The following is a 576,716-nucleotide window of genomic DNA, read 5'->3' as shown; positions in this document are numbered from 1 at the left end:
GGAGGTCAGACAGTGTCTATGGTCAGAGTAACACACACAAAATGCTGGAGGAACTCAGCAGGACAGACAGTGCCTATGGTCAGAGTAACACACACAAAATGCTGGAGGAACTCAGCAGGTCAGACAGTGTCTATGGTCAGAGTAACACACACAAAATGCTGGAGGAGCTCAGCAGGTCAGACAGTGTCTATGGACAGAGTAACACACACCAAATGCTGGAGGAACTCAGCAGATCAGACAGTGTCTATGGTCAGAGTAACACACACAAAATGCTGGAAGAACTCAGCAGGTCAGACAGTGTCCATGGATAGAGTAACACACACAAAAAGCGGGAAGAACTCAGCAGGTCAGACAGTGTCTATGGTCAGAGTAACACAAACAAAATGCTGGAGGAACTCAGCAGGTCAGACAGTGTTTAATGGCAGAGTAACACACACAGAATGCTGGAGGAACTCAGCAGTTCAGACAGTGTCTGTGGACAGAGAAACACACACAGAATGCTGGAGGAACTCAGCAGATCAGACAGTGTTTATGGTCAGAATAACACACACAAAATGCTGGAGGAACTCTGCAGGTCAGACAGTGTCTATGGTCAGAGTAACACACACAAAATACTGGAGGAACTCAGCAGGTCAGACAGTGTCTATGGTCAGAGTAACACACACAGAATGCTGGAGGAGCTCAGCCGGTCAGACAGTGTCTATGGTCAGAGTAACACACACAAAATGCTGGAGGAACTCAGGAGGTCAGACAGTGTCTATGGTCAGAGTAACACACACAAAATGCTGGAGGAACTCAACAGGACAGACAGTGCCTATGGTCAGAGTAACACACACAAAATGCTGGAGGAACTCAGCAGGTCAGACAGTGTCTATGGTCAGAGTAACACACACAAAATGCTGGAGGAGCTGAGCAGGTCAGACAGTGTCTACGGACAGAGTAACACACACACTAAATGCTGGAGGAACTCAGCAGGTCAGACAGTGTCTATGGTCAGAGTAACACACACAAAATGCTTGAAGAACTCAGCAGGTCAGACAGTGTCCATGGATAGAGTAACACACACAAAATGCGGGAAGAAATCAGCAGGTTAGACAGTGTCTATGGACAGAGTAACACACACAAAATGCTGGAGGAACTCAGCAGGTCAGACAGTGTCTATGGTCAGAGTAACACACACAAAATGCTGGAGGAGCTCAGCAGGTCAGACAGTGTCTATGGTCAGAGTAACACACACAAAATGCTGGAGGAACTCACAGGTCAGACAGTGTCTATGGTCAGAGTAACACACACAGAATGCTGGAGGAGCTCAGCAGGTCAGACAGTGTCTATGGACAGAGTAACACACACAAAATGCTGGAGGAACTCAGGAGGTCAGACAGTGTCTATGGACAGAGTAACACACACAAAATGCTGGAGGAACTCAGCAGATCAGACAGTGTCTATGGTCAGAGTAACACACACAAAATGCTGGAGGAACTCTGCAGGTCAGACAGTGTCTATGATCAGAGTAACACACACAAAATACTGGAGGAACTCAGCAGGTCAGACAGTGTCTATGGTCAGAGTAACACACACAAAATGCTGGAGGAACTCAACAGGACAGACAGTGCCTATGGTCAGAGTAACACACACAAAATGCTGGAGGAACTCAGCAGGTCAGACAGTGTCTATGGTCAGAGTAACACACACAAAATGCTGGAGGAGCTCAGCAGGTCAGACAGTGTCTATGGACAGAGTAACACACACACTAAATGCTGGAGGAACTCAGCAGGTCGACAGTGTCTATGGTCAGAGTAACACACACAAAATGCTGGAAGAACTCAGCAGGTCAGACAGTGTCCATGGATAGAGTAACACACACAAAATGCGGGAAGAACTCAGCAGGTCAGACAGTGTCTATGGACAGAGTAACACACACAAAATGCTGGAGGAACTCAGCAGGTCAGACAGTGTCTATGGTCAGAGTAACACACACAAAATGCTGGAGGAGCTCAGCAGGTCAGACAGTGTCTATGGTCAGAGTAACACACCTAAAATGCTGGAGGAACTCACAGGTCAGACAGTGTCTATGGTCAGAGTAACACACAGAGAATGCTGGAGGAGCTCAGCAGGTCAGACAGTGTCTATGGTCAGAGTAACACACACAAAATGCTGGAGGAACTCAGGAGGTCAGACAGTGTCTATGGTCAGAGTAACACACACAAAATGCTGGAGGAACTCAACAGGACAGACAGTGCCTATGGTCAGAGTAACACACACAAAATGCTGGAGGAACTCAGCAGGTCAGACAGTGTCTATGGTCAGAGTAACACACACAAAATGCTGGAGGAGCTCAGCAGGTCAGACAGTGTCTATGGACAGAGTAACACAGATAAAATGCTGGAGGAACTCAGCAGGTCAGACAGTGTCTATGGTCAGAGTAACACACACAAAATGCTGGAAGAACTCAGCAGGTCAGACAGTGTCCATGGATAGAGTAACACACACAAAAAGCGGGAAGAACTCAGCAGGTCAGACAGTGTCTATGGTCAGAGTAACACAGACAAAATGCTGGAGGAACTCAGCAGGTCAGACAGTGTCTAATGGCAGAGTAACACACACAGAATGCTGGAGGAACTCAGCAGGTCAGACAGTGTCTATGGTCAGAGTAACACACACAAAATGCTGGAGGAGCTGAGCAGGTCAGACAGTGTCTATGGACAGAGTAACACACACACTAAATGATGGAGGAACTCAGCAGGTCAGACAGTGTCTATGGTCAGAGTAACACACACAAAATGCTGGAAGAACTCAGCAGGTCAGACAGTGTCCATGGATAGAGTAACACACACAAAATGCGGGAAGAAATCAGCAGGTTAGACAGTGTCTATGGACAGAGTAACACACACAAAATGCTGGAGGAACTCAGCAGGTCAGACAGAGTCTATGGTCAGAGTAACACACACAAAATGCTGGAGGAGCTCAGCAGGTCAGACAGTGTCTAATGGCAGAGTAACACACACAGAATGCTGGAGGAACTCAGCAGGTCAGACAGTGTCTATGCACAGAGTAACACACACAAAATGCTGGAGGAACTCAGCAGGTCAGACAGAGTCTATGGTCAGAGTAACACACACAAAATGCTGGAAGAACTCAGCAGGTCAGGCAGTGTCCATGGATAGAGTAACACACACAAAATGCGGGAAGAACTCAGCAGGTCAGACAGTGTCTATGGACAGAGTAACACACACAAAATGCTGGAGGAACTCAGCAGGTCAGACAGTGTCTATGGTCAGAGTAACACACACAAAATGCTGGAGGAGCTCAGCAGGTCAGACAGTGTCTATGGTCAGAGTAACACACACAAAATGCTGGAGGAACTCACAGGTCAGACAGTGTCTATGGTCAGAGTAACACTCACAGAATGCTGGAGGAGCTCAGCAGGTCAGACAGTGTCTATGGACAGAGTAACACACACAAAATGCTGGAGGAACTCAGGAGGTCAGAGAGTGTCTATGGACAGAGTAACACACACAAAATGCTGGATGAACTCAGCAGATCAGACAGTGTCTATGGTCAGAGTAACACACACAAAATACTGGAGGAACTCAGCAGGTCAGACAGTGTCTATGGTCAGAGTAACACACACAGAATGCTGGAGGAGCTCAGCAGGTCAGACAGTGCCTATCGTCAGAGTAACACACACAAAATGCTGGAGGAACTCAGGAGGTCAGACAGTGTCTATGGTCAGAGTAACACACACAAAATGCTGGAGGAACTCAACAGGACAGACAGTGCCTATGGTCAGAGTAACACACACAAAATGCTGGAGGAACTCAGCAGGTCAGACAGTGTCTATGGTCAGAGTAACACACACAAAATGCTGGAGGAGCTCAGCAGGTCAGACAGTGTCTATGGACAGAGTAACACACACACTAAATGCTGGAGGAACTCAGCAGGTCAGACAGTGTCTATGGTCAGAGTAACACACACAAAATGCTGGAAGAACTCAGCAGGTCAGACAGTGTCCATGGATAGAGTAACACACACAAAATGCGGGAAGAACTCAGCAGGTCAGACAGTGTCTATGGACAGAGTAACACACACAAAATGCTGGAGGAACTCAGCAGGTCAGACAGTGTCTTTGGTCAGAGTAACACACACAAAATGCTGGAGGAGCTCAGCAGGTCAGACAGTGTCTATGGTCAGAGTAACACACACAAAATGCTGGAGGAACTCACAGGTCAGACAGTGTCTATGGTCAGAGTAACACACACAGAATGCTGGAGGAGCTCAGCTGGTCAGACAGTGTCTATGTACAGAGTAACACACACAAAATGCTGGAGGAACTCAGGAGGTCAGACAGTGTCTATGGACAGAGTAACACACACAAAATACTGGAGGAACTCAGCAGGTCAGACAGTGTCTATGGTCAGAGTAACACACACAGAATGCTGGAGGAGCTCAGCCGGTCAGACAGTGTCTATGGTCAGAGTAACACACACAAAATGCTGGAGGAACTCAGGAGGTCAGACAGTGTCTATGGTCAGAGTAACACACACAAAATGCTGGAGGAACTCAGCAGGACAGACAGTGCCTATGGTCAGAGTAACACACACAAAATGCTGGAGGAACTCAGCAGGTCAGACAGTGTCTATGGTCAGAGTAACACACACAAAATGCTGGAGGAGCTCAGCAGGTCAGACAGTGTCTATGGACAGAGTAACACACACAAAATGCTGGAGGAACTCAGCAGGTCAGACAGTGTCTATGGTCAGAGTAACACACACAAAATGCTGGAAGAACTCAGCAGGTCAGACAGTGTCCATGGATAGAGTAACACACACAAAAAGCGGGAAGAACTCAGCAGTTCAGACAGTGTCTATGGTCAGAGTAACACAGACAAAATGCTGGAGGAACTCAGCAGGTCAGACAGTGTCTAATGGCAGAGTAACACACACAGAATGCTGGAGGAACTCAGCAGGTCAGACAGTGTCTATGCACAGAGTAACACACACAAAATGCTGCAGGAACTCAGCAGTTCAGACAGTGTCTGTGGACAGAGAAACACACACAGAATGCTGGAGGAACTCAGCAGGTCTGACAGTGTCTATGGACAGAGTAACACACACAAAATGCTGGAGGAACTCACAGGTCAGACAGTGACTATGGTCAGAATAACACACACAAAATGCTGGAGGAACTCAGCAGATCAGACAGTGTTTATGGTCAGAATAACACACACAAAACGCTGGAGGAACTCTGCAGGTCAGACAGTGTCTATGGTCAGAGTAACACACACTAAATACTGGAGGAACTCAGCAGGTCAGACAGTGTCTATGGTCAGAGTAACACACACAGAATGCTGGAGGAGCTCAGCCGGTCAGACAGTGTCTATGGTCAGAGTAACACACACAAAATGCTGGAGGAACTCAGGAGGTCAGACAGTGTCTATGGTCAGAGTAACACACACAAAATGCTGGAGGAACTCAACAGGACAGACAGTGCCTATGGTCAGAGTAACACACACAAAATGCTGGAGGAACTCAGCAGGTCAGACAGTGTCTATGGTCAGAGTAACACACACAAAATGCTGGAGGAGCTGAGCAGGTCAGACAGTGTCTATGGACAGAGTAACACACACACTAAATGCTGGAGGAACTCAGCAGGTCAGACAGTGTCTATGGTCAGAGTAACACACACAAAATGCTGGAAGAACTCAGCAGGTCAGACAGTGTCCATGGATAGAGTAACACACACAAAATGCGGGAAGAAATCAGCAGGTTAGACAGTGTCTATGGACAGAGTAACACACACAAAATGCTGGAGGAACTCAGCAGGTCAGACAGTGTCTATGGTCAGAGTAACACACACAAAATGCTGGAGGAGCTCAGCAGGTCAGACAGTGTCTATGGTCAGAGTAACACACACAGAATGCTGGAGGAACTCACAGGTCAGACAGTGTCTATGGTCAGAGTAACACACACAGAATGCTGGAGGAGCTCAGCAGGTCAGACAGTGTCTATGGTCAGAGTAACACACACAAAATGCTGGAGGAACTGAACAGGACAGACAGTGCCTATGGTCAGAGTAACACACACAAAATGCTGGAGGAACTCAGCAGGTCAGACAGTGTCTATGGTCAGAGTAACACACACAAAATGCTGGAGGAGCTGAGCAGGTCAGACAGTGTCTATGGACAGAGTAACACACACACTAAATGCTGGAGGAACTCAGCAGGTCAGACAGTGTCTATGGTCAGAGTAACACACACAAAATGCTGGAGGAGCTCAGCAGGTCAGACAGTGTCTATGGTCAGAGTAACACACACAGAATGCTGGAGGAACTCACAGGTCAGACAGTGTCTATGGTCAGAGTAACACACACAGAATGCTGGAGGAGCTCAGCAGGTCAGACAGTGTCTATGGTCAGAGTAACACACACAAAATGCTGGAGGAACTGAACAGGACAGACAGTGCCTATGGTCAGAGTAACACACACAAAATGCTGGAGGAACTCAGCAGGTCAGACAGTGTCTATGGTCAGAGTAACACACACAAAATGCTGGAGGAGCTGAGCAGGTCAGACAGTGTCTATGGACAGAGTAACACACACACTAAATGCTGGAGGAACTCAGCAGGTCAGACAGTGTCTACGGTCAGAGTAACACACACAAAATGCTGGAAGAACTCAGCAGGTCAGACAGTGTCCATGGATAGAGTAACACACACAAAATGCGGGAAGAACTCAGCAGGTCAGACAGTGTCTATGGACAGAGTAACACACACAAAATGCTGCAGGAACTCAGCAGGTCAGACAGTGTCTATGGTCAGAGTAACACACACAAAATGCTGGAGGAGCTCAGCAGGTCAGACAGTGTCTATTGTCAGAGTAACACACACAAAATGCTGGAGGAACTCACAGGTCAGACAGTGTCTATGGTCAGAGCAACACACACAGAATGCTGGAGGAGCTCAGCAGGTCAGACAGTGTCTATGGACAGAGTAACACACACAAAATGCTGGAGGAACTCAGGAGGTCAGACAGTGTCTATGGACAGAGTAACACACACAAAATGCTGGAGGGACTCAGCAGATCAGACAGTGTCTATGGTCAGAGTAACACACACAAAATACTGGAGGAACTCAGCAGGTCAGACAGTGTCTATGGTCAGAGTAACACACACAGAATGCTGGAGGAGCTCAGCAGGTCAGACAGTGTCTATGGTCAGAGTAACACACACAAAATGCTGGAGGAACTCAGGAGGTCAGACAGTGTCTATGGTCAGAGCAACACACACAGAATGCTGGTGGAGCTCAGCAGGTCAGACAGTGTCTATGGACAGAGTAACACACACAAAATGCTGGAGGAACTCAGGAGGTCAGACAGTGTCTATGGACAGAGTAACACACACAAAATGCTGGAGGTACTCAGCAGATCAGACAGTGTCTATGGTCAGAGTAACACACACAGAATGCTGGAGGAGCTCAGCAGGTCAGACAGTGTCTATGGTCAGAGTAACACACACAAAATGCTGGAGGAACTCAGGAGGTCAGACAGTGTCTATGGTCAGAGTAACACACACAAAATGCTGGAGGAACTCAACAGGACAGACAGTGCCTATGGTCAGAGTAACACACACAAAATGCTGGAGGAACTCAGCAGGTCAGACAGTGTCTATGGTCAGAGTAACACACACAAAATGCTGGAGGAGCTCAGCAGGTCAGACAGTGTCTATGGACAGAGTAACACACACACTAAATGCTGGAGGAACTCAGCAGGTCAGACAGTGTCTATGGTCAGAGTAACACACACAAAATGCTGGATGAACTCAGCAGGTCAGACAGTGTCCATGGATAGAGTAACACACACAAAATGCGGGAAGAACTCAGCAGGTCAGACAGTGTCTATGGACAGAGTAACACACACAAAATGCTGGAGGAACTCAGCAGGTCAGACAGTGTCTATGGTCAGAGTAACACACACAAAATGCTGGAGCAGCTCAGCAGGTCAGACAGTGTCTATGGACAGAGTAACACACACAAAATGCTGGAGGAACTCAGCAGGTCAGACAGAGTCTATGGTCAGAGTAACACACACAAAATGCTGGAAGAACTCAGCAGGTCAGACAGTGTCCATGGATAGAGTAACACACACAAAAAGCGGGAAGAACTCAGCAGGTCTGACAGTGTCTATGGTCAGAGTAACACAGACAAAATGCTGGAGGAACTCAGCAGGTCAGACAGTGTCTAATGGCAGAGTAACACACACAGAATGCTGGAGGAACTCAGCAGGTCAGACAGTGTCTATGCACAGAGTAACACACACAAAATGCTGGAGGTACTCAGCAGGTCAGACAGTGTCTATGGTCAGAGTAACACACACAAAATGCTGGAGGAACTCAGCAGGTCAGACAGTGTCTATGGTCAGAGTAACACACACAAAATGCTGGAGGAACTCAGGAGGTCAGACAGTGTCTATGGTCAGAGTAACAGACACAAAATGCTGGAGGAACTCAGGAGGTCAGACAGTGTCTATGGTCAGAGTAACAGACACAAAATGCTGGAGGAACTCTACAGGACAGACAGTGCCTATGGTCAGAGTAACACACACAAAATGCTGGAGGAACTCAGCAGGTCAGACAGTGTCTATGGTCAGAGTAACACACACAAAATGCTGGAGGAGCTCAGCAGGTCAGACAGTGTCTATGGACAGAGTAACACACACACTAAATGCTGGAGGAACTCAGCAGGTCAGACAGTGTCTATGGTCAGAGTAACACACACAAAATGCTGGAAGAACTCAGCAGGTCAGACAGTGTCCATGGATAGAGTAACACACACAAAATGCGGGAAGAACTCAGCAGGTCAGACAGTGTCTATGGACAGAGTAACACACACAGAATGCTGGAGGAACTCAGCAGGTCAGACAGTGTCTATGGTCAGAGTAACACACACAAAATGCTGGAGCAGCTCAGCAGGTCAGACAGTGTCTATGGACAGAGTAACACACACAAAATGCTGGAGGAACTCAGCAGGTCAGACAGAGTCTATGGTCAGAGTAACACACACAAAATGCTGGAAGAACTCAGCAGGTCAGACAGTGTCCATGGATAGAGTAACACACACAAAATGCGGGAAGAACTCAGCAGGTCTGACAGTGTCTATGGTCAGAGTAACACAGACAAAATGCTGGAGGAGCTGAGCAGGTCAGACAGTGTCTATGGACAGAGTAACACACACACTAAATGCTGGAGGAACTCAGCAGGTCAGACAGTGTCTATGGTCAGAGTAACACACACAAAATGCTGGAAGAACTCAGCAGGTCAGACAGTGTCCATGGATAGAGTAACACACACAAAATGCGGGAAGAAATCAGCAGGTTAGACAGTGTCTATGGACAGAGTAACACACACAAAATGCTGGAGGAACTCAGCAGGTCAGACAGTGTCTATGGTCAGAGTAACACACACAAAATGCTGGAGGAGCTCAGCAGGTCAGACAGTGTCTATGGTCAGAGTAACACACACAGAATGCTGGAGGAACTCACAGGTCAGACAGTGTCTATGGTCAGAGTAACACACACAGAATGCTGGAGGAGCTCAGCAGGTCAGACAGTGTCTATGGTCAGAGTAACACACACAAAATGCTGGAGGAACTGAACAGGACAGACAGTGCCTATGGTCAGAGTAACACACACAAAATGCTGGAGGAACTCAGCAGGTCAGACAGTGTCTATGGTCAGAGTAACACACACAAAATGCTGGAGGAGCTGAGCAGGTCAGACAGTGTCTATGGACAGAGTAACACACACACTAAATGCTGGAGGAACTCAGCAGGTCAGACAGTGTCTATGGTCAGAGTAACACACACAAAATGCTGGAGGAGCTCAGCAGGTCAGACAGTGTCTATGGTCAGAGTAACACACACAGAATGCTGGAGGAACTCACAGGTCAGACAGTGTCTATGGTCAGAGTAACACACACAGAATGCTGGAGGAGCTCAGCAGGTCAGACAGTGTCTATGGTCAGAGTAACACACACAAAATGCTGGAGGAACTGAACAGGACAGACAGTGCCTATGGTCAGAGTAACACACACAAAATGCTGGAGGAACTCAGCAGGTCAGACAGTGTCTATGGTCAGAGTAACACACACAAAATGCTGGAGGAGCTGAGCAGGTCAGACAGTGTCTATGGACAGAGTAACACACACACTAAATGCTGGAGGAACTCAGCAGGTCAGACAGTGTCTATGGTCAGAGTAACACACACAAAATGCTGGAAGAACTCAGCAGGTCAGACAGTGTCCATGGATAGAGTAACACACACAAAATGCGGGAAGAACTCAGCAGGTCAGACAGTGTCTATGGACAGAGTAACACACACAAAATGCTGCAGGAACTCAGCAGGTCAGACAGTGTCTATGGTCAGAGTAACACACACAAAATGCTGGAGGAGCTCAGCAGGTCAGACAGTGTCTATTGTCAGAGTAACACACACAAAATGCTGGAGGAACTCACAGGTCAGACAGTGTCTATGGTCAGAGCAACACACACAGAATGCTGGAGGAGCTCAGCAGGTCAGACAGTGTCTATGGACAGAGTAACACACACAAAATGCTGGAGGAACTCAGGAGGTCAGACAGTGTCTATGGACAGAGTAACACACACAAAATGCTGGAGGGACTCAGCAGATCAGACAGTGTCTATGGTCAGAGTAACACACACAAAATACTGGAGGAACTCAGCAGGTCAGACAGTGTCTATGGTCAGAGTAACACACACAGAATGCTGGAGGAGCTCAGCAGGTCAGACAGTGTCTATGGTCAGAGTAACACACACAAAATGCTGGAGGAACTCAGGAGGTCAGACAGTGTCTATGGTCAGAGCAACACACACAGAATGCTGGTGGAGCTCAGCAGGTCAGACAGTGTCTATGGACAGAGTAACACACACAAAATGCTGGAGGAACTCAGGAGGTCAGACAGTGTCTATGGACAGAGTAACACACACAAAATGCTGGAGGAACTCAGCAGGTCAGACAGTGTCTATGGTCAGAGTAACACACACAAAATGCTGGAGGAACTCAGGAGGTCAGACAGTGTCTATGGTCAGAGTAACAGACACAAAATGCTGGAGGAACTCAACAGGACAGACAGTGCCTATGGTTAGAGTAACACACACAAAATGCTGGAGGAACTCAGCAGGTCAGACAGTGTCTATGGTCAGAGTAACACACACAAAATGCTGGAGGAGCTGAGCAGGTCAGACAGTGTCTATGGACAGAGTAACACACACACTAAATGCTGGAGGAACTCAGCAGGTCAGACAGTGTCTATGGTCAGAGTAACACACACAAAATGCTGGAAGAACTCAGCAGGTCAGACAGTGTCCATGGATAGAGTAACACACACAAAATGCGGGAAGAACTCAGCAGGTCAGACAGTGTCTATGGACAGAGTAACACACACAAAATGCTGCAGGAACTCAGCAGGTCAGACAGTGTCTATGGTCAGAGTAACACACACAAAATGCTGGAGGAGCTCAGCAGGTCAGACAGTGTCTATTGTCAGAGTAACACACACAAAATGCTGGAGGAACTCACAGGTCAGACAGTGTCTATGGTCAGAGCAACACACACAGAATGCTGGAGGAGCTCAGCAGGTCAGACAGTGTCTATGGACAGAGTAACACACACAAAATGCTGGAGGAACTCAGGAGGTCAGACAGTGTCTATGGACAGAGTAACACACACAAAATGCTGGAGGGACTCAGCAGATCAGACAGTGTCTATGGTCAGAGTAACACACACAAAATACTGGAGGAACTCAGCAGGTCAGACAGTGTCTATGGTCAGAGTAACACACACAGAATGCTGGAGGAGCTCAGCAGGTCAGACAGTGTCTATGGTCAGAGTAACACACACAAAATGCTGGAGGAACTCAGGAGGTCAGACAGTGTCTATGGTCAGAGCAACACACACAGAATGCTGGTGGAGCTCAGCAGGTCAGACAGTGTCTATGGACAGAGTAACACACACAAAATGCTGGAGGAACTCAGGAGGTCAGACAGTGTCTATGGACAGAGTAACACACACAAAATGCTGGAGGAACTCAGGAGGTCAGACAGTGTCTATGGTCAGAGTAACAGACACAAAATGCTGGAGGAACTCAACAGGACAGACAGTGCCTGTGGTCAGAGTAACACACACAAAATGCTGGAGGAACTCAGCAGGTCAGACAGTGTCTATGGTCAGAGTAACACACACAAAATGCTGGAGGAGCTCAGCAGGTCAGACAGTGTCTATGGACAGAGTAACACACACACTAAATGCTGGAGGAACTCAGCAGGTCAGACAGTGTCTATGGTCAGAGTAACACACACAAAATGCTGGAAGAACTCAGCAGGTCAGACAGTGTCCATGGATAGAGTAACACACACAAAATGCGGGAAGAACTCAGCAGGTCAGACAGTGTCTATGGACAGAGTAACACACACAAAATGCTGGAGGAACTCAGCAGGTCAGACAGTGTCTATGGTCAGAGTAACACACACAAAATGCTGGAGGAACTCAGCAGGTTAGACAGTGTCTATGGACAGAGTAACACACACAAAATGCTGGAGGAACTCAGCAGGTCAGACAGTGTCTATGGTCAGAGTGACACACACAGAATGCAGGAGGAACTCAGCAGGTCAGACAGTGTCTATGGACGGAGAAACACACACAAAATGCTGGAGGAACTCAGCAGGTCAGACAGTGTCTAGGGTCAGAGTAACACACAGAAATTGCTGGAGGAACTCAGCAGGTCAGACAGTGTCTATGCACAGAGTAACACACACAAAATGTTGGAGGAACTCAGCAGGTCAGACAGTGTCTATGGTTAGAGTAACACACACAAAATGCTTGAGGAACTCAGCAGGCCAGACAGTGTCTATGGACAGAGTAACACACACAAAATGCTGGAGGAACTCACAGGTCAGAGAGTGTCTATGGACAGAGTAACACACACAAAATGCTGGAGGAACTCAGCAGTTCAGACAGTGTCTATGGACAGAGTAACACACACAAAATGCTGGAGGAGCTCAGCAGGTCAGACAGTGTCTATGAACAGAGTAACACACACAAAATGTTGGAGGAACTCAGCAGGTCAGTCAGTCTATGGTAAGAGTAACACACAAAATGCTGGAGGAACTCAGCAGGTCAGACAGTGTCTATGGTGAGAGTAACACACACAGAATGCTGGAGGAACTGAGCAGGTCAGACAGTGTCCATGGATAGAGTAACACACACAAAATGCGGGAAGAACTCAGCAGGTCTGACAGTGTCTATGGTCAGAGTAACACAGACAAGATGCTGGAGGAACTCAGCAGGTCAGACAGTGTCTAATGGCAGAGTAACACACACAGAATGCTGGAGGAACTCAGCAGGTCAGACAGTGTCTATGCACAGAGTAACACACACAAAATGCTGGAGGAACTCAGCAGTTCAGACAGTGTCTGTGGACAGAGTAACACACACAGAATGCTGGAGGAACTCAGCAGGTCAGACAGTGTCTATGGACAGAGTAACACACACAAAATGCTGGAGGAACTCACAGGTCAGACAGTGACTATGGTCAGAGTAACACACAAAAAATGCTGGAGGAGTTCAGCAGGTCAGACAGTGTCTATGGTCAGAGTAACACACACAAAATGCTGGAGGAACTCAGCAGGTCAGACAGTGTTTATAGTCAGAGTAACACACACAAAATGCTGGAGGAACTCAGCAGGTTAGACAGTGTCTATGGACAGAGTAACACACACAAAATGCTGGAGGAACTCAGCAGGTCAGACAGTGTCTATGGTCAGAGTGACACACACAGAATGCAGGAGGAACTCAGCAGGTCAGACAGTGTCTATGGACGGAGAAACACACACAAAATGCTGGAGGAACTCAGCAGGTCAGACAGTGTCTAGGGTCAGAGTAACACACAGAAATTGCTGGAGGAACTCAGCAGGTCAGACAGTGTCTATGCACAGAGTAACACACACAAAATGTTGGAGGAACTCAGCAGGTCAGACAGTGTCTATGGTTAGAGTAACACACACAAAATGCTTGAGGAAATCAGCAGGCCAGACAGTGTCTATGGACAGAGTAACACACACAAAATGCTGGAGGAACTCACAGGTCAGAGAGTGTCTATGGACAGAGTAACACACACAAAATGCTGGAGGAACTCAGCAGTTCAGACAGTGTCTATGGACAGAGTAACACACACAAAATGCTGGAGGAGCTCAGCAGGTCAGACAGTGTCTATGGACAGAGTAACACACACAAAATGTTGGAGGAACTCAGCAGGTCAGTCAGTGTCTATGGTGAGAGTAACACACACAGAATGCTGGAGGAACTGAGCAGGTCAGACAGTGTCTATGGACAGAGTAACACAGACAAAATGCTGGAGGAACTCAGCAGGTCAGACACTGTCTATGGTCAGAGTATTACACAGAAAATGCTGGAGGAACTCAGCAGGTCAGACAGTGTCTATGGACAGAGTAACACAGACAAAATGCTGGAGGAACTCAGCAGGTCAGACAGTGTCTATGGTCAGAGTATCACACAGAAAATGCTGGAGGAACTCAGCAGGTCAGACAGTGTCTATGGTCAGAGTAACACACACAAAATGCTGGAGGAACTCAGCAGGTCAGACAGTGTCTATGGGCAGAGTAACACAGACAAAATGCTGGAGGAACTCAGCAGGTCAGACAGTGTCTATGGTCAGAGTAACACACAAAATGCTGGAGGAACTCAGCAGTTCAGACAGTGTCTATGGTCAGAGTAACACACACAAAATGCTGGAGGAACTCACAGGTCAGACAGTGTCTATGTTCAGAGTAACACAGACAGAATGCTGGAAGAACTCAGCAGGTCAGACAGTGTCTATGGACAGAGTAACACAGACAGAATGCTGGAGGAACTCACCAGGTCAGACAGTGTCTATGGACAGAGTAACACACAGAATGCTGGAGGAACTCAGCAGGTCAGACAGTGTATGGTCAGAGTAACACACACAAAATGCTGGAGGAACTCAGCAGGTCAGACAGTGTCTATGGTCTGAGTAACACACATAAAATGCTGGAGGAACTCAGCAGGTCAGACAGCGTCTATGGACAGAGTGACACACACAAAATGCTGGAGGAACTCAGCAGGTCAGACAGTGTCTATGGACAGAGTAACAGAGACAAAATGCTGGAGGAGTTCAGCAGGTCAGACAGTGTCTATGGTCAGAGTAACACACATAAAATGCTGGAGGAACTCAGCAGGTAAGACAGTGTATGGTCAGAGTGACACACACAAAATGCTGGAGGAACTCAGCAGGTCAGACAGTGTCTATGGACAGAGTGACACACACAAAATGCTGGAGGAACTCAGCAGGCCAGACAGTGTCGATGGTCAGAGTAACACACATAAAATGCTGGAGGAACTCAGCAGGTAAGACAGTGTATGGTCAGAGTAACACACACAAAATGCTGGAGGAACTCAGCAGGTCAGACAGTGTCTATGGTCTGAGTAACACACATAAAATGCTGGAGGAACGCAGCAGGTCAGACAGTGTCTATGGACAGAGTAACACACACAAAATGCTGGTGGAACTCAGCAGGTCAGACAGTGTCTATGCACAGAGTAACACACACAAAATGCTGGTAGAAATCAGCAGGTCAGACAGTGTCCATGGATAGAGTAACACACACAAAATGCGGGAAGAACTCAGCAGGTCAGACAGTGTCTATGGTCAGAGTAACACAGACAAAATGCTGGAGGAACTCAGCAGGTCAGACAGTGTCTAATGGCAGAGTAACACACACAGAATGCTGGAGGAACTCAGCAGGTCAGACAGTGTCTATGCCCAGAGTAACACACACAAAATGCTGGAGGAACTCAGCAGATCAGACAGTGTCTGTGGTCAGAGTAACACACACAGAATGCTGGAGGAACTCAGCAGGTCAGACTGTGTCTATGGACAGAGTAACACACACAAAATGCTGGAGGAACTCACAGGTCACACAGTGACTATGGTCAGAGTAACACACACAAAATGCTGGAGGAGTTCAGCAGGTCAGACAGTGTCTATGGTCAGAGTAACACACACAAAATGCTGGAGGAACTCAGCAGGTCAGACAGTGTCTATAGTCAGAGTAACACACACAAAATGCTGGAGGAACTCAGCAGTTCAGACAGTGTCTATGGACAGAGTAACACACACAAAATGCTGGAGGAGCTCAGCAGGTCAGACAGTGTCTATGGACAGAGTAACACACACAAAATGTTGGAGGAACTCAGCAGGTCAGTCAGTCTATGGTCAGAGTAACGCACAAAATGCTGGAGGAACTCAGCAGGTCAGACAGTGTCTATGGTGAGAGTAACACACACAGAATGCTGGAGGAACTGAGCAGGTCAGACAGTGTCTATGGACAGAGTAACACAGACAAAATGCTGGAGGAACTCAGCAGGTCAGACAGTGTCTATGGTCAGAGTATTACACAGAAAATGCTGGAGGAACTCAGCAGGTCAGACAGTGTCTATGTACAGAGTAACACAGACAAAATGCTGGAGGAACTCAGCAGGTCAGACAGTGTCTATGGTCAGAGTATCACACAGAAAATGCTGGAGGAACTCAGCAGGTCAGACAGTGTCTATGGTCAGAGTAACACACACAAAATGCTGGAGGAACTCAGCAGGTCAGACAGTGTCTATGGGCAGAGTAACACAGACAAAATGCTGGAGGAACTCAGCAGGTCAGACAGTGTCTATGGTCAGAGTAACACACAAAATGCTGGAGGAACTCAGCAGTTCAGACAGTGTCTATGGTCAGAGTAACACACACAAAATGCTGGAGGAACTCACAGGTCAGACAGTGTCTATGTTCAGAGTAACACAGACAGAATGCTGGAAGAACTCAGCAGGTCAGACAGTGTCTATGGACAGAGTAACACAGACAGAATGCTGGAGGAACTCACCAGGTCAGACAGTGTCTATGGACAGAGTAACACACAGAATGCTGGAGGAACTCAGCAGGTCAGACAGTGTATGGTCAGAGTAACACACACAAAATGCTGGAGGAACTCAGCAGGTCAGACAGTGTCTATGGTCTGAGTAACACACATAAAATGCTGGAGGAACTCAGCAGGTCAGACAGCGTCTATGGACAGAGTGACACACACAAAATGCTGGAGGAACTCAGCAGGTCAGACAGTGTCTATGGACAGAGTAACAGAGACAAAATGCTGGAGGAACTCAGCAGGTCAGACAGTGTCTATGGTCTGAGTAACACACATAAAATGCTGGAGGAACTCAGCAGGTCAGACAGCGTCTATGGACAGAGCGACACACACAAAATGCTGGAGGAACTCAGCAGGTCAGACAGTGTCTATGGACAGAGTGACACACACAAAATGCTGGAGGAACTCAGCAGGCCAGACAGTGTCGATGGTCAGAGTAACACACATAAAATGCTGGAGGAACTCAGCAGGTCAGACAGTGTATGGTCAGAGTAACACACACAAAATGCTGGAGGAACGCAGCAGGTCAGACAGTGTCTATGGACAGAGTAACACACACAAAATGCTGTAGGAACTCAGCAGGTCAGACAGTCTATGGTCAGAGTAACACACACAAAATGCTGGTGGAACTCAGCAGGTCAGACAGTGTCTATGCACAGAGTAACACACACAAAAGGCTGGTAGAAATCAGCAGGTCAGACAGTGTCCATGGATAGAGTAACACACACAAAATGCGGGAAGAACTCAGCAGGTCAGACAGTGTCTATGGTCAGAGTAACACAGACAAAATGCTGGAGGAACTCAGCAGGTCAGACAGTGTCTAATGGCAGAGTAACACACACAGAATGCTGGAGGAACTCAGCAGGTCAGACAGTGTCTATGCACAGAGTAACACACACAAAATGCTGGAGGAACTCAGCAGATCAGACAGTGTCTGTGGTCAGAGTAACACACACAGAATGCTGGAGGAACTCAGCAGGTCAGACTGCGTCTATGGACAGAGTAACACACACAAAATGCTGGAGGAACTCACAGGTCACACAGTGACTATGGTCAGAGTAACACACACAAAATGCTGGAGGAGTTCAGCAGGTCAGACAGTGTCTATGGTCAGAGTAACACACACAAAATGCTGGAGGAACTCAGCAGGTCAGACAGTGTCTATAGTCAGAGTAACACACACAAAACGCTGGAGGAACTCAGCAGGTCAGACAGTGTCTATGGACAGAGTAACACACACAAAATGCTGGAGGAACTCAGCAGGTCAGACAGTGTCTATGGTCAGAGTGACACACAGAGAATGCAGGAGGAACTCAGCAGGTCAGACAATGTCTATGGACGGAGAAACACACACAAAATGCTGGAGGAACTCAGCAGGTCAGACAGTGTCTAGGGTCAGAGTAACACACACAAATTGCTGGAGGAACTCAGCAGGTCAGACAGTGTCTATGCACAGAGTAACACACACAAAATGCTGGAGGAACTCAGCAGGTCAGACAGTGTCTATGGTTAGAGTAACACACACAAAATGCTTGAGGAACTCAGCAGGCCAGACAGTGTCTATGCACAGAGTAACACACACAAAATGCTGTAGGAACTCACAGGTCAGACAGTGTCTATGGACAGAGTAACACACACAAAATGCTGGAGGAGCTCAGCAGGTCAGACAGTGTCTATGGACAGAGTAACACACACAAAATGGTGGAGGAACTCAGCAGGTCAGTCAGTCTATGGTCAGAGTAACACACACAAAATGCTGGAGGAACTCAGCAGGTCAGACAGTGTCTATGGTGAGAGTAACACACACAGAATGCTGGAGGAACTCAGCAGGTCAGACAGTGTCTATGGACAGAGTAACACAGACAAAATGCTGGAGGAACTCAGCAGGTCAGATAGTGTCTATGGTCAGAGTTACACACACAAAATGCTGGAGAAGCTCAGCAGGTCAGACAGTGTCTATGGTCAGAGAAACACACACAAAATGCTGGAGGAACTCACAGGTCAGACAGTGTCTATGTTCAGAGTAACACAGACAGAATGCTGGAAGAACACAGCAGGTCAGACAGTGTCTATGGACAGAGTAACACACACAAAATGGTGGAGGAACTCAGCAGGTCAGTCAGTCTATGGTCAGAGTAACACACACAAAATGCTGGAGGAACTCAGCAGGTCAGACAGTGTCTATGGTGAGAGTAACACACACAGAATGCTGGAGGAACGCAGCAGGTCAGACAGTGTCTATGGACAGAGTAACACACACAAAATGCTGGAGGAACTCAGCAGGTCAGACAGTGTCTACGGTCAGAGTATCACACAGAAAATGCTGGAGGAACTCAGCAGGTCAGACAGTGTCTATGGTCAGAGTAACACACACAAAATGCTGGAGTAACTCAGCAGGTCAGACAGTGTCTATGGGCAGAGTAGCACAGACAAAATGCCGGAGGAACTCAGCAGGTCAGACAGTGTCTATGGTCAGAGTAACACACAAAATGCTGGAGGAACTCAGCAGTTCAGACAGTGTCTATGGTCAGAGTAACACACACAAAATGCTGGAGGAACTCACAGGTCAGACAGTGTCTATGTTCAGAGTAACACAGACAGAATGCTGGAGGAACTCAGCAGGTCAGACAGTGTCTATGGACAGAGTAACACACACAAAATGCTGGAGGAACTCAGCAGGTCAGACAGTGTCTATGGTCAGAGTAACACACACAAAATGCTGGAGGAACTCAGCAGGTCAGATAGTCTATGTTCAGAGTAACACACAGAAAATGCTGGAGGAACTCAGCAGGTCAGACAGCGTCTATGGTCTGAGTAACACACATAAAATGCTGGAGGAACTCAGCAGGTCAGACAGTGTCTATGGTCAGAGTAACACACACAAAATGCTGGAGGAACTCACAGGTCAGACAGTGTCTATGTTCAGAGTAACACAGACAGAATGCTGGAAGAACTCAGCAGGTCAGACAGTGTCTATGGACAGAGTAACACAGACAGAATGCTGGAGGAACTCACCAGGTCAGACAGTGTCTATGGACAGAGTAACACACAGAATGCTGGAGGAACTCAGCAGGTCAGACAGTGTATGGTCAGAGTAACACACACAAAATGCTGGAGGAACTCAGCAGGTCAGACAGTGTCTATGGTCTGAGTAACACACATAAAATGCTGGAGGAACTCAGCAGGTCAGACAGCGTCTATGGACAGAGTGACACACACAAAATGCTGGAGGAACTCAGCAGGTCAGACAGTGTCTATGGACAGAGTAACAGAGACAAAATGCTGGAGGAACTCAGCAGGTCAGACAGTGTCTATGGTCTGAGTAACACACATAAAATGCTGGAGGAACTCAGCAGGTCAGACAGCGTCTATGGACAGAGTGACACACACAAAATGCTGGAGGAACTCAGCAGGTCAGACAGTGTCTATGGACAGAGTGACACACACAAAATGCTGGAGGAACTCAGCAGGCCAGACAGTGTCGATGGTCAGAGTAACACACATAAAATGCTGGAGGAACTCAGCAGGTCAGACAGTGTATGGTCAGAGTAACACACACAAAATGCTGGAGGAACTCAGCAGGTCAGACAGTGTCTATGGTCTGAGTAACACACATAAAATGCTGGAGGAACGCAGCAGGTCAGACAGTGTCTATGGACAGAGTAACACACACAAAATGCTGTAGGAACTCAGCAGGTCAGACAGTCTATGGTCAGAGTAACACACACAAAATGCTGGTGGAACTCAGCAGGTCAGACAGTGTCTATGCACAGAGTAACACACACAAAATGCTGGTAGAAATCAGCAGGTCAGACAGTGTCCATGGATAGAGTAACACACACAAAATGCGGGAAGAACTCAGCAGGTCAGACAGTGTCTATGGTCAGAGTAACACAGACAAAATGCTGGAGGAACTCAGCAGGTCAGACAGTGTCTAATGGCAGAGTAACACACACAGAATGCTGGAGGAACTCAGCAGGTCAGACAGTGTCTATGCACAGAGTAACACACACAAAATGCTGGAGGAACTCAGCAGATCAGACAGTGTCTGTGGTCAGAGTAACACACACAGAATGCTGGAGGAACTCAGCAGGTCAGACTGTGTCTATGGACAGAGTAACACACACAAAATGCTGGAGGAACTCACAGGTCACACAGTGACTATGGTCAGAGTAACACACACAAAATGCTGGAGGAGTTCAGCAGGTCAGACAGTGTCTATGGTCAGAGTAACACACACAAAATGCTGGAGGAACTCAGCAGGTCAGACAGTGTCTATAGTCAGAGTAACACACACAAAATGCTGGAGGAACTCAGCAGTTCAGACAGTGTCTATGGACAGAGTAACACACACAAAATGCTGGAGGAGCTCAGCAGGTCAGACAGTGTCTATGGACAGAGTAACACACACAAAATGTTGGAGGAACTCAGCAGGTCAGTCAGTGTATGGTCAGAGTAACACATAAAATGCTGGAGGAACTCAGCAGGTCAGACAGTGTCTATGGTGAGAGTAACACACACAGAATGCTGGAGGAACTGAGCAGGTCAGACAGTGTCTATGGACAGAGTAACACAGACAAAATGCTGGAGGAACTCAGCAGGTCAGACAGTGTCTATGGTCAGAGTATTACACAGCAAATGCTGGAGGAACTCAGCAGGTCAGACAGTGTCTATGTACAGAGTAACACAGACAAAATGCTGGAGGAACTCAGCAGGTCAGACAGTGTCTATGGTCAGAGTATCACACAGAAAATGCTGGAGGAACTCAGCAGGTCAGACAGTGTCTATAGTCAGAGTAACACACACAAAATGCTGGAGGAACTCAGCAGGTCAGACAGTGTCTATGGACAGAGTAACACACACAAAATGCTGGAGGAACTCAGCAGGTCAGACAGTGTCTATGGACAGAGTAACACACACAAAATGCTGTAGGAACTCAGCAGGTCAGACAGTCTATGGTCAGAGTAACACACACAAAATGCTGGTGGAACTCAGCAGGTCAGACAGTGTCTATGCACAGAGTAACACACACAAAATGCTGGTAGAAATCAGCAGGTCAGACAGTGTCCATGGATAGAGTAACACACACAAAATGCGGGAAGAACTCAGCAGGTCAGACAGTGTCTATGGTGAGAGTAACACACACAGAATGCTGGAGGAACTGAGCAGGTCAGACAGTGTCTATGGACAGAGTAACATGAACAAAATGCTGGAGGAACTCAGCAGGTCAGACAGTGTCTATGGTCAGAGTATTACACAGCAAATGCTGGAGGAACTCAGCAGGTCAGACAGTGTCTATGGTCAGAGTAACACACACAAAATGCTGGAGGAACTCAGCAGGTCAGACAGTGTCTATGGGCAGAGTAACACAGACAAAATGCTGGAGGAACTCAGCAGGTCAGACAGTGTCTATGGTCAGAGTAACACACACAAAATGCTGGAGGAACTCACAGGTCAGACAGTGTCTATGTTCAGAGTAACACAGACAGAATGCTGGAAGAACTCAGCAGGTCAGACAGTGTCTATGGCCAGAGTAACACAGACAGAATGCTGGAGGAACTCACCAGGTCAGACAGTGTCTATGGACAGAGTAACACACAGAATGCTGGAGGAACTCAGCAGGTCAGACAGTGTATGGTCAGAGTAACACACACAAAATGCTGGAGGAACTCAGCAGGTCAGACAGTGTCTATGGTCTGAGTAACACACATAAAATGCTGGAGGAACTCAGCAGGTCAGACAGCGTCTATGGACAGAGTGACACACACAAAATGCTGGAGGAACTCAGCAGGTCAGACAGTGTCTATGGACAGAGTAACAGAGACAAAATGCTGGAGGAACTCAGCAGGTCAGACAGTGTCTATGGTCTGAGTAACACACATAAAATGCTGGAGGAACTCAGCAGGTCAGACAGCGTCTATGGACAGAGCGACACACACAAAATGCTGGAGGAACTCAGCAGGTCAGACAGTGTCTATGGACAGAGTGACACACACAAAATGCTGGAGGAACTCAGCAGGCCAGACAGTGTCGATGGTCAGAGTAACACACATAAAATGCTGGAGGAACTCAGCAGGTCAGACAGTGTATGGTCAGAGTAACACACACAAAATGCTGGAGGAACGCAGCAGGTCAGACAGTGTCTATGGACAGAGTAACACACACAAAATGCTGTAGGAACTCAGCAGGTCAGACAGTCTATGGTCAGAGTAACACACACAAAATGCTGGTGGAACTCAGCAGGTCAGACAGTGTCTATGCACAGAGTAACACACACAAAATGCTGGTAGAAATCAGCAGGTCAGACAGTGTCCATGGATAGAGTAACACACACAAAATGCGGGAAGAACTCAGCAGGTCAGACAGTGTCTATGGTCAGAGTAACACAGCCAAAATGCTGGAGGAGTTCAGCAGGTCAGACAGTGTCTATGGTCAGAGTAACACACACAAAATGCTGGAGGAACTCAGCAGGTCAGACAGTGTCTATAGTCAGAGTAACACACACAAAATGCTGGAGGAACTCAGCAGGTCAGACAGTGTCTATGGACAGAGTAACACACACAAAATGCTGGAGGAACTCAGCAGGTCAGACAGTGTCTATGGTCCGAGTGACACACAGAGAATGCAGGAGGAACTCAGCAGGTCAGACAATGTCTATGGACGGAGAAACACACACAAAATGCTGGAGGAACTCAGCAGGTCAGACAGTGTCTAGGGTCAGAGTAACACACACAAATTGCTGGAGGAACTCAGCAGGTCAGACAGTGTCTATGCACAGAGTAACACACACAAAATGCTGGAGGAACTCAGCAGGTCAGACAGTGTCTATGGTTAGAGTAACACACACAAAATGCTTGAGGAACTCAGCAGGCCAGACAGTGTCTATGCACAGAGTAACACACACAAAATGCTGTAGGAACTCACAGGTCAGACAGTGTCTATGGACAGAGTAACACACACAAAATGCTGGAGGAGCTCAGCAGGTCAGACAGTGTCTATGGACAGAGTAACACACACAAAATGGTGGAGGAACTCAGCAGGTCAGTCAGTCTATGGTCAGAGTAACACACACAAAATGCTGGAGGAGCTCAGCAGGTCAGACAGTGTCTATGGTGAGAGTAACACACACAGAATGCTGGAGGAACTCAGCAGGTCAGACAGTGTCTATGGACAGAGTAACACAGACAAAATGCTGGAGGAACTCAGCAGGTCAGATAGTGTCTATGGTCAGAGTTACACACACAAAATGCTGGAGAAGCTCAGCAGGTCAGACAGTGTCTATGGTCAGAGAAACACACACAAAATGCTGGAGAAACTCACAGGTCAGACAGTGTCTATGTTCAGAGTAACACAGACAGAATGCTGGAAGAACACAGCAGGTCAGACAGTGTCTATGGACAGAGTAACACACACAAAATGGTGGAGGAACTCAGCAGGTCAGTCAGTCTATGGTCAGAGTAACACACACAAAATGCTGGAGGAAATCAGCAGGTCAGACAGTGTCTATGGTGAGAGTAACACACACAGAATGCTGGAGGAACGCAGCAGGTCAGACAGTGTCTATGGACAGAGTAACACACACAAAATGCTGGAGGAACTCAGCAGGTCAGACAGTGTCTACGGTCAGAGTATCACACAGAAAATGCTGGAGGAACTCAGCAGGTCAGACAGTGTCTATGGTCAGAGTAACACACACAAAATGCTGGAGTAACTCAGCAGGTCAGACAGTGTCTATGGGCAGAGTAGCACAGACAAAATGCCGGAGGAACTCAGCAGGTCAGACAGTGTCTATGGTCAGAGTAACACACAAAATGCTGGAGGAACTCAGCAGTTCAGACAGTGTCTATGGTCAGAGTAACACACACAAAATGCTGGAGGAGCTCACAGGTCAGACAGTGTCTATGTTCAGAGTAACACAGACAGAATGCTGGAGGAACTCAGCAGGTCAGACAGTGTCTATGGACAGAGTAACACACACAAAATGCTGGAGGAACTCAGCAGGTCAGACAGTGTCTATGGTCAGAGTAACACACACAAAATGCTGGAGGAACTCAGCAGGTCAGATAGTCTATGGTCAGAGTAACACACACAAAATGCTGGAGGAACTCAGCAGGTCAGACAGCGTCTATGGTCTGAGTAACAAACATAAAATGCTGGAGGAACTCAGCAGGTCAGACAGTGTCTATGGTCAGAGTAACACACACAAAATGCTGGAGTAACTCAGCAGGTCAGACAGTGTCTACGGTCAGAGTATCACACAGAAAATGCTGGAGGAACTCAGCAGGTCAGACAGTGTCTATGGTCAGAGTAACACACACAAAATGCTGGAGTAACTCAGCAGGTCAGACAGTGTCTATGGGCAGAGTAGCACAGACAAAATGCCGGAGGAACTCAGCAGGTCAGACAGTGTCTATGGTCAGAGTAACACACAAAATGCTGGAGGAACTCAGCAGTTCAGACAGTGTCTATGGTCAGAGTAACACACACAAAATGCTGGAGGAACTCACAGGTCAGACAGTGTCTATGTTCAGAGTAACACAGACAGAATGCTGGAGGAACTCAGCAGGTCAGACAGTGTCTATGGACAGAGTAACACACACAAAATGCTGGAGGAACTCAGCTGGTCAGACAGTGTCTATGGTCAGAGTAACACACACAAAATGCTGGAGGAACTCACAGGTCAGACAGTGTCTATGGTCAGAGCAACACACACAGAATGCTGGAGGAGCTCAGCAGGTCAGACAGTGTCTATGGACAGAGTGACACACACAAAATGCTGGAGGAACTCAGCAGGTCAGACAGTGTCTATGGACAGAGTAACACAGACAAAATGCTGGAGGAACTCAGCAGGTCAGACAGTGTCTATGGTCAGAGTATCACACAGAAAATGCTGGAGGAACTCAGCAGGTCAGACAGTGTCTATGGTCAGAGTAACACACACAAAATGCTGGAGGAACTCAGCAGGTCAGACAGTGTCTATGGGCAGAGTAACACAGACAAAATGCTGGAGGAACTCAGCAGGTCAGACAGTGTCTATGGTCAGAGTAACACACAAAATGCTGGAGGAACTCAGCAGTTCAGACAGTGTCTATGGTCAGAGTAACACACACAAAATGCTGGAGGAACTCACAGGTCAGACAGTGTCTATGTTCAGAGTAACACAGACAGAATGCTGGAAGAACTCAGCAGGTCAGACAGTGTCTATGGACAGAGTAACACAGACAGAATGCTGGAGGAACTCACCAGGTCAGACAGTGTCTATGGACAGAGTAACACACAGAATGCTGGAGGAACTCAGCAGGTCAGACAGTGTATGGTCAGAGTAACACACACAAAATGCTGGAGGAACTCAGCAGGTCAGACAGTGTCTATGGTCTGAGTAACACACATAAAATACTGGAGGAACTCAGCAGGTCAGACAGCGTCTATGGACAGAGTGACACACACAAAATGCTGGAGGAACTCAGCAGGTCAGACAGTGTCTATGGACAGAGTAACAGAGACAAAATGCTGGAGGAACTCAGCAGGTCAGACAGTGTCTATGGTCTGAGTAACACACATAAAATGCTGGAGGAACTCAGCAGGTCAGACAGCGTCTATGGACAGAGTGACACACACAAAATGCTGGAGGAACTCAGCAGGTCAGACAGTGTCTATGGACAGAGTGACACACACAAAATGCTGGAGGAACTCAGCAGGCCAGACTGTGTCGATGGTCAGAGTAACACACATAAAATACTGGAGGAACTCAGCAGGTCAGACAGTGTATGGTCAGAGTAACACACACAAAATGCTGGAGGAACTCAGCAGGTCAGACAGTGTCTATGGTCTGAGTAACACACATAAAATGCTGGAGGAACGCAGCAGGTCAGACAGTGTCTATGGACAGAGTAACACACACAAAATGCTGTAGGAACTCAGCAGGTCAGACAGTCTATGGTCAGAGTAACACACACAAAATTCTGGTGGAACTCAGCAGGTCAGACAGTGTCTATGCACAGAGTAACACACACAAAATGCTGGTAGAAATCAGCAGGTCAGACAGTGTCCATGGATAGAGTAACACACACAAAATGCGGGAAGAACTCAGCAGGTCAGACAGTGTCTATGGTCAGAGTAACACAGACAAAATGCTGGAGGAACTCTGCAGGTCAGACAGTGTCTAATGGCAGAGTAACACACACAGAATGCTGGAGGAACTCAGCAGGTCAGACAGTGTCTATGCACAGAGTAACACACACAAAATGCTGGAGGAACTCAGCAGATCAGACAGTGTCTGTGGTCAGAGTAACACACACAGAATGCTGGAGGAACTCAGCAGGTCAGACTGTGTCTATGGACAGAGTAACACACACAAAATGCTGGAGGAACTCACAGGTCACACAGTGACTATGGTCAGAGTAACACACACAAAATGCTGGAGGAGTTCAGCAGGTCAGACAGTGTCTATGGTCAGAGTAACACACACAAAATGCTGGAGGAACTCAGGAGGTCAGACAGTGTCTATAGTCAGAGTAACACACACAAAATGCTGGAGGAACTCAGCAGGTCAGACAGTGTCTATGGACAGAGTAACACACACAAAATGCTGGAGGAACTCAGCAGGTCAGACAGTGTCTATGGTCAGAGTGACACACAGAGAATGCAGGAGGAACTCAGCAGGTCAGACAATGTCTATGGACGGAGAAACACACACAAAATGCTGGAGGAACTCAGCAGGTCAGACAGTGTCTAGGGTCAGAGTAACACACACAAATTGCTGGAGGAACTCAGCAGGTCAGACAGTGTCTATGCACAGAGTAACACACACAAAATGCTGGAGGAACTCAGCAGGTCAGACAGTGTCTATGGTTAGAGTAACACACACAAAATGCTTGAGGAACTCAGCAGGCCAGACAGTGTCTATGCACAGAGTAACACACACAAAATGCTGTAGGAACTCACAGGTCAGACAGTGTCTATGGACAGAGTAACACACACAAAATGCTGGAGGAGCTCAGCAGGTCAGACAGTGTCTATGGACAGAGTAACACACACAAAATGGTGGAGGAACTCAGCAGGTCAGTCAGTCTATGGTCAGAGTAACACACACAAAATGCTGGAGGAACTCAGCAGGTCAGACAGTGTCTATGGTGAGAGTAACACACACAGAATGCTAGAGGAACTCAGCAGGTCAGACAGTGTCTATGGACAGAGTAACACAGACAAAATGCTGGAGGAACTCAGCAGGTCAGATAGTGTCTATGGTCAGAGTTACACACACAAAATGCTGGAGAAGCTCAGCAGGTCAGACAGTGTCTATGGTCAGAGAAACACACACAAAATGCTGGAGGAACTCACAGGTCAGACAGTGTCTATGTTCAGAGTAACACAGACAGAATGCTGGAAGAACACAGCAGGTCAGACAGTGTCTATGGACAGAGTAACACACACAAAATGGTGGAGGAACTCAGCAGGTCAGTCAGTCTATGGTCAGAGTAACACACACAAAATGCTGGAGGAACTCAGCAGGTCAGACAGTGTCTATGGTCAGAGTAACACACACAAAATGCTGGAGTAACTCAGCAGGTCAGACAGTGTCTATGGGCAGAGTAGCACAGACAAAATGCCGGAGGAACTCAGCAGGTCAGACAGTGTCTATGGTCAGAGTAACACACAAAATGCTGGAGGAACTCAGCAGTTCAGACAGTGTCTATGGTCAGAGTAACACACACAAAATGCTGGAGGAACTCACAGGTCAGACAGTGTCTATGTTCAGAGTAACACAGACAGAATGCTGGAGGAACTCAGCAGGTCAGACAGTGTCTATGGACAGAGTAACACACACAAAATGCTGGAGGAACTCAGCAGGTCAGACAGTGTCTATGGTCAGAGTAACACACACAAAATGCTGGAGGAACTCAGCAGGTCAGATAGTCTATGGTCAGAGTAACACACACAAAATGCTGGAGGAACTCAGCAGGTCAGACAGCGTCTATGGTCTGAGTAACACACATAAAATGCTGGAGGAACTCAGCAGGTCAGACAGTGTCTATGGTCAGAGTAACACACACAAAATGCTGGAGTAACTCAGCAGGTCAGACAGTGTCTACGGTCAGAGTATCACACAGAAAATGCTGGAGGAACTCAGCAGGTCAGACAGTGTCTATGGTCAGAGTAACACACACAAAATGCTGGAGTAACACAGCAGGTCAGACAGTGTCTATGGGCAGAGTAGCACAGACAAAATGCAGGGAGGAACTCAGCAGGTCAGACAGTGTCTATGGTCAGAGTAATACACAAAATGCTGGAGGAACTCAGCAGTTCAGACAGTGTCTATGGTCAGAGTAACACACACAAAATGCTGGAGGAACTCACAGGTCAGACAGTGTCTATGTTCAGAGTAATACAGACAGAATGCTGGAGGAACTCAGCAGGTCAGACAGTGTCTATGGACAGAGTAACACACACAAAATGCTGGAGGAACTCAGCAGGTCAGACAGTGTCTATGGTCAGAGTAACACACACAAAATGCTGGAGGAACTCAGCAGGTCAGATAGTCTATGGTCAGAGTAACACACACAAAATGCTGGAGGAACTCACAGGTCAGACAGTGTCTATGGTCAGAGCAACACACACAGAATGCTGGAGGAGCTCAGCAGGTCAGACAGTGTCTATGGACAGAGTGACACACACAAAATGCTGGAGGAACTCAGCAGGTCAGACAGTGTCTATGGACAGAGTAACACAGACAAAATGCTGGAGGAACTCAGCAGGTCAGACAGTGTCTATGGTCAGAGTATCACACAGAAAATGCTGGAGGAACTCAGCAGGTCAGACAGTGTCTATGGTCAGAGTAACACACACAAAATGCTGGAGGAACTCAGCAGGTCAGGCAGTGTCTATGGGCAGAGTAACACAGACAAAATGCTGGAGGAACTCAGCAGGTCAGACAGTGTCTATGGTCAGAGTAACACACAAAATGCTGGAGGAACTCAGCAGTTCAGACAGTGTCTATGGTCAGAGTAACACACACAAAATGCTGGAGGAACTCACAGGTCAGACAGTGTCTATGTTCAGAGTAACACAGACAGAATGCTGGAAGAACTCAGCAGGTCAGACAGTGTCTATGGACAGAGTAACAGAGACAAAATGCTGGAGGAACTCAGCAGGTCAGACAGTGTCTATGGTCTGAGTAACACACATAAAATGCTGGAGGAACTCAGCAGGTCAGACAGCGTCTATGGACAGAGTGACACACACAAAATGCTGGAGGAACTCAGCAGGTCAGACAGTGTCTATGGACAGAGTGACACACACAAAATGCTGGAGGAACTCAGCAGGCCAGACAGTGTCGATGGTCAGAGTAACACAAATAAAATGCTGGAGGAACTCAGCAGGTCAGACAGTGTATGGTCAGAGTAACACACACAAAATGCTGGAGGAACTCAGCAGGTCAGACAGTGTCTATGGTCTGAGTAACACACATAAAATGCTGGAGGAACGCAGCAGGTCAGACAGTGTCTATGGACAGAGTAACACACACAAAATGCTGTAGGAACTCAGCAGGTCAGACAGTCTATGGTCAGAGTAACACACACAAAATGCTGGTGGAACTCAGCAGGTCAGACAGTGTCTATGCACAGAGTAACACACACAAAATGCTGGTAGAAATCAGCAGGTCAGACAGTGTCCATGGATAGAGTAACACACACAAAATGCGGGAAGAACTCAGCAGGTCAGACAGTGTCTATGGTCAGAGTAACACAGAAAAAATGCTGGAGGAACTCAGCAGGTCAGACAGTGTCTAATGGCAGAGTAACACACACAGAATGCTGGAGGAACTCAGCAGGTCAGACAGTGTCTATGCACAGAGTAACACACACAAAATGCTGGAGGAACTCAGCAGATCAGACAGTGTCTGTGGTCAGAGTAACACACACAGAATGCTGGAGGAACTCAGCAGGTCAGACTGTGTCTATGGACAGAGTAACACACACAAAATGCTGGAGGAACTCACAGGTCACACAGTGACTATGGTCAGAGTAACACACACAAAATGCTGGAGGAGTTCAGCAGGTCAGACAGTGTCTATGGTCAGAGTAACACACACAAAATGCTGGAGGAACTCAGCAGGTCAGACAGTGTCTATAGTCAGAGTAACACACACAAAATGCTGGAGGAACTCAGGAGGTCAGACAGTGTCTATGGACAGAGTAACACACACAAAATGCTGGAGGAACTCAGCAGGTCAGACAGTGTCTATGGTCAGAGTGACACACAGAGAATGCAGGAGGAACTCAGCAGGTCAGACAATGTCTATGGACGGAGAAACACACACAAAATGCTGGAGGAACTCAGCAGGTCAGACAGTGTCTAGGGTCAGAGTAACACACACAAATTGCTGGAGGAACTCAGCAGGTCAGACAGTGTCTATGCACAGAGTAACACACACAAAATGCTGGAGGAACTCAGCAGGTCAGACAGTGTCTATGGTTAGAGTAACACACACAAAATGCTTGAGGAACTCAGCAGGTTAGACAGTGTCTATGCACAGAGTAACACACACAAAATGCTGTAGGAACTCAAAGGTCAGACAGTGTCTATGGACAGAGTAACACACACAAAATGCTGGAGGAGCTCAGCAGGTCAGACAGTGTCTATGGATAGAGTAACACACACAAAATGGTGGAGGAACTCAGCAGGTCAGTCAGTCTATGGTCAGAGTAACACACACAAAATGCTGGAGGAACTCAGCAGGTCAGACAGTGTCTATGGTGAGAGTAACACACACAGAATGCTGGAGGAACTCAGCAGGTCAGACAGTGTCTATGGACAGAGTAACACAGACAAAATGCTGGAGGAACTCAGCAGGTCAGATAGTGTCTATGGTCAGAGTTACACACACAAAATGCTGGAGAAGCTCAGCAGGTCAGACAGTGTCTATGGTCAGAGAAACACACACAAAATGCTGGAGGAAATCACAGGTCAGACAGTGTCTATGTTCAGAGTAACACAGACAGAATGCTGGAAGAACTCAGCAGGTCAGACAGTGTCTATGTTCAGAGTAACACAGACAGAATGCTGGAAGAACTCAGCAGGTCAGACAGTGTCTATGGACAGAGTAACACAGACAGAATGCTGGAGGAACTCACCAGGTCAGACAGTGTCTATGGACAGAGTAACACACACAAAATGGTGGAGGAACTCAGCAGGTCAGTCAGTCTATGGTCAGAGTAACACACACAAAATGCTGGAGGAACTCAGCAGGTCAGACAGTGTCTATGGTGAGAGTAACACACACAGAATGCTGGAGGAACGCAGCAGGTCAGACAGTGTCTATGGACAGAGTAACACACACAAAATGCTGGAGGAACTCAGCAGGTCAGACAGTGTCTATGGTCAGAGTGACACACAGAGAATGCAGGAGGAACTCAGCAGGTCAGACAATGTCTATGGACGGAGAAACACACACAAAATGCTGGAGGAACTCAGCAGGTCAGACAGTGTCTAGGGTCAGAGTAACACACACAAATTGCTGGAGGAACTCAGCAGGTCAGACAGTGTCTATGCACAGAGTAACACACACAAAATGCTGGAGGAACTCAGCAGGTCAGACAGTGTCTATGGTTAGAGTAACACACACAAAATGCTTGAGGAACTCAGCAGGCCAGACAGTGTCTATGCACAGAGTAACACACACAAAATGCTGTAGGAACTCACAGGTCAGACAGTGTCTATGGACAGAGTAACACACACAAAATGCTGGAGGAGCTCAGCAGGTCAGACAGTGTCTATGGACAGAGTAACACACACAAAATGGTGGAGGAACTCAGCAGGTCAGTCAGTCTATGGTCAGAGTAACACACACAAAATGCTGGAGGAACTCAGCAGGTCAGACAGTGTCTATGGTGAGAGTAACACACACAGAATGCTGGAGGAACTCAGCAGGTCAGACAGTGTCTATGGACAGAGTAACACAGACAAAATGCTGGAGGAACTCAGCAGGTCAGATAGTGTCTATGGTCAGAGTTACACACACAAAATGCTGGAGAAGCTCAGCAGGTCAGACAGTGTCTATGGTCAGAGAAACACACACAAAATGCTGGAGGAACTCACAGGTCAGACAGTGTCTATGTTCAGAGTAACACAGACAGAATGCTGGAAGAACACAGCAGGTCAGACAGTGTCTATGGACAGAGTAACACACACAAAATGGTGGAGGAACTCAGCAGGTCAGTCAGTCTATGGTCAGAGTAACACACACAAAATGCTGGAGGAACTCAGCAGGTCAGACAGTGTCTATGGTCAGAGTAACACACACAAAATGCTGGAGTAACTCAGCAGGTCAGACAGTGTCTATGGGCAGAGTAGCACAGACAAAATGCCGGAGGAACTCAGCAGGTCAGACAGTGTCTATGGTCAGAGTAACACACAAAATGCTGGAGGAACTCAGCAGTTCAGACAGTGTCTATGGTCAGAGTAACACACACAAAATGCTGGAGGAACTCACAGGTCAGACAGTGTCTATGTTCAGAGTAACACAGACAGAATGCTGGAGGAACTCAGCAGGTCAGACAGTGTCTATGGACAGAGTAACACACACAAAATGCTGGAGGAACTCAGCAGGTCAGACAGTGTCTATGGTCAGAGTAACACACACAAAATGCTGGAGGAACTCAGCAGGTCAGATAGTCTATGGTCAGAGTAACACACACAAAATGCTGGAGGAACTCAGCAGGTCAGACAGCGTCTATGGTCTGAGTAACACACATAAAATGCTGGAGGAACTCAGCAGGTCAGACAGTGTCTATGGTCAGAGTAACACACACAAAATGCTGGAGTAACTCAGCAGGTCAGACAGTGTCTACGGTCAGAGTATCACACAGAAAATGCTGGAGGAACTCAGCAGGTCAGACAGTGTCTATGGTCAGAGTAACACACACAAAATGCTGGAGTAACACAGCAGGTCAGACAGTGTCTATGGGCAGAGTAGCACAGACAAAATGCCGGAGGAACTCAGCAGGTCAGACAGTGTCTATGGTCAGAGTAATACACAAAATGCTGGAGGAACTCAGCAGTTCAGACAGTGTCTATGGTCAGAGTAACACACACAAAATGCTGGAGGAACTCACAGGTCAGACAGTGTCTATGTTCAGAGTAATACAGACAGAATGCTGGAGGAACTCAGCAGGTCAGACAGTGTCTATGGACAGAGTAACACACACAAAATGCTGGAGGAACTCAGCAGGTCAGACAGTGTCTATGGTCAGAGTAACACACACAAAATGCTGGAGGAACTCAGCAGGTCAGATAGTCTATGGTCAGAGTAACACACACAAAATGCTGGAGGAACTCACAGGTCAGACAGTGTCTATGGTCAGAGCAACACACACAGAATGCTGGAGGAGCTCAGCAGGTCAGACAGTGTCTATGCACAGAGTGACACACACAAAATGCTGGAGGAACTCAGCAGGTCAGACAGTGTCTATGGACAGAGTAACACAGACAAAATGCTGGAGGAACTCAGCAGGTCAGACAGTGTCTATGGTCAGAGTATCACACAGAAAATGCTGGAGGAACTCAGCAGGTCAGACAGTGTCTATGGTCAGAGTAACACACACAAAATGCTGGAGGAACTCAGCAGGTCAGGCAGTGTCTATGGGCAGAGTAACACAGACAAAATGCTGGAGGAACTCAGCAGGTCAGACAGTGTCTATGGTCAGAGTAACACACAAAATGCTGGAGGAACTCAGCAGTTCAGACAGTGTCTATGGTCAGAGTAACACACACAAAATGCTGGAGGAACTCACAGGTCAGACAGTGTCTATGTTCAGAGTAACACAGACAGAATGCTGGAAGAACTCAGCAGGTCAGACAGTGTCTATGGACAGAGTAACACAGACAGAATGCTGGAGGAACTCACCAGGTCAGACAGTGTCTATGGACAGAGTAACACACAGAATGCTGGAGGAACTCAGCAGGTCAGACAGTGTATGGTCAGAGTAACACACACAAAATGCTGGAGGAACTCAGCAGGTCAGACAGTGTCTATGGTCTGAGTAACACACATAAAATGCTGGAGGAACTCAGCAGGTCAGACAGCGTCTATGGACAGAGTGACACACACAAAATGCTGGAGGAACTCAGTAGGTCAGACAGTGTCTATGGACAGAGTAACAGAGACAAAATGCTGGAGGAACTCAGCAGGTCAGACAGTGTCTATGGTCTGAGTAACACACATAAAATGCTGGAGGAACTCAGCAGGTCAGACAGCGTCTATGGACAGAGTGACACACACAAAATGCTGGAGGAACTCAGCAGGTCAGACAGTGTCTATGGACAGAGTGACACACACAAAATGCTGGAGGAACTCAGCAGGCCAGACAGTGTCGATGGTCAGAGTAACACACATAAAATGCTGGAGGAACTCAGCAGGTCAGACAGTGTATGGTCAGAGTAACACACACAAAATGCTGGAGGAACTCAGCAGGTCAGACAGTGTCTATGGTCTGAGTAACACATATAAAATGCTGGAGGAACGCAGCAGGTCAGACAGTGTCTATGGACAGAGTAACACACACAAAATGCTGTAGGAACTCAGCAGGTCAGACAGTCTATGGTCAGAGTAACACACACAAAATGCTGGTGGAACTCAGCAGGTCAGACAGTGTCTGTGGTCAGAGTAACACACACAGAATGCTGGAGGAACTCACAGGTCAGACAGTGTCTATGTTCAGAGTAACACAGACAGAATGCTGGAAGAACTCAGCAGGTCAGACAGTGTCTATGGACAGAGTAACACAGACAGAATGCTGGAGGAACTCACCAGGTCAGACAGTGTCTATGGACAGAGTAACACACAGAATGCTGGAGGAACTCAGCAGGTCAGACAGTGTATGGTCAGAGTAACACACACAAAATGCTGGACGAACTCAGCAGGTCAGACAGTGTCTATGGTCTGAGTAACACACATAAAATGCTGGAGGAACTCAGCAGGTCAGACAGCGTCTATGGACAGAGTGACACACACAAAATGCTGGAGGAACTCAGCAGGTCAGACAGTGTCTATGGACAGAGTAACAGAGTCAAAATGCTGGAGGAACTCAGCAGGTCAGACAGTGTCTATGGTCTGAGTAACACACATAAAATGCTGGAGGAACTCAGCAGGTCAGACAGCGTCTATGGACAGAGTGACACACACAAAATGCTGGAGGAACTCAGCAGGTCAGACAGTGTCTATGGACAGAGTGACACACACAAAATGCTGGAGGAACTCAGCAGGCCAGACAGTGTCGATGGTCAGAGTAACACAAATAAAATGCTGGAGGAACTCAGCAGGTCAGACAGTGTATGGTCAGAGTAACACACACAAAATGCTGGAGGAACTCAGCAGGTCAGACAGTGTCTATGGTCTGAGTAACACACATAAAATGCTGGAGGAACGCAGCAGGTCAGACAGTGTCTATGGACAGAGTAACACACACAAAATGCTGTAGGAACTCAGCAGGTCAGACAGTGTCTATGGTCTGAGTAACACATATAAAATGCTGGAGGAACGCAGCAGGTCAGACAGTGTCTATGGACAGAGTAACACACACAAAATGCTGTAGGAACTCAGCAGGTCAGACAGTCTATGGTCAGAGTAACACACACAAAATGCTGGTGGAACTCAGCAGGTCAGACAGTGTCTGTGGTCAGAGTAACACACACAGAATGCTGGAGGAACTCACAGGTCAGACAGTGTCTATGTTCAGAGTAACACAGACAGAATGCTGGAAGAACTCAGCAGGTCAGACAGTGTCTATGGACAGAGTAACACAGACAGAATGCTGGAGGAACTCACCAGGTCAGACAGTGTCTATGGACAGAGTAACACACAGAATGCTGGAGGAACTCAGCAGGTCAGACAGTGTATGGTCAGAGTAACACACACAAAATGCTGGAGGAACTCAGCAGGTCAGACAGTGTCTATGGTCTGAGTAACACACATAAAATGCTGGAGGAACTCAGCAGGTCAGACAGCGTCTATGGACAGAGTGACACACACAAAATGCTGGAGGAACTCAGCAGGTCAGACAGTGTCTATGGACAGAGTAACAGAGACAAAATGCTGGAGGAACTCAGCAGGTCAGACAGTGTCTATGGTCTGAGTAACACACATAAAATGCTGGAGGAACTCAGCAGGTCAGACAGCGTCTATGGACAGAGTGACACACACAAAATGCTGGAGGAACTCAGCAGGTCAGACAGTGTCTATGGACAGAGTGACACACACAAAATGCTGGAGGAACTCAGCAGGCCAGACAGTGTCGATGGTCAGAGTAACACAAATAAAATGCTGGAGGAACTCAGCAGGTCAGACAGTGTATGGTCAGAGTAACACACACAAAATGCTGGAGGAACTCAGCAGGTCAGACAGTGTCTATGGTCTGAGTAACACACATAAAATGCTGGAGGAACGCAGCAGGTCAGACAGTGTCTATGGACAGAGTAACACACACAAAATGCTGTAGGAACTCAGCAGGTCAGACAGTCTATGGTCAGAGTAACACACACAAAATGCTGGTGGAACTCAGCAGGTCAGACAGTGTCTATGCACAGAGTAACACACACAAAATGCTGGTAGAAATCAGCAGGTCAGACAGTGTCCATGGATAGAGTAACACACACAAAATGCGGGAAGAACTCAGCAGGTCAGACAGTGTCTATGGTCAGAGTAACACAGAAAAAATGCTGGAGGAACTCAGCAGGTCAGACAGTGTCTAATGGCAGAGTAACACACACAGAATGCTGGAGGAACTCAGCAGGTCAGACAGTGTCTATGCACAGAGTAACACACACAAAATGCTGGAGGAACTCAGCAGATCAGACAGTGTCTGTGGTCAGAGTAACACACACAGAATGCTGGAGGAACAGCAGGTCAGACTGTGTCTATGGACAGAGTAACACACACAAAATGCTGGAGGAACTCACAGGTCACACAGTGACTATGGTCAGAGTAACACACACAAAATGCTGGAGGAGTTCAGCAGGTCAGACAGTGTCTATGGTCAGAGTAACACACACAAAATGCTGGAGGAACTCAGCAGGTCAGACAGTGTCTATAGTCAGAGTAACACACACAAAATGCTGGAGGAACTCAGGAGGTCAGACAGTGTCTATGGACAGAGTAACACACACAAAATGCTGGAGGAACTCAGCAGGTCAGACAGTGTCTATGGTCAGAGTGACACACAGAGAATGCAGGAGGAACTCAGCAGGTCAGACAATGTCTATGGACGGAGAAACACACACAAAATGCTGGAGGAACTCAGCAGGTCAGACAGTGTCTAGGGTCAGAGTAACACACACAAATTGCTGGAGGAACTCAGCAGGTCAGACAGTGTCTATGCACAGAGTAACACACACAAAATGCTGGAGGTACTCAGCAGGTCAGACAGTGTCTATGGTTAGAGTAACACACACAAAATGCTTGAGGAACTCAGCAGGTTAGACAGTGTCTATGCACAGAGTAACACACACAAAATGCTGTAGGAACTCAAAGGTCAGACAGTGTCTATGGACAGAGTAACACACACAAAATGCTGGAGGAGCTCAGCAGGTCAGACAGTGTCTATGGATAGAGTAACACACACAAAATGGTGGAGGAACTCAGCAGGTCAGTCAGTCTATGGTCAGAGTAACACACACAAAATGCTGGAGGAACTCAGCAGGTCAGACAGTGTCTATGGTGAGAGTAACACACACAGAATGCTGGAGGAACTCAGCAGGTCAGACAGTGTCTATGGACAGAGTAACACAGACAAAATGCTGGAGGAACTCAGCAGGTCAGATAGTGTCTATGGTCAGAGTTACACACACAAAATGCTGGAGAAGCTCAGCAGGTCAGACAGTGTCTATGGTCAGAGAAACACACACAAAATGCTGGAGGAACTCACAGGTCAGACAGTGTCTATGTTCAGAGTAACACAGACAGAATGCTGGAAGAACACAGCAGGTCAGACAGTGTCTATGGACAGAGTAACACACACAAAATGGTGGAGGAACTCAGCAGGTCAGTCAGTCTATGGTCAGAGTAACACACACAAAATGCTGGAGGAACTCAGCAGGTCAGACAGTGTCTATGGTGAGAGTAACACACACAGAATGCTGGAGGAACGCAGCAGGTCAGACAGTGTCTATGGACAGAGTAACACACACAAAATGCTGGAGGAACTCAGCAGGTCAGACAGTGTCTATAGTCAGAGTAACACACACAAAATGCTGGAGGAACTCAGCAGGTCAGACAGTGTCTATGGACAGAGTAACACACACAAAATGCTGGAGGAACTCAGCAGGTCAGACAGTGTCTATGGTCAGAGTGACACACAGAGAATGCAGGAGGAACTCAGCAGGTCAGACAATGTCTATGGACGGAGAAACACACACAAAATGCTGGAGGAACTCAGCAGGTCAGACAGTGTCTAGGGTCAGAGTAACACACACAAATTGCTGGAGGAACTCAGCAGGTCAGACAGTGTCTATGCACAGAGTAACACACACAAAATGCTGGAGGAACTCAGCAGGTTAGACAGTGTCTATGGTTAGAGTAACACACACAAAATGCTTGAGGAACTCAGCAGGCCAGACAGTGTCTATGCACAGAGTAACACACACAAAATGCTGTAGGAACTCACAGGTCAGACAGTGTCTATGGACAGAGTAACACACACAAAATGCTGGAGGAGCTCAGCAGGTCAGACAGTGTCTATGGACAGAGTAACACACACAAAATGCCGGAGGAACTCAGCAGGTCAGACAGTGTCTATGGTGAGAGTAACACACACAGAATGCTGGAGGAACTCAGCAGGTCAGACAGTGTCTATGGACAGAGTAACACAGACAAAATGCTGGAGGAACTCAGCAGGTCAGATAGTGTCTATGGTCCGAGTTACACACACAAAATGCTGGAGAAGCTCAGCAGGTCAGACAGTGTCTATGGTCAGAGAAACACACACAAAATGCTGGAGGAACTCACAGGTCAGACAGTGTCTATGTTCAGAGTAACACAGACAGAATGCTGGAAGAACACAGCAGGTCAGACAGTGTCTATGGACAGAGTAACACACACAAAATGGTGGAGGAACTCAGCAGGTCAGTCAGTCTATGGTCAGAGTAACACACACAAAATGCTGGAGGAACTCAGCAGGTCAGACAGTGTCTATGGTGAGAGTAACACACACAGAATGCTGGAGGAACGCAGCAGGTCAGACAGTGTCTATGGACAGAGTAACACACACAAGATGCTGGAGGAACTCAGCAGGTCAGACAGTGTCTACGGTCAGAGTATCACACAGAAAATGCTGGAGGAACTCAGCAGGTCAGACAGTGTCTATGGTCAGAGTAACACACACAAAATGCTGGAGTAACTCAGCAGGTCAGACAGTGTCTATGGGCAGAGTAGCACAGACAAAATGCCGGAGGAACTCAGCAGGTCAGACAGTGTCTATGGTCAGAGTAACACACAAAATGCTGGAGGAACTCAGCAGTTCAGACAGTGTCTATGGTCAGAGTAACACACACAAAATGCTGGAGGAACTCACAGGTCAGACAGTGTCTATGTTCAGAGTAACACAGACAGAATGCTGGAGGAACTCAGCAGGTCAGACAGTGTCTATGGACAGAGTAACACACACAAAATGCTGGAGGAACTCAGCAGGTCAGACAGTGTCTATGGTCAGAGTAACACACACAAAATGCTGGAGGAACTCAGCAGGTCAGATAGTCTATGGTCAGAGTAACACACACAAAATGCTGGAGGAACCCAGCAGGTCAGACAGCGTCTATGGTCTGAGTAACACACATAAAATGCTGGAGGAACTCAGCAGGTCAGACAGTGTCTATGGTCAGAGTAACACACACAAAATGCTGGAGTAACTCAGCAGGTCAGACAGTGTCTACGGTCAGAGTATCACACAGAAAATGCTGGAGGAACTCAGCAGGTCAGACAGTGTCTATGGTCAGAGTAACACACACAAAATGCTGGAGTAACTCAGCAGGTCAGACAGTGTCTATGGGCAGAGTAGCACAGACAAAATGCCGGAGGAACTCAGCAGGTCAGACAGTGTCTATGGTCAGAGTAACACACAAAATGCTGGAGGAACTCAGCAGTTCAGACAGTGTCTATGGTCAGAGTAACACACACAAAATGCTGGAGGAACTCACAGGTCAGACAGTGTCTATGTTCAGAGTAACACAGACAGAATGCTGGAGGAACTCAGCAGGTCAGACAGTGTCTATGGACAGAGTAACACACACAAAATGCTGGAGGAACTCAGCAGGTCAGACAGTGTCTATGGTCAGAGTAACACACACAAAATGCTGGAGGAACTCAGCAGGTGAGATAGTCTATGGTCAGAGTAACACACACAAAATGCTGGAGGAACTCACAGGTCACACAGTGACTATGGTCAGAGTAACACACACAAAATGCTGGAGGAGTTCAGCAGGTCAGACAGTGTCTATGGTCAGAGTAACACACACAAAATGCTGGAGGAACTCAGCAGGTCAGACAGTGTCTATAGTCAGAGTAACACACACAAAATGCTGGAGGAACTCAGGAGGTCAGACAGTGTCTATGGACAGAGTAACACACACAAAATGCTGGAGGAACTCAGCAGGTCAGACAGTGTCTATGGTCAGAGTGACACACAGAGAATGCAGGAGGAACTCAGCAGGTCAGACAATGTCTATGGACGGAGAAACACACACAAAATGCTGGAGGAACTCAGCAGGTCAGACAGTGTCTAGGGTCAGAGTAACACACACAAATTGCTGGAGGAACTCAGCAGGTCAGACAGTGTCTATGCACAGAGTAACACACACAAAATGCTGGAGGAACTCAGCAGGTCAGACAGTGTCTATGGTTAGAGTAACACACACAAAATGCTTGAGGAACTCAGCAGGCCAGACAGTGTCTATGCACAGAGTAACACACACAAAATGCTGTAGGAACTCAAAGGTCAGACAGTGTCTATGGACAGAGTAACACACACAAAATGCTGGAGGAGCTCAGCAGGTCAGACAGTGTCTATGGATAGAGTAACACACACAAAATGGTGGAGGAACTCAGCAGGTCAGTCAGTCTATGGTCAGAGTAACACACACAAAATGCTGGAGGAACTCAGCAGGTCAGACAGTGTCTATGGTGAGAGTAACACACACAGAATGCTGGAGGAACTCAGCAGGTCAGACAGTGTCTATGGACAGAGTAACACAGACAAAATGCTGGAGGAACTCAGCAGGTCAGATAGTGTCTATGGTCAGAGTTACACACACAAAATGCTGGAGAAGCTCAGCAGGTCAGACAGTGTCTATGGTCAGAGAAACACACACAAAATGCTGGAGGAACTCACAGGTCAGACAGTGTCTATGTTCAGAGTAACACAGACAGAATGCTGGAAGAACACAGCAGGTCAGACAGTGTCTATGGACAGAGTAACACACACAAAATGGTGGAGGAACTCAGCAGGTCAGTCAGTCTATGGTCAGAGTAACACACACAAAATGCTGGAGGAACTCAGCAGGTCAGACAGTGTCTATGGTGAGAGTAACACACACAGAATGCTGGAGGAACGCAGCAGGTCAGACAGTGTCTATGGACAGAGTAACACACACAAAATGCTGGAGGAACTCAGCAGGTCAGACAGTGTCTATAGTCAGAGTAACACACACAAAATGCTGGAGGAACTCAGCAGGTCAGACAGTGTCTATGGACAGAGTAACACACACAAAATGCTGGAGGAACTCACAGGTCAGACAGTGTCTATGTTCAGAGTAACACAGACAGAATGCTGGAGGAACTCAGCAGGTCAGACAGTGTCTATGGACAGAGTAACACACACAAAATGCTGGAGGAACTCAGCAGGTCAGACAGTGTCTATGGTCAGAGTAACACACACAAAATGCTGGAGGAACTCAGCAGGTGAGATAGTCTATGGTCAGAGTAACACACACAAAATGCTGGAGGAACTCAGCAGGTCAGACAGCGTCTATGGTCTGAGTAACACACATAAAATGCTGGAGGAACTCAGCAGGTCAGACAGCGTCTATGGACAGAGTGACACACAGAAAATGCTGGAGGAACTCAGCAGGTCAGACAGTGTCTATGGACAGAGTAACACACACAAAATGCTGGAGGAACTCAGCAGATCAGACAGTGTCTGTGGTCAGAGTAACACACACAGAATGCTGGAGGAACTCAGCAGGTCAGACTGTGTCTATGGACAGAGTAACACACACAAAATGCTGGAGGAACTCACAGGTCACACAGTGACTATGGTCAGAGTAACACACACAAAATGCTGGAGGAGTTCAGCAGGTCAGACAGTGTCTATGGTCAGAGTAACACACACAAAATGCTGGAGGAACTCAGCAGGTCAGACAGTGTCTATAGTCAGAGTAACACACACAAAATGCTGGAGGAACTCAGGAGGTCAGACAGTGTCTATGGACAGAGTAACACACACAAAATGCTGGAGGAACTCAGCAGGTCAGACAGTGTCTATGGTCAGAGTGACACACAGAGAATGCAGGAGGAACTCAGCAGGTCAGACAATGTCTATGGACGGAGAAACACACACAAAATGCTGGAGGAACTCAGCAGGTCAGACAGTGTCTAGGGTCAGAGTAACACACACAAATTGCTGGAGGAACTCAGCAGGTCAGACAGTGTCTATGCACAGAGTAACACACACAAAATGGTGGAGGAACTCAGCAGGTCAGTCAGTCTATGGTCAGAGTAACACACACAAAATGCTGGAGGAACTCAGCAGGTCAGACAGTGTCTATGGTGAGAGTAACACACACAGAATGCTGGAGGAACTCAGCAGGTCAGACAGTGTCTATGGACAGAGTAACACAGACAAAATGCTGGAGGAACTCAGCAGGTCAGATAGTGTCTATGGTCAGAGTTACACACACAAAATGCTGGAGAAGCTCAGCAGGTCAGACAGTGTCTATGGTCAGAGAAACACACACAAAATGCTGGAGGAACTCACAGGTCAGACAGTGTCTATGTTCAGAGTAACACAGACAGAATGCTGGAAGAACACAGCAGGTCAGACAGTGTCTATGGACAGAGTAACACACACAAAATGGTGGAGGAACTCAGCAGGTCAGTCAGTCTATGGTCAGAGTAACACACACAAAATGCTGGAGGAACTCAGCAGGTCAGACAGTGTCTATGGTGAGAGTAACACACACAGAATGCTGGAGGAACGCAGCAGGTCAGACAGTGTCTATGGACAGAGTAACACACACAAAATGCTGGAGGAACTCAGCAGGTCAGACAGTGTCTATGGTCAGAGTGACACACAGAGAATGCAGGAGGAACTCAGCAGGTCAGACAATGTCTATGGACGGAGAAACACACACAAAATGCTGGAGGAACTCAGCAGGTCAGACTGTGTCTAGGGTCAGAGTAACACACACAAATTGCTGGAGGAACTCAGCAGGTCAGACAGTGTCTATGCACAGAGTAACACACACAAAATGCTGGAGGAACTCAGCAGGTCAGACAGTGTCTATGGTTAGAGTAACACACACAAAATGCTTGAGGAACTCAGCAGGCCAGACAGTGTCTATGCACAGAGTAACACACACAAAATGCTGTAGGAACTCACAGGTCAGACAGTGTCTATGGACAGAGTAACACACACAAAATGCTGGAGGAGCTCAGCAGGTCAGACAGTGTCTATGGACAGAGTAACACACACAAAATGCCGGAGGAACTCAGCAGGTCAGACAGTGTCTATGGTGAGAGTAACACACACAGAATGCTGGAGGAACTCAGCAGGTGAGATAGTCTATGGTCAGAGTAACACACACAAAATGCTGGAGGAACTCAGCAGGTCAGACAGCGTCTATGGTCTGAGTAACACACATAAAATGCTGGAGGAACTCAGCAGGTCAGACAGCGTCTATGGACAGAGTGACACACAGAAAATGCTGGAGGAACTCAGCAGGTCAGACAGTGTCTATGGACAGAGTAACACACACAAAATGCTGGAGGAACTCAGCAGATCAGACAGTGTCTGTGGTCAGAGTAACACACACAGAATGCTGGAGGAACTCAGCAGGTCAGACTGTGTCTATGGACAGAGTAACACACACAAAATGCTGGAGGAACTCACAGGTCACACAGTGACTATGGTCAGAGTAACACACACAAAATGCTGGAGGAGTTCAGCAGGTCAGACAGTGTCTATGGTCAGAGTAACACACACAAAATGCTGGAGGAACTCAGCAGGTCAGACAGTGTCTATAGTCAGAGTAACACACACAAAATGCTGGAGGAACTCAGGAGGTCAGACAGTGTCTATGGACAGAGTAACACACACAAAATGCTGGAGGAACTCAGCAGGTCAGACAGTGTCTATGGTCAGAGTGACACACAGAGAATGCAGGAGGAACTCAGCAGGTCAGACAATGTCTATGGACGGAGAAACACACACAAAATGCTGGAGGAACTCAGCAGGTCAGACAGTGTCTAGGGTCAGAGTAACACACACAAAATGCTGGAGGAACTCAGGAGGTCAGACAGTGTCTATGGTCAGAGTAACACACACAAAATGCTGGAGGAACTCAACAGGACAGACAGTGCCTATGGTCAGAGTAACACACACAAAATGCTGGAGGAACTCAGCAGGTCAGACAGTGTCTATGGTCAGAGTAACACACACAAAATGCTGGAGGAGCTCAGCAGGTCAGACAGTGTCTATGGACAGAGTAACACACATAAAATGCTGGAGGAACTCAGCAGGTCAGACAGTGTCTATGGACAGAGTAACACACACAAAATGCTGGAGGAACTCAGCAGGTCAGACAGTCTATGGTCAGAGTAACACACAGAAAATGCTGGAGGAACTCAGCAGGTCAGACAGTGTCTATGCACAGAGTAACACACACAAAATGCTGGAGGAACTCAGCAGTTCAGACAGTGTGTGTGGTCAGAGTAACACACACAGAATGCAGGAGGAGCTCAGCAGGTCAGACAGTGTCTATGGACAGAGTAACACACACAAAATGCTGGAGGAACTGACAGGTCAGACAGTGTCTATGGTCAGAGTAACACACAAAAAATGCTGGAGGAGATCAGCAGGTCAGACAGTGTCTATGGTCAGAGTAACACACACAAAATGCTGGAGGAACTCAGGAGGTCAGACAGTGTCTACGGTCAAAGTAACACACACAAAATGCTGGAGTAACTCAGCAGGTCAGACAGTGTCTATGGGCAGAGTAGCACAGACAAAATGCCGGAGGAACTCAGCAGGTCAGACAGTGTCTATGGTCAAAGTAACACACACAAAATGCTGGAGTAACTCAGCAGGTCAGACAGTGTCTATGGTCAAAGTAACACACACAAAATGCTGGAGTAACTCAGCAGGTCAGACAGTGTCTATGGGCAGAGTAGCACAGACAAAATGCCGGAGGAACTCAGCAGGTCAGACAGTGTCTATGGTCAGAGTAACACACAAAATGCTGGAGGAACTCAGCAGTTCAGACAGTGTCTATGGTCAGAGTAACACACACAAAATGCTGGAGGAACTCACAGGTCAGACAGTGTCTATGTTCAGAGTAACACAGACAGAATGCTGGAGGAACTCAGCAGGTCAGACAGTGTCTATGGACAGAGTAACACACACAAAATGCTGGAGGAACTCAGCAGGTCAGACAGTGTCTATGGTCAGAGTAACACACACAAAATGCTGGAGAAACTCAGCAGGTGAGATAGTCTATGGTCAGAGTAACACACACAAAATGCTGGAGGAACTCAGCAGGTCAGACAGCGTCTATGGTCTGAGTAACACACATAAAATGCTGGAGGAACTCAGCAGGTCAGACAGCGTCTATGGACAGAGTGACACACAGAAAATGCTGGATGAACTCAGCAGGTCAGACAGTGTCTAGGGTCAGAGTAACACACACAAAATGCTGGAGGAACTCAGGAGGTCAGACAGTGTCTATGGTCAGAGTAACACACACAAAATGCTGGAGGAACTCAACAGGACAGACAGTGCCTATGGTCAGAGTAACACACACAAAATGCTGGAGGAACTCAGCAGGTCAGACAGTGTCTATGGTCAGAGTAACACACACAAAATGCTGGAGGAGCTCAGCAGGTCAGACAGTGTCTATGGACAGAGTAACACACATAAAATGCTGGAGGAACTCAGCAGGTCAGACAGTGTCTATGGACAGAGTAACACACACAAAATGCTGGAGGAACTCAGCAGGTCAGACAGTCTATGGTCAGAGTAACACACAGAAAATGCTGGAGGAACTCAGCAGGTCAGACAGTGTCTATGCACAGAGTAACACACACAAAATGCTGGAGGAACTCAGCAGTTCAGACAGTGTGTGTGGTCAGAGTAACACACACAGAATGCAGGAGGAGCTCAGCAGGTCAGACAGTGTCTATGGACAGAGTAACACACACAAAATGCTGGAGGAACTGACAGGTCAGACAGTGTCTATGGTCAGAGTAACACACAAAAAATGCTGGAGGAGATCAGCAGGTCAGACAGTGTCTATGGTCAGAGTAACACACACAAAATGCTGGAGGAACTCAGGAGGTCAGACAGTGTCTACGGTCAAAGTAACACACACAAAATGCTGGAGTAACTCAGCAGGTCAGACAGTGTCTATGGGCAGAGTAGCACAGACAAAATGCCGGAGGAACTCAGCAGGTCAGACAGTGTCTATGGTCAAAGTAACACACACAAAATGCTGGAGTAACTCAGCAGGTCAGACAGTGTCTATGGTCAAAGTAACACACACAAAATGCTGGAGTAACTCAGCAGGTCAGACAGTGTCTATGGGCAGAGTAGCACAGACAAAATGCCGGAGGAACTCAGCAGGTCAGACAGTGTCTATGGTCAGAGTAACACACAAAATGCTGGAGGAACTCAGCAGTTCAGACAGTGTCTATGGTCAGAGTAACACACACAAAATGCTGGAGGAACTCACAGGTCAGACAGTGTCTATGTTCAGAGTAACACAGACAGAATGCTGGAGGAACTCAGCAGGTCAGACAGTGTCTATGGACAGAGTAACACACACAAAATGCTGGAGGAACTCAGCAGGTCAGACAGTGTCTATGGTCAGAGTAACACACACAAAATGCTGGAGAAACTCAGCAGGTGAGATAGTCTATGGTCAGAGTAACACACACAAAATGCTGGAGGAACTCAGCAGGTCAGACAGCGTCTATGGTCTGAGTAACACACATAAAATGCTGGAGGAACTCAGCAGGTCAGACAGCGTCTATGGACAGAGTGACACACAGAAAATGCTGGATGAACTCAGCAGGTCAGACAGTGTCTATGGACAGAGTAACACACACAAAATGCTGGAGGAACTCAGCAGGTCAGGCAGTGTCTACGTTCAGAGTAAAACACACAAAATGCTGGAGGAACTCAGCAGGTCAGACAGTGTCTATGGTCAGAGTAACACACATAAAATGCTGGAGGAACTCAGCAGGTCAGACAGTGTCTATGGATAGAGTAACACACACAAAATGCTGGAGGAACTCAGCAGGTCAGACAGTCTATGGTCAGAGTAACACACACAAAATGCTGGAGGAACTCAGCAGGTCAGACAGTCCATCGTCAGAGTAACACACACAAAATGCTGGAGGAACTCAGCAGGTCAGACAGTGTTTATGCACAGAGTAACACACACAAAATGCTGGAGGAACTGAGCAGGTCAGACAGTGTCTATGGTCAGAGTAACACACACAAAATGCTGGAGGAACTCAGCAGGTCAGATAGTCTATGGTCAGAGTAACACACACAAAATGCTGGAGGAACTCAGCAGGTCAGACAGCGTCTATGGTCTGAGTAACACACATAAAATGCTGGAGAAACTCAGCAGGTCAGACAGCGTCTATGGACAGAGTGACACACAGAAAATGCTGGAGGAACTCAGCAGGTCAGACAGTGTCTATGGACAGAGTAACACAGACAAAATGCTGGAGGAACTCAGCAGGCCAGACAGTGTCTATGGTCAGAGTAACACACACAAAATGCTGGAGGAACTCAGCAGGCCAGACAGTGTCTATGGTCAGAGTAACACACACAAAATGCTGGAGGAACTCAGGAGGTCAGACAGTGTCTATGGACAGAGTAACACACACAAAATGCTGGAGGAACTCAGCAGGACAGACAGTGCCTATGGTCAGAGTAACACACAGAAAATGCTGGAGGAACTCAGCAGGTCAGACAGTGTCTATGGACGGAGCAAAACACACAAAATGCTGGAGGAACTCAGCAGGTCAGACAGTGTTTATGGTCAGAGTAACACACACAAATTGCTGGAGGAACTCAGCAGGACAGACAGTGTCTATGCACAGAGTAACACACACAAAATGCTGGAGGAACTCAGCAGGTCAGACAGTGTCTATGCACAGAGTAACACACACAAAATGCTGGAGGAACTCAGCAGGTCAGACAGTGTCTATGATTAGAGTAACACACACAAAATGCTTCAGGAACTCAGCAGGCCAGACAGTGTCTATGGACAGAGTAACACACACAAAATACTGGAGGAACTCACACGTCAGACAGTGTCAATGGTCAGAGTAACACTCACAGAATGTTGGAGGATCTCAGCAGGTCAGTCAGTCTATGGACAGAGTAATACACACAAAATGCTGGAGGAGCTCAGCAGGTCAGACAGTGTCTATGGTCAGAGTAACACACACAAAATGCTGGAGGAACTCAGCAGGTCAGTCAGTCTATGGACAGAGTAACACACACAAAATGCTGGAGGAACTCAGCAGGTCAGACAGTGTCTATGGTCAGAGTAACACACACAAAATGCTGGAGGAACTCAGCAGGCCAGACAGTGTCTATGCACAGAGTAACACACACAAAATGTTGGAGGAACTCAGCAGTTCAGACAGTGTCTATGGACAGAGTAACACACACAAAATGCTGGAGGAGCTCAGCAGGTCAGACAGTGTCTATGGACAGAGTAACACACACAAAATGCTGGAGGAACTCAGCAGGTCAGACAGTCTATGGTCAGAGTAACACACACAAAATGCTGGAGGAGCTCAGCAGGTCAGACAGTGTCTATGGTCAGAGTAACACACACAAAATGCTGGAGGAACACACAGGTCAGACAGTGTCTATGGTCAGAGTAACACACACAGAATGCTGGAGGATCTCAGCAGGCCAGACAGTGTCTATGGTCAGAGTAACACACAGAAAATGCTGGAGGAACTCAGCAGGTCAGACAGTGTATATGGTCAGAGTAACACATACAAAATACTGGAGGAGCTCAGCAGGTCAGACAGTGTCTATGGTCAGAATAACACACACAAAATGCTGGAGGAACTCAGCAGGTCAGGCAGTGTCTATGGACAGAGTAACACACACAAAATGCTGGAGGAACTCAGCAGGTCAGGCAGTGTCTACGCTCAGAGTAACACACACAAAATGCTGGAGGAACTCGGCAGGTCAGACAGTCTCTACGGTCAGAGTAACACATACAAAATACTGGAGGAGCTGGGCAGGTCAGACAGTGTCTATGGACAGAGTAACACACAGAAAATGCTGGAGGAACTCAGCAGGTCAGACAGTGTCTATGGTCAGAGTAACACACAAAATGCTGGAGGAGCTCAGCAGGTCAGACAGTGTCTATGGTCAGAGTAACACACACAAAATGCTGGAGGAACTCAGCAGGCCAGACAGTGTCTATGGACAGAGTAACACACACAAAATGCTGGAGGAACTCAGCAGGTCAGGCAGTGTCTACGCTCAGAGTAACACACACAAAATGCTGGAGGAACTCGGCAGGTCAGACAGTGTCTACGGTCAGAGTAACACACACAAAATACTGGAGGAACTCAGCAGGTCAGACAGTGTCTACGGTCAGAGTAACACACACAAAATACTGGAGGAGCTCGGCAGGTCAGACAGTGTCTATGGACAGAGTAACACACAGAAAATGATGGAGGAACTCAGCAGGTCAGGCAGTGTCTACGCTCAGAGTAACACACACAAAATGCTGGAGGAACTCAGCAGGTCAGACAGTGTCTATGGTCAGAGTAACACACAAAATGCAGGAGGAACTCAGCAGGTCAGACAGTGTCTATGGTCAGAGTAACACACAGAAAATGCTGGAGGAACTCAGCAGGCCAGACAGTGTCTATGGACAGAGTAACACACACAAAATGCTGGAGGAACTCAGCAGGTCAGGCAGTGTCTACGCTCAGAGTAACACACACAGAATGCTGGAAGAACTCAGCAGGTCAGACAGTGTCTATGGACAGAGTAACACAGACAGAATGCTGGAGGAACTCACCAGGTCAGACAGTGTCTATGGACAGAGTAACACACAGAATGCTGGAGGAACTCAGCAGGTCAGACAGTGTATGGTCAGAGTAACACACACAAAATGCTGGAGGAACTCAGCAGGTCAGACAGTGTCTATGGTCTGAGTAACACACATAAAATGCTGGAGGAACTCAGCAGGTCAGACAGCGTCTATGGACAGAGTGACACACACAAAATGCTGGAGGAACTCAGCAGGTCAGACAGTGTCGATGGACAGAGTAACAGAGACAAAATGCTGGAGGAACTCAGCAGGCCAGACAGTGTCGATGGTCAGAGTAACACACACAGAATGCTGGAGGAACTCAGCAGGTCATACAGTGTCTATGGTCAGAGTAACACACATAAAATACTGGAGGAACGCAGCAGGTCAGACAGTGTCTATGGACAGAGTAACACACACAAAATGCTGGAGGAACTCAGCAGGTCAGACAGTGTCTATGGTTAGAGTAACACACACAAAATGCTTCAGGAACTCAGCAGGCCAGACAGTGTCTATGGACAGAGTAACACACACAAAATACTGGAGGAACTCACACGTCAGACAGTGTCAATGGTCAGAGTAACACTCACAGAATGTTGGAGGATCTCAGCAGGTCAGTCAGTCTATGGACAGAGTAACACACACAAAATGCTGGAGGAGCTCAGCAGGTCAGACAGTGTCTATGGTCAGAGTAACACACACAAAATGCTGGAGGAACTCAGCAGGTCAGTCAGTCTATGGACAGAGTAACACACACAAAATGCTGGAGGAACTCAGCAGGTCAGACAGTGTCTATGGTCAGAGTAACACACACAAAATGCTGGAGGAACTCAGCAGGTCAGACAGTGTCTATGGACAGAGTAACACACACAAAATGTTGGAGGAACTCAGCAGTTCAGACAGTGTCTATGGACAGAGTAACACACACAAAATGCTGGAGGAGCTCAGCAGGTCAGACAGTGTCTATGGACAGAGTAACACACAGAAAATGCTGGAGGAACTCAGCAGGTCAGACAGTCTATGGTCAGAGTAACAGACACAAAATGCTGGAGGAGCTCAGCAGGTCAGACAGTGTCTATGGTCAGAGTAACACACACAAAATGCTGGAGGAACTCACAGGTCAGACAGTGTCTATGGTCAGAGTAACACACACAGAATGCTGGAGGAACTCAGCAGGTCAGACAGTGTCTATGGACAGAGTAACACACACAAAATGCTAGAGGACATCAGCAGTTCAGACAGTGTCTATGGTCAGAGCAACACACACAAAATACTGGAGGAGCTCAGCAGGTCAGACAGTGTCTATGGTCAGAATAACACACACAAAATGCTGGAGGAACTCAGCAGATCAGACAGTGTCTATGGTCAGAGTAACACACACAAAATACTGGAGGAAATCTGCAGGTCAGACAGTGTCTATGGTCAGAGTAACACACAAAATGCTGGAGGAACTCAGCAGGCCAGACAGTGTCTATGGTCAGAGTAACACACAGAAAATGCTGGAGGAACTCAGCAGGTCAGACAGTGTCTATGGTCAGAGTAACACACACAAAATACTGGAGGAGCTCAGCAGGTCAGACAGAGTCTATGGTCAGAATAACACACACAAAATGCTGGAGGAACTCAGCAGGTCAGGCAGTGTCTATGGACAGAGTAACACACACAAAATGCTGGAGGAACTCAGCAGGTCAGGGAGTGTCTACGCTCAGAGTAACACACACAAAATGCTGGAGGAACACGGCAGGTCAGACAGTGTCTACGGTCAGAGTAACACACACAAAATACTGGAGGAGCTCGGCAGGTCAGACAGTGTCTATGGACAGAGTAACACACAGAAAATGCTGGAGGAACTCAGCAGGTCAGACAGTGTATGGTCAGAGTAACACACACAAAATGCTGGTGGAACTCAGCAGGTCAGACAGTGTCTATGGTCTGAGTAACACACATAAAATGCTGGAGGAACTCAGCAGGTCAGACAGCGTCTATGGACAGAGTGACACACACAAAATACTGGAGGAACTCACAGGTCAGACAGTGTCTATGTTCAGAGTAACACAGACAGAATGCTGGAGGAACTCAGCAGGTCAGACAGTGTCTATGGACAGAGTAACACACACAAAATGCTGGAGGAACTCAGCAGGTCAGACAGTGTCTATGGTCAGAGTAACACACACAAAATGCTGGAGGAACTCAGCAGGTCAGATAGTCTATGGTCAGAGTAACACACACAAAATGCTGGAGGAACCCAGCAGGTCAGACAGCGTCTATGGTCTGAGTAACACACATAAAATGCTGGAGGAACTCAGCAGGTCAGACAGTGTCTATGGTCAGAGTAACACACACAAAATGCTGGAGTAACTCAGCAGGTCAGACAGTGTCTACGGTCAGAGTATCACACAGAAAATGCTGGAGGAACTCAGCAGGTCAGACAGTGTCTATGGTCAGAGTAACACACACAAAATGCTGGAGTAACTCAGCAGGTCAGACAGTGTCTATGGGCAGAGTAGCACAGACAAAATGCCGGAGGAACTCAGCAGGTCAGACAGTGTCTATGGTCAGAGTAACACACAAAATGCTGGAGGAACTCAGCAGTTCAGACAGTGTTTATGCACAGAGTAACACACACAAAATGCTGGAGGAACTGAGCAGGTCAGACAGTGTCTATGGTCAGAGTAACACACACAAAATGCTGGAGGAACTCAGCAGGTCAGATAGTCTATGGTCAGAGTAACACACACAAAATGCTGGAGGAACTCAGCAGGTCAGACAGCGTCTATGGTCTGAGTAACACACATAAAATGCTGGAGGAACTCAGCAGGTCAGACAGCGTCTATGGACAGAGTGACACACAGAAAATGCTGGAGGAACTCAGCAGGTCAGACAGTGTCTATGGACAGAGTAACACAGACAAAATGCTGGAGGAACTCAGCAGGCCAGACAGTGTCTATGGTCAGAGTAACACACACAAAATGCTGGAGGAACTCAGCAGGCCAGACAGTGTCTATGGTCAGAGTAACACACACAAAATGCTGGAGGAACTCAGGAGGTCAGACAGTGTCTATGGTCAGAGTAACACACACAAAATGCTGGAGGAACTCAACAGGACAGACAGTGCCTATGGTCAGAGTAACACACACAAAATGCTGGAGGAACTCAGCAGGTCAGACAGTGTCTATGGTCAGAGTAACACACACAAAATGCTGGAGGAGCTCAGCAGGTCAGACAGTGTCTATGGACAGAGTAACACACATAAAATGCTGGAGGAACTCAGCAGGTCAGACAGTGTCTATGGACAGAGTAACACACACAAAATGCTGGAGGAACTCAGCAGGTCAGACAGTCTATGGTCAGAGTAACACACAGAAAATGCTGGAGGAACTCAGCAGGTCAGACAGTGTCTATGCACAGAGTAACACACACAAAATGCTGGAGGAACTCAGCAGTTCAGACAGTGTGTGTGGTCAGAGTAACACACACAGAATGCAGGAGGAGCTCAGCAGGTCAGACAATGTCTATGGACGGAGAAACACACACAAAATGCTGGAGGAACTCAGCAGGTCAGACAGTGTCTAGGGTCAGAGTAACACACACAAAATGCTGGAGGAACTCAGGAGGTCAGACAGTGTCTATGGTCAGAGTAACACACACAAAATGCTGGAGGAACTCAACAGGACAGACAGTGCCTATGGTCAGAGTAACACACACAAAATGCTGGAGGAACTCAGCAGGTCAGACAGTGTCTATGGTCAGAGTAACACACACAAAATGCTGGAGGAGCTCAGCAGGTCAGACAGTGTCTATGGACAGAGTAACACACATAAAATGCTGGAGGAACTCAGCAGGTCAGACAGTGTCTATGGACAGAGTAACACACACAAAATGCTGGAGGAACTCAGCAGGTCAGACAGTCTATGGTCAGAGTAACACACAGAAAATGCTGGAGGAACTCAGCAGGTCAGACAGTGTCTATGCACAGAGTAACACACACAAAATGCTGGAGGAACTCAGCAGTTCAGACAGTGTGTGTGGTCAGAGTAACACACACAGAATGCAGGAGGAGCTCAGCAGGTCAGACAGTGTCTATGGACAGAGTAACACACACAAAATGCTGGAGGAACTGACAGGTCAGACAGTGTCTATGGTCAGAGTAACACACAAAAAATGCTGGAGGAGATCAGCAGGTCAGACAGTGTCTATGGTCAGAGTAACACACACAAAATGCTGGAGGAACTCAGCAGGTCAGACAGTGTCTATGGTCAGAGTAACACACACAAAATGCTGGAGGAACTCAGCAGGTCAGACAGTGTCTATGGACAGAGTAACACACACAAAATGCTGGAGGAACTCAGCAGGTCAGACAGTGTCTATGGTCAGAGTGACACACACAGAATGCAGGAGGAACTCAGCAGGTCAGACAGTGTCTATGGACGGAGCAAAACACACAAAATGCTGGAGGAACTCAGCAGGTCAGACAGTGTTTATGGTCAGAGTAACACACACAAATTGCTGGAGGAACTCAGCAGGACAGACAGTGTCTATGCACAGAGTAACACACACAAAATGCTGGAGGAACTCAGCAGGTCAGACAGTGTCTATGCACAGAGTAACACACACAAAATGCTGGAGGAACTCAGCAGGTCAGACAGTGTCTATGATTAGAGTAACACACACAAAATGCTTCAGGAACTCAGCAGGCCAGACAGTGTCTATGGACAGAGTAACACACACAAAATACTGGAGGAACTCACACGTCAGACAGTGTCAATGGTCAGAGTAACACTCACAGAATGTTGGAGGATCTCAGCAGGTCAGTCAGTCTATGGACAGAGTAATACACACAAAATGCTGGAGGAGCTCAGCAGGTCAGACAGTGTCTATGGTCAGAGTAACACACACAAAGTGCTGGAGGAACTCAGCAGGTCAGTCAGTCTATGGACAGAGTAACACACACAAAATGCTGGAGGAACTCAGCAGGTCAGACAGTGTCTATGGTCAGAGTAACACACACAAAATGCTGGAGGAACTCAGCAGGTCAGACAGTGTCTATGCACAGAGTAACACACACAAAATGTTGGAGGAACTCAGCAGTTCAGACAGTGTCTATGGACAGAGTAACACACACAAAATGCTGGAGGAGCTCAGCAGGTCAGACAGTGTCTATGGACAGAGTAACACACACAAAATGCTGGAGGAACTCAGCAGGTCAGACAGTCTATGGTCAGAGTAACACACACAAAATGCTGGAGGAGCTCAGCAGGTCAGACAGTGTCTATGGTCAGAGTAACACACACAAAATGCTGGAGGAACACACAGGTCAGACAGTGTCTATGGTCAGAGTAACACACACAGAATGCTGGAGGATCTCAGCAGGCCAGACAGTGTCTATGGTCAGAGTAACACACAGAAAATGCTGGAGGAACTCAGCAGGTCAGACAGTGTCTATGGTCAGAGTAACACATACAAAATACTGGAGGAGCTCAGCAGGTCAGACAGTGTCTATGGTCAGAATAACACACACAAAATGCTGGAGGAACTCAGCAGGTCAGGCAGTGTCTATGGACAGAGTAACACACACAAAATGCTGGAGGAACTCAGCAGGTCAGGCAGTGTCTACGCTCAGAGTAACACACACAAAATGCTGGAGGAACTCGGCAGGTCAGACAGTCTCTACGGTCAGAGTAACACATACAAAATACTGGAGGAGCTCGGCAGGTCAGACAGTGTCTATGGACAGAGTAACACACAGAAAATGCTGGAGGAACTCAGCAGGTCAGACAGTGTCTATGGTCAGAGTAACACACAAAATGCTGGAGGAGCTCAGCAGGTCAGACAGTGTCTACGCTCAGAGTAACACACACAAAATGCTGGAGGAACTCAGCAGGTCAGACAGTGTCTATGGTCAGAGTAACACACAAAATGCAGGAGGAACTCAGCAGGTCAGGCAGTGTCTACGCTCAGAGTAACACACACAGAATGCTGGAAGAACTCAGCAGGTCAGACAGTGTCTATGGACAGAGTAACACAGACAGAATGCTGGAGGAACTCACCAGGTCAGACAGTGTCTATGGACAGAGTAACACACAGAATGCTGGAGGAACTCAGCAGGTCAGACAGTGTATGGTCAGAGTAACACACACAAAATGCTGGAGGAACTCAGCAGGTCAGACAGTGTCTATGGTCTGAGTAACACACATAAAATGCTGGAGGAACTCAGCAGGTCAGACAGCGTCTATGGACAGAGTGACACACACAAAATGCTGGAGGAACTCAGCAGGTCAGACAGTGTCGATGGACAGAGTAACAGAGACAAAATGCTGGAGGAACTCAGCAGGCCAGACAGTGTCGATGGTCAGAGTAACACACACAGAATGCTGGAGGAACTCAGCAGGTCATACAGTGTCTATGGTCAGAGTAACACACATAAAATACTGGAGGAACGCAGCAGGTCAGACAGTGTCTATGGACAGAGTAACACACACAAAATGCTGGAGGAACTCAGCAGGTCAGACAGTGTCTATGGTTAGAGTAACACACACAAAATGCTTCAGGAACTCAGCAGGCCAGACAGTGTCTATGGACAGAGTAACACACACAAAATACTGGAGGAACTCACACGTCAGACAGTGTCAATGGTCAGAGTAACACTCACAGAATGTTGGAGGATCTCAGCAGGTCAGTCAGTCTATGGACAGAGTAACACACACAAAATGCTGGAGGAGCTCAGCAGGTCAGACAGTGTCTATGGTCAGAGTAACACACACAAAATGCTGGAGGAACTCAGCAGGTCAGTCAGTCTATGGACAGAGTAACACACACAAAATGCTGGAGGAACTCAGCAGGTCAGACAGTGTCTATGGTCAGAGTAACACACACAAAATGCTGGAGGAACTCAGCAGGTCAGACAGTGTCTATGGACAGAGTAACACACACAAAATGTTGGAGGAACTCAGCAGTTCAGACAGTGTCTATGGACAGAGTAACACACACAAAATGCTGGAGGAGCTCAGCAGGTCAGACAGTGTCTATGGACAGAGTAACACACACAAAATGCTGGAGGAACTCAGCAGGTCAGACAGTCTATGGTCAGAGTAACACACACAAAATGCTGGAGGAGCTCAGCAGGTCAGACAGTGTCTATGGTCAGAGTAACACACACAAAATGCTGGAGGAACTCACAGGTCCGACAGTGTCTATGGTCAGAGTAACACACACAGAATGCTGGAGGAACTCAGCAGGTCAGACAGTGTCTATGGACAGAGTAACACACACAAAATGCTAGAGGACATCAGCAGTTCAGACAGTGTCTATGGTCAGAGTAACACACACAAAATACTGGAGGAGCTCAGCAGGTCAGACAGTGTCTATGGTCAGAATAACACACACAAAATGCTGGAGGAACTCAGCAGATCAGACAGTGTCTATGGTCAGAGTAACACACACAAAATACTGGAGGAAATCTGCAGGTCAGACAGTGTCTATGGTCAGAGTAACACACAAAATGCTGGAGGAACTCAGCAGGCCAGACAGTGTCTATGGTCAGAGTAACACACAGAAAATGCTGGAGGAACTCAGCAGGTCAGACAGTGTCTATGGTCAGAGTAACACACACAAAATACTGGAGGAGCTCAGCAGGTCAGACAGAGTCTATGGTCAGAATAACACACACAAAATGCTGGAGGAACTCAGCAGGTCAGGCAGTGTCTATGGACAGAGTAACACACACAAAATGCTGGAGGAACTCAGCAGGTCAGGCAGTGTCTACGCTCAGAGTAACACACACAAAATGCTGGAGGAACACGGCAGGTCAGACAGTGTCTACGGTCAGAGTAACACACACAAAATACTGGAGGAGCTCGGCAGGTCAGACAGTGTCTATGGACAGAGTAACACACAGAAAATGCTGGAGGAACTCAGCAGGTCAGACAGTGTATGGTCAGAGTAACACACACAAAATGCTGGTGGAACTCAGCAGGTCAGACAGTGTCTATGGTCTGAGTAACACACATAAAATGCTGGAGGAACTCAGCAGGTCAGACAGCGTCTATGGACAGAGTGACACACACAAAATGCTGGAGGAACTCAGCAGGTCAGTCAGTGTCTATGGACAGAGTAACAGAGACAAAATGCTGGAGGAACTCAGCAGGCCAGACAGTGTCGATGGTCAGAGTAACACACACAGAATGCTGGAGGAACTCAGCAGGTCATACAGTGTCTATGGTCAGAGTAACACACATAAAATGCTGGAGGAACGCAGCAGGTCAGACAGTGTCTATGGACAGAGTAACACACACAAAATGCTGGAGGAACTCAGCAGGTCAGACAGTGTCAATGGTCAGAGTAACACTCACAGAATGTTGGAGGATCTCAGCAGGTCAGTCAGTCTATGGACAGAGTAACACACACAAAATGCTGGAGGAGCTCAGCAGGTCAGACAGTGTCTATGGTCAGAGTAACACACACAAAATGCTGGAGGAACTCAACAGGACAGACAGTGCCTATGGTCAGAGTAACACACACAAAATGCTGGAGGAAATCAGCAGGTCAGACAGTGTCTATGGTCAGAGTAACACACACAAAATGCTGGAGGAGCTCAGCAGGTCAGACAGTGTCTATGGACAGAGTAACACACATAAAATGCTGGAGGAACTCAGCAGGTCAGACAGTGTCTATGGACAGAGTAACACACACAAAATGCTGGAGGAACTCAGCAGGTCAGACAGTCTATGGTCAGAGTAACACACAGAAAATGCTGGAGGAACTCAGCAGGTCAGACAGTGTCTATGCACAGAGTAACACACACAAAATGCTGGAGGAACTCAGCAGTTCAGACAGTGTGTGTGGTCAGAGTAACACACACAGAATGCAGGAGGAGCTCAGCAGGTCAGACAGTGTCTATGGACAGAGTAACACACACAAAATGCTGGAGGAACTGACAGGTCAGACAGTGTCTATGGTCAGAGTAACACACAAAAAATGCTGGAGGAGATCAGCAGGTCAGACAGTGTCTATGGTCAGAGTAACACACACAAAATGCTGGAGGAACTCAGCAGGTCAGACAGTGTCTATGGTCAGAGTAACACACACAAAATGCTGGAGGAACTCAGCAGGTCAGACAGTGTCTATGGTCTGAGTAACACACATAAAATGCTGGAGGAACTCAGCAGGTCAGACAGCGTCTATGGTCTGAGTAACACACATAAAATGCTGGAGGAACTCAGCAGGTCAGACAGCGTCTATGGACAGAGTGACACACAGAAAATGCTGGAGGAACTCAGCAGGTCAGACAGTGTCTATGGACAGAGTAACACACACAAAATGCTGGAGGAACTCAGCAGGTCAGGCAGTGTCTACGTTCAGAGTAAAACACACAAAATGCTGGAGGAACTCAGCAGGTCAGACAGTGTCTATGGTCAGAGTAACACACATAAAATGCTGGAGGAACTCAGCAGGTCAGACAGTGTCTATGGATAGAGTAACACACACAAAATGCTGGAGGAACTCAGCAGGTCAGACAGTCTATGGTCAGAGTAACACACACAAAATGCTGGAGGAACTCAGCAGGTCAGACAGTCCATCGTCAGAGTAACACACACAAAATGCTGGAGGAACTCAGCAGGTCAGACAGTGTTTATGCACAGAGTAACACACACAAAATGCTGGAGGAACTGAGCAGGTCAGACAGTGTCTATGGTCAGAGTAACACACACAAAATGCTGGAGGAACTCAGCAGGTCAGATAGTCTATGGTCAGAGTAACACACACAAAATGCTGGAGGAACTCAGCAGGTCAGACAGCGTCTATGGTCTGAGTAACACACATAAAATGCTGGAGGAACTCAGCAGGTCAGACAGCGTCTATGGACAGAGTGACACACAGAAAATGCTGGAGGAACTCAGCAGGTCAGACAGTGTCTATGGACAGAGTAACACAGACAAAATGCTGGAGGAACTCAGCAGGCCAGACAGTGTCTATGGTCAGAGTAACACACACAAAATGCTGGAGGAACTCAGCAGGCCAGACAGTGTCTATGGTCAGAGTAACACACACAAAATGCTGGAGGAACTCAGGAGGTCAGACAGTGTCTATGGACAGAGTAACACACACAAAATGCTGGAGGAACTCAGCAGGACAGACAGTGCCTATGGTCAGAGTAACACACAGAAAATGCTGGAGGAACTCAGCAGGTCAGACAGTGTCTATGGACGGAGCAAAACACACAAAATGCTGGAGGAACTCAGCAGGTCAGACAGTGTTTATGGTCAGAGTAACACACACAAATTGCTGGAGGAACTCAGCAGGACAGACAGTGTCTATGCACAGAGTAACACACACAAAATGCTGGAGGAACTCAGCAGGTCAGACAGTGTCTATGCACAGAGTAACACACACAAAATGCTGGAGGAACTCAGCAGGTCAGACAGTGTCTATGATTAGAGTAACACACACAAAATGCTTCAGGAACTCAGCAGGCCAGACAGTGTCTATGGACAGAGTAACACACACAAAATACTGGAGGAACTCACACGTCAGACAGTGTCAATGGTCAGAGTAACACTCACAGAATGTTGGAGGATCTCAGCAGGTCAGTCAGTCTATGGACAGAGTAATACACACAAAATGCTGGAGGAGCTCAGCAGGTCAGACAGTGTCTATGGTCAGAGTAACACACACAAAATGCTGGAGGAACTCAGCAGGTCAGTCAGTCTATGGACAGAGTAACACACACAAAATGCTGGAGGAACTCAGCAGGTCAGACAGTGTCTATGGTCAGAGTAACACACACAAAATGCTGGAGGAACTCAGCAGGTCAGACAGTGTCTATGGTCAGAGTAACACACACAAAATGCTGGAGGAACTCAGCAGGTCAGACAGTGTCTATGGTCTGAGTAACACACATAAAATGCTGGAGGAACTCAGCAGGTCAGACAGCGTCTATGGTCTGAGTAACACACATAAAATGCTGGAGGAACTCAGCAGGTCAGACAGCGTCTATGGACAGAGTGACACACAGAAAATGCTGGAGGAACTCAGCAGGTCAGACAGTGTCTATGGACAGAGTAACACACACAAAATGCTGGAGGAACTCAGCAGGTCAGGCAGTGTCTACGTTCAGAGTAAAACACACAAAATGCTGGAGGAACTCAGCAGGTCAGACAGTGTCTATGGTCAGAGTAACACACATAAAATGCTGGAGGAACTCAGCAGGTCAGACAGTGTCTATGGATAGAGTAACACACACAAAATGCTGGAGGAACTCAGCAGGTCAGACAGTCTATGGTCAGAGTAACACACACAAAATGCTGGAGGAACTCAGCAGGTCAGACAGTCCATCGTCAGAGTAACACACACAAAATGCTGGAGGAACTCAGCAGGTCAGACAGTGTTTATGCACAGAGTAACACACACAAAATGCTGGAGGAACTGAGCAGGTCAGACAGTGTCTATGGTCAGAGTAACACACACAAAATGCTGGAGGAACTCAGCAGGTCAGATAGTCTATGGTCAGAGTAACACACACAAAATGCTGGAGGAACTCAGCAGGTCAGACAGCGTCTATGGTCTGAGTAACACACATAAAATGCTGGAGGAACTCAGCAGGTCAGACAGCGTCTATGGACAGAGTGACACACAGAAAATGCTGGAGGAACTCAGCAGGTCAGACAGTGTCTATGGACAGAGTAACACAGACAAAATGCTGGAGGAACTCAGCAGGCCAGACAGTGTCTATGGTCAGAGTAACACACACAAAATGCTGGAGGAACTCAGCAGGCCAGACAGTGTCTATGGTCAGAGTAACACACACAAAATGCTGGAGGAACTCAGGAGGTCAGACAGTGTCTATGGACAGAGTAACACACACAAAATGCTGGAGGAACTCAGCAGGACAGACAGTGCCTATGGTCAGAGTAACACACAGAAAATGCTGGAGGAACTCAGCAGGTCAGACAGTGTCTATGGACGGAGCAAAACACACAAAATGCTGGAGGAACTCAGCAGGTCAGACAGTGTTTATGGTCAGAGTAACACACACAAATTGCTGGAGGAACTCAGCAGGACAGACAGTGTCTATGCACAGAGTAACACACACAAAATGCTGGAGGAACTCAGCAGGTCAGACAGTGTCTATGCACAGAGTAACACACACAAAATGCTGGAGGAACTCAGCAGGTCAGACAGTGTCTATGATTAGAGTAACACACACAAAATGCTTCAGGAACTCAGCAGGCCAGACAGTGTCTATGGACAGAGTAACACACACAAAATACTGGAGGAACTCACACGTCAGACAGTGTCAATGGTCAGAGTAACACTCACAGAATGTTGGAGGATCTCAGCAGGTCAGTCAGTCTATGGACAGAGTAATACACACAAAATGCTGGAGGAGCTCAGCAGGTCAGACAGTGTCTATGGTCAGAGTAACACACACAAAATGCTGGAGGAACTCAGCAGGTCAGTCAGTCTATGGACAGAGTAACACACACAAAATGCTGGAGGAACTCAGCAGGTCAGACAGTGTCTATGGTCAGAGTAACACACACAAAATGCTGGAGGAACTCAGCAGGCCAGACAGTGTCTATGCACAGAGTAACACACACAAAATGTTGGAGGAACTCAGCAGTTCAGACAGTGTCTATGGACAGAGTAACACACACAAAATGCTGGAGGAGCTCAGCAGGTCAGACAGTGTCTATGGACAGAGTAACACACACAAAATGCTGGAGGAACTCAGCAGGTCAGACAGTCTATGGTCAGAGTAACACACACAAAATGCTGGAGGAGCTCAGCAGGTCAGACAGTGTCTATGGTCAGAGTAACACACACAAAATGCTGGAGGAACACACAGGTCAGACAGTGTCTATGGTCAGAGTAACACACACAGAATGCTGGAGGATCTCAGCAGGCCAGACAGTGTCTATGGTCAGAGTAACACACAGAAAATGCTGGAGGAACTCAGCAGGTCAGACAGTGTATATGGTCAGAGTAACACATACAAAATACTGGAGGAGCTCAGCAGGTCAGACAGTGTCTATGGTCAGAATAACACACACAAAATGCTGGAGGAACTCAGCAGGTCAGGCAGTGTCTATGGACAGAGTAACACACACAAAATGCTGGAGGAACTCAGCAGGTCAGGCAGTGTCTACGCTCAGAGTAACACACACAAAATGCTGGAGGAACTCGGCAGGTCAGACAGTCTCTACGGTCAGAGTAACACATACAAAATACTGGAGGAGCTCGGCAGGTCAGACAGTGTCTATGGACAGAGTAACACACAGAAAATGCTGGAGGAACTCAGCAGGTCAGACAGTGTCTATGGTCAGAGTAACACACAAAATGCTGGAGGAGCTCAGCAGGTCAGACAGTGTCTATGGTCAGAGTAACACACACAAAATGCTGGAGGAACTCAGCAGGCCAGACAGTGTCTATGGACAGAGTAACACACACAAAATGCTGGAGGAACTCAGCAGGTCAGGCAGTGTCTACGCTCAGAGTAACACACACAAAATGCTGGAGGAACTCGGCAGGTCAGACAGTGTCTACGGTCAGAGTAACACACACAAAATACTGGAGGAACTCAGCAGGTCAGACAGTGTCTACGGTCAGAGTAACACACACAAAATACTGGAGGAGCTCGGCAGGTCAGACAGTGTCTATGGACAGAGTAACACACAGAAAATGATGGAGGAACTCAGCAGGTCAGGCAGTGTCTACGCTCAGAGTAACACACACAAAATGCTGGAGGAACTCAGCAGGTCAGACAGTGTCTATGGTCAGAGTAACACACAAAATGCAGGAGGAACTCAGCAGGTCAGACAGTGTCTATGGTCAGAGTAACACACAGAAAATGCTGGAGGAACTCAGCAGGCCAGACAGTGTCTATGGACAGAGTAACACACACAAAATGCTGGAGGAACTCAGCAGGTCAGGCAGTGTCTACGCTCAGAGTAACACACACAGAATGCTGGAAGAACTCAGCAGGTCAGACAGTGTCTATGGACAGAGTAACACAGACAGAATGCTGGAGGAACTCACCAGGTCAGACAGTGTCTATGGACAGAGTAACACACAGAATGCTGGAGGAACTCAGCAGGTCAGACAGTGTATGGTCAGAGTAACACACACAAAATGCTGGAGGAACTCAGCAGGTCAGACAGTGTCTATGGTCTGAGTAACACACATAAAATGCTGGAGGAACTCAGCAGGTCAGACAGCGTCTATGGACAGAGTGACACACACAAAATGCTGGAGGAACTCAGCAGGTCAGACAGTGTCGATGGACAGAGTAACAGAGACAAAATGCTGGAGGAACTCAGCAGGCCAGACAGTGTCGATGGTCAGAGTAACACACACAGAATGCTGGAGGAACTCAGCAGGTCATACAGTGTCTATGGTCAGAGTAACACACATAAAATACTGGAGGAACGCAGCAGGTCAGACAGTGTCTATGGACAGAGTAACACACACAAAATGCTGGAGGAACTCAGCAGGTCAGACAGTGTCTATGGTTAGAGTAACACACACAAAATGCTTCAGGAACTCAGCAGGCCAGACAGTGTCTATGGACAGAGTAACACACACAAAATACTGGAGGAACTCACACGTCAGACAGTGTCAATGGTCAGAGTAACACTCACAGAATGTTGGAGGATCTCAGCAGGTCAGTCAGTCTATGGACAGAGTAACACACACAAAATGCTGGAGGAGCTCAGCAGGTCAGACAGTGTCTATGGTCAGAGTAACACACACAAAATGCTGGAGGAACTCAGCAGGTCAGTCAGTCTATGGACAGAGTAACACACACAAAATGCTGGAGGAACTCAGCAGGTCAGAATGTGTCTATGGTCAGAGTAACACACACAAAATGCTGGAGGAACTCAGCAGGTCAGACAGTGTCTATGGACAGAGTAACACACACAAAATGTTGGAGGAACTCAGCAGTTCAGACAGTGTCTATGGACAGAGTAACACACACAAAATGCTGGAGGAGCTCAGCAGGTCAGACAGTGTCTATGGACAGAGTAACACACAGAAAATGCTGGAGGAACTCAGCAGGTCAGACAGTCTATGGTCAGAGTAACACACACAAAATGCTGGAGGAGCTCAGCAGGTCAGACAGTGTCTATGGTCAGAGTAACACACACAAAATGCTGGAGGAACTCACAGGTCAGACAGTGTCTATGGTCAGAGTAACACACACAGAATGCTGGAGGAACTCAGCAGGTCAGACAGTGTCTATGGACAGAGTAACACACACAAAATGCTAGAGGACATCAGCAGTTCAGACAGTGTCTATGGTCAGAGCAACACACACAAAATACTGGAGGAGCTCAGCAGGTCAGACAGTGTCTATGGTCAGAATAACACACACAAAATGCTGGAGGAACTCAGCAGATCAGACAGTGTCTATGGTCAGAGTAACACACACAAAATACTGGAGGAAATCTGCAGGTCAGACAGTGTCTATGGTCAGAGTAACACACAAAATGCTGGAGGAACTCAGCAGGCCAGACAGTGTCTATGGTCAGAGTAACACACAGAAAATGCTGGAGGAACTCAGCAGGTCAGACAGTGTCTATGGTCAGAGTAACACACACAAAATACTGGAGGAGCTCAGCAGGTCAGACAGAGTCTATGGTCAGAATAACACACACAAAATGCTGGAGGAACTCAGCAGGTCAGGCAGTGTCTATGGACAGAGTAACACACACAAAATGCTGGAGGAACTCAGCAGGTCAGGCAGTGTCTACGCTCAGAGTAACACACACAAAATGCTGGAGGAACACGGCAGGTCAGACAGTGTCTACGGTCAGAGTAACACACACAAAATACTGGAGGAGCTCGGCAGGTCAGACAGTGTCTATGGACAGAGTAACACACAGAAAATGCTGGAGGAACTCAGCAGGTCAGACAGTGTATGGTCAGAGTAACACACACAAAATGCTGGTGGAACTCAGCAGGTCAGACAGTGTCTATGGTCTGAGTAACACACATAAAATGCTGGAGGAACTCAGCAGGTCAGACAGCGTCTATGGACAGAGTGACACACACAAAATGCTGGAGGAACTCACAGGTCAGACAGTGTCTATGTTCAGAGTAACACAGACAGAATGCTGGAGGAACTCAGCAGGTCAGACAGTGTCTATGGACAGAGTAACACACACAAAATGCTGGAGGAACTCAGCAGGTCAGACAGTGTCTATGGTCAGAGTAACACACACAAAATGCTGGAGGAACTCAGCAGGTCAGATAGTCTATGGTCAGAGTAACACACACAAAATGCTGGAGGAACCCAGCAGGTCAGACAGCGTCTATGGTCTGAGTAACACACATAAAATGCTGGAGGAACTCAGCAGGTCAGACAGTGTCTATGGTCAGAGTAACACACACAAAATGCTGGAGTAACTCAGCAGGTCAGACAGTGTCTACGGTCAGAGTATCACACAGAAAATGCTGGAGGAACTCAGCAGGTCAGACAGTGTCTATGGTCAGAGTAACACACACAAAATGCTGGAGTAACTCAGCAGGTCAGACAGTGTCTATGGGCAGAGTAGCACAGACAAAATGCCGGAGGAACTCAGCAGGTCAGACAGTGTCTATGGTCAGAGTAACACACAAAATGCTGGAGGAACTCAGCAGTTCAGACAGTGTTTATGCACAGAGTAACACACACAAAATGCTGGAGGAACTGAGCAGGTCAGACAGTGTCTATGGTCAGAGTAACACACACAAAATGCTGGAGGAACTCAGCAGGTCAGATAGTCTATGGTCAGAGTAACACACACAAAATGCTGGAGGAACTCAGCAGGTCAGACAGCGTCTATGGTCTGAGTAACACACATAAAATGCTGGAGGAACTCAGCAGGTCAGACAGCGTCTATGGACAGAGTGACACACAGAAAATGCTGGAGGAACTCAGCAGGTCAGACAGTGTCTATGGACAGAGTAACACAGACAAAATGCTGGAGGAACTCAGCAGGCCAGACAGTGTCTATGGTCAGAGTAACACACACAAAATGCTGGAGGAACTCAGCAGGCCAGACAGTGTCTATGGTCAGAGTAACACACACAAAATGCTGGAGGAACTCAGGAGGTCAGACAGTGTCTATGGTCAGAGTAACACACACAAAATGCTGGAGGAACTCAACAGGACAGACAGTGCCTATGGTCAGAGTAACACACACAAAATGCTGGAGGAACTCAGCAGGTCAGACAGTGTCTATGGTCAGAGTAACACACACAAAATGCTGGAGGAGCTCAGCAGGTCAGACAGTGTCTATGGACAGAGTAACACACATAAAATGCTGGAGGAACTCAGCAGGTCAGACAGTGTCTATGGACAGAGTAACACACACAAAATGCTGGAGGAACTCAGCAGGTCAGACAGTCTATGGTCAGAGTAACACACAGAAAATGCTGGAGGAACTCAGCAGGTCAGACAGTGTCTATGCACAGAGTAACACACACAAAATGCTGGAGGAACTCAGCAGTTCAGACAGTGTGTGTGGTCAGAGTAACACACACAGAATGCAGGAGGAGCTCAGCAGGTCAGACAGTGTCTATGGACAGAGTAACACACACAAAATGCTGGAGGAACTGACAGGTCAGACAGTGTCTATGGTCAGAGTAACACACAAAAAATGCTGGAGGAGATCAGCAGGTCAGACAGTGTCTATGGTCAGAGTAACACACACAAAATGCTGGAGGAACTCAGCAGGTCAGACAGTGTCTATGGTCAGAGTAACACACACAAAATGCTGGAGGAACTCAGCAGGTCAGACAGTGTCTATGGACAGAGTAACACACACAAAATGCTGGAGGAACTCAGCAGGTCAGACAGTGTCTATGGTCAGAGTGACACACACAGAATGCAGGAGGAACTCAGCAGGTCAGACAGTGTCTATGGACGGAGCAAAACACACAAAATGCTGGAGGAACTCAGCAGGTCAGACAGTGTTTATGGTCAGAGTAACACACACAAATTGCTGGAGGAACTCAGCAGGACAGACAGTGTCTATGCACAGAGTAACACACACAAAATGCTGGAGGAACTCAGCAGGTCAGACAGTGTCTATGCACAGAGTAACACACACAAAATGCTGGAGGAACTCAGCAGGTCAGACAGTGTCTATGATTAGAGTAACACACACAAAATGCTTCAGGAACTCAGCAGGCCAGACAGTGTCTATGGACAGAGTAACACACACAAAATACTGGAGGAACTCACACGTCAGACAGTGTCAATGGTCAGAGTAACACTCACAGAATGTTGGAGGATCTCAGCAGGTCAGTCAGTCTATGGACAGAGTAATACACACAAAATGCTGGAGGAGCTCAGCAGGTCAGACAGTGTCTATGGTCAGAGTAACACACACAAAGTGCTGGAGGAACTCAGCAGGTCAGTCAGTCTATGGACAGAGTAACACACACAAAATGCTGGAGGAACTCAGCAGGTCAGACAGTGTCTATGGTCAGAGTAACACACACAAAATGCTGGAGGAACTCAGCAGGTCAGACAGTGTCTATGCACAGAGTAACACACACAAAATGTTGGAGGAACTCAGCAGTTCAGACAGTGTCTATGGACAGAGTAACACACACAAAATGCTGGAGGAGCTCAGCAGGTCAGACAGTGTCTATGGACAGAGTAACACACACAAAATGCTGGAGGAACTCAGCAGGTCAGACAGTCTATGGTCAGAGTAACACACACAAAATGCTGGAGGAGCTCAGCAGGTCAGACAGTGTCTATGGTCAGAGTAACACACACAAAATGCTGGAGGAACACACAGGTCAGACAGTGTCTATGGTCAGAGTAACACACACAGAATGCTGGAGGATCTCAGCAGGCCAGACAGTGTCTATGGTCAGAGTAACACACAGAAAATGCTGGAGGAACTCAGCAGGTCAGACAGTGTCTATGGTCAGAGTAACACATACAAAATACTGGAGGAGCTCAGCAGGTCAGACAGTGTCTATGGTCAGAATAACACACACAAAATGCTGGAGGAACTCAGCAGGTCAGGCAGTGTCTATGGACAGAGTAACACACACAAAATGCTGGAGGAACTCAGCAGGTCAGGCAGTGTCTACGCTCAGAGTAACACACACAAAATGCTGGAGGAACTCGGCAGGTCAGACAGTCTCTACGGTCAGAGTAACACATACAAAATACTGGAGGAGCTCGGCAGGTCAGACAGTGTCTATGGACAGAGTAACACACAGAAAATGCTGGAGGAACTCAGCAGGTCAGACAGTGTCTATGGTCAGAGTAACACACAAAATGCTGGAGGAGCTCAGCAGGTCAGACAGTGTCTACGCTCAGAGTAACACACACAAAATGCTGGAGGAACTCAGCAGGTCAGACAGTGTCTATGGTCAGAGTAACACACAAAATGCAGGAGGAACTCAGCAGGTCAGGCAGTGTCTACGCTCAGAGTAACACACACAGAATGCTGGAAGAACTCAGCAGGTCAGACAGTGTCTATGGACAGAGTAACACAGACAGAATGCTGGAGGAACTCACCAGGTCAGACAGTGTCTATGGACAGAGTAACACACAGAATGCTGGAGGAACTCAGCAGGTCAGACAGTGTATGGTCAGAGTAACACACACAAAATGCTGGAGGAACTCAGCAGGTCAGACAGTGTCTATGGTCTGAGTAACACACATAAAATGCTGGAGGAACTCAGCAGGTCAGACAGCGTCTATGGACAGAGTGACACACACAAAATGCTGGAGGAACTCAGCAGGTCAGACAGTGTCGATGGACAGAGTAACAGAGACAAAATGCTGGAGGAACTCAGCAGGCCAGACAGTGTCGATGGTCAGAGTAACACACACAGAATGCTGGAGGAACTCAGCAGGTCATACAGTGTCTATGGTCAGAGTAACACACATAAAATACTGGAGGAACGCAGCAGGTCAGACAGTGTCTATGGACAGAGTAACACACACAAAATGCTGGAGGAACTCAGCAGGTCAGACAGTGTCTATGGTTAGAGTAACACACACAAAATGCTTCAGGAACTCAGCAGGCCAGACAGTGTCTATGGACAGAGTAACACACACAAAATACTGGAGGAACTCACACGTCAGACAGTGTCAATGGTCAGAGTAACACTCACAGAATGTTGGAGGATCTCAGCAGGTCAGTCAGTCTATGGACAGAGTAACACACACAAAATGCTGGAGGAGCTCAGCAGGTCAGACAGTGTCTATGGTCAGAGTAACACACACAAAATGCTGGAGGAACTCAGCAGGTCAGTCAGTCTATGGACAGAGTAACACACACAAAATGCTGGAGGAACTCAGCAGGTCAGACAGTGTCTATGGTCAGAGTAACACACACAAAATGCTGGAGGAACTCAGCAGGTCAGACAGTGTCTATGGACAGAGTAACACACACAAAATGTTGGAGGAACTCAGCAGTTCAGACAGTGTCTATGGACAGAGTAACACACACAAAATGCTGGAGGAGCTCAGCAGGTCAGACAGTGTCTATGGACAGAGTAACACACACAAAATGCTGGAGGAACTCAGCAGGTCAGACAGTCTATGGTCAGAGTAACACACACAAAATGCTGGAGGAGCTCAGCAGGTCAGACAGTGTCTATGGTCAGAGTAACACACACAAAATGCTGGAGGAACTCACAGGTCCGACAGTGTCTATGGTCAGAGTAACACACACAGAATGCTGGAGGAACTCAGCAGGTCAGACAGTGTCTATGGACAGAGTAACACACACAAAATGCTAGAGGACATCAGCAGTTCAGACAGTGTCTATGGTCAGAGTAACACACACAAAATACTGGAGGAGCTCAGCAGGTCAGACAGTGTCTATGGTCAGAATAACACACACAAAATGCTGGAGGAACTCAGCAGATCAGACAGTGTCTATGGTCAGAGTAACACACACAAAATACTGGAGGAAATCTGCAGGTCAGACAGTGTCTATGGTCAGAGTAACACACAAAATGCTGGAGGAACTCAGCAGGCCAGACAGTGTCTATGGTCAGAGTAACACACAGAAAATGCTGGAGGAACTCAGCAGGTCAGACAGTGTCTATGGTCAGAGTAACACACACAAAATACTGGAGGAGCTCAGCAGGTCAGACAGAGTCTATGGTCAGAATAACACACACAAAATGCTGGAGGAACTCAGCAGGTCAGGCAGTGTCTATGGACAGAGTAACACACACAAAATGCTGGAGGAACTCAGCAGGTCAGGCAGTGTCTACGCTCAGAGTAACACACACAAAATGCTGGAGGAACACGGCAGGTCAGACAGTGTCTACGGTCAGAGTAACACACACAAAATACTGGAGGAGCTCGGCAGGTCAGACAGTGTCTATGGACAGAGTAACACACAGAAAATGCTGGAGGAACTCAGCAGGTCAGACAGTGTATGGTCAGAGTAACACACACAAAATGCTGGTGGAACTCAGCAGGTCAGACAGTGTCTATGGTCTGAGTAACACACATAAAATGCTGGAGGAACTCAGCAGGTCAGACAGCGTCTATGGACAGAGTGACACACACAAAATGCTGGAGGAACTCAGCAGGTCAGTCAGTGTCTATGGACAGAGTAACAGAGACAAAATGCTGGAGGAACTCAGCAGGCCAGACAGTGTCGATGGTCAGAGTAACACACACAGAATGCTGGAGGAACTCAGCAGGTCATACAGTGTCTATGGTCAGAGTAACACACATAAAATGCTGGAGGAACGCAGCAGGTCAGACAGTGTCTATGGACAGAGTAACACACACAAAATGCTGGAGGAACTCAGCAGGTCAGACAGTGTCTATGGTTAGAGTAACACACACAAAATGCTTCAGGAACTCAGCAGGCCAGACAGTGTCTATGGACAGAGTAACACACACAAAATACTGGAGGAACTCACACGTCAGACAGTGTCAATGGTCAGAGTAACACTCACAGAATGTTGGAGGATCTCAGCAGGTCAGTCAGTCTATGGACAGAGTAACACACACAAAATGCTGGAGGAGCTCAGCAGGTCAGACAGTGTCTATGGTCAGAGTAACACACACAAAATGCTGGAGGAACTCAGCAGGTCAGTCAGTCTATGGACAGAGTAACACACACAAAATGCTGGAGGAACTCACAGGTCAGACAGTGACTATGGTCAGAGTAACACACAAAAAATGCTGGAGGAGTTCAGCAGGTCGGACAGTGTCTATGGTCAGAGTAACACACACAAAATGCTTCAGGAACTCAGCAGGTCAGACAGTGTCTATGCACAGAGTAACACACACAAAATGCTGGAGGAAGTCAGCAGTTCAGACAGTGTGTGTGGTCAGAGTAACACACACAGAATGCAGGAGTAGCTCAGCAGGTCAGACAGAGTCTATGGACAGAGTAACACACACAAAATGCTGGAGGAACTCACAGGTCAGACAGTGACTATGGTCAGAGTAACACACAAAAAATGCTGGAGGAGATCAGCAGGTCAGACAGTGTCTATGGTCAGAGTAACACACACAAAATGCTGGAGGAACTCAGCAGGTCAGACAGTGTCTATGGTCAGAGTAACACACACAAAATGCTGGAGGAACTCAGCAGGTCAGACAGTGTCTATGGACAGAGTAACACACACAAAATGCTGGAGGAACTCAGCAGGTCAGACAGTGTTTATGGTCAGAGTGACACACACAGAATGCAGGAGGAACTCAGCAGGTCAGACAGTGTCTATGGACGGAGCAAAAACCACAAAATGCTGGAGGAACTCAGCAGGTCAGACAGTGTTTATGGTCAGAGTAACACACACAAAATGCTGGAGGAACTCTGCAGGTCAGACAGTGTCTATGCACAGAGTAACACACACAAAATGCTGGAGGAACTCAGCAGGTCAGACAGTGTCTATGGTTAGAGTAACACACACAAAGTGCTTCAGGAACTCAGCAGGCCAGACAGTGTCTATGGACAGAGTAACACACACAAAATACTGGAGGAACTCAGCAGGTCAGACAGTGTCTATGGACAGAGTAACACACACAAAATGTTGGAGGATCTCAGCAGTTCAGACAGTGTCTATGGACAGAGTAACACACACAAAATGCTGGAGGAGCTCAGCAGGTCAGACAGTGTCTATGGACAGAGTAACACACACAAAATGCTGGAGGAACTCAGCAGGTCAGACAGTCTATGGTCAGAGTAACACACACAAAATGCTGGAGGAGCTCAGCAGGTCAGACAGTGTCTATGGTCAGAGTAACACACACAAAATGCTGGAGGAACTCACAGGTCAGACAGTGTCTATGGTCAGAGCAACACACACAGAATGCTGGAGGAACTCAGCAGGTCAGACATTGTCTATGGACAGAGTAACACACACAAAATGCTGGAGGAACTCAGCAGGTCAGACAGTGTCTATGGTCAGAGTAACACACACAGAATGCGGGAGGAACTCAGCAGGTCAGACAGTGTCTATGGACAGAGCGACACATACAAAATGCTGGAGGAGCTCAGCAGGTCAGACAGTGTCTATGGTCAGAGTAACACACACAAACTGCTGGAGGAACTCTGCAGGTCAGACAGTGTCTATGGTCAGAGTAACACACACAAAATACTGGAGGAACTCAGCAGGTCAGACAGAGTCTATGGTCAGAGTAACAGACACAAAATACTGGAGGAGCTCGGAAGGTCAGACAGTGTCTATGGACAGAGTAAAACACAGAAAATGATGGAGGAACTCAGCAGGTCAGGCAGTGTCTACGCTCAGAGTAACACACACAAAATGCTGGAGGAACTCAGCAGGTCAGACAGTGTCTATGGTCAGAGTAACACACAAAATGCTGGAGGAGCTCAGCAGGTCAGACAGTGTCTATGGTCAGAATAACACACACAAAATGCTGGAGGAACTCAGCAGGTCAGACAGTGTCTATGGTCAGAGTAACACACACAAAATGCTGGAGGAACTCTGCAGGTCAGACAGTGTCTATGGTCAGAGTAACACACAAAATGCTGGAGGAACTCAGCAGGCCAGACAGTGTCTATGGTCAGAGTAACACACAGAAAATGCTGGAGGAACTCAGCAGGTCAGACAGTGTCTATGGTCAGAGTAACACACACAAAATACTGGAGGAGCTCAGCAGGTCAGACAGTGTCTATGGTCAGAGTAACACACACAAAATGCTAGAGGATCTCTGCAGGTCAGACAGTGTCTATGGTCAGAGTAACACAAAAAATGCTGGAGGAACTCAGCAGGCCAGACAGTGTCTATGGTCAGAGTAACACACAGAAAATGCTGGAAGAACTCAACAGGTCAGACAGTGTGTATGGTCAGAGTAACACACAAAATGCTGGAGGAGCTCAGCAGGTCAGACAGTGTCTATGGTCAGAGTAACACACACAAAATGCTGGAGGAACTCAGCAGGCCAGACAGTGTCTATGGACAGAGTAACACACACAAAATGCTGGAGGAACTCAGCAGGTCAGGCAGTGTCTACGCTCAGAGTAACACACACAAAATGCTGGAGGAACTCGGCAGGTCAGACAGAGTCTATGGTCAGAGTAACACACACAAAATACTGGAGGAGCTCGGCAGGTCAGACAGTGTCTATGGACAGAGTAACACACTGAAAATGCTGGAGGAACTCAGCAGGTCAGACAGTGTCTATGGTCAGAGTAACACACAAAATGCTGGAGGAGCTCAGCAGGTCAGACAGTGTCTATGGACAGAGTAACACACAGAAAATGATGGAGGAACTCAGCAGGTCAGGCAGAGTCTACGCTCAGAGTAACACACACAAAATGCTGGAGGAACTCAGCAGGTCAGACAGTGTCTATGGTCAGAGTAACACACAAAATGCAGGAGGAACTCAGCAGGTCAGACAGTGTCTATGGTCAGAGTAACACACAGAAAATGCTGGAGGAACTCAGCAGGCCAGACAGTGTCAATGGACAGAGTAACACACACAAAATGCTGGTGGAACTCAGCAGGTCAGGCAGTGTCTACGCTCAGAGTAACACACACAAAATGCTGGAGGAACTCGGCAGGTCAGACAGTGTCTACGGTCAGAGTAACACACACAAAATACTGGAGGAGCTCGGCAGGTCAGACAGTGTCTATGGACAGAGTAACACACAGAAAATGATGGAGGAACTCAGCAGGTCAGGCAGTGTCTACGCTCAGAGTAACACACACAAAATGCTGGAGGAACTCAGCAGGTCAGACAGTGTCTATGGACAGAGTAACACACACAAAATGCAGGAGGAACTCAGCAGGTAAGAGAGCGTCTATGGTCAGAGTAACACAGACATAATGCTGAAGGAACTCAGCAGATCAGACAGCGTCTATGGACAGAGTAACACTCACAAAATGCTGGAGGAACTCAGCAGGTCAGGCACTGACTATGGACAGAGTAACACACACAAAATGCTGGAGGAACTCAGCAGGTCAGACAGTGTCTATGGACAGAGTAACACACACAAAATGCAGGAGAATCTCAGCAGGTCAGAGAGCGTCTATGGTCAGAGTATCACAGACATAATGCTGAAGGAACTCAGCAGGTCAGACAGTGTCTATGGACAGAGTAACACACACAAAATACTGGAGGAGCTCGGCAGGTCAGACAGTGTCTATGCACAGAGTAACACACACAAAATGCTGGAGGAGCTCAGCAGGTCAGACAGTGTCTATGGACAGAGTAACACACACAATATGCTGGAGGAACTCAGCAGGTCAGACAGTCTATGGTCAGAGTAACACACACAAAATGCTGGAGGAACTCAGCAGGTCAGACAGTGTCTATGGTCAGAGTAACACACACAGAATGCGGGAGGAACTCAGCAGGTCAGACAGTGTCTATGGACAGAGCGACACATACAAAATGCTGGAGGAGCTCAGCAGGTCAGACAGTGTCTATGGTCAGAGTAACACACACAAAATGCTGGAGGAGCTCAGCAGGTCAGACAGTGTCTATGGTCAGAGTAAAACACACAAAATGCTGGAGGAACTCAGCAGGTCAGACAGTGTCTATGGTCAGAGTAACACACAAAATGCTGGAGGAACTCAGCAGGCCAGACAGTGTCTATGGTCAGAGTAACACACAGAAAATGCTGGAGGATCTCAGCAGGTCAGACAGTGTCTTATGGTCAGAGTAACACACAAAATGCTGGAGGAGCTCAGCAGGTCAGACAGTGTCTATGGTCAGAGTAACACACACAAAATGCTGGAGGAACTCAGCAGGCCAGACAGTGTCTATGGACAGAGTAACACACACAAAATGCTGGAGGAACTCAGCAGGCCAGACAGTGTCTATGGACAGAGTAACACACACAAAATGCTGGAGGAACTCAGCAGGTCAGGCAGTGTCTACGCTCAGAGTAACACACACAAAATGCTGGAGGAACTCAGCAGGTCAGACAGTGTCTATGGTCAGAGTAACACACACAAAATGCTGGAGGAACTCAGCAGGCCAGACAGTGTCTATGGACAGAGTAACACACACAAAATGCTGGAGGAACTCAGCAGGTCAGGCAGTGTCTACGCTCATAGTAACACACACAAAATGCTGGAGGAACTCGGCAGGTCAGACAGTGTATACGGTCAGAGTAACACACACAAAATACTGGAGGAGCTCGGCAGGTCAGACAGTGTCTATGGACAGAGTAACACACAGAAAATGATGGAGGAACTCAGCAGGTCAGGCAGTGTCTACGCTCAGAGTAACACACACAAAATGCTGGAGGAACTCAGCAGGCGAGACAGTGTCTATGGACAGAGTAACACACACAAAATGCTGGAGGAACTCAGCAGGCCAGACAGTGTCTATGGACAGAGTAACACACACAAAATGCTGGAGGAACTCAGCAGGTCAGGCAGTGTCTACGCTCAGAGTAACACACACAAAATACTGGAGGAACTCAGCAGGTCAGACAGTGTCTATGGTCAGAGTAACACACACAAAATGCTGGAGGAACTCAGCAGGCCAGACAGTGTCTATGGACAGAGTAACACACACAAAATGCTGGAGGAACTCAGCAGGTCAGGCAGTGTCTACGCTCAGAGTAACACAGAAAATGCTGGAGGAACTCGGCAGGTCAGGCAGTGTCTACGCTCAGAGTAACACACACAAAATGCTGGAGGAACTCAGCAGGTCAGACAGTGTCTATGGACAGAGTAACACACACAAAATGCAGGAGGAACTCAGCAGGTAAGAGAGCGTCTATGGTCAGAGTAACACAGACATAATGCTGAAGGAACTCAGCAGGTCAGACAGCGTCTATGGACAGAGTAACACTCACAAAATGCTGGAGGAACTCAGCAGGTCAGACAGTGTCTATGGACAGAGTAACACACACAAAATGCATGAGGATCTCAGCAGGTCAGAGAGCGTCTATGGTCAGAGTATCACAGACATAATGCTGAAGGAACTCAGCAGGACAGACAGTGTCTACGGTCAGAGTAACACACACAAAATACTGGAGGAGCTCGGCAGGTCAGACAGTGTCTATGGACAGAGTAACACACACAAAATGCTGGAGGAGCTCAGCAGGTCAGACAGTGTCTATGGACAGAGTAACACACACAAAATGCTGGAGGAACTCAGCAGGTCAGACAGTGTCTATGGTCAGAGTAACACACACAGAATGCGGGAGGACCTCAGCAGGTCAGACAGTGTCTATGGACAGAGCGACACATACAGAATGCTGGAGGAGCTCAGCAGGTCAGACAGTGTCTATGGTCAGAGTAACACACACAAAATGCTGGAGGAGCTCAGCAGGTCAGACAGTGTCTATGGTCAGAGTAACACACACAAAATGCTGGAGGAACTCACAGGTCAGACAGTGTCTATGGACAGAGTAACACACAGAAAATGCAGGAGGAACTCAGCAGGTCAGGCAGTTTCTACGCTCAGAGTAACACACACAAAATGGTGGAGGAACTCAGCAGGTCAGACAGTGTCTATGGACAGAGTAACACACACAAAATGCAGGAGGAACTCAGCAGGTCAGACAGTGTCTATGGACAGAGTAACACACACAAAATGCTGGAGGACATCAGCAGGTCAGACAGTGTCTAAGGTCAGAGTAACACACACAAAATGCTGGAGGAACTCAGCAGGACAGACAGTGTCTATGGACAGAGTAACACACACAAAATGCTGGAGGAACTCAGCAGGTCAGCAGTGTCTACGCTCAGAGTAACACACACAAAATGCTGGAGGAACTCGGCAGGTCAGACAGTGTCTACGGTCAGAGTAACACACACAAAATGCTGGAGGAGCTCAGCAGGTCAGACAGTGTCTATGGTCAGAGTAACACACACAAAATGCTGGAGGAACTCAGCAGGTCAGACAGTCTATGGTCAGAGTAACACACACAAAATGCTGGAGGGACTCAGCAGGTCAGACAGTGTCTATGGTCAGAGTAACACACACAAAATGCTGGAGGAGTTCAGCAGGTCAGACAGTGTCTATGGTCACAGTAACACTCGCAAAATGCTGGAGGAACTCACAGGTCAGACAGTGTCTATGGACAGAGTAACACACACAAAATGCTGGAGGAACTCAGCAGGTCAGACAGTGTCTATGGACAGAGTAACACACACAAAATGCTGGAGGAACTCAGCAGGTCAGCAGTGTCTACGCTCAGAGTAACACACACAAAATGCTGGAGGAACTCGGCAGGTCAGACAGTGTCTACGGTCAGAGTAACACACACAAAATGCTGGAGGAGCTCAGCAGGTCAGACAGTGTCTATGGTCAGAGTAACACACACAAAATGCTGGAGGAACTCAGCAGGTCAGACAGTCTATGGTCAGAGTAACACACACAAAATGCTGGAGGGACTCAGCAGGTCAGACAGTGTCTATGGTCAGAGTAACACACACAAAATGCTGGAGGAACTCAGCAGTTCAGACAGTGTCTATGGTCAGAGTAACACACACAAAATGCTGGAGGAACTCACAGGTCAGACAGTGTCTATGGTCAGAGTAACACACACAGAATGCTGGAGGAACTCAGCAGTTCAGACAGTGTCTATGGTCAGAGTAACACACACAAAATGCTGGAGGAACTCACAGGTCAGACAGTGTCTATGGTCAGAATATCACACACAAAATGCTGGAGGAACTCAGCAGATCAGACAGTGTCTATGTTCAGAGTAACACACACAAACTGCTGGAGGAACTCTGCAGGTCAGACAATGTCTATGGTCAGAGTAACACACACAAAATACTGGAGGAACTCAGCAGGTCAAACAGAGTCTATGGTCAGAGTAACACACACAAAATACTGGAGGAGCTCGGCAGGTCAGACAGTGTCTATGGACAGAGTAAAACACAGAAAATGATGGAGGAACTCAGCAGGTCAGGCAGTGTCTACGCTCAGAGTAACACACACAAAATGCTGGAGGAGCTCAGCAGGTCAGACAGTGTCTATGGTCAGAGTAACACACACAAAATGCTGGAGGAACTCAGCAGGTCAGACAGTCTATGGTCAGAGTAACACACACAAAATGCTGGAGGGACTCAGCAGGTCAGACAGTGTCTATGGTCAGAGTAACACACACAAAATGCTGGAGGAGTTCAGCAGGTCAGACAGTGTCTATGGTCACAGTAACACACGCAAAATGCTGGAGGAACTCACAGGTCAGACAGTGTCTATGGACAGAGTAACACACACAAAATGCTGGAGGAACTCAGCAGGTCAGACAGTGTCTATGGACAGAGTAACACACACAAAATGCTGGAGGAACTCAGCAGGTCAGCAGTGTCTACGCTCAGAGTAACACACACAAAATGCTGGAGGAACTCGGCAGGTCAGACAGTGTCTACGGTCAGAGTAACACACACAAAATGCTGGAGGAGCTCAGCAGGTCAGACAGTGTCTATGGTCAGAGTAACACACACAAAATGCTGGAGGAACTCAGCAGGTCAGACAGTCTATGGTCAGAGTAACACACACAAAATGCTGGAGGGACTCAGCAGGTCAGACAGTGTCTATGGTCAGAGTAACACACACAAAATGCTGGAGGAACTCAGCAGTTCAGACAGTGTCTATGGTCAGAGTAACACACACAAAATGCTGGAGGAACTCACAGGTCAGACAGTGTCTATGGTCAGAGTAACACACACAGAATGCTGGAGGAACTCAGCAGTTCAGACAGTGTCTATGGTCAGAGTAACACACACAAAATGCTGGAGGAACTCACAGGTCAGACAGTGTCTATGGTCAGAATATCACACACAAAATGCTGGAGGAACTCAGCAGATCAGACAGTGTCTATGTTCAGAGTAACACACACAAACTGCTGGAGGAACTCTGCAGGTCAGACAATGTCTATGGTCAGAGTAACACACACAAAATACTGGAGGAACTCAGCAGGTCAAACAGAGTCTATGGTCAGAGTAACACACACAAAATACTGGAGGAGCTCGGCAGGTCAGACAGTGTCTATGGACAGAGTAAAACACAGAAAATGATGGAGGAACTCAGCAGGTCAGGCAGTGTCTACGCTCAGAGTAACACACACAAAATGCTGGAGGAACTCTGCAGGTCAGACAGTGTCTATGGTCAGAATAACACACAAAATGCTGGAGGAACTCAGCAGGCCAGACAGTGTCTATGGTCAGAGTAACACACAGAAAATGCTGGAGGAACTCAGCAGGTCAGACAGTGTCTATGGTCAGAGTAACACACACAAAATACTGGAGGAGCTCAGCAGGTCAGACAGTGTCTATGGTCAGAATAACACACACAAAATGCTGGAGGAACTCAGCAGATCAGACAGTGTCTATGGTCAGAGTAACACACACAAAATGCTGGAGGATCTCTGCAGGTCAGACAGTGTCTATGGTCAGAGTAACACAAAAAATGCTGGAGGAACTCAGCAGGCCAGACAGTGTCTATGGTCAGAGTAACACACAGAAAATGCTGGAAGAACTCAACAGGTCAGACAGTGTCTATGGTCAGAGTAACACACAAAATGCTGGAGGAGCTCAGCAGGTCAGACAGTGTCTATGGTCAGAGTAACACACACAAAATGCTGGAGGAACTCAGCAGGCCAGACAGTGTCTATGGACAGAGTAACACACACAAAATGCTGGAGGAACTCAGCAGGTCAGGCAGTGTCTACGCTCAGAGTAACACACACAAAATGCTGGAGGAACTCGGCAGGTCAGACAGTGTCTATGGTCAGAGTAACACACACAAAATACTGGAGGAGCTCGGCAGGTCAGACAGTGTCTATGGACAGAGTAACACACAGAAAATGCTGGAGGAACTCAGCAGGTCAGACAGTGTCTATGGTCAGAGTAACACACAAAATGCTGGAGGAACTCAGCAGGTCAGACAGTGTCTATGGTCAGAGTAACACACAAAATGCAGGAGGAACTCAGCAGGTCAGACAGTGACTATGGTCAGAGTAACACACAGAAAATGCTGGAGGAACTCAGCAGGCCAGACAGTGTCAATGGACAGAGTAACACACACAAAATGCTGGTGGAACTCAGCAGGTCAGGCAGTGTCTACGCTCAGAGTAACACACACAAAATACTGGAGGAACTCGGCAGGTCAGACAGTGTCTACGGTCAGAGTAACACACACAAAATACTGGAAGAGCTCGGCAGGTCAGACAGTGTCTATGGACAGAGTAACACACAGAAAATGATGGAGGAACTCAGCAGGTCAGGCAGTGTCTACGCTCAGAGTAACACACACAAAATGCTGGAGGAACTCAGCAGGTCAGACAGTGTCTATGGACAGAGTAACACACACAAAATGCAGGAGGAACTCAGCAGCTAAGAGAGCGTCTATGGTCAGAGTAACACAGACATAATGCTGAAGGAACTCAGCAGATCAGACAGCGTCTATGGACAGAGTAACACTCACAAAATGCTGGAGGAACTCAGCAGGTCAGGCACTGACTATGGACAGAGTAACACACACAAAATGCTGGAGGAACTCAGCAGGTCAGACAGTGTCTATGGACAGAGTAACACACACAAAATGCAGGAGAATCTCAGCAGGTCAGAGAGCGTCTATGGTCAGAGTATCACAGACATAATGCTGAAGGAACTCAGCAGGTCAGACAGTGTCTATGGACAGAGTAACACACACAAAATACTGGAGGAGCTCGGCAGGTCAGACAGTGTCTATGGACAGAGTAACACACACAAAATGCTGGAGGAGCTCAGCAGGTCAGACAGTGTCTATGGACAGAGTAACACACACAATATGCTGGAGGAACTCAGCAGGTCAGACAGTCTATGGTCAGAGTAACACACACAAAATGCTGGAGGAACTCAGCAGGTCAGACAGTGTCTATGGTCAGAGTAACATACACAGAATGCGGGAGGAACTCAGCAGGTCAGACAGTGTCTATGGTCAGAGTAACACACACAAAATGCTGGAGGAGCTCAGCAGGTCAGACAGTGTCTATGGTCAGAGTAAAACACACAAAATGCTGGAGGAACTCAGCAGGTCAGACAGTGTCTATGGTCAGAGTAACACACAAAATGCTGGAGGAACTCAGCAGGCCAGACAGTGTCTATGGTCAGAGTAACACACAGAAAATGCTGGAGGAACTCAGCAGGTCAGACAGTGTCTTATGGTCAGAGTAACACACAAAATGCTGGAGGAGCTCAGCAGGTCAGACAGTGTCTATGGTCAGAGTAACACACACAAAATGCTGGAGGAACTCAGCAGGCCAGACAGTGTCTATGGACAGAGTAACACACACAAAATGCTGGAGGAACTCAGCAGGCCAGACAGTGTCTATGGACAGAGTAACACACACAAAATGCTGGAGGAACTCAGCAGGTCAGGCAGTGTCTACGCTCAGAGTAACACACACAAAATGCTGGAGGAACTCAGCAGGTCAGACAGTGTCTATGGTCAGAGTAACACACACAAAATGCTGGAGGAACTCAGCAGGCCAGACAGTGTCTATGGACAGAGTAACACACACAAAATGCTGGAGGAACTCAGCAGGTCAGGCAGTGTCTACGCTCATAGTAACACACACAAAATGCTGGAGGAACTTGGCAGGTCAGACAGTGTCTACGGTCAGAGTAACACACACAAAATACTGGAGGAGCTCGGCAGGTCAGACAGTGTCTATGGACAGAGTAACACACAGAAAATGATGGAGGAACTCAGCAGGTCAGGCAGTGTCTACGCTCAGAGTAACACACACAAAATGCTGGAGGAACTCAGCAGGACAGACAGTGTCTATGGACAGAGTAAAACACACAAAATGCTGGAGGAACTCAGCAGGTCAGACAGTGTCTATGGTCAGAGTAACACACAAAATGCTGGAGGAACTCAGCAGGCCAGACAGTGTCTATGGTCAGAGTAACACACAGAAAATGCTGGAGGAACTCAGCAGGTCAGACAGTGTCTTATGGTCAGAGTAACACACAAAATGCTGGAGGAGCTCAGCAGGTCAGACAGTGTCTATGGTCAGAGTAACACACACAAAATGCTGGAGGAACTCAGCAGGCCAGACAGTGTCTATGGACAGAGTAACACACACAAAATGCTGGAGGAAATCAGCAGGCCAGACAGTGTCTATGGACAGAGTAACACACACAAAATGCTGGAGGAACTCAGCAGGTCAGGCAGTGTCTACGCTCAGAGTAACACACACAAAATGCTGGAGGAACTCAGCAGGTCAGACAGTGTCTATGGTCAGAGTAACACACACAAAATGCTGGAGGAACTCAGCAGGCCAGACAGTGTCTATGGACAGAGTAACACACACAAAATGCTGGAGGAACTCAGCAGGTCAGGCAGTGTCTACGCTCATAGTAACACACACAAAATGCTGGAGGAACTCGGCAGGTCAGACAGTGTCTACGGTCAGAGTAACACACACAAAATACTGGAGGAGCTCGGCAGGTCAGACAGTGTCTATGGACAGAGTAACACACAGAAAATGATGGAGGAACTCAGCAGGTCAGGCAGTGTCTACGCTCAGAGTAACACACACAAAATGCTGGAGGAACTCAGCAGGCCAGACAGTGTCTATGGACAGAGTAACACACACAAAATGCTGGAGGAACTCAGCAGGCCAGACAGTGTCTATGGACAGAGTAACACACACAAAATGCTGGAGGAACTCAGCAGGTCAGGCAGTGTCTACGCTCAGAGTAACACACACAAAATACTGGAGGAACTCAGCAGGTCAGACAGTGTCTATGGTCAGAGTAACACACACAAAATGCTGGAGGAACTCAGCAGGCCAGACAGTGTCTATGGACAGAGTAACACACACAAAATGCTGGAGGAACTCAGCAGGTCAGGCAGTGTCTACGCTCAGAGTAACACACACAAAATGCTGGAGGAACTCGGCAGGTCAGGCAGTGTCTACGCTCAGAGTAACACACACAAAATGCTGGAGGAACTCAGCAGGTCAGACAGTGTCTATGGACAGAGTAACACACACAAAATGCAGGAGGAACTCAGCAGGTAAGAGAGCGTCTATGGTCAGAGTAACACAGACATAATGCTGAAGGAACTCAGCAGGTCAGACAGCGTCTATGGACAGAGTAACACTCACAAAATGCTGGAGGAACTCAGCAGGTCAGGCACTGTCTATGGACAGAGTAACACACACAAAATGCTGAAGGAACTCAGCAGGTCAGACAGTGTCTATGGACAGAGTAAAACACACAAAATGCATGAGGATCTCAGCAGGTCAGAGAGCGTCTATGGTCAGAGTATCACAGACATAATGCTGAAGGAACTCAGCAGGACAGACAGTGTCTACGGTCAGAGTAACACACACAAAATACTGGAGGAGCTCGGCAGGTCAGACAGTGTCTATGGACAGAGTAACACACACAAAATGCTGGAGGAGCTCAGCAGGTCAGACAGTGTCTATGGACAGAGTAACACACACAAAATGCTGGAGGAACTCAGCAGGTCAGACAGTGTCTATGGTCAGAGTAACACACACAGAATGCGGGAGGAACTCAGCAGGTCAGACAGTGTCTATGGACAGAGCGACACATACAGAATGCTGGAGGAGCTCAGCAGGTCAGACAGTGTCTATGGTCAGAGTAACACACACAAAATGCTGGAGGAGCTCAGCAGGTCAGACAGTGTCTATGGTCAGAGTAACACACACAAAATGCTGGAGGAACTCACAGGTCAGACAGTGTCTATGGACAGAGTAACACACAGAAAATGCAGGAGGAACTCAGCAGGTCAGGCAGTTTCTACGCTCAGAGTAACACACACAAAATGGTGGAGGAACTCAGCAGGTCAGACAGTGTCTATGGACAGAGTAACACACACAAAATGCTGGAGGAACTCAGCAGGACAGACAGTGTCTATGGACAGAGTAACACACACAAAATGCTGGAGGAACTCAGCAGGTCAGCAGTGTCTACGCTTAGAGTAACACACACAAAATGCTGGAGGAACTCGGCAGGTCAGACAGTGTCTACGGTCAGAGTAACACACACAAAATGCTGGAGGAGCTCAGCAGGTCAGACAGTGTCTATGGTCAGAGTAACACACACAAAATGCTGGAGGAACTCAGCAGGTCAGACAGTCTATGGTCAGAGTAACACACACAAAATGCTGGAGGGACTCAGCAGGTCAGACAGTGTCTATGGTCAGAGTAACACACACAAAATGCTGGAGGAGTTCAGCAGGTCAGACAGTGTCTATGGTCACAGTAACACACGCAAAATGCTGGAGGAACTCACAGGTCAGACAGTGTCTATGGACAGAGTAACACACACAAAATGCTGGAGGAACTCAGCAGGTCAGCAGTGTCTACGCTCAGAGTAACACACACAAAATGCTGGAGGAACTCGGCAGGTCAGACAGTGTCTACGGTCAGAGTAACACACACAAAAGTCTGGAGGAGCTCAGCAGGTCAGACAGTGTCTATGGTCAGAGTAACACACACAAAATACTGGAGGAACTCAGCAGGTCAGACAGTCTATGGTCAGAGTAACACACACAAAATGCTGGAGGGACTCAGCAGGTCAGACAGTGTCTATGGTCAGAGTAACACACACAAAATGCTGGAGGAACTCAGCAGTTCAGACAGTGTCTATGGTCAGAGTAACACACACAAAATGCTGGAGGAACTCACAGGTCAGACAGTGTCTATGGTCAGAGTAACACACACAGAATGTTGGAGGAACTCAGCAGTTCAGACAGTGTCTATGGTCAGAGTAACACACACAAAATGCTGGAGGAACTCACAGGTCAGACAGTGTCTATGGTCAGAATAACACACACAAAATGCTGGAGGAACTCAGCAGATCAGACAGTGTCTATGTTCAGAGTAACACACACAAACTGCTGGAGGAACTCTGCAGGTCAGCCAATGTCTATGGTCAGAGTAACACACACAAAATACTGGAGGAACTCAGCAGGTCAGACAGAGTCTATGGTCAGAGTAACACACACAAAATACTGGAGGAGCTCGGCAGGTCAGACAGTGTCTATGGACAGAGTAAAACACAGAAAATGATGGAGGAACTCAGCAGGTCAGGCAGTGTCTACGCTCAGAGTAACACACACAAAATGCTGGAGGAACTCTGCAGGTCAGACAGTGTCTATGGTCAGAGTAACACACACAAAATACTGGAGGAACTCAGCAGGTCAGACAGAGTCTATGGTCAGAGTAACACACACAAAATACTGGAGGAGCTCGGAAGGTCAGACAGTGTCTATGGACAGAGTAAAACACAGAAAATGATGGAGGAACTCAGCACGTCAGGCAGTGTCTACGCTCAGAGTAACACACACAAAATGCTGGAGGAACTCAGCAGTTCAGACAGTGTCTATGGTCAGAGTAACACACAAAATGCTGGAGGAACTCAGCAGGCCAGACAGTGTCTATGGTCAGAGTAACACACAAAATGCTGGAGGAGCTCAGCAGGTCAGACAGTGTCTATGGTCAGAGTAACACACACAAAATGCTGGAGGAACTCAGCAGGCCAGACAGTGTCTATGGACAGAGTAACACACACAAAATGCTGGAGGACCTCAGCAGGTCAGGCAGTGTCTACGCTCAGAGTAACACACACCAAATGCTGGAGGAACTCGGCAGGTCAGACAGTGTCTACGGTCAGAGTAACACACACAAAATACTGGAGGAGCTCAGCAGGTCAGACAGTGTCTATGGTCAGAGTAACACACACAAAATGCTGGAGGAACTCAGCAGGTCAGACAGTCTATGGTCAGAGTAACACACACAAAATGCTGGAGGGACTCAGCAGGTCAGACAGTGTCTATGGTCAGTGTAACACACACAAAATGCTGGAGGAGTTCAGCAGGTCAGACAGTGTCTATGGTCACAGTAACACTCGCAAAATGCTGGAGGAACTCACAGGTCAGACAGTGTCTATGGACAGAGTAACACAAACAAAATGCTGGAGGAACTCAGCAGGTCAGACAGTGTCTATGGACAGAGTAACACACACAAAATGCTGGAGGAACTCAGCAGGCCAGACAGTGTCTATGGACAGAGTAACACACACAAAATGCTGGAGGACCTCAGCAGGTCAGGCAGTGTCTACGCTCAGAGTAACACACACCAAATGCTGGAGGAACTCGGCAGGTCAGACAGTGTCTACGGTCAGAGTAACACACACAAAATACTGGAGGAGCTCGGCAGGTCAGACAGTGTCTATGGACAGAGTAACACACAGAAAATGATGGAGGAACTCAGCAGGTCAGCAGTGTCTACGCTCAGAGTAACACACACAAAATGCTGGAGGAACTCGGCAGGTCAGACAGTGTCTACGGTCAGAGTAACACACACAAAATGCTGGAGGAGCTCAGCAGGTCAGACAGTGTCTATGGTCAGAGTAACACACACAAAATGCTGGAGGAACTCAGCAGGTCAGACAGTCTATGGTCAGAGTAACACACACAAAATGCTGGAGGGACTCAGCAGGTCAGACAGTGTCTATGGTCAGTGTAACACACACAAAATGCTGGAGGAGTTCAGCAGGTCAGACAGTGTCTATGGTCACAGTAACACTCGCAAAATGCTGGAGGAACTCACAGGTCAGACAGTGTCTATGGACAGAGTAACACAAACAAAATGCTGGAGGAACTCAGCAGGTCAGACAGTGTCTATGGACAGAGTAACACACACAAAATGCTGGAGGAACTCAGCAGGTCAGACAGAGTCTATGGTCAGAGTAACACACACAAAATGCTGGAGGAACTCGGCAGGGCAGACAGTGTCTACGGTCAGAGTAACACACACAAAATGCTGGAGGAGCTCAGCAGGTCAGACAGTGTCTATGGTCAGAGTAACACACACAAAATACTGGAGGAACTCAGCAGGTCAGACAGAGTCTATGGTCAGAGTAACACACACAAAATACTGGAGGAGCTCGGAAGGTCAGACAGTGTCTATGGACAGAGTAAAACACAGAAAATGATGGAGGAACTCAGCAGGTCAGGCAGTGTCTACGCTCAGAGTAACACACACAAAATGCTGGAGGAACTCAGCAGGTCAGACAGTGTCTATGGTCAGAGTAACACACAAAATGCTGGAGGAACTCAGCAGGCCAGACAGTGTCTATGGTCAGAGTAACACACAAAATGCTGGAGGAGCTCAGCAGGTCAGACAGTGTCTATGGTCAGAGTGACACACACAAAATGCTGGAGGAACTCAGCAGGCCAGACAGTGTCTATGGACAGAGTAACACACACAAAATGCTGGAGGAACTCAGCAGGTCAGGCAGTGTCTACGCTCAGAGTAACACACACAAAATGCTGGAGGAACTCGGCAGGTCAGACAGTGTCTACGGTCAGAGTAACACACACAAAATACTGGAGGAGCTCGGCAGGTCAGACAGTCTCTATGGACAGAGTAACACACAGAAAATGATGGAGGAACTCAGCAGGTCAGCAGTGTCTACGCTCAGAGTAACACACACAAAATGCTGGAGGAACTCGGCAGGTCAGACAGTGTCTACGGTCAGAGTAACACACACAAAATGCTGGAGGAGCTCAGCAGGTCAGACAGTGTCTATGGTCAGAGTAACACACACAAAATGCTGGAGGAACTCAGCAGGTCAGACAGTCTATGGTCAGAGTAACACACACAAAATGCTGGAGGGACTCAGCAGGTCAGACAGTGTCTATGGTCAGAGTAACACACACAAAATGCTGGAGGAGTTCAGCAGGTCAGACAGTGTCTATGGTCACAGTAACACACGCAAAATGCTGGAGGAACTCACAGGTCAGACAGTGTCTATGGACAGAGTAACACACACAAAATGCTGGAGGAACTCAGCAGGTCAGACAGTGTCTATGGACAGAGTAACACACACAAAATGCTGGAGGAACTCAGCAGGTCAGCAGTGTCTACGCTCAGAGTAACACACACAAAATGCTGGAGGAACTCGGCAGGGCAGACAGTGTCTACGGTCAGAGTAACACACACAAAATGCTGGAGGAGCTCAGCAGGTCAGACAGTGTCTATGGTCAGAGTAACACACACAAAATGGTGGAGGAACTCAGCAGGTCAGACAGTCTATGGTCAGAGTAACACACACAAAATGCTGGAGGGACTCAGCAGGTCAGACAGTGTCTATGGTCAGAGTAACACACACAAAATGCTGGAGGAACTCAGCAGTTCAGACAGTGTCTATGGTCAGAGTAACACACACAAAATGCTGGAGGAACTCACAGGTCAGACAGTGTCTATGGTCAGAGTAACACACACAGAATGCTGGAGGAACTCAGCAGTTCAGACAGTGTCTATGGTCAGAGTAACACACACAAAATGCTGGAGGAACTCACAGGTCAGACAGTGTCTATGGTCAGAATAACACACACAAAATGCTGGAGGAACTCAGCAGATCAGACAGTGTCTATGTTCAGAGTAACACACACAAACTGCTGGAGGAACTCTGCAGGTCAGACAATGTCTATGGTCAGAGTAACACACACAAAATACTGGAGGAACTCAGCAGGTCAGACAGAGTCTATGGTCAGAGTAACACACACAAAATACTGGAGGAGCTCGGCAGGTCAGACAGTGTCTATGGACAGAGTAAAACACAGAAAATGATGGAGGAACTCAGCAGGTCAGGCAGTGTCTACGCTCAGAGTAACAGACACAAAATGCTGGAGGAACTCAGCAGGTCAGACAGTGTCTATGGACAGAGTAACACACACAAAATGCCGGAGGAACTCAGCAGGTCAGACAGTGTCTATGGACAGAGTAACACACACAAAATGCTGGAGGAACTCAGCAGGTCAGACAGTGTCTATGGTCAGAGTAACACACACAGAATGCGTGAGGAACTCAGCAGGTCAGACAGTGTCTATGGACAGAGCGACACATACAAAATGCTGGAGGAGCTCAGCAGGTCAGACAGTGTCTATGGTCAGAGTAACACACACAAACTGCTGGAGGAACTCTGCAGGTCAGACAGTGTCTATGGTCAGAGTAACACACACAAAATACTGGAGGAACTCAGCAGGTCAGACAGAGTCTATGGTCAGAGTAGCACACACAAAATACTGGAGGAGCTCGGAAGGTCAGACAGTGTCTATGGACAGAGTAAAACACAGAAAATGATGGAGGAACTCAGCAGGTCAGGCAGTGTCTACGCTCAGAGTAACACACACAAAATGCTGGAGGAACTCAGCAGGTCAGACAGTGTCTATGGTCAGAGTAACACACAAAATGCTGGAGGAACTCAGCAGGCCAGACAGTGTCTATGGTCAGAGTAACACACACAAAATGCTGGAGGAGCTCAGCAGGTCAGACAGTGTCTATGGTCAGAGTAACACACACAAAATGCTGGAGGAACTCAGCAGGCCAGACAGTGTCTATGGACAGAGTAACACACACAAAATGCTGGAGGAACTCAGCAGGTCAGACAGCGTCTATGGACAGAGTAACACTCACAAAATGCTGGAGGAACTCAGCAGTTCAGACAGTGTCTATGGACAGAGTAACACACACAAAATGCAGGAGGAGCTCGGCAGGTCAGACAGTGTCTATGGTCAGAGTAACACACACAAAATACTGGAGGAACTCAGCAGGTCAGACAGAGTCTATGGTCAGAGTAACACACACAAAATACTGGAGGAGCTCGGCAGGTCAGACAGTGTCTATGGACAGAGTAAAATACAGAAAATGATGGAGGAACTCAGCAGGTCAGGCAGTGTCTACGCTCAGAGTAACACACACAAAATGCTGTAGGAACTCAGCAGGTCAGACAGTGTCTATGGACAGAGTAACACACACAAAATGCCGGAGGAACTCAGCAGGTCAGACAGTGTCTATGGACAGAGTAACACACACAAAATGCTGGAGGAACTCAGCAGGTCAGACAGTGTCTATGGTCAGAGTAACACACACAGAATGCGGGAGGAACTCAGCAGGTCAGACAGTGTCTATGGACAGAGCGACACATACAAAATGCTGGAGGAGCTCAGCAGGTCAGACAGTGTCTATGGTCAGAGTAACACACACTAACTGCTGGAGGAACTCTGCAGGTCAGACAGTGTCTATGGTCAGAGTAACACACACAAAATACTGGAGGAACTCAGCAGGTCAGACAGAGTCTATGGTCAGAGTAACACACACAAAATACTGGAGGAGCTCGGAAGGTCAGACAGTGTCTATGGACAGAGTAAAACACAGAAAATGATGGAGGAACTCAGCAGGTCAGGCAGTGTCTACGCTCAGAGTAACACACACAAAATGCTGGAGGAACTCAGCAGGTCAGACAGTGTCTATGGTCAGAGTAACACACAAAATGCTGGAGGAACTCAGCAGGCCAGACAGTGTCTATGGTCAGAGTAACACACAAAATGCTGGAGGAGCTCAGCAGGTCAGACAGTGTCTATGGTCAGAGTAACACACACAAAATGCTGGAGGAACTCAGCAGGCCAGACAGTGTCTATGGACAGAGTAACACACACAAAATGCTGGAGGAACTCAGCAGGTCAGGCAGTGTCTACGCTTAGAGTAACACACACAAAATGCTGGAGGAACTCGGCAGGTCAGACAGTGGCTACGGTCAGAGTAACACACACAAAATACTGGAGGAGCTCGGCAGGTCAGACAGTGTCTATGGACAGAGTAACACACAGAAAATGATGGAGGAACTCAGCAGGTCAGGCAGTGTCTACGCTCAGAGTAACACACACAAAATGCTGGAGGACTCAGCAGGTCAGACAGTGTCTATGGACAGAGTTACACACACAAAATGCAGGAGGAACTCAGCAGGTAAGAGAGCGTCTATGGTCAGAGTAACACAGACATAATGCTGAAGGAACTCAGCAGGTCAGACAGCGTCTATGGACAGAGTAACACTCACAAAATGCTGGAAGAACTCAGCAGGTCAGGCACTGTCTATGGACAGAGTAACACACACAAAATGCTGGAGGAACTCAGCTGGTCAGACAGTGTCTATGGACAGAGTAACACACACAAAATGCAGGAGGATCTCAGCAGGTCAGAGAGCGTCTATGGTCAGAGTATCACAGACATAATGCTGAAGGAACTCAGCAGGTCAGACAGTGTCTACGGTCAGAGTAACACACACAAAATACTGGAGGAGCTCGGCAGGTCAGACAGTGTCTATGGACAGAGTAACACACACAAAATGCTGGAGGAGCTCAACAGGTCAGACAGTGTCTATGGACAGAGTAACACACACAAAATACTGGAGGAGCTCGGAAGGTCAGACAGTCTATGGACAGAGTAAAACACACAAAATGATGGAGGAACTCAGCAGGTCAGGCAGTGTCTACGCTCAGAGTAACACACACAAAATGCTGGAGGAACTCAGCAGGTCAGACAGTGTCTATGGTCAGAGTAACACACAAAATGCTGGAGGAACTCAGCAGGCCAGACAGTGTCTATGGTCAGAGTAACACACACAAAATGCTGGAGGAGCTCAGCAGGTCAGACAGTGTCTATGGTCAGAGTAACACACACAAAATGCTGGAGGAACTCAGCAGGCCAGACAGTGTCTATGGACAGAGTAACACACACAAAATGCAGGAGGAGCTCGGCAGGTCAGACAGTGTCTATGGTCAGAGTAACACACACAAAATACTGGAGGAACTCAGCAGGTCAGACAGAGTCTATGGTCAGAGTAACACACACAAAATACTGGAGGAGCTCGGCAGGTCAGACAGTGTCTATGGACAGAGTAAAATACAGAAAATGATGGAGGAACTCAGCAGGTCAGGCAGTGTCTACGCTCAGAGTAACACACACAAAATACTGGAGGAACTCAGCAGGTCAGACAGTGTCTATGGACAGAGTAACACACACAAAATGCCGGAGGAACTCAGCAGGTCAGACAGTGTCTATGGACAGAGTAACACACACAAAATGCTGGAGGAACTCAGCAGGTCAGACAGTGTCTATGGTCAGAGTAACACACACAGAATGCGGGAGTAACTCAGCAGGTCAGACAGTGTCTATGGACAGAGCGACACATACAAAATGCTGGAGGAGCTCAGCAGGTCAGACAGTGTCTATGGTCAGAGTAACACACACTAACTGCTGGAGGAACTCTGCAGGTCAGACAGTGTCTATGGTCAGAGTAACACACACAAAATACTGGAGGAACTCAGCAGGTCAGACAGAGTCTATGGTCAGAGTAACACACACAAAATACTGGAGGAGCTCGGAAGGTCAGACAGTGTCTATGGACAGAGTAAAACACAGAAAATGATGGAGGAACTCAGCAGGTCAGGCAGTGTCTACGCTCAGAGTAACACACACAAAATGCTGGAGGAACTCAGCAGGTCAGACAGTGTCTATGGTCAGAGTAACACACAAAATGCTGGAGGAACTCAGCAGGCCAGACAGTGTCTATGGTCAGAGTAACACACAAAATGCTGGAGGAGCTCAGCAGGTCAGACAGTGTCTATGGTCAGAGTAACACACACAAAATGCTGGAGGAACTCAGCAGGCCAGACAGTGTCTATGGACAGAGTAACACACACAAAATGCTGGAGGAACTCAGCAGGTCAGGCAGTGTCTACGCTTAGAGTAACACACACAAAATGCTGGAGGAACTCGGCAGGTCAGACAGTGGCTACGGTCAGAGTAACACACACAAAATACTGGAGGAGCTCGGCAGGTCAGACAGTGTCTATGCACAGAGTAACACACAGAAAATGATGGAGGAACTCAGCAGGTCAGGCAGTGTCTACGCTCAGAGTAACACACACAAAATGCTGGAGGACTCAGCAGGTCAGACAGTGTCTATGGACAGAGTTACACACACAAAATGCAGGAGGAACTCAGCAGGTAAGAGAGCGTCTATGGTCAGAGTAACACAGACATAATGCTGAAGGAACTCAGCAGGTCAGACAGCGTCTATGGACAGAGTAACACTCACAAAATGCTGGAGGAACTCAGCAGGTCAGGCACTGTCTATGGACAGAGTAACACACACAAAATGCTGGAGGAACTCAGCTGGTCAGACAGTGTCTATGGACAGAGTAACACACACAAAATGCAGGAGGATCTCAGCAGGTCAGAGAGCGTCTATGGTCAGAGTATCACAGACATAATGCTGAAGGAACTCAGCAGGTCAGACAGTGTCTACGGTCAGAGTAACACACACAAAATACTGGAGGAGCTCGGCAGGTCAGACAGTGTCTATGGACAGAGTAACACACACAAAATGCTGGAGGAGCTCAACAGGTCAGACAGTGTCTATGGACAGAGTAACACACACAAAATGCTGGAGGAACTGAGCAGGTCAGACAGTCTATGGTCAGAGTAATACACACAAAATGCTGGAGGAAAGCAGGTCAGACAGTGTCTATGGTCAGAGTAACACACACTGAATGCGGGAGGAACTCAGCAGGTCAGACAGTGTCTGTGGACAGAGCGACACATACAAAATGCCTAAGGAGCTCAGCAGGTCAGACAGTGTCTGTGGTCAGAGTAACACACACAAAATGCTGGAGGAGCTCAGCAGGTCAGACAGTGTCTATGGTCAGAGTAACACACACAAAATGCTGGAGGAACTCACAGGTCAGACAGTGTCTATGGACAGAGTAACACACAGAAAATGCAGGAGGAACTCAGCAGGTCAGGCAGTGTCTACGCTCAGAGTAACACACACAAAATGGTGGAGGAACTCAGCAGGTCAGACAGTGTCTATGGACAGAGTAACACACACAAAATGCTGGAGGAACTCAGCAGGTCAGACAGTGTCTATGGACAGAGTAACACACACAAAATGCTGGAGGAACTCAGCAGGTCAGACAGTGTCTAAGGTCAGAGTAACACACACAAAATGCTGGAGGAACTCAGCAGGACAGACAGTGTCTATGGACAGAGTAACACACACAAAATGCTGGAGGAACTCAGCAGGTCAGCAGTGTCTACGCTCAGAGTAACACACACAAAATGCTGGAGGAACTCGGCAGGTCAGACAGTGTCTACGGTCAGAGTAACACACACAAAATGCTGGAGGAGCTCAGCAGGTCAGACAGTGTCTATGGTCAGAGTAACACACACAAAATGCTGGAGGAACTCAGCAGGTCAGACAGTCTATGGTCAGAGTAACACACACAAAATGCTGGAGGAACTCACAGGTCAGACAGTTTCTATGGACAGAGTAACACACACAAAATGCTGGAGGAACTCAGCAGGTCAGACAGTGTCTATGAACAGAGTAACACACACAAAATGCTGGAGGAACTCAGCAGGTCAGCAGTGTCTACGCTCAGAGTAACACACACAAAATGCTGGAGGAACTCGGCAGGTCAGACAGTGTCTACGGTCAGAGTAACACACACAAAATGCTGGAGGAGCTCAGCAGGTCAGACAGTGTCTATGGTCAGAGTAACACACACAAAATGCTGGAGGAACTCAGCAGGTCAGACAGTCTATGGTCAGAGTAACACACACAAAATGCTGGAGGGACTCAGCAGGTCAGACAGTGTCTATGGTCAGAGTAACACACACAAAATGCTGGAGGAGTTCAGCAGGTCAGACAGTGTCTATGGTCACAGTAACACACAGAAAATGCTGGAGGAACTCAGCAGGTCAGACAGTGTCTATGGTCAGAGTAACACACACAGAATGCGGGAGGAACTCAGCAGGTCAGACAGTGTCTATGGACAGAGCGACACATACAAAATGCTGGAGGAGCTCAGCAGGTCAGACAGTGTCTATGGTCAGAGTAACACACACAAACTGCTGGAGGAACTCTGCAGGTCAGACAGTGTCTATGGTCAGAGTAACACACACAAAATACTGGAGGAACTCAGCAGGTCAGACAGTGTCTATGGTCAGAGTAACACACACAGAATGCGGGAGGAACTCAGCAGGTCAGACAGTGTCTATGGACAGAGCGACACATACAAAATGCTGGAGGAGCTCAGCAGGTCAGACAGTGTCTATGGTCAGAGTAACACACACTAACTGCTGGAGGAACTCTGCAGGTCAGACAGTGTCTATGGTCAGAGTAACACACACAAAATACTGGAGGAACTCAGCAGGTCAGACAGAGTCTATGGTCAGAGTAACACACACAAAATACTGGAGGAGCTCGGAAGGTCAGACAGTGTCTATGGACAGAGTAAAACACAGAAAATGATGGAGGAACTCAGCAGGTCAGGCAGTGTCTACGCTCAGAGTAACACACACAAAATGCTGGAGGAACTCAGCAGGTCAGACAGTGTCTATGGTCAGAGTAACACACAAAATGCTGGAGGAACTCAGCAGGCCAGACAGTGTCTATGGTCAGAGTAACACACAAAATGCTGGAGGAGCTCAGCAGGTCAGACAGTGTCTATGGTCAGAGTAACACACACAAAATGCTGGAGGAACTCAGCAGGCCAGACAGTGTCTATGGACAGAGTAACACACACAAAATGCTGGAGGAACTCAGCAGGTCAGGCAGTGTCTACGCTTAGAGTAACACACACAAAATGCTGGAGGAACTCGGCAGGTCAGACAGTGGCTACGGTCAGAGTAACACACACAAAATACTGGAGGAGCTCGGCAGGTCAGACAGTGTCTATGGACAGAGTAACACACAGAAAATGATGGAGGAACTCAGCAGGTCAGGCAGTGTCTACGCTCAGAGTAACACACACAAAATGCTGGAGGACTCAGCAGGTCAGACAGTGTCTATGGACAGAGTTACACACACAAAATGCAGGAGGAACTCAGCAGGTAAGAGAGCGTCTATGGTCAGAGTAACACAGACATAATGCTGAAGGAACTCAGCAGGTCAGACAGCGTCTATGGACAGAGTAACACTCACAAAATGCTGGAAGAACTCAGCAGGTCAGGCACTGTCTATGGACAGAGTAACACACACAAAATGCTGGAGGAACTCAGCTGGTCAGACAGTGTCTATGGACAGAGTAACACACACAAAATGCAGGAGGATCTCAGCAGGTCAGAGAGCGTCTATGGTCAGAGTATCACAGACATAATGCTGAAGGAACTCAGCAGGTCAGACAGTGTCTACGGTCAGAGTAACACACACAAAATACTGGAGGAGCTCGGCAGGTCAGACAGTGTCTATGGACAGAGTAACACACACAAAATGCTGGAGGAGCTCAACAGGTCAGACAGTGTCTATGGACAGAGTAACACACACAAAATACTGGAGGAGCTCGGAAGGTCAGACAGTCTATGGACAGAGTAAAACACACAAAATGATGGAGGAACTCAGCAGGTCAGGCAGTGTCTACGCTCAGAGTAACACACACAAAATGCTGGAGGAACTCAGCAGGTCAGACAGTGTCTATGGTCAGAGTAACACACAAAATGCTGGAGGAACTCAGCAGGCCAGACAGTGTCTATGGTCAGAGTAACACACACAAAATGCTGGAGGAGCTCAGCAGGTCAGACAGTGTCTATGGTCAGAGTAACACACACAAAATGCTGGAGGAACTCAGCAGGCCAGACAGTGTCTATGGACAGAGTAACACACACAAAATGCAGGAGGAGCTCGGCAGGTCAGACAGTGTCTATGGTCAGAGTAACACACACAAAATACTGGAGGAACTCAGCAGGTCAGACAGAGTCTATGGTCAGAGTAACACACACAAAATACTGGAGGAGCTCGGCAGGTCAGACAGTGTCTATGGACAGAGTAAAATACAGAAAATGATGGAGGAACTCAGCAGGTCAGGCAGTGTCTACGCTCAGAGTAACACACACAAAATACTGGAGGAACTCAGCAGGTCAGACAGTGTCTATGGACAGAGTAACACACACAAAATGCCGGAGGAACTCAGCAGGTCAGACAGTGTCTATGGACAGAGTAACACACACAAAATGCTGGAGGAACTCAGCAGGTCAGACAGTGTCTATGGTCAGAGTAACACACACAGAATGCGGGAGTAACTCAGCAGGTCAGACAGTGTCTATGGACAGAGCGACACATACAAAATGCTGGAGGAGCTCAGCAGGTCAGACAGTGTCTATGGTCAGAGTAACACACACTAACTGCTGGAGGAACTCTGCAGGTCAGACAGTGTCTATGGTCAGAGTAACACACACAAAATACTGGAGGAACTCAGCAGGTCAGACAGAGTCTATGGTCAGAGTAACACACACAAAATACTGGAGGAGCTCGGAAGGTCAGACAGTGTCTATGGACAGAGTAAAACACAGAAAATGATGGAGGAACTCAGCAGGTCAGGCAGTGTCTACGCTCAGAGTAACACACACAAAATGCTGGAGGAACTCAGCAGGTCAGACAGTGTCTATGGTCAGAGTAACACACAAAATGCTGGAGGAACTCAGCAGGCCAGACAGTGTCTATGGTCAGAGTAACACACAAAATGCTGGAGGAGCTCAGCAGGTCAGACAGTGTCTATGGTCAGAGTAACACACACAAAATGCTGGAGGAACTCAGCAGGCCAGACAGTGTCTATGGACAGAGTAACACACACAAAATGCTGGAGGAACTCAGCAGGTCAGGCAGTGTCTACGCTTAGAGTAACACACACAAAATGCTGGAGGAACTCGGCAGGTCAGACAGTGGCTACGGTCAGAGTAACACACACAAAATACTGGAGGAGCTCGGCAGGTCAGACAGTGTCTATGCACAGAGTAACACACAGAAAATGATGGAGGAACTCAGCAGGTCAGGCAGTGTCTACGCTCAGAGTAACACACACAAAATGCTGGAGGACTCAGCAGGTCAGACAGTGTCTATGGACAGAGTTACACACACAAAATGCAGGAGGAACTCAGCAGGTAAGAGAGCGTCTATGGTCAGAGTAACACAGACATAATGCTGAAGGAACTCAGCAGGTCAGACAGCGTCTATGGACAGAGTAACACTCACAAAATGCTGGAGGAACTCAGCAGGTCAGGCACTGTCTATGGACAGAGTAACACACACAAAATGCTGGAGGAACTCAGCTGGTCAGACAGTGTCTATGGACAGAGTAACACACACAAAATGCAGGAGGATCTCAGCAGGTCAGAGAGCGTCTATGGTCAGAGTATCACAGACATAATGCTGAAGGAACTCAGCAGGTCAGACAGTGTCTACGGTCAGAGTAACACACACAAAATACTGGAGGAGCTCGGCAGGTCAGACAGTGTCTATGGACAGAGTAACACACACAAAATGCTGGAGGAGCTCAACAGGTCAGACAGTGTCTATGGACAGAGTAACACACACAAAATGCTGGAGGAACTGAGCAGGTCAGACAGTCTATGGTCAGAGTAATACACACAAAATGCTGGAGGAAAGCAGGTCAGACAGTGTCTATGGTCAGAGTAACACACACTGAATGCGGGAGGAACTCAGCAGGTCAGACAGTGTCTGTGGACAGAGCGACACATACAAAATGCCTAAGGAGCTCAGCAGGTCAGACAGTGTCTGTGGTCAGAGTAACACACACAAAATGCTGGAGGAGCTCAGCAGGTCAGACAGTGTCTATGGTCAGAGTAACACACACAAAATGCTGGAGGAACTCACAGGTCAGACAGTGTCTATGGACAGAGTAACACACAGAAAATGCAGGAGGAACTCAGCAGGTCAGGCAGTGTCTACGCTCAGAGTAACACACACAAAATGGTGGAGGAACTCAGCAGGTCAGACAGTGTCTATGGACAGAGTAACACACACAAAATGCTGGAGGAACTCAGCAGGTCAGACAGTGTCTATGGACAGAGTAACACACACAAAATGCTGGAGGAACTCAGCAGGTCAGACAGTGTCTAAGGTCAGAGTAACACACACAAAATGCTGGAGGAACTCAGCAGGACAGACAGTGTCTATGGACAGAGTAACACACACAAAATGCTGGAGGAACTCAGCAGGTCAGCAGTGTCTACGCTCAGAGTAACACACACAAAATGCTGGAGGAACTCGGCAGGTCAGACAGTGTCTACGGTCAGAGTAACACACACAAAATGCTGGAGGAGCTCAGCAGGTCAGACAGTGTCTATGGTCAGAGTAACACACACAAAATGCTGGAGGAACTCAGCAGGTCAGACAGTCTATGGTCAGAGTAACACACACAAAATGCTGGAGGAACTCACAGGTCAGACAGTTTCTATGGACAGAGTAACACACACAAAATGCTGGAGGAACTCAGCAGGTCAGACAGTGTCTATGAACAGAGTAACACACACAAAATGCTGGAGGAACTCAGCAGGTCAGCAGTGTCTACGCTCAGAGTAACACACACAAAATGCTGGAGGAACTCGGCAGGTCAGACAGTGTCTACGGTCAGAGTAACACACACAAAATGCTGGAGGAGCTCAGCAGGTCAGACAGTGTCTATGGTCAGAGTAACACACACAAAATGCTGGAGGAACTCAGCAGGTCAGACAGTCTATGGTCAGAGTAACACACACAAAATGCTGGAGGGACTCAGCAGGTCAGACAGTGTCTATGGTCAGAGTAACACACACAAAATGCTGGAGGAGTTCAGCAGGTCAGACAGTGTCTATGGTCACAGTAACACACAGAAAATGCTGGAGGAACTCAGCAGGTCAGACAGTGTCTATGGTCAGAGTAACACACACAGAATGCGGGAGGAACTCAGCAGGTCAGACAGTGTCTATGGACAGAGCGACACATACAAAATGCTGGAGGAGCTCAGCAGGTCAGACAGTGTCTATGGTCAGAGTAACACACACAAACTGCTGGAGGAACTCTGCAGGTCAGACAGTGTCTATGGTCAGAGTAACACACACAAAATACTGGAGGAACTCAGCAGGTCAGACAGAGTCTATGGTCAGAGTAACACACATAAAATGCTGGAGGAACTCAGCAGGTCAGACAGTGTCTATGGACAGAGTAACACACACAAAATGCTGGAGGAACTCAGCTGGTCAGACAGCGTCTATGGTCTGAGTAACACACATAAAATGCTGGAGGAACTCAGCAGGTCAGTCAGCGTCTATGGACAGAGTGACACACACAAAATGCTGGAGGAACTCAGCAGGCCAGACAGTGTCTATGGTCAGAGTAACACACACAAAATGCTGGAGGAACTCAGCAGGTCAGACAGTCTATGGTCAGAGTAACACACACAAAATGCTGGAGAAACTCAGCAGGTCAGACAGTGTCTATGCACAGTGTAACACACACAAAATGCTGGAGGAACTCACAGGTCAGACAGTGACTATGGTCAGAGTAACACACAAAAAATGCTGGAGGAGTTCAGCAGGTCAGACAGTGTCTATGGTCAGAGTAACACACACAAAATGCTGGAGGAACTCAGCAGGTCAGACAGTGTCTATGGTGAGAATAACACACACAGAATGCTGGAGGAACTCAGCAGGTCAGACAGTGTCTATGGGCAGAGTAACACAGACAAAATGCTGCAGGAACTCAGCAGGTCAGACAGTGTCTATGGTCAGAGTATCACACAGAAAATGCTGGAGGAACTCAGCAGGTCAGACAGTGTCTATGGTCAGAGTAACACACACAAAATGCTGGAGGAACTCACAGGTCAGACAGTGTCTATGTTCAGAGTAACACAGACAGAATGCTGGAGGAACTCAGCAGGTCAGACAGTGTCTATGGACAGAGTAACACAGACAAAATGCTGGAGGAACTCAGCAGGTCAGACAGTGTCCATGGTCAGAGTAACACACACAAAATGCTGGAGGAACTCAGCAGGTCAGACAGTCTATGGTCAGAGTAACACACACAAAATGCTGGAGGAACTCAGCAGGTCAGACAGTGTCTATGGTTAGAGTAACACACACAAAATGCTTGAGGAACTCAGCAGGCCAGACAGTGTCTATGGACAGAGTAACACACACAAAATACTGGAGGAACTCACAGGTCAGACAGTGTCAATGGTCAGAGTAACACACATAAAATGCTGGAGGAACTCAGCAGGTCAGACAGCGTCTGTGGACAGAGTAACACACACAAAATGCTGGAGGAACTCAGCAGGTCAGACAGTCTATGGTCAGAGTAACACACACAAAATGCTGGAGAAACTCAGCAGGTCAGACAGTGTCAATGCACAGAGTAACACACACAAAATGCTGGAGGAACTCAGCAGTTCAGACAGTGTCTGTGGTCAGAGTAACACACACAGAATGCAGGAGGAACTCAGCAGGTCAGACAGTGTCTATGGACAGTGTAACACACACAAAATGCTGGAGGAGTTCAGCAGGTCAGACAGTGTCTATGGTCAGAGTAACACACACAAAATGCTGGAGGAACTCAGCAGGTCAGACAGTGTCTATGGTCAGAGTAACACACACAAAATGCTGGAGGAACTCAGCAGGTCAGACAGTCTATGGTCAGAGTAACACACACAAAATGCTGGAGGAACTCAGCAGGTCAGACAGTGTCTATGGTTAGAGTAACACACACAAAATGCTTGAGGAACTCAGCAGGCCAGACAGTGTCTATGGACAGAGTAACACACACAAAATACTGGAGGAACTCACAGGTCAGACAGTGTCAATGGTCAGAGTAACACACATAAAATGCTGGAGGAACTCAGCAGGTCAGACCGTGTCTATGCACAGAGTAACACACACAAAATGCTGGAGGAACTCAGCAGGTCAGACAGTCTATGGTCAGAGTAACACACACAAAATGCTGGAGGTACTCAGCAGGTCAGACAGTGTCTATGCACAGAGTAACACACACAAAATGCTGGAGGAACTCAGCAGTTCAGACTGTGTCTGTGGTCAGAGTAACACACACAGAATGCAGGAGGAACTCAGCAGGTCAGACAGTGTCTATGGACAGTGTAACACACACAAAATGCTGGAGGAACTCACAGGTCAGACAGTGACTATGGTCAGAGTAACACACAAAAAATGCTGGAGGAGTTCAGCAGGTCAGACAGTGTCTATGGTCAGAGTAACACACACAAAATGCTGGAGGAACTCAGCAGGACAGACAGTGCCTATGGTCAGAGTAACACACACAGAATGCTGGAGGAAATCGGCAGGTCAGACAGTGTCTATGGGCAGAGTAACACAGACAAAATGCTGGAGGAACTCAGCAGGTCAGACAGTGTCTATGGTCAGAGTATCACACACAAAATGCTGGAGGAACTCAGCAGGTTAGACAGTGTCTATGGTCAGAGTAACACAGACAAAATGCTGGAGGAACTCACAGGTCAGACAGTGTCTATGTTCAGAGTAACACAGACAGAATGCTGGAGGAACTCAGCAGGTCAGACAGTGTCTATGGACAGAGTAACACACACAAAATGCTGGAGGAACTCAGCAGGTCAGACAGTGTCTATGGTCAGAGGAACACACACAAAATGCTGGAGGAACTCAGCAGGTCAGACAGTCTATGGTCAGAGTAACACACACAAAATGCTGGAGGAACTCAGCAGGTCAGACAGCGTCTATGGTCTGAGTAACACACATAAAATGCTGGAGGAACTCAGCAGGTCAGACAGCGTCTATGGACAGAGTGACACACACAAAATGCTGGAGGAACTCAGCAGGTCAGACAGTGTCTATGGACAGAGTAACACAGACAAAATGCTGGAGGAACTCAGCAGGCCAGACAGTGTCTATGGTCAGAGTAACACACACAAAATGCTGGAGGAACTCAGCAGGTCAGGCAGTGTCTACGTTCAGAGTAACACACACAAAATGCTGGAGGAACTCAGCAGGTCAGACAGTGTCTATGGTCAGAGTAACACACATAAAATGCTGGAGGAACTCAGCAGGTCAGACAGTGTCTATGGACAGAGTAACACACACAAAATGCTGGAGGAACTCAGCAGGTCAGACAGTCTATGGTCAGAGTAACACATACAAAATGCTGGAGGAACTCAGCAGGTCAGACAGTCTATCGTCGAGTAACACACACAAAATGCTGGAAGAACTCAGCAGGTCAGACAGCGTCTATGGTCAGAGTATCACACACAAAATGCTGGAGGAACTCAGCAGGTCAGACAGTGTCTATGGTCAGAGTAACACACACAAAATGCTGGAGGAACTCACAGGTCAGACAGTGTCTATGTTCAGAGTAACACAGACAGAATGCTGGAGGAACTCAGCAGGTCAGACAGTGTCTATGGACAGAGTAACACACACAAAATGCTGGAGGAACTCAGCAGGTCAGATAGTGTCTATGGTCAGAGTAACACACACAAAATGCTGGAGGAACTCAGCAGGTCAGACAGTCTATGGTCAGAGTAACACACACAAAATGCTGGAGGAACTCAGCAGGTCAGACAGCGTCTATGGTCTGAGTAACACACATAAATTGCTGGAGGAACTCAGCAGGTCAGACAGTGTCTATGGACAGAGTAACACACAGAAAATGCTGGAGGAGCTCAGCAGGTCAGACAGTGTCTATGGATAGAGTAACACACACAAAATGCTGGAGGAACTCAGCAGGTCAGACAGTCTATGGTCAGAGTAACACACACAAAATGCTGGAGGAACTCAGCAGGTCAGACACTGTCTATGGTGAGAGTAACACACACAGAATGCTGGAGGAACTCAGCAGGTCAGACAGTGTCTATGGACAGAGCGACACACACAAAATGCTGGAGGAGCTCAGCAGGTCAGACAGTGTCTATGGTCAGAGTAACACAGACAAAATGCTGGAGGAACCCAGCAGGTCAGACAGTGTCTATGGACAGAGTAACACAGACAAAATGCTGGAGGAAATCAGCAGGTCAGACAGTGTCTATGGTCTGAGTAACACACATAAAATGCTGGAGGAACTCAGCAGGTCAGACAGTTTCTATGTTCAGTGTAACACACACAGAATGCTGGAGGAACTCAGCAGGTCAGACAGTGTCTATGGACAGAGTAACACACACAAAATGCTGGAGGAACTCAGCAGTTCAGACAGTGTCTATGGACAGAGTCACACACACAAAATGCTGGAGGAGCTCAGCAGTTCAGACAGTGTCTATGGTCAGAGTAACACACACAAAATGCTGGAGGAACTCAGCAGGTCAGACAGTCTATGGTCAGAGTAACACACACAAAATGCTGGAGGAACTCAGCAGGTCAGACAGCATCTATGGTCTGAGTAACACACATAAAATGCTGGAGGAACTCAGCAGGTCAGACAGCGTCTATGGACAGAGTAACACACACAAAATGCTGGAGGAACTCAGCAGGTCAGACAGTGTCTATGGACAGAGTAACACAGACAAAATGCTGGAGGAACTCAGCAGGCCAGACAGTGTCTATGGTCAGAGTAACACACACAAAATGCTGGAGGAACTCAGCAGGTCAGGCAGTGTCTACGTTCAGAGTAACACACACAGAATGCTGGAGGAACTCAGCAGGTCAGACAGTGTCTATGCTCAGAGTAACACACACAAAATGCTGGAGGAACTTAGCAGGTCAGACAGTGTCTATGGTCAGAGTAACACACACAAAATGCTGGAGGAACTCAGCAGGTCAGGCAGTGTCTACGTTCAGAGTAACACACACAGAATGCTGGAGGAACTCAGCAGGTCAGGCAGTGTCTACGTTGAGAGTAACACACACAAAATGCTGGAGGAACTCAGCAGGTCAGACAGTGTCTATGGTCAGAGTAACACACACAAAATGCTGGAGGAACTGCGCAGGTCAGACAGCGTCTATGGTGTGAGTAACACACACAAAATGTTGGAGGAACTCAGCAGGGTAGGCAGTGTCTATGGACAGAGTAACACACACAAATTGCTGGAGGAACTCAGCAGGTCAGGCAGTGTCTACGTTCAGAGTAACACACACAAAATGCTGGAGGAACTCAGCAGGTCAGACAGTGTCTATGGTCAGAGTAACACACACAAAATGCTGGAGGAACTCACAGGTCAGACAGTGTCTATGGACAGAGTAACACACAGAAAATGCTGGAGGAACTCAGCAGGTCAGTCAGCGTCTATGGTCTGAGTAACACACACAAAATGCTGGAGGAACTCAGCAGGTCAGACAGTGTCTATGGTCAGAGTAACACAGACAAAATGCTGGAGCAACTCAGCAGGTCAGACAGTGTCTATGGTTAGAGTAACACACACAGAATGCTGGAGGAACTCAGCAGGTCAGACAGTGTCTATGGACAGAGTAACACAGACAACATGCTGGAGGAACTCAGCAGGTCAGACAGTGTCTATGGTCAGAGTAACACACACAGAATGCTGGAGGTACTCAGTATATCAGACAGTGTCTATGGTCAGAGTAACACACACAAAATGCTGGAGGAACTCAGCAGGCCAGGCAGCATCTATGGAAAAAAGTACAGTCAACGTTCTGGGCCTAAGTGTCAGTCCTGCCAAAGGGTTTCGGCCCGAAACATTGACTGTACACTTTTTTATAGATGCCGCCTCGCCTGCTGAGCTCCTCCAGCATTTTGTGTGTGTTGCCGGATTTTCAGCATCTGCAGATTTGAGGTGGAAGAAAACACTTAAGAAAGAAAACAGGAAGGCAGAAAGAAGACATGATGTTGCTCTAGCAGCCAAGATGAAGGAGAATACTAAGGAATCCTACAGATATGTTAAGAGTGAAAGGATTGCAAGGGACAAAAGTGGTCCTCTGGAAAACCAGGATGGGAATCCATATATGGAGCCAAAACAGATGGAAGAGATCTTAAATATATACTGTTCATCTGTATTTACTCAGGAGAGGGATATAGAGTCTATAGAACTGAGGCAAAGCAGCATCCATTTCTTGGACCCTGTACAGATTACAGAGGAGGTGTTTGCAAATCAGGGTGGATAAATCTCCAGGGTCTGACAAGGAGGCCCCTTAGACCCAATGGGAGGCAAGTACAGAAATTGCCAAGGCCTAGCAGTAGTCAAAGGGGCCGCTGGTTTAAGTCACTGCTGTTGGAGGGGCCATTGCTTTGAGTCGCTGCCCCTGGAGTCCCAATGCTCTCAGAGGTGTTTTTGAAATTCTGAGATTTGTGGATTGGACTGTGTAGTTCAACTGTAGTTCATATTGGCCTCTTTCAGTTCGATGTTTCTTTTTGTGTGCTCGCCCATTCTTTCTTGTACCAATTGGCAGGCTGGGATTTTTGTGTGAGGGAGCGATCGTGGGTGTTTGGGGTTTGCGAGTTTTTGCTTCTTTTTTCATGCGGGGGTGGGATTGATGTCTTCCTTTCAACTACGTATGGTTTTCTATATTCTACGGCTATCTGGAGAAGACAAATTTCGGAGTTGCATTCTGCATAAATAATTTTATAATAAAATGACCCTTTGCGATGTTTAAAACATCTTTAGTGAAAGAAATGGTACCAGAAGATTGGAGGTTAGCCAATGTTGTTCCCCTTTTTAAAATAGGTTCTAACAGAAACCGAGAAATTATAAGCCAGTCTGACATGTGTTGTGAGAAAGTTATTGGAAGGTGTATACAGTATAAGTATTTGGATAGACATTGATGATTAAGGACAGTCAGCATGGCTTTGTGTGCGGAAGATCATTTCTAACCAATCTTACAGAATTTTTTGAGGAAGTTACCAGGAAAGTGGGTGAAGGCAAGGCAGTGAATGTTATCTACTTCAACATTAATAAGACATTTGACAAGGTGCCACATGGGAAGTTCTTCAAGGAAGCTCAGTCACTTGGCACTCAGGATGAGGTAGTAAATTGGATTTGTGGGAGAAGCCAGAGTGGTAGCAGACAGTTGCCTTTCTGATTGGAGGCCTGTAACTGGTGGTGTGCTGCAGAGATCAGTTGGGTCCCTTGTTTGTCACCTATATCAATGAACTGGATGATAATGTGGTTAACTGGATCAGCAAAATTGTGGATGACTCCAAGATTGGGGGTGTAGTGGACTGTGAGGAAGGCTACTATGCCTTACAGAGGGATAGGCGTCAGTTGGAAAAGTGGGCTGAAAATGGCAGATGAAATTTGATTCAGGCATTGGTAAGGTCTAATTTGGAGTATTGTGTGCAGTTTTGGTCACCTACCTACAGGAAAGATGCAAATAAGGTTGAAACAGTGCAGAGAAAATTTACAAGTATGTTGCCAGGTCTGGAGGACCTGAGTTATAAGAACATAAGAAATAGGAGCAGGAGTAGGCCATCTGGCCTGTCAAGCCTGCTCCTTCATTCAATATGATCATGGCTGATCTGGCCATGGACTCAACTCCACCTACCTACCTTTTCTCCATAACCCTTAATTCCCCTACTATGCAAAAATCTATCCAACTTTGTCTTAAATGTTTACTGAGGTAACCGCCACTGCCCCATTGGGCAGAGAATTCCAGATTCACCACTCTCTGGGAAAAGCAGTTCCTCCTCATCTCCATCCTAAATCTACTCCCCTGAATCTTGAGACTATGTCTCCTAGTTCTAGTCTCACCTACCAGTGGAAACAACTTTCCTGCCTCTATCTTATCTGTCCCTTTCATAATTTTATATGTTTCTATAGGATCTCCTCTCATTTTTCTGAATTCTAGAGATTACAGTCCCAGGTGACTCAATCTCTCCTCATAATCTAACCCCCTCATCTCTGGAATCACCACCTCCAAGGCCAGTATAACCTTCTTTAAGTAAGGAGACCAGAACTGCATGCAGTACACCAGTACTCTGTTGTCAGGAGGGGCCGGTTGCGGTAGGACTCAAGTGCAGACCAATGAATGTTCTTTTACCAGGATTTTATTAGCCGCCACAGGGGCAATAGTCTTTCGACACCAGGAGGCAGGCATGAAGCCGGAATGGCAGGCGGAGGTCTTACCCGGGAAAGGCTGCCCGGCGAGGGCAGACGATTACGGGAGCTTCAGGCAGGAATCAGGTTCCAAACAGGCAGAATCCGGAAACACAGAATTCAACAATTTCCGTTGGCAGTAGTCACTATAGCAGGCTGGAACGACTCAGTTCAGGACTGGGACGAACAGTCAGACAGTGTGAGTCGAGGCAGGGTTTAAATGGACCGGGTAATGAGCGAGAACAGAAACAGGTTGGGTGCTATTGAGGAGATAAATGGGTAATTGGCGAGAGTCCAATTAGGGAAGGGGCTGGTTCAAAGCCCACATGGCCAGGTGAAAGGTGGTAGAATTTAAGGGCTGTCGTGGTCCAGAGCCTCTTTGACCCAGTGTTCAGGCCGGATCCTTACCACTACCTGTATAGTTGCAGCATAACCTCCCTGCTCTTAAATTCAATCCCTCTAGCAATGAAGGCCAACAACCCATTTGCCTTCTTGATAGCCTGCTGCATCTGCAAACCAACCTTTTGTGATTCATGCACAGGCACTCCCAAGTCCCTCTGCACAGCAGCATACTGCAATTTTTTAAACCATTTTACTTATTACTTTACTTTATTGTTACCAAACAATTGATACTAGAGCATACAATCATCACAGTGTTATTTGATTCTGCACTTTGCACTCCCTGAAGTACAAATCGAAGTAAATATAATAAAAATTTAAATAATAATCTGCTCTTTCACTTTTCGTTCCAAAGTGGATGACATTGTACTCCATCTGCCAGGCCCTTGCCCACCCACTTAGCTACGTAATCTACTGTATATCTCTTTGCAGACTCCCCATATCTGCTGCACAATTTCCTTTCCTACTCACGTATCATCAGCAAACTTAGATACACTACACTTGGTCCCCTCTTCCAGATTGTTAATGTATATCGTGAACAGTTGCAGGACTAGAACCGACCCCTGCAGCGCACCATTCACCGCTGATTGCCAACCAGAGTAACACTATGTATCCCAACTCTCTGCTTTCTATTAGTTAGCTAATCCTCTATCCATGATAATGCATCACCCCAACTCTATGCATTCTTATCTTATGGATAAGTCTTTTATGAGGCACCTTATGTAATGTATTATGTGAGTATTCATAGGTCAGAGTGCGTATGACATCAGAACGCGGGTTTTGTAAAATGGAAGACTGGTGAATAAATGTGTGTGTTTAATATACTGCGGTGTCCGAGTCACATTAACGCTACATGGTGTCAGAAGAAAGTGGAAAAGAAAGGAAGGGAAGACAGGTAAAAAGATGTCACAGTTACAGCCACTGTCGAGTTTAAGCCTACAAGGTAATATTGCTGAGAATTGGAAGGTGTGGCTCCAGCAGTTTGAGCTGTTTTGCACCGCTAGTGGCGTAGATGACAAGACGGAGAAAGTGCAATGTGTTATGTTTCTTCGTGAGGCTGGAGCAGAGGCAATAAAGGTTTGCAACACGTTTGTCTTCCAAGAGGGTGAGCAAGATAAAATTGAAGTGTTGAAGTAAAAGTTTCAAGATTACTGCGAACCGAGAAAAAACCTACTGTACATTCGAGACATTTTTTTACGAGGGCTCAAGGACCGACAGAGACTATAGACGCCTACGTAACAGATTTGAAGAACAAGGCAAAAAACCGTGAGTTCGGACAACTGCATGATTCTTGAATACGCTACAGGATTGTATGGGGCATTCGAGATGATCATCTGAGAGGCAGGCTGTTGAGAGAGGCGGAGCTTACATTGGAAAAAGCGATTGATATGTGCGAGATCACGTCGAGTCAGGTTAAAATGCGTAACGAAGAGACTGAAGTATACAAAATAAAAGCTGTGAAAACTGACAAGAGTGGGACAAAGCCAGCTCCACAGGATAGTCAAAAGGAAGTTAACTGCAACAGATGTGGTTATAAACATGGATACAGAAAATGTCCAGCCTTTGGTAAGACATGCAAATTATGCAGAAAAAAAAATCACTTTGCAAAGATGTGCAAATTGCAGGAGCAAGCAAGGAAAATGCATGCTGTGGAACAGAGTGAGTGCAACAGTGACATGTTCATTGGAACAATTGAAGTGGAACAGGAGGTATTCATCAAGAATATTGATAATGTAGAAATGGATGTTGAAGATGAATGGATTCAAGATCTGATAATAAACGGGAGGAATGTGACATTTAAGCTCGACACTGGGGCGAAGTGCAATGTAATGTCAGCAGAAACATTCAACTCACTGGACATCAGAGGAAAACTTGGAAAATCTACCTGCGAGCTTGTTGGATATTTTGGCCACAAGACAGCATCATTGGGAAAGGAAACACTCACCTGTGTGTATAAGGGACAGAAACACAAGATAGAGTGAAAGATTGTGCAACAGCATGTTTCGGCAATTCTAGGCAGAGCAACATGCACAAAGCTAGGCCTGGTGAAGCAAATTTATGGTGTTGAGAAAGAAGACTTTCTCAAAGACTTTGCTGACTTGTTTTCTGGATTAGTATGTTTACCAGGGAAACACCATATCCAGATTGATCCAACTGTTGCACCAGTCGTGCATGCTCCGAGGAAGGTTCCAGTACCTCTCAGAGATCGAGTAGTGGAAGAGCTACACAGAATGGAACAGATGGGAGTCATAACGAGAGAAATAGGACCGACCAACTGGGTGAATAGTATGATGACAGTGGTCACAGAGAAAAAGATGAGGATTTGCATGGATCCACAAGATCTCAACCGAGCCATCAAAAGAGAGCACTATCCGCTGCTCACGGTTGAAGAGGTTGTCTCCCGCATGCCTAATGCAAAATACTTTTCAGTATTAGACGCAAATCAAGGTTTCTGGCAGATCAAGCTGGATGAGGAAAGTTCCAAATTAAGCTCTTTCAACATGCCCATAGGGAGATATCGTTTCCTGCGTCTACCCTTTGGGATTTCTTCTGCATCAGAGGTATTCCAGAGGTCAGTGGCACAAAGGATTGAAGGCTTGGACGGAGTGGTCAGTATCATTGATGATTTGCTGATATGGGGTGACACCATTGAGGAGCATGATCAGAGATTGAGGAAGCTTCTGGAGAGAGCACGTGAGTACAACCTAAAACTGAACAAAAGTAAATGTAGGATCAGAACTACAGAGATAAAATACATAGGTCATGTACTCAGCGCTGATGGGCTAAAACCAGATAATGAAAAGGTCAGGGCTGTGGTACAGCTACCACCACCTGAAGACAAGCAAGGACTTTTGAGGTTCATGGGCATGATGCAGTATCTTGCCAAGTTCATTCCCAACTTATCGGAGGTCAGTGCTCCACTTCGAAAGCTACTAGAGAGCAACACTGAATGGCATTGGGAAGATGAACAAAAGAAAAGTTTTGACACATCGAAGCAGTCGGTTACCAATGCACCAGCACTCAAGTTCTATGATGTCAATAAACCGGTGACGATGTCTGTGGATGCCAGTTCGGAAGGAATAGGAGCTGTTATACTGCAGGATGGGAGGCCTGTGGCGTATGGATCACGAGTACTTACAGACTGTCAACGCCGATATGCTCAAATCGAGGAATTACTTGCCATAGTTTATGGGTGTGAGAAGTTCCAACAGTATGTATATGGCAAAGAAATCCAGTTCGAGAGTGATCACAAACCACTTGAGAGCATCTTCAGAAAGCCACTTCATCAAGTTCCTATGAGGCTGCAAAGGGGCTTCTCAGGCTACAGAGGTACACTCTCAGTTACCTATAAGCCAGGAAAGGAACTGCACATCGCTGATGCTTTGAGCCGTGCTTACCTCAAAGAACAAAAGGAAGAGTTGCTAGGAAGAGAGCTGGAGGTCAACTGGGTTACACCTCAGCTACCCATCTCTGAGGAGAAGTTGAACATGTTCAGGAAAGCGACTGCAGAAGATCCTGAAATGCAAATGCTAAGAGACATTACAATGAATGAATGGCCAACAGAAAGAAAAGATGTTCCAAAAGAAATACAGAAATACTGGACCTTCAAAGAAGAAATTAGCTATGCATCAGAACTAATGTTCAAAGTGGCAAAACTCATAGTACCAAATCAAATGAGACAGGAAATGCTCAACAGAATTCATGAGTCACACCTGGGGATAGTGAAATGTAAAGAAAGAGCAAGGGACATTCTCTATTGGCCAGGTATGTCAACTCAGATAGAGGACATTGTGTCAGTGTGCTGTCTGTAATGAAAATAAAAACAGCAATCCAAGAGAGCCTCTGCTTCCCCATTCACTGCCAGGAAGACCATGGGAGAAGATTGGCACAGATCTCTTTCGCTACAATGGTGCAGAATATCTGCTTTGTGTGGACTACTATTCAAAATATCCGGAAATCACCAAGTTAAGTGACACATCCAGTCAAGGTATCATTACCGCAATGAAGTCAACATTTGCAAGACATGGTATTCCAGATATTGTCGTCAGTGACAATGGTCCACAATATGCCAGTGGTGAGTTTAGAGAGTTTTCATAAAGCTGGGAATTTCAACATGTTACTTCCAGTCCTGGGCACGCTCAGTCTAATGGACAAGCAGAGAGAACTGTACAAGCTGTGAAGAACATGCTCAAGAAGACACACAGCAGCAACGGTGACCCGTACATTGCTCTGCTTGAATACCGCAACACACCGGTTGAGGGTGTGGGGTTCTCTCCTGCACAGCTGTTGATGGGACGTCGTCTGAAGTCCAAGCTCCCAACATCCACAACTCTACTGACTTCTGAAAGTAATGCTCAAGTACATGACAAGCTAAAGTACAAGTAAATAAAGCAAAAGAGCTACTATAACAGACATACAAGATAGTTACCAGATCTGCATATAGGTGAATATGTCAGAATACAGAGAGGAGACACTTGGCAGCCGGCTGTGGTTGTGAACAGACATCAGCAACCAAGATCCTTCATAGTTCACACGCCGGATGGAAGAGCCTACAGGAGGAACAGGAAGCATCTGCTGAAGACAGGCGAGAAGGAGTATCCACAGACAGATACACAGGACATTTCCACAGATACAGACATGGAAACAAACAACACCAAGAGTGAGGGGCGTGACGAAACCTCACGACGCAATGACGGTGAAAGTTCGGCGCAGACAGACCGAGGTGGAAATGCAGACACAGAGGTTACTCGAGAGACTGACTCTGAAGGACAAGCACAGTCACAGTTCTATTGCACAAGGTCTGGGAGACAAGTCAAACTTCCAGCTAGATACAGAGAGTAGATCTACCTACAGTCTTGCACAGTTTGAGACAAAATCACACATGTTATAAGTTGCAAGGTGTGAAATAAAAGGTTTATTAGTCTATGTTAGTAAAAGAAAATATACTGCTGTTAGTATTGTAAGATTCAATGTAGAATACAGTATAAGAAGTTAAGATTTTTATTAGTTTATGTCATGGCTGTTGTAATGTTAGAAAGTCATACCTAGAGGCATTGTTTTGGTAATTCACAGTATTGTAAAAAAAAACTTGAGAAGGGGGATGTAATGTATTATGTGAGTATTCGTAGGTCAGAGCGCATATGACGTCAGAACGCGGGTTTTGTAAAATGGAAGACTGGTGAATAAAAGTGTGTGTTTAATATACTGCGGTGTCCGAGTCACATTAACACTACACCTTATCGAATGCCTCCTGGAAATCCAAGTACATAGCATTCACCTGTTCCCCTCTATCTACTGCGCTCATTATAGCTGCAAAGAACTCCAGTAAGTTTGTCAAACAGGACCTGCCTTTGCTGAATCCTTTTCTTTCCAATACCTTGCTATTTCTTAATAGCTTCAAACATTTTCCCAACTACAGATGTTAAACTAATTGGCCTATAGTTACCTGCCTTTTGCTGACACCCTTTTTTTGAACAGTAGGGTCATATTCACCTTCTTCCAATCCGTCAGGACCTGCCTAGAGTCCAGAAAATATTGGTAGATCATCACCAAAGCCTCTACTATAACTTCTGTCATTTCTTTCAATACCCTGGGATGCATTCCATCAGGACCAGGGGACTTATCTATCTTCAGGCCTACAAGTCTGCTCAGCACTACCCCTTTAGTGATAGCTATTGTATCGAGGTCCTCACCTCCCATTGCACCCTTAACATCTCTCTTTTGTATGTTAGATGTGTAGTCAACCATGAAGCCCAACAGAAAATAGTCATTCGAAGCCTCAGCCATTTCCTTATTACTCAATGTCAATTCCCCCCTTCTCGTACTCCAAGGGATCTACATTCACTTTAGCCACCCTTTTCCGCTTTATATAATTATAAAAACTTTTACGATCTGTTTTTGTATTTTGTGCTAGTTTATTTTCAAAATCTATCTTCCCTTTCTTTATTGCTTGCTTAGTCGTACTTTGTTGCTTTTCAGTTTTCCCGATCTTCCACTTTCCCACTACTCTTGGCAACTTTGTACACATAAGCTTTTAGTCTGATGCCTTCCTTTATATCCTTAGTTATCCATGACTGTCTTCCCCTACCCTTACTATCCTTGCTTTCAACTGGAATATACTTTTGTTGGGCACTGTGAAAAATCTCTTGGAAAATCTTCCACTGTTCCACCATATAGTTTGTGTTCCCAGTCTACACTAGCCAAATCCTTCCTCATCCCATTGTAGTCTCCATTGTTTTGGCATAATACATTGGTTTCAAATTGAACTATTGTACCCTCCATTTGTATGAGAAATGCAATCATACTGTGATAACTCTTTCCAAGAGGATCCTTAACTACAAGATCACTAATTTTACCTGTCTCATTGTGCAGGACCAGATCTAAGATGGCACATTCTCTTGTAGGTTCAGTAACATGCTGTTCAAGAAAGCCATCATGAATGCATTCTATGAAGTCTTCCTCCAGGCTACCTCAACCAATTTGATTCACCCAATTTATGTGCAAGCTAAAATCCCCATAATAACTGCTGTTCCATTCTTACATGCCTCAGATATCTCTCTATTGCCTGTGCCACTGGAATATTACTATATGGTGGCTGATAAACAACACTCACGAGTGTTTTAACCCCTTTATTATTCCTAATCCCTACCCAGATGGATTCAACATTATGCTCCTTAGTCTTATATCATCTCTCACTATTGCCCTGATTTCATCTTCAATTAAGAGTGCTATCCCACCTCCCTTTCCTTCCTGCCTATCCTTCTGTATTACCTGATACCCCTGGATATTTAATTCCCAATCCTCTCCACCACGTCTCTATAATGGCCACTAAATCATACCTCTTTGTACTGATTTGAGCCACAATTTCACTGACCTTGTTTTGAATACTACAGGTATTCAAATAAAGTGCCTTTAAACTTATTGTGCTTTTTAAATCGTGCAATCTCTTACTCTTTTGCACTTAACTTTTCTTCACTCCACTCTTTTTTTCTTGTTTTTTCTGTATCTTTATCCACACTTATTTTTTTTTGCTTTATCCGTACTTGAACCGGTCCTCCTACTATTTAGTTTAAAGACCTATCCATGGCCCTAGTTATGCGATTCGCTAGGATCCAGGTCCCATGACTGTTCAGGGAGAGCCTGTCTCATTGGTACAGCTCCCTACTTCTCCAATACTGATGCCAATTACCCACGAATTCAAACACACTTCTCCCACACCAATCCATGAGCCATGCATTTAGCTCTCTAATCTTCTTAACCCTATGCCAATTTGCACATGGCTCAGGTAGTAATCCAGAGATTATCACCTTTCTGGTTCTGCTTTTAAATTTAGTCCCTAGCTGCTCAGTTTCCCTCAGCAGTACCTCTTTCCTCATTCTGTCTCTGTTTTTGGTACTCACATGGACCACAACAACTGGATCTTTCCCCTCCCACTGCAATTTCCCCTGAATGTATTGATGCTTTACTGCACGCTTGAGTGCTCAGTTAAGGGCGCTGATGCTTTTTTGCTGGTGGTGGGCGGGTTGTTGCCTTGCTGCTGCTTGTGTGTGACAGCTTGTGTGGGAGCTGGGTGGGGACTTTGGTTCTAACAGTTAACTGTCATTCATTCTTTGGGGCACTCTGTTTTCGTGGATTTGTGAAGAAAAAGAATTTCAGGATGAATATTGTACACATTTCTCTGACATGCGGCGCAATGCAGCTTGCAGCGGCCACTCTGGAGCTGATTATGTGTTATTTATGAAGTGGGGTGCTGTGCACAATCATAATCGATTGAAAACGGACGTGGGAGCATGGAGGAACATCTGGAAATCTCCAGGAAGACCTTCTTTGTTGCTGCTGCTGCTGTGAGATCCGGGTCTCCGCTGGGAAGAACAGGCCCCCAGTCCTCGGGGTCGTGTTGCTGATGGCCGTTGGTGGGGCCGTCTTAATACACCTGGCAGAGGATAGTGCTCGGAGAAGCTGTGACGGAGGGGATGGTCGGAGGCTCAATGGACTCAGAGTCCGCTGCGGTCAGGTCGCTTTCATTGTGTGCTGCGTCTGTGAGGCTGAGTCGGGCAGTGTCGTGGAAGTCCATAGCGGGGGTATTCCCTTCTGCTGCCGGTGTGGGATGGCGAATCTGTCGGTACCCTGGGGACTTATAACCATATAACAATCACAGCACGGAAACAGGCCATCTCGGCCCTCCTAGTCCATGCCGAACTCTTAATCTCACCTAGTCCCACCTACCCGCACTCAGCCCATAACCCTCCACTCCTTTCCTGTCCATATACCTATCCAATTTTACCTTAAATGACACCTGAACTGGCCTCTACTACTTCTACAGGAAGCTCATTCCACACAGCTATCACTCTCTGAGTAAAGAAATACACCCACGCGTTTCCCTTAAACTTCTGCCCCCTAACTCTCAAATCATGTCCTCTCGTTTGAATCTCCCCTACTCTCAATAGAAACAGCCTATTCGCGTCAACTCTATCTATCCCTCTCAAAATTTTAAATACCTCGATCAAATCCCCTCTCAACCTTCTACGCTCCAATGAATAGAGACCTAACTTGTTCAACCTTTCTCTGTAACTTAAGTGCTGAAACCCAGGTAACAGCCTAGTAAATTGTCTCTGCGCTCTCTCTAATTTATTGATATCTTTCCGATAATTCGGTGACCAGAACTGTACACAATATTCCAAATTTGGCCTTACCAATGCCTTGTACAATTTTAACATTACATCCCAACTTCTGTACTCAATGCTCTGATTTATAAAGGCCAGCGTTCCAAAAGCTTTCTTCACCATCCTATCTACATGAGACTCCACCTTCAGGGAACTATGCACTGTTATTCCTAGATCTCTCTGTTCCTCTGCATTCCTCAATGCCCTACCATTTACCCTGTATGTTCTATTTGGATTATTCCTGCCAAAATGTAGAACCTCACACTTCTCAGCATTAAACTCCATCTGCCAACGTTCAGCCCATTCTTCCAACCGGCATAAATCTCCATGCAAGCTTTGAAAACCCACCTCATTATCCACAACACCTCCTACCTTAGTATCATCTGCATACTTACTAATCCAATTTACCACCCCATCATCCAGATCATTTATGTATATTACAAACAACATTGGGCCCAAAACAGATCCCTGAGGCACCCCGCTAGTCACCGGCCTCCATCCCGATAAGCAATTATCCACCACTACTCTCTGGCATCTCCCATCTGGCCACTGTTGAATCCATTTTATTACTCCAGCATTAATACCTAACGACTGAACCTTCTTAACTAACTTTCCGTGTGGAACTTTGTCAAAGGCTTTGCTGAAGTCCATATAGACTACATCCTCTACCTTACCCTCGTCAACATTCCTCATAACTTCTTCAAAAAATTCAATAAGGTTTGTCAAACATGACCTTCCACGCACAAATCCATACTGGCTACTCCTAATCAGATCCTGTCTATCCAGATAATTATTAATACTATCTCTAAGAATACTTTCCATTAATTTACTCACCACTGATGTCAAACTGACAGGTCTATAATTGCTAGGCTTACTTCTAGAACCCTTTTTAAACAATGGAACCACATGAGCAATACGCCAATCCTCTGGCACAATCCCTGTTTCTAATGACATCTGAAAGATCTCCGTCAGAGTTCTTGCTATCTCTACACAAACTTCCCTCAAGGTCCTGGGGACTATCCTGTCAGGACCCAGAGATTTATTCACTTTTAAATTTCTTAAAAGCGCCAGTACTTCCACCGCTTTAATTGTCATAGGTTCCATAACTTCCTTACTTGTTCCCCACACCTTACACAATTCAATATCCTTCTCCTTAGTGAATACCGAAGAGAAGAAATCATTCAAAATCTCTCCCATCTCCCTCGGCTCCACACATAGCTGACCACCCTGATTCTCTAAGGGACCAATTTTATCCCTCACTATCCTCTTGCTTTTAATATAACTGTAGAAACCTTTCGGATTTACTTTCACCTTATTTGCCAAACCAATCTCGTATCTTCTTTTAGCTTTTCTAATCTCTTTCTTAAGATTCCTTTTACATTCTTTATACTCCTCGAGCAATTCTTTTACTCCATGCTGCCTATATCTATTGTAGACATCCCTCTTTTTCCGAACCAGGTTTCTAATATCCCTTGAAAACCATGGTGCTTTTAAACCTTTAACCTTTCCTTTCAACCTAACAGGAACATAAAGATTCTGTACCCTCATAATTTCACCCTTAAATGACCTCCATTTCTCTATTACATTCTTCCCATAAAACAACTTGACCCAATCCACTCTCTCTAAATCCCTTTGCATCTCTTCAAAATTAGCCTTTCTCCAATCAAAAATCTCAACTGTAGGTCCAGTCCTGTCCTTCTCCATAATTATATTGAAGCTAATGCTATTGTGATCACTGGACCCGAAGTGCCCCCAACACATACATTGGTCAGCTGACCTATCGGATTCCCTAACAGGAGATCCAACACTGCCCCATCTCTAGTCGGTACTTCTATGTATTGTTGCAAAAAACTATCCTGCACACATTTCACAAACTCTAAACCATCCAGCCCTTTTACAGAATGAGCTTCCCAATCTACGTGTGGAAAATTAAAACCTCCCACAATCACCACCTTGTGTTTACTACAAATATCTGCTATCTCCTTACACATTTGCTCTTCCAACTCACGCTCCCCATTAGGTGGCCTATAAAACACTCCTATCAGTTTTACTACACCTTTCCCATTCCTCAATTCCACCCAAATAGCCTCCCTAGAGGAGCTCTCTAATCTATCCTTCCAAAGCACCGCCATAAGATTTTCTCGGACAAGCAATGCAACACCTCCTCCTCTCGCCCCTCCTACTCTATCACACCTGAAGCAACTAAATCCAGGAATATTTAGTTGCCAATCACACCCTTCCTGCAACCATGTTTCGCTAATAGCTACAACATCATAATTCCAGATATCAATCCACGCTTTAAGCTCATCCACCTTTCTTACAATGCTCCTAGCATTAAAATAGATACATTTAAGATACTCTCCACCTCCTCCTCTCTTTTCATCCCTAACAATGCATTCAAATTTATTATCCTTTTCTTTCTTCTCCCCTACATCTTCGGGGTGAGCGCATCCCTTCTCCATCACCTGCCTTTCCTCCCTCACACACAGTCCACTTACTTGCTCTACTGGTGAACTAACCTCCTCTCCCATCGTTTCCTCAAATTGATTCCCGCCCCCCCCCCATCTTACTAGTTTAAAGTCTGCCCTGTAGACCTAGCAAACCTCCCCGCTAGGATATTGGTCCCCCCAGGATTCAGGTTTAACCCGTCCTTCTTGAACAGGTCACGCCTGCCCCAGAAGAGGTCCCAATGATCCAGAAACTTGAATCCCTGCCCCCTGCTCCAATCCCTCAGCCACGCATTCATCCTCCACCTAATTCCATTCCTACTCTCACTGTCGCGTGGCACAGGCAGTAATCCCGAGATTACTACCTTTGCGGTCCTTCTTCTTATCTGCCTTCCTAACTCCCTATACTCTCGTTTCAGGACCTCTTCCCCTTTCCTACCTATGTCATTGGTACCGACATGTACCACGACCTCTGGCTCCTCACCCTCCCACTTCAGGATATCTTGGACGCGATCAGAAATGTCCCGAACCCTGGCACCAGGGAGGCAAATTACCATCCGGGACTCCCGATCACCTCCACAGAACCGCCTGTCTGAACCCCTGACTATCGAGTCCCCTATTATTATGGTCCTCTTTCTTCTAACCCTACCCTTCTGAGCTATAGGGCCGTCCTCTGTGCCGGAGGCCCGGCCACTGTCAGTTCCTCCAGGTAGGCTGTCCCCCCCCAACAGTACTCAAACATTGTCAAGGGGTACAGCCACTGGCGTACTCTCTAGTACCTGCCTCTTTTCCTTCCTGACCGTGACCCACCTATCTGCCTCCCGTGGCCCCGGAGTGACCACCTGCCTGTAACTTCTCTCTATCATCTCTTCACTCTCCCTGACCAGGCGAAGGTCATCGAGCTGCAGCTCCAGTTCCCTAACTCGGTCCCTCAGGAGCTGCAGTTTGGTGCACCTGGCGCAGATGTGGACGTCCGGGAGGCTCGGAGACTCCAGGACCTCCCACATCCGACACCGAACAACAAGCTGCCCTCACACTCATACCTCCTGAATAACTGAAAATAACAAGCAGAACTAAAAGATAAGCCTACTGTGCCCCCTGAGCCCAAGCCCTACACTCTGCTCCCGGCTCACTCCGCTGGCCGCTGCTTAAGGCGGCGCTCTTTTTATCTCTTCCCTCCTTCCCGGGCCTCCTCACGCGCCTGCGCAGTCCCGCCTCTCAGAACTCCGATCTGAGACACAATTGGAAAATGGCCGCCGCCGCCGCGCCGCTCTTCTTCTCAAAGCCTCGCTGTCTTCTTCCAAAAGAGACTTGTGGAAACTGTGTGGTGATTTCTTTTGAACTTATAGTCCTTTAACATCTTTGGACTATTTTTACTGTGTCCATGGTCTGTTTTTTTTTATCAATTATGCTATTGTTCGCACTGTTGTAACTATGTGGTTTTGTGCAGGTCTTGTAGCTTTAGTTTTTGGTCTTGTTTGGCTGGTGGATTTGTAGCTTTTTTTGGGGGAACGCGCTAAGACGGTAGCGCAATATTAATACGCAGCAGCCTCTCCGGACTCTGGATTGGGGATTGTATGTTATGTGGATTTCCTGGTGTAGTCTGTTTTGTCATATGCTTTTGTGATAACATTCTGGAGGAACGTTGTCTCATTTTTTAACTGCATTGTATTTGTGGTTTCTAAATGACAATAAACTGAATCTGAATCTAATTTTGTCCTGTCCCCTAAAACCCTCACTAATTTCTATAGGAGCACCGTAGAAAGCATTCTTCTAGGGTGCATCACAACCTGGTATGGAAGTTGTCCTGTCCAAGGCCGGAAGAAGCTGTTGAAGATTGTGAACATAGCCCAGTACCATCACACAAACCAATCTTCCATACTTGGATTCACTTTACACCGCACGCTTTTGGAGCAGAGGTGCCAGGATAATCCAAGGACACGACCCACCCAGTCAACACACTTTTTGTCCCTCTTCCCACCGGGAGAAGGTTCAGGAGCTTGAAGATTCGCACAGCCAGATTTGGGAACAGCTTCTTTCCAACTGTGATAAGATTGCTGAACGGATCCTGACCCGGATCTGGGCCGTACCTTCCAAATATCCGGACCTGACTTGCACTACCTTACTTCCCCTTTTCTATTTTCTAATTATGATTTATAATTTAAATTTTTAATATACTTATTTTGATTTGTACTTCAGAGAGCGTGAAGTGCAGAATCAAATATTGCTGTGATGATTGTACGCTCTAGTATCAATTGTTTGGTGACAATAAAAATAAAGTGAAGGACATTAAATATACCTATTGAAATTACCACAACATTTCTCCGTTCCCCCATCTTGAATGGCTCCCTGAACTATGGTGCCACAGTTAGGTCGCTCATCCTTCCTACAGCCCCCACTGTCATCCACAAAGGGAGCAAAAATCTCAGACTTGTTGGACAAGCTCAAGGGCTGAGGCTACTCCAGTACTGTCTCTTGGATCCCACTCCCCACCTCACTTGCAGTCACACCCTCTTGTCCCTGACCACAGACCGAATTTGAGGCAGCTAATCTAATGCGTGTGACTACCTCCTGGAACGGAGAATCCCAGTAACTCTCCTCCTCCCTGATGTGCCACAGTGTTTGAAGCTCAGATTCCAGGTCATCACTTTGAGCCCGAGTTTTTCGAGCAGCCAACACTTGCACCAAAAGTGGTCACCAGGAACTACAATGGTGTCTGCCAGCTCCCATATCATGCAGCTACAGTACATCACCTGATCCTGTATCACCCCTTTATTTAATTAGCTGTAATTTAGAGACTTTTCATTGAACCACTACAAAAGCCTTACTTGCAAACTACCTGTGCCTTCTCGTCAAGGCCTCAAGTTCCCACTCCTAAACTGGTCCCCTCACACAATGGTTGCTCTGCTTTAACCCTGCTTTAGTTTTATTTGCTCCTGATAATGAATCGTGGATCGATTGGTCCACTTCTAATGCAAGAAGTCCCATGAAATGCTCCTTTTTAAAATTCTTGAATAGAATTGAATGGGTTAGGACTGTATTTTTTAGAATATAGTAGAATGGAGATTTGATAAAGGTATACAAAACTATGAAGGGTATAGATAGGGGTAAATGCAAGCAGGCCTCTTCCACTGAGGTTGAGTGGGACTACAACCAGAGGTCATGGGTTAAGGGTGAAAGGTGAGAGGTTTAAGGGGAACATGAGGGAAAATCTCTTCACTCAGAGGGTCGTCTGAGTGTGGAATGAGCTTTCAGCACAAGTGGTGCATGGGAGCTTGATTTGAACATTTAAGAGAAGTTTGGATAGGTACATGGATAGTAGGGATATGGAGGGCTATGGTCCCAGTACAGGTCAATGGGTGTAGTCAGCTTAAATGGTTTAGGCATATACTAGTTAGGTCGAAGGCCTGTTTCTGTGTTATATTCTATAACTCTATGACCGCTAAAACACCTACATGCTACTGATTTCAGGCTACTGGCCTATAGTTTCATGGCTTATTTCTAGAGCCTTTCTTAAATAATGCAACAACATTAGCTATCCTCTGGCACTTCACACATGACTCAGGATGTTTTAAATATTTCTGCTTGGGCTCCTACTATTTCTGCACTAGCCTCTCACAGTGGCTGAGTGAACACCTAGTCAGGCCCTGGGGATTTATCCACCCTAATTTGCCTCAAGATAACAAACACCTCTGTAATTGGTGTTACAGTCCATGACCCCATTACAGCTTTTCCTTACTTTTATGTACTCTGTGTCCATCTCCCAAGTAATTACAGTTGCAAAAAAAACCATTTAATATCTCCCTAATCACTTTCAGCTCCATACATAGATGACCACTCTGATCTTCCAGAGGACCAATTTTGTTCCTTGTAATCCTTTTGTTCTTAATATATCTGCAGAAGGCCCTGGGATTTTCTGTCATCTTGTCTGCTAAAGCAACCTCAGGACTTTTTTTTAGCCCTCCTGACTTCATTCTTAAGTGTTCTCTTGCCAAACTCACCAAATTCCTCATTTGCTCTTTCCTACCTATACCTGCTATGTACCTTAATCTTTTTCTTAAGCAGAGTTTCAATATCTGTTGAAAGCAAAATTCCCTAAATCTGTTATCCTTTCCTTTTAGTCTGACAGGAACATACAACCTCTGTATTCTCAACTTTTCATTTTTGAAGGCCCCCATTTACCAAGTCCACCTCTTCCAGAAAACAAGCTGTTCCAATCCACACTTGCAGGATCCCGTCTATATGGGAGTTCCAGTCAATATATGGAAAGTCCAGAATCAGAATAAGGGCTATTATCGCCAGCATGTATCATGAAATTTGTTAACTTAGCAGCAACAGTATAACGCAATACATGACAATATAGTAAGTATATTTATGTACAAATGTTTGTATATTGAATAGATTAAAAATAATGCAAAAACAGAAATAATACATATTTTTAAAAAGTGGGGTAGTGTTCATGGGTTCAATATCCATTTAGGAATTGTATGGCAGAGGGAAAAAAGCTGTTTCTCAATCTCAGAGTGTGTTCCATCAGGCTTCTGTACCTCTTTCCTGATGGTAACAATGAGAAGAGGGCATGTCCTGGCCGATGAGGGTCCTTAATAAAGGATGTTGCCTTTCTGAGGCACCGGTCCTTGAAGATATCTTGGACACTCCGGAGGTTAGTACCCAAAATGGAGCTGACTAATTTTACAACTTTCTGTAGCTTCTTTCGATCCTGTGCAGTACCAACAGTACTACCCCTGCCTCCCATACCAGGCAGTAATGCAGCCGCTCAGAATGATCTCCACAGGACCTCTACAGAAGTTTGAGGATTTTAGGTTCAAACTCTGAATGAAATATAGCTGCTGTCTTGCCTTTTTTTTTAATAGCTGTATCAATATATTGGGACCAGGTTAGATTCCTGGAGATCCTGACACCCAGGAATTAAAAATTGTTCACTTTCTCCACATCTGATCCCTCTATGAGGATTGGTTCATGTGCCCTTGTCTTACCCTTCCTGAAGTCCACAATCAGTTCTTTTATCTTACTGACATCGAGTGTAAGGTTGTTGCTGTGATGCCATTCAACTAGTTGGCATATTTTGCTCCTGTATGCCCTCTCAACTGCATCTGAGATACTACCAACTACAACGGTTGTATCACTTAGCCACGTAGTCATGGGTATAGAGGGACTAGAGCAGTGGGCTAAGCACGTACCCGAGTTGCATCAATGTTGATTGTTAGCAAGGAGGAGATAATATCACCAATCTGCACAGATCGTGGTCTTCCGGTTAGGAAGTCGAGGATCCAGTTGCAGAAGGAGGTACAGAGGCCCAGGTGCTATAGCTTATCGATCAGGTGGGAATGATGGTGTTAAAACGCTGAGCCATGGTCAGTGAAAAGCATCCTGACGTAGGTGTTTGTATTGTCCAGGTGATCTGATGCCATGTGAAGAGCTGTTGAGACTGCATCTGCCGAAGAACTAATGTGGCGATAGACAAATTGCAGTGGTTCCAGGTCCTTGCTGAAGCAGGAGTTCGTTCCAGCCATGACCAACCTCTCAAAGCATTTCATCACTGTAGATGTGAGTGCTACTGGGCATTGGTATAAATGTTACCTTTTTGAAGCAATGGACAATAGGTGCAGAAGTAGACCATTCGGCCCCTCGAGTCTGCACCGCCATTCTGAGATCATGGCTGATCATTCACTATCAATACCCAGTCCCTGCCTTGTCCCCATATTCCCTTGATTCCCCTATCCATCAGGACGAAGGGTCTCAGCCCGAAATGTCGGCAGCGCTTCTCCCTATAGATGCTACCTGGCCTGCTGTGTTCCACTAGCATTTTGTGTGTGTGTTGTCTCCAGAAGTTATACCTGGTTTTCTTGTACAGACCTAAGTCGCTGGACTTTAATGCCACAGATCTAGCCCTCAGCAGATGACAGACCTCCTGCTTTTCTACAGCTTTTTGTTTGGAACCATACAGCAAGTTTTTGTAGGCACACAATCATCTACACAAGTTTTAATGTAGTCAGTAACAACTGCACCATACTGTTCCAGATCTGCAGATGTTTCTCTGAATACAGTCCAGTCCACTGATTCAAAGCAGTCCTGTGAGTACTCCTGTGCTTCCTTTGTCCGTATTTCCTTGGTCCTCGCTACCGGTACAGCAGTCTTCAGTCTCTGCCTAGACTAAGGAAGTAGGTACAGCCAGGTGATCAGAAGTGAGGGTGTGGAATAGCATGGTTGGCATTATTGATGGTGGTGTAATAGTGGTCCAGTGATTTGTTAATGGTAATTATTTCATGAATTTTTCAAGCTGGCCTGGTTAAAATCCCCAAAAACTATGGTGAAGGCATCAGGGTACGGTGTATCGTACTTGTTGATCCCATTACTCAGATCATCCAGAGTCTGTTTGACATTAGCCTGAGGTGGAACGTACACCACTACCAAAATGTTTGCAGAAATCTCACACAACAGGTAAAATAAACAGTACTTAATTGTGAGATGTTCTAAGTCTGGTGAGTGGAATTAGAACAACACTGATAGATTTGTGCACCAAGAAGAGTTGATCACAAGGCATACACCTCCACCCCTACTTTTGAAAGACTTGACAGTCTTTTCCTGACTATCTGTGAACCTATCAATCTGAATCGCTGTGTCAGGTACAGAAGGGGTTAACTAGGATTCCATGAAAAAAAGGACGCAAGCCGTCCTAATGTCCCTCTGATACTGCACACTAGGTCTGAAATCTTTGATTTTATTTACTGGAGACCATACATTTGCCATCAAGCTAGTCGATACTGGGAGTTGAAAACCCCATTTTCTCAAATGCACCTATATCCCTGACCAGCAGCTACATTTCCCATGAGGAGTCCAATGAGTAGTACAGCCACAATCAGCATTGTTTCCATTGGTTTTAGGCAGTGATAGATTATTCAATCGCATTAAGACTTCTTAATTAACCGTACAGACCTTGGAAACAGTTGTGATTCTCAACTGCATCAGGCTGAAACAGGAATATTTAATCATTTCTATTGAGCTGTGCTGCATAAGATCGCCATCTTCAAGGCGTCCCGGAAGAGGTACCTATCACAACAGTAGTCTTATAGTTACCACAGTCTGCAAATCTCTCTACAGATTTTCTCCTCTAAATCCCACAGAATATTGGGTGGTCTTTAACATAATTACATTAACATAGAACAATACAGCACAGTATAGGCCCTTTGGCCCACGATGTTGATCCGACCCTTAAATCCTGCCTCACATATAACCCCCACCTTAAATTCCTCCATATACCTGTCTAGTAGCCTTTTAAATTTCACTAGTGTATCTGCCTCCACCACTGACTCAGGCAGTGCATTCCACACACCAACCACTCTCTGAGTAAAAAAAACCTTTCTCTAATATCCCCCTTGAACTTTCCACCTCTTACCTTAAAGCCATATCCTCTTGTACTGAGCAGTGGTGCTCTGGGGAAGAGGCGCTGGCTGTCCACTCTAACTATTCCTCTTAATATTTTGTATACCTCTATCATGTCTCCTCTCATCCTCCTCCTCTCCAGAGTAAAGCCCTAGCTCCCTTAATCTCTGATCATAATGCATACTCTCTAAACCAGGCAGCATCCTGGTAAATCTCCTCCATACCCTTTCCAATGCTTCCACATCCTTATTATAGTGAGGCGACCAGAACTGGACACAGTACTCCAAGTGTGGCCTAACCAGAGTTTTATAGAGCTGCATCCTTACCCCGTGACTCTTAAACTCTATCCCTCGACTTATGAAAACTAACACTCCATAAGCTTTCTTAAATACCCTAACTACCTGTGAGGCAACTTTCAGGGATCTGTGGACATGTACCCCCAGATCCCTCTGCTCCTCCACACTATCAAGTATCCTGCCATTTACTTTGTACTCTGCCTTGGACTTTGTCCTTCCAAAGTGTACCACCTCACACTTCTCCGGGTTGAACTCCACCTACCACTTCTCAGCCCACTTCTGCATTCTATCAATGTCTCTCTGCAATCTTCAACACTATCCACAACACCACCAACCTTTGTGTTGTCTGCAAACTTGCCAACCCACCCTTCTACCGCCACATCCAGGTCGTTAATAAAAATCATGAAAAGTAGAGGTCCCAGAACCGATCCTTGTGGGACACCACTGGTCCCAACCCTCCAATCTGAATGTACTCCGTCCACCACAACCCTGTGGCTTGATTCCCACAACTCTCAGCACCTCTGTACAAATGAGCTATGTCACTATCTGTAAAGTGCATGTTCAGAAGTGACTATTTTTAAACTGTCACTGGACTGATAATTTTTGATCTATCAGTGACTGCAAAGATTGGCAATGAACAAAGTGAATTATGGAGTGTCTCTGATTGCCTTACTGAAAGTACTTGTTTAGTGTAGCAGGTGGGAATGAGATGCTGTTTCAGAGCTACAAATTATACTGGTTTGTATAAATGAGGCAGGGTGCTTTCTTGTGTTTTACTGCTATGTGCAAGTTGGTACATAATAATGAATACTGAGGAAAAATAGCTGTATTGGCAACAGCGATTTGGACCAAACCTTGCACCAGGTTATAAAAGCAATGAAGCGTGGGTCCACTGTCAGTCAGAGGTAATTCTGCCACCACATGGCAATTTAAAGATAGTGCCAGATCCAGAATACATAGCACAGCCCTCAGCTCTAGGTTGGCAATGCTATAACAGAACAGAATGAGTCCAAGAATTGCCAGTGCTACAGCTCAGACCTGTACAACTGTTTCTTCAGAGTGGCAGCACTGGCCATGTTTCCTGATCACATTCCATTTATTGACAAGAGAGAGGGACACTGTGCTCCATTGCACTCTCTGAAAAATTTATTTTTTTAAAATATTACCAACAGTTTGCAAATGATTCACATAAAGAAAACAGATATCACCACTTGGAAACAATATAAATAAGAACAGTGTAACCAGGCAAACAAAAATAGACAGAGATAGACTGATACTGCGTCCTTAAAGAGATAAGTAATTCTATAGGCCAGTAAATTTAACAAAGTTACCTGTAGAGAATCCTTCTCCTTTAAGATTCCTTAAATTACAATAACAAAGTACTTTCTAAAGTGCTATCACGCATCTGTTAACATCAGGCACAGATTTAGGTAACTCACTGGATTTACGTATCACCACACACCACAGCACAGTTAAAGGTCCTGTGCAACGTAGGAACTGATTCCCAAATAGAAACATATTAAAATCTTATAAATCTTCTGCTATTTAGTGTGAGAGTATGATGTCAATGCCGGTGAATTGTGCACATTTCATTCCAGACATTCAGTGTCTGCATTTAAGCCTCCTAGGATAGGAACACATAGGCCAAGCAGAGTGAAGCTCCTTCTACACTGTCTCGTCATATACTCCCAGGTCAACGGTAGATACAGTGAAGCTCCCTCTGCATTATCTGTTCACACAACTCTAGGACACAGGTTAGACAAGAGTGAAGCTCCCTCTACACTGTACCAATCACGTACGCTTAGGGGAGGAACGTTCTGAAGCTGCTGCCTATGATTGTAATTTAGGTATGCCATGCAAGTAACCCAATTATAGAACAATTTTTCACTCATTAGCTGAAGATCTTGAGTTCCAGTTAGTAGCATAGCTAGTGATAAAACTAGGGTCATTCCTACGTGAATAATTCAGTGGCTGCTGGGTGGTATATTCACCCATCTAACTGGGTGGAACAGTTCCTGCCACAGTACAAAAAAAACATCTGCAGATAATTGCAACTTTTAAGAAACAGTAGTATAGGACCACCCTAAAAGAATACAAGCTTGTGGTACATCCAGTGCCGGAAGTAATTCTTCCTGTAAATACATTTCAAAATAGTGTTTCTGTGAACATTGCATTTAGTGTTTGGTGGATTTACAGGGTACAGCAACTAAATGAAGAGGCAATGTAGTTATTTGGATCTCATTTACAGAGGATCATGTTAAAAAGTTTAAAATAATTACTAAAATAATTGGTAGTCCACACAACATTGTGAGCTGAATAGCTTGGCCAGTGCCGTATTGTTTTATGTTTTTTGCTGATCAAAAATAAGAGGTTCAAAGGATGGAAAGATAGTTAATAAAACCATTCCACAGGAAGTAAGAATGCAGAAATGCAGGGCAGGACAGCAAAGAAACAATGGGCTGAATGGTCTCTTTCTGCATGGACGGCTAAAACAACGTGCTTGTGTCAAGATGCTGAAAGTAATGCCCTCTGCAAAGTGAGCAGCAGCAGGACAAGCCATCCAACTCTTGGTCACTAAGGCTGGAAGGATGAAGGAATAGGAAGGGGGAAGAGGAAGAGGGCTTGGTGCAGGTTAGCCAAAGGTGAGTGGGGCACATCTTCTGAGCCCTCTTTGAGCCTACATCATAGGTGGAAGCAATCCATAATGGGCTGAGTTATGGGCGTGAGCTTCAACATGCACAGTATTTCTTTCAGTATAGTTACGCTTAAGTAATGCGAAGCAAAATATTTACTGAGCTTCAGGAGTAAAGTCTCCGGACTCAACATACTCTAGTGGTATTGGAGGCATTTCAGAGTCACACAAAGCTGTAAGGCAAGGTGGGCTGAAGCAGGCTTCTGATTCACACAATACCACGTCTGCAAGACAGGGGCTTAGAGGTGAGTTACAGTATATTAACATGGGGAAGAACAGGCTCAGACTGCAGATAAACGCTTACTTACACAACAGCTTGGCTTACCGGTGCTACCCAAATCTCTCACTCAAACACAGCCCAGGTCTGGGAAACATAATGCCCACTGCTACCCCAGCAATCTGGTGGCCAGCCAGTGAATACCAGCACTATGGTGCGACTGGCAAATGGACCAGCCTCCTGTTTTATCTTTCCTTAAACAGGCATGTCGGACAACTGTGGTGAATGCAGCTACCAGCAACATATACCTTAAGTCTCCAGTGACCATAGAATCACTCCCTGTGGCAGCATTCTCAAGCACAGTCTTGTGGGATGCAGTATGGAGAGATAAGCACCTGGTTGCATAGAACTTGGGGTGGGGGGGGGGGGGTAGAGGCTGGGTTCTTGTAGATGGTCATACAGTTGCTATGTGACAGTCCATAGTGACTGGAAGTCTGACTGAATCAAAGGACCATAGAGCAATTGTCTCTGTAGTGACCAGACAGATTGTGTAGAGAGAACTGAGACAAGCAAGAAGCAATAACAGGAGGCTGAGCAGGGGCTGCTATGTGCTGTCAGTGTGGGATAGGGTCAGTTGTCCTGAGCTAATGACTGGGAGCAATGTATTTAGACTAGCAAGTAGAGCTCTGCAGAGGTGAGATGCCACACACAGCAGCAAGTCCCAAGGGAAGGTCAGGTCAGTGAAGAGGAAGGCAGAAAGCAACCATTAGAATAAGAATTAAAATGGAAAATAAAATTTGGCCAGAGTATTTCCTGAAATCCATTTTGGTTTCTTAAACCCGCTGAATTTCAAAGAGCTTCACATCTGTGTCGTACCAGATGGGCGGGTCCACATTCCTGTGGAACAAACAGAAAGGTCAGTGTTCACATGGTAAAGGTACAGAAGACAGCAATAACTAATACCTGCATATTTAACAAAGTAACAACCTCTATGAACTTCATGGAAACATCAAAGAAATGGAGATGTAAACATAGTCCAGTACTCAAGGCAATAGGTTGGGGATGTGGGTGATGTAAGCGACATTCCAGTCTAGATCCAGGTCTCAACATAATCCTCTGTAGCAGATTGCTCACCTTAGGTAAATGACGCCCCACATATATGTCCGGAACCACATTGCCGTGCCTGAGTTGGCCTGGTATTTGCGAATGAGGATGGGATGTGGCACTGGGAGTAATCCAACCAGTGTACCGTGCTGCAGGAACTTCAGGATCTCTGATTCATCTGTCAGACCTCTGCATGCAATAAAAATGGGCTGCAGTTTAGAAACCATCCATTTCATATGCTGGCATTTTCCCTCCATTGCTTGATACCAAGAGGGAGCCTTTCTGGGATGATATTGCTCAGTAACTGAGGGAAATGACTGAGCAAAGGATTGACTCAGTGGAAACATGACCTGCATCGACTATATGTGGAGGTAAAGGGGTCAGAACTGAAGGCGAGGTTCAGGTATCAGAAGTGTTGGTGGGTTGCTGAGAAACAGAGGTGAAGGGAGAGGAGGGCATAAGTCAGACAGAGGCTTGTGGAGGAATACTCAATAGAGAGGGCCTGGGCCAGTAGTTTGCATGTATTTATGACAACATGGGGCAGGGGTGTCTGAGAAATCAACAGCAGGAGTGGGGAGGATCAATGAGGAAAAGCAGGGTGATTTTCCATGTGCAATGGACAGCTGATGCCCTGACGACCCATAAACCGACCACAATGCCAGAACCAACACAGAGAATGTCAGAAACACACAGCAGGTCAGACAGCACTTTCAAGTGGAGCTGGAAACTCTGAGCCAGAGTTGCTAGGGACAGATACCTCCACACTTGATCAACACTGCCCATGCAATATTGCCCCATACACAGTTCCACCAGCATTAATGTTTTGTCAGATACCTTTTGACAAACTGGTGAAGGGCCTTAAAAACATATCATTAACTCATGTTTGTCTCTTCACACATGCTGCCTGGCCTTCTGACTGTTATTAACTGTGCTCTGTGTCTGAGGCCCATTGGTTAAGACTGGTTAATGTTTGAGGCCCACACCATATCCGGGCCTTGCATACAGTGATACTACCCAGGGAAGTGCTGAAGAGGTGTAGAGACTGGGTCCTCAGCAAGAAACTACTTTGACCCATGCTCCTCTGCTGTGATCGGACACCGACTTTCCCAGTCCAGCTGGACAATGTACCATGGGGCAGCATAGTACAAATCTGTTGCCCTTTAGAACGCTTGCAGGTTTTCATGGGGCTATCAGGAAGACATACAATAAGTACAGAGAGTCAGACCAGACAAAACACTAGAAAGATACAAGGCAGCATTTAGAACAAAACAGTTCAATTAGTAGCATAACCAGAAATAAATCAGCATCAGAATTAGGCTTATTATCACTGACATACAGTATGTCAGGAAACTTGTTGCATTGTGGTGATGGTATATTGAAATATATAAAAAATTACAATAAGTTGTTTTGTCAATCATTGGAATCTTGCTGGGGAAGGTATGACCTGTACAAAAAGAATGGGTTGAACCTAAACTTGAAAGGGACCTTGCAGGCTGTTTTGCTAGGGCTGTTGGGAAGAGTTTAAGCTAGTTTGGCAAAAGAATAGGAACTGGAATGCTAGAACAGAGGTTGAAGCACATATATACAAGTAGATGCAGCATGTTGTGAGACTGGGAAGAAGGATGGGAAGTTGATAGGGCATTATTGTGCTCAGTGGGATGGGTTGAAGTTTAAGGTTCTTTCTTGTGGGCATACTCAATATATCCATAGAATAATAACCATAATAAAGACTGCACCACCTTGCATTCAACCAGTATTCAAAAGATAATAAACTGCAAAATCAAAAAGAGGGAAACAATAATAAATAAATAAGCAATAATCAAAATAGTTAACAAATACAGTACTCACAGTGCATGGAGTATAAGAAACAAGGTGGATGACTTTGTTTGAATATTATAGATTGTTGGGTATGATGATGTGGCCATCAGTGAATCATGGCTGAAAGATGGTTATAATTAGCTGAATGTCCAAGGTTACACATTGTATCGGAGGGATAGGAAGGTGGTCAGAGGGGTTGGCATAGCTCTGCTGGTAAAGAATGGCATTCAATCAGTAGAAAGATGTGACATAGGATTGGAAGATGTTGAATCGTGGATGCATTGGTAATCATTTTCCAATGTTCTACAGATTCAGGATCAGTTCCTATGGATTGAAGGGTAGCTAATGTTATCCCACTTTTTAATGAAAGGAGGGTGAGAGAAAACAGGGAATTATAGACCAGTTAGCCTGACATCAGTGGTGGGGAAGATGCTGGAGTCTATTATAAAAGATGAAATGGCAGCGCATTTAGATAGCAGTTAACAGAATCGTTCCGAGTCAGCATGGTTTTATGAAATCATGCTTGACTAATCTTCTGGGATTTTTTTGAGGATGTAACTAGGAAAATGGACAAGGGAGAGCCAGTGGATGTAGTGTACCTAGACTTTCAGAAAGCCTTTGATAAGGTCCCACATAGGAGATTAGTGGGCAAAATTAGAGTACATGGTATTGGGGTATGGTACTGACATGGATAGAAAATTGGTTGGTAGACAGGAAGCAAAGAGTAGGGATTAATGGGTCCCTTTCAGAATGGCAGGCAGTGACCAGTGGGGTATCGCAAGGCTCGGTGCTGGGACCGCAGCTATTTACAATATATATTAATGATTTAGATAAAGGGATTAAAAGTAACATTAGCAAATTTGCAGATGACACAAAGCTGGGTGGCAGTGTGAAATGTGAGGAGGATGTTATGAGAATGCAGGGTGACTTGGACAGGTTGGGTGAGTGGGCAGATGCAGTTTAATGTGGATAAATGTGAGGTTATCCACTTTGGTGGCAAGAACAGGAAGGCAGATTACTATCTGAATGGTGTCAAGTTATGAAAAGGGGAAGTACAATGAGATCTAGGTGTCCTTGTTCATCAGTCTCTGAAAGTAAGCATGCAGGTACAGTAGGCAGTGAAGAAAGCTAATGGCATGCTGGCCTTCATAACAAGGGGAGTTGAGTATAGGAGCAAAACGGTCCTTCTGCAGTTGTACAGGGCCCTGGTGAGACCACACCTGGAGTATTTGAGGAAGGACTTTCTTGCTATTGAGGGAGTGCAGTGTAGGTTCACGAGGTTAATTCCCAGAATGGTGGGACTGTCATGTTGAAAGATTGGAGTGACTGGGTTTATATACACTGGAACTTAGAAGGATGAGAGGGGATCTGATTGAAACATATAAGATTATTAAGGAATTGGATGTGCTAGAGGCAGGAAACATGTTCCCGATGTTGAGGGAGCCCACAACCAGAGGCCACAGTTTAAGAATAAGGAGTAGGCCATTTAGAATGGAGTTGAGGAAAATCTTTTTCACCCAGAGTTGTGGATCTGTGGAATGCTCTGCCTCAGAAGGATGCTTTCTGGAAGGATCTCCAGAAAGATCTCTGGATGCTTTCAAGAGAGAGTTAGATAAAGCTATCTTAAAGATAGCAGAGTCAAGGGATATGGGGAGAAGGCAGGAACGGGGTACTGATTGTGGATGATCAGTCATGATCACAGTGAATGGCGGTGCTGGCTTGAAGGACTGAATGGCCTACTCCTGCACCTATTGTCTATTGAATCCTTGTGGGCTGAGTTAAGAAACTGCAAGGGTAATAGGACCTTAATGCCAGTTAGATATATACCTCCCAACAGTAACTGGGATATGGACCATAAATTACAATGGGAAATAGAAAAGACATGTCAAAAAGGCAATGTTATGTTAGTCATGGGAGATATTAACATGCAGGTCGATTGGGAAAATGAGGTTGGTAATGGTCTCCAGACAGTGAGTTTGTTGAATGCCTACTGTTACGAATGATGAACAACTCTGATGGGCAGAAGGGTACAGAATCGCCAATGCCCCCCCCCCCCTTTTGGACAATCGCAAATCGCTACTATTCCAATGCTGTTATCAAGGGAGATGAGAGAGAGACAACTCAGAGATACACAAAGTGGAATGTCTCCTAACAAAAGTGGAACGGAACCACTGATTACTGCTATTGTCTCTTGGAGAAGGATTGTTTGTTGAGTACTGTTCTATTCATTGAAACCCCTCAGGGGGCAACCAGAGTGGTCTGGTTTGATGGGCTGCGTCATCCCAACCTGATTGACACCTGAGATCCCGTGAGTAGGGATAAAAGTAGGGTCTGGGGCAACACCCCTCAGACGCACCAGGAGAGATGCTACGAGAACGGTGGGGGCTTGTGTATGTGTCCACCCTTGCCTGGGGGACAAGTCCACCATGGAATGGTCTAGCTAAAGGACAGAAGGGTCATACGTGGATGACCACAACAACAACGCATTGACGGATCAAGATCGTAAAGGAAAGTTGGCAAGTCAATAGCTCTTACTGTTCTCTCTCTCTCTCTCTCTCCCCCCTTCTCCCCCCCCCCCCAACAATTGAAACACCGGGACCAACAACTACCACAGCCTACATGAACTGAACTGAACTTTATATTTCCATCTGACAATTCATTAACCCCTAGACAAGGACAGAGCTTATTTCTTATTGATTATTATTATACCCACACTTTTAGGTTTAGTATTGATGAAGTATATTATTTGTATAGTTGTACTGATATTATTTTTGTGTATTTTTACTATTTTTGTGTATAATAAATACTGTTGAAAATAGTATCACCAGACTCCAACAGACACTCCTATCTTTGCTGGTAAGACACCCAGTTACGGGGTTTGTAGCACTACGCAATGGCTTTTTAGAGCAGTTTGTCATTGAGCCTATCAGGGGATCAGCTATACTGGATTAGATGTAACAAACCAGAGGCGATTAGGGAGCTTAAAGTAAAAGAACCCATAGGAGATAGTGATCATAATATGATTGTTCAGCCTGAAATTTGATAGGGAGAAAGTCTAATGTAGCAGTATTTCAGTGGAGTAAAGAAAATTACAGTGGTATGAGGGAGGAGCTGGCCAAAGTAAATTGGAAGGAGATGCTGACAGGGATGACACCAGAGCAGCAATGCATGAGTTTCTGGGAGAAATGAGGAAAATGCAGGATAGTCACCTAGGGTTCTGAAAGAAGTAGCAGGAGAGATTGTGGAGGCATTAGTAATTTATTGGACTCTGGCATGGTGCTAGAGGATTGGAAAATTCCAAATATCACTCCACTCTTTAAGAAAGGAGGATGGCAGCAGGAAGGAAATTATAGGCCAGTTACCCTGACCTCAGTTGTTGAGAAGATGTTGGAGTGAATTGTTAAGGATGAGGTTATGGAGTACTTGGTGACACAGGACAAGGTCAAAATCAGCATGGTTTCTTTAAGGGAAAATCTCCCCTGATAAACTTGTTTGAATTCTTTAAGGAAATTATTTCTTCAACTGTTTGATTGGGGCACGATGCACAAGTACGTGGAGGTCAGCCAGTGAGAACAGCGAGATAAGTTTAAAAGAGGACACCTTATAGAGCGGGCATAGGAGGAGTAGGCAACAGAGTAGGAAGGCTTTGGCTCAACGGGGTTTTGGCAATAACGGGTTGAGGTGAGGTAGGTTGCCTGAGAAGAATACGGACAGGAAGTATGTGCGTGAGGCTGGTTTCCTGTGCTTGGTGTCAGATGTGGGAAGTCCGGGAGACTCCCAGCCTCCTGGATGGCCACAGCTGTGCCAGGTGCGTTGAGCTGCAGCTCCTTATGGACCATGTTAGGGAGCTGGAGATGCAGCTCGATGACTTTTGTCTAGTCAGGGAGACTGAGGAGGTGATAGATACATAATCCATGGCAGACTCATCAGCTCTCTGAACTACTGATATTATCATTCCCCGGTTAATCTCACCTCTCCCCAGTCGCTGCCAGCAACGCCATAAAGAAAAGACTTTTTTTTAGCAAAATAGAATATGGATTGGAAGCATTACTTCGTATTGTGTACATTTTGCATCATACAAATGAATATAACTTTTCAGCCTTAGGTGGCACTATGATGCAAATGTATGTATAGAGATCAGGACCACAGAATACATAGAACCTTAGAACACTACAGCATAGTACAGGCCCTTCAGCCCATGTTGTGCTGACCCATATAATCCTTAAAAAAAAAAGTACTAAACCCACACTACCCCATAACCCTCCATTTTGCTTTCATCCATGTGCCTGTCCAAGAGGCTCTTAAATACCCCTAATGTTTTAGCCTCCACCGCCATCCCTAGCAAGTCATTCCAGGCACTCACAACCCTCTGTGTAAAAAACTTACCCCTGATGTCTCCCCTAAACTTCCCTCCCTTAATTCTGTACATATGCCCTCTGGTGTTTGCTATTGGTGCCCTGGGAAACAGGTACTGACTATCCACCCTATCTATGCCTCTCATAATCTTGTAGACCTCTATCAAGTCCCCTCTCATTCTTCTACACTCCAAAGAGAAAAGTCCCAGCTCTGCTAACCTGGCTTCATATGACTTGTTCTCCAATCCAGGCAACATACTGGTAAATCTCCTCTGCACCCTCTCCATAGCTTCCACATCCTTCCTATAATGAGGTGACCAGAATTGAACACAATATTCTAAATGCGGTCTCACCAGAGATTTGTAGAGTTGCAACATGACCTCTCTACTCTTGAACTCAATCCCCCTGTTAATGTAGCCTAGCACCCCTTAGGCCTTCTTAACTACCCTATCAACCTGTGCAGTGACCTTGAGGGATGTATGGATTTGAACCCCAAGGTCCCTTTGTTCATCCACACTTTTGAGTAACTGACCATTAATCCTGTACTCAGTCTTCTGGTTTGTCCTTCCAAAATGCATCACCTCACACTTGTCCGGATTGAACTCCATCTGCCATTTTTCTGCCCAACTCTGCAGCCTGTCTATATCCTCTTGTAACCTTTGACCACCTACAGCTCCATCCACAACTCCTCCAATCTTCGTGTCATCCGCAAACTTAACTCTCCCATCCTTCCGCCTCTATGTCCAGGTCATTTATAAAAATCACAAATAGCAGGGGTCCCAGGACAGATCCCTGTGACACTCCACTAGTCACCGACCTCCAGGCAGAATACTTTCCTTCCACAACTACCCTCTGCTTTCTTCCTTTAAGCCAATTTTTTATCCAAACAGCCAAGGTTCCACTTATCCCATGCCTCATGACCTTCTGGATGAGTCTCTCATGAGGGACCTTGTCAAATGCTTTGCTAAAGTCCATGTAGACCACATCCACTGCCCTACCCTCATCAATTTCTTTTGTTACCTCTTCAAAAAACTCAATCAGGCTCGTGAGGCACGATCTTCCCTTCACAAAGCCATCTTGACTATCCATGAGCAGACTGTCCTTCTCCAAATGTTCATAGATCCTGTCCTTAAGAATCCTTTCCAGTAGTTTGCATACCACTGACGTGAGACTCACCGGTCGATAGTTCCCAGGTTTCTCCCTATTACCTTTTTTAAACAAGGGAACTACATTTGCCATTCTCCAGTCCTCCGGCACTTCCCCTGCAGCCAAAGAGGATTCAAAGATCATAGCTAATGCTTCTGCAATCTCTTCTCTCAATTCCCACAACAACCTGGGGTGTATCATATCCGGCCCTGGGGATTTATCCATCTTAATGTTTTTAAGAAAATCCAGCACTTCTTCTTCCCTAATCTCCACATTGTCCAGCACACAGGCCTGCTCTACTTTGACCTCATCCTGATCAAGATCCTTTTCACTTGTGAATACTGAAGCAAAGTTTCATTTAGGACCTCCCCAACCTCCTCCACTTCCAGGCACATGTTGCCCTCTTTATCCTTTAGCCGTCCCACCTTCGATCTCGTCATCCTCCTATTCTTCACATACACATAGAACACCTTGGGGTTCTCCTTAATCCTACATGCCAAGGCCTTCTCATGCCCCCTTCAAGCTCTCTTAAGTCCTTTCTTTAGCTCCTTCCTGGCTACCCTATATTTCTCATAAGCCCCTTCTATTTCCTGCTTCTTATATCTAACATATGCTTCCTTTTTCCTATTGACGAGTTGCCCCACATGTTTCGTCAGCCACGGTTCCCTTTTCCTACCATTTTTTCCTTGCCTCAGTGGGACAAACCTATCCTGAACCCAGCTCAAGTGGTCCCTAAACTTCTCCCACATTACTTCTGTGCTTTCCCCTTTGAACATCTGTTTCCAATTTACTCTCGCTAGTTCCTGCCTCATCTCTTCAAAGTTAGCCCTTCCCCAGTTAAGCACTTTACCATTTTGTCTGATTTTATCCTTTCCCATAGCTATGCTGAAGCTAAGGGAGTTGTGGTCACTCTCACCAAAATGCTCCCCCCCACCAAGAGGTCTGTCACCTGACCAGGTTCATTACCCAGAACTAGATCCAGTATAGCCTCTTCTCTCGTCGGCCGGTCCACATACTGTGTCAGGAATCCTTCTTGAACATACTTGACAAATTCAGCCCCATCTAGCCCCCTTGCACTCAGGAGGTGCCAGTCAATATGAGGGAAGTTGAAATCACCCATAACTATTACTCTGTATTTCCTGATCCATTCTAAAATCTGCCTGCTTATCTGCTCCTCGGTGTCCCGAGAGCTACTTGGGGGCCTATAGACTACTCCCAGCACAGTGATTGAGCCCTTCCTATTCCTGACTTCCACCCAGACTGACTCTGTGGACACTCCTTCTGCAGTGTCCTCCCTTTCTATAGCCGTGATACTATCCCTGACCAGCAATGCCAGTGCCCCCCTTTTCTACCTCCCATCCTATTCCTTTTAAAACATAAAACAGAAAATAAAGTTGTTTACAACAACTTAGCACATAACATTTTTCAGGAAAGTGGCAATGTATGCCTTTTGCTTTCGGAACACTGATATGGCTGCAGTGCAATTTGTTATAAAACTAAATGTAGTTTCTGTAGTTTTGGCTGCACATACATGTAACTGGTTCTAAACCAAACTACACCATAGGATACTTAAAATAAACATTGCCATTTTCCTGAAAAATGCTATGTTGTAAGTTATTGTAAACAACTTTATATTATGTATTCTATGGTCCTGATCACTAGACATGCATTTACATTGCAGTGCCACTTAAGGCTGAAAAGTTATATTCACTTGTATAACTCAAAATACACACAATACAAATTATGCTTCCAAACAAAAAAGCATGGAATTCTATTTTTCTCAAAACTACCAAGTAGTAACTTGTAAACCTTTTTTAAAGTATCCTATTATGTAGAGTAGTTTAGAACCAGTTATATGTATGCGCGCCCAAAACTGTAGCGACTACAAGAAGTGATAACTCTTTTCATTGCTGGTGTTCCTGATGGTTGCCTATGTACCATCCTGCACCCCTTGGGCCATACTGTCCCACATATTCCTTTGGCAGTTCATTTTTACCAACACATGGATATCTTTAGGGTGTTTCTGGTGAACTTCAATCATTTTCTCGAGCTTACACCAGAATGACAAAATGCTCTGCTTCACCCTAGGGGTAAAGGGCTTATGGACGGTCCTAATCAAAGTCAAGGGTTGGCTTGGGTTGTCGGGATTATTGACCTGACATTCCCTGACCTCAATCGGTGCCATCCCCAATAGATATATCTGGGTATAATATCTCCCTCAAATATATCCACAGTAATACCTACAATATACAAAATACAAATGATGGATAATAAACAGTACATACTTAAAACCACAGAGTACGTACTCCACAACCTGCCACTTATGAGTGACTGAACTTATTGTGCCTATCACAGTTATTAAAGCGAGGAGGTTTAAAGAGAGGAGGTGATAGAGGGGAGCTATAGGCAGGTAGTCACACCGGGGCATGGGGAGACAGATAAGCGCATAACAGTCAGGAGAGAGAAGGGCAGGAGACAGAGGCCTGAGAGCACCCCTGTGGCTATACCCTTGACAATATGTACTTCTGCTTGAGTATTGTTGAGTGGGATGGCCTACTTGCGGGAAGCAACAGCGGCTGCGCCTCTGGTACAGTCTGGCCCTGTGGCTCAGAAGGGTAGGAAAAGGAAGAGGATGGCAGCAGTGATAAGGGACTCTATAGTTGGGGGGTCAGACAGGTGATTCTGTGGACACAGGAAAGAAGCACAGATGGTAGTTTGCCTCCCAGGTGCCAGGGTCTGGAATGTTTCTGATTGTGTCCAAGATATCCTGAAGTGGGAAGGAGAACTGCTAGAGGTTGTGGTACATATTGGTTCCAACGACATAGGCAGGAAAAGGGAGGAGGTCCTGAAAGCAGACTACAGGAAGTTAGGAAGGAAGTTGAGAAGCAGGACCACAAAGGTAGTCATCTCGGGATTACTGCCTGTGCCACGTGACAGTGAGTATAGGAATAGAGTGAGCAGTGAGGTGGAGGATAAATGTTTGGCTGAGGGATTGGAGCAGGGGTCAGGGGTTCAGATTTCTGGATCATTGGGACCTCTTTTGGGGCAGGAGTGACCTGTACAAAAAGGACGGGTTGCACTTGAATCCCAGTGGGACCAATATCCTGGCAAGGAGGTTTGCTAAGGCTGTTGGAGAGAGTTTAAACTTAGATTACTGGGGGGTGGGAACTAAACTGAAGCGACGGAGGAAGAGGCAGTTGGCTCACAAATAGTGAAAGCTTGGAGACAATGTGAGAGGGAGGACGGGCAGATGATAGAGAAGGGATGCACTCAGACTGATGGTTTGAGATGTGTCTATTTTAATCCAAGGAGTATTATCAACAAAGTGGATAAACTTAGAGCATGGATCAGTACTTGCAGCTATGATGTTGTGGCCATTACAGAGACTTGGATGGTTCAGGGGCAGGAATGTTACTTGGAGTGCCAGGCTTTAGATGTTTCAGAAAGGACAGGGAGTGAGCCAAAAGGGGTGGAGGCATAGAGGAATTGTCTATAGAGTCTCTGTGGGTGCAAGTTCGGAACAGGAATGGGTCAATAACTCTACTGGGTGTTTTTTAATAGATCAGTATCCTCAGTTTGGACTGCAGTTTCTTCTGGCCAACATCTCCCCACTCTTGATCCAAAGGTATTTATTTTCAGATCATTATCCTCCTCTCATTCAGTTGACTGCCCATAGGACTGTCATGGAACCCAGCAGGTGTGAAACACTTACATTCTATAAAAAATACTAATATCTACTAACTAAATTCACCCACTTTATGCTGACATTGAGTTGTTACAGCACCACTCAGCCAGATTTTCAATCTCCCTCCTATTTGTTGATTTGTGATTTGGCTTATGACAGTGGTGTTGTCAGCACTGGCATACAGCATTGGAGCTGTGCTTAGCCACACAGTAATAAGTGTAAAGCAAGTAGAGCATGGGGCTAAGCATACAGCCTTGTAGTGCACTTGTGCTGAGGAGATGTTGTTGTCAATCTGAATTGACTAGGGTCTGCTAGTAAGGAAATCGAGGATCCAATTGCACAAGAAGGTATTGAAGCCAGTGTCCTGGAACATTGATTGGTTCTGAGCGGATAATGGCACTGAATACTGAGCTACAGTTGATAAAGAGCATCCTTATGTATGCACCTTTGCTGTGCAGATGTCCAGGGTTGAGTGAAGAGCCAATGAGATGGCATGGCAAATTAGAGCGGATCCAAATCACTTCTCAGTCAGGAGTCAATATGTTTCATCATCAACCTCTCAGAACACTTCATCACTATGGATGTAAGTGCTGTTGGACGACCGTCATCGAGGCAGGTTTCCCATTCTTCTTAGGGACCAGTAGAATTGAAGCAGATGGGTACCTCAGGCTGCCAAAGTGAGAGAGCAAAGATCTCAGTGAACACTCCAGCCGGTTGATCAGCACAGGTCCTTAGTACTTGGCCTATTCTCCATCTGGGCCCAATACCGTTTGTGGGTTTACCCTCATGAAGGCTGCTCACACATCGGCCTAAGAGACTGAAATCACCGGATCATCAGTGCCTGTGTGAGTTCGAGAAGTTTGTGAATTTTAATGTAAGTCACATCAGGAACAAGGATTCCTTACAGTATGGACCCATACAGAGAACTACAACGCTGGGTAGGTTGGCTGGTGCTGCATGGGGCAGGGGTTGGAATGGGATTAAACTAGAGTTGTGAAGAATGGGAAGCAAGGTGCCAGAACAGATAGTGGAGAGGTTGTGGAGATAGATGTCAAAGTCAGTAATCAAAAGATTGAGCATGTTGCAAGTAACGTTTTGAGCTGTATATTTCAATGCAAAAAAATTCATAGAAAATGCAGATGAGCGTGGATCAACACATGAAATTATGATACTGTAGCCATTATTGAGACCCGGTTGCAGGCGAGCCAGGACTGGCAGATTGATATTCCTAGGTTCCATTGTTTTAGACATGTCAGAGTGGGAGAGATGGCATCACTAGTCAGGGAAAATGTCACTGGAGGACACATCTAGTGAGGCTATATGGGTATTACTGAGGAATAAGAAAGACAAGACAACGTTAATGGAGCTATATTATAGACCGCCTAATAGTCCATGGGATTTAGAGGAAAAAATTTGTAGAGAGATCGCAGACCGTTGCAAGAAACATAAGGTTGTTACAGTGGGTGATTTTAACTTTCCATATATTGACTGGAACTCCTATACTGTGAAAGGACTTGAGTTTGTCAAATGTGTTCAGGAAAATTTCCTTAATCAGTACATTTTAGTCCCAACGAGAGCGTGTGATACTTGATCTCCCATTAGGGAATGAGACAGGCAGGTGAGAAATTTGAGTAGGGGAACACTTTGCATCATATGATCATAATGCCATTAGTTTCAAAATAAATATGTAAAAAAGATAGGTCTCGTCTGCGGGTCGAGATTCTAAATTGGAAAAAGGCCAATATTGATCGTATCAGGAAGGATCTGGCAAATGTGGATTGGGAGAGGCTGTTTTAGAAACATAGAAAGCCTTTACAGCACAATACAGGCCCTTTGGCCCACAAAGCTGTACCAAACATGTCCTTACTATAGAAACTTACCTCTGACATCTTCTCTGTACCTACTTCCAAGCACTTTAAAACTGTGCCCTCTTGTGCTAGCCACTTCAGCCCTGGGAAAAAGCCTCTGACTATCCACACGATCAATACCTCTCATCATCTTACACACCTCTATCAGGTCACCTCTCATCCTCTGTCGGTCCAAGGAGAAAAGGCTGAGTTCACTCAACCTATTCTCATAAGGCATGCACCTTTTCTGGCAAAGGTGTTCTTGGTAGGAGGGAGACCTTCAAAAATGAAATTCTGAGAGTACAAAAGTTGTCTGTGCCTGTCAGAATAAAAAAAGTAAAGAAAACAGGTTTAGGGAACCTTGATTTTCAAGACATATTGAGGCCCTGATTAAGAAGAGAAAAAAAAGAGGTGCATAGCAGGTAGGAACAAATGAGGAGCTATGGAGTACAAAAATTGCAAGAGCACACTTAAGAAATAAATCAGGAGGGCTAAAAGAAGGCATGATGTTACCCTAGCAAACAAGGTGAAGGAGAAACCTAAGGGGTTTCAAAGGTTTCAAAGATACATTCAATGTCAGTGAAATGTCTACAACATACATCCTGAAATACTTTTTCATTGCAACCATCCATGAAAGCAGAGGAGTGCCCCAAAGAATGAATGGCAATTAAATGTTAGAACCCCACAGCCCCTACCCTCAGTTCCCCCCTCCTACGTGTAAGCAGCAGCAAGCAATGATCCCCCCTCCCCCACCAGCAAAAAAAAAGCATCGGCGTTCCCCCCCGCCCCCCCCAAACACTCAAGCGATTTTACAGGTATGTAAAGAGCAAAAGGATTCCAAGTGACAAAATTGGTCCTCTGCAAGATTAAACTGTTAATATATGTGCAGAGCCAGAAGAGATTGTGGAGATTATTTAAATCATCCTAAGTGAAAGGTAGTTACTGGAGGATTGGTGGATAGCTAGTAGTTCTGCTGTTTAAGAAAGGCTCTGAAAATAAACCAGGAAATTTTAGGCCAGTAAGCCTAACATTAGTAATGGGAAAGTTATTGGAAGATAATCTAAGGGACCTGATATACAGATATTTGAATAGCCAGGGAGTGATTAAGGATAGTCTGCATGGCTTTGTATGTGATAGGTCATTTCTAATCTATGTCATTTGAGGAAGTTACCAGGAAAGTTGAAGACAAGGCAGTGGATGTAGTCTATATGGACTTTAACAAGACATTTGACAAGATTCTACATGGGAGGTTGATCAAGAGGATTTAGTCGCTTGTCATTTGAGATGAGGTAGTAAATTTGAGGATGAAACCAAAATTGGGGGTGTTGCGGACAGCAAGGAAGACTATTAGAGTTTGCAGTGTGATTTGTCCAGCTGGAAAAATGGCAGGTGCAAGAGCAATGTGTTGCACATCGGTAGGACCAACCACGGTAGGTCTTACACAGTAGAGCACTGAAGAGTGCTACAGAACAAAGGGTCCTGGGAATACAGGTCCATAATTCATTGAAAGTGGCATCATAAGTAGATAAGGTCATAAAGAAAGCTTTTGGCACATTTGCCTTCATAAATCAAAATTCTCAGTACAGGAGATGGGATATTATGTTGAAGTTGTATAAGACATTGGGGAGGCCTAATTTGGAGTATTGTGTCCAGTTTTGGCCACTGACCTGAAAGATGCAAATATGGCTGAAAGGGTACAGAAAATTTACGAAGATTTTGTTGGGAGTGGAATACCTGAGTTATAAGGAAAGATTAAATAGGTTAGGACTTTCATCCTTGCAACATAGAAGATTGAGGGGAAATTTGATAGAGGTATACAAAACTAAAATAGATAGGGTAAATGCAAGCAGGCTTTTTCCACCAAGGTTGAGTGGGACAACAAGTTAGAGGTCAGGTGTTAAGGGTGAAAGGCGAAAAGTTTAAGGGGAACACAAGGTGAAACTGGTGAGGTCTCACCTTGAGTATTGTGAACAGTTTTGGGCTCCTCATCTTAGAAAAGATGTGCTGGCATTGGAGAGGGTCCACAGGAGGTTCACAAGGATGATTCCAGGAATATAAGGGTTATCATATCAGAAAAGTTTGATGACTCTGGGTCGATACTCACTGGAATTCAGAAAGATGGGGGGGGGGGGGGGAGAGTCTCATTGAAACCTTTCGAATGTTGAAAGGCCTAGATAGGGTAGATGTGGAAAGGATGTTTTCCATAGTGGGAGAGTTTAAGACAAGAGGGCTCAGCCTCAGGATAGAGGGGCACCTTTTCAAAACAGAGATGTGGAGAAATTTCTTTATCCAAAGGGTGGTGAAATTGTGGAATTTGTTGCCAGGTGCAGCTGTGGAGGCCAGATTGTTGTGTGTATTTAAGGCAGAGATTGATAGGTTCTTGATTGGACATGACATCAAAGGTTACGGGGAGAAGAACAGGAACTGGGGTTGAGGAGGAGAAAAAAAGGATCAGCCATGATTGACGGCAGAGTAGACTCGATGGGCCAGATGGCCTAATTCTGCTCCTATATCTTATGGTCTACATTTCTTCACTTAAGAAATCATGAAAGTGTGCAATGAGCTGCGAGTGCAAGTGGTGGATACAAATGATTTCCAGGGGTTCTGGTGATGTCATTGTCCAGAATGGCAGCTTAAGTCAATAGCTCCTCTGCAAAAATGCATATTTTGTCCCGTTAATATATCAAATATAAGATCTTTCGAAAATGTCTGAACTGATAAAGGGGGAGAAAGAATGGAGACAAAAAAAGCATCACTGCGGAGCCTGTGGATGAGAGGAGAACAGCAAGCGGCTCTCCTACTCGAACGTGAGGCTGACGATGGGCCTCATTCAGGCGAAGCGGCAAATATGATCAAAATTCTGGAAGAGATACGGGAATTCCAGAAATATATAAAACTGCAACTAAATTATACCAAGTCAGAGCTCGCCAACGTCAATCACAAAATAGTGGTGGCAGAGACACCAATTGAGAAGGTGGAAAATCGCGTGCAAAACATGAAACAGATACTAAGTAAGACGATAAAAATATTAAATCAACAAATAAATTGATTGACCTAGAGGGAAGATCAAGATGGAAAAAAATCAGGATATACAATGTTCCCGAAGGAGCAAAGGGTTTGTCTATGATGGAGCTTGTACAAAAATTGCTGCGGGACATGCTGGAGCTTCCTTTGACTACGGAGGTTGAGAGTAAGAGGGCACATCGTGCACTTGCCCCGAGGCCTACCAGAGACAGAGAAGATAAGCCATGCTCAATAGTAATTAGATTCCTTCAATTCAATACCAAGGCGGAAATTCTACGAAGGGCCTGGGGTAAGAAGAGGGTATTTTTGGACAGTAAATATATTCCGATCAAGATTACCCCCCAGCGGTCCTGCAGAAATGTAAAGGACACTCTGAAGTAAAGCAAATATTAAAGCAAGGAAACATCAGATTTCAAACTAAGTACCCTGCTAAACTGCAGGTCCTTTATGATGATAGATCCAACTGTATCAGACAGTGGAAGAGGCGACCACAGACATGAAGGCCAGAGGGTTGCCCATCAGCATGATCAAACCGAGGGAAAGCCTGGCTGAGCAGTTATCCCACTCTGCTTCAGAAATAGTGCCAGAATCGAGAAAGCAGGGGACAGGAGGAGGGCGAGAGAAATATATCAGGAAGAGACTGTGAGTTTTCCAAAGACAGCCCTCATCCCCTCTAGAAGAGCCATAAGGTTTGGCTAACTTTAAAAGTGTTGAGAAGCTAAACAGAAGCAAAAATAGACGGTGATATACCTATCTCGAAAAAATACTTATTATAATGTGAATTTTATATTACTCAATTATTCTTTTATTCATTCATTCATTCATTCATTCATTCCTTTCTCCCCACATAAATGAGAATATATATATGGGATGAATTCACAGGGAAATCTTTTCTGTGTAATGGATATAGATTTGTTTACTTACTTTTATGGGTACTGCAATGGGGGCCATCAACTCACAGGTAGGAGGGGCTATCCCCCACAGCTAGACGTTTCTTCTAGCTCAACCCAGGGTCATCTACTAGAGACCTCAGCCTTGGAATCACACCTTTGATGCCTTTTTTTTAAATTATTATTCGCGTTTCTTGGTTCTTAATTGTTCAGGGAGTAGATCGATTAAGCTTTATTCTGCCATTCAATGATATATTGACAGATGGCTAAGGACAAAGTAAAATTCATTTCTTTTAATTTCAATGGGCTGTTAAATCCAACCAGATGTTGTAGAATTCTATCCAAAATGAAAGAAGAACAAGCCCATGTAGTACAAAAAAGCCGGATGAACTCAGCAGGTTGGGCAGCATCCGTTGAAAGAAGCAGTCAACTTTCGGGTCGAAACACTTCGTCAGGACTAAAGAAGGGGGGAGGGTGGAAAACCACTCAGAGGAAAGATCAAGGGGTGGGGGAGGGGAAGCAGGGAGGGGATAGGCAGGAGAGGTGAAGAAGGAACCTAAAGGGAAAGCACTATGGGTAGTAGAAGGCAGAGTCATGAGAGGTGATAGGCAGCTAGAAGAGGAGACAGAGTGAAGGTGGGATGGGGGAAGGGAGAGGGAGGGAATTACTGGAAGTTGGAAAATTTGATGTTCATACCAAGGGGCTGAACACTACCCGGACGGTAGATGAGATGTTGTTCCTCCAACCGAAGTTTGGCCTCATCATGGCAGTAGAGGAGGCCATGTATGGACATATCCGAATGGGAATGTGGAGAGTTGAAGTGAGTGGCAACCGGGAGATCTTGTGTGACAGAGTGTGGGTGCTCGACAAAGGGTCTCCCAATCTGCGTCGGGTCTCGCCGATGTAGAGGAGGCCGCACCGGGAGCACCAGATGCAATAGATTACCCCAACAGACTCACAAGTGAAGTCTATGTAGTATATTTACGGGAAACTCACTTAAAAGATAATGAGCATGGAAAACTAAAGAGAATGGGCTTCACTAACTTGTTTTTCTCCTCGTATAAATCAGGACATAGGAGAAGAGTTGCTATTCTTATCTCAAACAAGCTAAATTTTGAAAAAGTATTTGAAATGGGAGATAAGGAGGGCAGATATATTCTGGTAAGGGGGAATATAGACAGAAATTCAGCTACTCTATTGAATATATACGCACCCCCAGGAAGTGATATTGGTTTCTTTCAGAAAATTACTGATAATATGGTAACAGAAATAGAAGTTCTCCTGATATGTGGGGGAAGACTTAAATTTATAATTACAACCAAACTTAGACTCTTCCAATAGAAAAATCTATGAAACAAAATCCTTATATAAGAAAGTTAATACACTTTTTGAGGATGTTGGTCTAATTGATATATGGAGGGACCTTTTCCCCAACAGAAAGGATTCTACGCCGAATAAACTGGATGCTAGATTTAAGGACTGGACAGCTAAAGGAATAACAGTTCTTTACAATATAATGAAAGAAGGAACACTGTTCAGTTTTGAAATGCTTAAAGAGAAACACATATTAGAAAAATAAGACTTTTATCTGTATTTACAGATGCGACAATATGTTAATAGGATGGTTAAAAATGTAACCAAGGCAAGTACATGTTTGATAGAGCTATTTAGAAAAGCATATCATTCAGATAACGGTAGTAGAATCATTTCAAGTGTGTATAAGGGTTTGTCAAATCAACAATGGGAGAAGGAAGGAGGGATAATTCTATCTGAGGAAGAATGGACAATAATATGGAATTATCAATGGAAGTGTACCAGTTCACAGAAATGGAGGGAGTCGGATGGAAAAACTTGATAAGATATTTTATTACACCATCTCAGAAATCCCATTATGATAGTAACCTTCCTGTTTGCTGGAGAAATTGTGGAAATCAAAATGCAAACCATCATCATATTTTTTGGGAATGCCCCGTTATCAAAGACTATTGGAGTGGGATACACAGTGCCCTATCTGTAAATGTGAAATACTCTTAGAAAGTAAAACCATATATTTTAGGTACATAACTCAAGAATGGTTGAAAAGAGTTAAATATTTAATGAATATACTGTTGGTGGCTGGTAAAAAGACTCTTACTAGGAAATGGTTATCACAGGAGAGCCCAGCCTTAAATGCATGGATGGAAGTTACAATGGACATTTACAAAATGGAGAAGGTAACAGCATCTGTTAATCATAAATTGGAACAATTTGATTCTGTTATGAATGTGCAGCAACTCTGAGGGGCCGAAGGGTACAAAGTTACCCCCTCCTTTTTGATAATCGCAAGATCGCTATTAATTCAGGTCTAGGACCCAGGAAATAAGAGAGAATCCACAAGGTTTGGAATGTGTCCTGGCCTCAGCGAAACAAAACCATTGATAACAGCTATTGTCTCTTGGAGACGGAATTGTGTATTGAGTACTGTACTATTCATTGAAGCCCTCAGGGGACGACCACAGTGGGCTGGTTGAGGGATTGCATCATCCCAACCTGATTGACATCTGAGACCCCGTGAGTAAGGATAAAAGAGGGTCTGGGGAATAACCCCTTTAGATGCACCAGGAGAAACGCTGGAAATCCAATGACAGCGTTTTATAGCGAAAGCCGGTGGGGCCCGTGTGCGTCCTCCCTTGCCTGGGTTGGCAGGCTCACCACGGAAGAAGGGCTTAGCTAAAGGAGAGGCCACAAGTGAACGGCCACACTAACGAGACTCTGACGAATTGAAATTATAAAAGGAATTGGCAAGTTTCTCAAAATCTCTCTCTCTCTCCAACCACTGCAAGCCCCAGCGGTCCCCAAAGGCTGCAGCCTGCATGAATTGAGTGACTTTTATATTTCCATCGGCTAATACATTATCCCCTAGACAACGATAGAGCCTATTTCTTATTGATTATTATTATACCCGCACTTTTAGATTTAGTATTGATGACGTATATTATCTGTATGTTTGCATTGATATTATTTTTGTGTATTTTTACTAATAAATACTGTTAAAAATTGTATCATCAGGCTTCAACGGACCTCTCTATCTTTGCTGGTAAGTGACCCAGTTATGGGGTTCGTAACAATTCATACCGGGAAAAATGGTTTAACTACATAACACCTCATAGGCCTGATTTTATTCTCACAAATCAATATGTTGTAAAAAAAAAAGATCACTCCCTACTTGTACATAGTTTTCTCCTTTTGCTTGTTCTTTCTTTCCTCTCTTTTCTATAAGTGTATACCTCAGATAAATATTATGTGGAGATTTGTGGCATATATGACTATATGATATATAGGTACAATATCTGAAGTACCTCTTATGGAAATATTTGTGTGATGATGAACTTCAATAAAAAAATTACAAAAAAAAACAAACTTGTTTCCACATTTAGGAGGTTTGGATTAGTACACAGATGGTAGGGGTACAGAGGGCAATGGTCGAATGCATGTCGATGGGAATAGGTCGTTTTAATGGTTCAACACAGACTAGATGGTTGAAGGGCCTGTTTCTGTGCTGTACTTTTCTATGACTCTATAACTGTTTTACGGGAGACTTGACTGTAACAAGGGCAGGGATGGCTGCTGAATATACTGGGATTTCGATGTTTCAAATGGGTAGTTTGTACAGAAAGAGGAGAGTGGAGAGAACAAATGGAATTTCTGTTATAGGATGGAGGGAATTGTGTTGGTGTGTCTGAGACAGCAGCAAATACTCATAAATCACATCTCATTTGCCCAGAGGTGGTGTAAATAGAGGTAGGTAAATGAGGACAGAAAAGAAACAATAGGTCTGGAATAGTGAGATGCAGAGTATTGCAACTGCTAAAAATTCTCAGAACAGGCAGCTTCTACAGACAGAAAAATACTGAGATGACCTTTCACCAGACCTGGTCAGTTTGATCCCAGAAGAAAAGGCTAGTTATCAGAGGTTATTGAATTCATTACTAGGTCCCAAAGGTCACAATGTGCTTGCATGGAGAATAAGATGCTGCCCCTCAAGTTCACTTGAGTGTTGCTGGAACAGAATAGGAGACCAAGATGGGGTAAGGAAAAAAGATTGATGCTGACAGGTAACTGGAAGTCCAGGATCACTTTTACAGATGGAATGCTGGTGTTCTGCTGAGCAGATGTGCAACCTGTGTCAGGATCCTCCTTAGAAGTAGATGACATTTTCAGTATCGAACACTGTCAAACGGAAGCAGCACAGGTAAACTACTGCATCACCTACAAAGCAGTGTTTGGACCCTGAATGGTAGCTGAGAATGTACAAAGCAGTCTCACAGTGCCAGTGAATGAGAGGTAATGAAAATTACAAAGCACAATTCTTTGAATGTGGAGTCTGGTGGGATGGAGAGCAAGGCCACAGGAATCCTATCCTTACTCTGGCTTGGTGGAGGAGGCTAGAACAGAAGTACAGGAAATGAAGCAGATGTCTTAGAAAAAGGGAGGAAAAGGGGCTTTGTGACAGGATGTGGGGGGGGGGGTGTGGAAAGAGTTGCACTATTGCACTACAGGGACAGTATCACAACTGCACTTCAGAGTGGACATAACAGACAGCTCATGCACTGAGTCTATATGGGTAGAAATATGAAAGGTGCAATCTGATGGGATTAGACTCCAGACTCCCCAATAGTGACCAGGACATTGAGGAACAGATATGTGGGAAGATTAAGGAGTGGTGAAAAAACAACAGGTTGACATGAAGCAGAACTTGTTAGGTACATTCAAGAGGGTTTCCTAAACTAGTATGTGGATAATCCAACAAAAAGAATGATCATACTGGAGCATGATGGAAATAAGCCTGGTGCAGGTGACTGATCTTTCATTTGGAGAACATTTAGGAAACAGTGAACACAACTCAGGTTTTAAAATGGTGATAAACAAGGATAAATATGGATCTTGAAGGACGTAATAAATTGGGGCAAAAGGCAGATTATGAGAATATTAGGTAGGACTAGCTAAAGTTAATTGAGAACAGCTGTTTTTGAACAAATTGTCATCTGACATGTGGTACTTAAAGACAAAGTAGAGGATAGATGTGTTCCAATAAGAAGAATAAGGATGTCAAGGTAAGGGAAATTGGATGTTGAAAGAAATGGTTCATTTCATAAAGAGGTAAATGGAAGTAAATGCAAAGTTTTAGGAAGCTGAAACCAAATAGGGTCCTTGAGGGTTGTAAAGAAGCTAGTAAAGAACACAAGAGGGGAATTAGGAGAGCCATGAGGGGCTATGAAAAGTACTTGGTAAGTAGGATTAAAGAGAATACCAAGGCAAAAGCAGTGTGCCCTGGAATCTCTAGTTCCCACCCATCAACAGACAACACTCCACTCTTTCACATTTTCCCCACCCCATCATAGACCATATAACCATATAACAATGACATATAAATGACAAAATCGAACCTGTCTCTACCACTCTACTGGAAGCTTGTTCCACATAGCTACCACTCTCTGAGTAAAGAAGCTCCCCCTCGTGTTACTCCTAAACTTTTGCTCCTTAACTCTCAACTCATGTCTTCTTGTTTGAATCTCCCCTACTCTCAATGGAAAAAGCCTATCCACATCAACTCTTATCTATCTCCCTCATAATTTTAAATACCTCTATCAAGTCCCCCTCAACCTTCTACATTCCAAAGAATAAAGACCCAACTTGTTCAACCTTTCTCTGTACATATTCCACCCCGCCTCCCCGCCGTTTAACCACCAATCAGATATCCCCACCCATTTCCCTACCCTTCTCCTCCCTGGTAATTATAATACATCTGTTTTGTCAATTTTCGAGCTGATGGAAGTTCATGAACCTGAAACTTTAACTCTTTCCCTCTCCCATGGGCAGTAATTGACGATTGAATATTTCCAACATTTTCTGTGTTGATTACAAACTTCCAGCATCTGTACTCTTTTTGCTTTGAGATTAGCTGTAACATAAGAGTACAGGATGAATCGCCAAACCAGGGAAGCTATACAAACAATCTTCTAAAAGAACTCAATGAGTTGAGCAGCATCTGTAGAGGGAGAGGAACTGCTGACATTTTCGTGTGCATCAGAAGTCAACTCAAAACCTTGGCAATTCCTCTTCCCCCCACAGATGCCGCTCAACACACTCTTCAACTAACTGGTGGTTGCTCCAGACTCATTCACTTTGTATCTCTCAGGGAGGGTATACCTGAGACAGAGGGAATTCACTGAAGGCTCACCACATCATCTCCTGGGGTTGGCTGATCAAGGATGTCATATGAGGAAAGATTTTATAGTCTGGTCTCTCCTCTCTGTAAGGAGATGTGATTTTATTGAAATACACACAATTAGTTCAGGCTTGGCACTGTAGTTTTACAGAAGGTATTTTCCCTGGATGGGAGATCTGGAAAGAAGAATCACAAGATAAAGGATTGACCACTGAAGACTGAAATAAGAATTGTATTCATCTAGAGAGAGATGCTCAGGAAAAGAGAAATAGTTTTCTTTTATGGACAATAAGGAAATCAAATTATACGGGCTTGTATTGACATACAAGATCAGCCACAATCTTCCAGAACACTGGAGCAAAGATGACCATCCAAATAGCCCAGACCTGCTTCTATTTCTTCTTGAACTGCAGCAGCTTTGCACAAGACTTCTGCCTGAGCCACCTGCACGTGAAATTACTAACCTAATTTTGGCAATACAAAGTACCCTGCAGGTTACCAACATCGTGAAAATGAAGTACTTTGACAAATGTGAATATCAATCACACAAGGTAATGAGAAGAACACTGCAGAGAAATGGAACAAGAACCTTGTGTGTGAGACACAGGGAATACTGATGCTGGGACCCAGAGCAACAATCTACTGAAAGAACTCAGCAAGTCAGGCAGCAACTGTGAGAGTAAAGAATTGTTGATGTTTCAGGTTGGAATCCTGGCATCAGGACTGAAACTGGAAATGCATAATGGTCAGTATAAAGAGACGATGGGGAGTGGAGAGATAGGAGTCTGAGGAAATTGGTGGACTGAGAAGGTGTATGAAGACAGAAGAGCAGGTGTGCAGTGGGAGATAGTGGCAGGAGAATGATAGATAGAGGCAAACAAAAATAGATGAAGATGGGAGGCAGCTGCTGGAAGAAGATGCACAGGAACACTAAGTACTACCAGTTCTGGACTGAGAATGGGAAGATTAGAGGAGAGGTCTACGACAGTTGGAATCAGACCTGGATAGGGTAGTTGAGGGGATCCTGAGTGACTAACTGTTGGATGGAACTGGGGAGAGAATGAAGATGAGTTACTAGGATCTGGGTTGCAATAAAGGACAAAACAAGTAGGACTGATGGAAGCAGCTATGCTTGTTATGTGGAACAGTCCATGCTCCCCAATTTCAGTGATGACTGCATTAATGCTGCTTTAGCACCCATGCTAAGCTCATCAATTTCATCAACTTTGCCTCCAACTTCCACCCTGCTCTTAAACTCATTTCGTCCATTTCTGACACTTCTCTCCCTTTTCTCTGGAGACAAACTGTTTACTGCTATCTTTTATAAACCTATTGACTTCCACGACTATCTTGACCATACCCACCCTGTTTCCAGTAAAAATACCATCCCCTTTTCTCAATTCCTTCAAGTCCACACCTGTTCCCAGGATTTCCAGAAAATTAAAGATATCCTCCTCCTTCAGAGGAGGAGGTTTCCCTTCCTCCACCACACAGATGCTGTCCTCACCTGCATGTCCTCCATTTCCCAGACATCTACCCTCACCCCATCTTCCACCACCTTAACAGGGATAAAACTACTCATCCTAAAAAAAACACACCATGAGCCTCATCCAACACATCATGTTCCGCAACAAACATCATCTTTAACAAACCCATCTTTACTTCCCTCCCACTCTTCATCTTCTTCAGGGATCATTCACTCCGTAATTCCCTTGTCCATTACAGTGCCTATAAAAAGTATTCACCCGCTTTGGAAGTTTTATTGTTTACAGCACTGAATCACTGTGGATTTAATTTGGCTTTTTGTTTGACAGTGATCAACTCTATCTTGTCAAAGTGAAAACAGATCTCTACAAAGTGATCTAAATTAACTACAAATATACAACACAAAATAATTGATTGCATAAGTATTAAGCCCCTTTAAATCAGTATTTAGTAGATGCACTTTTGACAACAATTATGGATAATTATGGTCTTGAGTCTGTGTGGATAAGTCTCCATTAGCTTTGCACAACTGGACACTGCAATTTTTCACCATTCTTCTTCAGAAAACTGCTTACATTCTGTCTGATTGCATGAGGATCATAAGTGAACAGCCCTTTTCAAATTCAGCCACAAAGTTTCAATTGGATTGACGCCTGGACTCAGCCACTCTAAGACATTTACTTTGTTGTTTTTAAGCCATTACCGTGTCACTTTAGCTTGATGCTTGGGGTCATTATCTTGCTGGAAAACAAATCTTCTCCCAAGTCTTAGTTCTCTTGCAGATACATCAGGTTTCCTCCAGAGTTTCCCTGCATCTTGCTGCATTTATTTTACCCTCTACCTTAACAAGCCTTCCAGGGCCTGCTGCAGTGAAGCATCCCCACAGCATGATGCAGCCACCACCGTGCTTCACGGTAGGGATGGTGTGCGGTGTGCTGGCCTTCTCTTTGCCACTCTCCCTTAAAGCTGTCACTAGTGAAGCACCTGGGCAACAGCTGCCATATGCGCAGTCTCTCCCATCTCAACCACTGAAGCTTGTAACTCTTCCAGAGTTGACATAAGTCTCCTGGTAGCCTCCCTCACTACTGCCCTTCTTGCACGGTCACTCGGGTTTTGAGGACGGCCTGCTCTAGGCAGATTTACAACTGTGCCGTATCTTTCCATTTCTTGATTGACTAAACTGTACTCCAATGGATATTTAGTGACTTGGAAATTTTCTTGTATCTTTCTCCTGACTTGTGCTATTCATTAACATTTTAACGGAGTTGCTTGGAGAGTTATTTTGTCTTCGTGGTGACACACAAAATGCTGAAGGAACTCAGCATCCCAGGCAACATCCATGGAAAAGATTACAGTCAATGTTTCAGGCTGAGATACTTCAGCAGGACTGGGGAGAAAAAAGATGGGGAAGAGGGGAGGGAGAAACACAAGGTTATAGGTGAAACCAGGAGGAGGAGGGGTGAAGTAAAGAGCTGGGAAAGGGATACAGGGCTGGAGAAGGGGGAATCTAACAAGAGAGAACAAAAAACCATGGAAGAAAGAAAAGGGGGGAGGAGCACCAGAGGGAGGCGATGGGTGGGCAAGGAGATAAGGTGAGAGAGGGGAAAGGGGAGAAGTTTGAGAAGTTTGAGAAATCGATGTTCATGCCATCAGGTTGGAGGCTACCCAGAGGGAACATAAAGAGTTGCTCCTCCAACTTGAGTGTGGTCTACTACAGGAGGCCATAGATGGACATGCCAGAATAGGAATGGGAAGTGAAGTTAAAATGGGTGGCCACTATGAGATCTTGCTTTTTCTGGCATAGGTGTTTGATGAAGTGGCTCCCAATCTATGTTGGGTCTCACCGATATACAAGAGGCCACATAGGGAGCACCAGGTATAACAGGTGAAGCATCGCCTCACCTGGAAGGACTGTTTGAAGCCTCGAATGGTAGTGAGGGAGAAAGTGTAGGAGCAGGTGTAGCACTTATTCTGCTTGGATGGATAAGTGCCAGGAAGGAGCTCAATGGAAAGGGATGAATGGACAAGGGAGTCACATAGGGACTGATCCCCATGGAAAGCAGAAAGTGGGGTGAAGAGAAAGATGTACTCGATAGTGAGATCTTGTTGGAGATGGCGAAAGTTACAGAGAATTATGTGCTGGAAGGGTGGTAGGTGAGGACAAGGACCCTATCCCTGGTGGGTTGGTGGGAGGATGGGGTGAGGGCAGATGTGCATGAAATACACGAGATGTAGTTGAGGGCATCATTGATGGTGGAGGAAAGGTAGCCCCTTCCTTTAAAGGAGGAGGACACCTTCTTCGTTCTGGAATGAAAATCCTCATCCTGAGAGCAGATGCGGCAGAGATGAAGAAATTGAGAGAAGGGGACGGCATTTTTACAAGTAACAGGGCAGGAATAGTCCAGGATGCTGTGAGAGTCAATGAGTTTGTAATAGACATTAGTGGATAGCTGTCTCCAATGAAAGAGACAGAGATTGTGAAAGGAGAGGGAGGTGTCAGAAAATTTGAGGACAGTGCAGAAATTGGAGGCAAAGTTGATGAAGTCCATAAGCTCAACATGGCTACAGGAAGCCCCACTAATGCGGTTGTCAATGTAGCGTAGAAAAATTGGGGGAGTGACACCAGTGTAGTCTTGGAACATGATTGTTTCACGTAGCCGACAAAAAGTCAGGCATAGCTGGAACCCATGCGGGTGCCCATGGCTACACCTTTCATTTGAAGGAAGTGGGAGGAGCCAAAGGAGAAATTATTAAGAGTGAGGACAAGTTCCATTAGACGGAGGGGTGTGGTGGTGGTGGAGGGGAACTGGTTGGGTCTAGTGTCCAGAAGGAAGTGGAGAATTTTGAGGCCTTCCTGGTGGGGAGATGGAAGTGTACATGGACTGGACATCCATAATGAAAATAAGGTGATGGGGGCCAGGGAACTACAAATCATTGAAAAAATCCAGAGCGTATGAAGTGTCATGGATGTTAGTAGGAAGGGAATGAACCATGGGGGATAAAACAGAGTCAAGGTATACAGATATGGGTTCAGTGGAGCAGGAATAAGCTGAAACAAGCACGTTTGTGGATCTTGGATAGGAGGTAAAAATGGGAGTTTCGGGTCGCGGAAACTATGAGGTTAGTGATGGTGTGGGAGACAATTGCCTGGTTTCCTTAATGGTGTCTGAGAGCTGTCACTGGGCCTCGACGAGGTAGAGGTCAATCCGCCAGACTACTACAACACCCCCACTTATCTCGGGATTTGATGGTGAGGCTATGATTAGTGTGGAGAGAGTGGAGAGCCGAGCGCTTGGAAGGAGCGACATTGGAATTGTTGTTGCCCTGTTGACAGTTAGCAATAAAGGCATCCAGAGCATGGAGGAGGAGTGTTGAAGACAGGAAAAGGGGTCATTGGTGAGGGTGGAGAATCCTTGCCAAAGTAGTAGGATTGGAGGCAGAGGCGGCAGAAGAAGACCTTGGCACCTTGGCGGGAGCAGAACTCACTGAGGTGTGGGTGCAGGGGAATAAAGGTGAGGCCCCTACTGAGGACAGAACACCGTGCCTCAGAGAAGGGAAAGTCAGAGGGAATAGTGAAGACCCAGCATGGATGACAGGGCAAGGGAGGTTTGGGGTGTTCAGGGATGGTGGGGTGAGAGGAAGATGGAGTCTCCGAGGACCCAAGAGCTAGTGGTGGGACCTGAAAGAGAGAGGATTGCAGAATGGTGGTGGGGGAAGGGGAGATGGAAGTTCCAGCAGCTACACATGAAGACCCGGCCTGGAAGCAAGGCTGGAGGTTGCACAGTCGGCACTTGTAATGTGTCCGAGGTTGCTGGAACCTACACTGACACTGGAGGAGTCTGGGTTTTGATTCTGCTCTGGATCTTTAGTGCTGTTGAGGTCTGCAGGAGGGATTGCAGTCTGGAGACGTCCGGACCTGCCAACGTTGGAGACAGCAGATTCTGTGGTCTGTAGACAGACTATCTTCTGATCATTGCAGGGCATGAGGAAGTTAAACAACCGGCTATTAAAAGCTGGCAGAGGATAAAGTAGCGGACAGGTCCATTATAGGCGGCAGAGAGAATTCCAGAGATGTGGAAATGACTGGGATTGGGACACCAGGTACCTCCTTATGGCAGAAAGCGTTGAATGCAGTGGGAAAAGCAGTCAACTTAATGTAAGTTGGCACTTATCCTTGTAAGCGGAACAAGTGCTACACCTGTCCTTGCACTTCCTCCCTCACCACCATTCAGGGCCCCAGACAGTCCTTCCAGGTGAGGCGACACTTCACCTGTCAGTCGGCTGGTGTGGTATACTGCGTCCGGCGCTCCCGGTGTGGCCTTTTATATATTGGTGAGACCTGACGCGGACTGGGAGACCATTTCGCTGAACACCTAGGCTTGGTCCACCAGAGAAAGCATGATCTCCCAGTGGCCACACATTTTAATTCCACGTCCCATTCCCATTCTTATATGTCTCTCCATGGCCTCCTCTATTGTCAAAATTAATCCAAACCCAGGTTGGAGGAACAACACCTTATATACCGGCTGGGTAGCCTCCAACCTGATGGCATGAACATTGCCTTCTCTAACTTCCGTTAATGCCCCTCCTCCCCTTCTTACCCCATCCCTGACATATTTAGTTGTTTGGTTTTTTTCTCTCTCTCTCTGCCCATCACCCTGCCTGTTCTCCATCTCCCTCTGGTGCTCCCCTCCCCCTTTCTTTCTCCCGAGGCCTCCCGTCCCATGATCCTTTCCCTTCTCCAGCTCTGTATCACTTTTGCCAATCACCTTTCCAGCTCTTAGCTTCATCCCACCCCCTTCGGTCTTCTCCTGTCATTTTGCATTTCCCCCTCCCCCCACTACTTTCAAATCTCTTACTATCTTTCCTTTCAGTTAGTCCTGACGAAGGGTCTCGGCCCGAAACATCGACAGTGCGACTCCTTATAGATGCTGCCTGGCCTGCTGTGTTCCACCAGCATTTTGTGTGTGTTGTTTGAATTTCTGGCATCTGCAGATTTCCTCGTGTTTGAACTTAATGTAAGTACCTGGGGCCCTCCAAGGGTTCAAACTGAAAGACTTGAAAACGGATCTGGAAGCCACATGGTATAAGTTGGTGGCGAAGACATATTCCCAGGAAGGATATGTGGTTCTGGTAGCGGGTCTGCGTTAGCACGTGGTCAAAGGAACATAGAAAAGCTACAGCACAATACAGGCCCTTCGGCACACAAGGTTGTGCTGAACATGCCCCTACCCTAGAAATTACTAGGCTTCCCTATAGCCCTCTATTTTTCCAAGTTTCATGTACCTGTCCAAAAGTCTCTTAAAAGACCCGCCTCCACCACCATTGCTGGCAGCCAATTCCAGGCACTCACCACTCTGAGTAAAAAGAACCTGCCCCTGACATCTTCTCTGTACATACTCCCCAGCACCTTGAACCTGTCCTCTTGTGGCAACCATTTAATCCCTGGGGAAAAGCCTCTGACTATCCACACGATAAATGCCTCTCATCATCTTACACACCTCTATCAGGTCACCTTTCATCTTCCATTGCTCCAAGGAGAAAAGGCGAAGTTCACTCAACCTATTCTCATAAGACATGCTCCCCAATCCAGCCAACATCCTTGTAAATCTCCTCTGCACCCTTTCTATAGCTTCCACATCCTTCCTGTAGTGAGGTGACCAGAACTGAGCACAGTACTCCAAGTGAGGTCTGACCAGGGTCCTATGTAGCTGCAACATTATCTCTCTGCTCCTAAATTCCATGATTGATGAAGGCCAATACATCGTACGCCTTCTTAGCCACTGGGTCAACCTGCGCAGCTACTTTGAGCTATGGACTCGGACCCCAAGATCCCTCTGATCCTCCACACTGCCAAGAGTCTTCCCATAATACTATATTCTGCCATCATATTTGACCAACCAAAATGAACCACTTCACACTTATCTGGGTTGTGCTCCATCTGCCACTTCTCAGTGCATTTTTGCATCCTATCAATGTCCCGCTCTAAACTCTGACAGCCCTCCACACTGTTCACAACAATTCCAACCTTAGTGTCATCAGCAAACTTACTAACCTATCCCTCTGCTTCCTCATCCAGGTCATTTCTAAAAATCATGAAGAGTAAGGGTCCCAGATCAGATCCCCGAGGCACACCACTGGTCACCGACTTCCATGCAGAATATGACCCGTCTACAACCACTCTTTGCCTTCTGTGGGCAAGCCGGTTCTGGTTCCACAAAGCAATGTCCCCTTGGATCCCATGCCTCCTTACTTTATCAATAAGCCTTGCATGGGGTACCTTACCAAATGCCTTGTTAAAATCCATATACACTGTATCTACTGCTCTACCTTCATCTATGTGTTTAGTTACATCCTCAAAATAGTCAATCAGGCTAGTAAGGTACGACCTGCCTTTGACAAAGCCATGCTGACTATTCCTAATCATATTATACCTCTCCAAATGTTCATAAATCCTGCCTCTCAGGACCTTCTCCATCAACTTACCAACCACTGAAGTAAGACTCACTGGTCTATAATTTCCTGGGCTATCTCTACTCCCTTTCTTGATTAAAGGAACAACATCTGAACCCAGCAATCCTCCAGAACCTCTGCCGTCCCCATTGTTGATGCAAAGATCATCACCAGAGGCTCAGCAATCTCCTTCCTCACCTCTCACAGTATCCTGGGGTACATCTCAACCAGTCCCAGTGACTTATCCAACTTTGCAAAAGCTCCAGCACATCCTCTTCCTTAATATCTCCATGCTCAAGCTTTTCAGCCCGCTGCAAGACATCACTACAATGATCAAGATCATTTTCCACAGTGTATACTGAAGTAAAGTATTCATTAAGTACCTATGCTATCTCCTCCAGTTCCATACACACTTTCCCACTGTTACATTTGATAGGTCCTATTCTTTCAAGTCTTATCCTCCTGCTCTTCACATACTTGCAGAATGCCTTGGGGTTTTCTTTAATCCTGCCTGCCAAGGCCTTCTCATGGCCCCTCTGGCTCTCCTAATTTCCTTCTTAAGCTCCTTCCTGGTAGCCTTATAATCTTCTAGATCTCTAACATTACCTAGCTCTCGGAACCTTTTATAAGCTTTTCTTTTCTTCTTGACAAGATTTATTACAGCCTTTGTACATCACAGTTCCTGCACCCTACCATAACTTCCCTGTCTCATTGGAATGTATCTATGCAGAACTTCACACAAATATTCCCTGAACATTTGCCACACTTCTTCCATACTTTTCCTTGAGAACACCTGTTTCCAATTTAAGCTTCCAGATTCCTGCCTGATAGCCTCATAATTCCCCTTACTCCAATTAAATGCTTTTCTAACTTATCTGTTTCTATCTCTCTCCAATGCTATGATAAAGGAGATAAAATTATGATTGCTATCTCCAAAATGCTCTCCCACTGAGAGATATGACACCAGTCCAGGTTCTTTTCCCAATACCAAATCAAGTACAGTCTCTCCTCTTGTAGGCTTACCTACATACTGTGTCAAGAAACTTTCCTGAACACACTTAACGAACTCCACCCCATCTAAACCCCTTGCTCTCGGGAGATGCCAATTGTTACTATTGGGTGGCTTATAAAAAACACACAGTAAAGTTATTGACCCCTTCCTGTTCCTAAACTCCACCTACAGAGACTCCATAGACAATCCATCCATGATGTCCACCTTTTCTGCAGCCCTGACACTATCTCTGATCAACAGTGCCATGCCCTCACCTGAGTCGGAGGGCCACAAAGATCACAGAGGGGGATCAGTGAGAGAAAGCAGATTTAAATTTCTTCAGGGTAAGCATCTCTGGAACAGACTTTGCAATGTAATAATCCAATCACAAAAAAGAGAAAATGTTAATGTTAATGTAATGTTAAAATTGTACAAGGCATTGGTAAGGCCAAATTTGGAATATTGTGTACGGTTCTGGTCACCAAATTATAGGAAAGATATCAAGAAATTAGAGAGAGTGCAGAGACGATTTACTAGGATGTTACCTGGGTTTCAGCACTTAAGTTACAGAGAAAGGTTGAACAAGTTAGGTCTCTATTCATTGGAGCGTAGAAGGTTGAGGGGGGATTTGATTGAGGTATTTAAAATTTTGAGAGGGATAGATAGAGTTGACGTGAATAGGCTGTTTCCATTGAGAGTATGGGAGATTCAAACGAGAGGACATGATTTGAGAGTTAGGGGGCAAAAGTTTAAGGGAAACACGAGGGGGTATTTCTTTACTCAGAGAGTGATAGCTGTGTGGAATGAGCTTCCTGTAGAAGTAGTAGAGGCCAGTTCAGTTGTGTCATTTAAGGTAAAATTGGATAGGTATATGGACAGGAAAGGAGTGGAGGGTTATGGGCTGAGTGCGGGTAGGTGGGACCAGGTGAGATTAAGAGTTCGGCATGGACTAGGAGGGCCGAGATGGAACTCAGCATCTTGTGTGTATTGTTTGGATTTCTAGTGTCTGCAGATTTTCTCTTGTTTGTCTTCATGATGTAGTTTTAGTCAGGATACTGACTCACCAGCAGCTGGATCTTCTAGATACAGGTATATTTTTACTACAATCAACTGAAACACCTTGACCGCACACAGGTCTCCATTTAACTAATTATATGACTTCTAAAACCTACTGGCAGCATCAGTGATGATTTGGTGTGTCATATGAAAAGAGGGTGAATACTTATGCAATCAATTATTTTGCATTGTATAATTGTAATTAATTTAAATCACTTTGTAGAGATCTGTTTTCACTTTGACGTCTTTTTGTATTCATCAGTGTTAAAAAAGCCAAATTAAGTCCACTGTGATTTAATGTTGTAAAACAATAAAACATGAGAGGGATGAATACTTTTATAGACACTGTACATCCCTCCTCACTAATCTCCACTTATCCCTGTAAGCAGAAGTACAGGTACTACATCTGTTCATTCATCTCCTGCCTCACTTACATTCAAGGTGCCAAACAGTCCTCACAGGTGAGCCAACATTTTGCCTGCGAATATTTTGGGGTTGTCTATGGTATTCAGTGCTCCCGATGTGGCCTCCGGCATGTGACCACTTTGTTGAGCACTTACGTTCCAACCACAAAAAGCAGGATTTTCATTTTAATTCCAATCTCCATTCCTATTTTGACTTATCAATCTCTACAGCCATGATAGATAGATGGATGGATACTTTATTGATCTCAAGGGAAATTACAGTGTCACAGTTGCATTATAAGTACACAAAAACAAATATTAGAAGAGAAGTAGAAAGAATAAAAATTAAGTTACCACAAACAGTCTAACAGGAGGGGAGGTGGGGGTCATCACTTCCCCAGCTATAGGTTGACTCATTATAGAACCTAATAGCCCAGACTAAGAATGACCTCATACAGCGCTCTTTGGGAAGTGCAGATATCTTAGTCTGTTACTAAAAGTGCTCCTCTGTTCAGCCAAGGTGGCGTGCACAAGGTGAGAAACATTGTCCAGAATTGCCAGGATTTTCTATAGGGTTCTTTATTCTACCACAGCCTCCAGTGTGTTCATTTTAACTTCCATAATAGAGCCTGTCTTTCTAATCAGTTTACTGAGCCTGCTGGCATCACCCGTATTGATTTCTTTGCCTCAGCACACCACCACATAGAAGATTGTACTGGCGACAACAGTCTTGTAGAACATGTGAATGAGAGGCCTGCATACTCCAAAGGACCTCAGGAAATAGAGGCGACTCTGGCTCTCGTACACAGCCTCTGTGTTGGTGCTCCACTCAAGTCTGTCATCTACGTGCACCTCCAGGTACTTGTAGGTCCTCATCACATCCACGTCTTCACCACTAATAGTAAAGGGACCAAGTCTTCCTTAAGTCCATTATCATCTCCTCTGTCCTACTAATGTTGAGCTGCAGATGATTCAACTTGCACCATTTGACAAAGTTCTCCACCAGGGCCCCGTATTCATTCTCCCGTCCTCCCTTTGTACACCCAACTATTGCTGATTCATCAGAGAATTTCTGCAGATGACATGACTCAGTGTTGTATTTAAAGTCAAGCTATACAGGGTAAATACAGTCCTCTGTTGGGCCCCAGTGCTGCTTTATAGCCATGTCTGACTCACAGCTCTGAAGCCCCACATACTGTGGTCTGCCATTTAGGTAATCCATTATCCAGGATACAATGGAAGGGCCATTCCGCATTGAATAGAGCTTTTCCCCAGCAATGAGGGCTGTATGGTATTGAAGGCACTTGAGAAATCAAAAAACACAATCCTCACAGTGCTGCCCTGCTTATCCAGATGGGAGTAGGCTCTGTCCAGCAGGTAGATGACAGCATCATTGACTACAACGTGCTCCTGGTAGGCAAACTGCAGGGGTTTGAGGGCTGATCTGACCAGGGGTCGGTGGTGAGTCAAGTCCAGCTTCTCTAGGGACTTCATGATGAATCCATTCTCAGGTTGACAGAGCAAAACCTTATGTTGTTTGGTTAGTCTCCAAACAGGGTACTAATATCGACTTCCTTAACTCTGATAATTTTTCCCTCTTCTTCAATTCCCCACTTCGGCTCCCCTCTTACTTCTCTTCTCCTCACCTGCTCCTGGGTCCCCTCCTCTTTCCATTTCTCCCATGGTCAACTCTCCTGTTATCAAATTCCTTCTTCACCAGCCCTTTACCTTTTCTAATTAACACTTCCCAATTTCATCTTACTTCACCCTCCTTCAGCTACTTGGCTTCACCTATTACCTATAGCTTGTACTCCTTCTGCTCTTCCCTTCTTATTCTGCCTTTCCAGCCCTGATCAAGGTCTCAATATTGACTGTTTATTCATTTTCATAGACGCCACCTTACCTGCTGAGGTCCTCCAGCGTTCTGAGTGTGTTCTGGATTTCCAGCAAATGCAGAATCCATTGTGTTTAAGACTAGAAGAGGATCAGGAGTAAGAGAGGTATGAAGGAGAAAAGGGGGAAAGAAAACCCACCAGTGGGGAAAGATAAATAATATCAGAAAACTGAATGTTCAGGCCATTGGACTGCAGAGTGTTGAGGATGAAAGTGAGATACTGTTCCTCTCTTGACCCTTGATGTGGACAACACTGAGAATCTGTATGTCATTGTAGGACAAGCAAACCTGGGCCCAGCAGTATCTCAGCTCCTTCTCTCCCTCTCCTGTAATGAACTCCCACTTCCCGGGAGTTAGCTCTCCAACATTTTATCAATGATTGTTGGGGCAGTGACCAAGGTAAGGTAACATGAGCAACACCAGCACTGACAGAAATAACTGATATAACCACTCTAACAAGAACAGACACCTTGCTATTTACTCCCTTCCAGCAGCAAATTTGTGAAAACAACTAAGAAATGCTGGCCTACTCGCTAGAGATGGTCAATGCAAGTGCTTACTTGTCAATGCAGATCTTCTCCACCTGTGGAACCAGAACCTGCAGCAGTCGCATGATGGTTTGTAGAGGGAGTTTAGATTTCCATGATGTTACCTGCAGTTTAAATGTCACACACAGCAAGGGCAGGGTTAGTACCACGCAAAGCCAGTGATGTACAAACAATTCAAAACACAGCAAAACATAAGTAACTATTGGGTAGTCCAATACAATAAACTAATAGGTTTAAACCAATCAGTCAATGTTACAGCCAAATCTAGTGCATTTGTTAGTACTAACATATGGTACTGATAGGGTAGACAGCAACTCACTTTAACCTCTGCTCAGACCCATTGCTGGTGGAAGAAGCCTGCAGCCTAAATAACCCTAAACATGGTTCACTGGCAAGGACACTCCCTCCATTCCAACCTATCGCATCCTCACTCCAAAGCCAGAAAGTGTAAATCAGAGGATTTAAATGATGGTCACTGGGAATCCCCAAGGTCAGAGTCATACAGCACTCAGGCTGTTCAACCTACTACATTCAAGGGCAGATGAGGAGAAGGGGTAAGAAGGGAACCAGAATAGGGAATGGAAAAAGAGAAGGGGGGTGAGGGGAAGAAATTTTCAGTAAGTTAGAGAAATCATTGTTCATACCATCAAGTTGAAGGCTACCCAGATTGAATACAAATGATGAGTGGCCTCTTCATGCAAGAAGAGGAGGACATGGACTAAATTGCTGGAATGAGAATTCGAAGTAGAATTAAAATAGGTGGCCATTAGGAAAATCCGTCTTGGTTCTCATCACTGTGACCACACACGTACAGTGCCTTTTAAAAGTATTTGGCTCTCAACCCTTTGTTAACATAAATGAGTATTACAACCAGAGATTTTGATCAATTTAACTGAGAATTTTTATTTGTGAATCACAAGCTCCTATTTTTTTCTCAAAGCTGAGTCCAAAAAAACCCGGGAAAATTGTAAAGCAATTGTAAAACTAAAACTTCAAAAGCTGATTTGTCAGCTGTTCAAAAGTATTCACCCCCCCTCCACACCTTTGCTCAATACTTAGCTGAATCACCACTCACAGCTATTACAATAATCTTTTTAGATCAACACGTACAACAAGCTGGAGGAACTCAGCAGGTAGGGCAGCATCCGTGGAAACGAGCAGTCAACGTTTCGGATCGAAACCCTTCGTCAGGACCGAATAGGGATGGGGCAGGGGCCCTATAAAGAAGGTGGGGGGAGGGTGGGAAGGAGAAAGCTGGTAGGTGCCAGGTAAAAAACCAATAAGAGGAAAGATCAAGGGGTGAGGGAGGGAAGCAGGGAGGGAATAGGCAGGAAGGGTGAAGAAGGAATGTAAGGGAAAGCACTATGGGTAGTAGGAGGAGGCGGAATCATGAGAGAGGTGATAGGCAGCTGGAGGAGGAGGCAGAGTAAAACTGGGATGGGGGAAGGGAGAGGGAGAGAATTACTGGAAGTTGGAGAATTCAGTGTTCATGCCAAGGGGCTGGAGACTACCCAGACCGTATATGAGGTGTTGCTCCTCCAAACTGAGTTTGGACTCATCATGGCAGTAGAGGTCATGTATGAACATATCCGAATGGGAATGTGAAGCAGAATTGAAGTGGGTAGCAACCGGGAGATCCTGTCTGTAGTGGCGGACAGAGCGGAGGTGCTCGACGAAGCGGTCCCCAATCTGCGTCGGGTTTCGCCGCACCGGGAGCACTGAATGCAATAGATTACCCCAACAGACTCACAAGTGAAGTGTTGCCTTACCTGGAAGGACTGTTTGGGGCCCTGAATGGTGGCAAGAGAGGAGGTATAGGGACAGGTGTAGCACTTACGCTTGCAGGGATAAGTGCCAGGTGGGAGATTGGTTGGGAGGGGTGGGTGGACCAGGGAGCCACGGAGGGAATGATCCCTGCAGAAAACAGAGAGAGGTAGAGAGGGAAAGATCTGCTTAGTGGTGGGGTCCTGTTGAAGGTGGCAGAAGTAGTGGAAGATAATATGCTGGATCCGGAGGTTGGTGGGGTGGTAGGTGAGGTCAAGAGGAACTCGGTCCCTGTTGTGGTGATGGGAGGATGGGCATCATTGATGACGGCAGAAGGGAAACCATGATCCTTAAAGAAAGAGGACATTTGAGATGTCCTGGAACGGAAAGCCTCATCCTGGGAGCAGAGATGGCGGAGATGGAAGAACTGGGAATAGGGAATAGCATTTTCACATTTGGCAGGGTGGGAAGAAGTATGGCTGAGGTAGTTATGAGAATCAGTGGGTTTATAGAAGATGTCTGTGGACAGTCTATCTCCAGAGATGGAGATCGAGAGATCGAGAACAGGGAGCGAAGTGTCTGAGATAGACCAAGTAAATTTGAGGGCTGTGTGGAAGTTAGATGCAAAGTTGATGAAATTGACGAGCTCAGCCTGGGTGCAGGAAGCAGCACCAATGTTGTCGTCAATGTAGCGAAGGAAAAATTGAGGAGCAGTACCAGTATAGATTTGGAGCATAGACTGTTCCACATAACCAACGAAGAGGCAGGCATAGCTGGGGCAAGTGCCCATAGCTTTACCCTTGGTCTGAAGGAAGTGGGAAGAGCCAAAAGAGAAGTTATTAAGTGTGAGTACCAGTTCCGCCAACCAGAGGAATGTGGTGGTGTCGGAGAACTGGAGAGGTCTATTGTCAAGAAAGTAGTGGAGGGCTTTGCGGCCTTCTGGATGGGGAATGGAAGTGTAAAAGGTTTGGACATCCACAGTGAAAATGAAGTAGTCGGGACCGGGGAACTGGAAGTTATTGAAGAGGTGGAGGGCATGGGATGTATCCCGGGTGTAGGTAGTGAGGAACTGAACTATGGGTGACAAAATGGAGTCCAGGTAGGCAGATACAAGTTCGGTGGGCAGGAGCAGGCCGAAACTATGGGCCTACCAGGACAGTCAGGCTTGTGGATCTTGGGGAGGAGGTAAAACCAAGCAGTGTGAGGTGTGGGAATTATGAGTATTTTGGCTGAGGATAGAAGGCCTCCGGAGTTGATAAGGGCAGTGATGGTACAGGAGACAATGGTTTGATGTTTTTTGGTGGGGTCCTGTTCCAGGGGTAAGTAAGAGGAGGTGTCAGAGAGCTGCCGTTTGGCCTCAGTGAGGTAGAGGTCCGTCTGCCAGACTACTACAGCACCACCTTTGTCTGCGGGTTTGATGGTGAGGTTAGGATTAGTGCGGAGGGAATGGAGGGCAGTGTGTTCAGAGGGAGTGAGGTTGGAACCGGAGAAAGAAGTGGTGAAGTTGAGACAGTTGATGTCTCGGCGACAGTTGGAGATGAAAAGATCGAGTGCAGGTAGAAGGCCCAGTGGGGGTGTCCAGGAGGAGGAGAAGTGTTGAAGATGGGAGAAGGGGAGAATGGAGTCCAGGTAGGCAGTCTTTTTAGTTAAGTCTCTATTAGCTTTCCATAATGTGAAGGAGGAAGGTTTGCCCATTTCTACTTGCAAAATTACTCAAGCTGTGCCAGGTTATTTGGGGAGCGGCGGTGGAGAGCAATCTTAAAGTCTTGCCTGAGATGTTCGATCAGTTCAAGATCAGGGCTTTGACTGGGCCACTCAAATATGTGAATTTACTTCATTTGAAGCCACTCCATAATTGTGCTAGCTGTGTGTTTTGGGTCATTGATCCTGCTGAAAGATGGACTTCCTCCCCAGTTAAAGATTTCTGGCAGAGGCTAGGAGGTTTTTATCCAGGATCTCTCTGTATTTAGCAGCACTCATCTTCCCATCAATCCTAAGCAGATTTCCGATCCCAGCTGCTGTAAAGCATCCCCAGAGCATGATGCTACCTACACCACCATGATGCAACCTTTACAGTAGGGTTGGTGTTACCTAGCAAATATGCACTATTAGATTTCACAGTATTAGTAAATCCACATCATTGAGTGGCCCAGTCAAAGCCCACTTAAGGATGAGGTAAAAAGTTCCACTTTAGTTTCCTCTGACCATCAGACCTTCTTCCACATCTTTACAGTATCTTCTAAGTGATGCTTTGCTAAGTCTTTATTGGCAAGGTTATGCTTTTTCTCAAGATCAGGTTTCTTACTTGCTACTTTTCCATTAACATCTTTTTTGTGCAAGGCATTAGAGATTATGGAGCCATGAACTTCATCTCTAGTTGCAGCCACTGACTTCAGCAGCTCAGTCAGAGTGACCGTTAGTGTCACAGTAGCCTTTTTAACAACTGCCAACCTTCTCTGGTGGCTACGTTTAGAGGAGTGGCCTGACCTAGGCAGGATTGTGTGGTTTCATATTTTTTGAAAAACTTTTTCATGTTGGACTATACTGAGCTCTGAGGTATGTTCAGTATTTTTGAGATGGTCTTGCACCCTTCCCCAGATTTGTGTTTCTCTATGATCAGTTCCCTGACTTGTCTTGAATGTACTTTTGTCTTCATTTTGGTTTGGTCTGTTGAAAATCTACTATACTGTTGGACCTTACAGAGAATGGGGGCATTTATTCAGGTTATCCTTCAATTTTCTATATCAAAAAAGTTGCATGAATTGGTAAGGTAATATGAAGTATTGCATATGAGGAAAGTTAGTGAAATTACAGTGCTATAAAAAGTATTCACCCCCTTGGAGGTTTTCATGTTTTACTGTTTTACAACATTGAATCACCATAGATTTAACTTGGCTTTTTTGACACTGATCAATAGAAAAAGACTCCATGTCAAAGTGAAAACAGACCTCTAAAAAGTGATCTAAATTAATTAAAAATACAAAACAAAATAATTCATTGCATAAGTATTCACCCCCTTCAAATCAGTATTTATTAGATGTATCTTTAGCAGCAATTGCAGCCTTGAGTCTGTGTGGATAGGTCTATCAGTTTTGCAGAAGTGGACATTGCAATTTTCCCCCCATTCTTCTTTACAAAAATGCTCAAGTTTTGTCAGATTGCATGGGGATCATGAGTGAACAGCCCTTTTCAAGTCCAATCACAAATTCTCAATTGGATTGAGATCTAAACTCTGACTTAGCCACTCCAGGACATTAACTTTGTTGTTTTTAAGAAATTCCTACGTAGCTTTGGCTTTATGCAAAGGGTCAGGATTTCCCTGAATTTTGCTGCATTCATTTTCCCCTCTACCTTCACAAGCCTTCTAGAGCCTGCTGCAGTGAAGCATCCCCACAGCACGATGCAGCCTCCACCGTGCTTCACAGTAGGGATGGTGTGTTTTTAATAATGTGCGGTGGTTGGCTTATGCCAAACATAACGTTTAGTCTGATGGCCAAAAGGCTCAATTTTGGTTTCATCAGACCATAGAACCTTCTTCCAGCTGACTTCAGAGACTTCTGGCAAACTCTAGTGGAAATTTCATGTGTGTCTTTTTTCAACAGTGGTCTTCTCTTTGACACTCTCCCATAAATCTGCAACTGGTGAAGCACCTAGCCAACAATTGTTGTATGCAGAGTCTCTCCCATTTTAACCACTGAAGCTTGTAACTCTTCCAGAGTTGTCATCAGTCTCTTTCTGGCTTCCCTCACTAGTCTTCCTCTTGCACGGCCTGCTCTAGGCAGATTTACAGCTGTGTCATATTTTTTTCATTTCTTGATGATAGCCTTAACTGCACTCCAAAGGATATTCAAGGTCTTGGACATTTTCTTATATCCATCTCCTGACTTGTGCTTTCCAATAACATTTTTGTAGAGTTACTTGGAGTACTACTTTGTCTTTATGGTTCAGTTTTTGCCAGGATACTGACTCAACAGCAGTTGGACCTTCTAGATTCAGGTGTATTTTTACTACAATCAATTGAAGCACCTTGACTGCACTTTAGGTCTCCAAAAACAGATCTTTATTTAACTAATTATGTGACTTCTAACACCAATTGGCTGCACCACTGATAATTTGGTGTGTCATATTAAAAAGGGGGTGAATACTTATGCAATCAATTACTTTGTGTTTTATATTTATAATTAACAGATCACTTTGCAGAGATCTGTTTTCACTTTGAACAAGAGTCTTTTTTTTTGTTGATCAGAAAAGGCCAAATTAAATTCACTGTGATTTAATGTTGTAAAGCAATAAAACATGAAAACTTCAAGGGGGATGAATACTTTTTATAGGCACTATATTACAGCTGACTAAAATGCTTGAGTGCAGAGTCATTAAGAAAGAGGATGTGCTAGAGCTTTGGAAAAGGATTAAGTCAGTTAAGTCACCAGCACTGTACGAGATATACCCCAGGCTACTGTAGGAAGGGACAGAGGAGATTGCAGAGCCTCTGGTGATGGTTTTTGCATCATCAATAGGGACGGGTGAAGTACTAGAGAATTTGAGGGTCGTAAATGTTGTTCCCTTATTCAAGAAAGGGAGTAGAGATAACTCAGGAAATTATAGAGCAGGTGAGACTGACTTCAGTGGTGGGCAAGTTGTTGGAGAAGATCCTGAAAGGCAAGATTTATAAGCATTTGGAGAGACATAAGCTGATTAGCGATAGTCAGCATAGCTTTATTAAGGGGGGAGGGGGAGACCACCCCAAGGGTAAACAACCCAGCTCTTGGCATGTTTCAGTATATCTCCTTCAGCACTGGATCAGATCTGTGCCCTGAATACTTGGCTGTCAGTGATGCTTCAACAGGCTGTTTAAATCGAGCCCACTAGTTCTTGTGGAAAATCAAATTCAAATTTAACTACATTGTCAAATGACTGTACATATATACAACCAAATGAAACTAAGTTCCTCCAGTTTTGTGCACCCACAAAACAGATATCATTCACAACACATGTAACAAAATATTACCACAATTAAGTTAATATAGTTCAAAGTGCACATAGTGCACAGCACAGGTAAAGAGTAAAAACTACAGTAAACAGCTTGGTCCCCATTAGCGATGAGACCTGGTGGTGGCAGGATATTCACAGCCTAAAGGTAGAAGCTGTTACCCAGTTTGACAATCTTAGTCCTGATGTCCTGCACCTCCTTCCTGACAGTAGTGGGTCCAAGAGATTGTGAGATGCGTGATAGGGATCATCAACAATATTGGCCCCTTGTAAACAAGGGAGAAAAGAGTGATTCCCTCAGTGGTTTTTACTCTGAATGACTTGAATTTTTTGTGCATATTGACTCTGTGGTTAAGAAGCTGTATGGTGCATTGGCCTTCAGCAATTGTGGAATTGAATTTAGGAGCCGAGAGGTAATGTTGCAGCTATATAGCTGGTCAGACCCCACTTGGAGTACGGTGCCTAGTCCTGGTCGCCTCACTGCAGGAAAGGGTGCAGAGGAGATTAACAAGGATGTTGCCTGGATTGGGGAGCTTGCCTTATGAGAATAGGTTGAGTGAACTTGTCCTTTTCTCCTTGGAGCGACGGAGGATGAGAGGTGACCTGATAGAGGTGTACAAGATGATAAGAGGCTTCAGAGATGCTTTTTCACAGGGCTGAAATGGTTGCCACAAGAGGACACAGGTTTAAGGTGCTGGGGAGTGGGTACAGAGGAGACGTCAGGGGAAAGCTTTTTTACTCGGAGTGGTGAGTGTGTAGAATGGGCTTCTGGCAACGGTGGTGGAGGTGGATACGATAGGGTCTTTTAAGAGACTTTTCGATAGGTACATGGAGCTTAGAAAAATAGAGGGCTATGGGTAAGCCTAGTAATTTCTAAGGTAGGGGCATGTTTGGCACAACTTTGTGGGCCGAAGGACCTGAATTGTGCTGTAGGTTTTCTATGCTCTATATTTATTTAAAACCTGTCAGTGTTCATTAACTAAGAAAGCAGTCATGTTCCCCAAAAATAACTCAAAAAGATTATTGTACATATTCAGATTGTATTTCAACTATTTGTAAATGAAATGAATCTGATTTTCCAGTTATTTAAGCCACAACCTTACATCTGCTCCTTCATTTACCACCCTCACCGCACATTGCAGTTTAAAGAGACCAGGTAGGCTGGGATTTTCTTTCCCTCAGAGCAGAGGACCTGATTGAGATATATAAAACTACAAGGGATATAGATACAGTAGATAGGAAGGAAATTTGCCCCTCAGAAGAGTTACCTATAAAATACATGGCCGGGGGTTAAAGTGAGGAACCAGAGGTTTCGAGGGGTCTCTGGAAAACTACAGGCAGGAGAACCTCGTGTCATTAGTAGGAGAGAATCTAAGTCAGGAATTATCAACATTTGGAAATGTGGTTCTGGTCAGTGACAGCAAGCATGGCTTTGTACAGAGGAAATCATTTCATTAGTTTGCGATGTTGGGGAAGACATTGATGAAGGTAAGGAAGAGGTCTTTGTCAATGTGGACAACGTTGTTTATGTGTTTCTTTTGTGTTTCTGTATTTTACTGCTATCTTTTATGTGCTTGCTATCTTATATATTCTTTATGTGCCTTGTGCTGTGTATGACTATTGGTACTCTGTTTTGCACCTTGGCCACAAAGTAATACTGTTTTGTTCGGCTGTATTCAAGGGTATTCATGTATGGCTGAATTATGATTGAACTTGAACTTTTAATAAGGCATTGATAAATTCCACATGGTAGACTGGTCCAGATGGTAAAGAGACTTGGGATCCCACTTGGTGAAAGGAGACAGAGGAGAGGGGTGGATTGGAAGTGTTGTACTACAGGGATCAGTGCTAGGACCCTCACTTATGGTAATCAAAGCATCTGCAGTCACTTCTTTTAAGTTCCAGGCCCTGGTGGTGAGGCATTCAGCAAGCACAAGGATTAACTCCTCACAAAACATCAGATTATAACACACTTGGAACACTGTGTTCAGTTCTGGTCAGTAGGAAGGATGTAGAAGCTTTGAAGTAGGTGCAGAGGATATTTACCAGAATACTATCAGGATCAGGGAGCATATCTTATGAAGAATGGTTGAATGAGCTCGAACTTTTTCCTTGGAGCAAAGGAGGTTTCGAGGTGATTGATAAAAGTGTGCAAAATGATAAGAGGCATAAATAGATTGGATAGCAAGCACCTTTTTCCCAGGGCAAAAGTGGCCAATATCACAGGACATCCATTTGAAGTGAGTAAAGGGAAGTTTAGGGAATATATTAGAGGAAAGCTTTCAGAATTCTGAGAGTAATGGGTGCCTGGAATGCATTGGTGGGAGTGGTGATGCATGCTGATCCATTAGGGTCACATAACAGTTCATATTAGCACCAATAACACATGGTCTGTAGGTGTCAGAAAGCACAGGTAGAGGATAGGGCAAAAAGGGGGACAAAATCGAAAGGGGTTACAGATAAAGGATTGAAGGTGTTATATTTAAAATGTATGCACTAAGCAGAATAAAGCAGATGATCTTGAACCACTGTTAGAGATTGGCAGATATGATGTTGCAAGTATCACTAAGTCACAGCTGAAAGAAGATTATAATTGAGAGCTGAACATTCAAGGATACACATTATATCATAAGGGTAGGCAGGTAGGTAGAGGGACTGGAGTGACTCTTTTGTAAAAAAAAATGAAATCAAATCCTTGGAAAGAGATAACATAGGAACAGAAGATGTAGAATCATTATGGTTAGAGTTAATAAGCTGCAAGGGTAAAAAGACCCCATGGAGAGTTTTATACAGGCCTCTGAACAGTAGTCAGGTTGTGGGCTACAAATTACAATGGGAGATAGAAAAGGCATGTCAAAAGGGCAATATAACAACAGTCATGTGGATTTCAATATGCAAGTAGATTGGGAAAATCAGGTTGGTGCTGGATCACAAGAGAGAAAATTTGTAGAAAGCCAACGAGATTTTTTAAAAGAACAGCTTCTGGTTGAGCCCACGAGGAAATCAGCTATTCTGGATTGGGTGTTTGATTAGGCATCTTAAGGTAAAGGAATCCTCAGGAGACTGTGATCATAATACGACATAATTCACCCTACAATTTGAGAGGCAGAAGCTAAAGTCAGATGTACCAGTATTGCAATGGAGTAAAGACAATTACAGAGGAATGAAAGAGGAGCTGACCAAATTTGATTGGAAAGGGACACTAGCAGGGATATCGGCAAACAGAGTTTCTGGGAGCAATTCAAAAGGAGGAGGAGAGATACATTCCAAAGAAGTAGTATTCTAAAGGTAGGATGACTCAAACGTGGCTGACAAGGGAAGTTAAAGCCACCAAAAAAGTAAAAGAGAGGGCATAAAACAGAGCAAATATTAGAGGGAGTTAAAAAATCAGGAAAATTTTAAAACAAAGAAAAAGGCAACCGTAAAACAATAAGGAGGGAAAAGATGAAATATGAAGCTAAGCCAACCAACAATATCAAAGTGGACATTGAAACTTTTTTCAGAAATATAAGGAGTAAAAAGAGGCAAGAGTACATATTGCACCACTGGAAAATGACGCTGTTAGGTGGTAATGGGGGACAAGGAAATGGTGAATGAACTGAATCTGTATTTTGCATAACTGTGGAAGATACTAGCAGTACGCTGGATGTTCAAGAGGGTCACGGGACAGATGTGAATGTAGTTACTATTACTAGGGAGAAAGTGCTTGGGAAACTAAAAGGTCTAAACAAGTCACCTGCACCAGATGGACTAAATTCCAGGATTCTGAAAGAGGTAGCTGTGGAGGCATTAATAATGATCATTCAAGAATCACTAGATTCGAGAATGGTTCCTGAGGAACGGGAAATTACAAATGTCACTCCAATCTTCAAGAAGGGAGGATGGCTGAACGAAGGAAAATATCAGTCAGCCTGTCCTCAGTGGTTGGGAAGAGGTTGGATTCAATTGGATCTGGTTTGTATTGATGAATTGGATGTGAATGTCTGAGGTTTGGTTAGTAGGCTGTAGATGACATGAAAGATGGCATTACTGACAGTGAGGAAAGATGTTTAGTGCTACAACAGAAAAGTTAGATAGAACATTGGCTTATGAAATATTGCCCTGACAGGTGTGAAATGATGTACTTTGGGAAACTGGATAGAGGTAGGACATACACAGTAAATGGTATGTCTAAGGAATGCTGATGAACATTGAGACCTAAAGATCTAAGAACACTATATACAGTGGCAGAACAAGTAGACAGGTTGGTGAAGACAGCATATCGTACACTTGCCTTCATAGAAATATAAGAGTTGGAACATTATGTACAAAGGGCTATTTAGATTCCATTTATACTACTGAGTGTACTCTTAGTTGCCACACTACAAGGAGAGAGTGTCAAGGTGGTTCATCAGGATTGGATATCTTGATCCAATCATCAAGATAGAGATTGGAGAGGTTTGGCGTGTTTTCACTTGAGCAAAGGAGGTTGAGGTTGATAAGTATAAGAGACACATATAGGGTCAAGGGTCAAATTCCTTTTTCCGTGATAATGGTATCAAAAATAAGAGGCCACGAGTTTAAAGAGAATCCGATGGGAGGAACACACAGAATATGCTGAAGGATGTCAGCAAGTCAAGCATCAGGAGTCATATAGTCAAAGAGGACTACAGCATAGAAACAGGCTCTTTGGCCCATCTAATCCATGCTGAACAATTATCCCGCCTGGTGCTATTGATGTGCACCTGGACATACTTATCCAAACTTCTGTTAAATGTTGAAATTCCCACACCCATCACTTCCACTGGTAGTTCGTTCCACACTTCACCACCCTGAGTGAAGAAATCCCCCCACGATTCCCTTAAACAATTCACCTTTCACCCTTAACCTATGACCTCTGGTCTCACACACAATGGAAAAAGCCTGTTCGTAATTACACCTTATAATTTTATATACCTCTACAAAATCTCCTCTCATTTTTCTACACGTTAGAATAAAGCGCTGGCAGCTTATTCCACACTTTCATGACCCTCATATTCCCCTTAAAACTTCCCACCTTTCACCTTTAACCCATGACCTCTGGTTGTACACCCCCCCCCCCACTTACCTAACCTCAGTAGTAAAAGCCTGATTACATTTATCCTATCTATACCCGTCATAATTTTGTATAATTCGATCAAATCTCCTCTCAGTCTTCTAAGTTCTAAGGAACACAGTCCTAATCTATTCAATTTTTCTTTATAACTGTGGTCCTCCAGACCCAGCAACATCCTTGTAAATTTTCTCTGTACTCTTTTATTAACCTTATTTACATCATTCCTGTGGATGAGCACCAAACAGCAAATAGTACCCCAAATTAGGCCTCAACAACATATTATACAACTTCAACGAAACATCCCATTGCCTATACTCAATACTTTGATTTATAAAGACCTCTATACCAAAAGTACTCTTTATGATCTTAACTATTTGTGATGCCATTTAAAGGAATTATGGATCTGCATTCCCCGATCCCTATGTTCTACAACACTCCTCAGTGCCCTGCTATTCACTCGATAAGATCTACCCTGGCTTTTCCTCCCAAAATGCAACCACACTTGTCTGAATTAAATTCCATCTACCATTTTTCCTGCTGGTCCAGATTTCACTGCAAGATTTGATTGCCTTCTTTGTTGTCCACTACACCCCCAATCTTGGTGTCATCCTCAAATTTGCTGATCCAGTTTACCACATTATCATGCAGAATGTTGATATAGATGACAAACAATAATGCACCCAGCATAGATCCCTGCAGCACACCACTAGTTACAGGCTTCTAGTCACAGAAGCAACCATCTGCTGCCACTCTCCGTTTACTACCTTATCCTGAATGCCAACTGACTGAACCTTCTTGACCAACTTGGGCAGGACCTGTCAAAGGATATGCTAAAGACCATGTAGACTATGTTCACTAACTTTCTTCCATCAACTTTTCTAGTAAACCTTGTGGAAAAATCCTAAATATTGATTAGAAATGACTTACCACGTACAATGCCATGGAAAGAAAGGGAGCAGAAACCAGAATAAGGAGGATGGGTGAGGCGATGGAATACTGGTCAAGTGCCTGCCTGAAGTTGGCCAGGGGTTGAATGTACACCACTATCAGGATGATGGCAGAAAACTGCCTCAGTGGATAAAATAGACCACACTTGATCACCAGATGTTCCAGGTTGGGTGAGTAGGACTGAGACAAAACAGCCATGTCTGTGCACCACGATGAGTTAATTATGATACACACTCTATCCCCACCTCACTCTCCATTTAACAAACTCAACTGTCCTATCCATGAGATGGATAGTGAAGCCCTCAGGCTGCAGCGTTGTGTCTGAAGCGGTAATAATGAGCCACGTTTCAGCAAAAAAAGTACATAGTAGTTCCTGATGTCTCTCTGGTATTTCTATCTCGCTCTGAGGCCTTTTTCCAGAGATTGTATATTTGTAATATAGTACAAAGTGGGGGTCTAAAGCTCCTGTGTTCCAATAGCACTTGCAGCCCAGCATGCTTTCCGTGTTTCTTTTTCTTTGTCCTGGTTAACTTCCCAAATTACAACATTTATCTATATTAATTTCCTTCTTCATTCCTTGTCCACTCTACTGAGAGGTAATGTTGCAGCTATTTAGGACCCTGGTCAGACCACACTTGGATTGGGGAGCTCAGTTGAGTGAACTCGGCCTTTTCTCCTTGGACTGATGGAGGATGAGAGGTGACCTGATAGAGGTATACAAGATAATGACAGGCATTGATCATGTGGATAGTCAGAGGCTTTTTCCCAGGGCTGAAATGGCTAGCACGAGAGGGCATAGATTTAAGGTGCTTGGAAGTAGGTAGAGGAGATGTCGGGGTAAGTTTTTTTTTAAATGCAGAGATTGGTGAGTGCATGAAATGGGCTGCCAGCGGTGGTGTGCGAGGCGGAAACAATACGATCTTTTAAGAGACTCCTGCATAGGTACATGGAGCTGAGAAAAATAGAGGGCTATGGGTAAGCCTAGGTAGTTCTAAGGTAAGGACATGTTCAGCACACCTTTGTGGGCCGAAGGGCCTGTATTGTGCTGCAGGTTTTCTATGTTTCTATGTAAGTCCTATGGTAATCACAAGCAACCTTCTTCACCGTCCATTAAACCGCCAATTTTGGTGTCATTCTCAAACTTACGAATTATGCCAACTACACTCTCTTCTGTACCAGTAATTCATATGACAAATCACACTGATCCCTGCAGCACAAATCTGGTCACAGACCTCCAATCTGAAAAATTACCTTCCACTAGCATTTCAGACTCCTTCCACCAGCCAATTTTAGATCCACACTGCCTCAACAGCCCCTGCCAAACCCAATTAACCCTAACCTAATCACAGGACAGCCTATAATGATCAATTAACCTACCCAGTATGTCTTTTGACTATGGGGGGACTCGAGAAAACCCACGCATCCCATGGGGAGGACTCCTTGCAGAACAACACCAGAACTGGACTCTAAGTTCCCCAACAACTCGAGCTCTAATAATGTGCTCTAACTACCATGCTACCATGACACCCTCTATCCTGGATTGTACTGAACTACTTCAACTGTGGGAGCTGGGCTCTTCCAGGCAAGTGAAGAGTATTCTCTAACATTCATGATTTGTCTCTTCTGGATGGTGAAAAAGTTTTGGGACATCAGGAAGTGGGTCACTCCCTGCTGGGGGGAAGGTGGGGGTGGTGGCTTCTAATCTGCTCCTATAGCCATACGCTGGCCCAGGTCCTGGGATTTTAGATAGCAGAGTCTAACATTGGGTAGGTGACTAAACTCTCGCTTGCTGAAGATGACTATTGCCTGGCACCTTTGTGGCATGTTTTTATTTGCCTTTTACCATTCCATGTCTGGGTGTCATCCAGGTGTCAGCCTGCTTTATTCTCTGAGGAGTTGTGAATGGAAAATTTCTACTTCTGACCTTATGATGGGAGGAAGGAGAATGGCCAGCTATGCTATTAATGTGAATGTTCAAAAGGTATTTCGTAACATCAGTTACAAGAAATAATTAGCAGAGATTATAGTGTTCCCCTGCAGAAGAAAAACTGGGTCAGGACAGGAAAATGATTTTCAGGTTGAAGATCTGTTGAACTGTGAAGCAGGCTCAAACCATCCTCCTGCTCTCAGTTGCTTTATTCTTAAAATTCATGGAACTTGAGGGGAGAAATGACCTAAGTTGGCTGATAAACAAAAATAAGTCCCATGCTAAGTAGAGCACAAAGAAGCATTATATTTCATGGAAAGGCAAAACTAGCCAACAGATGTTAGTGTGAAGCTTCCAATAAAGGACAGAATAATGGCTTAATGGCTGTGAAACAGATCATTTACATTTATTGCTCAATATCATGGACGTGTACAAAAAATTAAAATGATTGATGAGACACTGAATGGATGATTACGAAGGGGTATATTATGCTGCAACTTATCATATCATGCTTAGCTTCCTCAACAGTCCTGGGCTCTGCACTCGTACATACTGTAACTTATAAATAATGTAACTTGTTTGCAGAAACATGAGGAGTGATTGTAGAGAGTTAACAGGAAGATAAAGCAAGCAATTAGGAAGAAATTTTTTTATTGCAAGGTACCAAAAAGTAATAAAGTTAAATAAAATAATTTTGTGAGCTCTGCTGCACAAATGGAAAATTAGAGTAAGGATTAAACTGGTTTTGAAGTTTATCTTATTTAAGTTGGAAGAATAGGAGGTAATGTCATTAAGCATGAAAGTTTCTCTGGGACAGATTGGTCTGGGTCTGGGGATTGATAGGGGTGCGTCAGGGATTGACAAAGTAGTTTTTTTCTAGTCTCAGGAATGGGTAACAACTGCAGATTTTCATAACTCTCCCATGAGGGCGAAAGTAATAACTGAGCATTTCAGGAATGACATCTGTATATGGATACAATGGAGACTGGAAGTAAAGTGATCACAATAACCATATAACGATTACAGCACGGAAACAGGCAATCTCGGCCCTTCTAGTCCAAGCCGAACATTTACTCTCACCTAGTCCCACTGACCCACACTCAGCCCATAACTCTCCATTCCTTTCCTGTCCATATACCTATCCAATTTTACTTTAAATGACAATACCAAATATGCCTCTACCACTTCTACTGGAAGCTCATTCCACACAGCTACACTCTCTGAGTAAAGAAATTCCCCCTCGTATTACCCTTAAACTTTTGCCCCCTAACTCTCAAATCATGTCCTCTTGTTTGAATCTCCCCTACTCTCAGTGGAAAAAGCCTATCCACGTCAACTCTATCTAGCCCACTCATAATTTTAAATACCTCTATCATGTCTCCCCTCAACCTTCTATGCTCCAAAGAATAAAGACCGAACTTGTTCAACCTTTCCCTGTAACTTAGGTGCTGAAACTCAGGTAACATTCTAGTAAATCTTCTCTGCACTCTCTCTATTTTGTTGACATCTTTCCTATAATTCGGTGACCAGAACTGTAGACAATACTCCAAGTTCGGCCTTACCAATACCTTGTACAATTTTAACATTACATCCCAACTCCGATACTCAATGCTCTGATTTTATAAAGGCCAACATACCAAAAGCTTTCTTCACCACCCTATCCACATGAGATTCCACCTTCAGGAATATGCACCATTATTCCTAGATCACTCTGTTCTACTGCATTCTTCAATGTCCTACCATTTATCATGTATGTCCTATTTGGATTATTCCTATCAAAATGTAGCACCTCACACTTATCAGCATTAAACTCCATCTGCCATCGTTCAGCCCACTGTTCTAAATGGCCTAAATCTCCCTCCAAGCTTTGAAAACCTACTTCATTATCCACAATGCCACCTACCTTAGTATGATCTGCATACTTACTAATCCAATTTACCACCCCATCATCCAGATCATTAATGTATATGACAAACAACATTGGACCCAGTACAGATCCCTGAGGCACACCACTAGTCACTGGCCTCCAACCTGACAAACAGTTATCCACCACTACTCTCTGGCATCTCCCATCCAACCACTGTTGAATCCACTTTACTACTTCAATATTAATACCTAACCATTGAACCTTCCTAACTAACCTTCCATGCGGAACCTGTCAAAGGCCTTACTGAAGTCCATATAGACTACATCCACTGCTTTACCTTCGTCAACTTTCCTCGTAACCTCTTCAAAAAATTCAATAAGATTTGTCAAACATGACCTTACACGCACAAATCCATGTTGACTATTCCTAATCCGACCCTGTCTATCCAGATAATTATATATACCATCTCTAAGAATACTTTCCATTAATTTACCCACCACTTACGTCAAACTGACAGGCCTATAATGGGTAGGTTGACTCTTAGAAACCTTTTTAAACAATAGAACCACATGAGCAATATGCCAATCCTCCGGCACCATCCCCGCTTGTAATGACATTTGAAGTATTTCTGTCAGAGCCCCTGCTTTTTCTACACTAACTTCCCTCAAGGTCCTTGGGAATATCCTGTCAGGGCCCAGAGATTTATCCACTTTTATATTCCTTAAAAGCACCAGTACTTCCTCCTCTTTAATCGCCATAGTTTCCATAACTTCCCTACTTTTTTCCCTTACCATACACAATTCAATATCCTTCTCCTTAGTGAATACAGAAGAAAAGAAATTGTTCAAAATCTCCCCCATCTCTTTTGGCTCCACACGTAGTTGTCCACTCTGATTCTCTAAGGGACCAATTTTATCCCTCACTATCCTTTTGCTATTAATATAACTGTAGAAACCCTTTGGATTTATTTTCACCTTACTTGTCAAAGCAACTTTGTATCTTAGCTTTTCTAATTTCTTTAAGATTCTTTTTACATTCTTTACATTCCTTGAGCACCTCATTTACTCCATGCTGCCAATATTTATTGTAGATTTTTCGCTCTCTTTCCAAACCAAGTTTCTAATATCCCTTGAAAACCATGGTTCTCTCAAAATTTTAACCTTTCCTTTCAACCTAACAAGAACATAAAGATTCTGTACCCTCAAAATTTCACCTTTAAATGACCTCCTTCCCATAAAACAAATTGTCCCAATCCACTCCTACTAAATCCTTTCGCACCTCCTCAAAGTTAGCCTTTCTCCAATCAAAAATCTCAACCCTGGGTCCAGTCCTATCCTTCTCCATAATTATATTGAAACTAATGGCATTGTGATCAGTGGACCCGAAGTGCTCCCCAACACATACCTCTGTCACCTGACCTATTTCATTCCCTAACAGAAGATCCAACACTGCCCCTTCTCGAGTTGGTACCTCTATGTATTGCTGCAAAAAACTATACCGCACACATTTTACAAACTCCAAACCATCCATCCCTTTTACAGAATGGGCTTCCCAGTCTATGTGTGGAAAATTAAAATCTCCCACTATCACAACCTTGTGCTTACTACAAATATCTGCTATCTCCTTGCAAATTTGCTCCTCCAATTCTTGCTCCCCATTAGGTGGTCTATAATGCACCCCTACAAGTGTTACTATACCTTTCCCATTCCTCAATTCCACCCAAATAGCCTCCCTAGATGGGCCCTCTAACCGCTGTAATATTTTCTCTGACAAGCAACGCAACACCTCCCCCTCTTGTCCCTCCGATTCTATCACACCTGAAGCAATGAACTCCAAGAATATTTAGTTGTCAATCACACCCCTCCTGCAACCATGTTTCACTAATAGCTACAACATCATATTTCCAGGTATCAATCCATGCTCTAAGCTCATCCACCTTTCTTACAATGCTCCTAGCATTAAAATAAATTCATTTAAGAAATTCTCCACCTCTTACTCTCTGTTTATCTCTAACAGCACAAAGAACTTTACTGGCTTCTTTTTCTTCCTTCTCCCATACATCTGTTCCTACACTCTGCTTCCCCTCCTCCCTCATATCTAGTTTAAATCCACTGGAGCCTCTCTAGCAAACCTACCTGCAAGAATATTTGTCCCCCTCCAGTTCAGATGTAAACCGTCCCACCGAACAGGTCCCACCTTCCCTGGAAAACTGCCCAATTATCTATAAATCTGAAGCCCTCCCTCCTGCACCACATCTTCAGCCACGTGTTGATCTGCACTATCTTACTATTTCTAAACCCACCAGCACGTGGCACTGGTAGCAATCCTGAGATTGCTATCCTGGAGGTCCTGTCCTTTAACTTGGCACCTAGCTCCCTAAACTCACCTTTCAGGACCTCCCCTCTCTTCTACCCACGCCATTGGTCCCTACATGGACCACGACATCTGGCTGCTCACCCTCCCTCTTGAGAATACTGAGAACTCGATCCGAGAGTCAGCCATGTACGTGTACAATGTACAGAGTCAGCCATGACCTCAGAATCTGGTGTAAGAGACCAGGGTAGAGCAGCTTGTACCAATTCCTAGCTTCCTAGAAATTTGGTTTCTACGTGAAAGGGGTGCGCTTCATATAGCTTTAGAAGAAATGGGATTGGAGAGGACAGAGTTCAGATGGGGGCTGTATCCCTAACTTCCACTCATAATAAGCACTGAGAAGGTACAGAACAATAACCTCCCTGAGACCTTTGACTCCAGCAATCAGGAGGGACTATAGAGCAATGGCTGCCTGCAGAACCACCTGCAAACTATAGTCTGAGCCAAAGGGTCTACAAGAAATCTAATCATTGCACACTAACATGATGCAAGGCCATGTCATTGTCCTAGTACTTACTGTTGGAAATACACCTCACCTCCAACAAGCTTCCCAATGCAGTGGAGCTACTGGAAAATTATTGATCTTATTGGATCCACTCCGGGAACAAGACGGTCACAACGGTGGTAAACCTGCAGGTGAACCACTATTTTCATATGCTTTGAGACTGAACTCAAAGTCACCAACACATTCATAGAAGTATAGAAGAGAACGCATACACAAAGAGAAAATCACCACCTCAAATCTGGCACTGAACTCACAATCTACCAGGTAGCAGTGATCATTGTGCTCCTGCAAGCTTCTCCTATTTTAACTACCAATGGAAGGCATTTTAGCACACACAAGGACAGTACCATCAGTATCTCTGCATATCTTCCAAACATGCAGGTAGGATTTCCCAGACCAATGTCCCACACTGTGACCTTGGGTGTCTTCCATTCTGCTCGAAAAGATCTTTCACATCTTTCACATGCTCCACATCAAACTCCGAAAATAGGTTCAAGACCATACTGAAAGCATCCTTGAAAATTCTCATGGACTCCCGAACCATGGTCGCAGCAGTGAAGAGGAAACATTTAGTATGCCATTAACAACCTTGCCCATGCATCAAGTTCACACAGGTACTCTGCAGTCCCTACTTAGATAACTACTGCCCTGTTTAAGTCAGAGTCTGCAGGTCCCTCACCGAGCTCATCCGCTGCATCAGAGTTCACAGAACCAGAGAAGAGACAAACCACAAGAAAATACTTAAAAAAGAGGGCAGGACAGGAGTTCCCAGTGATACCCTGATGAGATAAAAGCAGGTGGGCTTGCAAGGATGAAACAGAATGTGGAGAGACTTAAAGGGACTTCAAGTTAAGTGATTAGGTGAAAACATGGCAGACAATTTGTAGAGAACGATGAAGTAGTTCACTTTGATTCATGAAACAGCAGAATGGTTTTTAAATGGAGACAGGCAGGGAAAGTTGATATTTAAGGCATCAAGGGACTAGCAGCACAGAAATCAGTCCTGTGGTCCATGCCAAACTCTTTGGGTCCATCAACATTGATCCCATTTGTTTGTACTAGGTCTCTATGCCTTGCCTATTTAATTGTTTAAATAACTCTAAAATGTAGTGACTACATCTGATTCCACCACCTCATGTGGCAGTGTGTTTCAGATATTAACAACTCTCAAAAAAAAATTATCCTTCAAATCTCCTTTAAAACTCCTTCCTCTCACTTTAAACCCAAGCTCCCCTATTTTTGATATGCCTATCACTGGAAAAAGATAATGTTGATCAGTCCTTATACTTTCAAATGCACATAGGTCCTATACTTTAGGTTGCTCTCCTATAATTTCCTTGCCAGTAATGCATGGTTCAACGTTTTAGTTACCTGGCTTGTCCCCACAGCTCTCTAAATCAAGGAACAATATTAGAATTAAAGAATTATACAGAATGGAACCAGGCCTTTTAGCACTAATTGTCCATGCCAACCAAGTTTTCTGCATTAACTATAATCTCACCCATGGCTAACAATGATGTAAAATCTCTTCAGAGCCTTAGCTACTTTAAATATTCTCCTGACATAAATCTCATCCAGCCCTCAGCCCTGTGAATCTATCAGTCTTTATTCATCCCATGACATCTGACAAATTTGTTCTTAAAATCGATCTGCTCCTGATTATTCACGTTCCCTTCCCTAAACTCACTGTGTTCCACATGTTTCCCTTTAGTGAATGCATCGAGGATTTTGCCCACATCTTCAAATGGTTCTGTTTATTACCAGAGAATGTATACAGTATACAACTTAGTCTTCACAGGCATCCACAAAAAGCAGAACCACAAAAGAATGAACAATAGAAAAACATTGGAACTCTAAAGCCCCCTCTCCCCCCACCCACAAGCAGTAGCAAAGCAACCTCCCCCTCCCCCACCTGTTTCAGCAAAAATGTGTCAGCGCCCACTACCACCAAGCAAAAGCAAAGCACCCAAAGAGAGACCATCATCTTGCAGCCTGTTTACCCGACTGTTTGACATGCCACAGGCTCTCTCTCTCTCAGAAATGTCACCTATTTCATTTCACAGAGACTAACAGTTGCTGTTACATTATCAAAGTCTGCTGCATTGCTTTTTATTCCGAGATTCTAACTCGAGATTCAGAGGCAATCTCTCCCCACTATCGGGAGAAAGAGTGAGTGTGATTGCTTGACTATAAAGACTTCTGTCCATACATCCACTGCAACAAAATCATGATGTCCCTTCTCCCACAACACAAGTTAGTAGCTTGATTGGTGACAGAAACATAGAAAACCTACAGCACAATGCAGGCCCTTTGGCCCACAATGCTATGCCGAACATGTACTTACTTTAGAAATTACCTAGGTCACATGGTTGTATTTGGGCAGTGCAGTTTGTTGGACTGAAAGAGCCTGTTACCATGCTGCATCTCTAAATCTAAATTTCTTTCCCCACTTCCAACATTGTTACTTTGCTTCCCATCTCTGTCTCCTACTCACCTAATAAATTTAGACCCTCTTGAGCAGCAAGAGCAAGCCTCCTTGCAAAGATATTGGTCACCCACCAACGTTGATGTAACCTGTGTTTCCTTGTACAATATGTTCTGTACTTTCCTTGAGACAGCCCCGACCTTGGCACCAAGAAGGCAACACACCATTCTGAAATCTCATTCTTAGCCACAGAAGCACCTGTCTGTTCCCTCATTTAGCAAATTCCCTGTCATTACTGCTCACATATATTTTTCCAAGAAATGTCCCTGATCTCCCACACCCTGCTGGGGAAGCATATCACTGCCTGAGCTTCCATATCCTTAATCATTAATAGGTCGATCTTGTCTACCTGCACTGCACTATCTTTTTAGTTGTTATATTTTATTCTGCATTGTTTTTACTTCACCTTGTAGTACCTAAATGAACTGTGCAATGAATTGATCTATATGAAGCATACTTAAGGTCTATGAAGCAAGCACCAGGCAGGGCTCTAAAGGGTTACAAAGCAGCCATGAAGGTGCTGAAGAATAGACTTAGGAGAGCTAGAACGGCATGAGAAGCACTTGGCGAGAAGGGTTAAGGAAAACCCTAAGGCATTCTACGCATACGTGAAGAACAGGAGGAAGAGTTGAGTGAGGGCAAGACCAATTAGGGATTGCAAAAGAAACTCATAGCTGGAGTTGGAAGAAATTAGAGAAACTCTGGATGCACAAGACGATGGATTGAATGGAACACCGAGCGGCATCACTTTAATGTGATAGGAATGTCTTTACACAGAGAGTGGTGGGGGATCGTACAAGCAGGTATATCAGAGACATTTAATAAATTCTTAGCCACATGGATGATAGAAAAATGGAGAGTTATGTAGGAGGGAAGGATTAAATTAATCTTATAGCAGTTTAAAAGGTAGGCACAACAAGGATTGAACAGCTTGTATTGTGCTGTAATGTTCTATGTTCTACGAACAGTATGCAAGACAAGCTTTTCATTCCACAGATCCAGCGACAAGACTAAACAAATTCAAAATATTACTAGAGAATTTCAGTGCAGGATAGGGCTGTCTTCTCACTATTACACTGAGGTCAGTAAAGCTTCAACTGGACCACAGTGTATAGTTTTATCCTCTTTATTAAGAAAGGAGAATCAGAAGCCAGTAGATACTGGATATCTGAGAAAAATAAGTATTCATCATAGAGGGAGTGCAATGATGATGATTCACTCCCTTCCTGGACGACACTGGGACAGTCAGATTGGGCCTGTATTCTCTAAACTTAATTGAGAAGGAGAGGAAAACTCACTGAAACCTACAAAAGTATTATAGGCTTGACAGGCCAGATGCAGAGATGTTTCTCCTAGCTGGGTGTCTACAATCAGGGATCACAGTCCCATAAAGATGTGGGTTTCTTGGAATTCTTAAATTCTCTGTCCCAGGGGAGTCATGAAAGTTCAGTCAGAGAAAGATGGAAAGATTTCTGGACACGAAGGGAATTGAGTGATATAGTGATAGTTCAGGAAAATGAAGCAGAGATTGAAGATCAGTCATGATCTTCATGAACAGTAGTGCAGGCTAGCACAACAGATGACACCTTCACTCCTCATCCTAATCCTTTCCCTAATTATGTTAGTTTGTAATGTCATAAAAATGTTTCAATCAATCGTGTCCAACAATTCAACATTAATGTGTTAGAACTACCAATTGGCACCATGTGTTCACCCAATCAGAGCTTGATGAACAGTGCTTGTTCACTCAGTCTGCAAGTAGTCTGGGAAGCATGTTTTCAGGTGTGCACAGCTGGGACACAGGGTAATGGGGAGGAACCAGGTGGGAGCATAACAGGCAGGTAAGAAATGCCAATGATAAATTTAAACACTAAGGGAACCAGGAAAGGAAGAGGGGAAGGTGATTTGGTGGTGGGGGAAAAGAGAGACAGAGTCAGAAGTTAGGGGAAGGGGCTCAGAGTAGGAAGGATGGACTGAGGGGAGGAGGCAAGGAAATGACTTTGGATATATGTGTGTTTGCCTGTGTTTGCTGAGAATACTTGTTTCCACATACATGCACACACCAAGTTCGTGTACAGACTCTGGTTGGCAATTATCTGACCCACGATCCAACCCTGCTAAGCCCATTTAGTAGCTGGTGTCCGAACACTATTAATAAATAAATCTATACATAATGCTGGTGTGCTGCCTAAGAATAATAATAAAAATCTGGCATATACATCTACCTACCCAGTCTGGGCTCGGTGACCAGTGACGGCTCGTAGAGAGACCTGAAGACTTCCTTCTCCTCTCTGAGGTCGGTGGAATTGTATCCTGTAAAAGAGTAAAAAAAGGCGGCTATCAAATGTTGAAGAAAATAAGGACAGACCAAAAGCGCACAGCATCAGAAAGGTTATGGCAGGTGTGGATTGAGATAGGTTGTTTTCCAGCAAAGGGATATTTTGTCAGTTGGAGGCCCTCAAAAGTGAAATATTGAGAATACAGTCTTCATATGTTTCTGTGAGAATAAATGGCAAGGCTAACACATTTTGAAAACCTTGATTTTCAAGGGATATTCAGATCCTAGTTAAGGAGGAGAAAGAAATGCATAGTAGGTGTTGTGTATGTTACCGGTTACACAACAGAACTATAAATAAAAACACTAGAGACTGGAGCTAAGTTAACAGAGGTTTTTACTTACAGAACCTGAACTGGAGACACACACACACACACACACACACACACATATATATATATTCACATCAATACGCGCCTAATAGCGCATGCTCATTAACGTCTTACTACGACATAAAATAGAACCATATTATACAGTAGGCTATATGGTACACTCCTCCACTTTTATTTTAAAAGTGTATCAACTGTTTTTTTTTCTGGGGCACTATGCTAAACAAATACTGTATGTGTACCCTTAATATACAAACACCCACCAACTGTTTAATCAGTAACTTAATACGAAATTATAACAAAGTAATATAATTATAACTGAAGTCTCTAGGGAGGTGTCTTCTCTGCCTCTCTGGGTAACGTCTGCCCTAAAACGTTTGATTTGGGGAATTAGTCTTCAAAGGTACATCAAGTGGGTTCTCAGCACTGATGACAGGCTTCTCTGTGGACGAGGTTGATGTGGTCACATCAGGAGTGTTTGCTTCTATGTCCAGGGAGTCAGGACAAGGTGTTGTGTTTTCCACCTGAGCATCCAGGATTTGATCCATGTGACTTCTCCATACATTCTCTCCCACCTGTACTCTATACATCAGTGGCCCGTCTATGGCAGAAAATATACCCGCTGCCACTTTTCAGTCCAGTAATCCCGTGCAAGAACTGACTGTCCCACATTGAACCTCCGTGTTGACTTAGCATTCAAATGTTTGAACTGTCTGTTCTCTACATCATGCCATACATTTGGTTTGAGAAGATCCATATGAGACCTCAGGTTCCTGTTTAGAAACATCATCGCTGGTGTCTGGTTAGTGGTTGCATGTACTGCATTACGATAGGCAAGGAAGAAGTTGTCTATCTTGTGTTGTTAAAAAAAACACAGAAACATAGAAAACCTACAGCACAATACAGGCCCTTCGGCCCACAAAGTTGTGTCAAACATGTACCAACCTTAGAAATTACTAGGCTTACTCATAGCCCTCTATTTTACTAAGCTCCATGTACCTATTGAAAAGTCTTTTAAAAGACCCTGCCTCCACCACCGTTGTCAGCAGCCCATTCCACACACACACCACTCTCTGAGTGAAAACCTTACCCCTGACATCTCCTCTGTACCTACTCCCAAGCATCTTCAAACTCTTGTGGCAACCATTTCAGCCCTGGGAAAAAGCCTCTGACTATCCACATGATCAATGCCTCTCATCATCTTATACACCTCTATCAGGTTACCTCTCATTCTCCGTCACTCCAAGGAGAAAAAGGCTGAGTTCACTCAACCTACTCTCATAAGGTATGCACCCCAATCCAGGCAACATCCTTGTAAATCTCCTCCGCACCTCTCCGCTGAGAGGATGGTGCAGGAGGGAGGGCTTCAGGTTTTTAGGTAATTGGGCTTTGTTCCAGGGAAGGTGGGATCTGTTCCGACGGGACGGTTTACACCTGAACTGGAGCGGTACTAACATTCTTGCAGGAAAATTTGCTAGTGCTGCTTGGGGGCGGGGGGAGGGGTTTAAACTAAATTTGCAGGGGGCAGGGATCCAGAATGTGAGAGGATAGCGAGATGAAGAATAAAGGACAGGTGGGGACTACACGGTTCCGGAATATTAAGTGTGTTGTAGAGAAAGGTGAGGCAGAACAAGTGATAAAGAGGACACATGTACAGAGGAATGGTCTGAAGGAACATGGAGTTAAATGTGCAGAAAGAATAAGTAAATTTAGGAAGGACAACAAAATTTAAGGGGCGTATAGCCCAATGGGAGTTTGGGGAGCTGGATTAAGCACAATAGGCAGCGATTTAAACAGAGAGTGGAGAAATGGGCTAAAAATTCTATATCTGAATGCACGAAGTGTCAGAAATAAGGCAGATGGGCTTGAAGCTCAGGTGCGAATGGGTAACTATGATGTTGTTGGGATAACGGCTGCAGGGAGATCAGACCTGGGAAATGAATGTACAAGGGTATACATGCTATCGTAGGGACAGAAATGTGGGCAGAGGGGGTGGGGTGGCCCTGTTGGTGAGGAATGAGATTCAGTCCTTTGCAAGGGGGGACATAGGATCAGGAGTAGAGTCTGTGTGGATAGAACTGAGGAACAGTAAGGGCAAAAAGACCCTAATGGGTGTAGTCTACAGGCCCCCAAACAGCAGCATGAATATTGGGTGCAAGTTGAATAGGGAGTTAACATTGGCATGTGGCAAAGGTAATGTCGCAGTAGTTATGGGGGATTTCAACATGCAGGTGAACTGGGAGAATCAGGTTGGTGCTGGACCCAGGAAAGGGAGTTTGTAGAGTGCCTATGGGATGCATTCTTGGAACAGCTTGTACGAGAGCCGACCAGGGACAAGGCTATTCTGGATTTAGTGTTGTGTAATGAACAGGATTTGATAAGTGATCTTGAAGTAAAGGAGCCATTAGGAGGTAGTGACCATAATATGATGTTTTTATCTGCAACTTGAGAAGGATAAGGGCAGATCGGAGGTGTCAGTGTTGCAGTTGAACAAAGGAGACTATACAGCCATGAGGGAGGAGCTGGCCAAAGTTAAATGGACAGATATCCCAGCAGAAAAGACAGTGGAACAGCAATGGCAGGTATTCTTGGGAATAATGAACAAGGTGCAAAATCAGTTCATCCCTCAGAGAAGGAAGGATTCAAAGGGGGGAAAGGGGCCACAGTGGTTGACAAAGGAAGTCAGAGATTGCATAGCATTAAAAAAAAGTATGATAGAGCTAAGGTGAGTGGGAAGACAGATGATTGGGAACAACAGAACTTAACTAAAAAGGCAATACGGGGAGAAAAAATGAAGTACGAATGCAAGCTAGCCAGGAATATAAATGAGGATAGCAAAAGCTTTTTTAGGTATGTGAAGAGAAAGAAGATAGTTAAGAACAATGTTGGGCCCTTGAAGAATGAATTGGGTGAAATTGTTATGGGAAACAGAGAAATGGCAGAAGAATTTAGTAAGTACTTTAGATCTGTTTTCACTAGGGAAGACGCAAGCAATCTCCCAGATGTATGGATGGGCCAAGGACATAGGGTAACAGCGGAAATGAAACAGATTGACATCAGGAAGGAAACGGTGATGAGAAGACTGATGGGACTGAAGGCTAACAAATCCCCAGGTCCAGATGGTCTGCATCCTAGGGTACGAAAGGAAGTGGCTCTGGAAATTGCGGATGCATTGGTAATCATTTTCCAATGTTCCTTAGATTCAGGATCAGTTTCTGAGGATTGGAGAATGGCTAATGTTATCCCACTTTTTAAGAAAGGAGGGAGGGAGAAAACAGAGAACTATCGTCCTGTCAGCCTAACATCAGTAGTGGGGAAGATGCTAGAGCCAATTATTAAAGATGAAATAGTGGCATATCTAGATAGCAGTGATAGGATTGGGCCGAGCCAGCATGGATTTACCAAGGGCAAATCATACTTGACTAATCTATTGGAGTTTTTCGAGGATGTAACCAGGAAGTTAGACAAGGGAGATCCAGTGGATGTAGTGTACCTCGATTTTCAGAAGGCATTTGATAAGGTCCCACATAGGAGATTGGTGAGTAAAATCAGAGCTCATGGCATTGGGGGGAAGACATTGACATGGATAGAAAACTGGTTGGCCGATAGAAAGCAAAGGGTAGCGGTGAATGGGTGTTTCTCGGAATGGCAGGTGGCGACTAGTGGGGTGCCACAGGGCTCGGTATTGAGACCACAGCTGTTTACGATCCACATCAACGATTTAGATGAAGACATTGAGAATAACATCAGCAAATTTGCTGATGGTACTAAGCTGGGTGGCAGTGTGACATGTGATGAGGGTGTTAGAATTCAGGGTGACTTGGATAGGCTGGGTGAGTGGGCAGATACCTGGCAGATGACGTTTAATGTGAATAAGTGTGAGTGTGGGAGTAAGAACAGGAAGGCAGATTATTATCTGAATGGTGTAAAGTTAGGTAAGGGAGAAATACAAAGAGATCTAGGAGTCCTTGTTCATCAGTCACTGAAGGTGAATGAGCAAGTGCAGCAGGCAGTGAAGAAGGCTAATGGAATGTTGACTTTTATTACAAAGGGAATTGAGTACAAGAGCACGGAAATCCTCTTGCATTTGTACAGAGCCCTGGTGAGACCACACCTGGAGTATTGTGTTAACAAAGTTAATTCCTGGAATGTCCAGACTGTCTTACGCAGAGAGGTTAGAGAGACTGGGCTTGTACATGCTGGAATTAAGGAGATTGAGAGGGGATCTGATTGAAACAGATAAGATTATTAAGGGATTGGACAAGATAGAGGCAGGAAATATGTTCCAGATGCTGGGAGAGTCCAGTACCAGAGGGCATGGTTTAAGAATAAGGGGTAGGTCATTTAGGATGGAGTTAAGGAGAAACTTCTTCTCCCAGAGAGTTGTGGGGGTGTGGAATGCACTGCCTCAGAAGGCAGTGGAGGCCAATTTGCTGGATGCTTTCAAGGAGGAGCTAGATAGGTATCTTATGGATAGTGGAATTAAGGGATATGGGGACAAGGCAGGAACCGGGTATTGATAGTAGATGATCAGCCATGATCTCAGAATGGCGGTGCAGGCTCGAAGGGCCGAATGGTCTACTTCTGCACCTATTGTCTATTGCACCCTTTCTATGGTTTCCACATCCTTCCTTTAGTGAGGAGACCAGAACTGAGCACAGTACTCCAAGTGGGGTCTGACCAGGGTCCTATATAGCTGCAATATTACCTCTCTGCTCCTAAATTCAATTCCATGATTGATGAAGGCCAATACACTGTACACCTTTTTAACCACAGTCAACCTGCACAGCTGCTTTAAGGACCCCAAGATCCCTCTGATTCTCCACACTGCCAGGAGTCTTACCATTAATACTATATTCTGCCATCGTATTTGGCCTACTAAAATGAACCACTTTACATTTATCTGGGTTGAACTCCATCTCCACTAGAGATCACTGTTAACGCTGAGCCTGTGTCCAATTCCACTTTCAGTCTCATGCCTGCCACTTGTGGAGTGATCCATATTACTCTTCGATCATCTTCCTCTTCCACGCTGTGAAGTGGAAGATAATTCACTTTTGTCTGAGTCATTTTCATCAGAATTGCTTTCTTTCATTTTGTGCACATTGTTGTATTTTCCTTTCTGGGTTTTCTTGTTTCTCTGTACTTTGCCCTTTTCCTGCTGTTTAGCTTTGCATACTCTGCCAGTGTGACCCTGATTTCTACAGTTTCAGCATTCTTCATTTTTAAACCAACAACCATCAGGGTCGTGTGACCTGTCCCCACAACGGTAACATTTCTTTCCTTCACTTCTGTGCAGTGACATTTTATTCGTAGCATATTCCAGAGATTTTTGCTGTATTTCTGAATCACCTCGTGCAGCTATTTCTAATGATATATCGCCTTCTTGAATGTAAGGTCTTTTTCACACGGGAACTTCTTCTGGGTGGTTTCACAGTACATGCCACACACTAATCTATCCCTCAATGTATCTGACAGGCCCGTTCCAAATTGACAATGTTCTGATATTTTGCGCAATTCAGCACAATATTCATAAATGCTTTCATTTTTGTTCCGATCTTTCAGTAATGACCAGTGATTTGGGTTTAAATGCCGTTGTAAGGTGTCTACTATTTGCTTGAACGTTTTGTCAGCTGGCTTTTCAAGAGTTAACAAGCTCCACAGTAGGCCGTATGTTTTCATGCCCATAACACTGAGTAGTAAGTGGGCTTTCTTTTCATCACTAATCTCTTCTCTTCGGATGTCCATCCGAATCCAATGACAATATCCACTTCTTTACCGGTGAAATCTTTGATGACTATACAGTCCTATCCTGGACCCACAAGTTCCATTGCAGGTGGGACATGTATATGTGGTAGTGCTGGTATCCATGGCTGCGTATCTTCTGACTCTCTTCTGGTTGTACTTTCCTTTTTTTGTAATTTATTTTTTTTATTGAAGTTCATCATCAAACAAACATTTCCATAAGATGTATTTCAGACATTGTACATATATATCATATAATCATATATATCACAAATCTCCACAAAGTATTTATCTGAGGTATACATTTATAGAAAAGACTGGAAAGAAAAAAAACAAGCAAAAGGAAAGAACTACGTACAAGTAGGGAGTGATTTTTTTTTCCAACAGATTCATTGATTTGTGAGAATAAAATCAGGCCTATGAGGCATTATGTAGTTAAACCATTTCCCCCAGTATAAATAAAATTGTTCCAGTTTATGATTAACAGATGCTGTTATCTTCTCCATTTTGTAAATGTCCATTGTAATTTCCATCTATGTATTTAAAGTTGGGCTTGTGACGACCCACTTTCTGATCAGGCGAACCAGCTCACAAACAGTCAGCGCGCGGGGAGAGACTTTGGTAATGCACCTCTGATGTCATTTCCGCCCAGAGAGGGCGGGAACTAGGGATTAAAAGCCAGCACCGCGAAGTTTGAATAAACTGGTCTCGAAATGACTTACTGACTGTGTGTCATTGTTTCTAGCTCTGTATGTAGTACATCGCTACAGGCTCTCCTGTGATAACCATTTCCTAGTAAGAGTCTTTTTACCAGCCACCAACAGTAAATATTTATCTCTTTTCAACCATCCATGAGGTATATATCCAAAATATATGGTCTTACTCTCTAAGGGTATTTCAGATTTAAAGATATCTTGTAGGGCACTGTGTATCCCCCTCCAATAGTCTTCAATAACAGGGCAGTCACAAAAAATATGATAATGATTTGCATTTTGATTTCCACAATTCCTCCAGCAAACAGGGAGGTTACTATCATAATAGGATTTCTGAGAGGGTGTAATAAAATATCTTATCAAGTTTTTCCATCCAAACTCCCTCCATTTCTGTGAATTGGTACACTTTCATTGATACCTCCATATTGTTGTCCATTCTCCCTCAGATATAATTATCCCCCCTTCCTTCTCCCATTTTAACCATATAACAATCACAGCACGGAAACAGGCCATCTTGGCCCTCCTAGTCCGTGCCGAACTCTTAATCTCACCTAGTCCCACCTACCCGCACTCAGCCCATAACCCTCCACTCCTTTCCTGTCCATATACCTATCCAATTTTACCTTAAATGACACAACTGAACTGGCCTCTACTACTTCTACAGGAAGCTCATTCCACACAGCTATCACTCTCTGAGTAAAGAAATACCCCCTCGTGTTTCCCTTAAACTTCTGCCCCCTAACTCTCAAATCATGTCCTCTCGTTTGAATTTTGTTTTAATGTATGAAGTTGAATGTGTTTTAAGATTTGACAACCCCTTATACATGCTTGAAATGATTCTACTACCATTATCTGAATTATATCCTTTTCTAAAGAACTCTATCAAGCATGTATTTGCCTTGGTTACATTTATAAGCGTCTTATTAACATATTGTCGCATCTGCAAATACCAATAAAAGTCTTGTTTTTCTAATAAGTGTTTCTCTTTAATCATTTCAAAACTGAACAGTGTTCCTTCTTTCATTATGTTGCAAAGAACTGTTATTCCTTTAGCTGTCCATTCCTTAAATCTAGCATCCAATTTATTTGGTGTAAAATCCGAGTCATATGCACACCATTTAAGAATTGCAATATTTCCCTCTAGATTATATTCTTTTATAGTAGTTTTCCATATTTTAAGAGTCAGTTTCACCCATGGGTTATCAATAGTATTTATGTACCTTTGCAGGTTGTTATCAGCCAAAATTGCTTGTATAGGGATGGGAAGTACCCACTCCTCAATGTTTTTCCATTGAGCGTCATGTGATGGGTTGTACCAACATATCACAGCTCTCAACTGTGCTGCAAAATAATAATCTCTAAGAGAAGGTAGGCCCCATCCCCCCCTTTTCCTTTGCTAATTGCAAAGTTTTGAGATGAACTCTAGGCCTTTTACCCTGCCAAATATACCTTGATAATGTCTTGTTACATTCATTGAATTTGTGTTGATTAATCTCTATTGGTAGGGTCTGAAAGAGATATAACAGTCTGGGCAGTATATTCATTTTAATAGACTCAATCCTTGAACTGAGACTGAAAAAAGGAATCAGGTTCCATCTTGCCACGTCTTTTGGCATAATGATGCCCAAATATTTGAAAGACTCTGTGTGCCATGCCCAGGGGTATTGACTTTCAATTTCTCTTGGTGGGCTATAGTAATATGAAAGTAATTGGGTTTTATCTATGTTGATCTTGTATCCTGATAATTGACCACATTGTTCAAAGGATTGCATCAATTTAGGTAAAGAGTATGTTGGTTACCCTAGATAGATCAAAATGTCATCCGCATAACAAGCCAATTTATGCTCTGTCCCTTTAATAGTAATTCCCCTGATATCATTTTGTCTGATGTATTGAGCTAATGGTTCCAGATATAACGCAGAGTAGCGGTGACCATGGACAACCCTGTCTCGTGCCCCTTTCTAGGATTAGACTATTTGAAAAAATATCCATTGATTTTAATCCTAGCTGTAGGATTGTCATGTAGTGTCTGTATAGTTTTAATAATTGTCTTAGAAACCAAATCTATGTAAAACTCTGTAAAGAAAATTCCAATTAACCTAATCAAATTTTTTTTCAGCGTCCACGCTTATCACTATTGCTTTGATTTTTTTTTGCATATGATCCATAATGTGAAGTGTCCTTCGTATATTGTCTTGAGTTTGGCGTTGTCGTATAAAACCTGTCTGATCGTTATGTATCAGTATGTGTAGAAACTCCTCTATTCGTTTGGCCATGATGGAGGTAAATAATCTATCATCTACATTAAGAACGGATATTGGTCTAAATGACCCGCATTCCATTTGATCCTCGTCTTCTTTTGGTATAACTGAGATTATCGCTTCCTTCCAACTGGGTGGCATTTGTGCCTTTTTTTAAAGCCCAGTTCAGTGTAGGGAGTAAAACAGGAATTAACTAATTTTTAAATTCTTTGTACCACTCTGCCATATACCCATCTGAACCTGGTGACTTGCTTAATTTAAGCCTACTAACTGCAGCTTTTAATTCAACTTCAGTTATGTCAGCAGTCATAGTTCTGTTTTGTTGTTCGCTTAAAGTGGGTAACTCTAGAGATTTCAGGAAGGTGTCAATTTGGGTTATGCTTCCCCATGGAACTTTGGAATATAGAGTTTTGTAAAGCACTTCAAAAGCTTCTTGAATTTCACTTAGCTTATTTTTTTTATCATTTTCTTTCTTGGGTCCCTAATTCTATGTATTTTCTGCCATCTTTTCTCCCCCCCCAGTTTCCAAGCCAGTATTTTCATAGATTTTGATCCACTTTCATGATTTCTCTGTTTCAGAAACATTAAGGTTTTCCTGATTTCTTGCGTAGCCTATTTATATCATTCCTAATTCTTTTAATTTCCCCTAATGTATCCTGTGCCAAATTCAATTTGTGTTTTTTTCTCTAGTTCCTTCAGCCTATTTTGTAATTCCTCTGATGTTTTATTCCTTATATGAAGATATCGCTATAATTTTCCCTCTTAAGACCGCCTTCAGAGTATCCCATAAAATGGGAGGTGGAACCTCTCCATTATCATTAAATTCTAAGTAGAGACCAATTTCTTTTTTAATTTGTTCCTTAAAGTGTGGATCATTGAGTAGACTTGAATTTAGTTTCCAAATAGTATTCTTTGGTTGTAGGTCAAAATCAACAGATAAATATATAGGCGCATTGTCACTTACATCTATTGTCCCAATTCCACAGGTGTTTATTTTGTCTTTGTCTTTTCCAAATGTTATAAAATAGTCTGTTTTTGTATATACAGAATGGGGAGCAGAATAATGAGTGTAATCCCTTCTGTCGGGTTAAAGGTCCCTCCATATATCAATTAAACCAACATCCTCAAAAAGTGTATTAACTTTTTTATGTAAAGATTTTGTTTCATAGGTTTTTCTATTGGAAGAGCCTAAGTTTGGTTGTAATTGTAAATTTAAGTCTCCCCCACATATCAGGAGACCTTCTGTTTCTGTTACCATAATATCAGTAATTTTCTGAAAGAAACCAATATCACTTCCCGGGGGGTGCATATATATTTAATAGAGTAACTGAATTTCCATCTATATTCCCCCTTACCAGAATATATCTGCCCTCTTTATCTCCCATTTTGAATACTTTTTCAAAATTTAGCTTACTTGAGATAAGAATAGCAACTCCTCTCCTACGTCCTGATTTATATGAGAAAAACAGATTAGTGAAACCCATTCTCTTTAGTTTTTCATGCTCATTATCACTTAAATGAATTTCCTGTAAATATACTACATGGGCTTGTTCTTTTTTCATTTTGGGTAAAATCCTCTTACATTTGATTGGATTTAATAGCCCATTGACATTAAAAGAAATGAATTTTACCTTGTCCTTAGCCATCTGTATTTATCTGTCAATGTATCATTGAAATTAGAAAAAAACTTAATTGATCTACTTCCTGAACAAGTAAGAACCAAGAAACGTAAATAATAACAAAAATGGTAACAAACGTGTGATTCCAAGCCTGAGGTCTCTAGTAGATGACCCTGCATTGAGCTAGAGGAAATATCTAGCTGTGGGGGATAACCCCTCCTACTTGTGAGTTGAGGGCCCCCATTGCAGTATTCATAAAAGTCAGTGAACAAATCTACTACACAGAAAAGATTTCCTTGTGTACTCCTTTTTTAAATATATATATATATATATATATATATATATACACACAAGCACGCACACACAGACACACACATACATATTACATACATACACACACATATATATATTCTCATTTTGGTGGGGAAAAAGGAGTAAGTGAGTGAATAAAGAATAACAACTAAGTAATATAAAATCCACATTATAATAATTATTTCTCGAGATAGGTATATCACCATGTACTTTTGCTTCCGTTTAGCTTCTCAACATTTTTAAAGTTAGCCAAACCTTATGGCTCTTCTGAAGGGAGCGAGGACTGTCTTTGGGAAACTCCCGGTCTCTTCCTGATATATTTCTCTCGGCCTCCTCCCATCTCCTGCCTTCTTGATTCTCACACGATTTCCCAAGCGGAGCGGGATAATTCCTCAGCCAGGCTTTCCCTCCTTTTGGTCACGCTGATGGGCAACCCTCTGGCCTTAATGTCTGTAGTCACCTCTTCCACTGTCTGGTACAACCGCGTCCCGTCGTCATAAAACACTCGAAGTTTAGCAGGGTACGGAGTTTGAAATCTAACCTTTTTTTTGCTTTAGTACTCACTTTACTACAGAGTATTCTTTGCGTTTCTGCAGGACCACGGGGGGGAGGGTAATCTTGGTTGAAATATATTATCGTCTAAAAACACTCTCTTCTTACCCTAGGCCCTTTGTAGAATCTCTGCCTTGGTGCTGTACCGAAGAAATTTAATTATTATTGAGCGTGGCTTATCTTGGGTAGACTTTAGGACTAACGAGTGGTGGGCTCTTTCGACTTCCAGCTGCATAGCTGAGAGAAGATCCAGCGCATCCCGCAGTAACTTTCCGACAACTCCATCATAGATGATCCCTCCGCTCCTTCGGGGACGTTGTAGATTCTGATATTTTTCTGCCGTGATCTTCCCTCCAGGTCAAGCAGTTTGCCTTCTTGGTGATTTGATATTTTTATCATCTTACTCAGTATTTGTTCCACGTTTTGAACATGATCTTCCATCTTCTCAATTCGAGTCTCTGCCACCACTATTTTTTGATTGACGCTAGCGAGCTCTGACTTAATATCACGGAGCTGCTGCTTTATTGCTTTCTGAAACTCCCTTATCGCTTTCAAAATTTTGATCATATTTGCTGCTTTGCCTGAACGAGGCCCAGCGTCTGCCTCGCTAGCACGCAGTCGGGTAGGAGAGCCGCTCACTGCATTCCTCTTGGCTGCAGGATCCGCAGTGTCGCTTTTTTTATTTCCATTCCTTTTCCCCATTCTTGACCCTCTTTTCAGTTCAAATATTTTTCCAAAAATACTAAATGTGATGGGTTAACGGGGCTTAATACGCATTTTTCCGGAGGAGCTAGTGACTTAAGCTGCCATTCTCGACGATGACGTCACTGGAAACCCTGGCTGTACTTTCCATCTCCAGAATACAAACACAACCCTACACAGCTGTCACCAAGTGTTACGGTCAGCAGCAACATCCTCCAGGTCCTCAGGTCTGATCTTGCACTTCATTAAAACATTCTTCATCTGATACTTATCGCACTTCTTCGGCCCTCCAGCTGAGTGTCGACCATGATGTAGCTGGCCGTATAACACTCTGCGGGGTAGCCGACACGGGGGCATCCTTATCACATGCCCCAGTCACTGCAACTGACATTGGGTGATCATGGCCTCAATACTTCTGCAGTTGGTCTTTACAAGTATTTCAGTGTGAGGCACCCACTCACGCCACGTACTTTCCAGGATGCGCTGAAGGCAGCTCATCTGGAAGTGCTCCAAGGACTTGATGTGACAGCTGTAGGTTACCCAAGCTTCACAGCCATAAAGGAGGGTGGCGACACAGACCTCTTGGTATACAGTGATCTTTGTGGAGGGACAAAGGCTCCTGTTCTGAAAGACTCTACGCTGAAGTCTCCCAAAGGCAGCCGGTTTAATGTGGCTCTGGATGTCGTTGTCAATGCCACTATCCTCAGAGAGAATGCTCCCCAGATATTTGAAAGATGGCACTACTGAGCTTTTCATCACCAACAGTGAAGGCAGGTAGGGTGGGTGGGACACTAGCACTCCATTGGCAAACCACTTCTGTCTTGGTGGTATTGACAGTCAGCCCCATCCTGCTGTATGCTCTCACCACCACAGTAAGGACAGTCAGAAGATCCCTTGGTGTATGGGCCACAAGAGCACAGTCGTCTGCATTCTGCAGGTCCAGGACCTGTTCTCTATGGAGTTTGGTGGTTGCGTGGAGCCTCCTGATTTTAAAGAGGTTGACATCCACTGCCACACCACTGCTATCCTCAGTCTCCTTGTGGAGAAGCTTGGTAACACACAGGATGAAGATGTTAAAGAGCACTGGTGCTAGCACACACCCCTGCCTCACCCTGTGCATACAAGGAAGGGCTCAGGCTCTTGACCTCCTATGGTCACCCGAGCAGTCATCCCATCATGGTACAGTAGGTATCGGCAGCTTCTTCTGTTTCTTCTCGGAAGTCTGTTGGAAAAACGATGATGTCAGTGATGCCTCTGATGAGAACTAAGTCTGGACTGGCAGGTCATTGAAAGGTTGGGTCATCTCTCCATGCAGTCCTGGCATTTTTGATAGAGGTCCTTCAGCCTCTGCACTTCAAACATGCTGATGCCTTTGCAGACTACCAAGCAGCAGGGATTATGATCTTTGGCCAAGGCCTCTCATCCTGTCACAAGGATATTACATGCCTTCAGGGACACTAGTTTTTATAGTGCTTTGTGGGGCCACCCAGCTTTCTGGTGCCATGTGCCAGCTCATAAAAGAATACCATCTTTAGAAGGCGGTTGTCTTCCATCCGGACTACATGTCCAACGCAATGAAGTTTAGCCTTCATGGTCAGTGTCTCTGTGCCAGATCTCTCGGCCCTTTGTAGCACTTCTGTGTTGGGGATTCTGTCTTGCCATGAGATACCATTGATCTTGCAAAGGCACTGCAGGTGGAACTGGTCAGGCATCTTGATGTGCCTGTGGTATGGGGTCCATGTTTCACAGCCATACAGCAGAGAGGTCAAGACTGCTTTGTTAAACTGCCATCTTGGTCTTCAACAAGATGCCACATACTCCCCACATACGTGTCCATAGCCTGCCAAAGGATGCCTTAGCTTTTGCAAGTCTGTTTGAGACTTCTCAATCTCTGCAGGAAGGAAGTGTGGCAGCTTAAATTGAGAACATCAGTTTGATCCGTGCTCTAAGGTCCAGGTCCTGCTGCATCTATTCATCCTATACACACCAAGCCACAACCATCCTGCACCTTTGAGACTTTAGTTCACACTACAAAAATGCTGTGTGGGGATGGAGCTTATGAGACAATGGCGCCTAATGGCGACTCCTTTGCTTGCATCTTCAGAACCAGCTCTCTTTCTATCTTTAATATCTTTGTTTTTCCCTTTCAGGGTCCTTTTGAAGACCCTAACCTGGAGTTACAAGCTGAATTTGGTTCTTTGTGGGAATGGGACCTGCTCTCAGGGTCTCAAGACTGACTGTTATTCAATATACCAAGGATATTGCCTAGAAGATTAGCTCACCTTTGGAGTTTCAGGATTTCGTGGCTCTGGAGGTGGGTGGATTCCAGGTTGTTGCCTCTGCAGCAAATTAGTGTGTTGTGGGAGACAGCAGATCTCTGGCTGTGTGCCCCAAGTTCTTTGGGCACAGAGCTTGGAAAAAATGACGCAACGGACTTTTAAAATCATAAATGAGAAAGTTGTTTGATATGTTTTCCCCTCTCGCTGTGAAATGGAGACATCTCTTTATCCCTTATTAGGGAGACAGAGAGAGAGCCTGTGGTCGAATTACTGGGTGAACGAGTAGTCTTTGCAAGTATGTGTCTTTATTGATGCTTTGCTCCATGCTTGGTGGGGGGAGGGGCGCCAATGCTTTTATTTGCTGGTGGGGAGGGGGTCATTGTTTTGCTGCTGCTTACGTGTGCGAGGGGGGAGCTGGGGGGCTTTGGGATTCTAGTGTTTAATTGTCATTCATTCTTTGAGGCACTCTGCTTTTGTGGATGGTTGCGAAGAAAAAGAATTTCAGGATGTATATTGTACACATTTCTCTGACATTAAACGTACCTTTGAAAAATAAAATATTTAAACTTCAACGTGGAACTAGACAAGGTTGTCCTTTGAGTCCTGTGCTTTTTGATGTGGTCTTAGAACCTTTAGCTATTGCTAATTCTAATGATATGACTGTATTTTAAGGAGGGGTATTACCCACAAAGTTTTGCATTATGCTGATGACCTTTTGCTCTACATTTCTAATGTGGAGTCTTCCTTACTTTCCATACTTTCTTTACTCTTCTGCTTTAGTCAGTTTTCAGGATTTAACTTTCATAAGAGTGAACTTTTTCCTTTGAATAATTTGGTATTAGTTAATACTAACCTTTCTCTTAAAATTGAAAGAAATCAATTTACTTACTTGGGTGAACAATTACTAGGAATTATAAATTCCTTTTTAAAGAAAATTTTTTTACATTTCTGAATTATGTTAAGAAGGCACTATCAAATTGGTCACCGCTCTCTTTATCATTGTTTGGCCAAATTAATTCTATTAAAATGAATATTTTGCCTAAATTTTTATATTTAATTCAGCCGTACCTGTTTTTATTCCTAAATCCTTATTTGATTCTCTGGATTCTATTAAAATTTCTTATATATGAAAAATAAAATTTCTCAATTAAATAAAGTTCATCTTCAAAAGGCTAAAAAGAATGGAGGTTTAGCTTTACCCAATTTTAGGTTTTATTACTGGGCAGTCAATATACGGAATCTTACGTTTTGGCTATATTATATTAACCAAGAGGACTGTCCGGTCTGGGTTTCTGTTAATAAATTTTCTATCATTTCTCTTCTCGGATCTTCAATTCTTTTATCTTTAAGTAATTTAACTGGTAATTTTGTAGTTAAATACACTTTGAGGATTTGGGTACAATTTAGAAAATATTTTGGTTTACTGGGTTTTTCCCTTTCAAGTCCCATTTTTTCTAATTTTTTAAAACTCTATGATTGATGTAGTTTTTAAAGATTGGAATAGATTAGGTATTAAATGTTTGTTGGAGATGTTCTCTCTTCTTTTGAACAACTGTCAGCTAAGTAGAGCCTACCCAAAACCCACTTTTTTTTTTTATATTTACAAATTAGAGACTTTTTGCATTCGCAAGTACATAAATCTCCTAAAAGTCCAGTTAAGAATTTACTTGATACAATTTTTAATTTGAAACCCTTCCATAATGGATCTATCTAATATTTATGGTATGTTGTTGGGAATGAAAAATATTCCTTTAGACAAAATTAAAAATCCCTGGGAACAAGGTTTACAGATCCCAATTTCTGAGGATACTTGGAATGAGATTTTTAAATTGGTTAATACCTATTCATTATGTGCCCGTCAATCCCTTCTACAATTTAAAGTGGTTCGTAGGGCTCACATGACTAAAGATAAGCTGTCTCATTTTTATTCTGATATATCTCCCCATTGTGATAGATGTAATAATGGAGAAACTTCACTAATTCATATGTTTTCGAGTAGTCTGAGTCATGAAAAATATTGGAAGGAAGTATTCCAAACTTTTTTGGTGCTTTTTAAAGTAAATTTTAAACCTAATCCTTTGACTGCCTTATTTGGTCTTTTTGGAGGAAATTATATTATTTTGGAGACTCATGATTTGCACATTTTGGCTTTTATTTCTCTTATAGCCAGGAGGGCATTGTTGCTTAAGTGGAAGGATGCCATTCCGCCTACTCATTGGTTACATTGTGGCGACCCATTTCCTAGCGTATCCGAACCGACTGACAATTAGATAGCCTACGGGGGTTTGCGAGCACAGAGCTTTGGAGCCTCTGCGCCATGGGGGGCCGGTTGACAGAGGCTTAAAAGTGAGGCTGAAGTTTTCGAATAAAGTTTTTTCCTTCGACTGCAGTTACTGACTCCATGTCGTAATTTTAGTGCTGCGTGTAGCACACCGCTACAATTGGTGACCCCGACGGTCCAAACGATTTTTGGACCAGAAATGACCGACGCCGCCTCTGTTCATGCGGTTTCGTTGAAACTGCCAGGTTTCTGGACACAGCGCCCGGACCTATGGTTCCAGCAAGCCGAAGCCCAATTCCACGTTCGCCAGATCACCTCAGAAGACACCCGCTACTACTACGTGGTGAGCTCCCTCGACCAGGACACAGCGGCCCAGGTCGCGGAGTTCGTACAGTCGCCCCCGGCAGATGGCAAGTACACGGAATTCAAAGCCCTGCTCCTCAGGACTTTCGGACTCTCACGGCGCAAGCGGGCTGCCCGTTTACTGCACCTGGATGGCTTGGGCGACAGACCTCCATCGGCTTTAATGAATGAGATGTTGTCTCTCGCCGACGAACACACACCCTGCCTCATGTTTGAGCAGGCATTCCTGGAGCAGCTGCCCGAGGACATCCGCCTGCTGCTGTCCGACGCGGATTTCAGTGACCCCCGGAAGGTGGCAGCCCGGGCGGACTTGCTGTGGAACGCCAAAAAGGTGAGTGGGGCGTCCATCGCACGGATCTCCCAGCCCCGCTCCCGGCAGCAAACCAGTCCAGGCCCGGCCGCAGAGCCCGCCAACCCCCGGCCCAATGAACACTGGTGCTTCTACCACCAGCGGTGGGGTGCAGAAGCCCGCCGTTGTCGCCCGCCCTGCAAGTTCCCGGGAAACGCCAGGGCCAGCCGCCGCTGATGGCTACGGCGGCTGGCCATCGGGATAGCCTCCTGTATGTGTGGGATAGAAGGTCGGGACGCCGGTTTTTGGTCGATACTGGGGCTGAGATCAGCGTTTTACCTCCGACGAGTTACGACACCCGCAGCAGGGCACCGGGTCCCCTCCTGAGGGCCGTGAATGGCAACACCGTAAGGACCTATGGCACCCGCCAGGTGCAGCTACAGTTCGGCTCCAGCCAGTTCACGTGGGACTTCACACTGGCCGCCGTAGCCCAACCGCTTCTGGGTGCGGATTTTTTGCGGGCTCACAGCCTGCTGGTCGACCTGCCCAGGAAGAGACTGGTACACGCCGAGACCTTTCAGACGTTCTCCCTGGGTGCAGCCCAGTTGCCGGCCCCTCACCTCGGCTCCATCACGCTGTCCGACAACGACTTCACCAGGGTCCTGGCGGAGTTCCCATCGGTTCTGGCACCTCAGTTCACAGCAGCCATGCCCAGGCACGGCGTACAGCACCACATCCCGACCCAGGGACCACCCCTCCATGCCCGTGCTCGGCGGCTTCCCCCGGACAAGCTCCGACTGGCGAAGGAGGAGTTCCAGAGGATGGAGGAATTGGGGATCATCCGGCGGTCCGACAGCCCATGGGCTTCCCCCCTGCACATGGTGCCCAAAGCGACGGGGGGCTGGAGACCGTGCGGCAACTACCGCAGGCTGAACGAGGCTACCACACCGGACCGCTACCCTGTGCCGCACATTCAGGACTTTGCGGCAAACCTGCACGGCGCACGGATCTTCTCCAAGGTAGATCTCGTCCGGGGATACCATCAAATCCCGATGCATCCTGACGACGTCCCCAAAACGGCTCTCATCACCCCATTCGGCCTTTTCGAGTTCCTCCGCATGCCGTTCGGCCTGAAGAATGCCGCACAGACGTTCCAGCGGTTAATGGACGCGGTGGGACGGGACCTGGACTTCGCGTTCATCTATTTGGATGACATCCTCATAGCCAGCGGCAGTCGTCAGGAGCATCTGTCCCACCTCCGTCAACTCTGCGCCCGACTGAGTGAGTACGGTCTTACAATCAACCCTGCCAAATGCCAGTTCGGACTCGATACCATTGACTTCCTGGGCCACAGAATTACTAAAGACGGGGCAACCCCTCTGCCCGCTAAGGTAGATGCGGTCCGCCACTTCCCCCGACCCACCACGATCAAAGTCCTTCAGGAATTCGTAGGTATGGTCAATTTCTACCGCTGCTTCCTCCCTTCAGCTGCCCGGATCATGCGCCCCCTGTTCGCCCTGATGTCGGGTCCGAGCAAGGACATTACCTGGGACGAGGAGTCCGCCGCCGCTTTCGTTCAAACGAAGGAAGCTTTGGCGGACGCCGCAATGCTAGTACATCCCAGAATGGACACCCCTACCGCCCTCACAGTGGACGCATCCAACACGGCAGTCGGTGGGGTGCTGGAGCAGCTCATCGCAGGTCGCTGGCAACCCCTGGCGTTTTTCAGCAAACAACTGCGACCACCCGAGCTTAAGTACAGTGCTTTCGACCGGGAACTGTTGGCGCTCTACCTGGCAATCCGGCATTTCAGGTACTTCCTAGAAGGTCGGCCCTTCACCGCGTTCACGGACCACAAACCGCTTACCTTTGCGTTTACGAAAGCGTCCGACCCCTGGTCGTCCCGCCAGCAACGCCACCTGTCCTACATCTCTGAATACACGACGGATGTCCGGCACGTCTCGGGTAAGGACAATGTCGTGGCAGATGCGCTCTCTCGCCCTACCGTTCATGCCCTTTCCCAAGGGGTAGACTTTGAGGCGCTGGCAGAGGCACAGCAGGCGGATGAGGAGATTCCGAGTTACAGGACCGCAGTCTCCGGTCTGCAGCTCCAGGACCTCCCCGTGGGCCAGGGTGAGAGGACCCTACTCTGTGACGTCGCCACCGGCCAGCCCCGTCCAGTCGTCCCGACAGCATGGCGGCGCCGCGTTTTCGACTCCATTCATAACTTGGCGCATCCCTCCATCCGGACAACTGTCCGGATGGTTTCCAGCAGGTTCGTTTGGCACGGACTCCGCAAACAGGTCAGTGAATGGGCCAGAACGTGCATGCACTGCCAGACGGCCAAGGTGCAGCAGCACACCAAAGCCCCATCGCAGCAGTTCCATCCCGCCCACCGGCGTTTCGACCACATTCATGTGGATATCGTGGGCCCCCTGCCAGTGTCGCGCGGAGCGCGGCACCTCCTGACTATCGTGGACCGGTTCACAAGATGGCCAGAGGCGGTCCCGCTCACCGACACCACCTCCGAATCTTGCGCCCGAGCCCTGATCGCCACCTGGATATCTCGCTTTGGTGTACCAGCCCACATTACCTCCGACAGAGGCGCCCAGTTCACCTCCAGCCTGGTCAGCTATGGCCAGCCTTTTGGGGACTCAGCTGCACCACACAACTGCCTACCACCCACAGTCGAACGGGCTAGTGGAGCGTTTCCACCGTCACCTGAAGTCGGCCCTCATGGCCCGCCTGCGAGGAGCCAACTGGGCGGACGAGCTTCCCTGGGTCTTACTCGGCATCCGCACAGCGCCCAAGGACGACCTGAACGCCTCGTCGGCCGAGTTGGTATACGGCGCGCCCCTGGTTGTCCCCGGGGAGTTCCTACCAGCCCCAAGGGGGCAAGAGGAAGAACCCGCAGCAGTCCTGGGCAGACTTCGCGAGAAGCTCGGTAACCTGGCCCCCATACCCACTTCACAGCATGGGCGGCACCCGACCTGCGTACCCAAAGACCTACAGAACTGTAAGTTTGTGTTTGTACGAAGGGGCGGGCATCGGCCACCGCTGCAGCGGCCATACGAGGGGCCGTTTATGGTGCTCCGGAACAACGGGTCCACGTTCGTGCAGGACGTTGGGGGGAAGGAGGAGGTTTTCACGGTGGACCGCCTCAAACCGGCCCATGTGGACCTGGTGCAACCGGCCGAGTTTCCGGCGCCTCGGCGCAGAGGCCGACCTCCCAAGCAGGTTCTGGCCCAGACTGTGGACATTGGGGGGTGTATCGCCGGTTCTGGGGGGGGGGGTTATGTGGCGGCTCTTTTCCTAGCGTATGCGAACCGACTCACAATTAGATAGCCTACGGGGGTTTGCGAGCACAGAGCTTTGGAGCCTCTTCGCCATGGGGGGCCGGTTGACAGAGGCTTAAAAGTGAGGCTGAAGTTTTCGAATAAAGTTTTTTCCTTCGACTGCAGTTACCGACTCCGTGTCGTAATTTTAGCGCTGCGTGTAGCACACCGCTACAACATGATGTTATGTCTTGCTTAAATTTAGAGAAGATTCACTGTTCAATTTCTGAACCTAGACAAGATATTTTAACATTGTGGGGACCTCTTTTGAATTATTTTCAAAATCTTTGATTTACTATTAAGCACAGATGTTGGCTAATAATATGTTTTACTGTATGATAAGGATTTTTTCCTTTTCTGTTTTCTTAAACCGAACAGCTGTTTTTTTTCTGGTAGTGGGTTTAGATTTTTTTGTATAATAAAATTATCACTTTTCAAAATTACATTTAAATTTAATTTATATGGATATGGGGTAGTGAGACTATATTTGTGATTCTAATATATTGTAATTAATATACATTATATATCCTACTTTACTCTGTATTATTTTACGTAAGAGATCAATAAAAATATTGAAAAAGAAAGAAAGAAACTTTTGAAAAATGCCAAGTCATACAGGCAGTTGAAAAGCTCAACTCCAAAAGTGAAGTTACAGACTAGTGATTGCAGTGATCATTTCCCATTAGAAGTGTTAGTAGTTAGTAGAAGAGTTGGTAGTTTTGTTTGTTGCCAGTAAGTTGTTGCTATGTCCCATCAGCATCTGCTTAAACTGGGTGAGACGCCACAGGATTGAAGGGTTGCTAATGCTGTTTTGTTGCTCAAGAAAGGCTCTAGGAAAAAGCTGGTGTCAGTAGTGGGTAAATTATTAGAAGGCATTCTAAGGGACAAGATATATATGCAATTTGATAATAAGGCCTGGTTAGGGATAGTCAATATGACTTTGTGTGTGGTAGGTGTAACTAATTTATTTTAGAGTTTTCCTGGTACTCTTATAGGTTACTAGGAAAGTTAATGAAGCAAAGGCATGTTGTCTACACGGACTTTAATAAGGCCTTTAACAAAGTTCCACAAAGTGAGGCTGGTTCAGAAGGTTTAGTTGCTTGGCATTCAAAATGAAGTGGTGAATTGCATTCAACATTAGCTTTGTGGCAAAAACCAGAGAGTGGTAGTAGATGGTTGCCTTTCTGACTGCAGGCCTGTGACTGATGGTGTGCCCCAAAGGTCAGTGATGAACCTGTTATTACTTGTCATCTATATTAGTGATTTATATGATAGTGTGGTTATCAGGATCAACAAATTTCTAGATGACACCAAGATTGGTGGCATAGTGGACAATGAGGAAGACTATCAAAGCCTGGAACGGGATCTGGCCTCGTTGGAAAAATAGGCTGAAAAAAGTGCAGATGGAATTTAATGCAGACAAGTCTGAGGTGCTGCACTTTGGGAGGACAAACCAGGGAAGGGCTTGAACAGTGAGTAGTTAGGCACTGAGGAGTGCGGTAGAATAGAGGGAACTGTAAATACAAATATGTAATTCCTTGAGAGTAGTGTCACAGATAGATAGGGTCGTGAAGAGAGCTTTTGGCACACTGACCTTGAGTACAAGGGTTAGGATGTTATGTTGAAGTTGTATAGGTTGGTGAAGCCTAACTTGAAGCATTATGTATAGTTCGGGTCACTTACCTGCAAGAAAGATTTAAATAATATTGAAAGAGTACAGAGAAACTTTTTAAGGATTTTGCAAGAACCTGAGGACCTAAATTATAGAGGAAGTTGAATAGAATACAAGAATGAGAGGAGATTTGATAGAGCCATACAAAATAATGAGGGGTATAGACGGGGTGCATACAAGCAGGCTTTTTCCACTGAGGTTGGATGAGACTAGAAATAGAGGTGAAGGGTGAAAAGTGAAATATTTAAGGGGAACCCAAGCAGGACTTTCTTCGCTCAAAGGGTGGTGTGAGTGTCAAACAGAAGTGATAGATGCATGATTTAAGATAAGCTTGGTTAAGTATATGGATGGGGTCTATGGACCAGATGTCGGTAGATGGGACTAGGCAGAATAACATTTCAACATAGACTAGATGGGCCAAAGGGCCTGCTTCTGTACTGAGGTGCTCCATGACTCTATGATTCCATTAACAATTATTAAATCAGAGTTTCTGATTTCCATTGAATTGAAGTATGAACACAGAACAGCGCGGTACAGGTATCAGCCAACAATATGTAAATAATAACTTCCTTTGTGCCACAATTATATCTGCCACCACCATCACCCCAGGTAGCACATTTTAGATAGGCATCATTCACTGTTTAAAAACCTGCCTTGTAAATTTTCTGTAAACTTTCTCCTTTTCATTATAAATGTAGGTCCTCTAGTATCTGACATTTCTATACAGCAAAAGAAAATTCCGACTATCTCTCCCTCTCATAATTTCAAAAAAGTTATACACTAACAAACCCAAACCCATTAGTACAAAGTGACAAACCTGTCCCCATCATTACTGTATCCGTATTATAGTGACAAAAATGACTCTACCAGCAATGTAAAGTCACCCTACTAGTACAGTACCCCAGTGTAATGCAAGACAGTCTAACACCAATTTGCACTATGCAGCAACAACCTGCATTGGGTGGTTCTGCCAACCTAGTGAGCATTGTTAATAGTGATGTCACTTGTACTGAAGTGCAACCAACATTGACTAGTCCCTAGAAACAGTGACACTATGGGAATGCCAAGGAACTGCAAAATGGGCATAACACTGACTCCACAGAGACCTCTGGTGGCTTAGGAGATAATGACAGTGATTAGGCGATTGGTTGACAGCAATGTCACAACTTGCCCCAATAAAAACCAAGAGAGTGGAAGCACACAAGAATGACAATGGAAATTATGTAAAAAGGCCTGAGGTTTACATCAACCATTCAAACCAGAAAAAATTGACAAATTGTATCATATGTCTAAAGAGATTCCATATCCGAAAAAAAGGAAGCTTCAAAACTATGGCTGAACTTCAACAAATTGAGAACATATGCAAATTACATCCCTATGATGGCATTTAAATTTTAGCTATAATGCTGTCTTCGCATAAATCAGTTGACATGTCAAGTTGAAGATGGTATAGCAGAGGACAAACAGAATTTACCAGATGGTTAGTAGGTAACTAAGAAACGGTTGGAAAGACAATCCCCAACACAGATTGACTGGAAGAAAGTGAATGATTGCAAACAAAAGACTTCAGAAGATGTTTTTGAATATGAAGACTGCTGTTAGATCAGCTACATTGGAGTTTAAGCAATAACGGAAGATGGTACAGAAGCTGGCCCCTTCATGGATGGCTTGAAAGCAGATGTTCCCAAAACAGTGAAGCTAATAACAAAAGTAAATTGGAGTGAAACTTCCATTTCCTACAGTGTCCTGCAGTAAACAGCCAAACAAGTGCAGGATACCTTAGTCCAAATAAGACCAGTACGGACGAACAGTAGTGCAGATATTATCTAAATGGGAAGAAAATTCAAACATCAGAGGTGCAAAGGGACTTGGGAGTCATTGTGCAAGACTCTTAGACAGATAACTTATTGGTTGAGTCTGTGATAAAGAAGGCAAATGCAGTGTTGGCATTTATTTCAAGAGGAATAGAATATAAAAGGAGATTATGCTGAGCCTTTATAATGCACTAGTCAGGCTGCAGCTTTGGGCCCCATATCTCAGAAACTATGTGGTGTCATTGGAGAGTCCAGAGGAGGTTCAAGAGGATGGTTCCCAGAATGAAGGGATTTGGCAGCTTTGGGCCTGTACTTACTGAAATTTAGAAGAATGCGCGGAATCTCATCGAAACCTACTGAATGTTTACCTTTTCCAGTCCTGCTGAAGGGTTTTTGACTGTACTCTTTTCCCAAATGCTGCCTGGCCTGCTGAGTTTCTTCAGTATTTTGTGTGTATAGCTTGGATTTCCAGCATCTACAGATTTTCTCTTGTCTGTGAATGTTCAAAGGACAAGATAAGGTAGATGTGGAGAGGATGTTCCCTATGGTGGGGATATCCAGATCTAGAGGGCACAGCCTCAAAATTAAGGGGTGACCTTTTAGAACAGAGGTAAGGATGATTTTTTTTAATCAGAGAGTAGTAAATCTGGAATGCTCTGCCACAGACTGCGGTGGAGGCCAAATCCGTGGGTATCTTTAAAGCGGAAGTTGATAGTTTCCTGATTGGTCAGGACTTGAAAGGATATGGCAAAAAGGCAGGTATATAGGGGTTGAGTGGGATCCAGGATCAGTCATGATGGAATGGCAGAGGAAACTTGATGGGCTGAATGACCAAGTCTACTCCTATGTCCTCATGGTCTAATGATCAGAAAAGTTATCGAGATTCCACATAACGTTCTATTTTGTCCTTTAATTTACTGACCCTGTTGGGTTGGCTGGCATTCATCTCCCTTCAGAAGTCACATTGTCAGTTCCCAATGTGATTTCAAAAAGATAAGATTGCTGTATTGCTGTGGTCTGGAGGTGATAGTGGGTTTGGTTTGAACATACTGCTGGTTATCAGCGCAAGGAAAGGTTAAATTATGAGGATGCTCAGAGTCACATCCAGACTCAAAAGGGTAAATCTTAAAGTCCTACAGGACAAAAAGAGGCCTTTCGACCCAATTGATTCATATCGACTAATATGCCCCATCCATCCAATCTAGAGATTGATGCGGCAGCCCAGAAGCGTAGTGGTTAGCACAATGTTTTACAGTATCAGCAATCCTGGTTCAATTCCCGCCATGTTCGGTAAGGAGTTTATACATTCTCCCTGTGATCGCATGGGTTTCCTCCCACAATCTAAAGATGTACTGGTTGGTAGGTTAATTGTTCTTTGTAAATTGTCTCATGATCAGGCTAGAATTAAATTGGGATGTTGCTCTTGGCACAACTTGAAGGGCTGGGATAGATTAGATTTCATATATTAGATAAAATAGACAGATAGATAGAAAGAAATTTGCCTTCATTGGCTCATAAGCCTCCAAACATTTTCTGTCCATGTACCTGTCCAACTATCTTTTAAAAGTGGTTATTTTACCTGTCGCTGGTAGCTCATTCCATATATTCATAACCCTCTGTGTAAAAAAAAGAGTTGTCCCCTCAAGTTCCTATTGAATCTTTCCCCTCTCACATTAAACTGGTGTTTTCCAGTTCTTGATTCCCTAACCCTGAGAAGAAAAGACTGAGTGCATACACCCTATCCCCTCATGATTCTTTGAAAACTGGTAAATGTTGGAAATAGTCAGCATACTGGGCAGACAGAGCACAAAGTACTTTGGACAATCCACACAGGGGTGCATAAAAAGAGCTATTTTTTAAATCAGGACAGTCATTGAGATTTTTAAAAGTAGAGTGTCATGGTAGTTTCTCTGAGTTGTGGAGTGACCAATCAGCAAGAGGCAGCGTGTAAAAATAGCTACCTTTCAGTCAGCTCCACATTCAAGATTTAAAAAGCAGAGCTTTGAACCAGTTTTGTCCAAGTTGAACACTCAACATCAGGAGTGCATCAAAAGAGCCACTTTTTAAATCAGGATGACAACCACATTTTTAAAGGCAGAGCTTCGCAGCAGTTTCTGTGAGTTGAAGAGCAACAAATCAACAAGGATTCATTATAAAGGGCCAATAAAAATAACTCAAGTGCAAATGAAGCAGCCATTCTTTTGTAGTGTGTCAGTTTTTAGAGAGGCTTTGGCTCATCAGGCTTGTGTGACATAAATTGTCTCATAAGTTATTCTCTCTGTGGTCTTATTTGTTTATTCTTCATCGATTAGGACATAGCTTAAGGAGAATGGCTCCGGGGCAATGTTATGTACTCTGTGTGGGATGTGGGAAGTCTGGGATAAAGACATCTGGACCAGGTGCACCGAGATGCAGCTCCTGAGAGAACCTATTAAGGAACTGGAGCTGCATCTTGGTGACCTTCCAGTTATACAGGAGAATGAGATGGTAATAGACAGGAGCCACAGGCAGGGTATCACCCCTAGATTGCAGGAGACGAGTAACCGGTTGACTGTCAGGAGAAATTCACAGCCTTTGCAGAGTAAAGAGCCTTTACACCTGCAGCCGTTCCCCTCAATAATAAGTATACAACTTTAGATACTATTGAGCGGGACAATCTATGTGGATGGAGCCACAGTGACCTGGTCTTTGGCACTGAATCTGGTGCTGTGGGTCAGGGATGTCTCTGATCACGTCCATAGCATTCGCAAGGGTGAGGGTAAGCAGCCTGAAGTCTTGGTACATATTGGCACCAATGACATAGGTAGACAGGTGAGGAGGTCCTGAAGAGAGATTTTAAGTGGCAAGCTGAGAAAATTAAAGAAGCATTTGAGAGGAGTTGGCCAAAATTGATTGGAAAAGAACACCAATGATGGCAGAGCAGCAATGGCTGGAATTTCTGGAAGCAATTCAGAAGGTACAGGATTATATACATCCCAAAGAGGAAAAGTATTTTAAGGGCGGAATGACACAACCAATGCTCCATGGCTAACAAGGTATGTCAAAGCCAACATAAAAGCCAAAGAGAGGGCATATAATAGAGCAGAAGTTAACATAGAAACATAGAAAACCTACAGCACAATACAGGCCCTTCAGCCCACAAAGCTGTGCCGAACATGCCCTTACCTCAGAAAATACCTGGGGTTATCCATAGCCCTCTATCTTTCTAAGCTCCATGTACCTATCCAGAAGTCTCTTAAAAGAGTCTATCATGTCTGCCTCCACCGCCATTGCCAGCAGCCCATTCCATGCACTCACCACTCTCTGCGTAAAAAACTTAACCCTGACATCTTATCTGTACCTACTTCCAAGAACCTTAAAACTGTGCCCTCTTGTGCAAGCCATTTCAGCCCTGGGAAAAGTTAGTGGGAAGTTAGAGAATTGGGAAGATTTTAAAAAACACCAGAAGGCAACTAAAAATGTAATTAAGATAAAGGTGAAATACAAAAGTAGCTAGCCAATAATATTAAAGAGGATACCAAAACTTTCTTCAGATACATAAACTGTATAAATGAAGCAATAACGAGGAAACCTGCAGATGCTGGAAGTTCAAGCAACACACACAAAATGCTGGTGGAACGCAGCAGGCCAGGCAGCATCTATAGGGAGAAGTACAGTCGACGTTTTGGGCCGAGACCCTTTGTCAGGACTAACTGAAATAGGAGATAGTAAGAGATTTGTAACTTTCAAATCTCTTCTTTCAGTTAGTCCTGACGAATGGTCTCGGCCCGAAACGTCAACTGTACTTCTTCCTATAGGTGCTGCCTGGCCTGCTGCGTTCCACCAGCATTTTGTGTGTAAGAGAAGCAAGAGTGGATTTTGGACCACTGGAAAACAATGCGGGAAAGGTAGTAATGGTAGACAAAGAAATGGCAGACAATCTTGAGTATTTTGCATCAGTCTTCACTGCAGTACACACTAGCAGTATGGTGGAAATTCCAAGTGTCAGGGGTCATGAAGTATGTGAAGTTACCATTACTAGAGAGAAATTTCTTGGGAAACTGAAAGGTCTGAAGGTAGGTAAATCATTTGGGTCAAATGGTGTGGACCACAGGGTTCTGAAAAAGGTGGCTGGAGAGATTGTGAAGGTAAACCAAAGTTTTTTCAGTTAAAATAATGAGTAAAAGAGAGGTGGGAGAATATTGGATTGCTGGGAAATGACTTGGGAAAGGTAGCAATAGGGGACAAGAAAATGGCGAATGAACTGAATAAGTATTTTACATCAATCTTCACTATGGAAGACACTAGCAATATGCCAGAAATTTGAGAGTGTCAAGGGGCAAGCGAGTGTAGTTGTTAATACTAAGGTGGAGGCAGTCAGGAAACTGGATCAGATAGACTACACCCCACGGTTCTGAAAGAGGTGGCTGAAGAGATTGTGGAGGTATTACTGATGATTTTTCAAGAATCACTAGATTCTGGAATAGTTCCGGAAGACTGGAAAATTGCAAATGTCACTCCACTCTTCAAGGAGGGAGAAGTTCAGAAGCAAGAAAATTATAGGTCAGTTAGTCCGACCTTAGTGGTTGGGAAGACTTTGGAGTCGATTGTTAAGGATGTGGTTTCAGGGTACTCAGAGGCACATGATAAAATACGCCTTGGTCAGCATGGTTTCCTCAAGGGAAAATCTTGCTTGACAATTATGCTGGAATTCTATGAAGAAATAACAAGCAGGATAGACAAAGGAGAATCAATTGATGTTGTGTACTTGGATTTTCAGAAGGCCTTTGACAAAGTGCCACCTATGACACTGCTTAACAAGGTACAAGCACATGGTTTTACAGGGAAGATTCTAGCATAGATAAAACAATGGCTAATTGGCCGGAGGGAAAGAGTGGGAATAAATGAAGTCTTTTCTGGTTGGGTGCTGATGACTAGTGGTGTTCTGCACAGGTGTGTATCAAGACCAATTTTTTTTATGCTGTATGTCAATGATTTGGATGAGGGAATCGATAGCTTTGTTGCAAAGTTTGCAGACCATACAAAGATAGGTGGAGAGGTAGGTAGTTTTGAGGCTACAGAAGGACTCAGATTAGGAGAATAGGCAAAGAAGTGGCAGATGGAATACAATGTCAGGAAGCGTATGGTCATGTAATTTGGTAGAAGAAATGAAAGGACTGTTTTCTAAATGGAAAGAAAGTACAAAAAACTGAGACATAAAGAGATTTGGGAGTCCTTATGCAGGATTCCCTGAAGGTTAATCTGCAGGTTGAGTCTGCGGTGAGGAAGGCAAATACAATGTTAGCATTCATTTCAAGAGGACTAGAAAATAAAAGCAAGGATGTAATGTTGAAACTTTATAAAGCACTGGTAAGGCCTCATTTGGAGAACTGTGAGCAGTTTTGTGCCCCTATAGTGGGACAGTGTAAGACCAGAGGACACAGCCTCAAAATACAGTGGTGTCCTTTTAGAACGCAGATAGAGGAATTTCTTTAGTCAGAGGAATCTGAGGCATTCTTTGCCATGGCCAGCTATGGAGACCAAATCCTTATGTATATTTAAGGCAGAAGCTGATACATTCTTGATTGGTCAGGGCATGAAGGGATAAGGGGAGAAGGCAGGTGACTGGAGCTAAGAGGAAATTCGATCAGCCATGATGAAATGGCAGTGCGGACTCGATGGGCCAAATGGCCTAATCCTATATCTTATGGTCTTATGGTGTTACAGTACTTGGTTCCTTGATGGCAAAAGCTGTGAACAGAATAGGAAGACAGAAATGTGGCTCAAAGCACAGGTCAGAGACAGAGATTGGGCCCAGATATCATAGTCACAGGAAATGGCTATCGGAGTTTGAAGCTAGCTGCTGAAGGAGAGAATGAAGTAATCTAGTTGCCTGCAGACAGAAGCAGAAGCAATAGGCCTTTTGAGCCAGATGAGAGTACCAGAATAGTGGAGAGGACTGAACAGTCACAAGATGATGGCATTCTCAGAAATAGGAAGAGAAAAGTCCAAGGGAGATGGGCCTGAGAGAGAAGATCTGAAAAGGACTAGTTTAGAAAATGTTGATGTCAAAAAACTAAAACACAGGAAAAGTACAGCATATACACAACACACTTCAGCCTGTGCCAACCACAACGCCAAATAAAACTAATCCCATCTCTTTGTACATGATCCAATTCTCTTCATTCACAACCTGTTTATGTGCCTGTCTAAATGTTTCTTAAATGCGACTATTGTTTGTATCTGCTTCCAGTACCACCACTCATGGCAGCCCAACCTAACACTCTGTGCAAAAAAAAAACATACTCCTTATATCTCCATTTAAACTTTCTCCCTCTCACCTTAAATGCATGTCTTCTAGTAGTCTAGTATTTGACATTTCTAGCCAGGGAAAGACACTGACTCTCCATCTACACCTCTCAAATATCAGGTGTACTTCAGCATCTAACACTCCAGAAAATGCAACCCAAGTCTGTCCAACCTTTCATTATAGTTTGTACCCTCTAATCCAGGCAACATCCTGGTAAATCATCCTAGGGTAGCACAGTACCGTAATGGTTAGTGTGATGCTTTGCAGTGCCAGAAACCCGGGTTCAATTCCCGCCACTCTCTATAAGGAGTTTGAACATTCTCCCCCATGACTGCATGGGTTTCCTCCCATAGTCCAGTTTGTAGGTTAACTGTACATTGTAAATTGTCCCTCACTTAGGCTAGGGTTAAATCAGGTGCTGCTGGGCACTGCAATTCAAAGGATCAGAACAGCCTATTCGGTGCTTATCTCAATAAATAAATAAAACCCTTCTGCCCCTCTCTAAATCTTTTATATCTTTTCTATAATAGTGCAACCAGAGTTTTATAAAACTACAACATAACTTCTTGAATTCAGTGCTGAAACTAATAAAGGCAACTTGTCATACACACTCTTGACTACCATTTCAACCTGCACAACCACTTTCAGGAAGCTATAGGCTTGGATCATAAATCTTTCTGTTCATCAACACTGTTCAGGGTCCTTTCATTAACGATACATCTTCCCTTTATATTTGACCTTCCAAACCTCACACTTGCCTGGATTAACTCCATCTGCTATTTCTCTGCCCATTTCTATAACTGAACCTGTGCCTTCTGACAACATTCTTCACTATACATAATGCCAACTTTTGTGTTGTACGTACACTTAATAACCAATTCATCACATTGTTGTGCAAGTCATTTGCATATATTACATAAAGCAGAGTTCTAAGCACTGACCCCCTATAAAACCCCTCTGCTCACAGCCTCCAGTCCAAATAACAGCCTTCCACCACTACCCTCTATCTTCTATCATTAAACTAATTTGCTCTAGTTGTTGGAAAGTCCTCCTTTATGCTTTCCACAGCTACTGTATTTTCTTCAGGTAGTCCCATTTTCAACCTGAGGCAGAGTGGCAAAAGACAGCCAATTCCATCTACACACAGCACTACAGGTAACATAAACTTAAGAGATATTGCAGATGTTGGACATCTTGAGCAACACACACAAAATACTGGAGGAACTCAGCAAGGTGATATTCATCTATGGAGGAGAATAAACAGGTGAGATTTCGGGCTAAGACCCTTCATCAGTCAGTCTGAAACGTCGACTATTCATTCCCCTCCATAAATTATATCTGACTTATTGAATTTTTCCAGCATTTGTGTGTGTTATTGCAAATATAGCACTGTAGACACAGCATTGTCACATGCTGGAAATTGCTACGTCAGAACTACATCAACTTTATGGCAGAGAAACATGTACACAGCTGCTCAGAAGTGGTATGATCATGCTTACCCAGACTGCATGGCAGGCAAATGCATCTCCCTGGTGGCAAAAAAGAAAACACATGAATACAAACCTATAACAGCAGGAAATGTGAAATAAAATCAGAATATTTTGCAAAGACTCAGCAGCATCAGTGGAGAAAGACTTGACACCTGACATATTCAGCACTGGATATGGAATTAAATAGCTTTGAAGCTATATTGGAAATGGGGAGAGGAGAAAAGATTGAAAACGAAGGTGAGTATGAAAAAGAAAGACAGGGAAGTGATAAAAGGGAGAATGGCGCAAAACAGAAGTAGTTGTGTTGTCACCAATTCTGCTCCCCTTTATTCTGCTCCTGTCTTTTTCCCTTGTACTACCTCAAAGCACTGTTGTAATAAAATAATCTGTATGGATGGGATGCAAAACAAAGTTTTCCTCTGTACCTTAGTATGTGACAGTAATAAATCAATTTAATTTACCAATCTGCTTTACATTATCACCTGTTCATTATTTAATCCCCTATTTTCCTTTGTCAGACTTCACTTTTGTTCTCTCCATCCTTCCCACCTTCTTTGCAACTCAAAATTCGCTTCATCTCGCAGATGCAAAGTTGTTCTGAAACAATAACTCCTTCACTGTACACATTCTGCCTGATCTCTTCTTGTAACTGAATGATCTCAAAGCTGGATTTCTCCATAATATGCAATTCAAACATAAAGCACAGAATTTACCGTTCTTCCCTCCCTCAGCCTGAACTAAATGGGCCACTGAGATTTTGAAGCTCCTTCTTACTTTCTACCTCAACTTCATATTTTTTGTTAATCCAAGCTATGGATTCCACAGCAATTTATAATGTGGATATATTTCTGTCAATGTAGAAGAAATGAGAGCCCTTCCAGTAAGATGGCAGTGTGCAAGAACACAGCGGCCTTTGGGGAGTCAATCGAAGGTGCTTTTATCACTGTAAAATTAGTTTTTTGTGATCCAAAGACAATTCTACTCGGAGAACATTGGATACTATATGAAAGGAAAAGATGAAATAGAATGGCAAACTAGCTGATAATATAAAGCAGGATACTTAAAAGTTTTTTCCAGTTATATAAAGAGTAAAAGGGAGGTGAGAGTTAACATTAGACCACTGAAAAATGATGCTGGTGAGGTAGTAATGAGAAACAAAGAAATGCAGATGAAATTAGTCAGTACTTTGCATCAGTCTTCACTATGGAAGACACTAGCTGTGTGCCAGAGGTCCATGAGTGTCAGTGAGCAGGAGTGAGTGACATTGCTATTATAAAGGAAAAAGTGCTAGGCAAACTCAAAGGTCTTAAGGTGGATAAGTAACTTGGACCATATGGACTACATCCTAGATCCTGAGAGAGGTTGCTGAAGAGATAATGGATGCATTGGTCATGATCTTTCACTAATCACTTGATTCTGGCATGGTCCCAAAGGACTGGAAGATGGCAAATGTCACTTCCCTCTTTAAGAAGGGAAGAAAGCAAAAAGAAATTATAGACTTGTTGAAGGGTCCTGGCCCAAAACATTGACTATACTAGAACAGAAATCTACATCACATTACAGGCCCTTCAGCCCACAATGTGATGCCGACCAAATAACCTACTCAAGAGGCTGCCTAGAATTTCCCTAGCGCATAGTCCTCTATTTTTCTACTCTTGTCCACAGATGCCGCCCAGCCTGCTGAGTTCCTCCAGCATTTAGTGTGTGTTGCTTGGATTTCCAGTATCTTCAGATTTTCTCGTTTGAAATTATAGGCCAGTTAGCCTAACCTCAATGGTAGGGTAAGTGTTGGAAACTATTAATAAGGAGGAGGTTTCAAGGTACTTGAAGACTAATGATAAAATAAGTCACAGTCTGCATGGCTTCTGTAAAGGGAAATATTGCCTCACAAATCTGTTAGAATTCTTCAAGGAAGCAACAATTAGAGTGGACAAAGGAGAGGCAGTGTATGTCAGTCACTTGGATCTTCAAAAAGCATTTGATAATGTGCCACACATGAGGCTGCTTAACAAGATAAAATCCTATGCCATTATAGGAAAGATACAGGCATGGCTGACAGCCAGGAGGCAGCAAGTGGAAATAAAGGGGAACTTTTCTGGTTGGCTGCCAGTGACTAGTGGTGTTACTCAGGATCAGTATTGGGACCGAAACTTTTCACATTGTTTATCAATGATTTAGGTAATGGAATTGTTGGCTCTGTGGCAAAGTTTGTGGATGATACGAAGGTAGGTGGAGGGGTAGGTAGTGGTGAGGAAGTAATGTGATTACAGCAGGACTTAGACAAATTGGAAGAATGGGCAAAAAGAGACTGATGGAATAGTGTTGGGAAACGTATGATATTGCATTTTTGTAAAAAGAACAATCATGCAGACTGTTATCAAATGGGGAGAAAATTCAAACATCAGTGGCGCATAGGGACTTAAGAGTCCTCATCCCAGTAGGATAACTTACAGGTCGAGTTTGTGATAAAGAAGGCAAATGCAATGTTGGTATTTATTTCAAGGGGAATTGAATACAAAAGCAAGGAGATAATACTGGGGCTCTATAAGGCACCAGTCAGGCTGCACTTCGAGTATTGTCAACAGTTCTCAGAAAGGATGTGTAGTCATTCAAGAGAGTCCAGAGGAGGTTCATGAGGATGATTCTGGGAATGAAGGGGTTAACATATGAGGAGCATTTAGCAGCTTTGGGCCTGTACTCACTGGAATTTAGAAGAACGTGGGGGGATCTCATTGAAACCTACTGAATGTTGAAAGGACAAGATAAGGTGGATGTGGAGAGGATGTTTCCTTTGGTGGGGGTATCCTGAATAGATGGCATAGCTTCAGAACTGAGGGGTGACCTGTTAGAATAGAGGCAAGAGGAATTTTTTAGCCAGAGAGTAGTGAATCTGTGGAATGTTCTGCCACCGACTGCTGTAGAGGCCAAGTCTGTGGGTATACTTAAAGAGGAAATAGTTTCCCAATTGGTCAGGATTCAAAGGATATGTTGAGAAGCCAGGTGTATGGGGTTGAGTGGAATCCGGGATAGGCCATGATGGAATGGCAGAACAGACTCGATGGTCTGAATGGCCTAATTCTGCTCCTATGTCTTACGGTCTACTGCAGGGTTACTCCAGCAGTGAGCTGCTCATTGATCGTAGTAGCTGGACTGATGTGCTCAGTGGAGCCAGCCAAGGTGTCAAAGGGTTCAGCCAAGGTTTCAAGGCACTGGTCAGGATATTGGAGGCGCTGGTTTGGGTTCAAAGGAGCAGACCTGGCTGTGGTCCAACATGGACGGCAGCCATGTTGCTACTTGGAAGCACTGGAGTTAGTGCAGTAAAAACGTGGAAGATTGTCTCGAACATTTCACGTGATCGCAGAGCTCTGTTGGACCATGATAATCTAAGTTGTCATAGGTCTGTTACCCTTTTCTGATGTAGCAACAGTCAACATGAGAGCTGCAAAGCCTCAGTTGTAGCGAAAACTAGGCCTCAAGCCTTGGGCTTGCCTGCTAATTCAGACCAGGTGAGAGTCACAGAAGTGCTACAGCATGGTTGAGCTCGGCTAGGGCCTGGCCCCTCCTGTCAGATCTTCCCTTCTGTCTTCGAGCAGTGGGAATGACAGGCTGGATTGCATACAACTATATACTGCCACTCAGAGTCTTGGACTATATGGTTTTTTTGAGTGAATATGCTTCTTTGCTCAATATTTAGAATTATGTTACCTGCTATTTTTGAGTTTTTGCTTACTATTTTGAATATTTTGCATCTTATCCTGACAGTAATGCTGTTTTATTTGGTTATATTTACGTATGGTTTGAATGATAATTAAACTTGATCTGGCTTGACAGGAGGTCCCTGATAATCTTGCTTACAGTATCTAACTAAACAGGTAAGCAACAGTCTTTCCCACATTATCTCCATTTCTAACAATGGTGCATTAGTTGGAAAACACTTCAGGACCTCTTGAAGTCAGGGGAACTGAATGTAATTAGACCTTTTTCTTCATTTAAGGTCTATAGAACTGACCCAGAAAGAGATACGGAGTGAGAGGTTAGAATAACATAGTAACAATACCTGAACATCACAAACCCCACTTGATGATTCAGTGTCACTGGTCACTGTAAGACTGCAGTCTTCAGTCTGAACCTGATCTACACGGCTCATTGTCCCATCCTCTGAGATCTGTGATTTCTCCGTAAGTTTATCAATACCTGAACACAGAGCAAGGAGAGTGAGTTCAGTGTTAACAGAGCAGAGCTCAATGATAACTGGTGACCACAGACAAGTTCAGTGGTAACTAATGACAACAGACAAGCTCAGCAATAACTAGTGACCAGAGCAGGGCTTAGTGCCTAGTGGTAATGGATGGCAGTGTAAGAGCCAGTAGTGTGGGGGAATGACAGGGTAAGATCCTTGTCTGGTGTGGGGCTTTTCTATAGTGGGGCTGCGTTTACAGGCAGTACCTGGGGTTGCCACGAGGCTGGTCTTCAAAGTGCCTGGTTCTGCAGGAGCCGCTGGCCGTGATCCTTCCATGGATACTCCCTCCTGTGAGTTAGTCCGTGAAATGGGCTCAGCTGATTTCTTCTTCTTCTGTATGGCTTTCTGGATGGCAGCAGGATCAGTTGGGAGATTGGCAAGCTGGTGGAAGACATTGCGCTTCCGAATGATGGCGTAGACCAGGTTTGAATTTCCTAGAACAAGAAGAAATGGTTAAGTCTGCAGAAAGATTCATCCAAAAATCAGCAGCAAGCACCATCCCAATAAACAGGTCACAGCTATGGGGATTACCCCCACTAGTCCCTCATTATTCATTGAGATATATACAACATAGAACAGCTTCCACAACTCATCACAAACTAAACAACACGTACAAACATGCTAGATGAACTCAGTGGGTCGGGCAGCATTAGTTGAAATGAGCAGTCCTAACGAAGGGTCTCGGCCCGAAACATTTCAATGGATACTGCCCGACCTGCTGAGTTCATCCAGCTTGTTTGTACGTGTTGATTTGACCACAGCATCTGCAGTGTATTTCGTGTTTACTCAACACAACTAACTTCAGTCTTAGCTCATTTGTCAAATATTAATAACTCAGCAAACATCTGATACTACATGGACCAAATAAAGCTCCCTCTGTAAGTCCCATCATATGTTCCCAGGTCGGCAGTTAGACCCTGACAATTTTTAATCAATGCACATAGAAAACATCCTGTCCGGATGCACCATGGTTTCGTACAGCAACCGCTGTGCATATGACTACAAGAAACTGCACAGACTTGAAGATTTAGCTCAGCGCAAAGCAGGAACCAATCAACCTCGTAAATGAAATTACTTTTGAGGTGGTCACAGTGCAGAGTTTCCCTGTGGCCATTCTCCTCAGCAACAAATATACCCCTTTGGATACTTTTCTTCATAAAATACTGCTGGGAAGATGACCTATCAGTGCACAACAGCATCAACTAGGCCAGTGGCACTGTGGCCAGCTCTGAGGCTCAACAGGGAAGGGTAAAGTCAGATAGAGCAATAGTGATAGGAGAGTTGATAGGTAGGGAAATAGTCATGAGATTCTGTGGCTGTGAAAGAGATGCCAGGAAGGTGTGTTGCCTCCCTGGTGCTAAGGATGTCTCAGAGTGCCTGCAGAATATTCTCAAAAGGGAGGGTGAGCAGCCAGAGGTCATGCTGCACCAATAACATAAGTAGAAAGGGGGAAGAAGTCCTGTGCAGCGAGTAAAGGGTGTTTACAAAAAGGTTGAATAGCAGGGCCTCCAAGGTAGTAATCTCGTAATCTCTGGATTATTCCCAGTGCCACGTGCTAGTCAGAGTAGGAATAGGATGATAGCACAGATGAATGAGTGGCCAACAAACTGGTACAGAGGGCAGGGTTTCAGGTTGTTGTATATCTGGAACCTCTTCTGTGGTAGGGGTGACCTGTACAAGAGGGGCATGTTGCAACTAAACTGGAGGGGAACCAATATCCTGGAGGTTCAATAGTGCTACTTAGGAGGTTTTAAACTCGTTTTACAAAGGGATGAGAATCACAGCACCATGTCAGAAAGTGGAGTGATGGAGAGGAGCATAGATGTCGGGGTCAGTAAACACAGGCAGGGCAAGGTAACAGGTATGATGGAACAGACAGTTTGAATTGTATGTATTTTAATGCTAGGAGTATGATGGGTAAAGGTGATGAACTTAGAGCATAGATCAGTACATAGATTTAGGATATCATGGCCATTAACATCTGCCGGACGATGCTGAGGATGTTCTACAAGTCTGTGGTGGCCAGTGCTATCATGTTTGCTGTTGTGTGCTGGGACAGCAGGCTGAGGGTAGCAGACACCAACAGAATTAACAAACTCATTCGTGAGGCCAGTGATGTTGTGGGAGTGGAACTGGATTCTCTGATGGTGGTGTCTGAAAAGAGGATGCTGTCCGAGTTGCATGCCTGTCATTCCTGCCTGTGGCCATCAAACTTTACAACTCCTCCCTCGGAGTGTCAGACATCCTGAGCCAATAGGCTGGTCCTGGACTAATTTACTTTTGGCATAATTTACTTATTATTATTTAATTATTTATGGTTTTATATTGCTATATTTCTACACTATTCTTGGTTGGTGCAACTGTAACGAAACCCAATTTCCCTCGGGATCAATAAAGTATGTCTGTCTGTCATGGAGACTTGGTTGAGAGAGGGATGGGAATGGGTGTTTAATACTTCAAGGTTCCGACACTTCAGAAATAATAGAGAGGGAATTAAAGGAGGTAGAGGAGTTGCACTACTAATCAGGGTCAATATCACAGATGCACTTAGTGGAGATATAATGGAGGGCTCACCCACAGCAATCATTCTGATGGGATTATACTATAGACCCCCCCCCACCCCCGAAAGCCTGCGTGACAATGAGGAACAGCTATGCAAGCAGATTAAGGATTTTTGTCATGGGGAACTTCAACTTGCCGAATATAAATCACACCTTCTGAGTGCAAGGGATTTAGAAGGGGCAAGATTTGTTAGGTGCATCCAGGAAGGTTTCTTAAATCAACATGTAAATAGTCTCACAAGAGCAGGACCTGTATTAGACCTGGTGTTAGATAATGAGCCTGGACAGGTAACCAACCTTTCAGTGGGTGAACAGTGACCACAACTCCTTAAATTTTAAGATCGCTATAGATAAGGATAAATATGGATTTTGTGAGAAAGTATTATAAAAATAAATGACTTGGATGAAAATGTAGATGGGTGGGTTAGTAAGATTGCAGATGATACAAAGCTTGGTGGTGTTGTGGATAGTGTAGAAGACTGACAAAAAAAATACAACAGCATATAGATCAGTTGCAGATATCAGCAGAGAAATGACAGATTGAGTTTAATCTGGCTGTCAACACTGATAAAGGAAAGATGCTTTACAGTGCTGATGAGCAGAGGGATCTTTGAGTTAAATTCATACATCCTGGAAGTGGCCACACAGGTTGATCGGGTGGTTAAGAAGGCGTATGACATACTTGTCTTTATTAGTTGATGTACTGAATTCAAAAGTCAGGAAGTTATGCTGCAGCATACTAAAACTCTATATAGGCCAATTCTGGAACATTGCACACAATTCTGGTCACCCCATTATAGCAAGGATATTGAGGCTTTGGAGAGGGCACATAGAAGTTTGCAAGGATGCTGCCTGGATTAGAGGGCATATAATGAAAGGTTGGACAAACTTCAGTTATTTTCTTGAGAGTGCTGGAAGCTGAGGGGAGATTTGATAGAGGTTTATAAGATCTTGAGAGGCATAGATAAGATTAGACAAGCGATATCTTTTTCCAAGGATTGAAATATATATCATTTAAGGTGAGGGTGTAATTTCAAAGGCAATGTGAGGGGCTGTTTTTTTCACAGAAGGTGGCCTTGAATGTGCTTTCTGGGTGGCAGTAAGAAGAAATGTTAGAGACTTTTAAGAGACGTTTAGTTAGACATGTGAATATGACGAAAATAGAAGGATATGGACATTGTGTAGGCAGGAGTGATTAGTTCAGTTAGCCATCTGATTACTAATTTGATTGGTTTGGCACAACATTATGGGCCTAAGAGCCTGTTCCTGTGCTCTGCTGTTCTAACCACTATAGACTCTGTTTATGCTTCCCGCTGTGTCAGTAAAGTACCCAGCATAATCAAAGACCCCACCCATCCCAGACATTCTCTCTGTCTTCAGGCAGAGCATACAAATGTCTGGAAGCACGTACCAACGGGTTCAAGAACAGCTTCTACCCCACTGTTAACAGACTCATTTACAATAAGTTTGACTCTTGAACTCACAATCTACCTCATTATGGTCTTGCACTTAATCATTTTCCTGGCAGATGGTGGAGGTAGAGACTCTAACATTAAGAACCATCTAGGCCAGCACTGGAATCACAAAATTATAGGAAGCTACAGATCAATTGCTGATATTTGAGATCTGTATATATGATTAATTGATCATGGTGCTGAAGGACTTCTTTCTGTGCTTTATCACTTCAAGACTCTATGACACTCCAGTACCAGACAGGGGCAGCATGGGTTAGACAAGGAGTAAAGTTCCTTTTGCACGGTCTCAGCATATATTCCATCTGCAGCGTAATTATCAACTAAAATCGCAATGCTGCTCAACTCCAACTCCGTACATTTCCATAAGATCAAAAGACACATGGTCCAACTGCAACCTTCACAGTGATTGGTTGCCTGAACTAGACTATTTATGCAGTCAATATATTCAGTGATGTCTTTAGTAGATACCTCCTGTAACTAATAAAATGGCCACCGGAGTGGAACTCAGTGTGGTCTTCTGCTGCCACAGACCATCGACTTCAAGATTCAATGTGTTGTGCGTTCAGAGATGCTTTCCTGTACACAACCATTGTAACACACAGCTATTTGAGTTACTGTCACCTTCCTGTCAACTTGAACCACTGTCCTCTGACCTTTCTCATTAACAAGTCATCTTTGCCTGCAAAACTGCTACTCATTGGATGTTTTTTTTTAGTTTTTTTTGCACCATTCTCTGTAAACCCTAGTTTGTCGTGCGTGAAAATCCCAGAAAATCTGCCACACCAGACAGGATCTCCTGGTTGCCACCCACCAACTCTGCTTCACATTCCCATTCGGATATGTCCATACATTGGCATTTGGCATTCATTGCAAAAGGATTTGCGTACAGGAGCAGGGAGGTTCTACTGCAGTTGTACATGGCCTTGGTGAGACTGCACCTAGAGTATTGTGTGCAGTTTTGGTCCCCTAATCTGAGGAAAGATATTCTTGCCATAGAGGGAGTATAAAGAAGGTTCACCAGATTGATTCCTGGGATGGCAGGACTTTCATATGAAGAAAGACTTGATCGACTATGCTTATACTCACTGGAATTTAGAAGATTGAGGGGGGATCTTATTGAAACGTATAAAATTCTAAAGGGATTGGACAGGCTAGGTGCAGGAAGATTGTTTCCGATGTTGGGGAAGTCCAGAACGAGGGGTCACAGTTTAAGGATAAAGGGGAAGCCTTTTAGGACCGAGATGAGGAAAAATTTCTTCACACAGAGAGTGGTGAATCTGTGGAATTCTCTGCCACAGGAAACAGTTGAGGCCGGTTCATTGGCTATATTTAAAAGGAAGTTAGATATGGCCCTTGTGGCTAAAGGGATCAGGGGGTATGGAGAGAAAGCAGGTACAGGGTTCTGAGTTGGATGATCAGCCATGATCATACTGAATGGCGGTGAAGGCTCGAAGGGCTGAATGGCCTACTCCTGCACCTATTTTCTATGTTTCTATACACGGTTTCCTCTACTGCCATGATGAGGCCAAACTCAGGTTGGAGGAGCAACACCTCATATACCATCTGGGTAGTCTCCAGCCCCTTGCCGTGAACATTGAATTCTCCAACTTCCGGTAATACCCCCCCCCCCTTTCCCTTCCCCCATCCCAGTTTCACTCTGCCTCCTCTTCCAGCTGCCTATCTCCTCCTTCATGATTCTGCCTTCTTCGACTACCCATAGTGCTTTCCCCTTACATTCCTTCTTCACCTTTCCTGGTATCCCCTTCCTGCTTCCCCTCCCCCACCCCTTGATCTTTCCTTTTATTGGTTTTTCACCTGGCACCTATCAGCCTTCTCCTTCCCACCCTTCCCCTGCCTTCTTTATAGGGCACCTGCCCTCTCCCTCTTCAGTCCTGACAAAGGGTCTTGGCCTGAAACGTTGACTGCTCGTTTCCACAGATGCTGCCTGACCTGCTGAGTTCCTCCAGCATGTTGTACATGTTGCTTTGACCACAGCATCTGCAGTGTACTTTGTGTTTGTGCCCAGAAAATCAGTGGTTTCTGAGACACTCAAATAACCCTGTCCAGTCAAAGTCACTTAGATTGCATTTGTTCCTCATTCAGTGGCCGTAGTGTACATATTATATGCAGTCAGAAAAATGAGTGAATACTCTGCTGATATTCTTGATATTTACGGAGGATACAAAAGTTGGTAACAAAATGAACAATTGATCTCCTGTTAACCCTTTTTCTGCAACACTGAAATTAAATTCAAATAGAAATGAGCTATATTCCACTTGATATTTTTATTATAGAAATTTTTTTTACTAAAAAGGGGTCATTTTAGCAATGTGGTTTTCAAAAAACAAACTAAATATCCTAAAAAACTGCCTCTATTCATGCCCCTGCTTATCTTTTCCCTTTTGTCCAGTACATTTGCCCTCAATAATATTGAATCTGCTTCCACCACTCTCTTAGGCAACGCTTTCATATCAAAATAACTTGTTGCCTAAATAAATAAATAAATACATCCCCATATTAAAACATAGAAAACCTGCAACACAATGCAGGCCCTTTGGCCCACAATGCTGTGCCGAACATGTACTTACTTTAGAAATTACCTTGAGTTACCTATAGCCCTCCAATTTTCTATTTAACCAATCATAAATTTCCTGTGTGTCACTCAGTAACAATCATGAGTAGAATATTTGGATAAGTTTTGCCTCGTTAGCTAGTGATGTCAAAGCTGGTTATTCCATCATCACTATACCATGGCTAGCTCAGACTTACGGCAAACCTGCACCTTGGTAATGGTATATTACCATACATCTATCAGAGGCTAACACTGTTATTTATGGCATTTTTAATTTCTTGTGACTCTCTTGTGATTTTTTCTCATATTGGTACCCTCTGGTTATTGTTGCTTGTGGCACTAGAAATACCTACTTCCTATATCAGTGTATTTAATGCCTTTAATGTAACACACTGGTATACACTGTATACACTGGTATACACTTAGTCCATGCCAATTAATTTACAATGTAGTATCTTCTGACATTCAAAGCAACTTACAGAATAATAATAACGCGAGACCACGCTTACCATCAAATTGGTACTGAATGATGTTATTGAAGACTTCCAGAAGGAAGAAGACCAGGTGGTGGTTCTGAGATGCTGAGAACAAAAACCAAGTTGTAGAGAAGGCTTCCAGTAGGTGCAGCAATTTATTTGCAGCAACCATGGACAAACTCTTCAAATACGGAGAGACTATAACAAAAAATAGATACACACTAAACACGTAATCCATTTCAAATCTATTATTTTTCATCTCAGGCGAATCATACAATTCTTTACTTGCATATAATCTCAGGGTGTGGGACCTATAATACAGACATTGGTAGCCCATCCTTAGTTCCCCTGATCTGTGATTGGGAAGTAAAAAATCTAATCTGAAACAAAAACATAAAATGTGTTAACTCTTCGGCTCAATGAGATGGAAGGTAATGGAACTGAAAAGCTATCTCTTTCTCCCTCCATCCCTCCTCACGCCTCCCACAGATGCTGCCTGACTTGCTGAGTGTCTTCATCATGCTACTTTCTCTCCAAAACCCTGGGTTGGAATTTCATGTAATTGTACACTCACCTCAGATGGGAGTTAACTGTCTGCAACACTGAGGTAGAACCAATCACACACAAATGAGAGCAGTTAGGGTATAGAGTGTTGATGGCCCTTACTCAGGCAAACTTGTTCCTCATTGGAACTGAATCCCAGTGGAACAGGATCTACAATCTGATCCTTCAGCCCTCTGTGAGGCTGCATGGCTCACAACCTTCCTAATCCATCAGCTAGTTGGCTTGGAAGGCCCTATATGGATGGTCAGCCAGGCAAGGGGCGGGCCTCAAGGATTACTGATGCAGACCTGTGTCCTAAACTGATCATTACAAGGAATGTAAGGAAGTAAGGAATGGTATGTGTCAGAAATGAACAGGAATAAGGGGAAAATTTCAAGTGACACAAGTTTCACAAGCAAGTTTGCCTAGGAACAAAACCAGGGAAGGTTATTCCATAGCCTCACTCATGCAACCAGGTTTCATGTTGTGACCCTTCAAAAATCATGCATGCTTGTGAGCATGTAGACCTACACACACAGCTCAGCTACTATAACAGCCATTCCTATCAACAATGTTCTGTAGGACACAGTGGCAGCAAACAGAGTGCCAGCTCAGCAGACAGTAAATGCATCCATTAAGAAGTAAACAGTTTCAACAACGGAGGAGTTGTGACAGGTATTGAATATGCTGCAAAATCTTTTAACAGTAATGGTATGATATCTAAGTAAACAGATTAATATGGCTTGCTGATGATTAAAGAATGGGAAAACTCCTACTCTTCTTCAGAAGTCCTGGGAGATGTTTTATATTTCTGAAATCACAGGTGGCAGCTAATTGTAGTGTCTTCTCAGAAAGGAGACACCTGCAGTACTATAATCCTGCAAACCTAGATCATAAATTCAGCACTGCATTAGGGCTTGAACCCATGTCATTGGTTCAGAGGCAAGGGTTCACCTTGGTTATGGATGGTTAATCCATCAAATCATTAGTAAAAGCACAATTTATTGTTATTAAAAAACATATTTCACAGAACAGTGAGTAATTCCTGAAGCATACCGTTAACAACAATAGTGAGTAGACAATCAAACAAAGGCTGCAAACGCTGATGCCCACTTGTGATAATCTTGTGAAACACCTGCCATAAACAACAATGATACTAGATTCAGAGCAGGTAATTCATATAAAGCTATGATCTTCCCTCCCCACTAGAAGTCCCTATAATATACGCAGTCTGCTTGATTTGCACTCCAGCACAATCCATATGAAATACCTCTCCATTTTGTACACACATGCAATTTCAGCCCCACATCATAGCTCCCTCCCACCATTCTACTGTCTCCCTTTGCTCCTCTTCTAGCATTCACTTTCATTCTCCTGCATTCACTCTTCACACCTTCAACACAACTGCCACGTCAACTGTTTCACCTGCAACTAGAGAAGGACAGGAGGCAGTGCTGGAGGAATAATTAATTTGAAAGATTAAAATTGAAATGACTATCTGCTGTAGAATCTGTGGGTCAAGCAGCATTAGGACTACTGCAGGTTTCAACCCAAAAAAATTCCTTTCCTCCCACAGATGCTGTTCAACCTGCTGAGTTCCTACAGTAGATTATTACTCCAGATATCAGTACTTGCAGTTAATTGTCATCTTTAAGCTGAAATAGTCAAATTCTGTTCAAAAGATCATTAATGCTTTATGTAAATAGCTTTGTGTTGTACCATGTACAATCCCAGAATCTCCCAAGCTATTTTAGACAATGGAATATCTTTGAAGTGCATCTACTGCAGTGATGCAAGAAATGCATATCATTTCATGCAGATTCCCTGATAAACCAATGAGTTAATTAATCAAAAAAATCCATTACTGATGACTATTAAATTAACTTTGGCCCAGATATCAGAATTCTTGGTCTTCTCCAAAATAGTGACATGACTTTGTACATCTGTGTGGCTCAGTATCTCATTTGAAATAAGCATTTTGGTCAGAACCTACTGGAATTTCCCCAGTGTAAGAATTGACTCAGTGACAGTGGATTGTCTCAAATGCCATTGATATTACAAAGGAAAAGGTAGTAGGCACACTCAAAGGTTTTAAGGTGAAGTCACCTGAACCAGATGGACTACATCCCAGAGTCCTGAGAGAGGTTGCTGAAGATATAACGTATACATTTGTCATGATCTTTCAAGAATCACTTGATTCTGGCATGGTCCTAGAGGACTGGAAAATTGTAAGTGTCATTCAACTCTTTAAGAAGGGAGGAAGGCAAAAGAAAAGAAATTATAGACCAGTTAGCCTAACCTCAGTAGTTGGGAAAGTGTTGGAGTCTATTATTAAGGATGAAGTTTTGGAATATTTGAAGACAAATGATAAAATAAGTCAAAATTAAGCATGGATTTTGTAAAGTGAAATCTTGCCAGACTAATTTGTGAGAGTTCTATGAGGAAGTAACAATAAGGGAGGAAAGGGAGAAGCAGTAGATGTCATTTACTTGGGTTTTCAGAAGGAATTTGATAACGTGCCATACATGTTGCTGCTTAACAAGATAAAATCCTTTAGCGTTACAAGTAAGATATTGGCATGGACAGAGGAATGGCTGACAGGCAGGAGGCATCAAGGGGTCAGTATTGGGACCACTATTTTTCACATTGTCAATAATTTGGATAATGGAATTGATCGCTTTGTGGCAAAGTTTGTGGATGATACAAATATAGGTGGAGGGGTGCTGAGGAAGCAATGCGATTGCAGCAGGACTTAGACAAATTGGAAGAATGGGCAAAAAAGAAGCTAGATGGAATGAAGTGTTAGGAAATGTACGATAATGCGCTTTGACACAAGAAACAATAGTGTGGACTATTCTCTAAATGAGGAGAAGGTTCAAACATCAGAGGTGCAGAGGGACTTAGGAGTCCTTGTGCAAGACTCCTAGAAGGTTAATTTACAGGTTGAGTCTGTGGTAAAGGCAGCAAATAAAGTGTTAGCATTTATTTCAAGGGAAATAGAATATAAAAGCAAGGAGATAATGCTTTATAAAACACCAGTCAGGCCACACTAGGAGTATTGTCAACAGTTTTGGGCCCCAAGTCTCAGAATGGATGTGTTGTCATTGGAGAGAGTCCAGAGGAGGTTCATGAGGATGATTCCAGGAATGAAGGAATTAATATGAGGAGAGTTTGGCAGCTTTGAGCCTGTACTCACTGGCAGATGGAGTTCAACCTGGAGAAGTGTGAGGTGGTACACTTTGGAAGGACAAATTCCAAGGCAGAGTACAAAGTAAATAGCAGGATATTTGGAAGTGTGGAGGAGCAGAGGGATCTGGGGGTACATGTCCACAGATCCCTGAAAGTTGCCTCACAGGTAGATAGGGTACTTAAGAAAGCTTATGGGGTGTTAGCTTTCATAAGTCAAGGGATAGAGTTTAAAAGTCGTGAGGTAATGATGCAGCTCTATAAAACTCTGGTTAGGCCACACTTGGAGTACTGTGTCCAGTTCAGTACTCCAAGTGTGGCCTAACCAGAGTTTTATAGAGCTGCATCATTACCTCGCTATAGGAAGGATGTGGAAGCATTGGAAAGGGTACAGAGGAGATTTACCAGGATGCTGCCTGGTTTAGAGAGTATGCATTATGATGAGAGATTAAGGGAGCTAGGGCTTTATTCTTTGGAGAGAAGGAAGATGAGAGGAGACATGATAGAGGTATACAAGATAATAATAAGAATAGAGTGGACAGCTAGCGCCTCTTCTCCAGGGCACCACTACTCAATACAAGAGGACATGGCTTTAAGGTAAGAGGTGGAAAGTTCAAGAGGGATATTAGAGGAAGGTTTTTTACTCAGAGAGTAGTTGGTGCGTGGAATGCACTGCCTGAGTCAGTGGTGGAAGCAGATACACTAGTGAAATTTAAGAGACTACTAGACAGGTATATGGAGGAATTTAAGGTGGGGATTACATGTGAGGCAGGGTTTAAGGGTCGGATCAACATTGTGTCCTGAAGGGCCTGTACTGTGCTGTACTATTCTATGTTCTATGAACTTAGAAGAATGTGGGGGGGATCTCACTGAAACCCACCAAATGCTGAAAGGACTAGATAGGGTGGATGTGGAGAGGATGTTTCCTATGGTGGGGCTACCCAGAACTAGAGGGCACAGCCTCAAATTTGAGGGGTGACCTTTTAGAACAGAGGTAAGGAGAAATTTATTTTAGCCAGAGAGTAGTGAATCTGTGAAGTGTTCTGCCACAGACTGCAATGGAGACCAAGTCCATGGATATATTTGAGGTGGAAGTTGATCACAGGGCATCAAAGGATATAGCAAGGAAGCAGGTTAAGTGGGATCCGGGATCAGCCATGATGGAATGGTGGAGCAGACTTGATGGGCTGAATGGCCTAATTCAATTCCTATATCTTATGGTCTTATGAACAACATAGAAAGTAAATGTTCTTAGGACTCTGCTTTGAAGAGAGTCCTTGGTGTCCTGGAAAAAAATTATTTTCCAGTCAGCAGAATGGAAACAGATCCCCGGCTAACTATTTACCTGACTACAAAAGCAGCTACAGTTTAAAAGTACCTAATTAATTACAAAATGCTTTTATAAAAGTGTTTAATTGCCTATCTGCCTTTCTTTTACTATGGTTTGATTTAATTATTTAGCGACACAGCTGGAGTAGTCTCTTCTGGCCCTGCAAGCCATGCCACCCCAGTAACCCGACAACTCCAATTAAACCTAACCTAATCAAGGAACAAATAACAATAAACAATTAACCTACCCAGTACGTCTTTGGACTGTGGGAGGAAACTTGCGCACTCCATGGGGAGGGCATACAGACACTCCTTACAGAATGGCTGCTATGCTGCCACGGCACCCAAAACTCTTAATCAATTTCCCAATTCACCATTTGGGATGTGAGCTTTCATTCTCCGACTACAAGTAACACCAGGGATCACTGATACATACAACAATAAGAAGGTCAGCATGTGTTCCAGTGAAGACCGGGATGTCCATGGGCACACGAACTGAGTAAGGTTTGTTCAGTCGGACACCGAAATTACGCTCTCCACTGAGAAGCAGGAGGATGAAGACCCCAATGTGCATCAAACCCACACGTGCTAAAAGAGGAAAGGAAAATTATTCTGAGACATTCCCCCCTTCCTTCCTGCCAGTTAGGCTGACACCCCTAAACATCAAAGTATGAGTGGTTGAAGGGTAATCGTCTGCATAATCATGCTTCATGTCTGAGCACAACTAGTACGGCTTCCAAGCACCCCAGGATCAGTCAAGCCTCATTCACTCAAACTCAAAAATGGGTGTCCATCTCTCCCAGGGCCCCAGGGCTATGGCAATCTGCCCAACATTATTTGACTTTAGATACCAAACCACTTGGAACTGGGATATCATTGTCACATATACCAACGAACAGTGAAAAGCTTGTCTTGCATACTGTTCATACGGATCAAATTATTACACCGCATTGAAAAGAGTAGAACAACTATAATAGTAGTGAATAGATCTGGTACCATCTTGCATAATCCTTTTTGTTTCCATCTATTGCTCAATTTGCTTCACTAATCTATTAATTGTGGCTTAGAAATAAAAATGACATTATTTTTGAAACATGAGCTATCTTGCACTCATGCACTGGGAAAATCTGGCCAGCCCAATGAAGAATTCAATGATGGTTTACATAAAATAATTATTCAGTCAATAGAGTCCCAATCCATTACATAAACTGAGCATAGCGTAGCAGTTTGCATAACTCAGCTTCAATTTTGACACTGTCTACATTCTCTCCATGACCGGATAGGCTGGGTGCTCTGGTTTCTTCCCACATTCTAAAACATAGATTAATAGGTTACTTGTTAACATGGGAATACTGGGCAGTGCAGGCCCATTGGGCCGGAAGGGCTTATAACTGCGCTGTACTCTAAATAGAGATAAAGCTACAGTTTAGTGCTTTGATGAACAGTAACGGTTGTCTAAGGTTCCTGCACAGTCTAGTCAGAATGGTGAAGAAGGTACATGAAACACTTGTGTGTCAACATTAGATAAGTTGAAATCACCTTCTATTGCAAGCCCATCACTCTTACAGCTTTCTGTGATCTCCCTACAGACTTGCCCATCTAATTCTCACTGACTATTGGGGGCCGAGAGGAAATCCCTCTTGTTTACTGATATTGCCTTAATGGAAGTTGTATAAGCAAAGTAGGTGTGAAGCTTACACTGGTCAGCTCTAGCGTCATTCAGGTAATATAGGATGGGGACCAGGATATCCAGTACATCACTGCTCTTCAGCACAAAGAAAAGGAATTTCTGGAAAAGAAGAAAACCAGATAAGTCAAGTCATATCGTTTCCAACAGCTGCATTTCACTGTTATCCACTAGAGCCAATACATTGCTGGCTCTGCAAACTTCTTACCCAAACCAGCAAAATCATTTAACATAGAGCACACTTGAAGTACACAAAACAGGAATGCAAAACTCTGCAATAGAACAGACCTGCAGATCTCTCTCTGCCATCACAATCACTCTTCCACTTGCTCTGAGTGTCACAGTGACCCACTTCTCTCCCCATGTGCAGTGATCCTCGCTGGGTATCAATCTCAGTGACCCTCCTATCTTCCCTTCCAGACATAGCAGTGGCTCCTGCTGAGTACAATAGTGCTAATCAATCTGTTATAATTTATTCTTACCTAGAGTCACGGAAATGTACATCACAGAAACAGGGCCTTTGGCCCATCTAGTCCATGCCGAAGCATTTAAACTGCCTACTCCCATCAACCTACACCAGAGCCATAGCCTCCCATCCAGGTACCCATCAAACTTCGTTTAAACATTGAAATCAAGCTCACATGCATCACTTGCACTGGCAGCTCGTTCCACACTCACAACCCTCTGAGAAAAATGGTTTCCTCTCATATTCCCCTCAAACTTTTCATCAAATCGCTCCTCAATCTTCTATGTTCCAAGGAATAAAGTCCAACCTATTTGATCTTTCCTCATAATTCAGGTCCTCCAGTCCCAGCAACATCCTTATAAATTTTCTCTGTATTCTTTCAAACGTATTTACATCTTTCCTGTAGGTAGAGGACCAAAACTGCACACGATACTCCAAATTCGGCTTCACCAATGCCTTATACAACTTCAACATAACATCCCAACTCCTGTATTCAATACTCCAAATTTACGAAGGCCAATGTGCCAAAAGCTTTCTTTATGACCCTATCAACCATTTTCAATGAATTTATGGACCTGGGTTCCCAGATCCCTTTGTCCTACCACACTCCTCAGTGCCCTACTGTTCACTGTGTAAGATCTCCCCGGCTGGTCCTACCGAAGTGCAACACTTCACACTTGCCTGCATTAAATTCCATCTGCTATTTATCAGCCCATTTTTTTCAGCTGGTTCACACTGAGCTGCAGGCTCTGATAGTCTTCCTCGCTGAACACTACACTCCGAATCTTGGTGTCATCTGCAAATTTGCTAATTTAGTTAAATACACTATCATCCAGATCGTTGATATAGATGTCAAACAACAATGGACCAAACACTGATCCCTTTGGCATTCCACTAGTCACAGGCTTCCAGTTAGAGAAGCAACCATCTACTACCAATCTCTGGATTCTCCCACAAAATCAATGTCTCATCCAATTTACTACTTCATCTTGAATGTTGAGCAACTGAACCTTACTTTGTTGAAGTCACAGAGTTTCCAGAAGAGAACCAGGAGCTCTTGGTGGAACTGAATTTTTTTGGTCGAGTTGGGTAGGTATGTCTGCAGCAGTGGATTATTAAGCAGGCGAGCAAGGCCCTTCAGAATGAACTGAAAATCCTGTGTAGTAAAAATCAGAAATAGTTACTTATTTTTTGCTGTCAGTGAAGCATCAGAAAGCTTCAGTACTGTTAGTACTAATACCCTCAGTACTATCAACAAGGTTCAAACCCTGGGTGTCTGTACCTCCCTCTGCAACTGGATTCTTGACTTTCTGATTGGAAACCGCAGATAAAGCAGATTGGAAATAGCAACTTCTGCTCATTGAGAATCAATACTGGTGCACCTTAAGAATCTGTGTTTGCCTGCTGCTCTACTGTCTCTACATCCATGACTATGTGGCTAGACACAGCTCAAATGTCATCAATAAATTTGCTATTGTGGGCAGAATCTCAGATGGTGGCCTGGAGGCGTACAGGTGAGAGAGATCAGCTGGTTGAGTGGTGTCACAACAACAACCTTGCACTCAAGAGCAGTAAGCCCATGAAATTGAGGAAGGGGAAGATGAAGGAACACACAATATTCCTCATCTGGGGATCAGTGGAAAAGGTGAAGTTTCAAGCTCCTGGGTGTCAACATCTCTGAGGATCTCTCCTGCACCTAACGTATTGATGTAGTTACTTATAAAGAAAGCATGTCAGTGGTTACATTTCATTAGGAGTTTGAGATTTGATATGTTACCAAAGACTCTAGCAAATTTCTACTGATGTATGATGAAGAGCTTTCTAACCGGATGTATCACCGTCTGGTATGGAGGGCCACGGTACAGGATTAGAAAAGCTGCAGAGGATTGCAAACTCAGCCAGCTCCATCATGGGCACTAGCCTCCCCAACATTGAGAACATCTTCAAAAGGTGATTCCTCAAAAAGGCAGCATCCATTATTAAGGATCCCCATCATCCAGTCGTTTCTTATTGTAATTTTTATGTTTCTTGTTTACAGTGACATGCAAAAGTTTGGGCACCCCTGGCCAAAATTTCTGTTACTGTGAATAGCTCAGCGAGTAAAAGATGACCTGATTTCCAAAAGGCATAAAGTTAAAGATGACACATTTCTTTAATATTTTAAGCAAGATTACTTTTTTATTTCCATTTTTTACAGTTTCAAAATAACAAAAAAGGAAAAGGGCCCGAAGCAAAAGTTTGGGCACCCTGCATGGTCAGTACTTAGTAACACCCCCTTTGGCAAGTATCACAGCTTGTAAACACTTTCTGTAGCCAACAAAGAGTCTTTCAATTCTTGTTCGGGGGATTTTCGCCCATTCTTCCTTGCAAAAGGCTTCTAGCTCTGAGAGATTCTTGGGCCATCTTGCATGCACTGCTCTTTTGAGGTCTATCTACAGATTTTTGATGATGTTTAGGTTGGGGGATTGTGAGGGCCATAGCAAAACCTTCAGCTTGCGCCTCTTGAGGTAGTCCATTGTGGATTTTGAGGTGTGATTAGGATCATTATCCTGTTGTACAAGCCATCCTCTTTTCATCTTCAGCTTTTTTACAGACGGTGTGATGTTTGCTTTCAGAATTCGCTGGTATTTCATTGAATTCATTCTTCCCTCTACCAGTGAAATGTTCCCCATGCCACTAGCTGCAACACGAGCCCAAAGCATGATCGATCCACCCCCATGCTAAACAGTTGGAGAGGTGTTCTTTTCATGAAATTCTGCACCCTTTTTTCTCCAAACATACCTTTGCTCATTGCGGCCAAAAAACTCTATTTTAACTTCATCAGTCCATAGGACTTGTTTCCAAAATGCATCAGGCTTGTTTAGATGTTCCTTTGCAAACTCCTGATGCTGAATTTTGTGGTGAGGATGCAGGAAAGGTCTTCTTCTGATTACTCTTCCATGAAGGTTATATTTGTGCAGGTGTCGCTGCACAATAGAACAGTGCACCACCACTCCAGAGTCTGCTAAATCTTCCTGAAGGTCTTTTGCAGTCAAACGGGGGTCTTGATTTGCCTTTCTAGCAATCCTACGAGCAGCTCTCTCGGAAAGTTTTCTTGGTCTTCCAGACCTCAACTTAACCTCCACCGTTCCTGCTAACTGCCATTTCTTAATTACATTATGAACTGAGGAAATGGCTACCTGAAAACGCTTTGCTATCTTCTTATAGCCTTCTCCTGCTTTGCGGGCATCATTTATTTTAATTTTCAGAGTACTAGGCAGCTGCTTAGAGGGGCCCATGGCTGCTGATTGTTGGGACAAGGTTTGAGGAGTCAGGGTATTCATAAAGCTTTGAAATTTACATCACCTGGCCTTTCCTAACTATGTTTTCAACATACAATTGTTCAAAACAAAAATAATACACTAATCTTGTTTAAGCTGTTGAAAAGAATGTTTCATCTTTAAGTTTATGACTTTTGGAGATCAGTTAATCTTCTACTCACAGGCAGGTTCGATTTTGTCATTTAAAAAAAAATTGGATAGGTATATGGACAGGAAAGGAATGGAGGGTTATGGGCTGAGTGCAGGTAAGTGGGACTAGGTGAGAGTAAGCGTTCGGCACGGACTAGAAGGGCCAAGATGGCCTGTTTCCATGTTGTAATTGTTATACGGTTATATAGATAGAGGAGCCACCTGTTGGTGGAAGGAGAATGGGCTATGGAAGGCAGGATGGAGTAAGTGCAAGAGAAATAAGAATAATTGGTTTGGCAATTATAGTACCACCTACCCACCCTGCCAACAACACCTTTCATATCTGTGGGGAGCGAGTTTATTCATGGTTAAAGAATGACTGGTATGGTTGTTGTTACCCTGGGTTTGTAATACCCCTGATTAGGAAGTACCCCTCTTTAAGAAACCACCCACATTGGAAAAAGGGGGAAAGCAGGAACAAAAAGAGGGCAACCTCTGAAATGGAGTGATTTTGGATGATAGTACAGTCTGCCCTCCTTATCCGCGAATTCCGCATGCGCAAATGCAACCAACTGCAAATCGCGAAAACCCAGAAGTGCTCTTCCAGCACTCGCTGTACGAGCATGTACAGACTTTTTTTTCTTGTCATTATTCCCTAAACAATGCAGTATAACAACTATTTTACATAGCATTTACGTTGTATTAGGTATTATAAGTAATCTAGAGATGATTTAAAGTATACGGGAGGATGTGCGTGGGTTATCATGGATTGGAATCGAAAAAGATCGGAAGTTCTCTTACTCAGTAAGTCGGAACAGGTACATCTGGTATTATTTAGTGTCAGTTAGTCAAATGCTTGGCTTAGTATATAGTATGTTTTACCTTTCTATGCATATAAAACACTTAAGAACGTATGTTTCAGCACCGGGCTCGGGAACTTCTTCTCCAGTTCAATCCAGTGACAAACCGCTATCGAGTGCGCTCTCCACTGTGCCAGGTTGATGTGGAGGATCAAAAACCCAAAACCCCAAAACCAAATAATTAAACCACTGCGTTGCTTAGTAATAATTGTAGCTTTCATCAGGGCAGGGCCTTTCTCACTTTATCCATTAAAATTGTTCCGATCGTTGACCAACTGCAGCCTAATAGTTTTCCAATGACTGACGGCATTTCACCTCTTTCCAATCGCTTTATTATTTCCACTTTATTTTCAATCACGACCGTGATTATTTTCATGAACAGAAACACTGTGGATTCAGATCTCTACTGCTGGGTCCTAATGTCCACCGCACTGAGGCAGGTTAAATAAGGTCTGGGGTTCTGCTGGGTCCTAAGATCCACCGCATTGAGACGGGTTGAATAAGGGACTTAAGCATCCGCGAATTTTGGTATCTGCGAGGGGTCCCAGAACCAATCCCTCGCAGATAAGGAGGGCCAATTGTAGTTTCCTCTTACGGGGCTGCAAAAGTGGCTAGGGAATTGATCAATTCTTCCCTCGAGAAACTGACGAATGCAAAAACAGAGAGGCTAGATGGAACCCGACAGGCTCTAGAAGCTGTCACAGTGGACACCATAGCCCTGAGAGAGGTGGCTCTTCAGAACAGAATGGCCCTTGATTTCCTGCTGGCTGAGAAAGGGGGGGACTTGCACTATCATTGGGCAGGAACGTTGCACGTACATACCAGACGAATCAGAAAATATCACTAATCTTGCAGACCACATAAAGAAATCAGTGACTAAAATAAAACAGGTGGGCAGGCAGTTCCACAACTATAAACCATCTGTGGGAGAATGGTACATTATGGGTAATACTTGTAATCGTGGGATTCAGTCTCATTGGTCACATGGACTGCAGTGGAGGTAGAAGGAAAACTCAACTGGATACACACCACTCAGTGCAAACAGCACTACAAAAAAAGAAAGGAACAACAGACTTGAGTCAATAGCCACGAGATTCCTTTGTGCCCTACTACCCTCCAGAGGACAGGACCCGATGACTCTTGCCCCCATGTATGTACGAAGACCAGCTGGAAGGCCTAGAACCTCTAGGGAAGGGGAGGAGAAAGAGGATAATAGTGATAGCTATGATGAGGAGGAATGTCTGGAAATGCACCTTTTTCCGAGGGTTATGAGGTCCCCTTCCCAGAGCTAGACTCAATGACAGAATATGAATGTGAGTAGGGTAACCAATACAAGTGTTGATCTAGATCAACAAGGACGGATTTGTGGAGGAAAAGGGCTGATAAACTACGAGACTAGGGTCAAGCAGACTGCAAAGCAAAAAGAATTGTGTGTAAATAGAAGAATGTTAAGTGCTAAATCTTGCAAGATAAGGTAAGAGTCTAATCCGAGGCTACCCTAGAAATAAGAACTTATGTGCTGAGTTTGCAAGATTGTTTAACATGTAGCTGCTCTTTTCTCTCAAGTTTTTTTTAAGTGAATGGTAACATATTGTTAGAGTGGTAATATTTCTATACGATGCTTGGATATATTATAATAAGTCTGCTGTTTCTATGCTGAACTCTATAAAAGGATGCTATTCTAACAGGAGAGTAGAGTCGGGTGCTGGTGGAGACCAGTCCTCTCTCTCCTTGGTACCAAGTAAAATAAAGGTCCCAAAACAAGACTCAGGAGTCGAGCATTTTTTCATATGACTAAGGTCAAATTTCCACAACACTCATTCTTTTGTGGCATAGTTCAATTAGTGGGCAACCATTGCAGTTTGAGGGCACCACCTTTGTGCAGTTTCATCGATCAGGAGAAGTTCCACAGCACAGACAAAAGGAAACAGCAGGAAATAATTAAAGCTTTAAATATTAAGGGACAGATAATGTATTTGGTGTTCAGTAATTTTTTTTTAAATACAAAAAGCTGACGTCAATGCTACACCACAGATAAATAAAGTCACAAGAAACAAGCTGGTTATCAGGGGCCAACCATTCAACGGAGACATAATCGATAGTGCAAAGGGCAGCAAGGGACAATTCAGATGATGTAACCCTAATTAGAAAGTCAAAGAGGAAGGAGGACACTGAGTTATCAATGAACATGAAATGGTGACATACTCATTAAGAAACTCAAGCTGAAGACTGGGATATTCCACAGCTGTAGAATTTAAAGTCAGTTAATTAGCACCAGTGCAGACAGAGTAACTGGACTGCAATAAAGATCCATCTGATTCATTGATCCCAGAGGAAGGGGAATCTATTGCCCTTACCTAGCCCAGTCTGTACGTGACCCCAGGCCCTATCGAGTGAGTCTCTTTTAAACATCGTCTGATATGAATATAAGTAAACTAAAGAATAGGTGCTCATCTTTCTAAAGATGATTTCATTCACTCTATAAATTCACAAAATGAAAGCAATGGACAGGATGTAAATAAATATCAAGGCAGAATAGGAATGGGGTGCTGGGGATAAAATTGCAGAAATATTAAGTGATTACATTACAACTAAACACATTCAGTGCGATGCAACTACCTCACAGCTCCAGCCAGCTGGAATTAGTTCTGACCATGAGTTCTGTGTGTATGGACCTTATATGTTCTCCCTGTGACCTTGCGGGTTTCCCCTGATGCTCCAGTTTCTTCTCGCATCCCAAAGATTTGACAGTTGATAAATTAATTGGCTGTTGTAAATTGTTCCTGGTGTACCTGGGTCCCAGAATCTGGGAATAATTGAAGGGAATATTTATTTATTTACTTACTGCGATACAGTGCGTAATTGGGGAGAGTAGGGTTAGTGTACTTTGAAGTTTGATGGTTAGCATGGACTTGCAGGACTGAAGAGCTTTCTATTCTGTACGGTTCTATGGCAACAACTATAAAGAAAATTTAACATAAGGAAAAGAATTAAAACACTACAAGACGAAAAGAAGACAGGAATCAAAACTATAACGATAAACTATTTATAGAGGGGAATTCTTGCATGACTGCCCTCAGTAAATAATCAAGATATAGAAAAATGATTGTAAGTAAATATAGCGGGCCCATGGGCATCCGCCTCCGTGTTAGAGACCCAGGCTCAAACCTGACATCAGGTGTTGTCTGTGACTGGTGGAAGAAAGGTGGTTGTAACCTATCCCTAGTATGTAGGCTGGTGATAATATCTGGGAGGAGCTGCTGAGAATGAGGTGAGAACAGAAAATGGGATTAATGTAAATAGATGTCAGATAGTTGGCACAGACTCAATGAGCCTGGGTTTGTGTGCCAGCTCTCAATTAGATTAATTTACCAATATATCCAAAATTCCAGATAAGATGTTGCATGATATATTGATATTCCTAATGACAAGGGAGGAGGTCATTTGTCCCATCATGTCTGACAACTCTCAGAACAATGCCATTACATCCACCTTATTTCAGTACTCTACAAACCCATCTTACTCTCATGTCAACAACGCCACTCTGATAGCAGGTTTATAGATGGAGTTATGGGACAAACAACAGAAGGGACAGTTCAAAGACTCAAATCCTAAAGATAAAGGAAGAGTACATTAAATATTTCAGTGTCATAATCTGAACCACACTATGCTGATGACACTGTTTTGAGGGTATTGTCAACACTGAAGGAGCACAGTCACAGTACTGAAAGAAGCCCTTTGGCTCACCATGTCCATGTTGACCACCAAGTGCCCTCTGTACCAATCTCATTGTTACATTTTGGTCCACAGTCTGTTATGCCAAGGAGATTAAAGATTTCATCCAGATTCCGTGGAAATGTTGGGAAATTCTGCCTCCATCACTCTCTAAGGCAGTGTATTCCAGATTATAACCATTCTCTGGGTAAAAAAGTTCTTCACCCGGATTATTCTCCATGACCTTACCCAAATCTCATGCCACTTGCTTCAGACATCTCCATTGCTATCTACTCTATGAATGCCTCTTATAATTCTGTACATCTCCATCAGTTGCCTCTGCTCCAAGAAAAACAAGCCCAGCCTCTCCTGACTTCCCTCATAACTGAAACGTTCCATCCCTGGCTATACCCTAGGGAATCTCCTCTGCACTTTTTCTACAGCAATGACATCTTTTTCATCTGTGTGTGATTAGAAACACACACAGTAGTGTCTTTTCTAGTGTTTTGGAAAGCTGCCCTTATATTGAATGGTTAGCTAATAAAGGCATATCTATATACACTTTATTATCAATCTACAAGTGCTTCTATCTTCAGAGATCCTTAGACTTATAGTCTCTATATTCCTTAATACTCCTAGGGTTCTACCATTGATTAAATTGGTCCTACCCTAATTATGTGAATCACATCCCACTTATCAAGATGACATTCCATCTGTTACTGTCCTGCCTATCTTACCAAGTAATCAATATCATCCTATAACCTACATCCATGCTTCTCATTATCAATAATGCCACCAATTTTTTGTGTCCTTAATCAATCCACAAACCCTTTGATGTTGAGTTGCCACACCTGCCTTTCAATGTCAATGTCAACAATGTCATTGTAATTGCGAAAAGATACTTCCACATATTCCAAGTTCTTCTGCCTTATCAGTCAGACTTGTTGCAATAAATGCAATTTAGCCATTCTTCCTATGTGCCTTATCATGCCTATGCCTGCTCTGCCAACTGGACTGGCTTGGTTTGCATCTATTTTTGACTGCCGACTTTGCTAATTGCTTTCTGTCCCCTTTCTCCTACCAAATTATTTAAAACCCACTTCAAAAGCATCAGCAAATCTGCCACAGGATGTTGGAGCTGTTCTATTTGTCCAGCTTGTACAGGATCCACCTTTCCCAGAAACCTTCCCAGTGACGTCAAAATGTAAGGTTTCTATCACCACCACAGTGAATTCCCTCTATTCTTATAGCTAGCAACACCTGACACTAAAGGTAATCCAGAGATTACAACCTTCAAGATCCTGCTAATTAACTTACGACCCAATTCCCTACAATCACTCTTCCTTTCACTAATGCCTTTATAATAACCAGTGTAGACCATGTCCTGCCCATTGTCTGGTAAGTGTGACACTATTATAGCTCCGGGTGTTACAGAGATAGAAGTTCAATTCCATCACTGTTCTGTTCAATCCACTCTGTGGAATGGATGGGTTTTCCTGGGTGCTCCAGTTTCCTCCCACAGTGTAAAGATGTACCAGGTGGGTTAATTAGTCATTCTAAATTGTCCCATGATTAGTTTAGGGTTCACTGGGGTTGGTGGGGATCCTAAACCGGTGTGGCTCAAAGAGCCGGGAGGGTCTACTCCAAGCTGTATCGCAAAATAAAAAAAACATTACAGGATAGTGCAGGTCACGTTTTAACTTACTCTCAGATCATTCAGCCCTTCCCTCCTACATAATCCATTTTTCTATCAGCCATGTGCCTATGTAAGAGTTTCTTAAGTGTTCCTAATGTTCCACCACCCACCAAGTGCTGGCAGGGTGCTCCATGCATCCACCACTCTCTGTGTAAAGAATGTACCTCTAATATCCCCCTTATAGTTTATTCCAGTTGCTTTAAAATCATTCACCGTTGTATTAGTCATGGGGTGCATACCACGTGCTCTGGGTGACTTATCTACCTTCAGATATTTCAGATTCCCAAAAGCTTTCTCCCCAGTAATAGCATCTTCCCATACTTCTGCCTCACTTTCATTCTTAAACTTCCAGCATACTGCTCATGTTTTCCACAGTGAAAACAGATATAAGATGCTTATTCAGTTCATCCACCATTTCCTTGTCCCTCATTACTACCCATCCAGCACCATTTTACAGCAGTCCAACTCTCGCCTCTCTTTTACACTTCATATATCTGAAGAAGCTTTTAGTATTCTATTTAATATTACTGGATATTCCATCTTTTTCACCTTGATGCCGTTTTAGTTGCCTTCTGTTAGTTTTTAAAAACTTCCCAGTCCTCTAACTTCCCGCCAATTTTTGCTCTATTATATGCCCTCTTTCAAGTTTTTCAGTTTTTATGTTGGCTTTGACTTCTCTAGAATATTTCTTCTTTCGGATGTACATCCTGCACCTTCCGAAATGATCCCAGAAATTCCAGCCATTGCTGCTTTGCCATCATTCTTGCTAGTATTCAGTTCTAATCACTGCAGTGTGTAGTGAGACTATGAGTAAGGACAGGCAGATGATAGGGGTGAAATGAAGTGTAACATGGGGGCAAAATCAAAAAGATGACGAATACAGGTGTTACATTTGAATGTACGCAGTAAAAGGAACAAGGTAGATAATCTTGCAGTGAAGTAAGAGATTGGCAGCTATGATATTTTGGACATTAATGAATCATGAATGAAAGATCATAGTTGAGAACTTAACATTCGAGTATACTTCTTGTATGGGAAGGACAGGGAGGTGGGCAGAGGGGATGATTAAAAAAAATAAAATCACATCCTTAGAAAGTGGTGACATAAGATGAGAAGATGTAGAACTCTTGTGGGTAAATTTAAAATACTGCAAGGGTAAAAAGAGCCACCTGGGGGAAACAACAGCAGCCTTGCCTCTGGCACCGAGTCTGGCCCTTTGGCTCAGAAGCGTAGGGAACTGAAGAGGGTGGCAGCAGTAATAGGGGACTCAATAGTTAGGGGGACAGATAGGCAATTCTGTGGACATGAAAAAGAAACATGGATGGTAGTTTGCCTCCCAGGTGCCAGGGTCCGGGATGTTTCTGAACGCATCCACGATATCCTGCAAAGGTAGGGAAAGCAGCTAGAAGTCGTGGTACCAACAACACAGGTAGAGAAAGGGAGGAGGTCCTGAAAACAGAATGCAGGGAGTTAGGAAGGAAGCTGAGAAGCACAATCTCAAGGGTAGTAATCTTGGGATTGCTGCCTGTGCCACATGACAGGAAAAAAATAGAACGAGGTGGCAGCTAAATGTACAGCTGAAGAATTGGAGCAGGGGCAGGAATTCAGATTTCTGGATAATTGGGATCTCTTCTGAGGCAGGTGTGACCTGAACAACAGGGATGGGTTACACTTGAATCTGAGGGTGACCAATATTCTTGCGGGCACGTTTACTAGAGCTGTTGGGAGTGGTTTAAGTTTACATGGCAGGGGAATGGAAGCAACATGGTAGAGCTAAGGATGAGCTGGGAGGTTTATGCAGATAATGCTTGCAAAATGAAAGTAAGGAAGGACAAGCCAATAACTGAGTACAAATGCAGAATGAGCAGAGAATTAATTAAATTGCACCATAGAGGCAAAATTCAAAAGGGTGAAGAATGCAGAACTGAAGGCGCTGTATTTAAATGTGTGCAGCATTCAGAACAAGATGGACGAACTCGTGGTGCAATTAGAGATTGGTCGGTATTACGTGGTGGGCATCTCTGCGTCATGCCAAAAGGCAGCCGTAGTTAGGAGCTTAACATCAAAGGATATACTTTGTATCGAAAGGAAAGACAGGAAGGGATAGGCGGTGGTGTGGATCTGTTAGTAAGAGACGGAATTACATCTTTAGAAAGAGATGACATAGGGTCATAGAACATTGAGTATTTGTGGGTAGAGTTAGAAAACTGCAAGGCTTAAAAAACCATTATATGAATCATAATATAGGCCTCAAAATAGTAGCCGAGATATGGGGTTTAGATTGCAAAGGGAGCTTGAAAAGGCATATAATAAGGGTAATGTCATAATTGTAATGGGGGACTTCTACATGCAAGGGAATGCAAGGTTGGTGTCGGATCACAAGAGAGGGAATTTGTTGATTCCCAACAAAATGACTTTTTAGAGCAGCTTGTGTTTGAGCCTACCAGAGAAAAAACAATCTTAGACTGGGTAAACATGAGGAAATCTGCAGATGCTGGAATTTCAAGCAACACACACAAAATGCTGGTGGAACACAGCAGGCCAGGCAGCATCTATAGGGAGAAGAGCTGTTGATTTTTCGGGCCAAAACCTTTCATCTTAGACTGGGTGTTGTGTTATAACCCAGATCTTATTAGGGAGCTTAACGTAAAGGAACCCTTAGGAGATGGTGATCCTAATATGATTTAATTCACACTGCAATTTGAGAGGAAGAAGCATAAGTTCTGTGTATCAATATAGCAATTGAATAAAAGGGAATTACAGAGGCATTAGAGAGGAGCTTCCCAAATGGATTAGAGGAAGATACTGGCAGGGAAGATGGCATAGCAGAGGTGGATGAGGTTTCTGGGAATAGCTCACAAGACACAGGATAGATATGCCTTGGCGAGTAGGGTAAAGGAAAAGCCCAAGGCTTTCTTCAATTATGTGAAGAACAAAAGGTTGACAGAAATAAAGATAGAACCAAATAGAGATAAAGGTAGGAAGATGTGCCTGGAGGCTGCGAAAGTGAGCAAGGTCCTCAATGAATACTTCTCTTCAATATTCACCAATGAGAGGGAACTTGATGACAGTGAGGACAATATGAGTGAGGTTGATGTTCTGGAGCATGTTGATATTAAGGGAGAAGAGGTGTTGGAGTTGTTACAATACATTAGGACAGATAAGTCCCCGGGGCCAGACGTAATATTCCCCAGGCTGCTCCACAACGTGAGGGAAGAGATTGCTGAGCTTCTGGCTAGGATCATTATGTCCTCGTTGTCCACGCGAATGGTACCAGAGGATTGGAGGAAGTGAATGTTGTCCCCTTGTTCAAAAAGGTCGTAGGGATAGTCCGGGTAATTATAGACCAGTGAGCCTTACGTCTGTGGTGGGAAAGCTGTTGGAAAAGATTCTTAGAGATAGGATCTATGGGCATTTAGAGAATCATGGTCTGATCAGAGACAGTCAGCATGGCTTTGTGAAGGGCAGATCGTGTTTAACAAGCCTGATAAGAGTTCTTTGAGGAGGTGACCAGGCATATAGATGAGGGTAGTGCAGTGGATGTGATCTACATGGATTTTAGTAAGGCATTTGACAAGGTACCACACAGTAGGCTTATTCAGAAAGTCAGAAGGCATGGGATCTAGGGAAGTTTGGCCAGGTGGATTCAGAATTGGCTTGCCTGCAGAAAGCAGACAGTCATGGTGGACGGAGTATATTCAGATTGGAGGGTTGTGACTAGTGATGTCCCGCAAGGATCGGTTCTGGGACCTCTACTTTTCTTGATTTTTATTAACGACCTGGATGTGGGGGTAGAAGGGTGGATTGGCAAGTTTGCAGACAACACAAAGGTTGGTGGTGTTGTGGATAGTGTAGAGGATTGTTGAAGATTGCAGAGAGACATTGATAGGATGCAGAAGTGGGCTGAGAAGTAGCAGATGAAGTTCAACCCGGAGAAGTGTGAAGTTGTACACTTTGGAAGGACAAACTCCAAGGCAGAGTACAAAGTAAGTGGCAGGATACTTAGTAGTGTGGAGGAGCAGAGGGATCTGGGGGTACATGTCCACGGATCCCTGAAAGTTGCCTCACAGGTAGATAGGGTAGTTAAAAAAGCTTATGGAATGTTAGCTTTCATAAGTCGAGGGATAGAGTTTAAGAGACGCAATGTAATGATGAAGCTCTATAAAACTCTGTTTAGGCCACACTAGGAGTACTGTGTCCAGTTCTGGTTGCTTCACTATAGGAAGGATGTGGAAGTATTGGAAAGGGTACAGAGCAGATCTACCAGGATGCTGCCTGGTTTAGAGAGTATGCATTATGATCAGAGATTAAGGGAGCTAGGGCTTTACTCTTTGGAGAGAAGGAGGATGAGAGGAGACATGATAGAGGGGTACAAGATATGAAGAGGAATAGATAGAGTGGACAGCCAGCGCCTCTTCCTCAGGGCACCACTGCTCAATACAAGAGCAGTTTTGTTTTCCAGCGGTCTGATATCGACTCTTTCCTCTCATTTACACTTTCTGTATCTGAAGAAACTTTTGGTATCCTCTTTAAGGCCCTATAGCTTAAGTTGGTATTCCACATTTACCTTCTTAATTACTTTTTTAGTTGCCGTCTGTTGGTTTTTAAAAGCTTTCCAATTCCCTAGCTTTCTGCTAATTTTTGCTCTATGATATGCCCTCTCTTTGTTTTTATGTTGGCTTTGACTTCTCTTGTTAGCCATGGTTGTGTCACCTTGCCTTTAGAATACTTCTTCCTCTTTGGGATGTATATATCACGTGCCTTCCAAACTGCTTCCAAAAATTCCAGCCATTGTTACTCTGTCCCTGACCGTGTTCTTTTCTAAACAATTCTGGCCAATTCCCATTCCACTTCCTTTACTCCACTGTAATGCTGATACATCTGACTATTGCCTCTCCTTCTCAAAAGTCAGGGTGAATTCAATCATATTATGATCACTTTCCCCAACGGTTCTTTTACCTTAAACTCTAATCAATTCCAGTTCATTGCACAGCACCCAATCCAGAACAGCTGATCCCCTAGTGGGTTCAACCACAAGCTGCTCTTAAAAATGCCATGCTGCAGGCATTCTAAAAATTCCACTTCTTGGAATCCCACACCAACCTGATCATACCTGCATATTGAAGTCCTCCATGATTATTATAACATTGAACACGTTTTCTGCCTCCTGTTGTAACTTGTAGACCACATCCTTTCTAATGTTTGGGGGGTTTGCATATAACTCCCATCAGGGTCTTTTCACGCTTGCAGTTCCTTAGCTCTATCACAATGACTCAACAGCTTCTGACCCTTTGTCACCTCTTTCTAATGATTTAATTTCATTTATTTATCAACAGAACCACGCCAACCCTTCTGCCTTCCTGCCTATCCTTTCGACACAATGGGCATTAAGCTCACTACTTCTTTCAACCATGATTCAGTGGTGCCTACAACATCATAATTGCCAATCTGTAACTGTGCTATATGTACGTTGATCTTATTCCGTACGCTGTGTGCATTCAAATACAATACCTTTAGTCCTGTATTCACTTTTTTTCAAACTTGTCTGCCTTTTACTTTGCTTTTAAGTTGGAGGATTGGTAAGCTTCAAAAGGGCAAATTAAAAAAAAGATGAACTATGAAGGTAAGCTAGCCAATAATACCAAAAAATGTACCAATTTTTTTTCAGATATATAAAGAGTAAAAGAGAGGCAAAAGCAGATATTGGATTGCTGGAAATTGTCTTGGGGAAAGTAGCAATGGGGGACAAGGAAATAGCTGACAAACTGAATAAGTACTTTGCATCAGTCTTCACTGAGGATGACACTAGTAATATGCCAGAAATTTGAGATTGTCAAGGGGCAAGTGAGTATAGTTGCTATTACTAAGATGGAGGCAGTCGGGAAACTGGATCAGATTGTTACCAATGAGGAGCAACTCTGATGGGCAGAAGGATGCAAAGTCGCCCCCCCCCCCCCTTTTTGAGAATCGCAAAATCGCTATTATTTCGGGTCTGATACCAAGGAAATGAGAGAGATAAACAGCTCATGTCAGTTAATGAGAGAGAGACAACGCAGAGATACACAAAAATGGAATGTCTCCTCCTAACAAAAGCGGAACGGATCCACTGATTACTGCTATTGTCTCTTGGAGAAGGACTGTGTATTGAGTACTGTTCTATTCACTGAAACCCCTCAGGGGGCAACCAGAGGGGGCGGGTTTGATGGGTTGCATCATCCCAACCTGATAGACACCTGAGACTCCGTGAGTGGGGATATAAGTAAGGTCTGGGGAACACCCCTCAGACGCACCAGGAGAAACGCTATGAGACTGGTGGGGGCTTGTGTGTGTGTCCACCCTTGCCTGGGTGACGAGTCCACCACAGAACGGTCCAGCTAAAAGACAGAGGGGTCATACGTGAATGGCCACAACAACAACACATTGACGGATCAAGATCGTAAAAGGAAAGTCGGCAATTCAATAGCTGTTACTGCTCTTTCTCTCTCTCTCTCTCTCTCCAACAATTTCAACACCGTGACCAACAACTACTGCAGCCTGTATGAACTGAACTGAACTTTATATTTCCATCGGACAATTCATTATCCCCTAGACAACGATAGAGCTTATTTCTTATTGATGATTATTATACCCGCACTTTTAGGTTTAGTATTGCTGATGTATATTTATCTGTATATTTGCATTGATATTATTTTTGTGTATTTTTACTAATAAATACATCAGACTCCAACGGATACTCCTATCTTTGCTGGTAAGATACCCAGTTACGGGATTCGTAACAACTTGGGGGCTCGTCCGGGATTTGATACCAAATTGGAAGGCCAATGAATCGGGCTTTTAAGTCCAGACTTGGATCTGGTTGCGCGGGTAACCAGATGGGAAACCAGCAAAGATGGATGTAAACGAATTTACACAAAACCCGACTTTGAAGGCGCTAGAGGAGGCCACAAAGATGGACTTGGTAAATATTGCGAAATGACTAAATCTCTCAGAGGTGAGGTCGTCAATGAAAAAGTGGGAGATGCGGAGGGCCATAACTCAGTATTATATTGAGAAGAATGTGTTTTCGGCTGAGGTATTGGAACAGATCCCTGAAAAGGTACCAGCTATTGGGACGGCTCAGTTAGAGTTGGAAAAATTAAGGTTGGAACAGAAGAAAAGGGAGTATGAGCTCCAGCTAAAGGAGTTAGAGGCAAAGAGGGAGCATGAAATTAGGTTAAAACAGCTGGAAGCAGCTGAAAAGGAGGAAAGAGCTGAAAAGCAGAGGACGCATGAAATTAGGTTAAAACAGCTGGAAGCAGCTGAAAAGGAGAAGAAAAGAGCTGAAAGGGAGAAGGAGAAACAGAGGGAGCATGAGCTGGACATGGAGAAGTTAAAGCAAGAGAGAAGGGTCCAAGGGGCAGACCGAGAGGAGAGGTTTAATGTTAGTAGGGAGTTTAGGTTAGTACCTCTGTTCGAGGAGACGGATGTTGATAGTTATTTCTTGCATTTTGAAAAGGTGGCAGTGAATCACAAGTGGCCCAGAGATCAGTGTGTGGCGTTGTTAGAAAGTGTGTTAAAAGGGAAGGCACAACAGGAATATGTGGCGTTGTCTGTGGAGGAGGAGGAGTATGAGAATTATGAGGAAGTAAAACAGGTCATTCTTCGGGCCTACGAATTGGTACCTGAGGCATATAGACAAAAGTTCAGAGATTTAAAGGAAGTGTGGAATCAGACGTATGCAGAGTTTGCCTATGAGAAGGGTGTGCTCTTGGATTGTTGGTGTGCAGCAGAAAGGGTGGAAGAGGATTTTCGGCGTTTCAGAGAGTTAATTCTGATTAAGGAATTTAAAGGTTGTGTTTTGGATGATATCCGGATGTACTTGAATGAGAAGCCGAATAAGTCCATATCAGAATTTGCCAGGTTTGCAGATGAATATGCCCTAACCCACAAGACAAAGTTTTCCTTGAATAAGAGTTACCAGAAAGACCTTAAGAACGGTAGAGAGAGCCCGCCGGCTGAGGCAGAAATTCAGCCGGGAGCTAGTGGTAAGAGTAAGGAGGAAGAAAGGCAAGCTGGCAGGAGGGTTCCTGGCTTGACCTGTTTTAATTGTGGAAAGGTTGGTCATATTGCATCTAGGTGCTTTGCTCCAAGGAAGGAGACAGGAAAAAGGAACGCAGCAGTCCCTACAGAGTGTATTGTGTCGATTAGCAAATCGACGAGAAAGCCCCAGGTAGATAAAATACGAGAGGGGCATGAGAAATTTATTTCAGAAGGGACCATGTCTGTGAAAGAAGGAGAAACACCAGTTCCAGTGCGGATCTGGAGAGATACTGGAGCTGAGCAGTCATTGATTCTCAGTAAGGTATTAGATTTTGGTCCTGAGACGGGAGAGGTAGTTTTGAGAGGCATAGGAAAAGGGATAGAAGCTGTGCCTTTTCATAGGATCATTATAAATTGTGATCTGGTATCTGGACCAGTTGAAATAGGGGTACGGTCAGAAATACCGAGAGACGGCGTGGACGTCCTTCTTGGTAATGATTTAGCAAGGGGTGAGGAGTGTTCAGCCATGAAGCTGACGAGCAAGCCTGTAAGTGTTGAGGACCCACCCCTAGATTCCAAGATCTATCCCACATGCGCGATCACTCGCAGCATGTCGAGAAAGGCAGCTGAGAAAGAGACCAGTTTAAATCAGTCCAGTATCGATTTGGCTGAGACGTTTTTACCGACCCTGTACCAAGAGGGGTTAGAGGATGGTAAAACGGAGAATAGGGAGGTGAAAGAGAGTAAAGGAGAGGAGGTAGACCTACCCTTAGCCAAGAGGGAATTTATAGGGGCACGGAGTAAAAATGAGAAACAGATAAGGCTGTTAGAAGGTCCAGGGTTGGACATGGATGATCTGTCTGGCTTGACAGAACTGTTTGAAGAAGTTGAAGAATTTAAATGTGTTCCCAATAATGAAATAAGGGCAGTCCCGGATGAAAAGGATGCCATTACCTTGAAGGAGTCTGCTGGGTCAGCAGATAAGGTTGTTTTAACCCGCAGAGTTGAGTTTACTCCGCTTGGGAGTTGCCCAGAGAGTAACTGGGAGGATCAGGGGAATTTAGAATTTGAAAAGGGGACAGGTATTGAAAGCCTGGAAGAGGCAGATGTCCCGTTTGAGTGTGTTCAAGATGTGGATGTTCATGGTACTGAACCTAGTAATGAAACTCAGGAAAAGTCTGAGGTATCTGATTTAGTTCAAAAGGAATGCAGTCCTTTTGGGTCAGATGGACTTGGTTCAGTGAAGAAAGGGTTAACCTTGGGACTAGTGGGAAGTGAGAATTCCCAGTTGTTTGTGTTAGAAGGTGTGTTAAAAGTTAGTGAGGAGATGGAAGCTGGTCATGTGAATATTATTATTGAAGGAGAAGGGAAAAGTGTAGTTCCTAAATTGAATGAAGAAACTTTAAGGTCTGGATTGGTGTCAGAAGCAGTAACCAAGCTGAAGGAACAATGGCTTGTTAACAAGGTGCCTGTGAATCAATTACAGTTTGATTTGAAATGTAAAGGTACCCCACTCACTAATGTTATTCAAAGATGTGCTGTGAAGAGGCAGAATTTGAACTGTTGTTTGGACAAAGAGGGATCACTTGCAGATGTTGAACTAAAAACTAATAGAATGACGGGTCCTAAAGATAAAACTAACGACTTGCTTAAAAATAAAGAATTGTGTGGAGGTTCAGAAAATGGGCTAAGTTTGGAAAACATTGTTGATAAAATAACTCCTGTGAAAGGAGTATGCGAAAGCCTATTCCACACTGATGAGCAAGCTAACCACGTGAGAGTTCAGTGGAAAAGAGGCGAAGGTTGACAAAATGCCACTTTAAATAACAGGATCTGGTTTTAAGGGATTTCGACAAAGCATGTAAATAATAAAGACAACACCATGGAAGATTGACTGTTGAGTTTAAAAGTAAAATAAAGATTAGTATTTGCATAAACTTTTGTAATGTACTGCAGAATAATCACACACGTATTGGTTCACATTTTGTAAAATATACTTAAGATCACAACCCTGTAGTTTTGTTTTGCTGAAGAAAAGGAATAAAAATTGGTGGTTATTAAATTGGAGTCTGATGCTACAGGAATTTAGGTACAAGATATTAAGATATTAAAGGAAGTGACAATGTAATCGTTAACTGTTTAGATGCTAAATTGAATGCATAACTGTATTACTCTGTAGTGAAAACTCTTTTGTATTGTGTTAGATTCTGAAATTCTGTAAGACTCTGTATTAGTTAATTTTCCCCTTTTGGGTGAAAATTCTTAGAAGGATGGGGGTGTTACGAATGAGGAGCAACTCTGATGGGCAGAAGGGTGCAAAGTCGCCCCCCCCCCCCTTTGAGAATCGCAAAATCGCTATTATTTCGGGTTTGATACCAAGGAAATGAGAGAGATAAACAGCTCATGTCAGTTAATGAGAGAGAGACAATGCAGAGATGCACAAAAGTGGAATGTCTGCTCCTAACAAAAGCGGAACGGAACCACTGATTACTGCTATTGTCTCTTGGAGAAGGACTGTGTATTGAGTACTGTTCTATTCACTGAAACCCCTCAGGGGGCAACCAGAGTGGTCTGGTTTGATGGGTTGCATCATCCCAACCTGATAGACACCTGAGACCCCGTGAGTGGGGATATAAGTAAGGTCTGGGGAACACCCCTCAGACGCACCAGGAGAAACGCTACGAGAATGCTGGGGGCTTGTGTGTGTGTCCACCCTTGCCTGGGTGACGAGTCCGCCACGGAAGAATGGTCTAGCTAAAGGACGGAAGGGTCATACGTGAATGGCCACAACAACAACACATTGACGGATCAAGATCGTATAAGGAAAGTCGGCAAGTCAATAGCTGTTACTGCTTTCTCTCCCTCCCCCCAACAATAGCAACACCGTGACCAACAACTACCGCAGCCTGCATGAACGGAACTGAACTTTATATTTCCATCGGACAATTCATTATCCTCTAGACAACGATAGAGCTTATTTCTTATTGATTATTATTATACCCGCACTTTTAGGTTTTGTTTTGCTGATGTATATTATCTGTATATTTGCATTGATATTCTTTTTGTGTATTTTTACTAATAAATACATCAGACTCCAACGGATACTCCTATCTTTGCTGGTAAGATACCTAGTTACGGGGTTCGTAACAAGATAGACTACACCCCATGGTTCTGAAAGAGGTGGCTGAAGAAATTATGGAGGTACTAATGATGATCTTTCAAGAATCACTTGATTCTGGAGTGGCTCTGGAGGACTGGAAAATTGCAAATGTCACTCCAGTCTTTAAGAAGGGAGGGAAGCAGAAGAAAGAAAATTATAGGCCAATTAGCTTGACTTCAACCACTGGGAAGATGCTGGGATCTATCACTCAGGAAGTGGTTTTAGGGTAATTGGAGGCGCCTAATGAAGTATGCCAACGTCAGCAAAGTTTCCTTAAAGAAAAATCTTGCCTGACAAATGTGTTGGAATTCTTTGAGAAATTAACGTCCAGGACAGATAAAGGAACTTCAGTGGATTTTATTTACTTGGATTTTCAGAAGGCATTTGACAAGGTGCCACACATGAGGCTGCTCAAAAAAAAGTTTCCATGGTATTACATAAAGATACGAGCATGGATATGAGATTGCCTGTCAGGAGGCAAAGATTCAGAATAAAGAGGGCTTATTCTGGTTGACTGCCACTAGTATTCTTCAGGGGTTAATATTGGGAATGCTTCTTTTCATATCATATGTCAATGACATGGATGACAGAATTGATGTCTTTATGGTCAAGTTTGTAGATGATACAAAGATAGGTGGAAGGGCAGATAGTGTTGAGGAAGGAGGGAATCTGCAGAAAGACTTGGACAGATTGGGAGAATGGGCAATGATGTGGCAGATGGAATATAGTGTAGGGAAGTATACGGTCATGCACTTTGATAGAAAGAATAAAAAGCGTACACTATTTTCAACACATGGAGAAAATTCAGAAAGCTGAGTTGCAAAGGGGCTTGACAGTCCTTATGCAAAATTCTCTAAAGGTTAACTTGCAGGCTGAGTTGATGGTAAGAAAGGCAAATGCAATATTAGCATTCATTTTGAGAACTAGAATGTAAGAACAAGGCTGAGGCTTTATAAGACATGGTAAGACCACACCTGAAGTATTCTGAGCAGTTTTAGGCCCCTTAGCTAAGCTAGGATGTGCTGACATTGAAAAGGGTCCAGAGGAGGTTCATGGGAATGATTCTGAGAATAAAAGCGCTAACATGAGAACTGCTTCATGGCTCTGGACCTGTACTCACTGGAGTTTAGAAGAATGAAGGAGGGATTTCATTGAATCCTATTAAATACTGAAAGGCCTAGACAGAGCGGATATGGAGGGGATGAGTCTTGGACCAGATGGCACAGCCTAAGAATAGAGGGATAGCCATTTAGAACAGAGATAAGAAGGAATTTCTGTAGCCAGAGGGTGGTGAATCTGTGGAATTCATTGCCACAGAGGGCTATAGAGGCCAAGTAAAGAATATATTTAAAGTGGAGGTTGATTGGCTCTTGGTTAGTCAGGGAAGCAAAGCAAATAGGAACAAGGATGGAAAATGGGATTGACAGAGATAATCAATCAGCCCTGTTGGAAATGGCAGAGCAGACTCGGTGGGCCAAGTGGCCTAATTCTGTTTCTATGTCTTCCCAGTTCCTGCCTAACAGCATCATAATGCCTCCTCCCTCAATGACATATTTTCCCATACCATCTGCTCCCATCTTTCTCCAAATCCATAATAAAAGGTCAGGCAGTTGTGGTCACTGTTTCTGAAATGCTCCCCCACTGAGAGATGCGGTAGCTGACCTTGTTTATTGCCTTGCACCATATCAAACATGGCCTCTCTTCTTGTCGGTCTGTCTACATAATGACTCAGAAATCCTTCCTGGACACACCTAACAAATTTTACCCCATCTAAAACTTTTGCTCTAAAATAGTACCAATCAATATTAGGAAAGTTGAAGTAGCCTATGACAACAACACTTTATTCTTGCACCTTTCCAGAATTTGCTTTCTGATCTGTTTCACAGTGTACCAGGAGTATCAAATAATACACTCAATAGAGTGATTGGTCCCTTCCTGTTTCTGATAACCACTCACACTGACTCAGTAGACAATCCCTCCATGACATCTTCCCTTTCAGCAGCTGTGACACTATCCTGTGTTATCAATGTAATTTCCCCACCTCTTAACTTGCTTTCTTGTTTCTTCTGAAGCATCTAGACCCCTAGACATCCAGCAACAATTCTTACCCTTGTGACCAAGTCTCTGAAATGCTCTGCATTGTTGGTGACACACATGACCTGGCACCTTTCTCTTCTGCCACTATCTAGTCCCCAATGCTACTGCCTCTGGACTTGCTCCTTCCCATCTTATGCATCTGAGCCACCCTCAGTACTATGACCTTGACTCCAGCTGGACTCCCCAAAGATATGTCCACTTCCACCATTTGCCAACATAGGGAAATTATTTTGAGACACAATGCTATCTACCCACCTCTCATTCTCAGCAGTGGTTACCCATTGCTTCTTTGACTGCCTTTCCTTTAGCTAAGAGGAGATCACCTGTGGTATCCATGTAACACTCAGCTTCACCAAAGTTCTACAGTTCAATGCTCAAATTCAAAAACACAGCACTCAAACAGACCAATCCTGAAGGCTTCTCCTACTGATGTGGTTACCCAGACCACAAGGAGTGCCTCAGAATTCCTACATGGTGCAGTTCATTCAACACACAGCACTGAACACACCTATTCTCTTTCAATTTAGGAAAAGCCTGTTAAAGTACACCCTATCTGTTCCTAAATTTTAATGGAAGTATAAAAACGAAGCTTTCTTTCAATATGCTTGCTTACCTCTTCATCTCTTTATGAGCTGTATGGTTCATCAAAAAATAAAACAATCTTTAAGAAATTAATTGTATAACTGTTTCAGTCTGATGAAACCACTTTAACATTCCCAGTTCCACATATGTATCCAGTCCAGTCAGAGGACATCTTGTTATATTTCCCTGTATTGTTAATCTGCCAGTCAATTGGCTGGACACTCCTGATTTTACCTACTAGATGCCCTCCACCTCACCTCTCAACTCACAGCCATAACAGGTAACTGCACTTATTGGGAACCTTTAACCACCAAGGTGTTTCTCAAAAGCATTGTCAAAGAAAACATTCTGGCAATCATCTGAAACATTAAATTTTTTCTAGTGTTCATTAGTTTCCCCCTCTCCCTTTTCCAGTCAACAGTTGCAACTGTATTCCAGTCTTCTTCACGAAGTGACTACAAAGAAAGCATTCTTACCTCTTCTCTGTGAATTCTGGAAAGGTAGTTGACAAACAGATTCTCAGGACCAGGAGGCTGCAAAGGACAAAATAACAAAGTTTTGAATCATAATCCCTGCAGACTAGAATAGCTGCAATGTTCCTTCCACAGCTGACATGATGATGACTAAAAATTGACCAGATGCCTCAAGAAGAAAGGAAAACTAGAACTGAGGGATATTTAATTTATTTATTTAGAAATACAGTCTGGAACAAGCCCTTCCACTCCAATGAAATGTACAACCCAGAAACCCACCTATTTAACCCTACCCTAATCTCAAGACAATTTACTATGACCAATTAGCCTACTAGCCATACATCTTTGTATGTGGGAGGACACCCACACATTCCGGAGAGGAACTTGCAAACTCCTTAATAGTATCATGCTAATCATTATGCTACCGTGGATACAATTGGCTTCAATGATAAAGGGAAATGGAAGAAGTCCTTGCCTACTGTGCTCATGCCAGCCAAGATTCCTTCATTTTACAGCTCTACATCAAAACAACCGCTCAAGCCAGGTAATTTCAAATAGGTGGACAGATTCTGCCACAATCACCTTGTGAGATTACAAGTTTCAGGCCCCCAGCATCCTCAGTCATCTTCTGCATCTCCATCCTTAACCCCACCCATTTATGCTTCGGGATAATAGAAAAGGGAAAGAGGAGGGGCAGTGGCAGCATTGAATGGAGAGAAAATTGCACCTCTGGAGAGTAAACAAAGGTAGAAGCTGGATTTTCAGAATCAAGCAACCACAGGGAATCACATTACAACACTGCAACTAATAGTGGGGAGGATACTGGGAACAGAATTTACTGGAAATCGCAGACCAGCTCCTTTAACAACTTTTCAGCAGACTTGAGATATCATGAGCAGTTGTGAATTTGAAGGTAATTGAGCTGAGCATGAGAATTAAAATTCAAGTGGACCCTTTCAGAACTTCCAGTGGACTTGAGATATAGTGAACAATCACTTAGTAAACACAAAGTACACTGCAGATGCTGTGGTCAAATAAACACGCACAAACAAGCTGGATGAACTCAGCAGATTAGGCAGCATCCATTGAAAGGAGCAGTCAACGTTTCGGGCTGAGACCCTTCGTCAGGACTGAACAATCACTTGTTTGGAACTGAGTGAGCTTACATGAAAATTAAAATGCAAATGGGGTCTTCTGGAACTGTTGAGATATTGAAGTTCTTTAAATAATTGGTGAAGGCCTATTAAAAAAGTGAGGTTTAAGCAGAACTGCCATTGTTGGTATAGACTGAGGAAATGAGGCTTTGCCAAGAAGTAGTAAAGGCCAAAGTGATTTTGTTTTTCTTTCTTTATCTTGTAGTCTAATCAGTTCTGCATATCAGATATGGGAATTCTGGGAGATTTCCATCTGCCTGATAACTCGAAGTGCATCCAGCATCCAGAGGTGACTACCCCTAAGTTGCAGAAGGAAGATAGGTGGGTAACTGTCATGAGAGGGAAAGGGAAGACAAGTGCAGAGTATCCCTGTGGCCATTCCCTTCAAATTCAAGTACTCCACTCCAGATACTGTTAGGGAGAATGACCTACCAGAGAAAAACCACAACAGTCAGGTCTCTGGCATGAAGTCTGACTCTGTGGATCAAAAGGGAAAGGTGGGGGGAGGGAGGGAAAGAAGAGGAATGCTGTATTGATAGGGATTCTGGGAACAGATAGAAAATTCTGTGGATGTGAAAAACAGACCAACAGAGAATGTTGCCACTCAGGTGCCAGGATCAAGGATATCTCAGATCAGGTACACAGTGGAAGCTGAGCAGCCGGAAGTCAAGGTACATATTGGTACCAATGACATAGGTAGGAAAAAACGATAAGGTCCTAAACAGAGAACATAGGTAGCTAGGTACCAGGCTAAAAATCAGGACCTAAAGGGTAGGTTGTTGCCTGCTCCATAAGGCTAAAAATAGGATGATTTGACAAATAAATGTGTGAGGAATTGGAGCAGGGTTTCAGAATTGTGGATCTCTTCTGGAGAAGGTACGAACTGAATAAAATAGACAGATTACACCTGAACTTGAGGGGTCCAATATTCTTGCCGACATGTTTCCTCAAGCTGCTCGGGAGGGCTTCAACTAGTTTTGCAAGAGGATTGGAACCAGCATAATAGAACAGAGGATAAAACAGTTGGTATGCAGGTAGATGCAACATGTAGAGAGATTGTGAGGAAGGATAGGGAGCTGATAAGAGCAAAATTGAAGTCAGTGGGATGGGTTGAAGTGTGTATATTTTAATGAAGAAGAACCAAGAGCAAGGGTGATAAACATGGAACATGGAACTACAACATTGCAGTATTGCAAAGATTTGGCTGTCATATGCCCAGTAATGACTGTAAGTGTTCCAGGGTTTAGATGTTCCAAAAAGGACAGGGATGGAGGCAAAGGAAGTGGCAGGATGACATTGTTAATCAAGGATAATATCACAGCTGCAGAAAGGATGTCATGGAGAGATTGTCTATTGAGTCAGTGTGTGTAGAAGTCTGAAATAGGAAGGAAGCAACCCCCCCCCCCCAAAAAATAAGCAACAGATATATTAAGGAACAGATCAAAAGGCAGATTTTAAGAAAGGTACAAAAGTAATAGGGTTGTTGTCATAGTTGACTTCAACTTCTCTAATACATATTGGCACCTTAGTACAAAAAGGTCGAGATGAACTTCTCAGGAGTGTCCAGGAAGAAATCCTGACACAATATGTAGACAGACTGACTAGAGAAGAAGCCATACTGGATCTGCTACAGAAGGAACAGGTCCAGTGTTGGATTACTCAGTGGATTAGCGTCTTGGAGACAATCACCACAACTTCCTTATGTTTACTGTAGTTTTGAACAGGGATAAGAGCAAATGGTATGGGAAAGTATTTTATTGAAAAAGGGGGAATTATGATGCTATGCTAGACAGGAACTTGGGAAGCTAAATTGGGAATGGATGTTGTCAGGGAACTGCACGATGGAAATGTGGATGTTGCTGAGGGATCACTAGCAGGAGATTCTGGATTGGCTTGTCCCACAGAGGCAGGGTAAGGATCAAAGGCTGAAACAACCACAGTTGACAAGAGATGTGGTACACCTAGTCAAGAGAAATAAAGAAGCTTACTCAAGGTCTAGAAAACAAGAATCAGGCAGGGCTCAAGAGAGTTACAAGGTATCCAGGAAGAATTTTTTTTAGAGCTAGATGGGGAGTGTAAGAAGGCCTTGGCAAGTAGAATTAAGGAAAACTCTAAGATGTAAAGAATGTAAAGAATCAGAATCATGTTTATTATCACTGGCGTATGTTGTGAAATTTGTTAACTTAGCAGCAGCAGCAGATTCCAATAAATAATATGGAGAAAAAAATAAGTAAATCAATTTCACTACATATATATAAAATAGTTAAATTCAAAATAGTGCAAAAAACAGGAATAATAAAAAACTTGAGGTATTGTTCCTAGGTACAAAGTCTATTTAGGAATCAGATTGCATGGGGAAGAAGCTGTTTCTGAAATACTGAGTGTATACTTTCAGGCTTTTGTACCTCTTTCCTGACAGTAACAATGAGAAGAGAGCATGCCCTGGGTGATGAGAGTCCTTAATAATGGACGTCATCTTTCTGAGGCATTGCTCCTCGAAGATGTCTTGGATACTACGGAGGTTAGTACCTATGATAAACCTGACAAATTTTACAATTTTCTATAGCTTCTTTCAATCCTGTGCCACAGCCCCTCCCCCATGGCAGGCAGTGATGCAACCTGTCAGAATGCTCTCTATAGTACATCTGTAGAAGTCTTTGAGTGCTTTAGGTGACAACCCAAATAACTTCAAATTCCTAATGAAATACAGTTGCTTCTTGCCTTCTTTATAGCTGCAACAATATGTTGGGACCAGGTTAGATCCTTAGAGATCTTGACACCCAGGAACTTGAAATTGCTCACTCTCACCACTTCTAGTCCCTCTCTGAGGATTGGTTCATGTTCCCTCATTCTACCTTTTTCTGAAGTCCACAATCAGCTCTAGTATTACTGATGTTGAGTGCAAGGTCGTTGCTACAACATCACTCAACTACCTTGTATACTTCGCTCTTCCTCTCATCTCCATCTGAGATTCTGCCAACAATGGTTGTATCATCAGCAAACTTACAGATGGCATTTGAGCTGTTCTTACCCACACAGTCATGGGTATAGAGAGTAGAGTAGTGGGCTAAGCACACATACCTGAGGTGTGCCAGTGTTGATCATCAACGAGGAGGAGATATTATTAGCAACCCACACAGATTGCATTCTTTCAGTTAGGAAGTCAAGGATCCAATTGCAGAGGGAGGTAGAGAAGCCCAGGTTCTGTGGCTTATCGATCAGGACTGCAAGAATGGTGGTGTTAAATGCTGAGGAAAGTCAGGAAAGAACAGGAGGACAGGACAGGACCAAGTGAGGACAGGACCATTCACCGATAGAAGAGGAACAGTGCTTGCAGTTGGAGGAGGTATGGGAGGACACAACTGAGTGGTGCCACAACAATCTCTCACTCAACGTCATCAAGACCAAGGAGATGATTATTCACTGCAGGAGGAGGAAACCAGAGGTCCATGATCCAGTCCTTATCAGGGGATCAGAGGTGGAGAGGATCAGCAACTTTAAATTCCTTGCTGTTATCATTTCAGATCTGTCCCCAAAATACAGCACATAAGTGCCATTACACTTACATGCAGTGAAAGTAGAGCAGTGCCTCGACTTTCTTAGAAGTTTGCGAAGATTCGGCATGTCATCTAAAACTTTGACAAACTTCTGTAGATGTGTGGTGGAGAGTATACTGACTGCTTGCATCATGAACTGGTATCAAAACACCATGACCGTTGAAGGAAAAATCCAACAAAAAGTGGTAGATATTGCCCAGTCCATCTGAGGTAAAGCCTTCCCCATCACTGAGCACATCTACATGAAGCACTGTCACAGGAAAGCAACATCCATCATCAGAGATCCCCACCATCCAGGCCATGCTCTCTTCCCATGGCTGCCATCAGGAAGAAGGTACATGAGCCTCATGACCCACACCAACAGGTTCATTAACAATAATTACCCCTCAACCAGTGCATAGACACGGGAAGCCTCAGAGGCATTGGCGCCAGCAGAAGGCAAGCGGAGCACCACCAAATGTGGTGAGTTCTTTCTCCTTGTGTTTTTCTTATTTTTTTAAACCATAAAAGAGAAGTAGGATCTAGCAGAGCAGCCATCATTGCACTGGACATTGTCAAGAGTGGGAACTTAAAGGCTTTGACTCAAGAGGCTTCAATGAAAAGAGGCTGAGCCTAAAGAAACAAGTAAGAAGGGTAGGATTTTCCTTTCATTATTGCTGATTTGGTCTTGGTTGCCCATAGTATAGTGTAGGCAGGATGCCATATTTGGCAGTGAATGCTCCTCCTGTAAGATGTGAGAATTCATGGAACCTGATGACTACACCTGATGGGAAATAGACAACTCCAACTCCTGAAAGACTGCATTAACTAAGGATCATCCAGGAGGCAGAGCAATTGATAGGTAAGACTTTTGAGCTGATGGTTACACACAGAATGTAGAATTCAGGGAGTAGATGGGTGAACACCAAGAGAAGTAAAGGGAAAATGAAGTCAGTGCAGGGTCCCCTTGTGGCCACTCCCCTCAGCAACAGGTATACATCTTTGGATACTGATTAGGGGGATGGACTATCTGGGCAAGGCAGCAGCAGCCAGACAATAGTACTGTAGTTGGTTTGAGCTTCAGAAGGACAGGGTGAAGTCAGGTGGAGCAATAGTCATAGGGAACTCGGTAGTTAGGGGGACAGATAGGAGATTCTGCAGCAGCAAAAGAGACACCAGGATAATTGTGTTGCCTCCTGGGTCCTAGGGTCCAGGATATCTCTGAGCAGCTGCAAAATATTCTTGAAGGGAAGGGTGAGCAGCCAGATCATGGTACATATTGGTACCAATGACATAGGCAGGAGCGGGGTAGAGGTCCTGCACAGTAAGTTTAGGGTTAGGAAAGAGACTGAAGAGTAGGACCTCCAAGGAGGTAACTTCAGGATTACTCCCGGTGCAACGAGCTAGTGAAGATCAGAACAGAAAGATAGTGCAGACGATTGATTGGCTGAGGAGATGTTGCAGGGGGCAGGGGTTCAAGTTCTTGGATCATTGGAACCTTTTCTGGGGAAGGGGTGACCTGTACAAGAGGAATGGGTTACCCCTGAACTGGAGGGGTACCAATATCCTGCGAGGGGAGGGTTTAAACTAGATTTGCAGGAGGGTGGGAACTGAAGTGAAGAAGCAGAGGATGGGGTGGTTGGTGCACAAGTACAGACAGCTTGTCGGGAGTTTGTGAGGAAGGTTAGGCAGATGTTAGAGCAAAGATGCACTCAGCCTGATGGTTTGAGATGCACCTATCTCAATGCAAGGAGCAGTATAAACAAAGTGGATGAACTTAGAGCATGAATCAATACGTGGAACATTGTGGCTATTACAGAGACTTGGATGTCTTCAGGGCAGGAATAGCTGCTGAGTGTGCCAGGCTTTAGATGTTTCAAAAAGGTCAGGAAGGGAAGCAAAAGAGGTGAGGTGTGGTATTGTTAATAAGGGCCGCAGTATCACGGCTGCAGGAAAGGAGGAAGTCAAGGAGGGATTGTCTACGGAGTCAGTGTGGGTGGAAGTCAGAAACAGAAAGGGGACACTAACTCTACTGGGTGTTTTATAGACCCCCAATAGTAACAGAGACATCAAGGAGCAAATAGGGAGGCAGATTCTGAAACGCTGAAATAATAATAGGGCTGTTGTGATGGGTGATTTTAACTTTCCTAATATTGACTGGCATCTCCCGAGAGCAAGGGGTTTGGATGGGGTGGAGTTTGTTAGGTGTGTTCAGGAAGGTTTCCTGACACAATATGTAGATAAGCCAACTAGAGGAGAGGCTGAATTTGATCTGGTATTGAGAAATGAACAAGGTCAGGTGTCAGATCTCTTGGTGACAACATTTTGGAGGGAGTGACCACAACTATATCTCCTTTACCATAGTGCTGGAGAGAGACAGGAGCAGACAAATGGGAAAACATTTAATTTGGGTAGGGGGAAATATGATGCTATTAGGCAGAAACTTGGGAGCATAAATGGGGAGCAGACGTTCTCAGGGAAATGCACAGCAGAAATGTGGCAAATGTTCAGGGAACATTTGTATGGCATTCTGCATAGGTATGTTCCATTGAGGCAGGGCAAGGATAATAGGGTCAAATAACCATTGTGTACATGTAGAAAATTTAGTTAAGAAAAGCTGACACAAAAGTTGGGGGTGTTATGGATGGTATGGAATGTTGTCAGAGATTATAGCATGATATCGATAGGATGAAGAACTGGCCTGAGAAGCAGCAGATGGACGTCAACCCAGATAAGTGTGAAGTGGTTCATTTTGGGAGGTCAAATTTGAAGACATAATATAATATTAATGATGAGACCCTTGGCAGTGTGGAGGATCAGAGAGATCCTGGGGTCCATGCCCAAAAAGGTGCTGTGCAGGTTGACAGTGTTATTCAGAAGGCATATGGTGTGTTGGCCTTCATCACCTGCAGGACTGAGCTCAAGAGTTGTGATGTAATGTTACAGCTATACATTAATTGGATGCCACTTGGAGTACTGCATTCATTTCTGGTTACCTCACTACAGGAAGGATATGGATACTACAAAGAGAGTGCAGAGGAGATTTATTTACAAGGATTTTGCCTGGATTGGAAAGTGTGCCTTATGAGAATGGGTTGAGTAAACTGCCTTTTCTCCTTGGAGCGACAGAGGATGAGAAGTGACCTGATAGAAGTGTAGGAGAGTCATTGATCGTGTGGACAGCCAGAGGCTATCCCAGGGCTGAAATGGCTAACGTGAGGGGGCATAGTTTTAAGGTGCTTGGACATAGGTACAGGGGGATGTCAGAGGTAAGTTTTTCCATACAGAGAGTGGAGGGTGCGTGGAATGTACTGCCAACAACAGTGGTAGAGGTGGATACAACAGAGTCTTTTAAGAGACCCTCAGATATGTACATATAACTTAGAAAAACAGAGGGCTATGGAGTAGGGAAATTCCAGGCAGTTTCTAGAGTAGGTTACATGGTTGGTACAACATTGGCAACCCTCCAATCCTCCAGTACTTCTTCCGTCTCTATTGATGATTCCTGTAATGTGCTGCAGATTTCAGTTCTATGTTCTAACCATCAGGACCTTGAACTACAAGGGATAACTTCATTCACCCCATCATTGAACTGTTCCACAACCTATCAATTTATTTTCAAAGACTCAATTTCATGGTCTTAATATTTATTGCTTATTTATTATTTCCTTTTTTTGTTGTCTTTTGCACGTTGATTGTCTGTTCATCCTGCTGAATGGAGTCTTTCATTATCTTATCGTGTTTCTTGTTTCTTTATTGTGAATGCCCACAGGAAAATAAACTCGATCAAGACACTAGCCACATTTCTGGATTGGTTCTAGGAAATAAGCCACACCAAGAAGAGTAAGTATCAGTGTGGAATAACAAGAAAATAGTGATCCTAATGTTATAACATTTACATTAACTGCTGAAAAGAATATGAACCTCAAGGCTAAAATACTGCATATTGCTGGAGGAAGCCCAATTACAATGGGATAAGAACAGATCCGTTCAAGGTAAATTGCAAACATACCACCAGGAAGCTTAAAGATACGAGACCCTTTTTAGATACAGTGCAGAAGTCGAAAGCTAACTGAAGTTCTATGAATGATCAGGAAATAAGAGAATAAAAGAAATGAAAAACAACAGATGCCTTGTTTTAATCAAGTGAGAATGAAATGGATTACAGAAAGTTCAGAAGGGAGTAAAGAGGGAGAGGGAGAAGGAAAACAAGTCTGACAGCAATATGAAAAAGGGATCCAAAAGAATCTATGTACGACAACAGTAAAAGGGTGGTAACAGACAAATTGGTCTTGATTAAAGCACAAAAGGAAAAACTACTTGAGAAACAGGGCATGGATGAGTTATGAAATGAATGCTTTACATCAGTCTTTACTATGGAATGCGATACTGCTGGTGTCTCAATAATGGACATTAAGAGTTGAAATCCTTGATGGAGCAAAAATTCATAAAGGACATGCACTTAGGGGATGGGTCTAGTGGAAGTTAAAATAGTAGATATGCAACCTCAGGTGGTGAGAGGAGTGAAAACTGGCATGATTTGTTAAAGGCGAAGTGTGCCTAACTAACTTGATTATGAAATAACAAAGGGGGCTAATGGTGATGATGCAGTTAATGTGGGACATATGGACTTCCAAAAAGCAACCAGATAACACGCTTGGCACCAGGACTGAAGCCTGCAGTATCAAAATGCTCTGTAGCAATATGGATAGAAAGTTAACTCAGTAAAAGGAACTTGGGACTAATTGTGAAAGGTTATTTATTATGCAGGATGGAGGTGTACAATTAAACTTCCCAGGGATCCTTATTAAGAGTTCTGTTCTTTTAAAATACATTCAGTGGCCACTTTATTAGATACAAGATAAAGTGGCCTCAGTAGTGTAAGCAGGTATGGTCTTGTGCTGCTCTATGGAACCCATCCACTTCAAGTTCAATGTATTCTCCATTCAGAAATACTCTTCTGCACACCACAGTTGTCGTGTAAGGTTATTTAAGTTACTGTTGCCTTCCTGTCAACTTGAACCAGTTTGACCATTTTCCTTTGACCTGTCTCACTAACAATGTATTTTTGCCTAAGAAATTGCCACTCACTGGATGTTTTTTGTTTTCCTGTTCTGATGTTTGATCTGAATAACAACTGAAACTCTTGATGTGTTGGATGTGGAGGCTCATGGCGTGGTAGGAAAGGACAAAAGGCACTTTACTCCTGTAAGGCGGTGGGAAGATGGGGTGAGTGTGGATGTTCAGGAAATGGAAATGCAGATGAGGGCAGCATCTATATTGGAATTTATAAATTTGTCAATAGAACTAAGATCTATGCAATGATCTACCTGCAACAAGTGGAAAATCTGGGAGACTTCTAATATCTTTGGCCAACATGTGTGCAGAAAATGTGTCAAGGTGCAGCTCCTGACTAACCACATTGTACACCTGGAGCTGAGGATGGATTCACCCTGGAGGCATTTGGCGAGCAGGTTCTCCAGCTGTAGGATTTCCTCAGGACAGTATCCTGGGCCCAATCATCATTAGCTGTTTCATCAATGGCATTTATTCCATCACAAGGTCAGGAGTGGGGAGGTTCACTCATGCTTATATAAAATACAATTACATTTACAAGTCCTCAGCAAATCGAGCAGTCCATGCTGCACTCAGCAATACTTTTGTATCAAAGGCACAACATGAAAGAGGGTCCAGCCACCCACTCGATATTCGGTGATATTACCAGTCAAATCTTGGGTGTAATCTTTAAACTGAGCCATAAAAAAGTACAGCACAGGAACAGGTCATTTGGCCCAGAATGTTGTGCTGAACCAGCTAAAAATCAAATCAAAAACACTCAAACACTAATACCAGCTATCTACACAATGTCTATATTCCTCAATCTTCCTTACATCCATGTGCCTATCCGAATAACTCCTAAAAGCCTCTAATGTGCTTGCCTCCACCACCATACCAGGCAGCACATTTCAGGGATCCACCACTGAGTAAAAAAAACTTACCCCTCATATCTCCCTTGAACCTTCCCCCTCTCACTTTCAATGCAAGCTCTCTGGTATTAGACTTTTCAGCCATGGGAAACAGATATTCACTGTCTACTCTATCTATGCCTCTCATAATCTTATAAACCTCTATCAGATCTCCCCTCAACCTCCGCCAATTCAGAGGAAATAACTCGTCCAGCTTCTCATGATCGCACATGCCCTCTAAACCAGGCAGCATCCTGGTAAATCTCTTCTGCACCCTCTCCAAAGTCTCAACATCCTTCTTATAGTGGGGCGACCAGATGGTATGCAATACTCTAGATGTGGCCTAACCAGAGTTTTATAAAATTGCAACATAACCTCTTGACTTTTGAACTCAGTGCCTCGACTAATAAAAGAAAGCATTCTATTCACCTTCTTAACTACCTTATCAACCAGTGTCATTATTTTCAAAGAAATATAAACCTAGATCCCAAGATCTCTCTGCTCAGCAAGACTGTTAAGGATCTTTCTCTTAACAGTGTACTCTCCTTGTGTAACAAGGTTTCACTGCTAATGTAACGGCCTCTCTGTAATGTTTTGCTGCTAATGCAATGGTTTCTCTGTAGCAGTAATGTTTGAGTTATGACTAGAGATAACGGGGTTTTGGAATGCGGGGGCTATCCAATGAGAGAAATGTTGTTCTTTCTTGTGAGCCTGGAAGAGAGATTTTCACGGTCTTTTGCCGGGGAGAGATGAGGAGAGAAGATACGAATGGAGAGAGCTGGTAGACTGCCAGACACAGTGGACTTGGAGCAAGGGTCTGAAAGCCAACGACAACCAGAGAAGGTCAATGGTGGACAACTGGCTTATCAGTGAGCTCCAACATTTGCACATTAGACTGCTTTATGAGAATAGGCCCTTTTACTTTCTTTACTAACCATATAGTAAAATTAAGAATTATAAAGCTCAATCATTTAATTGTATATTGTGTACTGTTTGTTATTTTGGGGTACTGACTTATAACAGGGGACACATTGCGCAGCATCCACCCAAATGAGATTTCTTAAGTTTAGCTGGGCTAGGGGCTATCACCCCCTATATTAAGCCACTGGCAGAAGCGAGAGTTACAATTGTGGGGACTCGTCTAGGATTGATTCCGTTGGATGCTGTGTGTACTTTGAGCAATGAACCAGTGGGGTAGATATTTATACTCTGGATGAATTGCTAATTCACCTGTTAAGTACTGTTACAGTTGTGATTGTGGGTGGAGGTTTGATGAAATGGCTGGCGCAGCTCGCATTTTAATGCAGACCAGCACTGAGGTAGCGGTAGCTGAGGGCGGAGATTTCAAAGACAGGGCTCTCTCATTTTCTGAAGTGTGAGGGAACGAGTGGTTGGATTTGGTATGTCTAATTAATCCACGTCCCCTAGTGAAGAGTGAGAATTCTGAGTTAATATCCACCCTTACTTCTCTGGCGAATAAACGGAAAAATCAGATTCGAAGTCATAGCTATGGTAGGCTCCGCCGATTCTCTGGAATAATGCCCACCCCTAAAGGGGAGGAGGAGTATGAGACTTGGGCGGAACGGACCTCTCAGCTGTTAGATGAGTGGCAGTGCTCTGATGACGTAAAGCGACAGAGATTGGTTGAAAGTTTGAATGGGTGGGCCACTGACATTGTGAGAGCCATCAGGTTAAAATATCCCATAGCGACATCTGTCAATTACATGTAAACAGTGGACAAAGCCTTTGGCCCAACAGGAAGCCCAATGGAGCTCATAGTCAGAATATGCGTCAGGAGATGGGGGAGAAGCTTCCTGCTTTTACTTTTTGGCTGCAGGGGCAGTTAGATTGCTTGCAGCACAGAGAGGTCATTCAGGTGGCTGAGCTGGATCAGTTAAGATTGGACCAGATAGCCAAAGGCACCCAGTCCCATGACCTGATTGCTTGGGGTCTCCGACAGTCTCGTAAGACACGTCCCCCTCCATCTTTTGTTGAGCTGATCAGGGAGGTACGGGAAAAGGAGAACACGTTGGGAAGGTGGGAGGGCTCCGTAAGCAGGGTACACTCCTCAGTAGTAGTCCCCTCCGGTGATAGCCTACCCCGGGGAGCGGTAGAGGAGACTGAGGCAGAGTTGACAGCGGAGATATGTCAGCTGTTAACAGGTGACCCCCCCCCCCCCAATATGGTGGGGGGGACGGATCCCCCAGGTGACGAACAATGCGGAGGGCTGCTGGCAGCAAGTGTCACACCAGGAGAGTGAGCCCCCAGGTATCTAAGCACAGGGAGTCGTTGGGAAAACTTAGAGGAGACCCAGTGAGGGAATGGCCTAGTGTCTCTGGAGGAACATGGTCCCAGCAATGTACCAAGGAACCCCCAAAAGTGGAAGGCCCAATTCCTGAAGGCTTAGTGGGTCCATTAGTGCTGGTTTGTCCAGACCCTGTTGAGAAGGGCAGCGTTTCAATTCTGGTGGGGACCAAGACCCCTCTTGTTGAAGAAGCTCACAGAGACCTGAAAGGAGAAGGCTGGCAAGAGCTTTCTGAGTACATTGTCCGTGCATCCAGTGTTTCGAGATGCTTTTGAGGAAGTTCATGGCTGCATCAGGCCGGCTATCAAATTTAGACAAGGGACTGTGTGGTTCACCCAGTCGAAGCCAACGGTAGTATGGTCTGTGGAAGTAGCAAGAGTGATGGGGACACCCAAATTTCCCCAGAGTGCCTGAGGGCATGGCACACTTAGTGGATGCTCCAGAAGACCACGAGGGGGAGTCAGGATTTCCTGCTAGGGTACTGGTGAGGCCCGAATTGCAGAAGCCCTCGGTTGTACAGGGAAACAGGATGGCAGTGATTGTCAGGAACACTACAAAGAGGGAGGTCACCTTCTAGCGGGGGATGCTCCCTGGCACATTTGTTCCCGGTGACGGTAATGTCTAGTGTCCCTGTGAGACACGCCAGGGAGAAACTATTGGAAAAAAGGGGGAAAGTTGACCGCTGAGTCATTCAACTTCAGGGACTCCCCGTTTCCTGAAGGTTGGAAGAGGAGACTGGTAGAGAAGAACATTGAAGCTGGAAGGTGGCTTTTCCACTAACGAGTTTGATGTGGGTTGTTCCAAGAGCACACGTCACACTGAGTGACTGAGGATACCCTGTTCAGAGAAAGGTTGCGGCGACGGGCCCTGCAGAGGTGGAGGACGTTCAGCAGCACTTGTGTAAGTTGAAGGAAGCTGGGATCATCACCAAGTCCTAAAGCCCCCTATGCATTCCCAATGGGAGCAGTCCACAAGAAGAATGGGAAGGTACGGACATGTGTGGACTATAGCACTCTTAAACAGGCAAACCATCCCTGACCAGTATACTGTCCTGAGGACTGAAGACACACTGGAGTGCCTGAGTGGTGCGAAGTGGTTCAGTGTGCTGGACTTGAGGAGTGGATATTATCAGATCCCCATGAAAGAGGCCGACAAAGGAAGAACGGCATTTATATGTCCCCTGGGATTTTTCCTGTTCGAAAGGAAGCCCAAGGGCACCTTGGGAGCTCCTGTAACCTTCCAGTGGGTCATGGAGAACACAGTGGGGGATACGAACTTGCTTGAGGTATTGGTATATCTGGTATTTGGATCCACCTTGGAGGAACATGAAGCAAGGCTTCTGAAGGTGCTGGGCCACCTGAAAGCTGAAGGGTTAAAACTTCCCCTGGATAAGTGCCAGTTCTGCCAAACATCTGTTGGCAACGAGGGGCACATAGTCTCGTGTGATGGAGTAGCTACAGACCCAGCTAAGATCAAGGCGGTTACCATTTGGCCAAGACCCCAGACTGTGAGCGCTCTGTGCTCATTCCTCGGGTTCTGTGATTACTATTGGAGGTTTGTGAAAGGCTACGTGAAGTGAGTCACCCTTTGAATCAGCTTCAGTGCGGTAACCCTCCTTGGGGACGAAAGTGAAGGGGAGAAAAGGACAGGAGGGTGGAGAGTATCGGAGCCCTTCGGACCGAGGTGAGGAGGCCTTTCAGTTGCTGAAGGAACTGCTGACCCAGGTGCCGGGCTGGCTTTTGCGGACCCCCAATTGCAGTATATACTGCACACGGATGCCAGCCGACAGGGTTTGCGGGGGCATCCTGTATCAGGATCAGGGCTCCGGGTTGAGGCCCATAGCGTTTTTCAGCTGGAGTCTGTCGCCCTCCGAGAAAATCTACCCCACGCACAAGTTGGAATTTCTGGCGTTGAAATGGGCTGTAGTGGATAAGCAGAGAGACCACCTCTACGGGGCAAGTTTGAGGTGAGGACGGACACCAATCCCCCAACTTATATTCTGACCTCGGCAAAACTGGATGCCACAGGCCATCGGTGGTTGGCAGCATTGCCTGCCTATGATTTCAGCCTGAAGTACTCACCGGGAAGCAGGAACATTGATGCTGCTGCTTTGTCCCGACAGGCACCTGAGCGTTCCTGCCCCAGGGGTGAAGGCCATGTGTCAGTCTGCTATCACTGTGAAGGCAGAGGAAAAGGACGGGCAGGAGTGAGCGGCGGATCAACTGGGGGCTTCTGATGACGCCATCCCCCAAGTTTATTGTAACCGGACTGCTCTGAAGACAAATCAGCTGCCGGAATCGAGTTCCAGGGAAGTGGCTGCTGCTCATCGAGATGATCCGGGCTTTGGTACCATTTGGGCGACGGTCGAAAAGGGAGACATGGCTCAGGCAGAGAGGATGAAACATCCATCAATACCTCCATTACTACGAGAATGGCCTCTGTTTGAGTTGAAGAACCAGATCTTATACCGGGTCACGTCACCCCCAGACCGACTCCGGAGTTGCCAGCTGGTTCTGCCTGAGAAGTATTGGAGGATTGCTTTGAAATCACTTCATGATGATTCTGGACATTTGGGGGTGGAAAAGACCTATGGAGTGCTCAGAGACCGGTTTTATGGGCCCCGGATGAAGAATAGTGCCGGTCATGTATTCGATGCATACAGTGGAAGACATTGCCTATGTGGGCAGCTCCCTTGTTCCACCTGCAGAATGCAGGGCTTCTGGACCTGGTGTGTATTGATTTCCTGTCAGTAGAATCCGATGCCAGCAACACAGCGACTATCTTAGTCATCACGGACCACTACACCAGATATGCTCAGGCTTTTCCTACCAAGGACCAGAGGGCGTCTGAGGTGGCAAAAGTGATATAGTAGAAGTATTTCATTTATTATGGCCTTCTCGGGTGAATACATAGTGATCAGGGACGGGATTTCGAGAGCAGACTCATCCATGAGTTACTGGGCATGCTTGGAGTTGAGAAGTTGAAGGCCACGCCCTATCACCTGCAGAGTGATCCCCAGTCAGAGGGGTTTAATCGGACCTTGCTAGACATGCTCGGGACCCTGGAGATGAGTAAAAAGAGCAGGTGGAGTCAACATATTGGGCATCTGGTTCACAGTTATAACTGTGCACAGAATGAAGCTACTGGGTATTCGGCATATTATCTGATGTTTGGGCATGAAGCAAGGTTGCCCATTGACCTTTGTTTTGGGACTGATGAGGGTGATTTACCACTTAAGACTTATCTGAAGTATGTATCTGACACGAGAAGAGAGCTGAAAAGGGCTTCTGAATTAGCTGGGATCGCGGCTGCCAAACAGAATCGAGGGAACAAGAGGAGGTCTGATCAGACGGTGAGGTTCTCCCAACTCCCGCCGGGAGACCGAGTCCTCATAGGGAATCTGGAGCTACCCGGACAGCACAAGCCGGCTGACCGCTGAGCAGCTACACCCCGTGTGGTGGAGAGTCAGGTGCCAAACCTACCAGTTTTCTGGGTGAAACCAGAGGATGGGAATGGGCCTGTCAAGATTCTCCATTGGAACCACCTGTTGCCCCTGGGACAAGAGGTGCAGGTAGACCCAGAGCATGACTTGAGCCTACACCTAGTAAGAGGACTCTGCAGAAACCCAGGGCAACTACCAGGCCCCTAACAGGTGAAGTTAGGCCAGCACCCACCCGAGCGGGATACTGATCCGGAGGATGAAGACCTGGATGTGTGATATATGCTGCCTTTTGCTAACTCCCCATTGATTGAGGAAGAGACTCCCTGCCCTTCTCCCATTGAAGACGACAAGTGAAGTGGGAGGGGGGGGGGGGGGTGCTATCTGTGGTCAGCCTGGGTTGCAGCGGGACTCTGTAGGGGAGGAAGCGGGGTTTGGCCACGGGACAGAGGGCTCCGATTTGCAGGTGGGCACAAGTGATAGATCGGGGAGGTCTTGCCAGGCAGACTGGAAGTAGATGAAGGGGTGCAGAGGTCTCAAGAAAATTAGGAGACCACCAGATAGACTTCCTACATAACAGCAGGGGAACAGAGTGTGACCCCTACTGTGTTGGGGAGCTATGTCAGTGCCTTTTACACCTGGATTCAGCTTAGTGTTTTGCAGGAAGGGTCGGCGAATTATCTCAACGTCATGAGGACATGACTAAATTTGGTGGGGGGGGGGGAAGAGTGTAACATGTTGTAAGGATTCACTGCTAATGTAGTGGTCTCTCTGTAATGTTTCACTGATAATGCAATGGTTTCTCTGTAGCAGCAATGTTTGGGTTATGACTAGAGATAACGGGGTTTTGGAATGCAGGGGCAATCCAATGAGAGAAATGTTGTACTTTCTTGTGAGGTTGTAAGGCAGATTTTCCCAGTCCTTTGCTGGGGAGAGATGAGGCGGGAAGACGCGAGTGGAGAGAGCTGGTAGACTGCCAGATGGAGTGGACTTGGAACGAGGGACCGAAAGTCAATGACAACCGGAGGAGGTCAATGGTGGACAACTGGCTTATCAGTGAGCTCCAACATTTGCACATTAGACTGCTTTATGAGAATGGGCCCTTTTTCTTTTTTTTTTGTTTTCTTTACTAACCATATAGTCAAATTGAGAATTATAAAGCTCAATTGTTTAATCGCATATTGTGTACTGTTTGTTATTTCAGGGTACTGATTTGTAACGGGACATATTGCACAGCATCCACCCAAACAAGATTTCTTGAAAGTTTGGCTTTGCCGGGGGGCTATCACCCCCTATACTAAGCTGCTGGCCAAAGCAAGAGTTACACTTGCACTTGCCCTAACTAGGTGCAACACCTCATGTTTATCTGGGTTAAACTCCATCTGCTGTTTCTCTGCCAATATCTACAACTGATCTATATCATGCTGTATTCTTTATCAGTCTTCTACACTATCCACAACTCCACCACTCTTGGTATCATCCAGAAGTTTACTAACCCATCCATCCATATTTTCATCCAGGCTATTTTATATATCACAAACAACAGAGGTCCCACACAGATCCCTGCGGAAGACCACTAATTATAGACCTCCAGCTCAAACAAGTCCCTTCAACCACTACTGTCTGTCTTCTATGCACAAGCCAGTTCTGAATCCAAACAGCCAAATTGGCATGCATCCTCCATGCATCTGAATTAGCCACCCCTGAGGGGCTTTGTCAAACACCTTACTAGAATCCATGTAGACAACATCCTCTGTCCTACCTTCATCAATTTCTCTCATCACCTTGTCAAAAAACTCAATCGAGTTGGTAATATATGACCTGCCCTGCACTAAGCCATGTTGGCTCTCTCTAATTAGGCCATAGGTTTCCAAATGCTCAAATATCCTAAAATTTTCTCCAGCAAATTCCCTACAAATAACGCTGAGATTCACTGGTTCATAGTTCACAAGATTTTCTCTTGTTCCCTTCTTCAATAGAGGTACAACATTATCCACTTGTTAGTCCTCCAGGAACTTGCCTGCGGCTAGAAAGAGAAAGAACATACTGGTCAAAGCCCAAGCAATATATCATGCCTCTTTCAATGACCTGGGGTAAATCCCATCAGGCCCTGGATAATCCACCATGATACTCATTAGGAGGACCAGCACTTCCTCCTCCTTGACCTCTAAGTGCCCTAACATATTTATACACTCAACAATGATCTCGTGGTCCTCCATATCCCTTTCCTTGGTAGATACTGAAGCAAAGTATTCATTAAGTACCTCACTCGCATTCTCCACACCCAAGCAAATGCTCCCCCCTTTATTCCTGAGTGGTTCCACCCCCATCCTAATTATCCTCTTGCTCTTGGTGTATGTATAGAACCAGATCAACCAAATAATTATCTTGTAAAAGCTGTAATATTATTTCCACTACAAGATGGACCTAACAGGCAGGTACATGGAGACATTGCCAGGTGCTCTCCAAATCATGTACTGGCCTGACATGGACATATATCGTTGACCCTTCACAGTTACCACATCTAAATTTTGGAACTCTCTCCCCTACAGCACCATGGAAGCACTGTCACCAGAAACCTTGCAATAGTTCAAGACTCACCTCCACCTGCTCAAGCATAATTAAAGACAGGTGATATATTCTGGCCTTGCCAGTGATGCTCAACTCTACAAACCTTCATAAGATCTTCATAAATTTGAATCTTCTTTTGCCTTTAACATAGGGAGGGGTTACAGGAAGTAGAAAATGCAGCAGAATGCAGTTTCACCAGTCCCTTTGGTGGTCAGCCCATACCCACCTGTATCCTGATCTTGGCCTCAGCACCATTTTACTGTCTCATCCTGACATGAACTTCTGATTCACAGAACAGACTGTGTTTGCTGGAAGCAGCAAAGCTGTCACTCACACTGAGTGAGTGTCACAAGAGCTCACCTCTGTGTCATCCATGGCTGTACTCGTGGTGGTCCCATCCACCGACGGATTCAGGCTGGTGGAGGCATCGTAATCCAGGGTCGCGATAAGAACCTGGGCGGCAACCTCCACCAAGGGCTCTCGGTAGTCGGAGAAGAGTAGGTGGTTATAAGGAATCCCATAGCCTACAGGGTCGTAGGCACATACAACATTCAGCAGCGATGTAAACAGTGGTAGAGCATGTCTGAAACAAAGCAACCAGCCACAGGTTAGACAGGCCAGCTAATGGAGCAGATCTTACATTTCTTAATTAAATCAAACACAACAGGGAGATAGAAGTCACAAAAGATATAAAGTCCAGGTCAGAATGGTTATTCAGTAACCACAGTGGGGCTGGCTGAATGATTGGTCAGAGACAACACAGTGGGGTTGGGTCGGTGGTCAGTCAGTGACCACACAGAGTGGCTGGGCCAGTGATCAGTCAGCAACTACACTCTGGGGCTGGCTGAGTAATCGGTCAGTGACCACACAGTGTGGCTGGGCCAGTGATCAGTCAGCAACTACACTCTGGGGCTGGCTGAGTAATCGGTCAGTGACCACACAGTGTGGCTGGGCCAGTGATCAGTCAGCAACTACACTCTGGGGCTGGCTGAGTAATCGGTCAGTGACCACACAGTGTGGCTGGGCCAGCGATCAGTCAGCAACCACACTCTGGGGCTGGCTGAGTAATCGGTCAGTGACCACACAGTGTGGCTGGGCCAGTGATCAGTCAGCAACCACACTCTGGGGCTGGCTGAGTAATCGGTCAGTGACCACACAGTGTGGCTGGGCCAGCGATCAGTCAGCAACTACACTCTGGGGCTGGCTGAGTAATCGGTCAGTGACCACACAGTGTGGCTGGGCAAGTGATCAGTCAGCAACTACACTCTGGGGCTGGCTGAGTAATCGGTCAGTGACCACACAGTGTGGCTGGGCCAGTGATCAGTCAGCAACTACACTCTGGGGCTGGCTGAGTAATCGGTCAGTGACCACACAGTGTGGCTGGGCCAGTGATCAGTCAGCAACTACACTCTGGGGCTGGCTGAGTAATCGGTCAGTGACCACACAGTGTGGCTGGGCCAGCGATCAGTCAGCAACCACACTCTGGGGCTGGCTGAGTAATCGGTCAGTGACCACACAGTGTGGCTGGGCCAGTGATCAGTCAGCAACCACACTCTGGGGCTGGCTGAGTAATCGGTCAGTGACCACACAGTGTGGCTGGGCCAGCGATCAGTCAGCAACTACACTCTGGGGCTGGCTGAGTAATCGGTCAGTGACCACACAGAGTGGCTGGGCCAGCGATCAGTCAGCAACTACACTCTGGGGCTGGCTGAGTAATCCGTCAGTGACCACACGGTGTGGCTGGGCCAGCGATCAGTCAGCAACCACACAACAGTGATGGATAGCTGGTAAGTGTGCCCACAGTAGTGATACGGAGGTTGAGCAGATGACACAGGGACCACAGAATGAAATGGGTCTTTGAAGCCAATCAGTAACTGATTAGTTCATGTGAAGTAATATCCAAAACATCATGAGGCAGCATTGTAGCATAGTGGTTAGCGCAACGCTTTGCTGTAACAGCGACACAGGTTCAATTCCTGTCACTGCCTGTAAGAAGTTTGTACATTCTTCCCATAACTGCATAGGTTTCCTCTGGGAGCTTCAGTTTTCTCCCACATTCCAAAGTCATACCAGTTGGTAATTTAATTAGTCAGTATAAACTCTCCATTAATTAGGCTAGAATCAAAACTGGGGAATTGCTGGTTGGCATGCCTCGAAGGGTCGGAATGGCCTATTCCGCACTGTATATCAATAAATGAATAAATAAACAAACGTCACGTAGGTAGACAGCAAACAGAGTCAATGTTTCAGGTTGACAGCCTTTCATAAGTTAAGGGCAGGAAAACGGACACACATCTTTGCTTTTCCTCATCATGCCTACTATAATTTAGACGACACATTTTTTTAACGTTTATTCTTTTTGACAAGTACGTTCACTGTCATGGAGCAGGATTAGAGAAGATTGGAAGGACCGATGGGAGCTGAGGAAGAGGTGTTACAAGAGATTCACAGTGGCCAGGAACATCATACTCATTCCCACTCTACTTGCTTGCTGGGGCTCACCGGTTCTCCGTTGAGCAGAAAAACTGAACCCAAGGATTGAGAATATTCCCTTCAGATGTAGGCGGAAGGTACACAGCCTCAGAGAAACAAGTCAGCAGCAGTTTTAGCAGCTCTGTCCTGAGGGAACAAGAGAAGCTTGATTGAGGAAGGGAGCTGCAACCCTGCTTTAAACAACAGTAAATGCCCTTCAAACTGCCAGGCTAGGTTTGGCAATGACTGAACGCTCAGTCCAGCTGCACATATTGATCATAAACTTGTGTCACTGTAGTGCTGATGTCCCAACTACAAAAGGCAAACACAGTTTCTTCTCTCAAATGCAAGCTGCTTTAAACCCATCCCCTTGGAGTCCAATGGTGAGGAGCTCAGAAGCTTTTTTTCCCAAACCATGCAGCGAACTTCTGCTGCCACTTCCCCAATCCATGGAGTCAAAGGTTCAATCACCTGAGTGCTGAACTCATTTCTGCCTTACACTTACCTTGACCTCATTCCCACCCTGCTGCTTCCCTTCCTAGCTTCACACAAAGTGATTTTAGGTCATAAGATTATATGACGTGGAAGTAGAATTAGGCTATTTGCCTATTGAGTCCACTCCGTCATTCCATCATGGCTGATTTATTATCCCTCTTAACAGCATTTTCATGCCTTCTCCCTGAAACCTTTAACATCCTTATTAATAAAGAAACTATCAATCTCTACCTTAAAAATATCCAATGACAGGTGTCTGTGGCAATGAATTCCAAAGATTTACCACCCTCTGGCTAAAGAAATTCCTCCTTATTACTGTTCTAAAGATACGTCCTTGCATTCTGAGGCTTGGCCTTCTGGTCCAAGATCCCCCACTGTAGGAAACATCCTTTCCACATCCACTCTATCTGGGCCTTTCAATGTTCAATAGATTTCAGTGAAATGCCCCTTCATTCATTCTTCTAAACTCTAGCGAGTACAGGTTCAAAGGCATCAAATGTTCCTCATATGTTAACCCTTTCATACCCAGTAGCATTCTCACTAACCTCCTCTAGACCCCAAGTGGCAAAAACTGCTCACAAGACTCTAAGTGCAGTCTGACCAATACTTTATAAAGTTTCACCTTTACCTCCTTGCTTTTATATTCTAGTCCTCATGAAATAAATGCTAACATTGAATTTGCCTTCCTTACCAACAACTCAACCTGTAAATACCTTTAGGAAATCCTGCATAAGGTCACTCAAGTCCTTTTGCAGCTCTGAGTTTTGAATTTTTCCCTATTTAGAAAATAGTCTACACCTTTATTCCTCTACCAAAATTGCTAAACCTCTAGGGATGATCTTTGCATCATCAGAGAGGCAGGATTTATGAACATTTGGAGAGGCAAAATATGATTAGGAATAGTCAAAGTGGCTGTGTCAAAGGGAGGTCCTGTCTTATGAGCCCAATTGAATTTTTTGAGGATGTGACTAAACACATCGATAAAGGTAGACCAGTAGATGTAGTGTATATGGATTTCCGCAAGGCATTTGATAAGGCACCCCATGCAAGGCTTATTGAGAGTGGCATGGGATCCAATGGGACATTGCTTTGTGGATTCAGAACTGGTTTACCCACAGAAGGCAAAGAGTGGTTGTAGACAGGTCATATTCTGCACCAGTGGTGTGCCTCAGGGGTCTGTTCTGGGACCCCTACTCTTCGTGATTTTTATAAATGACTTGGATGAGGAAGTGGATGGATGGGTTAGTAAATTTGATGATGACACAAAGGTTGGGGGTATTGTGGATAGTGTGGAGGGCTGTCAGAGGTTACAGCAGGACATTGATAAGATGCAAAACTGGGCTGAAAAGTGGCAGATGAAGTTCAACCCAGATAAGGGTGAAGTGGTTCAGTTTGGTAGGTCAAATATGATAGCAGAGTATAGCATTAATGGTAAGACTCTCGGCAGTGTGGAGGATCAGAGGGACCTTGGGGTCTGAGTCCATTGGACACTCAAAGCTGCTGTGCAGGTTGACTCTGTGGTTAAGAAGGCATCTGGTGCATAGGCCATCAATTGTGGGATTGAGTTTAAGAGCCAATGTTGCAGAGATAATGTTTAAGAGATAATGTTGCAGCCGTATAGGACCCTGGTCAGACCCCACTTGGAGTACTGTGCTCAGTTCTGGTCGCCTCACTACAGGAAGGATGTGGAAGCCATAGAAAGGATGCACAGGAGATTTACAAGGATGTTGCCTGGATTGAGGAGCATGCCTTATGAGAATAGGTTGAGTGTATTCAGCCTTTTCTCCTTGGAGCAACGGAGGATGAGAGGTTACCTGGTAGAGGTGTATGATAAGAGGCATTGATTGTGTGGATAGTCAGAGGCTTTTTCCCAGGGCTAAGATGACTAACACTAGAGGGCACTTTTAAGGTCCTTGGAAATAGGTACAGAGGAGATGTAAGGGGTAAGGTGGTGGAGGAAGATACGACAGGGTCTTTTAAGAGACTCCTGGACAGGTACATGGAGCTTAGAAGAAGAGAGGACTATGGGTTACCCTAGGTAATTTCCAAGGTAAGGACATGTTTGGCACAGCTTTTTGGGTCGAAGGACCTGTATTGTGCTGTAGGTTTTCTATGTTTCTATTATTGTAAAATGTATGAACATACTCTTCCACATAGTATATTCCATCTGCCACTTCTTTTGCGACATACAAGGTGAAAAGAAGTGGTCCAAACATCAACCCCTGAAGAACATCATTAGGCACCGGTAGCCAACCAGAAAAGGCCCCCTTAATTCCCACTCTTTGCCTACTGCCAATCAGTCAATCTCTATGCATGCTGGTATCTTTCCTGTAATACCATGGGTTCCTATCTTGTGTCATGTACAGTAGCTTGTCAAAGGCTTCTGAAAGTCCAACTAAAGAATATCCACTGACTCTCCTTCGTCTTTTCCACTTGTTATTTCCTCAAAGAATTCCAATATATTTCTCAGGCAAGATTTTTGCTTAAGGAAACCATGATGACTTAGGCCTATTGCCTCCAAGTACAGGCAGTCCCCGGGTTAAGTACGAGTTTCGTTCCTGAGTCCATCTTTAAGTCGGAACAAGTACATCCGGTATTATTTAGCATCAGTTAGTCAAATGTCTGTCTTAGTATATAGCATATATTTTACCTTTCTATGCATATAAAACACTTAAGAAATGTATGTATTCCAATAATTAAACCACTGTGTTGCTTAGTTATAATTGTAGCCTTCATCGGGGCAGGAACTTTCACATGCTCCATTATTCTCACTTTATCCATTATCCTTTAAAATTGTTCCGATCGTTGACAGACAGACAGACATACTTTATTGATCCTGAGGGAAATTGGGTTTCATTACAGCCGCATCAAGAATAGTGAAGAAATATAGCGATATAAAACCATAAATAATTTAATAATAATAATGTTAATCATGCCAAGTGGAAATAAGTCCAGGACCAGCCTATTGGCTCAGGGTGCCTGACACTCCAAGGGAGGAGTTGTAAAATTTGATGGTCACAGGTAGGAATGACTTCCTATGACACTCAGTGTTACATCTTGGTGGAATGAGTTTCTGGCTGAATGTATTCCTGTGCCTAACCAGTACATTATGGAATGTTTGGGAGTCATTGTCCAAGATGGCATGCAACTTGGAACTATTTCCACTTTATTTTCAATCACAATCGCTTCCCGTCAATGGAACAGAAACACTGTGGTCTCGAGGTCCGCTGGGTCCTAAGGACTGCAGCACTGAATTCCCCAGGTCCTAAACTGCACCGCACTGAGACAGGTTAAATGGGACAAGAGGGGGCTGTGCTGGGTGTGGGTATTTGATCCTCCACAATATCCCACGTGAGAATTTAAACTGGTGGTGGCAGTATTTTTTTTAATGAGGTCGAGTTGCGAGCTCGACATCAACCCGGCACAGATGGTACGGGAGTCACTGGATCGACATCAACCCGGCACGGGAGTGATCTGTCACTAAATCAATCTCGGGAACCTCCGTTCTCTAGCCTGGTACTGATCTGACTGCGCCACCAGCCGACTGGGGGTGGTTTGGGGGGGGAGGGGCGGGGTCAGGGTGAATCTTACTAAGAAAAATTTAAGCCAAATACAAAGTTAAACACTCACAGTGTCAATGGCAATAACTTAAAATGGCGGACAGCGTCACGATCCGACTTAAGATGGCGGACGGTGTTCTCCTTCCTTGGTTTGTAAGTACGAGTTGTCCGTAAGTCGGATGTTTGTAACTCGGGGACTACCTGTTTCCCGAAGCTTCATCCTTAATAATGGACTCCAACATCTTCCCAATCAATGAATTCAGGCTAACTGGACTATAATATCCTCTCTTTTACCTCTTTCCCTTCTTAACAATTCCAGAATATAGTAATTTTTGAAAGATCACTACTAAGCACACATCCCTTGCTACTAAGGCACAAAGAAATTTAAACTGCACACAAAAGGTTGTCGCTTCCACCTCGTCAGCATGTTAAGTATATTTCATGATCATACAATCACATTTCTTTTTCCAGTTTCTGATGTGGACAGTGTCACGATGATTTGTCTGCAGATTTTAGAACTGGCATAATTTTTGAAGAAATTATTCAGTGTGCACATATTGTCATTGGGCAAAAAAATTGTAGAGCACAATATTTTAATGCGCATTGGTCATTACAAATCAGAGGGAACATTGCTACTATTGCCTTCAAAATCTCTTCAGCTGCCTGTTTCAAAAATCTGGGGTGTAGCCCATTTGCTCCAGGTGACTTATCGACCTTCAGACTTTTCTGCTTCCCAAGCACCTCAACTTCTTAATAGCAACTTTACTTACTTCTAATCCTAACACCCTAACACGCTCAAATTTCTGGCATACTGTTGTCGTCTTCCACAGTGAAGACTGATGCAAAATATTTAGAGAGTTTGTTGGGCATTTCTTCTCCACTGCCCCCCCCCCCCATGTCTACCTCTTCAGCATCCTTTTCTTGTGGTCCAATATCCACTCTTGCCTCTATTTTACTCTTTATATAATCAAGAAAAAACTACTGGTATCTCCTTTTATATCATTGGCTATGTTATCTTCATTTTTCTCTCCTTATTGCTTTTTAAGTTGTCTTCTGTTAGTTTTTAAAAATCTTCCAAATCCTCTAGCTTCCTGGGTTTTTTTTCTACATTATATACCCTGTCTTTTGCTTTTATGCTGTCTTAAATTCCCACGTCAGCCATGATTGCCTCATCCTCCCTTTGGAATGTATCTATCCTCCTGCTTCCAAATTGCTCCCAGAACTCCAGCCACTCCCATCATCCCTGTTGGTCTTGTTTATAATCAGATTTTGCTCAAAGCCCACCTCCTGTCCTTAAAGCCACAGTGTTTGAACCACACCAAACCAAACCACCCACAATCATCAGCAAATCCTCAGTCTTCTTTTGCTGGCAACATTGTGAATCATACAGTCATTATCTATAGTCCAAGCCCATCTTTCATGCGTGAACTATCCAATCAACTTTCAGCTCATGACTTAGACTTTTGTTGAATATCCACCAGGTTCACTAAAGACTTTTGTTCTGTTTCAATATGTAAATTCATCCTTTTACTAACGTGGGGTGCATTTAACTGCCCTGCACATTAACCTTACAAACATCCCAAACTACACACAGGAAGGTAGGTATGCAACACACACCCAGAAGCACTGATTATCGTTGGTTACGCCGAAGATTCACACTCTAGGAGATGTATGATAATGCATAATGCCGCACCAAACTTTTATTTATTGAAGTAACCACACCAATGCAAATAAAAACTGTATCAAAGTAGGAATTTAAGAATTAATAATGGTGATCTAAAACCACTGAGCTCCCACTAAACCCATCTAGTTTATTAATGTTCTTCAGACATGGACAACGGTAAACGTTCCCTGGGCTAGCTAACATCTTAACTCAGATCCAACCCAAAAATTGGCTCTTAACTGCCTCCTTGGTTTGGAGGGGCATTAGGGTTGCATAATAAATACAGGTATAATGACAGCTGTTCATATCTTGTTTAAAAAAATCATATCATATAACAAAGCAGAGATAATGAAGAGAACTACTGATTAGCTAGGGTGAGGTGTACCGAGAGGTTCCCACTCCTAACCACGAAAACAGTGTGGAACACCATAAACCATTAGCGCTAGAGCCAGCACCTTTAAGAATTGTCATTACCTCGGAGCAAGGCAGGCTAGAAATCTGGGCTTATTTGTGGCAATCAACTACTGAAGGGTCACTTGTGCTGTTCCAGCCACTGTTCCCTCTTCAAGCCGCAGCTATAGAGTCACATCACATCACAGGCTCTTCAGCACACCATGTCCATGCTGATCAAGTGCACATCCCTTTTACCAGCACTTGGTTTGGCATCCTAATGTCTCCAAAATTCAAGAATCCATCCATAAGACAAAGGAGCAGAAGTCAGCCATTTGGCCCATCGAGTCTGCTCTGCCATTTTATCATGAGCTGATCCATTCTCCCATTTAGTCCCACTCCCCCACGCTCGCACCATAACCTTTGATGCCCTGGCTACTCAGATAAATATCAATATCTTAAATACACCCAATGACTTGACCTCTACTGCCACCCGTGGCAACAAATTCCACAGATTCACCACCCTCTGGCTAAAAAAAATTCTTTGCATCTCCGTTCTGAATGGGCACCCTTCAATCCTTAAGTCATGCCCTCTCGTACTAGACTCCCCCACCATGGGAAACAGCTTTGCCACATCCACTCTGTCCATGCTTTTCAGCATTCGAAATGTTTCTATGAGGTCCCCTCCTCCTTCTTCTAAACTCCAAGGAGTACAGTCCAAGAGCGGACAAACATTCCTCATACGTTAACCCTTTCATTCCTGGAATCATTTCAGTGAATCTTCTCTGAACCCTCTCCAATGTCAGCACATCCTTTTCTTAAATAAGGAGTTACCCAAATGCACACAGTATTCCAAGTGAGGTCTTACCAGTGCCTTACAGAGCCTCAACATCACATCCCTGCTCCTATACTCTATCCCTCTAGAAATGAATGCCAACATTACATTCGCCTTCTTCACCACCGACTCAGCCTGGAGGTTAACCTTAAGGGTATCCTGCACAAGGACTCCCAAGTGCCGTTGCACCTCAGAACTTTGAATTCTCTCCCCATTTAAATAATAGCCTGCCAGTTTATTTCTTCTACCAAAGTGCATGACCATACACTTTCCAATATTGTATTTCATTTGCCACTTCTTTGCCCATTCTCCCAATCGATCCAAGTCTCTCTGCAGACTCTTTGTTTACACAGCCCTACTGGCTCTTCCACCTATCTTTGTATCATCAGCAAACTTAGCCACAAAGCCATCTATTCAATAATCCAAATCGTTGATATACAACATTAAAAGAACTGGCCCCAACACAGACCCCTATGGAACACTACTGGTAGCCAGCAGCCAACCAGAATGGGATCCCTTTACTCCCACTCTCTGCTTCCTGTCAATCAACCAATGCTTTATCCAAGCTTGTAACTTGCCCGTAATTCCACGGGCTCTTATCTTGTTTAGCAGCCTCTTGCGGCACCTTGTCAAAGGCCTTCTGAAAATCCAAATACACAACATCCACTACATCTCCCTTGTCTAGCCTACTTGTAATTTCCTCAAAAAGTGGCAATAGGTTTGTCAGGCAGGATTTTCCTTTAAGGAAACCATGCTGACTTCTGCCTATCTTGTCATATGCCTCCAGGTACTCTGTAACCTCATCCTTGACAATCGACTCCAACAACTTCCCAACCACCGATGTCAAGCTAACAGGTCTATAATTTCCTTTTTGCTTCCTTGCTCCCTTCTTAAATAGTGGAGTGACATTTGCAATCTTCCAGTCCTCCAGAACCAGGCCAGAATCTATCGACTTTTGAAAGATCATTGCAAATGCCTCTGCAATCTCCATTGCTACTTCCTTCAGAACACGAGGGTGCATTCCATCTGGTCTGGGAGATTTATCTACCCTTAGACTATTCAGCTTCCTAAGTATTTCCTCTGTCATAATTGTGACTGCGCACACATCTCTTCCCTGGCACCCTTGAATGTCCGGTATACTGCTGATGTCTTCCTCAGTGAAGACTGATGCAAAATACTCGTTCAGTTCCTCCACCATCTCCTCATCTCCCATTACAATTTCTCCAGCATCATTTTCTATCGGTCCTATATCTACTCTCACCTGCCTTTTACTCTTTATATACTTGAAAAAGCTTTTAGTATCCTGGTACATCTTAAATGTTGTTCTTTGCCTCCATCACCTTATAAAGTTTTCTTCCTGAGATTCACTCTGCACATTTTACTCCACATCTTAAATTAATGCCTTCTGATCTCAGGGACCTGTGCACAGGGAGAAGATGTGTACTGTATGCCCCTCATAATTTGGAATACTTTTACCAGACTCCCACACAGCCTTCTTCGCTCCACAGAAAACAAACCCAGTGTATCATTTCTCACCTTATTTCAGAACATTTAATCCCATGCAACATCCTAATGAACCTTTGTTTCTTCTCCAATGCAATCACACCCTTCCCAAAGTGTGGTGACCAGAACTTCACATATAATCCATATGTCATCTAATCCAGGTCAAGACTTTGCTATATCTGTGCCCTGGCTATGAAAGCAAGTATCCCCTTGCCTTCACAATCTGTTCTGCCACCTGCAAGGATGCTTGAGCATACACTAAAGCTCAATGAGGCCTACCATTATGGTGTACATCCTACCCTTATTTGAATCCCTTCTCATAATTATCAACTTTAAATTCCATCTGCAATTACTCTTCCAAATAACCAGCTGATCACCGGCTTCCAAACAAAAAACTACCATCCTCCAAACCCTCTGCCATCACCTGTTTTCTTGTACTGGATTTGAGTGCCTTCTCCATTCTCTAAAAGCTCTACCCTCTGCCAGATCTAGCAACAATCGCTGTAATGGAAAGAAGGGTTACAAATCCTGTGGCGTTGAATAGTGATGCAGCAATGTCCTCACCTGTTCAAATCATGGCCGTGGCTGTGAGGAGGTGAATGAGCAAAGCCCACACCTGCCTCCCAGATATACTCACAGCTGTCAATAGAGTGAAGATCTTCAGCAGTCTCCTGTAGGGTGGTAAATGCAATCAAAGAATCAGTAAGCAATTACATAACAATCACTGCTCATATCATTGGCATGCTCACATTTGCTACCACTTTCAGCCATCACTATTACCGTCCCCCAACCCACTTCACCAACTTCCCTACTTTCCAATTACATTCCATTTAAATCCAATACATACCCATTCCCATCTGTCCTGTACAATTCCTGCCTCCTGCCCATAAAGACTTTGCAAAGTGTCAAATAGAAGGCACTGCAAAGATATGGAAGGAAGTTATATATAGGCCTCCCAGCAGTAGCTGGGATGCGGAACATATTACAATACGAAATAGAAAAGGCGATTCAAAAGGGTGATAGTATGACAGTCATAAGAAATTTCAAGATGCAGGTCGATTGAAAAAATCAGATTGGTAATAGATCTCAAGAGAGTCAATTTGTTGAATACCAATGAGATGGCTTTTTAGAGAGTTTGTTGTTGAGCCTCCTAGGGGATCAGCTATACTGGATTAGGTGTTATGAAATGAACTGGAGGTGATTAAGGAGCTTAAGGTCAAAGAACTCTTAGGAACCAGTGATCACAATATGATTGAGTTCAACTTGAAATTTGATAGGAAGAAAATAAAGTCTGACATAGCAATAGTTCAGTGGAGTAAGGGAAATTACAGTGGTGTGAGAGAAGAGTTGGCCAAAGTAATTTGGAAGGAGATGCTGGCAGGCATGACAGCAGAGCAGCAATGGCAAGAGCTTCTGGAAAAATGAGGAAGGTGCAGGATAGATGTATTCCAAATACAAAGAAATAATCAAATGGTAAAATAGTACAACCGTGGCTGACAATGGAAGTCAAAGCTAATGTAAAAGCAAAAGAGAGGGCATACAACAAAGCAAAAATTTGCAGGAAGACAGCGGATTGGGAAGCTTTAAAAAAAAGCACAGAGAACAACTGAAATAATTACCACAAGGGAAAAGATGAAATATGAAAGCAAGCTGGCAAAGAATATCCAAATGGATAGTAAAAGTTTTGTCAGGTATATAAAAAATAGAGAGATGAGAGTGGTTATAGGACCACTAGAAAATGAGACCAGAGAAATATTAATGGGAGGCAAGGAGATAACAGATAAACAAAATAAGTACTTAGCACCAGTCTTCACTATGGAAGAGACTAAAGCAGTGTGCCAGATGTTGAAGGGTGTGAGGGAAGAGAAATGAGTGCAGCTACTATTACAAGGGAGAAGGTGTTCAAAAAGCTGAAAGACCTAAGGACACACAAGTCAACTGGACCAGATGATCTGCACCCTAAGATTCTGAAAGAGATAGTGGAAAAGATTATGGAGGCATTAGTAATAATCTTTGAAAAATTATTGAACTCTGGCACTGTGCCAGAGGATTAGAAAATTGCAAATGTCACTCCATTCTAAGCTGTAATCAATGAACAGCTCCAAGTCTGAGTAGAAAGCCAGTGAGATTGTAACCACTGTTGTGGTGGTAGGCAAACCGCAGCAGGTCCAGGACCTTCCTTAGCATGATGGAGTGAATGTTATATATTTGGTCTTTCAGAAAACCTTCGACAATGTGCCACATATGAGGCTGCTTACCAAATTAAGAGCCCATGGTATTACAGGAAAGCTACTGACATGGTTAGCACATTGGCTGATTGGTAGGAGGCAGCGAGCGGGAATAAAAGAGTCCTTTTCTGGTTGGCTGCCTGTGGCTCTTGGTGTTCTGTAAGGCTTGGTGTTGGGACCACTTCTTTTTATGCTGTATATCAATGATTTAGATGTTGAAATAGTTGGCTTTGTTGCCAAGTTTGCAGATGATAAGATTGGTGGAGGGGCAGGTAGTGTTGAGGAAACAGGTAGGCTGCAGAAGGACTTAGGCAGGTTAGGAGAATGGGCAAGAAAGTGGCAAGTAAAGTACAATTGTTGGAAAATGTATGGTTATGTACATTGGTAGTACAAATAAATGTGCAGACTATTTTCTAAATGGGGACAAAATCCAAAAATCTGAGATGCAAAGGGACTTGGAAGTCCTTGCGCAAAACACCCTCAAGGTTAACTTGTAGGTAGAGTCAGTGGTAAGAAAGACAACTGCAATGGTAGCATTTCAAGAGGTCTAGGATACAAGAGCAGGGATGAGGCTTTATAAGGCACTGATGAGGCCTCACCTTGAGTATTGTGAGCAGATTTGGGCCCCTTGTCTAAGAAAAGATGAACTGGCACTGGAGAGGGTTCAGAGGAGGTTCACAAGGATAATTCTAGAAATGAAAGGGCTAGCATAAGAGGAGTGTAGATAGCTCTGGGTCTGTACTCGTTGGAATTTGGAAGGATGGGGGGGCGTGGTGGGGAGAAATCTTACTGAAACCATTCGAATATTGAAAGACCGAGACAAAGCAAATGTGGAAAGGATGTTTTCCATGATGGGGGAGTCTAGGGCACAGCCTCAGGATAGACGGGTGTCCATTTAAAACAGAGATACGGAGAAAATTCTTTAGCCAGAAAGTGGTGAATTTATGGAATTTGTTATCACAGGCAGCTGTGGAGTCTAGGTCATTGAGTGCATTTAAGGCAGAGCCTGATAAATTCTTGATTGGACATGGCATCAAAAGTTATGGCAAGAAGGCTGGGGGCTGAGGATGAGAAAAAAGGATCAGCCATGATTGAATGGTGGAGCAGACTCGATGGACCAAATGGCCTAATTCTGCTCCTATGCTTTATCGTCTAAAGTCTCGTGGCTAGATGAGACTAAAGATTTCACAGATTCAAAGTACATTTATTATCAAAGAATGTATACATTATACAACCTTGAGATTTGTTTACTTACAAACTTGAAAGAATCCAATTAAAAAAAAAGACCAACACTCAATGTGCAGAGAAAGGGGGGAGAAGAAACAAATCATGCGAACAATATAAGTGAGCAACAACATTCTGAACCAAAGTGTCCTTAGATCCAAACCCCGGCTCAAGCCCAAGACCATCATATTAGTGCACACAGAGCATTCGGGGGCAGCGTTCACAGCCACGGAGCTTCTGCCACCCAGCTCAGCCACTCTCGATTTCTCCAAATCAGCTCAGCACCCAGAGCAATACAACCTCCCACCTGGGCCAGTTGTATGAGCAAGAGAACTCCTCTGCCTCAGCTTCTTCTCTCCCAATGGTTCACTCCATCTGCGTCAATTTACAAAGTACCAGCACGGTTCATCCCTTAAATTCACTTTGCCTTCACTCTTCATTATTTGCAGTAAGAGTTTACCACAATTTACTCCAAGAAAGGTGTTACTAGTAATATTTTTAATTGAATTTCTTGCCTTTTGAACTACTGCCATCAGTAGTGCCATCTTAAACCATAAGTTTTTGTAGTGTGGAACTTTTTGGCCTCAACACAAAGTGGTATGTGTGGCATAAATCTAATACTGCCCATCAACCAAGTGATACCATCCCTATTGTTAAGTATGGTGGAGGTAGTATCATGTTATGGGAATGGTCTTCAGCAGCATGGACTGATAGTCTGGTGAGGACCGATGAGATGAATGCTGTGAAATAGAGATTCTGGATAAAAACCGGCCAGCCTCTTCCATAAAGCCTAAGGTGGGGAGGAAATTAGTCTTTCAGCAGAACAATGACCCAAAGCACATTGCCAGAGCAACCATGGAGTGGCTTCAAATTAAGAAAATTTATATCCTTCTGTGGCCCATTCAGAATCCTGACCTTAACCCAACTGAACATCTCTGGCAAGTCTTCAAAATTGCTGTCCACTGGTGCTTCCCAACTAACCTGGTACAGCTTGAGAAATTTTGCAAGAAGGAATTAGCAAATCTTGCTCCGATGATTTTTGCAAAGCCAATAATACTTGTAGAAAAAGCCTACTGGCTGTAATAGCTGCAAGAGCTGGTTCACCTAATCACTGAGTAAAGCGAAAACTGTAAAGCATGAAAAACTAAAAATTCAACTGTCATCACAGTTTTAAAATTTTTAGTTTTTCGTGCATTACAATTTTCCCTGTTTCTAACCTCTACCGTAGGTCCTTGTAAGGGGAACAAGTGCTACACCTGCCCTTACACTTCCTCCCTCACCACCATTCAGGGCCCCAGACAGTCCCAGGTGAGGTGACACTTCACCTGTGAGTCGGCTGGTGTGGTATACTGCGTCCGCTGCTCCCGGTGTGGCCTTTTATATATTGGTGAGACCCGATGCAGAGTGGGAGACCATTTCACTGAACACCTACGCTCAGTCCGCCAGAAAAAGCAGGATCTCCCAGTGGCCACACATTTTAATTCCACGTCCCATTCCTATTCTGATATGTCTATCCATGGCCTCCTCTACTGTCAAGATGAATCCACACTCAGGTTGGAGGAACAACACCTTATATACTGGCTGGGGAGCCTCCAACCTTCTCTAACTTCTGTTAATGCCCCTCCTCCACTTCTTAACCCCATCCCTGACATATTTAGTTGTTTGGTTTTTTTCCTTTCTCTCTGCCCATCACCCTGCCTATTCTCCATCTCCCTCTGGTGCTCCCCCCTCCCCCTTTCTTTCTCCTGAGGCCTCCCGTCCCATGATCCTTTCCCTTCTCCAGCTCTGTATCACTTTTGCCAATCACCTTTCCAGCTCTTAGCTTCACCCCACCCCCTCCAGTCTTCTCCTATCATTTTGCATTTCCCCCTTCCCCCACTACTTTCAAATCTCTTAGTATCTCTCCTTTCAGTTAGTCCTGATGAAGGGTCTCAGCCCGAAACGTCGGCAGTGCTTCTTCCTATAGATGCTGCCTGGCCTGCCGTGTTCCACCAGCATTTTGTACGTGTTGTTTGAATTTCCAGCATCTGCAGATTTCCTCGTGTTTTCCCTGATTCTGATAGAGGGAATGGATATCCTATCAGGATTCTGATTGCCATCCAGGCCTCAGAGTTAATCACATTTTGCAATCAAACATCTGATGTTGCTCACTTTATTCACATGCACAACACAGGATTAGAATTTTTCTTTCTATTCAAACTAAATTAGGTAGATTTGCCTTATAGGCGGCATAGATGACAACCGTGCTTCCCTTTCAGATTAGTTCAATGTGTTCTATGCTCCCTTTGACCATCGAAACAGAGGAACCATCACAAATACCCACAGACCCCAATGATCCTGTAATTTCAATCCCTGGATTGACGTAACAATATCCTTCAAGAGGGTGAACCCACGGAAAACATTTGGCCCAGGTGAAGTACATGGCTCAGTACTAAAGACCTGTGCTGATCAGCTGTCCGGAATGTTCACTAAGATCTTTAACTTCTTGCTTCAGCAGTGTGAGGTACCCACCTACTTCGAGCAGGCTTCAATTATACCGGTGCCTAAGAAGAACATGGTATTGACTATTGGCCAGTGGCACTTATTTCACAGTCATTAAGTGTTTTCAGAGGTCGGTGATGAAACATATCAATTCCTGTCTGAGAGCAAATTGGGTCCACTCCAATTTACAACACACACAAACACAGCAAGCCAGGCAGCAGTCCTGACGAAGGGTCTTGGCCCGAAACATCGACAGTGCTTCTCCTATAGATGCTGCCTGGCCTGCTGTGATGCACCAGAATTTTGTGTGTGTTGTTTGAATTTCCAGCATCTGCAGATTTCCTTGTGTTTGCTCCACACCAATTTGCGTACCAGGCCAACAGGTCCACAGCAGATACCATTTCATTGGCTCTTCACTCAACTACAAAACATCTGAACAACAAAGATGTATACATCAGGATGCTCTTTATCGACTACAACTCAGCTTTCAATACTATCATCCCCTCAATAAGCTTCAAGACCTTGGCCTCATTTCCTCCTTGTGCAATTGGATCTTCAATTTCATCACTTGCAGACACCAGTCAGTTTGGATTGGCAACAACCTCTCCTCAACCATTTCCATCAGCATAGGTACACCACAAGGCTGTGTGCTTAGCCACCTACTCTACTTGTCTTACACTTAAGATTGGGTGGCTAAGCACAGCTCCAACGTCATATTTAAGTTTGTTGATAACACCACTGTTGTTGGTTGAATCAAGGGTAGTGACGAATCACCATATAGGAGGAAGATTGAAAATCTTGCTGAGTGCTGCCACTGTAATAACCTCATATTCAATATCAACAAGACCAAGGAGCTGATTATTGACTTCAGGAGGAGGAAACAAGATATCCATGAGCCAATTCACATCAGGGCATCAGAGGTGGAGAGAATCTGCAACTTTAAATTTCTTAACGTTATCATTTCAGAGGATCTGTCCTGGAAACAGCATGTAAGTGTAATTATGAAGAAAGCACAGCACCTCTACTCCTTATGAGTTTGTGAAGATTTGGCATGACATATAAAAGTTTCACAAACTTCTATAGATGTGTGTTAGATGGTATATTATCTGGCTGCAGCATAGCCTGGTATGGAAATACCAATGTCCTTGAACGGAAAATCCAAAAAGTAGTGGATACGGTCCGATCCATCTAAAGCATTGACACATCCACACAGCACATCCCACAGCTCCAACCTGCTAATTAAATTTGCCAACGACACTATATTGCTTGACCTTATCTCTAACAATAACGAGGTGGCCTACAGGGAAGAAGTCATCTCTTTGACACAGTGGTATCAAGAAAACAACCTCTCCCTCAATATCGCAAAAACATGGGAGCTGGTTGTGGATTACAGGAGGAATGGAGACTGGCTAACTCCGATTGACATCAATGGATCTGGGGTTGAGAGGGTATGCAGCTTCAAGTTCCTCGGCATCCACATCACCGACGACCTCGTGGTCAACTGTGGACCTCTTTTTCAACTGTGTGGTGAAAAAGACACAACAGCACATCTTTCACCTCAGACAGTTGAGGAAGTTTGGTATGGGCCCCCAAATCTTAAGAACTTTCTACAGGGGCACAATTGAGAGCATCCTGACTGGCTGCATTATTGCCTGGTATGGGAACTGTACCCCTCTAATTGCAGGACTCTGCAGAGAGTGGTGTGGACAGCCCAGCGCATTTGTAGTTGTGAACTTCCCATGATTCAAGACATTTACAAGAATAAGTGTGTAAAAAGGGCCTGCAGGATCATTGGAGACCCAAGCCATCCCAACCACAATCTATTCCAGCTGCTATCATCTGGGAAGCAGTACCACAACATAAAAGCCAGGACCAACAAGCTCCAGGACAGCTTCTTCCACTAGGCCATCAGACTGATGAATTCACGCTGACTTGAGTGTACTCTATGTTACATTGACTGTTCTACTTATTATAAATTACTATGATTGCACATTGCACATTTAGATGGAGACGTAAAGATTTTTACTCCTCATGTATGCGAAGGATGTAAGAAATAAAGTTAATTCAATTCAGAGCATTGTCACAGGAAAGCAGTGATCCCGACTGTTGGCCATAGCAGATTCAAAATACGGAAGAAAATGGCGAACTCGAACAGGTCAAGAACAATTGAAGCAGACAGTCCATGTACTCGGAGATGGAGGCTGCCATTTTGAGGAATTGTTTTATGTCCTCCATTTTGTGAGATGAAGTTGCTTGACTTACAATGTTTTAAAGTGGACACAATGATGCTCTAGATAATCTGCTAGACTGAAGATAATTTCCAAATAAGGAGTTATTTGCAAAGTGTTCTCCTGCTAGATATAACCTGCGTGTTTGTCACTGTTGGGGTCCATGTCTGCCTTAAGTGAGTCATTGGCATCTTTGAGGTCCCTGAACAATGGTTTGACCACGTCGAGGTGGACCTTGTTGGTCCTCTTCCACCCTCCCAGTTTCATACATCTCCTAACCATGGTGGACCGTACCACCAGGTGGTCAGAGGTCTTCCCTCTAGCATTGATGACAACTACAAATGTGGCTATGGCATTCATCAGTACCTAGGTTGCACAGTTTGGCACTCCATCTGATATCCTCTCTGACTGCAGTCCCCAATTCCTATAGATATTTGGGCTGCGATGCTTCAGAACCTGAGTTAGGCTACATCACACCACAGCGTATCACCTGCAGTCCAATGGCTTATACGAGCAGTTTCACCACTCTTTAAAGGTTGGTCTGAGGGTTTCCCTGATGTATAACTGTTGGCATGTTCATCTCCCGTAGGTCCTGCTGAGACTCAGAACAGCACCAAAAGAGGAACTGCGGTCATCCACAGCTGAGTGATGGGCAGCGGTTACGAGTGCCAGGTGAGTTTATTCCTGATGCCATGACCACCTAGTTGGCCTCGGTAAATTCTATTCCTACCTCCCATCATGACGAACAACACTCTTGTTTTCGTCTGTCATAATGCACAACAACATCCCCTTAGGCCTCCTTACAATAGCCTTTTCCACATTTTGGAACAGAGAAAATACTTTTTTTTTAAATCATGGATAAAAGGGGTAAACCTGAATGTGTTTCATTAGATCTCCTTAAACTGACACAACAAGTTTTGAAGGATTCTGCTACCATGCTCCTGGCGTGTCAACACACCTCTGGACAAGCCAGCTGTTTCTCCACCTGTGGAACACAGGATCTAAGCCAGGTGACTTGTCTGAGCTAAAAAGGCTCCTAATGCCAGTTCTAGTGAATTCTGGGGAGGGGGCGGGGGAGACAGTGTACAGAATTCACAACCATCAACATTGACTTTAAGAGGCAGGTCTGGCATGACTACATAATTATGTAAAGTATTTTTACCACACACTTTGTGTTCAGTTTTTTGGAGTTAAATAAATGAGTTGTCATGGGTTTTTTCTTAAGACATAAAATGCTTCACGTCATCTTATTTGCAAAAACCTACAATAGTATTGAATGCTGATCTATAGTCGGCAAAGAGCAACGTGATGTCCAGATGTTCCAGCATTGAGTGAACCAATTAAATAGCATTAGCTTTGGACCTGTTGCTCCAGTAGGCAAATTGTCTCTAAGGCAGGAACTGATATGTTTCATCACAAATCTCTCAAAACACTTCATCGCTGTGGATGTAAATACAATTGGGCAATAGTCATTGGGGCAGATCACCATGCCCTTCTTGGGCACCGGTGTACTTGAAGCCTGCCAAAGCAAGAGGTTAAAGATCTCAGTGAACACACCAGCCAGTTGATCAGCACAGGTCTTTAGTACATGGCCAGATACCGTCTGGTCTATGCTTTCCATGGATTCACCCTCCTGAATGAAGCCCGAATGTCAGCTTCAGAAACTGAAATCATAGGATCATTAGGGGATGTGGGAGTTCACAATGGTTCCTCCATGTTCTGTCACTCAAAGCAACCACAGAAGACATTGAGCTCATCTGGAAGTGAAGCTTGCTATTTCCCATATTGCTTGATTATCTTTTTAAGATGTGATAGTATTCAAGCCCTGGCACAGCTGTTGAGCATCGTTCTGATTCGCTTGATCAGAAATTTCCACTTCACCTATTAGATGGATTTCCAGAGGTTGCATCTGCACCTCTTGTAACGTTCTTGGTCACTATATTTGTATGCATTTGCAGGTTTCAGATCTCATGGTTCATCTAGGGCTGCTGTTTGTGAAAAATGGTGAATAACTTAGTGGGGACGCACTCGCCTAGAGCTGCTTAACCATGAGTGTGGGGACAGAATCAAATGCTTTTTGGTAGTCAATATAACAACATAAAAAGATTTTTACTTTTCCACTGGACTTGATTTAGAATTACAGAATCCATTACATCCTTTCATACCCAAAAGGGATATTGTAATTATCTCAGTGAGTGATGATTAGTTGCAAGATGCATGATGTTACAAATTTGTATATAGTTCGTAAACAAGTAATACAATATTTAAAGTCATAGAGTTAGAGCAAAGTACAGCACAGAAACAGGCCCTTTGGCCCATCTAGTCCATGCCAAAACGATTTGAACTGTCTATTCCTATCGATCTGCACTGGGACCATAGCCTACTATCCATATACCTATCCAAACTTCTATTAAACGTTGAAATCAAGCTTGTATGCACCACTTGTGTTGGCAGCTCATTCCACTTTCACCTCCTCTGAGTGAAGAAGTTTCCCCACATGTTCCCCTTAAAATTCTCATCTTTCACCCTTAACCTATAACCTCTAATTGTAGTCCCACCCAACCTCAGTGAAAAAAGGCCTGCTTGCATTTACCCTATAGATACCCCTCATAATTTTGTGTGCCTACATAAAATCACCTCTCAATCAGAATCAGGTTTATTATCACTGGAACATGCACAACACGCTAGAGGAACTCAGCAGGTCGGGCAGCATCCGTGGAAACGAACAATCAATGTTTCGGGCTGAGACCCTTCGTCAGGTGGGGGGAGGGTGGGAAGGAGAGGGCTGGTAGGTGCTAGGTGAAAAACCAATAAGAGGAAAGATCAAGGGGTGAGGGAGGGGATAGGCAGGAAAGGTGAAGGAGGAATGTAAAGGGAAAGCAGTATGGGTAGTAGGAGGAGGTGGAGTCATAAGGGAGGTGATAGGCAGCTGGAGGAGGTGGCAGAGGGAAACTAGGATGGGGGAAGGGAGTGGGAGGGAATTACCAGAAGTTGGAGAATTCAATGTTCATGCCAAGGGGCTGGAGACTACCCAGATGGTATATGAGGTGTTGCTCCTACAACCTGAGTTTGGCCTCATCATGGCAATAGAGGAGGCCATGTATGGACATATCCGAATGGGAACGTGAAGCAGAGTTGAAGTGGGTGGCAACTGGGAGATCCTGTCTGTTGTGGCAGACGGAGTGGAGGTGCTTGATGAAATAGTCCCCCAATCTGTATCAGGTCTCACTGATGTATAGCAGGCTGCACTGGGAGCACTGGATGCAATTGATTATCCCAACAGACTCACAAGTGAAGTGTTGCCTCACCTGGAAGGACAGTTTGGGGCCCTGAATGGTGGTAAGAGAGGAGGTGTAGGGACAGGTGTAACACTTACACTTGCAGGGCTAAGTGCCAGGTGGGAGATCCGTGGGGAGGGACACGTAGACGAGGGCGTCATGGAGTGAATGATCCCTGCAGAAAGCGGAGAGGGGTAGAGAGGGAAAGATGTGCTTAGTGGTTCAGTTGAAGATGGAGGAAGTTGCAGAGGATAATGTGCTGGATCCGGAGGCTGGTGGGGTGGTAGGTGAGGACAAGGGGAACTCTGTCCCTGTTGTGGTGACGGGAGGATGGGGTGAGGGCTGAAGTGCAGGAAATGGAGGAGATATGGGTGAGACCATCATTGATGACGGCAGAAGGGGAACAACTATTCCTTAAAGGAAGAGGACATTTGAGATGTCCTGGAATGGAAAGCCTCATCCTGGGAGCAGATGCAACGGAGACAAATAACTGGGAATAGGGAATACCATTTTTGAATGTGGCAGGGTGGGAAGAGGTATAGGCGAGGAGTTATGAGAGTCAGTGGGTTTATAGAAGATGTCAGTGGACAGTCTATCTCCAGAGATGGAGACCAAGAGATCGAGAAAGGGGAGAGAAGTGTCTGAGATGGACCAAGTGAATTTGAGGGCTGGGTGGAAGTTAGAGGCAAAGTCAATGAAATTGATGAGCTCAGCATGGGTTCAGGAAGCAGCACCGATGTAGTCGTCAACGTAGCGAAGGAAAATTTGGGGAGCAGTACCAGTATAGGTTTGGAGCATAGACTGTTCCACATAACCAATGAAGAGGCAGGCATAGCTGGGGCCCATGGAAGTGCCCATAGCTACACCCATGGTCTGAAGAAAGTGGGAAGAGCCAAAAGAGAAGTTATTAAGTGTGAGTACCAGTTCTGCCCCTTGGCATGAACATTGAATTCTCCAACTTCTGGTAGTTCCCTCCCCCTTCCTTCCCCCATCCCAGTTTCACTCTGTCTCCTCCTCCAGCTGCCTATCACCTCCCTCATGGTTCTGCCTCCTTCTACTACACATAGTGCTTTCCCCTGACATTCCTTCTTCACCTTTCCTGCCTATCCCCTTCCCCACCCCTTGATCTTTCCCCTTACTGGTTTTTCACCTGGCACCTACCAGCCTTCTCCTTCCCACCCTCTCCCTGCCCCCTCCCTCTCCAGTACTGACAAAGGGTCTCAGCCCGAAACGTTGACTGTTCGTTTTCCACAGATGCTGCTTGACCTGACAAGTTCCTCCAGCCTGGTGCTTTGACCCCAACATCTACAGAGTATTGTGTGTTTATTATCACCGGCATGTGTCGTGAAATTTTTTAACTGAGCAGCAACAGTACACATGCAATATATATGAGAATATAGAAAGAAAATAAACAATTAATCAAGTAAATCTATTGAATAGATTAAAATACTGCAAAAACAGAAATAATATATATTTTAATAAAGTGAGGGAGTGTTCATGGGTTGAATATCCATTTAGGAAACATAAGGCAGAGAGGAAGAAGCTATTCCTGAACCACTGAGTGTCTGCTTTCAGGCTTCTGTACCTCCTCCCTGACAGTAACAATGAGAAGAGGCATGCCCTGGGTGATGGGAGTCCTTAATAATGGACGTCAACTTTCTGAGGCACCGCTTCTTGAAAATGTCTTGAATACTATGGAGGCTAGTATTCAAGATAGAGCTGACTAAATTTATAATTTTCTGTAGCTTTTTTCTGTCCTGTGCAGTAGTGCCTCCCCTCCATACCAGAGAGTGATGCAGCCTGTCAGAATGCTGTCCATGTACATCCATAGAAATTTGAGCATTTTAGTTGACAAACCAGATCTCTTCAAACTCCTAATGAAATATAGCCTTGCCTTTTTTGTAGCTGCATCAATATGTTGGGACCAGGTTAGATCCTCAGAGACCTTGACACACAGGTGCTTGAAATTGCTCACTCTCTCCACTTCTGATCCTTCTGAGGATCGGTTCATATTTCCTCGACTTACCCACATTCTAAAGAATATAATCTATTCAATCTTTCCTTATAACTCAGGTCCTCCAACATCCTTGTAAATTTTCTCTGTACTCTTTTAACCTTGTTTACATCTTTCCTGTAGGCAGTTGACTAAAATTGCACACAATACTCCAAATTAGGGCTCACCAATGTCTTATATAACCAACAAAACATTCCATCCCCTGTACTCAGTGCTTTGACTTATGAAGGCCAATGTGCCAAAAGATTATGTTAAATTAGGGAACTGTACTTCCAGATCTCTTTGTTCTACCACACTCCTCAGTGCCCTACCGCTCACTGTGTTAAACATACCCTGGTTGGTCCTACTGAAGTGCAAAAAATTCCCTGTCATTTTTCAGTCCTTTTTTTCAGCTGATGCAAACCCCTCTGCAAGCCATGGTAGCCTTCATCACTGTCCACTACACTCCCAATCTTGGTGTCATCCGCAAATTTAATGATTCAGTCCACTGCATCTTTATCCTGACCATTGATACAGATGACAAACAACAAAGAACCCAGCACCAGTTCCTGTGGCACACCACTAGTCACAGCCTTCCAATCAGAGGCAACCCTCTACTACCACTCTATGGCTTTTCCCACAAAGCCAACATCTAATCCAGTTTACTATCTCATCTTGAATGCTGAATGACTAAAACATCTTGAACAGCCTCCCACGCAGGATCTTGTAAAATGCCTTACTAAAATCCATGTAGACAACATCCACTGCCTAGTCTTCATCCTGCCAAAGGGTCTCAACCAAAAACGTTGACAGTACTCTTTTTCCTTTCTTTTCTTTTTAAATCTTTTTATTAATTTTTAAGCAAACATAAATGAAACATGAATACAGAGAGTTTGAGAGTACATAGTTAATAGTTTAAGTACACATTCAAATATATGATAATCAATATATAATAGCCTCCCAAACTCATAGTATTTATGAACAAAAGATATTTAAAAAAACCCAAAAAAAATTGGGGGAAAAACACTAACCAACATTGGCCATTGCATAATGTCAAATATATACAGTAGTGCCAATAACTCCGAACCTCCATCCAAATAATTAAGAATAATAAAAGTGAGGTTTAGGAAAAGACAATTTAACTCATGTGAAAATGTTGAATAAATGGTCTCCAAGTTTCTTCAAATTTAACTGAAGGATCAAAGACAACACTTCTAATTTTTTCTAAGCTCAAACAAGAGATAGTTTGAGAAAAACCACTGAAATATAGTTGGAGGATTAATTTCTTTCCAATTCAATAAAACAGATCTTCTAGCCATTAATGTAACAAATGCAATCATTCATCGAGATGAGGGGGATAAACGACTATTATCTGCCATTGGTAAACCGAAAATTGCAGTAATAGGATGCGGTCGGAAATTGATATTCAGAACTATTGAAATAATACTGAAAATATCTTTCCAGTAATTTTGCAAACAAGGGCAAGACCAAAACATATGGGTCAATGAAGCAACATCAGAATGACATCTGTCACAGGTTGGATTAACATAAGAATAAAATCGAGCAAGTTTATCCTTAGACATATGAGCTCTATGTACAACCTTAAATTGTATTAGGGCTTGTTTAGCACAAATAGAAGACAAATTGACTAATAGTAACATTTTCTCCCATTGCTCAGTGGGTATAAGACAATGTAGTTCTTTTTCCTATTCTTTCTTAATTTTTTCTGATACTTCTGGCTGTATTTTCATGATCATATTATAAATGACAGCTACTAAACCCTTCTGACAAGAATTCAAAGCTAAAATTCTTTCCGTAATGTCTGATGGACATGGTTTCGGAAAAGACCGTAACTCATTATTCAAAAAATTTCTAACTTGCAAACTCTTTTTCCATAGATGCTGCCTGGCTTGCTGAATTCCTCCAGCATTTTGTGTGTGTTGCTTGGATTGCCAGCATCTGCAGATATTCTCCTGTCTGTCTTCACACACTGCCTTTCTTGGTAACTTCAATGAAGAACTCGAGATTGGTTAGACATGACATGCCAAAGATGAAGCTATGCTGACGATTCCTAATCAGTCAATGTCTATCAAAATACTTATATATACACAAACCACTGTCACCTGCACTATGACATTCCCTTATTGCAGATCCAGTATCACACCCCATCTCATTGGTACTTCTATGTACTGATGAAGGAAACCTTCCCGAACACATTTGATAAACTCTATCCTATCTACTCCATTTACAGTATCGGATTCCTAGTCAATATATGGAAAGTCAAAATTACATAATATAACAGCCTTATGTTTCTTGCAACAGTCTGCAATCTCTTTATAAATTTGTTCCTCTAAATCCCTAGGACTGTTAGGTGGTCTGTAATACAGGCCCATTAAGGTGGTCATACCTTTCTCTTTTCTCATTTCCACCCATAATGCCTCACTAAGTTCTCTAGTGTTCTTGACATGGCTCCACAGTGACATTTTTCCTGACTAGTAATGACACCCCTCCTCCTCATATCTAAAACAATAGTACCCAGAATACTGAGCTGCCAGTCTTGCCCATCTCAACAATGACAACGTCATAAATCCATGTGATAATCCATGCCCTGAATACATTCGCCTTTCATACAATATATACAGTTCATGGTATTAGTCGCACCATGCTCAACCTTTTGATTCCTGATTTTGTCTGAGGTCTTACCGACATCTGCTTCCATTACCTCTCCACTAACTGCTCTGTCACTCTGGTTCCCTTCCCCCTGCAACTCTAGTTTAAACCCCACCATGCAGCATTAACAAACCTTCCCACTAGGATATTAGTCTCTCTCCATTTTAGGTGCAAACCATCCCTTCTGTACAGGTCCCACCTTCCCTGGAAGAGAGCCCAATCATCCAGAAGTCTTATGCCCTCCCCCCTACACGTGTTAAACTGTACAATCTTCCCCATTCTGGCCTCACTAGTGTGTGGCACAATCCTGAGATCACAATGCTGGAGGTCCGGCCCTTTATCTTTGCACCTAGCTCCCAGAATTCCTATGCAGAACCTCATCACTCGTCCTACCCATGTCATTGCTACCCACATCGACCATGACCTCAGAATGCTGAGGTCTCGATCCAGGATGTTCCGGATTATGGCACCTGGGAGGCAGCATACCATCCGGGAATCTGATTTTCAACCGTATAACCTCCTGTCTGTTCCCTTAATTAATGAATCCCCTATTACCACAGCATGCCTCTTCTCTCTACTTCCTTTCTGAGCCACAGAGCCAGAGAACTGACTGCTGTAATTTTCCTCTGTTAGGTCATTCCCCGCAACAGTATCCAAAATGTTATACTTGCTGTTGAAGGAGAATACCACGGCTACTCTGTACTGGCTGTTTAACCCCTGACCACTGAGACTTTCCTTTGCTAGGTCACTTCCCTCCCCTCCCAACAGTATCCAAAGTGGCATACCTGGTGTTAAGGAGAACGACAGGGGTAATCTGCACTGGCTGTTTAATCCCTTCCTCCTTCCTGATTGTCACCCAGCTTTCTGTGTCCTACACCTTGGGTGTCACTACTTCTCTATATGTCCTACCTGTCACCCCTCAGCCTCCTGAATGATCCAGAGTTCATCCAATTCCAACTCCGACTCCTTTATTCAGTTTGTTCAAAGCTGCAGCTGGATGCACTTCTAACAGTTGTAATCGTCAGGGACACAAGGTCTCCCTGCCCTCCCACATCTGCACGAGGAGCATTCAACTATCCTGCTTGGCATCTCTACTGTCTGAACTGAGCAAAGGTAAAGAAGGGAAGGAAAAAAAAACTTTACCTAGAGTTTTTCTTTGCTTTCTCTGAATGAAGACTCTCTTCATTGAAACCTCAAAGAGCTAAAGCCCCAAGATCACCACTCTAACTCTGCCCACTCAGAAGATGGCTGCTGCGCTTGCCCCCACTTCTCTTAAATTTTCTCTTGCTAATTAATCCCAAATGCCGATTGCTCACTGTTTAGAGCTCAATTACACTGCCTTTTTCTACTCTATCAGATGGACCTGATTGAAATCCTCTTCTCACACTTCTGATGTCCGGATTAGTTACTGGTTAAAGCACAATTTTGATGGCTCTTTTGTGATTTCTCCTTTAAGTAAGAGCTGGAGTGCATGAGTTTTCTTCGGGTCCTCTGGTTTCCTATCACAATCGAAAGGCATACCAGATAGGTTAACTGGTCACTGTAAATTAGTGGTCACCAACCCGTCAATCCCGATCGACTGGTCAATCTTTGAGACTTTCCCAGTAGATCCCGAAAAAAAATGAAAAATAAATACACAAATATTGTTGAGAGATTGCTTCTGGGTTGCGGGGTTTTAGTTCCATACTTTGTGCCCAGTACACATGTGTGTAGCTCCCCCGCTACACGCTGATCCCCAACCACCAGGTTGCGGGGAAATCATACGAGTCAGCTGCACCTTTCCTCATTCCCTGTCACGCCCACTGTTGAACTTGAATGCATGTGAGAACATCAGTCGCCTGAACGCAGTGATACCCTCACGCCAGGGATCACTGGTTGGCCTTGGGTAACCGGCCGCCTAGCACAGCCAGTGGGAAATGCCGTTGCTACTGGTCTGCAGCGCGGACAGATGGGTGCCGCCTCTAAACCTGTTTAGCACACCGAATGTTCGTGGGGAACCAGGTGCTAAAATATTCGCAGACGACCTAATTCGTAAGTAGCAGAGCAGCTACCTCGCTGCGATCTAATGAAAGTCATCCCTCAAGTCAAACTTTTGTCGGCTGATAGATCCTACGGGGGGGGGAACGCGCGTCCTAACGCATTCCTCACTCACTGGCTTGGTCGCTCTCTCCGGACTGCGACCACCACAGCCCCAGCACGGTAACAGCCACACCTGGCCAAGGCATCTGGCGGGCGGGAGGCTGTCTAATGAGGCATTGAAGCACTCAAAACTGCTTCAGCACCTCGAGTCCAAGCACCCTGCACTTAAAAACAAACCCGTTGAGTTTTTCACCCCAGCGGAAAAAAACCTGAACAAGCGGGACAGCAGCTGAGAGCCATGAAAAGTAAATTGCGGAATAGACTGGACATAAGGAACCTGCTTCAAGTATCGCTGTATTCCGGTCGTGTTTAACACCACCGGTCCGCAAGAATATTGTCAATACTAAACCAGTCCGTGGTGCAAAAAAAGGGTGGTGACCCTTGGTGTTCATACATTATTTCTACTTCCGGGTTGTGGGGTTTTACTTCCAGTCTTTTCTGCCCATGCATGTAACTAATCAACCTGGGGTCGATCTTGCCTTTCACTAAGGAAAGGTAGGGGATCTTGGGCTTAAAAAGGTTGGTGACCACTACTGTAAATTGTCCTGTGATTAGGTTAGGTGTAACAAGGGTTGCAGGGGCTGCGTGGCTTAAAAGGCTAGATAGACAAATAGATTAGCTAGATAAATTAGATAGATTAGGTAATTACATAGATAGGTTAGCTAGATAGATAATTAGATAGATACACAATTACTTTTTTTTAAAAAAACCTTTGTTTGGAAGATTTGGGGCTGATACAAAATGCCCAAAATGGAAAATTATTCTGACCAAAAGTAGCTGGAAGTTTCAGGTGAGACATACCGGTCCGGGCTTCCTGTGACTCTGCACGGTGAAATCAGGACAGAAGAGCAGGTCAGCAATAGCGAGTAACAGCGACTCAGCCAGAGGACGAGCAGTCTCATCATCTCTCTCAGAGGCCTGAATGTACAAACAGGAAAAGATCCATTAGCAGAAGTACCTACGTAAACACTACACCATCTGAGAGAATGAACCACTATACTACAAATTCCCCTGAATGAAGGAAATGTGCAACGTTAGCTGCTCATGGCCAGATTACTGGTTATGCTAAGGGTGAATCTTTATTTCTTATGTTCTAATGCTATTCATTTATTTTATTTAGAAATACAGCACGGACAGGCCCTTCTAGCCCAACAATCCTGTAGCCCATAGATTTAATCCTAGCCTAATCACAGGACAATTTACAATAATCAATTTACCATGGGAATCTTGGAAACTTGAGAAATCTGTACATCAACCAGACCACAGCCATCATTGCTTCCACTGTGGCAGTTTGTCCTTTCTAACACAAGTAACATATTCACTCAACCCTTCTCTTAGCTCTCATCCACCTTATTTTCACTCCCTAACCCTCTGCTTTGACACCTGCGCTCCGAACTCCAGTTGCCTTCCACCATCCCCAGAGCCCCCACCCTGCAACCAAGGGTCTGGTTTCTTCGTTGCCTTACTTATCCCCTCCAGCCTCACCGCTCTTCACTCAGCAACCCACGCAGGAGAGTACAGGGCCATGAATACCCAGTAGAATACTTCAACTGGAGTAGTACAGTGCCATAAACATGAGAAAATCTGCAAATGCTGCAAACCCAAGCAACACACACCAAATTCACCTATGGAAGAGTAAACAGCCAATATTTCAGACCAAGACCCTTCATCAGGACTAGAAAGGATTAGGAAAAGCGAGGTAAAAAAGGTGAGGGGAGGGGAGGAAGGTGAAACTGGGAGAAGAGGAGGATGTGATTGAGTAACTTGTGGTTGAGCTCACTACGAGATCAGTTATTTTGGACTGGATGCTGTGCAATGAACCAGATTTGATTAGGGAGCTTATGGTAAAAGAACCCTTGGGAGGTAGTGATCATAATATGATGTAATTCACCCTGCATTTGAGGAAGAGAAGCTTAAAATCAGATGTATTAGTATTACAGTGGAGTAAAAAGAATTGACAGAGGAGCTGGCTAAAGTTGATTGAAAGGGGACACTAGCAGGGATACCGACAAAGCAGCAATGGCTGGAGTTTCTGAGAGCAATTCCAAATTGCAAAACAGGTACATCCCAAATAATAGTATTCCAAAAGGCAAAATGACAAAACCACAGCTGACAAGGGAAGTCAAAGCAACATAAAAGCACAAGAGAGGGTATATAATAGACAAAAAAAAATACACTGAAGTTAAAGGATTGGGAAGCTTTTAACAATCAACAAAAGGGACAACTAAAAAAGGCGTAACAGATGAAATATTAAGTTAGCTGTCCAACAATATCAAAAAGGATACCAGAAGTGTTCTCAGATATATAAAGAATAAAAGAGAAGCAAAAGTAGACATCCAATTGCTGGAAGGCAACACTGGAGAGGTAGTAATGGGGGACAAGGAAATGACGGATGAACTAAATAAGTATTTTGCATCAGTCATTACTGCGGAACAGGCCAGCAGTATGTCAGAAGATCTATCTGAAAGATAACCCCAGTGAACAATGCAACCAATGATGACGTCCTTCAGACAGTTCACAAAACCAAAAATGTGCTGACTAGAGGTCAGGAAACCTGGAGACGAGGTGCAGGATTGACATTCTACTCTTCGATCTCGGTGATTAAAGCATCGAGCTAGATTGAAATCAATGAGGACAAGAACAGAAGGCGAGAGGGTGTTCAGCAACTTCTCCTTGCGTTTGACTGGTCTCACTCTCCCTCTAACTCACTGCTACTAGATGAAGGATACAGAGTCTTCGGTATTGGACAAGGTTTGACCGGCAGGATTTGTGGATTGGAATCATTTCAGACCATAAGATATAGGAGCAGAAGTAGGCCATTCAGCCCATTGAGTCTGCTCCACCATTCAATCATGGCTGATCCAATTCTTCCAGTCATCCCCATTCCCCTGCCTTCGCCCCATACCCTTTAATGCCCTAGCTAATCAAGAACCTTCTATCTCTGCCTTAAGTAAGATAAGTCAGGTGACGGAGCTATGTGTTGGGGATCACAATGCCATTAGTTTCAATATAATTATGGAGAAGGATAGGACTGGACCCAGGGTTGAGATTTTTGACTGGGGAAAGGCTTACTTAGAGGCAATGCGAAAGGATTTAGGAGGAGTGGATTGGGACAATTTGTTTTATGGGACAGATGTAACAGAGAAATGGTGGTCATTTAAATGTGAAATTTTGAGGGTACAGAATCTTTATGTTCCTGTTAGGTTGAAAGGAAAGGTTAAAAATTTGAGAGAGCCATGGTTTTTAAGGGATATTGGAAACTTGGTTTGGAAAGAGAGAGAGATCTACAATAAATATAGGCAGCATGGAGTAAATGAGGTGCTCGAGGAATATAAAGAATGTAAAAAGAATCTTAAGAAAGAAATTAGAAAAGCTAAAAGAAGATATGAGGTTGCTTTGGCAAGTAAGGTGCAAATAACTCTAAAGGGTTTCTGCAGTTACATTTTAGCAAAAGGATAGTGACGGATAAAATTGGTCCCTTAGAGAATCAGAATGGACAGCTATGTGTGGAGCCAAAAGAGATAGGGGAAATTTTGAACAATTTATTTTCTTCGGTATTCACTAAGGAGAAGGATATTGAATTGTGTATGGTAAGGGAAACAAATAGGGTAGTTATGGAAATTATGATGATTAAAGAAGAGGAAGTACTGGCGCTTTTAAAGAATATAAAAGTGGATAATCTGGATCCTGACAGGATATTCCCTAGGACCTTGAGGGAAGTTAGTGTAGAAATAGCATGGGCTCTGACAGAAATATTTCAAATGTCATAGGAAACGGGGATGGTGCCGGAGGATTGGTGTATTGCTTATGCTGGTGTAGTCTGTTTTGTCATGTGCTTTTGTAATATCATTCTGGAGGACCATTGTCTCATTTTTTAACTGCATTACATTTGTGGTTTCTAAATGACAATAAACTGAAACTGAACTGATGTGGTTCCATTGTTTAAAAAGGGTTCTAGGAGTAAACCTAGCAATTATTGGCCTGCAAGTTTAACATCAGTAGTGGGTAAATTAATGGAATGTACTCTTAGAGATGGTATATATAATTATCAGGATAGACAGGGTCTGATTAGGAACAGTCAACGTGGATTTGAGAGTGGAAGGTCACGTTTGACAAATCTTATTGAATTTTTTGAAGAGGTTACAAGGAAAGTTGATGAGGGTAAAGCAGTGAATGTTGTCCATATGTACTTCAGTAAGGCCTTTGACAAGGTTCCACATGGAATGTTAGTTAGGAAGATTCAATCATTAGGTATTAATACTGAAGTAGTAACATGGATTCAGCGGTGGCTGGATGGGAGATGCCAGAGAGTAGTGGTGGATAACTGTTTGTCAGGTTGGAGGCCAGGGACTAGTGGTGTGCCTCAGGGACCTGTACTGGGTCCAATGTTGTTTCTCATTTACATTAATGATCTGGATGATCAATTGGTAAATTGGATTAGTAAGTATGCAGATGATACTAAGATAGGTGGCATTGTGGATAATGAAGTAGGTTTTCAAAGCTTGCAGAGAGATTTAGGCCAGTTAGAAGAGTGGGCTGAAAGATGGCAGATGGAGTTTAATGCTGATAAGTGTGAAGTGCTACATTTTGGTAGGACTAATCAAAATAGGAGATACATGCTAAATGGTAGGGCACTGAAGAATGCAGTAGAACAGTAATCTAGGAATAATGGTGCATAGTTCCCTGAAGGTAGAATCTCATGTGGATAGGGTGGTGAAGAAAGCTTTTGGTATGCTGGCCTTTATAAATCAGAGAATTCAGTATAGGAGTTGGGATATAATGTTAAAATTGTACAAGGCATTGGCAAGGCCAAATTGGGAGTATTGTATACAGTTCTGGTCACCGAATTATAGGAAAGAGGTCAACAAAATAGAGAGAGTACAGAGGAGATTTACTAGAATGTTACCTGGGTTTCAGCACATTAGTTATAGAGAAAGGTTAAACAAGTTAGGTCTTTATTCTTTGGAGTGCAGAAGGTTGAGGGGGAACTTGATAGAGGTATTTAAAATTATGAGGGGGATAGATAGAGTTGACGTGGATAGCCTTTTTCCATTGAGAGTAGGAGAGATTCAAACAAGAGGACATGAGTTGAGAGTTAAAAGGCAAAACTTTAGGGGGAAACAAGGGGGAACTTCTTTACTCAGAGAGTGGTAGCTGTGTGGAATGAGCTCCCAGTAGAAGTGGTAGAGGCAGGTTCAATTCTGTCATTTAAAAAAAAATTGGATAGGTATATGGACAGGAAAGGAATAGAGGGTTATGGGCTGAGTGAAGGTAGGTGGGACTAGGTGAGAGTAAGCGTTTGGCACAGACTAGAAGGGCAGAGATGGCCTGTTTCCATGCTGTAATTGTTATATGGTTATAGAGTTCACAAGTGACTCTGACAACTCCGTCTGTTGTTTGCAGTGTTCATTCAGCAGAAGTGTAATGAAGTATTTATTTGTTTTCTTTGTTTTATTTGCCACCAACAGACACTGAACTTCACCAGTGCCATCTTAAACCAGAATAATCAGACCATGCTTCTCCAAATGCTCATAAATCCTATCCCTAAGAATAATCTCCATTAGTAAATATTTAATTAACTTACTCACCGATAGTGAGCATCTCCTGTCCCAACTCACCGAACCAGTGAACTTGATTTCACACACCAATTAATGCTGCGAGCAAGGTTTGGTGATCGTACAGAAGTTCAGATGCTCATTGTGAGCATCAAAACTCCCACAGCCCCATGACCCCGTGATTTCAGACTCTAAGGCCAATGTGAGAGCATCCTTCAGGACAGTGATCGTACAGAAAGCATCCAACCCAGAAGGAGTACCTGGTCAAGAACTAAAGTCTAGTTCTGATCAACTGGCGAGAATGTTCACCAATGTCTTAAACCTCTTGTTTCAGCAGTCTGACCTACCTATCTGCTTCAAGCAGGCTTCAATTGCACTGGTACCTAAGAACAACATGGTAATTTGCCTCGTTTGACTGTCATCCAGTACCACTTAGATCCAACGAGATGAAGTGCTTTGATAGGTGTGGTGATGAAACAACTCCTTTCTGAAAAGTGACTTGGATCTATTCTAATTTGTCTACCATCATAGCAGATCAACAGCAGATGCCATTTTATCGACTCTTCACTCAATCCTGGAACATCTAGACAGTGAAGATATATGCATTAGGATGCTCCTTGACCACAGCTCTGCATTCAATACCACCAACCCTCAAGATTAATCAACAAACTTCAAGTCCTAGGCCTCAATACCTCCTTGTGCAACTGTATCCAATTTCCTCAGTCGCAGGCTCCAGTCAGTTCAACATCATCTCCTCTAGAATTTCCGTCAGCTCTACTAGCTTTACGATTGAGACACTAAGCATAGCTCCAGTGCCATATTTAAGCTTGTCAGTGCCACCACAGTTGTTGGTTGAATCAAGAGTGGTGACGAATCAACATGTAGGAGGGACATTGAAAATCTAGCAGATTGGTGCTACAACCTCTTACTCAATGTCAGCAAGACCAAGATGACTCTTGACTTCAGGAGGATGAAACTGGAGGTCCATGAGACAGACCTCGTGGGGAGATCTGAGGTGGAGACGGTCAGCACCTTTAAATTCCTCAGTATTATCATTTCAGAAGATCTGTCCTGTGTGCAGAATGTAACTCATTATGAAGAAAGCACAGCAGGACCTTGACTTTCTTAGAAGTCTGCAAAGATTCAGCATGACAACAAATCTTTGAAAAACTTCTATAGATGTGTGGTGGAGAATATATTGTCTGGTTGCATCACAGCCTGATATGGAAACACCAATGCCCTTGTTTGGAAAAGCCTACAAGTAGCAGTGGATATGATCCAGTCCATTGTGGTGACATTGGTGGTGGGGAAGATGCTAGAGTCCATTATTAAAGATGAAATAGTGGCATATCTAGATAGCAGTGATAGGATTGGGCCGAGCCAGCATGGATTTACCAAGGGCAAAACATGCTTGACTAATCTATTGGAGTTTTTCGAGGATGTAACCAGGAAGTTAGTTAAGGGAGATCCAGTGGATGTAGTGTACCCCGATTTTCAGAAGGCATTTGATAAGGTCCCACATAGGAGATTGGTGAGTAAAATCAGAGCTCATGGCATTGGGGGGAAGATATTGACATGGATAGAAAACTGGTTGGCAGTTAGAAAGCAAAGGGTAGCGGTGAATGGGTGTTTCTCGGAATGGCAGGTGGTGACTAGTGGGGTGCCACAGGGCTCGGTATTGAGACCACAGCTGTTTACGATATACATCAACGATTTAGATGAAGGCATTGAGAATAACATCAGCAAGTTTGCTGATGGTACTAAGCTGGGTGGCAGTGTGACATGTGATGAGGGTGTTAGAATTCAGGGTGACTTGGATAGGCTGGGTGAGTGGGCAGATAACGTTTAATGTGAATCAGTGTGAGGTTATCCACTTTGGGAGTAAGAACAGGAAGGCAGATTATTGTCTGAACAGTGTAGAGTTAGGCAAGGGAGAAATACAAAGAGATCTAGGATTCCTTGTTCGTCAGTCACTGAAGGTGAATGAGCAGGTGCAGCAGGCAGTGAAGAAGGCTAATGGAATGTTGACCTTTATTACAAAGGGAATTGAGTACAAGAGCAAGGAAATCCTCTTGCATTTGTACAGAGCCCTGGTGAGACCACACCTGGAGTATTGTGTACAGTTTTGGTCTCCAGGGTTAAGGAAGGACATCCTGGCTGTAGAGGAAGTGCAGCGTAGATTCATGAGGTAATTCCTGAGATGTCTGAACTGTCTTACGCAGAGAGGTTAGAGAGACTGGGCTTGTGCACGCTGGAATTAAGGAGATTGAGAGGGGATCTGATTGAAACATATAAGATTATTAAGGGATTGGACAAGATAGAGGCAGGAAATATGTTCCAGATGCTGGGAGAGTCCAGTACCAGAGGGCATGGTTTGAGAATAAGGGGTAGGTCATTTAGGACAGAGTTAAGGAAGAACTTCTTCTCCCAGAGAGTTCTGGGGGTCTGGAATGCACTGCCTAGGAAGGCAGAGGAGGCCAATTCTCTGGATGATTTCAAGAATGAGCTAGATAGGTATCTTATGGATAGGGGAATCAAGGGATATGGGAACAAGGCAGGAACCGGGTATTAATAGTAGATGATCAGCCATGATCTCAAAATGGTGGTGCAGCCTTGAAGGGCCGAATGGTCTACTTCTGCACCTATTGTCTATTGTCATTGAGCAAGTGTACACAGAGTGCTATCATAGGAAAGCAGCATCCATCATTAGGGATCCCCACCCAAGCTCTCTTTACATTCCTGCCATCAGGAAGGTGGTGCAGGAGTCTCAAGACTCACACCACCATGTTCAGGAACAGTTATTACCATCAACCAACAGAGTCCTGAACCACAGGTTAACATCACTTGCCACATCACTGAACTATTCGCACTAAACTGGAATCACTTGATATTTATTGCTTATTAATTTATTATTGTTATTACTTTTTTTCTCTTTCTTTTTGAATTTGCAGTTTGTTGGTATTTTTGCACCTTGGTTGTTTTCCATCTTTTTGGGTGTGGTCTTTCATTGATTCTATTGTGTTTCTTCTAATTATTGTCATTACATGCAAGAAAATGAATCTCACGATTGCATATGGTAACATACTGTATATGTACTTAAAGAGAGAACCCTCCATGTGTGGGTGTTCAAAGACATTTTCAATCTCTCACTGCTATGGTCAGAAGTTCCCACCTACTTCAAAAGGGCAAGAAGAGCAGTGTAAGCTGCCTTAATGACCATCATTAAGTAGCATTCACATCTATGGTAATGAAATGTTTTGAGAAGTTAGTCATGACTAGAATAAACACCTGTCTCTGTAAGGACCTGAACCCTTTGCAATTTGCCTACCACCACAATAGATCTACAGCAGACATGATCTCAACAATTCTCCACACAGCCTTGGATTACTTAGACAATACAAATACCTACGCCAGGATGCAGTTTATTGACTATAGCTCAGCATTCAACACCATCATTCCTACAGTCCTGATCAAAAAGCTACAGAACTTGGGCCTCTATACCTTCCTCTGCTTTAACCATATATAACCATATAACAATCACAGCACGGAAACAGGCCATCTTGGCCCTCCTAGTCCGTGCTGAACCCTTAATCTCACCTAGTCCCACCTACCCGCAACTCAGCCCATAACCCTCCACTCCTTTCCTGTCCATATACCTATCCAATTTTACCTTAAATGACACAACTGAACTGGCCTCTACTACTTCTACAGGAAGCTCATTCCACACAGCTATCACTCTCTGAGTAAAGAAATACCCCCTCGTGTTTCCCTTAAACTTCTGCCCCCTAACTCTCAAATCATGTCCTCTAGTTTGAATCTCCCCTACTCTCAATGGAAACAGCCTGTTCACGTCAACTCTATCTATCCCTCTCAAAATTTTAAATACCTCGATCAAATCCCCCCTCAACCTTCTACGCTCCAATGAATAGAGACCAAACTTGTTCAACCTTTCTCTGTAACTTAATTGCTGAAACCCAGGTAACATCCTAGTAAATCGTCTCTGCACTCTCTCTAATTTATTGATATCTTTCCTATAATTCGGTGACCAGAACTGCACACAATATTCCAAATTTGGCCTTACCAATGCCTTGTACAACTTTAGCATTACATCCCAACTTCTGTACTCAATGCTTTGATTTATAAAGGCCAGCGTTCCAAAAGCCCTCTTCACCACCCTATCTACATGAGACTCCACTTTCAGGGAACTATGCACAGTTATTCCTAGATCTCTCTGTTCCTCTGCATTCCTCAATGCCCTACCATTTACTCTGTATGTTCTATTTGGATTATTCCTGCCAAAATGTAGAACCTCACACTTCTCAGCATTAAACTCCATCTGCCAACGTTCAGCCCATTCTTCTAACCGGCATAAATCTCCCTGCAAGCTTTGAAAATCCACCTCATTATCCACAACACCTCCTACCTTAGTATCATCGGCATACTTACTAATCCAATTTACCACCCCATCATCCAAATCATTTATGTATATTACAAACAACATTGGGCCCAAAACAGATCCCTGAGGCACCCCGCTAGTCACCGGCCTCCATCCCGATAAACAATTATCCACCACTACTCTCTGGCATCTCCCATCTAGCCACTGTTGAATCCATTTTATTACTCCAGCATTAATACCTAACGACTGAACCTTCTTAACTAACCTTCCATGTGGAACTTTGTCAAAGGCTTTGCTGAAGTCCATATAGACAACATCCACTGCCTTACCCTCGTCAACATTCCTCGTAACTTCTTCAAAAAATTCAATAAGGTTTGACAAACATGACCTTCCACGCACAAATCCATGCTGGCTACTTCTAATCAGATCCCGTCTATCCAGATAATTATAAATACTATCTCTAAGAATACTTTCCATTAATTTACCCACCACTGATGTCAAACTGACAGGTCTATAATTGCTAGGTTTCCTTCTAGAACCCTTTTTAAACAATGGAATCACATGAGCAATACGCCAATCCTCCTGCACAATCCCCGTTTCTAATGACATATTAAAGATCTCCGTCAGAGCTCCTGCTATTTCTACACAAACTTCCTTCAAGGTCCTGGGGTGTATCCTGTCAGGACCTGGAGATTTATCCACTTTTAAATTTCTTAAAAGCGCCAGTACCTCCACCTCTTTAATTGTCATAGGTTCCATAACTTCCTTACTTGTTTCCCACACCTCAGACAATTCAATATCCTTCTCCTTAGTGAATACCGAAGAGATCATTCAAAATCTCTCCCACCTCCTTCGGTTCCACACATAGCTGACCACTCTGATTCTCTAAGGGGCCAATTTTTTTATCCCTCACTATCCTCTTGCTTTTAATATAACTGTAGGAACCTTTTGGATTTACTTTCACCTTATTTGCCAAACCAACCTTGTATCTTCTTTTAGCTTTTCTAATCTCTTTCTTAAGATTCCTTTTACATTCTTTATATTCCTCGAGCAATTCCTTTACTCCATGCTGCCTATATCTATTGTAGACATCCCTCTTTTTCTGAACCAAATTTCTAATATCCCTTGAAAACCATGGTGCTCTCAAACCTTTAATCTTTAACCTTTAAGAACTCAACTTCCTAACCGTGTGCAGACTGGAAATAACATCTCCATTTCACTGACAATCAACACTGGCACTCCACAGGGATGTGTGTTTAGCCCACTGTTCTACTCTCTTTACACATGCTGGCTAGGCATAGCATAAATGCCATCTAGAAAATCTGCAGATGGTGCAGAGTTTAAGAACCTCCGTGACTTCTGGCTGGTGGCTAACGAAGCAAGTACTTAACTGCTATAGGCAACTAAATACTTTGTTAACCACGCTTTTTCAGGCAAATGATCATAAGTAATAGTCTGTATCTTCCCTTTGGACTTGGAGAAATTTGATGTGGCAAGGCAAGGGAGCAGGCCTGTTGCCAAGAATGTGGAAGAGTGTGATAGATTGTACACAGGCAGGGTCCAGGCCCCAGACATGACTGAACATGATGTTCAGACGGAGACTTACAGGCTGAATCAAGGTGGTGAAGTCCAGCATATCAAAGTGGGAGAAACTATTGCTCCAACAGCAATTTAAGCGCTGGGCCAAATTGAAAAAGTCAGGGTGGCGAGGAGTGAGCCAGATCAGATGACTGACTGATGTTGGATAGAAAGTTAAACACTGGGCCAGTTTGAAAAGGTCATGGTATCAGGACCTGAGGCAAGGTGGGGGCTGATTAAGATTGCCACTCCATGACATTTACTCAGCTCTGTGCTGAATTATGGGTCTCAGACTCTTGCAGACTTTAGTTCAGAAATTCAATTTGCTTGTGTTTACTGTTTGCGTGAAGTTTTTTTCCCCAATTGCACATTGGGTGTTCGACAGTCTTTTTCATGGGTTATTTTATTCTTTTATTTTCTTATGGGCATGATGTGTTCTTTTTTTAATTCTCTGCATATTGGGTGTTAAGACAACCTTTTTCATATATATAAGGTTTACTTTTGGGTTTCTTTATTTCGTGGCTGCCTGTTAGGTGATGAATCTCGAGATTGTATAATATATACATCCTTTGATAATAAATGTACTTTGAACTTTCACGATGTAACCATTATTGGCAGAATTTCAGATGGTGCTCAGAGGGCATACAGGAGCAAGATATATCAGCTTGAGTGGTGTTATAAGCAACAACCTTGCACTCAACATTAGTACGACCAAAGGCACTGTTTTTCACACAGCTATTCGGGAACAGCCTCATCCGATTTCTAAATGGACACTGAACCCATGAACACTACTTCACTACTTTCTTTTTTAATTTATTTCTGTGTTTTTGCACTATTTATTTTAACTTAACTATTTAATATACATATATAATGTGTGTTTCATATTTTTCTATATTTAGCATGTATTGCATTGTACTGCTGCCACAAAGTTAACAAGTTTCACAACATATGCCAGGAGTGCTGAGTATCAGGGTGGACTCACAACAGTGTGGGATTTGCAATTTGAGAGTCTCAACAAACTACTGGCGGTCACGATCCGCCAGCAGACTCGTCAGAAAACTGGACTCTCACGGGTGAAAATGAAACAGTGTCTGGACTTCACTGTCTCACTGAAGGTAGTGAGCCAGAGGGGCGCTTTCTGGCTGCCAGCAGCACTACGAGACAATATCAAAGGAGGAGAAATAGATAGACTGCTTAAGAAACAAAGTGGAAGTATTAAACCAACAATGTTCTTAGGGGAGGCTGCTCAGTCGGCACAGACCCAGGTTAGGAGAAGACAGCTGTACAGATATGGTCTGTCAGCTAGAAAAGGTGGAGCAGTTGGAGGCTGCCCACAGGCCCTAATGGGGACTGGACCCTGTTAAGGTCCAAGTCCTGATGTTGTGAGGAGATGACACTGACAGGTGGAGGGGGATGGGGACAACTGGTTAGATAGTGAGGATGTGGCAGAGAGGTTAGAAGAGAGCCTTGGGGTTCACTCTCTAAGTGAATGCTCTCCCCCATACAGGCCAGTACAGGCCAGACACTCAGTCCCAGACCAGAGTGAGGAACAGAATGAATGAGCGGGTCCTGGGGAGTGTAACGCAGTAGATCTCACTGAGATGACTACTATCAGAGTTCTCTGCTAAGGAACTGGTGGAGCTGGGAGACAGATATAGGCAGAAGCCAGGGGAGCCTCCATTCACATGATTGCTGAGGATCTGGGATGCAGGAGTGCTGGACTGAGTTAGTCCAACAGAGATATGTGTCTGGGAGAGAAGGTGGACTGTCGCCATACTACATGATTAACAATACCTTGACAATGCTACCCACTTCCCACGGGGGTGATGAATTGCTCTGGGTCAGGGATAGCAGTGGTTTAAGTCAAGTATATCTCGCTCTTCAAGTGGGATTTAAAGTCCCAGGAGGAGTGAGGCACAGAAAAGGAAGGAACTAAAACACTTTGCCTGGAAGCCTTGTTCACAAATTTGTACATTGGTGGTGATGACTGGCCGCAACCGTGGTGGAGTACTTAGTTAAATCAACACAGTTTTGTTAACAGCTTAACATCTAGGAGCAAATCACTTTTTCTGAAATCATTTAGTGTGAGTTTCTGTGGGGGTGGGGGGGCAGGCTGTCATGTGTTTGGTGAATCAATATTGGAAGTCTGAATTAATTCTGCCTTCTTGTGGCAGACCTCCTTGTAAACATGCTCAATGATGAAGATGACTGGGCTACATCCACCACTTTTCATAGGCCTTCCTGTTCCTGGGCATTGGTGTGGAGCAACCAGTCAGGATATTCTCCAGCATGCATCTATAGACGTTTGTCAAAGTTTAAGATGACATGCCAAATCTGCGCAAACTTCTAAAGAAGTACAGGCGCTGCCATGCATTCTTTGTTGGTCCCAGGACAAATCCTCTAATACGGTAATGCCTTGGTAATGCCAAGGAATTTAAAGTTACTGACCCTCTCCACCTCCAATTCCCTAATGTGGAATTCTGGTTTCTTTCTCCTGTAATCAATAATCAGCTCTCTGGTTCTACTGACGTTGAGTGAGAGGTTATTATGGCACTATTCAACCATATTTTCAATCTCCCTCTTATATGCCAATTCATCACCACATTTGATTCTGTCAACAATGGTAGTGTCATCAGCTAAATTAAATGAAACCTCCTTTTTCCATGCGTCCCTGTCGATGTGGTTTGTTAGCCCCTCGCTAACAGCCACAGGACTCAGCAGTGAAAAGACTACCTTTTTAGGCTCCATATGTCTAGGGTAAATACAACTAGGGTAGAAATGCATGGCTGAAGAAATAGAGCACGAGGCAGGGATTCAGATTTCTGGATAACTGGAAATTCTTCAGTCTCTTCTGTAATAAGGCAGGGGGATGGGAACCAGTACGGTAGTGCTCAGGGTGAGCCAGCTAGTTTACAAGTAGATGATGTAATTTGTAATATGCATGTAAGGAAGGACAAACCAATGATTGGGTACAACTGAAGATAGAGCAAAGGGTGAAGTTGTACCACAGAGGCAAAATGCATAAGGGTGAAGAATGTAGGACTGAAGGTGCTATGCTTCAATACCCTTAGCATTCAGAATAAGGTGAATGAACTTGTGCCGCAATTGGAGACTGGTCAGTATGATATTGTGAGCATCACTGAGTCATGGCTGAAAGAAGTGGAAGCTTAACAAAGGATATACTTTGTATCGAAATGATAGGAAAGAAGGCATAGGCGGTGGTGTGGCTCTATTAGTACATCTTTAGAAAGAGGTGACACAGGGTCAGAGAACGTCAAATATTTGTGGGTGGAATTAAGAAACTGCAAGGGTAAAAAAAAATTATATAATAGGCCTCCAAATAGTAGCCAAGATGTGGGGTTGAGATTGCAAAGGGAGCTGGAAAGGGCATGCAATAAGGGCAATGTCACAATTGTAATGGGGGAATTTAATATTCAAGGGAATTGGGAAAAAACCAGGTTGGTGTTAGATGGCAAGGGAGGAAATTTACGGAACACCTTCGAGAGAGAACACCTACCTTGGAGGCTTATTTTTACAGCAGATTGTGCTCAAGCCTACTAGGGGAATGACCATCTGTCCAGAGGGAGCATACCTTACTCTGATTGTTGAAAGTCGCTTACGCTGTAATTAGTTGTTTAGAAGCTGCAGCTGCTTTTCCCATTGGATGCCTGTCCAGTGTCAAATATCCTGGGTATATAAAATAGCACATGGAGGTGGCTTGCTCCCTTCTTCCTTTGTTTAAGGCCAGGTTGCATGTAACGATTGGGAAGGTATACTCTACGTGCATTTTTAACTAAGTATATTTATTGAATGTACATACGTTTGTTGAATATTCAGCTTTGTGGTGTCTGTAACTTGGGCAACATGAACATTTGGTTGAATTTTTACATACAAATTGAGTTTGTATATAAAGGATTGATATACTTATTCACAGAGAAAGCTTTCTGTATCACTTGCCAGAGCCACGAACCTGACTGAGCACTCATTACATTTGCTGCTGCTTTGAGCAGGGTCTGAATTTTTGAGCAGAAATGCATTTCGTTACGAGGTTATTTAAAAGAGAGGGCCCTCTGTTTGAGAGATGCAGTCCCAGGGAAAACGGATAATAGAGCAGGCTTTGGAAGTCTCACTAACTGGTTGTGGAATGCCGATAGTTTGGTCAGACCAGTTAGATGTCACCAGGGTTGAAATGGGGCATCACATTGTTTCTATACTTAAATCGTTGGGTTTTCCCAGGGGGAAAGAGAGGTAGTGAGATGCTTTCTGACTGTTTGCAACAGTTGTGAGATATCAGGATAAAATAAAAGCGAGTCTTAAACTGGAAGATCTCAGTCAGCGCTGTATTATTCTGAGCGAGTCACTACTGATGGCCTAGAGTAGGGCTATGAAGTTAGAAGATACAAATTACAGAAAGCCTGTCGGCTAATGAAAGTACAGAATTTAGAGGCCGCTCAAAGGGCCTATTGGCTACCTGACCCCTCTAAGGGTCGAGCCATGTTGAGATAGTGTGATGATTCAACACTGGGGACTGGCAGATGGGGATATCTGAATGGATGCTGAAACTAGGGGGGGGGGGAGCAGCGGTGGCGTGAGAGGTGGGTGCAGCACGAGAGGGGGTGAGAAACGGAAGAGTGGAATTTAATTAAATCAGTTTAATCCTAGAGGTGATCATCCTCTCCCTTGTGTGTCCAAAACAGTACGGGACAGGCAAGTGACCATACGTCCCACACCTGCCATGGGGGGCACTGGCCTGCAGCTTCCTCCTCTATGGAGGAGGAGAGGGAGGAGGTGGCTCAGGAATGTACAGGGGATGGCTTAATGGACACCTTCGAGACAACAGAGCTTAGAGAATTCCCCACTACGGAATTAGTAAGCTTAGAGGATAGGTACAGACAAAAGGCTGGTGACTCTTTGGCCATGTGGCCATTGAGGTTATGGGATGGCGGGGGGTACCATAGTGAGCACATCTAATAGAGCGATTAGTGTTTTAGGGAGCCTATCATCCCAACATGTGACCAATAACATGCTGAGAACACTGCTTGCTTCCCGAGCATAACGCATCACTATGGTTCCAGGTAACGGCAGGAGTTAAACTTGCGTATCCCACTCTTACTGAATGGAATTTAGAATCCAAAGCAGAATGGAGCACAGTAGAGGTGGGTACTAAAGTTCTACGCCAGTGGTTCTTATCAGAGAAATATACCGTGATAGTGGTAACCCAGCAGAGAATGGTGGGAATAGTGAGACACATGGTTACAGAGGCAGTTTTCCCAATAAAGGGTCTTTTTCTCCCCCTCTCCCCAAGAAACTCTGTGAATGTGTTGAGTCCCGTCTCAGTTGATTTTTACTTATCAGTTCTTCTTTGATAAGTGAGCTGTTCTCACAGTGAGAAATTAACATGTCTGTTTTAAGTTTTTGCAGTTCCATAGAAAGTTTTAAAGAGGAGGAGTACAGCCTGGGCTTTGTAATTTGTGCTGTGTGTTTAATCTGTTACTTTATTTCTTGTGTTTGTTTCATTTTATTAAATTTCTTTTTATTACTCTGTTTCTTTTATTTAAATCTGTTACGTGTTTGTTGAGTCTTAATCTGTTACTTCGTTATTTGCTTCCCCGTGGCTTTTATAATTGGTTTTAGGGATGACTCATTTTTCATAGTGGCCATATGTGATCTGTTGAAATTTGGTGAAAATTTGAGGAACTTTATTCCAGATATGAGATGTCCAGATTTCAGAGGGAATTGAGCATTTGGGAAGAAATTCCTGTAGTTCTATTGTTTCGGTTTTTTCCAAATATCCAATGACTAATCAGGAGCGAGTGTATTTATATCTCCCTGCATTACTGAATGACAAAGTGGTGGATGCTAATTTGTTGTGGGCGATCCAGTTATACAGTGGATGGCATTTGAATTTGCACACTGGACCAACGGGTCAAATTGCTGAATTTGTATGAAGTCTCCTCACAGAAATCAAGGATGCATATAACGATTGGGAAGGTATACTCTACATGCACATTTAACTAAGTATGTCTGTTGAATATTCAACTTTGTAGTGCCTGTAAATTGGGGAACATAAATGTTTGGTTCACAAACAAGAGAAAATCTGCAGATGCTGGAAATCCAAGCAACACACACAAAATACTGGAGGAACTCAGCAGACCAGGCAGAATCTATGGACTTTTTCCATCAACGCTGCCGGGCCTGCTGAGTTCCTTCAGCATTTTGTGTATGTTGCATGAATGTTTGGTTGGATTTTTACTGTTTGTAAATAAATGATTAATATAACTATTTGCAGAGTGCTTTCTATATCACTTGCTGGACCCACAAACCTGAAAAAACACTACACCATCTTAGATTGGGTGTTATGTAATAACCCAGATTTTATCAGTCAGCTTCAGGTATAGGAACCCTTAGAAGGCAGTGATTATATCATTATAGAATTCACACTGCAATTTGACAGGGAGCAGCACAAGTTGCACGTATCAGTATCGCAGTAGAATAAAGAGAATTACAGAGGCATGAGAGAGGAGCTTGCCCAGGTGGATTGGAAGGGGATACTGATGGGGATCACAACAGAATAAAGATGGCTGAAGTTTCTGGGAATAATTCACAAGGCACGAAACAGATGTGTCCCACAGAAGTTGCTCTCAAATAGTTGGGCCAGGCAACTGTGGCTGACAAGGAAAGTTAATGACTGCATAAAAGCAAAGAAAAGGACATAAAAGGTAGCAAAAGTGAGTGGGAAGTTGGATGATTGGAAAGCTTTTAAAATCCAACAAACAGGTAAGGCAACTAAAAGAGCTATAAGGGAAAAGATGAAACATGAGGGCAAACTAACTGATAATATAAAGCAGGATATTAAAAGCTTTTTCAGTTATATAAAGAATAAAATGGAGGTGAGAGTTGATATTAGACCACTGGAAAATGACACTGGTGAGGTAGTAATTAAGGATAAAGCACTGGCAGATGAACTTAATGGGTACTTTGTATCAGCCTTCACTACATCCCAGAGACCTGAGAGAGGTTGCTGAAAAGATAATGAATGCATCGGTCATTATCTTTCAAGAATCACTTGATTCTGGCATGGTCCCAGAGGACTGGAAAATTGCAAATGTCACTCCACGCTTTAAGAAGGGAGAAAGACAAAAGGGAGTAAATTATAGGCCAGTTGGCCTAATTTAAGTGGTTGGGAAAGTGTTGGAGTCCATTATTAAGGATCAGGTTTCAGAGTACTTGGAGACTAACGATAAAATAAATCAAAGTCAGCATGGTCTATGTAAAGGGAAATCTTACCTAACAAATCAATTAGAAACCTTTGAGGAAGTTACAAGCAGGGTGGACAAAGGAGAGGCAGTAGATGTCATTTACTTAGATTTACAGAAGGTATTTGATAAGGAGTCTCACATGAGGCTGGTTAACAAGATAAAATCTTATGGTGTTTCAGGAAATATACTGGCATGGATAGAGGAATGGCTGACAGGCAGGAGGCAACGAGTGGGAATAAAGGGGGCCTTTTCTGGTTGGCTGCCAGAGACAAGTGATGTTCCTCAAGGATCAGTATTGGGACCACTACTTTTCACATTATTTGGCAACGATTTAGATAGTGGAATTGATGGCTTTGTGACACAGCTTGTGGATGATACGAAGATAAGTGGAGGGTAGATTGTGCTGAGAAAACAATGCAATTGCAGCAGGACTTAGACAAATTGGAAGAATGGGCAAAAAAGTGGTAGATGGAATACAGTGTGGGGAAATGTATGATAACACATTTTGGTAAAAGGAACAATAGTGCAGACTATTATCTGAATGAGGAGAAAATTCAAACATCAGAGGTGCAAAGGGACTTGAGAGTCCTCATGCTAGACTCCCAAAAGGTTAATTTACAGGTTGAGTTTGTGGTAAAGAAGGTAAATGCAATGTTGGCATTTATTTCAAGGGGAATAAAGTATAAAAATGAGATAATGCTGAAGTTTTGTAAGACACTAGTCAGGCCACACTGGGAGTATTGTCAACAGTTTTGGGCCCCATATCTCAGAAAGGATGTTTTGTCATTGGAGAGTCTAGAGGAGATTCACGAAGATGATTCTGGGAATGAAAGGGTTATCATCAGGAGGGTCTGGCAGCTTTGGGCCAGTACTCACTGGAATTTAATGAATGCGGAGGATCTTACTGAAATCTACCTAATGTTGAAAGGACTAGATAAGGTGGATGGAGAGGATGTTTCCTGTGGTGGGAGAATTCTGAACTAGAGGGCACACCCTCAAAATTGAGGGCGACCTTTTAAAACAGAAGGAAGGAGGAATTTTCTTTTAGCCACAGACTTCGGTGGAGGCCAAGTCCGTGGATATATATAAATAGAAGTTGACAGATTCCTGACTGATCCGGGCATCAAGGGATACAGTGAGAGGGCAGGTGTATGGGGTTGAATGGGATCTGGGATCAGCCATGAAATGGCAGAGCAGACTTGATGGGCTGAATAGCCTAATTCTGCACCTATGTCTTATGGTCTAACTCCAGCAAACCTGATGACCATAATTTCCCTTTCATAAAACTACAATGACCCCACTTGTCTGATGAATTCCTGATGCATCCTATTAGGGTTTTTTAGCACTCTCCTCATGACAAATGTTTCTCTAACTGGCCTCTGGTTTTCTGCATTTTACTTTCCACTTGTATGGCAGTTTCTGTCTCACTAATCCAGCAACTAGACCAATGGCATCACTCCATGACTGCATGCAGCCAGAGAGAAAAGTACCTCTCCACAGCCTGTCCCTGGGACCGTCGACCAAAAGAAGCCTCTCCAGTCTGGATCCTCAAATATGTACGGCAAGATGCGAGTCAGCAGCTGGGTGCAGTTTATCACAACCTGCTTCTCCTTGTCACTTGTACAGCCCGATTCTGCTCCTTGGACCAACTTCTCAACAGCCTGATTGGGGAATAAAACGTTCATCATTTATATTTTCTCACACAGAGGCAGCAGGCAGGTTGATAGTCTGGGTTTGTTTTATACACAGAGACTTGAGCAGCCACAAGAGATTACAGTGCAGGTTGCTCAGGAGGAACCCAGAGGTATTCAAATTTGAAAGGCATTTTTGAGGGTAGATGGCAGGAATTTCTTCCCCCACAGCAGAGGTGTTTAAAAATAAGGGCATCAATCTATGGAAAGTTTAGAGGGGATCAGCAGCAGAGACTCTCATAGCATAAGCATCTAAATAAGCTCTTGAATTACAAAGGCACAGAAGGCAACAGATCAAGTGCTGATAAACTGGATGAATAGTAATGGAGTCAGCTTGAGCCGAAAGAGCTCGTTCCATGCTGATGTGGTAGTGGTAGTTACATATTAGTTATAGTTAACACTTATGCATTAGCACAAAAACCTGTATCTGCTCAGCATTTTCAGTTATTAAAAATCTAATAAAATATGATAAAAATAGAGATAGGATTTACGTAATATCCACGAAGAAAAAGGCATTTCGTAAGAAAATTCCAGAGCTAAACTCCTGAAGGTGACATTAAAATAGACCAGATGCCAATGAGGCAAGTCAGCAATCACGACTATTGCCATTGACATCTAATTCATCATTTTGTAGCAGCAGTACAGCACAAAAACATAAAATTATTATAAATTATAAAGTAAATAAATGGTGCAAAAGGAATAATGAGGTACTGCTGCTGGATTGTTCAGATATCTGATGGAAGAGAGGAAGAACCTGTATCTGAAAACTAAAGTGTTGGCAGGCTGGGCACAATGTGGGGCAACGTAAAGCAGAAGAACAAAGCAGTATTTAAACAGAGAAAAACAGCAGCGTAGCAGCACAAAGGGATTTGGAAACAGAAAGCTAGCACACGTGCAGCAGATAATGTGGGAGCAGCACAGTAGCAGTGGTAATAAGCTCAATTAACCCCAGTTCATTTCCCAATGTTATCTGTAAGGAATTTTTACATTCTCATTGTGACCACATGCGTTTCCTCCAGGTGCCCCAGTTTCCTCCCACAATCCAAAGACGTACCAGTTGGTAGATTAACTGGTCATTGCAAATTGTCCTATGCTTAGGCTAGGGTTAAACTGGTGGGTTGCTGGGCAGCTTGACTTGAAGGGCCAGAAGGACTTACTCTGCACAGTAAATAGACTGCCATTCTATTGACTGAAAAGAATTAAGAATGAACTCATTGACAAGTAAATTATTCTTAAGGGGGCAGAAAGGTTAAAAGCTAAGAGAATATTTTGGCTTATGGGAGAAGGTAAAACAAGGGGACATAATCTCTGAATAATGAGACACTTATTGCAAGACTGAGCTCAGGAAAAAATTTTGTTCTCAGAAGCCATGAGTCTTTGGAACTCATCATGGAGAGTTACGGTGGCATGTAACTTTTATTTATTGTGTGCATTCAGAACTCTCATCGGTCAATGTATCAACGGATAAAGGATAGGAAAGAGGATGAGAAATGTTAGATCATGTCAGAATGGCAGAACAGGCTTCAGGGGCTGAATGGTCTACTCATGTTCCTATCTCATGTTGTGATCTTAACAAGAAGGGCACAGTGTCTCAAAAGACACTTCAGCTGTGAGTTTGCTGCTGTGTTATACTGTGTCCGGTGCGGCCTTCTATATATTGGTGAGACTTAACGCAGATTGGGAGACTGTTTCACTGAACACCTACGCTGTCCACCAGAGGAAGCAGGATCTCCCAGTGGCCACACATTTTAATTCCACATCCCATTCTCTTATGTCAATCCATGGTCTCCTCTACTGTCGAGATGAAGCCACACTGAGGTTGGAGGAACAACACCTTATATTCCATCTGGGTAGCCTCCAACCTGATGGCATGAACATTGACTTCTCTAACTTCCGTTAATGCCCCTCCTCCTCTTCTTACCCCATCCCTAATTTTCCTATTTATTTATCTATCTATCTATCTATCTCTTTCCCTCTCACAATAACTCCTTGGCTGTTCTCCATCTTCCTCTGGTGCTCCCCTCCCCCTTTCTTTCTCCCAAGACCTTTCATTATTTTGAGGTAGCTCTCTTGATTAGGTGGGCAAGGATTACTACTTCCTCACAGAATGTAAATTAAAGTTGACTTTACTGTCATATGCAAAAGTACATGTATCCACAGGTGCAATGAGAAACTTACTTCTACATCATCACAGATACCTGGCACTATACAAGTAGCATTCACAAGAAAAACTAATTAAATATAAACTATACACAGTTTTAGAAGAGAAAAACAATTAAAACAAAAACAAAGTGCTTCCTGACTGGAGACCTGTGATTAGTGGTATGGCAGGGATTGGTGCATTGCCACCTGTCAACAATCTGAATGATAATATGGTAATCTGAATCAGAAATTTGTGGATGACAAGATTGGAGATGGCGTGGACAGCAAAGGTGGCTATCAAAGCTTGCAGTGGGATCTGGGACAGCTGGAGAAAAGGACTAAAAAAAATGGCAGATGGGATTTACAAACTCCATTTCCAGAAAAGTTGGGATATTTTCCAAAATGCAATAAAAACAAAGATCTGTGATATGTTAATTCACGTGAACCTTTAACTGACAAAAGTACAAAGAAAAGATTTTCAATAGTTTTACTGACCAACTTAAGTGTATTTTGTAAATATACACAAATTTAGAATTTGATGGCTGCAACACACTCAACAGAAGTTGGGACAGAGGCAGGTTTACTATTGTGTTACATCACCTTTCCTTTTAATAACACTTTTTAATCGTTTTGGAACTTAGGATACTAATTGTAGTAGATTTGCAATTGGAAATTTTGTCCATTCTTGCTTGACACAAGACTTCGGCTGCTCAACAGTCCGTGGTATCCGTTGTCTGATTCTCCTCTTCACGATGCGCCATACATTTTCAATAGGAGATAGAGCTCGACTGGCAGCAGGCCAGTCAAGCACACGCACTCTGTGTCTACAAAGCCATGCTGTTGTAGCCTGTGCAGAATGTGTTCTGGCATTGACCTGCTGAAATAAGCACGGACGTCCCAGGAAGAGACGTCGCCTTGACGGCAACATACGTCTCTCTAAAATCCTAATATATGCCTCAAAGTCAATGGTACCTTCACATACATGCAACTCACCCATGCCGTGGGCACTGATGCACTCCCATACCATCACAGATGCTGGCTTTTGCACCTTTCACTGATAACAATCAGAATGGTTGTTTTCATCTTTGGCACGGAGAACTTGACACCCGTTTTTTCCGAAAACTAACTGAAATGTGGACTCATCTGACTACAGCACACTGTTCCACAGTCTTTCAGTCCATCTGAGATGAGCTCGGGCCCGGAGAACTCGCCGGCGCTTCTGCATAGAGTTGATATATGGCTTCCTCCTTGCGTAATACAGTTTCAAGTTGCATTTCTGGATGCAGCGACGGACTGTGTTAAGTGACAATAGTTTTCCGAAGTACTCCTGAGCCCAGGTGGCTATAATTGTCACAGTAGCATGATGACAATCATGCTTAGGGAGTGCCGCCTGAGGGCTCGAAGATCACGCACATCCAACAGTGGTTTCCAACCTTGCCCTTTACACACTGAGATGTTTCTGAATTCTCTGAATCTTTTCACAATATTATGTACTGTAGATGTTGAAAGACCTAAATTCTCTGCAATCTCTCGTTGGGAAATGTTCCTTTTGAACTGACTAACAATTCTCACACAAATTTTGGCACAAAGGGGTGAGCCACAACCCATCCTTGCTTGCAAAGACTCAGCCTTTGATGCCCAGTCATGATACCAATTAGCCTGCTTAATGTGGAGTCTTCCAAACTGGTGTTACTTGAATATTCTGTGCACTGTTTTAACTCTGTCCCAACTTTTGTTGAGTGTGTTGCAGCCATCAAATTCTAAATTTTGTGTATATTTACAAAATACAATTAAGTTGGTCACTAAAACTATTGAAAATCTTTTCTTTGTACTTTTGTCAGTTAAATAAAGGTTCACGTGAACTAACATATCACAGATTTTTGTTTTTATTGCATTTTGGAAAATATCCCAACTTTTCTGGAAATGGGGTTTGTAAATGCAGACAAGTATAAGGTGCTGCACTTTAGGAGGAAAAACCATTGTAGGACTTGCATGATGAGTAGTAGGGCACTGAGGAGATTTGGGAATATAGATGCATAATTCCTTGAAAGTGGCATCACAGATAGTCATAAAGAAAACTTTTGACAAGATATGAAGGTTAATTTGGAGAATTGTGTGCAGTTCTAGTCACTTACCTTCAGGAAAGATATTAATAAGATTGAAAGAGTGCAAAGAAAATTTACAAGAATGTTGGTGGGACTCAAGGACCTGAGTTATAAGGAAAGGTGGAATAGGTTAGGACTTCACTTCATGGAGCATAGGAGACTGAGGAGAGATTCGATAGAAGCAGAATTATGAGGGTGAATGCAGAGGTTTTTTCCATTGAGGCTGAGTGAGACTAGAACTAAAGGCCTTAGGTTAAGGACGAATGATAAAATATTTTACAGGAACACGAGGGGGAACTACTTCACTCAGAGGGTAAGGAGAACGTGAAATGAGATAAAATGAGAAATACTGGTTGGGAGTTCTATTCAAAGCTCAAAGTACATTAACAAAGTGTTTATACTTTATACAACCTTCAGATTTGTCTCCTTCCAGACAGCCACAAAGAAACCCAAAAGAACCCATCAAAAAAAGGCCAAACACACAATGTGCAGAAAGAAAAATATCACGCAATCAGCCTATAACTTCTTGGTTTATGTTTAGAGCTTTAAAATAAAACCAGCGGAACAACTTTGGCTATCCTAAATCCGCTGGTATCCCTCCTGTCACTAAGGATGTTTTAAATTTCTCTGCTAGGGCCACGTCAATTTCTGTACTTGACTCCCGTAGGGTCTGAGGGAATACCTTGTTAGGCCGTGGGGATTTAGCCACTCTAATTTGCCTCAGGTTAGCGAACACCTCTGCCTCTAACCTGTACAAGGCCCATGAAGTTGATGGTGCTTTGCCTCAGTTTTATAGACTGCATCCATCTCCAGAGCATATACAGATGCAAAAAATTTATTTATGTTCTCCCCTGTTTTGGCTCCACACATGAATTACCTTTCTGATCTTCCAGAGGACCAATAATGTCCCTTGCAATCCTTTTGCTCTAACCATATCTGTAGAATCCCTTATGATTCTCCTTGTCTGCTAAGGCAACCTTCTTTTAGCCCTCCTGATTTATTTTTTAAGTATTCTCTTACATTCTTTTTTTACTCCATAAGCATCTAATTTGTCCCTACCTGCCTGTAGGTGCTATACACAACCTTTTTCTCTTAACCAGGGCCTCAATATCTCTTGAAAATCAAGGTTCCCTACACTTCCCCCTCCTCTGATCCCAGATTTCATCCATGCCAGGTTTTCACCATTCCCTCTGACCTTCCCCTCTCTGACACAGAACGTTCTGTCCTCAATAAGGGCCTCACTTTTGTTCCCTTGTGCCCACACCGCAGTGAGTTCCGCACCAACCAAGGCGCTGAGCTCTTTTTCCACTGCCTCCGTCTCCAAGCCTATTTCCTTGGCAAGGGCTCCCCACCCCGCACTAATGACCCCTTCTCCCATCTTCAACCCTCTTCCTCGACTCCCCACCCTAATCTTCTCCCGTCTTCAACCCTCCTCCTCTTCCTAGACCCCACCCTAATCTTCTCCTGTCTTCAACCCTCCTCCTCTTCCTAGAATTCCCACCCTAATCTTCTCCTGTCTTCAACCCTCCTCCTCTTCCTAGACTTCCCACCCTAATCTTCTCCTGTCTTCAACCCTCCTCCTCTTCCTAGACTTCCCACCCTAATCTTCTCCTGTCTTCAACCCTCCTCCTCTTCCTAGACTTCCCACCCTAATCTTCTCCTGTCTTCAACCCTCCTCCTTTTCCTAGACTTCCCACCCTAATCTTCAGCCTGCTCTGGACCTTTTCATTGCCAACTGCCAACGGCACTTTAACACGTACAACACGCTGGAGGAACTCAACGGGTCGGGCAGCATCCGTGGAAATGAGCAGTCAACGTTTCAGGCTGACACCCTTCGTCAGGACTGAAGGGGGGGCAGGGGCCCTATAAAAAAGGTGGGAGGAGGGTAGGAAGGAGAAGGCTGGTAGATGCCAGGTGGAAAACCAGTAAGAGGAAAGATCAAGGGGTGAGGGAGGGGATAGGCAGGAAAGGTGAAGAAGGAATGTAAGGGGAAAGCACTATGTGTAATAGAAGGTGGCAGAATCATGAGAGAGGTGATAGGTAGTTGGAGGAGAAGGCAGAGTGAAAATGGGATGGGGGAAGGGAGAGGGAAGGAATTACCGGAAGTTGGAGGATTTAATGTTCATGCTAAGGGGCTGGAGACTACCCAGACAGTATATGAGGTGTTGCTTTAACACTCCTCTCTTCTATTCCAACCTCACTCCTTCCAGACTCTCTGCTCTCCATTCCCTCTGTACTAATCCTAACCTCATCATCAAACCTGGAGGTAAGTTGTAGTAGTCTGGCCAATTAACCTCTACCTTGATGAGACCCAGCGTCAACTCTCAGACAGCTCCTCTTACTCACCCCTCGAACAGGACCCTACTAAGAAACACCAGACCACTGTCTCGCACATCATCACCAACCTTATTGACGCTGGGGATCTCCCATCCACTGCCAACAACCTCAAAGTACCCTTTCAGCTTATTCCTGCCCCACTGAAATCATAGTTGCATACCTCAGCTCTGTTTTATTCCCCCCTGTTCAGCCCTTCTTACCTACATCCGTGACATTCCACACACTCCAGATGTTTTCAATGATTTCAGGTTCCCTGGCCCCCATCATCTTATTTTTTACTATGATGTCCAGTCCCTATACCGGGGGTCGGCAACCTGCCGCTCCCGAGCCATTTGTGGCTCTTTCACCTCTGTGCTGCGGCTCCCTGTGGCTTTGGGAAATAATTGGTCAGTATTTAATTAAAATGTATTTTATGTTAGTTTGTTAGCTTTTGAAATGTAATTCTAAATTTGAAGATTATGGTGATCTTGTACAATCTAAGTGTGGCTGGCACATCCGAAACGGCTCACAATTAGCCAGCATTCCGGCTAAGGGAGATAGCCTACGGGGGTTTGTGAGTACGCGTCTTTTGCAGCATCTGCGTCCATGGGGGCTGGGTTGAGGGAGGCTTAAAAGCAAGGCTGTTTAGTTCGAATAAAGCTATCTTTGACTGCAGTTTACTGACACCGCTACAACGTGTTTTTATCGCTGGCTGTCCAGACGGAAGGTGCTGAAACGCTTTGTCGCGTGTCTGGAAGAAGTGAAAACTTTCCTGGGCAGCAAAGGGCTCACCTTTCCTGAGCTGGAACAGCCAGAGTGGCTGGAAAAGCTACACTTCATGGTAGACATGACAGCGCACCTGAACACGCTGAACACAGCTCTTCAGGGGAAAGGACGCACAGCCCTGCACATGTTGGAGGATGTTTTGGCATTCGAGCGCAAGTTGACGTTGCTTGCCAGAGATTTACAGAAAGGCACTTTGTCTCACTTCCCCAATTTGAGAGAGTTCAAACAAGGTCACGACATGATAATTTCGGAGTATTTACATTCTGCAATCATCGCAATGCAAACATCGTTTGGGAAACGCTTCTGTGAGTTCAGAGAGGAAAAAAACACATTATCCTTCCCGGTCACTCCCTTAAGCATCGATCCTTCCCTACTGAATACGACTGCATTGGCAGGTGTGAGTCAACCTGATCTTGAGATGGAACGGGCCGACATAGCCGACAAAGACATATGGGTGTCCAAGTTTAGACGCTTGACAGCAGACCTTGAAGATGTTGCCCGTCAGAAGGCCGTTCTTGCTCAGAAACACAAATGGAGTGATATTGAAAACCTTCCAAAACCGGACAAACTTGTGTTCGAAACATGGAATGCTATGCCCGACATTTATGTAAACATTAAAAAGTATGCGCTTTGAGTCCTGTCGATCTTTGGATCCACATATGTAAGTGAGCAGGTGTTCTCCAACATGAACTTTATTAAAAACAAACATCGCGCACGCCTCACAGATGACAGCTTGCGATCCTGTGTAAAGATGAAGGTGACGTCATACAGCCCTGATGTGCAGACGCTGTGCGCTGAGGTCCAGGAGCAGAAATCCCATGAACCAAGTATGATAAATATTTTAATTGCCTATTATTTTATGTATATTCATATTTTTTCATTGTTCAGTGAAATAGTCCTTTTATTTTTCAGGCTGACAGCTGGCTGACGTTATTTTTGGTTTGCTGCTGGCGGAAAATTTAAGTTCGGCGTTTTTCATAAATACAAGAAGGACTCAAATAGACATTGAGTATTTTACTTAAAAGTAACTTTCAACCCAACGTCTTTTTTTTGGAGTTCAAAATGTTTTTGTTGCATGCAGAAATGTAATTTCGTTTTCTCTGCAGGAGTTCATCAATTTCATAAATGCAACACATTATAGTTTGTTTATACATAGCATAAAGGCAAAAAAAAACGTTGTATGCAGTGTTATTTCATTTTAAATGTCAAACGGGTTTTGCGGCTCCCAGTGTTTTCTTTTCTGTGGGAAACGGGTCCAAGTGGCTCTTTCAGTGGTAAAGGTTGCTGACCCCTGCCCTATACACTTCCATCCCCCACTAGGAAGGCCTCAAAGTTCTCTGTTTCTTTCTGGAAACCAGACCCACCAGTTCCCCTCCACCACCACTCTCCTCTGCCAGCGGAAATTGTTCTCACTCTCAATAATTTCTCCTTTGGTTCCTCCCACTTCCTTCAAACAAAAGGGGTAGCCATGGGCACTCACATAATCCCAGCTATGCCTGCCTCTTTGTCAGTCTATATTCCAAGCCTACACTGGTGATCACCCCACACTTTTCCAATGCTATATCCATGACTGTATTGGTGCTGCTTCCTGCACCCGTGCTGAACTTGTTGATTTCATCCACTTTGCCTCAAACTTCCACTCTACCCTCAAATTCAACAGGTCCATTTCCAACACTTCCCTTCCCTTTCTCAATCTCACTGTCAATCTCTGGAGATAGCTTATCCACCAGTGTCTATTATAAACACCACACTCTCACAGCTACCTGGACTATACCTCGTCCCACACTGCGACTTGTAAAAATGCCACCCCCTTCTCTCAATTCCTTCGTCTCTGCTTCACCTGCTCTCAGGATGAGGCTTTTCAATTTAGAATGAAGGAGATGTCCTTGTTTTTCAAAGAAAGGGGTTGCCCTCAACCACATCCCTTCCATTTCACACACGTCTGCTCTTACCCCATCCTCTCATCATGCCACCAGGGATAGGGTTCCTCTTGTCCTTGCCTACCTCCCCACCAGCCTGTGCATCAGCACATAATTCTCCAAAACTTCTGCCATCTCCAACTAGATCCCACCAACAAATACATCCTTCCCTCCCCTCCACTTTCTGCTTTCCACAAGGATCGCTCTCTACGCGACTCCCTTCTCCATTCATCCCTCCCACTGATCTTCCTCCTGTCAGTTATCCTTGCAAACAGAACAAGTGCTACACCTGCCCCTACACCTCCTCCCTCACTACCAGTCAGGGCCCCAAACAGTCCTCCCAGGTGAGGTGATACTTCACCTATGAGTCTGTGGGGTCATCTACTGTACTCAGTGCTCCCGGTGTGGCCTCTTGTATAACAGTGAGACTGACATAGAATGGGAGACAGCTTCACTGAGCATCTACGTTCTGCCCGCCAGAACATGCGGGATCTCCCAGTGACCACCCATTTTAATTCCCATTCCCACTCCGATATGTCCATACATGGCATCCTCCACTGTTGGAATAAAGCCGCACTCAGGTTGGAGGAAAAACACCTTATATTCCATTTGGGTAGCCTCCAACCTGATGGCATGAACATTGACTTCTCAAACCCAGTAAATAATGCCCCCCCCCCACCTTCACCACTTCCCACCCCTTGTCCCTCTTTCATGTTACCTTCTTGCCCACCCATCGCCTCCCTCTGGAACTCCTCCCCTCCCCTTTTTCTTTCTTCCAGGGCCGTCTGTATCTTTCACCAATCAACTTCCTAGCTCTGTGCTTCATCCACCCGCTTTCCATGTTTCATCTATTGCCTGGTGTTTCTCTCTCCCCTCCCTCCACCTTTGAAATCTATTCCTCAGCTTTTTATCTCCAGTCCTGCCAAAGGGTTTCAGCCCAAAACGTCAACTGTACTTTTTTCCATAGATGCTGCCTAGTCTGCTGAGTTCCTCCAGCATTTTGTGTGTGGTTCCCTACACTTACTATCTTTACCTTTTGTTCTGACATGTCCTGACATGAGCTTTGTACTCTCAAAATTTCATGTTTGAAGGCCTCCTACTTACCAAGTACACATTTGCCAGACAACAATTCACATTTGCCATATCCTTTCTGATACCATCAAAAAATTGCCTTCTCCAGTTTAGAATCTCAATCAATGGACCAAACTTATCTTTCTCCAATATTTACTTTGAAACTAATGGCAATGTAGTCACTAGATGCAAAGTGTTCCCCAACACAATCTTCTGTCACCTGCCTTGTCTCATTCCCTGAAGCAGATCCAGTATCACACTCCCTCTCAGTGGGACTTCTACTTACTGATGGAGGAAACTTTCCTGAACACATTTGATAAACTCTTGTCCTTTTACAGTATGGGATTTCCTACTGTAGCAACCTTGTTTCTTGCAACAGTTTGCAATCTCTTTACAAATTTGCTCTTCAAAATCCCTCAGACTAGGTCTATAATATAACCCCATTACCATGGTCATACCTTTCTTATTTCTCAGTTCCACCCATAACACCTACTAGACGTGTTCTCCAGACTATCTGATGTAGCATTGTCATGACATTTTCCCTGACTAATAGCGCTACCCCTCCTCCTTTATCGCTCCCACTCTGTCGTGTCGAAACCAATGGGACCCCAGAATATTGAGCTGCCAGTTCTGTCCCTTCTGCAGACAAGTCTCACTATTAGCTACAATGTCATAATTTCAGGTGTTGATCCATGCCCTGAGCTCATCCGCCTTTCCTACAATACTTCTTGCATTGAAATATATGCAGCTCAGGTCACTAGACATACCATGCTCAACCTTTCGATTGCTGACTTTGCCTGAGGTCTTACCAACATCTGTCTCTGCAACCTCCCGAATGACTGTTCTGACATTCTGACCCTGATCCACCGGCAATTCTAGCTTAAAATGCACCATGCAGCATTAACAAACCTTCCCGCTAGGATATTATTCCCCTCCAGTTCAGGTGCAAGCCATCTCTTCTGTACAGGTCCTACCTTCCCTGGAAGAAAGCACAATAATCCAAATATCCTATGCACTTCCTTCCACACCAACTCCTTAGCCACATGTTAAAGTGTATAATCTTCTTAGTCACGGGCAGCAATCCTGAGATCACAACCCCGGAGGTCCTGACCTTTAACTTAGTACCCAACTCCCTATGCAGAACCTCAGCACTCATTCTACCCATGTCATTGGTAGACATGGACCACGACCTCTGGTTGTTCACTTTCCCACTTGAGAAAGCTGAGATCCAAGATCTCCCAGATCCTGCCACCCGGAAGGCAACATACCATCTGGGTATCTCGCTCTCAACTACAGGACCTCCTGTCTGTTCCCCTGACAAATTCCCTATCACCACAGTGCGCCTCTTCTGAATTGCAGAGCTTTGATCACTGTGATTTTTCTCTTCTAGGCTATTACCTCATCCAACCATCTACCTCTCTATCACCTATCTATCACCATCTACCTCTCTATCACCTTTTCAGCCTCTCAATTGATGCGGAGTTCATCCAGTTCCATCTCCAACGCCTTAAAGCAGGTTGTTAAAAGCTGCAGCTGGATGCACTTTTCAGTTATAGTCTTCAGGGATATTGAATGTCTCCTTGCCTTCTCACATTCTGCAAGAGGAGCATTCAACTATCCTGCCTGGCATCTTTACTCTAATAACTGAGCAAATGTAACAGAGGGAGGAAAAAACTCCACCTAGGGATTTTCTTTTCTTTGCTTTCTCTGACAGAAGTCTTTCTTTGCTGGTCTCGAAGAGCAAAAGCCTCAAAATTACCATACCAATACTGCCCACTCAAATGATGGTTGCTGCACTTGTCCCTACCTTCCTTTAATTTGTTCGTGCTAATCAATCCCAAACACCAACTGGTCGCTGGGCAGAGCTCCAAACAAACTGGCCCAATTTGCTGCTTTTTATAATGATAGTAGCCCTGCGTGAAATTCCCTACTCTCAAACTTCTGAACTCCGGATTGGTCACTGGTCAGAGATTTACTGAATTTTCCAGGGTTGAGATCTGTCAAATGAAAAGGCCAAAGAATGCGAAGACCACAGAGCAGAGAAGATAAAAAAAGAATGTTCAAAAGCATAAAGGGTTTGATAGGATGAATAAGGAAATGCTATCCTCACTGACTTGATGAGCATCACCTTCACAGTGTGCTTTGAGGGAAAGGGAGTTTCATGAAAACTGGCAAAAGGGACATCATGGAATTGCCATTCCCACCACATTGTACAATCTGATATACACTACCTAAATGGTTGTAAAAGCAAACCCCATTGTAAAAATGCAAAAGGGAATGAAATAAATGCTTGGAGAATAATGGAACAGCTTTGGGTAAAGTGCAAGTGATTAACTATTGGAATAGTTCTTTGAAAGAATCAGCACCTCCTGTGCCTAATGGTCACCTTCGTCGTAATATGACTATAAAGATAATGAAAAATTAACAGCAATAAAGAATGGAAGCCCTACAGTTCCGAGGAGAAATACACAAGCCTGGACCATGCAAATCTCTAGCTTCGGTATTGGTTTTGCATGGAGTCCCACAACTTAAGAGTAAGAGTTAGTATCATGCAAAGAAAAATCAGATCAATGCCTGGGCGTTTGGTCTCAATGGCTGTACCACGCAATGGCATTCGCTTCACAGATCCTCAGTGAAGTTGGTGAAGATGGAACATTCTTCAATACTCCCACATTCCAGCCTCATTTCACACTGCTGGCAGCTGATGAAATAAATCATGTTTAACATGAAATTGCACACAATTTTTTGCCTTAGGTTCAGTCACAGCAACATTGGTGGGGGAGGGATGGGGTATTAAATTTGGGAAGAGAGTTAAGGATTGTGGTCACCAAAGTGAAGGTGGAACAGCATGGAGCCAGTGTAATGTCTACAGACGAGTCAGGAAGAAAGGAAAATAATAGTCAAGTAATGTGGACATGGCAAGGGTGAAAGACATAACAGTCGATGAGGAGAGTATTGGGATAAGGTTGGTGAAGAGAGGTAACCAGCAAACAAGATATGTGGACACAGTGGAGAAGAGGGAGAGTGCCTGGCTTGCAGTTCTCTTGGGTCTGCACCAGAGTTCTCCACAATCCTTTCCATCCCTAAATCTTGGGATATGGGAAGATGGTTTTAAACTCAGTTTATAAATTATATAGTATTATACCATAACCTTCTGTGCCAGAAAAGGAGGTTAAATTAATGATTTACTCTATGTCATATTCTTCTACAGTGGGGTATCATGGTCTGGCAATAAGTGGTTGAGCATACCACACTGAGATGAGAAGAAATCCCTTCACCACAGAGGGGTGAGGCTTCGGAATTCTCCACTCAACAAGGCCCTGGAGACTCAGCAACTTATTCAAGACAGATTATATTAAGGGAATCAGGGGATATGTGAAATTAGGGCTGAGGTAAGACATCAAGTGTACTAAATGGTGGGACAGTGCAGGGGATCCCAGTTCCGGATTTCATGAACACACAGCAATCTTTGGACAACTGTGGTCAATCACATCTGATGCCTCATCCTCTTCACTGGTGCATGTCCCAAAACTTATTTGGTTTCTTGCAGGAAATTTTCTTGAAATAGTAAGTTCTGGGGTCCTTTAGGTACATTAGTAATAAGTCAGTGTAGATAAAGCATTAGTTGGTATCTAACCTATGCTGGAAGGAATCTCATAGAACAATACAGAGCAAGCTTTACAACACATCTATACAAGAACTCACATCACATTAGAAGTGTGGGTTAAAGACACTATGTTACAGAAGAGAGAAACATTACCGCTGTCACTCTCAGCCTCCTCTTACTCTAGGTTCATAGCAAAGAACATATGTGACACTTACTTTGTAGCACAGGGTGGCCAAGTTAGAGGGTGACTCCTCTCTCACAGCTCTTATCTCAGCAGCTGGCACCAAGGTGAACACATCTTGGATGGATGTGGCTGTGTCAGCCCAGAATTGGTCCCAGAATGCATCATCAGTGGCCTCAACTGGCTGCAAAACACAAACAGCATGGCTTACAGAGTAATACACACAAAATTCTGGAGGAACACTGCAGGCCAGTTAGTATCTATGGAAAAGAGTAAACAGTCGTGGTTTCAGGCCAAAACCCTTCATCAGGACTGCAAAAAGAAATGAGAAGTTGGAGTAAGGTGGAGGGAGGAAAGGAAGTAGTACAAGGCAGTAGGTGGTAGACGAAACTGGGGGGGGGGGGCAAAGGAAAGAGCTAGGAAGTTGATTGCTGAAAGAGATAAAGGGCTGGAGAAAGGAAATCTGATAGGAGAGGACAGACCATGGAAGAAAGGGAAGGGAAGGAGCACCAGGGGTTGGTGATTGGCGGAAATGGAGAATGGGGAACGAAGGAGAGGAAGGTGGACAGCAATTGTCAGAAGTACAAGAAATCGATGTTCATGCCATCAGGTTGAAGGCTACCCAGACGGAATACAAGATGTTGCTCCTCCAACCTGAGTGTGGCCTCATCACAGCAGTAAAGGTGGTCATGGATTGACATGTTGGAATGGGAATAGGAAGTAGAATTAAAATGGGTGGCCACTGGGAGATCTCCCAATCTGCGTCGGGTCTCACCAATATACAAGAGGCCACACTGGAAACAAAAGATACAAAAGGTAACCCCAACAGGGTCAAAGATGAAGTGTCATCTCATCTGGAAGGATCATTTGGGACCCTGAATGGTAGCAAGGCAGGAGGTAGAGGGAGTTGTGGCACTTATCCTTGCAAGTGGAACAAGTGTCAGAAGGGAGATCAGTGGAGAGGGATGAATGGACAAGTGAGTTGTGTAGGGAATGATCCCTGCAGAAAGTGGAGGGGGAGGGGGAAAACAGAGAGATGTGCTTGGTAGTGGGATCATTCTGGAGATGGCAGAATTTAAGGAGAGTTAAGTATTGGCCATAGAGGCTGATGGGGTGATAGGTGCAGACAAGAAGAACCCTATCCCTGGTGGAATGGCGGGTGGTTAGAATGAGGCCAGACGTGTATGAAATGAAAGACAGGTGATTGAAAGTAGCATTAATAGTGGAGGAAGGAAATTCTCTTTCTTTGAAGGAGGACATTTCATTAATTTTGGAACGAAAAGCTTCATCCTGGGAGTAGATGGCACAAGTGGAAAGAGGTATGATCCAGGCTTACAGTGCCAAAATTCAAGTTCAAGCTTAATTATCACTCAACCACAAAGGAATACAAACATCAATCCTCCAGGGCAAGGTGCAAAACACATCACCGACAGTGCACAGCACTCTGTATATAGCACATACCGTTTTGATCTCAGAAAAATATACAGTCACAAAGAACAAAAACAAAAGTATTGTGTAAAAGTCTTAGGCATCTTAGATTTTTTTATATGAATTGTTTTAGATGTTTACTTTTTGTCTTATGCATTAGTGTGTCAGTAGAAAACAACAAATTTCTGAACATTAATTTTCAAAAAAAATAAATAAAAGAGGGTGTCTTTGAAGAGGATAAGCCTTTGCAAGGCGGAAGGCCCTGACGGAGTACCAGTAAGGTTCCGAAAACTTTTGCCAACCGACTGGCAAGAGTATTCAAGGACATTTTCAACCTTTCGCTGCTACAGGTGGAAGTTCTCACTTGCTTCAAAATGGCGACAATTACACCATAAGACCATAAGATACAGGCGCAGAAGTAGGCCATTCAGCCCATCGAGTCTGCTCCACTATTCAATCATGGCTGATCCAATTCTTCCAGTCATCCCCACTCCCCTGCCTTCTCCCCACACCCTTTGATGCCCTGCTAATCAAGGACGTATCTATCACTGCCTTAAATACTCCCAATGACTTGGCCTCCACAGTCACTCGTGGCAACAAATTCCACAGATTTACCACATTCTGACTGAAGTAATTGCTCCACATCTCTGTTCTAAATGGACATCCTTTACTTCTGAAGTTGTCTCTTCTTGTCCTAGACTCCCTTACCATGGGAAATAACTTTGCCATATCCAATCTGTTCAGGCCTTTTAGCATTTGGAATGTATCTATGAGATCACTCTTCATTCTCCTGACCTTCAGAGAATACAGCCCTAGGGCTGCCAGACTTTTCTCATATGGTAACCCTTTTATTCCTGGAATCATTCTCATGAATCTTCTCTGAACCCTCTCAAAAGTCAATAAAATAAGGAGCACAGAACTGCACCCAACACTCCAAGTGTGGTCTCACAAGTGCTTTATAGAGCCTCAAATCACATCCCTGCTCTTATATTCTATACCTCTAGAAAAGAATGCCAACATTGTATTTGCCTTCTTCACCACCGACTCAACCTACAGGTCAACCTTTAGGGTATCCTGCACAAGAACTTCCAAGTCCCTTTGCATCTCTGCATTTTGAATTCTCTGCCCATTTAAATAATAGTCTGCTGTTTATTTTTTTCCACCAAAGTGCATGACTATACACTTTCCAATGCTGTATTTCATTTGCCACTTCTTTGCCCATTCCCCTAACTATCTAAGTCTCCCTGTATCCTCAACACTACCTGCTCCTCCACCAACCTTTGTATCATCGGCAAATTTAGACACAAATCCATTAATCCTATCATCCAAGTCATTGACATACATTGTAAAAACCAGCGGTCCCAACACCGACCCCTGTGGAACTCCAGTGGTAACCAGCAGCCAGCCAGAATAGGATCCCCTTATTCCCACTCTGTTTTCTGCCGATCAACCAATGCTCCACCCATGCTAGTAACTCCCCTGTAATTCCATGGGCTCTTATCTTGCTAAGTAACTTCATGTGCAAAGGCCTTCTGAAAATCCAAGTACACCAAAGAATTGCAGCAGATTAGTCAGGCAGGATTTTCCTTTCAGGAAACCACACTGGCTTTGGCCTATCTTGTCATGTACCTCCAGGTACTCCATAATATCATTCAAAACTAGGCTTACCTATAGCCCTCTATTTTACTAAGCTCCATGTACCTATCTAAAAGTCTCTTAAGAGACCCTAACATATCCGCCTCCACCACTATTGCCGGCAACCCATTCCACGCACTCACCACTCTCTGAGTAAAAAAAAACACTTACCCCTGACATCTCTGTAGCTGCTCCCCAGCACCTTAAACCTGTGTCCTCTTGTGGCAACCATTTCAGCCCCGGGAAAAAGCCTCTGACTATCCACATGATCAATGCCTCTCATCATCTTAAACACTATCAGGTCACCTCTCATCCTCCATCGCTTCAAGGAGAAAAGGCCGATTTCACTCAACCTATTCTCATAAGGCATGCTCCCCAATCCAGGCAACATCCTGTAAAACTCCTCTGCATCCTTTCTATGGCTTCCACATCCTTCCTTCTCAAATTTCAAAGTAAACGCAATCATATTGCGATCACAGTTTCCTTAACTTTAAGCTCTCTTATCACCTCCAGATCATTGCACAACCCCCAATCCAGCACAGCCAATCCCCGAGTGAGCTCAACAAGAAGCTGTTCTAAAAAGCCATCCCTTAGACATTCTGCAAAATCTCTCTCAAGGTCCAGTACTGGCCTGGTTTTCCCAGTCTACTTTCATGTTAAAATCCCCAATGATTATCATGACATTGCCCTCCTTTTCTATCTCCTGCTGTAATTTGTAATCCACATCCCGGCTGCTGTTTGGAGGCCTGTTTACATCTGGCATTAGGGTCCTTATACCCTGGCCATTTCTTAACTCAACCCATAGAGACTCTACACCTTCCAACCCTATGTCATCCCTTTCTGATGATCTAATATTATTTCTTATACATAGGGCCACACCACCCCCTCTGCCTGCTAACCTCTCTTTCCAATACACCATATATCCTTGGACGTTCAGCTCCCAATGACAGCCATCCTTTAGCCAAATTTCAGAGATGGCCACAATATCATACTTGCCAATCTGTGGCTGAATTTCAAGATCATCCATTTTATTTCTTAAGCTGCATGCATTCAAATACAACACTTTCAGTCCAGTATTTGCTGCTTTCTGTTTTAACTGCACCATGCTTCTAATGCCCTGTAATTCATCTCTTTGGCTGTGATTATGCCTCATCCCCTGCTTGTCCTTTCTATCATCTCTGTTGCACGCCATCCTTAGATGATAGATAGATAGATAGATAGATAGATACTTTATTCATCCCCAAGGGGAAATTCAACATTTTTCCAGTGTCCCATGCACTTATTGTAGCAAAACTAATTACATACAGTATTTAACTCAGTATAAATATGATATGCATCTAAAATCACCCTCCCTAAAAGCATTTATTAATAGCTTTTAAAAAGTTCTTAAATAGTTTACTAAAGTGCATTGAGTGGTAACTTAAGCTCAGTCCTAACCCCGGCACTTTAACATGTCTTGCCCCTGGTGGTTGAATTGTAGAGCCAAATGGCGTTGGGGAGTAATGATCTCTTCATCCTGTCTGAGGAGCATTGTATTGACAGCAACCTGCCGCTGAAGCTGCTTCTCTGTCTCTGGATGGTGCTGTGCAGAGGATGTTCAGGGTTTTCCATGATTGACCGTAGCCTACTCAGCGTCCTTCTCTCTGCCACCGATGTCATACTCTCCAGTTCTGTGCCCACAACAGAGCCCGCCTTCCTTGCCAGCTTATTAAGATGTGAGGCGTCCCTCTTCTTAATGCTGCCTCCCCAGCACGCCACCACAAAGAAGAGGGCGCTCTCCACAACTGACCGATAGAACATCTTCAGCATCTCACTACAAACATTGAATGACGCCAGCCTTCTGAGGAAGTACAGTCGACTCTGTGCCTTCCTTAACCCTATCACTCCAGTTACCATTTCCCCTGCCAAATTAGTTTAAACCCTACCTAACAGCTCAATTAAACCTGTCTGCTAGGATATTGGACCCCTTTGGGTTCAGGTGTAACCACTCCTTTTTGCACAGGTTGCACCTCCTCCAGAAGAGGCCCCAATGATCCAGGAACCCAAAGCTCTGACCCCTACACCAGCCTCTCAGGGTGTAGGGGGCAGGGCTTCAGGCTCCTGGATCATTGGGTCCTCTTCTGGGGGAGATATGACCTGTACACCAGTGCCTAAGAATAATAATGTGAGCTGCCTTAATGACTATCGCCCAGTAGCACTCACATCAACAGTGATGAAATGCTTTCAGAGGCTAATCATGACTAGACTGAACTCTTGCCTCAGCAAGTACCTGGACCCACTGCAATTTGCCTATCGCCACAATAGGTCAATGGCAGATGCAAGCTCAATGGCTCTTCACACAGCCTTAGGCCACCTGGACAACACAAACACCCATATCAGGACGCTGATCATCGATGATAGCTCAGCATCTAATACCATCATCCGCACAATCCTGATTGATAAATTACAGAACCTGGTTCCCTGCATCTCCCTCTGCAATTGGATCCTTGACTTCCTAACCAAAAGACCACAATCTGCATGGATTGGTGATGATATCTCCTCCTTGCTGACAATCAACACTGGCCCACCTCAGGAGTATGTGCTTAGCCCACTGTTCTACTCTCTCTATATACATGACTGTGGCTAGACATAGCTCAAATACCATCTATAAATTTGCTGATGATACAACTACTGTTGGTAGAATCTCAGATGGAGACAAGAGGGCATACAGCAGTGATATTAGCAACTAGTGGAGTGAAGTCACAGCAACAACCTTGCACTCAACATCAGTAAAAGAGCTGATTGTAGACTTCAGGAAGGGCAAGATGAAGGAACACATACCAATTCTCATAGAGGGATCAGAAGTGGAGAGAGTGAGCAGTTTCAAGTTCCTGGGTGTCAAGATCTCTGAGGACCTAACCTGGTCCTCATTTACCCAACATACTGATGCAGTTATAAAGAAGCCAATCTAGCGACTATGATTCATTAGGAGTTTGAAGAGATTTGATATGTTAACAAAAACATTTTAAAACTTTTATAGATGTACTGTGGAGAGCATTCTGACAGGCTGCATCACTGTCTGGTATGGGGGGGTGGGGGGGGTTATTGCACAGGACCCAGAGAAACTGCAGAGAGTCATAAGTTTAGTTGGCCCCATTTTGGCTACTAACCTACAAAGTACCCAGGACATCTTCAAAGAGCAGTGTCTCAGAAGGACAGCGTCCATTATTAAGGACCTACAGCACCCAGGGCACGCCCTTTTCTCACTGTTACCATCAGGTCAGAGGTGCAGAAGCCTGAAGGCACACACTCAGCAATTCAGGAACAGATTCTTCCCCTATGCCGTCAGATTCCTAAACAGACATTGAACACGTGAACACAACCTCACTTTTTTAATATACATTATTTCTGCTTTTGCAGGATTTTTAATCTATTCACTATACATATACTGTAATTGATTCACTTATTTATTTATTCTATATTATGCATTGCATTGAACTGCTGCTGTTAACAGATTTTATAACACATGCCAGTGATAATAAGCCTGATTCTGATAAATGTTACAAAGAAAGATTTGTATTTCATTAAAGAAAGTAACATATTAAGTAACATCAATTCTAACACCATAGCAAGAGTGAGCCTAGCAACAAAACAAAGGTGGCCATCCTGCATCAACAAGGTCTCTCCCCCATGCAAAAATTTTGTTCTTCTGAAGAAGCACAAATAAATGTGCAAGGCTGAGGACCAGAAATGCAGTGGTCAGCCACAGAAACCGAGTGCAGCAGATGAGAGATATATCAATCTGACGCCCCTTCTAAACTGGAAGATGTCCCACTGCTATCAGCTCTGAACTCACAGAATCCAGTGGAACCCAAGCACACCCCTCTACGGTCTGGAGAAGTCTGGTCAGAAATGGAAGAGTTGCTGCCAAAAAGACTTTCCTCTGAGGTGGAAACAAAGGCAAGAGATTCACCTACACACAAAGACAAGGACTGGGGTGCTGAACAATGGCAGTAAGTGCTCTGGACTGATGAAAATCAGTTTGTCTATTGAAGAGCTGGATGAGTGCCTGCAGCCAACAGCTAAGGACAGCACAGTTCTGGGGCTGCATTTCTGCCAATGGGGTTGATAATCTGGTCAGAATTAATCGAATCCTCAATGCTAAGCAGATTCTCATCCATCACACAATACCATCAGAGAGGCATCTATTCAGTCCCAACTTCATTCTGCAGCAAGACAATGACCTCAAGCACACAGCTAATGTCATAAAGAACTAAGAGTTCTGCAATAGATGGCATGGCCTCCACAGAGCCCTGATCTCAACATCATCGAGGTTTTCTGGGATTACCTAGAAAGATGAAAGCAGGCAAGCCAGCCAAAGTCTACAGAAGAACTGTGGCAAGTTCCCCAAGATGCTTGGAATAACCTAACAGCAGATTTTCTTATAAAACTGTGGGGCTATATTACAGACCACCCAACAGTCCAAGTGAATTGGAGGAACAAATTTGTAGACAGATCACAGACTATTACAAGAAACATAAGATTATTATTGCGGATGTTTTTACATATTGACTGGGACTCCCATAGTGTAAATCAGGGGTCACCAACCTTTTTTGCACCGCAGACCGGTTTAATATTGACAATATTCTTGTGGACCGGCTGACATGAAAAGGGGGGGGGGGTGTTAATTACAACCAGAATATAGGTGATAAGTCAACTATAAGTCACTTATAAGTGGCTAATACACTCAATTTTGTTTCTAAAAGGGTTTATCTAACAAATTTAATATTAAACATACAGCACGTATTTTCCTTGCATGAATACAGTGATAAGTCAATTATAAGTCATTTATAAGTCAATAGCATCATAACATTTTAAGTAACATTTGGATATTAAACACACAGCACATATTTTCCTCATATGAACATAAAATCATTGCAACACACCAATATCGCTGAATCAGTGGGAGCCCTAGGCTCGTTTCCCTGCAACAAGATGGTCCCATCGAGGGGTGATGGGAGACAGCGATACTCAAAGGAGGTTCCTTATGTCCCGTATATTCCACAATTTAGTTTTTGTTGCATTCATTGCAGAAAACCCCACTTCACACAGATATGATGTTGGAAATGGAAGCAACGTTTTCAGTGCTTTTGTGGCTATCTCAGGATATTCAGCCTTGACTTTGATGCAGAATGCCAGCAGAGATGTTATGTCAAACATATTTTTCAGCCCATCGTCATTTGCAAGCTGGAGGAATTGATCTTCCTTCTGCGCTGACATATGATTCACTGGGACATTCACATTCTGTAGACAGCGAAGATAGGTGATGTGCCCCAGCTGTGAGAAGGATGGTGCAGCCTCAGTCTCTCCCAAAATCCCAGCTAATGTTGGGAACATGTCAAATGTGCCCCTGTCCACTCGCCATCCCCACAGTTCCAGTTTGGCTTTGAAAGCAGACACTTTATCTGCCAACTTGAAGATAGCTGTCATTCTCCTGTGAAGCGACAATATGAGTTCATTGAGCAGGTTGAAGATGTCACACAGATAAGCGAGTTTTGCTATCCACTCCTCGTCAGTGAAGTGTGCTGCCAGTGGTGATTTTTTTCCTGAAAGAAATCTCTGTAGCGGCTCTCTTAACTCAAAAACCTTAGCCAGGGCTCTCCCCCTTGATAGCCACCTGACTTCAGGTGGCATTTTTCGGCTAGCCAGTATTTCCTTGTGTATGACACAGTGTGTAGACTGGCATTCAGGAGCAACCTCTTTGACTTGGGTAGTGAAACCAGACAGCTGTCCAGTCATAGCTGCAGCCCTGTCTGTGCATATTCCAACACAGAATGACCAGTCTGGTTTGTCTGACATGTAGTCATTCAAAGTCGAATAGTTCTGCCCCAGTTGTGTTAGTTGGCAGTGGCAGTGTACACAACATATCCTCGTGCACATCGTCTTGAAATATATATATCACACAAAACAGCAGTATTGCCTTGTTGTTGACCTCGGTAGACTCATCAACCTGGATAGCATACCATGGCGACTCGTTAAGCCGTTCCAATAGCTGTGCTTCGATGTCCTCTGCTACGTCATCAGTTCTCCTTGAAACTATGGTAGCTGAAAGAGAAACCTGTGGCATCTTGTTAGCTGCAGCTTCTCCCAACAGTTCACGGCACATGTCCTTGACTGTAGGCAGAATCAATTCTTCACCAACAGTGAAAGGCTTCTTAGCCTTAGCAATACGGCTAGCCACTAAGTACAATGCTTTCAGAGCAGCAGCATTTGTGGAGGTGGTGGCTCTCAGCACTTGCTTCTGTCTCGCTTGCTAACGTTTTTTCCACTCAAAAAACTCAGTAGGTTTGTCTTTAAGTGCAGGGTGCTTGGACTCAAGGTGCCGAAGCAGTTTTGAGGGCTTCAATGCCTCATTAGACAGCTTGTTGTGTTGGCGGGTGGCCAAGTGGTTAAAGCGTTCGTCTAGTGATCTGAAGGTCGCTAGTTTGAGCCTTGGCTGAGGCTGCGTGTATATCTTTGAGCAAAGCACTTAACCAGACATTGCTCTGCGATGATGCTGGTGCCAAGCTGTATGGGTCCTAATGCCCTTCTCTTGGACAACATCGGTGGTGTGAGAGGGGAGACTTACAGCATGGGCAACTGCCGGTCTTCCATACAATCTTGCCCAGGCTTGCGCCCTGGAAACTTTCCAAGGTGCAAATGCATGGTCTCCCAAGACTAATGGAGGCCTACATACAGACAGCTTGTCTCCACATATCACACACAAGGGGCTTGGAGAGTGTGAGTTACCAGTTGCATTAAAGCTATATCTTATGTACAACTCATTGTAATTTTTGTTGAAGGAAGCTTTCTTTTTTTTTGCAGTCTCAGCCTCAGCTATCTCTGCATTATCATCATCGTTAGGCCTTTTATGTTCCCTACCACCTCTTCCAAAGAAATGACCTCTCAAGTATTTGGATAGACGTGGAATGATTAAGGATAATCAGCATGGTAGGTTGTGCCTAACCAATCTTATAGAGTTTTCCAAGGAAGTTACCAGAAAAGTTGAAGGCAAGGCAGTGGATGTTGTCAACATGGACTTTAGCAGGACATTTGACAAGGTCCCGCATGGGAGGCTAATCCAGAAGGTTCAGTCGCGTAGCATTCAAGATGAGACAGTAAATTGGATTAGATGTTGGCTTTGTGGAAGAAACCGGAGAGTGGTAGTAGATGGTTGCCTCTCTGACTTGAGGCTTGTGACAGTGCAGTACCACAGAGATTGGTGCTGTGTCTGTTGTTCTTGTCTATTATCAATAATCTAGATAACTAGACAACGGGGTGACCCATTGGGGCACCCTTTGAGAGAAAGGTAGTGCAGTCTGATGTGACCAGAATGAACATTAAATTTTCCTGAATGCTATTGTTATTGCTTTCCTTTGGAAATTGAAGAAAAACCAATTTATTAGAGAAGAAAGACGTGTAGTAAGGCAAATATAGCTCCAGCTCATTTAACGAAGGGCACTTCTGATGGCAACATTTCTGGTTGATCTGCCACCCCTGTGCCTCTCGTTGCCATTCTGGAGACGTGCAGTCTTTTCATGCACTATCTCTTCATCTCTTCTGCTGTTTGTTCTTTGTCTCTGATTTTGGAGACATGTATTTCTCAGCTCCTTTGTCTCTTCCTCTCTCCTCCTCCTGTGCACGTTGTTGTCATTCTGGAGACGTGCATGCCTCTTCTCCTCTGTCTCTTCTCTCATCTTTTTTGTCCTGACTCTTTGATCCCGGAGTCATGTGGACCTGGCCTCATCCAATTCTTTATCTCTCCTTCTCCTTGCCACTTCCCAACGACGTTTGGCGTCATCTCTTGACCATAAAGTCCCCCCCCTCTCTTTCCACACAGCATAATTAGGCTGACCATATCCTTTTTACCCTAATGCTGGATAGAATATACGAAGCAGTAATGCCAAAGGAAGCTGATTATTCTTGATGATGTGGTTGGCGCTCTCCTAAAGGAATGTAATATAGTCACCGCTGTCCTTTGACTGAGTGTTTTGAAGTATATCATTACAGGTTACGGGATGTTATGTCATGCTTAAATTTAGAGAAGATCTGATGTTCAGTTTTTGAATCTAGTCAAGACTTTTATATGTTGTGGGGACCATTTTTGAGTTATTTTCAAAACCTTTGATTTGTTGTAAAAGTACAGATGGTGGCTAATAATTCATTTTATTATATGATAAGGGTCTTTTTCCCACTTATTTTCTTGCTTTTCCTAACAGTTCTGACTTTGGTAATGGGTTTAGATTTTTTTCTGTATAACAAAATTATTGTATTTCAATATTACGATTTAATTTAATTTTTATGAATACAGGGTTTTGTGACTGTAACTGTATTTTTAATACAATGTATTTGGTACTGTTTTATTTTTTTCAATTTATAATATACAGGTGTCCCCCCGCTATTCAAAGGTAGAGCATTCCTATGAAATGGTTTGTAAGCCGGAATGTCGTAAAGTGAAGAAGCAATTACCATTTATTTATATGGGGAAAATTTGTGACCGTTCACAGACCCAAAAAGACAACCTACCAAATCATACCAAATAACACACAAAACCTAAAATAACAGTAACATATAGTAAAAGCAGGAAATACACAGCCTATGTAATGTAGGAATACTTCTGTGCAATTATTGCAGCTCTGTCCACCGCAGCGAAAATCTCATGCAAGCACTCTCGGCAGCACTCGCAGCAAAAACACACGGCACAAGCACTCTCGGCAGAAGCACTCTTTCCAGTAACCTTTAAGCTATGAAGCTACCAAATAACATATAAAAATACACAGCCAATATAAAGTAGAAATAATATATGTACAGTGTAGTTTCACTTACCAGAATCGAGAAAAGAGCGAGCACACTGATGATGGTGGGTTAGGCTGAGTCGTCGGAGGTTGGGGTGGTGGGAGGTAGAGCAGACTGAGTTGTCACCTCATCGTCGTCAGTGCGGGCAGGTCACTTTCTTCTATGTCTGCCTGCCTCGATATCGAAGGTCAAGTTTTATTGTCTGCTGTGGCTGACGTGGAAGGCTTGAAAAACGACAGTATGCTTGACTGCTTAGCCTCGCGCATTTTTCTATCATACAGTTCTTTGTAAGCACTCAAACCATCCTGCAAATGTGCCCTAAACCTACGTACCCTTTCAAAATTAAAGTCATACTTTTCTGCAATCATTGCAGCGTTGTCAATCGTAGCGAAAATCTCACGCAATTGCTTCACGTTCAGTTCCTAGACTTCACACGTGTTACCTTTTTTCACGCGCTACCTTTTTTGCGCACTGTCTTTTCTCATAACAGTGAAAACACCTTCGGTTAGCGAAAACAGGTAACTAATGTAGATCTTTCATAATAGCGAGTTGTCGTAAAGCGAACGTTCGAAAAGCGGGGGACACCTGTATCTTCTTGTACTCTGTATTCCTTTAAGCAGAAACTTTCAATCTTTTTATTGATTTTCATATATACACAAAAAAAATAACATAGTAATAAGTAAGTTGTGAATACAATAGACTTGAAATCACATTGATAATAAGATAACAATATCCTACTAAACATCAACAGAAGAGAATACCTTAATCAATCAAGTCCACATGATTATATGAAAAAAAAAACAAAAATAACCATTAAAAAAGAAAAAAATATATTGAAAATATGTGAAAAAAAATATATAAAAAAAAATAAAACACTAAACTAAACTAACCTGGGCAATAATAACAGTTTACAAGTATATGATAGTGTCAAAGAACTCCGGAACTCCATACCTGAACATGAATAAGCAGAAAAAAGGTCTGGAAAAGGCCAAATTAATTCATATGAAAATGTCTAATAAACGGTCTCCAAGTTTCTTCAAATTTAATTGATGAGTCAAAGATAGTGCTTCTAATTTTTTCCAAGCTCAGATAAGAAATAGTTTGAGAAAGCCATTGAAATGTGGTAGGAGGATTTACTTCTTTCCAATTTTGTAATATAGACCTTCTGGCCATTAATGTTACAAAAGCAATCATTCGTCTGATTGAAGGAGAAAACTGATTACCATCTTCATTTGGTATGCCAAAAATTGCAGTAATAGAATGAGGTTGTAAATCTATATTCCAAATTGAGGAAATAGTAGTAAATATGTCCTTCCAATAATTATGTAAAGTGGGACATGACCAGAACATATGGGTCAATGAGGCCACTTCTGAATGACATCTGTCACATTGAGGGTTAATATGAGAATAGAATCGAGCAAGTTTATCTTTAGACATATGAGCTCTATGTACAATTTTAAATTGTATTAAAGCATGTTTAGCACATATAGAAGAAGAATTAACCATCTGCAAAATTTTTCCCCATTTATCTGTTGATATGTTATATTGAAGTTCTTTTTCCCATTCTTGTTTAATTCTAACTGATATTTCTGGTTGTATCTTCATAATCATATTATAAATAAAAGCTACTAATCCCTTTTGACAAGGATTTAAGGTAAAGATCAAATCTGTAATGTCCACCAAAGTTGAATTAGGAAAAGATGGTAAAACTTTATGCAAGAAATTTCTAATTTGTAAATATCTGAAAAAATTAGATTTAGGTAATTCAAATTTGTTGGAAAGTTGATCAAATGACATCAAAGTATCTTCAAAAAAAAGATCACGAAAACATTTTATACCTTTCCTTTTCCATATGTTAAAAGCTTGATCTGTCCAGGAAGGTATGAAAAAGAAATTAAATAAGATAGGGCTATCAAGAACAAAGTTTTTCAAACTAAAAAACTTACGAAATTGAAACCAAATTCGTAATGTATGTTTAATAACAGGATTAAATATTTGTTTATTAAATTTAACTAAATCCGCAGGAAGACAAGAACCAAGAACAGAGAATAGAGAATATCCCTTTACCTCATTACATTCCAAATTTACCCACTGTGGGCACAGTGGTGAATCCAAATCTAGTTTCCAATACAATAAATTACGAATATTATTTGCCCAATAATAAAATCTAAAATTGGGTAAAGCTAAACCACCATCTTTTTTTGATTTTTGTAATTGCTTTTTACTTAACCTAGGGTTTTTATTTTGCCACACAAATGAGGAAATTTTTGAATCTATGCTATCAAAAAAAGATTTAGGAATAAAAACTGGTAGGGCTTGAAATAAGTATAAAAATTTCGGTAAAATCATCATTTTAACAGCATTAATCCGACCAATTAATGATAAAAACAAAGGAGACCATCTTGTAGTAAGTTGATGAATTTGATGAAACATAGGTAAAAAATTCAGTCTAAATAAATCTTTATATTTCTTGGTAATTTTTATACCTAGATAGGTAAAGTTATCAATAACAACTTTAAATGGTATCCTATCACTCAATAAAGTTTGTGCATTTAAAGGAAATAATTCACTCTTATCTAAATTTAGTTTATAACCAGAAAAAGTACCAAATTGAACCAACAAGGATAAAATAGCAGGAATAGACCTATCAGGGTCAGAAATATATAACAACAAATCATCAGCATAAAGAGATAATTTGTATAACTTCTCATTACGGGTAATACCAAAAATATTAGGAGATTCACGAATAGCAATTGCTAAAGGTTCTAATGCAATATTAAATAATAAAGGACTTAAGGGACAGCCTTGTCTCGTACCACGAGATAATTGAAAAAAAGAAGATCTGTAGTTATTTGTAAAAACAGAAGCGATAGGTTTATGATATATTAATTTAATCCATGATATAAAGTTAGGACTAAAATTAAAATTTCTCAATGTATTAAATAAATATATCCATTCAACTCTATCAAAGGCTTTTTCAGCATCTAATGAAATAACACATTCTGGGATTGTGGGTGGTGAAGTATGAATTATATTAATCAATTTTCTAACATTAAAAAAGGAATACCGATTCCTCATAAAACCAGTTTGATCTTCTGAAATAATCTGAGATAGTACTTTTTCTAATCTAATAGCTAAAATTTTTGTAAGAATCTTAGAATCTACATTTAATAGTGATATAGGGCGATAAGATGTACATAAAGTAGGATCTTTATCTTTTTTAAGAATTAGAGAAATATTAGCTTCATAAAAAGATTGAGGTAATCTCTTCTTAGCAAACGCATCATTAAAAATTTCACATAACCAAGGAGAAAGCAAAGAAGAAAAAGTTTTAAAAAATTCTACTATATAACCATCAGGACCAGGAGCTTTCCCTGAATTCATTGATGAGATAGCCTCTCCTATTTCCACCATAGAAATAGGAGCATCTAACAGGCTATGGTCTTCATCAGTCAGTTTAGGAATATTCAAATTGTTAAAAAAATTATCTATCATGGACTGGTCACCATCAAATTCTGAATGATATAAAGATTTATAAAAATCTTGAAAGGTATTATTAATTTCTTTATGATCAGTAGTTAAATTACCGTCTGATTTGCGAATTTTAATAATTTGTCGCTTAGTCGAGATAGCCTTTAATTGATTAGCTAACAGTTTACCAGTACGGTCACTATGAATATAAAATTGAGCCCTGGTCCTAATTAATTGATTTTCAATTGAAGAAGATAATAGTAAACTATGTTCCATTTGAAGCTCAACTCTCTTCTTATAAAGTTCTTTGGTAGGAGTCACAGAATAAATCTTATCAATTTCCTTGATTTTATCCACCAATAAAGCAATATCTAAATATCTTTGTTTTCTTTTACCAACAGAGTATGAGATAATTTGACCACGAATAAAAGCCTTAAAAGAGTCCCAAAGTATTCCTCTGTCGATTTCTTCAGTACAGTTTGTAGAAAAGAACAAGTCAATTTGCTGTTTTATATAAGTAATAAATTCTGGATCTTGAAGCAAAGTAACGTTAAGTCTCCAAGATCTGGTATTATTGGAATAGTCCGAAATCTTAATAGATAACTTCAAAGGTGCATGATCCGAAATAGTAATAGAGTCATATTTACAATCAATAACATCCGTTAATAACCGATGATCAATAAGAAAATAGTCAATTCTAGAATAGCTATGATATACATGTGAAAAAAATGAAAATTCTTTATCTTTAGGGTTCAAAAACCGCCATATTTCTGTAATTCCCGAGTCAACCATAAATGAATTAATAAGTAGGGCTGATCTATTCGGAAGAGTACGAATAGGTTTAGATCTATCCATCGAAGGATTAAAATCTCCACCCATTATCAACATATATTCATTCAGATTAGGAAGGGAAGTAAATAAACGTTTAAAAAATTCAGGGCAGTCAAAATTTGGAGCATAAATATTAACTAGAACAACTTTCCGATGGAAGAGTAAGCCAGTTATCAACAAAAATCTACCCTGTGGGTCAGAAATAATTTCATGATGGGTAAACGATATTGAGGGATCTATAAAAATAGACACACCCCTAATTTTAGCGGTACAATTCGAATGAAATTGTTGACCCTTCCAGAACCTAAAAAAACGTTGATTATCCTCCCTCCTGATATGGGTCTCCTGTGCAAAGATAATATTAGCATTCAGTCTATGGAATACTTTAAATATTTTTTTACGTTTAATCGGATGATTTAAACCATTAGTATTCCAGGAGATAAAGTTAACAGATCTATCCATCATACCAATATTAATTGTGTATATCATAAAAGGTTAGAAAGACACATAACCCACAATTCAGGAAGGAGGAAAATTGATTCAGGAGCAACCGGAGAACATGACACCTCAACAATATTAGTAGTTTAAAGTCGGCCCATAAACTAAAAGCAAAAAAATAAAAAGCAAAAGCGTGAAAAAAGATCCCTACCCCCTCCCCCCACCCTTCGAAAAAAAGCCAAGCGGCAGGCGCATAAACTAATACTAATATTACCCCCCTTTCAAGATGGCAGCTCTATAAAAAAAAGATTAAAAGAAAACTATATAACACCCAAATTAAGATATAGAGTTGCAAAAAAAAATATATATATATATATCAATCAGAATAAAAGAAAACTAATATAATACAACAATCATTAATAAAAAAAAGTATAAACGTCAAAATTTAAAAGTGTAATATACCTTTAAAAAAAAACCCCATATTCAAATACAAAATGACGTTTCAAAAGCAAAGACTTATGGGAAGAAGAAACACCATTTTGAAAAAGCCATATTATTAAATACAAATGTGAGTTCAGCGATCTGTTAAAAGACAAAATAACATTTAAAAAAAAAGGATATAATAAACAGTACAACATATATATAGAAAAAAAACCAAAAATCCAAAACATTCGTCCCATATCTGAATACAGGCAAACTTGTAAAAAACAGAATCTTACGGGAAAAAGAAACGACATCTTAAAAAAAAAGGTAAATCATTATTGCAAAATATAAACGTATATAACCAAAACAGAAAGAAAAAAGGATATTATCAAAATTAAAAAGAACATCTATAAACAATGATGCTAGTAAAAAAAACCGGACCCATAGATCAAAAAATAAAAAGTTATAACCCAGCTTCATAGGTTAAAACTTAAAATAGAAAAATATCCTCTCTCCAAAAAATCTTCCACATAACACATAGTTCAAGTTGCAGTAGAAGATCGAAATTCTTCAACAAATTTCTTCGCTTCTTCCGGAGTGTTGAAAAATCGTTGACTGTTGTCGTCCAGCACAATTCTAAGCTTCGCTGGATACATTAAAGCTTGTCTAAGTCCAATCGAGTGAATCTCTGCCATCACTGGTTTAAAAGCGATTCTGGCTTTCATTACTTCATAAGAATAATCCTCAACAATTCGAAATTGAAAGTTTTTGTAGGGAATCATACCTTTTTTACGAGCTAATCGAATTAAAAGCTCTTTCTCACGAGGATAATGAAGGCGAACAATCACCGCTCGTGGTTTATCAGCCATAGACGAAAACCTCGCAACTCTGTGAGCACGGTCGTTAACAGGTTTAGTTTCCAAACCTTCACCGAAAATTTCCCATAGTAAATTAGAGAAAAATTCAGTTAAATCACCGGACTCAACTTTTTCGGAAAACCCGATAATATGCAAATTCTGTCTGCGAGATCGATTTTCAAGATCAGAAATTTTAAACTTATGCTGATTTACAACTTTAAGAGTCGATTGTACCTTCTTATCCAACTCCTCAAGTGTACATGCTTTTTCAACAATTAATTTTTCAAGGGTCTCCAACTTATCTTCATGCCGCTGAATATCCGCTGCCTGTGACTGAAACTTAGTATCAAGCGATTTAACAGCTCCTTCAAGTTCAGACATTTTCGTGGTAAACGTGTTTTCCAAACTTGCCATTTTACTTTCCAACCTTACAAGTTTAGTGTCCAGAAGATTAGAAATTGCATCAATAGATAAAGGCTCCTTAGACGATTTCTTACTTGTAGCCATTTTAAGTTCGGCAAAGTTAGATCAAATATAGTTTTAAAGGAAAAAAAAGTCAATCGAAAATATCAACTCATTTGATTAAATTCGAAAAGATTTGATTAAAGGGTGATTATAGTTAGAAAAGTGAAGAGCGCCTAAAAGGCAGATGTTTACGTCGCCATCTTGAAACTCCACCCCCCTCCTTTATGCAGAAACTAATAAAGATATTGAAAGAGAAGTACATCATTACAATAAGATTTAATGACCTCTTATTGATGGGTGGCAGTTAGATCTGTCCCAATCCTGCACATGTTGATAGTGATATGTGATCACTCGAAAGAGCTGCCCTGCCCTGCCCGATCTGCTGAGGCTGGCTGGGCACATGCGTCGTAGTTCGTGTCCCGATTTCCATGATGGCGGATCGGCTCTCGGGTGAAAGTGAGCCTGTTGATTTTGGCGAATGAGCAATTTTATACCAATATATAACACTGAACTTTGCCTGCATTCTGTAAGTTAGCGCATTTTAAGTCAATTTAGTCAAAAAAAAAGTGCAGCTGTAATGCACTGTTTGTGCTAACTGGAGGTCACAGACAGACACAGCATGACTTTTAGTAGTATATAGATAATGTGGTTAAAACTTGATCATCAAATTTGCAGATGACAGTGAGGAAGACTATCAGAGCTTGCAGTGGGATCTGCATGAGGTGGAATAATGGGCTGAAAATTGACAGATGCAATTTAATGTAAACAAGTGTGAGGTGTTGCTCTTTGGTAGGACCAACCAGGGTAGGTCTTACACAGTGAGGAATGCTGCAGAACAAAGGAATCTGGGAATACAGGTCCATAATTCATTGAAAGTGACATGGGTAGAATGAGCCGTAAAGGAAGTTTTGGGAACACTGGCCTTCATAAATCTTGAGTACAGGAGATGGGATGTTATGTTGAAGTTATATAAGGAATTGGCGAAGTCTAATTTTGAGTACTGTGCACAATTTTGGTCACCTACTTTCAGGAAAGATGTCAATAAGGTTGAAACAGCACAGAGAAAATGTAACAAGGATTTTGCTGGGCCTGGAGAACTCGAGTTAAATGGAAGATTGAATAAGTTAGGGCTTTATTCCTTGGAATGTAGAAGATTAAGAGGAGATTTGATGGTGGTTTACAAAATTATGAGAGGTAGAGATAGGGTAAATGCAAGTCCGCCACCCTGCCCTCATCAATCCTCTAATCAACTCTTTAAAAAAAACTCAATCAAATTTGCAAGGCAAGATTTCTCATGCAAAGCCCTACTGACCATTTCTAATTAGTCCTTTTCCTTTCCAAATGCAGAGATCCTGTCTCAGAATCCCTTCTAGTAAAATTTCCCACACAGATGTAGTCCCACAGCTTGTCCTTAAAGGCACATTGTTAGCTTTTAGTCTTCCTGTACCTCAACCGGAGCAACAGAAGATGGAAAAGTCTCTACCGAGGCCCCAGCAATTTCTTCTCTTGCCTCCAACAACATCCTTGGATACACCTAGTCAGACCCTGGGCAAGTTCTAGGGTTATTTTTTTTTTTGAGTTACAACACAGCATAGGCCCTTTCGGCCCTTCGAGCCACTTCATCCAGCAATCCCCCGATCTAATCCTCGTCTAATAACAGGACAATTTACAATGACCAACTAAACTACCAAACAGTACATCTTTGGACTGTGGGAGGAAACCAGAGCACCAAGAGAAAACCGACATGGTCACAGGGAGAACATACAAACTCCTTACAGTCAGAAGCAGGAATTGAAACTGAGTTGCCGGTACTGTGAATTGTTGTGCTAACCACACTGCCAGGTTGCCCACTATCCACTTATGCACCTCAAGACTGCCTACACTAGTGGTCACCAACCTTTTAAGCCCAAGATCCCCTACCGAAAGGCAAGATTGACCTACTAAATTGTTTAAAGAAAAAACAGATTGTACTTCCAACTTGAGGCCCTTTATTTGGGCTAATTGAATTTTAATTACTTAAAATGCTTTTGTCAAACTTTCAAAATTAACTTAACCAAGAAAACACTGTAACTAGCATATCAAACAGGCCATAGCAGCATTGAGCTCATCCAATAACACCTTGAATAACTGGTGCTGAAGCGCTTTTGCTCAAATCAAGTTTATCAGTTTGACCACCAATGTCATTACATGAGAAAAGTCCACAACCTTCCCAGCCAAGGGCTGCTGATGAATCACACAGTGATAATCCAGTAAGTAGGGAAAATCAGGGTCATTACAGCACAGTGCTATAAAAACCAATGTGCACATCATGCATTGCTGGGGCCCCATCAGTAGTAATTGCCACCAGTTTATGAACGGGGATGTCATTTTCACGAACATTTTTTTTAAACTCATTGTAAGTATCCTCACCTCTTGTTCTCTCCTTTAAGTGCAGAAGAGTGAGGAAGTCCTCCCTTTGTTGTAAACTCCTGGAAAGCTATTCTGACAAATACAACAAGCTGAGCTGCTTGCATTACATCCAGGGATTCATCAAACTGTCATGAAAAAATATTCAGAGTGACAAGTCCTTTAACACTGTCGATCCACATCCTCTGAGCAGCATGTTTGCTGGACCTTCAACCCCGATTTCAGCTCCTCAACTTTCCTGGTATTGTTAAACTTACTGAGACACTAGTATAAGTTTCAGGGCTATGCAAGCTAATGACACCATTGTTTTTGTTTCCCATTTCTTGTACATTTGGGGAAGGTTGGAATTTAAAGGGGGGGAAGGGTTGTAATGTGAATATTATAAAGATAAGTAAATACCACTTAGGATCATGGTAATATAGCAATACTCCCACTATGGAAAACTGTTTGTAAAAGAGAGATTGTTTCCGGGGTTGTGGGGTTTTCCTGCCCATTAGTGAAAACCTCCGCATGCGAATATCGTTTTACCGTCCCAGATAAAGTTGTTCCTTTTGGGGCATTAAGTTGTCAAGTGGTCCTTTTTCAAAGTAGAAGTTACTACATATTTGCATCAAAAGGTTTATCAGGTATAATGTATTTGTGTATTTATTTTTCTTTTTTTCTGGGATCTACTGGGAAAGTCTCAAAGATCGACTGGTTGGCAACCATTAGCCAACACCTCTCCTGTGTTTCTGAAAATTTCACAATTCCATGTGCTGATCCCTGCCAAGTTCATCTGCCGAACTTGAAAATAGTTTAGCCTAAGAGGCCTTCCTCACTCCTTGTCCTGCCTGCTAGAGTCACTCGTTAACTTCTATATTTGCCTCAACCTTCTCATCTGCCACTCTGGCTGCCCTCCCCACCCACCCCCATCAGACCAGTTTAAACCTGCTTAGCAACTGCAGCAAACCTCCCTGCTGGGATACTGGACACCTGCAATTCAGATGTCACCCATCGCTCTTGTAAAAAACACTCTGCCCCAGAAAAGATCCCAATGGTCCAAGAATCTGAATCTGACTCTCCTGCACCAGCTTCTCAGCCAAGCTTTCATCTATCCTATCCTCACTAGCACATGGCACTTAGAGTAATCCAGAGATTAGAATCCATGAAGCCTTTCCTCCATATTCTCACTATAAGATCTCATCTTTTTTCTTCATTTATCAATGATTCTTGTCATAAAAACTACTCAATCACACTGTTCCAACCTTGTCAACCACAAGCCTTCAAATTCATATTTACTTATTACAAGATCATTGAAACGTACAGTGAAATGCATCAGTTCTATTAATAACTAACACACCCAAGAGTCAGCATACATTCCAGTGCCAACAAGGCATACCCACAATGCTCAGCAGAACAGAACAAAATGGAACACAACTAGTAACAAAACAAGCCTCTTTCCTCTCTGCCAACCTCCCTCCCTCCCACCTACATACACAGGCTGTCATCCAACTCCAGGACAGGCCTGCACGTTTCAATCATCAGACTACAACTTCTGATCAACCTTCAGGCTTTAATACCCGGACTAGCAAATGATAAGACTCTGTGGTTCTAACTCCAAGTGCTCCAAATGACCAGACTTCATGTCTCCTCGTCTGTGTGAGTGGGAAGTACATGCACTATCCTGGACAGCCAACAACCACAGATGTCTTTTGTCCCCATGTCAACATCACTGGCCTTTCAAGTGAAGAGGCCTCAAATACTGGATAACTATCACTGTCCGTGTTGCCAGCCTTAGAACAGGGGTCAACGACGTTTTTTGCACTGCAGACCGGTTTAATATTGACAATATTCTTGCAGAACAGCTGAAGGGGGGGCAGGCAGTGTGGGTGTTAATATCAATCGGAATATCAGTGATAAGTCAACTATAAGTCACTTATAAATGGCTAATACACCCAATTTCGTTTCTAAAAGGGTTTATCTAACAAATTTAATATTAAACACACAGCACATATTTTCCTTGCATGAATATAGTCAATTATAACTCACTTATAAGTCAATAGCATAACATTTTAAGTAACGTTTGGATATTAAACACACAGCGCATATTTTCCTTGCATGAATATAGTGATAAGTCAATTATAACTCACTTATAAGTCAATAGCATAATATTTTAAGTAACGTTTGGATATTAAACACACAGCGCATATTTTCCTCGTATGAACATATAAAATCATTGCAACACACCAGTGAGAGGACAAGGTAAGGGCCGGAAGTCCCCGTACTGAGGCTGCAGTGTTTGCAGTCCACAGAAAGCGACCGACCGACCGAGGAGTGCGACAGGGCATGTGCATGCCCCCTTGTAGGTAGGTAGGAACTATTGGCCGACAGAAGTTTGGTTTGAGAGATGACTTTCAGTAGATCGCAGCGACTTAGCTGCTCTGCTACTTACGAAACCCTGAGCCCAAACTAGGTCGTCTGCGAATATTTTAGCACCGAGTTCCCCACGAACATTCGGTGTGCTAAACAGGTTTAGAGGTGGCGTCCATCTGTCTGCACTCCAGGCCAGTAGCAATGGCACTTCTTGCTTGTCGTGCGAGGCGGCCGGTTACCCGAAGCCAACCAGTGATCCCTGGCGCTAGGGTATCACTGCGTTTAGGCGACTGTTGACCTCGCATGAGTAATGACTTTGCGTGTGTAATGAACTCGCGTGCATTCAAGTTCAACAGTGGGCATGACAGGGAATCAAGAAAGGTGCAACTGATTCATATCATTTCATATCGACAAATCATATCGTCTCCTCGTGGCCCGGTAGCACATGCTTTGCGGCCCGGTGGTTGGGGACCACTGCCTTAGAAAGTGGAACACAGATGCCTAACCTGAAACTCCAGCACAGCCCTGCCCCAAAACCCTAATCTGACCCCTAACTCCCCTTCCCTGTCCCCATCCCCAAAACCATTCTTGAAAACTTAAAAATCAGCAAGTTTGAGCCATAATCTCAAGGGAGAAGGCAGCATGGCACTATCCTGAAACAATTCTCAGTTATATTAAAGAAGTGTACTGTTATGAGCATTTATTAACGTAGAATTTTAAATTAGTGCTCAACTAACATTAGTATCAAAGCTGGCCCGATTTTTGTTGAAACATTTACACATGTCGAGTTTATTGTTTGTCTATCACTGCTCCTCAAATCATGCTGGTGTGCTTTACTAAAATGTCTATGCCACACACTATTCCCCTCTCCAGCATCTTCACAGTGCAGAAATCCAGACTGATCTCTCATGCTAGTTCAGCCTTTGAACATGCAGTTGAAGGTTACAGGAATAAAGTTGAGAGATTTGCACAAATAAACACTGTCACCGAATTTTAGGCCAAACTCTAATAGAATATCCAGGTTCCTAGAACTATCCAGGACTAGAACCCTGGTCCTTTCCTTCCTCTGATAACCTAGTTAATATTTTTGCACATAGCACATCCATCAGACAAGTCTCCCCAACTATAAACAGACTTGAACAACTTTAGAAAATGTCAGGTATCACTGCAAGCTAGCACACGTCATGATAGACCAAACACCACAATGCTATGCCCTTTGGACATCCAAAATAACTTCACAATTGAAGGATAAAGATGTAACAGGATCAAGCATTTACATCCAGTGCATTGGTTTGTTCATTTTCATTAGTTACTGGTCAGAAAATTTAAAATTAAGAAAAACTACACGATGGGAATAGAATGCAGAACACAGAAGAGAGCAATGACACGCTTCTGGTTTCAGATGGCATTGGTGAATCTAATCAAATTCGGGCTGGCCGCCAATAAAACAAAGAAAACAACTAAATACTTTGTTAATCTCTTTTTCTGGTAGATTTTCATATCAAATAATAGCCTGCAACTTCCCTTTGGACTCAGAGGCAATTCAGTGTGGCAGAACTGAGGCGAGGCAGCGGGCCTGTCACAGAGTGAGGAAAACCTGAGATTCAATTGATTTAAGTGCCAGGCTGAATTCGAAAGGTTGGGTACAGGCCAGGGTGGTCCTGGCCCCACAGCTAATCGGAGCAATTGAACCCGATGTTTAGGTGTCGGACCAGATTGAAAAGGTCAGGGTGTCAGGGCTCGAGGTGAGGGATGGGTCAGTACAGTTTGCTGCTCTGCTCTGCTCTGTGCTGAAGTAAGGGTCTGTGGACACGCTTTGTGGGCTTCAGCTCAGAATCTTATTTGGTTGCATTTATTGTTTGCATGATTTGTTTTTATTAACCTCTATACACTGGGTGTTTGGCAGTCTTTTAAAAAAAATTTTTGTCACTGATAGGAGACAAAACTCAAGATTGTATAATGTATATGTAGCGATGTACTACATACATAGCTAGAGACGACACGCAGTCAGTAAATCGTTTCAAACTTCGCGGCGCTGGCATTTAATCTCTAGCGCCTGCCCTCTCCGGGCGGAAATGGCATCAGAGGTGCATTACCAAAGTCTCCCCCCGCACGCTGGCTATTTGTAAGCCGGTTCACCTGTGCAGAAACTGGGTCGCCACATAACCCCCCCCCCCAGAACCGGCGATACACCCCCCCCCCCCCCCAATGTCCACAGTCTGGATCAGCCTCTGTTTGGGAATTCTGCCTCTGCGCTGCGGTGCCTGAACCTCGAACAGCTGCGCCGTCCACATCGGCTGGTTTGACTCGGTCCACCATGAAAACCTCCTCTCTCCCCCCAATGTCCAGAACGTACGTGGACCCACTGTTGTTGATCACCTTGAACGGCCCCTCGTACAGCCGCTGTAGCAGTGCCCAGTGTCCGCCCTTTCGTACAAACACAAACTTACAGTCCTGCAGGTCTTTGGGTACATGGGTCGGGGTCCGTCCATGCTGTGAAGTCGATACGGGGGCCAGGTTGCCGAGCCTTCCGCGTAGTCTGTCCAGGACTGCTGCGGGTTCTTCCTCTTGCCCCCTTGGGGCTGGTATGAACTCTCCCGGGATGTCCAGGGGTGCGCCGTACACCAACTCAGCCAACGAGGCGTGCAGATCCTTTTTGGGCGCTTTGCGAATTCCAAGCAGGACCCAAAGAAGCTCGTCCACCCAGTTAGGTCTTCTCAGGCGGGCCATGAGAGCCGACTTCGAGTGACGGTGGAAGTGTTCCACTAGTCTGTTCGACTGTGGGTGGTAGGCAGTTGTGTGGTGTAGCTGCGTTCCCAACAGGCTGGCCACAGCCGGGAGGTGAAATGGGCGCCTCTGTTGGAGTTAATGTGGGCCGGTACCCCTAAGCATGCTATCCAGGTTGCAATCAGTGCTCGGGCGCAGGAATCGGCAGATGTGTCAGTGAGCGGGACCATCTCTGGCCACCTCGTGAACCGGTCTACCATAGTTAGGAGGTACCGCGCTCCTCGGGACACTGATAGGGGGCCCATGATATCCACATGAATGTGGTCGAACCTCCGGTGGGTGGGTTCAAACTGCTGCAGCGGGGCTTTAGTGTGCCGCTGCAGCTTGGCTGTTTGGCACTGCGCGCACGTTCTGGCCCATTCACTGACCTGCTTGCAAACTCCATGCCACGCGAACTTGCTGGAGACCAGCTGGATGGTTGTCCTGATAGATGGGTGCGCCAAACCATGTATGGAGTCGAAAACTCGCCGCCTCCAGGCTGCCGGGACGATGGGGCGAGGTTGGCCGGTAGCCACGTCGCACAGGAGGGTCCCCTCACCTGGGCCTACAAGGAAGTCTGCAGTCCTGTAGCTGGGCATCTCGTCGTCTGCCTGCTGCGCCTCCGCCAGTGCTGCATAGTCCACCCCCAGGGACAGGGCCTGGACAGCTGGTCTGGAGAGTGCGTCCGCTACGACGTTGCCCTTTCCCGAGACATGCTGGATGTCCGTCGTGTACTCGGATATGTAGAACAGATGTCGCTGCTGGCGAGCCAACCAGGGATCGGACACCTTCGTGAACGCGAAGGTCAACAGTTTGTGGTCCGTGAACACGATGAACGGCCTGCCTTCTAAGAAGTACCTGAAATGCCGGATTGCCAGATACAGTGCCCACAGCTCCCGGTCGAAAGCACTGTACTTGAGTTCGGGTGATCGTAGGTGCTTGCTGAAGAACGCCGGGGTTGCCAGCATCCCTCGATGAGTTGCTCCAGCACCCACCAACTGCTGTGTCGGATGCGTCCACCATGAGGGCAGTCCGAACTTTCGTTCTGGGGTGCATCAGCATCGCAGCATCTGCCTTCCTTGACTTTAACGAAAGCGGCCGTGGCCTCCTCGTCCCAAGTAATGTCCTTGCCTTTACCCGACATCAGGGTGTACAAAAGGCGCATGATACGGGCTGCTGAGGGGAGGAAATGGTGGTAGAAGTTCACCATACCAACGAACTCCTGCAGGCCTTTGACCGTGTTCGGCCGGGCAAAGTGGTGGATCGCGTCTACCTTGGCGGGCAGAGGTGTTGCCCCGTCTTTGGTAATCCTGTGGCCCAGGAAGTCAATGGTATCGAGACCGAACTGGCATTTGGCCGGGTTGATTGTGAGGCCGAAATCACTCAGGCGGGAGTAGAGCTGGCGGAGGTGGGACAGATGCTCCTGGCGACTACTGCTGGCTATAAGGATGTCATCCAAATAGATTAACGCAAAGTCCAGGTCGCGTCCCACCACATCCATTAGCTGCTGGAACGTCTGTGCGGCATTCTTCAGTCCGAATGGTATTCGGGGGAACTCAAACAGGCCAAACAGGGTGATGAGTGCTGTTTTGGGGATGTCTTCAGGGTGCACCGGGATTTGATGGTATCCCCGGACGAGGTCTACTTTGGAAAATATTCTTGCCCCGTGCAGGTTTGCTGCAAAGTCTTGTGTGTGCAGCACGGGGTAAAAGTCTGGAGTTGTAGCCTCGCTCAGTCTGCGGTAGTCGCTGCATTGTCTCCAACCCCCGGCTGCTTTGGGCACCATGTGCAGGGGGTGGCCCATGGACTGTCGGACCTCCGTACGATCCCCAATTCATACATCCTTTTGAACTCCTCTGTCGCCAGGCGGAACTTTTCCGGGGGGGGGGGGGGAGACTTCGTGCGCGGGTGTGGGGGGGTGATCCCTGGGTCAGAATGTGGTGCTGTACCCCATGTCTGGGCATGGCTGCCATGAACTGCGGTGCCAGAATCGATGGAAAGTCTGCCAGGATTCTGTTGAATTTGTTGTCCGACAGCGTGATGGAGTCCAGGTGTGGGGCCGGCAACTTGGCTTCACCCAGGGAGAACCTCTATAAAGTCTCGGCATGTACCAGTCTTTTCCCTTGCAAGTCAATCAGCGGGCTGTGAGCTTGCAAGAAGTCCGCCCCCAGGAGTGGTTGGGCCACGGCGGCCAGTGTGAAGTCCCACGTGAACCGGCTGGTGCTGAACTGCAGCTGCACTGTGCGGGTGCCGTAGGTCCATATCATGATGCTTTTTGCGGCCCTCAGGGTGGGTCCTGGCTTCCTGTTGCGGGTGTCGTACCCCGTTGGGGGCAAGACGCCGATTTCCGCTCCGGTGTCGACCAAGAAGCGGCGTCCCGACTGTTTGTCCCAGACGTACACAAGGCTGTCCTGGTGGCCAGCCGCCATAGTCATTAGCAGCAGCTGGCCCTAGCAGGGCAGGCGGGCTACTGTGCCCCACCGCGGGCGGTAGAAACACCACTTTCACTGTCCTCCTCACTCCTGCCTCTGTGTTGTGTGTGCCCCCCTGCCGGGCCTGGTCTGGTCTGCTGTTGGGCGCGTGGCCTGGTAATCTGACCGACGGACGCCACGCTCTCCCTCTTGGCTTTCCACAGCACGTCTGCCCGGGCCGCCACCTTCCGGGGGTCGCTGAAATCTGCGTCGGCCAGTCGCTCTAGGAACACCTGCTCAAACACGAGGCAGGGCTTGTGTCCGTCAGCCAGGGCCAGCATCTCATTCATCAATGCTGACGGCAGCCTGTCTCCCAAAGCGTCTGGGTGAAGCAGGCGGGCACCCCGCTCACGCCGCAAGAGACCAAAGTTCCCAATGAGAAGCGCTTTGAATGCTTCATATTTGCCTTCTTCCGGGGGCGACTGTATGAAATCCGTCACCTGGGCGGCCAGCTCCTGGTCAAGGGCGCTCACCACGTGGTGGTAACGCGTGGAATCAGAGGATATCTGCCGAATCTGGAACTGAGCTTCTGCTTGGCTAAACCACACGTGTGGTCGTAGCGTCCAGAAAATTGGCAGTTTTAGCGAAACTGCGTGAACAGATGAAGAGTTGGTCATCTTTGATCCAAATCCTGTTTGGACCGTCGGGGTAACCAATGTAGCGATGTACTATATACAGAACTAGAGACGACACGCAGTCGGTAAGTCGTTTCGAGACTAGTTTATTCAAACTTTGCAGCGCTGGCATTTAATCCCTAGCGCCCGACCTCTCTGGGCGGAAGTGACGTCAGAGGTGCATTACCAAAGTCTCTCCCCGCACGCTGGCTATCGCCTATGCAGAAAGTGGGTCGCCACATATACATATTTTGATAATAAATATATTTTGAACTAATTAAGCTAATGATGCCCAATTACAACAGCCTCCTCTACTTTCACTTGGTTTACATCCCTCCCTTCTCAGCTTGTTAATGTGCCTAATGGCTTCTTAAATGTCCACTGTCACCCTTAGCAGCACCTTCAGGCATCTAGCACTTTGAGTAAAAACCTGCCCCTCACATCTCTTAAATTTACCCTTCTCACTGTAAATGCATGCCCTTTAATATTATGATATTTTGTTTCAGGAAAAAGATACCAACTGTCTACTCTAACTATGCCTCTCATAATTTTATAAATGATTATAATCTATAATAATTAATTAATTCTTTTTTTAAAAATCTTCAGTCTTGCTGTAGCCTTGGCCTCTCACTGTGATTTGTTAATGAGTAAGTAATTCCAGCAGTTTATTTACCACAAATATCCTTAATCTGATGAATCTGAGGTCACTGTAATTGAAGCTAGCAGAGCTGTTGACATCAGCAGGTTAAATAAATTACTATAAATGATTACTTTCAGGACACTCCCAACCATGGGAAGGGCATCTTCTCACCAGTATTCAGGAAAACAAGTGATTCATTCAGGTTCCCAGACCAGTACTTCAAGTGAAAAGTTTTTCTCATGGCTAGGTTGAGGTAACTTTGGATGCTTAGTGACAAGATTGTCTTAAACTGATGTATTTGTTTTTTTTAATTTAGAGATACAGTCCAGAACAGGCCCTTCTGGCCCAATGAGCTGCACCACTCAGCAACCCACCTATTTAACACTAGCCTAATCACAAGACAGTTTACAATGACCGATTGACTACAAACTGGTATACCTTTCGACTGCAGAAGGAAACCAGAGCACCCGGGAGAAATCCATATAATCACTCGGAGGAAGTATGGACTCTGCACAGACAGCGCCAAAATTAAACTCCAAACTTCTCAATACCCCAAGTGTAACAGCGTTGAGCTGACCACTATGCTACCGTGGTAATGTCACTCTTTGTGCCTGGTCAATAATCAAGGGTAGAGTGCAACAGGAGACCAGGTCAACCACTGATACGCTTGGAGTTCAAGTCCAGCTTATTGTCATTCAACCTTACACACCTATATGACCAAATGAAACAACGTTCCTCCGGACCAAGCTGCACAGCACAGTAAATGTAACTCACACACACAATACATGAACTAATATTAGCACACATAAATTAACAAATAATCTGTTGGCATCAGCAGTATTAAGCATTTAAAATATTGGCAAATGGATCTCCCACTCATAATTCTACTTATCCTGTATTCAATGATTTATCAAACACATATCCACTTTAACTTAAATACTTCCAATGATCCAGTTCCCAGGACACAGAATTCCAGTGATTCACTACCCTTTGCAAGAATTTCTATACAACTATTTTGAATGACTGGCCCATTGTATATACCTATATCCTCTTGCTCAGGACCACTAGTGAAAACACACCTACATTTACCCTGTCAAGCTGTTAGAATAGGTCACCCTCAATAGTCCTGCATTCCAAGAAGGCAGACACAAACTATTTATTCTCTTCAGGTAGAATAACCCTATCATCCCATGAATCAGCCTGGTCGATCTCCTTTGTACTACCTCTAACATTACTTCTTTTTTTTTAAATGGATGAGGACCAACATTGTCCACAGTACACCCGGTGTGGCCTTCAGTATTTGTTGGATATGCCTACTAGCTTTTGTAATTCATGTATTAGAACACAAAAGTTCCCTCATGGCGGGATCATCACAAGGCACATGAGATCCACAATCATTTGGTAGAGCAGATTCAAAATTGGCTTGGCCACAAAAAAACAGAAGGGGTGATGCTCCCTGGAGGTCTGTGACCAGTGGTGTCCTGTAGAAATCAGTGCTGAAAACTCTGCTGTGCATGATATAGATTAATTGAAATTGTTGGATGGATAATTAATTAGACAGTTTGCGAACATAGAAATTGACAGAGCTGTGTTTAGGAAAGTAGTCAAAGGATACAACAGGATATGGATGAGTTGAAAAATGAGTAAAGAAGTGGCAGACAAGAGAAATCTGCAGATGCTGGAAATCCAAGCAACACACACAAAATGCTGGAGGAACTCAGCAGGCCAGGCAGCATCTATGGAAAGAGTACAGTCGATATTTCAGGACGAAACCCTTCAGGAGGACTAGAGAAAAAAAGATGAGGAGTCAGATTTAGAAGGTGGAAGGGGAGGAGAGGGAGAGGGATGGTAAGTGAAACCAGTTGGGGGGAGGGATGATGGGGAGGGCAGAAGTAAAGAGTTGGGAAGTTGATTGATTGAAGAGATACAGGGCTGGAGAAGGGGGAATCTAATCGGAGAGGACAGAAGGACATGGAAGAAAAAAAAGGGCGAGGGGCACTGGAGGGAGCTGACAGGTAGGCAAGGAGATAAGGCAAGAGGGAGAAAAGGGGATGGGAAAAGGGGTGGGGAAATGGTGAACGGGGGCCATTACCAGATGTTCAAGAAATCAAAGTTCATGCCATCAGGTTGGAGGCTACCCAGATGGAATATAAGGGATTGCTCCTCCAACCAGACATGATCTCATCGTGACAATAGAAGAGGCAATGGATTGACATGTCAGAACAGGAAGTAGAATTAAAATGGGTGGCCACTGGGAGATCCTGCTTTTTCTGGCGGACAGTGCTCAACAAAGCGGTCTCTCAATCTACGTTAGGTCTCACCGATATACAGGAGTCAACACCAAGAGCACCGGATACAGTTGATGACGCTGACACTCACAGGTGAAGTGTCACCTCACTTGTAAGAACTGTTTGGGGCCCTGAATGGTAGTGCAGGATTTGGTGGAGGAGCATGTGTAGCAATTATCCTGCTTGCCAGGAGGGAGATCAGTAGGGAGGGACAAATGGACAACGGAGTCAAGTAGGGAGCGATCCCTGCGGAAAGCACAAAATGAGGGAAAGATGTGCTCGGTAGTGGGATCTCAATGGAGATGGCAGAAGTTACAGAGAATTAGGTGCTGGCCACAGAGGTTGGTGGGGTTGTAGGTGACAACAAAAAGAACTCTATCCCTGGTGGGGTAGCAGGAAGATGGGGTGAGGGCAGACATGCTCAAAATGGAAGAGGTGTGGTTGAGGGCAGCACTGATGGTGGAGGAAGAGAAGCCCCTTTCTTTGAAGGAGGATGCATCCTCCGTTCTGGAATGAAAAGCCTCATCCTGAGCAGATGCAGCGGAAATGGAAGAAGTGAGAGAAAAGATTGGCATTTTCACAAGCAACAGGGTGGGAGGAAGTTTAGTCCAGGTCCAGGAAATGGCCGATAGAGCTTAATCTGGATAAGTGCAAGGTGCTACACATTAGGACATCAAATGTAAGATAAAAATATACCCTTCAGAGCATTGATATCCAGAGGGTTATTTAGATGAAAGTACATTGCCCCCTGAAAATGGCAAAATAAGTAAATAGGTTGGTAAAGGCAGCCTTCACTGGTTAGGGAGATTAGTAGGTGCCTGAAAACTGCTGCCAGTAGACATGGAGAACAAAAGCAACTTTTAAGAGTCTTTTAAACAGGCAGATCAATAGCCAGGAAATGCACGGATATGGTATGCAGATAAAATGGGATTGACTTAAATTTGCATTATAGTTAACACAAACAGTGTGAGCTGCCCTGTTCCTGTGCTGTAATGTAAAGTCCTAACAGCTGGAACCCTCCTTACTTCACTCATTTGCAGTGTCTCCCTATTTCTGATAATAATCTGCCTTCGATTTTCTTAGAGGTGCATGACATCATACATGTCCATATTAAATTCCATTTGCCAGTCTTTTTCCCCCATTCACTTAATTGATTTATATCCCATTACAGAATCACAGCACTCTTCACATACCTTTCCACCTAGCTTTGCATCATCAAGTTTGAAAATGTTGAATGTTAGTGTAACGCTTTGCAGCGCCACCAGTAAGATCAGTGTTCAAATCCACTGCTATCTGTAAGGAGTTTGTACGTTCTCCCCGTGACCACACAAGTTTCCCCTGGGTGCTCTGGTTTTCTCTCATATTCAAACAAATTATGGGTTAGTAAGCTGTAAACATGCTACAATGGTGCCAGAAGCATACAGACACTCACATCTATGTTGGTCATTGATGCAAATGATGCATTACTGCAGATGCTGTGGTCAAATCAACACGTACAAACAAGCTGGATGAACTCAGCAGGTCGGGCAGCATTTTCAATGGATGCTGCCTGACCTGCATTTCACTGTATGTTTCAATGTTTATGTGATAAAACTAATCTTTTATTTTGTCTATTTTTCTCTCGCTCATCAGCACAAGTAATCAACAATTGCAGGCCAAGAACTGATCCCTTCACCATTTACCCCCTTCCAGGCCAAGAAGGACCTACGAGGGGCAATTGATAAGTTCGTGGCCTAAGGTAGGAGTCAATTTTAGAAAACCTAGCACATTTATTTTCCAACCTAGTACCCTCCTAAATGTACACACTTAGTCCAGCGGGCATGGAGCATACAGAACCCTTCTTTGTAGAAGTGGTCCACAGCAGGCGTGATTGATAAGTTCGTGGACTAAGGTAGAACAAGATGAGTTACCAACTTCAAACTTTCTGCATTATCACTCAAAGAGCTGAACTGCACGTGCATGTAATGAGAGCGTCTTGGACCTCCAGGTGGTCCACAGCAGGCGTGATTGATAAGTTTGTGGCCTATACAGCTCTTGTTACAGCCACGTGCAGGTCAACTCTGAGCAAAAATGCAGAAAGTTTGAAGTTGATAACTCATCTCCTTTTACCTTAGGCCACAAACTTATCAATCACCCCATGCTGTGGACCACTTCTGAAGGTCCAAGACGCTGACTTCTACAAAGAAGGGATCCATATGCTCCACAACCGCTGGTGTAAATGTGTGTAAATGTAGGAAAAATAAATGTGCTAGGTTTTCTAAAATTGATTACTTTTACCTTAGGCCACAAACTTATTAATCACCCCTTGTATTTATTCCAAATCTTTTTCCTGGGTTCCTTAAGCTTGTTATAGCCATGGATGGTAATAAGGACAAGCTCCCAATAGGTATTAAATGCTCCTAATAGTGTGCACCTCAACTGGCCTCTAACAACCAAGTCTAGCTCCTGACCTTCATGTGTAGCTTAGTTACTAAGCCCAGTGGAACTGTTTCTATTGACAAAAGAAGGGGCAAAAGCAGGTTACTGGCCCTTAAACCCAGTTGCTTTGGGCTGATGGGGCTTGTCAGCTGCGGCTGGCAGCTCATCTAGGAGAAGGTCCGCTCTGATCTCTCTCGTTAACAAGATATTTTTACTCAGGTAATTGCTGCTCACTGGATGTTCTATGTTTTTTCCACATCATTCTCTGAAAACTCTAAAGACTGTTGCGTGTGAATCAGAATCAGATTTAAAATCACCAGCATAAGTTGTGAAATTTGTTAACAGTACAATGAAATACATGATAAATTTAAAAAAACTAGTTGTGAGGTAATGAGGTAGCAGCAAGGTAAACCCAAGAGATCAACCCTGTTTGGAACCAAAAATTATTCCTCTATCAAAGTCACAGATTACATTTGTTCTCCATATTCCCCATTTGGATGTTTGGTCTGAACAACAACTAAACATCTTGACAATGGCTTTTTGCTTTAATACAGAGTTGCTGTCACATGATTGGTTGATTAAGTATTAGATATTCCTGCACAAGGACTCCCAAGTCCTTTTTCACCTCCGATTTTTGAATTTTCTCCCCATTTAGAAAATAATCTATGCCGATACTCCTTCTACCAAATTGCATGATCATAAAATTGCCCACACTAAATTTCATCTGACACTTTGCCCATTCTCCCAAAGTCCTTCTGCAGACTATCTGCTCCCTCAACACTACCTGCCTCTCCACCTACCTTCGTATTGTCCACAAACTTGGCCACAAAGCCATCACTTTTGTCATCCAATTCATTGACATATAACATGAAAAGAAGCAGTCCCAACACTGACCCTTACAGAACACCACTAATCACTGACAGCCAACCTGAAAAGATCCCCTCTATTCCCAGCCTCCTGTCAGTCAGCCAAATATTCCATACATGCCAGTATTTTCCTGTGTACATCTGTTCCTAATTTATACTCCCCTGTTCCGGCCTAAAAACATCGTAATTTCCCCCTCACCCAATTAAATGCTTTTCCATGGGGTTCTGGAGAAACAGGCTTGGAGTTTCCTGCCTGCTGCCATTTACATTTATTTGAGCAAGAAAGTCAGATTGGTTGTTTTCCAATCTCTGGTAACCTCTTGGAAATCCTGAAAATTTTAAACCAATAGGTCCACTATCTCAACAGCCACTTCCTTTTAAACCCAAGCATTCAGTCCACCGAGTCCTGATGGCTTGTCCAGCTTTAGCGCCTGACCTTCTCCAATATTTTATGCTTGTTATTGGGACTTCTGAATTTTAAAATTGTACTATCTTCGGGATATTAGCAACAACTTCCATGGTGAAGAATTCTTTGTTGTTATTAACTAAACAGCCTCATTCTTAGAGGCCCTATGTATACCTTAACCATCCTCTTCCTATTCATAATTACAACATATTCAGCAGATGCTTTTCAGCTTTTGCATCACATATGCCAGGCAAGATTATTTTTACCAGGTAATTACATCACCCTCACCTGTTGAGCCAAAGCCAACTCTAATTCTGGATCACTCTCAAAATGGCCTATGCAACGATGACCACTCTAATTGCAACTGCCCTATTTTCATTTGACCTTGCTAATGAATCCCATACTCCAATTGGAAACTGTTCAAGCTATGAAAAAAACAGCTACAAAGCACTGACTTTTAAAACTTTTTCCTGGACCTGGGTGAAGTCACCTTTACTTTTCGTCTGCGAACTCCAATTGGCCACTGTTCCAGCTAAACAAACAGATACGGAGCACAGACCCTAAAAAGGATCCCTAAATTCCCTTATTTAAAGGACCAGATTTTTACCACTATGGTGTGAAAATTGTTTTTTTTTAAAACAGCAGCAGTGCAAAACATAAGTATAAATTACAATAAAAAATATAAAATGCAAAAGAGGAACAGTGAGGTAGTGTTCTTTGTCAAAGTGTACTTGGAGCTCTATCAAAATATGTGATTACCCCAGGAAATCTTTGATCACAAGATCCCTTATTAATCCGTTACTGTCATCAAAACCAGATCTAAAATAGCCCATTCCTGGATAAACTTTGCAAGGTACCCCAGTGTTACACAGTGACAGAACCATCCCCATCAATGCAAATGTTTTTGCAACAGGAAATGTTCTCTGCAGACAAAACCCAAGTTTACTTCAAAATCAATAAATGTTGTTGACAGTTACTCAGAATTTACATAGCCACAGTAATAACCTTGTTCAGAACCAATTAAGTACACAGTGAACAGTTTATTTATGATTTGGTGACAAACAAACTAAATCTACGTGGCAGGTGTGAAATGGACAGTGGCTGTTTTCTGATGTAGAGTATACCCTGAAGGGTGTACTGTACTGTTATCACGTATCTGGATAGGGCTGCATGGGAAATTACAAAGCTGCCAAGCCCACTGCAAATACAAAAGTGAAAAGTCTACGAAGTTCAAAGTACGTATACTACATGCACCCTTGAGATTCATCTCCTTACAAGCAGCACAAAGAAAGAAATCCAATAGAACCTATTTAAAAAGACGACCTCAAACACCCAAAGTGCAGGGAAAAATAAACAAATCGTGCAAATAAAAATTAGCAAATAATATCCAGAACTGAAGTTCACGAAAGTTAGTCCACTGAATAAAACAGAACGAACTGAGATAGAAAATAACAGCCTACCTCAGTGAGCTTTACGGCCTGAGATTTATGGGAAACACAAATTCACACTAACAGCGTTCTTCATGAATGATAGTTTAAGAGAATTAAAGGAGAAATCTCATTGATCCCTCTGGTCCCACGCAACATCCCACATGGAAGATGTCACCCAGGGCAAAGCGGGAGGGGGAATTGCTTGAAGGTGTATGAAGGAGTGAGGCAGATGGGTGGGGAGACAGAGTTGAGATGGAGGAGAGGCAGATCACGGATAGGTCCGGGTGCAAGCAGCGTGATTGAGTGAAGGGAAGCCCGCAGGGAGGGAGGGAGGCAGACGGCCTGCCAGAAGTCTTACCCGGCACCTGCTCCCGCCGACCGCGGGCCCAGGTACAGGCCCAGGCCCAGGCCCGCATAGGCGTCAGGCTGACGGGAGCCGTTAGCGTGCTGCGGCCCGAGGCCCAACCTCCAGCCCCCAGCCCCGGATCCCCCCGATTACCAGCCACCCACCTGTGTCCGGGTAGTGAGTTGGATCACCGCTTTCCTGAAATGCAGCTTGGAGTCGGCACTCCCCATCCTGCCACCTGCACCCAGCCACACGAATGACTGACGGACAGCAACTGATTTGTCCCGCCCACTGATTTGTCCCTTCCACAGCCAGTCCCCATCCACCGTCAGATACCGCCCCTCACCGAGACCCCACCAGTGGCAGACGCCGAATATGGTCCGCCCACCGCCGGCGAAGGGACGGCAGACGGCAGGAGTGGGTCGAGCCAGGCAACCCTTCCTCCTTGAGTCTAATGTCTCTCCTGCCCATCCCTCCTCCTCATTCATCTCTTCTCTGTCCTGCAGCCTGACTAGAAACCTTTCTGTTCATCTCCCTGCTCATTCATCTCAACTTCAGCCAGGGTGCATCCAACCCATAGTGCTTCACAGGAATTCTGACTGGATGAAATCTTCTCTCAGTCTTCCTTATCTCGAGAGTACAGTCTATCTGTGCTGTACTCTAGTCAATCTCATGGATGACTTGCTATCCCAGGAACCATCCTGTAAACCTTCTCTATGGCAAGGATATGACGGGTCAGGTCTCAACGGGTGAGCATCTGGGGGGACAGTGACCGCCACTCCCAGGCCTTTAACATTATCATGGAAAAGGACAGAATCAGAGAGGACAGGAAAATTTTTAATTGGGGAAGGGCAAATTATAAGGCTATAAAGCTAGAACTTGCAGGATTATGAATTGGGATTATGTTTTTGCAGGGAAATGTACTATGGACATGTGGTCAATGTTTAGGGATCTCTTGCAGGATGTTCGGGATAAATTTGTCCCAGTGAGGAAGATAATGAACGGTGGAGTGAAGGAACCATGGGTGACAAGTGAGGTGGAGATTCTAGTCAGATGGAAGAAGGCAACATACGTGAGGTTTAGGAAGCAAGGATCAGATGAATCTATTGAGGGATATAGGGTAGCAAGAAAGGAGCTTAAGAAGGGGCTAAGGAGAGCAAAAAGGGGGCATGTGAAAGCCTTGGTGAGTAGGGTAAAGGAAAACCCCGAGGCATTCTTCAATTATGTGAAGAACAAAAGGTTGACAGGAGTGAAGATGTGACCGATTAGAGATAAAGGTGGGAAGATGTGCCTGGAGGTTACAGAAGTGAGTGAGGTCCTCAATGAATACTTCCCTTCGGTATTAACCAAAGAGAGAGAACTTGATGACGGTGAGGACAATATGAGTGAGGTTGATGTTCTGGAGCATGTTGATATTAAAGCAGAAGAGGTGTTGGAGTTGTTAAAATACATTAGGATGGATAAGTCCTCGGGGCCTGATGGAATATTCCCCAGGCTGCTCCACGAGGCGAGGGAAGAGATTGCTGAGCCTCTGGCTAGGATCTTTATGTCCTCATTGTCCACAGGAATGGTACCAGAGGATTGGAGGGAGGCGAATGTTGTTCCCTTGTTCCAAAATGTAGACAATAGGCAATAGGTGCAGAAGTAGACCATTCGGCCCCTCGAGTCTGAGTAATTATGGACCAGTGAGCCTTATGTCTGTGGTGGGAAAGCTGTTGGAAAAGATTCTTAGAGATAGAATCTATAGGCATTTAGAGAATCATGGTCTGATCAGGGACAGTCAGCATGGCTTTGTGAAGGGCAGATCATATCTAACAAGCCTGATAGAGTTCTTTGAGGAGGTGACCAGGCATATAGATGAGGGTAGTGTAGTGGATGTGATCTACATGGATTTTAGTAAGGCATTTGACAAGGTTCTACACGGTAGGCTTATTCAGAAAGTCAGAAGGCATGGGATCCAGGGAAGTTTGGCCGGGTGGATTCAGAATTGGCTTGCCTGCAGAAAGCAGAGAGTCGTGGTGGAGGGAGTACATTCTGACTAGAGGATTGTGACTAGTGGTGTCCCACAAGGATCTGTTCTGGGACCTCTACTTTTCGTGATTTTTATTAACGACCTGGATGTGGGGGTGGAAGGGTGGGTTGGCAAGTTCGCAGATGACACAAAGGTTGGTGGTGTTGTGGATAATGTAGAGGATTGTCGAAGATTGCAGAGAGACATTGATAGGATGCAGAAGTGGGCTGAGAAGTGGCAGGTGGAGTTCAACCCGGAGAAGCATCAGATGGTACACTTTGGAAGGACAAACTTCAAGGCAGAGTACGAAGTAAATGGCAGGATACTTGGTAGTGTGGAGGAGCAGAGGGATCTGGGGGTACATGTTCACAGATCCCTGAAAGTTGCCTCACAGGTAGATAGGGTAGTTAAGAAAGCTTATGGAGTGTTAGCTTTCATAAGCCGAGGGATAGATTTTAAGAGTCATGGATGCAGCTCTATAAAACTCTGGTTAGGCCACACTTGGAGTACTGTGTCCAGTTCTGGTCACCTCACCATAGGAAGGATGTGGAAGCATTGGAAAGGGTACAGAAGAGATTTACCAGCATGCTGCCTGGTTTAGAGAGTATGCATTATGATCAGAGATTAAGGGAGCTGGGACTTTACTCTCTGGAGAGAAGGAGGATGAGAGGAGACATGATAGAGGTGTACAAGATATTAAGAGGAATAGATATAGTGGACAGCCAGTGCCTCTTCCCCAGGGCACCACTGCTCAATATAAGAGGACATAGCTTTAAGATAAAGGGTGGGAATTTCATGGGGGATATTGGAGGAAGGTTTTTACTCAGAGGATGGTTGATGTGTGGAATGCACTACCTGAGTCAGTGCTGGAGGCAGATACGCTAGTGAAGTTTAAGAGACTACTAGACAGGTATATGGAGGAATGTAAGGTGGAGGATTATATGGGAGGCAGGGTTTAAGGGTCGGCACAACATTGTGGGCCGAAGGGCCTGTACAGCGCTGTATTGTTCTATGCTTTATGTTCTATATCCTTTTTTAGGTAGGAGACCAAAAAGGTCCATGCTACTCTAGGTTCGGACTCATCAATGCACCGTAAAAATGTAAGTTTTCCTTACACCTGTAAGCAAGCTATCTCATTATAAACTACTTGATATTCTGTCTGCCATGTTCTTGCACACACATTCAGTTTGTCCATATCTCCCTTGTTCCTTTATATCCTTCCCTGCCTCGCAAGCCCTTCCAGTTTGGTATCATTAGCAAACTTTGAAGAATAATATTTCAAACACTTAGTCAAATTTTTGATCAGCAGTCAAGAACTGATCACTGTGATATGACACCATAAGAACATAAGAAACAGAAGCAGGATTAGGCCATCCGGCCCATCAAGCCTGCCCTGCAATTCAATAAGATCATGGCTCATCTGTCTGTAAACTCAGCTCCATCTACTTGCCTTTTTCCCATAACCCTTAATTCCCCTACTATGTAAAAATCTATCTAACTGTATATTAAATATATTTAGTGAAGAAGCCTCAACTGCTTCCCTGGGCAGAGAATTCCATAAAGTCATCACTGTCTGGGAAAAACAGTTTCTCCTCATCTTCGAAATAAATCTTCTCCCCTGAATCTTGAGACAATGTCTCCTAGTTCTAGTCTCACCTACCAATGGAAACAACATTCCTACTTCTATCTTAACTATCCTCTTCAAAATTTTGTATGTTTCTATAAGATCCCCTCTCATTCTTCTGAATTCCAGAAAGTATAGTCCCAGGTGACTCAATCTCTTCTCATAGGTTAGCCCCTTCATTCCTGGAATCAACTGGTGACCTCCTCTGCACCGCCTCCAAAGCCAGTATATCCTTCCTCAAGTATGGAGATCAGAACTGCAGCCAGTACTCCAGGTGTGGCCTCACCAGTATCCTGTATGGTTACAGCATGACCTCCCTGCTCTTGAATTCAATCCCTCTAGCAATGAAGGCCAACATTCCATTTGCCTTCTTAATAACCTGTTGGACCTGCAAGCCAACTTTTTGTGATTCATGAACAAGCACTCCCAAGTCCCTGTGCACAACAGCATGCTGCGATCTTTCACCGTTTAAATAATAATCTTCCATTATTCCTTCCAAAGTGGATGATCTCACATTTACCAACATTGTATTCCATCTGCCAGACCTTGGCCCACTCACTTAACCTATCTCTATCCCTCCGCAGACTCTCCACATCCTCTGTACAATTTGCTTTTCCATGCAGTTTCATGTCATTAGCAAATTTTGCTATCTTACACTCAGTCCCCTTTTCTAAATCATCAATGTAAATGGTAAAGAGCTGTGAGCCCAGCACTGACCCCGGTGGCACCCCATTCACCATCGACCATTCACCATTCACCACCCTAATGCAGGAAGGGGCAGAACCCCCACTGGGCAGCGGCAGTCCAGCCAGACCTGCCCGACGGAGGCAACAGGTAGGAAGGGGCAGAACCCCCACTGGGCAGCGGCAGTCCGGCCAGACCTGCCCGACGGAGGCAACAGGTAGGAAGGGGCAGAACCCCCACTGGGCAGCGGCAGTCCGGCCAGACCTGCCCGACGGAGGCAACAGGTAGGAAGGGGCAGAACCCCCACTGGGCAGCGGCAGTCCGGCCAGACCTGCCCGACGGAGGCAACAGGTAGGAAGGGGCAGAACCCCCACTGGGCAGCGGCAGTCCGGCCAGACCTGCCCGACGGAGGCAACAGGTAGGAAGGGGCAGAACCCCCACTGGGCAGCGGCAGTCCGGCCAGACCTGCCCGACGGAGGCAACAGGTAGGAAGGGGCAGAAACCCTGCCAAGCAGTGGCAGTCTGGCTGGACCTGCCCAATGGAGGTAATGGATAGGAAGGGGCAGAAACCCTGCCAGGCAGTGGCAGTCCGGCTGGACCTGCCCAATGGAGGTAATGGATAGGAAGGGGCAGAAACCCTGCCAAGCAGTGGCAGTCCGGCTGGACCTGCCCGACGGAGGCAACAGGTAGGAAGGGGCAGAACCCCCACTGGGCAGCGGCAGTCCGGCCAGACCTGCCCGACCGAGGCAACAGGTAGGAAGGGGCAGAAACCCTGCCAGGCAGTGGCAGTCCGGCCGGACCTGCCCAATGGAGGCAACGGGTAGGTAGGGGCAAAATAGGATACAGACAGGATTCAGAGATGGTGGTCCAGGTACAGAGCGGGTTAAACCAGCTTCGGAGCAGGACGACCCCTCAACTAGGCTCAGTCCCCGAACCCCTTACAAACACTTGCCCCCTAACAGGTGACAGGTGTACCTCCTTAAGCCAAGGTAATCCAATGGCTCCGGGTGGCAGGAGGGCTGGCTGCAAGGCCCAGAGTCTGGAGTCCGTGGACCGGAGCAAGACCCAGAAGGCAGACACTGGACCGCACCCTAACATAATGGTTGAAAAGAGATAAATATTTAATGAATATACTGTTGGTGGCTGGTAAAAAGACTCTTACTAGGAAATGGTTATCACAGGAGAGCCCAACCTTAAATGCATGGATGAAAATTACAATGGACATTTACAAAATGGAGAAGATAACAGCATCTGTTAATCATAAGCTGGAACAATTTGATTCATACTGGGAAAAATTATTTAACTACGTAATGCCTCATTGGCCTGATTTTATTCTCACAAATCAATGAATATGTTGTAAAAACAGATCACTCCCTACTTGTACATAGTTTTTTCCTTTTGCTTGTTTTTACTTTCTGCTCTTTTCTATAAGTGTATACCTCAGATAAATACTTCGTGGAGATTTGTGATATATATGATTATATAATATATATGTATAATGTCTGAAATACATCTTATGGAAGTGTTTGTTTGACGATGATCTTCAATAAAAAAATTAAATTACCAAAAAAAGGAATAAATATAGAAATTTGGGGAGTATGTTCATTTTAATTAAGTTCACTCTTCCAATTAAAGATAACAGCAATTCCCTCCATTTCTGTGGATCTAATTTAACCCAATTCAATAATTAGATGTAATAATCTTTAAGGATTTTATCTGCGGATTTTCTGATTTCTATGCCTAAATATTTAAATCCATTTGGGCAGCATTGCAAGAGTTTGACTAGGTTCTTAATGTTATTATCCCGTATATTAAAAGACGTGACTTCACTTTTGAAAGGTTTAATTTATATCCAGAAGCAGCACTGTATTGTTGGAAACATTGTAGAAGGGAGGGTAATTAGTTTTTTGGATCAGACAGGAAAACAAACAGATCATCAGCGTAAAGGGCTAGTTTGTGTTCCTTCAAACCAAATTTAATACCAGTAATGGTGGGATTAGAACGAATAGCAATAGCTAGCGGCTCAATAGCTATTAAGAACAGCAGCGGAGCACTTGGACAGCCTTGGCAGACTCCTCTGGATAGCGGGAAGGTACCCAGCAGGACTCCATTAGTTAGAATTTGAGCTTTAGGACCAGCAAAAAATGTTTCAATGTATTGAATAAATCTCTCTCCAAAATTCATTGCTTTTAAAGTTTTCAAAAGGAAGGTAGGTTCTATCCTGTCAAACATCTTCTCTGCATCCATCAACATGGGATCATTTTGCTTATGAGCCTCTTCCATTATGTGAAAAAGTCTCCGTACATTGTCAGATCCACATCGATTTCTGACAAAACCTGTCTGATCAGCATTAATAATTTTAGGGATAATGTCATCTATTCTTAATGCAATTAATTTTGATAACATCTTGTAATCTGAATTCAAAAGACTAACAGGCCGATAAGAAGTACATTTTTGACAGTGCTTCTCAGGTTTTGGCAGTAATGTTATTGTAGCCATTTCCAGAGAACTAGGCAGAGTTTTATTAATCAGTGCCTCCTTAAACATATTTGTTAAAGGGGTTAAAAGCTTATCTGAAAAGGCTTTAAAGTATTCAATTGGAAAGCCATCTGGGCCCGGTGCTTTATTATTCTGAAGAGACTTCATAGCACCAAGAGCCTCTTCTTCAGATATATCAGAGTCAAGACAATCTTTATCCTTAGGATCTATCTTGGGCAGATTTAATGAGTTCAAGAAACATGTTGCTTTGGTATTTTCTATATCATGATCTGTCTTATATAGCGTTTCATAAAATTTTCTGAATCCTTGATTTATGTCCTATGGGTTAATGAGGGATCTGCCATCATCTGTAACAACCGATTGAATAAATCTATCGATCTCTTCCTTTTTTATTTGCCAGGCAAGTAACTTACTAGTATTGTTTCTGAATTCATAATATTGATAGTTAGTTCTGGCCATATCTGTCTCAGCTTTACTTGTGCATAAATTATTGTATTAAATCCATTTTAAAGTCAGTGTATTAAGTATTTCTTCACTTTTAGAAAAAGCATGTTCACATTCAAGATTTCTAATCTCTTCCTCTAGAGATACAAGAGTTTTTCCTTTTTCTCTATATGAAAGGACTTGTCCTCTCATATATGCTTTTAAAGCCTCCCAAATGTTAGCGTAGGAAGAAGAATTTGAATTATTTTCCATAAATAAATCAATGCGTCCGTTCATAAATCTGAAGAATTTGGGATCATTGAGCATATATGTTTTAAATCTTCAGCTATAAGATGATGACTGTGTAACATCCATCCTCCAAGTCAACTTTGTTGGATTAAGATCAGAGAGTATAGCTAGTAGGTAGGAGCATTCAATAACCCTGGACACCATACTTTGGGATATTAAGAACATATCAATTCTAGAATAGGAGCCGTAGACATTTTAAAAGAAGGAAAAGTCCTTTACATTTGGATTAAGTTGACACCAAATATTACAGAACTCCAGATCCCTCATGCCCTGATCCAGGACTGACGCTGCCCTTAAACGATTAAAAGATCTTGGTGTGGATCGATCCATTGCTGGGTCTAAGACCAAATTGAAGACAGCACCAACCAGACAGTGGTCCAAAGCTGTAGTAAGTTTTAATACCAGATCATTAAAAAAAACAGGATCGTCATGGCCATATACATTAATCAGTGTGACCCTGTTCATATTTAGTTCACAATTAACTAAAAGAGTCTACCATTCTTGTCTTTTTCTGTTGATATTAATTTAAACCTCATGTTTTTATTGATGAGTATAGCTACTCCCCTTGCTTTTGTGATAAATGAAGAATAGTAAACATGTCCAACCCAATCCCTTTTTAACTTTATATGGTCTGTGTCAGTAAGGTGAGTCTCTTGTAAAAACGCTGCATCAGTGGAATGTCTCTTTAAATATGTAAGAATTTTTTCCTCTTAATTGGAGAATTAATCCCCCTTACATTCGAGGAGATTATTTTAAGTTGACTAGTCATACCTTAAAGAAAAAATACTAGATACCTCAGAGCATAAAAATAGAACTGTAGGAATGAGAGTAACTAAGAAACAGAACTGTACCATATCCCCGTATGAGACTCACCCATTTACGCCCCCTAAACTAAACATCCCCAGTGGGTAGGCTACTCTCTCTAAATATGCAAGGGTTCTCAACAGTTACAGAAAAACATAGTGAGCATTAAACCACATTAATTTAGAATTCTAGGTTCTACAGCCTCTAAACGAGTACAATAGAGGCCTAGGAGCATGCACATAAAACCTGGCAAAGCAACTTGAACAGAACTCAGACTACAACATACAAAATGTTTAGTAAAAGGAACACTGAGAATCAAAAACATCTCAAGGCATAAGTGTGAGACGAAATATCATCAAAAATTAAGGAGACACACTTTCCACAATAGCCAGGTGGGAAAGTATCCATATTGTGAAACTTACTTGTGTCCTCATATCAGTCACAGCAGTACATCCAATAATCACTTAAGTAAAAGTCACTCAATGTATAGAGTGCTTAAGCATCACAGTAACCTGTCCGTTGTGCATGGAGCAAGAGGACTATCAGTCATTATTGCTGATAACTTTCAAAACCTCGATTACAGCATCAGAAGTAACAAACTTGATGCATAATCCGAAGTTTAGCTGGATAGTGCAGGGAATAATCAGTGCCCCTTTCCCATAGGGTCCTCTTAACCTCTTTGAAGGAGTCCTTAGGGCGTTGCAATCTTGGACTACAGTCAGGAAATATGTAAATCCTGTTATTTTCATAGCAAATCACTCCTTTTTGCCTGGCCAGAAGCATAATCTTCTCCTTGTTCTTACAATTGAGGAGCTTTGCGATTATAGGTCTCGGTCTCCATGAGTCATCAATGCCGCTGGGGAGTTTTCCCAGGCAGTGGGCTCTCTCGCAGGTGATGGGGGTAGGAAAGTTTTCGACACCAAAAATTTCTGATAGGATTTGTTCCAAAAATCCAGCTGTGTCACGACCTTAAGCTTTCTCAGGGAGATTCAGTATCCGAATATTGTTCTGCCTACTCCTGTTTTCCAGGTCGTCCACCTTGTCTTTCAACAATTGCACCTCTTTCTCCAATTTCTCGACATGCGTTGTGACTTCTATTATGTTGTCTTCACTGGCAGATACACTCCGCTCCATTTCCTTAACTTGGTCAGCTAGTGTTGATAACGCAGATTCTATTTGTAACACTTACCCAAAAGGCTGGTATATGTCTAGGGGAAATGGAGATCCAGCCACTCACCAACCCACCTCCCATATGCGCAGGTGCTGTGAGAATCGAGTTTATGCCTCGCACCCGCCAACAGTATCAAACCCACAACAAATACCGTTATGAAATACACTTTAAAGAGTTTACTAAAATTAAAAGAGTAGTAGGCAATACTATATATATATATATGGAAAAAAACAAAAGGCGCCAACTTATTAACGTTCAGTCTGTTTAGTGCACTCGTTGGAGCTCAATCCACGAACCAATCGATCCATCCGGCCGTCGCACCTGGGACCACCCCGATGGTCTTACGAGCAGTCCAGCACACGTCCACCTTCCTCGGACTCCTCCTCCCACCAAAAACCCGCGAAAACCCCTCCCCCAAGTTCCCAGCATCACCAGACGCAATAACATTCCCCATTGATTAACAAATGAATACAATTACCATATCAGCCATTCTAAAGCGAAACAACAGCGAGAGAAACACTTATCCGACAAAGAAGCATTCCTGCTCGTAACAAACCAAAGAAGCCATTTTGAGTAACATACACAGGACATTGTACATATTTTAATCATTTTAGTGTCGATTTTTGTTGATAATTCTACCTTGCTTTCCCGAATGGCCGTCATGACTGTCTCGAGGGAAAGCATCCCCCCTTTTCCAGAGTCAGCCGCCATCTTAATAAAATATGAATGTCTGATTGTTCTTTCAGTTGACGATAGAATATCCTTCTTACTTCTAAGATTATACCTTGGCATGCACCACTAGCAAGTGAGATTTGTTTTAAAAATTTTAGGAATGCGGTTTTAACAATAACATAGCAAAATAAAGATGACTATTGAGACACACTTGGGGAGCTCACGCTACCATGTCTTACCTCTGTTATGAAGGATGAATGGTTCTGATGGGCAAAAGGGTGCAGAGTTGCCCAAGTTCCCCCCCCCCCCAGGAGAAACACAAACCATTACTGTTGCTATGCTGCTCATGAGAGAGAGAGATGAGAGGAAACATGCCGGAACATCTGCTACTGATAAGAGAGGGGAGAGAGACATTGATTCACCATATTATGACTTCTGAGAGGGTTATTTATCTTGTACCATTCTGTTCATTAACATTTCTCAGTGGACAGCCGGAGTGGGCTGGTTTGATGGACACAGCCATTCAAAATTGATTGACAACTGAGACCCTGTGAGTAGGGATAAAAGTCAGGTCTGGAGAGACACCCTTCAGACACACCAGGAGACACACTAGTGGACACTGATTGAGTGTTGGAACCCACAGGAAGCTGTGGGGCTTCGGAGATCGAACAAGGAGATCGGTCAGTAAAACTCACAGTGTTATAGCAGGGCCGGTGGGGACTTGTTTGTGTGTCCACTCGTGCCAGAGTGATGAGTCCACCACAGAAGAACAGTCTAACTGAAGGACAGAGCGGTCATAACTGAATGGCCACAACGACACGACGGATCAAGAACGCAAAGGAAAGTTTGATTGCTGTAGCTGTTACTTCTCACTTGCTCTCTTTCTCTCCGATTACGACACAACAACCAATATCTACCTCAGCACGCATGAACTGAACTGAACTTTATATTCTATGACAATTCATTTACCCCTAGACATCAATAGAGCTTGTTTATTATTGCTTATTATTATTCACACACTTTTAGGTTTATTATTGCTAATGTGTGTTATCTATATATTTGCATTATTGGTATTGATTTGCTTATTTTACCAATAAACACCTTTAAATATGGTATCCAACGGATTCTTCTTTCACTGCTGGGCAGACACCCAGTTACGGGGTACGTAACAAATTGGGGCCTCGTCTTCCGGGATTTGATTACCAAATTGGGGGGCCAGTGAATCGGGATAAAAGTCCCTTATCTGATCTGGTTCCATGGGTAACCAGACGGGAAACCATCAGAGATGGAAACAGACAAATTTGTAGAAAGCCCGACTTTGAAGGCGCTAGAGGGTGCACGAAGGCGGAATTGGTGATTGTTGTGAAACAGATAAATCTCTCGGCAGTAAAACCGTCGATGAGAAAGTCGGAGATACAGATGGCCATAGCCCAGCATTATGTATCAGAGGATGTGTTCACATCTGAGGAATTGGATCTGTTCCCTGAGAGGAAACCAGTCGATGGGGAGGTTCAGTTAGAGATGGAAAAATTAAGGTTGGATGCAGAAAAGAAGTAAATGGAGTATGAGATCCAGCTAAAGGAGTTGGAGGCGAGAAGGGAGAAGGAAAGAGCTGAGTTGGAGGCACAAAGGGAGAAGGAAAAAGCTAAAAGGGAGATGGAGGAAAGGGAGAAAGAGAGGCAGCATGCGCTGGAATTGGAAAGGTTAAAGCAGCAGGGAAGAGACTGGGCGGCAGACTCAAGTGGGGGGTTCAAGATTGGTCAGGAGATCCAGCTGGTACCTCCATTTGAGGTGACAGATGTCGATAAGTTCTTCCTCCATTTTGAGAAAGTGGCTTTGAATCAGAACTGGTCTAAGGGAAAATGGGCTGTTCTGTTACAGAGTGTACTTAGGGAAAAGGCTCAGCAAGCGTATTCGGCATTGTCCATGGAGGAGTCTAGGAATTATGAGGAAGTAAAAAGGGCTGTATTGAAGAGTTACAAGTTGGTACCAGAGGCATACCGGCAGAAGTTCTGGAACTTGAGAAAGCCCTGGAACCACACGTATTTAGAGTTTGCCCGTGACATGCAGATGTGTTATGAGCGTTGGTGCGCCTCAAAAGGGGTTGTTGGAGATTATGATAAACTGGCGCAGTTAATGCTGATGGAGCAACTTAAAAGTTGTATCCCTGAAAGTATGAAGATGTACTTGGATGAGAAGGAGACGGAGACTTTGTCTGCGACTGCCAAATTAGCAGACGGGTATGCCCTAACCCACAAGATGACGTTTTCCTCAAATAAGAGTTACCAGAAAGGCAGTAGGGATGGTAGAGAAAGCCCACCGGCTAAGGTAGAGAATAAGCTGGGAGATAGTGGTAACGGTAAGGAAGAGGAAAAGCAGGCTGGCATGAAGGTTCCCAGCTTTACTTGTTTTAATTGTGGAAAAGCTGGTCATATTGCATCGAAGTGCTTTGCTCCGAAGAAGGAGACAGGAAAAGGGAAAACTGCTATCCCTACAGGGTGCATTGAGTCGGTCAGTAGATCGATGAGGAAGGCAAAGGTGGATAGAGCACAAGAGGGGCATGAGAAATTCATTTCGGAAGGGACGGTGTCTGTGAAAGAAGGAGAAACCCCAGTTCCAGTGAGGATCTGGAGGGATACTGGGGCTGACCAGTCATTGATTCTAAGGAAGGTGTTGGATTTTGGTCCTGAAACTGGAGAGGTTGTGTTAAGAGGCATAGGAAGAGGGACAGAAGCTGTACCTTTGCACAGGATCATTTTAAAATGTGACCTGGTATCTGGACCAATCAAAATAAGGGTGAGGTCAGAACCACCGAGGGACGGTGTGGACGTCCTTCTTGGTAACAATTTAGCAGGTGACGTGTGTTCAGCAGTGAACTTAACAAGCAAGCTTGTGAGTGCTGAGGACCCGCCCATAGATTCTAAGATCTATCCCGCATGCGCGATTACTCGCAGCATGTCGAGAAAGGCGGCTGAGAAAGAAGCCAGTTTAAATGAGTCCAGTGTTGAGTTGGCTGAGACGTTTTTACCGACCCTGTACCAAGAGGGGTTAGGGGATGGTAAAGCAGAAAATAGTGAGGTTAAAGAGAGGAAAGGAGAGGAGGTAGACCTACCCTTAGCAAGGAGTGAATTTATAAAGGAGCAGAGACGTGATAAGCAGCTTGTGGTATTGAGAGAGTCAGTTTTTTCTGAGACAGAAATTGATGAAGAACCAGAGGGCTACTACCTGAAGGAGGGAGTGTTAATGAGGAAGTGGAGGCCGATCACGGTGCCAGTCGATGAGGACTGGGCGGTGGTATATCAGGTGGTAGTTCTGAAGGTGTATCGGGATGAAATTTTGAACTTGGCTCACAAGGGACCTCTAGGTGGACATTTGGGAGTAAGGAAGACAGTGGATAGGGTTATGAAAGATTTTTATTGGCCAAATATGAGGAAGGATATTGCTGATTATTGTAAAAGGTGCCATACGTGTCAGGTAGTAGGAAAGCCAAACCAGGTTATCCCTAAGGCACCTCTCAGACCGATGCCCACTTTTGGGGAGCCTTTTTCCCGAATCATTGTGAATTTTGTAGGTCCTTTGCCTAGAACTGCGAGCGGGCGGCAGTATGTCATGACCATGATGTGTGCTGCTACACAATTTCCAGAGGCTGTGCCCATGGGAAACATTAGGACCCCTGCAGTGGTAAAGGCACGCATTAAATTTTTCACCACAGTAGGGTTACCTAAAGAGATACAGCCAGATCAGGGGAGTACACTTACATCCCGTGCATTTCAGCAAATGTTGACACAGATGGGAGCTAAACAAATTTTAACCTCTGCATACCATCTGGAATCTTAAGGAGCGTTGGAAAGATTCCACGCGACTTTAAAGACCATGATTAAAACTTACTGTCAGGAAAACACTCGAGACTGGAATGATGCATTACCACTTCTGTTATTTGCATTGAGGGCACGGTTCAGGAATCTCTGGGGTTCAGTCCATTTGAGCTCATTTTTGGTCACAGGCCCAGAGGGCCTTTAGCCTTACTTAAAGAGAAATGGTCTAGTCGGAATGTTCAAGTCAATGTGATTGACATCCTTCATAACGCCTCGTTGCTGCCTCATGTGACTCCCCCCCCCCCCCCCAATATCTGTTCTTAATGTAGATTATAGATTATTTACCTCCATCATGGGCAAACGATGAAAAGAGTTTCTACCCATACTAATACATAATGATCAGACAGTGTTTATACAACAACGCCAAACAATATACCCAATATAAACAATATAACGCAAGACAATATATGAAAGACACTTCACGTTATGGATCATATACAAAAAAAATAAAATCGAAGCAATAGTGATGCTGAAAAGGCATTTGATTCAGTTAATTGGAATTTTCTTTACAGAGTTTTACATAGATTTGGCTTCAAAGACACAATTATTAAAACTATACAGACACTATATGACAACCCTACTGCTAGGATATTTATCAAATAGTCTTACCCTAGAAAGGGGCACGAGACAGGGTTGTGCATGGTCATTGCTACTTTTTGCATTATAGCTGGAACTATTAGCTCAATACAACAGACAAAGTGAAGATATCAGGGGAATTACTATTAAAGGGACAGAGCATAAATTGGCTTGTTACGTGGATGACATTTTGATTTATCTATGACAAACAACGTACTCTTTACCTAAATTGATGCAATCCTTTGAACAATATGGTCAATTATCAGGATACAAGATCAGCATAGATAAAACTCACTTACTTTCATATAACTACAGCCCACCGAGAGAAATTGAAAGTAGATATCCCTGGGCATGGTAAACAGAGTCTTTCAAGTATTTGGGCATCATTATGCCAAAAGATTTGGCAAAATTATCAGAATGCAATTATCAGCTTATATACAAAAAATTAAGGAAGATATAACAAGATAGAACCTAATTCCATTTTTTAGGTTCAGTTCAAGGATTGAATCTATTAAAATGAATATACTGTCCAGACTGTTATATCTCTTTCAGACCCTACCAATAGAGATTAATCAAAATCAATTCAATGAATGAAACAAGATGTTATCAAGATATATTTGACAAGGTAAAAGGTCTAGAATTCATCTCAAAACTTTACAATTAGCCAAGGCAAAGGGGAGATGGGGCCTGCCTTCTCTTAGAGATTATCATTTTGCAGCACCGTTGAGAGCTGTGATATGTTGGTAGAATTCATCATATGACGCTCAATGGAAAAGCATTGAGCAGCAGGTACTTCCCATTCCCATATAGGCAATTTTGGCTGATAACAACCCTCAAAGATACATAAATACTATTGATAACCCATGGGTAAAATGGACTCTTAAAATATGGAAAACTATTATAAAAGAATATAAACTAGAGGGAGATATTGTGTTACGTACTCGTGACACATGACAGTGGTGCCCTTGTCACGTGACTGGGGTTGAAGCTATACTGGACTTGAGGTAATGGTCTTGTGATGGTGGAGTGATGTCATTTTCCCGCCAGTAGAGGTCATGTGACAGTTTTTTTTTACCAGGGTATAAAAGGAGGACCCCTCCCTGTGAGGAGGGGCAGTTTGTGGCTGGATTTGCCATGTTGACTTCATGCCACTGCGTGATTTAATGTTATGATGCAGTTTAGTTGACAGATGAAGTTTTATCTAATGCCTAAAGTTTAAAAGGTCATTGCCAGCAGTTTCTTTACAATACTGCTAGTTGAGAGTCAGTGGAGAGTGAAGATCGGAGTTCGGGAGTTAAAAATCGAGGAGAATCGATTTCCACGGTGAAACAGGTTCAACCTTGTTTGATCCTTATTCGGAAAGAATTCGTTGACTGTTCTCGTGTTAATCCCTGCGAAATAGCAGAAAGGATTGGGAATAGTTCTGTAAAGGAAAGGTCAGTGCCTTTAAGCCGTTTCGTTTCGTAAATTCTTTGTGGGAAAAAGTTTGATCTTGGGAACTGAAGCAACACGACGTGAAAGAGAATTTAAATCATCTTAAAAAGACTCTCCCTTAAATGGACTGTGAGCATTTTGAACTTTTGGCAATACTACTTTAAAGAACTGTTTTTGCAACATTGCTTTAAGAACTGTTTAAGCTTCATTGCTTTAAGAATTGTTTAAGCTGCCGCACAGCAGCTGATTTCCGGTTATGTTAGTGATTTGTTTACTTTTGGGCGGTTTGTTTTCAGTGTTTAATAAACATGTTATTTGTTATAAAAACCCCTGCCTAAATCATATATTTATTGTTGCCTGAATCCGTAACAATTGCATTTCTTAAATGGTGTGCATATGACTCGGATTTTAAGCCAAAAACTGGATGCTAGATTTAAGGACTGGACAGCTAAAGGAATAACAGTTTGTTGCAATATACTGAAAGGAGGAACACTGTTCAGTTTTGAAACGCTTAAAGAGAAACACATATTAGAAAAATAAGACTTTTATCAGTATTTACAGATTCCACATATGTTAATAGGATGGTTAAAAATGTAACCAAGACAAGTACATGTTTGATAGAGCTATTTAGAAAAGCATATCATTCAGATAATGGTGGTAGAATGGTGGTAGTATAAGGGTTTGTCAAATCTTAAAACACATTTGACTTCATACACTAAAACATTTACTTCTAAGTATTTAATTATTTATGGGTTTATATTGCTATATTTCTACACTATTCTTGGTTGTTGCGACTGTACTGTAATGAAACCCAATTTCCCTCGGGATCAATAAAGTATGTCTGTCTGTCTGTCTGTCTGAGGAAGAATGGACAATAATATGGAGGTATCAATGGAAGTGTACCAGTTCACAGAAATGGAGGGAGTTTGGATGGAAAAACTTGATAAGATATTTTATTACACCCTCTCAGAAATCCCATTATGATAGTAACCTTCCTGTTTGCTGGAGAAATTGTGGAAATCAAAATGCAAACCATTATCATATTTTCTGGGAATGCCCCGTTATCAAAGACTATAGGAGTGGGATACACAGTGCCCTACAAGACATCTTTAAATGTGAAATACCCTTAGAGAGTAAGACCATATATTTTGGGTATATACCTCAAGAATGGTTGAAAAGAGATAAATATTTAATGAATATACTGTTGGTGGCTGGTAAAAAGACCCTTACTAGGAAATGGTTATCAATGGAGAGCCCAACCTTAAATGCATGGATGAAAATTACAATGGACATTTACAAAATGGACAAGATAACAGCATCTGTTAATCATAAGTTGGAACAATTTGATTCATACTGGGGAAAATGATTTAACTACATCACACCTCATAGGCCTGATTTTATTCTCACAAATCAACATGTTGTTAAAAAAAAGATCACTCCCTACTTGTACATAGTTTTCTCCTTTTGCTTGTTCTTTCTTTCCTCCCTTTTCTATATGTGTATACCTCAGATAAATATGTGGAGATCTGTGGCATACATGATTATATCATATATATGTACAATATCTGAAATACATCTTATGGAAATGTTTGTTTGATGATGTACTTCAATAAAAAAATAAATTACAAAAAAAAGAAATATATGTAACTCAGAGCATTAGTCTCACCATTCTCAACCTTTTGTTTCCTGACTTTGAGTTGTTAACACAATCTATCTTCACAACACTGTACTATCTATTCTGGCACACTGATTCCAATCCTTCTGCAACTCCAGTTTAAACCGCCCCATGCAAATATTAACCCCCCCCACTACCCCCCCCCCCAGTTAGGAACAAACTGTCTCTTCTATACAGGTACCACCTTCTCTGGATGAGAGCTCAATGATGTAAGCTTGTGATGATGTACTGGGAAATTGGATATTGAGAAATAGTCCTGTCCAATAATGGTTGAGGTGAGTGGTGAAGATGTAGAGCATAACTTGGGCTGCAGCTGTTCACCAAAGGTGTTGAAGATTAGGAAGAGATATAGGATTAGGTACTCCAGTTCCTCAGTGTCAAAAGTCCTGACGATGGGTCTCAGCCCAAAGCGTCAACTGTACTTTTTTTTCCATAGATGTTGCCTGGCCTGCTGAGTTCCTTCAGCATTTTGTGGTTATTGCTTAAGTTATCTTGAGATTCATTTTCTTGCAGGCATTTACAGAAGAATAAAGTAATACAATACAAATTATGAAATCCTATCCATAAATAAAGACTGACAAAAAAGCAATGTGCAAAAGACAATTTGTGAAAATGAAAAAAATACTTAGAACATGAGTTGTAGAGTCCTCAAAAGTGAGCCTGTAATTTGTAGAATCAATTCAGAGTTCTGGTGAGTGAAGTTATCCACCCATGCTGGTTCAAAACCCAGGCATAGGGTAATAACTGTCCTTGAACCTGGTGGTATGGGACCCAAGGCTCTCATACCTCCTGACTGATGGTAGTATCAGAATCAGCATATACCATATATTTTGTTGTTTTTTGCTGCAGCAGTACAATGCTATGTATAGTAATAAAAAACTGGGAATTACAATGTTTATATATATATAATAGTTAAATAAGTTCCTGAATCAAGAAAAGACTTGCCTGGATGGTGGAAGTCCTTGATAATGCATGCTGCTTTCTTGCTACAGAGCTCCATGTAAATGTATTCAATGGTGATGAGGGCTTTGCCTGTGATAGACTGGACTGCATCCATCACTTTCTGTGAACTCTACCATTTCCGGGCATTGGTGATTCCATATCAGGCAGTGATACAATCAACTAGGGTACTCTCCACTGTGCATTGTGACAAATTTATCAAATTGTTTGTAAAATGCCAAATTTATTTAAGTATCTATGAAAGTAAAGGCACTGTTGTGACTTCTTCATGATGGAACCATTAGACCATAAGACAAAGGAGCAGAAGTTGGCCATTCGGCCCAACAAATCTGCTCCACCATTTTCTCATGAGCTGATCCATTCCCTCATTTAGTCCTACTCCCCTGCCTTCTCACCATAACCGTTGATGCCCTGGCTACTCAGATACCTAACAATCTTTGCCTTAAGTACACCCAATGACGGCCTCCACTGCCACCCGTGGCAACAAATTCCACAGATTCATCACCCTCTGGCTAAAAAAATTTCTTCGCATCTCTGGTCTGAATGGGCGCCCTTCAATCCTTAATTCATGCCCTCTCGTACTAGACTCCCCCACCATGGGAAACAACTTTGCTACATCCACTCTGTCCATGCCTTTCAACATTCGAAATGTTGATATGAACTTCTGTCCTAGAACAGATCCTCAGGTATGGTAATACCAAGGAATTTGAAGTTACTTACCCTCTCCATTTCTGCTCCCCTAATGAGTACTGGCTCATGGACCTCCAGCTTCTTCCTCCTGTATATTATAACAAATACTTAGGTTTTGCTGACATTGAGTGAGAGGTTGTTGTTGTGGCGCTATTTCTCCAGATTTTCAATCACCCTCCTATATGCCAATTCATCACCATCTTTGATGAGGCGTCATCAGCAAACTTAAATATGGCATTGCAACTGTACTAAGCCACACAAAAAGTGAGTAAAGCTGGGAGCTAAGCACACAGCCATGTGGTGCACCTGTGGTGAGCGAGGAGGGAATATTGTTGCCATCAATTAGCCTATACTGTAAGATCAAGGCCAGTCTTTTCCCTCAGCACCACTTTCTGACTTAAGCCCATCACCCTGCTGGGGCATAGGCCAGAGCCTCTATCCTGGGCCAGTCTTTCTCTTCTGGGTGAAGATTCTTCCTCTCCCAAGGATGAGGTCTTTGGAGCTTCTGATAGCTTCTCCTAGCATCATTACCAACCATTTTCTTTTCACAGTTAGTCCTGACTGAGTTCACTTCACTGCACCAGCATCAATATTCTCATATTCCCTAATATCCAAATATCCATCCTGAATAAACTCAACAGTTGATGCTCCACAAAGAATTCCAAAGATTCACTACCAATTGGTGGTGGAACTACAGCTGGAATACTCCTTGCATGGTTTAGTACAGAAATTGGCCCTTCAGCCCACAGTTTTTGTCTGATCGTGGTCTACATCCCTCAACTCCCTGTCCATTGATCTGTCCCACTAAATGATAAATGTGTTTGTTATATCTACAGTACTTCCACCTCTTCTCCTGGCTGGGTGTTCCAGGCACCTACCAATCTCTGTGCAGACCTTTTTTAAACCTTACCCCTCATGCCTTAAAACTATACCCTCTGATATTTGATATTAGCACCCTGGGAGAAATATTCTACCCTATTAATGTCTCTCATGACTTTATAAACTTCTATCAGATTTCTCCTCAGCCTCTGCCACTCCAGATAAAACAACCCTACATCCTGTAAACTTCTTCTGTAGCCTTTAGAAAACTTCCACATCATCCTGTAACAGGGCAACTAATACTGCACACAATACTCCAAGTGCAGCCCAACCGAAGTTTAATTTAGCCAGAATATTACCCTTATAGTCACTGCCCTGACCAATGAAAGGAAGCATGTCCTACACCTGTGATACCAGCCCATCTATCTGCACGGCCTTTCTCAGGGAACTTGGATCCCAAGATCCCCCTGTACAACAATCCTGTTTAGGATCCCTTTTCATTTTACCTCCCAATGTGCAACACCTCATACTTGCCTAAATTAAATTCCATCTGCCTTTTTCTCTGCCAACAGAGGCTCAGCATTGAACCCTAGAGAACACCACTGGTCATAGCTGTTGAAAATTACTGCTTTTTAATACTTTGTATAAGATAGTAATGTAAGAATAAAGTTGCAATTTAATCATTGTGTATTTTTACCACCAGCATGTGGTGATTCATTCCCAATTACTAGTAAAATGTGGTATAGCAGTTTCTTTTTCCCTTGGCTAAATGTTTGCACATTACCCATGTGATGTAACTGTGCGACCATTGACTGGTTTATTTTTATCTAAGGAATTTTCTGACACCTTGAGTATGAAGGTGATAAATTTTTTGGAGGCTCCATCCTTTACCTTTACTTTCCACTTTTTATCTTCACCCTTCCTTCTCTGTTTCTCAGCTGTTCACTTTGTTTGCTTCATATTCATATATTTATTTAAACTTCAAAATAAATTATCATTAAGAATTAAGACTGCTCACCATTCTTGGCCCCCGGAAGAATGTCAAAGATCCGAAAAATAACAGAGATCCGAAGTAGGCCTCTAGTCAGTACAACGTCCTTCCAGCTTTGCCCCGTCTTCTAGGCACAAGCCAATTCTGAATCCAAACTACCGAATCACTGTGGATTGTAATCTTTTTGATCAACTTACCAGACAGTCCCTTGGTCTCTTACCTAAGAAAGGATATAGTAATATATAGTAGATATTGTTCAAAAGAGATTCACCAAGCTCATTCCTGAAATGAGACGATTGTCCTATAAAAAATAGCTAAATAGGTTGACACTACTTCTTGGAATTTAGAAAAATGAGGAGTGATTATGTTGGAAAATATTAGATTTTAAGAGGCATGGCAAGGTGGATGTCGAGATGTTTCCAGTATAGGGAGCACTGCAAATGAAACGATATAGTTTCAAGATAAGGGCCTGGTAAATTAAAGAGCAATAAAGAGATAAAACTCTGAAAAAGGCCCTTTGGCCATCACGGACTGCTGGCCACCAACTATCCATTTACACCGTTGCACATTATCTCCTTATATTCCCATCAACTCTACACCCCTCCCCCCACTGACACCACTTGCTTCTATCCCTCATGCATACTTTGGGGGCAATTTACAACAGTCATATAACTTACCAACCCACACTTTTAGGATGTGGGAGGGAACTGGAGTTTCTAGAAGAAACACACACAAGCAGCACTGGAGGTCAGGATTGAACCCAGTTCTTGGGAGTTGTGATGAAGTAGCACTACTGCTGCACCACTGTACCAACCTACACCTGGAAATTTCTTCGCATAGAAGGTTTTAAATCTCTGAAGTTTCAGGTAGAGATAGATAAAGAGGAGGTAGCAAAAAAAGAGGGCATAGAAGAGAGCAAAAATTAGTGAGAAGATAGCAGATTGGAAAGCTTTTAAAAACTAACAAAAGGCAACTGAGGAAAGTTAAGAGAAAAGATGAAATACGCTAGACAGCAATATAAAAAAGGAGAACAATTTTTTCAGATGGCTAAAGAGCAAATGAGACATGAGAATGGATATTGGACCATGATACTAGAGAGGTAGTAATGGCAAAGACATGGCAGATGAACTGAATAAGTATTTTGCATCAGTCTTTACTGTGGAAGATACCAGCAGTACGCCAGAAGTTTTAGAGTGTCGGGTGAGAAGTGAGCGTAGTTGCTATTACTAAGGAGAAGGTGCTCGGGAAGCTGAAAGGTCTGACGGTAGATAAGTCATCTGGACCAAATGGTGAACACCCCAGGGTTTGAAAGAAATAGCTAAGTACATTGTGGAAGCATTAGTAGTGATTTTTCAAGAATCACTAGATTTTGGAAAGGTTCTGGAAGACTGGAAAATTGCAGATGTCGCTCCACTCTTTAAGAAGGGAGGAAGTCAAAAGATAGGGTCTTATAGGCCAGTTAGCCTGACTACAGTTGTTGGGAAGATCTTGGATTTCATCATTAAGGGTGAGGTTTTGGGGGCACTTCATAAAAATAGGCCAAAGGTTTCCTTAAAGGGGAATCTTGCCTGGCAAATCTGTTGGAATTCTTTGAAGAAATAACAGGCAGGGTAGACAAAAGAGAGTCGGTTGATGTTACAAAGGCACTCAATGTTGACTCCTTCAAGTTCATCTGCGAAAACAGTTTAATTTCTACCTTTACTGTCTCTCTTTCCTTTTCAGGGTGGATGGGGTTCGGTTGAAGATCCTGACCTGGAGTTACACTCAGACTTTGATTGTTTGTGGTGGTGGGACCCACTCCCATGGCTTATGACTGGCTGCTTTTCAAAATCCCAAGGTGTGGCCTAGAAGACGAGCATGCCCCTGGGGTTCTGAGGTTTCGCTACCCTGTGGATAGGCTGATTCTATGCTGGTGCCACTGAATGAAGAGTCGCAGGAGAAAATGAAACATTGGGAACAGCAGATCAGCTGATGGAGGTTCTGTACTCAATGAATAGTTCTCTCTCTCTCTCTCTCTCTCAGTAATGGGATGAGTTTGTTGCCAATTCTTGGGTCAGAGAACTTGTGATAAAAAAAACGGCACTGCAGATTTAACACCGTAAATCAGCAAGTTATTTTGTTATGTCCCCCCTCTCATTGTGATAGGGCAAACCTCTTTTTCCCTTTATTAGGGAGAGAGAGAGAGAGAGAGAGAGCCTGTGGAATGTTGAATTGTCAGGTGAACAATTAGTTTTTGTACTGCAGAGCCTGTTCTTTGCATGTTTGGTGGGTGGAGGGTGCTGATACCTTTGTTTGCTGAAGTAGTGGCGGAGGGGGAGGGTAATTGTTTTGTGGTTGGTGCACGGGGGGAGGGGGATTAAGAGGGCTTTGGGGTCCCCACCCCCTCCAGTCTTCTCCTATCATTTTGCATTTCCCACTCCCCCCACTACTTTCAAATCTCTTACTATCTTTCCTTTCAGTTAGTCCTGACGAAGCGTCTCGGCCCGAAACGTCGACAGTGCTTCTCCCTATAGATGCTGCCTGGCCGGCTGTGTTCCACCAGCATTTGGTGTGTGTTGTTGTTTGAATTTCCAGCATCTGCAGATTTCCTCGTGTTTGCTCTTCTAATGTTTTTACTACCTCTCATTCTTTGAGGCAGTCTTCAGTTTTTGTGGATGTCTGTGAAAACAAGATGTATATTGAATACATTTCTCTGAAACTAAATTAAACTATTGAACTATTTTCAGAAGGCCATTAACAAGGTGCTGCACATGCGGCTGTTAAGTAAAATAATGGCATTACAGGAAAGATGGATAGAAGATTGGCTGACTGGCAGGTTGCAAAGAGTGGAAATTAAGGCTTTTTTTTGTTTGGCTACCAATGACTAGTGGTTTTCCACGGGAGTTAGTGTTGGAACTGCTTCTTTTCACATTTTATTTCAGATGACATAATTGACAGCTTTGTAGCCAAACTTGCAGACAGAACAAAGATAGGTGGAGGGGCTGGTAGTACTGAGGAAGCAGGGAGTCTGCAGAAGGACAGACAGATTAAGAGAATTGGCAAGGAAGTGGCAGATGGAATATGGTGTAGGGAAGTGAATGGTCATGCACTTTGGTAGAAGGAATAAAAGCACAGACTATTTTCTAAATGGGATCCAAATTCAGAAATCAGAAGTGTAAAGGGTCTGGGGAGTCTCATGCAGGATTCCCTAAAGGTCCTTGCAAATTGAGCTGGTGGTAAGGAAGGCAAATACAATGTAAGCATTTATTTTGAGAGGACTAGAATATAAAAGCAAGGATGTAATGGTGAAGCTTTATAAGGCACTGGTCAGACCACACTTGGAGTATTGTGAGCAGTTTTGGGCCTGGGACAAGATGTGCTGGGACAAGTCCAAAAACAGTGGGTGAAAGTTCCAGTATTTACTTTACATTTAGGACACGTTGGAAAAACCCCTGTCTTAAATTTCGAGAGATGATCTGTAGTCAGATGGGCTCTATGCAGAATTTTGATTTGTGGCCTCTTTACTGAGAACTCCACTTCCTTTTTCGCTTTCTAAGATTGGTAGTTGAGACCTTAATCCTATTATTAAACATACATTAAGAATTTGGTTTCAGTTTCGTAGATCCTTTGATTTTAATAATTTTGTTCTTTCTAGTAAAATTCATCTTAACTATTTTTAAACCTTCAATTTTCGATCTGACCTTTACAATTTGGAAATCCAAAAGAACAGTAACTTTTTTAGATTTGTTCATGGTCAACTGTTTACTGTTCTTTACTCAGTTAGTGGATAAATATGATATATCTAATGTACACTTCTTTAGATATTTACAAATTAGGAATTTTCTATGTGGTTTGCTTCCAGATTTTCCCTTGGCTTACTCATCTAATATTATTGATACTCTTTTTCAGGTCAAACTATTTCAAAAAGGACTGATAGCTATAATTTATAAATGACTATTGAATTTCCATATGTTAGCTGCGTGGGAATTGGAGTTTCAGAAGTCTCTTTCAGATAATCAATGGGATAAAAATTTTTATTTGGTAAATACTTCTTCTATTTGCGCCTGTCATTCCTTGATACAGTTCAAGCTAATGCATCGGGCACATATGTCAAAAGATAAATTAGCCCGTAATTTTTCCAATATTAATCCTATTTCTGATAGATATAATGTTGAAGTGGCTACTTTAACACATGTTCTGGTCTTGTTTCAAGTTAGATAATTTTTGGAAAGAAGTCTTTAAAACTTTATCCAAAGTCATGAATTTGGATCTACAACCGAATCTATTAACAACAACTTTTGGGATTATTCCATCGGAAGCAGAAGATATTCCTGCTTCTGCTCTACAGATGATAGCTTTTACAATTTTATTGGTTACAAGAGCCATTTTGCTTAAATGGAAGGATCCTAATCCACCTACTGTCTTCTTTTGGCTTTCCTCCATCATGTCCTGTTTAAGTTTAGAGAAAATAAGAAGTCAGACATTGGATACATCCTTTAAATTTGAGGAAACTTGGCGACCCTTTATTCATTATTTTCATAGGATCTGACTTATAGCCCTTCCAGTTACCTTTTTGAAGTTTTGGATTTGATCAGAAAGTTTTTCCTTTTTTCCTGCTTTTACTCTCAAGATGAACTGCCCAGTTTTTTTTTCTTTTTCCTCTTTTTTTGTATTTTGGGTTTTTTTTCTATGTACATTTCAATGATAAAAGTTTCTTTATCTTTCTTCTTCTTGTTATGGATAAGAGGAGAATCAATTATCTTTTTTTATTCTATGCTATTAGATTAATTCTGTGTATGATTGACATAATTTGTATTTTTCCTTTTATTTGAATTGTTATTGATATAGATTTTTGAGACAATTCTCGTTTATATATATGTACTTTTTTATTTAACTAATAAAAAGATTGATAAAGAAATAATTTTGAGTTGCAATGCTTTTGTTCTATTACAAACTGAAATTTTCTTTGCATTATCACAGATGTCTTCCCATGTTTCAGCTGTAATTTCTACTCCCAGCTCTTCCTCTCAGACCCTTCCCAGCTGCTCAGCCTCTCCACAAGAACATTCCCTCAGGATGCTGTAAAAAGTACTAATGGAGATTTCACCCTTAGAACAAAACACGTTCTTTTCTATGTCAGAGCGATAGAAATCAGTTAACAATTATGTTTTTTCTGTATATAATCTCTTATCTGAAAGAAATGAAAAAGATCCTTGTTGGGTATGTTAAATTTCTGCAGTATTTGACTAAAAGACATCATCATCTCTTCAACAAACAAATCTCCTGGATGGAAAATACCCTTAGAAATCCAAAGTTTAAATCCAAAATCCATTATGCCAGGCTGAAAATCTGGACTGCTGGTTATTGGTGTGAAGGGTGATATTTTCGCTACGTTGCCCTCAATTTGTTGCACCACCCTCCAAGCCCTGACTGTATTAATTGTTATTGGATTGCAACAATATTCCTTAACTAGTTTCATCTTATTGAGGAAAAGCAAATTAATAAGAGGGCATTTTGCTTGTGAAGCTTCAATGTCTAATCAAATTGAGGAGGGGTCCCTGCAAACCCAGTCAACCACGTAAGATAAAAAGGAACTTAGCTAATATTTTTTGTCCCAAACTTCAGGCATACTGGAGTGATAATTTGGGTGAAATGGAGAAGATTCTGAAGATGGAGCTTGAACTGGACCCAGTGTCTTTTCTCTTAGGCTTGCCCAGCAGTTGTATTATTAATGCACATCAGAATAAACTTTCTAACATCCTGACTTTTTGTGCGAGGAAGAACATTTTACTTTGTTGGATATCTGATAAGGCCCCTGGACTTTTTGGTTGGCGTAATCATGCAATACATTGCTTTGGACTTTTTGACATGTATGGTACACTCAAAAACAAATAGTTTTCATAAAACATGGCATCCTTTTCTGCAGTATGTGGATGTAAACCTGTCTGCTGTAGTAATAAGGGCTTTTGTATGGGATGTTGTGGTGATGTCTATATTTTGATGGAAGTGTTCCGATAGCTGCGAGGGGAAGAAATGTAAATGTATCTGGAAATTGAAAGTTTTGCTATGCTGAGCAAAAAAAATTTTAAAAAAGATGTGCTGGCATTGGAGAGTGTCCAGAGGCAGTTCACACAAGTGATCCAGAGAAGAAAGTATTAATATATGACGAAATTTCCAAATTGAGAAGGATCCTGACGAAGGGTCTCGGCCCAAAACGTCGACAGTGCTTCTCCCTATAGATGCTGCCTGGCCTGCTGCGTTCCACCAGCATTTTGTGTGTGTTGTATTAATATATGAGGTACATTTGATGGCTCTGGGCATGTATTCACTACAGATTAGAAGAATAAGAGATCTTATTGAAACCTATCAAATATTGAAAGGCCAAGATAGGGTGAACGTGGAGAGGATGCTTCTTCTAGTGGGTGAGTCTAGGACCAGAGGGCACAGTCTTGGAATAGAAGGATGTCTCTTTAAAGCAGAGATGTAGAGGAATGCCTTTAGCTAGAGATTGAGAGTTGATTGTCACAGATTGATGTATTGACCAAGTCATTGGGTATATTTAAAGCAGAGGTTGATAAATTATTGATTAGTAAGTGTGTCAAAGGTTACAGAGAGAAGGCAGAAGAATGGGATTGAGAGGGATAATAAATCGGCTATGATGTAATGTATTCTACTCCAAGCTCTTACGGTCTAATATCCTGGTAAACATCTTCTGCACTCTCGGCAAGGCTACTACACAGCTTTAATAGGTCAATCAGAACTGTGAATAATGTGCCAAATGTGGGCTAACCAAAGTTTTATACAACTGCAACATACCATCTTGAATCTCTTGCCCTGCCAATGAGGTACATCTGTATGCTGCACAACCTCTTTACCACCCATTATGTGGAAGGAGTTAGCCTAGTGGCATGGTGTCAGGACAACACGTTCTACCCTAATGTCAGCAAAACAACGACAGTTTTTTAGCTTCAGGAAGTGGGGTGGAGCAATGTTTCTGAGGTGGCGGTGGTTGAGAGCTTGAAATTCCATACAAACAACATTGATGCTATGGCCAAGCAAGCACACCAAAACCTATACTTCCAATAAGTTTAAGGAAATTTGACATGCCCCCTGTTGTGTGTTTGCTATTTAAGTAATATTTGAGTAAATTATATATACACACATACATATATATATATCACACACACAGATAGATAGAAATACACACACAGGTTGATTAAGTATTCTTGTTGAATTAATTAATTGCAGGTTCTACGTAAAAATACATGAGTTGCAACGTCATCACGCTTCCACGCGATACGTGCGCGCCTCACTTAAATTAAAATAGAAGTCGATGCGCATCTTCGGACTCCCGTGTCTTACTTTGAGTTAGCTTAATGTTTTTAAGTTACAAAATGTAACATCCCCTACAGCCCACATTAACATTCACAGATGGATCTCGGCATAGTACATACTGTAGGAAATTTCAGATGATAGTCCATCGCAGAAACCAGTTTCCCCTCCATATTCCCTCTACCTCAGGAAGGCTGTCAACGCAATCTCGGGGCCCCACCCAACCCTGACCTACCCTCTCGTCCCCACCGAGAAAAAGATAGAAAAGCTTGAAAGCATGAACCAGCAGGCGAGACAACCCTGGCTGTTTCCATACTTCTGACGTATGCTAAATATAAATCCTCATTTCCTAATGTGTCTCATTGTGCCTTTACATTTTACCTATTTTCCCTGTAGCTGCTGCACTACAATTCGCATTTTTCACTTACACTGCACTAGTTTAACGTCCATTGAGGGGTCCAGGGCAGCGATCGGCCGAGTCCCCCCCACTGTAGTGATTTGGCCGTCCGCCCAGCGTTGAGCGGCGCGGGAGCTTTTCTACACTTACACTGTACTAGTTTAACGTCCATTGAGGGGTCCAGGGCAGCGATCGGCCGAGCCCCCCCCACTGTAGTGATTTGGCCGTCCGCCCAGCGTTGAGCGGCGCGGGAGCTTTTCTTCTCCTCACTGTACTAGTTTAACGTCCATTGAGGGGTCCAGGGCAGCGATCGGCCGAGTGATTGGTGTAGTGATTTGGCTGGAGAGCGCAGCCGGGCTCCTTCTGCCGTCCGCCCAGCGTTGAGCGGCGCGGGAGCTTTTCTTCTCCTCACTGTCGGTTGCGGGGGCGGGGCTGCAGCCGCGCCGAAAGGCCTTGCCTGTGCCGGCTTGAGCCGCCACGTCGGTGCGGACCGTCTCATGAAGCACAGCATGGAGGAGTTCGAGAATGAAGAGGACGAGCCGTGGTATGACCAGCAGGACCTGCAGCAAGGTGAAGGGAAGGGGGCGGTTTTATTGCAGAGGGAGGGTGGGAGCCGAGGTTTCTCCCCTTTTTGCTGCTCCAAAATAAAGGGGTTTGTGAAGAGAAAGGCAAAGATGGGGGTGATTGCGACTTTCCCTGATGCGTGAACCCCCTCGCTCAGCACACTGTGAGCGGCTTTCGGCTGCCAAGGAGACTAGGTGGGCAGGGATGCTGAGGGCCGGGTGAGGTGGTGTATCCGTGCTTGCGTGTGTGGGTTGCAAGTGAAGGCTGCCTGCAGTATGTGTGTTATGTCTTCGCCACAGCTCGTGAATTAATGCAGTTTTACATCGGTTCTCAGGGTCAGGGTTTTAAGATTCGGCCTTGCACTATCCATTGACTGTCCTGTGCAGTCGGGAGACGTTACGATACATAATACATTCAACGTGGCGTAGGCCCATCCGATCCTTCGAGGTACGCCGCCCCAGCAACCCCCGACTACCCTCAGTAACTCAGTCCAGCCTAATCACGGGCCGATTTACAATGGCTAATTAACCTACGTCTTTGGACTGTGGGAGGAAACCGGAGCATCCGGGGGAAACCCACGCATTCCACGGGGAGGAAGTAGGAAGACTCTTTAAAGATAACGCTGGAACTGAACTCCGTCACCTCAAGCTGTAATTTTATGCCTCATTTTGCTGAATTTCGCCCCCCCCCCCCCATACAGTTGCATTGGGCTACAGGTGGATTCTAGCTTGAGCTTCATAATCCCTTTATTTATGTGTACAAGTTCTCCTGGACAGTGCAGGAGCTTTATTTACTCCTTGCTCCGTGACTCCTTAACATACAATCAGCTTTTCCTAGAGTCATGCGGTATCTACAAAAGAGACAGAGAGGATTTGTAATGGTGTCTTGTTTATCCACCCAGAGTGTGGGCGATTCTGCAGTGTTCAAAATGTGCTACACAAGAGTGTGTCATCTGCTAAATAACTCCTATAGAGTACAATTGCTGAAACTTTGGGGTACAATAAGAACAGAAGGCATAGGAGCTCAATTTGGCCTAATTTATCAGGTAAGATCTCCCCTTAAGGAAATGACCCTGGCCATATGACTAGCCTTTCATGGGAGAACATTTAGGAAACAGTGACCATAGCTCCTTTTAGTGTTAAGATATTGTAGGATAGGCTAAATGCTGTATCATGTTGGGGTTAAGGAAGAGGTATGGTTTGAGTCAGTGGGACGTAATACAGGCTGGAGGTCTGTGACTTGTGTTCCTTTAGGATCCATGCTAGGACCTCTGTATTATGAAAATATGGATGGCTGGGTTAGTATGTTCACAGACAATTCAGAGTTTGGTGGCCTTGTATGTAGTTTGTCTTAGGATGTTTGTCACAGGATGTTATAACATAATGTAATACCACACTGTTATGCCAAACTAATTAAATGCCTAACCAATTACACTTTCTATATAATTTCCAGTTCCCTACATTGCCTGCAAGTTAATGGACATATCTGAGAGTTTGAATACCTCCATCATATGTGCCTCCACTACCATTCCAGGCAATGTATTGCAGGCACTCACCACTCTCTGAAAAAAACAACAAAAAAAACTTGCCTGTAACTAGCTAAGATGCAAAGATATTAGTTGAGGCTTCAGTAATCATATTTCTTACCTCTCAGTAAACTGGAATATATGCCATTGGGCCCTGGGAACTTATCCACCTTAACGTTCTTTAAGAGATGCAACACCATCTCCTTTATCTTGAAATGTTCTATTAAATCAGCATTTCCACATAGATCTCACTATTGTCTATATTTTTCTTAGTGAATACCGATGCAACATATTCATTTAGTACCTTGCCTACTTGCTCTACCTTCAAGCACATAACCATCAGTAGTCTTACTTGCTCCCTAGTTATCTTGTTGCTTTTGCTAACTAGTGTTTTCTTTCATACTTGCCAAGGACTTTTCATGGCCTCTTCTGATTCTCCTAATTCCTTTCTTTAGAATCATAACCGTGTAAACTTTAAATGCCATGGCTGTTCAAATGTTTGTTTGGATGCTTCTTCAATGTGATGAGAGTACCTGCCTCCACCTCCATCTCAGACAGTGCGTTCAGATTCCAGCCACCCTTTGTGTGAACAAATTTCTCCTCAGATACCCTCTGCACCTCCTATCTCTTGCAGTATGTCTCTGCCCTTTTGTTTTAGATGCTCCCCTCATGGGATAATGATTCTTACAATCAGTCCAATCGGTCCATCTCATCATTTGTAAATCTCTAACAGATCATGACTTTAACTCATGTTCTGGTTGTGTCTGCTTTTGAAAAAATATTGGAAAGACATTTTTGATATTATTTCTACGGTACTGAACATTGATTTACAACCTCATCCTAATACTGCAATTTTTGGTTTACCAGTGATGGACTCACTCCATTTATCCTCTTCTGCTTGTCGAATGATTGCATTTCTTACATTAATGGCTAGAAGATGTATTTTGTTGAATTGGAAAGAAATTAATCCTCCTACTGTATTTCATTGGTTTTCTCAAACTATGAAAAGATATGGAGACCTTTTATTCAATATTTTCATATGATGTAATATGACCCTGTTCCAAGCCTATTTGTTTTTCCAGTTTCGATTTTATATATGTTGAGAGGATTGGAGTTGATGACACTGATGATTTTCTATTTTTGTGAGATATTATAAACAGCCTTTTTTCCCCATTTTTTCTTTTTCTCTTTCCTTTTTCGTTTTTTTTCCTATTAGTTATTAGATTAGTTTTGTTTGCATAATTTTTTTCCTTTTTTTAATAATTATTATGATATACCTAGGTTTGCCTTGTTTATTTGTTACTTGTATCGTCCATGATTTGGGAATACTCAGTTATACTGTAACTATTGCTTATATATTCTTTCATGTTCAGTTGTAATGTGTATGTTTGTAATCCCATTATCTATGTATCAATTTCATTTTGTTGATATTAATAATAATAATAAAAAGATTGAAAAAGAAAGAAAGATCATGACTGAAATGCTCCAGTTTAGGCAAGTTCCTGCTGAATCTCCTCTGCACTCTTTCCAATGCTGTCACATTCTCCCTGTAGTGTGGTGACCAGACCTGCACATAGTACTGCAAGTGTGGCTTAACTGAACATTTATGAAGTTATTATATGACTTTTCAAAATTAGTGGGAACCATTGCTGTGGTTAGAATAAATACATGGACAGTTTGACCACCATTTTGATGACATTTGGTGATGCCTCAAGAATAAGTTTCACAACATATGCCTGTGACATTAATCCTGATTCTGAAATACATGCAGTCTTCATCAAAATCCCTGTGGAAAGGGTCAGTGTCCATAGGAAAGTCAAAGTATGTCTTGAGCATTGCTCAACATGAACTAGATTAACAGTTCCCTAATGGACTGCAGCCTCACAGCTGCGGAAGACCCCTAAACTCAGCGGAACTCTACTGCTCTATTTCTCTAAACTGGGTGTGCTCATCAACCTTTAAAATTACAGAATGTTTTATATATAAAAATGCCAAATTGATTATGCAACATAATTTTTTAATGAATCTTATATAGTCATTTTCTACTTGCAGTGTGGTCATTGTAATCATTTGTAAAACAGTTGTGATCAATGCTTCCTAAATGTTCTCCCACCGAAAGGGCAATCACCTGGACAGTTTCAGTTCCCAACACAATGCAATCCCTCCTTTCATTGACCTAGCTACATACTGATTTAGAAACCCTAGTGGATGCATCCTCATTGGTGACGTCTTCAAATAGTGGTCCATCTCTAAGGTTGCATCCGTCATTAAGGATCCTCACCATCTCGGACATCTCACATCTCTTTCATTACTATCATCAGGGAAGAGTTGCAAGAGCCTGAAGACCTGTACTCAAAGTTTTAGGAACAATTTCCTCCCCTTAGCTATCAGATTTCTGTATGGTCTATAAGCACTAATTCATTAGTCCTCTTTTGCACTATTTATTTTTATAACTTTTTTATGCTTTGCACTGTATTACTGCGATACAACAATAAATTTAACAACCTATGTCAATGAAAATATATCTACTTCAGATTCTGCACCAAATAAATTCTGCCCCATTAAAACCTCTTCCATGATGGAGGTCCCAGTCTATATTGGGGAAGCTGAAGACTCACATGACAACAATCTTGTTTTGCATCTTTCCTTAATCTGACTGTATATCTGTTCCACAATGTCCTGATGGCTATGGAGGCTGGGTAGCATAATGCCATCAGGATAATGATATCCATCTTATATTGAGATCGACAAATGTACCATAGATCTAGTAGATAAGCCTTCTATCATTCCTCTCTCAGTGCGGCTATGATATTGTTCATCATTAATAGTACAACTCCTCTCTCCCTCTTCTTTTATGTCCCTATCGTTTGTAAAACATCAAAAGCTTCCATTCTTAAGTACTTAGTCCTCTGTCTCAATCAGGTTTCTGTAATGGCTGCGATGCCATAGTTCCATATACTGATCCATGTTCTAGGTTCAGGACTAGAACATGGCTGGACAGATGTTTAGTATGTCTTTGGAGACTGGGGTGGTATGAACTGGAAGAAGGCTGATTTCAATCTTAGACAGGATTTGACCAAAGTAGAGAGGGAACTAAGTTGGACAAAAGGGAGTCATTCAAAAGTGAGGTAATGAGATTTCAGGTTCAATATGTTGCCATAAATTTGAAAGGCAAGGAATCCTGGATGGCGATATTTGGATAAATAAAGATAAGGAAGCAATCATCAATTCTGATTTAGGTCTCAAAATGAAACGTCAATCTTTATTTCTCTCTATGCTACCTGACCCATGTATCTCCAACATTTTGTGTGTGTTACTAAGAAAGCAAATGACTGAAAACAGAGAAAGTTTAGGCAGTATTTAGAACAGTATAGGCAGTCTGGGTAAGTAAAAGAGAAAATGGAAGGCAGAGCCCTGAGACTTGAGAGGGAGTTACCTTGGCTTTTCTAGAAGTCCTTGGATAATTCAAACCTACACAGTGGGCTAGGATTAATGGGATGAAGGGAATGGTTAACTGAATGCTTATTAGTTATTGAGTTTTTATGGTAATTTTCATTTTCCACTGACTCGTGAAATCTATTCAACAAGTAAAATTCCAAATGGACTGATAATGAAATAATCTATCAAATTGCTTGGGTTAAACTTGAACCTCTTATTTTTTATTCGTTTTAAGATGTGAGTCTTGTTAGCAAAGTCTTACCCATCCTCTTACCAATCTTACCAATCCTCGAGAGATTTCAAAGTTCAGAGTAAATTTATTATCAAAGTGAATGTATGTCACCATATACATTGCTGAGATTAATTTTCCTGCAGGCACATTCAATAAATCCAATAACATTAATAGAATCAATAAAAGACTGTACCAACAGGGTAAACAACCAGTGTGCAAAGGACAACAAACTGCAAATACAAAAAAAAGAAATAATAATAGTAAGTGAGAGAGGCTTCAGTTAGATAAAATAAAAAAGCTATAGGTACAGTTCTTTTCCGTCCCTTCTCCACATGTGCTCAGTTAGAACAGTAGAGATACCAGGCAGGATAGTGGAATGCTCCTGCGGGATGTGGAGAGGCAGGCAGACTATGCATGTGAGAAATGCATCCACCTGCAGCTTCTAAGGATCCGCATTAAAGAGTTGGGGCTGGAACTGAATGAACTCCAGATCATTCGGGAGGCTGAGGGAGTGATAGATAGAACATATAAAGAGGTAGTTACACCCAAGGTGCAGGACACAGAAAGATCAGGAAGGGGACAGGGATTAAACAGCCAGTGCAGAGTACCCCTGTGGCCATTCCTCTCAACACCAGGTATGTCACTTTGGATACTGTTGGGGGGGAGGGAAGTGACCTAGCAAAGGAAAGTCTTAGTGGTCAGGTCTTTGGCACCGAGTCTGACTTTGTGATTCAGAAGGAGATAGAGAAGAGGAGATGAGCTGTGGTGCTGGGGATTTGTTAGTTAGAGCTACAGAAAGAAGTTCTGTGGGCAAGAATGAGATTCCCAGATGGTATGTTGTCTCCTGGGTGCTGGGGCATCTTGGATCAAGAGCTCAGTATTCTTAAATGGGAGTGTGAACAGCCAGAGGCATGAAGAGTGACGAGGTTCTGCAAAAAGAGTTCAGAAGAGTTAGCTGCTCTCTGGGTAAGACCTGCAAGGTTGTGATCTCAGGATTGATACCCGTGCCACATGCTAGAGAGGCCAGAATTAGGAAGATAATACTGTTTAACACATGGCAAAGGAGTTGGTGTAGAAGAGAGGGCATAAGATTTTTGGATCATTGAGCTCTCTTCCAGGGAAGGTAGGATCTGCACAGAATAGGCAGCTTGCACCTGAACTAGAAGGGGACTAATATCCGAGTGGGAAAATTTGCTAGTGTTGTATGATGGGGTTTAAACTACAAACCTCATTTCCTGAAAAGTTGGGATATTTTCCAAAGTGCAATAAAAACAAAAATCTGTGATATGTTAATTCATGTGAACCTTTATTTAACTGATAAAAGTATAAAGAAAAGATTTTCAATAGTTTTACTGACCAACTTAAATGTATTTTGTAAATATACACAAATTTAGAATTTGATGGTTGCAGCACACTCAACAAAAGTTGGGACAGAGGCATATTTACCATTCTGTTACATCACCTCTCCTTTTAATAACACTTTTTAATCATTTTGGAACTGAGGATACTAATTGTAGTAGATTTGCAATTGGAAATTTTGTCCATTCTTGCTTGATATAAGACTTCAGCTGCTCAAAAGTCCTTGGTCTCTGTTGTCTGATTCTCCTCTTCATGATGCACCATACATTTTCAATAGGAGATATATCTGGACTGGCAGCAGGCCAGTCAAGCACACACACTCTGTGTCGACAGAGCGACGCTGTTGTAGCCTGTGCAGAATGTGTTCTGGCATTCTCCTGCTGAAATAAGCTTGGACGTCCCGGGAAGAGACATTGCCTTGATGGCAACATATGTCTCTCTCAAATCCTAATATACGCCTCAGAGTCAATGGTACCTTCACATACATGCAACTCACTCATGCCGTGGGCACTGATGCACCCCCATACCATCACAGATGCTGGCTTTTGCACCTTTCGCTGTTAACAATCAGGACGGTCATTTTCATCTTCGGCACGGAGAACTTGATGCCCTTTTTTTCCGAAAACTAGCTGAAATGTGGACTCGTCTGACTACAGCACACAGTTCCACAGTCTTTCAGTCCATCTGAGATGAGCTCGGGCCCAGAGAACTTGCCGGCGTTTCTGCATAGAGTTGATGTATGGCTTCCTCCTTGCGTAATACAGTTTCAAGTTGCATTTCTGGATGCAGTGACAGATTGTGTTAAGTGACAATGGTTTTCTGAAGTACTCCCGAGCCCAGGTGGCTATAATTGTCACAGTAGCATGACGGTTTCTTAGGCAGTGCTGCCTGAGGGCTCAAAGATCATGCGCATTCAATAGTGGTTTCTGACCTTGCCCTTTATGCACTGAGATGTCTCTGAATTCTCTGAATCTTTTCACAATATTATGTACTGTAGATGTTGAAAGACCTAAATTCTCTGCAATCTCTCGTTGGGAAATGTTCCTTTTGAACTGACTAACAATTCTCTCACGAATTTTGGCACAAAGTGGTGAGCCACGACCCATTCTTGCTTGCAAAGACTGAGCCTTTGATGGACGCTACTTTTATACCCAGTCATGATACCTCACCTGCTACCAATTAGCCTGCTTAATGTGGAGTCTTCCAAACCGGTGTTACTTGAATATTTTGTTCAATCTTATTTTAACTGTGTCCCAACTTTTGTTGAGTGCGTTGCAGCCATCAAATTCTAAATCTGTGTATATTTACAAAATACAATTAAGTTGGTCAGTAAAACTATTGAAAATCTTTTCTTTGTACTTTTGTTAGTTAAATAAAGGTTCACGTGAATTAACATATCACAGATTTTTGTTTTTATTGCATTTTGGAAAATATCCCAACTTTTCAGGAATTGGGGTTTGTAGAATTGCAGGGGAATGGGAACCAGAGTGCCAGAACAGGTAGTGGAGAGGTTGTGGAGACAGATGTTGGTAAGACCTCAGACAAGGTCAGGAAATATTGATGTGACTAATGTCCTGAGCTGTGTATATTTCAATGCAACAAGTATTATATAAAAGGCAAAATCGTTCAGGCAGTGGATCAATATCTGGAATTATGATATTGTAGCCTTTAGTGAGACTTGGTTGTAGGAGGGGCAGGACTGATAACTCAGTATTCCAGGGTTCGCTGATTAAGATGCGACAAAGCATGAGGGATTGAGGGAGAATGGATGACATTACTAGTTAGGGAAAATTTCAAGCAGTGCTCAGTCGGGATAGGAGTACTGGTCTAGTGAGGTGTTATGAGTGGAGCTGAGAAATAAGAAAGGTATGACCATGGTAATAGGTCTATATGACCACTGAATAGTTCACAGGAATTAGAGGAACAAATTTGTAGTGAGATTGCAGGCTATTGCAAGAAGATAAGGTTGTTACAGTAGGTAATTTTAACTTTCCATATGTTTACTGGGATTCCCATACTATAAAAAGACTAGATGGGACGGAGGCAACACGAGTGAATCTGCAGGTGCTGGAAATAACTAAAAACACAAAATACTGGCAGAACTCAGCAGGTCAGACAGCATCTATGGGAGGAGGTAGTGACGACGTTTCGGGCCGAAACCCTTCATCAGGAGTGAAGTAACATGGGATGGTCGGGGGGGGTGGGGTGGGGGTATAGATGATATAGAGTTTGTTAGATGTGTTCAGGAAAGTTACCTTAATCAGTACGTAGAAGTCCCAATGAGAATGTGCAATACTTGATCTGCCTTTAGGGAATGAGGCAAGGTGGGCGACAGAAGTTTGTCTAGGGGAACACTTCGCATCAAGTGATCATGATGCCATTAGTTTCAAAGTAAATTTGGAAAAAGATGTAAACAGGGTTGAAAGAGTGCAGAAAAAATTTACAAGGATATTACCGGGTCTGAAGGACCTGAGTTATTAGGAAAGATTGATAGGTTAGGATGTTTCTGGTCAAGATGGTGTCTGCGTACAATGCTCCTTCAGCCGATATCTCTGGATAGATCATGAAACAGTATATTTCACTTCTTTTATCTCTGTACTTGACTTTTGGTCTTGAATTTGATTCTGAAACTGTTGGAGCCTGGCTTTGCAGTTTGGAGATAATTTAAGTCTGCAGTCTCCAAGAGAATTCCAGTAGACAGAGGCAGTGTGCGTGAACCTTGTGGTGAGAAGGCTGTGAGCCGAAGTTTGACTCCATTTCACTGATTAAAACCTTCCATTGTCCGCCGATTAAAGCGATGGGGGAGATTGCAGCTTTGAGGTGAATGCATAAGGGAACATCAGCTGCCTACCTTTTTAACACTGGTGAGATTGCTTGTCTGCTGGAGGGGGAGGCTGCCTTTTGATTGCTGGTGGGATTTCTCTGCTATGGAGAGGGGAGACTGCCTTTTGATTGCTGGTGGGATTTCTCTGCTATGGAGAGGGGAGACTGCCTTTTGATTGCTGGTGGGATTTCTCTGCTATGGAGAGGGGAGACTGCCTTTTGATTGCTGGTGGGATTTCTCTGCTACGGAGAGGGGAGACTGCCTTTTGATTGCTGGTGGAATTTCTCTGCCATCGGAGAGGGGAAATTGCCTTTTGATTGCTGGTGGGATTTCTCTGCCATCGGAGAGGGGAGTCTGCCTTTTGATTACTGGAGGATCACTCTGCCATCAGAATGGGGAGACTGCCATTTCATCACTGGGGGAATCACTCTGCCATCGGAGAGGGGAGACTGACGTTTGATCACTGGTGGGATTGTTCTGCTGCCAAAGTGGGGAAGGCCTGGAGAATGTTACCCAGGTTTTCTGTGTTTTGGATAAGGTCTTGAACTATAAACCTTTTTTCAGATTTATTAGTTTTTATATTGTGTTTTTTGGCTGATCTTTCTAATTTTTCTTGTGTGTCAGGGAGGGGATTATGGGAGTCAATGTGCCTGTTCAGTTTGTTGTGTAGGGAGAAAAGATTTGAAGGCTCTGCTGTTCTTTCTTGATTTTCTGGAGAAGAAGTTTAGAGTTGTATACTTTGATAATAAATGAACCTTTGAACTTTTATTCCTTAGAACATAGAGATTGAGAGGAGATTTCATATAAGTATACAAAATTCTGAGGGGTATAGAGTGGGTAAATGCAGGCAGGCTTTTTCTACTGAGGCTGGGTGAGACTATAACCAGAGATCACAGCTTAAGGGTGAAGGGCAAAAAGTTTTAAGGGAAGCATGAGGGGGAAACTTCTTTACTTAGAGGTTTGTGAGAGTGTGGATCGAGCTGCCAGCACAAGAGGTGTATGCAAGCTCAATTTCAACATTCAACTGAAGCTTGGATAGGTATATGGTGTTATGGTCCCGGTACAGATCAACGGGAGTAAGCAGTTTAAATAATCTAAGCATGGACTGGATGGGCTGAAGGGCCTGTTTCCATGGTGTACTTTTCTATGACTCTAATTAATAAATAAATAAGCAATAAATATTTGAGACATGAGATTAAGAGCCCTTGAAAGTGAATCCATAGATTGTGGAAACATTCAGTGATGGGGCTTGAAGTTATGTACTCTGGTTCAAGAGCCTCATGGTTGAGGGGTAATAACTGTTTCTGAACTTGGTGGTGTGAGTCCTTTAGCTCCTGTACCACCTTCTTAACTGCAGCAGTGAAAAGAGAGCATGACCTGGGTGGTGAGGGTCCCTGATGATGGATGCTGCTTTCCTGCGACAACGATCCATGTAGACACAAAGTACACTGCAGATGCTGTGGTCAAATAAACATGTACAATGCTGAGTTCATCCAGCTTGTTTATCCATGTAGTTGTGCTCAGTGGTGGGGAGGGCTTTAGCCGTGATGGACTCGGGCACATCCACTATTTTTAGAAGAATTTTCCATTCAAGGACACTGGTGTTTACATACCAGGCTGTGATACAGCCAGTCAGTATACTCTCCAGTACATATCAGAGAAGTTTCTTAGTTTTAGATCTCATGCCAAATCTTGGCAAAAGTTTAAGCAATTACAGGCACTGCTGTGCTTTCTTCGTAATGGCATTTATGTGCTGGAGCCAGGACAGGTCCTCTGAAATGATAACTCTGATCCACCGACAGGACTGGCCCTCCAGTTCCTTCCCCCAAAGTCTATAATCAGTTTCTTGGTCTTGCTGACATTGAGTAAGAAGTTGTGGTTATGGCACCACTCAGCCAGATTTCCAGTATCTCTCCTATATGCTGATTCGTCACCACCTTTTATTCACCTATGACAGTGGTGATGTCAGCAAATTTACAGTAAATGTAGCATTGGAACTGTGCTTAGTTACACAGTCTGAAGTGTTTTCACTTTTCTCACTTGGCTGCCACTCCACTTTGCTGATCTAGCCATAGGGTTTTGCTGTGTGCGTATGGGTTGCCCTGATTCTTATCTCACAACAGTGAAGTGACGGGTCATTTTGAGGGAAGGAAGGTGCTATGTAAATATAAGTCTGTTGTTCTTTCTGATAGATCTGCATTTGGCTGCGGAGCTGGGGAAAACTCTTCTTGAACGCAACAAGGAACTTGAAGATTCACTGCAACAAATGTACACAACCAATCAAGAGCAGGTCCAAGAGATAGAGGTAAGGGGATTCAGGCCCTGAGATGCCAGTAGTGACCACTGTTGAGCCTTTTAGCCTTGACTTTGAGTTAATGAACCTAATTGGATTCTGGTGGAAATTCCCTACACTGGTTGTTGATATCCCTGAGCTGGTGGTGGGTAGAGAGATGAGGACAGACTTGAAACCCAGAATTCCTAATCAGCATCTAGTGGCATAGTTCCTGTGGAACAAAAGTCTGATTTTATCTTGTGCTGGAAAGTGGAAACCCCAGTTACAGAGATGTGGGTATCGGCACAGTCAGTGATTACAGTCCACTTGTTCACACAGTCAGCCTCAGTGAATGAGGAGAATTTACTCATTTTGTGATTAGTTCTCCCATTTATGGTTTTCCACAAAGATTATTTTGGGGCAATGGGAAGAGAGCAGCTGAGAATGGCTGCTTCTGTCTGTTCTGACAGGCTGGGATGTCTACAGTACCACATCAGACTATAAGACATAGGAGCAGAATTAGGCCATTCAGCCCATCGAGTCCACTGGCCAATCCTGGATCCTACTCAACCCCATTCACCTGCCTTCTTGCCATATCCTTTGATGCTCTGACCGATCAGGAAACTATCAACTTCCACCTTAAATATACACATGGACTTGGCCTCCACCGTAGTCGGTGCAGAGCATTCCACAGATTCACCATTCTCTGGCTAAAAAAAATTCCTCATTACCTCTACACTAAGAGGTCGCCCCCCCCCCCCCCCCCAGTTTTTAGGCTGTGCCCTCTAGTTCTGGGTACCCCACCCATAGGAAACTTCCTCTTCACATCCACCTTATGTAGTCTTTTCAATATTCGGTAGGTTTCAATGAGATCCCCGGCATTCTTCCTAATTCCAGTGAGTACAGACCCAAAACTGCCAAACGCTGCTCACATGTAACCCCTTCATTCCCAGAATTATCCTCGTGAGCCTCCTCTGGATTCTCTCCAATGACTAAAAAAAATCTCCTTACATCTGTTCGAAGAGATCACCCCTCAGTTTTGAGGCTGGTCACATCGCAGCCTTGATGTTCAATGCTACAATTTCAGGTAACTTTGATGATACTAAGTTACTTACAAGGCGCTTATCACAGTAACCTTGACCTCTCACCCAGAGATAGTTTTATTGCCCTAGCAATCCCTCCTTACACCCATCTTTGAAACTTGATGCTGATCAGTTGTATTTCCCGAATCGTGAGGAATTTTTGAGCTGAAACCTATTTCTCTCTCCAGCTGTGCTGCCTGATCTGAGTGTTTTCAGTACTTTTCTGTTGTAATTTCATGTTTCTTTTTTCTCTGTATCTGGCTAATGTTTGCAATCTCTCCTGATCTTTGAAGACCATTTGGTCTAAGAAGGATCCTGGCCATTCACAACATTTGGAGATAAACGTAATGGGGTAGATCTGTGAGAGGTTTCAGAATGAATAGATTAAGGAGGATGTGATTGATCTTGTGGTTAATGGCAATGTGAGTGAGGGGGAGGCCTGGACCAACCTAACTCCTTCCCTTCCAGTGCACTCCATCCTCCATCTCATCCTGTTCCATTGTACCTGAACACCCCCTATCATTCTAATGCCAGGTCTGTCTCACCTGGTTATCGCATCAGGGCCAGACTTTTCCTCATCCCTGCTTTCTTGTGTTTACCTGTGGTTTAGCCCTTGTCAGTTCATTGGGAGAAGCTAGCGGGGTCACTACTTATAATAATTGACAGGATTTTGGTGGCAGACTAGCAGGTTTTATGGATTATTTGATGTTATTATTATCCCAAAGTATAATTTAAGATCAACAAAATGCTGGAGGAAGTAGCAGGTCAGGCAGCATATATGTAGGGAAGCGAATAGTTGATGTTTTGGGCCAACTCCTGATGAAGAGTCTTGACATGAAACAGTGATTGTTTATCACCTTTCATAGATGCTGCCTGACCGGTTGAGTTCCTCCATCGTTTTGTGTGCGTTGCCTCAAATTTCTAGTATCTGCAGAATCTTGTGCGTCTCCACATAATTTCAGACGTATGCTTCAGGTAGCACAGGGAGTGTTGCACACTGAGTCAGATCAGTTGTACTGTACAGTTGTCCCTCCTTATCCGCAAATTCCACATGGGCGAATTCAACCAACCGCGAATCGCGAAAACTTGGAAGTGCTCTTCCAGCACTTGTCATTCGAGCATTACAGACTTTTTTTTCTTGACATTATTCCCTAAACAATGCAGTATAACAACTATTTTACATAGCATTTACATTGCATTAGGTATTATAAGTAATCTAGAGAAGATTTAAAGTATATGGGAGGATGTGCGTGGGTTATCGTGGATCGGGATAAAAAAAATTGGAAGTTCTCTTACTAATAAGTAAGTCGGAACAGGTACGTCCGGTATTATTTAGCGTCAGTTAGTCCAATGTTTGTCTTCATGTATAATGTATACTTTACCTTTCTATGCATATAAAACACTTAAGAACATAAGTTTCAGTGCCAGGCTCAGGAACAGAAGTTCCCGAGTTCGATCTAGTGCCAGACCTCCCGAGTGTACTCTCCACCGTGCCAGGTTGATGTGGAGGATCAAAAACCTAAAAGCCAATAATTAAACCACTGCATTGCTTAGTAATAATCATAGCTTTCATCGGGGCAGAGCCTTTCTCACTTCATCCTTTAAAATTGTTCCGATCGTTGACAGACATAGTGTAACACTTTTCCAATGACCGATAGCATTTCATCTCTTTCCAGTCGTTTTATTATTTCCACTTTGTTTTCAATCGTTTTCGTGATTATTTTCATGAACAGAAACACTATGGATTCAGATCTCTGCCGCCGGGTCCTAATGTCCACCGCACTGAGCCAGGTTAAATAAGGTCTGGGGTTCTGCTGGGTCCTAAGGTCCACCGCATTGAGACGGGTTGAATAAGGGACTTGAGCATCTGCGAATTTTGGTATCCGTGAGGGGTCCCGGAACCAATCCCTCGCGGATAAGGAGTGCCGATTGTATTGTCCAGTCTAGGCTGACCAAGCAAGTATATTGTCTTCTGGAACCAGTGGTCTGCACAAAAAAGGAGTTCCCATGGAGCAATTCAATTAGCTGTTGTTGGATTATAACCCAAAAAAAAACAATATTGTGATGTATTTCTAAATTGAGTTAGCATGCAGCTTAAAGGGTTCTGTGTCCCCTTGATCCCTGGCTAAAAGGAGAGACAATGAGACTGGTGAGATTAAGTGGGTGGGCGAGGGGGAGGATCCACAGTTTTGACAAGGGCTGTAAAGCTCAGAGTGGGTGTGGGCATTAAAGATAGGAGACAGGTCCTAATCGAAAAAATAATTACATTGAATTTACACTGAGTTATTAACATGCAAATAGGTCAACAAAGAGGAGGAATGATTTCCTCTGTTCTGTACTGATGACATCTTGGGCTGAGCAAGAAGAGACCTCTGTGCTTAGAGTCTCCCTCCAGTGAGATCTGATGCTTAGTTATCAACAAAAACATTGGCAGCTGTGAAGACAGGGGCCCACCTTCTTCCCTTTGTGTCTGTAACTTGGTACAGAAAAATACAGCAAAGTAGGAGTGAGCTAACCATGAGCCATTGTACAGGACCTTGAAGATTTCAGCAGAGGGTGTGTAATGGGACTTGAGCCCATGGCCAGAGAATGAAAGGCAGAAAGAATACATCATGTAGTGAGTTGATGCCAATGGACTGCTTTGTTGCTGCAGCTGCATTTCTACCAGTTCTGTGCCTTAATTGTTAACGGTGAAAGGGCCTGATTCACAGAAGTGTTCTGAGTATTCACTATCAGAATCTCCCTGCAGTTGTTTTCCATTCCAGTTGTTCGTCCTCCCCCGGTTGCCGGTCTGTTTTTATACCTCCTTCTTATCAATGCAGACTTTGTTAAGACTGTTTGGTTTTTGAAACTAACTACCACATTAGTGAATAATTATTTTTTAAGTATTTTAATTTGGATATAGGCACGGTAACAGGTTTTTTCCTCAACCAACCTGTACTGTCTTTGGCTGCCCTCTGATTTTTTTGTTACATAAAATTTATACTTTACACTGTGTCTCCTTCTCCTTTATGCTTGTCAAATCCTAATTAAATGTATTTATTGTTTGCTCTGTATTGACGGTCATTGCTAGCTCTCTCTGGTGCTAAAGCAGAGTGGAGGGGACTGGTTCAAGGGTGTGTGCTACTCAGGTGGCCACTTAGTTTATGAGCCTGCTCCCCAAATGCAGAGAGATGATTTACCTATGGGGATGGGTGTGGTAGAGAGCTCAGTTAAACTTGTACCTGATCAGTTGACATTAATCCCACTGCACCCCATTGATGCATCCCTTTCAATTCCCAGGTGGGAGATGGATGAAATGTGTGTAGCTATCCACTGAACCCATTCCCCTGACTAACTTCTTAAGCATGGGTCAAGTCTACAAGCTGAGGTCTTTCTTGATTGTTGCTTAGAATTGCTACGTGTCAAGGGAGATGCTACATATTTAAAACATGTCACCAGCCAATTCCTCCCTTCCCAAAGTTATATTTTTGCAACAAACTATGAGCAGACTTTGACTACACAATCTTGCCTCTCTCCTGCCATGCTCTTTTTATTTATTTATTTGTGGGATGTGGGTGTTGCCCATCTCTAATTGCCCTTGTGAAGGTGGTGATGAGCTGCCTTCTTGAACAGCTGCAGTCCCTGAGGTGTAGGTACACCAATACTGTGAGGGAGGGAATTCCATGATTTTGACCCAGCGACAATGAAGGAATGGTGACGTTTCCAAGTCAGGATGGTGAGTGACTTGGAGAGGGATTTCCAAGTGGTGGTGTTCACAGGTACCTGCTGTTCTTGTCCTTCTAGACGGTAGTGGTCATGGGTCTGGAAGGTACTGCCTTAGGAACTGTGGTGTGTTGTTGCAGTACATCTTGTAGATAGTACACACTACTGCAACTGTTCATCGATGGTGGAGGGATTAGATGCTTGTGGAAGAGGTACCAATCAAGTGGACTGCCTTGTATTGGATGGCGTCACGTTTCTTGAGTGTTGATGGAGCTGCACTCATCTAGGTGAGTGGCGAGTATTCCTAGTCTTTGACCTGCTGTGGTAGCCACATGTTTATATGGCTGGCAGTTCAGTTTGCTCTCAATGGTAACCCCCAGGATGTTGATAGTAGGGGATTCAGTGATGGTGATGCCACTGAATGTCAGGGTACAATGGTTAGAGCCTCTCTTGTTGGAGATGGTCATTGCCTGGCATTTGTGTGGCTCAAATGTTATTGCCACTTGTCAGGCCAGGTCTGGATATTGTTCAGGTCCTGCTGCATTTGGGTTCTGCTGAACTTTTATTAATGGTTCAATCTGAGATGGACTACTATGGAAAGGATGTTAGTTTTCCAGAATGGTGACATAATCAGGAAAAGGTGGTGAGAAGGAGTTGCAGAAGCTTTTTCGTATTCTCTCAGAGCAGAGAAGAAAAAGTGGAATTTAATATAGTGTTGATTATGGCTCACTAATGAGACTAAACGTTGAATTAAGTTGTAGAACTTTTAGCTCTACAGCACAGTACCAGCCCTTTGGCTGATCAAGTGCCGACCATTTACCCTACTCTAACCTGGCCCTCCATTTTTTCCTATCATTTATGTGCCTATCTAAGATTTTCTTAAATGCCCCGGATATATCTATCTGGTCCAGTGTCTAAATCAAAAATAAATCTAGGGTAATACTCCAGAACAGTAGCAAGGGTCTGTAGCACGTTTGGATTTGATTATTGCAGGAACTGATTTTGTTCATCATGTACATAAACAATCCAGATTTGAGTGTAAGAAATTTTCAGATGATACAAAAAAAATAGTGACTCTTAGAAGAGTAATCTTTAGCTGGAGAACCATAAAATGGGCAAGGTGATAGCAAATAGAAAGTAATCCTAAGATTGTGTGGTGATGCATTTTGAAAAGACCATAAGGCTAACACATAACAATGGGTTGTAGAAAGTACTTAAAAATCGAGTACTTTTTTATACAAATGCAAAGATCCCCAAATGTGACAGTTCAAGTAGAAAAGGTGGTGAAGAAGACCCAGAGATACCTGCCTTCATTAGACGGGTCGTATAACATAATACAGTGGTATAGTTCAACTGCGTTAAAGTTCGGCTTTTGTACTACTGTGTTCATGTGGAGGATGGCTGCTTCTCGCTGTTCTGACAGGCTGGGATGTGGAGCCAGGTTGGGTGGGACTATAACCAGGGGTCATGGGTTAAGGGTGAAAGGTGAAAAGTTTAAGGGGAACATGAGGTGAAACTTCACTCAGCACTGTGAGAGTGCTGTAGGAGTGCCAGCACAAGTGATGCATGCAAACTTCGTTTCAATGTTTAAGAGAATTTTGGGTGGGTACATGGATTGTAGAGATATGGAGGGATATAGACTCGGTGCAGGGTGATGGGAGTAGGCAGTTTAAATAATTTTGGCATGCACTAGATGGACCGAAAGGCCCTGTTTTCTGTACAGTATTTCTCTATGACTCCATGAATAAGTATGGAGCTTGCAGGAGAGTATTAACTTGGAGCAGGGCAAATTACGAGAGCATTAGAAAAAAACTGTGGAGAGTTAATTGGGAGCAGCTGTTTTTAGCCAAGACTACATCTGACATTTGGGGGGGAGGGGGTATTTAAAAACCACTACACAGAGTAAAGTACAGGTACATTCCAGTAAGATTAAAGGACAAGGATGGTAAGATAAGAGAACCTTGGATGTTGAGGGAGGTGGTAAATTTAATCAAGAAGGAAAAGGAGAAGTATGTAAAGTTTAGGAAGCTGGAATCGAACAGATCCCTGGAGGATTATAAAGGACACAAGAAGGGAATTAGGAAAACCAGGAGGCGGCATGAAAAGTTTTTGGCAATAGGATTAAAGAAAATCCCAGTGCATTCTATACCTACATAAAGAGCAAGAGGATAACTAGGGAGAGAGTAGGACAACTTAGGGATAAAGGGGGGAACATTTGCTTGGATGTGGAAGAAGGTGGTGTGGTCCTTAATGAATATCAAGGAGAAGAGCATGGAAGATAGGGAGATCAGTCCTGACTGTATTGATATGTTAAGGCATTTTGAGGTAAAGGAAGGGGTTTGGGTCTCTTAAAGATGGATAAGTCCCAAGGGCTGATGGGATATATATTGTGAGAGGCAAGCAAAGAGATTGCTGGTGCTTTGACCAATATTTTCATGTCCTTTCTAGGCACAGGTGAAGTCCTGGAAGACTGGTGAGTGGCTAATGTTGTTTCATTATTCCAGAAAGGAACAAAGGATAATTCTGGATACTCTAGATCAGTGAGTTTCATGTCAGTGGTAGGGAAGTTACTGGAGAGAATTCTTAGGGATAGGATTTCTGAGCATTTGAAACCAGCATGGCTTTGTGTAGGGCAAGTGACGTCTAACTAACTTGATTGAGTATTTTGATGAGATGATGAGGATGACTGGAAGGTAGGGCTGTGGATGTTGTCTACATGGATTTTTGTAAGGTTTGACAAGGTTCCTCATCCAGAAGTTTAAGATGCATGGGATTCATAGTGAACTTGCTATTTGAGTTGAGAACTGGCTTGTCCATAGAAGATAGAGGATAGTGATGATAGGAGCTTATTCTAGCTTGAGGTCTGTCATGAGTTGTGTTTCATGGCAAACTGTTCTTGGACTTCTCCTGATTGTGATGTATATAAATAACCAGGATGAAAATATAAAGGTTAGTATCCAGGTGATACGAAGATGGGTGGTGTTGTGGATAGCATGGATGACTGGCAAAGAAGACAATGAGATATAGATCAGTTGCAGATATTGACCATAAAATGGCAGATGCAATTTAACCCTGTCAAATGTGAAGTACTGCACCTTGGTAGGTGAAATACAAAGAAATAGCACACTGTTAAAGAAGGCCATAGTTGGGAGCTTAACATCAGGGATATACTTTGTATTCAAAGGACAGGCAGGAAGGCATAGGCAGTGATGTGGCTCTGTGGGTAAGAGATGGAATTACATCTTTAGACAGATGCTATACAGGGTCAGAGAATGTTGAATCTTTGTGGGTGGAGTTAAGAAACTACAAGGTAAAAAAAATTATGAATATCGTATATAGGCTTCTAAACAGTGGGCAAGATGTGGGGTTGAGATTGCAAAGGGAGCTGGAAAAAGCATGTAATTAGGGTAATGACTCATTTGTAATGGGGAACTTCTATATGCAAGGGGATTGGGAAAATCAGGTTGGTGTCAGATCGCAAGAGAGAGAATTTGTTGAATGCCTTCGAGATGGCTTTTTAGAGCAGCTCGTGCTTGAGCCCACCTGAGGAAAAGCAATAACGCATTATGACCCAGTGATAATAATATGATTGAATTCATGCAACAGTTTGAGAGGGAGAAGCATAACTCACATGTATCAGTATTGCAGTGGAATAAAGGGAATTACAGAGACATGAGAGAGAAGCTTGCCCAGGTGGATTGGAGGAGGATACTGGCAAGGATGACAGCAGAGCAGAGATGGCTGAAGTTTCTCAGAATACAGTAGTTCACAAGGAGCAGAATAGATATGTCCCACAGAAATATTTCTCAAATGGCAGGGGTAGGCAACCTTGGCCGACAAGGGGAGTTAAGGACTGCATAAAAGCAAAGGAAAGGGCACATAAGGAAGCAAAAGTGAGTGGGGAGTTGGATGATTGGGAAGCTTTTGAGATGCAACAAAAGGCAACTAAAAATCTATAAAAAGAAATATGAGGACAAACTGGCCAATAATATAAAGCAGTCATATAAAAAGTGAAAGAGAGGTGAGTGTTGATATTGGATAATGATGCTGGTGAGGTAGTAATGGGGGACAAAGAAATGGCAGATGGACATAATGTGTACATTGTATCAGTGTTCACTATGGAAGACACTAGCACTGTGCCAGAGGTCTGTGAGTGTCAGGGAGCAGCAGTGAGTGCCATTGCTATTATAAAGGAAAAAGTGCTGGGCAAACTCAAAGGTCATAAGGTGGGTAATTCACTTGGACCAGATGAACTACATCCCAGAGTACTGAGGGAGGTTGCTGAAGAGATAACAATGCATCAGTCATGATCTTTCAAGAATCACTTGAATCCAGCATGGTCCTAGAGGACTGGAAGATTGCAAATGTCACTCCACTCTCTAAGAAGGGGGGGAAGGCAAAAGAAAGGAAATTTATAGGCCAGTTAGCCTAACCTCAGTGGTTGGGAAAGTGTTGGGAGTCTATTATTAAGGAAGAGGTTTCAGGATACTTAGAGACTAATAATAAAATAAGTCAATGTCAGCATGGCTTCTGTAAAGGGAAATCTTGCCTCTCAAATCTGCTGGAGTTCTTCAAGGAAGTAAACAGCAGGATGGACAAAGGAGAGACAGTGGATGCCATTTACTTGGATTGTCAGAAGGGATTTAATAGGGTACCACTCATGAGTTACAGGGAAGGTACTGGCATGGACAGCGGAATGGCTGACAGACGATGGCAGTGAGTTGGAATAAAAGGGGCTTTTTCTGGTTGATTGCCAATGATTAGTGGTATTCCTTAGGGTTCAGAATTGGGACTGCTACTTTCCACATTGTTTTTCAATGATTTGGATAATGGAATTGATTGCTTTGAGGCATAGTTTGCAGATGATACAAAGATAGGTGGAGGGCAGGTAAAATGTGATTGCAGCGGGTCTTAGACAAATTGGAAGAATGAGCAAAAAAGAGGCAGATGGAATACAGTGTAGGGAAACATATGATAATGCATTTTGGTAGAAGGAACAATAGTGCAGACTATTATTTAAATGAGGAGAAGGTTCAAACATCAGAGGTGCAGAGGGACGTAGGTGTCCTCGGGCAAGATTCCCAGAAGGTTAATTTATAAGTTGAGACTGTGGTAAAGAAGGAAAATGCAATGTTGGTATTTATTTTAAAGGGAATAGAAAATAAAAGCAAGGAGATCATGCTGAGGCTTTATACAACACTAGTCAGGCTGCGCTTGGAGTATTGTCAACAGTTTTGGGCTCTGTATCTCAGAAATGATGTGTTGTCATTGGAAAATACAGAGGAGGTTCACAAGGATGTTTCTGGGAATGAAGGGGTTAACACAGGGGTGGCAAACTTTTTGAATTGTGGGCCACAAAGGGTTCTAAAATTTGACAGGGGGGCCGGACCAGGAGCAGATGGACGGAGTGTTTTGGTAATACACCTCATAAGAGAAAATAAAATATCATGGGATATGTAGAAAACGTGCTTTAATTTCAATTGAAAATGAACAAATGCATTACAACAAAATATCTGTCTTTGCAGTCCCATGGTATTTAGCTATTTATTGAAATGACTTTTAAAACACTGAAAATTAAATGAATAAAATACAGCTTTTTTTAATAGTAACAGTTATTATTTTAAAGCACTGAAAATTCTGTTATCCTTCAAGATATTATCATCATCACTCTCCTCCTGACTGTCTTTATTTCAAAAACAGTAGGAGATGCAGGTCTACTTGTCCTGCTCCTTCTTATTCAATTGTCCCCTGTGCCAAAACTCAACAACGACCCGCACAATGACAAAGCAGGGAGAGCGCCGGTATGCGGAGCTCTGTGCTCGCAAATCCCTGCAGGCTATCTCTCTTAGCCGGAACGCTGGCTAATTGTGAGCCGGTTCGGATGTGCCAGGAAATGGGTCGCCACAAGGTCACAAAGTAAAGAGCAAATGTGGAGTAATGTGCTGCACCTCAACAAAGGTCAATGTATATAGAGTGCGTCATCTATTGGGAAAGCGCCAGAATTGCGGGGAAAAAACGTTAACAAGGTTTATTAATATAATTTCATCAAGTTCTGCGGGCCGGATTAAAAAGCTTAACGGGCCGCATATGGCCCGCGGGCCGTAGTTTGCCCATGCCTGGGTTAACATGTAAGAAGCATTTGGCAGCTTTGGGCCTGTTCTCACTGGAATTTAGAAGACTGCGGTGGGGGGGGGGGGATCTCATTGAAACCTACTGAATATTGAAATGACTAGATAGGGTGGATGTGGAGAGGATGTTTCCTATGGTGGGGATATCCAGAACTAGAGGGTACAGTCTCAAAATTGAGGGGCAACCTTTTAGAGCAGAGGTAACGAAGAATTTTTTTAGCCAGAGAGTAGTGAATCTGTGAATACTCTGGCACAGACTGCGTTAAGGCCAAGTCCATGGGTATATTTAAGGTGAAATTTGATAGTTTCCTGATCAGTCAGAACATCAAAAGATATGGTGAGAAGGCTGGTATATGGGGTTGAGCAGGATCTGGATCAGCTATGAAGGAATCGCGGAGCAGACTCGATGATTACATTTTCCCTTGGAGACTATTTCTGATTTACGATTAATAGTTATATTCTTCTATATGTTCTAACCTCTCTCTGCAGCTAACCATGTCTTTAGAGATCTCTTTTAGGTCTTGGTGTTCCACAAGATGAAAGAGACCTAGCAGAACCTTCTTTACTGATGTATATGTCTTTGCACCTGCACTCTTTTTGAAAGGGCTTTAGCCTTTTGGTGACCAGAACTGAATATGGGAAAACAATTTTCATTAAGTGCGGCGTTAAAAGTGAGAGCATGTGTCTATCAGGGTAATAGACACAGTTGGTAAGTTTAGGGAGTCTTACTTGACAAATGATATTGAAAATGTGATTGGGGAAAAGAAGAACATATCTGTGAAGGAAATTGTTGTCAATGATTCATTCAAGTTCTAGAGAGAATTTAGGAGAAAATTTAATTAAGATACTCTGGGCATATAGAAGTCAAACAATGATCTTGGCAGGTAGGATTAAGGACATTCCTAAATGTTTTTATGTACTGTGTATATCAGAAACAAGAGTGGAGCTAAGGAAAGAATAGGGTCTCTGGGGACTAAAAGCATAAAGTATAGGTGAAGACAGGAGATGTAAGTTGAGATCACAAGTGATCTATATTTACTAGGAAGGACATGGAGACTGGAGAGTTAAGCAAGGGGTACAATAATATTCTGTATCAGAAAGGAGGAATTGCCAGAAGCACATTTGGATGGCTAAGTCCCCAGGTCATAAGAGAGAAGAGCAGAATTAGGCTAATCGGCCCTTTGAGTCTGCTCCGCCACTCCATCATAGCTGATATATGATCCCTCTAGACCAGGGGTCAGCAACCTTTACCACTGAAAGAGCCACTTGGACCCGTTTCCCACAGAAAAGAAAACACTGGGAGCCGCAAAACCCGTTTGACATTTAAAATAAAATAACACTGCATACAACGTTTTTTTTGCCTTTATGCTATGTATAAACAAACTATAATGTGTTGCATTTATGAAATTGATGAACTCCTGCAGAGAAAACGAAATTACATTTCTGCATGCAACAAAAACATTTTGAACTCCGAAAAAAAGACGTTGGGTTGAAGGTTACTTTTAAGTAAAATACTCAACGTCTATTTGAGTCCTTCTTGTATTTATGAAAAACGCCAAACTTAAATTTGCCGCCAGCAGCAAACCAAAAATAACATCAGCCAGCTGTCAGCCTGAAAAATAAAAGGACTATTTCACTGAACAATGAAAAAATATGAATATACATAAAATAATAGGCAATTAAAATATTTATCATACTTGGTTAATGGGATTTCTGCTCCTGGACCTCAGCGCACAGCGTCTGCACATCAGGGCTGTATGACGTCACCTTCATCTTTACACAGGATCGCAAGCTGTCATCTGTGAGGCGTGCGCGATGTTTGTTTTTAATAAAGTTCATGTTGGAGAACACCTGCTCACATACATATGTGGATCCAAAGATCGACAGGACTCCAAGCGCATACTTTTTCATGTTTACATAAATGTCGGGCATAGCATTCCATGTTTCGAACACAAGTTTGTCCGGTTTTGGAAGGTTTTCAATATCACCCCATTTGTGATTCTGAGCAAGAACGGCCTTCTGACGGGCAACATCTTCAAGGTCTGCTGTCAAGCGTCTAAACTTGGACACCCATATGTCTTTGTCGGCTATGTCGGCCCGTTCCATCTCAAGATCAGGTTGACTCACACCTGCCAATGCAGTCGTATTCAGTAGGGAAGGATCGATGCTTAAGGGAGTGACCGGGAAGGATAATGTGTTTTTTTCCTCTCTGAACTCACAGAAGCGTTTCCCAAACGATGTTTGCATTGAGATGATTGCAGAATGTAAATACTCCGAAATTATCATGTCGTGACCTTGTTTGAACTCTCTCAAATTGGGGAAGTGAGACAAAGTGCCTTTCTGTAAATCTCTGGCAAGCACTGTCAACTTGCGCTCGAATGCCAAAACATCCTCCAACATGTGCAGGGCTGTCCGTCCTTTCCCCTGAAGAGCTGTGTTCAGCGTGTTCAGGTGCGCTGTCATGTCTACCATGAAGTGTAGCTTTTCCAGCCACTCTGGCTGTTCCAGCTCAGGAAAGGTGAGCCCTTTGCTGCCCAGGAAAGTTTTCACTTCTTCCAGACACGCGACAAAGCGTTTCAGCACCTCCCCTTTGGACAGCCACCGGACTTTGTTGTGCAGCAGGAGATCAGAATATGCGCTTTCCATCTCGTCCAGTAACAAACGGAATTGACGGTGATTTAAACTTTTTGCCATTATTTTATTGACAATCTGAATGACAACATCCATTACTTCTGTGCATTCCGGAGGAAATGTTTGAGCGCACAGTGCCTCTTGGTGCAAGATGCAGTGAAAAGTCAGCAGCTTTCTGTCCAGCGACTTCTGCAGTAAAGCCACAAATCCCTTGTGCGTTCCCGTCATATTCGGAGCCCCATCAGTAGCTACTGACACCAGATGGGTGGTCTTTATTCCTTTGGCTCTTAAACAATTCAAGACAGCCTCACAGATGTCCTCCCCCCGTGTTTGGTCTTTTAGAGGTATCAACTCAATCAGTTCTTCCTGTGGCCCGGCAGAGTTTACATACCGGCAGAACAACGCTATTTGTTCAATATCACCTTTGTCTTTAGACTCGTCACAGGCAATCGAGTAGGCCACAGCTGAATTGATGTCTTTAATTTGCTGTCTTGTGATGTCTTCTGCCATTTTTATGGTTCTGTCTTTGACAGTCTTTGCAGAGAGGGGCATATCCCTGATTTTCTGCACAATTTCACTCTTGTTTTTAAAGTCCGTGAATAGATGTTCTGAAATCTTAATGAAAGATTCTTTTATATATTCACCATCTGTAAACTGCTTCCCGTGCCTGACTATTTCCTGAGCGGCAATATAACTGGCGTATGTCGTTGATTTTCCAGACTTCATCCATTTCTGGAAATGATTTTTGCTCAGAGTAACCTTCCGCATCAGTTCCGAAACGGCTTTTTTTCTCTCATCTCCATCCGGATATTTTTGAGCAAAGGCTGCGTGTTTACTCTGGAAATGCCTTGCGACATTTGACTTTTTGTTGTTTGCTAGTTTCTCATTGCATATTAAGCATACCGGTAAACCAGTCTCGTCAACAGTGAAAGCAAATGAATCTGTCCACGTATCATTAAACGTTCTGTTTTCTTCAGTCACTTTTTTTTTTAGAATTCTCCATAGTTGGCTTACCTTGGATCGAAAAATTAAAGAAATCGCGCACTGGCGGGTGTCAGGTATTGGCAGTGGTGACGTATATTAATAGCGATAAAAACACGTTGTAGCGGTGTGCTTACGCAGTCAGTAAACTGCAGTCGAATAACTTTATTCGAACTAAACAGCCTTGCTTTTAAGCCTCCCTCAACCCAGCCCCCATGGACGCAGATGCTGCAAAAGACGCGTACTCACAAACCCCCGTAGGCTATCTCCCTTAGCCGGAATGCTGGCTAATTGTGAGCCGTTTCGGATGTGCCAGGAAATGTGTCGCCACACTTAGATTGTACAAGATCACCATAATCTTCAAATTTAGAATTACATTTCAAAAGCTAACAAACTAACATAAAATACATTTTAATTAAATACTGACCAATTATTTCCCAAAGCCACAGGGAGCCGCAGCACAGAGGTGAAAGAGCCACAAATGGCTCGGGAGCCGCAGGTTGCCGACCCCCACTCTAGACACATTCTGCTACCTTTTCCCCATAACCTTTGATGCCCCGACTAATCAGGAGCCTAAACAAGAGAAAATCTATACACAATGACTTGGCTTCCACAGCGGTCTATGACAGTTACTTCCACAGATTCACTACCTACAGGCTAATGAAATTCCTCTCATCTCTGTTCTAATCTGAGGCTGTGCCTGCTGTTCTTAGACTCGTCCATTATAGGAAACATCCTCTCCACATCCACTCTATCTAGGCCTTCCAATATTTGATAGCTTTCAATGAGATCCCCCACATTCTTCTAAATTCCAGCATGTACAGGCTCAGAAGAATCAAATGCTCATCATTCATTAACCCTTTCATTCATGGACTAATTCTCATGAATCTTCTCTGGAACCGGCCAATGCCAAAACATCTATTCTTAGATTAGGGTCCAAAAACTGCTCACAATTCTCTTAAGTGCAGTGTCACCAATGCCTTATAAAGCCTCAACATTACATCCTTGCTCTTGTGTTCTAGTCCTCTGAAAATGAATGCTAACATTGCATTTGCCTTCCTTAGCACGATCCAACCTGCAAGTTAACTTTTAGGGTATGCGCCAGAAGGACTCCCAAGTCCCTTTGCAGCTCTGACTTCTGAATGTTCTTCCCATTTATAGAATAGTTCATGCCTTTATTTCTTCCCAAAGTGCACGACCATACAATTCCCCACATAGTATTCCATCTGCCACTCCTTTGCCCATTTTCCTAATCTGCCTAACTCCTCTAGATTACCTGCTTCAATATTACCTATCTTCAAATTATCTGCAAATATGGCCATAAAGCCATCAATTCCATCATTGAAATTATTGACATACATATAACATGATAAAAAGTAGTCCCAACATTGACCTCTGCAGGACACTACTACTCATTGGCAACCAATCAGGAAAGGACCCTTTTATTCTCACACTTTGCCTCAAGTCAGTCAGCCAATCTCCTATCTATGCTAGCATCTTTTCTGTAATACCATAGGTTCCTATCTTGTTTAGCAGCCTCATGTGCCGAACCTTGTCAAAGGCCTTCTGAAAGACCAAATAGACTACATCCACTAAATCTCTTTTGCCTATCATGACTGTTATTTCCTCAAAGAATTCCAACAGATTTGTCAGGCTAGATTTCCCTTTAAAGAAAACATGCTGACCAGCTTATTTTATCCTGTGCTTCAAAGTTCCCCAAAATCTTAGCCTTAAAAATGGACTCCAGCATCTTCCCAATCACTGAAGTCAGGCCAATAATTTCTTTATTTCTGCCTTCTTAAAGAGCAGAGTGACATTTGCAATTTTCCAGTCCTCTAGAACCATTCCAGATAGAAACATAGAAAACCTACAGCACAATACAGGCCCTTTGGCCCACAAAGTTGTGCCAAACATGTCCCTACCTTAGAAATTACTAGGCTTAACTATAGCCCTCTATTTTTCTAAGCTCCATGTACCTATCCAAAAGTCTCTTAAAAGACCCTATCTGCCCCCACCACCGTTGCCCACAGTCCATTCCAAGCACTCACCACTCTGCGTAAAAAAACTTACCCCTGACATCTCTCCTCTGTACCTATTCCCCAGCACCTTAAAAATATACCCTCTCTTGTTAGCCATTTCAGCCCTGGGAAAAAGCCTCTGACCATCCACACGATCAATGCCTCTCATCATCTTATACACCTCTATCAGGTCACCTGTCATCCTCCATCGCTCCAAGGAGAAAAGGCTGAGTTCACTCAACCTGTTTTCATAAGGCATGCTCCCCAATCCAGGCAACATCCTTGTAAATCTCCTCTGCACCATTTCTAAGGTTTCCACATCCTTCCTGTAGTGAGGTGACCAGAACTGAGCACAGTACTCCAAGTGGGGTCTGACCAGGGTCCTAAATAGCTGTAACATTACCTCTCGACTCTTAAACTCAATAGCCTTCTTAACCACAGAGTCAACCTGCACAGCTGCTTTGAGCGTCCGATGGACTCAGACCCCAAGATCCCTCTGTTCCTCCACACTGCCAAGAGTCTTACCATTAATACCATATTCTGCCATCATATTTGACCTACCAAAATGAACCACTTCACACATCTGGGTTGAACTCCATCTGCCACTTCTCAGCCCAGTTTTGCATCCTATTAATGTCCCGCTGTAAACTCTGACAGCCCTCCACACTATCCACAACACCTCCAACCTTTGTCTCATCAACAAACTTACTAACCCATTCCTCCACTTCATCATCCAGGTCATTGAAAAAAATCACAGAGTAAGGGTCGCAAATCAGATCCCTGAGGCACACCACTGGTCACTGACCTCCATGCAGAATATGACCCGTCTGCAACCACTCTGCCTTCTGTGAGCAAGCCAGTTCTGGATCCACAAAGCAATGTCCCCTTGGATCCCATGCCTCCTTTCTTTCTCAATAAGCCTGGCCTGGGGCACCTTATCAAATGCCTTGCTGAAATCCATATACACTACATCTACTGCTCTTCCTTCATCAATGTGTTTAGTCACATCCTCAAAAAATTCAATCAGGCTCTGAAGGCATGGAGTGCCTTTGACAAAGCCATGCTGACTATTCCTAATCATATTATACCTCTCCAAATATTCATAAATCATGTCTCTCAGGATCTTAACCAACCACTGAAGTAAGACTCACTGGCCTATAACTTCCTGAGCTATCTCTACTCCCTTTCTTGAATAAAGGACAACATCTGCAATCCTCCAGAACCTCTCCTGTCCCCATTGATGATGCAAAGATGATCGCCAGAGGCTCAGCAATCTCCTCCCTCACCTCCCACAGTAGCCTGGGGTACATCTTATCTGATCCTGGCAACTTATCCAACGATGCTTTCCAAAAGCTCCAGCACATCCTCTTTTTTAATATCTACATGCTCAAGCTTTTCAGTCCACTGCAAGTCATCACTACAATCGCCAAGATCCTTTTCCATAGTGAATACTGAAGTAAAGTATTCATTAAGTACCTATGCTATTTCCTCTGGTTCCATACACACCTTCCCACTGTCTCACTTGATAGGTCCTATTCTTTCACGTCTTATCCTCTTGCTCTTCACAAGAGTGCTTTGGGGTTTTCCTTAATCCTGCCCACCAAGACCTTCTCAAGGCCCCTTCTGGCTCTCCTAATTTCCTTCTTAAGCTCCTTCCTGTTAGCCTTATAATCTTATAGGTCTTTAACATTACCTAGCTCTCTGAACCTTTTGTAAGCTTTTCTTCTTGACTAGATTTATTTCAGCCTTTGTATAGCATGGTTCCTGTACCCTAGCATAACTTCCCTGTCTCACTGGAACTTACCTGTGCAGAACTCCATACAAATATCCCCTGAGCATTTGCCACATTTCTTTTGTACTTTTCCCTGAGAACATCTGCTCCCAATTTAAGCTTCCAGTTTCCTGCCTGATAGCTTCCTAATTCCCCTTACTCCAATTAAACGTTTTTCTAACTTGTCTGTTCCTATCTTTCTCCATGCTATTGTAAAGGAGATAGAATTATGATCACTATCTCCAAAATGCTCTCCCACTGAGAGATCTAACACCTGACCAGGTTCATTTCCCAATACCAAATAAGTACAGCCTCTCCTCTTGTAGGCTTATCTGCATATTGGGTCAAGAAACCTTCCTGAACACACCTAACAAACTCTACCCCATCTAAATCCCTTGCTCTAGGGAGATGCTAATCGATATTGGGGAAATTAAAATCTCCCATCACGACAACTCTTATTATTACACCTTTCTAGGATCTGTTTCCCTATCTGCTCCTCAATATCCCTGTTACTATTGGGTGGTCTATAAAAAACACCCAGAAAAGTTATTGTCCCCTTTCTGTTCGTAACTTCCAACCACAGAGACTCCGTAGACAATCCCTCCATGATGTCCACCGTTTCTGCAGCCATGACACTATCTCTGATCAACAGTGCCGCGCACCCAACTCTTTTGCCTCCCTCCCTGTCCTTCCTGGAATATCTAAAACCCGGCACTTGAAGTAACCATTCCTGTCCCTGAGCCATCCAGAATGTAGAGATTCTTGGAAGATCATTAATAATACCCCTACAATCTGTTCAGCTACCTCTTTCAGAATGCTGGAGTGTGGTCCATCTAGTCCATGTGACTTGCCTACTTTCATATATTTCAGCTTCCCAAGCACCTTCTCCACAGTAATAGCTACTACACTCATGACACTCTCAAATTTCTGCCATATCGCTCCTGTATTCCACAATGAGGACCGACACAATATCACCTCTTACGTCTTTTTTACTCTTTATGTATCAAGGAAAAGACTTTTTGTATACTCTTTTATACTAATGGCTTGCTTACCTTCATATTTCATCTTTTCTCTGTTTATGCCTTTTTATGTTGACTTTTATTTTTTAAAAGCTTCCAATTCTCTAACTTCCCACAAATTATTTGATGTTTTATGAACCCTCACTTTTCCTTTTATACTGTCTTTGACTTCCTTTGTCTAAGACAGTATAAAACTTGCCTCATCCTCTATAGAACATCGAACAGAGTACTGTTGTGTCTGTGCAACTACATATCAATTAAGTCAAGGCACATACGCAGGAGATGGTTGTAACTGGTGCATTCACATTGCAGCGAGGGGGGGAGGGAGAGAGAACAATGTACATGCATAACAACAGAACAGCATGCATGTGTAGATAACAGCCTATACGTAGTGCTAGGGGTAATCATTGCTCTAAAAGAAATAGATCCATATATTACACTTCTTCCCCTTTAGATTATTGTAGCATAAAACTATATTTGCACTAAACATTCAGTTTCCCTTTTACAAGCCATATTCAAATAAACATGCTTTCACAATAATGGTCCATAACTAACTTCACAAAACTGAAGATTCAGTCTTTTGGGTGGTGCTCTGTTTCTTTCAGAATAGCGACTCTGGACCTGTGGAGTGGCCTCAGGTTTGCAGGTGTCTTGAAAGACAATGTTCTCTGTTGCCGGTGTCACGTTGTTATCAGTGACATCATCACTGAGAGGTAAGTCCAATGGCTGTAATATGTCCATTTTGTTGGATGCAGTTGACTCAGGTGTGTTTCAGTTGAGCATCCAGTATCTGGGCCACATGAAGTCTTTATGTCTGATGTCTAACACCCACTATATTCATCAGTGGTCCAGTCCTTGTAGCTATCCTAGGGTGTCTACTTGTCTTCTTGGTAATCATGTACTAGGACTTCCTGTCCAACCTGGAACCTCCTTGCTGATTTGCTTGGTAACTGGCTAAACTGTTTACTCTACACTTCCCTCTGTAGATCTGGTTTTGGGAGGTCTATGCGGGATCTCAGGTTCCTGCTTATGAACAGCATTGCATGTGTTTGATCTGTCATTGCATGAACAGAGCTCTGATACATAAATAAGACATTATCCACCTTGTGCTGCAGAGGTGGTTTTCTGAGGTGGTTGACTTCATTGGTTTGACCTCTGAGCACTCCATCCACAGCTTGGAGTCCATTGAATGGCCAAGCAAAGTCAGTATTTACTCTTTGTCATGGTGATGATGGCCGTTCCCACAGGTGTAATAGTGCCTGTGGGGATGCATTTTGAACTTTTTTGCATCCCAAACAGCTTTTGATCAAGTGTTCAATCTACTTATCTATTCCCTGAACCACACGTAGCTCCAGGTGAGACTCTTCATCTTGACTATACCCAGGTGACCTACCTGTGGATTCTCTAACACGCTAGTGTGCAGTTTAGAGGGAACCACAGCATGAGATCTGCTCATCAGCTTTCTTTGACATACTGACAGTTGGTCTCATCTGGAAACACAAATTTACTATGAGCTGGCCATCATTGCATGGTGATGTCAAAGACTTTTGACAATGTTAGATCATTCCTTGTCACTCTTTGTATTTCAGAATTTGTTACCGGCAACTGGTCCACCAATGCTGTGTGGAACACTTCCACTGGGTCACATTATGAAAACTTTTCTTCATTTGTTGACAGTGGATGACATGACAAGCTGTCAGCGTTGCTGTGTTTGGTACCCTTGAACTCTATGTCATAAACGTGGGCTCCTGGGAACAGCGCCCAATATTATAATTGGGTAGCAGTCATCCCTGGCGTTCCCTTCCTGGGATTGAAGATGGATGCAAAGGGCTAGTGGTCTAGCTTAAACTTTTGTCTGCAGAGGTAGTGGTGGAACGTCTTCATTTCCCATACTAGACTAAGGGTCTCTCAGTCAACAATCTGTGCATAATTGCGTTCTGCGCTTGTCAGTGATCTTGACACAAATGCAATCAGCATTCAGATCCATCGTTCATAGTGTGTGACAAAACAGTACCAATGCTATAAGGGGATGCATCGCATGCTAGTCTGATGGGCGGTGCTGGATCATAATAAGTGAGCAGTTATCAGTCTCCTTGTTTCATTGAATGCTCTTTCACACCTTTCTGACCATTCCCACTTCGCTTCTATCTGCAACAGTGCTTTCAATGGGTGCAGCACTGTAGCTATGTTTGGGAGAAACTGGTGGTAGTAGTTTACAAGTCTCAAGTATGACCTGAGTTGTGACACGTTTTCCAGTTTGGCTGCCTGTAGCATTGCTTCATTCTTCTCTTGTGAGTTATGTAAGCTATGCTTGTTAATGACATGCCCATAATATGAGATTTCATTCTTGAAGAACTCCCATTTTGCTCTCTTTGCACACAGAGCATGCTCACTCAGCCTGGCAAGCACTTTACCAAGGATCTGGAGGTTCTTGCCAGTCTCAGTGATGTCATCATAATATTGTGTCCCTGGGATACCGTGGTGCATTTGGTCCATTGCTCTTTGTCAAATTGCTGGAGCTGATATGATGCCAAAGATGAAATGATTATGCTGGAACCGTCCCTTTTGAGCTTTGGTTGTAAGGAACTTGCTCCCTGGCTTCTCAATCTCCATTTGCAGATAGGCTTGTGACAAGTCTGTCTTTGAAAACCTCTCCCCACCTGCCAAGGATGCAAAAATGTCTTCTATTCATGGCAGGGGATACTGCATAAGTTGATGTTCTATTTAAAATTCCCAAATGGGCGAAAGGATTCCTTTCTTCATCACCAGGACAACGAGCATGGCTCACTCCACTCAATCTCGGAGAGAGTTCCAAACGCCTCCAAGTTCTGTAGTTCCGCATCCACTTTAGGATGTAGTGCGTAGACACTGGATGCACTTTGTGGAATCTTGGTGTTGCCGCTTCATCCAGTTCAATTCTGGCCTTCATGCCTTTGAGTTTACCAAGACACTTCTCAAACACTTTTTCATTAGCATTAAGCAGATGTGGCAGTCTCTGGTTAGTGCTACCATATGGGTTGCAGTTGCCTGTTGATGACACATTGAGAACTTTGATTGTTTGCCAGCCTAGTTGGATTTTCGTCCGTTCATGTCTGAAAAGTGCTGGCCCTCCACTTTTCAATCCATAAAGGTCTAACTGCTCTGTTTGGCCTCTGTGCCTTCAGTTGCCCTTTGGGAGGCACTTCTTTGCTTGTGTAGGTCTTTAGCATCACTGAAGTCTTGTTTAATGGTATCTGTTGTAGTCAGCCTCTGAAATTATAGAAAAAGTTGACTCTGTATCCAGCTTCATTTCAAATTTTACATCATTATGGTGACCCATATGATTTTGTGATCTGCTTCAGTACTACTATGCAGTTCTAGGCATGACTGCTCACCTTTGTCAGACTCTGTGTTGTCTGATTCTGTTCCATGTTTAGTTTTATTTTGAAACTTTTCATTCCATGTGATTTTTCTCCTTGGTTGTGCTTTTTGTCTGCCTTGCACTCTCTGTTTATGTGGCCTTGTCTGTGACACTTTCTGCAAACTGTTTTTTGAACCAGCAGTCACTTGTATCATGGGAGAAATTGCCACATTGATAACATTTTTGGCTTCTTGCATCATTCAGGGACAATTTGTACATTTCAAACTCTAACCTCTTTTTCTATAGCAACACACATAAAATGCTGAACTCAGCAGACAAGGCAGCATTTATGGAAAAGAGTAAAGAGTCAATGTTTTGGGCTGAGACCCTTCATCAGACCTCTTTTCTTGTAGTTTTGTTGTATTCTTTGCTGTAGTCTCCAACGATATTACAAAGGTCAATACCTGCTCTAAGGTTAGATCTCTTTCTGACAGTAGCCTCTTTTAAGTGCCTTGACAATGCATGCAACATACATGCCTGTCCTTCAGTGCTTCAGAAAGTCTATCTCTAAAGTCACAGTACTGGGAAGGTTTACACAGTTCAAAATAATCAGAAATGCTTTCATCCTTTGGTTCCTGTTGTAAAATCTAAATCTCTCAGCTATTACCAATGGCTTAGGGCTCAAGTGATTTTGTAAAATTCCAACAATTTTGTTGAATATCTTGCTTGCTGGCTTTTCAGGGGTTACTATTTGCATACCTTGGAATGCTGGAGGCTTTCTTTTCCTCATCCATGTTGTTCACGTTACAATACAGTTCAACCCTCTCAATATATGACTTCCAGCCTTCATTAGCACTATTGAAATCGTCAGCTTTACCGACTAAAGCCATTGTTATGTTATTTTCACTTTAACTTTGCTAGTTGTGTCTTTCACTGTGTATTATGCAGTTACTCGTGCATCCCTTTATTTAGCATCTGTCACCGTCTTCTTCATACTGTTTAACTCTTTCCTCTCACTGTCTTGTCCCATAATCATTCCTTAACTGTTAGTGCAGTTGGTGATGTTCTCTGACATTCAGATGTGTACTCATTGCCAACTTGTTTTGCCGTGCAACTATATATCAATTAAATAAAAGCATGCATGTGGGAGATAGCTTTAACTGGTGTTTTCACATTGCAGCAAGGGAGAGCGAGAGAGTGAACAATGCACATGCGTAGACAACAGTCCATACTTAATGACAAGTGGAGTCATTGCTCTAAAAGAAATAGATCCACAAATTACAAGTACAGCACAGGCTCACAATGTTTTGCCAAACCAGCTAAAAGGCAAATCAAAAATACCCAAACACTAATTCCTCCTATCTACACCATGTCCATATCCCTCCATCTTCCTTACATCCACGTGCCTGTCCAAACAACTCTTAAAAGCCTTTAATATGTTTGCCTGGACTACTATACCAGGCAGCGCGTTCCAAGTATCCACAACTCACTGAGTAAAAAAACTTACCTCCCGCATCCCCCTTGGGGTCAATAACTCTACTGGGTGTTTTTTATAGATCACCCAATAGTAACAAGGACATCAAGGAGCAGATAGGGACACAGATTCTGGAAAGGTGTAATAATAACAGGGTTGTTGTGGTGGGAGATTTTAATTTCCCAAATATCGATTGGCATCTCCCTAGAGCAAGGGGTTTAGATGGGGTGGAGTATGTTAAGTGTGTTCAGGAAGGTTTCTTGGCACAATATGTAGATAAGCCTACAAGAGGAGAGGATGTACTTGATCTGGTATTAGGAAATGAATCTGGTCAGGCGTCAGATCTCTCAGTGGGAGAGCATTTTGGAGATAGTGATCATAATCCTTTACTATAGCATTAGAGAGGAATAGGAATAAACAAGTTAGGAAGACGTTTAATTGGAGTAAGGGGAAATATGAAGCTATCAGGCAGGAACTTGGAAGCATAAATTGGGAACAGATGTTCTCAGGGAAATGTACGGCAGAAATGTAGCAAATGTTCAGGGCACATTTATGTGGCGTTCTGCTTAGGTACGTTCCAATGAGACGGAAAGGATGGTAGGGTACAGGAATTATGGTGTACAAATGCTGTTGAAAATCTTGTCAAGAAGAAAAAAGCTTATGAAAGGTTCAAAAAACTAGGTAATGATAGAGATCTAGAAGATGATAATGCTAACAGGAAGGAGCTTAAGGGGGGGAATGTCACGTGATGACGTAGGATCGAGACACGGGAACCCAGCTCTCCTGTAAAAAATCAGTAAATTAATGTTTAAGTGAAGAAAAGTCAGTCAATACTTTCTAAAAGTTACTTATAAACTACTCCGGACTGTTTCAAGTTATGCCTCACAAACAGAAGATGAAGAAAACTATTACCGTGAAGACAACGCAAGTTGGAACAGAATCAAGGCTCACTTCTGCCAAAGAACTGTGGGCTCAGGTACACTTAACCTCCGGCGATACAGAACAGGAAACTGCGGCAACATCGACCATTTCTAAAGAAAAAGTCCAATGAGAACTGCGCAAACTTGAAGGAAGGAGCATGCATAAATGAGAGCAACCTGAACTACAAATCCCAGTTACGACTGAAACCGAAAGTGAAAGTGAATCTGAGGTAGATTCAGATTCTCTGGAAAAATCAGACCAAGATGGAGGTAAAAGTTTTTCTGGAAATATAGAAAAGACTTTGATGCAAATAATGCGTAAATTAGAAAAATTAAACGCATTAAAAGTAATAAAAAAGATAAATATGGAGATTATGTTTGATAAAATGACAAAAAGGCAGGAAAAAATGGAAAAGAGAATTATAGATTTGGAAGCTACAACGGAAGACATGGTTGAAAGAATGAGTAAAATGGAAGATGATATTACTGCCTGGACATCAGAAAGAAAACAATTGTTGGAGAAAATGGATAAGCTTGAAAATTTTAGTAGATGAAACAATATTAAAATTGTTGGACTTAAAGAAGATATAGAAGGAGAAGATCCAATAATTTTTTTTTCAAAAATGGATCCTTGAAAACTTGGAAATGGAAAGAGAAACTCTAATTGAAATTGAAAAGGCTCATAGAGCCTTAAGGTCAAGACCTCAAGCTAATCAAAACCCACGACCAATCTTGATAAAGTGCTTAAGATACCAAAATAAAGAAAAGATCCTGAAGGTGGCTGCCCAACGTGCCAGAAAGAGAAACGGGCCATAGATGATAGCAGGGAAGGAAGTTCTTTTTTATCCTGATATAAGTTATAACCTTTTGAAGAGAAAGAAGGAATTTAACCCAGTGAGAAAAGCTTTATGGGAAAAAGGTTATAAATTTATAATGCGTCACCCAGCAACACTGATAATTTTTTTGGAGGATGGAAAAAGAAGATTTTTTATAGATTATCGAGAAGTGGAAGAGTTCCCACAAAAACTCCCAATTATTCACTAACTACACATAGAGATTTCCAAGCGTAATGAATTAAAGATGAAGACAGAGACAGTGAATGGAAGTGATGGACATTTGATGATGCAGGGGAGAAAGGCAAAATTTGAGAAATACTAATTGAGAATAGTATTTTTTTCTTGTATATATACTGTTTTATGTTGCGGGGGGGCTTGGGAGCTTTGGATCGATTACTGCGGGATTCACATGTGTAATCATGGCGATTGCCATGACCGTACAACATAGGGTGGTAATGTTGTGTTCTTTTTTTTCACAACATTAGTAGGGGGGTATTTTGTTTTTTTCCTTTATAATCTATTTTACTTCTATCTTTCTGCCTGGATGATCAGTGGGGACACACATAGCAACATGGAGAATTTTAAAAAGATTCCCCAAAATACCACGAAAGTTGAAAGATTAGGTATCATTATAGATTGGAGTAACACAATTAAAAATAATGACTAATTTACTGAATTTTTAAAGTTTTAATGTTAGTGGGCTTAATGGACTGGTGAAAAGAAAAAGAATTTTAACATGCATTAAAACAATGAAAATAGATATAGCTTTTTTACAAGAAACACACTTAACAGAGATAGAACATCAGAAATTAAAAAGAGACTGGGTTGGAAATGTTATTGCAGCTTCATTTAATTCAAAGGCGAGAGGAGTTGCAATTTTGGTTAATAAAAATTTACCAATTAAAATACAAAATGTATTAATTGATTCAGCGGGGAGATATGTAATTATACATTGTCAAATTTTTTCAGAACTATGGACTCTTATGAATATTTATGCACCAAATGAAAATGATGTAAAATTTATACGAGGTCTTTTTGAATTTGGCTAACGCACATGACAAAATATTAATAGGTGGAGATTTTAACTTTTGTCTAGATCCAGTTTTAGATAGATCAACAAAGATTGTCACAAAATCAAAAGTAGCAAAATTAGCTATCATTGATGAAAGATTTAAATTTCATTGATATATGGAGAAGAATTAACCCAAAAGAAAGAGATTATTCATTTTATTCAATTAGACATAAAACATATTCAAGGATAGATTTTTTCCTATTATCAACGAATATTCAAGATAGAGTGAAAAATATGGAATATAAAGCGAGAATATTGTCAGATCATTCTCCTTGATAATGACAATGATAATGATAGATAAAGAGGAATCAATTTATAGATGATTTAATTCAATATTATTAAAACGTCAAGATTTTTGTGATTTTATGAAAAAGCAGATTCAGTTCTTTTTAGATACAAATTCACATTCAGTTGATGATAAATTTATATTGTGGGAAGCAATGAAGGCATATTTGAGAGGTCAGATAATAAGTTATACTTCTAAAATTAAGAAAGAAATTAAGATAGAAATAGATCAATTGGAAAAAGAGATTACAAAATTAGAAAAAGAATCTCAAAGATATATGACAGAAGAAAAACGAAGACAACTTATTAACAAGAAGTTACAATATAATACACTTCAGACATATCGAACAGAAAAAGCAATTATGAGAACTAAACAGAGATATTATGAACTAGGTGAAAGATCACATAAGGTCCTTGCATGGCAGTTAAAAACAGACCAGACTTCTAAAATGATAAATGCAATTTGAACAAGAGTAAATAAAATTACTTATAGACCTTTAGAAATTAATGAAACTTTTAAGAATTTTTATTCTGACTTGTATAAATCAGAATCACAAAATGATAATGTCAAGCTAGAAAGGTTTTTATCACAAATAAGTCTTCCAAAATTGAATACAGAAGAACAGAAGGGATTAGACAATAGACAATAGGTGCAGACGTAGACCATTCGGCCCCTCGAGTCTGCACCGCCATTCTGAGATCATGGCTGATCATTCACTATCAATACCCAGTCCCTGCCTTGTCCCCATATCCCTTGATTCCCCTATCCATCAGATATCTATCCAGCTCCTTCTTGAAAGCATCCAGAGAATTGGCCTCCACCGTCTTCCGAGGCAGTGCATTCCACACCTCCACAACTCTCTGGGAGAAGAAGCTCTTCCTCAACTCTGTTTTAAATAACTGACCTCTTATTCTCAATCCATGCCCTCTGGTACTGGACTCTCCCAACATCTGGAACATATTTCCTGCCTCAATCCTATCAAATCCTTTAATTATCTTAAACGTTTCAATCAGATCCCCTCTCAATCTCCTCAATTCCAGCGTGTACAAGCCCAATCTCTCCAATCTCTCTGCGTAAGACAGCCCTGCCATCCCAGGAATCAACCTAGTGAATCTACGCTGCACTTCCTCAATTGCCAGAATGTCCTTCCTTAAACCTGGAGACCAAAACTGTACACAATATTCCAGGTGTGGTCTCACCAGGGCCCTGTACAAATGCAAAAGAACATCCTTGCTCTTGTATTCAATTCCCCTTGTAACAAAGGCCAACATTCCATTTGCCCTCTTCACTGCCTGTTGCACTTGCTCATTCACCTTCATTGACTGGTGAACTAGGACTCCTAGGTCTCTTTGCATTTCTCCCTTACCTAACTCGACACCATTCAGACAATACTCTGCCCTCTTGTTCCAGCTTCCAAAGTGGATAACTTCACATTTATTCACATTAGATTAGATATAGATATGATTAGATATGCCTTTCACATTAAAAGAGGTCGAAGAAGCTTTAGGATCATTTCAAAGTAATAAATCTCCAGGAGAAGATGGTTTTCCACCTGAATTTTATAAAAAGTTTAAAGATTTATTAATTCCTCCTTTTATGGAGTTAATACATCAAGCGGAAAGAACGCATAAACTTCCAGAATCTTTTTCGACAGCTATTTTAATAGTATTGCCAAAAAAAGACAGAGATCTTTTAAAGCCAACATCATATAGACCTATTTCTTTGTTAAACTCTGATTATAAAATAATAGCAAAAATCTTATCTAACAGATTATCTAAATACTTAACAAAATTAATACATATGGATCAAACAGGATTTATTAAAAATAGACTATCGGCAGATAATGTAACTCGGTTATTTAATATAATTCATTTGGCTCAGAAGAGGGAGGAAGTGAGTGTGGCAGTTGCTTTAGATGCAGAAAAAGCATTTGATAGATTGGAATCAGAATTTTTATTTAAGGTGTTGGAAAAATATGGATAAGGAGTATCTTTTATAAAATGGATTAAAACCTTAAATACTAATTCCAAAGCTAAAGTAGTGACAGATGGTCAAATTTCAACACCATTTCAGTTAACAAGGTCAACCAGGCAAGGTTGTCCATTATCACCTGCTTTATTTGTGTTGGCGATAGAACCGTTAGTTGAATTAACTAGAGTGGACTCAGATATTAAGGGTTTCAGAGTTAACCAGGAGGAATACAAGATTAACTTATTTGCTGATGATGTTCTGCTTTATTTAACAAACCCATTGCACTCGTTGCATAAATTATCCTTTAGATTAGAAGAATATGGGAAAATATCAGGTTACAAAATAAATTGGGATAAAAGTGAAATTTTACCTCTTACTAAAGGAGATTATAGTCAATGTCGATTAATAACTCAATTTAGATGGCCAACAAACGGTATAAAATATTTAGATATAAGAGTTGATAATGGTATAAAGAACTTATATAAATTAAATTACTTACCATTATTGAAAAAAATTCAAGAAGATCTTGATAAATGGATGATATTACCAATAACATTAGTAGGTAGAGTAAATACCATAAAATGAATATATTCCCTAGATTACAATACTTATTCCAATCACTACCAATACAACTACCCCAGAAGTTTTTTCAAGAGTTAAATAAATATGTGAGGAAGTTTCTTTGGAAAGGTAAGATGTCAAGAATATCGTTGGAAAAATTGACATGGAAATTTGATCTAGGAGGGTTACAACTTCCAAATTTTAAGAATTATTATAAAGCAAATCAACTTAGATTTATTGCATCTTTTTTTGAGAAAGATAGACTGGCATGGATTAGAATAGAACTAGATAAAATAGGAGAAAATGTACCAGAAGATTTTATATATAAATGGGAATCTAAATGGATACGGGAAAAGAAAGAATCTCCTATATTAAAGCATTTGATTGACTTATGGAATAAGATAAATGTTGATGATGAGACAAAGGAATCTTTATTGGCAAAGAGATCTTTAATTCAAAATAGACTTATTCCTTTTACAATGGATAATCAACTTTTATATAATTGGTTTCAAAAAGGGATTAGATATATAGGAGATTGTTTTGAAGGAGGTATATTAATGTCATTTGATCAATTAAAGAATAAATATAAAGTATCTAACAACACTCTTTTTTGTTACTTCCAATTGAGGGCTTATTTAAGAGAAAAATTAGGTCAAACAATGTTATTGCCGAAATCTAATGAAATAGAAACTTTAATTCAAAAAGGAAAAACTAAAAAATTTATTTCTTGTATGTATAGCTTGATTCAAAAACAGGCAATTAAACAAGGAATCCATAAGTCAAGACAAAAATGGGAAAGTGACTTGAATATTAAAATTGAAGAAACAAATTGGTCAAGACTATGTCTTGATAGTATGACAAATACAATAAATATCCGGTTAAGATTAGTGCAATATAATTTTTTACATCAATTATATATTACACCACAAAAAATAAGTAAATTAAATCCAAATTTATCTGATCAGTGTTTCCGATGTAACCAAGAAATCTGTACTTTTTTACATTCTACTTGGTCTTGTTCTAAAATTCAATCTTTTTGAACAAATTTAAGAGTTTTATTGGAACAAATTATTGGAACACAACTTCCACATAATCCAATATTATTTTTATTAGGCGATATTGAAGGGATAAAATCGAAACCCAAATTGAATAAATATCAGAAAGAATTCATAAAAATTGCACTGGCAGTAGCCAAAAAGGCTATAGCAGTTACTTGGAAATTGGATTCATACTTAAGTATAGATTGTTGGAAGAATGAAATTTCCAGCTGTATTCCACTTGAAAAAATTACTTATAATTTAAGAGATAAATATGAAACATTTTTGAAAATTTGGCACCAAAAGACAGGATTAAATATATAGGTGCTCTGAAGATAAAATAATTGGTTATTTGGGGAAAGAAATAAATATGTATACTAAAGTTATTATGAACTCCGTGGAACATGTGGGGATCTTCTGATATCCAGGCACTCTCTCTTACTTTTTTTTTCTTTTTCTTTTTTTCTATAGGGATGTTAGGGGGAGGGGGAAGGGTATATATTTTTTTCTTTCTGTAATCATTTGAAAACTCAATAAAAAAAGTTTTTTAAAAAAAGGAAGGAGCTTAAAACAGAAATTAGGAGAGCAAGAAGGGGCCATGAGAAGGCCTTGGCAGGCAGGATTAAGGAAAACCCCAAGGCATTTTACAAGTGTGTGAAGAGCAAGAAGATAAAATGTGAGAGAATAGGACCAATCAACTGTGATAGTGGAGAAGCGAGTATGGAACCGGACAAGATAGCAGAGATACTTAATGAATACTTTGCTTCAGTATTCACTACGGAAAAGGATCTTGGCGATTGTAGGGATGACTTACAAGTGGATTAAAAAGCTTGAGCATATAGACATTAAGAAAGAGGATGTGCTAGAGCTTTTGGAAAGCATCAAGTTGGATAAATCTCCAGGACCAGATGAGATGTAACCCAGGCTACTGTGGGAAGTGAGCGAGGAGATTGCTGAGCCTCTAGTAATGATCTTTGCATCATCAATCGGGACAGGAGAGGTTCTGGAGGATTGGAGGGTTGCAGATATTTTCCCTTATTCAAGAAAGGGTGTAGAGTTAGCCCAGGAAATTATAAACCAGTGAGTCTTACTTCAGTGGTTGGTAACTTGATGGAAAAGATCCTGAGAGACAGGATTTATGAACATTTCGAGAGGCATAGTATGATTAGGACCAGTCAGCATGGCTTTGTCAAAGGCAGGTCGTGCCTTACGAGCCTGACTGGGTTATTTGAGGATGTGACTAAACACATTGAAAGTAGAGCAGTAGATGTAGTGTATAAGGATTTCAGCAAGGTATTTGATAAGGTACCTCATGCAAAGCTTATTTTTGATCAAAGTATTTTTATTAACAAAGAAAAATAGCAGAATGTATGTTATGATACAACCAATCATTTTATACCAGTTACTAAAAGAACCCCTCACCCCTCAGTAAACAAGAACAAATAAAACCAGCCAGACCAGTCAAAAATAGATATAAAGGCCTACTGTGCATATAAAGATAGAGCACCTTACACATTCAAATAATTTTTTCAGTACATTCATGTTTTTGACAAAATTTAAAAAGTTTGCCAAGTGTTGTTAAATCTTGCAGACTGCCCCCTGACCGAATAGCAGATCTTCTCAAATTTTATAAAGTACATGATATCTTTGATCCAATGTCCATACGTTGGAGAAGAGTCTTTCCATTTGCACAAGATGAGCTTTTTGGCAAGAAGTGAACAAAAAGCGATGAGATTGGTTTGGAATTTGCTGAGGTTAATATTCTGAGAAGGCACTCCAAATATTACTATTCACCAGGATGGTGTAATTAATTATCCAAAAATTTTTGGAAAATGTTTCAAAAATCAAACCCCAGAAATTTACTAATTTTGGACATGACCAAAACATATGGCATAGTGTAGCCAGGAATTGTTTACATCTGTCACACATTTGGTCAAGATTTTATTAACCTTAGCCAATCTAACTTTAGACCAATGACAACGGTGCACAATTTTAAACTGAACAAAAATATGTCTAAGACACACAGAGGATGAATAAATTCTATGAATTGATTTTTGCCATATGTCATCTGGAATTTGTTCCTCAATATCCCCTTCCCAGTTATGTTTTAATAAATCCAAATTCTCAGTATTAACTACAGTAAGTAGCTCATAGATTTTGCTTACAGATTGTTTCATATCAATTTTGCACTTAAGGACTGAATCTAAGAGTGATGAAGGGGGGCAGTAGGGAAAGCACTCAAGATGAGAGGCCATAAAGCCATAAAGCTTCTGATTTGTAAATATCTATAGAAGTGTGTCCTAGGGATATCAAATTTCCTAACTAGTTGTTCAAAAGAGGTAAAATTGCTGTCAATGTAGAGATTATACAATGAAGTGACACCATGTTTAGACCAAATATCAACTCTACATCCATTATTGAATGGATGAATATGTAATTTTTTGCTACTGGTGCAGCGAGTGAGAGGCTATTAAGTGCAAAATGACGCCTAAATTGGAACCAAATTTTAATGGAGTACTTTGCAACTGGATTCAGTGCGAAACTAGATACAGGTTGTGACAGTGGTAGTTTAGCATATATTACCGACAAAGAGGTAAATTGTAAGGATGACTTCTCCATAATCACCCAGCAAGGAGCAGCAATATCATCTCTTGTCCAATATAAAATTGCTCTTATATTAGTTGACCAGTAGTAATATAGAAAATTTGGAAGTGCCAAACCCCCCATCTTATAAGGCCTCTGTAGTATTTTTTCCTTTACTCTGGGCTGTTTTTTATTTCATATAAATTTTCGTTATTGAAGAAAGTCTTAGTTAGAAAAATTGGGGGGCTTTGGAACATGTATAAGAATCTGGGCAGGACAGTCATTTTAATTGTATCAATCCTCCCACCAAGGGAAAGAGATAAAGAATTCCAACGTTCAAGTTCTTGTTTAAGATTGGAAAGGAGATGTTGATATTTGGCTTTATAAAGGTCCTTGTAATTATGTGTTAGCCAGATCCCGAAATATTTAAATTTCCTATAACTGATTCTAAAGGGGTTCACGGAAAAAGGAATGACCAAACATGTGGTCCCAATTGGCATTAGTTCACTCTTTTGAAAGTTAACTTTATAAGCAGATATTTGACTGAACTTAGCAATATTGATAGATTTGGGAAACTTTTGAATTGGATCTGAGATATACAATAGCATATCATCCGCGTACAGTGACACTATGTTCCAAAGCTCCCCTCTGGATGCCTGTGATACTAACTGATGTTCTCAGGGCTATGGCGGGTGGCTCAATTGCCACAGCTAAAAGGAGTGGAGATAAAGGGCATCCCTGTCTTGTGCCACATTGCAGTTCAAAAAAAGACGATATACAGTTATTAGTAGGCACAGCTGCCAGCGGGGACGAGTAAAGTAGTTCAATCCATGAGATGAACGTAGAGCCAAAACCAAACTTTTGGAGATTATAGAAAAGAAAGTCCCATTTCACTGGGTCAAGTGCCTTTTCAGCATCAAGTGAAAGAATAATCTCTGGGGTACTAGATGCAGAGGAGTCATATAGTATATTTAGAAGACGTCTTATATTAAAAAAAGAGTACCAATTTCTTATAACCTGTTTGATCAGGTAAGATAATTAATGGTAGAATCTTCTGCATTCGATATGTGAGGACTTTTACAAGGATTTTGGTATCCATATTTAAAAGGGAGATTGGTCAGTATGAACTACGTGCAAGGGGGTCTTTGCCCTTTTTCAAAAATAATGAAATAACTGCTTGATGCATTATGGGAGGTAGGGAGTGGGATTAAAAAAAGACTTCAAAAATGGATAATAGCAATGGGGAAAGTTGAGTGGAAAACATTTTTAAAAATTCAGAAGCATATTCATCTGGGCCTGGGGATTTTCCACTCTGCATACTCCTAATAGCTGAGTCTGTCTCCAGAGTTGTGATTGCCTTCTCCAGATCAGCAGCTCATGCAGATCTGTACATGGAATGTTTCGCTTTTTAAAGAAACCATCTAGATCTGATGGGGTGGTGGATGAATCAGAGGAGTACAATGATTGGTAAAAGTTATGGAAGCATGAGTTAATTTCTACATTATCTGTTTTAAACCCTGTGCATCCCATATTTCAGGTATACCGTGACCAGCCGTTTTTGACGCAGTTGATGGACTAGCAGCCTCCCTGCTTTCTCTCACATTGCAACTTGGAGATAAGCTATTCAGCTTCTTGAGTCGTTAATAGGTTGTATTCGGTCTGAAGTAATAAATGCTGCTTGAGCAAAGCCAATGAGGGCGCTTGGCTATGCAAGAGGTCTAATTCTAGTATCTGATCTGTCAGTTGTTTAATAAGTTTAGTCCTTATTTTTCTCCCATATGCGCAGAATGAGACTATTTGGCTTCTTAAATATCCCTTTAGCGCCTCCCACACAATTGATGGAGACATCCCTGGTGTTTGATTAGTTCTCAGGAAAGATTCTATTTCGGAATAAATATACCACAAAACATTCATGTGAAAGAAGAGTAGGATTTAGCCTCCAAGGACGGTAACTTGATATGCCATAATCACACTCTGTTACAGAAGACTGGTGTCCATAAATAAATCATCGATACGCGAATAGGAACCGTGTACTGAGGAGAAAAAAGAGCAACTCCATGAGGTGGGGTTACGAAACCGCCATACATCAGCCATTCCATATGTTTTAAGAAAATGTCTGATAGACTGTGCTGACCTAGAGATAGGGACATTCCTCGCAGCACTGCGGTCCAAAATTGGAGAGGGACACAATTAAAATCGCCTCCGAGGATGAGCTTATGTGTGACCATGTTTGGCAACTTGGAGAAGAAATCACTAAAAAAACATATGGTCATCCTAATTTGGTGCGTAAACATTGGCAAGAATAATGGTCAGCCCATATAGCTGCCCAGTTACAATTAAAAACCATCCAGCTGGATCAGATTAAACACTCGTTGCCACGAACTGTGTATTTTTACTAATTATTATTGCTGCTTCTCTGGCCTTTGAATTAAAATTAGAGTGAAATACTTGACCAACCCATCCCCCTCTTAGTCGACAATGATCAGAGATACGCAAGTGGGTCTCCTGTAGGAATGCTATCGGTGTTTCAAATGAGTAAATACCTTTTTACGTTTTACAGGGTGATTAAGAAATTTAACATTCCAACTCTCTAATTTAACAGAGCAACCGTTTGAGATTAAAATAGTATTATTAACCATATGGAACTGAAGGAAGTAGAATATCACATAGGTATCTCCCACTATACATAGATAGAAACAACGATAGGCCCAAGCATGAAACAAAAAGAAGTCTGGCAATTTCCCTACCCTCATTATCTCTACAAACATGGTGAACCCAAAACCCTTTGTTACCATATTCACACATTAAGTGTTTACGTGGGTGCCTTCTGAGCTAAATCAGGTTGAGCTCCTGCCCAACCCACCCTAAATTAGGAAACCAGAAAAAAAACAGAAAAAAAAGAATAGCACTGGAAATTCCCCGGTTTATAAATATCAACATTGTTTGGGATTTTAACATAGTATTTATATACACTTACAGCTGGTATTATGACTTTGCTAATTAATGAGAGATGAATCCAATTTGGTTTAAGCATATTGAAGGGTTCAAAATTAAACCTAATCTTGAAAAGATTCCCCCCCTCCCAAGAAAAGCTTTAACATCTCAACGACAGTGACCACAAAGAAAACATATTTCCATGACAAAAGACTAGGATAATCATAATACTTTTGCTGGGCACTGCAGAAAACTATCAATTCTGCAACTATTTATGAATAGCCCACTGACGTCCCAATTGTGAAAAATACATTACTGGTCCGTGATCATGTTCTGTGTTTTGCTGCAGTGACAGTATGCTCTGTTACGTAGGCCATGGCTTTCTCCAGATCCAGAAATTCTTTCTTCGTCCTGTTGTGTGTAATGAGGAGTCGAGCAGGACAGTATACAATATCGGATATCTGGCTGGTCACACAGCAGTTTCCTGACGTCCGTGAACGCAGCTTGAACTTTGGTAACCCTTACGATGTAGTCTGGAAAAATAGCGATGGGTTTTCCATTGTAGTTAAGCGGAGCCTGGTTTTGAGCTTGATGTAAAACATCAACACAGTCCTGATAATAATGTAGTTTAACTAAAATTGGATGCGGCTTATTGTTGGGTTTTTTTGGTGTAAGACTCAAATGTGAGCGGTCTATAAGAAAGTCTTTGTCCAGTTTGAGCACCTCTGACAGTAATTTAGAAATGGATTCTGCGGAACTTGACCTGGGCCCCTCAGCTACCCCCAAAATATGGATATTGTACCTCCACAGTCTTCCCTCCATGCCTTCACATTTATCACTTAAGTCCTTCAGCTCTGACTTCAGGGTGTTTACGATGGTTTGAAGCGATACCATTTCATTTGACCACGGTGATATGCCATCTTCCATGTCTGTAACATTAGCCTTTACTTGGTCTATCTCAACTTGGGTCCGTGCCACGTTATTTGCTAACTCAGTTTTCACTATCTGCAACTCGTTTTTCAAATAGTTTAAATTTTCAGCTAAGGTGTTCTTCATTTCACTTTTCAGGTAGTTTAAATTTTCAGCTAAGGTGTTCTTCATTTCACTTTTCAGGTAGTTGAAATCTTCGGCGAGGGTGTTTTTAAGCTCTGCCCTTATCACCACAGAGATGTCCATTTTGAGCTCCAAGAGGAGCCAAATCTTTAGGTCTGCTGTGTCTATTTCACCTGAGTTTGTGCAGGGTAGAGTATTTGCGCGGTTACGGTCAGCACTTAAACTCTGCGCTGGGGAGTCGGTCATCTTGGTGTTAGTGGGCCCAGTGTATTTATATTTTCGAAGCTTAGATGCCATTACCACATGTCAGAGAACAAAGTAACTCTTACTATATATACTTATACGACTTATTTACTTATTTTGATAAAATTTGAAAGAAAGCGCTATTCTAAATATGCAATGAAGTAAAGTTTAGACAAGAGCCCTGCCAAGCATGACTTACTCCATTGCTTGCTCACGTGGTCCCTGAGGCTTATTGAGAAAGTAAGGAGGCATGGGATCCAAGGGGACATTGCTTTGTGGATCCAGAATTGGCTTGCCCACAGAAGGCAAAGGGTGGTTGTAGATGGGTCATATTCTTCATGGAAGTTGGTGACCAGTGGTGTGCCTCAGGGATTTGTTCTAGGACCCTTTCTCTTTGTGATTTTTATAAATGACCTGGATGAGGAAGTGGAGGGATGGGTTAGTAAATTTACTGGTGTCAGAAAGGATGGGGGTGTTGTGGATAGTGTGGAGGGCTGTCAGAGGTTACAGTGGGACATCAATAGGATGCAAAACTGAGCTAAGAAATGGCAGATGGAGTTCAACCCAGGTAAGTGCGAGGCGGTTCATTTTGGTAGGTTAAATATGATGGCAGAATATAGTATTAATGGTAAGACTCTTGGCAGTGTGGAGGGTCAGAGCGATCTTGGGGTCTGAGTCCATAGGACACTCAAAGCTGCTGTGCAGTTTGACTCTGTGGTTAAGAAGGCTATGGAGTTTTAGAGTCACGAGTTAATGTTACAGCTATTTAGGACCCTGGTCAGACCCCACTTGGAGTACTGTGCTCAGTTCTGGTCGCTACAGGAAGGATGTGGAAACTATAGAAAGGGTGCAGAGGAGATTTACAAGGATGTTGGCTGGATTGAGGAGCATGCCTTCTGAGAATAGGTTGAGTGAGCTTGGCCTTTTCTCCTTGGAGCAATGGTGGATGACAGGTGACCTGATAGAGGTGTATAAGATGATTAGAGGCATTGATCATGTGGATAGTCAGAGGCTTTTTCCCAGGGCTAAAATGGCTAACAAGAGAGGGCATATTTTTAAGGTGCTGGGGAGTAGGTACAGAGGAGATGTCGGGTAAGCTTTTTATGCCGAGAGTGGTGAGTGTGTGGAATGGGCTGCCAACAATGGTGATGGAGGCGGATTCAATAGGGTCACTTAAGAGACTCTTGGATAGGTACATGGAATTTAGAAAATTAGAGGGCTATGGGTAACCCTAGGTAATTTCTAAAGTAAGTACTTGTTTGGCACAGCATTGTGGGCTGAAGGGCCTATATTGTTTTCTATGTTTCTAACCTACCCCCGTCTCACCTTCAGTGCATTCCCTCTGGTATTAAATATTTCAACCCTGGGAAACAGATACTATCTGTGCCTGTCATAATCTATCAGATCTCCCCTCAGCCTCCGACACTGCAGAGAAAACGACTCAAGTTTATCCAGCCTCTTATGATAACACATACCTTTTAAACCAGGTCGCACTCTGGTAAACCTCTTCTGCACCCTCTCCAAAGCTTCCTATAGTGGAGCAACCAGAATTGTACGCAACATTCCAGATGTGGCAACATAGCCTCCTACCTTTCAACTCAATGTTTCAACAAATAAAAACCAGCATTCTTGCTTGCTTCACCACCTTATTGACCTGTGTAACACTTTCAAGGAGCTACTATATGAACTTAGATTGCAACATCTCTCTGCTCATCAACACTGTTAAGGACCTTGCACTTAATAGTGTACTGTCTATTTGCATTTGCCCTACTGAGTTGCAACACCTCACATTTATCTGGGTTAAACTCCATCTGCCATTTCTTTGCCTATATCTGCAAGTGATATACATCATGCTCTATTCTACACTGTCCACATCTCCCCCAATCTTAGTGTCATCCACAAATTTACTAACTCACCCATCTATATTTTCATCCAGGTTATTTATACACATCACAAACAGCAGAGGTTCCAGCACAGATCCCTGTGGAATACCAGTAATTTATAAACTTCTATCGTAAGTAAGTCCCTTCAAACACTACAAGCCAGTTCTGAATCTAAACAGCCAATTCGCCACAGATCCTTTGCATCTTAACCATATATAACATATAACCATATAACAATTACAGCAGAGAAACAGGCCATCTCGACCCATCTAGTCTATGCCGAACGCTTACTCTCACCTAGTCCCACTGACCCGCACTCAGCCCATAACCCTCCGTTCCTTTCCTGTCCATATACCTATCCAACTTTACTTTAAATGACAATACCGAACCTGCCTCTACCACTTCTACTGGAAGCTCGTTCCACACAGCTACCACTCTCTGAGTAAAGAAATTCCCCCTCGTGTTCCCCTGAAACTTTTGCCCCCTAACTCTCAACTCATGTCGTCTTGTTTGAATCTCTCCTACTCTCAATAGAAAAAGCCTATCCACGTCAACTCTATCTATCCCCCTCATAATTTTAAATACCTCTATCAAGTCCCCCCTTAACCTTCTACGCTCCAAAGAATAAAGACCTAACTTGTTCAACCTTTCCCTGTAACTTAGGTGCAGAAACCCAGGTAACATTCTAGTAAATCTTCTCTGTACTCTCTCTATTTTGTTGACATCTTTCCTATAATTCGGTGACCAGAACTGTACACGATACTCCAAATTCAGCCTTACCAATGCCTTGTACAATTTTAACATTACATCCCAACTCCTATACTCAATGCTCTGATTTATAAAGGTCAACGTAACAAAAGCTTTCTTCACCACCCTATTCACATGAGATTCTACCTTCAGGGAACTATGCACCATTATTCCTAGATAATTCTGTTCTACTGCATTCTTCAATGCCCGACCATTTACCAGGTATGTCCTATTTGGATTATTCCTACCAAAATGTAGCACCTCACACTTATCAGCATTAAACTCCATCTGCCATCATTCAGCCCACACTTCTAACTGGCCTAAATCTCTCTGCAAACTTTGAAAACCTACTTCATTATCCACAACGCCACCTACCTTAGTATCATCTGCATACTTACTAATCCAATTTACCAATATATCATTAATGTATTTGACAAACAACATTGGACCCAGTACAGATCCCTGAGGCACACCACTAGTCACCGGCCTCCAATCTGACAAACAGTTATCCTCAACTACTCTCTGGCATCTCCCATCTAGCCACTGTTGAATCCATTTTACTACTTCAATATTAATACCTAACGATTGAACCTTCCTAACTAACCTTACGTGTGGAACCTTGTCAAATGCCTTACTGAAATCCATATTGACAACGTCCACTGCTTTACCCTCATCAACTTTCCTTGTAACCTCTTTAAAAAATTCAATAAGATTTGTCAAACATGACCTTCCACGCACAAATCCACGTTGACTATTCCTAATCAGACCCTGTCTATCCAGACAATTATATATACCATCTCTAAGGATACTTTCCATTAATTTACCCACCACTGACGTCAAACTGACAGGCCTATAATTGCTAGGTTTACTTTTAGAACCCTTTTTAAACAATGGGACCACATGAGCAATGCGCCAATCCTCCTGCACCATCCCCGTTTCTAATGACATTTGAAATATTTCTATCAGAGCCCCTGCTATTCCTAATCTTCTGGTTTTGCCTCCAATGAGGGACTTGGTCAACCACCTTAATAAAATCCACGTGGACAACATCCACTGCCCTACTCTTATCAATGTCTGTCATCACCTTGTCAAAAAAACTCAATTAAGTTGATCAGGCATGACCTGCCTTGCACAAAGCCATGATGGCTCTCACTAATTAGGGCATGGTTTTCCAAATGCTCATATATCCTATCCATAAGAATTTTCTCCAGTAATTTCCCCATAACTGATGTGAGACTCACCAGTCTATAGTTCCTGGTGCTTGGCACAGGCAGCAATCTCGAGATTACCACCCTGGAGGTCCTCTTTTCAGCTTTCTACCTAACTCATATTTTCTCTTCATGACCTCTTCCTTTTTTCACTTATGTTGTTGGTACCAATTTGTACCACATCTTTAAGCTGCTCACCTGCCCCCTCTGGAATGCTGTGGACACTATCCAAGTCATCACTGATCCTGGCCCCATACCATCCGGGTGTCTCCTTCATATTCACAGAATCTCCTATCTGCTCCTCAAACTATGGAATCCCCTGTTAGTACTGCACTCTTTTTCTTCCCCTTTCCCTTCTGAGCCACAGAGCCAGACTCTGCCAAAGGTTTGATTGCTGTAGCTTCCCCAGTCAACACTAACCAAAGTTTATTGAGGGATACGGCCACAAAGGTACTTTGTACTGGCTCCCTATTCCCTATGTCTCTCCTGAGAGTCATTTAGATACCTGTCTCCTGTAACATAGGGTTGTCTACTAGAAACTTAACTTGGAACTTTGATCTGTTCTCGCCTAAAACATTTCACTCTAACACTAGCTCACTCCAACAATGGCTGCTCTACTCACACCTCCTTCCTTTTTATAATCTCAGATAAAACTCAGTCCTGACAAGACTCATTCTTTTCAAATGGTTCCTGCCTTGCAACATCCAGGTGGGATCTGTCTCAAGCTGCTGAGGGAGGTAAAGGGAGGAATTTTACATTTGATAGCTACATGTGAGGTAACAAAGGACAGGAGGGTAGCTAATGTTGTCCTGTTGTTTAATAGGGCAATAGGTATAATCCTGGAATTACAAGCTAGTGTACCTTGCATGAGTTGCAGGGAAGGTGATATATATATATATATTTGGGATTTATTTTCACTTGGAAAGGAAGGAACCAATTGGAAAGGATGGATCAGTACTAGTTTGTACAGGCAAAAGCCTTTTTTTAAAGTGTTCAAGGAGATTGATAAAAGCAGGGTGGTAAATGTTGGAGAGGTTGATGAGGAGAGGCAGTATTGGATTTGGTGCTGGGCAATGAACCAGGTCAGATGTCTGATCTCTCAGTGGGAGAGCATTTCAGAGACAGTGACCACAGCTCCATGAGAAGGATAAGAGCAGACAGTATGGGAAAGTATTTAATAAAGGGAGGAGGAATTATGCTATTAGGCAGGAATGAGGGAGCATGAAATGGGGTCAGATGTACTGAGAGAAATGTGCACCAGAAATGCGAAGGTTATTGGGAGCACCTGCTGGCATTTCTGCATAGTTTTTTTTACCCATTGCAGGGAAAAAGTGATAAGATGAAGAAATCATGCTTGACAAGACATGATTATTTAGTCAAGAGGAAGACAGAAGCTTACTTAAGGTTTTGGAAGCAACAATCAGGCAGGATAGCTAGGAGGGAGCTGAAAAATGGACAGGAGAGCTAGAAGAGGGCACGACAAAGGTTTGGTGAATAGGATTAAGGAAAACTCCAATGTACTCTGCACATACATGAAGAACTGGAGGACGGCCAGAATGATGGTAGGACCAATCAGGGATAGTTGAGGAACCATGTGCCCTGGAGCCCGAGAAGGTAAGAAAGGTCCTAATGTCCCAAATATAAGTGGTATTCACCAGTGAGTGGGACTTTAACATTTGTGAAGACAGTGTGAAACAGGCTGATATGCTAGAACACATTGATGTTAAAAAAGGTGTGGTAGAACTTTTGAAAAACATTACGATAGATAAACCTTGGGGCCAGATGGGATGTACCCTAGGAAGCAAGGGAAGAGATTGCTGTGCCCTTGGCAGTGGTCTTTGTATTATCACTACCAAAGGAATAGCATAAGATAATTGGAGGGTGGACAATGTTAATCTTTTGTTTAAGAAAGGGAGTAGAGATAACTGGGAATTAAAGACCAGTGAGTCTTACTTATGTGGTATGCAAGTTATTGGAGAGGATTCTTAGAGACAGGATTTGTGAATATCTGGAGAAGTATAGTATGAGTAGGGATAGTTAGCATGGCTTTGTGAGGGAAAGCTCATGCCTCATAAGCCTGAGGATGCAACAAAACACATTGATGAAGGTAGAGCAATGGATGAGGTGTGTATGGAGTTTAGTAAGGCGTTTGATAAGATTCCCTATAGTAGGCTAATTCAGAAAGTCAGGAGGCATGGGATCCAGGGAAACCTGGCTGTGTGAATAAGAATTGACTTGCTCATAGAAGCAGAGGGTACTGTGGGTAGATGGAGAATATTGTGCCTGGAGGTCAGTGGCCAGTGGTGTTTTGCAGGGATCTGTTCTGGGACCCCAGCTATTTGTGATTTAGCTAAATGAATGGGATGAGGAAGTGGGAGGGTGGTTAAGTAAGTTTACAGATGGCATGAAGGTTGGTGATGTTATGAATCGTGTTGAGGGTTGAAGGTTGCATTAACAGGAGGCAGAGCTGGGATGAGAAGTGGCAGATGGAGTTCAACCCAGAAAAGTGTGAAGAGGTTCATTTTGAAAGATAGAATTTGAAGGCAGAAAATGTTGATGGCAGAATTTGTGGTAGTATTGAGGAACAGAGGGATCTTGGGGTCTATGTCCATAGACCCCTCAAAGTTGCCATGCAAATTTAGTGTTGTTAGGACGGCATATGGTGTGTTGGTCTTCATTAGTCAGGGGATTGAGTTTAAGAGCCACAAGGTAATGTTGCACCCTGTAAAACCCTGGTTAGACCACACTTGGAATATTGTGTTCATTTATGGTCACCTCACTGTAGGAAGGATGTAGAAGCTTTTGAGAGGGTGCAGAGGAGATTCATCAGGATGCTGACTGGATTAGAGAAGGTGCAGAGGAGATTCATCAGGATGCTGCCTAGATTAGAGAACATATCTTATGAAGATAGGTTGAGCAAGCTAAGGCTTTTCATTTAGGAGCAAAAGAGGATGAGAGGTACTCGGTAGAGGTGTGTAAGATGATATGAGGCATAGATAGAGTGGATAGCCAGATTCTTTTTTTTTCCAGGGTGGAAATGGCTAATAAAGGGGGGCATAATTTTCAGGTGATTGGAGGAAAGTAGAGGTGGTTATCAGAGGTAGGTTCTCACAGAGAGTGGTGAGTATGTCGATCACCCAGCCAGGTGTGCTGGTAAAAGCAGATACATCCAGAGCATTTAAGATACTCTTAGATAGGTACATAAATGATTAAAAAAAAATGAAGGGTTAAGTAGGAGGGAAGGATTAGATTGACCTGAGAGTAGGTTAAAATGTCGGCACAACGTCATGGGCTAAAGGGCTAATCCATGTGTTGTAATATCCTATATTCTATGTTGACTGTCTAGTAGTCCGTTTGACAACACCTCACAAGGTAAGTTGGTCTGAAAAATTTAAGGAAATAGGATCTGAGGTGTATTGGTGAACTAGATCCAGAATTGGCAGAGGGTTAGGGTGGATGGATGTTTCTCTTATAGGAAGGCAGTAACAATTGGTGTATGGCTGGGATCAATGCTGGGATGACTTTTGTTTGTATTATATCAATGACTTGGATGAGAAGGAAGATGGTCTGATTAGTAGGTTTGCCATTTACATTGAAAGTGGAGTTTTAGATAGTGAAAAACACTGTTTAAAGAAATTGAGGGATGTGTATCAACTGGAAAGTTGGGTGGAGTGGTGGAATATAGAATTTAATCCAGACAAATTTGAGATAACATACTTTGGGAGGCCAGATTCTGTTAGGAAATACAAAGATACTGCAACTGGATACTAGACTTCCTGACTGGGAGACCTCAGTCAGTCCGAATCAGAGGCAGCATCTCCAACACCTTCACACTGAGCACGGGGGCCCCCCAGGGCTGTGTGCGCAGTCCACTGCTGTTCACTCTGCTGACCCATGACTGTGCTGCAACACACAGCTCAAACCACATCATCAAGTTTGCCAATGACACGACTGTGGTGGGTCTTATCGGCAAGAACAAGTCAGCATACAGAGAGGAGGTGCAGCGGCTAACGGACTGGTGCAGAGCCAACAACCTGTCTCTTAATGTGAACAAAACAAAAGAGATGGTTGTTGACTTCAGGAGGGCACGGAGTGACCACTCCCCGCTGAACATCGACGTCTCCTTGGTAGAGATCATTAAGAGCACCAAATTTCTTGGAGTTCACCTGGCAGAGAATCTCACCTGGTTCCTCAACACCAGCTCCATAGCAAAGAAAGCCTAACAGCGTCTCCACTTTCTGCGAAGGCTGAGGGAAGTCCATCTCCCACCCCCCATCCCCATCACATTTTACAGGGGTTGTATTGAGAGCATCCTGAGCAGCTGCATCACTGCCTGGTACGGAAATTGCACCATTTCGGATCACAAGACCCTGCAGCGGATAGTGAGGTCAGCTGAGAGGATCATCAGGGTCTCTTTTCCCGCCATTACGGACACTTACACAACATGCTGCATCCACAAGACAAACAGCATTATGAAGGACTCCACGCACCCCTCATACAAACTGTTCCCCCTCCTGCCATCTGGGAAAGGGCACCGGAGCATTTGGGCTCTCACGACCAGATTATGTAGCAGTTTCTTCCCCCAAGCTATCAGACTCTTCAATACCCAGAGACTGGACTGACACCAACTTACTGCCCCCTCTACTGTGCCTACTGTCTTGTCTATTATTTATTGTAATGCCTGCACTGTTTTTGTGCACTTTATGCAGTCCTGGGAAGGTCTATAGTCTAGTGTGGTTTTTTTTCTGTGTTGTTCTCAGGTAGTTCAGTGTAGTTTTTGTACTGTTTCATGTAGCACCACGGACCTGAAAAACGTTGTCTCGTTTTTGCTGTGTACTGTACCAGCAGATATGGTTGAAATGACAATAAAAAGTGACTTGATTATAGAGAGATCTTTGAATTCATCGTAACTCACTGAAAGTGGTGAGACGGGTGGAGAGGATAGTGAAGAGATCATTGGCTGAAGTATTGAGTGTTAGAATTGGGACGTCATGTTGCCCTTGTGCAAACATTGGTTAGATTTTACTTGGAGTATTGTGGACATTTATGGTATTCAGACTATAAGAAGAACATGGCTGCGCTGGAGAGTACAGAAGAAATTCAAGTTATTGCCTGGAAAAGAGGATTGTAGTTATAAAGTGAGATTGGATAGTGAGTTTATTCTTGCTAAGAGGCTGAGGAGTGACCTTATATTGACCTTATAGCAGCAGTTACCTGCAAAGTGATGCCAGAGAATAAAGTTAAAATGTTTAAATGATATTTGTACAGGTACCTAGATAGGAAATGTGAGGGGTGCAGGCGAGTGGGATTAGTGTAGATAGACATCACATTTACATGGAGGGGGCTGGCTGAAGGGCCTGTTTCTGTGCTCTATGGTTCTGATTCTATGATTACTGAGCTTTCCTTCCTGGAAATGCTCTACCCCCTTTCTTAATGCAGCTGTTCCAGCATTAAGGCTCAGAAGGTGCTTTGTTGCACAGCTCAGAAATGGACCCTTACATGACCCCAAGCCTATCTGCTGTGATGTTCAGAGTGTACCTGATCCATATTGTTCAAAGCCTTGCCTTTGTAAGTCTCAAACTTCACCACATTTTCACGCAGCCCCATTTCAGATATCAACCACACTCAGTTTAAAAAATTATCCTCCACAGGTTCCCTTTAAAACTCCTTCCTCTCACCCTAATTCTGTTTTCTTGTTTTTGGTATCTTTACTAAGAAAAAAGGACTCTGACTCAACCCTGTCTGTATTTCTTATAATCTTATACACCTCTATCAAGTCACCCGTCATTGTCTGTCTCTCCAAGGAAAAGAAACCTAGCTATCTGATCTCTCCCAGTAACTAAAGTCCTCCAATCCAGGCAACAACCAGGTGAGTCTTCTCTGGACTCTCTCTAGCACAACCATGTCCTTCAACCAGAACACTATGGGTTTACTCAGTGTTTTGTTAAGGTGCAACATAGCTTCACAACTCTTAGATTCTGTGCCCCAGTCTATGACGGAAGCATGCCATCCGCTGCCTTCCCTACCCCATCCACTATTAGGGAACTATGGACTTGAACACCAACATCTTTTTGTTTATCAGCATTTACTAGTCTGTACAATTTACCATACAGGCTGTAGCTGGGTAATGAATGGAGTCTGTTCTCACAGACACATTATAAAATACTAAAAAATCATTCAATATTGTTACCATACCTCAACATATTATAGAATAAATGACATAGAAAGCACACAATACCGATTAGAAAGAAGTTACTAAAAACAGTAAGAAAGAATACCAGTTCTACTGTGGTCAGATTGTACATTTTTTATTTTCAACAGACTTTTTGAATTAAATATGAGCTTGTTCATGTGTACAAGTGTTCAAGTGCTGGGCATTTGGAACATGGGGATGACTTGTATATGTTCTATCCCAATTTAACTTCCCAAAATACAATGGATTCTGAATAATTAGCCTATTAGTATTTGTCACGTATTTAGGACAATCCTTAAAGGAAAAGACTAATCGAGAAAATAGTTAGGCTTCCCTTAGTATACTTGGGACAGGAAATTGTTGCCAAACAGTTTTTAACCTGTGTTAATTGTGTGAACTTCTGTGGCCGTAAAACACTATACTGTGATTCAAGCGAACAGATTTTAAATAGCTTCAGTTGCATCTCTTTTCAAAAAGCAGTGGTTTTCCTCTGATAGTTGGTGAGAAATAAGCAGTAAGACAATTTCAAATTGTTCTGTTCGCTGCGATTAAAAGCATTCAGGCTTGCGGATGCCAGTTTCACCGCTTCAACAAGTTAGGAACTACGAAGAGTTTGAAGGTATTGACAATCATCTTGAATGTTACGATGAAAATTATGATTTGGAGAATGCAATTGTCAAAAGCATTGTATGAAGGTAGTGTATTATCTGCACTAGGTGTCTGTGCTAATTTTGCTCATTTACAGTCAATCAAAAGAACATGACAGTGTGTTGATTTTGCATCATATCCGAAAATGACAGTGAAACCTGTGTAGGAGAGTTTCTGAAATGGAAAAGACATCGCACTGGGGCAGTTCTGGGGCAGATAGCCCAATTCCTCCATCAATGACTATTGGAAAATTAATGCTCAGCTTTATAGTACTGTAGTAGTATTGTAATTTTTAATTTATTTAAAAACATAATTTGTTATTCAGTTAAATGGTAGTTTGTCTTTGTATACCTTTTTAAATATTTCCATGAAACTTCAGCTAATTAGGTCAGCTGGTTAATTGGACCAAAATGAACTGATCCCAGTCTGCCTCAATTAACTGGAATCCACTGTACATAACTTTATGCTTGTCAGGATTAAATTCTGTCAATCCTCTGCCTAATTTAACATCCAATCTACAGTTGAGCAAGCTAGGGCTTTTCCCAGTAGAGCAAAGGAAGATGAAACGTGACTTGATAATGGTGTACAAGATAAGGGGCATTGACAGAGTGGACAGCCAGTACTTTTTTTCCCAATGGCTAATATAAGAGGGCATGATTTTAAGATGTTTGGAAGAAAGTGCAAAGGTGATGTCAGAGGTATAGATTTGTTATACATGGAATGTGTTGCCGGGGTGGTAGTAAAGGCAAATACATTAGGTGTTGAAGCAACTCTTAGATAAGCACATGGATAAAAGATAAATGGAGAGCTATACAGAAGGGAAGTGTTACCTTGATCTTAGAGTCGGTTTAAAGGTCACAACAACATTGGGGGCCAAAGGGCGTGTAGTGTGCAAAACTGTTCTATGTTATATAATGTACATTGAATAGCCTTTGTTACTATCCACAACATCTAAGACATTAAAATATATCATGAATTGCAAGAGTCCCAACATTGAATGCTGTGGTATGTTGCTGGCCATGGATTTGCAGTCAGACAAACATCATTCCACAATTTTTCTCATCTTCCAATCACCAAACTAATTTTGGGTTCAATTAGCCAACTTTCGTTGGATCTCATGTATCATATCATAATCTTTATGAATAAGTTTATACAGGGAACCTTGTCAAGTGTCTTACCAATGTTACCACCTCAACACAACTCAGTCAAATTAGTAATCTCTGCCACACACTGTCCCTAATCAATCCCTGCCTTTTGAGGTGAACATACATCCTGTCTCTTGAGACTTTCTCCTACAATTTCTACGGAAACACTTACCAACTTATTCCTACTAACCTTAAAGGGAACAACACTGGCTATCCTCAAACTTCTGAAAGCTCATCTGGGGCTGACAGAGATGCAGAATTTAGTCAAGACAAGGAGCCAACTCTCTTGGTTTTTAAAGCAATTGATTGATCTAATCTGTTCCTTCAGCTATTTTAACTGTCACAAAAGGAGCTGAAATGGACAACTTTCATAAAAGATTTTTGATAGTGTGGTGAATAACTCTTTTAACTTGCTAGATGGGTCATTTACCAGAGGCTTAAAAATGATCAAACAAATCCAGGCACAGCATAAAAGACTCTTTTCTGCTGCAAGCCACTCCAATCTGCCATGCTCTGTGTGAGACAGTACTGAAATCACCGTTACAGTAATCTATAAAAGGTAATTGGATACAAGCGTGAAACCAAACAAATAACAGACCAGATCAAAGAGCGAGAATGGGTTGTTAGGCCATCTTGTGTTATATTGTTTCCATGAGTTGATGGGTTTGCTTCTAGTACTTGCAGAGATAAAGGAATGCATATTCTGCTACTATAGTTTGCTCAGGGTGTGCCAGTTCCAGGAGTAAGTAACATTTCTGAGGACAGAACAATACACGCAGTGCAAGAGGATCTCATCAAGTCAGACAGCACGTATGGAAGGGAATGAGCAAGTCAGCGTTTCGGGCAGAGACCCTTCATTGGGGTTGGAAAGGAAGTAGGTAGAAGCCAGAATAAAGTGCTACTACTTGCACCAGTGCTGAGCTCATCAATTTAATCAACTGTGCCTCCAACTTCCACCATCCCCTCAAATGTACTTGGTCCATCTCTGACACCTCTCTCCCCCTTTTCAAGCTCTCTAACTCCTTATCTAGAGACAGACAATACACTAACACCCTTTACAAGCCTACCGATAGTTCTTGCACATCCATCTACCGTACCCATTCTCAGAATGAGGTTTTCCATTCAAGAATATCTAAGATGTCCTTTTTTTTGTGGTTTCCCTTATACCATTAATGTTACCCTAATCTGCATCTCCTCCATTTCCAGAATATCTGGGTCCCCTTTGTCCTTGTCTACCACTCTACGAACTTCTGTATCCACCACATAATTCTCTGTAACTGGTGCTATTTCCAACAGGAACCGACCAATAAGCAAAGTTCAAAGTACATTTATTATAAGAAATAAGACATAGGAACAGAAGTAGATCATTTGGCCCATTGAGCCTGCACTGCTCTTTGGTCGTGTCTAATCCACTTCCCTGTCTTCTCCTCATAGCCTTTCATTCCCTGACTAATGAACAACCTATCAACCTCCAGCTTGCATACACTCAATGACCTGGCCTCCATGGCCACCTGTGGGAACGAGTTCCACAGATTCATCACCCTATGGCTAAAAAAGTTCCTCCTCAACCCAGTTCTAAATGGACATCCCTGTATTCTGAGGCTGTGCCTTCTGGTCCTAATCCCCAAACTGTATGAAACATCCACTCTATTGAGGCCTTTCAACATTCAATCACCCCCTCATTCTTCAGAATTCTGGTGAATACAGGCCCAGAACCATCAAAAGCTCTTCATATGACAGACCAATCATTTTTTCTAAACCTCCTTTGAACCTGCTCCAATTTCAGCACATCTTTTCTAAGATAAGGGACCCAAACTCGCTCACAATGTTCCGGATAAGGCTTCATGAGCGCTTTGTTTCAACATTACATCTTTGTTTTTAAATTCTAGACCTCTAGAAATGAATGCTAACATTGCATTTGTCTTCTTTACCATAGACTCAACCTACAGGTTAACCTTTAGGAAATCCTGTTCAAGGACTCCCAAGTTCCTTTTCACCTCAGTTTTTTGTACTTTCTCTCCATTTAGAAAAATAGTCAAGCTTTTCATTTTTTTCTACCTAAGTGCATGATACTACACCTCCTAACACTGTATTCCATCTACCATTTCTTCGCCCATTCTCCTACTCCTTTTGTAGCCTCACTACCTCCTCAATCTACCTTCATATTGTCTACAAACTTAGCAACAAAGCCATCAATTCCATCATCCAAATGTTTGACCTATAACATAAAAAGAATCGATCCTAACACAGACCCCTGTAGAACACAACTAATCTTAGGTAGCTAGTCAGAAAGTCTCCCTTTATTCCCATTCTTTGCCTCCTGCGTATCAGCTACTGCTATCCATGCTAGAATCTTTCCTGTAATACCATGGGCTCATAGTTTTTTAACCAGTCTCATGTGGCAACTTGTCAAGGGCCTTTGAAAATCCAAGTACACAACATCAACTGATTCTACTTTGTCTATCCTGTTTGTTATTTCTTCAAAGAATTCCAACAGATTTGTCAGGCAAGAAGAGATGCTGTTTGGGCTGCCAAGTGACCATCTAGAAACAGATCATGTGATACACACCCAGGTCTGATCAGCCTATGGTGGGCCTGCCTCGGCTGAGGGTGTCTTGTGATAAAAGGCCGAAACACTCAGTGATATCGAGGTACACAACTGAAGATGTGTCGTAATAGTAATAACATCATCTAGTGGTCATCTTTAAGAACTACTTCCACTCAAGTTAAGTGCAGTGCAGAAACTTTAGGGATTGTAACATCCAGTCCTATTAATCAAACTTCCCGTGAGGAATCAAAACACAAAAATACAACTGCAGAAGCTGTGGATCAAAGAATACGTACACAAAGCTGGAAGAACTCAGCAGGTCAGGCAGGATCCGTGAGAAAAGAGTAGCCAACGTTTCAGGCCGAGACGCTTCATCAGGAATGGGGGGGGGGAAGAGAAGGCCGAAGCCCAGTAATAGAGATAGGGGAGGGGGAAGGGCTAGAGGCGCTGGGTGGAAAACCAATCAGAGGAAAGATAAAGGGGGGAGGGGATAAGCATGACAGAACTGTAGAGATAAAGGAGCAGAAAGTTGAAAGGGGAGGCAGAGAGGGACCTGGGATAAGGGGAGGGGGAAGGAATTACCGGAAATTGGAGAATTCAATGTTCATACCACCAGGCTGGAGGCTACCCAGACGGTATATGAGGTGTTGCTCCTCCAACCTGAGTTTGGCCTCATCAATGGCAGTAGAGGAGGCCATGTATGGACATATCTAGATGGGAATGAGAGGCAGAGTTGAAGTGGGTGGATCTCCTGACACCCACTTGGAACTTCCACCAAACTGCTAGTGTCTTCCACGGTGAAGACTGATCCAAAATATTTATTCAGTTTTTCTGCCATTTCATTGCCCTTCCCATTGCTATCTCTCCAGCATCGTCTTCCAGCAGTTCGATATCACCTGAAACTTCTTTTACTGTTTGTGTATCTGAAGAAAGATTTGGTATCCTCTTTAATATTACTGGCTAGCTTACTTTCTTATTCCATTTTTATTTTCTTACTGACTTTTTAGTTGCCTTATGTTGTTTTTTAAAAGCTTCCTAATCCTCTAACTTCCCACTAATTTTTCTCTATTACATAGCCTTTCTTTGGCTTTTATGTTGGCTGGAAAAATGTTGAATTTCCCCTTGGGGATGAATAAAGTATCTATCTATCTATCTATGTTGGCTTTGACTTCTCTTGTTAGCCACGGTTATGTCATCTTTTCATTAGAATACTTCTTGCTCTTTGGGATGCATATGTCCTGTGCCTTCCAAATTGCTTCCTGAAATTCCAGCCATTGCTGCCCTGCCATCGTCCCTGCTTGTGTTCTTTTCCAATCATTTTTGGCCAACTCCTCGCTCATGGCTCTGTAATTCCCTTTACTCCATTGTAATACTGATATATCTGTCTTTAGCTTCCTCTTTTCAAATTTCAGGGTGAATTAAATCATATTATGATCACTTTTCCCTAAGGGTTCTTTTAACTTAAGCTCTCCAATCAATTCTGGTTCATTGCACAACACCCGATCCAGACTAGCTGGTCCTTTAGTAGTCTCAACCTTGAGCTGTTCTAAAGAGCCATACTGTTGGCACTCGAGAAATTCCCTCTCCTGTAATCCAGCACCGACCTGATTTCCCAATCTACCTCCTTATTGAAGTCCCCCATGACTATTGCCCTTTTGGCATGCATTTTCTGTCTCCCATTGTAATTTGTAGGCCACATCCTTACTACTGTTTGGGGTCTCCCATCAGGGTCTTTTTACCCTTGTTGGCCCTTAGCTCTATCCACAAGGGTGAAGTTGTTATATCTGAATGCATGCAGTATAGAGAATAAAGTAGATGAACTTGCAGCACAATTACAGGTTGGCAGGTATGATGTTGTAGGCATCACAGAATGATGGCTGAAAGATTATAGTTGGAAGCTTAATGTACAAGGATACACATTGTATTGAAAGGTCAGGCAGGAAGCCAGAGGGGATGGTGTTGCCCTGTTGGTAAAAAATGAAATCAAATCATTAGAAAGAGAGGACATTGGGTTGGAAGGTGTTAAATCATTGTGGATAGAGCTAAGGGCCAGCAAGGGTAAAATGACCCTGATGGGAGACCCCAAACAGTAGTAAGGATGTAGCCACCCTTTTCAATTTTGTCCACATTTTACGTTGTAGCTCCTCCTGTGGACTGCAGTTTTGCTCTTTCAACAGCCTGTCCTCACTACACATTGTCTCTGTTTGTAAGCCAGCTGCCTCATCTTCAGCACTATTATCTGCTTCTCCTACGATACTTTTTTAAAAATATAGACAGCTCAGGACACTAATCACCCCATGCTCGACCTTTTGATTCCTAACTTTGCTTGAAGTCTTAGCAACATCTGCCTCCACAACCTCTTCACTAACTGTTCTGGCAACTCTAGTTTAAACCCCACTGTGCAGCATTAACAAATCTTCACGCTAGTATTAGTCTTCTTCAAGTTCAGGTGCAAACTGTCCCTTCTGTGTGGGTGTCACCTTCCCTGAAAGAGAGGTCAATGATCCAAAAAAGTTATGCCTTCCCTCCTATACCAACTCCTTAGCCCCATATTGAACTATATAATCTTCCTAGTTTTGGCCTCACTAGCACGTGGCACAGGTAACATTGACTGCAACCTTGTCCTATCATCTGCTTATCCTTCCTGAGAGTCTCAGTACATACTGCTTAACAAACATAGAAGACTACAGCACAATACAGGCCCTTCGGCCCACAGTTGTGCCGAACATGTCCCTACCTTAGAAATTACTAGGCTTACCTATAGCCCTCTATTTTTATAAGCTCCATGTACCTATCCAAAAGTCCCTTAAAAGACCCTAACGTATCCACCTCCACCACCATTGCTGGCAGCCCATTCCAAGCACTCACCACTCTGAGTAAAAAAACTTACCCCTGACATCTCCTCTGTACCTACTTCCCAGCACCTTAAACCTGTGTCCTCTTGTGTGTGGCAACCATTTCAGCCCTGGGAAAAAGCCTCTGACTATCCACATGATCAATGTCTCTCATCATCTTATGGACCTCTATCAGGTCACCTCTCATCCTCCGTCGCTCCAAGGAAAAAAGACTGAGTTCACTCAACCTATTCTCATAAGGCATGCTCCCCAATCTGGGCTTGTGCTTGCAAATAAACTACTCCATCCTTAGCCCTATCACTTAATTTTCCACCCCGCTGACAAATTAGTTTAAACCCTCCACAATAGTTCCAGCAAACCTGCCCACAAGGATATTGGTCCCCTTGGTTCTGGTGTAACCCATTCCTTTTGTACAGGTCATTCCTGTCCCAGAAAAGATCCCAAGGTTCCATAAATCTGAAACCCTGCCCAGTTCATCAGCCGCACATCCATCTGTTAAATCATCCTATTGTTACACTTACTGGCATGTGACACAGACAGTAATCTAGCAATTACTACCCTGGAAGTCCTGCTTTTGAGCTTTCTAACTAGCTCCCTAATGTCTCACTTCAGGACCTCCTATCTATGTTATTGGTGCCAATATGTACCAAGACTTCTGGCTGCTCACCCTCCCACTTTAGAATGCGATGAACCTGATCCAAGACATACTTAACCCTGGCACCTGGGGGCAGCATTCTATCTGGGTGTGTCCATTGAATCTCCTCTAACGATGGAGCTATTATCAAAGTATGTCTACTACATATAACCTTTAAATCTACATCAGAGAAACCCAACACAGATTGGGAAACCACTTTGATGAATACTTTTGCTTTGTCTGCCACAATGGACAGGGTCTCCCAGTAGCTAACAATTTCAATATGATTTTCGAATGATCATAATACATAGGAGCAGAATTAGGCCATTTGGCCCATGGAGTCTGCTCGGCCATTCAATCATGGCTGATCCTTTTTTCCCCTTCTTCAGCTGCACTCCCTGGCCTTCTCCCCGTAACCTTTGATGCCATGTCCAATCAAGAACCTATTAAGCTCTGCCTTAAATACACCCAATGACCCAGCCTCCACAGCTGCATGTGGCAACAAATTCCACAAGTTCACCACCCTCTGGCTAAAGAAATTTCTCCGCATCTCTGTTTTAAATGGATGCCCCTCTATCCTGAGACTGTGCCCTCTTTTCCTGAACTCCTGCACCATGGGAAATATCCTTTCCACATCTACTTTGTCTAGGCCTTTCAGCATTGGTGAAGCTTCAATGAGATCCCTCTCATCCTTCTAAATTCCAGTGAGTACATACACAGATCTGTCAAACGTTCCTCGTATCATTCTGGGAGTTATCTTTGTGAACCTGCTGTGAATCCTCTCCAATGCCAGTACATCTTTTCTTAGATCAAGAACCCAAAAGCCCAAAACTGTTCACAATACTCAAGGTGAGGCCTCACCAATGCCTTATAAAGTCTCAGCATCACATCCCTGCCCTTGTATTTTAGACCACCTGAAATGAATGACAACATTACATTTGCCTTCCTTACCACCAACTCAACCTGCAAGGTAACCTTCAGGGTGTTCTACACAAGAACTCCCAAGTCCGTTTGCATCTCATATTTTTTGAATTTTCTCCCCATAGAAATTAGTCTGCACATTTATTTCTACTACCAGAGTGCATGACCATGCATTTTCCAACATTGTAGTTTATTTGCCACTTTCTTGCCCATTCTCCTAGTCTACCTAAGTCCTTTTACAGCTTACCCGTTTCCTCAATACTACCTGCGACTTCATCAATCTTTGTATCATCTGCAAACTTGGCAATAAAGCCATCTATTCCATCATTGATATACTGCATAAACAGAAGTGGTCCCAACACCAACCCCTGCAGAACACCACTAGTAACTGGCAGCCAACCAGACAAGGATCCTTTCATTCTCACTCACTGCCTTCTACCAATCAGCCAATGCTCTAACCATGCTAGTAACTTCCCTGTAAAACCGTGGGCTTTTAACTTGGTAAGCAGCCTCATGTGTGGCGCCTTATCATAGGCTTTCTGAAAGTCCAAATATACAACATCCACTGCATCCCCTTTATCTATCCTATTTGGAATCTTCTCAAAGAATTCCAACAGGTTCATCAGGCAGGATTTTCCATTAAGGAACCCATGCTGATTTTGTCCTATCTTGTCCTGTGTCTCCAAGTACTCAATAACCTCATCCTTAGCAATTGACTCCAACATCTTCCCAACCACTGAGGTCAGGGTAATTGGTCTATAATTTCCTTGCTGCTGCTTTCCTCTTTTCTTAAAGAGTGGAGTGACATTTGTAATCTTTCAGTACTCTGGCACCATGCCAAAGTCCAATGATTTTTGAAAGATCATTACTAATGCCTCCACAATCTTTTCTGCTACCTCTTTCAGTATCTTAGGGTGCAGTTCATCTGGTCTGGGTGACTTGTGCACCCTTGGGTCTTTCAGCTTTTTGAACCCCTTCTCCCTTGTAATAGCAGCTGCACTCATTTCTCTTCCCTCACACCCTTCAACATCTGGCACACTGCTAATGTCTTCCACAGTGAAGACTGATGCAAAGTACTCATTTAGTTCCTTATCCTATGTTATTATTTCTCCAGCCTCATTTTCTAGCAGTCCTGTATCCACTCTGATTTCTCTTTTATTTTATTACGTACTTGAAAAACCTTTTACTTTGATATTGTATGCTAGCTTGCTTTCATATTTCATCTTTTCACTCCTAATGATTCCTTTAGTTGTTCTCTGTAGACTTTTAAAAGCTTCCCAATCCTCCATCTTCCCGCTAATTTTTGCTTTGTTGTATGCCCTCTCTTTTGCTTTTACATTAGCTTTGACTTCCCTTGTTTGCCATGTTCTACTATTTAAAAATTTGAGTACTACTTCATCTTTGGAATACATCTATCATGTACCTTCCTCATTTTTTTTAGAAACTCACGGTATTGCTGCTGTGCTGTCATCCCTGCCAGCACCTCCTTCCAATTTACTTTGACCATCTCCTCTGTCATAACACTGTAATTTCCTTTACTCCACTGAAAAACTGCTATGTCAGACTTTATTTTTTCCCTATCAAATGCTATGATCGCTGATTCCAAAAGGTTCTTTTACCTTAAGCTCCCTAATCACCTCTGGTTCATAACATAACACCCAATCCAGTATAGCTGATTCCCTGGTAGGCTCGATGACAAACTACTCTAAAAAGCCATCTCATAGGTTTTTAATAAACTTACTCTCTTGAGATTCATTACCAGCCTGGTTTTCCCTGTCGATCTGCATGCTGAAATTTCCCATGACGTTGCCTTTTTGACATGCCTCTTCTACTTCCTGTTGTAATCTGTGGTCCACACCCAGCTACTGTTGGGAGGCCTGTAAGTAACTGCCATCACCGTCCTTTTACCCTTCAGTTTCTTTACTGAACCCACAAGGATTCAACATCTTCTGATCCCCTGTCATATCTTTCTACTGATTTGATGCCATTCTTTACCAGCAGAACCATGCCATCCCCTCTGCCTACCTTCCTATCCCTCCAATACAACATGTAACCTTGGATATTCAGCTCCCAACTACAAACATCCTTGAGCCCTGATTCAATGTGGCTACAATGACATACCTGATCATCTGTAATAGTGCAACATGATCATCCATCTTATTTCTTGTACTCTATGCATTGAGATATAACAATGTATTTCCTACCTTTTTTGATTCTGCATCCCCAATGCACTGAGACTCACTCTGTTGGCTGCAATTTTGTCCAATCATTTGCCCACCCTTCCTAATAATCTGTCTGCATTTCTGTCCATAGCTTCCTCTGCCCCCATGATGAAGCCATGTTTGGGTTGGAAGATTAACAGCTCATAGTCCGCCTGGGTAGCCTCTAACCTGATGGCATGAACATTGGTTTCTCTAACTTCTGGCAAAATCTTCCCTCTTCCCTCTGATCTTTTTCTATTCCACATTCTGGTTACCCTCTCTCTCCTTTTGTTCTTCACATCTGCCCATCACTTTTCTTTAGTTCCCCTCCTCCCCTTTTCTCTATGATCCACTGTACTCTCCTATTAGATTCCTCCTGCATTCCTTTACATCTTCCACCTATCCCTCTCGGCTTCTTACTTTGTCCACCCCCACCCCCAACAACCAACCTTCCCTTCACCTGGTTTCACCTATCACCTGTCAGCTTGTGCTCCTTCTCCTCTCCACCTTCTTCTTCTGGCTTCTGCCCCCTTTCTTTCCAGTCCTGAAGGGATTTGGCTTGTAACATTGATTGCTTATTTCCCTCTGTATATGCTAAGTTCCTTCTGCATTTTGTGTGTGATGCTCAATTTCTAATATCTGCAGAATCTCTTGTGTTTCTGAGGACAGAGGTCTGTTTACCAATGTCATAGGCTGTTGTTGAAAAAAATACTTACTGCTTACTGCGATGATTAGAAAGTCACGGAGAGATCTGTATTTACTGACAAGTACCTTTATTGTTTAAACTAATAAGTATGTGAATTCATACACTAAATACCTTGTGTGCTCACTTGCTAGGTATCTCTGACTCTCCTGAATAGTCAAAGAATAGTAAAGGTATTACCCGGGCAAAGGAGTTTACGTTGACCGGGTGTTCCTCATTGTCCCGATTCACTTGTCTCATGTTTCACACAGGGTTGCTTACACTTGTATCTGCAATGATTATTCTTCAAAGTTAGGGCTACCAACACACATCAACTTTTATATCCATTCCTTATCGAGTCAAATATCGCATTCCAGTGTCATTGGCTGGAGGTCATGTGTCTGTCCTTTAACACCTTGTTATTGGCTCTGCTCCAAGCCAGCATCCATTTATTGCCCTCTTCCCATCAAGCGATAGTCGATAATTTATGGCTTTTTGTTCTCAGTCAGCAATGAGCTCGAATCACTTCAGGCAGGCATCAGCCCCACTTTCACAAACCTACATATTATAGCCAACCAAAGAACATCTCACAAATAACTTTTTATTTGGAAATGGTCTCTAGTCCAGCAGATTACCGGAAGAGTCAATGTGTCTTCTTTAAAACATTAATCAAGCCCAGCATGTCAAGCTCACAAAATGGAAAATAGAGTGTCTTCACAAAATGACAGCTTTCATCCCCAAGCACGCAGCAAGAACAAAGACAATTAGACTGTCCTCGATTCATTTGAATTCACTGATTTGCAGATTGTAATACTTTCTGGCCAACACTGTAAAGGATGATGAGCCAGTTCACTTTCATGGACTGATGTCAATAAATTGCGTGGAACACAAAATTTAATGACTGGGCTATGATCCTGAGCCAGTGAGAGCTGCAAAATCTTGCAGGTTCATGCCTCTGGCTGCTGCTAGTGAACACAACTGGGAATCCAGTCCTTCAATCTATTTCTGCTTTGAATTTAGTTTGTACTTTTGTCTGACAGTATCTCAGCAAACAACTGGAGATGTTGCGACAAATGAATGACCAGCATGCCAAGGTGTATGAGCAGTTGGATGTGACGGCACGTGACCTGGAGCTTAACAACCAGAGACTGGTGCTGGACAGCAAGGCTTCACAACAGAAAATAGAGCGGTATGTACTCTTACATGACACATTTGAAAACAGGGCCAACCAGGTAGAACTGGTGCCATCAGCAGGAGCTTTCTCTGAGTTTTGTCCAGGAGACTCCTGTCCCCATAAATGAAGAGACACAAGTGAACATTCCTAGCTGTCCACACATCAACCGGGGTTCAGTCCAAGACTGGGTTGAGATTGATGCATATAAATATTTGGAAAAGGCAAAATGAGCCAACAGCACGTCATAGATTGGCAAACATGACTCTTATTTGAACTATTCATCTTTGTCTTTAGAGCGAAGATAGCTTTGCTTTCCCTTGATCCTTTTGTAGTTGTTCCTCCTAAATCCTACAAAAACAGTAGAGCTTCTGCATAGAGAGCCCTGTACTGGAGATCCTCTTGATAGCGTGCCCTGACGGCAGGTGAGGGAAAAACCTCTGTCAGAGTACAGAGGCAGACAGAGGAACAACGAGGAAGGCATTTCAGAAAGATGTGTATTTTAATTTATGTGAAATATGCTTAAGTTGTTTTCAGGACCTGGATCCAGTAAGTAATTCTACCTGAGCAGGGTTAGTCCAGTTGGGATTGCCTCACACTCCTGATGCCTATGGTGATGTGACTCCTGAAGGCTTTAGCTATTAACTGTGGTGCTGTATCAATGACTCCTCCATTTTGGAGAAATAGTCTCCATTTCTTTGGTAGGGGTCCACCTACAACCAATTCACAAGCAACCCAACACATTTCTGCTGGAATGCATCCTTGTGGAGGATGCACCAAAACATCTGGCACTCGTGTACCCTCCGTACGTCAGTGGTATCTGTGACCATAATGAAACTACCATTGGTGCAAGCCAGCAGAACTACTTAAATGCCAGAGAGGAGATAAATCTATCAATGTCAGAGTGAAACCAATTCAGTGTAGATGACTGGACATGGGACCTCCCTGCTAACTCACTCCACAAATCAAAGCTGGGTAGATCAAATAAAGAATCCTTGCTGAGGAAGAAGACCAGGCACACTTTTCTATCGAGAAGTAAGATAATTTGCTGTGCTATGAATAGGGCAGCTCTTACGTCATCAATTGTGTCAAGGATTTTCTCAGCTCCTGTGAATAATTACAACCCTGCTCTTATACGTGTCAGGAAGCTGAGATTGCCCTGTCCAGCCCCAGGATTTGAGAGCTGATGGTGGGCATCAAGTCTGTTCATTCATGCCCTCCCAAAGCCCTCTAGCTGCAAAAAAAATCACAACATTTATAAGGTTATCTAGCAGCTTTAGAAAGGGAAGCAGTGTAAATGTTTCATGTGAAACACCCTTTAACCAAACTAAAAATGGGAGAAAACAAGTTGCAGAATGCGTGATGGAAGGATGGATGTACAAATGGAATATCCCTGATATAGCCAGGTTGGGATTGCAGTGAGAAAAAGATACAGATAAAGTCATTAGACCATAAAACACAGGAGCAGAATTACTGTAGGCCATTCAGTCTGTCAAGTCTGCCCTGCCATTCTATCATGGCTAATTTATTATCCATAAGACCATAAGATGTAGGAGCCATTCAGTCATGGGCTGATCCAATTCTTCCAGTCATCCCCACTCCCCTGTTTTCACCCCATACCCTTTGATGCCCTGCCTAATCAAGAACCTATCTATCTCTGCCTTAAATACACCCAATGACTTGGCCTCCACAGCCACTTGTGGCAACAAATTCCACAGATTTACCACCCCCTGACTAAAGTAATTTCTCAGTTCTAAAAGGATGTCCTTCAATCCTGAAGTTGTGCCCTATTGTCCTAGAATCCCCTACCATGGGAAATAACTTTGCCATATCTAATCTGTTCGGGCCTTTTAACATTTGGAATGTTTCTATGATATCCCCCTTCTTTCTCCTGAACTCCAGGGAAATCAGCCCAAGAGCTGCCAGACATTCCTCATACGATAACCCTCATTCCTGGAATCGTTCTTGTGAATCTTCTCTGAACCCTTAGTATATCCTTTCTAAAATAAGGAGCCCAAAACTGCACACAATACTCCAAGTGTGGTCTCACGAGTGCCTAATAGAGCCTCAACATCACATCCCTGCTCTCATATTCTAGACCTCTAGAAATGAATGCCAACATTGAATTCACCTTCTTCACAACCGACGCAATCTGGAGATGAACCTCTAGGTTATCTTGCACAAGGATTCCCAAGTCCCTTTGCATCTCTGCATTTTGAATCCTCTCCCAATCTAAATAATAGTCTGTCCAATTATTTCTTCCACCAAATTGCATTTCATTTGCCACTTCTTTGCCCATTCCCTGAAACTATGTCTCTCTGCAGGTGCTCTATTTCCTCAGCACTACCCGCTCCTCCACCTATCTTTATATCATCAGCAAATTTAGCCACAAATCCATTAATACCATAGTCCAAATCATTGACATACATTGTAAAAAGCAGCAGTCTCAACACCGACCCCTGTGGAACTTCACTGGTAACCGGCAGCCAGTCAGAATAGGATCCCTTTATTCCCACCCTCTGTTATCTGCCAACCAGCCAATGCTCCACCCATGCTAGTAACTTCCCTGTAATTCCATGGGCTCTTATCTTGCTAAGCAGCCTCATGTGTGGCACCTTGTCAAAGGCCTACTGAAAATCCAAGTACACCATGTCTACTGCATCTGCTTTGTCTACCCTGCTTGTAATTTCCTCAAAGAATTGCAGTAGGTTTGTCAGGATTTTCCTTTCAGGAAACCATACTGGCTTTGGCCTCCATTTGTCATGTGCCTCCAGGTACTCCGTCATCTCATCCCTAACAATCGATTCCAACAACTTCCCAACCACTGATGTCGGGCTAACAGGTCTACAGTTTCCTTTCTGCTGCCTCCCACCCTTCTTAAAATAGCGAAGTAATATTTGCAATTTTCCAGTCAGCTGGTACAATGCCAGAATCTATCGATTCTTGAAAGGTCATCATTAATGCCTCTGCGATCTCTCCAGCTACTTCCTTCAGAACTCAAGGGTGCATTCCATCAGGTCCAGGAGATTTATCCACCCTCAGACCATTATGACTGAGAAGGTCAGGAAGCTTAATTTTCACTGCACATACTTCGCTTCCCTGACACTCTTGAATGTCCAGTATACTGCAGGTATCTTCCACTGTGAAGACTGATGCAGAATACGCATTCAGTTCCTCTGCCATCTCTGCATTCCTCATCGCAATATCTCCAGCGTCATTTTGTATTGGTCCTATATCTACCCTAGACTCTGTTTTACCCTTCATATACTTAAAAAAGCTTTTAATATCTTCTTTGATATTAGTTGCCAGCTTGCTCTCATAATTCAGCTTTTCCTTCCGAATGACCACCTTAGGTTCCTTCTGCAAGTTTTTAAAAGCTTCCCAATCCTCTATCTTCCCACCAGCTCTGGCTTCCTTGTATGCCCTCTCTTTTGCTTTTACTTTGGCTCTGACTTCACTTGTCAGCCATGGTAGGGTCTGTCTTCCATTCGAAAATTTCTTCTTATTTGGAATATATCTGTCTTGCACTTCATTTTTCACAGAAACTTCAGCAATTTCTGCTTTGCTGTCCTCCTCTTAGTGTCCCTTTCCAGTCAACTTCAGCCAGTTCCCCTCTCATGCCATTGTAATTTCCTTTATTCCACTGAAATACCGACACATTGGATTTTATTTTTTCCTTCTCAAATTTCAATGTGAACTCGATCGTATTGTGATCACTGTTCCCTAAGTGTTCCTTAACCTTAAACTCTCTTATCACCTCCGGATCATTGCACAACACCCAATCCAACACAACTGATCCCCTAGTGGGCTCAACAACAAGCTTTTCTAAAAAGCCATCTCTTAGACATTCTACAAATTCTCTCTCTTGAGGTCCAGTATCCCTCTCAACCCATTCTCCTGCTGTCCATAAACTTTGATGGTCTTACTAATCAAAAACTTGTGAACTCCCACTTTAAATTCCTCATTTCTATTTGAAAAGCACATCCTTCTATTCCGTGACTGTGCCCTCTGGTCCTAAATTCCCCCACTATAGGAAACAGTCTCTATGTGTTCACTCTATCTAGGCTTTTCAATATTTGATAGATTTCAATGAGATCCTACCCCCCCCCCCCAATACTTCTAAACTCCAACGAGTACAGGCCCAGAGCCATCAGACTCCTCATACATTAACCCTTTCATTTTAGATCATTCTCATGTGCCTCCTCTGGACAGTCTAGAATGGCAGGACATCCTTTCTTATATAAGGGGCTCAAAACTGCCTACAATACTCGAAATATTTCCTTACCAGTGCCTTACTAAAGCCTCAGCATCATATCCTTGCTTTTATACTCTAATCCACTTGAACTGAATACAAATATTCCATTTGCCTTCCTTACCACAAACTCAAACTGCAAGGTAAACTTTAAGGAATTCTGCACGAGGACTTCCAGGTCCCTTTGCCCTTCTGATATCTGAAATTTCCCTCTGCTTAGAAATTAATGTATGCCTTTATTCCTTCTCACCAAAGTGCATGATCATGCACTACCCTACATTGTAATCAACCAGACACCTGTCCGTTCCCCCCCCCCCCACCCACACCACCAATACACATATCTTTGTATTGTCCGCAAGCTTGGCCACAAAGCCATCAATTCCATCATCCAAATCATTGACAAAAGAAGCCATTCTAAACCGACCCTGTGGAACAGCACTACTCACCAGCAACACACACAAAATGCAGGAGGAACTTAGCAGGCCAAGCAGCATCTATGGATAACAGTATAGTTGACATTCGGGTTGAGACCGTGGTCCTGCTGAAGGGTGTCGGCCCAAAAAGTAAACTCTACTCTTTTACATAGATGCTGCCTAGCTGAGTTCCTCCAGCATTTTTGTGTGTGTGTGTTGCTTAGATTTCCAGCATCTGAAGATTTACTCTTGTTTGTAATTGCACTACTCACTGGCAGCCAAGCAGAAAAGGCCCCAAATAGTAGCCAAATGTGGGGTTGAGATTGCAAAAGGAGCTGGAAAAAGGCATGTAATAAGGGTAATGACACAATTGTAATGGGGAACTTCAATATGAAAGGGGATTGGGAAAATCAGGTTGGTGTCAGATCGCAGGAGCAGGAATTTGTTGAATGCCTACGAAATGGCTTTTTAGAGCAGCTTGTGCTTGAGCCTACTTGGAGAGAGGCGATCTTAGATTGGGTGTTGTGTAATAACCCAGATCTTATTAGGGAGCTTATCATAAAGGAACCCTTCAGAGGCAGTGATCATAATATGATTGAATTCATGCTGCAATTTGAGAGGGAGAAGCATAACTCACATGTATCAGTAATGGAATAAAGCAAATTACGGAGGCATGAGAGAGGAGCTTGCCCAGGTGGAGTGGAGGAGGATATTGGCGGGGATGACGGCCGAGATGATGGCTGAAGTTTCACCACTTTCTCAAGATGTAAATCCATCTCTTACCAACAGAGCCACACCACCGCCTATCCCTTCCTGTCTTTCCTTTCGATACAAAGTATATCCTTTGATGTCTGCAAAAAGCCCAGAAAGGGCATATAAGGTAGCAAAAGTGTGTGGAAAGTTGGATGATTGGGAAGCTTTTAAAGTCCAATAAAAGGCAACTAAAAAAGTTATAAGGAGGGAAAAAGATGAAATATGAGGGCAAATTAGCCAATAATATAAAGCAGGATATCAAAAGTTTTTTTTTCAGTTATATAAAGAGTAAAAGGGAGATGAGAGTTGATATTGGACCACTGGAAAATGATGCTGATGAGGTAGTAATGGGGTCAAAGAAATGGCAGATAAAGAATACTTTGCATCTGTCTTCATTGTGGAAGACACTAGCAGTGTGCCAGAGGTCAGTGAGTGTCAGGAGCAGGAGTGAGTGCCATTGTTAATACAAAGGAAAGGTTCAAAAGTACAACTTAATGTCAGAAATGTATACAATATACATCCTGAAATGCTTTTCCTTCGCAAACATCCACAAAAACAGAAGAGTGCCCCCAAAGAACGAATGACAGTTAAATGTAAGAACCCCAAAGCACCCCCCCCCCAGCTCTCCCCTCCCATACGTAAGCAGCAGTGAGCAGCAATATCCCTATTGGCAAAAAATACATTCAGCGCCTGCCACCGAGCACTCAAGTGTCAGCAAAGCAATAGCAAAGACACAGACTTCACATTTCACCCGGTATTCGACATACCACAGGTTCTTTCTCTCCTTGATAAGGGAGAAGGAGATGTCTCTGTTTTCACAGCGTGTAGGGAAATATAACAACTCACTCGTTTACAATGTTACAAGTCTGCCCTGTTGCTTTTCTCAAACTCTATGCCAAAAAAAAATGCGTACAACCGCAGATATTCCAACTCCCCAAAAACACACGGGTCATCAACCCTTGATCCACTCATCTCCAGAACCCTAAGATCCTAGGCTTCCAAGTCCGAGCCAGATTCTTAGGCTAAACCTTTAGCCTGCTGAACAGCAAGGACCAGTTGTGAAATCCCGAGAGCGGGTTCCATTCCCACAAAGATCCATAATCAACCTGTAACTCCAGGTCAGGGTCTTCAAAAGAACCCTGAAGGGGAAAAATAAAGATATTGAAGATGGAAATAGAGCTGTTTCCGAAGAAGCAAGCAAAGGAGGCGCTGTTTAGTGCTATCATCACTCCTCTCTTCTTGTAAAGCAAACTCAAAGGTCTTAAGATGGATAAGGCTTCTGGACCAGATAGACTACATCCCAGAGTCCTGAGAGAGGTTGCTGAATAGATAATGGATGCATTGGTCATGATATTTCAAGAATCACTTGATTCTGGCATGATGCCGGAGAACTGGAAGACTGGAAATGTCACTCCACTCCTTAAGAAGGGAGGAAAGCAAAAGAAAGGAAATTATAGGTTCTTTAGCCAAACTTCAGTGGTTGGGAAAGTGTTGAAACCTAGGCGGGGGTTTTGAGGTACTTGGAGACTAATGATAAAATAAGTCAAAATCAGCATGGTTAACGTAAGGGGAAATCTTGCCTGATAAATCTGTTAGAATTATTTGAGGAGGTAACAAGCAGAGTGGACAAAGGAGAGGCAGTGGATGTCATTTATTTGGATTTTCAGAAGGCATTTGATAAGGTGCTACACATGAGGCTGCTTAACCAAAGAATGGCTGACAGGTAGGAGGCAGCGAATGGGAATGAAAGGGGCCTTTTCTGCTTGGCTGCTGGTGACTAGGGGTGTTCCTCAAGGGGTCAGTATTGGGACCGCTGCTTTTCACATTTTTTGTCAGTGATTTTGATAATGGAATTTATGGCTTTGTGGCAAAGTTTGCAGATGATACAAATATAGATGGAGGGCTTAATGCTGAGGGGGCAATGTGATTGCAAAAGGACAAATTGGAAGAATGGGACAAAAAAAAAGTGGCAGATGGAATACAGTGTTGGAAATGTATTTTGGTAAAAGGAACAATAGTGCAGACTATTATCTAAAACAGGGAGGAAATTCGTACATCAGAGGTGCAGAGGGACTTAGGAGTCCTTGTGCAAGACTCCCAGAAAGTTAATTTACAGGTTGAGTCTGTGGTAGAGAAGGCAAATGCAATGCTGGCGTTTATCTTAAGGGGAATAGAATATAAAAACAAGAAGATATTGCTGAGGCTTTATAAGACACTAGTCAGGTGGCACATGGAGCCCCATATCCCATATCTGTTTGTCAACAGTTCTGAGCTTCATATCTCAGAAAGGATGTATTATCATTGGAGGGGGTCCAGAGGAGGTTCACAAGAATGATTCTATGAATAAAGGGGTTAACATTTGAGGAGTGTTTGGCATTTTTGGGCCTGTACTCATTGGAATTTAGGAGAATGGTGGGGATCTCATTGAAACATGCCAAATGTTGAAAGTTGGTGGATGTGGAGAGGATGTTTCCTTCGGTGGGGGTATCCAGAACTAGAGAGCATATTCTCAAAACTGAGGGGCAACCTTTTAGAGTAGAGATAATGAGAATTTTTTTTTTTAGCCAGAGAGTAATAAATCTGTGGAACACTCTGCCACAGACTTTGGTGGAAGCCAAGCAGTGGGTATATTTTAGGTGGAAGTTGATAGTTTCCTGATTAGTCAAGGCATCAAAGGATATGGTGAGAAGGCAGGTGTATGGGGTTGAGTAGCCAAGATGGAATGGCGGAGTAGTCTTGATGGGCTGAATGGCTTAATTCTTATGCCTTGGTAGTTCCCTTTACTCTACTGTAATACTGATACATCTGATTTTAGCTTCTTCTCAATCTACAGGTTGAATTCTATCATATTACTGCCTTCTAAGGGTTTGTTTACTTTAAGCTCACTAATGAAATCTGGTTCATTACACAACTCTTAATCCAGGGTTGCCTTTCCCCTGGTGGGCACAGCCACAGGCTGCTCTAATAAGCCATCTTTTAGACATTCTAGACATTCCTTTCCGTGGGATCCAACACTAACCCGAATTTCCAATCTATCTGCTTCACTATTGTAGGTTTGTCCTTTAAGTATGCCTTTTCTGTCTGCCATTGTAATTTGTACTCTACATCCTGGCTACTGTTCCAGATGTCTGTATATAACTCCCATTAGGGTCTTTGTACCCTTGCAGTTTCATAATTTTACCTGCAAGTATTTGACATCTTTCGATCCTATGTTAACTCTTTCTAAGGATTTGATTTCATTTTTAAATAACAAAACCACCCATCCTCTCTGCTTACTTGCCTGTCCTTGATGTTAAACTCCCAACTATGAGCTTCTTTCAGCCACAATTCAAGTGATATCCGCAACACAATACCTGACAATTTCTTACTGTGCTACAAAATTACTTACCATATTCTGTATACTGCGTGCATTCAAATATAACATCTTCAGTTCTGCATTCATCGCCCTTGCTCAATTTTGCTCCCACATCACTGTATTTAAATTCTTATCCGTTCTAAACTTTATTTTGGAGACTTTCATTATCTCTCCTGCACTCTCCTTCCTGCAGATTCCTGCTACCTCCCAGTAGCTCTTCTACCATTTAGGGCAAAAGGGTAAGGTAAAAATAGAGTCAATATTACTGATGAATAACTTGCAGCAGATGTGGCTGGTTGTGATGGAAATGGCAAATAATTTGCTTGGAACTGTTGAATTGTGGTATCAAATCCAGAAGACGGAGGAAGTGGTGCTTTTCCTGTAGCTCATATTGGACCCCTCAGAAACAGTGCAGAAGTCAGAACAGAGAGAATTAAAGTCACTTTAAACCAAATTACTTTCTCTCCCAGTTATAAAAAAAGAGTTTTCCACATAAAACATTGGTTTTCTTTCTACAGCCTTTATTTTTTTAACTATTGTACATAACCTCCTGGGATGAATCAAGAGAGGAGACCAAGGTTGTTCCCTCTGGATGTATCTCACAAATGTTGCCACCACTTGAGCAATCTGTAGGCTGAGTTCTTGATTCTCTCTTGAAATGGATCCCTTCAATGCTTCGAGTTCTGCGCAGGTCCCATCATAATTTCAAGGAGAGGAAGCCCTTCTATTTCAATCATCTGGTCAATGTGGTAATAATGGGATGAATCCTGGCATTGGCAGTCTTACTGGTTATTTCAGTGTCAGTATGTGGACCTGATGTCTGCACATACAGAAGACTGAGCTCTGCCCACACCAGTGAACTTCACCAAAATGTCACACATATACTTAAAATGCAAACAGAGGGCCTTCTCTACCAGACCTTTAAGTGAAGGCACAGGAATTCAGATGGAGAGTTTTCCAGAAGTCTTAAGTAAGGAGCCAATTCCCTCAGCCTCTTCAGCTGTCACCCATGCTGGATGCCAGAGTGATTGCTTATTTCCAGAGCACAGTTGATATCTGCCACTTACCACACCCCCTGACAATGAAGCGTTCAGCACTCACAGGAACACCACTTTATAGAAGTGTGCAGTAGATCTGTGGTTAGGTAGGTTCAGGAAATGTAATAGCACATCACCTAGAGAAGCAGCCTGGCACATTCTGAGGATCTCTAGCTGAGATACCAAGTTTAAAAAGATAGCTACCCCACTGGAAATGGAAATGAATAACTTGTGAAACACTCTGGTTCTGTCTGTCTAGGGAAGACAATCGCCCTGCCAAACGTGTGAGATCCAGGTGTAAGCCCACCCTAAAACCTCCTGTTTGTGTGGTTGCTGCGAGATTTGATACCCTGTTACAAATCAGTACCACAAAATAACAGACTGTACACCACTTACAATTAAACAATTTAGCTCTATAATTCTTAATTTGACTAAAGGGTTAGTAAAGAAAAAGCAAAAAAAAGCAAAGGGCCCATTTTAATGAAACAATCTAGCGTGCACAAGTTGGAGCTCACGGATTACCCTTTGCCAATCCTTCTTCAATCTCCCCGGCCTTCATCGGATCATGGTGCCTCTCTGGGTCAAGTCCTATGACCTCTTCTCTCCGGCATCTTCTCCCTGGCGAACCAAAGACCCAGCTTACACACAACACAAAAAACAGACTCCCTTCATTGGACGACTCACATTCCAAAGCACCCGTTATCTCTAACCATAAACCAAAAACGGCTTCTACAGTGAAGCCTTTCCCAGGGTGTTATACAGACCGCCCATTGCAGGGAGAGACCTGCAGTACACGCAAATTGCAGTTAACTCTAATACTGGGACTGAATCTGGATTGGAGCTGTGCAGTAGTAAATTAACCAAAAACCTACCAATCAGCCACAGAGTGCTTTTGGTAGATTAACTGACCACTGTAAATTCCCCCTAGTGTGTAGATGAGTAGGGGAATCTGAAGCATGTTGACAAGGGTGTTTTGATCGTAGACCTGGATAGTTTGGACTGAAGAATCTGTTTCTGTACTTGATGATTCTGCTGCACTCCAGTTCGGCCCAAGGGGAGAGTTGCACTCACACTAGTGTTGCCCATGGTCCTGAGTTGTTCCTGCCCTTGGAGTCTCTGATGGGATAGTACAGAGGAAACCAATATCTTTTTTGTAGGTTTTGTTTTGTTTGATTACAGGTTAGTTAATGTAAGACATTGTTAGCATTGTCCATGAGACATTCCAGCCTCTACAGTGCCATAAGTCTGAAAGGCCTTGGACACTGCATGCTCCCACAGATGCAAGTGCAGGGACAGGCAATCAGGGCTGAAGTGCAGTCAAAATTTGAGGAGCAAATCCTTCAAATACTCATAGCTACAACCTCTCACACTCCATACATATGTGAAACAAGGACTCTTCTGAGCCACAGAATTGGCAGGTGGCCTGGGAGCCTGTGAACCAACTTAAAAATCTGTTGCACAGCACCGCTCTGTTCAACACTTCCCACCCCAAATTCTGCTGTAAAGGGGAAGGACTTGTATGTTAAGAAACTGGCATAGAGGTCTACCTGCCACCAGAAGATAGAGTAAATTGTCTGTCACATCAGGACATCAGATGAGGGCAAACACATGGGGAATGTAATCAATACTGTTCTCAGCCTTGGACAGAGTGATGGACAAAGTAGCAGTATCTGACCTGTGCTGGGTAGAAATTGTGGATCTTTTAACTGAATATTATGTCCTGTATATAAAACAGGTTGACAGAGACAATTGAAAGTTTGCAGAACCAAGTGGATATGCTTCAGAGCCAGGTGCATGAAATGAGAAGTATGGATCAGCTGCGAGTCCGGAGGGATAAACGGGAACGCCGGAAAACCATCCACACATTTCCCTGTTTGAAGGAGCTTTATGCTAAGCCCAGGTAACATTCTGAAGATGATTGCACAGTAGAGGCATGATTGTTTGGATCAGCAAGTCTCAAAGTGGGTTCCTGGGATATTATGGATTGTTATCGGCACCTTGGTACGTGATGGTAGGCAAAGGGCCTGTTTCCATGCTGTACGATGCAATGTGAAGCCAGCTATACTTCCTGCTGTTAATCACAAATGGATACTGTGTGTAAGTACAAGTCTCTAAAGTCATAGGCACTTTGCTCAGTTACCTAGCTGGAGACGTTGAGTAGCTGGGTTTTTGGACCTGAGTTTGTGACTAGTGTTTTCAGTGAGGTTTCACTGAATCCCCGTTGTTGATGTGGCAAAGGATCAGAATCAGGTCTACTATCACAAGCAGATGTCATGAGATCTGTCTTTGCGGCAGCAGTACAATCCAATACATAATAATAGAAACAATTTGTGAATTACAGTAACTATATATATTTGCTGTAATATACAATATGTGCAAAAATAGAAATAAAAAAAGTAATGAGGTAGTGTTCCAGGCTTCATGTTCCATCGGGACGGGCTCCACCTGAACCACGATGGAACTTGGATCCTGGCGAATCGTATAAATAGGGCTGTTGATAGGGCTTTAAATAGCAGGAGACTGGGTTCAACAGAATGGAGTAGTATGGATAAAGTAAAAGAGAAAAGTGTGGATAAAGATAAAGTAAAGGCAAAAGTTAAAAATGAGAAAAGTCAAGTGCAAAAGAGACAAAGATTACTAGATTTTAAAAGCACAATGAGTGTCAGGGCACTTTATCTGAATGCCACTAGTATTTGAAACAAGGTCAGTGAACTTGTGGCACAGATCAGTACAAAGGGGTATGACTTAGTGGCCATTACAGAAACGTGGCTGTAGGGTACAGAGGATTGGGAATTAAATATCCCAGGATATCAGATAATACGGAAGGATAGGCAGGAAGGTAAAGGAGGCAGGGTAATGCTCTTAATTAAGGATGAGATCAGGATGATAGTGAGAGACTTTATAAGATCTAAGGAGCAGAATGTTGAATTCATCTAGGTAGAGATTAGGATTGGTAAGTGGGAATATCACTGGTGGAAGTTGTCTATAGGCCACCAAATAATAACATTCCAGTGGCACAGGCAATAAACTGAGAAATGTCTGAGGCGTGTAAGAATGGAACAGCAGTTACGAGAGACTTTAACTTGCACACAGATTGGGTGAATCAAGTTGGTTGAGGAGGACTTCACAGAATGCATATGCAATAGCTCTCTTGAACAGCATGTTACTGAACCTACAAGGGTATATGCTGTCTTGGATCTGGTCCTGTGCAATGAAACAGGTAAAATTGCAATCTTATAGTTAGGGATCCTCTTGGAAAGGGTGATCACAGTATGATTGAGTTTCTCATACAAATTCAGGGTGGAATAGTTTGATCTGAAATTAATGTATGTTGCCTAAACAAGCAAGACTATAACGGGATGAGGGAGAAGTTGGACGGGGTAGACTGGGTACACAGGCTACATGGTGGGATGGTTGAGGAACAGTGGAAGACTTTCACAGTGATTTTTCATGGTGCTCAACAGAAGTACATTCCAGTTAAAAGTAAGGACAGTAAAGGTGGGGAGAGCCAGCCATTGATAACTAAAGGAATAAGGAAGGCATCAAACTAAAAGGCTGTGTGTACAAAGTTGCCAAGAGTAGTGGGAAACTGAAAGATTGGGAAAACTTTAAAAAGCAACAAAATACCACTAAATGAGCAATAAAGAAAGGAAAGATAGATTATGAAAATAAACTAGCACAAAATATAAAAACTGATAGAAAAAGTTTTTATAATTATATAAAGTGGAAAAGAGTGGCCAAAGTGAATGTAGGTCCCTTAGAGGATGAGAAGGGGAAATTGATATTGGGTAATGGGGGACACATCTAACATGTTAAAGAGAGATGTTATGGATGCGATGGGAGGTGAGGACCTCGCTACAATAACTATCACTAAAGGGGTAGTGCTGAGCAGACTTGTAGGCCTGAAGATAGACAAGTCCCTGGTTCTGATGGAACTGGCAGAGGTTATAGTAGAGGCTTTGGTGATGATTTACCAAACTTCTCTGGACTCTGGGCATGTCCTGGCAGATTCAAAGAAGGTGAATATCGTACCACTGTTCAAAAAAGGATGTAGGTCAAAGGCAGGTAACTATAGGCCACTTAGTTTAACATCTGTAGTTGGGAAAATGCTTGAAGCTATCATGAAAGGAGAAATAGCGAGGCATCTGGAAAGGAATGGATCCATCATGTAGACACAGCATGGATTCAGCAAAGGCAGGTTCTGTCTGACAAACTTACTGGAGTTTTTTGAGGATATAACGAGTGCAGTGGATAGAGGGGAACAGATGGGCGTTATTTACTTGGACTTCCAGAAGGTGTTCAATAAGGAGCCACATAAAAGACTCATCCACAAGATAAGGATGCAGAGAGTTGGCGGTGATCCATTAGCGTGTATTGGTTAACTAATAGAAAGCAGAGAATTAGGATACATGGCTGTTTCTCTGGTTGAGAATCAGTGGTGAGCAGCATGCCACAGGGGTCGGTGCTGGGCCCAGAACTGTTTACAATATACATTAACAATCTGGAAGAGGGGACTGAATGTAGTGTATCTAATTTTGCTGATGTTACTAAATTGAGTGGAAAACCAAATTGTGCAGAGGATACAGAAAGTCTGCAGAGAGATATAGGTAGGTTAACTGAGTGGGTAAAGGTCTGGCAGATGGAGTACAATGTTGGTAAATGTGATGTCATCCACTTTGGAAGGTAAAATAGAAGATCAGATTATTTAAATGGTAAAAAATTGCAGTATGCTGCTGTGCAGAGGGACTTGGGAGTGCCTGTGCATGAATCACAAAAGGTTGGTTTGCAGGTGCAACAGGCTATCAAGAAGGCAAATGGAATGTTGGCCTTCATTGCTAGAGGGATTGAATTTAAGAACAGGGAGTCTTTGCTGCAATTGTATAGGGTACTGGTGAGGCCGTACCTGGAGTACTGTGTGCAATTCTGGTCTCCTTACATGAAGAAGGATATCAACAACACACACAAAATGCTGGTAGAACACAGCAGGCTAGGCAGCATCTATAGGGAGAAGCGCTGTCGACGTTTCGGGCCGAGACCCTTCGTCAGGACTAACCGAAAGGAAAGATAGTAAGAGATTTGAAAGTAGTGGGGGGGGGGGGGAATGCGAAATGATAGGAGAAGACCGGAGGGGGTGTGATGAAGCTAAGAGCTGGAAAGGTGATTGGTGAAAGTGATACCAAGCTGGAGAAGGGAAAGGATCATGGGACAGGAGGCCTCAGGAGAAAGAAAGGGGGGGGGGAAGCACCAGAGTGAGATGGAGAACAGGCAAACAACTAAATATGTCAGGGATGGGGGTAAGAAGGGGAGGAGGGGCATTAACGGAAGTTAGAAAAGTCAATGTTCATGCCATCAGGTTGGAGGCTACCCAGCCGGTATATAAGGTGTTGTTCCTCCAACCTGAGTTTGGATTCATTTTGACAGTAGAGGAGGCCATGGATAGACATATCAGAATGGGAATGGGACGTGGAATTAAAATGTGTGGCCACTGGGAGATCCTGCTCTTTCTGGCGGACCAAGCGTAGGTGTTCCACAAAATGGTCTCCCAGACTGCGTCGGGTCTCGCCAATATATAAAAGGTCTCACCGGGAGCACTGGACGCAGTATACCACACCAGCCGACTCACAGGTGAAGTGTTGCCTCACCTGGAAGGACTGTCTGGGGCCCTGAATGGTGGTGAGGGAGGAAGTGTAAGGGCAGGTGTAGCTCTTGTTCCATTTACAAGGATAAGTGCCAGGAGGGAGATCGGTGGGAAGGGATGGGGGGGGAAACGAGTGGACAAGGGAGTCGCGTAGGGAGTGATCCCTGCGAAAAGCAGAAGGGGGGGGAATGTTTTTGGTAGTGGGATCCCGTTGGAGATGGCGGAAGTTACGGATAATTATATGTTGGACCTGGAGGCTGGTGGGGTGGTAGGTAAGGACAAGGGGAACCCTATCCCGAGTGGGGTGGCAGGTGGATGGGGTGAGGGCAGATGTGCAGGAAATGGGAGAGATGCGTTTGAGAGTAGAGTTGATGGTGGACAAAGGGAAGCCCCTTTGCTTAAAAAAGGAAGACATCTCCTTCGTCCTGGAAAGAAAAGCCTCATCCTGAGAGCAGATGCGGCGGAGATGGAGGAATTGTGAGAAGGGGATAGCCTTCTTGCAAGAGACAGGGTGGGAAGAGGAATAGTCCAGGTAGCTGTGAGAGTCTGTAGGTTTATAGTAGATATCAGTAGATAGAGATGGAGACAGAAAGATCAAGAAAGGGGAGGGAGGTGTCGGAAATAGACCAGGTAAATTTGAGGGCAGGGTGAAAGTTGGAGGCAAAGTTAATGAAGTCGACGAGCTCAGCACGTGTGCAAGAGGCAGCGTCAATGCAGACATCGATGTAGCGAAGGAAAAGAGGGGGATGGATACTGGTATAGCCTGGCTTTGGAGGTGGTGCAGAGGAGGTTCACCATGTTGATTCCAGAGATGAGGGGATTAGACTATGAGGAGAGATTCAGTTGCCTCTGATTGTACTTGCTGGAATTCTGAAAGAATGAGAGGAGATCTGATAAGTACATGTAAAATTATGAAAGGAATAGATAAGATAGAGGCAGGAAAGTTGTTTCCACTGGTTGATGAGACTAGAACCAGGGGATATAGCTAAAATTCAGGGGTGTAAATTTAGGATAAAGATGAGAGAGAACTACTTTTCCCAAAGAGTGGTGAATCTGTGAAATTTTCTGCCTAATGAAGCAGTAGAGTCTACCTCAGGAAATACATTTAAGACAAGGTTGGATCGATTTTTGCATAGTTAGGGAATTGGGAGTTGTGGGGAAAAGGCAGGTCTTATTGAATGGCGGAGCAACCTTGATGGGCCAGATGGCCTACTCCTGCTCCTATTTTTTATGTTATGTTCTTATGATTCAATGTCCATTCAGAAATCAGGTGGCAGAGGGAAAGAAGCTGTTCCTGAATCTTTGAATGTGTGCCTCCTTCCTGATGGTAGCAATGAGAACAAGGCATGCCTGAGTGCTAAGAGTGTCCTTAATGATGGATGCAGCCTTTATGAGCGTAGACTAAGTTTACAGCTCCCTGCAGCTTATATTGGTCCTGTGCACTCGCCTCTCACCGTACCAGACGGTGATGCAGCCAGTTAGAATGCTCTCCATAGGACATTTATAGAAATTTGCAACATACCAAATCTCCTCAAGCTCCTCATGAATTAGACTATAAGACATAGGAGCAGGAGAATTAGGCTTTTCAGCCCCTCGAGTCTGCTCCACCATTCAATCATGGAATGGGATCATCCCAGATCCCACTCCACCCCATACTTCTCACCATATCCTTTGATGCCTTGACCAATCAGGAAACTTTCAACTTCCTCCCTAAATATACCCATGGACTTGGCCTCCACTGCAGTCTGTGGCAGAGCATTCCACAGATTCACTACCACCTGGCTAAAAAAATTCCTCTTTACCTCTGTTCTAAAAGATCGCCCCTCAGTTTTGAAGCTGTGCCCTCTAGTTCTGGATGCCCCCCCCCCACCATTCTCTTTTTCATTCCTGAATTCATCCTCATGTGCCTCCTCTGGACTCTCTGCAATGACAACATATCTTTTCTGTGATATGGGGCCCAAGACTGTCACCAATACTCTTAAGTGCGCCTGACTAGTGTCTTATAAAGGCTCAGCATTACCTCCTCTATATTCTCCTTTTATATTCTATTCCTCTTAAAATAAATGTCAAACTTGCATTTGCCTTCTTTACCACAAACAACCTGTAAAGTAACCTTCTGGGAGTCATGCACGAAGACTCATAAGTCCCTCTGCACTTCTGATGTTTGAATTTCCTCCCTATTTAGATAATAGTCTGCACTATTGTTCCTTTTACCAAAATGCATTATCATACATTTCCCAACACTGTATTCCATCTGCCACTTTTTTGCCCATTCTTCCAATTTGTCTTAAGTCCTGCTGCAATCACATTGCTTCCTCAGCACGACCTACCCCTCCACCTATCTTCATATCATCCACAAAGCCATCAATTCCATTATCCAAATCATTGCCAAGCAATGTGAAAAATTGTGGTCCCAATACTAACCCCTGAGGGACACCACTAGTCGCTGGCAGCCAAGTTGAAAAGGCCCCCTTTGTTCCCACTTGATGCCTCCTGCCTATCAGCCATTCCCCTATCCATGCCAGTAATTTTCCTGTAACCCCATAGGATTACAGGATTATCTTCTCAACCAGCCTCACGTGTGGCGCCTTATCAAATGCCTTCTGAAAATCCAAGTAAATTACATCCACCGCCTATCTTTGTCCATCCTGCTTGTTACTTCCTCAAGGATATCTAACAGATTTGTGAAGCAAGATTTCCCTTTACAGAAACCATGCTGACTCTGACTTATTTTATCATTAGTCTCCAAGTACCCAGAAACCTCATCCTTAATAATAGACTCCAACACTTTCCTAACCACTGAGGTTAGGCTAACTAGCCTATAATTTCCTTTCTTTTGCTTTCCTCCCTTCTTAAAGAGTGGAGTGACATTTCCAATCTTCTATCTTCCAGGACCATCCCAGAATCAAGTGATTCTTGAAAGATCATGACCAATGCATCTGTTATCTCTTTAGCTACTTCTCTCAGTGCTCTGGGATGTAGTCCATCTGGTTCAGCTGACTTATTACAAAGGAAAAAAGTGCAAGGCAAACTCAAAAGTCTTAAAATGGATAAGTCATTCTTGGCACTTACTCTTGCTCCCTGATGCTCACAGACCTCGAGCACACTGCTAGTGGTTTTCACGGTGAAGACAGATGCAAAGTACCCATTAAATTCTTTTCTTTCTTTTTCAATCTTTTTATTGAGTTTCATATATATATATATATAAGAAAAAAACATAACATAATAATGAATAGGTTATAAATACAATAGACTTGAAATTGCATTAATAATAGGATAATAATATCCTATTAAACATCAACAAAAAAAGGTACATTAATCAATCAAGTCTATATAATTATATATAAAAAAAAACAAAAATAATCGTCAAAAGAAAAGGAAAAAAATTTGAAAATATATAAAAGAGAATATATATTGAAAAAAAAACACTAAACTAAACTAACATGGGCAATAATAACAGTTTATAAGTATATGATAGTGTCAAAGAACTCCGGAACTCCATACCTGAACAAGAATAAGCAGAGAGAAGGTCTGAAAAAGGCCAAATTAATTCATATGAAAATGTCGAATGAACGGTCCCTAGTTTCTTCAAATTTAATTGATGAGTCAAAAATAGTGCTTCTAATTTTTTCCAAACTCAGATAAGAAATAGTTTGAGAAAACCACTGAGACGTGGTAGGAGGATTTACTCCTTTCCAGTTTTGTAATATAGACCTTCTGGCCTTTAATGTTACAAAAGCAATCATTCGTCTGATTGGAGGGGAAAACTGATTACCATCCTCATTTGGTATACCAAAAATTGCAGTAATAAAATGAGGTTGTAAATCGATATTCCAAATTGAGGAAATGGCAACAAATATGTCCTTCCAATAGTTATGTAAAGTGGGACATGACCAAAACATGTGGGTCAATGAAGCCACTTATAAATGACATCTGTCACATTGAGGGTTAATATGAGAATAGAATCGAGCAAGCTTATCTTTAGACATATAAGCTCTATGTACAATTTTAAATTGTATTAAAGCATGTTTAGCACATATAGAAGAGGAATTAACCATCTGTAAAAATTTTTCCCATTTATCTGTTGATATATTGTATCAAAGTTCTTTTTCCCATTCTTGTTTAATTCTATCTGATATTTCTGGTTGTATCTTCATAATCATGTTATAAATAAAAGCTACTAATCCCTTCTGACAAGGATTAAAGGTGAAAATCAAATCTGAGAAATCCATTGAAGTTGAATTGGGAAAAGATGGTAGAACTTTATGTAAGAAATTTCTGATTTGTAAGTATCTAAAAAAATTAGATTTAGGTAATTTAAATTTGTTGGAAAGTTGGTCAAAAGACATCAAAGTACCTTCAAAAAAAAGATCACGAAAACATTTTATACCTTTCCTTTTCCATATGCTAAAAGCTTGATCTGTCAATGAAGGTTTGAAAAAAAAATTAAGTAAAATAGGGCTATCAAGAACAAAGTTTTTCAGAGTAAAAAACTTACGAAATTGAAACCAAATTCGTAGTGTATGTTTGATAACAGGATTAGATATCTGTTTATTGAATTTAACTAAATCAGCAGGAAGAAAAGAACCAAGAACGGAGAATAGAGAATATCCCTTTACCTCACTGCATTCCAAATTTACCCACTGTGGACACAATGGTGAGTCCAAATCTAGTTTCCAATACGTTAGGTTACGAATATTATTCGCCCAATAGTAAAATCTAAAGTTAGGTAAAGCTAAACCACCATCTTTTTTAGATTTTTGTAATTGCCTTTTACTTAACCTGGGGTTTTTATTTTGCCACACAAATGAGGAAATTTTTGAATCAATGTTGTCAAAAAAAGATTTAGGAATAAAAATTGGTAAGGCTTGAAATAAATATAAAAATTTCGGTAAAATCATCATTTTAATAGCATTAATCCGACCAACTAATGATAGGAATAAGGGAGACCATCTTGTAGTAAATTGTTGAATTTGATGAAGCATAGGTAAAAAATTCAGTCTAAATAAATCTTTATATTTCTTGGTGATTTTTATACCTAAATAGATAAAGTTATCAGTACCAACTTTAAATGGTATCCTGTCATTCAATAAGGTTTGCGCGTTTAAGTGGAAGAATTCACTCTTATCTAAGTTTAATTTATAACCAGAAAAACTACCAAATTGAGCCAACAAGGATAAAATAGCGGGAATAGACCTGTCAGGATCAGAAATATATAACAGCATCAGCATAAAGTGATAATTTGTATAACTTCTCATTACGGGTGATACCAAAAATATTAGGAGATTCACGAATAGCAATGGCTAAAGGTTCTAATGCAATATTAAATAATAAAGGACTTAAAGGACAACCTTGTCTAGTACCACGAGATAATTGAAAAAAAGAGGATCTATAATTATTTGTAAGAACAGAAGCAACATGTTTATAATATATTAATTTAATCCAAGATATAAAATTAGGACTAAAATTAAAATTTCTCAATGCATTAAATAAGTATGTCCATTCAACTCTATCAAAAGCTTTTTCAGCATCTAATGAGATAACACATTCTGGGGTTGTGGGTGATGAAGTATAAATTATATTGATCAATTTTCTAACATTAAAAAAGGAATACCGATTCCTAATAAAACCAGTTTGATCTTCTGAAATAATCTGTGATAGTACCTTTTCTAATCTAATGGCTAAAATTTTTGTAAGAATCTTAGAATCTACATTTAATAATGATATAGGGCGATAAGATGCACATAAAGTAGGATCATTATCTTTTTTAAGAATTAGAGAGATAGTAGCTTCATAAAAAAATTGAGGTAATCGAAGGATTCAAACAACAATTAAAATCTCCACCCATTATCAACATATATTCATTTAGATTAGGAAGGGAAATAAATAAACGTTTAAAAAATTCAGGGCAGTCAAAGTTTGGAGCATAAATATTAACTAGAACGACTTTTCGATTAAAAAGTGAGCCAGTTATCAACAAAAATCTGCCCTGTGGATCAGAAATAATTTCATGATGTGTAAACGAAATTGAGGGGTCTATAAAAATAGACACACCCCTAATTTTGGCGGTACAATTCGAGTGAAATTGTTGACCCTTCCAGAACCTAAAAAAACGTTGATTATCCTCCCTCCTAATATGGGTCTCCTGTGCAAAAATAATATTAGCGTTCAATCTATGGAATACTTTAAATATTTTTTTACGTTTAATCGGATGATTTAAACCATTAGTATTCCAAGAGATAAAGTTAATAGATTTATCCATCATGCCAATATTAGTTGTGTGTATCATAAAAGGTTAAAAAGACACATAACCCATAATTCAGGAAGAAGGAAAATTGATTCAGGAGCAACCGGAGAACATGACACCTCAACAATATTAATAATTTAAAGTCGGCCCATAAACTAAAAGCAAAAAAATAAAAAGGAAAAGCGTGAAAAAAGATCCCTACCCCCTCCCCCCACCCTTCGAAAGAAAGCCAAGCGGCAGGCGCATAATCTAATACTAACATTACCCCCATTTCAAGATGGCAGCTCCATAAAAAGATTAAAAAAAACTATGTAACACCCAGATTAAGATATAGGGTTGCAAAAAGAAAATATATATCAGTCAGAATGAAAAAACTAATATAATAAAACAAACAATCATTAATAAAAAAAAGTATGAACATTAAAATTTGAAAGTGTAATATACCTTTAAAAAAAATTCCATGTTCAAATACAAGAAAGATGACGTTTCAAAAGCAAAGACTTATGGGAAGAAACGACATTTTGAAAAAGCCATATTACAAAATATAAATGTAAGTTCAGCAATCTAATTAAAAAAAATTTAGTAAAAAATAGTTATCAAAATAGAATTTAAAAAAAAAGATTTAATAGACACTACAATATATATAAAAAAAGACTAAAAAATTCAAAACATTCGTCCCATTTCTAAGTACAGGCAGACAAATAAACGCTTACAGAAAGCAAAGTCTTATGGGAAGAAGAAACGACATTTTGAAAAAAAAGTAATTCATTATTACAAAATAAAAACGTGTATAAAAAAGGATATTATAAGAATTAAAAGAGCATCTATAAACAATGATAATAGTAGTAAAAAAAAAGAACCAGACCCGTAGATCAGGATAAGAAGTTGTAACCCAGCTTCATAGGTTAAAACTTAAAATGAGATGGCATCCTCTCTCCGAAAAATCTTCAATATAACACATAGTTCAAGTTGCACTAGAAGATCGATATTCTTCAACAAATTTCTTCGCTTCTTCCGGAGTGTTGAAAAATTGTTGACTGTTGTCGTTCAGCGTAATTCTAAGCTTCGCTGGATACATTAAAGCTTGTTTAAGTCCAATCGAGTGAATCTCTGCCATCACTGGTTTAAAAGCGATTCTCGCTCTCATTACTTCGTATGAATAATCTTCAACAATTCGAAATGTGTTGGTATTGTAAGAGATCATACCTTTTTTACGAGCTAATCGAATTAAAAGCTCTTTCTCCCGAGGATAATGAAGGCGAACAATCACCGCTCGTGGTTTACCAGACATAGTCGAAAATCTCGCAACTCTGTGAGCGCGGTCGATAACAGGTTTATTATGCAAACCTTCATCACTGAAAATTTCCCACAATAATTTAGAGAAAAATTCAGTTAAATCACCGGACTCAACTTTTTCGGGGAATCCGATGATACGCAAGTTCTGTCTGCGAGATCGGTTTTCGAGATCAGTAATTTTAAACTTATACTGATCCATAGTTTTAGCAGTTGACTCAATCTTCTTCTCCAGCGCTTCAATTGTACGTACTTTTTCACAAATTGATTTTTCAAGAGTCGTGATCTTATCTTCATGCCGCTGAATATCTGATGCCTGCGATTGAAGCTTAGTTTCAAGCGATCTATCAGCTTCTTCAAGTTCAGATATTTTCATGGTAAGCTTATTTTCCAAACTTGTCAGTCTACTTCCCAATTTACCTTCTAATCTGCCTTCCAAACCCGCAAGTTTAGCGTCCAGAAGGTTAGAAATTATGTCGACGGGAAAAGGATCCTTAGACAATTTCTTGCTTGTAGCCATTTTAAGTTTGACAAGATTAGATCAAATATTGTTTTAGGAAAAAAAAATTAATCAGAAGTAGCAACTCATATGATTAAATTTGAAAAGATTTGATTAAAGGGTGATTATAGTTGAAAAAATGAAGAGCGCCTAAAAGGCAGATGTTTACATCGCCATCTTGAAACTCCACCCCCCATTAAATTCATCTGCCATTTCTTTGCCCTCCATTACTACCTCACCAACATCATTTTCCAGTGGTCCAATATCAACTGTCACCTCCCTTTTACTCTTTAGATAACTGAACTCTGTACCTTCCTCTGCAATTGGATCCTCGACTTCCCAACTGGAAGATCACAAACTGGTGATAACATATCCTCCTTGCTGACGATGAACACTGGTGCACCTCAGGGGTGTGTGCTAAGCCCACTGCTCTGCTCCCTATACACATGACTGTATGGCTAGGCATAGCTCAAATGCCATCTATAAATTTGCTGATGATACAACCATGTTGGTAGAATCTCAGGTGGTGATGAGAGGACGTACAGGAGTGAGCTATGCCAACTAGTGGAGTTGTGTCACAGCAACAATCAACGTTAGTAAGACAACAGAGCTGATTGTTAACTTCAGGAAGGGCAAGATGAAGGAACACATACCAATCCTCATAGAGGGATCAGAAGTGGAGAGAGTGGGCAGCTTCAAATTCCTCGTTGTCAAGGTCTCTGAGGTTCTAACCTGGTCCCAACATGTTGATGTAGTTATAAAGAAGGCAAGACAGCAGCTATACTTTATTAGGAGTTTGAAGAGATTTGGGATGTCAGCAAATACACTCATAAACTTCTATAGCTGCATCACTATCTGGTATAGAGGGGCTACTGCACAGGACCAAAAGAAGCTGCAGAAGGTTGTAAATCTAGGTCAGCTCCATCTTGGATACTAGCCTACAACGTGCCCAGGACATCTTCAGGGAGAGGTGTCTCAGAAAGGCAGTGTCCATTATTAAGTATCCAGTACCCAGGGCATGCCCTTTTCTCTCTATTGCCATCAGCTAGGAGATACAGAAACCTGAAGGCACACACTCAGTGATTCAGGAACAGCTTCTTCCCCTCTGCCATCTGGTTCCTAAATGGACATTGAATCTTTAGACATTACCTCACTTTTTTTTTTAAAATTCAGTATTTCTGTTTTTGCACGTTTTTCTTTTATTCTATTCAATATATGTAATTGATTTACTTGTTTATGATTACGTTTTATTTTGTTTATTATTATTCTTTCTTATAGCTTTTTAATTGCCTTTTGGATTTTAAAAGCTTCCCAATCATCCAACTTCTCACTCACTTTTACTATTTTATATGCCCTTTCCTTGGCTTTTATGCAGTCCTTAACTTCCCTTGTCAGTCACAGTTGCCTACCCCTGCAATCTGAGAACAACTTCTTCTATGGGACTTATCTATCCTGCATCTTGTGAACCATTCCCACCTGTGCTCTACCATCATCCCTGTCCAATCCACCTGAGCAAGCTCCTCTCTCATGCCTCTGTAATTCCCTTTATTCCATTGCAATACTGATACATGTGAGTTAAGCTTCTCCTTCTCAAATTGCAGTATAAATTCAATCATATTGTGATCACTGGCTCTAAGGGTTCCTTTACATTAAACTCCCTAAGATTTGGGTTATTACACACCACCCATTCTAAGATAGCCTTTCCTCGAAATATAGCCACTGTTGTCTATCTTTGTAGCTGCATCAATGTGTTGGGTCCAGGCTAAATCCTTAGAGATATTGACACCCAAGAGCTTGAAATTGCTCACTCTTTCCACTTCTGATCCCTCTGTGAGGACTGATGTGTGTTCCCTTGTTACCTGAAGTCCAGAATCAGTTCCTTGGTTTTGCTGACATTGAGTGCAAAGTTGTTGCTGCGACATCACTCAACTAGCAGATGCATCTTGCTCCTGTAAGCTCTTTCGTCACCATTTGAAATTCTGCCAACAATGGTTGAGATCAGCAAATTTATAGTTGCCAAATTTATAGGATGACATTCATTTGTTGTTTTGTTGTTTTTTATCATTGCATAACTTATCAGGGCAACCAATTTACTTTGGTGTTTTGAATTTCCTCAGGCTTCCATGAAACCCTACACTGTAGAACAGAGTGCAGATGGAGAGTTTTATGCTTTATTTTGAAATCTGCGGGTGAACTGGGGTCCTCTAGGCAGCTTGTATAATTTCAGGAGCTCTTTAAAGAGCTTCTCTGAGTGACTTACACAAACCAGTGGCTACGTTTGCATCCATGGTACTGAAAGGGAAGGAAAGAAACCATTGCCAGGGTTCTACTTTGTGACCAGTGCCTGGTAACCCTCTCCCTGTCATCTCTCCTCCCAAGGGGGATGTTGTACTCATCTGGACAGTTTGAAGCCCCATGTAGTTGAATAGCAATTAATATTTTATGAATTTACTGAAAGAGTTTGGTAGCTTAAAGATACAATTTGCACTTGGGAATATTACCAAAAGCCTGTTCATTATTAGGGAGGTATGGTGGAGTGGGCGGAGAGAGGAGGTATGGCTGGTGTGAGGAATTCAAAAGAGCTTGATGTCAATACTATAACTACTTTTCAAACACTGTCACATGCTCCCTGGGCAATTGGATCCTTGCTTTCCTCACTTGCAGATCCCAGTCAGTTCAGATTGACAGCAACATCTCACTCAGCAAAGCCCCTGTCCTACTCACTTTATAATTATGATGTTGAGATGAAGCACAGTCCCAATGCCATATTTAAGTTTACTGATGACAGCACTGTCACTGGCTGAATTACAGGAGGTTATGAAACAACAGATATAAGGGAGGTTGAAAATCTAGCTGAGTGGTGCTACAACAACAACTTTTCAATGTCAGTAAGACCAAGGAGCTGATTAATAACTTAAGGAGAAGAAAACCGGGGGGTGGAGTTTCAAGATGGCGACGTAAGCATCTGCCTTTTAGGCGCTCTTTATTTTTTTAACTATAATCACCCTTTAATTAGGTCTTTTCGAACTTAATCATATGAGTTGCTACCTTTGATTGACCCTTTTTTCCTAAAATAATAGTTGATCTAATCTTGTCAAACTTAAAATGGCTACAAGTAAGAAATCGGCTAAGGATCCTGTATCCATTGACGCAATTTCTGGTCTTTTGGACATTAAACTGGATGTTAAATTTGCGGGTATGGAAGGTAAATTGGACAATAAACTGGATGCTAAATTTGCGGGTCTGGAAGGCAGACTAGAAGGTAAATTGGACAGTAAACTGTTAAGTTTGGAAAGGAGGATTACTTCGAAAATATCCGATCTTGAAGGAGTTGTTAAATCGCTTGAAACTAAGTTTCAGTCGCAGGCGTTAGAGGTTCAACAGCATGGAAATAAGATCACGACTCTTGAACAATCAATTTGTGAAAAAGCACGTACAATTGAAGTGTTAGAGAAGAAGATAGAGTCGACTGCTAAAACTTTAGATCAGTACAAGTTTAAAATTACTGATCTTGAAAATCGTTCTCGCAGACAGAATTTGCGCATCATCGGAATTCCCGAAAAAGTTGAGTCCGGTGATTTAACTGAATTTTTCTCTAAATTACTGTGGGAAATTTTCGGTGGTGAAGGTTTGAAAAATGAACCTGTTATTGACCGCGCTCATAGAGTTGCGAGGCTTTCGTCTGTGCCTGATAAACCACGAGCGGTGATTGTTCGCCTTCATTATCCTCGTGAGAAAGAGCTTCTAATTCGATTAGCTCGTAAAAAAGGTATGATCTCCTACAGAAATTACTCATTTCGAATAGTTGAGGACTATTCGTATGAAGTAATGAAAGCCAGGATCGCTTTTAAACCAGTGATGGCAGAGATTCATTCGATTGGATTTAAACAAGCTTTAATGTATCCAGCGAAGCTTAGAATGGTGCTGCCCGACAACAGTCTACACTTTTTTAACACTCCTGAAGAAGCGAAGAAATTTGTTGAAGAATATCGATCCTCTAGTGCAACTTGAACTATGAGTTACATTGAAGATTTTTTTTTGGAGAGAGGATGTCATTTCATTTTAAGTTTTAACCCTGGAAGTTGGGTTATAACTTTTTATTTTGAACTATGGGTCTGGGTCTTTTTTTTTACTACTATTATTATTGCTTATAGATGCTGTTTTAATTTTTATAATATCCTTTTTTATACACGTTTGTATTTTGTAATAATGAATTATTTTTTCAAAATGTCGTTTCTTCTTCCCATAAGTCTTTACTTTTTATAAGCGTTTATTTGCTTGCCTGTATTTAGAAATGGAACAAAGGTTTTGAATTCTTTTTTTTTAGTTTTTTTTTATATATGTTGTAGTGTCTATTAAATCTTTTTTTTTAAAAAAATTCTATTTTGATAACTTTTTTACTAAATTTTCTTATTAGATTGTTGAATTTATATTCATATTTTGTAATATGGCTTTCTCAAAATGTCGTTTCTTCTTCCCATAAGTCTTGGCTTGTGAAACGTCATCTTTGTATCTGAATATGGAATTTCTTTTTTAAAGATGTATTACATTTTTAAACTTTAATGTTCATTTTTTTTTATTAATGATTTTTCTGGTTTTACTATTTTAGTTTTTTTTTTGATTTGTCTGATATGTGTGTGTATGTGTATGTGTATATATATATATGTAGGTATATATATATATATTTTTTTTTTTGCAACTCTATATTTTAATTAGGGTGTTATATAGTTTTTTCTTAAAAAATTTTCTTATGGAGCTGCCATCTTGAAATGGGGGTAATATTAGTATTAGTTTATGCGCCTGCCGCTTGGCTTTCTTTCAAAGGGTGGGGGGAGGGGGGAGGGATCTTTTTTCATGCTTTTGCTTTTTATTTTTTTGCTTTTAGTTTATGGGCTGACTTTAAATTGTTAATATTGTTGAGGTGTCAGGATCTCCGGTTGCTCCTGAATCAATTTTCCTTCTTCCTAAATTGTGGGTTATGTGTCTTTTTAACCTTTTATGATACACACAATTAATATTGGTATGATGGATAAATCTATTAACTTTATCTCGTGGAATACTAATGGTTTAAATCATCCGATTAAACGTAAAAAAATATTTAAAGTATTCCATAGATTGAACGCTAATATTATTTTTGCACAGGAGACCCATATTAGGAGGGAGGATAATCAATGTTTTTTTAGGTTCTGGAAAGGACAACAATTTCACTCAAATTGTACCGCTAAAATTAGGGGTGTGTCTATTTTTATAGACGCCTCAATTTCGTTTACACATTATGAAATTATTTCTGATCCACAGGGTAGATTTTTGTTGATAACTGGTTCACTTTTTAATCGGAAAGTTGTTTTAGTTAATATTTATGCTCCAAACTTTGATTGTCCTGAATTTTTTAAACGTTTATTTACTTCTCTTCCTAATTTGAATGAATATATGTTGATTATGGGTGGAGACTTTAATTGTTGTTTGAATCCTTCGATGGATAGATCTAAACCTATTCGAACTCTTCCGAATAGATCAGCTTTACTTATTAATTCTTTTATGGTTGATTCTGGAATTACTGAAATATGGCGGTTTTTGAACCCTAAAGATAAAGAATTTTCATTTTTTTCACATGTATATCATAGTTATTCTAGAATTGATTACTTTCTTATTGATCATCGTTTATTAACAGATGTTATTGATTGTAAATACGATTCTATTGCTATTTCGGATCATGCGCCTTTGAAGTTATCTATCAAGATTTCGGACTCTTCTATCAATACTAGATCCTGGAGACTTAATGCTACTTTACTTCAAGATCCAGAATTTATTACCTTCATAAAGCAACAAATTGACTTATTTTTTTCAACAAACTATAATGAAGAGATTGATAAAGGAATACTTTGGGACTCTTTCAAGGCTTTTATTCGTGGACAAATTATTTCATATTCCGCTGGTAAAAGAAAACAAAGATATTCAGATATAGCTTTATTGGTGGATAAAATTAAAGAAATTGATAAGATTTATTCCGTTACTCCTACCAAAGAACTTTATAAGAAGAGAGTTGAGCTTCAAATGGAACATAGTTTATTATTATCTTCTTCAATTGAGAATCAATTAATTAAGACTAGGGCTCAATTTTATATTCATAGTGATCGAACTGGTAAATTGTTAGCTAATCAATTAAAAGCTATTTCGACTAAGCGACAAATTATTAAAATTCGTAAACAAGACGGTAATTTAACTACTGATTATAAAGAAATCAATAACACTTTTCAAGATTTTTATAAATCTTTATATCAATCAGAATTTGACGGTGACCGGTTTACGATGGATAATTTTTTTAATAATTTGAATATTCCTAAACTGATAGATGAAGATTGTAGCTTGCTTGATGCTCCTATTTCTATGGATGAAATAAGAGAGGCTATCTCATCAATGAATTCAGGGAAAGCTCCTGGTCCTGATGGTTTTATTGTAGAATTTTTTAAAACTTTTTCTTTATTGCTTTCTCCTTGGCTATGTGAAATTTTTAATGATGCGTTTGTTAAGAAGAGACTACCTCAATCGTTTTATGAAGCTACTATCTCTTTAATTCTTAAAAAAGATAAAGATCCTACTTTATGTGCATCTTATCGCCCTATATCATTATTAAATGTAGACTCTAAGATTCTTACAAAAATTTTAGCCATTAGATTAGAAAAGGTATTACCACAGATTATTTCAGAAGATCAAACTGGTTTTATTAGGAATCGATATTCCTTTTTTAATATTAGAAAATTGATTAACATAATTTATACTTCATCACCTACAACCCCAGAATGTGTTATCTCATTAGATGCTGAAAAAGCCTTTGATAGAGTTGAATGGACATATTTATTTAATGCATTGAGAAACTTTAATTTTAGTCCTAATTTTATATCATGGATTAAATTAATATATTATAAACCTGTTGCTTCTGTTCTTACAAATAATTATAGATCCTCTTTTTTTCAATTATCTCGTGGTACGAGACAAGGTTGTCCTTTAAGTCCTTTATTATTTAATATTGCATTAGAACCTTTAGCTATTGCTATTCGTGAGTCTCCTAATATTTTTGGTATTACCCGTAATGAGAAGTTATACAAATTATCGCTTTATGCTGATGATTTGTTGTTATATATTTCTAATCCTAGTAGGTCTATTCCTGCTATTTTATCCTTGTTGGCTCAATTTGGTAGCTTTTCTGGTTATAAGTTAAACTTAGATAAGAGTGAGTTATTCCCTTTAAACGCGCAAACTTTATTGAGTGATAGGATGCCATTTAAAGTTGTTACTGATAACTTTATCTATTTAGGTATAAAAATCACCAAGAAATATAAAGATTTATTTGGACTGAATTTTTTACCTATGCTTCATCAAATTCAGCAACTTACTACTAGATGGTCTCCCTTATTTTTATCATTAGTTGGTCGGATTAATGCTATTAAAATGATGATTTTACCGAAATTTTTATATTTATTCCAAGCTTTACCAATTTTTATTCCTAAATCTTTTTTTGATAATATTGATTCAAAAATTTCCTCATTTGTGTGGCAAAATAAAAATCCTAGGTTAAGCAAAAGGCAATTACAAAAGTCTAAAAAAGATGGTGGTCTAGCTTTACCTAACTTTAGATTTTATTATTGGGCGAATAATATTCGTAACCTAATGTACTGGAAACTAGATTTGGATTCACCTGTGTGCCCACAGTGGGTAAATTTAGAATGTAGTGAGGTTAAGGGATATTCTATATTTTCCGTTCTTGGTTCTTTTCTTCCTATTGATTTAGCCAAATTCAATAAACAGATATCTAACCCTGTTGTTAAACATACACTACGAATTTGGTTTCAATTTCGCAAATTCTTTAATCTGAAAAACTTTGTTCTGGACAGCCCTATTTTATGTAATTTTTTTTTTAAACCTTCATTGACAGATCAAGCTTTTAGTATATGGAAAAGGAAAGGTATAAAATGTTTTCGTGATCTTTTTTTTGAAGGTACTTTGATGTCCTTTGATCAACTATCCAACAAATTTGAATTACCTAAATCTAATTTTTTTAGATACTTACAAATTAGAAATTTCTTACATAAAATTCTTCCATCTTTTCCTAACTCAACTCCATCGGATTTTTCAGATTTGATTTTTACTTTTAATCCTTGTCAGAAGGGATTAGTAGCTTTTATTTATAACATGATTATGAAGATACAGCCAGAAATATCGGATAGAATTAGACAAGAATGGGAAAAAGAACTTCGATGTAATATATCAACAGATAAATGGGAAAAAATTTTACAAATGGTTAATTCCTCCTCTATTTGTGCTAAACATGCTTTAATACAATTTAAAATTGTACATAGAGCTTATATGTCTAAAGATAAGCTTGCCCGATTTTATTCGCATATTAATCCTCAATGTGACAGATGTCACTTAGAAGTGGCTTCATTGACTCACATGTTTTGGACATGTCCCACTTTACATAACTATTGGAAGGACATTTTTGATGTCATTTCCTCAGTATGGAATATCGATTTACAACCCCATTTTATTACTGCAATTTTTGGTATACCAAATGAAGATGGCAATCAGCTTTCCCCTTCAATCAGACGAATGATTGCCTTTGTAACATTAATTGCCAGAAGGTCTATATTACAAAACTGGAAAGAAGTAAATCCTCCTACTACATTTCAGTGGTTCTCCCAAACTATTTCTTATTTGAGTTTGGAAAAAATCAGAAGCACTATCTTTGATTCTTCAATTAAATTTGAAGAAACCTGGGGACCATTTATTCGACACTTTCATATGAATTAATTTGGCCTATTTCAGATCCTTTTCTCTACTTATACTTGTTCAGGTATGGAGTTCCGGAGTTCTTTTCTTGACACCTTTATATATTTATAAAGTGCTATTATTGCCCATGTTAGTTTTAGTTTAGTATTTTTTTTCAATATATATTTTTTCTCATATATAATTTCAATTTTTTTTTTCTTCTTTTTTCGACGATTATTTTTGTTTTTTTTTCATACATATTTATATAGACTTGATTTATGTACCTTTTGTTGATGGATGTTTTAATAGGATATTATTATCCTATTACTAATGTAATCTCAAGTTTATTGAATCTGTAATCTATTCATTATTATGTGCTGTTTTTTTTTATATATGAAATTTAATAAAAAGATTGAAAAAGAAAGGAGAAGAAAACCAGAGATCCATGAGCTAGTCCTCTTCTGGGGTAATCAGAGGTGGAGAGGGTTGGCAACTTTAAATTCCTCAATGTTATCGCTTCAGAGGATCTGTCCTGGGTACAGCACATAACTGCCATTATGAAGAAAACACAGCCATGCATCTACTTTCTTAGAAGTTTACAAAGATTGGGAATGTCATTTAAAACTTTGAGAGTATATTGACTGGTTGCACCACAGCCAGAGATGGAGCACCAATTCCCTTGTACAGCAGAGCCTACAAAAAATAGGCCCAGTCCATCACAGGTAAAGCCTTCCCCACCATTGGGCGCTGTTACAGGGAAGTAGCAGCCATCATCACGGACCTTCACTAGCCAGGCTAAGCTCTCTTCTCGCTGTTGCCATCAGGAAGAAGGTATAGGAGTCTGATGACCCACACCGCCAAACTCAGGAAGAGTAATTACTCCTTAATCATCTGGCTCTTGAACCGGGGGGATAACTTCATTCATCTTCACTCGCCCTTCACTGAACTGGATTCACTTTCAAGGACTCTTCATCTCATATTCTCGATATTTATTGTTCATTATTTTATTGTTATTTATTTTTTCTCTTCCTTTTTGTATTTGCACAGTTTTTTTTGCATATTGTTTGACTATCCTGTTAGGTGCGATCTTTCATCGATTCTACTGTGTTCTTATAATTACTGTGGTTGCCCACAAGAGGTAGTGCAGTGGTTAGCTCAACTCTTTACAGGACCAGCAACCCAGTTTCATTTTCTGCTGCTGCCTGTAAGGAGTTTGAATGTTCTCCCCATGACCACGTGGGTTTCCTCCAGGTGCTTTGCTTTCCTCCCAAATATATACAGTTTGGTAGATTAATTGGTGATGGTAAATTGCCCCATGAATAGGCTAGGGTTAAATCGGGTTACTATGTGGCATTGCTTGTAGGACCAGAAGGGCCTATTCCATGCTGAATCTCAATAAATAAATATGGTGACATATGTATTTTAATAATAAATTTGCTTTGAACATCTAAAAATGTACTTGATTGAGAGGCTCCTCAAGTTTAACCCACCTACCAACTCTGGGTCCACAACCCACAATCCTGTAGTTCTTATTTCTCAGGTACACACCCAGTATAGTTTAAATGCAATATATTCTCTCCCTCAGACAGTTTTGCAAAGGTATATCCTTTTGTCAAGAAATGTTGCTGAAAAACTAATTCATGCCTGTATATCAATAGACTAGATTACTGCAATGCACTTTTTACTGGCCTTCTGAAGCAATTATTGACAAACTTCAACTCATTCAGAAAGCTGCTGCAGGACTTTAACTAAAATCAGGGTGAGGGAGCCTATCATTCCTGTCCTAAATACTTTGCATTGGCTTCTTGTATCTTTTAGAGTTGATTTTGAAGTCCTCATGTTTTTAAAGCTTTCAATGGTCTTGAACCATTGTGCATCACAGAATCACTTTAATTTTATTTTCCTGCTTGAGCTCTCAGGTCTTTTGCCAGCCTCTTAAATTTACACAGTCTCCTTCAAAATACAATTGGCAGGTCAGCTGTTTTGAACCTTGATCCAAAACTGTGGAATTCAATTTCTAAAACTATAAGAGATGTAAGTTCAGTTGACACTAAATTTTAACAATAGCTCAGAACCTATTTATTTAACTTAGTTTTAAACTAACATATTTTTGTCTTTTATTTTCATGTTTGCTTTCATGTAAGTCATGTAAGTAGTTGTTTTTGTTTGTTTATCCTGTAATATTATAACTGGCCGTTTATTATAGATGATCTGATCTGTAATAATGGATTGGTCGTAATATAATTTGTAGGACTCTGACTCTAAAACTGGATCAGACTTGTATTTATAGTGAGGTATGGTCCTTTTATGAGTTTGTAGTTTAAAAAAAGATTTTTGGTGAATAATGCTTGCCACTTGATTGTGCCCATGTAAGTAATCAGATAGAGTCAAACTGTTGCAGGATCCTGTGATGCTTAACTTGTTTCTGGTGTCTCTTGGCATTTTCTGCATTTATCATCGCCAACTCTGAGCCAGATGTTTGACGCTTCTTTGTCAACATTTAGTCTGCTCAGATCAGGGGGATGTCTTCCATGGAGGGTCATGAGCTTCCATTAGTTAATTTTTTTCTTCTGTAGTGATAGTAGTGATTATAGTCAATATGGGATTAGCAAAAGTGTTTATTGCCTTTGTTATGTTTTCTTTTACCCTTGTGCTCTATTTGGCATATTTTCTTAAATTCTGTCAGAAGTTTTCCCAATATCACACTATGATCTATTTTCTTTGCTTGTTGATATCCCAGATAGTTTTATGTTTCATATTCGTCCATAAGTTGTATCCTGCTGCTCTGTTTTAAACTTTACTCGTTGTATTGCACCTTTATGTTTAATATTCTGCACTAATCAGGTCCAAAGTTCAGTTAACAACAACACACGCAAAATGCTGGTGGAACACAGCAGGCCAGGCAGCATCTATAGGGAGAAACGCTGTTGATGTTTTGGGCCGAGAGTAGATAGTAAGAGATTCTCTTACTATCTTTCCTTTCGGTTAGTCCTGATGAAGGGTCTCGGCCCGAAACGTCGACAGCGCTTCTCCCTATAGATGCTGCCTGGGCTGCTGTGTTCCACCAGCATTTTGTGTGTGTTGTTGTTTGAATTTCCAGCATCTGCAGATTTCCTCGTGTTTGCCAAAGTTCAGTTTATATTTTAATTAATTGGTTCAGTTTTCTGGTGGAGTATGCAATTTCAAATTGTCCATGTAGAGAAGGTGTGTCAAGGTATAATTCATTTGGATTATTATTATTACCCTCTGCCCATTTACACTAATCCAATTCTCCCCCTATTTCAACCCCTCATAGGTTTTTTTTATATACCATTATTGTCTTATGAGGAAAGGTTGAGTGAGCTAAGGCTTTTCTTTTTGGAGAGGAGGATGAGAACAGACCTGATAAAGGTGAATAGAAAGGCAGCATCCATTATTAAAGACCTCCAGAGCCCAGCACATGCCTTTTTCTCACTGCTACCATCAGGCAGGAGGTATAGAAGCCTGAAGACATGCACTCGGCGATTCAGGAACAGCTTCTTCCCCCTCTGCCATCCGATTCCTAAATGGACATTGAATCTTTGGACACCACCTCATTTTTTTTAATATACAGTATTTCTGTTTTTGCACATTTTAAAAAATCTATTCAATATATGTATACTGTAATTGATTTACTTTATTATTATTTTAATTAATTTATTATTTTTTCTCTGCTAGGTTATGTATTGCATTGAACTGCTGCTGCTAAGTTAACAAATTTCATGTCACATGCTGTGATAATAAACCTGATTCTGATTCTGATAAGATAATAAGAGGCAGTGATAGAGTGGACAGCCAGCACCTTTTTTCATGACTAGTGGTAAGAAAGCATCATTTTAAGGTGATTGGAGAAAAGTGTAGTGTGGATGTCAGATCAGAGTTAGGTGTTTTATACAGTGGGTGATGCATGAAACACAATGTCAAGAGTGCTGGTGGAGGCAGATTTCTAGTTGGGGGCCAACTGGAAATCATCATCAAGGACATGTTGGATATTGATGTTTTTGATCCTAGCTTCTTTCCAAAGTCAAGAAAGAGGCACAAAACTTGTTGTTTTACAATTGTTTTATTAAGCGGAGGTAGAACAAAGAGAATCGGAAATGGGAAGTAGCAAGAAGCTAATAAGAGAAGAAAAAGAAGAAGCAGAGGCGGTGGGCCAACGTACTCAGCCCTTCTTGTATCATAGATAAGAGACATTCCATTTAAATTTGTCGGTAAGTATTAACCAGTCAAATAGCTCCTATTCAAATAATGCAATACAAAAGAAGCTTCTAAAATAATACAAAGAACTGTAACCACCAGGAACATACTGAGCATTACATGTACATAGGTAGTAATGTAAAATACAAGCAGCCATAAATTGTTAAACTGCAAAGAAAATAACAATTATACAGTCAAATCCAATATTCCCCTTTGACTCTAAATTACATTTAGAATCATTACATCTGAAAATTCATAGGACTATGTCATAGTTAAGTAAATTAGTAGGCACATGAATTTGAACTACTCTTATTAATGATTACCCTTATACAAGTTTTTTAAAAAAATTTAAATTTTGATAAGGCATAACAGGAGTAATATTATGCCTCACAATATAAGACCATAAGATATAAGAGCAGAATTCGCCCATTTGGCCTATCGAGTCTGCTCCACCATTTCATCACGGCTGATCCAATTTTCCTCTCTCCCCATAACCCTTTATGCTCTGACCAACCAAGAATGTATCAACCTCTGCCCTAAATATACATAAATAATTAGCCTCCATAGACATCTGTGGCAATGAATTCCACAGATTCACCATACTTTAGCTAAAGAAATTCATTCTCATCCTCATTCTAAAAGGATACCCCTCTATTATGAGGCTGTGTCCTCTGGTCTTAGATTCTCCCACCATAGGAAACATCCTCTTCACTTTATCAAGGCCTTTCACCATTCGATAGGTTACAATGAGGTCACCCCTCATTCTTCTGAATTCTATTGAATACAGGCTCAGAGTCATCAAACGCTCTTCATATGACAAGCCTTTCAACCCTGGAATTATTTTCGTGAACCTCCATTGAACCCTCTCCAGTTTCACCACATCCTTTCTAAGATAAGGGGCCCAAAGCTGCACATAGTGAGGCCTCACCAGTGCTTTATAAAGTCTCAACATTACATCCTTTCTTTTATATTCTAGTCCTCTTGAAATGAATGCTATAGCATTTGCCTTCCTCTCCACAGACTCAACCTGTAAATTAACTTTAGGACTCCCAAGTCCCTTTGCACCTCAGTGTTTTGTATTTTCTCTCCATTTAGAAATAGTCAGCCCTTTCATTTCTTCTACTAAAGTGCATGACCATATGCTTGCCAACTCTGTATTCCATCTGCCACTTCTTTACCAATTCTCCTAATCTGTCTTAAGTCCTTCCATAGCCTCCCTACTTCCTCAAAACTACCTGCCCCTCCACCTATCTTCATTTTGTCTGCAAACTGCAACAAAGCCATCAATTCCGTCATTAGTATTGAGTAACCCCAGCTTCCTAGACTTAAAATAAATCCAATCAAGGAAACCCCACCCAGGGTGGTGTATTTTAACTGCTTCTTTACGAATATAATCAGCCATATTAGTTATTATCTGCAGACTCATCACGTATGTATTACAATACTCATTGTCTATCACTGGTAAGAGAAGATCTAATGTCATATGACTTTGAAGAATTGAATGAATGAATAAATTGGCTTTATTTGTTACATCCTTTACATACATGAGGAGTAAATATCTTTACGTTATGTCTCTGTCTAAATGTGCAGTAATAATTTAAAATAACTAGAACAGTCAATGTAACATAGATATACACTCAAATCAGCATGTTAATCAATCTGATGGCCTGGTGGAAGAAGCTGCCCTGGAGCCTGTTGGTCCTGGCTCTTATGCTGCGGTATCGTTTCCTGGATGGAAGCAGCTGGAATAGATTGTGGTTGGGTGACTTGAGTCCCCAATGATCATTTGGGCCCCTTTTCCACACCTGTCTTTGTAAATATCCTGAATCATGGGAAGTTCACAACTACAGATGTGCTGGGCTGTCCGCACCACTCTCTGCAGAATCCTACGATTAAGGGAGGTGCAGTTCCCATACCAGGCAGTGATGCAGCCAGTCAGGATGCTCTCAATTGTGCCCCTGTAGAAAGTTCTTAGGTTTTGGGGGCCCCATATCACATTTCCTCAACTGTCTCAGGTGAAAGAGGTGCTATTGTGCCTTTTCCACCACATATCTGGTGTGTACAGACCATGTGAGACCCTCAGTGATGAGGATGCTGAGGAATGTAAAGCTATTTACCATGTTGTGCATGGTGACTGTTTCACAAAGCAACAGTAGTGTTATTGCTTACCCCATCTAAAGCTCCAGCAACATTTTAAATCTCTCTGATAGTCCTTGCAGCACCATAAAATGGGAATAAAATTGTTACAAAATGAGCTCCTTCTAAAATGTCTCATTTATTTCTAGACTCAGAAGTAAAGGTAAAGTCTGTGTATGTATCATGGCAGGAAAGTTAACACTCCAAATACGTTTGTAGTAAGATCCTAACCAATTGGTGGATCCTTACATAAAGTACATATTGTTCCATTTCTCATTACTAAACAGGAGCCTTGTTGAGCTGCAGTAATTTTCTGATGGCTATCATCAACGAAATTTCTATATTCACTACCCCACTTAAGGGAATGTAAAATATAAATGCACAAACTAAGCACTATTAGAATTGTATTTTCTGAACTCTAGCGAAAGGTAACTTCTAAAGTGAACACATGGGAAGATATATATTGATGTACCCAATGGTTAAAGGCATTAACAGCATCAGCAAATTAATATGATACTGGCAAGTATACATATGAGTGATCTCAATTACCACACTGTCAGTAGGGAGAATTGGCAAAAATATAACATAATATTAGTATCTACTTGAGTTGCAGTGTAAAGGGGAACAAAATTGAAAACTGTGAGGACTATAGGACTGAAAGTGTTATATTTCATTACACACAATATACGGAATAAGGTAGATTAGCTTGTAGCACAGTTAAGAACTGGCATGTGTGATGCTGTGGTCATCACTGGATTGAGGCTGAAAGAGGATTATAGCTGGGAGCTTAACATCCAAGGATACACACTATGTCGAAAGGACAGGCAGCTAGGCCAAGGGGCTGGGGTGATTCGGCTGGTAAAAAATGAAATTAAATCGTCAGAAAGGGGTAACAGAGGATCGGAAGGTGTGTAATCATTGTGGGTGGAGTTAAGGAACTGCAAGGCTTAAATGACGCTAATGGGAGTTATATACAGACCCCCAAACAGTGGTAAAGAATTGGTCTACAAATTACAATAGGGTTAGAAAATGCATGTCAAAAGGGCAATGTTACAGTAGTCATGGGTTATTTCAATATGCAGGTTGATTGAGAAAATCAGATTGTTTCTGTGCCTCAGGAGGGGATTTGCAGAATGCCTAAAAATGGCTTTTTAGAGCAGCTAGTGGTTGAGCCCAATTAAGGATCAGCTGTTCTGGATTGGATGTTGTGCAATGAACCAAAATTGATTAGAGAGCTTAAGGTAAATAAACTCTTAAGGGACAGTGATCATAACATTACAGAATTCAGCCTGCAATTTGAGAAGGGGAAGCAAAAGTCAGATGTATCTGTATTAAAGTGTAATAAAGAAAAAGACAAAGGCATGAGAGAAGAACTGGCCAAAATTGCTTGGATGAATATTAGCAAGGATGATGGCAGAGCAGTAATGATTGGAATTTTGGGAGCAATTTGAAAAGCACAGGATAAGAAGCACTATTCTAAAGGCAGGATAATGCAGCTGTGGCTGACAAGAGAAGTTAAAGCCAAAGAAAGGACATATAATAGAGCAAAAATACTCTATTAAGCTTTTAAAAACCAACAGAAAACAACTAAAAAAGTCATAAAGAAGGAAGAGATGGAATACGAAGGTAAGGTAGCCAATATTAAGGAGGATACCAAAAGTTAGTAATGAATGGTACTTGATAAAGAACCCATCAAGCTCCCAGTGGTTTGTTATGTGGTTTCTTAATCAGGATCCACTCACCACGAATCAGGGCATGTCATCTTTCTGTTGGGTCACTGCAAGCGACAGAAACCTGTTCATTAATCAACATAACTCTTGACAAACACTCCCAGTGAAATGTGTTCCTTGATCAGAGTGTTTCCTCTGTGGTTGGCCGTGGCTTTCCTTCCTAGAATCTTGAAAACTGGTTCACTATTATCATTATATCTGAGTATCCTTGACACTTTGGGAAAATAATGTAGTCAAATGTAAGAATGGACCAGATAGGGCAGGAGGACTTAATTCTGATAGCTTTTCTAATGTTCCTGGATTTGTTTTCTGGCATGTTAAGCATCTTTCGATTCTTTGGCTTGTCACCTGAACTTCAGATTCCATCACCATTAGGAGAATCTGTTGAACATCCTTTCCACTCCCGTGTGTCCTAGGGAGTGTATTTGCTGTGCGTGGCAATGGTATGACATTCCTTAGTTCTTGTACTGGTTGACCATTTTTGATGGGAGTTTCTACATCCATAAGAAATCCTCATTGTCTCCATAAGTTTCCAAAATTATCAACAACTCTAAAAGCATTATCAAGAATCCATGCAGTTATTAGCTTATCTTTATAAGTTTCAGTCAGACCTTTAAGTTTGCTTTGTGACCTTTGGAGGATAGATAATTGAGCAAGTAAAGCTCATCATATTCATGCTGATCTGCAGCTTCAGGTACAGTCAGGACAACATCCACATATTGTATGACAGTCGAATCAGTAGTTGGTAAGTCCTTCAGATGTTGTCTCAAAGCCATGTGATAGACAGTGAGATTGTTGAGGAGCCTTTGTGGTAACCTCATCAACTAGTATTGTTGACCATCAACTGTGAAAACCAACCACGGTTGATATTCAGGTGCCAGTGGACCAGATCAGAATCCATTGGCCGTATCAATAAATGTAAACCACTTATGTGTTGGCTTCAGGGCATTGAAAACAGTTGATGGATTTGTCCCTAGAGAAGTTCGCTTGTCAGTAAATTGATAAGCAGCCTGGTAATCCGCTGTCAGTTGCCTTTCAGAGGTTTCATTTTCAGTCCTGCATGTCTTCACTCCCTTGATCTTTATTGGAGCGAGCTGTGACAAAGCTGCCAATCCTATTATTTCATCACTGTCTTCATCTCTTGAGCTTCTGGAGGTTGCTGTAGCGTCTATATTATTTCCATCCCGTAATTCCTCAGAGATTGGTTGGTGTTGCTGTCTGGGAGGACTGTCTGATGTGAGAGGTGTTTCCCAAGGAGAAGCATCACTGGCAGAACCTCCCAGTAGACTGCAGGACCATCCACTTGAGGTCCTGCTCAGTTTTTTAATATTATTTCAGTTTGCTTCTTACCTCCATACAATGCACTTCAATTTGATTACACTTGTAATTATTTTTTCCTCTTATTTTCCCTCTAAGAGCCCTGGTGAGACCACACCTGGAGTATTGTGTACAGTTTTGGTCTCCAGGGTTAAGGAAGGACATCCTGGCTACAGAGGAAGTGCAGCATAGATTCACGAGGTTAATTCCTGGGATGTCCGGACTGTCTTACGCAGAGAGGTTAGAGAGACTGGGCTAGTAGACGTTGGAATTAAGGAGATTGAGAGGGGATCTGATTGCAACATATAAGATTATTAAGGGATTGGACAAGATAGAGGCAGGAAATATGTTCCAGATGCTGGGAGAGTCCAGTACCAGAGGGCATGGTTTGAGAATAAGGGGTAGGTCATTTAGGACAGAGTTAAGGAAAAACTTCTTCTCCCAGAGAGTTGTGGGGGTCTGGAATGCACTGCCTCGGAAGGTAGTGGAGGCCAATTCTCTGGATGCTTTCAAGAAGGAGCTAGATAGGTATCTTATGGATAGAGGAATCAAGGGATATGGGGACAAGGCAGGAACCGGGTATTGATAGTAGATGATCAGCCATGATCTCAGAATGGCGGTGCAGGCTCGAAGGGCCGAATGGTCTACTTCTTCACCTATTGTCTATTGTAATATTGTTTTATTCATGCATTCAGTTAATGCAGAAATTTACTCTTTAGGCTTGTTACTGTCTCTATCATACTGTTTTTATAGTTTATCTCATGTTTCACATTTCTTCTCCAATCTATTAGTAAACTCCTTTACTCATCCCGTTAACTTTTTCAGTTGCTCATACATTCAGTCAGACTGACCACGTGTTCATATCTTTAACTCACACATTCCAGTTTTTTTTCTTTCGTTCAGGCATTCTCTAAATTTTATCACACCTTTTTAATAAACTCAACAGATTATTCATCTAGATTTTTTTCATTAATCTTAACAAACAGATGTTTTATTCAGGTCAGAACTCAGTTTCATGGCTTTGGCTGTAGTCCGAATTCAACCTCGTGCAACACTTAATTTGTGCATTTTTAAAAATCTCTATGCCACGATCCAAAATAATATTAGATTCTTGGTTTGCAAACTTTCTCACTCAATCACCATCTAGATGTTTTTAAGGATGAAATTACTACTGAAATATTTCACATATTCCACTGGCTATCATTAATTTAATCCAAGCACAATATTAATTTCAGTTCTTGTCTGTTTTTAATAATGTTTTTTAAAATAGCACCATAAAATAGTTTTCTCATTCTAGCACTTCCACCTGAGGATGTATTGAAGCCAGAACTAATCGATTCTCTCAGAAAATTTTGAATCAAAGAAGCTATTACCTCCTTTTAAGCTTGGGCACTAAAAGCTTCCACTTCACCTGGGATTCTTCCAAGACCTTAAATCTTCATAACAATCCTTGCCAACTATGGCAAATTGTTGGATTTGGATGTTTTTGATCTAAGGTTCATACAGAAGTCAAGAAAAAGGCATAAAACATTGCTTTATGATGATTTTATTAAGTTCTAGCAGAACAAAGAGAATTGGAAATGGGGAGTAGCAAGAGGCTAGTGGAAGGAAAAGAAGAAGCACAGATGATGGGCCACACGCTCAGCCCTTCTTATACTATAGATAAGGGACATTCCTCTCAAATCTGTAGAAGAGTTAACCAATTAAATAGCTGCTATTCAAATAATGCAATGCCAAAGAAGCTTCTAGAATAATTCAAAGAACCGTAACCGCCTAGGGGGCATACTGAACAATTAAATGTACAGTACTGTGCAAAGGTCTTTGGCACCCTAGCTATGTATATGTATGTGTCTAAGAGTTTTGAACATACAGTATATAGATAAATACAAGCAATCATAAATTGTTAAAATCCAAAGAAAATACCAATTATACAGTCGAATACAACAGACAATTGGAAGCTTCAGCCGAATAGACTACAGGCATTAACTACCTTAAGGTAAATTGTGCCTGACTTACCTGTGTTCTTAATAAAGTCAAAGGGCATACATTTATTGGCTGAAGACACAATGAAATGGGGAATAAACTCTGCAGAATTGGTCTGTCTACTTGGTTTGAAGAGGTAAAAATGTTTTGATGACAACTAATGTGTGAAGGACAACAGACTGCGCAAATACAAAAGAGAATAAATAAATAAATAAATAAACAAATAAGTATCAAGAACAGGAGATGTCGAGCTCTTAAAAGTGAGCCCAGTTCAGTTTTGGGCAAGTCAAGATGAGTGAACTTATCCCCCCTCTGGTTCACATTAGTGCACATGTAAAAACTACATGATTACTTTGAGAAAGTTCCATGTGGAGACCATGGCAATCAAGTTGGTAAAGGGATCCAAAGTTGACTTGTTTAATAGGAAGTAGACGGTGATAGTAAAGGATTGATTTTGTGATTGAAAATCAGTGCCATACTACAGTAATCAGTGCTGGGATCATTATGGTCTATGTAGATTAATAATTTAAATGTGAATATGGTAACCTGCCTCATGACTATTGTCCAGTAGCACTTACATCCACTGTGATGAAGTCCTTTGAGAGGTTAGTGATGGAACAGACCAGCTACTACCTGCAAAGTGACTTGGATCTGCTCCATTTTGCCTATCGGTACAACAGGTCCACAGTAGATGCCATTTCATTGGCTCTTAACTCCACCATGGAACATGTGGAGAGCAAAGATGCATTCATCAAGATGCTATTTGTTGACTACATTTCAGCATTCAATACCATCATCCCCTCAAAACTTATCAATAACTTTCAAGACCTTGTCCTCAAAACTGCCTTGTGCAACTGGATCCTTGATTTCCTCACTTGCAGACGCCCATCAGTTTGGATTGGTAACAACATCTCCACAAGCTCCATCAGCACAGGTGCACCACAAGGCTGTGTACTTACTCCCCTGCTTGACTCACTTTATACTTATGACTGTGAGGCTAAGCACAACTCTAAAGCCATATTTAAGTTTACAGACAGCACCACTGTTGTAGGCCGAATCAAAGGTGTTGCTGAAGCAGCATGTAGGAGGGAGATTGAAAATCTGGCTGAGCAGTGTCACAACAACCTCTCATTCAATGTCAGCAAGATCAAGGCTGATTTTTGACTTCAGAAGAAGGAAACGATGTCCATGAGAGTCCTCATTTGAGACATCAAAGGTGGAGAGAGGCAACAACTTTTGGCATGTCATCTGAAACTTTGACAAAGTTCTATAGGTGTGTGTTGGGAGAGTACACTGACTGGTTGTATCACAGCCTGGTATGGAAACACCAATTGCCTTGTACAGTAAAGCCTACAAAGAGTAGTGGATATGGCCTAGTCCATTACGGGTAAAGTCCTCCCCACCATTGAGCACATCGACACGCTATCATAGGAAAGCAACAAATATCGTCAAGGACCTTCACTATCCAGGCTATGCTCTCTTCTCCCGTCAGCCATCAGGCTCTTGAACCAGAGGGGATAACTTCACTCATCTTGACTTGCCCACCACTAAACTGGGCTCACTTTCAAGAACTCTTCATCTCATGTTCTTGATGTTTATTTATTTATTTTTTTGTTTGTTTGCTTATTTATTCTCTTTCATATTTGTGCAGTTTGTTGTCCTTTACACATTAGTTGTTTGTCTGCCCTGTTGTGTGCGATCTTTCATTCATTTTATTGTGTTTCTTTGATCTACTGTGTATGCCCACAAGAAAATGTATCTCAAGATTGTATATGTATGTACCTTAATAATAAACTTGAATGTGGAAAATATAATTAGTAAGTTTTCAGATGACAGAAAGGGTTGTATTAGTTAGTGAGGATAGTTAGAGGCTTCAGAACTATATTGATCAGTTGGTAAAATGGGGAAAGCAGTGATAGATGGGACTTAATCTGTGCGAGGTGATGCATTTTAGGAAAGCTAACAAAGTTAGGATGTAATCAGCGAATGACAGAGCTTCACGGTATGAGAAATAGAAAGACCTTGGGATACACATTCAAAGATTGCTGAAAATGATATGTAGATAAAGTGATGAAAAAAGTATGCAAGACACCTGCCTTTATTAGCTGGAGCTTAGAATATAAACAAGGAAGTTAAGGAATATTTATGTAAAACATTCCTTAGGTTACAAGTTAAGTACTTAAATGCAGTTAGAGTGCAGATGGGATTTCCTAGTCTGTTGCTTGCAATCGAGTGTTTCTGTTATGAGGAGGGATTGGATTGGCTGAATCTGTTGCCTTTGAGAGGTAAAACCTCAGGTGGACCTAAAAGGTGTACAAGTTCATAAGGAGTTCAAATTGGCTAAGGTGGTCATTGAAAAACAGCAGATATTTAAGGCAAGGGATAAGATATTGAGGGGGTGTGAATAAATTCTTCCAACCAGAAGGTGGTTGAAGTTTAGAATGCACTGAGTGAAGGTGCTGGAGGTAGAGCTGCTCACATGCTAATGGTATCTACATGTGCACTTTGAGATTCAAGACTGTTTCATGTCATTTCCTGTACACAAGTATAAAAGAGAACAAAATAATTTGCTCCAGATCTGATATTGCACAAAACCTAAAAAAAATAAAGAATACAATAATTATAAAAATACAATAAATATAAATACATAAGATAGCTCATATACATTGATTGTATGTCCATGAAGTGATGCTAGGCACATGAGTGTCTGTACATAAGGTGACTGACAGGAAATAATAAAGTAGTGGCGCTGGGGGTGTGGAGGGGTGGGTTAGTGGGTGCAGGTGTTGATTAGCCTTACTACTTGGGAAAATAATTGCTTTTGAGTCTGGTGGTCCTGGCATGGATGCTATGTAGCCTCCTCCCTGATGGGAACAGGGTGGGTGGGATTCTTCATGATGTTACTGTCCCTTTTCTATATAAAATACCATAAAATATAGGAACAAAATTAGGCCATTCTGCCTATTGAGTCTGCTCCACCATTTCATCATTACTGATCCAATTTCCCTTTCAGCCCAAATCTCTTTTCTCTCCCCCCCCCCTTCAAATAGCCCTTCATGCCCTTGATGGCAGCTGGGCAGACACAGGTGATACATTGGGCAGCTTTGACTACCCATTGTAGGGCCTTCCTGTCTGTCACAGTGCAGTTTCCATACCAAGCAGTGATGCAGCTTGTCAGAATGCTCTTCACTGCGCAACTGTCGAATGATGGATGGATGCGCATAGTCCAATTCTCTTTAACCTCTTCAGAAAGCAGATTTGTTGGTGAGCTTTCCTGACTGTGTAGGATATCCAGGACCATGAGAGTTTGTGTGAGACTGCTTGCGGTTTCTATATCTGTGTTGCCAATACAAAGGGGTGCAAGTTCTCCTCAAGTCAATAACCATCCACTTCATCTTGTTGACTTTAAGGAAGAATTTATTTGACTGGCTCCAGTCTCTGAGCTCTTCCATCTCCTCTCTGTAGGCCCATCTCATCATTGTAGGTGATGAGCCGCTTCAATATTGTGTCATTGGCGAACCAGGCAATGTGATTACTCGGCTGTTTGGCCGTGCAGTCCTTTGTGAGCAGAGTGTACAGCAGTGGGTTTGGCGCACAACCCTGGGGAGGAGCTGGGGGGGTGTGGAAGAACCTGTGTTGAGGATGATGGAGAGGGTGAAGCAGTTGTGCATCCTGACTCTTGAGGTCTATTCATTAGGAACCCAACACCCAGTTGCACAGTAGTGTATTAAGACCAAGAGAAGGAGATTGTTCATCATGGTCTGTGAATAGTAGTGTTGAATGTCAAACTGAAATCCTGAAACAGCATTCTGACATAATTGTCTTTGTTTCTTTGGGTGTCAGGGCCAGCTGCATGACAGATGCTATGGCTTCTGTCGTACAGTGGTTCTGTTGGTAAGCGTACTGGTGAGTGTCCAATTTGCCACCAATGGAGTTTTTGATATGTGCCACTCTCAGCCATTTAAAGCACTTCATGATGATTAGTGTCAGTGCCATCAGGGGTAGTTGTTTACTTCCGAAGGTGTAGCGTTCTTTAGAACAAGGATGATGGTGGCTGATTGAAGCATGTGGGTTCAACAGCCTGGATGAGTGAAGTGATGAAAATGTCTGTACAACTATCCGTGCAAACTCCCCGAGTACTTGGCCTGGAAAATGTCTAGCCTGGCCACCTTACAGGGATTGACTCTCTGGAGAGCCCTTCTCCTGTTTGTTGCTGTTGCAGACTGTGGCTGCTGATCTCGAAGGGGGAGTAGCTTTCATGACTGGTGTGATGTTGCATGCCTCAAAGCAAGCATAATGTAGAGGAAGAGTCACTGGTATAGTCAGCACAGTGCTGTTTTGCCTTGTGTAGTCAGTAATGCCCTTGATGGCCAACCTCATACACTGGGGTTCATTATTAGACAGTGTACCTGAATTTTTTTGTGTGGTCTTTGTCCTTTGGATGCCTAAGATGAGTTTCTCCTGCAGCTTCAAGAGCTGTTCTGTCACCGGACTTCAGTTGGGAGTGCACCTCTGCTTTCAGCCAGGACTTCTGGTTGGGCCATGAGATTACCGTTTTTGAGGTACCAATATCGTCTACACTTATTGATGTAGCCATTGACAGGTGAATCCTGAAGAATGGTCTCGGCCTGAAACACAGACTGTTTATTCATTTCCATATATGCTGCATGTTCCTCCAGCATTTTGGGTGTGGTGTGACAGGTGGAGGCATATTCCTTGAGATCTGGTTTCTCCTTTTGTGGCAGCCTCCTTGAACATCTGCCAGTTAGTCCATTCAACACAGTCCTAAAGCATAGAGATTGGAGCATTAGGCCATACAGTGATGGTCCTCTTGACTGATTTCTACATTTTCAGCAATGTTTGGGATTAATATTATGGAGGTGTAGTCAGAGAGGCCAAGATGAAGGCGTGGGATGGCTTTATAAGTACCATGTCTGTTTGTATAAATATGGTCCAGTTTGTTCCCTAATGGCCACAGTGACATGTTAGTGGGATTTGGGTAAAATGTCCTGCCTGTTAACATGATTGAAGTCTCCTGTAATTATAAACAGACTGTTGGGATATTTGCTTTGCAAAGAGCTGATGATACTGTGAAGCTCTCCTCATGATTCTTTGGTGTTCATGCTTGGGGAGATGTAGATAGGTGTGATGAATATAACAGTAAACCTCATGAACAAGTAGTGTGACCACCATTTAATCGTACGATGTTCAGTTGACCCAGATTAGGGACTGATAACTACAAGTGAGCTTGTTAATGAACAACCTTTGTTAATGAATGTACACATTCCACCTCCTCTGAATTCTCAGGCCACACAAGGTAATGACCAAGTGCTGGGAGATGGTCGGCATGTACATGATGGGCCAAAGGGCCTGGATTTGAATGGAGCCCAGCCTGCAGCAAGGGATAGGACTGTACTCAGTGTGGTGGTGGGGGAGGATTGTGCAGATTCTGGCAGGTTAGTAACAGGCCAAGCGGTCTCCCACAGTGTAACGCCTCTTCTGTCCCGCAGGTGCAGCTCCCCAGATGACACTCTGCCCATCGCTGGCAGCCTGGCCAAGCCTGAGCGGCTGGAGAAGGAGAACGAGCGGCTGCGGTTGAGTGCCAATGCTCTGCGGTTGCAGATCAGTGAGGAAAGGCAGCGCAAAGAGGCAGCAGAACAGGAGTGTGCAGCCGTATTGGCTGAGTACTCGGAGCTGGAGCGGCGACTCTGCCTTATGGAAGGCTGCAAGGCACGGGTGCAGGAGCTGGAGGCCGAGTTGTTGGAGCTCCAGCAGATGAAGCAGGTGAGGCAGTACCTAATCAGTAGCGACGATCCGCTGGCTGATGCCCTGCTGGAACCGCTTACAGCCGCCCCCGAAACCGACGACTCTGCCACCTTGCCACTCGCTCCTGCTGATGGCCCGCTGCGCGTGTGCAAGAGCAGCAGTGACACAGCTTTGAACACCCTGGTCACGCGTGATGACGTAAGCCGACACGAGGGCAGCTATGCCCTGCACGCCAACAGTGTGCGCAAGCGAGGAATGTCCATTCTGCGCGAGGTGGATGAGCAGTACCACGCCTTGCTGGACAAGTATGAGGAGCTGCTTGGTAAGTGCCGGCGCCACGAAGAGGGGCTACGGCACGCTGCCGTGCAGACATCGCGGCCTGTTTCCCGCGATGCCTCCTGCCGCGATTTCCTGCTTCTTGAGTGCCTGGAGGCCGAGGTGAAAGCTCCCGAAAAGGGTTTGAGCCTCAGCCAGCAGGTGGAGGCAGCTGACAAGCGGCTGAGCCAGTCCCAGCCTGAATACAAGGCCCTTTTCAGGGAGATATTCACCCGGATCCAGAAGACCAAGGCTGACATCAGCGCCTCCAAGAGTGTAACTAAGGCCACCAACTGAAAGGAAGCACACATTCCCATGGGGGTAAGATGGGTGGTGGTGTGTTTTTTTTACCACATTAGCGTTAATTGTTTAACCAGACCTGCTGGGCTTTCTATGACTGTTACTGAGTGGAATGAAGGGATACTATGCAATAAAGTAGTTGCTTTCATAAAAAATGTAAATATGTATCTGGAGTAGGAAGGAGAAGCACTAATATAGGTTTTGATGTGATTCCTACCCTCTCCTGATGCATAGATATTTGTTTTGAGATGTACTTTATCTGCCTTCTGTATTTGTCCACGGAGTTTCACAGCCCATTGTGTCTCCTCAGTTTTGTAGTTCCCCCCATTATAAAGTTGCTGAAATCCAGCCATTCTTCCAGTGAAGTCTCAGTGGGCGAGATCATGTAGGTGTTTGACCTTAGAGAAATATCAGCCAGAGATCTTGCTTTGGTCTTTTCTTTCTCCTCCATCTAGGCTATGGTGCTCTATTCCTCAGTTGCTGTTGGTACTTTTGTTTTGCTAAATGTGCAATAGTTTGTTAGTCAGTATTACATACGTGCTGCTTCTCTCAGCCTGTGAGATTGATGTGCAATCTTTGGAGAGATTGCCTTGTTGAGAAAGTTTGCACTAAAATGGAGCCTGACCTCTCATCTCACTATATTGTGATGTTGTCTATAGAAATTTATTTGTGGTTTACCTTTGTAGCAGACTTCAGCCCCAGGGAAAATGAGGGTTGGAGATGATCTGGTGAAGAATAGATATCTGAACATTGGAAAATTTGGCCCATGAGTTACTATTTAGTATTATCCAACAAGTGGGCAGTTGCAAATCCACAAACTTGCATCAGTTACATGGAATTGGTTATCCTAGATGATGTCATGGAGGCTATTCCATTTTCGCTGCTTCAGTGAAACTTCTAGTAATAAATGAGGATTTCATTCCACATTATTCCCTAAAGAGGGATGGAAAACTGGGTGATTCCTTTCCCAGGACTGCCCTTTCTCAACTTGTTTTTTAAAAGAATATTAGTTTCTCATCCTGGAGTACTTGTGAAAATGGTGGGTGCTGTCAAGTATGTTTTGGGGACCAAGGCACTAATTGTCAGAGTCAGACCACATAGTCAAAGAACAAAAAAAAACTTTGACTCTCCCAGTAGCTATGTGATGCAAATCAAAATTAAGAAAGAGAGGAAAATGGCAGAGACATTCTCATGATCCATGTCTACTTCATTCCAGTTTCTGCTGGATAAGTAGAGTTAACTGTGATGCATCCAGATTGCTAAACATTCAGTATGAATTGGGATTATTGAGACATTGAGAGTCAGTTGCATGGAACCCAGTCAGCTGAAGATGGGAGAGATGGCTTTGGTAAGGATCTCTGGCACTGATCCTGCTTCTGCTCCATCTTGTGTATGCAGGCTTTACATATTTGATAAGTGCCAAAACGTATGCATTTTTAACTAGAAATGTAACCTCAAATGTAATATTAAACTTTTCCTTTAATAATTTGGACATTAAACAAGCAATGTTACTGCTACCACTTGGTGTGCTGTTATTTGTATTCTTGGTGTTGAATGAATTCATGCAACTTCACACACAGCTTTGTTCCACATTTCTCCTCCTTGTTCTACTGAAGGCACAAGCAACTATTGTTCCAATGACTCTAAATTGGGACATGCATGCTTATTTCCATCCTCCTTCATTTCCCCACAACATTTTCACCCCCAGTAAAAAATGCTTTATGATAGTCCTACTTCATCCTGTACGATGTTGATTATTATTGGAATTGAGCCATTGATTTCAGCTCAGGCTGGAAATAATAGATTTAAATCTGTTATTTAAATATACTCTATATGTGGACATTCAGAGAACCCATGTACTCTAATTTTATTGGATTCTGCATTCTGAAATTTCACATCAACTGGTTCACCCTCTTCTGCCTGGAAAAAACATTGAAATCTCAAACTGATGTATCAAATGCAATTACATAAATGCACATTGATTTCAAAATCCTATATTTTTAACATGGTATTTCTTAATCATACATTCCAAAGAAATTTCCCCTCTAACACTAAACTGTATATTCATTTCTCTCTTCCTCTTGAACTGGTAGATGCTTGGTGGATTTCCTGTCACCCAATCTGAGTAGTCTGTGGAATTTTGGAAGATGACAATCATTACATCCAAACCCACATTCCTTTAAACTCATGTCTTTGGTTGTGCCAGTATGCTAGTCTGAGAAACTACATGAAAAGTACATCAGTAGACCAACAATGGTGAATAACTGAAAATTTATTGTCTCTCAGTCCCTGTAATTTCTCCCAAAAAATAGTCTTACTGGTTGATTCTACTCCTCATTTACTATTTGTGGAATTTCAGAGCTTTCTGTAATGACAGGCATAAGATATTTAATCTCTCTCTGCCCTTTACTCAGCTCTTAGTATGATGTCTTTTACTTTCAACATAATGAATATACTGTAGCTAGGCTTACAGCACTTTTGACACAATATTAGCTTGATCTAACATTTAGATATGGTTATCTCATAGTTCTGTATTTTCCATTAAAGGGAAATATTATTTGTAAACTGTATATTAGTTAAGATTTTCACCATTGCCTGCCTAACTAATGTTCTTTGCATGTACTTTACCAGAAGCCTTTAAGATTTGTTTTATTCAGTTTTAAGAGCCCAGTTTCATGCTGAAATAAGTAACTTGACTTTTTTATATTAAAAAGTTCACAGTGGTCTCTCTTTCCTTATGTCCCTTAACTACCAAATCGCCTGTTAATTCTTTCTCAGTACCAGGTCTAAAATAGACTATACCCTCATTGATTCCTCAATATGCTGGTTTGAAAACCGTGAAATCACTCTCCATATTATTTGCTTCCCATCCAATAATAGTCCAGGTTGCACAACCCTTTAATTTCCTGATTGATTGATCCTACACCTTGCATCACCACCAATGTCTGGGGCCTATAAGCAACTCCCATTCTGTCTGCCCTTCCTGTTACTGAACTCTTCTAAAATGGACTGTGTGTGATTTTCTCAGCCAATGTTCTACCTTTATTTCACTCTTTTAATATCCAACCTGTTTTGTGCTTTTTTATTCATTATACCCATTTTACTAGGTCATTCAACCTATTAGCTGCATTCTGGCTCCCAGCAAACCATTTGTTCACTCCCTCTCTATTTCTGCTGCAGCGCTGCAATATGTTCTTTCTCACATGTCCATTCTCTGTTAGTTCTTTTTCCCTCTCGCCTGCAAATGAAAAGATATTGGCATACAAATGTCAAGTCTTTGGAATGTGGGAAAAAATGGAGCACTCAAGGAAACCCTCACAGTCACTGTGAGAACATGCAAACTCCACATAGACAGCACCTGAGGTAGGAATGGAACCCTGGTCACAAGCTGGAAGGTAGCACCACCATCTGCTTGCTTAATCATGCTAATTCTCTTCTAAAAGTAGATGCAAGTCAGCTTAAACTTGAGGGATCGCATAAAGGAAGTATGCAATACGACAGTGTGTAACCACCAGAGGTTGGTAAGGTTCTTGTAGAAATAGTTTAACCGATTTTGGTTAAGTTACTTCACCAGTACTCTTGGATTGTGACCAGTGAACTGAATGTGGCTCAAATACTCCCAATATCAGGTGAATTTGAACAGAGTGACATGAGAACCTGTCCCACTTGCCAGGGCTTGTTGCTGGAGGCTGGTCACTGAATTACTTCATGTTCTGAGTCTCATCTCCAGAACAAACATGGAAAATGTTGAGAACAGCAGCTCAGGCAGTATCACCAGCAAGAGAAACTAAATGGTTCAGGAGGGCAGATCACCACCACTTTCTAAGGACAGTTATGGATGGCCATTAATTGTGGACATATGATTTGAAGTATCATCCCTTCAATGAATGTAGAAAGATACAAAATTGTCTGATATAGTGGACGGGTTGATAGTGGACCGTTGTTTGTGTGACCAATACTATACTACAGGAATTTGTGCACCTTACACATGAGTCCCTGCATCTCCACACAGATGACCACTGATTTTGAACTTGATCCTCACTGTAAAATTCAAATCCAGTGTTGCTTTGGGTTCCAGAGAGCTGAGAAAGTAACAGCCAACAAGTACAATGCTTTGCATAAAGAGTGAAGAAAACATTTATAAAGATGTTGTCATGATAGCTCGAAGGACTGAGGAGAGGTTGGACAGACTAGGACTTTATTCCTTGGAGCACGGGAGACTGAGAGGCGTTCTTGTAGATCTTTAGAAAATCATGAGGTACATAGATAAGGTTGAATCCACTCCATCTGTTTCCCAGGGTTGAGGAATCAGGAACTGTAAGACTTGGGTTTAATGTGAGAAGGGAAAGATTTAACAGGAACTTGAGGGGCCACTTTATTTTACACATAGACTGGTCAATATGGGAATGAGCTGCCAACAGAAGTAGGTGAGGCAGGTACAATAGTGGACAGCTACATGGATAGGAAAGGTTAGAGGGAAATTACCTAAATACAGACAAATGGAACTAGGTTAGAAAAACATCTTGGTTGATGTGGACCAGTTAGACCAAAGGGCCTATTTCTGTGCTGTAAGAATCTCTGACTCTTACCATTTTCTATATACAACAATATAGGAGATATGATGAGTAAAACTTAAGTGATAAAGATTGGTAGTGGTGTAGATAATGAAGAGATTAATCTTAGACTACAGGATGATACTGATAATTGGTAAAATGGCAATGGCAGATGGAAGTTAATCTAAATATGTAAGTGGGAAGTGTTACATTCTGGGAGAACCAGTAAGGGTAGGTCATGGACAATGAATGATCCAGCTCCAGAGAGCACTGAGGAACAGAGAGTTAATTATCAGTGTACTTTAGCAGGATTGAAGGAGTAGCACAAGTAGATAAGAAGGTGAAGAAGCATGGGGATACCTGTCTTCATTACCTAGGACATAGACGTAAAAACATTGCCAGACCACAGATGGATGTCGAAAAGAGCTGAGCTGTGCTCATGGAAGACTACAGAGTTAAGCCAGATGCTTCAGGGATGCAGTCTCATGTGGATGGTGTGAGGCTGGTAGAGACCTCTGGCTCATCAGAATGGAGTCTTCTCGGAGTCGGGTTGCTTGTGAATGCAGCCCAAAGCAGATGGTAAACTCCACCTAAGGCTAAATACTGGCATGAGATCAATAGTCAACAAGTACTGTAAGGGAAAGTTGAAAATAATTGTGAAGAGAGAGTTCATGAGAGTGTGAAAACACTAAGAGGTGCCTGTGGAAGGTGTAGAGGTTGAGTTTGATGATTGGTGAATACTTGTATTGAAAAGATAGCAACAAAAGTGTGATGTGGAGAAAGCTTCTGTATATTTATAATTTTTTGTACACGTTTGTTTTGTCCATTTGTAAATACTTTTTATTCTTCACAACTTTTGGGCAGTATTGTGTCTTTTCACTTGGTTCTAAATAAAACTTCTTGCACTAACATGCTGTGAGGCTTACCATCTGTTTTTTTTCAACTGGTGACCCTCGTGGGCACACTTACCCACAGCTGATAGCAAGGTGTGACAGTGGAATACTTTGTATTCCAGTCACCATGCCATGGGAAGAAGATGACTGCACTGAAGAGTGAAGGTTCACCAGGCTAGGTTTGGAATGTAAGACGTTGAAGAGGATGCTTATAGATGTGTACAAAATTATTAGTGATAGATTGGAGGAAACTTTCGTCTATAGCAGAGGTGGATAGAACCAGAGGAATCAGGTTTAAGGTAAGGAGAAAGCGATTTAGAAGGAATCTGGGGAAGCACTGTTTCATCTGGGAGGGGGGAACGAGGGGGTTGGAATCTAGCTGAGGAGGCAGGAATTCTCAAGTTTTCAGAAGCATCATGAGAAAACCTTGAATACCCAAGGCCAACCAGGCTATGGACCAAGTGCTGATGAAAGCGATTTGTATAGATGTGCACTCAACGTCTAGCATTGAAGAGTGGTTATTATTTTGTACGAGTGCAGTAGAAGGTGAGGCTGAGGGAATCCCGTTGTGCTCTGGCTGGTAGCAGGTAGGGTGTGAACATCACCTCCAGTTTATTAGGATTGACTTCCATCTGTATTACCATATAACCAACTGAATGACGAGGACAAGAGCAGAAAATGAATGGGTGTTGTGTGCTGTCTGCCTGCATTTGACCACTCTTTCTCGCTGCTGCCAGTGTAAGGTGCAGGAATCCAAGTCCCATGCTTCAAGGTTTAATCATCTCGGTGGCTATGGGTTTACTTTCAGCTGCGGTTTGCTGTTTAAAATCCTCTGCTGAATGTGCTTTTTAGTGGGCTCTATGGTTTGATGTTTTGTGTGTTTCTTTTTTACTTTTTGCTGTTTGTGTGATTTTTTTTGCATGTCTGATGTATGGGGGGGGGTTCTTTAAATGGGTTCTCTGGTGTTCCAAGGTGAAGCTAGAGGTAAGGGAAAGGGAAGCACTGTTTGGAAAGTACTATTTGAACGAAACAAGAGTGTGGGAAAAGGGAATGGACCTTTGCAGGAAGCTTGGTGAGAGGAGGTGTTGTGGAGAGACCTGGGAGAGTCTGGACTTCAAATACCTGTCCCTGCAATGGAGTTGTTAAGAAAGGAACAAGTCTGAGTCTTGGGAAAGTGAGAGGATGGAAATTAGCATCAAACATGATGACATTTGAGTTCTGCATGAGTGTATAAAGTAGCAGCAGCACATTCACCAGAGAAAAATAGGTGAGGGAGAAGACTACTGAGGCGTGATAAAAGGAATATTAAAATGTGTAATAAAATGGAATGTTTAGGCCCATGAGAATCATTGCTACTACTTTGATTTGGAGAATGTGAACGTTATTGAAAGCAAAGTTGATGAACATGAAGACATGAGACCAGCTGATTTGATAGAACCATAGAACATTACAGCACAGAGCAGGCCTTTTGGCCTTTCTTGGCTGTGCCGAACCATTTTTCTGCCTAGTCCCACTGACCTGCACCTGGGCCATATCCCTCCAATCCCCTCTCATCCATATACCTACCTATCCAAGTTTTTCTTAACTGTCAAAAGTGAGCCTGCATTCACCACTTCATCTGGCAGCTCATTCCACACTCCCACCACTCTCTGCGTGAAGAAGTCCCCCATCAATGTTCCTTTAAACTTTTCCCCCTTCACCCTTAACCCATGACCTCTGTTTTTTTTCTCCCCTGGCTTCAGTGGGAAAAGCCTGCTTGCATTCACTCTATCTATACCCATCATAATTTTATACACCTCTATCAAATCACCCCTCATTCTCCTACGCTCCAGGGAATAAAGTCCTAACCTATTTAACCTTTCTGATGTGTTAGTGGAGGGGAACTGATTGTTTGAAGAAGATACAGAGCTCTCAGATCATCCTGATGTGACCATAAGTTATAAGACCATGAGACATAGGAGCAGAATTTGGCCCCATTCGTCCCCATTTCATCATAGCTGATTTATTCTTCTGTCTTTTGACACCCTTACTATTCAAGAACCCATCAATCTCCACTTTACATATAGCTAATAAGTTGGCAATAGATTCCACAGATTCACCATCCTCTGGCTAGAGAAATTCCTTCTCATTTCTGCTGCAGAGACAGCTTTGTATTCTGAGGATGTGCTCTGGTCCTAGACTCCCCCTCTGTAGAAAACATCCTCTCCGTCTCCACACTATATAGGCCTTTCAATGTTTGACATTTCAGTGAGATCCTCCCTCATTCTTCTAAACCCCAGTAATCAGAGGCCCAGAGCCATCAAAAATTCCTCAATGTTAACCCTTTCATTCCTGGGATCGTACTCAGGATCTTCTCCAATACCAACACATCCTTTCTTGGATAAGGGATCTAGAGTAGCTCACAATACTCCAAGTGCAAAGGTATGCTGGAACCATACGAACAATGCAAGATTTGCGGCTGCTCATTTCCGATCCACCTAAAACTGAAGACCTTACAAATACGGTACCCACATGTTGCCAATATTGGAAGACCAACTTGGTGCCCTCTTACATTAACCCAATAAATTATTTATGTCCTCTTATTTTAACCCACTAAACTAATGCTAACTGAGCACATTAAGGTTTTTTTTTACATTGTATGAAAGATGATTAGTAGAAACACTGTCTAAGCTTCCTAAAATCTTTATTCTGTTCCTTCACATCTCTTTGACATTTATCTGTTCACCAGGGAATTGTTTTCCTTTTATTATCTCTCAACAATCTGGGAGTTGCTTCCTTAGCTATTGAGTTGAGTACAAAGCACAAGGTATTATTACTGCACTCAATACCCTCCAAAACCAAATCAGGAAATCTACTTTCAGATAAACCATCAAATATATCCCAACTTGCCCTTTAAAAAAAGTCCATCTGAATTTCCTCTGATACACGTCAATTCCCATCATACAGTTCATGAACATTAGAAAGTTTTTTGATGAGATCAGCCCATTTAGCCCAACAAGGCTTGCAAAATTCCTATTCACACAGTGTGTTGAAATGACTATTAAGTTTAGATATGGAAGTCTCTAAGGTACTAAGGTAATGGGAAAACGGTAACTCCTCACTGTTGTATCATAAGACCATAAGACATGGAAGCAGAATTAGACCATTTAGCCTATCGTCTGTTCTCTGCCATTCCATCATGGCTGATACCAGATCCCACTCAACCCCATACACCTGCCTTCTTGCCATATCCTAATGCCCTGACCAATCATGAAGTGATCAACTTCCACCTTAAATGGACCCAAGGTCTTTGCCTCAACTGCAGTCTGTGGCAGATAATTCCATAGATTCACAACTGTCTGGCTAAAAAAATTCGCTTACCCTCAATTTTGAGACTGTGCCCTCCATAGGAAATATCCTCTCCACATCCACCATATCTAATCATTTCAACATTCAGTAGGATTCAATGAGATTTCCTGCATTCTTCTAAATTCCAGTGAGTACAGGCCCAAAGCTGCCAAACACTCAAATGTTAACCCCTTCATTCCTAGAATCATCCTCGTGAACCTCCTCTGGACACTCTCCAAAGACAGCACATCCTTTCTGAGATATGGGGCCACAAACTGTTGACAATACTCCAAGAGTAGCCTGACTAGTGTCTTATAAAGCCTCAGCATTATCTCCTTTGCTTTTATATTCTATTCCTCTTGAAATAAATGTCAACATTGCATTTGCCCTCTTTACCACAGACTCAATCTGTAAATTAACCTTCTGGGAGTCTTACATGAGGACTCCTAAGTCTCTCTGTATCTGTGATGTTTGAACCTTCTCCCCATTTAGATAATAGTCCACACTATTGTTCCTTTTACCAAAATGCATTATCATACATTTCCCAACACTCTATTCCATCTGCCACAATTTTTTGCAAATTCTTCCAATTTGTCTAAGTCCTGCTGCAGTCACATTTCTTCCTCAGCACTACCTACCCCTCCACCTAGCTTCATATCATCTGCAAACTCTGCACAAAGCCATCAATTCCATTATCCAAAACACTGACAATGTAAAAAGTAGCAGTCCCAATACTGACTTTTGAGGAACACCCCTAGTTACTGGTAACCAACCAAAAAAGGCCCCTTTTATTTCCATTCACTGCCTCCTGTCTGTCAGCCATTCCTCTATCCATGCCAGTATCTTTCCTGTATCACCATAGGATTTTCTGTTGTTAAGCAGCCTCATGTCTGGCACCTTATCAAATGCCTTCTGAAAATCCAAGTAAATAGCTCTCTTTTGTCCACCCTGCTTGTTACTTCCTTAAATAGCTCTTAACAGATATGTCAGGCAAGATTTCCCTTTACAAAAACCATGCAGACTTTGACTTATTTTATCATTAGTCTCTAAGTACCCCAAAACCTTATCCTTAGACTCCAACATTTACTCAACCACTGAAGTTAGGCTATCTGGCTTATAATTTCCCTTCTTTTATCTTCCTCTCTCCTTAAACAGTGGAGTGACATTTACAATCTTCTAGTCCTCCAGGACCATGCTAGAATCAAGTGATTCTTGAAAGATAATGACCGATGCATCTGTTATGTCTTCAGTAACCTCTTTCAGGACTCTTGGATGTAGTCCACCTGGTCCAGGTGACTTATCCATCTTAAGACCTTTGAATTTGCCTAGCACGTTTTTCTTTGTAATAGCAATGGCACTCACTTCGGCTCCGACGCTCGCGGATCTATGGCACACTGCTGGTATCTTCCACAATGAAGATAGATGCAAAGTATTCTTTAAGTTCATCTACCATTTCTTTGAGCCCATTACTACCTCACCGGCATCATTTTCCAGTGGTCCAATATCAATTCTCACCTCCCTTTTACTCTTTATATAACTGAAAAACCTTTCCATATCCTGCTTTCTATTATTGGCTAGTTTGCCCTCATATTTGATCTTTTCCCTTCTTATTGTTTTTTTTTAAGTTGCCTTTTGTTGGATTTTTAAAAGCTTCCCACTCACTTTTGCTACCTTATTTGCCCTTTCCTGGCTTTGGGCTGTATTCCCTGGAGATCAGGGGGGGGGGGGGGAGGAATCTCTTAGAAACATTCCAAATGTTAAAAGGCCTGAACAGATTAGATATGGCAAAGTTATTTCACATGGTAGGGGAGTCGAGGACAAGAGGGCACAACTTCAGGATTGAAGGACTTCCATTTAGAACAGAGATATGGAGAAATGACTTTAGTCAGAAGGTGATAAATCTGTGGAATTTGTTGTCACAAGCAGCTGTGGAGGCCAAGTCATTGGGTGTATTTAAGGCAGAGGTACATAGGATTTTGATTAGCCAGGGCATCAAAGGGTATGGGGAGAAAGGAAGGGGAGTGGGGATGACTGGAAGAATTGGATCAGTCCATGATTAAATGGTGGAGCAGACTCAATGGGCTGAATGGCCCACTTCTGCACCTATATCTTATATTTTAGTCCAGATGAAAAGGTCTAAGGCTAAATTGTTAACTATCCATTTCCCTCAACATTGTTGCCTGGCCCACTGAATTCCTTCAGAACATAACTATCTTGTCATTTCTTCTGACTGGACAAGAGATTTATATAAGGGGACATTAGTAAATCTATGCTGTGCACATTTAAAAACATTATGTACAATCAAAATTAATTAAATAATTGATGTTACGATTAAGCAGAACAGAGATGACTAAATAGGTGATTGTATAGTAGAAGCAGATGGTAATTGGTCAATGGCAGTGCGGTTCACAGCCACGATACCTGCAATTAAGTGTTGCCAATTAGAGGAATTTCAGTTGGGGTTTGGGCCTCAGATGCTGAGACACTTTGAGCAGGTGGGAAAAAAACCTGGCCACTATGTTCCAGAAGAGCCTTAGATTAAATGCTTTAATTTGATCGGTGGTCAGGGGCAAGAATGGGCAAAAAGTGGATGTAGCGTTGGTAAACACTGGAAGTAGGTGACCTATACAGATTTCTAACTGCAGGATGATGGCACTTGTAACTACACTGTCGCTGCCGGCACAGAGTGACGCCGATGAGGCCTAATAAGGACCCATGAAGCCAACACAATGTCAGCCCTGCTATCGTTTTGACATCGCAGAGCGGTCACGTCTGCGAACAAAAGCTTGCCCGGGTTATTGTTTAAAATATGACATGAATTAAGATTTGTTGACAGTACAGAATTTTCCGCACTGAGTGGACCTCGGGAGACGCTGGCAATCTCGTCCGGAGTAGGCCAACATTGTGAAAGATATTCAGGACGGGAATGTTGTGACAGGCTCTCGTCATTTTTCGGAGGTCATATTATGAAAGGGGGAGGGGAGTTACGGGCAAGCGCCATGTTGTGCAGGTCCGTGGGACCGGGTGGGAGCCATATTTCGGAGGTCTGTGGTGCCGTGTGGGAGCCATGTTATGGAGGTCTGACGGCGCGGGTGGGCGCCATGTTGTGCAGGTCCTTGGGGCCGGGTGGGAGGCGGAAGCGATGTTGCAGCGCGGTTGCCGATTTATTTGGCTTACAGCCGGTGATCTGTGGTCTCGGACTGCGCTTCTGCAGCGACAGTATCGCAGTGCTTACAGCTTGGAGTTGCTGTACCCGAATGGCAAGGCGGATTACAGCAAAGTCGGGAACAGCGATAGAGACCAGGTGTGAGCTGCGGGCACTACATGGGTCGGGCAGCGTGGAGACAGGCCGCTGCTACTAACACTATTAGCATTTCCGCGGCTACCACGTACTTCGCAGTCAGAATCCCCGACACTCACATCTCATCCATCACCCGTCACGTAAATACCCCTTCCTCACACATCGCTCGGAATCTTTGCTTTCCCAGCGGGGTCCTAACCCCCTCACCCAGTTCGGCCTGGGCTTCCTCCTTCTGTCCGCACGGTCACTGCTCGACCCACCAAGTTCCCCAGCACGCCCATGCTCTCAGTCACATTCACAGCACATGGTCCAGTTTCTTTGGTGCAGATGCTTCTTAAACAGTGACGATCTGTACGTTAACACTCCACCTCCCATGTCAGTGCCAGACTGCAGCCATTCTGTCCAACAGTTGGCCCTCCTCTCCTTGAGCCTGTCACTTGTTGAGGGTAGTAACAGTGAGTACTTTGCTTTTTCGAATCTCGTATACTGACATCGTGGGTCATTGGCTGTCCTAACTGTATCCCACATTTTGTTTCGTTGGACAGAATGGACCGTTACCAGGTTGTACCAGCACAGATATCCCCATAGGTATGTACATCTGTTTGTAGGTCATGGGCAGTGGTAGTGTCCTACCTTACTTGGGTTCGGTACCATGAGTGGTGGGATGACGGGGAAAGGAGGGTCCAGATGTTCGAGCTGGTGTAGACTGGATGGGCGTGTGGTCTCCTGTGTCATAATGAAATTCGAATTTATGTTTGTGCATGGTGCTGGAATTTTAGATAGTGCTACAGATAAAATTGTAGAGATTCATATAAATTGGTGAAATCTTGAAGTAGAAGACTCCTGTCATGAGAATCAGGCAGAGCTGGAGCCTGTAAAGCTTAACAGTTTGTGTTGATATCTAGGGAAGCTTCATCTTCAAGCTGCACGCGACACATGAAATGGCTATCAAGTTGGTTCAGAGAGCTGAACTGAGGGATGTATCAAGGATCAAAGGGAGTTTCATGTTATAGTGGACTAGAGAAAACACCATTCAGAATCAAGTCAAGTAGTTTATTGTCATTTAACTATATACATGAACAAAAAGTATATAACTACGTAATATATGCAGAAATGAGATATTTCTCCAAACCAGGATGCAAAGCACGGTAACATGTACAACAAGCTGGAGGAACTCAGCAGGTCGGGCAGCATCCGTGGAAACGAGCAGTCAACGTTTCGGGCTGAGACCCTTTGTTGACTGCTCGTTTTCACGGATGCTGCCTGACCTGCTGAGTTCCTCCAGCTTGTTGTACATGTTCCTTTGACCCCAGGATCTGCAGAGTACTTTGTGTAAAGCACAGTAGTATTCAACCTTTTATCAGTTCTAAAATCTATCTCTTCACCTCACCTAGCTTTTTTGTTCAGTTGGAATTTATTTTCTCCTTCCTACCAGCCTCCATGCTTGTTCTCACCAGTACCACCTTGTGCGGCATGTCCACATAGTAACATACTGTTTCTCGGGTTGGCAGTGTACAAGGTCACAGGTTGTGTTTTTCTTCAGCGGTTTGATTGAAGCACGACTGCGCAGGCACGTGGATGTCAGCACGTTAGACTGGTGGGAAGAGTTTTAAAAGAAGACAGCTCTAGAGAATGGGTATTAGAGTAGAGGGCGAGGCAAGGTAAGTTACTTGTGAAGAATAGGAATAGGAAGTATGTCTGTGAGGCTGGTGTTCTATACTGGATGTCAGATGTGGAATGTCCAGCCTCCCAGACGGCCACATCTGCGTAAGGTGCGTTGAGCTGCAGCTCCTTAGGGACTGGGTTAGGGAACTGGAGATGCAGCTTGATGACCTTCGCCTGGTCAGGGAAAGTGAGGAGGTGATGGAGAGGAGCTATAGGCAAGTAGTCACACCAGGGCCTCGGGAGACAGATACGTGGGTAAGGGAGAGGGAAGGGCAAGAGTCAAATACTAGAGAGTACCCCTGTGGCTGTCCCCTTTAACAGTAAGTACTCCTGTTTGAATACTATTGGTGGGGGGGGCACCTACCTGTAGGAAGCAGCAGCGCCTCTGGTACAGAGTCTGGCCCTGTGGCTCAGAAGGGTAGGGAAAGGAAGAGGATGGCAGCAGTGATGGGGGACACTGTAGTTAGTGGGTCAGACAGGCGATTCTGTGGATGCAGGAAAGAAGCATGAATGGTAGTTTGCCTCCCAGGTGCCAGGGTCTGGGATGTTTCTGATCGCATCCACAATATCCTGAAATGGGAAAGTGAACAGCCAGAGGTCGTGGTACATTTTGGTACCAACGACATAGGCAGGAAAAGGGTGGAGGTCCTGAAAACGGACTACTGGGAGTTAGGAAAGAAACTGAGAAGCAGGACCACAAAAGTAGTAATCTCAGGATTACTGCCTGTGCCACACGACGGTGAGAATAGGAATAGAGTGAGGTGGAGGATAAATGTGTGGCTGAGGGATTGGAGCAGGGGGCAGGGATTCAAATTTCCGGATCATTGGGACCTCTTTAGGGGCAGGTGTGACCTGTATGATAAGAATGGGTTGCACTTGAATCCGAGGGGAACCAATATCCTGGCTGAGAGGTTTGCTAAGGCTATTGGGGAGGGTTTAAATGAGAATTTCTTGGGGGGTGGTGGGAACTGAACTGAAGAGATCGAGGAAGGAGCAGTTGGCTCACAAATAGAGAAAGCTTGTAAACAATGTGAGAGGAAGGATAGACAGGCGATAGAGAAGGGATGCGCTCAGACTGATGGTTTGAGATGTGTCTATTTTAATGCAAGGAGTATCATGAACAAAGCGGATGAACTGAGGGTGGATCAGTACTTGGAGCTTTGATGTTGTGGCCATTACAGAGACTTGGATGGCTCGGGCAGGAATGGCTACTTAGAGTGCTAGTTTTTAGATGTTTCTAAAGGACAGGGAAGGGGGCAAACGAGATGGGGGCATGGCACTGCTGATCAGAGATAGTGTCACAGCTGCAGAAAAGGTGGAAATCATGGAGGGATCGTCTACTGATTCTCTGTGGATGGAAGTTAGAAACAGGAAGGGTTTTTTATAAACCACACAATAGTAACGGACATCTGAGGAGCAGATGGAGAGACAGATTCTGGAACAGTACGATAATAACAGGGTTGTTGTGATAGGAGATTTAAATTTCCCAATTATTGATTGGCATGTCCCTGGAGCAAGCGGTTTAGATGGGGTAGAGTTTGTTAGGTATATTCAGGAAGGTTTCCTGACGCAACATATACAGTTGAAGTCAGAAGTTTACATACACCTTAGCCAAATAGTGTACGTTTAAACTCAGTTTTTCACAATTCCTGACATTTAATCCTAGAAAACGGACCCTGTCTTAGGTCAGTTAGGATCATTATTTTAAGAATGTGAAATGTCAGAATACTAGTAGAGAGAATGATTTATTTCAGCTTTTATTTCTTGCATCACTTTCCCAATGGGTCAGAAGTTTATATACACTTTGCTAGTATTTGGTAGCATTGCCTTTAAATTGTTTAACTTGGGTCAAACATTTTGGGTAGCCTTCCACAAGCTTCTCACAGTGAGTTGCTGGAACTTTGTTCCATTCCTCCAGCCAGAACTGGTGTAACTGAGTCAGGTTTGTAGGCCTCCTTGCTCGCACATACTTTTTCAGTTCTGCCCACAAATTTTCCTCGCTGCTTTCACCTCAACTAATGTTAGCTTTAACTGACTTGTTTAAACACGGTAACTTTCCAGCATCATTTAATGAGGCATGTATCATTCTTTTAGCGAGAAAAGGTAAAGATCCAACAGAGTGTACCTCATACAGGCCAATTTCTTTGCTAAATGTTGATGTTAAAATTTTGACTAAAGTTTTAGTCCATAGATTGGAGAACATTCTACCTTTGATTATGCCTGAAGACCAAACTGGTTTTATTAAAAATCATCTCCCTTGTTTTAATGTACGGTGTCTATTTAATATCTTATAATCACCTTCAGCTAGGATTCCTGAATATGTCATTTCTCTAGATGCAGGGAAAGTGTTTGAGTGTGTGGAGTGGAATTATCTTCTTGCGGTTTTAGAAAAATTTGATTTTGGACTAAGTTTTATTACATGGATTAAATTGTTATTTTCACACCCTACTGCTTCTGTCTTGACTAATTCTCAGCAGTCCGAACCTTTTAATCTTAAACGTGGCACCTAGCAAGGGTGTCCATTAAATCCCTTACTTTTCGATTTGGCTATAGAGCCATTGGCAATTACGTTTCGAAGTTGTGCTGAATTGACAGGGATTTGGAGGGGGGGCTGTTGAGCTCAAAGTCTCTATGATGATGATCTATTACTAAAAATTAGAAGGACCTTTATGAAGCTAATTTGGTTCCTTAAGTGGATTTTATGAAGCAATTATCTTGTAGATGGAATCCACTTACACTTCATTAGTCGGCTGAATTCATGCAGTTAAAATGATTTTGCCAAAATTTTTATATGTATTTCAAGATATCCCTTTTTTTTAAAACTAAGAAGTTTTTTGATCAGGTTGACTATTATTTCATCTTTTGTTTGGAATAATTAAAGATCAAGAATTGGTAAATATCATTTACAGAAATTAAAAAAAGATGGAGGTCTTGCTTTGCCTGATTTAAGAATATATTATTGGGCTGTCATTATATGTTATATGTGTTTTTTGTTATATTGGGCTGATAGAGATGAATGACCACCTTGGGCTGATTTGGAATCACCTGATTTGAAACAGTTTCACTTAACCTCATTATTAGGAGCTTCTTTACCTGTACAACTGGCGAAAATTACTAATTTAAATTCAGATCCTGTGATTAATCAGTCATTATGAATTTGGTTCCAGTTTCATAACTTTTTACATCTTAAAATATTTAAACTTCTTAGTTTAATTTATTGAAATTATTTCTTTAAACCTTCATTAAATGATCCTACTTTTCTTTTTTGGAGGAATAAAGGGGTTTATTCCTTCATGGATCTGTCCCAGGATGGACAATTGATGTCTTTTGAGAAATTAGTAACCAAGTATTCTCTCTCATATTCACATTTCCTGCAGTACCTTCAGGTCAGACACTTCTTACAAAAAAACTTAAGTAATTTTCCATATATACAAGATTCTGACCTGTTAGATATTATTTTAAAAATGAATCCTTTAATGAAGGGTTTTATTGGGAAAATTTATAATTTATTGTTACAACAGCATAATTACCCTTCACTTAAGATTAAGCAAGATTGGGAGAGAGAGCTTAACATGACCCTGATAACAGAAGATTGGTTGCGGATTTTGAAGTTGGTTAACTCTTCTTCGATATGTGCCAATCTCTCTCTAATTCAATTTAAAATTGTACATCATTACTGTTTAACAAAGGAGAGACTGCCAAATGTTTTCTAATGTTGATAGTCAGTGTGACAGATGTAACACTGAGACAGCTATATTGACACATATGTTTTGATCGTGTTCTGTACTGAAACATTTTTGGAAGTCTATTTTCTCTACAATTTCTAAAGTTTTAAAAATTAATTTACAACCTAATAAATTGACAGTTTTATTTGGTGTAGTCCCTCAATATATTCATGGTATTTCTCCATCAGACCAACATATAATTGCATTTGTTACATTATTGGCCAGAAGGGCTGTTTTTTTGAAATGGAAAGATGTTTCTGCTCCCACTTTGATACAATGGGTCTCTCAGGTGATGTTATGCCTTAGTTTGGAGAAAATCAGAAGTTGAACTTTCGATCTTGGATTTGATTTTGAGAAAAGGTGGGGTTCATTCGCCCGCTACTATCATTTGATTTGAGTTAATTAATATGGTTTCCTTCCAATTTTTTTTAATGGATTTGAGTTGGCAGATTTTTTTTTCTATGGAAGCTTGCATGATGTATTCAGTTGGGGTTTTTTTTATTTAGTAAGGTTTCTTTTTTTCCTTTTTCTTTCAAAAAATATTCTTAACACTTTATTTTCTCTTATTATTATTGATATATTGTTTAGCTTTGTTAATCAGTTATTTGCTAATTTAATTCTTTATTGTATATAATGACATATTGACTCAGTATATTTTTTTGTTAATCTTTAATAATAATTAATAGAAAGATTTTAAAATGATCTTTTACTTTGTATATCAAATCCGACTACTTCCTTACTCCCAATGTTTTAACTTATTAATAAATTTAGTCAGCTTTCAGGTTACAAACTTAATTTACACAAGAGCGAACTCTTCCCATCAACAGAGAAGCACACGCATTAGTATTTCATGACCTCCCTTTTAAAGTAGTTAATAATCAATTCACTTACCTTGGTATTACAGTAACAAGGAACTTCAAGAATCTTTTTTGAGAAAATTTTGCTAATCTTTTAAATTCTACAAAACAGTGTTTGACACAGTGGTCACCCTTGTCCATGTCTCTGGTAGGTCGAATTAATGTTATTAAAATGTACATCCTTCCTAAATTTTTATACTTATTTCGATCTTTACCAATTTTTATTTCTAAAGCTTTTTTGATACTTTGGATTGTATTATTTCATCCTACCTATGGAAGGGCAAATGTTCCAGATTTAATAAAGCTCACCTTCAAAAATCTGAAAAGGAAGGTGGTACAGCCTTGCCTAATTTTCATTTATATTATTGGGCAGCCAATATTCATTTTCTTATTCTTTGGTCCTTCTTTCATAATCAGTCTGACTGCCAAAAATGGGTGGCAATGGAGTTGAACTCTAGTAAGGATCTCTCCATTTCTGCACTTCTTAGATCCGCACTTCCTTGTCACTCTTATTAGATGTACTCCGAGAATATGGGCTCAGTTCAGAAAATATAATGGCTTTCATGGTTTCTCTCTCTCTAGTCCTATTTTACATGATCATCTTTTCCTACCTTCTATGCAAAACTCAACATTTCATGATTGGTACAGAAAGGGCATTAAGCACTTTGAAGATCTTTTTATAGATAATGGTTTTGTAACTTTTCGACAACTATCTGTAAAGCTTAACCTATCTAATACTCATTTCTTTAGATAATTTCAAATTAGACATTTCATTAACCCTTTAATATCAAACTTTCCTGAAATGCCTGAGAAAAACTTTGTGGACCTATGTCTTTGTACTAATCCATTGGGTAAAGGTTTAATATCTACTATTCGTGATAAGTTAGTGATCTTGAGGTGTGCCCCCTTCGATAAAATTAGAACTGCCTGGGAGCATGATTTAAATATTTCTTTATCTGATGCGGTTTGGGATTCAATTCTTAAGTCAGTTAACTCAACCTCTTTGTGTACTCGCCACTGCCTTTTGCAGTTTAAGGTTGTACATAGGGCTTATATGTCTAAAACTAAATTATCGTGGTTTTATCCTGACATTAGTCCCATTTGTGACAAGTGTAAGGGGGCAAGGCTTCTCTTATTCATATGTACTGGGCTTGTTCGCTCTTTTCAGTACTTGGGGAGAAGCTGACACACATTTAACTCCGACTGAGCGTCGTACATTGTCTTTCACCTCTCTTTTGGCCAGACGTGCAGTCCTTCTTAGGTGGAGAGATGCTGCCCCACCCACTCATGCTCAATGGCTTAGAGATATTATGTCCTGCTTAGACCTTGAAAAGATTCTTTATTCACTTCCTAATTCAGATATAAATTTCCAAAAGGTGTGGGACCTTTTCTTGAATATTCCTGTTTAGATTAAGGGTGCATCCCTTCCTTATTTTTCTTTTGCATTTAAATCCATTACTTCCAGCTTCTTACGGTTAAGATTTATGGGTTTTTTTTATGTGTAATCATATTATAGATTATATAGTAGGCAATAAACCTTTTTATAAATACAGCTCTGTGGTAATATAGTTCTGATTAACTTTTTTATATATCGTGAGGTTGGCTTGGAGTTGGGTAGTGGGAGGGTGGGGTGGTAGCTAACTTTATACGATTCTACTGTGGGTGCTTTGCTTAATTGTTATGAATTGTACTTTGATATGTTTTGCACTGTATAAACATCTTTTTTTTGTTTTGTTGCATTGTAAAAACTCAGAAAATTAATTAAAAAAGACTACTACTTCAGATTGAATTTCATGCACTATCTTGTTAGACTCATGTAAAATTTGACTTTCTTTGTACTGGATGTCAAGTTGTAGGCATCAGACACAATGTCAGGTCTGCTCTACTTTGCTACCCATAGAATCTGACCTTCCTTCGACCTAAGTTACTCCGCTTCAGCTTCACTAAGGGATGCATCCCGTTGTGTGGCATGTGAGGACTCCATATGGATTGTCTGAAGATTCCTGATGTAGTTTTCTTCTGGTGCAGTTGTACTGTTCATCAACAGCAAGGATGTCTATCGCTACATAGCAGAATCTGTCATGTTCCTCCAGTCCAAACTGAAAGGCTGACTTTAGCTGACGGATAATTGTTTTGTAAAGTTGTAAAGTTCTGTGAGGTTCCCCATCTGAAGTCATCTACATGGCAGGCAAATATACCATTCACACGATATCCAGAATCTTGCCAGTAAAATTCAACTAGATTCACTTGTGATAGCTTTCCACCGGTTTTCGACATTTTTGTACCAGCAGAGTGATGCATCTGCTAGACCATACACATACTTTTTGAGTTTCCACAGAGTCACTTCTGGCTTCAGGAAGGGGTTCAATGTAAATGTCACGTGTCAGCTCCATTCCCTGTAAGAATATAGATTTTATGTCCCTGGAAAGAGGTTGCCGATGCTTTTGACGTATTACTGAAATAAGTAGTTGGGGAGACTCTGATGCACGTGTTGGTGAGTCTTTTCAGACTTATGTGTTCGGTTCCTCAAAACCTCTAACCACCAGACATGCTTTTGGTATAATTCCTGAGAGGATTTTTTCAGAGTGCGCTCTCACCTTGTAGACAATGTCTTTTGGCCAATGTTTCTAGTTTCCTCTGACACTCCATTATTTCTCCCAGCTTCTGATTTCATCCTGTTTTGCAGATTCAAACAACACTTTAGTTACTAGGACATCTCCATCTTGACGTTTCTCAGATGGTCCAGTCTGATCTATACTTGATTCCATATGAAGTGTGTCTGTACATGACATGTCAGCTGACCCTACAATGTCAGCAGCTGTGGGTAATTCGAGTTGTACCAGCTTTTGTTTCTCCCACTGCCTTTGCCTGCTTGTCCTAAGACTTCAGCTTTGTATGAGATACTAGAGATTTGGTCTACATATCTCACGGTTTGTCTTGAAACTTCCACGTTATCTTTGGATTTGTGATAATTTCTGTTCTGGTAAGTGTGTTGAGTTCTCAACTGCACTCTCTTCCACACTGCCTGTGTCACTGTTGAGCAACTCTGTTGGGTCCTTAGCTGCATTTTCCTCATCCCTTTCTGTGCTATGTGACAGTGTGCCAGGTAAGTGCTTTTCATTTTTTGTATTATTCTCCATGGAGTTCTGATGGTCTTCAGTTTGTGCTTTTATGTAGTTTGGAATGATGCACTCTCATATATGTACCTCCATGTCTCACAAATACCACATTACCATCCTGACCAATGACAACTCCAGGGCATCTCTGTTCTGCACACTCTGCTCTTTTGTAATACACTTTGTCCCCTGTGTCATATTTGTCATTTGTAGGACGGACCTGTGTTCACAGTGCTCTTCAAATTCTCTGAACACTCTGCTTCAGTGAAAGCCTCCCTTGATGCATGCAGTGCTGAAATATGTTTCCCAACCCACTCCCTCCTTGTAGTGCCCTCTAAAACAGGTGGTCTGTCAACCAGTACAGAGGGAACATTCAAATTCAGGCCAAACACAAGTTGATACGGGCTATAGCTATGTACGTTGTGCATGGTATTCTTCACCATAAGGGCCCAGTCCAGGGCTGTGTTCCATTCACAGCCATTGCTTTTTTTTTACCTTCAGCATTATTTCAGTAAATATTTAATTGTGTCACTCCAAGAGTCCAAGGCCTATATGCTGTTGTTGTCTTTGTTTCAATGTTAAAGTTCTCTGCCATATTTGTGACTTCATCATTTTTAAATTCTCCACCATTATTGCTGAATAATTTCCAAGTTAGGCCATGCACACTTGTCCGGGAATGGATGGAGCTTTTTACTCTGAGGGTTTCTTTGTAATTACAACACTATCAGCACTGAAACGTGTGAACTCATAATGATGTGGAGATACCACACATATGTAGGTCTACAGCTACAGTTTCATTGTATTCAGATTCTAGTGACAGGCCAACCGCTGGCTTGGGCTTGGGCTTTCCAAACTTCAGTCATGTCTCACAGTTGTCAGTTATCTGCTTTAAAATGGAAAACTAATCTGCATCTTTGCTTCCTGAACTTATGAGCAGTTTCTGAAGTCTCTCAATTGAAGCATGTCCAAACTGCTTATGAAATTTGAGAAACACTTTGCATTTCTCATCTATGGTCATGTTTTGTGTGACAGTTCTTCATTCTCACATTGGTTCTCAGTAGTGTCCTGATTTAAAGTGTTCACACAGTCATGTCGAGAGCTGGTGAGCTCAAGAGACACCGAGTGTTGAAACATCTTTGCTTGGTCATTCTCCATATCCAGTCCTACTGCTTTCTTTACTCAAGAGTAATGGAATGTTTATTGGTACCACCTCTGTTTCAATGTCTGCCCTATGCTTGCAGGAATTTTCAGTCTTTTAGTGGAATGTACAATCTTCCCATCACCAGTTTCTGAACTTGATTCTGCTTTAGTTCACTTACATAGCTTTCAAGTTATTTTTCTTTAGAACATTGTGCGTGTGCATGCCATATCAATAACAGCAGATCCTGGAGATCTTATCATCAAAATCTCTGCCTTGGGTGTTTCTACCTTAGTAAGTGATTCCTTCACAAACAATGTGATATGCCACTCTTCAATATTTTCAGATTTGTTATTTTCTTCAGTTAGCCCAACTTGTTTGGTTCAGTGCGGACAGTTTTTTGCCTGATGGTAAATACTTTGACATTTTGATCTGCTACCATACTGGTTTATTGGATTTGTGCCAGGTAATGGTACCCTTGTCTGGTCACTCTGGAACCTACGCTTGCTATATCCTTGTTTCTGCTCAGTGAAGTATGCCGTTTCCTGACTCAAATTAATTCCAACTGTTGTCTTAGCGGCCTTTTCTCCAAAAATGCTCTTCAGTGATGATTTCATAGATGCAAATATAAGTTCTGTGCAGCAGTTAACACTAGCTTTCTGCCCTTTATGTCTATATATGCAGTTTTTAACAATTTAAAAGCTAATAACGCATCAAGAAGTTCCATTTTGTATTTGCGCATGCGTGTACTTTTATTCAAAATCAATAATATAATCAATCATATTTTTATAAATTTTGGCAAAGTTTGAATATGCCTCATAAATCCAATCCTTTTCTTCCATCAAAAAAGAGTCAAGTGTATATATTAGAGTATTCATATCATCATCGTTGTTCAGGTCTTACACCGTAATTCCCACTCGGTCTTCTCGAAAGTGGCAACACAACATCCAGGGCTTGCTTTGTCTTCTCCAGTTCTGTAACACGAGTCCATATTCCAATTTCATTTTTCCAGCTTTCATCAAATGTAGGCAAGATCGTACAATTGGAAACCATACTCCGCTAGCACTGTTAACGCCCAGACAACAAGGACATGTTTTTATTTTGTTTAAACAACTTTATTTTCAACGTCTCCCTTCAATACCCAAGGGCTGCCACCTTTACATCACGTAATTCCTCTCCCTCCACATGCACGCACATCTGTAATGGGGAGAGTGTGCATCCGTACAGTACTAAATATTTTACATAGTCCAAATGAACAGAACTTAGAGTCAAGACCACCAGGAAGAACCATCACTTACAAGTTCCTACCAACACACCATCCTGATAGAATACAACAGCACACCTTCCGCACACCACTTCTATGCAGACCATATTACCATCTGCCTACCTATGGTCAATACCCTTCCTGTTCAACTGTCTCTTACACATTGCTATCATACTTGCTTCTACTTCTCCTGCATGTGTATTTTAGAAGAATGCGCAGTTTTACATAGTCTCACATTCCCACCCCCCACCTTAAATATGACTTCCAGTGCATGACATTTCTACCCCGGGAGAAAAATTCTGACTAATTCATCAATTCTAACTAATCTTTGCTTATAGAGGTGTATAAGATTATGATAGACAATATATTTTTGCCAGGGTACAAATATCTAAACCCAGAGTGTATGCATTTAAGGTGACGGGCAAGTTCAAAGGAAATGAGTGGGGCACGTTTTATTTCATACAGTGCTGGGTGTCTGGACTGTACTGTTTGAGGTGGTGGTAGAGGCAGATAATGATGGAAGTTTTCAAGAGGCTCTTAGATAGTTAATCACTGTGTAGAATATGGAGGAATAGCGATATTATGTAAGCTGAAAGGATTGGTTTAATTATTAGGCATTTAATTATTAATTCAGTATACACATCATCATTCTTCTGCATATCTCCAAAGCTTCCCTGTTCCCTTAATGTTGCTGAATTTGATTTCTTAAAGAATCTTTTTGTGGTCTGTGCCTTGTGAGAGCCTATGTTATCACTTGTTCCTTGAACTGAGAGGGTCTTTGAGTCAGCTACAAGCAGAGTTCTGTGTCACATTGTGGGTCAGATTGATAGGGCAGACTACCTCCCATAAGTAAACCACGTACATCTTACAATGATTGGGTAATTTTATTTGTTGTCATTGCATTGACTTTTTTTTAATAATTCCAAATTGTTATCTGAATTAAAGTCCACAGCATGGTGAGGTTTGAACTCGGGTTTTAGTATTGTTAATTTGGGTCTCTAATCCATTAATTTACTACTATTAAATCCTAAGCTGCTTCCCAACTGCACTTCTTTATGAGGACTGTCTCACAGTATTCAAGAAGGTGTGTATACTACTCAAGGGCAATAAACTCTGGCCTTGCTAGCAATCACAATTAAGTGTGGTGTGAGTAGAGGAGTCTCTGGGAATGGTTCAAGTTGTGACTACTGTTCTGTGCTGTCCTCAGACCGTCTCAAAGTGACATACTGTCGGAGCAGTGGGCCTGGGGGACAGAACGTCAACAAAGGTAAGGAAGGCAGTTGTTGCATAACTTTTTTTTGCTGTACTACCTCCCACTGTTGCTTCATCCCACCTTTACCTCCTTTTTTTTAAACCTACCTTCTAACCCTTGCTGAAAGCATATTGCCTCTTTTACCACCTTTTCCCTGTGCTGAATATCTCTTGAGCACTTGTTTGGAATAATTTCCATTTGAAGTATCTGCCCAACTTTCCATCTGATCTGTATCCATGGACCCCTTGGCTAATGGTAGGTTGGGAACTCTTGATTTAAACTAGTGGTCACCAACTTTTTTAAGCCCAAGATCCCCTACCTTGACCTTAGTTAAAGGCAAGATCGACCCCAAATCGAATAGTTACACACAAACGCACCGGGTAGAAAAGACCGGAAGTAAAACCCCAGAACCCGGAAGTAGAAATAATGTATGTACACCAGGGGTCACCACCCTTTTTTTGCACCGCGGACCGGTTTAGTATTGACAATATTCTTGCGGACCGGCCAACAGAGGGGAGGGTGGTGTTGGTGTTAAACACGACTGGAATACAACAATGCTCAAAGGGGGTTCCTTATGGCGAGTCTATTTACGTGGCTCTCAGCACATAGCTTTTGTCACGCTTGCTCACGTTTTTTTTGCTGAAAAAACTCAACAGGTTTGTCTTTAAGTGCAGGGTGCATGCACTCAAGGTACCGAAGCAGTTTTGAGTGCTTCATTGCCTCATTAGACAGCCTCCTGGCCCGAACTCCAGCCTCCCGCCAGACGCCTTGGCCAGGTGCAGCTGGTCGTTGATGGAGTGAGAGGCAAGGTCAGGGCCGGAGGTCCCCAGTCCAGAGAGAGCGACCGACGGAACGAGGAGTGTGACAAAATGCACGCCTGCCCCCCCCTTGTAGGATCTATCGGCCGACAAAAGCTTGTCTCGAGGGATGACTTTAAGTAGATCGCAGCGAAGTAAGTAGCTGCTCTGGTACTTACAAAACCCAGAGTCCGAATTAGATCATCTGCGAATATTTTAGCGCCGGGTTCCCCACGAATATTCAGTGTGGTGAACAGGTTTAGAGGCGGCGCACATCTTTCTGTGCTCCAGGCCAGTAGCAATGGCATTTCCCACCAGCTGCCCAAGGCCAACCAGTGATCCCTGGTGCAAGGGTATCACTGCATTTAGGCAACTGATGACCTCGCGTGTGTTCAAGTTCAACAGTGGGCATGACGGAGTGAGGAAAGGTGCAGCTGACTCATATCGTTTCATATCGACAAATCATATCGTTTCCTCGGTGGTTGGGGACCACTGAAGTACACTGTGTAGTGCGTGGCGGGGGAGCTACACACATGTGCACTGGGCAGAAAGAACGGAACTAAAACCCCACAACCCGGAAACAATCTCTCAACAGTATTTGTGTATTTATTTTTCATTTCTTTTTTCGGCATCTGCTGGGGAAGTCTCAAAGATCGACCAGTCGATCGTGATCGACGGGCTGGCAACCACTAATTTAGACAATGTCTGCTGCCCTGACTTAATCAGAATCGTTATCACTGTAAAATTTGTTGTTTTACAACAGCGGTACAGTGCAAAGGCTATAAATTACCAAAATAAATAGTGTAAAAAATAGAACAATGAGGTAGTGTTCATGGACCATTCAGAAAACTAATGGTGGAGGGGGAAACACTGCTCCTAACTCATTGAGTGTGGGTCTACAGACTTGTATATCTCCTTCCCAATAGTAGTAACGAGGAGAGGGCACATGCACGGTACTGACAATCCTTACTGATTTGTGTTGTCTTCTTGAGGTATTACCTGTTGGAGATGGTCTTGATGGTGAGGAGGGTTGTGCCTATGATGGGATTGGCTGAGTCTACAACTCTCTACAGCCTCTTGCAATCCCATGCATTCGAGGCTCTATACCAACTGTAATGTGACCAGTCAGAATGCTCTCAAGTGCAGAATTTACATTTGTAAAAATTTGTACGATTCTTTGGTGACATGTTGAATCTTCTCAAACTCCTGGTGTGTTGTCTTAATAATTGCATCAATGTTTTGGGCCCAGAATAAGTCCTGTGAGGTATTGACACCCAGGAACATGATCCTTTCCATTGTTGACCCCTCATGGAGGGCTGGTTTGTGTTCTCCTGACTTCCCCTTCTTAAAGTCCACAAATATTTCCTTGGTTCTGCTGATAATGAATATGAGATTATTGTTGTGACACTACTCAGCCAGCTGATCTGTCTCATTTCTAAATGCCTTCTCCCTTGTCTTAAATACCCCTTCAAATTTTCCCATGCAAAACCACACTGACTATCCCTGATCAGCCCCTGTCTCTACATAAATCCCATCCCTGAGAAATTTCTCAAAAATTTCCCTGATGTAAAGCTCACTAGATTATGGTTATCTGACATCCCTACAGCCATTCTTAAAGGACAATATTAGACATTCAGGCTTCAGGTACCCCACATGTGATTAATATAGAAGCAAAATTATCCAAAAGGATCCTTGTTTCAATTAACATCCTGAGATAGATATCATCTACCCTAGGGATTTATCTTAATGTATTCTTATCATTTTCTTCCCATTCACAAAGGACTTTGCAGGTCTTTAACCATTCAGTTATGTGGTAACTACCAAATGATAGTTCAGACCAAAAACACTGTGATTGTTTTTAATTCTTGGACTGCTGCATTAGTCTGGACACCAGTGTTTGTTGGTTTTTGAGCATGAGCTTGATCTCTAGTTGATTGCGTTTATTACATTTGGTGTTTCAGAGACCCTCACTGATGAGAATTGACTATGATCCAATGGCATTTCATGTGCAGGACCCAGATGGCCTCAGTTGAGAATGGTCAGGCTGGATCTGTGCAGAGCCCTGGTGTAGTCGGCAGGGGAAGGGTGCCTGAGGGGGTGGGAGCTACATTGGAAGTTGTGTTTAATATATGAGGTGACTGAGTGTTTTAACACTACCTTGGTTGGTTTTGCTTTTGGTTCCACTAGTAAACACGAAAGCAGAAGTGAGATTTCATGTGGCAACTGCAGAATGGCTCTCAAAAGATGTGCGCAATGCTATTATCGCCAAGGTGAGTTCTCTGTTCAGGCCAGCAGCACCATTACATCCTCTTACCCTGGCCTCAACCCTTTCCTCAAGCTGCAACTCACCCTTTACAATAAAACTGTTATTGGGAGGGGTACAGCTCTCACAACAGTTGGAGGTAGGAGGGGGATATTCTGTTCTTGATTCTTCCCACAAGAGTGTTTGACATGATGCTTTCTGCACATTCACCTTGGCATTTGTGAGTGAGGCTGGTGCTCTCGTTAGGGTTAAATCAGGGTATAGTGTGACAAGCTGCTCTGGGCTGGGGGATGGAAGAACGATTTTGGCACTTTCTCTGGGGTCAGGTAAAACTTTTTCCCTGTCAGTTCCTCCAAATTTGAGTTGTGTTTTTTTTTATAAACTTTCTCCCCAAAAGGCTGTGGGTTCACCGTCTGTGACTTTTATCCAGAGTTAAGGTTACTGTCAGTCAGTCTAGAGTCTGAACCCTCTGCAGTTTAAACTATTTACTTCTGGCAAGCTTAGTTTTGCCCCTTCCACATCAGAAGACCTCTCTGCTCTGAGCATTACTTTTGCTAATACATCATCTGTCTGCTCTCATCCTTCCTGTAGATTGGTGACCAGAATTACACACAATTCTCCAAATTGGGCCTCACAATTGTCTTACAGAACTTCTATATAACATCACAACTCCTGTACTCAGTAATTTTATTTTATTGATTGAGATACAGTGTGGAATAGGTCCTTCAAGCCACGCCACACAGCAACCCTCGATTTAACCCTAGCCTGATCACAGGACAATTTACAATTACCAATTAACCTACCAACTGGTATGAGTTTGGACTGTGGGAGAAAACTGGCACACCCAGAGGAAACCCAAGCAGTCTTGGGGTAAATGTACAAACTCCTTACAGGCATCAGCAAAAATTGAACCTGTGTCTATGAAGTCAAATGTGCTAAAAGCTTTCTTTTTGTGAAGGGAAGATCGTGCCTCACAAGCCTGATTGAGTTTTTTGAAGAGGTAACAAAAGAAATTCATGAGGGTAGGGCAGTGGGTGTGGTCTACATGGACTTTAGCAAAATATTTGACAAGGTCCGAAGTCATGAGGCATGGGATAAGTGGAACCTTGGCTGTTTGGATTAAAAAATTGGCTTAAAGGAAGAAAGCAGAGGGTAGTTGTGGAAGGAAAGTATTCTGCCTGGAGGTCGGTGGCTAGTAGAGTGTCGCAGGGATCTGTCCTGGGACCCCTGCTATTTGTGATTTTTATAAATGACCTGGATGTAGAGGCGGAAGGATGGGTGAGTAAGTTTGTGGATGACACAAAGATTGGAGGAGTTGTGGATGGGGCTGTAGGTTGTGGAAGGTTACAAGAGGATATAGACAGGTGCAGAGTTGGGCAGAAAAATGGCAGATGGAGTTCAATCCGGACAAGTGTGAGGTGATGCATTTTGGAAGGACAAACCAGAAGACTGAGTACAGGATTAATGGTCAGTTACTTAAGAGTGTGGATGAACAAAGGGACCTTGGGGTTCAAATCCATACATCCCTCAAGGTCGCTGCACAGGTTGATAGGGTAGTTAAGAAGGCCTATGGGATGCTAGGCTTCATTAACAGGGGGATTGAGTTCAAGAGTAGAGAGTCACATTGCAACTCTACAAATCTCTGGTGAGACTGCACTTAGAATATTGTGTTCAGTCCTGATCACCTCATTATAGGAAGGATGTGGAAGCTATGGAGAGGGTGCAGAGGAGATTTACCAGGATGTTGCCTGGTTTGGAGAACAAGTCATATGAAGCAAGGTTAGCAGAGCTGGAACTTTTCTCTTTGGAGCGTAGAAGAATGAGAGGGGACTTGATAGAGGTCTACAAGATTATGAGAGGCATAGATAGGGTGGATAGTCAGTACCTGTTTCCCGGGGCACCATTAGCAAACATCAGAGGGCATATGTACAAAATTAAGGGAGGGAAGTTTAGGGGAGACATCGGGTAAGTTTTTTTACACAGAGGGTTGTGAGTGTCTGGAATGACTTGCCAGGGCTGGTGGTGGAGGCTAAAATAGGGGTATTTAAGAGCCTCTTGGACAGGCACATGGATGAGAGAAAAAATGCAGGGTTACGGGGTAGTGTGGGTTTAGTACTTTTTTTTTAAGGATTATGTGGGTCGGCACAACATGGAGGGCTGAAGGGCCTGTGCTGTGCTGTAGTGTTCTATGGTTCTATGACCCTATCTAACTCTGGCACTATTTTAAATGAATTATGGATTTGTATTTCCAGATCCCTGTACTATTTTTTTACAGAAGGGCATGAGATAAGTACAGGAAATATGTGCACAATTACTGAGAAAGAGTAAGGGAATGAAACTACAGCCTTTCTCAGGAGTGCCTTCAGTGTGCACTGGGTGGGACATCTGTTGCTATCCTGCTTGATTTTAGATCTGCCATATCACAATGCAACCTTTCCTAATGTAGTAATACTGAGGTTTGTATCTAAGGTCTTCTCCCAATCCCCTTGCCCTCTTCCCCCTCACTTCCTTCTGCTCACCCTCTTACCCCCACCACCCCCTCTGCTCCCCTCTCCCTCGTAGCACCAGAACCGAATTAATCGTGCAGGGCAGCTGATTGTTACCTCAGAGATCAGCAGGTACCAGATGAGGAACCTGGCTGACTGTCTGCAGAAGATCCAGAATATTGTGACGGCAGTGTGTGAGCCACCAAAGCAACAGTCCAAAGAAGCTGCTGAGAGTAGACGGATGCGGTAAGGTTTCAGAGCAAGGGAAGGTGGAATGTGTGTGTGCGTGTGGGGGGGGTTGGGGGCGGCTACTGAGTGGATGAGAATGGGGCTGAGGGCATGGTAGGAATATAACCATGGCCCTGTTAGCCTTCTCAACATTATTTCAAGCAGCAGCAGTGGCAATTTTCTCCTAAGTCTTGGCTAAAATTAGTGCTATTTTGTGTGGGGTTGCGTGCTAAATATTACACCAGTTTACAGTTTTGTTTTGATGAAGGGTGTAAGTTTAAAAGAGAAGTAATCACAGGGCTGCTCTTTCAGAGAGGAATATTTTGCCCCACCACACAACATAACAACAGCTAATCTGTCTCATTCTGCACAAATGTTGCTCGGTGGGTGATGGTGACAAATGAAATAACAGCCAGTCCCCATTGCTGATCACACATTTGGCAAAGGAGAGGACTGAGCCCCACATTATTGCCCATACTGGAATGATCAACTCTGACTCGCTGTTCTGTCCTGTTCAGTAATGGAATGTTTGTAAGGTTCAGATTGGAAAAGTTTTGAGGGTTTATACTGAGGCAGTTCTGATGAGTCATGGAAATTCCAGGGTGGAGAACATGCACCGTGAACGGCTGCGACAGAAGAGGATCCAGTCCAGCATCAAACGGGAACGGCGGGTGGAGATAGACTGATGAGATCCAAGTGGAACAACTGCCTGCACCACAGCTGGGAATTGTCAGCAAGGGTTAGCTCTTCCTCCTTGTTTGTTTCATACAAGCCAAAAATGAATTAATTTATTGTAAGCCCCTTGTTTGAAGGACCTCGTGTCATTTAAGATATTCCTTAACTGTGAGATTCACACCTCCAGTGTATTATTTCTGCATCAGAGTTAACATTCATCTATGTGGAATGTGAGAACTTGCTATTAAAGGGTGTACTTGATACTGCTGAAGTTGCTTCCTTTCAGCACTGCCATCAGATGCACCACACTTTTACACCACTGAAATCCAGTGTTACAGCAGGAAAGGTCCTCGGAAGGATGCGTAGCAAAGAGACTGTGATCATTCAAAAAGGTTGAGTTGCTTCAGGTGAAGAAGAAAGAATTCAAGGACCATTAAGGTGCACCTCAAAAGGGTAATGTTAATAAAATAATAATGTTACATATTAAAACAGAGGTATAAAATAAGAAAATGTAATACAGTCGGCCTTCCTTATCTGTGGATTCTGTATGTGCGGATTCAAACAACCACAGACTGGGAAAACCTGGAAGTTTTCTCTCCAGCACTCGTTGCTTGAGCATGTACAGACTATTTTTTCTTGTCATTATTCCCTGAACAAATATTCCCTAAACAAAAAGGGAGGGAAAAGAGGAGAGCAGTAGTGATAGGGGATTCGTTAGTTAGGGGGACAGATAGGAGGTTCTTTGGAAGAGATCAAGAATCCCAGTTGGTCTGTTGCCTCCCTGGTGCCAGGGTCTGCGATATCTCAGATGGAGTTATCAGTATTCTCAAGAGGGAGGGTGAACAGCCAGATATCGTGGTCCATGTAGGGACCAATGACATGGGTAGGAAGAGTGAGGAGGTCCTGAAAGGTGAGGTTAGGGAGCTAGGCGCCAAGTTAAAGGACAGGATCTCCAGGATAGCAATCTCAGGATTGCTACCAGTGCCACGTGCAGGTGGGTTTAGAAATAGTAAGATAGTGCAAATCAACACGTGGCTGAAGACATGGTGCAGGAGGGAGGGCTTCAGATTTATAGATAATTGGGCAGTTTTCCATGGAAGGTGTGACCTGTTCCAGCGGGACAGTTTACATCTGAACTGGAGGGGGACAAATATTCTTGCAGGTAGGTTTGCTAGAGAGGCTCCAGTGGATTTAAACTAGATACGAGGGAGGAGGGGAAGCAGAGTGTAGGAACAGATGTATGGGAGAAGGAAGAAAAAGAAGCCAGTAAAGTTCTTTGTACTGTTAGAGATAAACAGAGAGTAAGAGGTGGAGAATTTCTTAAATGCATTTATTTTAATGCTAGGAGCATTGTAAGAAAGGTGGATGAGCTTAGAGCATGGATTGATACCTGGAAATATGATGTTGTAGCTATTAGTGAAACATAGTTGCAGGAGGGGTGTGATTGGCAACTAAATATTCCTGGATTTCGTTGCTTCAGGTGTGATAGAATCGGACGGGTAAGAGGGGGAGGTGTTGCGTTGCTTGTCAGAGAAAATATTACAGCGGTGCTCTGGCAGGATAGATTAGAGGGCTCATCTAGGGAGGCTATCTGGATGGAATTGAGGAATGTGAAAGGTGTGGCAACACTTATAGGGGTGAATTATAGACCACCTAATGGGGAGCGAGAATTGGAGGAGCAAATTTGCAAAGAGATAGCAGATATTTGTAGTAAGCACAGGGTTGTGATTGTGGGAGATTTCACTTTTCCACACATAGACTGGGAAGCCCATACTGTAAAAGGGATGGATGGTTTGGAGTTTGTAAAATGTGTGCAGTATAGTTTTTTGCAGCAATACATAGTGGTACCAACTAGAGAAGGGGCAGTGTTGGATCTTCTGTTGGGGAATGAAATAGATCAGGTGACAGAGGTATATGTTGGGGAGCACTTCGGGTCCAGTGATCACAATGCCATTAGTTTCAATATAATTATGGAGAAGGATAGGACTGGACCCAGGGTTGAGATTTTTGATTGGAGAAAGGCTAACTTGGAGGTGACGCGAAAGGATTTAGAAGGAGTGGATTGGGACAATTTGTGTTATGGAAAGGATGTAATAGAGAAATGGTGGTCATTTAAAGGTGAAATTTTGAGGGTACAGAATCTTTATGTTCCTGTTAGGTTGAAGGGAAAGGTTAAAAATTTGAGAGAGCCATGGTTTTCAAGGGATATAGGAAACTTGGTTAGGAAAAAGAGTGATATCTACAATAAATATAGGCAGCATGAAGTAAATGAAGTGAAATGAAGGAATATAAAGAATGTAAGAAGAATCGTAAAGAAATTAGAAAAGCTAAAAGAAGATACGAGGTTGCTTTGTCAAGTAAGGTGAAAATAAATCCAAAGGGTTTCTACAGTTATATTAATAGCAAAAGGATAGTGAGGGATAAAATTGGTCCCTTAGAGAATCAGAGTGGACAGCTATGTGTGGAGCCAAAAGAGATGGGGGAGATTTTGAACAATTTCTTTTCTTCGGTATTCACTAAGGAGAAGGATATTGAATTGTGTAAGGTAAGGGGAACAAGTAGGGAAATTATGGAAACTATGACGATTAAAAAGGAGGAAGTACAGGCACTTTTAAGGAATATAAAAGTGGATAAATTTCTCTGTCCTGACAGGATATTCCCTAGGACCTTGAGGGAAGTTAGTGTAGAAATAGCAGAGGCTCTGATAGAAATATTTCAAATGTCAATAGAAACGGAGATGGTGCAGGAGGATTGGCGTATTGCTCATGTGGTTCCATTGTTTAAAAGGGTTCTAAGAGTAAACCTAGCAATTATAGGCCTGTAAGTTTGATGTCAGTGGTGGGTAAATTAATGGAAAGTATTCTTAGAGATGGTATACATAATTATCTGGATAGACAGGGTCTGATTAGGAACAGTCAACATGGATTTGTGTGTGGAAGATCATGTTTGACAAATCTTATTGAATTTCTTGAATAGGTTACGAGGAAAGTTGATGAGGGTAAAGCAGTGAATGTTGTCCATATGTACTTCAGTAAGGCCTTTGACAAGGTTCCGCACCGAAGGTTAGTTAGGAAGGTTCAATTGTAAGGTATTAATACTGAAGTAGTAAAATGGATTCAACAGTGGCCGGATGGGAGATGCCAGAGAGTAGTGGTGGATAACTGTTCGTCAGGTTGGAGGCTGGTGACTAGTGGTATGCCTCAGGGACCTGTACTGGGTCCAATGTTGTTTGTCATATACATTAATGATCTGGATGATGGGGTGGTAAATTGGATTAGTAAGTATGCAGATGATACAAAAGTAGGTGCCGTTGTGAATAATGAAGTAGGTTTTCAAAGTTTGCAGAGAGAATTAGGCCAGTTAGAGTGGGCTGAGCGATGGCAGATGGAGTTTAATGCTGATAAGTGTGAGGTGCTACATTTTGGTAGGAATAATCCAAATAGGACATACATGGTAAATGGTAGGGCATTGAAGAATGCAGTAGAACAGAGTGATCTATGAATAATGGTGCATAGTTCTCTTAAGGCGGAATCTCATGTGGATAGGGTAGTGAAGAAAGCTTTTGGTATGTTGGCCTTTATAAATCAGAGCATTGAGTATAGGAGTTGGGATGTAATGTTAAAATTGTACAAGGCATTGGTAAGGCCAAATTTGGAGTATCGTGTACAGTTCTGGTCACCGAATTATAGGAAAGAGGTCAACAAAATAGAGTACAGAGAAAATTTACTAGAACATTACCTGGGTTTTAGCACCTAAGTTACAGGGAAAGGTTGAACAAGTTAGGTCTTTATTCTTTGGAGCGTAGAAGGTCGAGGGGGAACTTGATAGAGGTACTTAAAATTATAAGGGGGATAGATAGAGTTGACGTGGATAGGCTTTTTCCATTGAGAGTAGGGGAAGTTCAAACAGGAGAGTTGAGAGTTGGGGGGCAAAAGTTTAAGGGTAACATGAGGGGGAATTTCTTTACTCAGAGGGGTAGCTGTGTGGAATGAGCTTCCAGTAGAAGTGGTAGAGGCAGGTTCAGTATTGTTACTTAAAGCAAAATTGGATAGGTATATGGACAGGAAAGGAATGGAGGGTTATGGGCTGAGTGTGGGTAAGTGGGATTAGTTGACAGTAAGCGTTTGGCCCGGACTAGAAGGGCCAAGATGGCCTGTTTCTGTGCTGTAATTGTTATATGGTTATAATACAGTATAACAACTATTTACATAGCATTTACATTGTATTAGATATTCTAAGTAATCTAGGAATGAAAAGTACAGGCAGTCCCCGAGTTATGAATGAGTTCCATTCCTGAGTCCGTCTTTAAGTCGGATTTGAAGTCGGAACAGGTATATCCGGTATTATTCAGTGTCAGTCAAACATTTTTCTTAGTATATAGTACATATTTTACCTTTCTATGCATATAAAACACTTACGAAACGTACGTACTTCAATAATTTAACCACTGTGTTGCTTAGTAATAATTGTAGCTTTCACTGGGGCAGGGCCTTTCACATTCTCCATTAAAATTGTTCTGATCGTTGACCTACGTAGCCTAATGCTTTTCCAATGACCGATGGCGTTTCATCTCTTTCCAATCGCTTTATTACTACCACCTTATTTTCAATCGTGATCGTGATTATTTTCGTGAACAGAAACACTGCAGATTCAGAGCTGCGCTGCCAGGTCCTAATGTCCACTGCACGGAGACATGTTAAAGTCCAGGGTTCCGCTGGGTCCTAAAGACCACCACACTGATACATGTTAAATAAGGGACTTGAGCATCAGTGAATTTTGGTATCTGCAGGGGGTCCTGGAACCAATCCCCCGTGGATAAGGAGAGCCGACTGTATAGGGATGGACATAAACATTAAAACTCACAATAAGAAGAGTACTGACTGAAAGCAATGTAAAACAGACATCCTGCTGTTGCCATTTTTGATTAATAACCTGAGGCCCAAATGCTGGTTTCCAGTTGCCACGTTCTTTGTTACAACAGAGAATAGGAGAAGCTTTTTACAGAAGGGAACCTTTACACCATTGAACCTTTGTGAGTTAGTGATGGGAACAGGAATCTGATGTTATCATGAGGGAGGGAATTGTGGGTTCTTGGGATTAGGATTCATCCAGTGGGA

At 43.2% G+C, this 576,716-nt stretch overlaps 2 protein-coding genes and 1 long non-coding RNA gene across 6 annotated transcripts; 1 reads left to right on the top strand and 2 right to left on the bottom strand.

The window, feature by feature from the left end:
• Nucleotides 1–130,733: 130,733 nt before the first annotated feature.
• LOC132380265 (protein HID1) lies at nucleotides 130,734–388,725 on the bottom strand. Of its 2 annotated transcripts, XM_059949013.1 has the most exons (20): nucleotides 388,589–388,725; nucleotides 351,094–351,243; nucleotides 336,732–336,902; nucleotides 317,255–317,371; nucleotides 298,777–298,883; nucleotides 289,797–289,913; nucleotides 287,655–287,877; nucleotides 268,327–268,383; nucleotides 245,289–245,429; nucleotides 243,819–243,909; nucleotides 242,557–242,708; nucleotides 238,662–238,740; nucleotides 237,096–237,260; nucleotides 230,185–230,412; nucleotides 229,796–229,932; nucleotides 225,748–225,777; nucleotides 193,588–193,671; nucleotides 169,439–169,530; nucleotides 133,653–133,811; nucleotides 130,734–133,415 (listed from the first exon to the last, which is right to left on the bottom strand). In XM_059949013.1, exons 1-20 carry the CDS (start codon nucleotides 388,652–388,654, stop codon nucleotides 133,352–133,354), a joined length of 2,430 nt encoding a protein of 809 aa, XP_059804996.1. In that variant the 5' UTR covers nucleotides 388,655–388,725; the 3' UTR covers nucleotides 130,734–133,351. The 2 variants fall into 2 exon arrangements, with proteins under 2 accessions (XP_059804996.1, XP_059804997.1); XM_059949014.1 differs by lacking the exon at nucleotides 225,748–225,777.
• A 17,638-nt stretch (nucleotides 388,726–406,363) lies between these two features.
• On the bottom strand, nucleotides 406,364–417,552 carry LOC132380264 (uncharacterized). Its single transcript, XR_009507714.1, has 4 exons — nucleotides 417,500–417,552; nucleotides 412,086–412,299; nucleotides 409,669–409,861; nucleotides 406,364–407,919 (listed from the first exon to the last, which is right to left on the bottom strand). It is a non-coding gene; the product is annotated as an uncharacterized LOC132380264 (long non-coding RNA).
• Nucleotides 417,553–417,720: 168 nt separating this feature from the next.
• On the top strand, nucleotides 417,721–571,862 carry LOC132380263 (cerebellar degeneration-related protein 2-like). 3 transcript variants are annotated; one of them, XM_059949010.1, is made up of 9 exons: nucleotides 417,721–417,919; nucleotides 429,484–429,596; nucleotides 489,914–490,062; nucleotides 501,590–501,754; nucleotides 539,189–539,766; nucleotides 565,106–565,165; nucleotides 568,135–568,217; nucleotides 570,773–570,942; nucleotides 571,526–571,862. In XM_059949010.1, the coding sequence occupies exons 1-9, from the start codon at nucleotides 417,847–417,849 to the stop codon at nucleotides 571,608–571,610; spliced, it is 1,476 nt and encodes a 491-aa protein (XP_059804993.1). In that variant the 5' UTR covers nucleotides 417,721–417,846; the 3' UTR covers nucleotides 571,611–571,862. The 3 variants fall into 3 exon arrangements, with proteins under 3 accessions (XP_059804993.1, XP_059804995.1, XP_059804994.1); XM_059949011.1 differs by having other exon boundaries at nucleotides 417,803–417,893; XM_059949012.1 differs by lacking the exon at nucleotides 429,484–429,596 and having other exon boundaries at nucleotides 417,731–417,919.
• The last annotated feature ends 4,854 nt before the right edge of the window (nucleotides 571,863–576,716 follow it).

This window comes from Hypanus sabinus, chromosome 23, assembly GCF_030144855.1.
Source record: "Hypanus sabinus isolate sHypSab1 chromosome 23, sHypSab1.hap1, whole genome shotgun sequence".
In the NCBI taxonomy this organism is placed as follows: domain Eukaryota; kingdom Metazoa; phylum Chordata; class Chondrichthyes; order Myliobatiformes; family Dasyatidae; genus Hypanus; species Hypanus sabinus.
This window is presented reverse-complemented; position numbering and strand designations above follow the sequence as displayed.

What these genes read in the sequence shown, in the direction of transcription:
- LOC132380263 (XM_059949010.1), top strand. Translation starts at nt 417,847, where the DNA reads ATGAAGCACAGCATGGAGGAGTTCGAGAATGAAGAGGACGAGCCGTGG. An exon ending in CCAGCAGGACCTGCAGCAAG is followed by an intron (nt 417,920 to 429,483) that starts GTGAAGGGAAGG and finishes TCTTTCTGATAG; the next exon opens with ATCTGCATTTGGCTGCGGAG. An exon ending in TCACAACAGAAAATAGAGCG is followed by an intron (nt 490,063 to 501,589) that starts GTATGTACTCTT and finishes TATATAAAACAG; the next exon opens with GTTGACAGAGACAATTGAAA.
- LOC132380265 (XM_059949013.1), bottom strand. Translation starts at nt 388,654, where the DNA reads ATGGGGAGTGCCGACTCCAAGCTGCATTTCAGGAAAGCGGTGATCCAA. An exon ending in CACGGCCATGATTTGAACAG is followed by an intron (nt 289,914 to 298,776) that starts GTGAGGACATTG and finishes TTGTTCCCTCAG; the next exon opens with GACAGAGCTGCTAAAACTGC. An exon ending in ATGCTGACCTTCTTATTGTT is followed by an intron (nt 238,741 to 242,556) that starts GTATGTATCAGT and finishes TGTTTATGGCAG; the next exon opens with GTGTTTCACAAGATTATCAC.